This window comes from Leguminivora glycinivorella, chromosome Z (genome assembly GCF_023078275.1).
Source record: "Leguminivora glycinivorella isolate SPB_JAAS2020 chromosome Z, LegGlyc_1.1, whole genome shotgun sequence".
NCBI classification, from domain to species: Eukaryota; Metazoa; Arthropoda; class Insecta; order Lepidoptera; family Tortricidae; genus Leguminivora; species Leguminivora glycinivorella.
This window is the reverse complement of record NC_062998.1, coordinates 17,604,020-18,180,735: the sequence shown is the minus strand read 5'-3', so window position 1 is coordinate 18,180,735 and position 576,716 is coordinate 17,604,020. Positions and strand designations below refer to the sequence as shown.

Sequence of the window (576,716 nt, the reverse complement as noted above, 5' to 3'; positions counted from 1 at the left end):
ACATATTAGCATAACACATCATACCTAGTTAACTTTAAGCCAATATAACCATCTTACCTGCTAGAACTCCCCTACAAAGCTCTACCCAACGCTGTCTGTCATTAGGTATTGCATCAATTTCAGCCAATCTTGATCTAAGCATAGCAAGCGCATTTTCATTATCATATTTCTTCTGTTGTTTCCACAAATCAAAGAACCCCTGAGAACGAAGGCATGTTTCGTTGATGTCAAGAAGTAATCTTATTGTCAACTGCCCATGAGCACTAAAATAATAAACAATACATTTAATACTTATATAATTAAAAAAATAACATAAAGAAAGTAATATGTTATAAAAATAAAACAAACATAAATACGATGTTCTAAGACTGACAACAAAGACAGTTATTTTATAGTACATGACATTTTATAAAGATTGTATTAACTTACAGTGGATTAATTCTCAGCTCTTTCAGGGCCTCCACGTAACATGTCTTGTATTTTAGTGCTCGTATTTCTACAGTCGGATCATCAGTGTTGGCTAGTGCGTAATTCACATTTCTTTCCACGAGTCTTTCGCAGGTGTTGAGCCAATATTCTCTAGCTTCATCGTCGACTAGCAAGTCCAAAGTATCTGGATTATATTTATCCGGTTCTTGCAAGATGTGAGATAGACCGAAGTGTTCCATTCTAGTATCACTTTTAAAATGAAAGCAATTCACAGCAATATGCACTATTTACAAAATACTAGTCTCATTTTTATCACTAAGCAAATATTTTACACAGCCTTTATCTTATCAAATGAAGTGGATCTATTTTTTTTCTTTTCTGTTTGACTTCTGTCTGTGACTTCACTGCGTTAGGTTTTTTTTTAGCATCACCTGCGTAAATGCTGGGAATGATTTGCCAGCATCAAGCTGTCATGTCCAAAGAGCATTGAATCACTACGTTTTAATAATGCTGAGAACTGAGAAATGTGAGAGATATATCACACATATATCAGCATTTAGACGATTTGCCCGAGTCAATGAGGAGGCACGCTGACATTTTATCCCGCCCGGCAGCGCCTGTGCAACTTGTGCAAGTGTCTACGTCTAGGCATGTCACTGTCATTCATATGTGACAGAGAGAAAAAACATATCATCTTCTCGCTCTCACGTATGGACTAATAGGGTGGCGCCATCTGTCACAACCTTTGAGTGTGGCTCCTCATTAGAGGAATAGACTGTTTAAGAAAACAGCTTTAACACCAAAAAATATACTGCAAGTACACTCGGGTGCAAAGAAATCGGACCACCCCAGCAATTTTAACATTTCTTCAATTTCTGTAAAAACTGTAAGCAACACCGCGATGTGTTATATACCAAATGAAAGCTACGGCTTTCCTTTACACATTCATATGCTTTTCAAAAGTTTCCGCCCAACATTTTCAGATTTTCAGGGCTTCGAACGTTGCTGCCCTAAAAATGCGTACTGGAGTTAAACTTATGCCTAACGGGAAAAGTGGGGTTGCAGGGAAAATAAGGAAAAATTAAAACAATTTTCAGCTTTTCAATAACGTGTATTGCCTCCTCTAGCCTTACGACAAACAATCATTCGGTTTTTCATTGACCTTATCAATTTCACCACGACGTCTTGAGGGATGCCCGCCCATTCTTCTTCAATCGCATGCCGCAACTGCAGCAAGGTTTCAGGGGCGGGATTTCTGGCCCGAACTCTTCTTTTCAACTCGTCCCATAGGTGCTCGATCGGGTTCAGGTCTGGACTTCGTGCTGGCCAATACATAACCTCGATGCCGACCTCCTCCAGGTACTCCTTAGTGATCCGGGCCGTATGTGGTCGAGCGTTATCTTGCATCAGGATGAACTCGTCGCCGATGTATCCCGCGAATGGGATCACGTGTTCATCCAGGATTTCCTCGATGTACCGACGAGCAGTCAAACCACCCGGATTTGGCCTGGTACCTGGCCCTGTGATGAAAACGATGTCCGTCTTCGCTTCCAAAGAAATTCCTCCCCAGACCATTATTGATCCTCCTCCATAGGCGACACGTTCTTCGATGCAGCATTGCGAAAACCGCTCTCCAGGTCTTCGGTAGACTTGTGTCCGCCCATCGTTGCCGAACAAAGTGATCTTGCACTCGTCAGAAAAAAGCACAGGCCTCCATTGCTGAACGGTCCAATTTTCATGTTCCCGAGCGAAGGCAAGTCGTGCAGTTCGGTGGTCTGGGGTGAGCTTTGGGCCATTGGCAGGTTTGTGAGCTGTCAATCCCTTCTCAAGAAGTCGTCTTCTGATGGTCCATCTGCTAACAACCACATTCCGGGTGTCTCGTAGCTTCTGCTGAAGCTGAACAGCATTCAGTCGACGGTTTCGCAGCGAGGATGTTACGATGAATCGGTCATCTCTCTCTGAAGTGATGCGATGTCTGCCTGATCCGGGTCTTCTGGAGAGAATGTGGTCGTTGAGGAACCTCTGGTACACACGTTGAACTGATGATTTCGATAGGTTGAGTTGGCGAGCCACTTCACGCTGACTAAGACCATTTTGCAACAGGGCAACTGCTTGGCCAGCTTCAGCCTCGGTGGTATCCATTTTTCTAAAGTTTTTCCGGGGCAATTCGATGAGAGCAGTATTCAAGATGACGTATCAATCAGGAATGATGCACACACATTGACAATTACTGGTTTTATGCCTAATTGCAAGTTCTTGTCAGTACATGTCCACAGTATAATAAAGAGTACTATCGTACAGTATGGCCACTTCCGCTCCCCTCTGAAAGTGCCGCCCACCCCCTCTCGGTTACCTCACAGTTACCGCCTGTCAAAAACGCGAACAGTCGACCTGTCATATTTCACTAATACAAGCATAGTACGCGTTCACCTACACGAGCTTAGACTGTGTGCTAAGAACGCGCCTCTTTTATATATTTGAGCGCCAGTGTCCGAGGTGTGACATGTCTCAACGAGACATTTGGAGGGGGCTTGAATTCCCCGCCCAAATTTTACTCAATATCCACCCCCACCCTTGAATATTGATGTCATTTGATAGGGCAGAAAATTATCTAACACGTGGTATTAAAATTATTTCAGTCACGCTTATAGTTTTTACACAAATTGAGAAAACGTTAAAAATGCTGAGGTGGTCCGATTTATTTGCACCCGAGTGTATTCTAAAGTCCTTCCGATACGACCTTCAAATCTTCAAGAAAAGAGCGTACACCCATCTTAAAGGCCGGCAACGCACCTCCAACACCTCTGGTGTTTCGGGTGTCCATGGGCGGCGGTGATCGCTTACATCAGGCGACCTGTCTGCTCGTTTGCCTCTTATCCCATAAAAAAAAAGTCAGGCTAGAAGATGAACTTATTATCTAATTCTGTACCTGTACATATATATTATACTACTCTTTGACTAAAACGTAGTGATTCAATGCTCTTGACCTAGACCATGCCTTTTTTAGGAGGGGAAGAATGCATTACGCATACAGTACCACTCGGGTGCGGGGAAGGACCCGAGTGGTTATGTGGGACTCAGGGCTAATGAGACCTCAAGTTTACCCACTAAACAACTCCCCCATCTTCTACCCCATTACATCCCACCAAATGTAGTGATTCAATGCTCTTTGCTGTAACGGTGGGCTGCTGGTACGCTCGCGCTTTACATCTACAAAACCACCAGCACCAGTCCGCTTTGCAGAGCATCACCTTCGGAGGCCCTTGATAGCCTCGTGTACTAGTGAACCGTATCCAGTACGGTCGACCTCTCAGGGACCGCGTGTGCAATGCATGGCAGGCGTCCCCGTGCCTGTCATCCTGCGATCAACCTACGGCACACCTACGGAGACAGGCGGCGGTCGTGTGCGACCCGTCTGCGTCGGACACGCTTGCGGCGCCGTTGGTCGGCCATTGGGGCGATCTCCCTAGCGCGTTCCGCCATTTCCTTCTGCTGCATGACCTCTTCGCAGAATATTTGTATCGCTTATCTAGACCTATATAGGTTTCATATTTCTGTGATCTAACTAGACTCATCCATCTCATACCAAAAATGCCAAAAATATGACAATCTTGACAAAATTTTGACATTTTCAAAAAATCGTTATCTGCGACGTCTATGCAGCCCGTAACGACAAAATATTATCGTTATTTTTAAATTTTTAACAGGCTCATATTCATATTCTCGTAAGTCCGCCGCATCATCAATATCATGGAACAAAATGTTTATTCTTTTTAAATGGGTTTTAGCATAAATGTTAACATATTATTAATACATTCATGTTTTAAATGCGAGACACCGAATAGTTAGTTTGTAACCGGCCTTATACAAGCCACGATCTCGGCGTCTCATTGGTCAATGAAACTATGGTCGAGCAGCTGCTTCAATTCAACTTCATTTTGTTGTTTATGGCTTGCTACATATCGGTGCTTGTCCTATCTGTTTCGTCAAGTTGAATTTTATTCTATAGTGTGCTGGAATTTTAAGATATGTGTTTGAAATGGATAAAACTGGTTCTATTCGAAAAAGACTGATTATCACGTAATGTACATTGTGATATAACATGTGTTAATAGGTTATTATAATTGGTGTTGTAAATGATTGATGTAACAAACCAGTGTTCAGCAAGATGGACGAATTGTCTAAGGGCATGACACAAACAGGAAGCGCCGCTACAACTGAAGAAATTGAACATAATAATGGTTAATATTTTTCATTTATTAATTATATCACTTTGATGTTTTACTACCTAAATAGTTATTTCCTTGGTCAGTAGAATTTTGTCTAAGGTACGCATTTATTTACGTGTAAACATCAACAGTTTTTTAGACATGTATTTTAACCGTTTTCTTTTAAGAGTTGTTCTACTATTCATATTTCCTTAAATTTTAACCGAATATTCTTAAAGAAGTGGTTAAGGTTTGCTAATTTTCTTCTACGTATAAATTAGAAAATAATAGATAAATGAATAATAATTTTATGATTATATTTTGCGCCTGTATGATAAAATAAAAATACTGATATTAAGATCAGCATTTATCAATCAGAGTTTATGGATGTACTGTTCTGATTCTGGCCTAATAAATGAATCATAATTTAATACAGTTAAAGCTTGAATGTTTACTATTAAAAAAGTGACACTTATTTTTTTTATTAACGTCAAATAGGGTGAATAGGGATGCCTAGGTGGTTAGGGACGAGGTTTAAAATGTGATTTGCCCTCCCATTTCCTAAAAAAATACTACACAAATTGTTTCATTCAACTGTTATTGATACACTTTGTGTAAGTAGATATTTAGTAAATGTCTGACAAATCACATTTTAAGTCTCGTCCCTATTCACCCCGACATCCCTAATCACCCCATTTGACTGTATATCGTAAGTAATTCTGCTTGGTTTGTATAGCAGGAGCTATACACAATCCAGAAGGAAGACAGTTTTAAACCACCATTTCTCCAGTCCGATAAAAGTGGTATTTACATGGAACAATTAAATGTTTGCCAAAATTATTTATTTATGAAATTCTGTTTGAATCTCAAGTAAATCTAGAATAATATTAAGATATTTGGGCACCTTCCTTTCTACCTTATTACTAATTTAGTATTCAGATCTTTATTCCATTTCACAAGATACCTTTGTACAGCTATTATGTACAACATTTAAATATCTGGCTGGGAGACCGAGGTTAGCTCCAAAAACATACAAAAACTGAAAAAAGTGTGTTTTTAACCCCCGACGCAAAAACGACAGGGTGTTATAAGTTTGATGTGTCTGTCTGTCTGTCTGTCTGTCTGTCTGTCCGTCTGTCTGTCTGTCTGTCTGTCTGTCTGTCTGTCTGTCTGTCTGTCTGTGTGTGTGTCTGTCTGTGGCATCGTAGCTCCCGAACGGATGAACCGATTTACATTTCATTTTTTTTGTCTGAAAGCTGAGTCAGTCGGGTGTGTTCTTAGCCATGTTTCATGAAAATCGGTCCACTATGTCGGGGTCGGGGTTTTTTCAAAATTTTAATTTTGTGGTTAGGTTATCCTAGATCAGGTTTTGCCCTAAAACTGAAAATCTCTTCGAAATTGTGCCTCTTTAGTCTCAGAAAAGTCTGCAAGAGTCTGTTTGGAAAGAGAAGAGTTGTAAAATGTATGGGGTACAAATACATTCCATGACTCTTCACTTTCCGAACAGAGTATAATACTATAACACTGATTAATGTTTTTTTTTGTTTTTATTGTTTTTGAACTGACTGATTGTGACAAAATATAGGAAGTGTAGTCAAATTCTATACACTATTTTCAATTTGATGATATTAAAATATCTTAAAATTAATCATGGTCTATGATAGTGGGTTTTGATTTAATAGGTGTTATTAGTTGAATGTCACTGTCTAATTCAATAAGATTGAACCTGTGTTTACTAGTGATATGACAGGATAACCTAATGTGACCTGGAACTGAGCATGATAATAAGAGACTACACAAAGTGACCTTGACTTTATTCCTACTAACTGCAATTTATTGTAATTGAAGCTGATTTACAGTGAATTTTTTAAGCATGAATCTGAAGACAAACTCACGAAACTATTTATCAAGGTTTTGTCTTATAAGGCTTTGACGTAGAGAGATCCTAATAATACATACCATCCAATTACTGCAAATACCAACTATTTATAAAAAAGTGATTTTGAGATAATGAGTTTCAATGTTTGAAGATTAAAACTCACTATCATCATAAGAATAAATCACTTTTTTGTCACATAGTATTTGCAATAATAGATGACCGGTCTGGCCTAGTCAGTTGTGACCCTGTCTGCTAAGCTGCAGTCCCTGGTTTGCTACCTGGTAAGGGCATTTATTTGTGTGATGAGCATATTTGTTCCGGAGTCATGGATGTGTACTATGTATGTAGTAGTATTTGTATATTATATGTTATTGTCTGAGTACACAACACAAGCTTTCTTAACCTTACCATGGGGCTTAGTCAATCTCAGTCTGTGTGAGAATATTTATTTATTAACCATCTATCTTTATATAACTTCATACTACCGGCAGTGACACAAGCATGGCTTGTTGAAATCAACTAAGCACTAAAAAGGTTAAGAATCAAAAGCATCAAATTTCTGCATGAAGACAATTTAAAATGAAGATTTTTGGATTGATACTTATTTGATAAGTAGACTATTATTTGAAGTTACTAGTTTGTTTATATTCATATAAACAATATGGTGCTAGTAAACGACAATATAATATAATATATATAACTAATATTATTCACATATTGTGATCACAAGATACCAATGCACTTCAGCCATAAGTGTAGAGTTATTCAGCATCCTTAAAATAAACTATAAAAAAAACCATTCACATTCAGTCATACATAATTATGTTTAGTGGTTTAAAAATTTGGTTTGTATGTATGTTTTATTTACATTATTATAAGTGGTCAGGTCAACAGTTCTTATTCTGCGTATTAAATAATAATATCTTCTGACGTGTTATGTTTTAATTAAAACTATAGGTAAATGTGGTGTGGTGGCCGTTGACGAGCGCCGCTTTTGCAGATGGCGTAAAGCGTAGTCCACGGCTCGCACGCCAACTATGCTAGCTTTGGTAGATCAACTGCGGGCATACTTTGGTGGAGGATGTGAGTGCGCATGCGGCTGCCGCATGTCGTGTGCTCTACTTCATTCACCTCACAGTTTTATTAAATTTGAATCATTTAACAATCAGGTGTTGCGTGACCCTAAGTTATATACTGTGTAGCATTTATCAACTTATTGTTATTCCATTAGACACCGTGGGAAGTAAGTCGCATATAAACACAAGATCTTATTCGCGTTTTAAATTGTCTAACCAACTGATCGTTACATTGTTCCTTGATGCTGATTTGAAGAGACAATTATATTTTCCTGTGATTAATGCACTAACAGTCTCTTGCCATCCGCTTCCGGTATACCTATAAAATTTCTTACATTGGTTGAATTTGATTCTTCTTATGTATAAATATGCTAGATCTAGCTGCTGCTTCAAGACAATTCTATGTTATACCCTAGTTTCTTCCCTACTATAATAACAGTTGCCACAAGTCGTGTTTCTGTATGTTATTCCCACTGACCCATTGTTACCATCAAGTCATCATTACATACTAAATGATATGAAAACCTCTGTCATTATTGTGTGGTAGGCTAGTGGGGTGGGGAAGAATTCATCGTAGTCTTCCAAATCTCGCAATTTCATTATTAAAACACTTATCAAATATCATTTAAGCTTAGTTGGTTATCATGTTTTCTCATACACATGTAAAAGTCGTAATAATAAACTCATCTAATTCCATTAACTCTCAAATAGTCCTTACACACCCTGGTGGGTGCTGCTCTGCGTGCGTCCCATGACACGAGCAATGGCAGCATCCGCTCGGTGTAACCCTTACATTTCATTAAAGTGTCAAAAGGGCGTCTACGCGAAGGCTTCGGCTCCGCGCACGCCTATCAAAGGTCGTGCACACCTTGTCCTATGATGGGAAAGACCTCATCTAATCTAAGTAGGTCCCAAATACTAAATTACATTTTGTGTGAGGCCTGTTTGTTGCGTTGCAATTCTTAAACAAAATAGGCAAAATTAACATAGAGTGTAGGTCGCTGTGACGTGCATAGTCTGTAAATATTTACGTATACAAAAAAAGTATTTCGCGTCCCCACTCCCCAACGTCATTAGCGTATGAGTACAATTCGCGCTTTTTTTTGTGCATTGACATTGCTAATGATGATTTTGAATAAGAATTAGAATTTTATGTTGTACCTAGTACAGATTTAGATAGATTTGTCGTGTGTGTTCTTGAGTGTTATTTTAAACGCGTATTAGTTTAATTTAACGTGAAATGCAACACCGGCAGCATAGCTGTGAGTGCGGCAGGCTGGTGTCAGGCATGCCAAGAGCGGGTGCTCCCTGTGTCGCAATGTGACTCAGCGGCCCTGAACCAGTAACGCGGGAGCGCGTCCCGAGAGGTCACGCACGAGATACGTAAACCATGTTTCTTCGACCATGGTACGAAGTGGGTAGTTTATTAGAAATGTCAGGAATTTCACTCCTAAGGAATATCAATATCAGACATTTCGGACTTTACCCAACAGGATATTTTATCTCGATATTAGTGTAAGATTGGTTGGGATTTCTCTTTGAAAGGACGAAGGAAAAAGAAAAAAAATACACTTATTTATAGTAACTACTTCTTTATAACACTTGAAATTTAATTGTGTAGTCGTGTCGAATGTTAGAAATTAAGTTCTCAAATCACGATCAAGTCGGAAATTGCTGTTATTCGCTACGTGCACGACTGGTGCTGTCCTCATTTTGTGGGCTTTTCCATGTTAAATTGTGTGGTGTCAAATTAGTTACAACAGCTGCCGCTAGCCTTATTATTAGGCTTGATTTAGACGGTGTGCGAACTCGCATGCGATTTTAGTTACATTGCGGGCTGTTGAGAGTGTTGAGGTTACATATAACTTAGCACAGCCATCAAATACCGTAATGTATTAAACTCGTATGTCTAAATGGGCCCTTAATGTTGACCATGCCCATAAGATGATATGCAATTGTGACAATCAGCGCCACTCTGTCACGCACGTTGCCAATAGATGTATGGAAGTCGTTTGTCGGCGTCTCCCAGTGTGTCACTTTCTATGTTCTAAATCTCTTTGATACCTACTGTATAGGAAGAGACTATCTATCAAGTAACTGTAAATCGTACTAGGGCTGCCACTACTGCCGATACTCGTATATCATAAAAAATAAAATTAACTGGACATATCATATTACTATTTTGGTTAATTAAACCTCGTTGTTAAGTCGCATCTGTTTAATAGTTATTTGTTATACAAGAGTGCAAAGTTGTATTTTAACGCCGAGTGTGGAATTGATAAACGAGCAAGCGAAAGGATTCTATAGTTGAACCACGAGCGAAGCGAGTGGTTCGAGAATAGAATCCTGAGCTTGCGAGTTTTTCAATACACGAGAAGTAAAATACATTTGCACTCGTGTGTAACACAAAACTTTTCCCCTCACTATAGCGAGGAAACTACAACGCAAAAAATGCGTTTATCACTGCTTCCAGTAGTTCCACAGGTGGTAAATCATCTTTATTACTATATTCACCTACTTTTATCAATTTTAAAGCAGTTAATTTGACTTTATTCAAGGTCAAATTACTTTACCCACTAGTGGATAAAATGCGTTTTTACCCGCTGGTATTAAAGGACAAAACACGTGTTTCCGAGCTAGTGAGGGGAAAAATATAATACGTGTTAAATATATGTTAAGTTATTATTTTGTAAAATGTATGAATATTTGCTTATACTGGAATTATGTATAACATTATTATGTAATCCATATAAATCATAACAAACATCTATATAAATTATTTGTTTTTTGTATGTTCCCCTGAGGGAAAAGGACCCGCTATAAAGCGCACATTACACAGCACAGATAGTAGTGTATATATTGAAGTAAGCAATATGTTTTGTGGTCTCGGCAGGCTCTCCGTGGCCAGTAGTGTATGTGAGCGAGTCGTGCCTGGAGTGCGAGCGCGTGCGCGCCGCGTGCGAGCGGCTGGGGCCGGTGCAGCCGGCGCCGGCGCCCGACGCGCTGCCGCAGTCGCCGCAGGCGCCGCAGCCCCTCTCCTACTTCGTCACCAAACCCTTCGAGGGAGAACTCTTCGATGCAGCACATAGAGCCAAATACAGGTCAGTTCTACAATCTACGTACCTACGTAGTTTTGTCAACATTGGACGGTGAAAATTCTTATAGGTAATAAAGCGCGCATTCCCCAAACATTGTGCCAGCTATTGTTTGTCAACATCCCGATTTTATATTTTCAGTCGTAATGAACGCCACAAACTGGTGCACAATCATTACTCATAAACGTACACTAAAGTAATCAAGCCCATAAAGTTCGTTTGTCCCTTTCTATCACACCAATACGTCGGAAAGGGACAAACGAACTTTATCGGCTTAATAACTTTAGTGTACGTTTATGAATAGGGGGTTGGTGTTTTCTAGAGAATTGGTTTAATTGTGTGCGGGGGCACAGTATCCTCGTATAGCGTTTAAATCTTTTTTTTCCGTAGCCAAAATGTTTCAAACGATTTTTAACCCCCGACGCAAAAACGAAGGGGTGTTATAAGTTTGACGTGTCTGTCTGTGTGTATGTCTGTCTGACCGTCTGTCTGTCCGTCTGTCTGTCTGTCTGTCTGTTTGTCTGGAGGAGCCGACATAGTGTGGTCACCCTACATGATACATTTCTATGAGAAAAGTTATGTCTGAATATCTTTAAAACCAGACAACGAATATAAAATATTAGATGGTGGATATTTAGTAAAAAAATTTACTAAATGTTGAAGTACTTTCGAGTGTCTGTGGTGCTACAAATCTTTAGATATTTACATTTTTAACTTTCTCAAAACGTGTGGACTGAGTGAGCACTTACAAAAATTTATTATAAAAAAACCTGACACGTTAGTGGTTCGTTTTGTATTTTACAAATTCCCATTTCACTTTTACTAAACTATACACATATAATAGCGGTCTAAATCTTATGTTTTTCATCAAAATTCGGCTTTTCAAAAGTGTGAGGATTGAGTGAGCATAAGAAACTATTTGTAAAAAAATAAATACGTTACTAGGTGATCTAAAATTTATAGAGGTAGATTGGCATAATTTTTACTAAATGTTAGTATATAAATATTATATGTTAAATGAATACATTCACTGTTTTCGTTGGTAGTTTGTGAGAACTGAGTGAGCACATCTTAATGACTGTATCTTTTGATTTATCTTTTTACAAATTCAGAGATTCGTTTTACAATTGTTTTAGAACTTTTACTAAATGATCAGCATAATTTTTTTTATTTTCGGAAGGTGCTCACTCAATCCACACGCACACTACATCTTATACTTTTAAACGAGCAATTCTTGTATATTTATTTATTTATTTGTATATACCGACGATCTCGGAAACCGCTCTAACGATTTCGCTGAAATTTGTTATGTGGGGGTTTTCGGGGGTAAAAAATCGATCTAGCCGTAGCCTTAGATCCCGGAAAACGCGAATTTTCGAGTTTTCATGAGTTTTTCTTTCGCGTTAGTAAACGTAAAATAAATATGGTCGTTAATTTCGCCGCGCGCGCATCGATTCCGCTTAGCTCAGTCGTACAAGGTCGGTCTAATGTACGCAGATAGATCGTAGGTGTCAGGGTTTCGAATCCCGGCCAGAAATTAAGTTTTTGTTTTTTGTTTTTGCATTTACGTATAAGAGTTTTTTTTTATCTAAAGACGTGATATATTAAAATAGAACCGAGCGAAGCTCGGTCGCCCAGATATTAGTTACTATACTCTGTCAACCAAGTCTGTCAGTAAATAAGAACAAAGAAAACTATAGGCATCCTTTTCTTTAGGGTGCTAGAGAAAAGGATACCTATAGTTTTCTTAGTTCTTATTTACTCACAGACTTGTTTGACAGAATATAATTTGTCTTTTCACTGACTGTGTGTCACTATGTCGGCGATTTTTTCAAAATTTAATTTTGTGGTTAGGTTATTTCCAAAGTAGTAACGTTATTTCATTACAAAGAAGTTTTCCCCTCACTAGCTCGGAAACACGTGTTTTGTCCTTCAATACCAGCAGGTAAAAACGCATTTTATCCACTCGTAGGTAAAGTAATTTGACCTTGAATAAAGTAAAATTAACTGCTTTAAAATTGATAAAAGTAGGTGGATCTAGTAATAAAGATGATTTACCACCTGTGGAACTACTGGAAGCAGTGATAAACGCATTTTTTGCGTTGTAGTTTCTTCGCTATAGTGAGGGGAAAAGTTTTGTGTTACACTCGGGTGCAAATGTATTTTACTTCTCGTGTGTTAAAAAACTCGCAAGTTCAGGATTCTATTCTCGAACCACTCGCTTCGCTCGTGGTTCAACTATAGAATCCTTTCACTTGCTCATTTTTCAATTCCACACTCGGCGTTAAAATACAACTTTGCCCCCTTGTATAACAAATAACTATTAAACGCTTGTGAAAATTTCATAATGCACACTAATATTATAAATGGGAAAGTGTGTGTGTGTGTCTGTTTGTTTGTCCGTCTTTCACGGCAAAACGGAGCGACGAATTGACGTGAATTAGTGGAGATAGTTGAAGGGATGGAAAGTGACGTAGGCTACTTTTTGTTTCTTTTTAAGTCCCCACTTTCCTAAAGTGGGGGGGTGGAAGTTTGTATGGAGCATTCCGCAATTTTCGAATTTAACGCGAGCGAAGCCGCGGGCAAAGGCTAGTTATTTATATTTCTTTGATCAATTAAATTGTAGATAGTCATCTATTGATTAATAAATTTCCAGAATAAAGTATACTTAGTCAAATCAGCTTCTTTTTAAGAACTGTCAAAACGAATTTGTAAGATTTGCAAATATTCTTAAATTAATATGAAATCGTGTCGAGTCGAGTGACGTCACGATCAACTCGGTTACTTTATATCTTTCTATTAGCCCTCGTATATCCTATACCTACAACTCAGCCGGCCAGCTTCATTGCGCAACCTGTGATCGCATTTTCAAAACCAAGTTTGGCTTCGCAAGCCACATCAGAGCGTTCCATGCTCTGAATTTGAATCAATAACCGTTGGAGGAGTCGCCGTCGCCAGACACGGCGAGGAGGACTAGGTATATCTTTCTATTCGACTAGTTAAATAGAACATTATCTGATGTGCATGGTTTAAAATACATCTTTTATTTTAAGTACAGGCAAGTTCCCTATTATTATTATTATAGAAGCTTTTCTATTTAACGTAAGGTTTAGTACCGTTTGGTAGCCAAAATTTCGTAACCGGCTACAAACCGGGAATCTTGATTCCCATTTTGTAGCCAGTTACGTATTGGGCGAGAGTACTGATATTGAAGAAATATTTATATTACAAAAAACTTGCATACGAATACTGGCAAATATTACGGTACCGGACAGTTGCAGACCCTATTTTATCAAGTATAAAATTATGACAGTAACTTCAATGTACATTTTCGAAATTTGTAAGTTCGTTAGAAAATATCCAAGTCTTTTTCCAAAAATAGCCGACCGTCCTCGACGGTACGAGAGTAGGCACAAACATAACCTGGCGCCACCGGAACGTTCAGAACTACACATACACAAAACAAGCCCAAAAATGATGGCATCAAAATATATATATATTATATATATATATATTATATATATATTATGTATATATATATATATCATTGTATATTACTGACTCTGTAACTGTGTCTCTTTTGTTTCCTTTATGTAAATAAAGCTTATACATACATACATACATATATATAATAAACTTAGTGACGATATTAAAACTCAGACATCACACAAACAATTTAATAACGAATTGAAGAATTTATTACTAAGTAAGTACTATAAACTTAATGATTTTTTGGATGAAAAGAATGATGATAATGAATGCTATTAGTTTTAGTTCAAATTTACACACGCCAATTTAATTAATATAATTTTAATCTTATTTTTATTTTCTTACCCTCTTAATTGAATATTCTGTGACATATTATCTATTTTGGTATACGTAGCAACTTCAAGTGACATTCATAATTTTAATTCTTTTTTGACATACCTACCTTTATGTCCTATTTCATTGTTTCCTATTATATACTTTTACATAATTACCTTGTTAAATTCAATATTGTAATATTATAATCGATTCAATACCTAGCATAATTTAGATTTAAGACTTGCTGTACCCTGTCAGGGTCCATGTGAAACCAATATAAATATGTAACACCTAGATGTAACCATGGATGCAATAAAGAAATTATGAATTATGAATTATGAGTAGTACCGTTTGGTAACTAAGTTTTGTAACTGGCTACAGAACGGGAATACAAAATTCCCTGTTTGTAGCTGGTTACGTATTGGGCCCGAGTTACTGATCGGAGTTTCTACCAAATCGAAGCTAGGACGGTGTACACTGCTGGATCCAGCGCATTTTTCTTTCGGTCTGCTGATCCAGCAGCCAGCGCTGGATCCAGCGCTGCGGATCCAGCGCTGCGGAGTAAAAAAATCTGCAATAAAATGCGTAATTAACTTCAATAAACTTATTTTACGTCATGTTTAAAACGGTTCCGCGTTCCCGCGCGTAGCCCGTGGCCGCTTAGCACAAAATAATTCTATTTCGCTACAATTGTGTGTTTTTTTCAAAAACGTAAGTAGTTTAAAACTGTATTATAACTACTGAAGATCTCAAAATGTATTTATAGTATTTAATTATTTACTGTTACCGCAAAATTTCTTTTAATTTTCAACTTATGTTTAGATCAGAATATTGATTGATGTTTGTCTACGTATAATATACCTACTTAGAGGTTTATTTTTTCATAAATATTAAGTAAGTTAAACTAAGTACTAGTAAGTAAATTAGTAATTTTCAATGTGAACTAGTGAATGCCCAAATGTTGTGCCAAAAAAGCAGGCCATGTCTGGTTGATAGCATTATTTATGTACCTACTTATTGTAGTACCTTCGCATCATCGTTGTTACACTTTTAATGACTTTTTTATTTATGTAGATTGCTATAAGGATTAAAAATGGTTACAAAAACTAATGTCAACTTTTTACAAATGAATTTTAATTTTTCTTCCCTGTTAGAAGGGAGCAAAGTAGCAGTTTTCTGTTCATGGACTATGTTGGCAGTATAATCATATATGACAGAGTCCAGTTAGGGTCGACGACGAGCGAAACGAGGAGGAGCGTGTTAGGTTGACCGTGAGGAAATGAAATGTAATAACAATAAATTAAAAAATATTCTTGTAAAAAGAGTAAGTAGGTAACTATTTAAAAATACGTATAAATATATACGTAAGTAAAATACGTAATTGCATCCCTGTCAATAAATTTAGAAGTTCATAGGAGACTCAGTATTGCATATTTTTCGAAATACGCCATAGATATTGTCGGTGTTCAATAAAACATTTGGTATATGCAATAAACAACTAGTTGTATATTACGTCAAGTAAAACATAAGATAACTATGAAACTGGGCGGTAAACAGCTTCGAAAACTTCAAATCACCAGGAACAGATGGAATATACCCAGCCCTACTAAAATGGGGAGGACACAAATTAATAAAACACCTATCAAACTTACTATGTAGTTGCATAGCATTCAGATACATACCGCAGAAATGGAGGGAAGTAAAAGTAATTTTTCTACCCAAACCAGGCAAAACGGACTATACAGACCCTAAGTCATTCAGACCAATCAGCCTTACATCTTTCATGCTAAAAACACTGGAAAGACTATGTGACAAAGAGCTCAAAGAAACAGCACTAAAGAAAATACAAATCCACCCAAACCAACATGCCTACAGTCAAGGTAAATCAACAGACTCAGCGCTACATGCTGTAGTGAGTAACATAGAAAATGCGCTAGCTATGAAAAACTCATGTCTGGGAACCTTCATTGACATAGAGGGAGCCTTTGATAAGACCAATTTCAGCAGCATTAAACAAGCACTACAAAGGCATGGAACAAATCCACTCATGATTGAATGGATAATGAATATGTTAAGACAGAGAAGAATAAAACTATCTGAAAGTCAGGACCACCAGGCACTAGTCATGAGGGGATGCCCCCAAGGAGGGGTACTGTCGCCACTACTCTGGAACTTGGTGGTAAATGACTTGATAACAAAACTGAACGAAAAGCACTTTATAACCATAGGATATGCAGATGACTTAGTCATACTAATCAGCGGCCTGGTAATCAGTACACTGTGCAATCTCACACAGACAGCACTGAAAATAGTAGAGAAATGGTGCACGGAGAATGACCTATCGGTAAACCCTAAAAAGACCGACACAATTCTCTTCACATATAAACGGAAATTGGGTATATACGAAATGCCGACACTATTTGGCACACGACTGACACTTTCAAAAGAGGTGAAATATCTAGGCATAATCCTCGACGACAAACTCAACTGGAGCAAACACCTAGAACAAAAACTGAACAAAGCAACAGTGGCTTTCTGGCAATGCCGAAGGATGGTGGGCAAGAAATGGGGCCTTGCCCCCCACATCATACTGTGGCTATACAAAATGGTAATAATGCCAATGATCAGCTATGGAGCTATTGTATGGTGGCCCCGCACCCAGCTGACTACAGCAATAGATAAGCTGAACAAAACACAACGACTAGCATGTGTAGCAACGACGGGTTGTATGAGGACTACTCCAACCGCAGCGTTAGAAATAATGCTAGGACTCCTACCACTACACATATATATACAAAAGGAAGCGGCAGCCACAGCCCTCCGACTGAAAGATCTAACCTTATGGACAAAACTAAACTCATCACACAAAAAAATCTATGGAGACATGATCTCAAAACTGCCGATGCTAGAAGCGCCAGTGGACAAACTACCTAAAACCACGGTCTTCTGCAAAAATTATACGATATCGCTAACAGAAGATCCAAAAGAAGGACTGCACCAAACAAACCTAAGAATATTCACAGACGGATCAAAAACAAAAGAGGGAACAGGGTGTGGAGTCTTCTCAGAAGACTTAAACATACACATATCCAAACCCCTAGGTGAACACAGCACGGTATTCCAAGCTGAATGTGTGGGTATAATAGAAGCTTGCAATGCCATAAAAAGACGACAGGTAAAACATGAAAACATACTAATATTATCAGACAGCAAATCAGTGCTTCAGGCACTAGACAGCGAAAAACTTACCTCGAAACTAATACTAGAATGTCATCAAAGCCTCACTGAAGTGTGCGAAGAAGACAACAAAGTAACAATACAATGGATAAAGGGGCACAGTGGATCAAGAGGGAATGATGCAGCGGATGAACTGGCCCGAGAAGGATCAGACACACCGGCATATGGACCTGAACCCATCATACCCCTACCAGTATCATACAGGAAAAACCAACTTATGCAACACCACAAAGAATTACACAACAAATACTGGGTTGAATTAGACACATGTAGACAAACCAAAGAAATTCTTGCTGTACCTAATACGAAGCTCACAAAAATCCTACTCAGAACACCCAGACACCAACTGCGCAAAATAGTAGGATTAATGACAGGACACAACACACTGAAAAAACACCTCAATAACATAGGTATAACCGATAGCCCCATGTGCAGAGCGTGCATGGAAGCAGAAGAAACCACCAAACACTTTCTTCTAGAGTGTAAACAGGTAGAAGTATATAGGAACAAGTACCTAGGTACGATTTGTAGAGGAGCTGGGGTGGCTAGAGTAGTGCTACCTCGTCAAATTCACGCAAAATAGGCACAATAGTTGTCGACTTGCGGAAAATGCCCAACAAAACTAACTAACTAAACTATGAAAGTTTGTTTTTTAAAAAAAGGCCTTTTGAAAAACACTAAAAACGGCCAAGTTGGTAGGTAAATGCAAGGTTGGCAAATTAAAAAAAAAAACAATATGATAATTTGGGAATTGAACATTCGGCGGAATTTCCGCGAAACGTGCGTTGGGAAGTGATATTCGGTCATACAATTTTCGGAGATAAATAAGAGAACCGTTTCAAGTTTTTTTTTTTATATATTATGCTGACAAAATTGCGCGTTTTCATCCTTCCTTTCACTATTTCAAATAATTTTAGTAATAACAGCCCTATAGTAGAGCAAAATGTAATTTTTTTTTGGCATTTTTTCTACCTGCTGGATCCGCGCTGGATCCAGCTGGATTGGCACCGATCCAGCAAAAATCCAGCTGGATTGAAAATACTGCTGGATTGCAATCCCTAATTATATGAAATTACGTTAATAAAATATACTATTTTTACGTAGTTTCATCCTCATCAGAACAGGACCCATAAAATTACATAGCAACTACCATACATAGGTACATGGTATTGGCGCTCAATTTCCGCATATTGTAAAATCCGCAAATTCAAAAAATAATATGGATCTAAAGAAATAATTGAATCTGGTCACACAATTTCGGACATAGAAAAGCAAATTGACCGAGTAACAGTAGTTTCGGTACTTTCGGTGTCTTCGCTGTCGCTTCGGTCAATGATGATGGTTCTGTTTCTCGTTATATGTTGTACCTATGTTAAAGCTATCAAGGCCCAAGTGGTAAACCTAATAAAAGTAATAAACATATAAGGTGTACCAAAATAGTGTGGGGTTCGTTTAGGATAGGTTTCTTATAAGTAAAAACTTTGGTTACAAGAGACATGTTACATTTTCGGTCAAAAAGTTGAATCACACATACATAACTCTAAACCACACATAAAGTTAAAAGGAGGAAAGCTATTATAATAAATTAATTAATAATTATGTAAGTACAAAATTATTAATGGTTTGTTTAATATTTTCCATAAAGACAGGGAGAAAAATAGAGACCGTTTGTATAGAGAAGTAGTCTACTATATCTTAATTAGAAAACGGGACTTGATTAAGTTCGTAGCGGTTTTTTGGATCAAAATAAGACTGTACTAAATTAATCCAGTAATATGTATTAGGCCTTTCTCGAGGGTTTTTAATCGATGAAAACCGTGAATTTTCACTTTCGCCACATGAAACGAACGTAGGTCTAAAATGTATTTAAAAATATTGTGCGTATAAAAAGAACGTATGCATTCATAATGCTTAAAATATGAAATTTACTCCAAAAAATCTGCAATATCATGGTTAGAGTATCGACACTATCGCTTATATTCTTAAGAGGCTACAGGAGCGAAAATGCTAAAATGGAAAGGAGCCCCCCCTTTCAATTTGGGAATTTTAGATAAATATACTAGTGTTATTAACTAGATTTATCGAAAAAAAAATTGTCTATTAAGAACAACTTAAAAGATATTGCGAAAAAATCTTTAAAATCGAAGTTCCGCTCTCGACTGTTTCCTCCATCAAAACTTAATCAATCGTAACGAAATTTGAGAATCTTAACAACAATGAAATAATCCGTGTCGGACGGTTTAGTTTTTTTGGCTAATTGTTAATTGTTAAAAACCAATTTTGAATACCATACCTTTTTTGCGCCATAATCAATAAAGCCGTTTTTGGAAAATTTTGATGGGCTCTAGCGTCTTTAAAAATAAGAATATCAAAAAAATCAAAACGGTCCGACACAGATAAATATTATAATATACTGTGTTGAAAAAATCATTGCTCTATCGTTAAAAACCAGGGAGGAAATAGTCGAGAGCGTTTGTATGGAGAATTGACCCCTCCTGTATTGTCTTAATTAGTTCAATTACCTAATTTATTAATATCCATGATATCCGCGCTCATAGGCGCGCACATGTCGCTCACGCTTTTTCTCACTGAGAAAGAAAAGAACGTGAACTCACTGCACCTTAAATTAAAAAAAAAAAGTATCTTTCCATTCCCAGCCAAAAAGTAGCCTCATATTAATACATAATTATATTTAAAATAATAAAGTTCTTTAAATAACTCACGATGTTAGGCCGTGTTCTTAACTACAATGTTATTGAGGATCCTTGCTACCTACACATCACTGTACTCGAAATGATTAGGTTTATCCGCATAGTTAGGCTTGTCAATTAATATTGTTTTGAGCATTCACCGCCGACGCCGACCGTCGCAAAGGTGTGCGCTGGGTAGCAGCCAGCGCGGCCGCGGTGGCGATGTCGTGGCGAGCCGGTTCCGCTCTCAGCGATACTCGCGGTGCTCGCCCTTGCGCTGCGTCGCTCCTCGCTATTTTCAGCCTCGCATTCCTCGCGACTGTTTTTCAATCTAATGTGAAACGCATAACGCGCATGCTGCTTTGCGCCTTTGTTTTCGTCGTTCGGCGCGGTAAACGAGTAAATGTTGTAGCTTCGAAGTATTTACAACAATTATTCGATATCGATGTGTCGAAGTAGTGGATGTGTATAGTGGAACTGTGATGATGCTAAAAACTGGCAATAAGTGGAGTGTATATCTATCAGCAGAGTGTAGCGCGGACGGGAGTTGATGTGAAGCGTCGGCGATGGGCCCCACGCGGCTACCGCCGACGCCCGAGGAGGAGCAGTCTCCTCAGGAATTTCATACTTCTCCGTCTGAATTTAAAACATCGTGTACGGCGAGATGTGATCAGTACGTTTAGTTTCGATGTTTTGTCTTCGTAGTAGATACATTTAAGGATTATTTATTTTGACGATTAAGGATTTTGACGACCGATCTGACGCAGTCGGTAGTGACCCTGCCTGCTGCGCCGCGGTCCCGGGTTCGAATCCCGGTAAGGGCATTTATTAGTGTGATGAGCACAGATATTTGTTCCTGAGTCATGGATGTTTTCTATGTATATAAGTATTTATATATTATATATATCGTTGTCTGAGTACCCACAGCACAAGCCTTCTTGAGCTTACCGTGGGCCTCAGTCAATCTGTGTAAGAATGTCCTATAATATTTATTTATTTATATCGAAAATACTCAGCGCAGTATACTGGGTGTTCGCAGAACTGATCGAATCAGAAACACGGAACTGCGCTCCAGAACTCGAGTAGTAGATGTACGTAGGTGCCAAGACCGCTAAGCTTAAGTGGGACTGGGCTGGACACGTCTGCCGCATGCATCCTGAAAGGTGGGCTAAAATGGTTACCGAGTGGGACCCACGGACTACGATAGATGGTGTAGGTAGAGGTACAGGCAGACCAAAAAGGAGATGGTGCGACGACCTGGAAAAATTTTATCCCAACTGGTGGGGAAATGCGAGTGATAGGGTCGAGTGGAGGAAGAGAGGGGAGGCCTTTGCCCAGCAGTGGGACACTAACGCAGGCTAGAAAAAAAAAATATCGAAAATTAATCATATGTATCATAACTTTAACCATTTACAAATGAAATCCGAAAATAAAACTGGACCCATGTCTGTAGGTTCTGAAGGGGAAGTAGCTCATTGATCTAGCATCACCGTTATCGATAAGCAATAAATAACTATATAAATCTGAGCAACGCAGCATTATTTTGCTTACCGTACGGCTCCATCCCCTGTATCACAGAAATGTATGTTGGGTGATGATGATAATCTACAGCTACACCGTGTCTAATAACTTCGAATACAGTACAAATATCGAATAAAACAAATTAACAAAATATTTACTACAGCTATAATTATATTTTATGAATGGCACACTTATATATTACATTCACAACAAATGTTTTGGATGGAACTCCAGCTTTAACTTTTTTACCAGCCTCAAACGCTTCTCGAACGGATCCCACACCATTTTCTAGGCATTTCATCCTAAATACCCTCGATAACCTTTTTGAAATGATCCAGGTTTATGATTTTATAAAAATGTAGTCTTTAAAGCATATATGACCGTACAAAAAAAAACTAATACGCCTAAACCTAGCGAAATGGGTGGCCATTCATGTTTCGACTAAAAAACTGCCAAATTAGTCGGAAACCTCGCTGGAACGCCATTTGCCGTATGTGCTGGAGCTGCGTCTTGTTGGAACACATGATATTCATTCCCAAGCATTCTTAAATTCTTATTAACTTTGGGTCATTTTTTTTCCCCAACACCTGGGTTTTATAGTAAAACTAGCCTTTGCCCGCGGCTTCGCTCGCGTTAGACAGAGACAAAAGTAGCCTATGTCACTCTCCATCCCTTCAACTATCTCCACTTAAAGAATCACATCAATTCGTCGCTCCGTTTTGCCGTGAAAGACGGACAAACAAACATACACACACACTTTCCCGTTTATAATATTAGTATGGATACGTTAATTTTAACGCTTTTATCTATAAGTACTGAAGATAGTCTATCTCGTGTAAGCTCTGGAATGTTTTCTATCCGTGGTGCCCACAACTGAACATTTTGGTTATTATGGGGCTGTTCTATCACACATAGTTTCAGTTTCACGTTATATAAAATACCTCGTCACCTGCGTGCCGAGCAAGTATGAAATGCCATGTACTTTGTGATTGTATTCTATTAAATTGGATATCTTATACTATTAAACGAGCAATTCTTGTATATTTATTTATTTATTTATTTATTTATTTATATATTTATTTATATATACCGACGATCTCGGAAACCGCTCTAACGATTTCGCTGAAATTTGTTTTGTGGGGGTTTTCGGGGGTGAAAAATCGATCTAGCGTAGCCTTAGATCCCGGAAAACGCGAATTTTCGAGTTTTCATGAGTTTTTCTTTCGCATTTGTAAACGTAAAATATGGTCCTTAATTTCGCCGCGCGCGCATCGATTCCGCTTAGCTCAGTCGCACGAGGTCGGTCTAATGTACGCAGATAGATCGTAGGTGTCAGGGTTTCGAATCCCGGCCAGAAATTAAGTTTTTGTTTTTTGTCTTTTTTTTTGTTTTTGTATTTATAAGAGTTTTTTTTTATCTAAAGACGTGATATATTAAAATAGAACCGAGCGAAGCTCGGTCGCCCAGATATTTATATCTTATACTTTTAAACGAGCAATTCTTGTATATTTATTTATTTATATATATATATTTATTTACACTGACGATCTCGGAAACCGCTCTAACGATTTCGCAGAAATTTGTTATGTGGGGGTTTTTGGGGGTGAAAAATCGGTCTAACTTATCCTTAGGTCCCGGAAAACGCGAATTTTCGAGTTTTCACGCGTTTTTCTTGGCGCGCCATCTCGTGTGCAGTAGTTGTACTGTTAAGACAGAATTCTTTCGGTCGATGTAAGTACTATTTATTGCAAACACTAGATGGCGACACAGGTCAAGGCTAAAACGAATAGAAAATACACTATTTGAGTTTTTGTGGCGAAATGCGCGCCATCTCGTGTGGAGTAGTTGTGTTGTTAAGGCTGAGAATTCTTTCGCTCGATGTAGGTAATATTCATTTTTGAACTAGATGGCGACACATGTCAAGGATACGACAGAACCGAGCGAAGCTCGGTTGCCCAGATATTACTCTTTAATTTAAATAAGAATTTGATCATCTGTGATCCTATTATGTGACTGAGGTAAAATATGAGTATTCGAACTTATTGGACACGGTGTAAATCATCATGTATGGATCAGAGTGTTGGGTTGGGCCCTAAAGGTGACGGATGAAAAGAGATTGCGTGTACATAGCAGAGATGAAATTGTTAAGATGGATGTGTGGCGTGACAAGAATGGATAAGATAAAAAATGGATATATCAGAGGAAGCCTAAAAGTAGCACCGATAGTAGAAAAAGTAAGAGCGAATCGACTAGCATCGTATGGACATGCAATGCGGAGGGATAAAAGTCATGTGCCGAGAAAGATATTACGAATGAATGTGGAAGGTGGTGGAATAAGTAATGGGAGAGGAAAACCGAAGAAGAGCTGGATGGACTCTGTGAGACATGACATGGAACGACAACAAGTTGATGATAAGATGACGTGTGATAGAGACGCATGGAAGAGGTACCTAGATATGCTGCGCCGACTCCAAGTGACTGGGATAAGGGCGATTATTTCATGTTTCTTTTAAAACACAGTTCAATAAAAGTTAAAAGGGAACTTTCGAAGCAATTGTTTCCTAAAATATTATGGTTGTCATAAAAATATTTTTAAAGATCCTTATTCGTTTTTAACGACATATCAACCGACACTTTTCCCTATACATAATATACTAAATGTGGCTTGTTCATCAATGTCGTTACAAACTTTACGTTTTTTTTATTAACCTACATGACAGCCCACTGTTGGGTAAAACCGTGATAGCTCCTATCTCCCCTCTGTCTCGATCTTCATCGGACAATGATGGCTGTATAGTAACCGTAGTAAATGGGTACGGAATCCTGAAAATTAATGTCGGCTGATTCTCAATTATTGTTTACATTTTGGTTGGAATTCGAGTGTAAGTCACGAACTATTTGTATAGTGACACGTAAAGCCGCGGTATATGCGGCTTCCTGTGCCGCGGGTCGGGGCGCGCCGCGACACTGCGCGTCACGGGCACGTCACCGCCGCACGCCCACCCTCTCCGTGCACTAACATTCAGCACTCAGGATAAAACTCGTCCTATTTATATAGCGCGTTCCCTCGCAAAACCGTGTCCCACTGAAAATGTCTGAACCGCTAGATGGCGTTGGCGTCATAAACAATGTAGGTATACTGGTACAGTCCACTACAAAGAGATGTATCCACTTTTTCACCTTATTACAATGCAATAAGGTGAAAAAGTGGATACATCTCTTTTTAGTCGACTGTACAAGCAAGATAGTGTGTTTTTACTCCAAACTATTTGCGACATGTAGTCCATTCATAATTTTCATTTCTACCGAGTATAGGGTTGTAAATAGAAAAAAAACCAAATGTTTTTTTTCAGAATTATGAAAAAAAACATGAAAAAAAACCGAGCACCTTGGTTTTTTTTCTAAATATGGTTTTTTTTCAGATGAACAAATAATACGACAATAACGGTTTTTCGTGAGTTGTAACGTGTTTCAATAACAATAACGTACATTTTAATTCAGTATACAAACGTTTATTGGGGAATCCCCGATGCGGCGTGTAGCGTGGAGAGGCGGTGGTGTTGCCAACAGTAAATAGTGATAACTACAAACTACAGATTTCGTAAATGTTACTTTTATAAGACCAGAAATTAAAGTTATTTGATTAAATTCGTTTAATAGTTAACATTAAGTCTAAAAAACCGTATAAAAGTATTAACTACTTTGCAAATTATGAGATTTCGTACTTTAGAAAAAAAAAACATACTCCAGAAAAAAAACGGTACGGTTTTTTTTCATGTTTTTTTTCAAGCCAGAAAAAAAACCGTTTTTTTACAACCCTAACCGAGTACTTCTCGACACCTTTTCAATGCGCCTTAATTCGAGATACCTGCTAGGAAGTGACTCCAAATAACACACCGTCTTACGTAGGCAAACAACTTACGGCGAAGCGATCAGTACGGTGCGGCGCCGGACGCGGCGGTGGCGGAGCGATTTTGCCGCAAATACAAAGCGACGTTAGGACGTTACACAGCGAAAAGGAACCAAACCTTTGATTGATACCTATGGAAATGTCCTAGGTGAAGCGTTCTTGGCGCCAACTCGAGGCGAAGCGGAGAGATACGACGGCCTTGTCCGAAGTGGTCGCCTCTGTAATACACGCGGGATCGACGTGTTTGATGCTAGAAGTCGATATCTACCTTATTAGAATATTCTTATTTAACCCTTTAATGGGTAACGGCAATATATTTGCCATCATACCACTCAAGACATTTAATTTTTTTTTTCAGTACCTAAATGTATCCAGAAAGAGATAAAAAGTAGCCTATGTCACTCTCCATGTCTCCAGTTATAAAATCACCTCAATTCATCGCTCCCTCTTGCCGTGAAAGACAGACAAACAGCCACACACACTTTCCCATTTATAATACATATATATGGATTACGAAATATCGAAAGTTACTACCTCCGTGACAGAAACGCGTGTGCGTTTCGGTTACTCACTATGTTTTCACAGGTGCATGGCATGTGAGCCATTGCACTACTACGTAAAGGTATTGTTTAGGCACTATGATAATTACTTATTAACCACCGCCCCAAATCTCAAGAAAGGTGGTTCTCAATTCGTCTGTATGTTTTTAGGGTTCCGTAGTCAACTATAGTTTCGCCATGTCTGTCTGTCCGTCCGTCCGTCCGTCCGTCCGCGGATAATCTCAGTATCCTTTAGCACTAGAAAGCTGAAATTTGGTACCAATATGGGCAATATGTATATCAATCACGCCGACAAAGTGCAAAAATAAAAAGTGGAAAAAAATGTTTTATTAGGGTACCCCCCCTACACGTAAAGTGGGGAGTGATTTGTTTTTTCATTTCATCCCTAACGTGTGATATATTGTTGGATAGGCATTTAAAAATGAACAGGGGTTTACTTAAACCATTTTTTGGAAGGACTGTTCAATTTACTAAGCGGACACTTAAAAAAAGCATTTTTTTTTCTGCATAGTATAACATCTTATTTAGCTGAATGTTATTAAAACGACAACAAACGTAATAGATAATATTTAATATGAATAACCTAACCTAACCACAAAATTAAAACTTTGAAAAAACCCCCGACCGCGACATAGTGGTCCGATTTTCATGAAACGTGGCTAAGAACACTCCCGACTAACTCAGCTTTCAAACAAAAAAAACTAAATCTAAATCGGTTCATCCGTTCGGGAGCTACGATGCCACAGACAGACACACACACAGACAGACAGACACACAGACAGACACGTCAAACTTATTATAACACCCCGTCGTTTTGGCGTCGGGGGTTAAAAAGAACTTAATTAAGTACATCGGTAAAAATTTCGGACTTTTATACGGATACGACGCATGAGTGTCTGCACATCATTTCTTGCTACTTTTCGGCAAGTTGCAGACCACATTCGTTTGAATTCATCAAGAAATATATCTTCTCAGACATTCTTTTGTAAGTATGTCTCAACAATGGTCTAGTACCGCTCGATAAGTCAGAGATCTGGACAATTTGGTGATAGGCTTCTTTTTGAACAAATTCTTCGTTTTTTGGTTTTAGTAGCTCAACTGTCTTACCAGCATAGTCAGCACTTGCTAAATCAGGCACAAACAAAGAAGAGATAATAATGTATCGGATGGATGACAAAAAATCGTATTTGAATGCATTCTTTTCTGTAAATTTCGCCACCAATAGTACAAGTAGCAAAATAAGATACACTCTTAAAGCAACAGGAACATATTCCCTGCTAAACAAGTACTTTTTTCCCGAATTTATCCATTTTTATGGTTTTCTCCTCATCTAGCACATACTCTCCTACGACGTCATTGTGGGACTGGGTCCCGGTAATGTACTACAGTCAAATTTGACGTACGTTCTGTCGTTCATTAAAATGCAACGAGATTTATTCTTTAGCAACATTTTATACAATTTTCCGTACCATTTTTTGGATCGCAATTTGTTATCTGCACTTCTCTTCTGCATTTTCTGCTTCTTATAAGTCTTTATATTATTTATTTTTTTATATTTTGAACAGTACCTACGCGAATGCCTGCTTTTTTCACAATTTGGTGAACCGATAGATAATTTTACGATTTTAACAACTGCCTAACTTTATCCTCGACTTGAGGATTTGCCGGACCTCTTCTACGCCTAGATTTCAGCAAATCCTCAAGCTTATGATGCTCTTCAAATTTTGTAACGATTTGGAACACCGCTGATTTTGAAAAATTGTACATATTTGCGATTTTTTGCAGATAACACTTTCCAGTACACCATTTGTGCAAGATTGCTTTGCGATCGTTCAAAGTAATACGCTGCATCGTGAAATATAATTAACTATGGAAGAATAACTATGTAGCGATCGACGTTGATAGCTTTTCTAATACATGTCGTCACCGTCAACTGTTTATCAATTGTTTTTAAATTACAAATTTTAAAGATGTTTTAGTGTGTCCGCTTAGTAAATTGAACAGTCCTTAATAGCTCCTAAAGTAAAAAAAAATGTGTCCCTAACTTTTGAACCATAAGTTAAAAAAATATGAAAAAAATTACAAAAGTAGATCTTCATAAACACTTTCTAGGAAAATTATTTTCAACTTGATAGATTGAACAGTTTTTGAAAAAAAAAAACGAGTAACTACGGAACCCTACACTGAGCGTAGCCCCACACGCTCTTGGCCGTTTTTTTTTAAATGTTTGTTCCACGATATCACCGTCGTTACTGGACCGATTTTGAAATATTTATCTTGATTGAATTTGTATACAGATTGGTCCCATTTTTATCAGAACCCAGTACTGATGATGGGATCCTGGAGAAATCGAGGGAACTCCCCAAATCTGAAAGGCATACATATGGTGAATTTTGTATTTTTTATAAGAACAGCATGCATTTACGTACGGAACAGTAACATTTGGTGCAGTGGAACTGCTGATGATGGTCAGAACGAAACTCCTCAAATCTGAACGGCACACTTATAGTGACTTTGGTATTTTTATAAGAACAGCATACACTTACGTCCAGAACAGTGACATTTGGTGCAGTGGGACTGCTGATGAAGATCAGAACGGAACTCCTTAAATCTTCAGATTTATAATGACTTTGCACACTTATAATGACTTTGCTATTTTTATAAGAACAACTTGCGTTTACTTTCAGAACATTTGGTACAGTGGAACTTCTGATGATCATTGGAACGGAACTCCTCAAATTTGAACGGCACACTTATAGTGACTTTGGTATTTTTATAACAACAATTCGTACATGCTATACAGTTCGATCGACATTAACTTCACCACATTCTACTGAGGTAGTTTCGTTGTTGGGACATTCTTGCACCTAACCTGTATATTTTATTTAAGTAAGACGTACACACAAATGGTAGGTATATGTTTACAAGCATGCAAGCGGATCCATAGAAAAAATGCAAGCATCCGAGTGAAAGCAATTTGCAAGTGTTATGCATCCTTACAAGTTCGCCACTAACAATAGAAACTATTATATGGCACGTCCGCGCAAACAAGCTTGTTATACCGATTAATTCTATCTGAATAATCGCAGGCCGATCTGGACATCTTTTTATTATAAAGCTACTAATAACTCAGTCAAAATCAATAAGCACGGAAATATTATAGACTAGCGACCCGCCCCGGCTTCGCACGGGTACTATACCTACATGTAAACCTTCCTCTACAATCACTCTATCTATTAAAAAAAACCGCATCAAAATCCGTTGCGTAGTTTTAAAGATTAAAGCATACATAGGGACATAGGGACAAAAAAAGCGACTTTGTTTTATACTATGTAGTGATAAACTAGTTTTAAACAAAGCAACTTACAAGGAAATTAGTATTTTTTTTCAGAATAACAATGAAAGTACCTGCTTTCAAATAGAGGAAAAACGGTTCAAATCGGTTCACGCAATAAATAATTATCGGTACGGTATAGTGGGCAAAGACCTTTATTCATAATTTGTGCATTTCAAAAATGTATGAAGAAAATCATGTAGTTAGTAACCTATGTTGAATGGAGGCTATATGATTGTTTCAGGGTCCTGGCCCCGACCGCGGTGCTTCAGCTCGCGGAGCGCGAGGAGCCGCCGCCGGCCAACGCGCGCCCGCTCTACTCGCTCGCAATGCGCGGCGCGGTCATATGCTTTTCCGGCTTCCGGAAAAAGGATGAACTCGTAAGTACCGCTTTCTTACATACAGCCTTAGAAAAATTTAAGTTGAAATTACTGTAAAATGTAAATCAAAGCTGTACCTAGAATTTATCCACTTAGATAGTTATTTTCATAGATAATTTGAAGTTAAAACTCTCTGTAAGCAATACACCAAAACTGTACCTAGCGTAAACTTACTTAGATAGTTCTACCCACTTAGATTATGTAAGGGAGTCCCCTCTGCCAAAACAAACTGTCCTGCAGTTTGGCAGAAGATTTAATGTTCTTAAAAAAGGGTTTATTTTGAGAATAAACGATTTTTTTTTACACACCACTACAGGCCAATTGTAACAGAACAAGCGTCTATGACGAGGAAATTGACTCGTTATTACATATAAAACTTACGGCGAATCAACTTTTCCTTGACCAACTATTTGGTGCATATTTTCTTTGAGATTTCATTGGATATTTTAACAAATAATATCTGTGATGTTTAATCACATGTATAGTCACGTCTTCACTCATAAAATTCACTATTATTTGATGCAAAACAGGTTGGAAAAACGTATTTATCAACAAACTACGTTCACATGGACGGAATACTGACACTGACAGTTGTCAACTGAGTAGCGTTCCAATATTATATCTTGATTTCAATTATAGGTCATAAAAATTGATAATGATAAGTAGTGTATATATTTTCTGGATGTGTTTATTGTAGCATTTGGAAACAAAAATGATATTTTGCCTCAAATTTGATTTACAAAACTGGTTAAAAACCTTTGATAAAGTAATATTTGCATATTTATATTTACCACAATATAAAATGTTTCATTACGTACTAGGAATCAACAAAAGATATCTCCACCTCACTCTAAAACACGTGCAGTCATGCAGATGTTACTATTGAGAAGCAAAAACGTACGTGCTGAGATGTCTTGGACATTAATGCCTAAGGCGTACGACTTAGTAAACAAAACAGTTACGACCTTTTTCTTATAAGTGTAATTTAGCGGCTATCCATTGTTATTTGTCGCCAGTCGCCCTTTTGTCTCTCTTTTGTCGCTCTTTTGTAGCTCTTTTGTCGCTCTTTTGTCGCTCTTTTGTCACTCATTTTGAATCTATAAAAGGATCGGAGCGAGCCGACGCGCGTCATTCTTAAAATATCTACAAGACTAACAGTGTCTCTGGCTTTCGTGTGTTACTGGTGAGTGAAGTTGTTCTGCTATTATTTCTCTGTTTGTTTTTACTTGGAAATTATTCTAAGTGATTGTAAACTTTGAAATTGTGTCTCTGTGTGATTGTGCGGGGACAATATCGTCGTACAGTTGGACTTAGACCTATGGTGGAATTGCTTTACCGTCAGTTGTGGGGTTATTTTAGTGTTCTATTTATAGTGTAGTGTTACATTCAAATTAATGTGTATAGTGAAGTTTTCTGTGCTTTGTTTCTTGAGTGCCGTCAAGCAATACAAAGACTGGGTCGATGTATGGCTGGTGCTTGGAGATAAGTCTGTGTTTGGTTTTGTAGGGAGTAATTCTTGCAAAACTAAGCTTAGATTATAGCACGTAAAGGAAACTTCACTCGTTTGTTTAGTTGGTCAGTAAAATTGAATTTAGTAATTTTCTATGGGGTTATTTTGTGAAAGTTATAAGCCAGATCATTGTTTGTGACAGACTGTTGTCCGGCTAGGCGCTTCTTCCCTTACGGTGTCAAATAAGAGGCGTTTAGGGGTCTTTTTGTTCCAAGTGGAGGGCTTGGGCGCTTTTATTTACTTACAAAAGCGTATTTTCTCACCGGTCTCAAAGAGTCCAACTGTTAGATGGAAGTGAGGACTTTCACGATTGACGAAAGACATTAGGAGTAATCCTTGCTCACTGAAGTCGGCAGTATTTGAGGCTGGGGTCCTATATTTATATATATTTATTTACTCGGTGCTCTAGTCCATGCTGGCGTTGGTCGCTGGGGATTTCGGTTGTGATCGATCCACATCTAAGTAAAGTTGATCACAGCTGGGTCTCTCATGTGGCTGGTACTGGTGTGTCCTAGAATACTGGATATATACACAGATAGGGCGATCTACTCTCTGCTACCCTAGCCTGCGGGCAAAAGCAGAGGGGGGGATCAGAACTCAAGCCTATAGGTTGTCTATCTCAGCTTCGCTGGCTGAACTGTACAGCTTATGGTAGGGATACACTTGTGCATATTTTGAACATTAGATCTATGGTAAGTGACGGTCTGTGTTTCAGATATGCTAGAGTAGGGAAAACGATAGGACTAGGGTAAAGTCACACACTATTTCTATGAAAGTAGAGTTCTTTTATGATTGGTCTTGGAATATAATTGGTCAACGTGTATTGTGGAGAAATAATTTAACTACTACTATTTATATGGTTTAAATGGACTTTAAATGTGGTGTTTACTATCTTAAAATATGTGGTAAAACTGGTAATTTATAAAATCTCTTATTACTTAATTTATTTGAGTGAAATTAATAATTGTGGTAGCAATTTCTGATTCTTCGTGTGGCATCGAGCCAGTGAGTGTTGCTAACTAGTTTTTCAAGGTAAATTCTATCAAGTTGGTTAGGGAAACAAACTATTCTTTGGAATAAAAAGCATAGGTTTGTTATAGGGCCCAGTGGCATGCGAGCGCCGTCCACTGATGACAAGTCAAAAGCTTCAAGGAGTTACTAGACTTACTTACTTCGTTCTCAGTGGTAGCAACTACTCGGAGCCTTGATGATACATTAGAAGGATCGAGAAGTTATGGTCTATTAGCAGTATTGGGGAAAAGGGGGGATTAGCTAGGAAAAAGAAACAAAACAAAATAAAAGGGGGTTAGTTCGTAGATAGGTAGCCCTTCAGGCTTACTTGCTTAGGATGCCTGATAAAGTGGTTTGATCAGGCTAGGGGATTCATACGGCATCGGAAGGCAGCCCTGCAACTCGAATCCATTAATAGGTCGTAGCCGATGATTACCAAAATATTTTTTAATATTTATTTCATGTATGTTTCACTCACTAACTTCTATTCTAAAAATTTTCTTCATTACGTCATTAATTTTCTCACATATAACTTTCTAGGCCTAAATCTGATAAACTACTCTTCTATAACACTATATTATTATGCTACAATAACCTTTATTCTTCTTTAAAATATAAATAAATAAAAATTTAAATATTAGTCAAAAATACAGCTGATACTCATTAAAGGATCTAGGTTATCGCGGTTCACATCGAAGGGTTCTACTTATTCACGCTAGACGATCACAAGGCCAAATTTACGGGGTATATTTAAAGGGGGGTTAACTATACTGTTGATTAGTCAAGTAAGTAAGTAAATAAGTAAGGTGAGCGGCGGTTTGGTTACACAATTCACGAAAGTGGCCACGAATGGAATAAACTAAACGTTGATTGTATCAGTGACAACTGTATCGACATACCTAGTAACTATCACGAGCTACCATTTTATTGGTTCATATGTTACACACGTATTTTCATTCACTCATTCGTTCCATTTATGCCCTCTATTGTGAATTGACCTGTACTAAATCGAATCCAACCATATTAACACTTGTTAACAGATGTCTGATATTTGACATGGATAAATTAGCCATTTAAACATTAATGAGGTTTGTCATTATTAAAAGATTGAACTGGAAGCGTTTGAAGAATATACTGTCAATTTAAAAAAAAGAGATAAATATCTTCTTTATTTTTAACCGACTTCAAAAAAGGAGGAGGTTCTCTATTCGACTGAATGTTTTTTTTTTTTTTTTGTATGTTACTCGATATCTCCGAGAATCGTGGACCGATTTTCAAAATTTTTTTTTTGATCGAACGGGTATAACCCCGAGATGGTCCCATTGGCACCAAGTCAGTGTCTGATGATGGGATCTTGGAGAAATCGAGGGAACTCTTCAAATGTTATAGGCACATGTAATGTTTTTAGTGTATTTTTCAAAGGTACACCAGTATTTACGCCTGACGGTAGTAATTTTATGTGGCTGAGCTGATGATGGAAGGTCAACTCCTCAATGGTTAGGAGTTAAAGGATAATTCTTTCACTACTGTACATATATTCGGACTGATACATATCACTAGGAACCACTAAAAATCAACAAATAAATTAACTTTTTAACAAAAAATAAACCGCCTTCAAAAATAAGCGCGTTACAAAACACGGAGAAACTAAAAAGCAAAAAATAATAAACCTTTGAATTCAGATTTCTTATCGTATTGCAATAATCTAAACATCCAAATTATAAACAAATCAATTATTTTTGGAGTCGGTACCAGCCTGTGTATGGTTGGGTGGGACAAACAGGCAATAGCAAGGCGACGAACAGGTCTGGTACCGACCACAAAAATAATTGATTTGTTTATAATTTGGATGTTTAGATTATTGCAATACGATAATAAATCTGAATTCCAAAGGTTTATTATTTTTTGCTTTTTAGTTTCTCCGTGTTTTGTAACGCGCTTATTTTTGAAGGCGGTTTTATTTTTTGTTAAAAAGTTAATTAATGTAACAGCGACCTATAGTCTGCCCAAAATGAGTAGAAATTCCTTTCAAATCAATATGTGTGAAAAAACGGGACGATACTACGATGTTGCCACTTTTAAATTTCTACTCTTTTTGGTCAGACTGTAAACTCATGGAAGGTACCTATACCTACAGGTCGATTCCCGTAGGCTGGCCCGAATGGAATCTAAATCTATGTGTGTATCAGATTAACCAATTAAAATATAATTAATTCTGATTGAATACCGAAGTCTACACAATGACGGATACATTGTTTCATTTTTTAATTTTTATGCGTGCCAAGTTTTGTGATTCTACGTGTACAGTGACCGGCATAAATAAGTAATGATTTCTGTACCTTGTCGCTTTTAATCGTTTGACAATTTCGTATGAAATTTCATACACGACGTTAAGGTGGCTCGCCTAGGTTACCCGAAGCTCAGGCTGCGTTAGATGGCGTTAATCTGCAAATTACCAGTCTTATTTTTTTTGTGGAGTCGTACAGGCATTTATATACTTTCAATTATGCTTCGCGAACATTTAATATTAAAATTGACGTATTACAACAAACATTCAACTTCTCATTGTAACGTTAATCCCCTTAATGTAGATAAATTTACTATTTTACACTATTTTTAAGTACCACTCACACATACAAACAGTGTTTTTGTATTCCTTCTAGTCGATAATTTCACGCGGCGACAGCTTGTGTAAATAGCCTTGCGGTAAATACGTGCCATCGCATGATTTGCATGGAAGTACTGGGTTCGAATCCAGGACTCTTTCTCTTTTTTTTTTTTTTTTTTTACTACGTCGGTGGCAAACAAGCATATGGTCCGCCTGATGGAAAGCGGTCACCGTAACCTATGGACGCCTGCAACTCGAAGAGTGTCGCATGCGCGTTGCCGCCCCTTTAGAAACTTGTACACTCCCCTTTGCTGCGTGTGCACAGCAAAAAGGAGTGTACAAGTTCAAAGGAGGGTTTGGGTTACCGACAACTCAAAGGACAATAGACGGAACAAATTAGTTCCGTAAGTCCTCCCGTCGTCAGCACCCCGCACCCTCGTTGAGCTCTGGCAGCCTTACTCACCGGCAGGAACACAACACTATGAGACACTATTTTTTGTTTTATTATTGTACATAAATGTATATGTACTCGTACAGTAGTTACTGAGCGTTTTCCACAAAAAAGATTAAAAACCTATTATCTTACATAGTAATAATTTTTGGGTTCGTCGAACTCAGAATTTCTAACATAATTATCCTAATCTGATATTTTAAAAAATTCCAAAAAGTATAAATAAATTTTAGTTTCTAAACTACGATTCGAATGATTTTTTTTTCTAATTGTTTATTTTCGATGGAGCAAGGGTATTCAAATCGCTTTTGAAATCTTAAATTAGTAAATGAAAATGCAATAGTTAACTGAGTAACGTAATGCTTTAAAAACTCAAGTGGACTTTTTTTATCTAAGGAGTAATTTCGATAAAATATTATATTTAGCGAGGGTATTAAAAGTTTTGTTTTATATCTCAACTTAATAAATAGAAAATCAAAATGACAATAAAAAATTCAATATGTTCTCTAAGATAAAATTGATACCTTCGGCTCTCCATTCTTGCTCGGTCAATAAAAAAAACGAAATTTTATATCCAAAAAAATACAAAAAGTTTATAGAATGCTGGGAATCGAACGCACCTTCACGGCGTGACAGACGACTGTTACCCAACGACGCCATTACATAACACGCTGTTACTGACGAAATTGGGCTATACATATATAATTATTTAAATATAAATAATAATGTCAAATCCATACTAATATTACAAATGGGAAAGGGTGTGTGTCTGTTTGTTTGTCCGTCTTTCACGGCAAAACCGGAGCGACGAATTGACGTGATTATTTAAGGGGATTTAGTTGAAGGGATGGAGAGTGACATAGGCTACTTTTTGTCTCTTTCTTACGCGAGCGAAGCCGCGGTCAAAAGCTAGTTTATTATAAATGGGAAAAGCTGGTTACTCTATAATCTGAAGTGGAAGAATTCGTTGTTTCACCAAAGATAATGTTTGTTTGTTTGTCCGTCTTTCACGGCCAAACGGAGCGACGGATTGACATGTTTTTTAAGTGGAGATAGTTGAAGGGATGGAGAGTGACATATGCTACTTTTGTCTCTTTCTAACGCAAGTGAAGCCGCGGGCTAAAGCTAGTACAGCACGGGTAGCATGGTCGCGCGATAGACGATAAAATATCAGGCCGTCCCTGTCGCACTATTAGTAAGTGCGATTATAGGGACGGCCAGATGTTTTATCATTTATCGCGTGACCATAATTGCCTGCCTGGACCAGATTATATTGATGATAATTTGATGATAATTATTATTTGTAACCATTTAGTTAATATTGTCTTCAGTTACCGCGATAGTTACTCATGAAATAAAAACTATGAAAACGGATTAAATCGCGTATAATGAGTTTAAAATTCATCCCGATGTTTCGAACACTTTTACAGCGTTCGTGGTCAACGGGTGACTGAGGAAAATTTACAATGTGCAAAAGCTACCCATATTCTTGTATATAACCATTTAGTTGTTGAAGAAAAACATTCACACAACAATAACATAGGTCAACCAGCTCAGTAAATGCAATACATTACCTAATACTATGCCCACACTTTGACCTATGTATAATGTAATTATAAATACCAGACGTGTAATATTTTATTTTATCAACAAAGGCATAATAAAGGATTGTATTGTATTTTTGTATGAAAATAAAAAATAGGAAAGCAATATAGTAATAGTCAAATATTCCATTTAAAAAATATATAAAAAAAAATCCAAAAAAAGTTCAAATGATTAAAAAAAACTGCGGGATGGAACTCAGAATCTCCTGCTTCATAATCGGTGCATTTGACCAAGACGCCATTTCGATTTACATTATCAGTGCCGAAATATACGATATGTATCTTTATTGACAAAATGCGTCATTATTTCTGAGTCTGCTTGAGTTATCTAAACCAATATCTTTAATAATTACTTGTCAAGAGCCAAGTGTCACTGATGACAATGTCAATTAAAAATGCGCGAAATATGACGGCTCTGTGTCTGTACACAAAATTTGGCAAGCACATTTACGTAAAATTAATAAAAAATTCACATGGATTTGTCCATGATTTCTGTATGAAACAATGTATTTCATTCACTACCGCGACGACGGATAATGTATAGTAGATGTATGCGCATATTTTTATTTAGTTGTAGTGTGCGGTGACTAAATAAATGGTAGATGTTTTTTGTATGGAAAGCGAGCCACCTTAAAGCGACAGGGTACAGAAATCATCACTTATTTATGCCGGTCACTGTACCTACAAAATATCGTATGTTTTACTATAAATCTAACATGAGCAGCAGCGAGTTGATAATTTTGTAACATCGTTCCTGGTTTTATATAACACTTGCAAGCATAAACGAAACTTCAATCTACTAGTAGTAGAAATGTGTAAAAAAACAACGGGCGGACATCCCGGACATTTGTGTGTCCGCGAAGAATTACGTTTGAAGAAGCTCGTCCAACTGAATGGATAAACTGACATGAATGAAACTTTACATCAATTTACCGATGTAAAAGTTCATTAAGTTCTGAACAAATTTGTTCGTATTGGCTACAAACTCCAAAGATTTAGTTATGTATGAATTACATTATTTATAAATTTTCAGTAGCATTGATTTATTCACTTAAAGTTTTTAAAATGAGATATTATATAATATAGTGTTTACATGAATCTAGCAAAGCGAAATTTTTACTTTAAAGCATTGCATTATTCATAACTGCGCGGGATTCATGGGTGTTGGGCGGCATCGGCATGGCATTAGCGAAATATATGATGTTAAACCTATATTCCACCTATATTCATACTAGTATTTTAAATGCGAAAACGTGTCTGTTTGTCTGTGTGTTATTTCTTCAGGCATAAACCGCTGAACCTCATCATCATCATCATCCTTCAAGCGTTATCCCGGTATTTGCCACGGCTCATGAAAGCCGAGGTCTGTTTTGACAACGAATTCCAAAATTTGGCGTAGGCAGTTTTACGAAATTGTATGCCATATGATCTTACACTCCGAAGGGAAACTAGGCTTATAGGCAAATATCAAATGACATTTCACACAAAAGTTCCGAAAAACTAATTGGCTCCAGTCGGGGTTCAAACCCGCGACCTCCAGATTGAAAGTCTCACACTCTTACGAATGCATAAACCGCTGAACCTATTTAATTAAAATCAAAAAACGATTGGGAACAAAAAAATCCATACAGGTCAAGTAGCGGACAAAAACTAGTATTCCTATATTTGTGTGAAACGATTTCTATAAAATATTGGTACTATCATGTCTGAAATTATGTTCTTCAACTCGTCGAATTTAATCTGTCAATTAGGACACCACAGACTATAAGTGCTAACTTTTCAGTCTTGGATACTGCTTGGATAGATTTTGACTTTGATAGAGTTCTCTGTAGACAACTGTAATCATTTCAAAAACAGAACTTCATACAAGTTCTATACTAATTTGCGATACCTGGCAAATTTTTCTGCATCTGATTTCACATTCACATTTTTTTTAATCTATAGCGTTATCGGCCAATCAGAGACAGTTATTATTATTACAAACAATTGGTTGCCAGGAACTTCAACCAGGGGATTCAACGGTGAACGACACTATTAACTTTAATGACGATATTGTTCATTCATTGATGATGAAGATGATGACTCATAGAAAAAGTATTGTAATAGTGATATAATCAAGCTTTTCACTCTCGTACCGTACTATTAGGCCACTCAGCAAGCTTCGCGGCTTAATCATGGTACTCGACTGAAAAGCTCTGTATCATAAATTACTATGTATATTACATCCTGTTACATATATTCATATGTATTAATAACACAGTGCGAGGAGTATTTAAAAAAAAAGAGTATTTACTTATTTTTTTTTGTTTGTATCTGTTGACAGACGTACCTGATAACGCTTATACACTATATGGGAGGATCGATCCGCAAAGACATGTCGAGCAAAGTGACGCACCTTATCGCGGCGGCCGCGACGGGCGACAAGTACCGGTACGCGTCGGGCTTCGGGCTGCCCGTGCTGGCGCGCTCCTGGGTCGACGAGTGCTGGCGCCGCCGCGACGACCCGCAGTGCCTCGCTACGCATGACGCCGTCATAGTCAGTATCACAGACCTTTATAACTCATCAACCAAGGTCTTGTACATTATAATAACTACTGTCCATATCTGTGTTCACTTATTTTCTTTGAAAATGTTGCCTATCGACCAGAGAAAGGTATACTTATACATTGTGCACGAGGATTTTTTCCATTACAAAAGAGTCCTAATGCTACGTGTGCATAAGGGAAGTTTCACACGCACGGGAAACAAAACGCATTTCTCTTAAGGACTTTTTTTGTTTTTAAAACTAAGGATACAATAAATGCGTTTATGTTTCGGTTGAAAATGGCATTGGTAATAAATGGAGTAGGTACTGTAGAATTAGTTTTTAATAGGACACTAAAGTGCTCTACCCTTTAGAGCTAGTCTTAAAGGGATCCTTGAGGTATTCCTTAAGCACAATAAACAAAATGTGAAGGCCCGCTGGCTAAGGCATATATGCATGTACAGGTAAATTAGAACAAGGTCGGGCTTGTTTGCGGGTGCCAGTGTAATGTCCTTGGTAAACCTTGTAACGGCACATGACCATAACCTAATAGCCGAGTTTTTACCCAACAGGTATAATACTCGAATTGTCCTTGCATTTGTAGAAATGCACTTTTTATGCAATTCAAATTCAGTGCAAGCCCAATGCTAGTGACAAGCACCGGTGCTGCTTAGAATAGTCGCAGAAATTGAGTACCCAGTTTACTAAATTAACTTAAAAGGATACTGTAAGCATTAGTTAATTTTGATTAGTAATATTTTGTCGTCGTCATCTTGTCCAAATTATTCGAAATTGTAGGCTAATTCAGTGCACTCTAGGCGGGTCCACACGGAGCGACGCAGATCGACAACAATGTGCTCGCGCGACAAATTTCTAACATAGACTTGCCCCGACCGAGGCAGGTCGGTCGACCGAAGAAAACGAGGGTACTCACACTGAATATTACATCGCTACCTGCCTCTTTCTGTGTGGATCCGCCTAATAGATAACTTTTCTTTAGGAGTCAAAAACCAGTATGTTAGAGTAGAAGAGTTCACCTTTTCATTAAGAACGTTAAGGTCATCTCTTGTGTGTCCTCCTGGATGAGCAAAAGGCACGTCCTACGACTTACGAGTAGATCAATTTACCATCGGTTAATTGAACTATTAGTAGCAGAATCGGTATAAGGATGTTCTATCCTCATTATTATTATTATTAAGAGCCCGTATTGTCCCACTGTTGGGCAAAGGCCTCCCTCAAACTCCTCCACGCATCCCTATCCCCTGAAGTCTCCCACCAGTCCTCGTCAAAGGCGTCAAGCTCGTCGCGCCATCTCTGGCGAGGTCTACCGCGACGCCTTACAATTTGTGGTATCTTACAATCCTCATATGATATGTTATTTATTTGTGATTAAAAGTATATACATAGAAAACATCCATGACTCAGGGACAAATATCTGTACTCATCACACAAATAAATGCCCTTACCGGGATTCGAACCCAGGACCGCGGCTTAGCAGGCAGGGTCACTACCGACTGAGCCAGACCGGTCGTCAAATTGAGTATGTACAGTATTTTTAACCGTCGCCTCATATCTCAAGAAGGACGGTTATCAAGTCGTCTGTATGTTTTTTTTTTTTTATTTTTTTTATTTTTTTTAATGTTTGTTCCTTGATATCTCCGTCGTTACTGGACCGATTTTGAATTTTTTTTTTAATTGAATCTATATGCATACAGATTGGTCCCATTTTTCTCAGAACCCAGTTCTGATGATGGGATCCTGGAGAAATCGAGGGAACTCCTCGAATCAGAAAGGCATACATATAGTGATTTTTGTGTTTTTAAAGGAACAGCATGCATTTAGGTACGGAACAGTGACATTTGGTGCAGTGGAACTGCTGATGATGGCCAGAATAGAACTCTTCAAATCTGAACGGCACGCTTATAGTGACTTTGGTATTTTTATAAGAACAGCATGCACTTTCATCCAGAACAGTGACATTTGGTGCAGCGGAATTGCTGATGATGGTCAGAACCGAACTCCTCAAATCTGAACGGCACGCTTATAGTGACTTTGCCATTTTTATAAGAACAGCATGCGCTTACGTCTAGAACAGTGACATTTGGTACAGTGGAACTGCTGATGGTCAGAACCGAACTCCTCAAATCTGAACGGCACGCTTATAGTGACTTTGGTATTTTTATAAGAACAGCATGCACTTGCGTCCAGAACAGTGACATTTGGTGCAGTGGAACTGCTGATGATAGTCAGAACCGTACTCCTCAAATCTGAACGGCACACTCATAAGTGACTTTGGTATTTTTGCAAGAAAAGCATGCATTTAAGTTCAGAACAGTGACATTTATTTATTTAGTTATGTTTGTTAATCATATTGAGTTTTCAAGTCAAAGTTTGTCAAGCTTCGATTTCTTATAATATAATATCGGATTCATGAGGAATTGAGGAAACTCCTCAAACCTTAACGTTATACGTATATTCATTTATGTTGCCATCTAATAATTAAAGCATTAAAAGCAGTTTTAAAAAATACCTACACATTTCTACATAATCCAACATTCGCAAGTAACTTTCACCAGAACCCGAAAGGCGACGGTTTTTTTTTCTTAAAAATTATTTTGGGTTGTTATGCAATCTAATATTAAATGAAAGCTTTTTTTTACAATCTGACTGTTGTTTTATTAAAAAAAATTTGATCCTTTCCATAGTTGCCAAAATTAACCGATTCTTTCTTTTTTTATTTGCTTCTCATATTTTGTTTAAGAGAATGAGACTGCAATGTGTCTCATTTGATCAAAAATTAGACATATGGATTATCACTTTAAGCAGATATTATTGCGATTTTGAAGCATTTGCCAAAATATATAATTTTGAAACTTAACATTGTCCTGGAAGGTAAAGCTATTTATTTGTGTGATGAACACAGATATTTGTTCCCTAGTCATGGATGTTTTCTTATTTTTTTATTTATTTTATTTTATTATGACAACAAACAGTCATTACATCAAAAGATACAATAGATGGAATACATAAAAGACAAACAGTGCCGAAAAAGTTTTCTATGTATATAAGTATGTATCTATTTATATAAGTATTTATATCGTCGCCTGGCACCCATAGTACATAGGCTAGGGCTAGGTTGATCTGTGTAAGGTGTCGCCGAATATTAGGCTGCACCGGCCAGCGGTGTTAGTATGTCGTTGTAACCCACGCTAATGAGTAAATTATAATTTTCAGAAAGAACACAAACTGAAAGTGTTCGCGGGGGCGCGCGTGTGCTTCGTGGGGTTCCCCGAGGACGAGACGCAGCACATGGGCGACGTGCTGGCCAGCAACGGCGGCGCCGCCTGCCCGCTCGACGACCCCGACTGCACGCACGTCGTAAGTCACTACGCTTACATCTCTAGCGAACCATACTTGTCTTGTGGACCACTCCAATACCTAGGTTATGACAATACTAAACCTTCCTCCGTCCGTGGGACAGTCGCCATCAAATATATCGGAGCGGTCAAGGTGCTCACAAATATCTGAACATACGTCTCTACTGTCAAGGCGTGTTCAAATATTTGTGCGCGCTCCGGTCCCTCAGATATATCTGATGGTGCCTAGACAATGTTACAGAACAGATGAAAGAAGCAATATGAAGGAAAACTGTCATTTTATCACGCCAGACGGCGACGCTCTAACCGCCTGCTGTCACTGCAAAATCACATACATCTTTCCTGGCTTGACATCATACATCCCCGTACTTGCAGCAGTTGCATTGGGCCCTGGTGTGCCTCCTAATTGCAAGTTCTATGTTCAGGGTTGCAGTATGACATGTTTTTATGTAAACTTGGGCTTATTTGTCAAAATAACGTTTTACCCTTCTAGTCGATTGTAGTGACCATTTTAATTTATTCCCTTATATAAATTCGTTACTTAGATTTATAATTTTATAACATTAAGAAAGACGAGAGAATATTATTATAATATACGAGAGAATATTATTATAATTAAGCTGGTAGAGAATGTGTTTTGACACTGCGTCTGCCATTTATACCTTTATAACTTTTTTGTTGTACTATTAACGAAACTTATTGCAAGATTTTATTAAATTGTTATTTTCCAAAGATTTCCCCAATGTACCGTAGTGTGGGTCGCTGGGCAGGGCGGATTAAGGCCATTCAAGGCCTTGTCTTTTTGCCCTTGACTGCAGTCTGTAAATTGTTCATGTTGATGTAGGTAAAGATGAGACGCTTTTAATTGACCTGCCTATTGCTGTCTCTTTTGCACGGGCATAATTTTGCTTAATGTTGCTGTGAGCCCATGAAACTGGCTGTCATGTATATTTAAAGAGATAGTTATATTCGGGTTAATGTAGGTATTTACCTACAAAAGCGCCACCAAGCCATCTTTACTTGGTGGGTACTGATAACAATAGGTTACGCTTGCTGTTTAGCATCATGCGAGCCTCGCGTTTGTTTGTCACCGCCGTGGCATGTTTACGTGGCAAATTATTAATAAAACTTTAAGCAGATACAAATCAATTCTCTACCAGTTCTAGACTTGGCTCCAACAGAACTTTGTATTTCGTGAAGATTCTTACATTTCGAGATGAATTAGGAAACATAAATAAAGGTATAAATTCCAAATTATATATTAGGAAGTTATAGTCAATTTCTGCATTCGTCTCATATTTTATTATTTTTATAAATAACTTCTTTTTAGTTTAATTACTAAGTATAAAAAAATTGATAATCAGAAACTCTCATCGATTTTTGTTGATAGTTTCCTAGTCTCCTTCTATGCTTGGTGTTTTTTCTGAGTGTGACAAACTGAATATGTATATAGTTTTGCTGTCACGATTGTGGCGACCTACGAACGATTATATTATTTTGTACATAGGTGCCACGTAGTATAATATCATTCATCGCTTTTAGATTCCCGCCATTAATGTTACACATAAAATCAATAGATATTATTGATCCAAAGTAGATCTTGCGAAACATCTTATTGAGTATTTTTGGCTTTTGAAACTCATTACATTACCAAATGATCCTATAATCGAAAGAAACTTAATGTAATGTGTACTGAATAGAAACTGATAATTGACTAAAAGCGAAAGAATCTGACAGCACAAGTGACAACGAGTGTCGTTCATAAGACGAGACGTACAGTATCCGGCGATAATGATTGCACATCGATTTCGTCTTCGTAGAGCGTCGTCTCTTTCTTGCTTATATGGCGTGTTTCTTTCCAAAGACCGATTTGCATTCTTTATCGCCGTTTATTGTACAGGTACATTGTAATTTGATGCAAAAAAGGGGACAATTTTCCATTCTGATATTTTAACCTCATGTTAAGGTGTTTGGCAATCTTTAGTTTTATCGATAAGGCTCGTTTTCTAAATTGCTGTAGATATATTAATAACTAACTGTGTAACTTTTTAGCCAATGGCGCAACGTCTCCCATTTTTATAAATATCGATTTTTGTTAATATTTACTTTAGTTACGTATAATTTCGGGTTTCATTAGACCATCGACAGGATTGCATGATCTTTATACTTTAGTTCTGTTGTATCCACCACAAACCGTTCCGCACGCCGCGAAGTCGACCCATTGTTTGCTTTTATTATGTTCATCACCTATTATTGTAATGCTTTGCAATCTTGTTTTTATCACCGATGCAACACTTGTTGTTTGATGGAAAATCATTCTAATTTATCAGAAGTTGCCCCCGATGGGTTCCTTAATATCACAATGTACATTGAGATGTGCAATCATACAATGTTTAACTTACAATTTGTTGATAAAACTTCTCTACCAATAGTTTTTATTGTAGTGGCACAAGGATAATAGCGAATGTAGCAGTTAGGACATTAGACAGTTAATAGCAGCTACCGCTCACAATAGTCATAGAGCCACCTATATAATTGATGAAAAAGAAATTAAATTTTCAATTGGTGCGTAAGCTTAAGTTAACGCTATAATGTAATTATATTCAACGATTAATATTTAAAGTGAATAAAATGATCAGCAATTGCTATATCTAACGCAAAGATAATTATGACAATTATTCCATCAGGCAAGAGTGTTGTTAAATGCACATTTAGTTTAGTATCTCAGTTTATTTATCTTGTCACGTAGTTGCACACCTACTTCAAATACCGCATTGTGTAAAAATATAACGTAATTATTGTTTATATGTTTCTTGTTTTCACTGGTATAGTTTTATGTGCACTCAAAATTATTCAGAAAGCGGGCTTTTCATTTCGGATAGTAACTAACTTGTCAAAAGTATAGGTGACTGCTTCCCTGTGTTTAACTGCTCTATCTCAACAATAATAAAACTTTTGTGCATGTTTGTACTGGAATGGCTTCATTACATCATTGCGTGGTGTGTTTCACACATGTTTCAGGTAATGGCCAATGGGGAGACTTTCGGTCGTTCGCTTATCCTATCACCCCAACCCAGTACTCCTAACATTTCGTCGAAACCCTCTCGCGCATCACCCAACTCTCAGAGCACTCCGAAGAGCTCTATTTACCGTAGACTTTCCGCGCGGCTGTCGGGGCGGCGCGCCAGCGGCACGCCCACCAAGCCCGGCGCCGAGCCGGGGGACGAGGCCGAGCGCCGCCTGCAGCTCGCGCGCGCGCAGCTGCGCGCCGGCCGCGACTGCCCCGACTGCAACACCGCCGCCGCGCACTCCACCCGCCACCACCGGCCACACCCTGACTCCGACACCTCGCCGCCTGCACACAACAAAGAGAACAAGCATGCCTCGCTGACGATACAAGGCGCTGTCAGATTGAACGCCAAAGATAAGAGAGAGGTCTTTAGAAATAAGTCAATTAACATGTTTAATCTCGTAGACTGCCTCACGGAGGCGGGGTCTCTGCATTCTTCTCTTACAAAGAGTTTATGTGATTTAGATTGTAAAGAAGAACCCGCTTTTTTACTTCCTATTTCAACAGGAAGCAAAGAGTTGCAGCAATCGACAACTACAATCAGTTCTGGAAAAAAGAGAAGTCGAAATTCTACAGATTCAAGCTTTCAAGTGAGCCCTGTCGATACCAACCTTTCTCCGGATAAGTGCGAAGATAGCCATTGGAAATCTATTAAGAGGCTTAAAATAAAAGATTCATTTAAGTTTAAAAATAGACCTACAATTTTCAAAAGAACAAAGAAAGATTCAGTATCCAAAACAACTGGCGACATAACTATAGAACCCGTAAGTCCGGACAGTGTAAAACCGACTGACCCTGCAGGTGAATTCATTGCGTCCACTTCATCCCCCATCAGAGAAGATGATAACACGTCGATTTGTTCGATAAACACTAGTAAGCAATCTGGTTTCTTTGATATTTCTTTCGCATCAATACGCAGTTCCAAAACAGTTAAATCAGCATCAAAATTACGCAGGAGCGTCAAGTCATTCACTGCGTCTTTTAGAAGTGAGAGGAAAAAGAAATATGAGAAAAGGCCTGAAAGAAATACTGTAGAAGTAAGTGCATGTGACCTCGTTAATTTTGTATCGACACCAAATAAAGATATTGACGACATGAACTTAGATATATCCCCTGTCCAAGTAGACACAATAGACAGCACGGACATGGCCAACCACGTTAAAAACGACGTGGATGTCGACGAGCTAGATGAATCGGTTACATTTAAAACGCCACAGAGTGTAGGGCTGCGCGCACACAGGCACTCCATTTGTGGAGCACTCGACATGCGCCCCGCGAGCGTCTCTTCCCATGCATCCTCCAACTCCGGGTTTGCGCCCTTATCGGCTCCTGTTCCCGCTCCTGTTCCCGCGCCCGCTCTTGTTCCCTTCACATCTCGACCCCTCCGCGACCAGCTGCCGCTCGCCTCGACGCCTCCCATCCGTGACGTCCGCGCCATATCGCAATGCCATGGAATATCGTTGCCGGTACTAACCCCATTTAATTTAGTATTACTAAATATTAGACATGCTTATCATGCAGACAGACATTTGATGGCTCTCATTTAGATTATTGCCAAACACGCATACCCGTTCGAGACACCCTCGCACTCGGATGATTCTTCGCTCGTATGCATGCAGTCTTCGTAAACATAACGTTTTTATAGGCATTAGTATGGCTAGCTGATGTTAAGGGCGTGCACGAAAACATGCTAGCATAAGCAATGGATTACAAAATGGAAAATATAAGTTATTAAAGACATTTTATCCTGTGAGACAATTTACATCTCCTTATCGTAGAAGTATATCATTCATTATTATCCAGGTGGTGGACGAGCACAACACAGCTGTCGCGCCGGAGTGTTCGCCGCGAGTGCACGTTGTCAAAGCTGAATGGTTCTGGGCTTCAGTACAGAATGAAGAATCGCAGGATGAAAGGGATTACCTCTTCAAAGATGTAAGGAAGATAGCCTGGCATGACTTGGTATTCTCTATTATTACAATATAGGAGAATAATTTTAATATGTCTGTTTCTGAGCAGTACCTGGACGAAGTGTCTCGAAGGTCATCTGTGGGAGGCGTGGCGGGCGCGAGCGGCGGCGCGGGCGGCGGCGCGGACGAGGTGGGCGGCGCGGCGGGCGCGGCGGGCAGCACGCCGGCGCACCTGCACCGCCAGCGCAAGCGCAAGCTGCGTGGCGGGGACGCCGCGCTGCAGAAGCGACGCTCGTCGCTCAGCGACACGGTGCTCAGCCTGTCCGGGAACATGCTGCTAGACTACACGCCCTCACCTGACAGCAAACAGTTGTTAGAAGGTAAACTACACCAATCGATGAAGAGTTCTACTGCTGGGGCCCATTTCTCAAACGACATTAGACTAATATTATTAGACCACGAACTGTAAAATCGTATAGGTTGCCATGACAACCCACTAATAATATTAGTCTAATATCGTTCGAGGAATGGGCCCCTGGGGCCTATTTCTCGAAAGTTATTAGTCTAATAATATTAGTGTGCTGTCATGGCAACCCATACGATTTGAGAGTTCGTGTACTAATAATATTAGCCTAATGTCGTTCGAGAAATGGGCCCCTGGTGACGCACGGTGGCGTACAGCCGCAGCGCGCCTTTTATATGATGTATCGCTCTTCGCAAGTTTTTGACATAGACTTGCTTATTGCACTTAGGGCCAGTTGCATCAACCACATTTGACAGACACATCATCGTCACGCAGCAGATGTCTATGGAACTTCCCATACAATAAAATGTAACGAATGCTTTAACGGTGACAGACGGTTTGGTGCAACCGGCCCATTGTTGAGCTTTCATGATTAAATCATACACTACTGACATATTGATGCTTCCATTTTCAGAATCTGAAGTACCCGACAATGTAGTTCGAAAACTAATGTCCCCTAGGCAGCAAGTGTTTATGGAACTCCTTCAAACAGAATCCAATTATGTTGGGATTTTACACACAATTGTAACTGTGAGTATATCAATAACAAATCAAATCATATTAATATTATCCCAAACATGGTCATAAAGAGAAGAAAGAAAGAAAAATCACAAGTATTAGTAAAGTTTTCAATATAAACTTCCTTTTTTACTTACTTGCGGACCAGAATAAATAGAAATAATTACCCTCCTTTTGTGTGATGTTAACATTGGACATTGACACATCTCTCCTTTTCAGATGTTTAAACAACCTTTGGAAGACATGGCTGAAGAGGACAACAGCAATGGAAAAATGGCATTGCTTAACAATACAGAACTAAAAATTATATTTGGAAATTTACCGCCCATATATGAACTCCACCAGTAAGTTATAAATATGCACGGTACTTTACGAAATCCTTTTTTGACACTAGAGGAGTAGACCATCGTCCTTATTACATGTATCTCCAAACCAAAGATATGCCAACATTTTTGGCAATGTAAAGTGGTACATAAGTGTATATAGTATATGTTGTAATGGTTGTGAATGTGTGTATGGCGTAATAAAGAGTTGTGTGGTACAGAGGGATGCTGGAGGAGCTGCGGTACACGCAGGCGCACTGGAGCGAGGAGGTGAGCATCGGCCGCCTCATGCTCAAGTACACGCCGGACATGGTCAAGGCCTACCCGCCCTTCGTCAACTTCTTCGAAAACACCAAGGAAATGCTGCAACAGTGCGACCGTGAGAACCCAAGGTACTTGACCAAATGTATTTTTGAATATTAATATAAAGATGTCTTTAATGTATTATTAACGTTAAGAGTTTTGAATGATTCACGGTTATTTTCATTAGACTTATATTGACCGGGATATAGACCGTGATTACCTTTTTGATTTTTGTCGAGCTCCCGATATTTCGACGCAGTTGCATGCATCATGATCACGGAAAACTGACGAAGGCGGGTGGATGTTAAAGTTGCATAGACATATTATTAACGTGTCTTAATTCCTTGCAGATTTCATGCATTCTTGAAAATTTGTCAGACCAAACCAGAGTGTGGCAGGCAAAGTTTACAAGAACTTTTAATAAGACCAGTTCAGCGATTACCCAGTATTAGGTTACTACTTGACGGTAAGAACATATATTTGATAAATTGAAATACTCAATTCTTTATGAATAAATAAGCCGGTCAAAATCCTTTCAGCTACTGAAATTTACATAATATTAACAGATAATCCTATAACGATATCCTTGAATTTGCGTGAATATGTGTTACAGTCAAGTGCAAAAATACGTATCGATTTTATCCGCTCAAAAATATGAACCGAGACCTTATTCCGCCGACATAAAGTGCTATGGGACATATTTTTGATAAGTTGTACGCACCCATATTTTTACACTTGACTGTACATTTTTGTATCGCTTGCTTTTTGCGACTTATTTAAGATTCTTGCATTGCACAAAAAAATGTTTGCTGTAGTCAAATACGATATGTGTAATGTGTGTGGACAGATATCCTTAAACACACGCACAAGAACAACCCGGACCACGGCGCGCTGGTGGCGGCGCTCGCGGGGCTGCGGGAGGTGATGTCGCACATCAACGAGGACAAGCGCAAGACGGAGGGCCAGCTGCAGATGTTCGACATCTACAACGACATCGACCAGTGTCCGGTACCGCACTCAACATCTTACTCGATGGCACATAAGCGCTACCTTACCAATATCACACTCGCTACATTATAATAACTGCAACATTCTTGTCTCGATGCAAACTATACCCTCGACTGCAACTTGTATAATAATCCTTAAGGCTCATTTAATGGCACTCCAACTCGCATGCGATCTGGGTTATGACAACATCAGGTCGTCCATATCGCACTTACAAATAGTGCGAAGAGGACGGCCTGATGTTTTATCGTTTATCGCGCGACCCGCGAGACAAATGCTGCATTGAATTGAAACTCGCATGCGAGATTTCATATCGTCTTAACCTTAACATATTGCACCCTCGATTAAAATATTAATGAACTATATTCCAACCTTAATCTAATTATTAACCCCCGACGCAAAAACGACGGGGTGTTATAAGTTTGACGTGTCTGTCTGTCTGTTTGTCTGTCGGTGTATGTGTCTGTCTGTGGCATCGTAGGTCCCGAACGGATGAACCGATTTCGATTTAGTTTTTTTTTTGTTTGAAAGCTGAGTTAGTCGGGACTCGGGATTGTTCTTAGCCATGTTTCATGAAAATCGGTCCACTATGTCGCGGTCGGGGGTTTTTTCAAAATTTTAATTTTGTGGTTAGGTTATAGCTACGTAATTTTGCGCTGCTGAGGCTGTAATCATTTTTTTTATTGCAGGCGCATCTGGTATCGTCACATCGATCGTTCATAGCTCGCTGCGAAGTAGTCGAATTATCGAAAGAGCTTTCTGGTCGAGGTGACCATCTCGTACTGTTTCTATTTACCGACACGATGGAAGTTTGCAAAAAACGATCAAAAGTAAGTTTTAATAATTCTGTTCCTAAAGTAACTTACCATTAATGGTAAGTTTAAACGGGCTTAGTATTTGTCATTAGTATTAGTTATTAGGGGCTTGTCAGCAAAGTGACAAGTGGCAAGTAGCCGTCTACACATGGGTGTTAGATTAATAAGAAATAGTATTAGTTACAAGATATCACCATGGTAACGAAGTAAACTAATCACTGGAGTAGTTAAACTTCACTTGTCAGTAATGTTTACACCACTTGAAAAGTCACAAGTATTAGTAGATTTTTTGCCGATACTAGAAAGATACTTGTCACTTAGTTAATAGAACTGACTTCTATTGACTTGCACTAAAACTAAGCACTTGTACAATGTGTTTACACGCATGCGACATTTGTGACAAGTATTAGTGACACGCACTAAGCATTAGTTTCTGAGCCCTTGTAAACCCAGCATGATCCAACAATGCATTGTAATGTAAGCCCGTGTAAACCCAGCATTGAAAATGAAATATTTATTTTTCAAGTAGGCATATTACAATGCTCATGTGAACGTCAAATAAAGCTACGCCGGCTCTAACCCTACTGAGGCGTAGGGAAGCCTCGAGAAGATTATCCAACAATGCATTGTAATCGATTAAGGGGTCATTCCAGCGAAACCGACACCACAGGCATAAAAATTAAATAACTTAATTTACATTTAAATCTACATCTAGAGAATAGAACATTATGCCTAATTTTATGAATCAATGAGTTTTTCCTTTTTATGACATTTTTTTGCATTTTATATGTGTTCAAACGTACCCCTAGCACCAGTTGTCTAAGGTGGCATATATATACCCTAAGTTGGCAGCGCTATTTCGCGCTTTTAATAAACATTATGGAGAGAGTGATATGTGTAAAAGAAAATATATTTAAAGCTGTTTAAACCAGTGGCAAGTAAATTTAAATTAAGTTTCATGGTTAGGATTTATTGGGCGTCTACACAATGCGTAACTCACGTCCCGCCCGTCACAATAAAACAAAGTTTTTTCTTGTTTACCCTAAAAGTATCTAAACTCTTGGTGTCTTACTTTGAGAAAGTAACAATTAGGTTGAGGTTGGTTATTTTAGCTAAAAAACGCGTTGCTTTTGTGAATAAAAGTATACTTTTAACGCTTTTCAAAGTAGGTCCCACCCGTCACAGTGACGGGTGAGCAAAATGGGTTATCTGATAAAACTTGAGTTAATGAGTATAAAATCCTTCTTTTAAGTTTAGTTAAACCTAACTGGGTTATATTAAAGCAAATTATATGTCTAATATTGCTTAATTCGGTTGTGGTATTACTTTTTAGAACACAATGAATGCAATGAGGCCTATGAGTCAGGAAGAAGTCTTTTTCATTAAAACTGGTAAAATTTTTGACATTATTTCTGACCCACTGATAAAAGTATGTGGTAATAGACTGTTTGACAAGGTTTGACAATTTTCTGAACCTTTAAAAATTCAAGTTGAAAAAATATTTTTTTTGGTTTAATGCTCTAAGAAAACTACTGAAATTATTACTTGTAACATTAAATAATTAATAAAAGAGCTGATTTAAAGTAAATACAAACGAACTGTCTTTATATTTTTCATATATTTGTATACTCAAATGTTACTCGTCCCACCCGTCACAAAGCGCTGTCCCACCCGTCACAAGCATTGAGAAGCAAAATTATTTTTGTTTTACGAGTTATTTGCGTAAATTATACTAATACCTAATCTATATAATATCAGGAATTAAATAAAAAATGGTTGTTTAACAAAAGTTTCGTAGTTTCTTACCAATTGCGAATTGTGTAAGTCAAGTCGGAGAGGAGAGGCATTTTGAAGTCCCACCCGTCACACTTCTTATACCATCAATTTCTCATAATAATAATGACATTTTCATATTTTTTTTGAAGGTACAGTACGCATTGATTATTCAAGTAATTGATAATGTCATATTTAATACGCTAATTGTTGCCGTTTGGCAGAAATAAAGCAAAATGTAGGCAAAAAAGAGTATAAATATCCCACCCGTCACAATGGAATGACCCTAAGGTAATAGTTAGTACACATTACCGTAAGATGTAATAATGTATTGTGCTTACACAGGCCTTCAACAGTAAGAGTCCGACGAACGGCACGAGTACAATGCGAATAGGCTCGAGCAAGCCGTACAGACACATCTCCCTTATGCCGCTGAGCACGGTAAAGCGAGTCGTCGACATTCGAGAGGCAGAAGGTACAATCTTAACTCTTCATTATTCATGTATTCAATTCATACTAGAGAGTATGTCAGCGACAGAAGATTCTTGATAAATCGACTTCTTTGTTACAGTGATTAAAATCAATATCAGATGTAAAATGTTGAAGATTTTAGTTAATAACGTTAGGAGTTGCGATTCTTATGATTTTAAAATTTCCTCGATATCGATAACTCCATTCGTTATTTCTGCCGCCGCGCCGTCAAACCTGGATATACATACATACTCCATTATTCATAAACGTTTACTAAATTTATGAAGCGATAAAGTTCGTTTGTCCCTTTTCGACATATTGGCGTGATAGAAAGGGACAAACGAACTTTATTAGCTTGATAACTTTAGTGAACGTTTATGAATAAGATAAGGAGGTTATACTCGTACGTTTATTTATTTTTTGCTTTTGTTAAGTTGTAGTTGTGTATCAGCAAGTGATTGGTGTTTATGTGTAGATTGTCACAACGTGTTCGCGCTGATGTGCCGCAGCAACCAGGAGCTGAAGGAGAAGCTGTACTCGTTCATGATCACGGACGACGCCGTGGACAAGTCGCACTTCCTGCGCCAGTTGTGCCGGCAGATGGCCAACACTGTCTGCAAAGCTGACGCTGTGAGTAGCGCACTCTTAAAGCCTGACCCCAAATATATGATTATTGTAAGGAGGGCGCTGTTATTCTGATGTATGGGGTGACAGTTCACTTTAGTATTAAGAAAATAGTTGTAATGAAATTAAAGAAAGCTAAACTGAATTCGGTTTATCAGTATACACTATACACAGTTATTTTTTAGTGCAAGGTGGCCAGTTACTGGAGGGGGCCAGTTACTGGCAATTTACCCTATTTTTCCCTACTTATATTACGATTATGACTGACGAAAATAGCGTATGTACGATTAAGCTTCAAAAGAACCTAATGTTATTAGTATTACCATTCAGTAATCTGATACTGACTGTAAGTTACTCTACTTTAAATAGTATAATGATACGTGAAGTATGAATGATTGAGGAAGGAGATGTTTGTGCGCAGGACAAGTTCCTGGCGACGCTGGAGTCGCACCAGCTCGACATCGACACCAGCGACCTGGCCCTCAGCACGCTCTCCAAAGTCACCAAATTCGCCGCGCGCACCAGGATAAAGGTACATCGACACACTAGAAAGCCTCTTTTCATTTATTATCTCATACGACAATAGGGTAGGGTAATTGACTTAATTTCATCATTATATTTTCATGTATTTACTACTTATATGTATAGTAACATTGTTATTTTTTAAGTATGCATAATTGCACAATAATTCGTAACGCGGAATAAATGTTGGTATTTTTCGTATCATTTTATATGACAATTTCTGTTTCAATGTGTTTATTTTGATAATAGATTTTAAGTCAGAAATAAATGTTAATACGTAATATGTATTCACAAGTGAGAAATTCTCAAATCTCAAAAGGTTATTACATTTGGATCACGTCATCATTTTGATAAAAATGGTAGGCTGGTAGAGTACACGATGCTGAGCAAGACCTACCAGGTTTATGTCCCGAGAAGTTTGTATGCAACTTTCCTTTCTTGTTCCAGCCTACCAATTTTTAACAAATTCTAAGTCGTGGTCCAAATGTACAAACTTTTGGAGAATTGCTGAAGTAAATCGTTAGTCAAATACCCTATTGTATTTTAGCATGATTAAATGTATTATAATAAGTTACAAATGTATTCTAGCTTAGCTTGCATTTCTAGTAATAACAAAAGAAAAATAACCAAAATGGTAAGTAAAATTGATTTAGATTAGTAAGTTAGATTGCTAACGCAATGAATCAGTCCTACATCGAAATCAAATGTTTAATGTAACTAAGGCATGAGAACGTTCGAAATCAACAAACAAATAATTAACATTTATGGTCAATTGGTCATACATACTTCATACATATTCGTATAAATTAAGCTGTGTTTTTATTGTACAGACGCATACACAGAGCATGATTTCAAGGTTCGTTTTCAACTGTGGTTAGTACACTCCGTACTTAATTTCCATGTGCGCTAAGTGTAGTGAACCAACAAATGATGGATCCTAATGAATAGGCTAGTTTCCTACTAGTCAAATCAGCTTCTTTTTAAGAACTGTCAAAACGATTTGCTAGTATGGAATTACTATGAAATACTGAGGAGTGACGTCACGGTCAATTCATTTACTTTTTATCTTTCTCTTTGACTTATTAAATAGAAATTTTGTTGAAATATAACTACTGTCCATATATTTCTTCATATTTTGCGGAGCTTTATTTCGTGCAGTGCTAAGCAGTAAGGTCAGTGTGGGGAAGACCGTCTACCCGGAAAGACCGTCTATTGACAATAACTTTAGACACATGTTTATTGCGCGCTCATATATCTACGCCTCTCACACCTCCGAAGGTATACCAGTTTTTCATCCTTAAGCCATTGGTCTTGAATACATATCCCTAGGACGAACACTAGTTAACAATAAACTTGATTCGTGTTTCGAACTCGAGCATCGAGTTCAACATGGTTCCGCAAAAAACCAGTTAAAATAAAATAGAAGCAGTCGGAATATTTGTATATCATGTATGTAACGTAGGTCATTTAATAACCGTTCTTTCTGACTAGTACTATTAATCTACTCAAAACGCGTTCAATTTCTTGTTTTATGTTCTGAAATATGTAACTTAGAAATTGTGCCTACTCAGAAAGTCCGGCATAAAAGAGAAAGGCAAGACCGGCATACGATAAACAAGGAGTTGCCAACCTTTTTTAGGCTTTATTGGAAATAAGTCGAGTGTAAACAATATCAATATATAAGTACGTTTTTTGCTTATGATAGTTGTACCGTTTTTGATTTTAACTTCGAAATACAGTTTTGGTAATGATTCGTATGGTGTTACTAATATCATTCGAAAGTATTAAATAAAAATGACATAGTTGTGAAGAATTATAAGTGGTGAACAGAACTAAGCCTACTTACACTGCATTACTCATCATCATATTTAAGTTGGTAGTGTTTGTATAGATTGTGCAACATGCGGCGACAAATATTTCAAAAGAGAGTTATGTATTTTAGAAATAAAAGTAAGCATTTTGAATCCAATTATTTATTTAAACAGATAACATAATATTTGCGCACCCTTGACAAAACATATTTGATAAAGGTTGTTCGTCAGACGGCAGAAACTGAACCCTGGAGGCACAGAGGGTCATATCGAAACTATGACTAGTGGCACAAACTGTGCACTTCTCAAGCAAAATCATTTCGTCTTCCTCGTCGATACGTATACGCTGGCGTTAGGAAGTACATCAAAAAAAGATTCTATCAATACATTCTTCGGAAGATGTATAGACATGACTTGTATATTGTTTGCTATTTTTAATAACTGAAACAAATATTTATGTATTAAGTATACAAATATTTATGTAAATATTTATGTATTAATGACATCTGAATCTCTACTGAGTTTTTGAAGTCGTAATCGAGCAAAATGGGGCAAAGGGTGTTTATTGAATCCTGAACGAAGTAAAGGAATCTCTAATCTCGCTACGCTCGGGATTCAAAATTAGAATCCTGAGCGTAGTGAGGGATTCAAGTATTAACGCTCAAGGTGGAAATAATTTTGCTACCATGTGATATATACAATTTTTCACGTCACCTATGAGGAAATTACCAAAATATTAATAATGAATATACCTACTGCAAATCAGTAGTACGGACTTAATCTACAACAATTTATAAACGATCATGAAATATAATGTCAAAACTCTTTTCATTGAATTAATATGTTATACTGGCAACATAAAATCCTTGAACAGAAAAGAACCACTCAGCTCCTCCAAGACTCGAGTTTGTAATATTCATACTCCCCGAGTTACACACAATGTTTTTCATCACACTTGCAACATAAAAATATGTAAAAAGAAAAAAAAATTGAATACGGTACTAGAAATTTCATAACTCCCTTGGGAGAACGATTTTTCTATAACTCACGCTCCGCCTGCGTGTAAAACCACATTTAGTGTGCGAGTGTGATGAAAAAAAATTACACATTCATTCATACTGTAGTGACTATAGCAAAACCAAGCATTGCTAAGAAATGTTACCAAACTAATTCACGTATCTTAATATCCTATTACGTTTTCTTAATTAACATAGTTTCAAAAACAGATAAGTAGTTGGATTTATATGAGCCTGTAATATCGTGACTAAATTGTATTCGCAGGTGTTCGTTGGAAAAACAGTATTATGCAATATCTGGACCTGAAAAGAAAAGGTTATGAACCACATCTACGGGACATATGCCGGTCTTGCCTTATAAATAGAAAAATGCTTATATGTTCAAAATTTCAACGTTATTTTAATAGTTATCTAGCACATTCTGCCCCATTATTACGTTAAATAACAATGATCATGATTTTGGAATCTAGTCTCATATGAAATTACGCGACAACAAGCACTAGACGGTCTTTCTGTGCTCATCGCGGGAGGACGGTCAACCCGCCGAGCCTTAAAAAAAGTGATTTTTATCACTTAAAACTACCTTACTTCACCAAAATACTGTAAAAGCTTTGTAAAATATAATATTTGCTATCCCATAGGACCATGCGCATTACGCCAGACTAAATTAATTATAGAGTTTTATCCACTCAAACTTTATTTCAAATAAACTATGCCGGTCTTGCCCGCACTGACCTTACTCTAATGGTTTAAAATTGAAAACCGTAAGAAAACTGATGAGTGATGTAATATAACGTCTTGTTAATTTTATGGATTATCGAGCTCATCCACGACTACGAGGCGACTTGGAACAATTAATTACAATATGCATCTTATATTAGCTTTTTACATGGTCCACTGTGAACTGAGTGTGTAAAGTTGATATACGAGTATGCTGCCATAAGGCAGCGTTCCCACTTAAGCGTCGCGTGTCTCGGGGCGCGCAACGGACGTCTCCGCCACGCCGCCTGAATGTAATTCAAAAAACGTCTCCTCAGTACATTTTGTATAGGAAGGACGTAAGCCGCGCCCCAGGCGGCGTGGCGCGCTTTTTGAATTACATTCGCAGACGTTTTTTGAATTACATTCAGGCGGCGTGGCGGAGACGTCCGTTGCGCGCCCCGAGACATGCGTCTTATGAGTGTGGATGGTCCCTAAGGTAGGTATACAAGGAGTATCGAGAGATTCGAGAGGAACTAGAACCCGAAACAAACCTGAGGCTCTGTACACTAAAATAAAATATTTCTAGTAAATCTGTCACTTAAAATGATATTTCTCTGATTATAACTTAACTATACATTTTCTGTCGAACATGATTGTATCTTAAGTATATTTAGTATAATAGGATCATGCGCCTACACATTAATTCAATTCAATTCAATTCAAAATATCTTTATTCATGTAGGCCTAGTTACAAGCTCTTATGAATAGTTCATTACATATATATTATGATCTTAATCTAACCTAATTATCAGAGCAATTTATTGTTGTAAATTATTGTTCATAATAATATTGAGTCTATAATATACAATTTCATATAAAAATAATCGTTAAACAAAAAATATATAATTAGGTATATGTATATATAAAAATACATGTCTAGAATATTTCTAGGAAAAATCCAATGTCCAAAAAAATACAATATTAATTTCATCAACAATAATAATAATAAAAAAACGTAAAAATAAGAAACCATTTCGAATAACAATTAATCCCACGTTGTTTTATCATTCATGTAGTCTTGTGTTGTATAATAAGCTTTGGAAATGAGTACACGCTTTACATGATTCTTAAATTTATTAATTGACAAGTCAGTAATATGATTCGGAAGTTTATTATAAAATCGAACACAATTACCCATGAATGATTTTTTAATTTTACAGAGCCGTGTGAAGGGCACCGCGAGTTTATGTTTATTTCTAGTATTTATATTATGTACATCACAGTTTTTCTTAAAATTACAAATGTTTTTATGTACATACATAATATTCTCATAAATATATTGACAATGCACTGTCATTATATTAATGTCCTTAAATTTATCTCTAAGTGAGTCTCTATGGTTCATTTTATATATTGCTCGAATAGCCCTCTTCTGCAGAATAAATATGGTATTTATCTCTGAAGCACTGCCCCAAAGTAAAATACCATATGACATAATGCTGTGAAAGTAACTAAAATAAACTAATCGAGCTGTTTTCACGTCTGTGGCAAGTCATTTATGACACTAAGCGTTATTTAAAATGCCGAATATATCTTTATCTCGCACCGTAACTGAGTCCATGTGCTGTTTACGTGCATTCTCTAAATTGTATGGTGCAATTCCATACCTAATCATTATTTTTTATTATGGTGAAGACCAAGTGCGAGTACAGTCGAGTTCATAAATATATGTACATATTTTCACTTTATTGCAACGAGTTAAGGTGAAGAAATGTACACATATTTATGAACTCTACTGTACATGATGTCTCCCAGTACTTAAAATTGAAGTGTTCAGACGATTGTGTTATTTATTGGCACTAACGGTACTTAAGTAAATTCATAGTAATAAATGCTTATAATTAGAATAATTTCATCGTTATTATTGGAATGGAATATAAATTATTCGTCATACATGGCTTGGGCAGCGGGGTTCAGTTTCGTTCATGTTAACATTCCTTATTACTTCAAAGAGTACCTAATTTGTAACGATTTGTCTTACCGTTAATTAGACGAATCGTTATGTAATAACCGAAATGGACATTGAATGATATGTTAATGACAGGTGGGCCGCGCGCTGTCGTTCAACAAGACGCCGTCGAAGCTGAAGCGCGCCATGTCGTCCATGATCTCCCCGTTCGGGTCGCAGGCCAACCTCACGCCCGCCTCTCAGCTCGCGCAGATGCGTCTCGCGAGCTGCAACAACATCAACGTGAGTATGCACCTCCATCGCCTCGACAACTCAACAATCATCGTTTGTCTCGTACTATGTACCTTTTTAACAAGAAAAAAGAAGAAAAAATCTTGACGAGTGTTTTTATTGGACGTGTTGTATAAGACAGCAAAGAGCATTGAATCAGTACGAGTACGTTTTAAAAGTCGGCACTCTCCACAGTGTGGGATTAGACCTCATTTTTGACCATGGTGTTTTTATAGTAAAAATCGGTAGCCTAGACCAAAACAATGCTACGACTAAAACTCCCGAATGTCAAATATGACTAGTTTACGAGAAATTATTTTTTGAAGTTTAGGGTAAATGTACCCGAAAATTGACTAAAACTCAAAATATCCTGAGAACGGTATCGATTCTCAAAAAACACTTTGAAGAGAACTTATAGAACTAGCAATATACTATCGTATGGAATAATCACCACAGTCGTAACATCATTCATATCGGTATTAGAACCAAATTAGTCATTTTCGATTTTGATTTTTTTTCTCGTAAGTTCCTGTATATTAGCATTTCTTTTATTTTTTTACTGAAAGGTGATTAGCTTCCCTATATGCCATAATTATTTCATTAAGCAATTCCATAAGATCTAGAAATTATGGTGTGTTTAAACGTCCCATATAAAATCCCCATAGAGTAATTAAGCACACCATAATTTCTAGATCCTATGGAATTGCTTAGTGCAAAAATTATGGCATATAGGAAAGCTAATTACCTTTCAGTAAAAAAATAAAATAAATGCTAATATACAGGAACTTTCGAGAAAAAAAATCAAAATCGAAAATGACTAATTTGGTTCTAATACCGATATGAATGATGTTACGACTATGGTGATTATTCCATACGATAGTATATTGCTAGTTCTATAAGTTCTCTTCAAAGTGTTTTTTGACAATCGATACCGTTCTCAGGATATTTTGAGTTTTAGTCAATTTTCGGGTACATTTACCCTAAACTTCAAAAAATAATTTCTCGTAAACTAGTCATATTTGACATTCGGGAGTTTTAGTCGTAGCATTGTTTTGGTCTAGGCTACCGATTTTTACTATAAAAACACCATGGTCAAAAATGAGGTCTAATCCCACACTGTGCTCTCGAACAACCCTCGAGCCGACTCATGCAAGCGTTTTTTCGACGGTCGTGACGTCATGTCACTGCTACCAACACAAAGAAAAAATCGCTAGAGCTCAACCAAACCCAGTCCCTAATATTTATCGATATCGATAAATGTGCGGTATTTTGCAGTATGGCGACTTAACAGTAAATTTATGTATTAAAAAAAATGTCTGGGGTGGCTGTGGCTGTCAGAGGCGTATTTCAAGGATTTGGCGTTGGCATCCTGAGCCAGTCAGGTTTACCGCCCTGTTAAGTGACGATAAAGTATGAAATTTAAGAAAAAATTCTGCTTTGCTACCCTAAAAAGAGCCTGCCGCCTTGAATACGCCCCTGTATAAGATGAATAAAACAAAAGCAAAATATAACATCACTTTTCTTTTACATGAAGTAATTTTTCAACTACTTTACAGCACTTCTCAGTTAAACTAATTTTGAGGCGTTTGCAGAAATTTCCTATGATTTACTGTGCCTGACGTTTATATTTGACATTGCCTCCTAATTAAGAGTTTTGCTATAAGAGCCAGTATTTGTTGCTTCATTTAATCTTCGTGTTCCTTGCTTGTTTACCAAGGAAAGTTAATATTCACTGCAAAAAGTCTTGAAAACATTTGCCCAACATTATCTTCATACAGGAGATATATAAATATGCCGATTCTTCGTAATAAAGAGATTATCGATACACTCTATTGGTATTTTAGGTTATTTGTTTGTTTACGAACAAACTTATTTACGGAATGTTTTCGCTTAAATCGTAGACTGTACATGATTAGTACTACTTTAAATTGATTAAATGAGTAATTGTTAGCAACTCTAAATCAAAATATCGCATAAAATACTAGTTACCGACCTGTATGTATCCAGTGCAAAGCTAGGCAAAAATAAGCCACAAGTTGATATTTTCAAATATCTAACACCACAAATTTCACACTTTCTTATTGGTTTGCCCGAAATTTCAATAATAACTTTAGTTATTTTATTATTTACTTAATTTACAAAATTCAAACGAGTTACGACAGATTTTACGTTGACGACTTGACGTTTTGAAAAAAAAAACACGTAGATTTGTGCCATAGACTCATAAGGAAATATGAAATTCTATTATCTATGGATTTGTTCTACCAAAATATAATAGACTTTAGTACTATTAGTAATAGATGTCATTTTGATTCGATAGCATTTTTTTGTGTCGTAATGTTGGTACCATCGCTTGCCTGGGTGATCATAATATGATCAATGATCATACTATGGAGTGACGACGGGCTGTAAGACAGGTTATATCTCAGCTCGGCATCTGCCTAAGGCCTATACTATAATACACTATCTATGTATACTAGCCCCGATGCGGAAGAGTTCGTCTAGTAATACATAAATATTTTGTTTATTCTAATAACGTTTACACATGTAGTGAGAATTGTAAAAGTACTCTAATATAGTTTATTTAGATTGTAAAATAAAGTTGCATTTGACTTATATAAAAAAAGAACATTGAAAAAATGTTGTCTTAATCACGTTCTCCTCTCCTATAGCAGTTCTGCATGCATAGGCTTTAAGATTTGTTTTAAGTTTATTAGCAGAACTTAGTTACTTTCCTTGGGCCGCCTATCATCAGTCATGTATGTATTACCCATCGATGAAAGATAAAATAAAAATCGTCATTTTCTTCCTTTCAGTATCAATGATATTTTTTGTATTTAGATTTAGTTGTTGTACAGTACTGCCATAAAAAATAAACTAGATTAGTATTAGTATTAAATATTAATGATTTTTGAACTAAGACATTATTTTTGTACAAAAACCTTAAAAATGGTCTGACTAGACGAAAACATATGCATCGGGGCTAGTATAAGTATGTATTTGGTAGTAGTAGTAGTAGTAAACTCTTTATTGTACAGTTAATAACAAAAAAACACAGTAATTACAGTAAAGAACAGTACAAAGGCGAACTTATCCCTTTGAGGGATTTCTTCCAGTTAACCTTTGAGTTAATGAGAGGGAAAAAAGAGATGAGGGTGACAAATGCAGCAACATTTACAACAAGGTACCAGAAAGATAAATAATTAAATAAATACACACATAATTTATGGGAATAAACAAATATTACATAAAAAAGGAATGGAGAAATTACACTAAAAATGGGAAAATAACAATCTATCTATTCTATATAAATAAGTATCGTATCGTAGTGAAAATAAGACTAAAGCGATTGGGAACTGTGAAGTTGTATCTTCATACAACACTGGTCTCAGATGGCGGAGGCTCCAAAGACGAAATCAAGCGACGCATGGCCATCACTCGGTCCGCAATGGAGAAACTCCCCAAGGTCTGGAGAGACCGCGACATCACAATTCCCAACTAACAAAAATTAGTCTTATAGTGGCTTATAATGCCAAAAATAGTACTCTTATAATAACCTTGTAAACCCTTTACAAGAGGGCATTTGGGCACACCTTATATGGCCAAAAACCTTATATCCCCCTTGTAATTGCTATATTATTAGCTTTCTTATCTTGTACGTGCTTTATTATGGCATGCAATAAGAAAGTTAACCTTATAATGGCAAGAAAAATGCTTTTAAAAGGCTAATGTACTAATAAGAATCATATTTAAAGCTTTAATAAAGGCAATTATACTTGTAAGAATCATATTCAAAGCTTTAATAAGGGCAATAGCTCTTGTACACGTTTTGTGATCATCAGATATAAGGGAGTAAAACTCATAACGGCGAAACAGGATGCTGTTTTAAAAGTTTATTGTGCTTTTCGTAGTGATTTATGTGTACATCATCATCAAGTCATCCATTTTGCAAGTTAGTAAACGGTAAGTTAACTTTTACATATTACAATTATTTGCTTATTTATTATGAAAACTGTGTGGGAATCCAATTTCATGGTGAAATGTGATATAAAATGTGTTGTATTATTAATGCGCCCTTGTATTTCAACGGTTTTGTACTAAAAATGCGGTTAATTAATTTTGACATGTCTTGAGCAAGGCTGTTATAAGAGTAAAAGCAGTAAGCACATCATTTACAAATACTCTATAAGAGTAAAAACTTTATAATAGCCACCGGTGTTACTTAAGATTCGCCATTTTATATATCTTTAGGGTTCCTTCTCACAATTAGTGAAATCCCGAACCTTACCATCTAGTTAAATATTTGTAACGGATACCAGTTAAAAATTCATAACGTTATCGTTAGAGAGCAGATTTCAGGTAACGATTTAAATATTAATATTATGAATATGACTCGCATACAATATTTATTATTTTTTCTACACACGAAAAAATGTATGGGAACATAAAAGTAAAACCCTTTTTGGATGCTTTTGTGAATATTGGGCAAAAATTATAATGATAATAAATAAAAAAAAATATTTATTTATACTTATTTCTTTAATATTTCTTCTGTGCATTGCACAGTAAAAACTTCTATTATGGCTCAAAGAATATAAAAATGAAAATAATTCCCTTCTTATATATATTTAAATTGAAAGTCCATTATTTAGAATAAAATACTTTTTTTTTAAATGTAGTTTGTTGAAAAAATAACATTAATTTAATCTAATTATTCAGTGAAGTTTGTGGTGTGCGATGTAGGTAATAATAATAGATTATAAACCACATGACATGTATTTAAAAAATTGCACTAGTCATATCCATATTAATATTTAAATCGCTACCTGAAATCCGCTGTCTAGTTATCATGTACTTGGCGCAAACCTTTGAAATTGCATTTTTGTTCGAAAGACCGTTCTTTTTAAACCGGTATTTTGGGGAACGCTTTGATAAAGGTTTGGTTCGATTAACCGGCATAGAACAAAATAAAACCGTGTAGTCCGCAGCATGTCAGGTAATACTGATATTTTCAATATTTCATTAGGAAGTTATACCTAGAATTTTCAATTTAAAACAAACTTGTGCTTCGGAATATTTAATCTTCTGGTGCCTTATTTTATTACTTCCTATTGATTTATTGTAAATGCTGAGTCAAATACTCTATTTGATATTTATTATTATGGTTATTGTTACAGAATCTGTGGATGAGATACATAGTCAGCCGTTTTTAGTGACGTGAAGATGACAACTCTTCTCCTCCTCTTAGTAAGTAAGTGCTATTGAAAACCACAGACGATTTCAGTACCGCCATCACAATGGACTTTGTGTCGATAACTATAAACAGCCTAGCCTAAGACTTCGAATAAATATTTTTTTTTTATTACAGATGTACTACAAAACGGCACATATTCTGATGGAGAAAATCAGTCACAATCATTACTTACACCCAAAAATAAGCCAGGAGTGGTGGATCAAAAAACATGCAAAATGGAAGAGGACGCAGGAAATAGTTTAGGTTGTAAGAAAATCACACCAAGCAAAGATGGCGCTGATAATTCAAAACAAGAAAACGAAAATCAATATATCTTTTGTGAATTTGATGAAGACCTCGATAAAAGAAACTACTTATTATTTTGGAAATTTACTGATAGGTTAATTACAATTTCTACCACCGTGTAGGCGCTCTGAAGAATATATTAATATTTTGAAGTATGTAGACTCATTGAAACAGCAACATCGTGAGCAATAGAACTGAAAATATTAATCTTATAAAGTTACTTGTATCGGTTTGGTTTCGTTGCACATAAATAAATATCTTAAAAACAGTGAGTTTGTCTTTATTTGTCCTCAATTTTAATCTGTCTTAGTCCCAAAAGGACTAAATATAAAATCGGTTTCTTCTTAAAATAGCCGAACATTGTATTCACTTATTCAGATCGTCCAACATTCACAATGATAATCCGCAATAAAAGATTTTTTTTTATTTCAGACCAAAGTCCATAAAGTAAGGAATACACTTTTGGAACTTATTCTAATAAAGTTAATCTTAAAAATTAATATTAGTAGGTACTGATGGATAAAAAAACTAAGTGCCTTGGTAATAGTCTCTTATACGCTCAGTTATGTATAATTGGCTACCTCCGAGTGCATGCTAGTCTGGTATAACCGGTGGACACTCTATTTAATAATGTAAACATTGTAAAACATGGAAACAATGGACCAGTTACATTTGCCCTCCAGTCGAGATCTGCCCCGCGGCCCCGCTGTATATACCTTAACATTTTTCACCGCAGAGCTATAGACACCTTAAATAAGAACAAAAAATATAATTATAGAGCTAAATCCAAACTCAATTCATCATTTAATGATATACCTGTATTACTGTCACTGCTGCTTGCCTGCATATTCTTATAATTATTCCATAATGGCATCCTCTACGGAACCACTAATCGATAAGTTGGGATCAGATTGTTCACATTCGCTGGATTTTCAAAATGACGAATCAAGTTTTATAAAAACTTTTAATACGACACTTTCAAGAATAATGCCTTTATAATTATTGTATAAGAGAAAATGTATTGCTTTAATTCTTTTAAACACTTTATAAAATGCTATAATTTGTTTGCTGGATAGACGTTTTATAATATGCTCCTATGAGGCATAAAGCATCATAGTTATCTTATGCATTACTTTTATAAGAATAATTGGCCATAACAAAAGCTTTTATAGTGCTTTGAATATTATACAGCGAAAAGGCATTTTAAATGGCTTCTATAAGAATACATATTTTTAAACCCTTATTGCAGTCATATAAATTGGACTTATTAACGTGTACATGGCCAAGTTATAAGAGTAAATGTACTATTGGCCAAATCCTCTTATAATGAGCTACTAAAAGAGTAAATATTTTTAAACCCTTATTGCAGTCATATAAATTGGACTTATTAACGTGTACATGGCCAAGTTATAAGAGTAAATGTACTATTAGGCCAAATTCTCTTATAATGAGCCGCTATAAGGAACTCTGGCATAATGAATGCTATTTTAAAACTACTATGAGTGTTAAGCCCTTATAGATTGATTTTATAAGGATATTTTGTTTGTTGGGAAGGGCAACGAAAACTCGTCTCGTAAGATCTCTCGTTTTCCCAGTGTTTCTCTACGGGGCTGAAACATGGACAGTAAGAGAGAGTGAACGAAAACGCATTGACGCTTTGGAAATGTGGTGCTGGAGAAGAATGCTCGGGATATCGTGGACTCAGCGTCGCACTAATGTGTCTATTCTTCAGGAGCTCAAAATCAAGCAAAGACTGTCAGATGTCGTTCACTCTCGCATCCTTAGCTATTTCGGTCACGTTACACGTAGGGAAGACTCCGCCATAGAGAGACTTGTTGTTCAGGGAAGAGTGGGCGGTACAAGACCCAGACTGCGCCCCTTAATGCGATGGACAGACCAAGTGAGGGCTCTCACCGGGTCACCCTTAAATCTCTGCGCGCGGAACGCTGCAAATAGACCAATATGGCGGGAAACCATTAAAAAGGCAGCACAACGACCCCAATGACCACGACTACTCTGACAAGAGTATACGACTAAGAAGAAGAAGAATATTATAAAAAACCTAACCAAGGGTGCCGCCAGCAGCGGGGCAGGGCCCAAGCTGCCGGTGGTTAGGGCTGCAGAGAGAGGAACCGTCGGACTATCCGCGATCTTCGCTATGAGACCGTTCGCTGAAACGACTATCGGAACAATGATCGTTGATTCAACATCCCACATGGCGGTTATCTCGTGAGCCAAGTCTAGGTACTTTAACTGGACTTGTCCTTCTCGGCTTTCGCGAGATTCTCTTATTATTATATACGATCATAGGTCTGTACGCCTCCCTTTTTCTCCAACGTGAAGAAAAAGGACTGCATGATAAATAAATATGATAGACATTTTTACACAGATTGACTGTAATAGACAACGATAATATAATATATAAATACACTATCATAGAACATGCATGACTAAGAACAAATTCTGTCTACACTAAGATTACTGTATTACACTAAGATTTCTGTCTTAACTTTTTGTTCGCCTCACTTACATTTTTCGCGCGGCTAGTCATCATGACCGTATCGTAAAGCACGGAGGTTGTTATTGAACTTTCGCTTAAGGGTCAAAGGGTTTACCAGAGTTTCTAAAGGGTTTGATTCCCCGAATAATCATTACCATGATGTAAGCGAGTTTGAGCTATTAGTTTACAGTGGTTACGGTAGTATAGTGCGGTTGTTTGTGCAGGAAATGGGCACGAGCAGCGGCGCAGGCGGCGGCGGCGATGGCGGCGGCGAGGTGCTGGTGGCGCCGCTGTCGGTCCAGCCGACGCGCAAGGCCGCGGCCAGCGCTGCGGCCGCCCTGCGGCGCTTCTGACGGCGCACCTCGCGCCGCGCCTGACTCGCATCTGGCTCCGGCTTCTAAATGTTATTGAATTTAGACTTGTTGAACTCGCGCCCGTACGGAAACCTGACGGCAGGCGAGACGCGAACTAAATACCCCAGAACATTACGAGTTTAATCTGCCATATTATAATCTACGTGCAGCTAAATGTAACTTATAATATAATACTACACAAGAGATTAATTTGAAGAATGAATTAGTGAATTGCTAATCAACCCTTCGGGATGATAAAACAACGCGATTCAGTTTAGGACCTAAACTGAACTGTGTCGCGATTTCCTACCACGACATTGTTATTGCGATCAAATTTCGACCGAGCGAGCGATAAGCGTCCCAGCCGTTTCATTCACTCATCTCAAGTGTATTTCGTACCATGACATGCCACTTGAGCCTAAACTGAATCGCAGGAATGTCAAATTTAGCGGTTCATAAAAAGTTACTCACTTACCGCATTATTCTGAATCGCTTTGTTGTAACACTAGCGATACTAAATAGTTTTGTGTTTTTTATAAGGAGTAGGAGATGGAAAATATAACTAAAGCTGGTTTCATCACCTGATTAATTTATTATTTTGGTTTTTCGATCCTTACCGATTCGATAACAAAATATAAAGTTTTATGATTTTGTTTAGTAATATTTACGGACCAACTATTCCAACTAATTACACGTTTTTACATTTTTAGAGTGCCCTACGATCTCGCAACTTTCGCAAAAACGAAAATCAAAAGGAACGAGAAAATGTCTGATCCTTTTTTAGTCGATAGGCAAGGAGTCATGTTAACACTTGCGACAAACTATGCCTAGAACTAGGATGGCTAAGGAATCAACTAGGTCTAGCATAACTTAGCGATATATATTAAATTTAGACACGAGTGAGCTACCTACAAATACTAATGAGTTACGTATTAAATTTGTTAAAATATCATCCAAACACTGCGAGTTCTATAGCCGAGCACAGCACTTCAAATACATAAACAAACTTTATTATTAATTAGAATTACCTACTACGTAATAGTCAAGGGCGCGACGTTCTAAACATAAGCTTTAACGAACTGTCATTATATTTTTTTTCATTTATTTATATTTTTGCTCAAAAAGATACGAAATCTTACAAAAAACATTGCAATTATTATGAATTTTACATTTAAATGTTTCCTTTTCCAGTTATAAGGACAAAATTAAATTAAAAATTAGTAAGTTAACTACAAATCGTTCCTGGTTTTCGAACGATCAAGCGTCACAAGGGGAAAACGAGATAGATTTATACGATTCCTATAGCGTCATCCTTTTCTTGTCAAAACGATTCAGTTGCGGACCAGAGTCAATATCGGTCTTTCATTCACTTGTACGCGGTTCAGTTTCGACTCTGAACATTGGAGGTCATGGTAGCAAATTGAGACGCTCAGTTTAGGCACCTAAACTGAACTGCTCTGCGTTTGAATCGTTTTTAAAAAGATCGTGGTAAGGCTGCAGCTCTGTAAGAATAAGCTTTATAGTGTTTACCGACTCAAATAGGGAACTTGACTGTTTTTAAAATATTTTATACCATGCACGAAAGAAAGCATTAGACAATTATTAGAAAAACATGGACAGAAGTTATTTTTAAATCGAATTTCTATTTAATAAGTCGGGTAGAAATATATAAAGTAACTGAATTGGTGTGTGTGTGGATTGAGTGAGCACCTTCCGAAAATAAAAAAAAATATGCTGATCATTTAGTAAAAGTTCTAAAACAATTGTAAAACGAATCTCTGAATTTGTAAAAAGATAAATCAAAAGGTACAGCCATTAACATGTGCTCACTCAGTTCTCACAAACTACCAACGAAAACAGTGAATATATTCATTTAACATATAATATTTATATACTAACATTTAGTAAAAAATAGGCCAACCTACCTCTATAAATATTAGATCACCTAGTGACGTATTTAATTTTTTACAAATAGTTTCTTATGCTCACTCAATCCTCACACTTTTGAAAAGCCGAATTTTGATGAAAAACATAAGATTTAGACCGCTATTATATGTGTATAGTTTAGTAAAAGTGAAATGGGAATTTGTAAAATACAAAACGAACCACTAACGTGTCAGGTTTTTTTATAATAAATTTTTGTAAGTGCTCACTCAGTCCACACGTTTTGAGAAAGTTAAAAATATAAATATCTTACGATTTGTAGCACCTAAGACACTCGAAAGTACTTCAACATTTAGTAAAAATTTTTACTAAATATCCACCATCTAATATTTTATATTCGTTGTCTGGTTTTAAAGATATTCAGACATAACTTTTTTCATACAAATGTATCAAGTAGGGTGACCACACTATGTCGGCTCCTGATTTTCCCCACCTTCCCATTGTCATATTGAGATTGGGGAGTTTCGTTCAATTTTGATAATAGTTTATATTAAACTAATACCTACCATATTAATTCTCCATCTGCAAACTGTTTTTAGGTTATGTTCTTGGCCTAGTGATGATGTGTATTGTGTAATTTTTATCGACGTCAGGATAATAACCCAAATATACGTCAGGATAATAAATCAAAATTGAACGAAACTCCCCATCTCAATATGACAATGGGAAGGTGGGGAAAATCAGGAGCCGACAGTGTGGTCACCCTACTTGATACATTTGTATGAAAAAAGTTATGTCTGAATATCTTTAAAACCAGACAACGAATATAAAATATTAGATGGTGGATATTTAGTAAAAATTTTTACTAAATGTTGAAGTACTTTCGAGTGCCTTAGGTGTTACAAATCGTAAGATATTTACATTTTTAACTTTTTCAAAACGTGTGGACTGAGTGAGCACTTACAAAAATTTATTATAAAAAACCTGACACGTTAGTGGTTCGTTTTGTATTTTACAAATTCCCATTTCACTTTTACTAAACTATACACATATAATAGCGGTCTAAATCTTATGTTTTTCATCAAAATTCGGCTTTTCAAAAGTGTGAGGATTGAGTGAGCATAAGAAACTATTTGTAAAAAATTAAATACGTCACTAGGTGATCTAATATTTATAGAGGTAGGTTGGCCTATTTTTTACTAAATGTTAGTATATAAATATTATATGTTAAATGAATATATTCACTGTTTTCGTTGGTAGTTTGTGAGAACTGAGTGAGCACATGTTAATGGCTGTATCTTTTGATTTATCTTTTTACAAATTCAGAGATTCGTTTTACAATTGTTTTAGAACTTTTACTAAATGATCAGCATATTTTTTTTAATTTTCGGAAGGTGCTCACTCAATCCATACACACACACTGAATTGAAATCACTCAATTCGATTTCATATTAATTCTGTGGGATGCGTAGTGATATCTCCCACGGGTTCCACTTACTTGCAGTAGGTAAAGCTCCAGGCGTAGAAAGCAAACAAGCAGGATACGTTTTGAAGCTTTATTCTTGAGCACACACATGCGTAAGCGAACAGTTTAAATTTACAGAAGGGGAAATGCAAGATAGGCAAAGCAAAAGCACTTAAAACTATAAAGCGCGAGCGAGTGCACAAAGAAATGTGATTGGAATGCGACCGAGCAGCGCGGTGACGTGCGCTGAGCGTCAGAGAGGCAGATAGACTGGTGAGCGCGGCGCGCGGGGGAACATGCGCGGGCGCAGGGCGGCCGGTCGGGAACCGGTCACGCCGCGACGTTATCAGCTGTGTGCAGTCGCTCCGCGCGCTAAACTATCTACTAATAACAAGAATCTGTTTGTCCGCTTCAACATACAAAATATGTGACATTAACATTTTATTTTCCATAATTCATAGTTCAGATTAATTATTTCATAGTAATGAATAAAAGGTTAAAAGGGTAAAATTCATTAAATGCTAATCAACAATTAAAATTAATGTACATAATCGTTAATTGAATAATTAGGATATAAAATAAATTCATTTGACATAATTAAATTCATTGTAAATAAATAAAATTAAAATGATTTGATATAAATAATTAATTTGAATTGATTGATGAATAAACATTGTAAAAAGTAAAACTGTAAAATGTAAAACAATAAAAACATTAAAATTAATAAAATACATAAAATCTGTAGCAGAACGCCCACATCACCCCCCTCCAGAGACCTGCTAAGGGCGATAATAGTCAGGGAAACGTACTACACGACCTGAACGCGTACGCTTGACGACATCTTCCTCATTCAAAGCTGAACTGGTGGTGGTTGTTTTATGTGAGTTGTTCTGTGTTTTATGTGTAGTGTGAGTGGTGTGTGTGTCGTGAAGTATGTAGGCTGGCTTTACGCGGTCTACAGATACCGTCACAGACTTACCATTAATGAGTAAGGTATATACCTTCGGTTCTCTCTTCAGAACCTCATAGGGTCCCGTGTACGCTGGTTTTAGCGACTTGCAGAGAGTATCGTCCCTCAGGAACACATGCGAAGACGTTGCCAGGTCATTGAAAACAAACGTACGACGCTGACCTACATGACGGGAAGCTGGTGTCGGGCGCAGGTTCCTTGTGAACGTGCGAAGCCGAGACAAGTAATCCGTCACATCTGGTAATGGATCAGCCCCTGGGTTGAAAAATTCACCAGGCATACGCAAGGGCTGACCGTAGACCAGCTCCGCAGAAGTTGCTTGGAGATCCTCCTTAAACGCGTTCCTCATGCCCAACAACACCAACGGGAGTGATTCAACCCAGGTGGAGGTGGCGTGACACGTGATGGCAGATTTCAAATGGCGGTGCATACGCTCCACCATGCCATTGCACGCTGGGTGATAAGCGGTGGTACGCTTATGTACAAACCCTGCCAGCTCGGACAGCTTCTTGAAGAGCGCAGACTCGAACTGACGCCCTCTGTCGGTGACAATATCCACCGGGCACCCGAAGCGAGCTATCCAGCCATGCAGCAGAGCTTGTGCGACGGTATCGGCAGACATGTCCTGTATTGGGATTGCCTCAGGCCATCTCGTAAAACGGTCAATGGCAGTGAGGCAGTACCTAAAACCTTGGCAAAGTGGAAGTGGCCCAATTAGGTCAATGTGGATATTCAAGAACCTGCCCTTAGGGATGTCAAACGATGACAGTGGTGCGGAGACATGCCGAGTGACCTTGGAACGCTGGCAAGCCAGACAGTTCCGGGTCCATTCGCGACAGTCTCTTCTCACCCCAGGCCAGACGTACCTGTCTGCCACGAGCTTCACAGACGCGTTCGCCCCTGGATGGCTAAAGGAATGCAGGCTTTCAAAGACCTGACGCCTCAACTCTGGTGGAACGTAAGGTCTGGCAGTTGAGGAGCTCTCATCGCAGTACAGCTCAGCATCACACCCAGGCACTTGGACTTTAGTCAGGCGCAACGAGGTGTCTTCCTTGAGTAGCTGCTCCAACTCCGGATCGTCGCGTTGAGCTGCAGCCAGCTTGCTCAAGTCCACGGGCTGCGTGATCTCCTCGATCCTAGAGAGAGTGTCAGCTACGACATTGTCCTTACCCGAGATGTGCCTGATGTCTGTGCTGAACTGCGATATGAAATCCAGGTGACGAAATTGCCTGGGCGAGCAATTCTCCTTGCGAGAATGAAACGCGAAGCATAACGGCTTGTGGTCAGTGTAGATGGTGAAGTCACGGGCTTCGACCATGTGCCGAAAATACTTAATCGCCTCATAGATCGCAAGGAGTTCGCGGTCGTAGGGCGAGTATTTCTGCTGGGCAGGACTCAGCTTGCGCGAGAAGAAAGCCAGCGGCTCCCAGCCCCTCTCCTCGTTGAACTGCTGCAACACTGCCCCCATGGCCACGTCTGATGCATCCGTGACGATGCTGAGCTTCGCCTGGGCATCCGGATGTGCCAAAAGAGCAGCCTGACTCAAGTCCTGCTTACAGCGATCGAATGCGTCCTGCTCCGCCGACGTGAAGTGAACCGGGTGCGAAGCCTTCACCGAACCCGCCAACAGAGCGTTCAGAGGAGCCTCGTTCTGAGCAGCACTGGGTATGAACCTGCGATAAAAGTTCAACATACCCAGAAAACGCCTGAGCTCCCGCACGTTCTTGGGTGGCGGAAAGTCTTTGATTGCGTCGACCTTGGACGGGAGAGGCCTTGTGCCTTCGGCAGAGATGCGGTAACCTAAGAATGTTACCTCTGAGGCTCCGAAGACGCACTTGGCAGTATTCACCACCATGCCATACTCCCGCAAACGGACGAACAGCTGACGAAGATGGGCTTCATGGGTCTTCTCGTCCTTTGAGAAGACTAAGAAGTCGTCCAGGTAGCTATAACAAAAGTCAAGTCCCCGCAACATTTCATCCACGAAGCGCTGGAACGTCTGCCCGGCATTTCGAAGTCCGAACGACATGTACGGAAATTCGAAAAGACCGAACGGCGTGGTAATGGCGGTCTTCGGGATGTCGTCAGGGTTAACAGGGATCTGATTGTATGCCTTAACAAGGTCAATGGTTGAAAACACGCAACAGCCTGTGATACTCTGCGCGAAATCCTGGATATGGCGAATAGGATACCTATCAGGTACTGTTCGCGCGTTGAGCATCCTATAATCGCCACAGGGTCTCCAACCATTGTCCTTTTTAGGGGCCAAATGCAAGGGAGAAGCCCAAGGGGACTCGGAGGGTCTGGCTATGCCACTAGCGAGCATAGAAGAAAACTCCTCCTTGGCGATCATTAATTTGTCAGGCGCCAACCTACGAGGTGAACTGAAAACAGGGGGTCCAGTTGTAGTTCTGATATGGTGAAGTGTGTTATGCTTTATTGTGCGGTGTATGCCAGATGGGCGAGTGATGTCAGGGTATTCCTGTAGTATAGTGTGGTAAACAGACTCACCAGTTACAACTTTGATTGAGGCAATGTCGTCAGACGGTCGGGCAGGCAAACCCGCGGCCGAAAGTAGTGTATTGCCATCTATGAGTCGACGTTCCCTGCAATTTACAAGAAGATTATAATGTATTAAAAAATCAACACCTATTATCGCCTTTGTTACATCCGCTACAATAAATCGCCAGACAAAGTCACGGCGCAAGCCTATATTAAGCACTAGATGCACGAAACCGTACGTGTTTATCACTGTGCCGTTAGCGGCGCACAAATCATAGTTTGTCGGCTGTCTGCGTTCATTTAGTTTATTACGCGGAAAAACACACAAATCACTACCTGTGTCCACGAGGAATGTGACCTTCGACCTGGAGTCCACGACGAATAAGCGACCTTTGCTAGGGCAGCCGCTCGCCGCCATCACCGACTGCCCGATGCGTTTCCCGACTGGTAATCACAAGGCTTGATGCACCTTTTAGCCTGCTCTCCGAACTTGTGATGGTACCAGCAGGTAGGGAACTTCCGATAGCTGGAGCTAGACCTCTTGGACGCCGAACGCTGCCTGGTGTGACTCGATGACCTCTCCCTAGGCCGGGACATTCGACCAACTTTAGCATCCAGCGCCTGCATCCGCCTGCTCAGTTCCGCGATCTGCAGCATCAGGGGATCCGATGACGTGGAGGGTAGCGACGCTGCTGCCACCTGCGGGGCGGGCGCGACAACGTCGTGAAGGCGATCGGCGAGCTCTGCCAAGTCCTCCAGGGATGATTTTAACTGTGACGCGACAATATCTTGCGTCCGTTGTGGTAGCCGATTAACCCAGATGGAACGAAGAAAGTCCTCAGGTAGCCCAGGTCCCGCCAAGTTCTGAAGATGCCGAAGAAACTGTGAAGGCTTCCTGTCTCCCAGCTCTTCCAGGTTGAGGACCTGCTGGACCTTCCTCTCACGCGACGCAGAAAGTCGTTTAATGAGCTCCGTCTTGAGCTTTTCAAATTTGTTCTCCTCCGGTGGTGACGTAATGATGTCCTCTACCTCCGCCGCATATTGAGGCTCAAGTTGTGCCATGGCGTAATAAAATTTGGTCTCGTCCGTTGTAACACGAGACAACCGAAATTGTCCCTCCAGCTGCGCAAACCATAGCGCCGGTTTCTCTGGATAAAACGGGGGAATCTTGACACCAACCCGAAATGACTCAGCCGTTAACGGCTCGGCGCCATTTTGTAACGGTACTTCTTTGTCTTTGTCTTGCTCAGTGCCTTTGCCGTCTGTCATGCTGAAGTGTTTAGCGAGGAGTCACCAATGTGGGATGCGTAGTGATATCTCCCACGGGTTCCACTTACTTGCAGTAGGTATAGCTCCAGGCGTAGAAAGCAAACAAGCAGGATACGTTTTGAAGCTTTATTCTTGAGCACACACATGCGTAAGCGAACAGTTTAAATTTACAGAAGGGGAAATGCAAGATAGGCAAAGCAAAAGCACTTAAAACTATAAAGCGCGAGCGAGTGCACAAAGAAATGTGATTGGAATGCGACCGAGCAGCGCGGTGACGTGCGCTGAGCGTCAGAGAGGCAGATAGACTGGTGAGCGCGGCGCGCGGGGGAACATGCGCGGGCGCAGGGCGGCCGGTCGGGAACCGGTCACGCCGCGACGTTATCAGCTGTGTGCAGTCGCTCCGCGCGCTAAACTATCTACTAATAACAAGAATCTGTTTGTCCGCTTCAACATACAAAATATGTGACATTAACATTTTATTTTCCATAATTCATAGTTCAGATTAATTATTTCATAGTAATGAATAAAAGGTTAAAAGGGTAAAATTCATTAAATGCTAATTAACAATTAAAATTAATGTACATAATCGTTAATTGAATAATTAGGATATAAAATAAATTCATTTGACATAATTAAATTCATTGTAAATAAATAAAATTAAAATGATTTGATATAAATAATTAATTTGAATTGATTGATGAATAAACATTGTAAAAAGTAAAACTGTAAAATGTAAAACAATAAAAACATTAAAATTAATAAAATACATAAAATCTGTGGCAGAACGCCCACAATTCCATATTAGCAAGTCGTTCAAATTCGTTGTGACAGTTCTTAAAAAGAAGCTGATTTGACTAGGAGGCAAGTAGCCTATTGCCCATCATATTCTCTTGCGTCTTGTGCCAAATTCACACTTTGCTTAGTTGTGAAAGTTTCAGTGTGAGTTGTTAGAAAATGATAATATATTATTTTGGCAATAAAAGACTGCGGTGTTAATTAATACTGCTTTGGAAGCTTAGCTTATTACCAGTGCTAATATTAAATTGAGGCAATACTGTCTCGATTAAAAGAGATAATATTACTGTAGGATGTGAAGCGTGTTGTTGTTAGTGAGTGGCACAAGTGCTTGGTGCTCGCGTAGCCAGTGACATATCGGAACCTAATTCGTATATCGTGATTATAATCATTAATCATATTTCGAATATTAACTAAATTTTAATTTTTATAGTTGATTGTCAATGAAAAAGTCCAGTGCTTATTGAAATAATGTTAAGGAACAGCAGGGATGTGGCAATGATTTTGTTTATAATATTTATATATCGGACGAGACTATGAAAGAGTGCTTGGAGTGCCTTTGTAATGTGAGCGAATTGAAATGATAGCGCGGGTTTTATATAGTAGAGTATTTGGTAGTATTATTGTAAAACTTGTCACAAAGTGCGGCCTGTATAGAAATCGAATACTAGGAGTAGTTCAAACGAAAAGTATTTTTGTTATAACCAGTCGGGTTACTATTTGCACTCGCCTGGTGCTCTTATTTATTGTATACACTGATTGGGGTCAGATTAGTTCTTTGAGTAATCAAATCGAATATTTTACTGAGTCGAACGTATTAGTTTTCGGAGATTTAGTTTTTCAAAATAATATGTACATATCGTGATATTTTTAATATTATCGTGAAATAGGCATTTGATTTTAAGTAGTAATAATATATAATATAATATCAGACAGCGAATAGGTAGGCAGCGGTCGCGTACGCGCTCCCACTGAAGTCCTTTACTATTTCATCGTACCTACTACTTATTATCTTAAGTTTGAAGAGTCTCACTAAGGCTATCATCTTATCAACAGTGTGTGTACACGTAATAGATTGTACAAAGATCTATATTTATAATTATATTTAAATGATTGATAAAATAAACATTTATTTTCAGTGAAAAGGTATTTTATTTTCCGAATTTTGGAAGACCTTTTAATTATTTTGGAAGACATTTTAATGTGTACAACTAAATACTGTCGAGCTGATATCTTTAACGTTCCCTATCAATAAAGTTTGGTAATTTCTAAGCATATCGCTCAATACGCAGAACTCCCATTTCTATACAAAATGTACTGAGGAGACGTTTTTTGAATTACATTCAGGCGGCGTGGCGCGGACGTCCGTTCCGCACCTCAGGACATGCGTCTCTTAGATGTGGCCGGTCCCTTAGGGTAGCGCTGCGATTAGACGTGCCTAGGCTGAGGTAGGTTGCTCGGCCGAGCAAAACGCTCTCATGCCTCGGCCGAGGCGAGTCTACATAGCACGCTTGCCGCGTGAGCACATTGCCTCGCGGCGAGCCTCGCTCCGTTTGGAACGGAATATTTACTAATTCTGCCCTTAACCCCCTCGAATGCCGTCTCCCGTAGGTATCAGTCAAAATTTGAACTTTAATTAACAAATCAAAGGTTGATTGTTAATTTGTTAGTTCAGTAGCAAATTTCTCACATCGGCGTTCCAGGAGTTAATTTGACGGAGCCCTACTCCGTGCGGCTCCTATTTTTGTGGCAGCTTTCCCTTCGGACACTGGAAGTAAATTGATCGACTTTACTGTTTCAGTAATAAGTGTAACTACTAATAAAATAATGATACTCCGTATTTTTTTTTAAATTAATTATTATAGTAAATATTTTTGTTCAGTTGATATCATATTAGAATATGTACAATAATATGATGGCGGTGAGCGGTGGACCGTTGGCATCAGACGCCGCGGCGAGGCGCAGGGTGCATGAACGCGATGGCGTTGTGCAGCGCGCGCAGCGGCACCGCCAGCACGGCGGCTAGCAGCGGCAACAGCGCTAAGTACATAGAAACCGACGGCATCTCCGATTGAAACATAGACATTAATTGGCCTATTAACACCACCTGCAAACGTTAACGTGCATCTGAATTGTTTCTATAAATTTAGGGTATTTAGGTTATGCTTATAGTTTGTACGGAAAGAGAGGAATCGTGGAATAAAAGTTCTAATATTCGAATTGCGTTTGTATGGGACAGCCCATATGGCTCCTTTAAGCAATACGTTCCATGGGGCTATCGTATGGAGTTCTACAAAAATATTATACTTAAGTACCTAATAAAATATTACTTTACTGCACATAAATAATTAAATACTTTGTAAATCTAAACGAAAGCATAGATTAAATATAAGAAGATCATACCATCCCATACATTAAAATGCCACCGCCTAAGAACGCGCATACACTACACCACACATAGATGGCGCCACAAAAAAAAATGTAGCTTTCGATTATACTTGCAGATGGCGCTAAGTGTCACTTTTGACATATATTTATGGCTCGAAAGTGACACTTAACGCCTATCTACAAATAATCGATGGCAACAAGGCATTTTTTTGTGGCGCCATCTATGTGTGGTGTAATATGTATGCGCGTTCTTAGGCGGTCACATTTGAATGTATGGGATGGTATGATCTTCTTATATAATTCTTTATCTATGACGAAAGTCAAATGGTAGAAGACTGATTTCGTGATTTTAGAGTTAAGAGGTTCCACGGTATAGTAAGGCGGCGGAATTGAAAAAAGTCGTCTAGTTTTAAAGTTGATGTGACTGGAGAGTATACTGCTGACAAGTGGTATCGTTGTGATCGGTAGACTTTACTGAGTACGAAATAATGACTTGTCGCATTCTCAGACTGTGGGGGGGTTAACCGCTCTACTAGTATTTTAAGATTATTTTTTAATACCTACTGGGTCAAAAAACCGCACCTCTAAGTCGTTTGAGTTCAAACGGTATTACTTGGTATTACCCTTAATATTATATAAGTAAAAGTATGTATATGTGGCCTTATTTGAAAGTTAATTTTAGTCTCTATCGGAAAATGCCATGAAATTCATCACATTTCTCATAAAAAAGTGAATTTTCAGCAAAAGAAACCAACGTGTATCCTTGATAAAATTACAAAAAAAATTAAACACAATAAAATCAACAAATAAAAGAAAAAATAACTTAAAACTAAACTTAAACCCTAGTTTTTTCTCCCCTGACCCTCTGTGTAGCTTTTAGGCCAGAGAACAACCCATATGTCACCTTTACCTCCCCTTTTAAACTCGTCTAGGGTATCAAACCTAGGAAACCAGCCAAATTCCATACCCACTTTTTTCCTTTGTAACCACCGCAGACTGGCGATTATTGATTTTAAGAAAATGATTGACATTGTTTCTTAAAGTACTTTAATTGTACTTTCAAATGTTACCAATATTGATAGGTTACAATGAATAAGATTAGAGGTATATCTGCTTGAAACGAATTTTGCGCGAGGTGTAGACGCCGAATGTATGGGAACGCGCATCAAGCGGTACTCCCCGCCTACAGGTATGTGCTTGTAGTTTGCTTATTTATTATCCGATCGTAGAAATTAAAAAATCAACAGATAGCTTAATAATGTAGTTAAATGATTCATATAACATATTTTTTAGCAAGTGGCCGTTTTCATTGCTTTTTTGAGTCACAAAAATCAAAAAAGAGAGTAATAAAAAGTATTTTTTGCATTATTGTTAATTAAAAAAAAAAACCGGCCAAGTGCGAGTCGGGCTCGCGCACAAAGGGTTCCGTAGCAGCAAATATAATAAACTTATTATGTCAATTTATACACCTGCCAAAATTACAGTTAAATCAACCTATTTCAAAAACTATAAGAGATACTTTGATCAAACCAAAAATCGTTGAAAGAGTTAATTAGCATGCATCACCTCTATTTTTTTTAGAATTTTATACCCCGTAGTTATAAAAATAGAGGGGGGGGGACATACTTTTTACGACTTTGAGAGCTGATATCTCAAAAACCGTTCACTTTAAGAAAAATGTTTTTTAGAAAACTTTATATCATTTTAAAAGACCTTTCCATTGATACCCCACACGGGTATGTACATCGAAAAAAAATTTTCATCCCTCAGTTACATGTATGGGGGCCCCACCCCCAATTCTTTTTTTTTTACTATTTAGTGTCATAATTTTGTAGCGGTTCATACAACACATATTCCCATCAAATTTCATCACTGTAGTACTTATAGTTTCCGAGTAAATCGGCTGTGACAGACGGACAGACGGACAGACGGACAGACGGACAGACGGACATGACGAAACTATAAGGGTTCCGTTTTTGCCATTTTGGCTACGGAACCCTAAAAATAACTAACAAACCTATACTTTTCACTTATAACAAATCTTAATTAGCATGTTATACGCTTTCAATCGACACCTCACCAATTAAAATTTAAATAATCTTACCAATACTACGGCCGGTATAAACGACCACGAGGTGCCAATCCGTGAGTTGCAAGTGTTCTCCTCGGTGGCGATATTGAGGTCGGATCGGAAATCGGGGCTGCGGTACAGGTACACGAGTGCCACCAACTCAATTAGGCATACGGCCGGCAACGCCACTCCCGTTGCCAAAGCATCTACACTCTCTAAAAGAGCCAGACCGCCCTGCACATGTACAATTCTATTTAGTATCTTAGCCCATACTCGGTTAAGGACCTTACACTTGATGATTATACGCCACTTGGGCCTACATCAAACCATCCTACTCCTGCTACCTGCCAGGATGCAAAACGACTGCGTAATGGTGCTCCCAGATTGACTGTCGTAAAATCGTTTTTGTATTATTAAAGGCAATAACAGTACCTACTAGGTACCTACTTATTTTCATCATAATTTGCAACATTCTCGTAGCAATGCTTTCACCTAGAAACTTAGGATATTGGATTTCAGAAAATCTACGTGTACTTTAGTACTTTCTTGATAGGAACCTACGATAGATTATTTTGTAAACAATAGAAAATTTAATTTTACTAACAGTAGTGGCATACGGCAGGCTAAGAATGTAGCAAGAACAGATCACACCGAACACCACCCATTGCTCCGCGAACCTAGAAGCATTTCAATAAATTAATAATAGGTACTTTGCTAATCCGTGGATAGATATAAGTATACATATTTTATTTTTACGTTAAATTTCTAAAAATACGGGGGGTAGTACTGATTGACACGTGTTCTATTCGCGGATTAGCAATTCATTTTAATCATTGATTTATATATTTAGGTATTTACCTGATAATCGCGGGCTCTTTGCATGTTATTATTATTTTAACAACCCCCCTCGAGGCCTCGACCATCAAAATTATATCCAACTACAAAGTCGTTTTTGGCTTACTTAATAATAAGATTTTCTGTATGTTTCGTACAGTCACGGACTTTAATTGTTGATCCACTTCTAGCTCATTTTATACTGGAACGTCATAGCTTAACTATGCTTAACTATGAGATGTCCAGTATAAAATGAGCTAGAAGTGGATCAACAATTAAAGTCCGTGACCGTACTACCGAACAGCGTCATTATAGTAACTAGGCCGTGTGCTAGGGAGGGACATTGTGCTAGTTGCGGTTTACAATAGTTATTTGATTTACAAGGAAGCAAACTTGTTGTTTAACCGCAAGTGCCAGTACATACCCGAGTAAGCGAAAGATAGAAGAACCGCGAGCGTAGCGAGTGGTTCTTAAAATGGAATCTTGAGCGTTGCGTTGCGAGGGTTAAATAAGGCACGAAGGTTAAACAAACTTTGCCACCCAGTAAGACACAAAATTTTCACCACACCAACACGAACATCAACTCCATTAATTTATCAATCAATCAATCAATCTTTATTGCACCATGGTAAATATCATTGAATCAATAAATATTATCTGACTTACACTAATTTTACTTTATATTCAAATATAGTGTGTAATGCCGTCTTCAAAAACGTATAGGCCACCACTAAATACGAAAAAGTTAAGCCACCAAAAATTATGCTGGACCTGAAATTTAAACAATGTGAAAATCATAACATAAAACACTACACAAAACTCTAAAATTAACATAAATTACTTACATTGCATGGGAATAGTTACCATGCGCAGTACATTTCGAATACAGGGGTATCACCCACATAATACCTGGAACACACAGAATAATGTAGGTACTTTTCCGACTTATTTTACTTAAAAGAAATATGTGTAGTGTTCTTACGATCCGTTAAGTCCGTACCGAATTGGTTTAATCCGTTTGGGTTATTATCTCTTTCTATCCAGGATAGCTGTTATGATATTTTTTAATAATAAATTCCGTCTTCCGTCTAACATAACATTACCCATTTTAAATTTTTATTTATAGTCAAGCACGTATTTACACTTGTTTAATTCATTAAAGAGTTATTTTCTTTTGCAATATTTATATCCTAACTGGCATAGTCGGTAGGATCTCCATATTATTAAAACAAATATTTTTTTATTAAAATTATTATCACAAAGAACAGTAAGTATATTATGTTATCTAAGTAGATACAATTCATGAACGGATGAACGGATCCGGTGATTATGAGATGTAAGAGTATTCATTTAATTTTTAAGAAAAAAAAAACCGCCTTCCTTTGGGGTTCTGGTGATAAATACTTTCAAATGTTGGATTATGTTATCAATTCGTCTGTATAATTTTTAATGTTTGTTATTCGATATCTCCGTCATTTCTGAACCAATTTTGAAATCTGGATGATTCTGAAGTACTTACAGATGATTATCAGAACGGAACTCTAACCAGGGGCGGCTCACTCTTCATCAGCAGTTCCACTGCACCAAATGTCACTGTTCTGGACGTAAGTGCATGCTGTTCTTATAAAAATACCAAAGTCACTATAAGTGTGCCGTTCAGATTTGAGGAGTTCCGTTCTGACCATCATCAGCAATTCCACTGCACCAAATATCACTGTTCTGGACGTAAGTGCATGCTGTTCTTATAAAAATACCAAAGTCATTATAAGTGTGCCGTTCAGATTTGAAGAGTTCCATTCTGACCATCATCAGGAGTTCCACTGCACCAAATGTCACTGTTCCGTACGTAAATGCATGCTGTTCCTTTAAAAACACAAAAATCACCATATGTATGCCTTTCAGATTTGAGGAGTTCCCTCGATTTCTCCAAGATCCCATCATCAGAACTGGGTTCTGAGAAAAATGGGACCAATCTGTATGCATATACATTCAACCAAAAAAAAAATTTTCAAAATCGGTCTAGTAACGACGGAGATATCGAGGAACAAACATTAAAAAAAATAAAAAAAATAAAAACATACAGACGACTTGATAACCCCTTCCTTTGAGATTTGGAAGGCGGTTAAAAATCACAGCCGGCGGCGGCTGTGGCCGTGCCGTCACGCGTCATCGGTCAGTCTTGCCAACGACGTCTGACAGCCTTCGCCTTCGCCAATGCAATGGAATAATCGCGGTCGCCTGCATATGCCTTCGCCGACTGGAGTTCAAAATATGAGTAGGTAGGTATATAAAAGTGTACAAATTACTCTCTCGTGTATCGTAAACGTTGGCGACGTCGAGGTGCGACACGTCGCCCACCGCGCAGACCTGGGCCGCGAGCGTGTGCAGCAACGACAGCGCCAGCACGATCCCCGAATGCCACACGTTTTCAGCGTTCAGAACAGGGTCGATGTGACCCGATGCTAAAAGACAATTTTTAATTTTTTTAAACGACTTGAAACTTGAAGACCGATACTATACTACCTTCTTAGATTTACATTCAGAACATATCTCTGAGACTTTGGTTGTAATAAGAGAGCAGTTCTGTTAGTTATATTCAAATATTAGACAATTATGATGAGCGTGCGTAGCCGAATGCACAAACGCTTACGAAACGAAACGCTCGTAGATCTATCTCTATTCTATCGCTCTTGTGTATTGGCGCCACAGAGCCAGACTACCTTTCGCGGCGCTTCGTTTTCGTTTCGCGTCGTAGAAATGCCATTCGGATACGGGGCCAGTAAAGATAGATAATAGGTAAATACCTACTATCGGAAAGCTGGCAAAACACCTTGACACCAATATTAGTGATATCAAACTATATGAGTCATATTTGACATGCATTCAATATGATAGTATTTAATAACTATTTAGTACCTACTGTTAATGCGACGAAGTTCTATAATAGCCTCGGAATCAATTTGTACTTATGTATTTCTATATTTGAAACTAAGTACGAGTATGGCACTTATTGACTATATGATGATATTGATGATGATAAATGTCTGTACTCGTATATATATCTACCATAGTGGTTTAGTCCTTTGCCATGAATGATTTCCGTCCCCGAGCCAGAGGAGTGAATATAGAGTGCCACTACAAAAGCATCCGTCAGACCCTGCAAAAAAGATTAGTCTGTACATAGTAGGTATATCGTCACTACTTTTAAAAAAACTTGTATCTTCGTCTGTCAATGAAAAGAAGATGGTAGTAAGTATGTATGGAATTCATATAGACTTACTGCGTTTTAACTTTGAGGAACAGCGTGAGATACGAGATTTTTTAAAAGTAGTGACGATATACTACTATTAAGTATGGCGGCGGCGTTAGATATAGGTAATTATATCGAAACGGAATAAGTTACCATAAACGTATTTATTTGACCTGACCTGTATGGTCAGGAAGTAAAGATGCATGTTCAGATATTAAGTAGGTATTTTCAACTACATATTTCAAGTTGTTATTTTTTGCTGACTAAAGAAATTTAACCCATATATGCCCATAACTTATTTTTAATTCAATGCTGTTTGTAGTGCCATCCTCGTTTCTCTACCAATTTTAATGAGTAGGAGCGAGTTGTCTAATGTGGGTAGAAAACGACCCAATATTAGGCATACCTAAATGGGACGTCAGTATAGTACATTGTGCAACAAGGGGAGGAAGTTGAATATTACTAATGAGAGTAAGTTAAATCGCGACGGCTTGCCGGAGCGATTTAAGGACTCGAGTTTGTAATATTCATACTCCCCGAGTTACACACAATGTTTTTCATCACACTTGCAATATAAAAAATATGTAAAAAGATAAAAAAAAAGTTAAATACGGTACTAGAAATTCCATAACTCCCTTGGGAGAACGATTTTTCTATAACTCACGCTCCGCCTGCGTGCAAAATCACATTTAGTGTGCGAGTGTGATGAAAACATATTTTCCCCTCACTAGCTCGGAAACACGTGTTTTGTCCTTTAATACCAGCGGGTAAAAACGCATTTTATCCACTAGTGGGTAAAGTATTTTGACCTTGAATAAAGTCAAATTAACTGCTTTAAAATTGATAAAAGTAGGTGAATCTAGTAATAAAGATGATTTACCACCTGTTGGAACTACTGGAAGCAGTGATACGAGTAAACGCATTTTTTGCGTTGTAGTTTCCTCGATATAGTGAGGGGAAAAGTTTTGTGTTACACTCGGGTGCAAATGTATTTTACTTCTCGTGTGTTAAAAAACTCGCAAGTTCAGGATTCTATTCTCGAACCACTCGCTTCGCTCGCGGTTCAACTATAGAATCCTTTCACTTGCTCGTTTTTCAATTCCACACTCGGCGTTAAAATACAACTTTGCCCCCTTGTATAACAAATAACTATTTCCCCTCACTAGCTCGGAAACACGTGTTTTGTCCTTTAATACCAGCGGATAAAAACGCATTTTATCCACTAGTGGGTAAAATAATTCGACCTTGAATAAAGTCAAATTTACTGCTTTAAAATTGATAAAAGTAGGTGAATCAACTAATAAAGATGATTTACCACCTGTGGAACTACTGGAAGCAGTGATAAACGCATTTTTTGCGTTGTAGTTTCCTCGCTATAGTGTGGGGAAAAGTTTTGTGTTAGACTCGGGTGCAAGTGTATTTTACTTCTCGTGTGTTAAAAAACTCGGCGTTAAAATACAACTTTGCCCCCTTGTATAACAAATAACTATTATATTTAATCCAAACAAAAAAAAACATACCTTCCTAATATTATATCACGCTTTGTTTATTCGGATTGTAGGTATTAGGCAAATGTTGCCCTTTTCTCATTAGGAAATGCTTACAATATACAGAAAGTAGTAAATGACATTGCATTATTTACAAACCGAGAATATATCAATCTTCCCAAGTTTAAAAATTTGCTTTATAGCTCTCTTGGGTGCCGTCACGGTCATCGAGGCCACAACGACTAGACACACCACCCAGATCCAAGGCACAATGACGGTACATGGAAACAAGTTATTCCACACTAACTGAAATATAAAATCGGGGATGTAATGATTGGTGATGCTAGTGAATCAAATATTGACCACGTGTACCAATGTTACTTATCAACCCAGAACCCAGAACTAGTTACCAACTTGACAGTGTTAAACGATTTTATGAGTAAGTTCTAAAATAATAATTTTTAAGAAAAAAAAACCGCCTTCCTTTGGGGTTCTGGTGATAAATACTTTCAAATGTTGGATTATGTTATCAATTCGTCTGTATATTTTTTAATGTTTGTTATTCGATATCTCCGTCATTTCTGAACCAATTTTAAAATCTGGATGATTCTGAAGTACTTACAGATGTGAATGATTATCAGAACGGAACTCTAACCAGGGGCGGCTCACTCTTCATCAGCAGTTCCACTGCACCAAATGTCACTGTTCTGGACGTAAGTGCATGCTGTTCTTATAAAAATACCAAAGTCACTATAAGTGTGCCGTTCAGATTTGAGGAGTTCCGTTCTGACCATCATCAGCAGTTCCACTGCACCAAATGTCACTGTTCTGGACGTAAGTGCATGCTGTTCTTATAAAAATACCAAAGTCACTATAAATGTGCCGTTCAGATTTGAGGAGTTCCATTCTGACCATCATCAGGAGTTCCACTGCACCAAATGTCACTGTTCCGTACGTAAATGCATGCTGTTCCTTTAAAAACACAAAAATCACCATATGTATGCCTTTCAGATTTGAGGAGTTCCCTCGATTTCTCCAGGATCCCATCATCAGAACTGGGTTCTGAGAAAAATGGGACCACTCTGTATGCATATACATTCAATAAAAAAAAAATTTTCAAAATCGGTCCAGTAACGACGGAGATATCGAGGAACAAACATTAAAAAAATAAAAAATACAGACGAATTGAAAAGGAAGGCCTTTGAGATTTGGAAGGCGGTTAAAAATAGTGAAAACTCTCGAAAATAAATACTACTTATGTTAAAAATAAGCTAATATTGGGCACAGCAAAGATTATCCAACTTACCCTATTATGCACAACTCGTTCTGCAATCATAAGACTCCACATTAATACCCAAATACAACTCTGGCATATAAGCAAAGGTATGTTGAAGTCATCAAAGTGATAAGTCAGTGGCATCCGAGTCAGTTCCAAGCTGAACAGACATAATACACATTAAGCTTTTGCTTGACTAGGAGCAATGTTGTTGTTTACTTCTCATAGTTTAATAATAATTATGATCCAATTAATAAACTAAGTAATTATGTAGAAATCAAATGTGATCGTCCATAAGAAAAGGGCCCTTATGGCAGTTTCTAGTTACGGAGATATTGGCGTTTTTGTAAAATCCTTCAAAATTATCATTTTTAGGGTTCCGTAGTCAACTAGGAACCCTTATAGTTTCGCCATGTCTGTCTGTCCGTCCGTCCGTCCGTCCGTCCGCGGATAATCTCAGTAACCGTAAGCACTAGAAAGCTGAAATTTGGTACCAATATGTATATCAATCACGCCAACAAAGTGCAAAAATAAAAAATGGAAAAAAATGTTTTATTAGGGTACCCCCCCTACATGTAAAATGGGGGCTGATTTTTTTTTTCATTCCAACCCCAACGTGTGATATATTGTTGGATAGGTATTTAAAAATGAATAAGGGTTTACTAAGACCGTTTTTTGTTAATATTAATATTTTCGGAAATAATCGCTCCTAAAAGAAAAAAAAGTTGCGTCCCCCCCTCTAACTTTTGAACCATACGTTTAAAAAATATGAAAAAAATCACAAAAGTAGAACTTTATAAAGACTTTCTAGGAAAATTGTTTTGAACTTGATAGGTTCAGTAGTTTTTGAGAAAAATACGGAAAACTACGGAACCCTACACTGAGCGTGGCCCGACACGCTCTTGGCCGGTTTTTTTTTTTGTTTTATATGCAAAATAGTAAAATATACAAAAAGAGGTATATTTTTACCTTGGTGTGAGTTGTAATACGTTAATTATTTCTTTATTAAAATTAAGTTCAAAGTTTAGTGGAAAAGGGAAAGGGCCTTTAAGCCTTTAAGGGCGGCTACAGGCCCTTATGGGAATCGCAAACAAAAATCGCAAACGTATAGGTACCACGGCTAGGTATATCCTGTTTAGATTTTTTCATATTCCAAATATAAAAAAATCATAATCCTGCAGCTACTTACAATAATTGGAATTTGAAATAAAGGGGTACCCAGATTTGTACCCCCCCCCCCTCTTCCTAAAATGTCCTTACGTGATTTATCAATGATTCCTTAGTGGTAACGCACTGTTAACTGTACACGGGATCACTAGGTACGTACTATGTGAATTATTTAACGTTAACTTTAAATGAGAATTACTCATTACTGGTCAATGTTTTAAGAAAATTTATAAAAACATTTTTTCTTCGGATTGCTGTTTTGATACAAGATTTACAAATAAATTATGTTAATATTGTGCCATATTGTAATTATCAATATGTTTTGTCTGTGATTAGCCATAAGGGCCCTTTTCCCAAATGTATGGAAGTCAAATTGTGATTTTTACGTAAATTTAATCGTGTATAAATAAAAAAGTGTGACTTATCAAATAATAATAAGACGTCTATGATACTCCTGTAGACTGATTAAATAAAAATAAGAACTTACTATAAGTACCAACTTTGTTATTCTTTTAGGGAAGATGTAACTGATAATAATTATCACATTTTAATTAAAATAAAGATATTTCGTTAACTATGTGATTTTATTTATATCCTAAAATGTAAGTTCAAATATGTTCTATTATATACAATGGCTCAGATTACAACATATTAAAGAAAAAGTCGAAAAAAATATTTTTATTAATTTCGCTCTTACCAAAGGCTGTTTTTTTCACGATCTGGAAGTCACATTAAAAAAACCATTACTGATTTCCAAAGAAAAACACCTTGAGATACAAAATCAATCATAATCTATGTAACTTCCAATGGGAACATACTTAAAATTAGTTTCGAACTTCTTTTGACGATTTCTCAAAAGTGCAATTTTAGATTGTGTGAATTTGATGTTTTTCTTTTAAAAAGTATGGGACTTAGGGGGTCATGATTTATTTGTATTACTTAGATAACTTATTTAACGTAGATTTAGGATCTGTGCTTAACTCAATACCTGTCATAAGGGCCCTTTAGCCATGGAGGGGTCACAAATTGATTTTCGTGATGTTTTCTATTTCGTCAATAACCCAGTCACTTGTCTGAAATCTTCCAGCTGCTAAATTATCTATAATAAATTTGAATCAAGAACAAACTTGCTCCCTTCGTTATTACAGAAAAATATGATAGGTACACGACCAACTTACTAAAAGTAGTTGTACGGAGGAGGACTATAAAAAAAAGGATATGGTCCAGGGTAAGTCTCGTTGCATTTTAGTAATTCGAATTTCATTTCTTTTGAGCTGAAAAAAATGTTTTTTTTTAGGTTTAATATTAGAAGGTACATCATAACACAACTGTTCGGTGTCTAACATATTATTATGGTTCACGGCATGCCATATTACAAAACAGTAAGGTTTACAATTCAGAGCGAGTCTAAAAAACTGACTTTAAAACTAAATCAAATCCATCAATATATTAATAAAATGTGAACGTGTGAATTAAGTGTGAAACGTTTTCGATTTATCAAGAGAGCCTTTACCAGTTGGTGTAGTGAAAAATATATTGTAATGTAATTTTGTTTTGACTTCTGCATTAAGTAAACAGACTTCACTGCATTGGGCTCTTGGGCTCGGAATAAAGTGATATTGATATTACTTACATAATAATATAAAAATTGGTATAAGTAACTCTTACATTAATTAGTATCAAGAGGGACTTTACGTGTTGGCCCGCCTCCCGTCCCAAAGGTCCGAAATACACATTGGGTTCCGTGACGGGAAAGATATACAAAATATGTGTGACACGTGTAATAAAGTAAACATAGAACCTTCCTCCTCCTCGCCAGGCATGGAAACGTAATCCCACGGTTGTGTATCTACATATTTTACTGTTATCATTGCACTCCATAAAGCGCCTCTGTAAATGTCGTAAATCATTTATTAATCGTTAATTCGACGTCATTTTAACCCTCTTAAAATTCGAACTATCAAATGAATACTTACCCCTGAAAGCGCATACACTGATGTATTTTCTATCGTTGGTTGATAGGGTTTTAAGTCCCAATTTCTAAAATTAATTTATAAGTGATATATATTATTAAATTTATTAAGTATCTATGACCTTTAATGAGGAGAACTTTAAGCAATTAACTTAAATACAATACAAGCTTAGGTACTATACCTACAACAGGCGAGACGACTAAAAAATACTATTTAGGGCCGGTTGCATCAAACCATCTGTCACTAAAGCGTAAAGCGTTCGTTAAATTTTATTGTATGGGAATTTCCATAGACGTATGCTGCATGACGATGATGTGTCTGTTAAATGTGCTTGATACAACTAGCCCTTAGTCCGTCAGTTAGATTACCAAAAAATTTTGGACACATTTTTTTTTATTTTTTCTCGTAAACGAAAAATGACGACGGTACGGTGCGTTGAAGTTTCGCGTGATGTCACGCCTAGGTACAATTTTTACTTAAAAGTGACGTCACAAGCCCCCACTCCGGAACTCTGATGCTCTGTATCTTTGTATTTTTTCATTAATTAATAAAGCGAAAAATATGAGTTCAGTATTTTTGAACGATCTAACTGACGGACTAAACAGAATGCTATTTTTTATATTATGTAGTCGTCATCCCTATTGCCATCAATCCAATATTTAACTCTTGATTCCTTCATAATTTTTTCATGAAAGGATCACCCATGAAAAATTAATAATGTTTAGAACTTTAGTCAAGTTTATTTTAAGTCCCTGGTATTCGAATTGAACACCAGCCCCTTTAGCACAACTTGCCTTGTCGCGCGGAAGTCTATACATCAAGCGCGACTTCAAGTATGGACTCGTGAGCGAATAGGCAAGTTGTGCTAAAGGGTTTGAGTGTTAAATACTTAATTTGGTTGAAAGGCACCGTTTTTAGTCTCGGATTGGTGCTATCACTGCGTTCAAAACCAAAGGTATCTCTACGGAAAAGGGTGCCTTTCATTTCATCCGTTGGTCAACGACCTACTATTTCTTAAGTACATGTTGGAATCCCTAGAAAATATATAAAACTAAAAATTATAGTATGTTACCTTTACGAATAAGAAAACGAATAATAACTGAATTCTAAGAATGTTGTAAGATTTTTTTACAATTATTTATTAGGTAGGTATGAAAGTAACGCACCTGCAATAAGTAAAGGGTAGTTTAGAATCCGACGCAGAGTATACCACGTAAAGCATGGTTATCGCGGCCATGGTGCAATAGTTGATTGCACGTATAATAGAGGTGATGCACATTCCTAGGCCGATACCTACACGGCGATATAAACATTGTTAGGAGGTACAGTCAACCAAGTAGAATTCTAGGCCACTATAGAACCCTGTCGTATTGCCACCGTCCTTTATTTGCTTTAGCAGTCACTTTGACTTTTACTGTGAAAGGGTTCTACAGTGGCCTAGGATTCAGATTGGTTGACTATACATTAGGCTGTAGTGGAACACGATTTTAGTCTGACTGGATTCGATAAGATCTTACAGTGGGAAATGTCAACTTAATGCAGAAAAGGGACGTAAACTTGACTTAGGGAATAGTTGAGTGGGAAAGTCTAAACTTTTTAAGCCACGAATAAGTCCCGTCTTAATTTTAATATTACGTGTAAGACTGAAACCTTAATTCTTTCATTCTTCTGAAAAGAGCCTCATTCTATGTATACCTACATGTATACCTACATAGAATGAGGCTCACACATACACGCTTTTAAGTATTAAGATGCAGATAGTCTCATATTTTTGCACCTTTTGTTATGCTTCGGAAAGTTGACAGCATTGGCAGCATCGTCAGACTAACAAGAGCCATTTCATAAGTACATACTTAAAAGTAAAGGCAGCTCGATGCTGATAAATGTGATTCCACCCTAAGGCTTACCATCAAGCATAGGAACGACGCGGAAGGCGCGCCCCGGCCCGCTGATACTCCACTGGCCGAGATACACCTCGAAGTGCCGCATTGGATTCGCCAGCACCGTTACCGCGGCCACCAAGAAGAGGTAGTACACTGCAGTCACAAGTTTCAGTTACCTTAGTTACCTACTATGGCTACTATGTAAACATTTAGAAATCTGTACAAAGAATTGCATAATAGATAAACTAATATAAGAAGGGGATCCTCCATAATTGCAATCAGCTGTCATTGCATTGGATGATGATATACAATATTTTAAAATACAAAGTTGGGGCTTGAGGAGGTAATCCACTTTGGTGGACAAATAGTAAAGGCGTAATACAAACAGAGGCCGGTAGTGAGCGCGGGTCCCACGATCCGACAGTGCATGGTGAGGCAGGAGGAGAGCGCCAGCGCGGTGAGCCGCAGGCGCCGCCGCCCGCGGTCGCGCCGCGGCGCCGTGCCCGCCGCCATGTCCATGCCGGGCACGTGCGATGTCGACCATTCCACCGACCACTCGCTTTGCTGATGGGTACAATGAATACAATTCCATCAAAAACAAAACTTGGAAAATAACCAAGACTCGCAACTCAGTTATTCTAGAGTAAAAAGTTGTGTTAATTTACTCAGTCCTTCTGCCATAACTTATTACGTAGTTTACCTATAGCTAACAACATCTTCTTCATCTTATGGCGACCATATCAATATTAAAAATATTTTATGTTTTGAATGAAAATGGATTGACTTGGTTGGACCTGCAATCTGGATATAAAGCACATGGTCCCGGGTTCAAATGTTCAAATCACACATATCAGTTCCATAAATGTAACATATGTTATTTATCCCATTGCAAAAAATATCCATAACGCAATACACGGTGTTATTGAGTTTAGATACTGTGCTTAGAATTCATATAATATATAATCATAAGCATTTACTTCATCAGGCGTATAAGCATGGTCGCGCGATAAATGATAAAACATCAGGCCGTCCCTATCGTACTTACAAATAGTGCGATAGAGATAAATGCGGTAAAAATAGTTGTATTTCACTTAACCCTAAAACTCTTAAGAAACTTTGATAAAGTTGGGACGCAGTATGCAAAAAAATATTAAACATACTTAACTTACATTGTCTCTATTGTCGAATGTAAGAATTGTGTCCATAGAATTGCGATAAGGTATCTTTTGTGCCATGATTATGATTAACTTTTGAGATTTATCCACGACGCCAAAACGAATCAAAAATAATAATGTAAGTATTGTATATGTCAGTGTCATAAAGCTATCTTTCATGACATACTTCACACTCGCATGTCAGATCAAAGAATATAACTAGTAAAGAGTAACTGGTAGTAGGTGTTTCTATCAATGTTTTAGTAAGGACTTGGATGTGATTTCCTCGACAAAGCTGAACTCTGATTGGTCAGATCTTTGGATTACTAATAATAAATTACAGTTCTTTCAAATTCAGCAAAAAATTTACCCCAAACCTTGGTTCTTTAAATTTAAATTTAATAAGAAGGTAAGAATGCCCATCGAACCGTTTTTGCTTATACGATCTCTTACTTAAATTGAAAGTCCCTCTTCCTTGTAATATAAAATCTCTTTTAGCTAGCTCAGATCCCAAAGTATTAAAAATGATAGCACATTTTCTTGAAAAAAATAATATCAGTTTGTAAATATTGCGTATATACCTAGTTGTATATGTTTATTATGTTCATAATATTATGTACCAAGTATGCAACTTATTACTTTTGATTCAAAATTTGGGGTTAAATTTTTAGGTGCACTCCTGAAATCACCCCTACTCACTTGACATTGGCAAAGTGCCCTGGCAGCAAAAGCCAATCCTAACAAAAAAAAAAAAAAAAGAGTACTTTCTATTATTGAACAGGTAAAAATCCAAGTAAAATCAAAAGAAATTGTTCATTTCAAAATTAGTCGCATGTCTTCAAACTCGCGGTCAGATTTAGCGATTTTAAATAGGGGGTACTATTGTTTTGCCATCAGAGTATATTGGTGCATCGTCTAAATATCAAAAAACTGTGTCTTAAAAAAAGTTTTAACATGTTTCTTTTTTCTCATTGAAAGATATGAGGCGTTAAACGCTAATCGTCCCTCAGTTTATTTATGCTAGTAGCGGCGGCTAAGGAAGCATGTCATTTGTTCTTATAAACTTCCAGGCTGCGAAACAACGCCTTCTAGTTTTAAGACTAAAAAAAAAGGCCCATACATTTCAGGGGTACGCTTTTTTATATGGGCTAATCTGTCCCGGTATTATATGGTCTTTGTAGAAAACCCAGTAATTTAATAAGGTATAAAAATATGATCATTGTTGGCATTTGACGTTGAATATGAATAAAAAAAAAATGTTTGAGAATTTTGGATGTGATATATTCAATAAAATAAATGTTACATAATGAATAGAATTACATGCCTCTATAAGTCATGTATTGTATAATTAATAATACAATCATAAGTATCATAACATAAACATAATCCTTCAGGACTGGACCTAAACAGTCTAGTAGGCATAAATATTATCATTTATCATTAAATCAAAAACAAAGAATAGTGACAGCCACTAAAAATACCTAAGAAGCAAAGAATTCTGCATGTACAATATCTCTTATTTGCTAACGTCATGTTTTGACTTAGGCTCCAGTGACTAACGTTGATCCTCAATCTTGATTAAAAAAGATTTACTAACAATGCAACATTGATAACAGCAGATGAGGAGCGTTTGGACGCCAAAAATATGAGGGTTTATATAACAGATCTATCAACAAGTGTAACAAACTTATGGTGATTGTATGTTTTTATTTATTTATTACTGTCCCACCTGTACGAGCAGCCGATGCCACTGTGTGACCGAAAAACCAATGTTAATCATGCGCTTGCGATAAAGATTGGAAATGACGGGTCAATGTACTAAATTCTTCTCGCTTAGCACCCTTACTTTATGGACTGAAGTTTATAGAGTCAGGTCAAGATAAGATCAGGCAACGATTTCGATAGCCCTGTTTATGCAAGGGTCGCGTAAACGTCATAATTTCATAAAATTTTGACAATACAAATAATATTTTTACAGGCGAGGTTACGTAACAAAATCGTTGCCAACTTAACTTGGACTAGCTCTACTTCAAAACTTTCATTATTTTAAAACATTAACTTATTATAATTTTGTTAATAGAATTAAGAACAACAGAAATTGAATACATCCAGTTACAAAAATGTTAATAAGTACTCTATACATTCTAAACTGCTTGTAATTCAAACAAAAAATGTAGGTATTGACGCTATCTTTGTTGTATTTATTATTACCAAACAAGTTGACGATGACGTTTAGTGTGAGAGAGGCTTGATAGTAACAAATCATACATAACATCAAGATTTATGATCGCTAGAGAATGGACAATTATCAAAAAATTATATATTATAACAAACCAAAATGCATTTATCAACTTATTACAAATACATATTATTGCTTCTACTATAACGCACTTCGGTCACTATTTATAGACGACTTCGAGGTAAAATATAGCTACTTAACACACTCAGTGTTCTGGGTGCAGTTGCCGGCATAAATATTATTTATAACTGAAGCACTGAAGGCAATAAGTGTTGTTAATTATAATTAGTAACGTAAAACATTACTAATTCTACTGTTTGTAATTATTACCTAGTTATAAGTATATATTAAAAAATATGATCGCCAATGCCGGTACCGATACGGCATACGAGACGGTAACAAAATATGCATGTGTATTGTTTCCGAATTCTTGGTATATTATTATGATTGTAACTTAGGACTGAAGAATGTTTACGAGTACCGATGTACAGCGTGTGGATTCCATACGGGCGTATAATGTACTCGTATACAGTTATAGTATCTGATCATACGCATAGCTGGGCATTAACTCGTTAATCCGTTAATTAACGAAGTTAACATTTCGATTAACGGATTAACTTTTAAGTTAACTTGAAAAAATGTAAACGGACTCGTTAACTTCCGTTAAATTTCTCCGAGTCCGTTAATCGTTAATCTAGTAGGGCACAGGCGCCATCTGCGCTGCGAAAAACACGTTCTGAACGCTACTATAAAAGCCCGAAGTACGGCAAATCCTATGATTTGCCGGTAAATCCTAGGTTTTACCGATGTCGATTGCTAAAAGTCCGAAATATTACCTAAAAAAGTATTCTTCACGTGGATTTGCTTTTACTAACTTTGATTCGGTGAATCCTAAGCTTTACCATGGCGACTGTTGTAGTGATAGGGCAGCAAATTCGAGCCCTATTTACGACCACATTCGCTTCCCTAGCCTCTACCGCCCAAAGTGCCACAACAGTCCCGTCACCGCCAGCATCTCTCCTGACACAGCTCTTGGCAGTAGCTCAGGCGATCACTGCCTTCCACGTGCAGCCTAGAGTTCAATAGGCTAGCTGTACTTCGGCCTTTTACAGAAATATAATACGTTATAGTGGATACTGATGCAACTAAATATTTAAAGAAATGTTAATTTTTTTTAATGTGTTAACGGATTAACGATTAACTTTAACTTACGTTAAATTTGTCGAAATGTATCGCTTTAACGATTAACGAAGTTAACTTATTTAGTAACGGATTAGCGATTAACGAAGTTAACTATTTGATTAACGGTGCCCAGCTATGATCATACGAATCGTATAGGATAATCTTTTTTTTTAATCTGACCAAGCAGCGTTGTACGTCGTACAACTTAGTTTGACATGACATAAACGTTGACGATTAGGTAGGTACGCTAATTGATGTGGACGTAATACATTGCTTGCTGAATTGTTATAAATCTCATCTATTAAAAAAAATGTGACAGACGGACAGAGTCGCACCATAAGGGTTCCTTTTGTACCTTTTTGGTACGGAACCCTAAAAACATGTAGTTAGGCTATTTAGATCCGATACTAATCGTTATTAAGATATGCGTCCGTGTGTATATACTACTACTAATATCAAAAACGCTAGTGAATGAATAAAAAAAATGTATTCAGTTTATAATTAACGTGTGTTATACAACATCTATCTAATTTTCGATTTGAAGATGATGGCTACATTGAGATTTATACAAATGACGAAAACGCTTAAAAACGCGAGTTGAACTCGAGTTTACGATATAGATTCGGTACATAAGTTTCCATCTGGTTCCATAGTAAAGTAGTAGTCCCGGTCTACACATAAGTCACCTCACAGAGACAAATATTTTGATTACCTCAAACTCTAGTGCCTATTACTATTTAACTAATATATACAACAGGCTACAGAGGCAGTGAACATTTTAATATCTCTCAAAGAGGATGAAGCACTTACTTTTTACCGCATTATTAATTTACTTCCACAATCCATTTTACCGTCATACTACAAATGGCGTTTTAGATTGACATTGGTTGGAGATAAGAGAAAATGCTAAGTAGCCACATGATGGGCTATTAGCGTATGGTGCTATTTCATTAGTCGATAACTCCCCGCAGGCGAGATAACAACCAATGAAAGTGGTGCAATTTAATTGGTCGTTAACCCGTTCGGTACGCAGCATACGGGGAGTCCCCGCAGGCGAAATAACAAACAAAGAAAGTTACTATTACTATATAATTTCCCCGAATGCGGGCCCTATGGCACGCGTTCCAGAAATCTCTCGTACCCCGCATGCGGCCCTATCGACTAATGAAATTGCGCCATAAGGTAGTAGAAGGGTTGTACACTTTATTGGAGTTCTCGGTTGTAAACAACATGATATAGGTTGCGTAACAAAGATATTGAAGCTATATAGATCTTTCTAGTGTACAAATTCCAGTCTGTACGGGGCATTCCCAGTGACAGAATTACGTTACGTAAAATACGACTAAAACATTCAAGGTAAAATTGTGAATGTTATTTTTTATCGCAGCTAGTGCTAACTTTAATTATTTAGTACTTTCTACTAAACTAGAGCTGTATAATGTATAAGTATAAGGCTGGGCTGTCATTAGCTTCCTATGCCACTTTTACATTATGTTCTTCCCGGTCCCGGAAGCGGTAGATGCAGTCTTGCTGTTATAAATCTGAAGGAATAAGGTTGTTGTGCTAGTTTCCGCCCAGCACAACAATACTCTTCGTCGTGATATTCCATTTGAGTAATTCCCGAAAAGTTTGTACATTTGTGATATTCCATTTGAGCAAGATGAACGAAAACCTAGTTTCTATACATTTTCGTATGAGGAAGAAAACTAGCACAATGAACCAACATTACTTGAGAATGCAATGCAAACCCAAGTCAGCAGCAAGTCAGAGCAGTTTTAGCCCCCATTGTCACTGACACGGCATAATCTTAGTGTCGCAATATATATGTACCGAATAGGCTACGACATTTGTCATTTTGTATTGTATGGATCTGAATGCTGGGCGACAAAGATGGAGGATGAAAGGAGATTGCACGTAGCGGAAATGAGAATGTTGAGATGGATGTGTGGAGTGACCAGAATGGATCGGATCAGGAATGAGTATATTAGGGGAAGTTTGAAAGTTGCGCCTATAACGGAAAAGATGAGGAGTGGCAGGTTGGCGTGGTACGGTCATGTAATGAGGAGGGATGAGTGTCATATAGGCAAAAGAATGTTGGAGATGAATGTTGATGGATGGAGAGGGAGGGGTAAACCCAAACGATGGATGGATTGTGTGAAAGAGGACATGAGAAAGAAAGATGTGAGTGTTGAGATGACGAAAGATAGGGGAGAATGGAAGAGAAAGACATGTTGTACCGACCCCACATAACGTGGGATAAGGGTAGGAGGAAGAAGAAGAGGCTACGACATTTGTCATGTTCCCACATGTCCTAATATGACAACGAGACAAGCTGAAAACATACACTGTTTGCACTGTCCCTACCGGTAGTAGCAAGAGTACCTGAAACATTATGCCTCTACTCACTTCCACTGCCGCATAATGTAAACGAAGCATACGTAATGACGGACTGAATTTGCATTTATTACTAAGGCAGTTCTATTATCACTGTAATCGCGCTTAAATATTTTAATAAAAATTACAGGACATATTTGTCTAACTAGTTAATAAATTGCTACATACTATGGATTAGCGATTATATGACTTATATTCCGATGTCACCTTGAGGGCTTCTAAAAATGTTACTTTGCTATGTTTTTTTTTACATTTTGACTACAAAATATCGACGTGATAGATACCGGGGGATACTTTTATTGAACTGATAATAAATATATGTATGTATACATAACATAACAATTTATTCCGTTTATTGTTCAATCTGTCAGTATCTAAACATTTATGATATATATGTAATTTGCTCAGCGAACCAGTCACTGAAAGGTGTATGTATCACAGGTGAAGCAAGACATTGCTCTAGGTATGATTCTAATATACTGTTCAGACTACTTGGCAGTAAATGTGTCGTTTGTGTTTATAGCGAAACAACACAAACTGATTTCATTTCAATAGTATCTATCTGCTTGCATACTCGTTAGATCTAAATTGACACCTACCATGTGATTTAACAAACACGCATGTCATAAAATATAGAGCATACTCTATAAAAATACTTAAGTTTAATTAATGTATAAAATCGATATTTGGAGTATGATATATTTTATCAAAGTCTAATGTTGAACGTGAGAGTTATAGTTTGAGGTGGGTAGGCGCCGGCGCTAGAGCATCGAGGCGAGCGGGGCCGGCGCGAGCGGCAGCTATGGCGGCGGCGGCGCGGCGGCCACGGGCGCGTCCTGCGGCAGCGTGAAGTTGGTGAGCAGGTCGCGCACCGCCGGCCACAGCGTGCACTCGCCGTGCGCCTGGTTGAACTCGCTGAACCTGTTCAACAAAGGGTACATAGTTAGTCTTAAATCTGATTCTCTTTACTCATCACTGACGTATATTAAAAATAAAGTATTGTAGGATGCAAAAGAACACTAACTAAAGGACGTCGAACATACAGATGTCCTTACCAACCAGCTTCCAGGGAATTGTTTTGAATAAACGTGATACGTGATTGACGGCCCGCCTGCTTCCGACTGGGTCTCACAACACCAGATCTATACTGTAGACTTGTAGGGTATGTAGTTACCGTTTGAGATGAAGGTTGACCGCGATGAGGTGCGGCTGCGAGTCGCGCTTGTCGGCGAGCTGCGTGACGTTGGACTGCATGTCGTACACCAGCGGCAGCACCAGCTGCGTCTCGCCGCGTGTCAGGCAGATCTGGATTTCAGTTGGTTTTTTATTGCAATATTCTAAATTAGGCATGTCCAGTAGAAGGACGCGATAGGGCATTTTCGCGAAAAAAGATACAAAACCTTTTTTTTTCAAAATAGGTAAATTTCATGTTTTTCCTACTCAGAACAGACCCCTTTCGATCGTACTGGGTAAAAAAAGCGTCCCAAATTCAATTTTTCCACTTCGTTACCATTTTTCAAACACTTTCTACAGCGGTTACAAAGTGGAAAGTATGAAAAATAATAGAAAATAAATAAATAAGGCTTTATTTTAAGTACGAGAAAATAGAAAATTTACCTACCCTAGAAAAAATATTTTGGGTGATTGATCTCGCGAAACTGCCCGATAACGTACTAATTATACGGAAAAAATCTAGTATAAGTGAGAACTTAGCCAAAATGTATGAAATAGAGTATTAGAAAATCATTGACAAGAAGTATAAATGTAATAATCATGATAGATTAACTAGTGGCACATCTTATGAAATTAATTAGCAAGTGTATTTTGATGGCATTAACTACACATTAAGATAAACTCTAGTGCGGAACGGATAGTATGATGTATGAATAAGTAAATGGTGCTTACAAAGAAGAGTATCTTGTGTTTGGCGAGCAGCACGGCCGGGTGTCCGGTGGGCACGAGCTGCGGCGCGGCGGGCGGGATGCGCAGCGCCCACTGCAGCTGCCACAGCGCGGGCTGCACGGGCTCCAGGTCGGCGCGCATCAGCGCCACCAGCGACGGCAGCGCCACGGCCGGCGCGCCCCAGGTGCGGCCCCAGCCCTGCAGCGCCGTCGCGCGGTACGGCGCTACGCACACGCGCAGCTCGAAGAACTTCTGCATCACCTGAACGATACCCGCTTATATTACTGTCACTTATAATACTCTTGCACTAATACTGGATAGCTTATTACATAATATTATAACATTTACAACTCATTCTCTCCTGAATCACCTGACATGTAAAAACATATTTTATCAATAAATAATAGAAACGATTCCGTGTGGTGACGGGTTAAGAATTTCACCATCCCCTTTCTTCCCGTGGGTGTCGTAGAAGGCGACTGTGGGATATGGGTTAAATTGTGGCATCGGCGAGAGGCTGGCAACCTGTCACCGCAATGTCAGTTTCGTTTTCTTTCAACCCCTTATTTGCCAAGAGTGGCACTGTAACTTTAGCAGTTTCATGTGCTCTGCCTACCCCTTTATGGGAACAGGCGTGATTGTATGTATGTTGTATGTATGTATGTATGTATAATAGAAACGAATATTTAATAACAGTTGTTTCAGCTTGCTGTCGGACATGAGTGCTAAGAGAGGGCTTAAATAGAGGTTAATATAGCAAATAAACACGAATAAATCAATCAGTGTGCACCGAGTTTGTATGAAATGCAAGCACAAACAAAGGCAGATGGTGTAAACACTAGCAAGTTTACCTTGAGGTCGTCCTCGAGCCACTCGTGCTTGAGGCCGGGGCCCTGGTCGATGGGCGTGAGCTGCAGGTGCAGCGACTGCATGTGCTGCGGGTGCAGCGCCACGCGCGCCGCCAGCGCCGCGCCCTCGCACCGGAACGTCAGGCTCGTCGCGTCCGCGCTCACCATCGTCAACTGCCCAAACGATTAAAACTTACAATTTTATATCTACTCTTTGGAAATAAATCGAATTATTTTATCAAATATTTTAATTTACTGTAACACTACTACATAAATAAAAACTATAACTTGAACATACTTTTGTTTGGGGTGGGTAACCGTTTTATGTATCAAGGAAATAAATGAATTTAAGGATGTTTCTTTTTAGTTAGACACTTATGGTACCAATGCTCGAAACGCTAACGACCTTGGATGATAACCTTCTGTCGCATTTATTGACAACGACTTAAGATTGTAAGTGGCATCTACTGTACACTGTCAAGCAATGGTAGTTTTACCTTAAATACACTAAATTACAGTAAGATTCACCAATAATGTGAGTAAAATATGTAAGTATGATGAACTCACGTATTCCTCGGACTGCACGAACCGCTGGAGCGTGCGCTTCATGTAGACGCAGGCGAGGAAGCGCTGCAGCGGCGCGAGCGCGGGCCCGGGCGGCGCGCCCTGCGGCGGCTCGCACGGCGCGCACAGCGCCTCCAGCTTGCTGACCGGCAGCGGCGTGGCCGTGGCGCCCGCGCCCGCGCCGCGCCCTGCGCGCGCTGAACACGAGGACGCTGTCGGCCCTACACAACATTCCACATATCGATCTTAAATATTAAACCATGATACTTTTATTTCATTGCAAAATAAATTTATTATAATATAATTTTTCAACGCACTCAGAATGAACTTAGCATTCGCACTATGTTTCCTCTGCTAAAGCACATGTCCAAAGAGCATGCGCAATGAACAGATTCCATTTTGTATGTAGTGTTTCAAACAGTGTACACGTGTCCCCCACAACAAAAACGGAACTAATTGTACGGTAAGGTACCACTTGGGCTCCTCCTTGCCGACTTGTCGGAGGTGATGTTCGAGGGTAAAATAAAATTACGAACCTTTATGTTCCATATTATGCCGTGGCGATGGATGGTGTCCAGGAGAAGGCCTCGGCAACGAGGGTGAGGCGGGCCACGCGGTGAAGGGCGAGGTGGGCGGCGGGTGCGGGGAGGCGACGGGCGCGGCGAGCGGCGAGGGCGCGAGCGGCGACGCCGGCGAGGCCGACACGCTGGCCGCCGTGCCCGCGCCGCCGCCGCCGCCGCCGCCGCCCGGCGGGGACGTCAGGTTGAACGAGCCGCTGTTCATCGGGTGCTGCGCGGGCGACGCGGGGTGCGGCGTCACTGGTGCCGAGTGCGGCGTGTGAGGCTGCGGCGGCGTCAATGGCGCGGGAAACCGGAGACCACCTGAACATTCATATTTTACATCTAAAAAGTTGCATTTAATTCCGAACTACAATATGTATTTTTTCAAGCCAAAATAGAGAAAGCTCTATACTCAAGAAAAAAAAATACACAAGAAACAGTAAGCTGCAAAATTAAGCAATCCCCTGAATAGAAACTTGTTCCCAGAACAAAGCTTATTGTACATAATATTTTGATTATTTAAGTGATATTCATATGATATACCTGGTGGCATTGGTGACATAGGGGAGGGTGGGTTGTCGTCTTCTGCCAGCAAGCGCGCGCTCATGCTGTCATCGACGTATCGTGATAGGAAAGACTGTAACAAAACAAATATAAAAATATACCTCAGTGGAAGTAGCATTTATCATCACATAAATAAATACTTCTAGTTGGCTACCTGAATGGACGTAGAAAAGGCAATATTAAGCTGACATCCGCATATTTTAGCCGAACACCGCCGTCATGTAGATTATCTAAATATGGATGTGTGAATGAAGTGTAAGTAGGTCATGAGCTTAACGTCGACAAAAGCTGGCGTGGATCGTAAATGGCATGCTCTTGGGTTATATGTCAAAACTTATTTTGGGATATCGCCTACTAGTAGTACTGTCCCGTGTATCACAGGAAAAAGTAATTAGTCATCTAGTTACCTTGAGCCCCTGCGCCGGAGCAAACTCGTCGACGACGGACGTGCGGTCAAACTTGGAGTAGGAGCCGTCGCGTATGGTGACCGTGCCGCCGCCGCGGATGTTCACCTCCAGCGAGTACGCCCCGGCATAGATTATACGGATCTGGAATCGTTTATTACATTATAACTAATTGTATAAAGGATACGAGTAACAAGAAGGGGAGCAAGTACAAATTAATGTTAATATATTTGTTACGACCCAGCTATAGACGGTCAACCAAATCTTGGCACAAAAAAATGGCGCAGAATTCAAATGGAATAAAACCTTCACCCCTCCATTTTCAATCAATTTTTAAGTGCTATGATGGCACGTGAATGATTCCGCCAACGTCAAGGTTTAGGAAGATACGCATTTTATCAAGACAATTGGCCGGGGAGCCCTACATTTTCTAAATTTGCTGCCTTTTTTAGCTAGCTCTCAAAACGCGCATGTGTGGCCGAGGGTAGTTGGGACAGACACGAAGTAAAGATGCTCACCTTCCGCCAGGAGTGCGCGAGCAGTGTGAAGGTGGGCGTGGGCATCTGCGTGCGCACGTGGTGCAGGCCGAGCTGCGGCAGCGTGGGCAGCCGGCTCAGCGCCAGCAGCGGCGCGTACGTCTCGCGCAGCACCACGCCCAGCGACAGCAGGTCCTTGTGCCTGCGCAAGTATGCTCACTCAATACCAACATTATGCATCATTGAATAGCCCGTGCATAGTGCGCATCCAGCGAATATTATTAATATTTGATCGACTACAGTCTGACCAAAAAGAGTAGAAATTAAAGTGGCAAAATTGACAACATTTCATATATTTGAGTACAACGTTTTATTGTTTGATTTGAAAGAACTCAATACTAAAAGATACACGTATTTTTTTATTTTTCCAAAAACTGCTATTTTAATGAGAAAATCCCTTCTTATTACTACTTCGAGCAGAAAGAGCGTAAGTTACAAACGTCAAGACAACAGCTTCGTGACGTCACATGTGTTGTTTCATACACCCAAGAAAACGACAAAATCATTTCTAAAAAAAAAAGTTTTAACAGTCAGCTCAAACAGTTCGGTATGTCTGACTGTCAAGTGACTCAAGTGTCACTGTCAACCAATAGTGAGCGACTACGAACCATAGACTAAGCCATGAAATTTTTAATATCTTTGCTACGAAGAGTGATAAGTGTCACTGTCAAACTCAAGTGATATCCCAACTGGAAGATTTTTTTGTTATAGTGGCAGCTTTAAATCAGCTATTTGACGTCACTTCCCCTTTAAGCTATTTTTAAGATTTTTTATACTAAAAATACGGAAAAAAAAATTAAAAAAATTATTTATGTGATCTACAAGCGTATATCTCGAAATGGTTTTCGATTTAGGGACATTGAAAATTTTGAAACGTTGTCAATTGTAGTGTCATCCCTTTCAAATCAATATGTGTGAGAAAACGGGACGACACTACGATGTTAATGTTACCACTTTTTAATTTTGACTCTTTTTAGTCAGACGATAAGTAGTGAACAGCCAAACAAATAATACAATTATTCAGTTATTTTATGAAGCAACCGAAATTAAAGGAAATTTTTTCCCATGAATTAAAAAAGGTTTTCTAAACGTCAAGAGCTACATGCGATTAGTGGTCTGCTGAGCTGGGGCCCGTTTCTCGAAAGATATTCTAATAATATTAGTGTGTTGTCATGGCAACCCATACGACTTGACAGTTCGTGGACTAATATTTTGTAGCCTAATATCACAATATAATAAAGAGTGCTATCGTAGAGTATGGCCACTCCCGCTCCCCGCTAAAAGTACCCTCCACCCGCTCTCGGTTACCTTACAGTTACCGCCTGTCAAAAACGCGAACAGTCGACCTGTGATATCTCACTCATACAAGCATGGTACGCGTTCACCTACACGAGCTTAGGATCTAAAATGTGTGAAGGAACGCGCTTCTTTACATTTGATCGCCAGTGTCCGAGATGTGCTAATATCGTTCGAGAAATGGGCCCCTGGTGCGCCGCCGAATGTAACAAGTTGTAACGTATATTTTTCAAAGAAACTTGACATTAATGCTCGTGAATGGTCTGAACACATAATACATTTTGGTGTGGTGTAATGATAGAAGCATAACGGCCCGGCCACGACACTGGTCTAAGCGCGACAGCGGTGAGCGGCGGCCATACATTAGAGCGAGACACAGCGATGGGACTTTTCATTCGCACCTATGGCTGCCGCTTTCCGCTGTCGCGCTTAGACCAATGTCGTGGCCGGGCCGTAAATAAACACATAATAGGTACCAGTTGATGTAGTGGTCCAGGTGGTGGTGCAGCAGGTGGTGCGCGTTGGCGGCGGGCTGGTGCGCCGGCGTGGCCACGGTGTAGCGCTGCGCCGCCGCCGACCACTGCAGCACGGCCGTGGCGCGCGCGCCCGCGCCCCACCCCACCACCAGCGACCGGTACGTGTACGACCGGATGCACACGCCCTGCCATAGCTGCTCGCGCTCTGTCATACAACAAAATAAATCAACTTTGGCTAATAAGCTCAAAGTTTTTGTACGCCAACTGGCAAAATATAATGAAACTGTACTGTATGTGTAACCACAACTGTAATGCTACCTATATTTGCAAATAAAACACTTACTTACTACTTACTTTACTTTGCAGAACCTATAACGTCTTGGACATAAATCACAAGCTCTGTACGTTCGGCGCTAACGCTGATCGTCTACTGTTTTACTCCATATTTAACACAGATATAGGGCACTATTGTCCCAGAGCTGTAAGAACCTCTTTTTGACACATGACAGCGTCCACAAAACGTAAACTCGCGCAACCTAATGAAATTTTAAATAAAATCCTGTAATATTAAAAAAAAATCAAGTACTTTAAAACAATATTTCGCTTACTTTAAACATAATCTAACACATGTTACATTTTTGTGCATCTTCGTTAGTGAGTATTTTACGATATTAATTTATCACGCAGGATTTACTTATTATGTCATTTATTATTCATTTTTAAACTAGTGCTGTGGCAGAGTCTGTCATTTCGATTCAAATGACATTTCAGTAAGTTGATAGAAATCGTATATTGGTTTAAGCGCCTCCTTGTACATAGGGCCTAATGATTCAACCAATTCGAAATGAATCGTTAGATTTGACAAACGATACGTCTTAGCCACATCGCAACATACTTCAAAAAAATGTGTCAAAAATGTGAACTTACAGATCCGGGACAATAGTCCTACGCCTAGCTTTGCAGTTGGCGCCGGTATGCGTTCCGTGGCCACGGGGCAAGTAGAAAGTTCTCTCTCCGATAGACTTCGTAGGCGTCGTAGCAACGTCGACATTTCATTGTATAGCCTCGTAACTCCAACCACACAAAAATGTTGCTAGAGAATTTTGATTCTAGTTACATTTTAAATAGAGTTGAGTTTCATTTGTTCAAAAATTTTGAGACAAACGAAATGCTACTTTATTTATTCACATGAAAATTGAAATTCCATTGAACCAAAATGTACATCTCATTGCACATTGAGCGGCAAGAGGATAAACATATTTTTATAAAACTGATGGAGATTTATCTCTAATCTCCGCCGGATTATTGTAGAACATAAATGTATATACGTTGATGTATACTTGATAACCTCAGGCCCCGTAGCCGAATGGCATTTCTACGACGCGAAACGAAAACGAAACGCCGCGAAAGGTAGTCTGGCTCTGTCGCGCCAATACGCAAGAGCGATGGAGATAGATAGATATCGAAACGATAGAGATATCGTGAGCTTTTGTGCATTCGGCCACGCTCACTGTACAGATGTTTCGTGTAGAATTCTTTATGTGATTGCTAGCAAGTAGTGATAAGCAAGATATTAGACTAGGTATAAGTGGCGAGTGGCGGCACATAAGTTTAGCGCTGACTGAAATGTGGAGGGGATAGCTGCGCATGGGGACGCATACCCTTCATCCCTGTGAGACCTGTTTTTGACCCTAACCTGAGAGACCTGTTTTTGACTTCTGCGCAATAACCGTGAGCGCTGAAGTTATGTGGCTTAACTTGTACATGGTTGTCAAGTACGAGTAAGCAGCAGTACTGACCGTGTTGTGGGCGCAGCATGAAGTCGTGCAGCAGCGTGTGCAGGTGCACGATGGCGGCCCAGTCGGCCAGGAAGGCGTCCGCCGTGCGCCCGGCGTCCGTGCCCAGCTCGTACTGCAGGTACACGCAGCGCCGCTCGCCTGAGCCAAACACGCGGTTAACACTCAAGTCGCGCTTTTAAACGCACGCCTCTTTTTTATGACACAAACGTAGCGTTAAATGCATATGTTCTTACCGCTGCGTTCAACGCAACCGCGCGTTTTACAGTGACACTTCACAACTAGCGTTCTCGAAAGTACGTTTGCATATTGGTATGGGCTTTTATTTTTTACTTTGATAATGTAAATATTGTTAAGGCTGCTTTCAAAAAAAACGTCAAAAGAATGTAAAATTGATAGTTTTAGTCGGTGAAATACTACACTTTCCGTTATCCAATAGATTTATTTAATTCAAGTTCCAGTTAGAGCATTTTATTATCTTGATTTTTATAAGACTGGATTTTTGAAAACTAATTTACTAAATTAATTATGAATTTTTCTCTAATGCACGTTTAGAAAAACGCACGTATAGAGCTGAATCAGTCGATCTTATTTGTAAAATTTGGACAATTTTGAATATTAAAACGGGTAAATTTATAATTCGTATATCCTGTACCACAATCATTTCAGACTAGATTTTTATTTTAAGTTTTTGAAAAAGAGTAAACTAGCCTAAGGCGAATTCAATTTTTTTCAGAAATTACCTAAAATTAAGTGACAATTTCTTTGAAAATCTACATCACATCGAAGTAAGTTTTGTACTTAATTAATCAGCAACGTTTACTTAAATTGCTGTTATGTCTTAGTGATTATAAATTGCTATTATTGATTTTTGCCAATTTTTTGAAAACGAGCCTTCACCGGTACAATTATTACCACTTTTGGACATTTTCTCATATTTTGTTAGACCAAGTAGAAAAAGCCCTATAATGTGATATATATTTATAAACTACTCGCAAAGCCCTTTAATTTGATACCACACACGGTATGATCGAGCGCTCGGTTGCGATTTCACTATTTTTAACACGAAAGCCCTCTTAACAATATGAGGAGTGTCTTTTCAAAAGGACTTATTTCTAGAAGTCAACAGAGGTTATTATTATCTGTCTTCCTAGAGAAATAACCCTTGTTGACTTATAGAAATAAGCCCTTTTGAAAATACACTCTTCATATATGTAAGGGTATATGTATATATATGTATAGGGTCTTAAATACATCAAAACTAGCTAGAAATTTATACCACTGTCTAAAATATTATTAGTAATAATCAATGATAGTGTGAATAGTGAGTGAGATAGAGCGAAGTGACTATGAAAACATACAAGATTCATATCATAGTATTTTAAGCGCATCATTACGATACTTTTGCAGGAGTGTAAGTAAAAGGCAAGTTGTAGTAGTACCTTGTTCTTTGTGCGTGGGCGTGCGCGCCGGCGAGCCATGGAACACGAGCTCGGCGGTCCAGACGCGCGCCTGGTTCTTGGTGGTGAGGCGCAGCGTGGCGGCGAGCAGGCGCGCGCGGAGCGCCGCGGTGGCGCGCTCGCACGCGCCCTCCGGCAGCGGCAGCGCCACGATGCGCATGCCCAGCGCGGACCCGCTCCACTCCGGCTGCACGCCGCCGTGCGTCACGCCGCGCGACGCCAGCTATTATCATAACACACATTAACGACTGCATCCACCTTATTACTTCAATTATACTGACAAAACAAATGTATCGCATTTTTAAGAAAACGATTCGATCTGAGTAAGTTAGTAGATGACTACCCCTACCATCTCGCTCATCTGCTTCTCTCTTATACGCTTTCTTACATACTTTCCTTCTTTCACTAAACCGAAAATACAACCAAAATAAGAATCAGCGCTCTGACCTAAAACCGCAAAACCAATGTAGGCCCTGTGGGTTTGGTGCTATAGGCCAGCTTTCGTTTTGCTAGTTTTATTATGACAATGAGTGGTAGCGACGCACCTCCTGCGCCAGGTTGACGAAGGGCACGCGCTCGTCGGCGGCGGCCACGACGTGCGCCAGCTCGGGCAGGAAGTACGCGGGCTGCCGCACGCGCACCGCGCGGGTGTTGTTCGCCGCCAGCTTCCGCTTGCCCGGCTGCAAGCCTGCCAACACACAACATCGACCTCAACGATCCACTCAACAGCTGTTACGTGTAAATGCTCACTGCAAAAGGGCGCGAAGGAGATAATTTCTGTAGACAGGAACAAGTACTGTGAATACGCGGCACTTTTATAGGTTTTCATTGTGCTCTTCCACTTGTATATAGTATGAGTTGTCATCTAGTCTCCATCTGTATTGGGATTATAGATTATTTTTTACTCTCGTCACTTACAAATAAGTAAAGTAGGTAATATAAACTGTGTAAAAAAAGTAACATTCATGAAAATAATCAAATTTCAATGAAGCAACTAGCAGCTTAGCAGCATGAGTAATTTTAACTAGTATAAGGTATAATGTCTATTTGAAATAATGTTCATTTTAATATTAAACCAATCGCAAGCAAACTATAATAAATAAAACATTGTGCTGTGCGTTCGGGGCTGGTATCCGACACGTGTGCCCCTTGCATTTAGATTAAACTGGCACTCTTAAAACTCGAGATCCCACGGTCCTGAGATGTGGAAAGGACACACAAATAAAATACTATTATTTTTAGTTAATGCTACACATTCGCACTTGTGACTTTCGTAAACACATTTTTACATGAAATTGGTTTGCAAGGCGTTAATTTTATTAGCATTCATTATGAATCAGTTGGAGAAGTAATTATTTTCTTTGGATACAATGTTTTAATTATGCAAGCTGAAGAAAAATAATGCCTAGCGGAAAGTCAATCAGTTCGCATTTGGCTAAAGATACACGTTCTAATCGGTCTCTTTTTCTGTTGTATTTTTATACATAGTCACGGAGTACCTATAGAATTTAAGTAAATGCTTTATGATAATTACTTGCGTTGTTGCCACGTCTTGTCATATCGTCAACGCCATGGTAGTTTAGGATCAATTTTTTTACACGTTATCAAAAGTAGGTTCTCAGGGCTAAAGGATCCTGTTTTCTTCAAATTTACAAACAGTTAATATAAGTTCAAGAACTTCAATTGAATAATCGTGTATACATTCGTCATCCATGAGCACCAGTTACCTACACAATAAAATAGTTGGATCATTCGCAAACGAAAAATGTTCAGCAGAAGAAAAAAAAACACTTTTATAATGTATATTTTAACTTGTTGGTGAAACAACATAACATTATATTACAATCAACAATATGGCAAAAATTTAAAAATAAACACTTATACTAAAAACTTAGAAAAAAAAATGGAACACGAGCTCGGCGGTCCAGACGCACGCCTGGTTCTTGTTGGTATTGCTAAATAGCTTGTAATAATGTTGGTATCAATACAAACAGCGCTGATATTTTTGTAAGACACAATATTCATATAGCGCCGTTACAATTACTAGATAATTAGATTAGTCACGACAGCTTAGCAAAAGACTGAAAATGTACAGAGAAAGAGAAATATCCTTAAGATGTAAATATTTGGTAGAAAACATTCGCTAAGCAATAATGATCGTAGTACCTGATGTGTCCAGCGGCGTGAAGGGGCCGTGCGTGAGCGTGAAGGTGTCGAGCTCCACCAGCGAGTGCAGCTTGAGGAACGCGCGCGCGGTCACCGCCACGGCGGCGGCGGCGGACGCGGCTGGGTCCTGCCAATCAACAAACAATCTTAAAACCTTGAACATGCACCATTCACTTCGTTTCAAGGTTTGCTTTATTTTGATGCAGAATCAGAAGGAAACAATTTTCCTTCCTACATAAAATCCACCTATCTAACAAAAGCCAATTCTTTAGGTTTTAGTATTAATTTAGTAAGGTACAGCGGGACAAATCTCGACTGGGGGGCAATTGTAACTGATCCATTTTTTCCATTATTACACTATGATGTTGAGTTCTACATGTATTTACTGAACATGCCTACCATATATAACCGGTAGGCACTCGTATTTAATAATGCAAACATTGTAAAACATGGAAAAAACGGATCAGTTACATTTGGCCCCCAGTCAAGATTTGTCCCGCTGTACCTTATCGATTTTGCGTCCGTATTATTATTTGGGTTATTTTTAAAATCTAGATGTTCTTTGAATCTACAAGAGAAATAATTAGACATCCTTCGTGATTTTTCATTACATCCATCATGTTTAGTATACTCAATTCACTATTTTATCCCAATGCCTGTTTTGCGATCAAGACAACTTGCGCCCTCGCAAGCGGCTCCATACATCTAGCGCGACTTCAAAAATGGACTAGCGCTCTGCAAGTGAGAACGCCTGCTGTGTCCGAGCTAGTGCTAGATCAATAGAGCAGTGCTGTGTCCCATGAGCGATGGAATAGAAGTAAAATTGAAATGAATAATGGATGACGAACCTCCTCGCACTCGTCGGGCGTGCAGCGGCGCGCGCCGGCCAGGTGGAAGGAGAGGCCCACCGTGCAAGCGCTGCCGCTGTTGGAGCTGTTGCTGGTCGTGGCGCTGCTGCCCGCCGCCACCTCCTTCATCTCCACTATCTGAACACAAACGGCACTACATTATAACACACTACACTAGGGAGCCTGGATCAAGTGTAGGGTGGGGGACAGCACAAAGATCTCCTGTTACGAAGTGTAAATAAACAACAATTTTAATCTACCAATGTAGACTCGACGATCGCCGTTACTCTGTGCTGAATGAGAAGAGTCACAAAATGTATAGGGCTTCATACAAATCGCGACTCTTTTCTTTCCAAACAGACTCTTACAATATGAACATCCAAAGTATTTTTCATCGAGCGTGCTGGTGTGGTCGTGCAAAGTAGATGTTTGCGGCGAATTGAGCAGGATATTATAATATGTCTAAGGGTTTCCCAAAACTAATCGACTCGGAATCGGCTCTAGCCGACCAAAAATCGCTCGTTAGTATGAAGACGCCTACGCGTCGTCGTCGCTGGACGCATCCGTGCCCATGTTCAGCCTACGCTCAGCGTACGCATGAAAGCCGATACCGCGTCGACATGTTTGGGGAGATCCTTAGATATCGTGCTACGAAGATTAAAGGCTTAGAGCCAGTTGCATCAACCATATTCGACAGACACATCATCGTCACGCAGCAGACGTCTATGGAACTTCCCATACAATAAAATTTTACGAATGCTTTAACGGTGGCAGACGGTTTGATGCAACCGGCCCTTAGTATAACATTGGCATTGTGTGGCAGTGACAGCGCAATAAAATACTGAATATCTAGAACCTATCACACTGCCCTTGCATGATGCAAAACATTTTAAAACAGCCAATGTTCCCACATTACAATAAGAGTACATTGGTGAAAATGGGCAGGTAAAGTTACAAGTATGTGGTCCGTGTGTCGATGCAGCGTGATGTAGAGCCGGTCCGAGGACAGCTTGCCGAGCGGGTGGTCGGGCCCGTGCAGGAAGGGCAGGTGCTCGCACACGCTGGCCGGCAGGTGCTGCAGCGTCTTCTCGCAGCGCCGGCCGACCAGCCAAAACCTGCACATCATATCTACATATATAACCTTCCTTTGAGTCTGTTCAAGCGTAAGTAACTTACACAATAGTGATGTTAGTGGGGCTTTTTATCAAATGACATGGTCAAGTAACCAATCACTTTAACACCAATGTTTGAATAGAGTTGAATAGAAAATAAGTATGTGGAGCTTTTACAAACCATATTTGTACGTAGCCAATCACTTAACATCTTCGCTACGGCAATTAATTTAACTTGTAGTTGACCATACTTTGTCTATGAATTTTGGACTGGTGTGAAAGTTTTATGAAAACTAGGATTATTGGGAAGTTGAGAATCATATAATAAACAAATTGTACATGGAGTAAACTACATTCAGCGTGAAAAAATTGTGATCAACATTACAATATTTTATATCCATAAAAATTTAACTGCTTTTACTTAAAATACTCGACAAATATAATTATCAGAGATAAACCTTGGTTGTGCTGTACAGATATTTTTTGTTATAACAGTAGATAATAATGGACCATCGATTCTAATATACTTAATGTAAACGTACCTAAGCTGCGTAAGCATGGCCTTGATCTGAGGCAGGTTTGTGGTGGCGAGCGCGGCGGCCAGCTCGGGCATCCTGGGCGTGGCGGGGTAGGCGGGCACGCGCGCGCGCAGCCGCCCGCCGTGCGCGCCCACCGACACCAGCAGCTGCTCGGCGCGCAGGCACGGCCACAGCACCGAGCACGCCAGCACGCACGGCCAGCCGCCCACCGTGCACTCAACCTGCACCAACACACATTCAACCCATCATTTACGTTACCTTACAGCTAGACATGTGTCATCATTTGCTTAGCGATCTATTCATTTGCCTATAGCGATACAATTCTTTAGGTTTTTGTCAGCTTCGTTTATGAGTAAACAATTTATTCAAGATGAATAGACCTGTGTATGCTTCGTCACAATATTCGACAAGAGTGTATATACTAATTTTAGGTGAAAAGTAGGTAAAAAATCTTATTGACAATAAAATCGAGAGAATGTGATTTTTGAACCAGATCGTAACATTCAATTCATAGTCATATGTTTCTACTAAGCCATTGCCTGGTGTGACACGTGTGACACAGTCAATTTTGATCACTGATAGCATTTGGTCACTTATCCACCTGGCCAAAGACATACGAAAGAATATTACCCCTAGATCATTGAGCAGCACTTTGAGATCGTTGAGCCTCTGCCGGGAGCGCACGTGCACGGTGTGCGCGAGCAGGCGCTCCATGGAGGGCGCGTGCGGCGTGAGCGCGGCCGCCACGCGCTCGCTGCCCGCCAGCGCGGGCACGTGCCACACGCACAGCGACTCGCCCTCCGCGCCCACGATCAGCCGGTACCCCAGCTCGCAGCCCAGCTCCCTGTTTGGAAATGTTCACATCTAACATCACAACTACCAAAATAACGCAATCTAATATGGGTTCAAACAATATTTACTTTCAAATTCAACCAGCCAATGAATATTAGGTACGATCCCGACCGACTATCGAGTAAAGGCTTGGACGAAATTATAAAATACTAGATAGTCGGGTTTTCAGTACAGCATACGTTAAAATTGCCCAAGTACCATTAGTGTATTTACCTATCTTATTAGAAACATGTAGTTAGTACCTATGATATTCACTTACTTCCAATACGAAATCTGTAGTTTCTGTCCTGGCGTATATCTGTCAACTTGCAGGTGCTTCGATAACCTATCGCGGCACAGTCTGAGTGTCTGTGTGTAGAGGAGCTCCAGCGATAAAGAGCGGCAGAAGTATCTCAACGCGGTGAGGGCTCCGCTGAGGCCGGCCGCGGCAAGCCGCGCCTGCGCGACGCCGCGCAACCAGGCCAGCTGGGACGAGTGGACCAGAGCCTTGCCCTCTGTACAACACACAAATGGACATGGTCATTACTTCAACACGGGAAAACTACCCAACTAAGCAATACATGTGATATAAAAAAGTAAGAGCATATTTAAATTAGAAACCCAGTAACATACCACCAGTCTCATTGTCTTGAATGAGAATTGCTATGTCTAGCAAACGCCAAGGAAGATTAGGTGCATCACCCATTACTGTCAGAGAAACACTAAATTCTTGGCCAACAGTGAATGTAGCCCGGCCATTTTCAACCTGAAATGAAAGTAAAGTAAGACTGATTCAAGAAACACATCCAGATATTATTTGTTTAAGTGAAACTTTTGTAAAATCTGGTGATGAGGGAAATATACGGTTTATGGATTACAATTTAGCTTCATTTTACTCCATGAACAGTAAAAGAGGTGGAGTTTGTATATTAATTAAAAGGGACATGGACTTTGAAGTCGTTAACTTAATGGATGACATAATCGAAAGCAATGTGTTTGAATGCTGCGGGATTTATATTTCACAAATTAATATGGTCGAACGCCAACATCGAATTTAAATACCTTTTTTGCTAAACTAGAACAGTTACTTCACGTTATGTCAAAAAAATATCATAAAAAAAAATTGGTGCTAGTGGGAGACTTTAACATAAATTTATACTCAATCACAATCATTGCTCAGATCAGCTTTTGTCTATCGCGGAGAACTTTAATCTGTCTTGTCATATTAACGTACCGACCAGAGGGTTGAATTGTATCGATCACATATTTAGTAATATTAAAAACGCAACTGGTACTGTTCTACCGCTAGCACTATCTGATCATGACACGGCACAAATGCTAACATTTGAAGTTAGTAAAAAACCCCTATTGCCGAAGTATATAACTATCATGAAAAGGGATTATTCTGAGTGTAACATTGAAATCTTCCGGAGAGCTTTAGGTTCCCTATCATTTTCTGAAGTCTACACCGAGCCTGATTTTAATAAAAGTTTTAAATGTTTTCATGACACTATATGCCTTTTTTACAATCTCTGCTTTCCTATAATTAAAGTAAAAGTAAATATAAACAGAAAGCGGAAATGGATAACTAAAGGTCTAAAACTGAGTACGAAAACTAAAAGAAAACTTCGGCTACAATATTACGCGCAAAAGACAGCCGAAAGTAAAAATAAATACATATCATATTCACGTCTTTTAAGAAAGTGTATAATAAGTGCACAGAAAGCTACGAATAGGAAATATGTGATTAATAGTAAAAATATTTGTAAAGCGTCCTGGGACGTAATAAAAGATCAAGCGGGCAAACCCAGTAATAATCAGTACATAGATAGCATTGAACATAATGGTTTTAATGTTACGAATCCATCTAGTATAGCAACTATATTTAACAACCATTTTATAGAAACAACGAACAAACTTAATAATCCACTTAATGTATCTTTGATGGAAAACCGAAAAGTACCTAACTCAATTTATCTAATGCCATTCGAAGAACATGATGTTTTAAATCTTATCGCCTCGTTAAATAAAACCAATGCCGAGGGTTATGATGGCATTACTACCGCGGTTGTTAAACAATGTAAACTTGAAATTGTCTCCGTATTAACGTATTTAATTAACTTTTCATTACTTTCTGGTATATTCCCTGATAACCTAAAGAAGTCAATAGTAAAACCGTTGTATAAGAAAGGCGATAGAAACGATCTGAGAAATTACCGGCCGATCACTCTTGTGCCTATCTTTTCAAAGATTTTTGAGAAAGCTATGTACAAAAGACTGATAAGCTTTATAAATAAATTTAATGTTATTACTAAAGATCAACATGGCTTCCAAAAACATAAGTCAACCACACTTGCAGCTTTTAATCTGGTTCATGAGATAACACATAGTTGTAATGATAAGAAGCCAACTACTGCTCTATTTTTTGATATGTCGAAGGCGTTCGACTTTGTATCACACAAGGTACTGCTAAAAAAATTGGAACATTATGGTATCAGAGGGCTTGCTCTGGATTGGATAAGGTCGTACTTAGTACCTTCAGGTTTCTGACGTCACTGGGCAGACAAGCGGTAGTGAGCCTCTGGCGCACGACGTGCGCGAGCGCGCGCAGCGTGGAGCGGCGCTCGGCGGGCGTGAGCGCGGGCGGCGGCACGAGCCGCTCGCGGATGACGGCCGGCAGCCGGCTGTACGTGCCGATCGTCAGCACCTCCACGGCCGCCGCCATGTGGAACGTCGGCAGCCTGGAACGCAATGCTTACTTCAACTTTTATTCCCTGTACATCCTCCTGATTACAATCTCTAATATTGAACCGTCAGGAGTATTTCTCTAAAAAAGCTGGCCATTAGTCAATGTAAATAAGTTGAATAAAAATAAATTAAAAAAGCATATTTGGATTGACACAATAGAAATGTATATAAATAATTTTGGCCAGCTTTTTTAGTGAAATACCCCTAAGTCATTTATACCATTATTGGAAACATGTGTGAAGGAGCGGAACTGATTATCAGATCCAAGATCCAAGTCTTATTTTTAGAGTAGTTTGTGAGTGTTTTGCATATAAAATCTCTATAAAGAGAGTGGATTAGTATTTTCGAATATTAATAAAATAAATGAATAATCAAGCAATTCCTGCTGGCTCATTTTATGTATGGGAGCCTCAATTACCTGTTTAGCTTGTCATTTATTCATAGTACTTTTATTTTTCTGTGTTTGTCCTACTTAAATAATGAATTAAATGTATACTGCAGTTGTTAACAAGATCAAGATCAATTTGTCCAGGTTCTCATAACTTGTCATTTGAGGTTGGGTGTCATGGAAATATAGTTATCGTACTTATCGTTGCCTATTCCTACATATGTAAGGGGCGGTAACAAATGGTAATACACCAGTAAATTAATAGTTATTGGATTACTGAAACTGAACTATATGTATAATAAAAGGCCATTGGTATGTAAACAGACCATTACTCACAAGTAGGGTTGCCAACCGTACTATATAATATAGTACTGTACTATATTTTGGCCCAGCGTACTATATTCTATATGAAACATATATAGTACGCACAAACCGCCAGGAGCGGCGTTATGATAATGAAAAAAATTTCGCGCTCGCTCCGCTCGCGCTTTTATTCATATTTGGCCTTAACTGTACATTTCATTATTTCGTTCTGACCTACAAATATTGCAGTTTACATATAAAGCCACTGTTGTTTGCAAACATTTGTATTTTTTCCATGATATATTAAATAACGACATTTCTTAAGGGGATTCTCTACTCCGATGAGCTTCGATTTGAATCCATTGGTATTTATATGAATATGTATTACGATAGTTTCTAAAGCGTGTCATATTAACAGCATCGTCGTCTTTAAACAAACTAGCACCCCATAATTAGGTACCTACTTCACAGCTCATTGATTCTGTGATATTTAGCATCAAAGTTGAACTAATTTAGGACCGAAACTGGTTCTTTGGTCAAAATTATTGCCTTAATCACTTTTGCATTTTTATAAAAGTCTAGATTTCATTTAAGTAAAAATGTTTTTAAAACAATGTCAAATTTCATAAAAAATATAAGTACTTATAATAAGTTTCGCCATGTCTGTCCGTCCGCGGATAATCTCAGCAACCGTTAGCAGTAGAAAGCTGAAATTTGGTACCAATATGTATATCAATCACGCTAATAAAGTGCAAAAATAAAATATGGAAAAAAATGTTTTATTAGGTACCCCCCTACATGTAAAGTGGGGCTGATATTTTTTTCATTCCAACCCCAACGTGTGATATATTGTTGGATAGGTATTTAAAAATGAATAAGGGTTTACTAAGATCGTTTTTTGATAATATTAACAGTTTCGGAAATAATCGCTCCTAAAGGAAAAAAAAAGTGCGTCCCCCCCCCTAACTTTTGAACCATAATGTTTAAAAAATATGAAAAAAATCACAAAAGTAGAACTTTATAAAGACTTTCTAGGAAAATTGTTTTGAACTTGATAGGTTCAGTAGTTTTTGAGATAAATACGAAAAACTACGGAACCCTACACTGAGCGTGGCCCGACACGCTCTTTGCCTGTTTTGGGCTTTTTAAGTAAGTAGGTAACTATTGAAATTAAAGGAATATTAGGTTAATTACGTATTTCCTAGTAAGTAAAAATTGCATACTTGTCAATAAATTTAGAAAGTGATAGAAGACTCAATATTGCATATTTTTCGAAATATGCCATATATATTGTTGGTGTTCAATAAAACATTTGGGACATTACATACAATAAACAACTAGTTATATATGACGCTAAGTAAAACGTTCGACAACATGAAATATTGCTTTTTTAAAAAACCGGCCAAGAGCGTGTCGGGCCACGCTCAGTGTAGGGTTCCGTAGTTTTTCGTATTTATCTCAAAAACTACTGAACCTATCAAGTTCAAAACAATTTTCCTAGAAAGTCTTTATAAAGTTCGACTTTTGTGATTTTTTTCATATTTTTTAAACATATGGTTCAAAAGTTAGAGGGGGGGGACGCACTTTTTTTTTCATTTAGGAGCGATTATTTCCGAAAATATTAATATTATCAAAAAACGATCTTAGTAAACCCTTATTCATTTTTAATACCTATCCAACAATATATCACACGTTGGGGTTGGAATGAAAAAAAATATCAGCCCCCACTTTACATGTAGGGGGGGTACCCAAATAAAAATAAAATTTCCATTTTTTATTTTTGCACTTTGTTGGCGTGATTGATATACATAATGGAACCAAATTTCAGCTTTCTAGTGCTTACGGTTACTGAGATTATCCGCGGACGGACGGACGGACGGACGAACGGACGGACAGACAGACATGGCGAAACTATAAGGGTTCCTAGTTGACTACGGAACCCTAAAAAGGCCAAATGTTAAGTTGGTAAATGTGAGCTTGGCAAATAAAACAATAAATTGGGAAATGAACATGCGGCGGAATAAAAAAGTGATATTCGGCCATACAACTTTCGACGATACTTAAATAAGAGAACCAATGCAACACAAAACTTGTCAAAAGTCGATGAAAATCGAATGGAGCCCCTTAGAGTGGACAGAAAGAACGATCTCTACTACTTGGTTATCGATTATGTGTACCGTACTATATTTTATTTCGGTGTAGTATATTTTTTATATGGAATTTTCTAAAATACTATATTTCTCTAAAAAAAAGTTGGCAACCCTACTCACAAGGAGTAACAATTTGCCTAATTATATTGTCTTACTGATTAAAATTAGTACACTTATCCACAGAAAAACGATAAAAAAGAAAGTAAAAACATAAAGCTATGACTGAACAGTCTGGCTCAGTCGGTAGTGACCCCGCCTGCTAAGCCGCGGTCCTGGGTTCGAATCCCGGTAAGGGCATTTATTTGTATGATGAGCACAGATATTTGTTCCTGAGTCATGGATGTTTACTAATGTGTATATAAGTATGTATTTATCTATTTAAGTATGTATATTGTCGCTTAGCACCCATAGTACAAGCCATGTTTAGTTTGGGCAGGGGCGGCTCACTCCGCGATTCTATCACCGCGCTACAAGTACATGCTGGCGGCCGCGAGTTCGCGGCCTACTCAGGGGTGGCGCGCTTTATCGCGGAACGCACGTTCACATTTTCTATTGTTACTTTACGTCGCGAGTTTTTATTTAGGTTCATATATGCGATGTCCGCGTGTGGAATAGCTAATAATGCTTAGTTAAATAGACATCATGTGTAAAATAAATATCATAGGACATTCTTACACAGATCTACTATTGATTAAGTCCCACGGAAAAGTTCAATAAGGCTTGTGGTGTTGGTATTTAAACCAAAATATGTAAATACTGTATACGTACCTAGAAAGTGCCCAAGACTTTAATACAATATAATAGTACGTACTTATAACATTTTATCTGAATATTAATTCGTTTTAATACATAGGCAACCCTAGTGCCAGACGCTGCGCACGTGCGGCTTGTTTCTTTGTAAGAATTTTGTAGGCATTTAAAAAGGCAGCATTTCGTGAACATCAAAGCAGTGGGCCTTCTGTAGTTGTACTATTATATATTCTGTGGTTTGGGGCTAAGTTGATCTGTGTAAGGTGTCCCCAATATTTATTTATTTATTTAAAACAATAAAAATAATCGCCTAAATGATAAAATCTTATTTATTTATAAAACCACTTACTGAATTAAAATATTAACATTCAGTAGTTCAAATTATTAATATTTGCTCATTAAATGTTAAATTCAAATTATTAAATGTTATTATTATATTTAATAAGGTAATTTTCTGTTTAATGTGATCTATAATAAGGATATGAATTAGAAAAATTATTACCGTGCATGGACCAAAGTCTCTCTTGCAACTCGTGCCAGAACATCAGCTGTCTCTACAAAGAGTAGAGCTTGCTTGTCAAGAAAGGCCATAATGTGAGCCGATCGATCAACTTTTGTTGCACTGCTAGCCCATTTAACAAGAGCCAATAACCGCACAAACAACTGTCTTGTCCGAGCACTAAATTTATAAATCTCAATCTTGCGCTCCATGTCAGTCTTCCGGGGCAACCTTGAAGCAAAAAGAAAATCATAGTGAGTGAAGAGAAATTGCATCTGACAAGGAACAAATATTTAACAAAATAATGCAACTTACAATTCAGCCAGAACAGTGAGCTCATCATAAGTTCTTTGTACTATGAAATCTATTAATAAAGCTAATGATATGGAGCCTCCTCTAGCTCCACCACCTTCTGCACCTTGATTACAGCCCTCAATAGCCACGGGGACCATGATCATTTAGTTTGTTTGATTCACCTGTTGTGAACCAAAGTTATAATACTACACCACTAGTTTTTTCAAACATAAAAATACACACAAATGCTAGAAAGTATAAATTGTACACGTAACAATGTTCCTTTTATTCATTTCTACTATAAAAGTCCAACTTTTGTTGAAAACCTCCACATATTCTGATCCAAAACTCCAGCACAGCCACTACACGACTCGCTGCCACTAACCAATAATTTTTAAAAAAGTATAAATTGTACACTTAACAATGTTCCTTTTATTCATTTCTACTATAAAAGTCCAACTTTTGTTGAAAACCTCCCCATATTCTGATCCAAAACTCCAGCACAGCCACTCTCACGACTCGCTGCCACTAACCAATCTGTCAACCATAGATAATACAATGACATAGTTGCTATCTTCAACGAAGCGAATGAGTTCGCATCACATTTTGTTTTGTAATATTATTCTCCGTCGTAAAACGACTTTAACAAAACATCCAGCCTCCGTAGTCCGCGTCCGTCGACCGATAGTTTGCACGGTTATGTGTATTTCGTCCAGTTCAAATTAATCTATCGGAATTAAATACCACGAATTAAATTTGTCGAACGTGAGCCGCTAGGGCGGCGCTACTGGTTTTGTGTCAATACGGGCCCCCACAGACGGGAGACAAAACTGTTTTGTCTCCGTCGCTCGGTCTATGGCTATGGACAGCTAGTTCATAATCTTAAAAAAAACTGCGCACACGAGGCGACGCAACTTTTCATACAAATACGAAAGTCGCCGAGCAACTGTTGCCTCCGTGTGCGCGGGGCTTACCAAGTCCGACATTCAACCGGGTCCGACAATAGTCCGACGTTGGCACCGGCAGTCGGGTGAATCTATTTGGACCTTTTGCAGACTAAACTCTTTGGTCATTCGTGCTTGACTGTCATAATCATAAATGTGTCTGTCTACTCAGTTGTTCATTTTCATTCATTTTCTTTTGAGAAATCTGTAGGAATAGTTGTGGATTTATTTAATAAAAATTAATTTTAAAGTTACATTAAGCTCGGTTAAAAAATCTACTGTACAAGTTGGAATCACGTAGTTTCACTAAAAATTGTTTTAATTTGCTTTACAGTGCATTTTAGTAAAGTTTTGTATTTTATTTACTTGATTGGTTACTTTCCAATGAACATTGCCTCTAAAGTTACGAAGTTGGGTTTTTTTTTTCAAGTGCCTAAAAGTTTGTGTTATCTACGTGTTCATTTTCGGTATACACAAGTGGTCAACATGGGATTGCTTTCTGAAGGAAGTCCGTTATCTTGGGAAGAGACTAAAGCTCTGGCGGAACACGTTCGACAGCACGGTATTGAACAGTTCATCAATCTGTACAGCAAGCTGAGGGACAGAAGAGGTGATGTGCTTAAATGGGGAGATGAGGTAACACACCTATTGAGATTCTGGTCTACCTCATCCTGAAACTTACTAGAACTAGGGCATGTCTATTTTATATTTTATTCCTAACTACATTAGTACAGCTTTTAATTGTACCATTATTATTTTACCTTTCTTCCTTAATTGGTTATATCATTAAAGAAGTGGCTAAAAGGTGATGAAGTGTACTGACTTTTTGATAGCCTAGATATAGCTAAATAAAATATAGGAATAAATAGATCTAGAACAACCATCATCCTTCAGCATGTTTATTTTAATTTACCTTTAACTCTGTAGTATGCTGTTATCTGTAATAACTCATTATCATAGTTTTGTTAGTATCTGTTATAGTTTCTATTTTGTATTCTACAATATTCATTGTGGGAGTTTTTGTTTGTATAGAAGAAATATATTATTTATTATACAAATATTGTGAAATGCATGAAACCTAGCCCTAGGCCTTTAATGTATTCTCTCTAAATAGGTTGCACCCCTCTAAAAGTAGGTTAATATTAAAAGTGTAATGATGTTTTTTTTTTAGGTGGAGTACATAATAGTTAAATTTGATGATGAAAATGAAAAGGCAACTGTAAGCCTCAGGGCAGATGAGCTACTCCCACAATTACAGGAAAAAGAACTTTCAGATCCACAGAGTAAGTATTCATAATTATGTAGTTACTGCTGTTGTTTAAGAATAAAATTATGACAGCTTGGTAATTGTTGTGCTATTTGAATTCCTGGCTTAACCCAAATAACTTTTTTGGGTCATCAATCCAAAATCTTTTCATAAAAAAATATGACAGGATTTTAGTAATCCATACTAATATTATAAATGGGAAAGTGTGTGTGTCTGTTTGTTTGTCCATCTTTCGCGGCAAAACGGAGTGATGAATTGACGTGATTTTTTAAGTGGAGATAACTATATCCCTTCAACTGAAGGGATGGAGAGTGACATCTTAGGCTACTTTTTGTCTCTTTCTAACGCGAACGAAGCCGCGGGCAAAAGCTAGTATGTAATACTTCTTTAGAAACAGACTCATTAAATAAATAAATCCCTGCCAGTTTAAATACCTATGCAATAATACAATGGCTACATAAAATGTATTGATAGCTTATTTCAGTTGATAATGTAAAACCTTTGGTGTTATTTTAATAGGGTTCCATACTTAAAACAATAAAACGAAACCTTTATAGGTTCACTTTGTTGTACATCTCTCTATCTGTCAAGGCCAGCATGGGAGAGCATGGAGATATTGAATTGAAATGAAAACCATATAGGTTTGCAATAAGAACGCAAACTTTTTGCTAATGCAAATGCAGGCTGTACTTTATGTGATAAGAAATGTATACTTCCTCAAATGTATACTTCCTCATGAGAATCTAAATTAATATTTTACTCCCTGTAGGCTTATAAAGTATAGAACTATGAAAATATAACAATTAATATCATGTTATAAAAACACATAAAATGAAAATTCTGCAGTTTTTAAATCGGAACCATCAAAAATTATAATAATTGGACCCTCAGTGGAAGAGTCTGAAACATACTTGGCCAGATTTCAATGATAGGAAACTAACTTACAATATACAGTTTCTATTGTAGGAGATATTATAGTATTTCTTAGTGACCCATTATACTTTGGCCGCTAGTGTATTAAAACAGAATAAATATGAGTGTAAACCTACTAAATATATAGATGGTATGCTACGCAGAGCTAAATAGAAGTGTGTAAAAATTCCATTTATGATATACAAACGACTCATACGAGAACAGATGATTGAGTAGTCGTAAAGATAAAGATAGTTGATTTCTCAATTAGACATATTAGAATACACTTATTAACAGCAAAAAAAGTTATACTGGCTCTATCCTTACGTCACTGCCTGCCTCAATAAGATTTCAGTCCTCCCTCACACCTGCGACAGATGGGCAACTAGGGTTCCGCAACACTGCCTGAATTATCACGTACGATCTTAACATTATCTTATGCTGGTTGTACGACTCGGCGGAACACCTAGAGACAGTCCGAGAGTGAGTGCCATCTCTCGTTTTTGCCCGAGTTATGACGAAAAACATTTTAGAGATATATCTCAGAATGTAAGCCAAATCCAGATATTTTATGATGACATTATATGTCTCCAAATGTAGTTAGGAGTACACTGTTAAAATCTTTCGGGCTATTCAGGCCCAGAGTATATGTATGATAATTTCGTTATGATACGTAAAACAATTTATTTTTCCCCTCACTAGCTCGGAAACACGTGTTTTGTCCTTTAATACCAGCGGGTAAAAACGCATTTTATCTACTAGTGGGTAAAGTAATTTGACCTTGAATAAAGTCAAATTAACTACTTTAAAATTGATAAAAGTAGGTGAATCTAGTAATAAAGATGATTTACCACCTGTGGAACTACTGGAAGCAGTGATAAACGCATTTTTTGCGTTGTAGTTTCCTCGCTATAGTGAGGGGAAAAGTTTTGTGTTACACTCGGGTGCAAATGTATTTTACTTCTCGTGTGTTAAAAAACTCGCAAGTTTAGGATTCTATTCTCGAACCACTCGCTTCGCTCGTGGTTCAACTATAGAATCCTTTCGCTTGCTCGTTTTTCAATTCCACACTCGGCGTTAAAATACAACTTTGCCCCCTTGTATAACAAATAACTATTAATTTATAGTAATAAAATTTCTAAATAGGATTTTTTTATTAATTACTTATTCATTATTTTACATACGTTCATTTACTTTTTTTTAAACTAGCAGGTTCATAAAAAAATCCATTCATTTTTTCCATAAACATCTGAAAACTTTCGTATATAATGTATAAGTCCATATCGGCAGCCGGATACCCATTTAAGCCGAGGCCTACCGTCGTGCCCTTGGCCAATCATTTATTAGAGTGAGCGTGACTCTGCAGTTTTCAGTACTTACTCCCGTTGACTAATAATATTAATAAGAACGGCATTTATACATACGCGCCACTCACTTGTGTTTGTGATATATGATAAGAATGTAGGTATTATTTATGGAGTTTTCAAGCAAAAGATACCAAATTGTCGCTTAAGCATAAAGACTCTCTAACAGTTAATTCGTATAAAGAATATACACGCGAACATTTCTTCATTATGGTAAGCGACAATATGGTACCTTTTACTTAAAAACGTCACATTTATCTACTTTGCGTATAAATTCATATTCTTACGAAAATATCTGAACTTATTAAAATTACTTTATTAAAGTAAAGACTGTACACGATAAAATCCGGACATACATAATATGGCAAATCTTTTAATAGAAAGTGTATTTTCAAGCAGGACCGTTTCCAAATAATTTGTGGATATCAACCTACAAATTAAAGGTATAAAACATACCATAACGTTAGTTGGTCTATGAATTTTAGCAGTATGTATATCTCATGGTACAATAAAACTTTCCTGTTAAAATGTTTAACAAAGTTTAACAAAATATACCTGATGACATACTGATTTCACAATAGTAAATTTTTTTAGATTGTAATCAGATTAAGAAAGTTCTGGGGTTTTCTAACTTTGCTGAGTTCGACTTTTTGACACTTATTTGCTCTCCCATACAAAAACAACTTTCAGTGCTTGGAGTAGAAAGTCTTCCTGACTCCCAAATTTCGAAATGAGTTACAATAACTATGACATTCTAATGCGTGTAAAACGGCTTTTAAAAATATAACTACAATTGTGAAAAGTGGGATAGGAAGCCTGTGAAGATTGTCAAAAAACGCTGGACAAAAAATGAAATGTACTATGGACTATATTCGGCGAAAACTCACACATACTCATCCATTACAATGAATAGCTACTATTATTATATAGTTTATATACTGGTTAATAAAAGTACAAAAATTATTTCAAAATGTGGATTCGGGAAAAAAATATTCCATGTCATGCATGGCTGGATTTTATCGTGTGCAGTCTTTAATACTACTTTTGACGATTTCTTAGGAATAAGTATTAAGGAACTGGTAAGACGAGAATTTCCGGCGGTTGTTATTATAAATAAAATAATAAAAACCAAAGTGTCCACAAATACTGTTTAAGAACTTATACCGTAAAGTCTCAACTACCGACTGGCGCCTAATACTAATGATTATACATTGTATGTGAATGGCGAGTACATGCCTGTATATATATTATACTGATATCATTTAGGTACTGTTTTGTATTTCGTTAAACTAATTCCTTCGCCAAATCTTGGGACTAGTTGTCAAAAAGCGGACCCCAGGCTCCGATAAGCCGTGGAGAATGCCGCGATAGCGAAAGGAGGATGATGATGATAAATGGATCGTGGATCGTTTACTCTAGTCACTGAAATACCTTGGCGCGTGTGAATCGCGATTCGAACAAGCGAAACAAGACGCCGCCGGCGAGGCAAGTTGTTATGAGAACATCTCTAATGTCTTGAACGAAGTTGCAATAATATTCACCGCTTGGACACATTATTTCGTATTACTTCCTTTTGTTTCACATCGTATGATTTACATTTACCTATTTATCAAAGAAGGTAGTACACAGTGAGATAAATCATGTTGTAGGAAAATATGTTTCTAAGAAAACGTTATATTCGTTATATCTCTGAATAAGGAATAAGTGACAATAAAATGGTGAGCAGGAAAATAATGATGACTATGGAAAACACACGCGTAAATATGTACGAGTAGCAACTAGTAATTTAATATAACTAATCCGCATGCCATTTTAAATATTAATTCATTCAACGTTGACGGGTTTTAAAGCAAGAGTAGTTTGAAAATCCTCTATAACAGGATTAACAGGTCAATGTGTTCCAATTCCACGACACCACAGTGATCCCCTACAGTATAATTATTTTTTCCCCTCACTAGCTCGGAAACACGTGTTTTGTCCTTTAATACCAGCGGGTAAAAACGCATTTTATCCACTAGTGGGTAAAGTAATTTGACCTTGAAAAATGTCAAATTAACTTAAAATTGATAAATGTAGGTGAATCTAGTAATAAAGGTGATTTACCACCTGTGGAACTACTGGAAGCAGTGATAAACGCATTTTTTGCGTTGTAGTTTCCTCGCTATAGTGAGGGGAAAAGTTTTGTGTTACACTCGGGTGCAAATGTATTTTACTTCTCGTGTGTTAAAAAACTCGCAAGTTCAGGATTCTATTCTCGAACCACTCGTTTCGCTCGCGGTTCAACTATAGAATCCTTTCACTTGCTCGTTTTTCAATTCCACACTCGGCGTTAAAATACAACTTTGCCCCCTTGTATAACAAATAACTATTATTTTCAACCCTATTAAAAAACCAACTCTTGAATGGTGGAAAACTTAGCTCATATCATATACTCGTATCTATGTTCTAGCCGTTCTAGCCAGATGAACTCCCATCAGGTAACAGTTAGTATGTATGTTTGTTCCTATCAGTAGTTCACTATTTAAACTCACGCCTGTATTCGCAACAGTGGTATGCAGAGCACATCAAACTGCTCCAGGGTCAGTACCACGTACCACTCTTAGCAATCAAGGGATTGAAAGAAAACTAAATTGTAATATGTATTGGCAGTGACAGGTAGCCCTTCGCCCACACCATTATTGAACCCATATCCCACGGTCGACTTCTGTGACACTCACGGGAGTGGTGAAATTCTTAACTGGTCATCACGCGGTCATCCATACTATAATATTATAAATGGGAAAGAGTGTGTCTGTTTGTTTGTCCGTCGGATCCTTCACGGCAAAACGGAGCGTCGAATTGTCGTGATTTTTCAAGTGGAGATAGTTGAAGGGATGGAGAGTGACATAGGCTACTCTTTGTCTCTTTCTAACGCGAGCGAAGCCGCGGGCAAAAGCTAGTTTACCGTAAATTATTCAAAACCTCATTACCGGTATTGAGGTAGGCACACATACGTCGCTTATGTGACATCGATTTCAGTGACTCGTTACGCGGGTGACTAATTTTATTCTGACCTACATGAGTAACAAATGTACTAACAAATGTACTAAACGACATAAAGCAAGTCAATGGCGATCAATATACTCGTACTATACGTGCCTTCAGCCTACTACAGCCTACAGGTAAAGTAGGTATACCGTACAAGTCGTATAACATATAATATACAGGGTGTAACAAAAATGGTGGTGATCCGTTTAAGGGCGTATTCAGTATCGTATTCTCATCAGGAAAAAGTAGGATAAAAATTGTTTTTCGCAAAATAGTACATTACTACAGAGGCCGGGACAAAGGGGGTTTCCGGCCGAAGACATATAGACGGCCGAGCGAAGCGAGGCCGGATAGGTCTGAGGCGGGCAACCCCATTTCCCGCCGAGGTATGTATAGTGCTTTTCTCAAACATGGTATGAAATAAATAAAGTCTACTGAAAATAGTAACTTTAGATGGCTGTATCTCCTAAACGGTGCGTCGTAGCGCAAAAATAATCGAATTTTCGTTTCCCTTTCATACCCCGTATACGCTTATAAAAAAACAAAAAGTTAAAAAAAAAACGAAAAAAATTTTTTTTTATGAAAACGCACCCATAATCAAATATTGTCTAGGGCCCGTACCAGTTGCAGTCGGCACGTCTATAAAGCCCCTTATAGTTTTTTTTAATTGGCTAAATACCTGGATGTTATGTCACAATTATCTGTGTTTGGAAATTAAAAAAGAAGACTTTGCCGGCCTTGGCCTGCAAGGTTTGTATGAAATTCCATTATCTATCAATCGTCCTAGCCGCACCTGCAACGTCATACTTCGCTGCCAATTATAAGGCACATAACATCAATATTTCATACCATGTTTGAGAAATTTTTTTTTATCTTTGTATGGAGATTCGACCGATTCGTGCGGTCCGGCTCATACAAAAGTGAAAATTTTTTTAGCGAAAAAAAAATTTTCTTCTACTTTTTCCTGATAAGAATACGATACTGAGTACGCCCTTAAACGGATCACCACCATTTTTGTTACACTCTGTATATGTAGAGCAGACGTTTGAAGCTTTTTATTTTAAGATAGGTATTATGGGTCTCATAGTCATCTCCTCACAGCTTAAGTTTGATTAGCATCTTAAGTGAAAATTGCCATTAAAAAGTTATTACTCAACAGTTAGTCGTTAGCTAGAATTGCAATCCGCTATGTCATGGTTATATCTTTTGTCTCTTTACAAAGGCGAAGGCCGATTATTATGTGTGAGATAAGCAACCATTAACTCAAAAGCTACAATGAGTATTTTAATAGTACATTGTGAAGCAAGTGTGTGGAAGGGGTGGGGGGAGGGGGGGGCATGACAGATGCAAGACTTTTAATGTTTCAATCAATTAGATCTAATTGATATGTAAGTTTCGCTTTTTCTTCGCAAGTGTGTTGAAAAACGTCGCATTAAGAGGGCCGAATTGTGGTCAATGGCCAATGCACACGTGTGTCATACTACGTTTTTCAACACATAAATACAACATATTACAACCGAATGTGTTTTTCGGTCGTGTTTTAAATCGACACGAGTTACGAATTTCCTTTTTCGCACGTGTATCATACGACGTTTGTCGGTACAGATAGCCCTCCGAAGTTTCGACCTAACAAAGAATGAACCACTTCTCGCACTAGTGCGTAAAAAAGCACCATCTGTACTGTACTGAAAAAAATCTATATATGTATGTAATTCCGTTTACGCCCCATTGTTTATGATTTGTGCTGTTTTAGATTGTAAATCTTTATGGCGGCCCGAGTACGGCGCGTACATGGTAGAGGGCACACCGGGAAAGCCCTACGGCGGCCTCCTAGCGCACTTCAACATTGTGGAAGCCAACATGCAGTTCCGGCGTGCCGAGGCAGGGAAACTGCTAAAAGACGGAGAAGTTATAATGAGCATCACTAACTTTCCGAGGTGCAATTTAGCTCATTCAACTTGTAACTTTCTGATAATTATACTTAGTATCGTTTTGAATATTACATATGTTATAACTCTCCTGTTTCTGTTTATATAGACTAGGGTGCCCAAATTTTACGAGTCCGCCTATACCACCAAATCCAAATGGTGAAGTCACAAAATCCCTTTTCTTTCCGGACGATGCGATATTTCCTGGACATCCACGGTTTAAAACATTAACAGCAAACATAAGACATAGACGAGGAGAAAAGGTCGCCATCAACATACCAAGTAAGTAGACACAGCGATAATGACGAGTCAAATTTTGTCTAGTAAAACTGTGCCTGATAATCCGACGCGTGTTCATTCATTGTAAAGTGAACCAAAGATAAAACGCTTTATAAGGTTGTGAGTTGTGAGCAAACACTGAGATCCCGAGTGTGTCCGATTGTGACGTTCAAGTGATAATTCTATCTAGGTATTTTTTTATGTCGTATCTTATAACTGGAGGTGAATAGTGGCAGGTCACTGAACACTTCAGTAAGAGCCCACTTTTTTTTTTGGATTTGGTTTTTACCACTCAGAATCGCGAGCTAATCCTATTAGAGAAAAAAAGTTTTTTTTCAATGGTGGTAACGAATGGAAGGTGATCGAAAGTATACACGGTGTAAAATTGATTTGGTTGAAAAATTTTGCCAAAGAAGGAAAATAAGTATAATATATCTCAAAATAATAAAATCTTGGTGCTTTTTTGTAATTTAAGTAAAGAAAGTATAGAGATGTAGTGCGAAATGTTTTTCCTTCGCAGGTTCGCATTTTCACGGAAACTCGCGAACATGTCATAATATTTCAGTCAGTCTCAGTACTAGAGGTAGTAACGTTTACCGAAGCAAGTAGCTCGACAACTACGAACGTTTCCGTGAAAATACTATGAAAAACTATTATTCACTACAGTTATAGGTATATAGCTTTTGTATTCATTAATGGTAGTTTTCTATGCAGGTATATCGTCTGATAGGATGATATGAGTGAAAGGTATCCTCTAATATATTATTTTACTTTATGAATGTGTTCAGTATTCCGCGACGCGAACACAAAGATCCCCGTGGACAACTCGCACGAGCTGGAGCCGGAGGCGGCGCGGCCCGACTGCGTGTACATGGACGCGATGGGGTTCGGCATGGGCTGCTGCTGCCTGCAGCTCACCTTCCAGGCCTGCTGCATCACCGAGGCACGCACGCTCTACGACCAGCTCGCGCCGCTCTGCCCCATTATGGTATGCTTTCCCGTCTCTCCCCTCCCCACACGAGTACATATGATACATTAAAAAAAAAGTTTATTTGCCAAAAAAGTTTTACATGTGTGTGTTAATACCTTTGACCACCACACTAGGCTAGGTCTGTCTCGTGCAGTCAGTCCAAACATTTCTATTTACATCATTACATTTTTCCTACGCTGAAGCAACATTCTAAAGACTTACAGTTTTTTTTTTAAACTATAACTAAAGCTAACCAGACTTAACATCAATATAACGTCGATATTACTTGTTACGTTAGAACGTGATAGCGAGGCACTGGTCCCATCGCGAGCTTGTTAGCTATGAGCTATCGGCTATAAAGACGAACAAAAGATAATCACTCCCGTGCAATTAAAAGAGACACGGCGATATTGATAGTTCACCTCTGTAACTATAAACATCACCGTGTCTCTTTTATTTACACGGGAGTAGAACAGTGCCTACTGTTGGTATATTACATTATATTATAACAGTGCCTACTGTTGGTATATTACAGCCTGTTTAAACCTACTTTGACAAATAATTTTAAGGATTACTCGTACTTACTTGGAAAACTTATTCCATAAAATGGCATTGAAATATTTAAAAAATGAATTTTCTTTAATACTTTTGTCAAATGAAGAAGAGTTTGTGGTAAATGCTCTTCGTTTGTTTGTATCAAGGTGTTTTAAATGAATATGAACCTTAATTATCACATTTAAAAGTTATATTAATCGACGTTGATGGCAGGCGACTATTTTAACAAATTGTTAATCAATCTAGAATATCTAGATGTAAATAGAACCCAAACGGCGTCAATGCCACTAATAATAAGCCTGCTTCACGTTGAGTGATGATAAATGCGGAGGCGAGGTCACGTTCGGAATGTAAGGACTAAATATTATGGTCGTGAAATACAATGTATTCGTTGTTAAATATATTCGTACAATACAAAGCTCACTATAATAATAATATAAGACCACATACTGATATAGTATCGCTATCCTTTAACAATTCAAAAGTAAGAGTAATAAGTTCGAAATAAAGCGTTAAAAACGCAGGTCACAATGAACAACTTTAATTATGGGACCAATGCTGAAATCGCGAAAAAAAATTTGGCGGTTCCATGGAAATGAGCGGCATCATGGCAGTCGAAATTTATGAAACAGCCAAATTTTTTTTTTGCGATTTCAGCTTTGGTCCCATAATAAAAGTTGTTCATTATGGCCTGCTTTTTAACGCTTAGTCATTCATTATGCAAGGTTTGAACGGTCCTTTTTATTTTACCCTGTATATATTTAAGCTTTATTATTACATACTACGTATGTAACAATAAAGCTTAAAATATACTACGTATAAACGTACTACGTATGTAATAATAAAGCTTAAATCCATACTAAATATTATAAATGGGAAAGTGTGTGTGTCTGTTTGTTTGTCCGTCTTTCACGGCAAAACGAAGCGATGAATGTACGTGATTGTTAAGTAGAGATAAGTGAAAGGATGGAGAGTGACATAGGCTACTTTTTGTCACTTTCTAACCCCCCACTTCCCTAAAATGGGGGGGGGGGGGTTTGTATGGAGCATTCCGCAATTTTCGAATTTAACGCGAGCGAAGCCGCGGACAAAAGCTAGTATATACATATGTCTGTCTAAGGTTCCCATTATGTAAAACCCTGTTGTCGAAGTCGGTTCACTTAAAAGGCGAATCGTGTCAATGACATAGTCATATTTTTAGAATTTTGGAGACATTTTGAGACCGTTTCAAAAGTGTAATGGTGCATTCCACGAGAAAGTCCCTTACGAAATTCTTATGCGTTGAATGAGAACTACTTCTATAAAACTTGTTAAGTTCGAGAAATGTACCCAATTATTAGTCATGAAATAGAGTTTTTGGCGTTTTGAGAAGTATTACCTAGAAGAATAGAATAGTAATATCTGGGCAACCGAGCTTCGCTCGGTTCTGTTTCGTATCCTTGACATGTGTCGCCATCTAGTTCAAATATGAATAGTACCTACATCGAGCGAAAGAATTCTCAGCCTTAACAACACAACTACTCCACACGAGATGGCGCGCATTTCGCCACAAAAACTCAAATAGTGTATTTTTCTATTCGTTTTAGCCTTGACCTGTGTCGCCATCTAGTGTTTGCAATAAATAGTACTTACATCGACCGAAAGAATTCTGTCTTAACAGTACAACTACTGCACACGAGATGGCGCGCGAAGAAAAACGCATGAAAACTCAAAAATTCGCGTTTTCCGGGACCTAAGGATAAGTTAGACCGATTTTTCACCCCCAAAACCCCCACATAACAAATTTCTGCGAAATCGTTAGAGCGGTTTCCGAGATCGTCAGTGTAAATAAATATATAAATAAATAAATAAATAAATATACAAGAATTGCTCGTTTAAAAGTATAAGATTTGGTAGAGGAGCATCTCTTGGAACGCCTCATGCGTGTGTTGGGTAGGGTTTATGATTGGTTGTATGTGTGTGTGTGGATTGAGTGAGCACCTTACGAAAATAAAAAAAAATATGCTGATCATTTAGTAAAAGTTCTAAAACAATTGTAAAACGAATCTCTGAATTTGTAAAAAGATAAATCAAAAGATACAGCCATTAACATGTGCTCACTCAGTTCTCACAAACTACCAACGAAAACAGTGAATATATTCATTTAACATATAATATTTATATACTAACATTTAGTAAAAAATAGGCCAACCTACCTCTATAAATATTAGATCACCTAGTGACGTATTAAATTTTTTACAAATAGTTTCTTATGCTCACTCAATCCACACACTTTTGAAAAGCCGAATTTTGATGAAAAACATAAGATTTAGACCGCTATTATATGTGTATAGTTTAGTAAAAGTGAAATGGGAATTTGTAAAATACAAAACGAACCACTAACGTGTCAGGTTTTTTTATAATAAATTTTTGTAAGTGCTCACTCAGTCCACACGTTTTGAGAAAGTTAAAAATGTAAATATCTTACGATTTGTAGCACCTAAGACACTCGAAAGTACTTCAACATTTAGTAAAAATTTTTACTAAATATCCACCATCTAATATTTTATATTCGTTGTCTGGTTTTAAAGATATTCAGACATAACTTTTCTCATACAAATGTATCAAGTAGGGTGACCACACTATGTCGGCTCCTGATTTTCCCCACCTTCCCATTGTCATATTGAGATTGGGAAGTTTCGTTCAATTTTGATAATAGTTTACCGGATTTGTAAGTGGGAGCGAGAAAAGAATAACTATTTCTCGCTCCCACTTACAAATCCGGTACGCTCATCTGTTAGCGCGATTAGATTACCAGGTTCTGGTTTCTTACTAGTGAAGTATTATATTCTTTGTTTCTTACCAATTATCATTCATGTCCTTTTTAATGCATGCATGTCGATATGGTTATTATCCTGACGTCGATAAAAATTACACAATACACATCATCACTAGGCCAAGAACATAACCTAAAAACAGTTTGCAGATGGATAATTAATATGGTATTAGTTTAATATTATCAAAATTGAACGAACGAAACTCCCCAATCTCAATATGACAATGGGAAGGTGGGGAAAATCAGGAGCCGACATAGTGTAGTCACCCTACTTGATACATTTGTATGAGAAAAGTTATGTCTGAATATCTTTAAAACCAGACAACGAATATAAAATATTAGATGGTGGATATTTAGTAAAAATTTTTACTAAATGTTGAAGTACTTTCGAGTGTCTTAGGTGCTACAAATCGTAAGATATTTACATTTTTAACTTTCTCAAAACGTGTGGATTCAAAACGCTTCATCAAAATTCGGCTTTTCAAAAGTGTGTGGATTGAGTGAGCATAAGAAACTATTTGTAAAAAATTTAATACGTCACTAGGTGATCTAATATTTATAGAGGTAGGTTGGCCTATTTTTTACTAAATGTTAGTATATAAATATTATATGTTAAATGAATATATTCACTGTTTTCGTTGGTAGTTTGTGAGAACTGAGTGAGCACATGTTAATGGCTGTATCTTTTGATTTATCTTTTTACAAATTCAGAGATTCGTTTTACAATTGTTTTAGGGTGCTCACTCAATCCACACACACACTGGTTGTATTGTATGTCAGCTGGCGCTGTCGGCCGCGTCGCCGATCTTCCGCGGGTTCCTGACGGACTCGGACTGCCGCTGGAACGTGATCGCGGGCTCCGTAGACTGCCGCACGCGCGAGGAACGCGGCCTGGCGCCGCTCAAGGACAGCAAGTTCCGCATCAACAAGTCCAGATACGACTCCATCGACTCCTACCTCTCGCCGGAACATGAAAAGTATGTTCTACATTTTTAACCTAATCGATCAGGCGTTACCATACGGAAATCAATGTTAATAAAAATAAAATACTTTGCTAATCTGTCATTAGATAACGTGCGTATTTTACATGCAATTTTAAATTGTATGTGAAAATACGGGTTAGTACTGATTGACATGTTATCTATTCACGGATTAGCAAAGTAATCTTATTGATTTTGATCATTTTTTATTTATATATTTATTTACCTGATAATCGCGGGCACTTTGCATGTCATTATTCTCTTAATAACCCCCTTCGAGTTACATAGAAATAATATCCAGAATAGAACTGACCATCAAAATATATGTCCAACTACAAAGCCATTTTCGGCTTACTAATAATAATATTTTCTATATGTTTCCTGCAGCGTCATTATACGAGCATTTCGGTATCATTCATCAATTTAGACAATAGGAAAAGTTTATAAACACAATACATAAACCTATTCATTGAAATAAGATGTGTATTGTATGTGTCCTATTGGTAGGTATATTATCAATAAAGAACGCTTGACTGTATTTCACATTTGCTATTATTACGTCAAACGTTATGGCTCATCTGGATTACCCTGACTGGGAAAACCTATAAAATTACAGTTACTAATGAAAAAACTTTGTGTTACATAGCATAATTCATTAGTTTCGATCGCTACCTTTATTGGTACAATTATTTGTAAGCTACGGCTTACAAGGCCTATGCGAAATTGAATAGCGTATAGTAGAATTCGTAATTTGGGATTTTTTTACATTCACTGCCTGCAACGCTTTTATTGTAGCCACCTGAATGCTTAATCGAATATGGTTCCCAATGCGTAAATTGGAGTTGTTTGACGTTGCAGGTACAACGACATTCCGATCGTGCACGACCCCTCCATCTACCGGCGGCTGCGCGAGGGCGGCATCGACCACCCGCTCGCGATGCACGTGGCGCACCTCTTCATCCGCGACACCGTCTCGCTCTTCTCGGAGAAGGTGGACCAGGACGACGCGAACGACACCGATCACTTCGAGGTTGGTACTCCTACTCCACGGCGACAAAGTTGGGTCGTGCACGATGCTGCCATCTACCGACGGCAACCATTATTAACTTATTATTTATCTTAGTATGGGTACTATTTATAAACGAAAATAAGTAATTGTTACTAACCAACTTGAACTCGTTAACGATATCGATTTAACTTTAATCTCCTAACGCCCAATGTCATACCTTAAACAAATAGGTACGCCATTAAAATAAAAATATCGTGTATTGAGACCAATTGTGTGTTGCCTTTTTTTATTGTCCTTTACCTAGCTTACACGCTTGGTAAACAATTTGTCCGAAACGCAAAGTCATGGTGCTGGCATCTATTATTATTTATTACGTTGAGATGTATTTGGCCTGACGTGACACATAATTTTTGTTTCGATTATTTTCGAGCTGTGACGTCATGGGTTTTTATCGAATCATACCTATCCAACCGCTGGGAGAACGTTGCGAAATATTGTGTAAAGTGCTAAGTTATTCAACACTATTTAAATAAATAAATTATTCCACAATGCGTATTAATTGTCTCGTTTTTAATAATAATCTTCAAGTAAATACTCCATTAGTCACAGTAATTAGTCATCATTGTCTAGTCTTTTAAACAATACATGATTAAAAAATGGTCAATGTCAAAACACTTAGTGGCAGTTTGAAGCTGAAAGTCCTATAAAGGCGCTATAATTATATATGTTTACAATCAGTACGAGTAATAATGCTGTGAAATGCCTACAGTCCCTACCAATTCTATGTACGAGAGTCTACATTATGGGGTTTTTAAAAAAGGAGTTTTCAAATATTTAATGGTTCAGCAAAGCGCATTAAACTTCTTCGGAGTTGCACGCGTCTAAGCTTACGCTATGGTGACTGTTTAACATCAAGCGGTTCGCATGTTTGTTTGCCAACGTCGTCAAAAAAAATGGGTTGCAGTCTATTTAAAACCAACCAAACTTGCGATTATTTACACGTTTTTTCATTTAATGTCTACCGACCTAGCCGAAGACACAATCGATCACAATCCGTGGCGATCGAAACGCAACTGGCTTTCGTGCCAATTCGGAAGAACGATAATAGTACATTACGATACAAGTGCGTAAAAAAGGAAGTTACGTGTATCGTACGACGTTTTTCAGTACAGATAGCCCTCCGAAGTTTTGACCTGGCATATAATGAACCACTTCTCGCACTAGTGCGTAAAAAAACACCATCTGTACTGAAATAGTACATTGTGCAACAAGGGGAGGAAGTTGACTATTGCTAACGAGAGTAAGATAAATCGCGACGGCTTGCCGGGGCGATTTAAAGACTCGAGTTAGTAATATTCATACTCCCCGAGTTACACACAATGTTTTTCATCACATTTGAGAGAAAAATACAGAGGAAACAGTTATAAAGCAAAACCTTCAACCGGCGGCGTTGCGACCAGTAGTGTATCTTGAGTTACATCAGATTATTCATATTAAATCCATTGTTTTTGATAACAAACACTTTTTGAACGAAAACAAACTCGAAAATACTGCGTATAAATTAAATGCAATGTTCAAAAAAGCAGATAAATCATATGATTGAACTAAAATTTCACTTATCTTTCACTCAGTTCAATATTTTGATCTGTTGTACTCTCTGTTGCTAGGCAACGGTGGGTGCCTCGCGTACGCACGCGGTCAAGCGCGAGTAGAGAGCATGTTGTCAGATTATAAATTATAACAATTTATCTCAGTTAAGTTTACGAAATAAATGCAAAACACACTGAGATAATTGTAAAACATAAATAAAATGCATTTTTCATACCTTATAATATCTTTTATAGCTTAATAGAAAAATTTTGGTTGTGCAATAAAAATCCTTGGCAGATTGAAACATCCTTTGCCTGAAGTATTGTACGGATTGTATTCATTTTTAAAACTAAATCAATTATTCCCTTGGGAATAAAATAGTACATTATGCTTATACGTAGACGTAATGATACCTTTAAACAGCAAATGTGATGAAATAGTACATTTCGATACAAGTGCGAAAAAGAGGAAGTTCAAACGAGTGGCGATAAATTAAAACACGACCGAAGGGAGTGTTTTAAATCGACACGAGTTACGAATTCCCTTTTAGCACGTGTATCGAATGACGTTTTTCAGTACAGATGACTCTCCGAAGTTTCGACCTGACATATAATGAACCACTTCTCGCACTAGTGCGTAAAAAAAACACCATCTGTACTGAAAAGATAATTACGATACGCCGTAGCATCAAGTATTGTATTATTGTCTGGAGAGTGTGATGTTTAATAGTAATGTTAAATTGGTCAGAACATCCAGTCGACGAACTGGCAGACGATGCGCTTCAAGCCGCCGCCGCCCAACTCGGCCATCGGCTGGCGCGTGGAGTTCCGGCCGTGCGAGGCGCAGCTCACGGACTTCGAGAATGCCGCCTACGTCTGCTTCGTCGTGCTGCTCACCCGCGTCATACTCTCCTACAACCTCAACTTTGTCATGCCTATTAGCAAGGTAAGCTTTTACTAAACCAAACACATATATAACTTTAACTCCGTATAGACAGATAAAGAGAAAAAGGTACGGTGGCCTAGATGGCATTACACCTTTGGGGTACGCTCAGCTAGATGGTGGTAATACTAATATTTGACATTTTAACACATTTAAAAATATTTTAAGCGGGTTACTCACGTATTAAGTCGATATAGCGTTCGACATGTTTCGGTTCAATTTCGAGAACCTTTCTCAAGAGTAGCGATCCCGCCTTTACATGTCGAGAGCGCGACGCATACTGCGGGCGCTTGCTCGGTGCGCTATATATGTGCGGTGCGGATATTTTTAAATATGTATGAGTCTCACGGGAGTTTTATAGTTAAAATTTTAACACATATCAAGCTAAGAATATGGGCCAAATTGTCAAAACTGAGGTTCAAAAGTTTTAAGCCTGTGTCAAGAGATGGCAGTCTATGCACTGTGATTACACATTTTACTTCGACAGTAACTCTCTATAATACTCGATTCTCTTTGACTAAACGGACACGATCAAAGTATCTACCTAACTACGCCCTACCACGCTCGCTTTCACTGAAGATTTGAAGAACGCATTCTTTTTGACATAATGGCGTTGCAGTTACGCACGATGTTTGAGACTCGCCGTTTCTTTTTCTTCTCCTACCTATAAGGGGGAAATTTGGCCCTCACCAGCAAACACACTCCAGCGTTTTATCCCTGTAATCCCTGTATGCCGTTTGTGACGGGCTGACGGCGCACTGGGATCGAGGTCATTTTACCACGGGCACTGAACAACGCCTTACACGTGATTGGTGCCATTGATATTAACTTATTGCCAGTATCTTATACTTTTAAACGAGCAATTCTTGTATATTTATTTATTTATTTATATATTTATTTACACTGACGATCTCGGAAACCGCTCTAACGATTTCGCTGAAATTTGTTATGTGGGGGTTTTTGGGGTGAAAAATCGGTCTAACTTATCCTTAGGTCCCGGAAAACGCGAAAGTTTCATGCGTTTTTCTTCGCGCGCCATCTCGTGTGCAGTAGTTGTACTGTTAAGACAGAATTCTTTCGGTCGATGTAAGTACTATTTATTGCAAACACTAGATGGCGACACAGGTCAAGGCTAAAACGAATAGAAAAATACACTATTAGAGTTTTTGTGGCGAAATGCGCGCCATCTCGTGTGGAGTAGTTGTGTTGTTAAGGCTGAGAATTCTTTCGCTCGATGTAGGTACTATTCATTTTTGAACTAGATGGCGACGCATGTCAAGGATACGAAACAGAACCGAGCGAAGCTCGGTCGCCCAGATATTAACATATTATCTAAGTACACTACCTACAGTGGTTTATTTATGCTATGGGTAACAAAAATGGATTTTGCAGAGTCACGCTCATTATGAAATTACATATGATAAGGTAAGGTGACGAGTAAATTACAGAGATGTGAGAGTGAAAGATGGCAAATATGGGTTATCAGGTATGTTTGATAAGATATCATAAGCACCTAATAGGTTTTGAGGATGTCAGGGTGAGAATCAAGCCGCCGCCGCCCAACTCGGCCATCGGCTGGCGCGTGGAGTTCCGGCCGTGCGAGGCGCAGCTCACGGACTTCGAGAATGCCGCCTACGTCTGCTTCGTCGTGCTGCTCACCCGCGTCATACTCTCCTACAACCTCAACTTTGTCATGCCTATTAGCAAGGTAAGCTTTTACTAAACCAAACACATATATAACTTTAACTCCGTATAGACAGATAAAGAGAAAAAGGTACGGTGGCCTAGATGGCATTACACCTTTGGGGTACGCTCAGCTAGATGGTGGTAATACTAATATTTGACATTTTAACACGTTTAAAAATATTTTAAGCGGGTTACTCACGTATTAAGTCGATATAGCGTTCGACATGTTTCGGTTCAATTTCGAGAACCTTTCTCAAGAGTAGCGATCCCGCCTTTACATGTCGAGAGCGCGACGCATACTGCGGGCGCTTGCTCGGTGCGCTATATATGTGCGGTGCGGATATTTTTAAATATGTATGAGTCTCACGGGAGTTTTATAGTTAAAATTTTAACACATATCAAGCTAAGAATATGGGCCAAATTGTCAAAACTGAGGTTCAAAAGTTTTAAGCCTGTGTCAAGAGATGGCAGTCTATGCACTGTGATTACACATTTTACTTCGACAGTAACTCTCTATAATACTCGATTCTCTTTGACTAAACGGACACGATCAAAGTATCTACCTAACTACGCCCTACCACGCTCGCTTTCACTGAAGATTTGAAGAACGCATTCTTTTTGACATAATGGCGTTGCAGTTACGCACGATGTTTGAGACTCGCCGTTTCTTTTTCTTCTCCTACCTATAAGGGGGAAATTTGGCCCTCACCAGCAAACACACTCCAGCGTTTTATCCCTGTAATCCCTGTATGCCGTTTGTGACGGGCTGACGGCGCACTGGGATCGAGGTCATTTTACCACGGGCACTGAACAACGCCTTACACGTGATTGGTGCCATTGATATTAACTTATTGCCAGTATCTTATACTTTTAAACGAGCAATTCTTGTATATTTATTTATTTATTTATATATTTATTTACACTGACGATCTCGGAAACCGCTCTAACGATTTCGCTGAAATTTGTTATGTGGGGGTTTTTGGGGGTGAAAAATCGGTCTAACTTATCCTTAGGTCCCGGAAAACGCGAAAGTTTCATGCGTTTTTCTTCGCGCGCCATCTCGTGTGCAGTAGTTGTACTGTTAAGACAGAATTCTTTCGGTCGATGTAAGTACTATTTATTGCAAACACTAGATGGCGACACAGGTCAAGGCTAAAACGAATAGAAAAATACACTATTTGAGTTTTTGTGGCGAAATGCGCGCCATCTCGTGTGGAGTAGTTGTGTTGTTAAGGCTGAGAATTCTTTCGCTCGATGTAGGTACTATTCATTTTTGAACTAGATGGCGACGCATGTCAAGGATACGAAACAGAACCGAGCGAAGCTCGGTCGCCCAGATATTAACATATTATCTAAGTACACTACCTACAGTGGTTTATTTATGCTATGGGTAACAAAAATGGATTTTGCAGAGTCACGCTCATTATGAAATTACATATGATAAGGTAAGGTGACGAGTAAATTACAGAGATGTGAGAGTGAAAGATGGCAAATATGGGTTATCAGGTATGTAAATATGGGTTAAATATGGGTAAATATGGGTTATTATCTAAGTACACTACCTACAGTGGTTTATTTATGCTATGGGTAACAAAAATGGATTTTGCAGAGTCACGCTCATTATGAAATTACATATGATAAGGTAAGGTGACGAGTAAATTACAGAGATGTGAGAGTGAAAGATGGCAAATATGGGTTATCAGGTATGTTTGATAAGATATCATAAGCACCTAATAGGTTTTGAGGATGTCAGGGTGAGAATCAAATGTCTTTATATTATTATGTCATCAAATTTTGAAGATATCTATAATTATTTATTATTTATTTATTTAATCAAAAAGTAACACAGCATTACAGTTTACACCAAGGCACTGTGAAACTACAAAATACAAAACAAGACTTACAAAAAAAAAAAATACAAAAGACATACAAAAAATAAACAAATTAAACATTAGATTTGGGCGACGACGTAACAGCGTGGCTCCGTTGCGTCGTCTGACTCGGCGTAGGATTCGGCAGGTTGCCCCGGAACCGCCGAAATACCACACCCTTCGGCCAGAAGTCTGCGCTCGCGATGGTGTCCTGCAGCGTGCGCGGCACGCGCACTACAAATGAAGTGAAGTGCACGTAATGGCGCGACTGCAGCTGTTGCACCCTCAGCGTGTAGCCAGTCTTCCGGCGAACGTACTCCACCACCTCATCAGCCCCATCAGCCCTAATAGTAGTTTATGCGACTGTGCATAATGAAGGGCATTACAACACAAGTGTAGGTTTATGAAACGAGCTGAAGGCGAGTTTCACAAGAGTTGTAACACGAGTATAGTTGCATACATTACTTTATCTATCCATAGTATTTAATAGGTGGCGCTAAAATATTGAGGTACGATTCTTAGTATGAACATTGTAAATCCTATATAAATCATCCTTGCTCATTACCTTCTGTTTTCAGTAGGTAATGTTAACATTACAGTTCCGTTTATTTCTGCTGGTTGATAATGCTGATCATTGTCTATGGTTTTTGAACGCATTATAGAGCGTTATGATATTTGGGTAGATAATAAATCTACAGCAGCTAATGATTGATTACGAATGTGACACTTTGATACTTAAATCGGGAGTAAAAACGTTTCCTATACGTGCTTCTGAAGGTTTTTTTTTTTAACTTTTTAGCGCTTAGATATTTTTATGAAGCGGGTACGAAGTTATGTGAAGATTGTTTATGAAACTACGCCGATATTAGTTGATATTGTATGTATAGGTATCTTATACATATGTACATCAGATTCAGCGGTTACGGTCGTGCCACGACAATGGTCTAGGGCGGCGAGCGGCGCGGGAAACGCGCGCGGGCACTAGCCATGCCACGTACTTTTAGAAGCGGCGGCAGGGCCTAGGAGCGGTCAGGACCTTGTCATATTTAAAAACATGTTTTTTACTGTCGAATATTACTCTAAAGTGTATAAAATGCTTTAATTAGTCAATTACGTCTTGTACAAGCAAATATGTGTGATAACTAAATACAGGACGGTACATTTCAATTTTCAGTAAATAACGTTTTCGGGTTCAAGACGTTCATAATAAATACAAAATCTTTTGTTCCTTGCGGAATCGCTAGCCGCCTAGGCCGGTCGCGCTGCTGTAATGTCGTGGCAGCGCCCGCGCGGCGCGCTACAGTTGTTTGAGTCGCGCGCCGCTGCCGCAGGTAGGCCCGTTAAAACCCGCGCGCAATTTCGAACGGCGGCAAGAGTCATGGTATGCCTTGCGCGCGCTGGGTTGTTATTTTTATGACTCACCGCTTGCCACAAGACGCCTTAGACCATTGTCGTGGCCAGGTCGTTAGAAATTGAATAGCATCATAAGTCAAGTGTCGTATAGTAGGAAGTATATTGTACGGCGTGTGCAGGTGGACGAGAACATGCAGCGCGCTCAGCGGCGCGACGCGGTGCGCAGCGAGCGGTTCTGGTGGCGGCGCGACGTGAGCCTGCCGCGCGCCGCCGGCGCCGACCCCGCGCCCGCGCCGCTGCCCGACGCCGACCTCTACGCGGAGATGACCATCAACGAGATCGTCAATGGAAAGGTAACTGCTCCTAATTAATCACACATCCTTCATTTATAACTTGTTGTATAGTTCATCTTAAAAAGAAAACTCAGTGTGACAGTACACAAATTTAACCATATCCCATAGTCCCTTCTACGACGTTTGCTGATTCTTAACCCGTCAGGCCGATGTTATTGTAAATTAGTCACGAATATTTTAAGAGACGTTTACTGACATGAAAACAATAAACTTTACTAACATGAAAACAATAAACTTTTACTAAAAATGTATACAAATTTCATATGATTTTATTGTTTTCATTTCCTTAAAAAAAAAATTTAATTTATTTTCTAAATAACCATCCCCTATAATGTCTTGTTACCTGTCAGGATGTTTATTGTCTGCCTCTCATGTCACGTTAACGTTGTCTAAAGAGATCTCATTTAATTATTTTTCTCAAACATGGTATGAAATATTGATGTTATGTGCCTTATAATTGGCAGCGAAGTATGACGTTGCAGGTGCGGCTAGGACGATTGATAGATAATGGAATTTCATACAAACCTTGCAGGCCAAGGCCGGCAAAGTCTTCTTTTTAAATTTCCAAACACAGATAATTGTGACATAACATCCAGGTATTTAGCCAATTAAAAAAAAACTATAAGGGGCTTTATAGACGTGCCGACTGCAACTGGTACGGGCCCTAGACAATATTTGATTTTGGGTGCGTTTTCATACAAAAAAAATTTTTTCGTTTTTATTTAATTTTTTGTTTTTTTATAGGCGTAAAGGGGAACGAAAATTCGATTATTTTTGCGCTACGACGCACCGTTTAGGAGATACAGCCATCCAAAGTTACTATTTTCAGTAGACTTTATTTATTTCATACCATGTTTGAGAAAAGCACTATACATACGTCGGCGGGAAATGGGGTTGCCGGCCGAAGACATATAGACGGCCGGGCGAAGCGAGGCCAGATAGGTCTGAGGCCTTTTTTTTCCCGGCCTCTGTAGTAATGTACTATTATTAACAGGATGTTTTAACATAGCACATTTGTTTTCTAGTTTTCTCCAAAAAACATAACAAAAACTAAGTATTAAAAAAATCTGTTTATTTCTAAGAAACATACATGCATTTATGAACTTTACTGCTAATCTTAAATTAAAAAGATTTTAAATTCATATCCGTGACTAATTTGGTAACACCTTATATATGTATATTTATTTAACTCCACATCCAAAGACAATTATAACCGAAGACATGCAAACCAAAGAAAACCATAGGTAACCTTAGTAAGGTACCTATGGTGAGGTACCTATATCACAAAAATAATATTTGGCGAACCTTAATCGTTGCCATCGCTATACTTGTATTTAAATTATGCAGTCGTACTTAGCTAAAAAAACATCAGTAGTCAATACAAGCCTTTAATGTGTCATTGACGGTTTTGGTCAGAAAAACCAAATACAATACACTTTACACAATAGGTAAAGTCTGACCACAAATATATGACTACGCGCCATGTTGTGTAATTTCATTAGAACTATTTTTTTCATACTGAACTGAACTGTCACCCCATAGGCCCATACATCAGAATAACAGCGCTCTCCACAAAAGTCATATGTATATACCTAGATATTTTTCTGGCACGAACGAAGTGACACTAGTGACTTCCTTCCGATATTTAGTTCATCGATAACTTACATTATAATATGTCACTAATTATTATAATTATGCCATTAATTATTGCCGTGGCACTGAATGTTGAGTAGTTTCGTGTGCTCTGCCTACCTCGTTCAGGGAATGTAGGCTTGAATTTATGTGAATTATATTAATGTTTTAAACAAATGTCACACGTTTGAAAATAAATGGATAATAAAACGAACCATATTTTAATAGTTTACATGATTATTCAAGATTTATCGATAAAAAGATTGTCGATGTTTTTATTTTGTCAAGCACTAAGAACTTGACGTTCGTGCCAGAAAAATATCTAGGTATAGTCATATATTACTAGGCTTAAAGTGAGTTTTTTAGTTTACTATCAGAGATAGTAGTAGACAGTAGAAAAATATATAAGTAAATGTTTGTTGTCAGAGCGGCGTGTTCCCCGGGCTGATCCCGCTGATCGAATCGTACCTGTCGGGCATGGACGTGGACGCCGACACGCACTGCTCCGTGCAGCAGTACCTCAAGCTCATCCAGCGCCGCGCCGCCGGCGAGATCAGCACCATGGCCACGTGGATGCGCGACTTCGTCACCAACCACCCGCAGTACCAGTCAGTATTAACACGCACCGACCTCGCAACACCTATTTTACTTCATTTACTGTCCCCGTACTGATATCAGCTGACACAAACAGTATTTCTTCATAATGTTAGGAAACATTAAAAATAAATAATTAAATTTTATTTATATGGCTGGCATTTATATGGTTTGTTTGTTACAGACGTGACTCGGTCGTAAGTGAGAAGATAAATTACGACCTCCTGAAAACCATGCACGGCATCCAGACGGGCCAGATGGCGGCGCCCACCCTGCTGGGCAGCAGCACGGCCTCCAAGACCAACGAGCACATTCCCAAGGCCTTCACCCGCATGCTCAGCCAGGACTGCCCCTAGCGCGCCCCGCCAGACCGCTACCTGTTACCGCTAGAATAAACACACGCCTTACCGACAGTGTTACTATCGCGCTCTACTCTTCACAACATTATTATCAATATTAATGTATGGTGATACACTTGTATGTATCCATGTATAGTACCCGTATAGTGAATAATTATAAATAGCCTACGTTTTATAATCGTTTGATGGTTAATGGACATTACACGGTGGTCAGTGTTCCTGTTCATGTATGATTAACTGACTTGTCTTTGACTAGCATACTCTTGTTTTTGTCCGAAATAAATCGAGTACAAAGTATACACTTTCTAGTTATAGTTAATGTATTCCTGTGTTATTGACGCGCAATGAACTAATATTTTATTTCGGACATGGTCGTGCTTTCGGTGCTGATACTGTTTTTATTTTATTATCATTTTCTTTATATTTGCATTTAATGAATTTATAATATTTTTTGTATTAACTATTATAAAAGCAATAAATCACTGTTGTGCTATCAGTTGTTAACCTGTATCGTTATTAGTATCGTCAAACCTAGAACATTTACCCACATTATTTTTGCTATACGCAGTCTAGTTATTAGCAGGAATATAAGTGTAGTTCAGCTGGAGTCATATATTACCACATAGTCACAGTCATAAGTTACCACTTCAAGGACTGGAATCTCCGGAAGTGTACATCATAAGGCACTGGTCCCACCGCTAGATAATCAGCTATGAGCTATCGTCTATAAAAACGAAGAAATAGCTCACCGCTGGGCGAGTAACTACAACCAGCGCCGTGTCTCTTATTTGCACCGGAGTGATTATCTTTTGTTCGTTTTTATAGCCGATAGCTTACTAGCTCGCGGTGGGACCAGTGCCTAAAAACAATCAATATGCATTTAAAAATGAATATACGTACTTATGAATCTAATTGAATTGAACTTGTAGCGGTATATCAAAAAATATTACGATAGGTGAATAACTTGTATCTGTATTAATTGTATTATAGTTAGTCGCTTACACTGCCTCTCACTTACATTTAATGTATTACATCTAGTCCCACCAACATGTCTCCGGTGGGTCGGTGGTTGTCCTACAGTTCTAAACAGTGCTCACTAGTGGGTCTATGGGTAATTTCTTTTTACTATAGTCCCATCGCACTAAATTTATTAGTAATTTGATAGCCAGGTGCGACGAAGAGCGAAACAAATAGGAGTGTGTTAGGTAACTGTGATCGAAACAGTGAGAAGGTGAGCAAGCAAACCGACAGCGCCAGCCGTCGTCGAGCGCCATCATTATTTACATACATAATATAATCACACCTGTATCCCATAAAGGGGTAGGCAGAGCACATGAACTACTAAGTTTCAGTGCCACTCGTGGCAAAAAGGGGTTGAAAGAAATCCAAATTGTGACGTTGCAGTGACAGGTTGCCAGCCTCTCGCCTACGCCACAATTTAACCCATATCCCACAGTCGACTTCTACGACACCCACGGGAAGAAAGGGGGTGGTAAAATTCTTAACCCGTCACCACACGGAATGATCTGCCCGAAGCCGGACTCTGAACTCGAAGTTGGCACGTCTATGAGTTCAATTATTAAATGAGGGAACAGGTGGACGTTACGTACACTTCTTCGAACATGAGGTTAGAGAGGATGCGCGAGCTATATCGGCGTGTGGCTTGCTAGTCAAGCGCGACGTGTCATGTGTGCGGTGACCATCAGTTGCCTCCGCAGTCCGCACTCCACACGGAAACAGCTCGCCATGGGTGTATTTATAGCGCAACTGTATTTAGTGCTGTGGTACCATGGTAAAAACAAATTAACAAACCTTAAGTACTTAACTTTAAACAACGGGTAAAAAAATAACCCGTAGACCCCCTGAAGGGTGGATCAAAGCAGTAGGAGCACGAGCTTTGTGGTGGGCGATATAATATAAACCAACCAAAACACTGCCATTTTTCTCATTGTATGACAGTAATCTCTATGATATGATGATATGATCTAATAAACAGCCCGCCGTAGGATATTAAAGGAACCTTTGAAGCGCTATGAGGGGCGGATTAGGCCTATGGAATTCTTTCATGACGCTGATGGTGTTAGATCTAAGTACATATGTAATAATATTAATTGTTAACTACTTTTTAGGATACGTTCTAGCTGGTCAAAACATGTCCCATGGATGACACGGCTGTGATTGTCATTGATTACCTATTATTATAAATTATACACGACCTATCAAAGTATACAGTTATATAATACATATGTTTCATTATAATGTTATTATTTACGCTTTAGGGTCCCCCCACATCTAGCGTCTCGCGAGCGCCGCGTCGGGCCAACTGTATGGAAAAAGACGCCGCGTCGACGCGGCGTCAGGCTTTGCCCATACAGTTGGCCCGACGCGACGCTCGCGAGGCGCTAGATGTGAGGGGACCCTTACTCCCAATACCTTCAGCGTTTTATTTTACTTTGCAGTCCACCTTCAATCCACGATGGGGAGGATTTGATCAGTGTGCAGAGTTGTATTAAACTTTATGTAACTAAAATGGCGTACGATAACGCTTACCTTCTAAATGAGCCCTAAAAAGCAAGTAGGAACAACAAAGAAGCAGAAGTTCTTTTTATATGATATTCGAATTTTAGCTACGATTTGGGGCACATTTAGGCCCACTTTCACCAACCACTTTGTTAGTGGGTTGTCATCGGTCAAATTCCATATAAAATGGTGGGTTAACCCTCCATTTTCGTTGGTGCAAGTGGCCCTTAGGGTAATAATTTAAAACCAATCAAATGTTGGTAATAATAATAATAAAACATGTGTTTGGGTGATTTCACATTTATTGTAGAATGTCAGCTGAGCCAAGTGGCGTTACATTAGAACTTATCCACCAACTGCAAGACGTGTTGCTGCTCCTGCCGCAAGTACTCCGCTTCGTCCTCGCCTGCGCCCGCGTCGCCCAGGTTGCCAGCGTATTCTGTGCAAACAAATTATGTCTAATATTGTTTAAAGTCAACACAGACTTTAAGTGGGTGCTGTGATAACATGCATAACGTTGTGATTGAAATAGTAGCCAAAAGAAATTTTAATTTTTTTTTGCTCTGTTGCGGAGTTGTACCAATGAGGAGGCACACTCAAAGGTTGTGACAGATGGCGACACCTTATTAGCCACCTTATTACCATCACGTGCGCAGACTTCTGGCCGAAGGGTGTGGTATTTCGGCGGTTCCGGGGCAACCTGCCGAATCCTACGCCGAGTCAGACGACGCAACGGAGCCGCGCTGTTACGTCGTCGCCCAAATGTAATGTTTAATTTGTTTATTTTTTGTATGTCTTTTCTATTTTTTTTTGTGAGTCATGTTTTGTATTTTGTAGTTTCACAGTGCCTTGGTGTAAACTGTAATGCTGTGTTACTTTTTGATTAAATAAATAAATAAATTAGTCCATTGCACAAATAAAGAATTTCACACGTGAGAGTGAGATGATATTTTTTCTCTCTCACATATGAATGACAGTGACATGCCTAGGCACTAGTAAGCCACCTGCACGGGCGCTGCCTGGCGGGATAAAATGTCAGTTAGCCTCCTCATTCATTTTATGGAGCAATACGTCATTAATGACACCGACTCAACTATAAGTACTGTAACCTGATTTTTACCACAAAAGATATACAAATATTTTCTTCAACCTAGCGTTTTACCGGCCTAACACCAGGGTCCTATCTAAAAGATATACAAAGATAAAAGAAATTACTATTCATTCCTCTAAAGCTGTCTCTCTCTATCTCTGAATGATAAATATGTTGAGTTATGGAAGGCTGGCTTTGTGGTAGGATTTGAATGGAAGGAATGGAATTTTATTACGTCTTAGCGAAGTTCTACTATAGCCTCGTAGCGCCCACCATACAACATTTTTGCTAGAGAATTTTGATTCTTATTTATTGTACTTGAGATTGAATTCCATTTCATTTGTTCGAAAAATTTTAGAAACAAAAGAAATTATATTTTATTTGTTTACATGAAAGTTAAAATTCCATTGAAACCAAATGTACTTCAGAAAGTACATTGGGCGCCAAGAGGATAGTTACAAGTGTTAACTGTTATTGCCATGATTACGGTCCCCTGAGTCACGCTGGTTTTATGCAAAATTATGCTGCTGAAATTATGCAAGCATGCATGTAGTCCATGTTTGTAGGTGGCAAATTAAGGAAAGGGCTTGTCAAAACCAGAAAAATGCATGTTGGCATAGTTTAAGTAGCATATTTTTTGCATAAAACCAGCGTGACTCAGGAGACCGTAACCATGGCAATAACAGGCAAGAAAAAGTTAATTCACCCAAGTATTACTTATATAATCAAATCATGTCATGTTCTGTTTTAGCTACGTATTCTAAATTTTAGTTATTTTAACCCTTTGACCGCCAAGAACGCCTAAAAGCGTCGTATGCTGTCGTACCCACGACGCCACCAACGCCTAAAGTTGCTATGGCGGAAGCTGTCAAAGCAATTGTCCTGCTGACAGATAAGGTTTATTTTCGTTATTTACTAGTAGAGGTATTGGCTTGTAGGCCACATTTTGACGCGTCATTGACGTATCATTTTGCTATTTTTGTTATTATTGTTATTAAAAACAATAATAACAAAACTTTTTTACCTCTCATGACGTGCCGGATAATCTTTAAGGAACCGCCGCGCAGCGATAACACGCGCTGTACTCGCTGTTTGATCGTCGGCGGGCCTGCTGTGCACACCTGAAAAATTGTGGTTTTTACTTTTAATATAAAGCCGGGGCACATTGAAATCAATTATCATTATGGTTAATGCAGCGTATATATTCCATACAGGCACTACTTTTCTTTTTCTTTTCTTTTCTAATTCAGCACGCTATGTAAGTATTACGTCCACGTCAATTTTATTAGCGTACCTACATAATTGTCATTACGACATGCAGCGCCGGCCCGCGCACTCGATCAGGGTAGAGCGAGATATAGTTTTGGCGCCCCCTTGTTTAACCTTTTTTGGGGGGTTCGTTGCCAAAATGCTCAGAGATTCGCTGTTACTAAAATAGGTTACTAAAATATTTCTCATGCATGCTTACCGATAGAAATTGTTAGCGCGAGCAAAGCGAGCGCGAAAATTTTTCCTATTATTTATGGGGGGAGGGGGGGGGGGGGCTTGATTCTATAAAAGCCCCTGGCTATCATAGGACAAATGTACGCGAGGTTAATGCTTTCCTGTGCGGCGTGTTCATTGAGTAGTGGACAAGAACAAATGGCTGTGATGAAACAAAAGAGGCCAAAAACCAAGCTCTAGCCCTAGAACAAGGAACCAATAACTGATAACAGTCAGATTTGAGCTTTAGTTCAGGGCCAAGGCAAGGCATGGGAGAGAAAAGCAAATTTCAGCAATGGCCAACTTGGACAGACATTGAGAAGTCGAGAAGTTCAACTCTAATTGCAAAACTGCAGAAGAGCAAAGCTTGGAATTAAATAGGTTAATAGGCGAGACGACTAATTAGTCTAAGTCTCAAAAACTAATTAGTCCGTCAGTTAGATTATCAAAGAATTTTAGGCAAGTATTTTTTCTTATTTCTCGTAAACGAAAAATGACAACGGTTCACTGCGGTGAAGTTACGCCTAGGTGCAATTTTTACTTATTGTATTTTTTCATTATTAGAAATAAAAAATTGCGCCTCTGTGAGACGTTTTGCGCCTTTGGCTTTAAGAGGAACTCCGCTTTGAATTGTGGATAAACACTGAGCGTTTGGATAGCGACGCAACATTGTCTTTGTCGTACGCTTCCCAACAATGTGGTTCGTCAAGAGCTAGAAACATCTTTCGCGGCGCCCTAGCAACTGTAGCAACAGCTCCCACCTTATGAATGTGGTACATGGTGGCATTGTGGTGCAACTTTTCAGATAATCTGAATCACAATTAAAAATCTAGATTTTCAATATCTGAATAAATTTCATTTCCGGCTCCTCTCGCCATTGGGCTATGTGTGCGCCCACGCAATGACGATTTTGGCGCCCCCTTACCATTCGGCGCCTAGAGCGGCCGCTCCACTCGCTCTACCCTTAATCCGGCCCTGACGACATGACATAGTCATGACCACTAGCAGTATGTCATGACCACTAGCAGTGAGAGTATGTCGCCGCGAGATATATGACACGTCTTCTTCGAACTGTATAAATGACATAAGGACGGGTAGTCTATCTCGCGGCGATATACTCCCGCGGCAGTCATGTACTAGCCCTGCTGGGCCCGTAACTTTCACGCCGATGACATAAATTTGACGTCACGCTGCATATAGGATGATTCAAGAGTTTTATTTAATAATTAATCATTATTCTTCAATCATTTTAATCATGACTTCAATACTAATCTATTCATACGTAAAATAATGAATACCTACTTGATACGTGAATAGTAAATTAAATAATTTGTTTATTTTTATACATACCTTTTATTAAATAGTTTTGTTACCATATTTCCATAAATTATAAAAACAAAACAAAATTGTTTCCTTTTCGTTTCACGTATCAAGTAGGTATTAATTATTTCACGTATGAGTAGCTCACTTATGAAGTGACATGATTAAATTGATTGATGAATAATGATTAATTATTACAATAAAATTATCATCGTATATCGTCATCGGCATGAATATTACGGGCCCTGGACATGAAGTTTAAAATAAAATGTCATGCCAAATTAAGTTGGACGGCGTACATTGCCGCTTGATCAGACTTCAAAAAATAATTACTTTTAATAATTAACACTTTTTAACAAAATTATTATCCTTTACGATTCGTATGATCAGACACTATAACTGGATACATTATTTGCCCGTATGGAATCCACACGCTGTATAAGGATATGGCATATAATTAACCGGGCAACTAAAATATTAATCGGGAAGTTATGTCGGGCATACAATAATATAATTTGGCTGTGTTTTAATATAGTGGCGACAAAAAAAATAAATGAGCCTCAAATATTAAGCATCATTATTATTGAAAAAACGGCAGCAAATTTCAAGCGACAAAAATATTGCCGAAGAACATTAAACAATACTTTGGCGACTAAAATAATAATTGGCACCTAGTATTGTAAAGCGTAAGATTTTTAATATTTTGTAGTCATATAGATGTTAGCACCTAAATAATTATACTTAGCTCATTGTTTAAAGTAGTATTTAAATTGCAGAGGCAACTAAAAAAAATATTGAGAAGTAGGTTTTTTTAAAACAGATATAAAATCGTTTCTTTATGGAAAGGATGGTCTCATCGGAAGATCAGCGCTGGAAGTCACCAGCAACACGCTGAGGTGAGGCCATTTCGTGGCACTTCATTCCTTTGTGTCTTTTGTTATTATGTGTATTTTATCTTGCCTGTGTTCACGAATAAATGTGTATTCTATTCAAACATCGTATTTGCGACCCGTAAACGACGGGTAGTATTTAAATATCTCGACTCACATCTATCTTCGAGCGAGTTGCAAGCGAGGGAACGTGTACCAAATCATTTTATAATAAGTAAACAGCAAAAAGGAGTGTATAAGCTTCTAATGGGTCGGTAACGCGCATATGATGATACCCCATGAGTTGCAGGCATCCATAGGTTACGGTGACCGCTTTCCATCAGGCCGATCGTGTGCTTGTTTGCCACCGACGTGGTATTCAAAAAAATTGCCATATCGTATAGTATAATACAAGAGCAGAATTATTTCCTGCTAGCAAAAAGTGGGTTAGGGTTAGGTTATTTTTAGGGTTCCGTAGTCAACTAGGAACCCTTATAGTTTCGCCATGTCTGTCTGTCCGTCCGTCCGTCCGCGGATAATCTCAGTAACCGTTAGCACTAGAAAGCTGAAATTTGGTACCAATATGTATATCAATCACGCCAACAAAGTGCAAAAATAAAAAATGGAAAAAAATGTTTTATTAGGGTACCCCCCCTACATGTAAAGTGGGGGCTGATTTTTTTTTCATTCCAACCCCAACGTGTGATATATTGTTGGATAGGTATTTAAAAATTATTAAGGGTTTACTAAGATCGTTTTTAGATAATATTCATATTTTCGGAAATAATCGCTCCTAAAGGAAAAAAAAGTGCGTCCCCCCCCCCTCTAACTTTTGAACCATATGTTTAAAAAATATGAAAAAAATCACAAAAGTAGAACTTTATAAAGACTTTCTAGGAAAATTGTTTTGAACTTGATAGGTTCAGTAGTTTTTGAGAAAAATACGGAAAACTACGGAACCCTACACTGAGCGTGGCCCGACACGCTCTTGGCCGGTTTTTTTTTAGTAAAATATAAGTCCTACCAAATTTGCTAAGTATGGCATAATTCTTAGGTACTTTGTATGAACAAAACAACGATAGCAAAAAGGAAATGAAATACAGTCCCAGAGGCATGCATCCCCAACACACATGACTCGCTATCAAAACAGAAATAGGAAGAATATGGACAACTTTTTACCGCCTAAATATTATGCAAACAAACATCTACGGAAGTATTCTTAATTTAGAAGATTATTTTGCTCAGGGTTCGAAAATATAATAAATATCAAAATATCGGATATTTATGATATATATCGGATATATATCAACTTTGATATATATCCATTTTGTATGGAAGGCATAGCAGTATTTTGTTGCATTATTTATGAATACAAATTCAGATAAGGAAAATTCTACTAAAAAACAGAACATTTAGTAGAAAAACAGTAACAAACACAAAAAAAACTATATTTTTAACAATGTCACATTTTTTAAACCATTTTTGTATTGCAATATTTATAAACAAATGATAAATATCGGATATTTATATCCATTGATATATAATCGTCGAACCCCGCTTGATATATATCCATTGGATATATATCCTCGAACCCTGATTTTGCTCATTAACATTATGCCAGCATAAGATTCGATATTATAAAATCTGCGAAACGATTTATGTCAAAGCATATTCTGAGTAAGGTTTTCCTGTCAAAAAAATTAATCTTTCAGAATAATTCAGAGTGATAAGTTAAGACTGTGTAAGGCCGGCCTTAGATTCGATAGAGTAAACGTCATGAAAAGTTAAATTAATTGTATAGACGAAGTTGCCAGCACCCCCAAATACCTAATTTCTTACCCATAAGTATAATATTTTGTCGACCGTTATATTTTATAACAATCCTTTTTTTTATTAAAATGACAGCTCAGGTGATGAGTGCCGATGTATAAATTTTAAATGTACTTTTTATGTTATTTTGCTACATAAATATTTTAAAAGAACTGTATATTTTATATTAATAGACAGCCGTTTTCCTATTAAACTGTATCTCTTAAATTGTTTCCAATATAATAATTCAGTTGCCAAATAAATAGTTGATACTCGCGTCTGAATAAACCGTAGCCGTAATGACATTAAAATGCTACCTCATATTGAAATATTTCGAGGCCCAATTTTAGTCGCCAAACTATTATTTTTGATACCCATTTCTATGGTTATTTAGTCGCCCGGTTAAATACGTGCCTAAGGATATTACCTCTAGTATAATTCTGTCGACGAGTTGCAAACTAAACAGCCCACCAGTGAGCCTCTTGAAGTACTGCGCGTCGTCAGCCAAATCTTCACCTGCTTGCTGTTAACATTTAAAATGTCGTAAGTACAAACTATAAAGTCGTCGCCACTACAGTCGTCTAAGGCGTACATTAACGCAGCATAATATCCTAACCTCTTGGGGTTTCACGTAAAATAAAAAATAAAATCCTATGAGACGCTGACAGAAAACTGTGCCAACTTATGTAGGACCGATATCCCATACATTACTTGCGATATCTTGGATTTTTTCATTGAAATCCTTCCGAGATCCGATATCGGATCGGATAATGTGAAAACGGACTTACGCTCACGTTTGCATTTTTTTACTGAATAGCTCATTTCACTCAAACCCTCCCTTGGACTTCTAATTACTTTCGATAGAATTTGAATCTTAGTTCAATGGAAATGTTTTGTTTTGTTTCACGGCACCTTAGGGCCAGTTGCATTCTAGGGTTAGTCAAGCAAATCGATGTTAACTGTTCGTACAGTACAATTCATGGGTTACGTACAGTACATTCGCTTCGGGTTAAAAATTTAACTTGTTAAGGCCCACTTGCACCAACCACTTAACTCAGGGTTAGTGGGCTGTCATCTGTCGAATTCCATATGAAATGGTGGGTTAACCCTCCGTTTTCGTTGGTGCAAGTGGCCCTAAGGGCGACTTGCACCACCCGCTTAACACAAGGTTAGTGGGCTGTCAACTGTCAAATTTCATATAAAATGGTGGGTTAACCCTCCCTCTTGAATTTTTTCCATTGAAATCCTTCCGACATCCGATATCGGATCGGATAATGTGAAAACGGACTAAAACGTGCAAATGCCTCTTTAATGAGTAAGCGCTTTTTATCTGTTATGTACATTTGCAAACAAAAGTGATTAGTATCGTCTTTGATATAGACTCATCATCCTCCTTGCGTTATCCCGGCATTTGCCACGGCTCATGGGAGCCTGGGGTCCGCTTTGACAACTAATCCCAAGATTTGGCGTAGGCACTAGTTTTAAGAAAACGACTGCCATCTGACCTTCCAACCCGAAGGGTAACTAGACCTTATTGGAATTAGTCCGGTTTCCTCACGATGTTTTCCTAGTCTAGATTTTAGTCATTGATAATATATAGACTAAAATCGTTAAATAATGACTGAGAGCATGACTGATTCATGTATTTACCTCCATTTCTTTCTCAGTGCGATCCACCTTGTCCATGTACTTGAAGTGCAGCTCAAGGAGCCTGTCGACTTTTTCGTAGTCGTTTTCAGTAAACTTAGCTAGGAGTCTTTGCCTCTGGCTACCTTGGCAATTGCGAAGCATTGAGGATATAATGGAAACAACATGCTCTGTAACAAGTAATGTGGGTCAACAGGTCAACAAATTATTCAATGAAAGCATACAAGGGTACAATATATACTACATATCGCAAGGAGAGTTGTGATGAAAGATTAGACTCAAATAGCTACTTAGTGTAGTTAGTGTACTAATCGCGAAATCAGTGTTGAATGACAGACTGAACGAATGCTTGCTGCCAGAAATTAAACTAAACATAATTTAAAACGAAACCATTATTGAAACTTTTTGGTTGCCTGAAACCACAAAGTTGGTCGTTCAAAATGTTCAAATGGCTATCAGTAGCAGGATTTAAAAAGTTAGTGATTTTATATTTGTGTGTAAAGTCCACATACACATTATAAATATAATAATAAATTTAGAATTTCAATGAGATTAAAATTATAAAAAGTTACCTTCATGTTGGTCAACAGTCAATAGTCGCTTCTTTTTAGGAGTCTTCATGAATAGGGGAAACACGGTGCGTAGTCCTAAAATGTCTACGAATTTGTTACAGTTGTCGCGGCCGTCCGGGCCCGTTAACGCGTGGCTGAGTACCTTCAGAGATCCATTACGCGACATTTTCTTTTCCCTAGAAAATAATAATAGTACCACTTAGTAATGAGCACGCCAATCATGCCACATAATACATATATGTATTGTATATATGTAATGTACTAGACTAAGCCAACTCTGCATTTGTAATACATTAACATTACATACATTTAGTTATGTTCAAGTTGCAAAGTTGTCTTAGACAGACTAAGTGTTCCATGTACTATAACTAATTATTTCAATTAATTTATGTATGTTGATAAACAATGGGTTAAAAAAAATCATACATTACATAATGTCATCTAAGTAACGGTAAAAATCTTAAGCAAACGTTGAAAAACGCAGCATGTTAAAGGCTTTGGAGATGTTTTGTTGAATAAATGAATGAGGATCAATTAGTTAGGCAGGTCGGTGGTATACCTGAGCATAAGGTTCATGAGCTGCAGGCCCTCACCGCGCAGGAAGCGGTCGCGGTTGGAGGGCTCCATGAGAGCGCAGCACAGCGAGTCGAACATGTTCTCCATCGCCTCCTGCTCCTCCGCACCGTTCGGGTCGTGCCGCTTGTAGAACTGTCCAGTACACATTCAATCATTAGTAAACGCTATCTATAAAGTGCAACTATGAATAATTAATAAATATGCAGCACACCAGATTTTGTGAATGCTGTGATATGGCGAGCTCGAAACAAATCTTACCGCCAGCTGTTGCAGGAGCACATCAATTCCATCCAGTTCACCCAATAGCTTGCGATTAGCAGGTACAGTATGTAATAGAATGGATAAGATCTCTGTCGCATATAGTTTATTCGCGTCAAATGGAACCTTCATCTGGAACCAATAACAAAAACATTACTAAAGTGAATTGCAAATTAAATAATAACATCTGTAACCTATCTCAGTTTAACAATAAGTTATACCTTTAATCTTTTTAGTATCCATTGTAAGAATCCCTGTTTTGCAACATCTTCACATGTGGCTGGTCGAAATTCAGCCATATTCTCTATTATAGCTAGAAAAAAAAACAATTATACACAAAATATCATGGATGTTGTATCAAAAAAACTATTAATAATAAGTAAGACAAAACATATGCATTACCAAGTGTGTTGTGGACAGCATCCCTCTCATCAGGAATTTGCTCGTCAAGGCGTGCAAGGTTGTGGAGCAGCAGTGCCGGGGCTTCCGCGTCCACCAGCGCATTTATCAACTCCTCGGCGCCTTCCTCACTTTCGTGAAGAATGTCTACATCTGACAGTTCCTAGACATATCAAGCATATTCTAATTCTGCATATAAAAAGCCCATAGAAAAATGTGCACAGTGGTGACCTACTGTATGTAACTTGAGGGTTGGGCCTTACAAAGTCCCTCATTATGTCCCTCATCGAGAGGGCGCCACTGAGCGATAGAGCAGTTTGAATTTGAAAGCTCCTCAGAATTTTATTTATTTTCACGAATTAAACTATTATTTTATATATAAATTTGATACCAAATTAATCTTTGTGCTATTGACAAACTAAGTTACGATATTTTCTTTAAATAAATGGCACCAACGATGGCAAAACAAGCGACAAAAGCAGCGGCCGTTACAAGGTTAGTGGAAGAGGTCTCGAACCTTAAAAATCAGATATCAGAAATGAAAAACGAGATTATGCAGTGTAATAGTGTAATAAGTCAACAAAATAGACTACTTACATATCAAAGCAGGTGCATACAAAAAATCTTGAGCAATATCACTAACACTGAACTCCCACTGACGAATTCAAATGGCGAACACGAACTGCTTAATGAATCTGGCCCCGAAGGACTCATTTTTGTTGATAATGACGTACTGCTAGACACCAGCCGCCAAGATCACATACTGACACCAGTAACACCTGCGAATCAGTCAGTAGTTACCGTTGACGTAACCCAGGAGACAAAGAGCCCCGTGTTGCCGACCTCGGCGTCAGGACAGTCCACCCCGGTACAGCCCGGCACTACTGAGCTGCCTGAGGCGCGCCGACTCCGACCTCGGCGAGGCCCTGCTGCGTCAGAAGAGGGTAAGCCCAGCACGAAAAGGCAAGCTGACATCGCTCCAACTGCCCTCCTCCCCAGCGCCGCCCCTGCAGCAAATCCTGGGCCATCGACATCAGCTCCAGCACAGCACACTGTTCCAGCTCCACTGACGTCCAGCACCTGCAGCCTGCGTGCGGCAGGACCCCGTGTGGTCAGCCTTCACGTGTACAATCTCAGCGAGGCTACCACCACAGAGGATGTCGTCCGCCACGTCCAGGATCAGATGGGCATTGCGTCACCGGTTTGCCAACAGCTAGTGGTCACTCGTGGCAATTACACGTCGTTCCGTCTAGACGTGCCAGCCAACAAGGTGAAAGCTGCTAGGGATATTGCCAATTGGCCGACGGGGGTTGGCATACGGTATTTTAATATCGTACAGCCAAAAAACGCCAATGTCCAACGCGCCAGTACTGTGATGCGGTAACTACACAATTTACTGTTATTCACCAAAATGTTCGATCGATTTGTAGTAAAACATCGTTACTAGAACTATTATGTTATGATCAAAACCCAGACGTACTTGGATTAAGTGAAATTTGGTGCCGTAATAATGATTTAAAATGTGTTACGATAAGTGGGTACACGCTCGCAAACAGCTACTGCCGCGCTCGCGCAGACGCGCACGGCGGGGTAGCTCTTTTCTTACGCGACGATGTTCACTTTGTACCTCGCAACGACCTTCATAGTATTTGTGTCGCGTACCATATAGAATTTACTGCTGTTGAAATACCTTGTTACCATTTGATTATTATTGTATTATATAGGACATGTAATGGTGACTTTGACATTTATTTAGAAAAGCTCGAAATTTTATTAAGTAAACTAATTGACGAAAATAAAAAGTTCCTCATAGTCGGAGATCAAAATGTGGATTATTTATCTGACAACAGTTCGAGACGGCAGGTTGACGATATACTTGGTTGTTTTGGATGTTTGAATACTGTAACATTTCCTACTCGCGTAACAGAAGATAGCGCGTCATCCATTGATTGTGGATTAGCGAACTACGCGCGCGACTGCCTAACTGTATCGCCAGTGGACACTGCTATCAGCGATCACAACGCGCAGCTGTTTGTGTTTACTTTAGAAAGTGAGGTTCAAAAGTCCAAAGCAAATGAGATATTTGAACGCCGATTATTTAATACCGAATCTATTTATTCATTCTATACTGACATATCATATTATAATTTTAATTTTATTTATGATGATAATATTGACATTAATTCTAAATTTGACAAACTATTTAATATATTGACATATTATATAGATTTACATTTTCCTGTTAAAAAAATAACGTCAAAAAAAAAAATCACCAATTCCGTGGGCGACTGACGAGCTGTTTGGATACATGCAGAAACACCGCGACCTTCACGAACTACGACGTCAATATCCACATAACACTATCATATCGGACTGCATCGATCATTACTCGAAACTTATTAAGTCTGAGACGCTCCGCGCCCGACAAAATCACATTGAAACCAGACTAGCGGAAACAATGAATCCCTCGAAAGAATTGTGGAAGATCGTGAATGAGGAGATGGGTAAAAAATCTACCTCTCAGCCGGTCTGCATAAAAAATCGAGATGGTGGTGCATATATGTCCCAAGCGGAGGTTCCAAATGCCTTTAACTCGCACTTTTTAAACATAGCCAAAAACCATGCAGTAAGCAGCGATGAGCACCTATCCAAGCAGTACGTCAGTGGGCACTTGGGCAGCACTGATATACCGTCCTTCACATTTCCTTTTGTTACTCGTGAGCTTCTAGATAAAACCATAAAGTCAATGTTAAGGACCAGTACCACTGTCGATGTATATGACATGTCTTTAAATATCTTAATAAGTATTTGGCCTATTCTATCTGACATATTAGTAGTATTAATTAACGACATTTTTCATATTGGAATATATCCTAATGTACTTAAAAATACACGTGTGTGTCCGGTGTATAAAGGAAAGGGTGACAAGAGTGATGTACCTAATCAATTACAGGCCCATCACCGTCTCAAAAATTGTGGAGTCCATTATGTCATCTTCCCTAGTAAAATACTTAGAACAAAATGCTTTATTGACCGATAACCAGTACGCCTACAGACAAAACCGCTCCACTACTACAGCAGCACACAAAATTGTCGACTGCATTTTGACTAGTCTAGATGATAGGTACAAGATGGCTGCTGTACTGTGCGATTTGTCTAAGGCTTTTGACATTATTAGACATAATTTACTTTTAAATAAATTAAGAATGTATGGCATAAATGGGTCCGCACACAAATTGTTTGCATCGTTCTTGTCTGACCGTCAACAAGTGGTTAAAATGTCACTTAATGGCCAAAAACATGTATCAGAAACAGGCTACATTAATTTGGGTATTCCTCAAGGATCAGCGGCCGGAAATACGCTATTTTTACTATTTGTGAATGATCTGCCCTCTGCCATCACAAATGGACTGTCGGTGTTATTTGCAGATGACACCACCGTTGTTGTTAAAGCAAAAACACATGCGCAGTTGGCCGAGGCAATCAATGTAGCTTGTGAGCAATTACAAACATGGTTTTCATCTAATGGCCTACTGTTGAATATAGCGAAATCCAATGTGATGATATTTTCGGGACGCAACACCACAATACCTCCATGCTTAAGTAGCTGCCCAATGCCATCATGTAACGAAATCAAATTTTTTGGTTTTGTACTTGACTCGAATCTGAATTGGAAGTGCCATGTCGATCAGCTTTGTAATAGGTTGAGTAGTTCAATATTTGCATTAAAGAAACTACAACCATTGATATCACGGAAATCACTTAAAAATGTGTATTTTTCGCACTTTCACTCGTTGATATCATACGGTACACTGATTTGGGGAAATTCCACAGAGGCCAAGAGAGTACTGATTCTCCAAAAACGTGCGATCCGTTTACTGGCTGGAATTAAACAAACATGTCACTGTAAAGAACTTTTTCAAAAGTATGGTATAATGACGCATTTTTCGTTATACATTTTTCAAGTTTTGATGTTCGTACGGAGAAACTTGTCTATGTTCAAACGCGTCGAAGTCATAGGCAAGCAGATCAGATCGACGGGAAGACTGCGAACAGTGCCGCGTCGCATGGCACTTTCATGCAAGAACCCACGAGTAATAGGCCCTACTTATTACGAACACCTACCCGCCGAATTAAGAACTGAGGTATCTGACGAAGCATTGAAACGGCAATTGAGGAACTTTTTATTGAATAATCCATTATATTCAGTAGATGAATATATGGAATTAAAATTGTAATAACCTGCTTTAAATTGTTTTGACATAGTTTTAATTTTACTATGACGATCACTACTTATGAGATACCTGCCTATTAGATTTTAATTTGACCTGTATTTTATTGTTTACATATTTACTGAATGACGGTAGTTTTGAAATACCATTTGAAATTCAAATTGTTCTTTCATGTTTTCTATTGCTTATGCTTATCATTGACATAAATATTATTGTACCTCTTATATGTTTGCATGCCTAATTATAATTATCATTATTGACGATCATAATGTAAATTCATATAGGTTAACGTAGATTAATTTATACTGTAATTTATCATTATGTAATAAATAAACTAAACTAAACTAAACTATGTACAGTAGGTTTTTTTTCTGTTTTTCTGTGTAACAGTTATATATCATATCATTGAGTGACTTAATTTCCACTACACCCCCTTAATATGCAGGGTTATTTTATTGCTAAAATAAACATGCTTAACAATGGTTAAAATTAGGGACGAATGTCGCATGTGTCACATTCGCGAATGCGAATATTCAGAATGCGAATGTGCGAATGCGAATATCGCTGAATTTCATAAAAAACCAAAATAAAAACCAAGCAATCACCAACAACCCGCTAGGTAAAAATGCTTACTATTGGTCAAAATGCCGAGTACGAACTTCACCTATCTGAGAGAATTTGAGCTATCTGCGCATGCGCGAGTCGACAGTCGACAAGTAGCAATTGGAGCGGCCGGCGCGGGCGAGGAACAAGCTGCGACTTGCACATATTCGCATTCGCAAAACATTCGCATCGTTTGAAGCGAATGCGAATGTCAATGCAAATGTTTAAAAGAATACGAATCTTTCGCGTATGCGAATGCAAATATTCGTAACATCCCTAGTTAAAATACAGTGAGCTAAAACTATTTGTAACGAATTATCCATACCTGTAAAAGGTGGACCACTTTTGTTGAAATATCTGTGTTATCATGAGATAGCAACTCCAACAGGGAATTTATACATTTCAGTTCAACCAACAATGGATACTGATCAGGGACTGTTGCTACAGCGCTGAGGTCCTGTAACAATATTTACAATATTATGAATTTGTATTTATATCTTGCACTAATATATGTATATCAATATCTAACTTTTTACAGACATATCATTTTACTGAGCACTAAATAGTTACTAATGACTTTATTCATAAATGCTGTATAAACCTGAATTAACTAAAAATTGTTTCATTATTTATTTATGTAATCAAAATGTAACACATTATTACAGTTTACACAAAGGCACTGTGAAACTACAAAATACAAAACAAGACACAAACAATAAATAATACAAATGAAACATTAGATTTGGGTGACATAACATTATCTGATTCTTTGTCATGTTGACTTTGGTCTTTATAAGAAAGGGACAAAATACTTTTTTTAAGTAATCAGTTCAGTAACTTTTTTATAAGGGGGTATATGTAGTATTTTCTTACTCTGCCTAAGCTCGGGAAACATTTCACATAAAGTTCAGAAAGGCTTCTGTCCCTCAACCAAGATATTTTCAAATATTAGAAGATCTTACTTATTACTCAATAAATAAAACATCAAGGAAAATTAATGTCATTTTTGATTTGGTTATTTCAATCATGCAGCTTTCATATATCAGTTCCAACATTATACCTGTAATGCTTCATGCAAGTCTATTTCACTTTCCATAAACTTTTCAGGCTGGTCTGGAAACTTAATCCTCATCTCTCTATTCTTTAAAGCTTTCTTCTCAAACAGTAGTACTAATTTCTTTACTCCATTTTCATCCAATACTTCACCCTGTTAAATCAACAAATGTGAATTCTGTTGATAAAAGCCGAGTCCACACAGAGCGAGGCATATCCGAAGTCAATGTGCTCATGCGATGAACAAACAATGTAGACGTGCCTTGGCCGGGGCAGGGTGCGTAGCCGACCAAACCATGCCTCGGCGGAGGCACATCTACATAGCACATTCATCGCTGGAGCACACTGCCTCGGGGCGTGCCTCGCTCTGTATGGACCTGGCTAAAAATGTAACAAGATAAAATTATAATACATTTATTATTCCAGAAACAAGTGTAATATTAAAATTGAATATGTATTATACATTTCAATTACATTTGTGAGTGTGCACGGAAAACATCCCACTTTGTCGATTGCTATAAAGCCGCTTTGTCAGTTTATTCATATAAAGATACAAGTAAATCTCGCCTTAATGGTAACCGACAAAGTGGGACGTTTTACTAAACACACTCACATTTAATTATAAAAACATGGTGTGTATGCTGTAGTAAATGATCTCAATACCTGTGTGGCTTCTGTTTCAACAAATCGAAGGATATCTTCTCGTTCTTTATCTGTTATCGAAGGCTCATTAGGCAGGCTGGTACTCGATGCTACCATGTGGGGCTCGACTTTCGATTTCTTAAGGCGACGCGCCTTTGACGCTCTCGAATTTTCATCATCTGAATAGTCACTGTCGTCTTCGGTTGGCCTCTTTGGCGTCGGTACTGGCTAAATATCATAAGATAGTGAAAATTACTAATTATGCAGTGCCACAAATAAATCCTTTCAAACAAACAATAAAAGTACTCACTTTGAAGGAAAGCAGTTCCCCTACATCCATTTTAACTTAACACTAGTGGTGTACGTTCTGTATCATAAAGTTAACAATCCATGCAGCAGCAAAAAACAACAAAATTAAGAAGATCACAACTTGATTTACATAAACGCAGTGAACACTCAGTGCATGTTCAATGCAATGCAATATTTCGGCGAAATGTCAGATTTTCTGTAATCATAGACTAGTAATCATATTTTTTAAAATACTCGTTTACTTTTATAACCGGCAGCACAAGCTTTTTTGCCAACTGCGATAGGCTAGTTAAATCTACACGTTGTAACCTGTACGGGCTCGACGTTAAACCCGAACTAAAGGTGCGACCACACCGCTGCTCAAAAAACGGTGACGGTACGGAATCGCAGTGACGCATCGTATCCGTACCGTTTTTACCGCATGCTCCTCACACCGCTGCTCAAAATACGCAGACGGTACGGAAACGCAGTGACTTTCGTATGGGGAACGTCATGCGTTTCCGTACCGTCGTCGTTTTTTGAGCAGCGGTGTGAGGAGCATGCGGTAAATACGGTACGGATACGATGCGTCACTACGATTCCGTACCGTCACCGTTTTTTAAGCAGCGGTGTGGTCGCACCTTAAAATGGTTTTCGATTCAGATAAGTGTCTACACACAATCGCACCGCACCACGACCTTACTACTGTGTTTGTTGTAGTATTAATAGCCTACGTAGGGCTTGTGGATCTCCGTTGCGGGTACCGCCGGTGCTAAGGATACGTTATCACTGAATCAAGCTATCGATAAAGCCCGACCAGAAATATATGACTACGCGCCTAACGCGCCATGTTGCGGAATTTCATAAGAACTATTTTGTTCATACTAAACTGAACTGTCACCCCTACGTAACCCCATACGTCATCATCATCATCAATCATAGGGACGGCCTGATTTTTTATCATTTATCGCGCGACCATACTTGCCTGCGATCAGGCTTTAAGCTAGGAACACACTACGCGGACGTCCGTCGTGAATCGACCGCGGACGGGAATCTGGACAATGAAGCTAGGAACACACTACGCGGACGTCCGTCGTGAATCGACCGCGGACGGGAATCTGGACAATGGAAATACACGTAGCCGTGCAAACTATCGGTCGACGGATGTGGACGTGGCCTTGAGCGCGTGGACGTCCGATCGAAATCTGGCTCGCCGGATGTTTTGTTCCGTGCACACTGATAGGTCGCGGTCGCGATCGTTTTACGACGGACGGGAATCTGGACAATGGAAATACACATAACCGTGCAAACTATCGGTCGACGGACGCGGACGTGGCCTTGAGCGCACGGACGTCCGATCGAAATCTGGCTCTCTGGATGTTTTGTTCCGTGCACACTGATAGGTCGCGGTCGCGGTCGTTTTACGACGGACGTCCGCGTAGTATGTTCCTAGCTTGACATTACACATAACCGTGCAAACTATCGGTCGACGGACGCGGACGTGGCCTTGAGCGCACGGACGTCCGATCGAAATCTGGCTCTCTGGATGTTTTGTTCCGTGCACACTGATAGGTCGCGGTCGCGGTCGTTTTACGACGGACGTCCGCGTAGTATGTTCCTAGCTTTAGTTACCATGAAATTTATAAGTGAGGAACGATAGTCTATTATCGCTGTGACAACAATGAAAATTAAGCATAGACTAGAATGCACTGATTGGCGGGAAATATGAAAAAAAGCAAAACCTATATAAAAAAATTACGGACAATTTATTAGTTGTAGGTACCTAGAAATTCAGATAATTTAACACCACATTGTTTTTAACTTTGTGTATTCATAAACTTAACACTTATATCTATACGAACCAGAATCTCAGAATGAATAAAATAACAGATATAGAGACTAATATCAGAGCAGAGCAAAAACCACTGCAAATACAGGCATCACCAGATTTAAGCGCAATAATTCCCTCACAGGTAAAATCTAAAGGTAGCCGTAATCGCTAAATAAATCATTTTGATTTGAAACTGTTACTTCGTTAATAATACCTATGTTAATTATTTGTGTCGCTTAACTTCAGACTTGGGTAAATCCATTCTGCTTTAAGGTTGATTATGTATAAATATATATATATATACTTAATCCACAGATCAATACAACAAGATGGCCCTTACAGGGCGACTCGCGGTCACCAAGCATACGACAAATCAGGTTTATAAAAGTTTGAACGCGTGCGACACCGATCAGTAGCGCCCAAGTATACGACCCGCTAACAGTGTCCGTGTCCGCTCGGGAAAAAATCTTAAATAATCAATTTTGGTTGCAAACAATGGTCTCTTATACAGCATAAAGTGGTGTGGCAAGTCTTCTAACACTTCTACATGTAAAAAAGATGGAACCATTCCACAGTTAGTCAAATTAATTATTTTGTTGAATATTGTTTATTGTCCGCGGAGTTCATTTATACTGGTCAATATGGTTGTGCTGAGCGGCGCCGAGGCGCGTCCATCCCTCTTTACCGAGTTAACAATGTGATATGCTATCCCTTTCACGTAAACGACTAGGCATGGGGCCATGTTAGTTTATGTCTGTTGCGGGAACTTCGTACTGCCGTTCGTACCATGTGCTACCATTTTATGAAATATAAAAGAAAGCAGATTTATAATAGTGAATAATTATCTAGAATCTGTAGAGTCTGTAGTGGTATTTAGTTCATTGATTAGTTTAGAATATTTAGTTGGTTATTTAACTTAGTAAACGTAAGTAAAAATGCACAGTTTAGTTATTAGTTACTAGAATGATTTTTATTGAGATGCTATCACAATTATCATCCTCCTTGCGTTATCCCGGCATCGGCATTCGCCACGGCTCATGGGAGCCTGGGGTCCGCTTTGGAAACTACTACCAAGATTTGGCGTAGGCACTAGTTTTATGAAAGCGACTGCCATCTGACCTTCCAACCCGAAGGGTAACTAGGCCTTATTATAATTTAATTATAATATTATAATTTGTTGCAAAACAAATTCACCACAGTACTGGTACCGGTACCATTGTCTATAATAGACATGTCCCATTCCCATCCCTACTGCTAATCATAAAGGCGCGCCATTATTTGAAACGACCAATGGCAGCACCGTGCGCGCCCGCCTCACCCCGCAAGGATTGGTGATTTGCGTCTCGAACAATATCGCTTGCATTTGGCTTCTAGGGGGGTGTTCTGTGACTTAATCTTAAAAAGAATCAACCTTATAGCAGAATGGATTTACCCGAGTTTGAAGTTAAGGAACACATTTCAAACGATTGGCAACGAGCCATATAATTTGTTTGCGTGGGGTGACCCCGTGGGCCGTAGTTTGGCCACCACTGAACTATTGGATCGATCGATCGATAATTGGGTCCTATTTTTTAACCCCCGACGCAAAAACGACGGGGTGTTATAAGTTTGACGTGTCTGTCTGTCTGTCTGTCTGTCTGTTTGTCTGTCTGTCTGTCTGTCTGTCTGTCTGTCTGTCTGTCTGTCTGTTTGTCTGTGTGTGTGTCTGTCTGTGGCATCGTAGCTCTCGAACGGATGAACCGATTTTGATTTAGTTTTTTTTGTTTGAAAGCTGAATTAGTCGGGAGTGTTCTTAGCCATGTTTGATGGTAATCGGTCCACTATGTCGGAGGTTTTTCAAAATTTTAATTAGTTTTTTTTTTTAATAAAAAAAAATTACAATGGTATGTGGCTGATTCTTAGCGGCCCGAAATATATTACAAAAGCACCTAAATACTATTTTTTTCAGCCTTCTAGCTCAAAAAATAAAGATTTTACACCCGGGTTAGATTTTTTTTGAAAAAAAAAAATTATCCAAATCGGTCCAAAAAAATGCCTATATATACGAAAATATAAAATTCGTGTGGCACTATTGTGCCACCGAAAGCCCAAATCTGAAGTCCATTTTGGTCTATCTCTTATCGTTTCCGAGATATAACGTCTTGAAAGTACGAAATGTACTAAACTTCTACTATTTGTTTGTGAAATCATTGCTATCACATTCCATCAGGCGCTCATGACTAAATTGTATGGAAGAGTCGAAATCCGACTCGCACTTGACCAATTATCGTAGAAAGTTGTGTTTCGACGTAAAACGATGAGGTGTTATAAGTTTGACGTGTCTATCTGTCTCTGTGTGTGTGTGTGTGTGTGTGTGTGTGTGTGTCTGTCTGTGGCATCGCATCGTGTCGTAGCTCCTGAACGGATCTACCGATTTTGATTTATTTTTTTGTTTATAAAAGGTGAATTAGTCGAGTGTTTTTATTTATATTAGCTGTAGGTGAGGGCCTTTCTTCCTGTGGGAGAAGGCGACTGTGGGATGTGGGTTAAATTGTGGCGTAGGCGAGAGGCTGGCAACCTGTCACTGCAATGTCACAGTTTCGTTTTCTTTCAACCCCTTATTTGCCAACAGTGGCACTGAAACCTGAGTAGTTTCATGTGCTCTGCCTACCCCTTCATGGGACACAGGCGTGATTGTATGTATATGTAGCTGTAGGTGATGGCCGCTGGTCCAAGATGGTCGCCGCCACAAAAAAAAATATTTATTTATTATGGATTACAGAGGCAAGCATGATCGCGCGATAAATGATAAAACCAGCAGGGTTAGCACATGATTGCCGCGAGAGTATGTCACCGCGAGATAGACTGCCGGTTCTTATGTCATTAATACAATTACGACAAAGACGTGTCATCTCATCTATCTCGCGGCGACATACTCTCGCGGCAATCATGTGCTAGGCCTAAAGGGGCGGCTCATTCTGCGATTCTATCGCCGCGCTACATGTATATGGCGTTGGCGGCGGCCGCGAGTTTCGCGGCCCGTTCACTGCTGACGACCTTCACGCGGCGCAATAGAATTCTATGTCGGCTGCTCGCGTGCGGTCTGTTTGTTAATGTAGGTAAGAATTTAGAATGGCGGCATTTTATGAACATCAAAGGAGTGAGCCTTCAGTATTTGTACTATTATATTCTGTGATATTCGTACTATTAGTAAGTGCGAAAAGGACGGCCTGGCGCGACCATGCTATCGGTGCTGATTTTTAACCGCCGCCTCAAATCTCAAAGGAAGGGGTTCTCAATTCGTCTGTATTTTATTTTTTATGTTTGTTCCTCGATATCTCCGTCGCTACTGGACCGATTTTGAATTTTTTTTTTGATAGTATATGAATACAGATTGGTGCCATTTTTCTCAGAACCCAGTTCTGATGATGGGATCCTGGAGAGATCGAGAGAACTCCTCAAATCTGAAAGGCATACATATGGTGATTTTTGTGTTTTTAAAGGAATGGCATGCATTTACTTACGGAACAGTGACATTTGGTGCAGTGGAACTGCTGATGATGGTCAGAACGGAACTCCTCAAATCTGAACGGCACGCTTATAGTGACTTTGGTATTTTTATAAGATCAGCATGCCCTTACGTCTAGAACAGTGACATTTGGTGCACTGGAACTTCTGATGATGGTCAGAACGGAACTCCTCAAATTTGAACGGCACGCTTATAGTGACTTTGGTGTTTTTATAAGAACAGCATGCACTTACATCCAGAACAGTGACATTTGGTGCAGTGGAACTCCTGATGTTGGTCAGAACGGAACTCCTCAGATCTGAACGGCACGCTTATAGTGACTTTAGTATTTTTATAAAAACAGCATGCACTAGAACATCTTGAACGTAAAAAATGTAGGTAAGTACTTAACATACAATTCGGTACTTGAATTCCAAAACACAAGAAATATGACAAAAGAAAGAGCCCCCTACAAAAAGAAAGAAATAAAAACCTTAAATTATAAATTTAAAAAACCCCCGACACAAAAAAAAGGTAAATTAAATTAAAAATTAAATAAAAAAAGGGTGAAAAAAACTAAAAGTGCGAGCTTTCAAAAAGTAATAAAATAACTAAATAAGTAGCTCTAGGAATACCTACCTTCCTTCTTACGAAATACCTACCTTCTTCTTCTTAGGAATATCTACCTACCTTCTACCTTCTTACGAAATACGTAAGATGAAAACCTAACTACGAAATTCTTGAACGTAAAAATGTTGGTACTTAAACATAAAATTACTTGAATTCTTAAACACAAGAAATATGACAAAATAAATTATTAATTATTATTCTCTTTATTGATTTCCATTATTAATTAATGGTAAAGTGTTGTCGCGTCGGGGGACCGCTCTTTGCCTGTCTAACTTGAAACTTAAAAACTAAATATTTACACAGCTAAACTAACTTAATAAATGTTTAACAAAAAATTCACTAGGTACATACATTAAACTAACTACCTGAACATGAACAATGTAACTATACAACCAAAATGTCAAAGGAAGTATTAGAATTACAAGTAACGTATATGTTTACAACCAAACAAACTAGATAAGTGCTGAGCAAAAATTTCAACACCCAATCTTAAAATAAGACTCTAAAGACTGCATCGGAAACACAACCGTCAACGACGTCTGCCCTCGCGCTAATATTGAGAGCGGTCCCCCGACGCGACAACACTTTACCATTAATTAATAATGGAAATCAATAAAGAGAATAATAATTAATAATTTATTTTGTCATATTTCTTGTGTTTAAGAATTCAAGTAATTTTATGTTTAAGTACCAACATTTTTACGTTCAAGAATTTCGTAGTTAGGTTTTCATCTTACGTATTTCGTAAGAAGGTAGAAGGTAGGTAGATATTCCTAAGAAGAAGAAGGTAGGTATTTCGTAAGAAGGAAGGTAGGTATTCCTAGAGCTACTTATTTAGTTATTTTATTACTTTTTGAAAGCTCGCACTTTTAGTTTTTTTCACCCTTTTTTTATTTAATTTTTAATTTAATTTATTTAATGATAGAAATCCACAAGTTCAAAACTTCAAATATCTGTATTAAGACCAGCTAACCTCTTGCCACCTAAATCGCGTAATGTACATTCAGATGCACATGGTGTCAATGGAATTTTAACGCTTAGTTTGTTTTTACATTGTTATTTTTGGTTGAAAAAAAATATTTTTATTTAGTTATTTACATGTAGGATCTAAGAAAAATAAGTAGAAAAATCCAGCTTATATTTTGACTAGTTTATTTAAAAATTATATACATAGTAGCCAAATAAAATGTCAACATCGCGAAGTTATCAATGGAAGTGGCCACCTACCGAGAATTTAAATAGGTATTGTGGTTTGTTTTTGGTACCTACTCTGCCAACGTAGGTATTATGATAGTAAACCAATATGTAAGGTTTCATAATTCGACTGATATTTTCAGATGGCACGAGACGAGATATATACCTCGAATGCTGTATACGAATCAGCGCATGGAATCCTAAGCAGAGGCATGAACGAAGACAGTGCGAGGGTTTTGAGTTTCCTGAGCGCGTCACTGCGCGCAGCCTCGCGCGCCTCTGGCTCTGGGTCGACGCGGCAGTGCGCGGGGCGCGCTCGACAGCTGCTCCGCTGCAGCGGCTGTCTGCAAGACATGCTCGACATGTTGCTTAGCACAACCCCATTGGTAAAAATACATACATTCACAAATACACATACGTGCCTTGAAGCCCACGTAACACTCAAGATTGCACATTCTGAACCATTCGCTACGCTCGCGGGTATCAAAATAAGTACATAACTATAAAACGCGGCAGTGCAATCGTTACGTGTAACATTATTCCGTAAATATAACAGATATCAAAGTTCAAACTGATATCGAAAATAAGTACCTATAAGTACAACCCCAGTTAGTAAAATTATTATATTATTATCTTTGAAATAAATATTCCAAAAATTAGCTTGAAACCCTTCCACATAACTACATATTTCATTTAGTACGTTAGTTAAAAAAAAAATATAGGACATTCTTACACAGATTGACCGAGTCCCATGGTAAGCTCAAGAAGGCTTTGTTTGGGTACTCAGACAACGATCAAATATCTGTGCTCATCACACAAATAAATGCCGTTACCGGGATTTGAACCCGGGACCGCGGCTTAGCAGGCAGGGTCACTACCAACTACGCCAGACCGGTCGTCAAAGTTAAAAGAGTAGAATTAACTAGATTGTAATCAGTTTAGAGAATCACGAATTGTTTTATGTTACCTACTTATCGTTATAAGAACGACTCCATTATCACACGATAGTTTTAAGAGTGTCTGGCGAAGCGCTGGCAGCCTGGCGGTAAGTACGTGCGACTTTCGTTTCGGAGGTCGCGGGTTCGAACCCCGGCTCGCACCAATGAGTTTTTTGGAATTTATGTGCGTAATGTCATTTGATATAATTTGCCAGTCGCTTTTCGGTGAAGGAAAACATCGTGAGGAAACCGGACTAATTCTAATAAGGTCTAGTTTACCCTTCAGGTTGGAAGGTCAGATGGCAGTCGCTTTCGTAAAAAACTAGTGCCTACGCCAAAATCTTGGGATTAGTTGTCAAAGCGGACCCCAGGCTCCCATTAGCTGTGGCAAAAACGCCAGGATAACGCAAGGAGGATGATGAGTTTTAAGAGTCTGTACTATACCTACTTATAACAGTTTAGTTTATTCATGTCATGTAGGTACTTGGTGATTTTCTCTTACGACGTCAAGCCTCAAATAATAAACATAATAAATGCTTTTAAACTTTAATATTTTACCCACTTGGGTTTTACTTTATATCAGTTAAAAGTTTTCTAATAAACCTATGTTATAAGTACATATATTATGTGTATGTACCTAATACTTACCGAATAATCCTTGGGGTAGGTACAAGTATCAAATAAGTATGTTTATCTACGTCTGTTCCCAGCAACATAACGATTTAAAAAATTTTAACATCAGTAAATTAATTATTTTAATCTAAATATCTGGGCGACCGAGCTTCGCTCGGTTCTTTTTTAATATATCACGTCTTTAGATAAAAAAAAACTCTTATAAATACAAAAACAAAAAAAAAGACAAAAACAAAAACTTAATTGCTGGCCGGGATTCGAAACCCTGACACCTACGATCTATCTGCGTACATTAGACCGACCTCGTACGACTGAGCTAAGCGGAATCGACGCGCGCGGCGAAATTAACTACCATATTTTACGTTTACAAACGCGAAAGAAAAACTCATGAAAACTCGAAAATTCGCGTTTTCCGGGATCTAAGGCTACGCTAGATCGATTCTTCACCCCCGAAAACCCCCACATAACAAATTTCAGCGAAATCGTTAGAGCGGTTTCCGAGATCGTCGGTATATATAAATAAATAAATAAATATACAAGAATTGCTCGTCTAAAAGTATAAGATATTGTTTAAGTATGAATAAAGTACCTACTATTACTATGTAACTCAAATGAACTCTTTCAGAATACAGAAGATTGGAAACTCGTCTGCGAGTGTCTTGCGGAGTCGTGCAAGGACTGTTATAATAACCAACTTCACTGTTTTAGTCTAATTCCCATTGTAAGTTCCGTTTCTTTTACAGTAAGTATTTAGTAGTTTTCCTAAAGAAACTTAAAACGGCCTTTGTGCTTTACAGTGCATTCAGCGATTGAACGAGGGGAATAACGAATCAATATCAACGAAGCTGCTTCACAGTTTATTATTGAACAATAAAAATAATATTAATATATTTGTTGAATGTAACGGTACATCAATCTTTACCAAGTAAGTAAATCTCTACTAATGTTCATGTTTGTTAATTAAAACATTGTTATATATTTATCATGTATTTATTTATTTATTTTATTTATTTACACAAAGAAAATTACACAGTATGACAGTAAATAAAACTAAAGCACCGTGAATTTTAAATAAACATTACAACAAGTAACACCAAATAAAATATTAAACAGCAAAATTAAACATAACATAACACACTAAATATACTAAATAACAGATGAAGGCCTAGCATCCAATCTCACACAAAACCTCAGGCATTCGTCACGTACAAACGCCCATCTGCTCGCAAAAATATCTACATTAGGTGCCCCGTCTAAAAACTCATTCACCATTTGTATTGCACGAACTAACGGTGACTTGCGGCGAGACACGGTCCGTGCGGCCGGCACCGCCAGTAAAGGGTGCCTACGTTCACGGAAGGCATATTTCGTCACAGGAGGAACAAACAGACGTACCAGCTGGGATACTAAAACCGGGCAATCTGACTCCCCCTTCAAAATACCACAAGCAACAGACATCAGCACGAAATTACGCCTAACTTCTAACGAGAAGAAACCCAACGTCCCCAAAAGGAATTTTGTTGGGTACAAGAATGGATAATACCCGTACCTTTTTTTATAAAAGAAGCGCAAAAATGTTTTTTGGACCTTTTCAAGCAGCAGGATGTATTATATTTTTATATGACGTTGTACAATAAAGAAGAAGAGAAAAGTGACAACAGTTTTTACAGCATGTCATATTTGAAAGTAGAAATATTAAACTACTTAAAGGAAAAGGTTTTAATACCGAACATTCTCGGCCCTTTCAATAGGAAATTAACTTAAATAACTTAATTAATAGGTAACAAAATAATTTTAGCTATTGGCCTAATGAATACTCCTTTCTGGGTTCTTACTTGAACAGATCTCACTAAATTATCAGACGTATTTTTGTTGATTGATATTATTGTACCTAGCGGCCAACAAGCAGGCGGAGTTGCTTCGTCTTTCAATAAAACTATTTGACCAATTTGTAAATTGGCTCTTCTCTGCAGCCACTTGCTTCTTGGTTGCAGTTCACTCAAATAATTGTTATAAAACTGTACCCAAAACTTTTGTTTTATTTGAGTAATTTTTTGAAACATATTTAATCTATTTTCGGTTTTATCGACAATACTAGGCTCAGGTATATCTGAAATTGGAGATCCAATCAAAAAATGAGCCGGTGTTAGGCAAACAATATTATCATTATCAGGGATATCAAAAACTGAACATAAGGGCCTTGAGTTTAAAACACCCTCTATCTGAACGAGAACTGTGTAAAAGAACTCATATGTCAATCTGACATTACCTAAATATCGTTTCAGTAAACTTTTTACAGACTTTATTCCAGCCTCGTATATTCCACCCATGTGGCTAGCGAGAGTAGCGAGAGGAATTGTGAATTTCCACTCAATAGAATTGACATTACAATAATCTATTACTTGACTGTATGAAGTGTCATTTTTAAATAATTGATACAATTCATGAAGCTCGTTATTTGCTCCTTTAAAATTTGTAGCGTTATCCGAGTACAAATGCGTACAGTAACCTCTTCGACTAATAAATCGTTTTAAGGCGCAAATAAAGGCTTGTGAGGACAATTCTGTAACTAACTCTAGGTGTATTGCCTTAGTTGACAGACATATAAACAAACATATATATCCTTTTGTATACTTACTATTTCGAAGCATAGAATTTCGAATATATACTGCTCCGCTAAAATCAACGCCAACATGTAAGAAAGCTCGTGTTAAAGTGACTCTAGGAGCGGGTAAGCTAGCCATCTGCTGCTCACAGGCTTCAGCGTTGTATCGAACACAGCGAACGCAGCTATGTATGACCTTTCTGACTTCCATACGACCGTTAATTGGCCAATATTTTAGCCTAAGCCCAAAAAGTGTACCTTGTATGCCTATGTGCAACAAACGAAGGTGAAACTGTTCAATTAGTAGAGTTGTCACGTGTTCTTTTCCTGGTAATACTATCGGGTGTGCTTGACTGTAAGGTATGTTAGAATTTTGTATACGACCACCCGTACGAATAATGTCATCGTCATCAAGAAAAGGGTTGAGCTTACGTAGAGGGCTTGACTTGTAAGTGTATAAGCTTCGAACATCAGTGTGTGTATTCTCACTGGAAGTACTACGAGTATGCGAGTTTGTATTATTTGTGGACTGTATAATGTGTAACTTCAATGTATGTAACTCATGGTACTCCTTAGAGAAATGTACACGCTGAATCGTTTGAATTATGAAGTTGTGTGCACTTTTCAATTCCTGTGTTGTAAGAAAGGACACAATTTTAGTCAAGTTACGCAAGTTATTAATAAATCTAAACATATAAGCTAATACTCTTGTCAGTTTATTAAAGCTCGAATGTTTCTGAAAATATGTATAGAAATCATCCTGTGTATTTTGTTGGTTTACTGTATGAGCGGTGCGTGGCTCGATCGCTTCAATCTTACTGTCACGGTCAGAGATTACAGGCGATGACGTCATTGGCCATGTGTTAGGATCTCGAAGCAGCCAATCTGGACCGTTCCACCACAGTGAGGTGCTCTGTAAGTTCTGTGGGTAAACTCCTCGTGTAAGTAAATCAGCAGCGTTCTCTTTTGTGTTGACGTAATTCCACATCTCAGACTTGGTCAATTCTATGATCTCCATGAGTCTGTGAGACACAAATGTGTGAAGTTTCTTGTATGGTGACTTGATCCAATGTAACACAATCTGTGAATCTGTGAATAATACAATATCATGTATACTAAATTTGTCTTTGAAAGCTCTTCTCACCTTGTCTACTAAGCGCGCAAGTAATAAGCATCCAGACAATTCCAGTCGAGGCAACGATTGGACATGAGTAGCTGGACTGACTCTTGTCTTCGCCATAACAAGACTGCAGGTGGGTTGTTTGTTAGGATATGTAGCTCTGAAGTATGTAACAGCACCGAATGCCTTCGCAGATGCATCACTGAATCCTAATAAGGTTATGCGTGTTGGTATATCTGTAAAATAATATCGAGGGACTTTTATGTTTTGTAGCTCAGGTAGATTTTCTTGAAATCCTAACCAAGTTTTTTGTAGGTCTTCTGGAATGACCATGTCCCAATCAATCTTGGCCTTCCAAATGTCTTGCATGAGTATCTTCGCTATGATGACCGTTGGCGCTAGTATGCCAATAGGATCGTATATTTTTGCTATTGCAGACAGTATATTCCGTTTAGTAAGCTTGAACTGTTGTAGCTCTGGAATAGCTGTAGTAAGCGTGTCGCTCTGTGGTAACCACTTCACTCCCAACGTCTTGACAGCTCCGCTAGGGGTAAAATCATAAGTGTCATCATTAGTAGGAACAGCACTTGAGAGTATCTGAGGTTCATTCGTAGTCCACTTGTGAAGCACGAAGTTTCCCTTTTGTAAAACTTCTATGAGTTGACTACAAACCTGTTGTGCTTGGTCAAGAGTGTCAGATCCAGATAGGAAGTCATCCATGTAACATTCAGACTCGATGATGTCGGCGGCTTCTGGATATTCTGTTTTGTGTTGTCCAGCTAACATGCGCAAAGTCCTGCATGCTAGATAAGGCGCGCATTTTGTACCGTATGTTACAGTCTTTAACTGAATGCACTTCAAAGGCTCTGACTTCGAATCTCGCCATAAGATTCGCTGTAGCGGTCTTTGCTCTTCTTTAACCAAAATAGTCCTAAACATTTTGACTATGTCGCAAGTGAACGCATATTTGTACATTCTAAATCGCAGTATTATGTCGAGTACGTCGTTGTATATGTTCGGCCCGTCTAACATTATGTCATTTAGACTCAATCCCGATGACGTCTTGCTACTTGCATTGAAAACAGTTCTCAATTTGGTAGAACGACTTTCTGGCCTTAAAATACCTAAATGTGGCAAGAAACATTGCGGCTCTTGTGTGTTTTGAAAGTTATCAATATACTCAGCGTGACCTAACTCGATGTATTCATCAATGAACGCCTTGTATAATGTGTAGAGTGTATGATCTTTTTGAAACTTAGTCTCAAGACTTAATAGGCAGCGATAGGCTTTATGAAATGAATTACCTAATTTTTGAACCTTTTCGTTTTGTATGGGCATTTCTACTACGAAATTACCAGTGTCAGCTTGCACTGTTGTGTCAAGAAACAACTGTTCACAATATTTTTGTTCTGGTGTAAACACGACCTTAGGACTTACCTCTTCCTGTTGCCAAAACCTAACTAATAAGTCATCAGTTGTAGGCGCGTCAACAATATGTAAAGCAATATGAGAGTTATGTGACTTATGTGTGCCCGATATACATTCTTTGAGGGGACCTCCAACGACCCACCCTAAAACGGTTTCGATCAGTAAAGGTTTGTTTAGTCCTAGGCTAATTGTATTATTTAGCAATAGCGAATAGAAATATTCCATTCCTATAAGAAGGTCTATTTTGCCAGGTTCATAAAATGTAGGATCCGCAAGCAATTTGTTAATCTTGGCGGGAATGTTCCATGTACTTGTGTTTATGTGAACATGTGGTAATGGAAGGGTTATTTTCTCCATGACAATAAACTCAAGACTCGTTGTAAAGTCAGAATGTCTCGAAGCTATGTTAGCTTTCATACATAATTGCGTTTGCTTACCTGTCACGCCAACGCCGTATATATGGTGGTTATCGTGATGTAGCTTACTGTTCATGCGCTTGAGAAGCCCGTGAGCAATCATATGGACTTCGCTTCCATTATCCAACAAAACTCGCGCAGGATGCCATTTTCCTGTGTCATCCTGTATCTTATACTATTAAACGAGCAATTCTTGTATATTTATTTATTTATTTATTTATTTATATATACCGACGATCTCGGAAACCGCTCTAACGATTTCGCTGAAATTTGTTTTGTGGGGGTTTTCGGGGGTGAAAAATCGATCTAGCGTAGCCTTAGATCCCGGAAAACGCGAATTTTCGAGTTTTCATGAGTTTTTCTTTCGCATTTGTAAACGTAAAATATGGTCCTTAATTTCGCCGCGCGCGCATCGATTCCGCTTAGCTCAGTCGCACGAGGTCGGTCTAATGTACGCAGATAGATCGTAGGTGTCAGGGTTTCGAATCCCGGCCAGAAATTAAGTTTTTGTTTTTTGTCTTTTTTTTTTGTTTTTGTATTTATAAGAGTTTTTTTTTATCTAAAGACGTGATATATTAAAATAGAACCGAGCGAAGCTCGGTCGCCCAGATTATTTATTATAGCTGTAGACAAAATAATTCGTTTACTCAAATTTGCTATATGCATTGTGGTAGGCGTCACAAAATTCTGTTGACTTTGTGTATGTGTAACGTCATTGACAGTTGTCGGTTTCGTTAAGGTATGTTGCCGCGGCAGCTGTTGCTGGGGCAGTTGTTGCTGTGTCTGCTGTTGCAGGGATTGCTGTTGCATCGAAGTTGTAGCTGTGTTTTGCTGCTGTTGAGCTATAGGTTCTGTAGCGATAGCAATGTTCGCGCGTTTAGGGGGAGGGTTAGCAAGATGTATTAAACTATGATGCTTACCGTGGCATGTAGAACACGACTTTTTTGAGCATTTATGTTTGGCAGAGTAAGGCTGTAAGCAATTGTAACACAAAAACTTGGATTTTATGTAGTTTATGCGTTTGTCAACTGGCATTTCCAAAAATTGTATACATTTGGCAATAGTATGTTGCCCTTGGCAAAGAGTACATATATCATCGCAATCATCAGATGTCGATACGTGAACGAGCTTGGGTATTGATTTGGATTGAGGAAATTTGTCAGACTTGTCATTCATAAGCTCGAATGCTGTTGCACGCAGCTTAAGAAAATCTAAAAGCTCCTTTATTGTAGGAATTGAAGTCTCTTTCCTTGTCAACTCCCATGCCGCTCTCAGAGAATTATCTAATTTCTGAGTTATTATATACACTAAAAGTACATCCCATTGCTCTACTGGCAGGTTCAAAGCACTTAGAGAATCTAAGCTCTGTTGCAATACATTTAAGAACTCTTTTATGTTAGATCTATTAAGTATAGGAAAACTCATAAAGCTCTTTAAGTGAAAGTTTACAATTATGGTCTGATTTTCGTACCTGTTTTCTAATATACTCATAGCTTTGTTGTAGTTTCCGTCGAGAATAAGAAGGAGTTAATCAAACCCGCAGCTTCGCCCTTTAAGCAGCTCTTCAGAAGGACCAAAAATGTTTGTTAATTAAAACATTGTTATATATTTATCATGTATTATATTTTTATATGACGTTATACAAAAAAGAAGAAGAGAAAAGTGACAACAGTTTTTACAGCATGTCATATTTGAAAGTAGAAATATTAAACTACTTAAAGGAAAAGGTTTTAATACCGAACAGTTCATCTATACTTTATATACTTACCTCTTTAAGCGTAAATAAATGATTCCATTCCATTGAAAATCAAGCTCCCGTCGCTTGATTGCTTTCAGTTGCAATCGGCACTGCGTGCGCATCGGATGTCGTGAGACGTGTAACGTGAGGAAATTATAAATTATTTTTTATTGGTAAAACGTAACCAAAATGCTTTCGTGTGCTTTTATGCGTTGCACAAACCATTCTAAAAGGAAAAACAAATCGCAGGGAATCACATTTCACTCGTAAGTACATGAAAAAATTTATTTTCTAAGATAATTTATAAATTCAGTCTTTGTTTTGACGGCCATTTTGCAGAGCGGGATAGAAATATAAGTTTCATTGACGTGCGACCAAATACGCATGATACATTAATGACGCTCAAAGATTGCCTTTTGAGATTGGCCTTCGCGGTAGCGTCAGCATAAAATGTTGATCATAATAAATAATTCATATAATAAAACTTTTACCTGGTATTGATTGTTGATTGATTATATTATTTTTTTGTTAAATGATATTTGACCTCATTTTTGCAACAAACTTTAGTAGTACATTATTTTGTTATTTTTATTTACAAATAATAAAAACCGGCCAAGAGCGTGTCGGGCCACGCTCAGTGTAGGGTTCCGTAGTTTTCCGTATTTTTCTCAAAAACTACTGAACCTATCAAGTTCAAAATAATTTTCCTAGAAAGTCTTTATAAAGTTCTACTTTTGTGATTTTTTTCATATTTTTTAAACATATGGTTCAAAAGTTAGAGGGGGGGGGACGCACTTTTTTTTCCTTTAAGAGCGATTATTTCCGTAAATATTAATATTATCAAAAAAAGATCTTAGTAAACCCTTATTCATTTTTAAATACCTATCCAACAATATATCACACGTTGGGGTTGGAATGAAAAAAAATATCAGCCCCCACTTTACATGTAGGGGGGGTACCCTAATAAAACATTTTTGTCCATTTTTTATTTTTGCACTTTGTTGGCGTGATTGATATACATATTGGTACCAAATTTCAGCTTTCTAGTGCTAACGGTTACTGAGATTATCCGCGGACGGACGGACGGACGGACGGACGGACGGACGGACGGACGGACGGACGGACGGACGGACGGACGGACAGACAGACATGGCGAAACTATAAGGGTTCCTAGTTGACTACGGAACCCTAAAAATGATGATCAACTAAAGTTTGTTGCAAAAATGCTTGCCTTATCAACAAGATTTTTTTTAATTCACTCGCACCAAATATGTTTATTTGTTTTCTAGTTTTCCTGGAGATGAACTTGTCAGACACAAAAGGCGTATTGTAGTGCGTAAACAACGACAAGAGCCAGACTGGACGCCTCGACTTTTCTCGCTATAGTGAGGGGAAAAGTTTTGTAAATAACTATTATTCTAAGTATAGGAAAGTACCCTATCGTAAGCTATTTTAATAAAGTTTGTCTTAAAGAAAAAATATGAGGTCACTATTTTAGTTCCATCAATTTCTGCCATCTATTCTATTTTCAAAAAGTAATAGTGTGTTGTGAGTGAGATTAGGGTTGCAAATAGAAAAAAAAACCAAATGTTTTTTTTTTCAGAATTATGAAAAAAAAACCGAGCATTATGATTTTTTTTTCTAAATATGTTTTTTTTTTCACATGAACAAATAATTCGACAATAACGGTTTTTCGTGACTTGTAACGTGTTTCAATAACAATAACGTACATTTTAATACGATTAACATTCAGTATACAAACGTTTATTGGGGAATCCCCGATGCTACGTGCAGCGTGGAGAGGCGGTCGTGTTGCCAACAGTAAATAGTGATAACTACCAACTACAGATTTCGTAAATGTTACTTTTATAAGACCAGAACTTAAAGTAATTTGATTGAATTCGATTAATAGTTAACATTAAGTCTAAAAAAACGTATAAAAGTATTAACTGCTTTGCAAATTTTGAGATTTCGTACTTTAGAAAAAAAAATACTCCAGAAAAAAAACTTTTTTTTTTCACGGTTTTTTTTATTCATGTTTTTTTAAGCCAGAAAAAACCGTATTTTTTGCAACCCTAATCATGAAGCTCTTATATTTTCATTTCAATTTTACGAAGTTTCATTTCTTTCACGCGGAGGAACTCCACGCGCTTTTTTCTAATGTCTGTATCAAATAAGATATTGTTGACTGTTGTGGCAAAAAGTGCCTCATCTAAATTTTGGTGAATAAGTTCATAATTTAGTTTAAAAATAAGACGTAATAAATATTAAAAAATATACTTATAATTATGTTTTTTTTTTTGGTAACCCTACTTACACCAAACCAAACATCGCTCCACAGTGCAAAATAGTAAAGTAATAAATAATAAGTAATTTATTTTGTTTTCATAAAAAATATGTTGCATAATTCTTATACTCCAATTTGTCTGCTGACGCTTCTTGATTCTTTGCAATGACATTTTTTTTTTAATCTTTATTAAAGAGTTTTGACATGACACTTGGAAAGAGGCTCATCTCGATGCGCGCGTTTGTCTCGTTCGCACTACCGTCGTAATAAATCGGTGTGTCCCTGTCGTTCAATAGCGTAAATTTACATAGCTGTGTGGGTCTTTTTGTATGTAGTAGTGTGTAGTGCCATTTATTAGCTGACAATTAGTATTGACGTGCCGTATCTTCCGCTATTTTACTTTAATCAAAGTTCCATTGACATATTATTTTCCACCACACCAACTGGTTGCATTTTATCCATAAGATAACAATGCAAAGTTATTTCATTTAAATATTAACTTGATGTCTTATAAGGTGGATGTTAGATTTTACCTATACGAGGGCTGCTACTTATGTTTCCAGAATGGACCACTTACAGGAACAATATTTAAAATGTTTATTATACTATAACAAATAAAAATAGAACTCTTTGCAAGTAGAACACAATTTGTTTCATATATCTATCAGTCGGTTTCACATTGTAGCGTAATTTTTAAAAATGTTTTCCCCTCACTAGCTCGGAAACACGTGTTTTGTCCTTAATACCAGCGGGTAAAAACGCATTTTATCCACTAGTGGGTAAAGTAATTTGACCTTGAATAAGTCAAATTAACTGCTTTAAAATTGATAAAAGTAAGTGAATCTAGTAATAAAGATGATTTACCACCTGTGGAACTACTGGAAGCAGTGATAAACGCAATTTTGCGTTGCAGTTTCCTCGCTATAGTGAGGGGAAAAGTTTTGTGTTACACTCGGGTGCAATAGTTATTTGTTATACAAAGGGGCAAAGTTGTATTTTAACGCCGAGTGTGGAATTGAAAAACGAGCAAGTGAAAGGATTCTATAGTTGAACCACGAGCGAAGCGAGTGGTTCGAGAATAGAATCCTGAACTTGCGAGTTTTTTAACACACGAGAAGTAAAATACATTTGCACCCGAGTGTAACACAAAACTTTTCCCCTCACTATAGCGAGGAAACTACAACGCAAAAAATGCGTTTACCACTGCTTCCAGTAGTTCCACAGGTGGTAAATCACCTTTATTACTAGATTCACCTACTTTTATCAATTTTAAAGCAGTTAATTTGACTTTATTCAAGGTCAAATTACTTTACCCACTAGTGGATAAAATGCGTTTTTACCCGCTGGTATTAAAGGACAAAACACGTGTTTCCGAGCTAGCGAGGGGGAAAGCATTTACAACTATACGAGTAGATATTTCTTAGTTTTTTGTTGTCCGGATACATAAATCTCTCCCGCCCTCGTAAATGACGATTTTGAATCATAATTATCATAAATATTTATAAATTGATGGAATTGAGTTGATGTTTTAAATTTAGTATTTTATTCATCTTGGTGTAGTGAAAAATTGTATGTTTCACTCGGTGGCTAAGTTAAATTATCCTTCATGCCTTTAAACTCCCACAGCACTCGAGATTCCACTTCTACGGTACCGGATTAATCACTATAGAGGAAGGTTTTGGGATAGTTTGGTGCTTTGAGTAGGACACGGTAGGTTTTATAATAGTCGTCATCATCATGCCTCGCAAACGAGGTTGCTGACAGAACTTAAAAATCAATTCATCAAAATAAACATTACTTTGATAAGTTCGTTTATTTTAGCTATATTATTTAGCAAAATGAACTGTCTGTCTGTGTGAAGAAGTATATTGCTACAGCAAGCTGCTAGTTGAAGTAGGCCAGGGACGAACACTGGGTAGTTTAGCTGCAGCGTTATTTTTAATGGCATACCTACTTAACAATAACAACAGATCAAATGTAGTTGAAAACGCGCGTTTTTTTTCGTAAAAGTCATAAAATAACCGCTAGCTTATTTATGAGTTATGAGCTATAACTGCTAGAGGATATGTAAGTACATACTTACCAAATATTATCTATTTCAGAGACACAATCCATGACAGTGCGAAAATGGAATTATTGTCCGTAGTAGCGGAAAATGCGTCTGCGGCTGATATAATAAAACGCGACTCAGATTTGGTGAATTCCCTTATCACTGTCGGGGAAGATTACAAAGTTAACTGTCAGGGATCTTGGAAGGTAATCAATAACTACCAACACTTAAATTCCCGAGCAGATTCTTACTGCTTATGTATTTATTTTGCTTATGATTTATGATATAAGGTGCGGTCCAAAAGTTTCCGGCCTAACAAAGAAAGGGCCTACATTTTTTGATATAGTCATCCTCTGTTACAACGCAGTTTTCAAATCTTTAAAAGCTTCTCTATCACCTAATAAAAATAATAAAGATTTTTGTCCTCAAAGTCATCCTCTGTTACAAAGCAGTTTTCAAATTTCTTTAAAAGCTTCTCTATCACCTAATGATAATAATAAAGATTTTTCTCCTCAAACTCTGCCTAAACCGCACGGGTCACTTCGTCAGTCGAGTCAACCTTAAGTTTTTAGAACAAATAATAGTACCTAATAATAAGGGCTAAAGTTTCATGAACTCAAGGTTTCTCACTCGTCTCGTTGTAAGCACGAAACTATACTTGCACCAAAAAAGTGGAATAAATGACGCACACAATGATATCCATACTTTACGGAGACTTAGATTATTATAGATTTCACTAATAGAATTTAAATTTCAGATGGTAGAATGGGCGTCAGTGATTTTGTTCCATCTAGCATCGCGTGTTGAAGGTAGTTATTAACTTAACATTCTGTCGGGCGTCCTGTACCGCCCTCGTTGGCGGGGTTGTATTTTCTAATGAACCAAATTATTTTTTGTATAATTCACTACCTATATCCCTAAATTATTTTTTATAGTATAATTAAATATATCTCTATTGCTCTTCTTCTAGTTCCTTTTGATCCTTGTCGCATAGTTTGGCTTTTATATATGTCGCCAGATCACGAGATTCCTGGGCATAACGTGAAACGGCGCCAAATCATGAAATGCCTAAAAGTTGTCCAGGCATATCACGATGTGCCTGATAAACAAGACGGCTGATCGATTAAAGCAACGCATTCGTCGATATTCCTAGCTCTATAGCGGGCACTTCGTAGATTAGTTTCTTTCTTGGCCATTGGTGGTGCTGCGTATGCGATGGCGCGGATGGCGGCCGTGTTTGATTACCGAGTGAAAAATATCGGCGCCACTCTAAATGATTTTAGCACCGAAAATAGTGTGGTTATTCAAAATAGAAGTGCAAAAAAATCTTTTTACTCGTCGACTTTAATCTGTCAATTACTATAATATTAATTATTGGCTATAATTATTATAATTACTAACACACAACATTATGGACCTGGTCAAATTATTGAAAAGGTTATTTTAATATTTATTCCAATTAGGCAATAATACAAGTCTCCTTTCATTTCATTTGTAAACTACAAAGTTTTTAATTTAATATTGTACTTTATTATGGTTTTTTGCATTTTTTACTTCAATTTTGGATTTTCCTTACTTAAGTATTTAACGATATGGCGGCGTATCATGATATGCCTAGGAATCACATGATCTGCCTAAATGCCACTGGCGGGTTTTACTTGATGAAATCACGAAATGGCGGCCATTCATGATATGCCTAGGAATTTCATGATCTGCTTAAACGTCACTGGGCAAATCGTTAAACGGTGAGTTTTGAACGATATGGCGAATGTTACTAAGCCAAATTATGATTTGGCGCCGTTTCACGATATGCCTAGGAATCTCGTGATCTGGCGGATTCTTCGTTCGGCCGCCGACATATACACGGTATAACATGAGAAAACCGAAAGATTTTAACTACGCATTTCCGAGGGCAAAATAAAGATAAAATGTTATGTGACTTGTGACTTCTGTGAAAGATGAGATGTTATGTGAAAAAAAATGTTTTGTTTATTTTTATGGATGTATTTTCACATAAAAAGTAAATGTTATTCGTAAAACTGGCACTTAAAATAAAAATGTACATTATTTTTCTAAAAAAAAGTACTTTTTTGCAACCAGTCACTGGGTTACTTTTTGATATCTATCAACGAGGATAGTTAAATTATGTCAGATAACGGCACCATCGCCATCAAAATAGCGTTTTGTTCTGAGACATAATAAGTAATTGTTATTTTTTTTAATGCTTATGACTCTGAAAGTAGGCGACATCCAGAAATGTTTATAAGACATTTTACTCTTCTAATATGATGAGGAATACGCTGTTAAGAAGATTCGGTTTCCTCATGTTACACCGTGTATAGTTAGAAGTTAGGAATAGTAAAGTAATTTATTGTAGGTAGGCCTGCTTAAATACGAACGATGTGTGAACAGCTAACAGCTAGATTATTTTATTTCTTAATAAAATAATCTAGCTGTTAGAAACGAAAGACAATGCTATTAATCCTACATATCTTAAATATTTATTATTCAGGAACAATTTTAAACATATCGGATTTTGACCTAGACATGAATGGCTCTGAAACCACTTTGCATGACCTCTCTGTGTCATTTTTAATGAAACCAAAGTGGGAAAAGGTTGGACCCAGCCAATTATTTTACAACGATACCATTAAGAATAAAAAAGGCGATCATGAATCAAAATGCGCTGTAATGGATTTCGCACCCACATTTGCATCAACTCCAAAGAAAAGAATATCTACAACACGCGGGACAGAATTGAGTAAAGAACTAAAAGACAGAACTCAGCAAAAAAACGACAATATTTCAAAAGAACCTTGTGAAAATAATTCAGCTTCACGATTAAAGAAAACGCTTTCGACGCGTACTCGTTTGTTACAAATGGTAAACAATTCCTGCGTATCTGTTTGTAAAACGATGGGGACTATTTTCTGTCGAGAGCCAGCAGACACACAATCCAGAAGACTGTTAAAGCAAAAGTTCAACATTGACGAAGGAAATGTGATTAAGTTTACTGAATATTTGAAACAGAAAATTTCACACACTGATAAAAAAACCAGCAGTAATTTAAGCTCTCAAAAAAATGCAAAAAAAAAACTAAAACTAGTTATCAAACAAAAATTTCTAAAGAACATAGTAAGGAAACTTAAAACTGGAATGCATTTTTATGGTTGTAATTTTAAGGTAGGTATAAGTATAATGAAATCTTACCCTGACTAAACAAGTTATTATTTTTGTAAACATATTTCGTTAATTTCAGAAAATAGCACAAGAAATGTGGCTGCACGAAGAGGAAATGACGCCCAAGGTGCTGTATAATATTTACAGAAAATATATACTAAAATAAACGTTTGTACATACATAAAGTTCTTGGTTTCACCGAAAATATTGATTGGGTTGAAATTCAGTAGGTACTCAAACGTATCATGGGATTCATGCAGACTGCAACTAGTGTATTTGGTAACCTGCGGTGTTGTAACGATAAATAGTCTTTACCGTGCACGGTCGCTAAAATTAAACAACATATAAATATGCTAAATAATAAATATATAATAAATAATGCATTTACAATGTTTTATTTGCTCTATTACCTTTGGAATCCATATACCTATAGTTAGCTTTCTCTTCATTTCAAGTTACAGTTTACTGTAAACGGATTCATGACACACCATGTCTCTCTTTATGTCGCTAATCGTCGGCGTGCCTGTAACAAATTTTTTTTTTCAAATATTATTAGTTTATTAATGTAATAAAAATATTTAACAGAGCAATAGCAATACTTCCTGGGTAGCTTTTTATTACCTAAACTGAACCTTATTTTTATTATTGTCAGGTTTTCAAAAGTATTGGTAATTTAATGTACTCTAGCACGCAGTGCAGTCGATCAAATCGATCGCATCGTCAAAGGTTAATAGTTGCTCATGCTGATGAGTCATGCAATATTTGAATTATCCGCCATATTTTAGTAACAAACTGGCTGTGCCGGATTATAGCGTTGTCCGACTGGGGTCCAATTCAAACTACTGCCATATTATACTTATACCTACTAAAACACCCCGCCAACATACTAGTAGGTAACAGCGTGAAATTCAAATTGATTTACAACCTAACCCCAACTTCGTAGACGCGATTCTGTTGGACTTTTTAGGGTTCCGTACAAAAAGGTACAAAAGGAACCTTTAATTATGGTGAGAATCTGTCCATTGTCTATCACATTACTAAGTATCTCGAGAACTACTGATTACGCTATCAATTTGAAATTTGGAATAGTTATGAACATTGTTAACCAATTTTTACCTATTTTAGTTTTTATAGTTTTTAATATTAATTATAGAAAATGCCCAAAATGAAAGGGGGGCAAACTGTGAATGTCAAGTTACTAGATCAAGTCGGGTATCGTTAGAAAGAGCTCAAATTGTAAGTACAAATAATAAATTAACTTTTTAACAAAAAATAAAACCGCCTTCAAAAAAAAGCGTGTTACAAAACACGGAGAAACTAAAAAGCCAAAAATAATTAACCTTCGAATTCAGATTTCTTATCGGATTGCAATAATCTAAACATCCAAATTATAAACAAATCAATTATTTTTGTAGTCGGTGCCAGACCTGTTCGTCGCCTTGCTATTTCCTGTTTGCCCCACCCAACCATACGCAGGCTGGCCCCGACTCCAAAAATAATTGATTTGTTTATAATTTGGATGTTTAGATTATTGCAATCCGATAAGAAATCTGAATTCGAAGGTTAATTATTTTTGGCTTTTTAGTTTCTCCGTGTTTTGTAACACGCTTTTTTTGAAGGCGGTTTTATTTTTTGTTAAAAAGTTAATTTATTTGTTGATTTTTAGTGGTTCCTAGTGATATTATATGTATCAGTCCGAATATGTGTACAGTAGTGAAAGAATTATCCTTTAACTCCTAACCGTTGAGGAGTTGACCTTCCATCATCAGCTCAGCCACATAAAATTATTACCATCAGGCGTAAATACTGGTGTACCTTTGAAAAATACACTAAGAACATTACATGTGCCTATAACATTTGAAGAGTTCCCTCAATTTCTCCATGATCCCATCATCAGACCCCGACTTGGTGCCAATGGGACCATCTCGGGGTTATACCCGTTCGATCAAAAAAAAAATTTTGAAAATCGGTCCACGATCCTCGGAGATATCGAGTAACATACATACAAAAAAAAAAAAAACATTCAGTCGAATTGAGAACCTCCTCCTTTTTTGAAGTCGGTTAAAAACTAAGTAGTTTTAATATTTTTTTCAGTACAGATGGTGTTTTTTTTACGCACTAGTGCGAGAAGTGGTTCATTATATGCTAGGTCGAAACTTTGGAGGCTCATCTGTACTGAAAAACGTCGTACGATACACGTGCGAAAAGGAAATCCGTAACTCGCGTTGATTTAAAACACTCCACACTCGTTGCGAACTTCCTTTTTTACGCACTTGTATCGTAATGTACTATTTCAGTAGGTACAGATGGTGGAGTTTTTTTTACGCATTAGTGCGAGAAGTGGTTCATTATATGTCAAGTCGAAACTTCGGATGGCCATCTGTACTGAAAAACAGAGTACGATACATGTGCGAAAATGAAATCCGTAACTCGCGTTGATTTAAAACACTCCACACTCGTTGCGAACTTCCTTTTTTACGCACTTGTATCGTAATGTACTATTTTGTTGTGGAAAAAAAACTGTTCCAATACCGTTCTCGGTGAATTACTTGAATTAGGGAATTCACCCAGAAATGGCGCTATAGCGCTATACACAATAATGATCATTAGTACCTATACTTCTAGTCAAGTCTTTACAGTTATATGAGTAACATGAGATTATTTTAACTAGCTATTGAAGTTTGTACGGAACGGTGACCGAGGGGGTCAGCGAGTACGATTCGCACAGGGCCGGCCAAAAATATCTTACCTGCAATTTGCACTGTAAATTGGAGTTCAGTTCTTAGTATTTGCAGCATCTTTTGAACTCCAGCTTGGCCGCCCACAGTCAACCCCCACAGCGCCGGGCGCCCCACGAACACCTGTATAGGAGTATTTAGTGTTTAACCGCTCGTGCTACTATTGATACACTGGGAAGCGAAAGATTCCATAGCTGAAGTTTCATTTTGCCAGCGAGTGAAACGCAATATCAACGATGCACTAACGCAAGACTAATACTAACTGTAAAATATCATACAGATTGGAAGTATTGGAACCAAATAAATAGTTAGTAGTTAGGTATTATGCCAAAAGAAAAAGAAGCAAAAGTGCTTTCATGAGATTTGATCTTGATGAGAATGATGAGCATTTGAAGCAAAGATGTTCCTTTAAGTACCTACATTTAAATAAACAATTAATTAGACGTACCATTCGTGCACCTAGAGCCAAAGCCTTGTATACGTCAGTTCCAGTAGTAACACCACCATCTAAGTAGACTTCCACGTTGTAACTCTTTACAGCTTCTACTATCTCAGGCAACACCTCAATCTGCAAAAATATTTTATAACACAAATCGTTTACTCATAATATAGTCTTAGGTAGTTGTTTACTAATTGGCTCGTACCCCGACACAATAGGCGTTTTCTATTATGTCATCAATCTGCTTGAGTTTCATGCAGTCGGCCACCTTAACTATTATGAACAGATAACATTCGCATATGCTGTATTTGGAGATGACGTATGGCGCAATATACGCACCGTTGCCGGGGTCCCGTCCAGTTGTCGCGCGCCGTGGTTGGATACCAGAATACCGGAGCAGCCCGCTTGCACCGCCTCGATTGCATCATCAGCTCGCATTATCCCTTTTGCCACTATCGGGAGGTTAGTGATACTAAAACAGATAAGTAAAATAGCAGTGCAAATAATTTTTAAGAAAAAAACGGCCTCTTTTGGGGTTCTGGTGAAAGGTAGGTACTTGCGAATGTTGGATTATGTATGTAGAAATGTGTATTTAAAAAAACTGCTTTTAATGTAAATCTTTGATTATTTGATGGAAATTCAAATGAATATACGTATAGATACCGTTAAGGGTTGAGGAGTTCCTTCAATCTCTCATGAATCCGATATCCGATTATAAGAAATCGAGCGTGACTAAATTTGTCTTGAAAACTCAATATGCTTAACAAACATAAGAGAGGGAAAAAATCTCCTAACATGAGCTATGCATCGCTGAAGAGTTCTGTTCTGATCATCATCAGCAATTCCATTTCATCGTGATTTCATCAAATGTCACATTTGTAATGTAAGTCCTTGATTTTCTCATAAAAATACAAAAGTAACTAAATAAGTGTGCCATTCAGATTTGAGAAGTTCCCCTGATTCCTCATGGGGATCCCATCACCAGAACTTGAGCTGGAAAACCCAATAAACTAAACGAATATAACGAGGAGAACAAATCTCCTAACATGAGCTATGCGTCGTTGAGGAGTTCCGTTCTGATCATCATCAGCAGTTCCACGGCTCCAAATGTCACTGTTCTGAAGGTAAATGCATGCTGTTCTTATAAAAATACCAAAGTCCATATAAGTGTGCCGTTCAGATTTGAAGAGTTCCGTTCTGGTTGGATTGTAAAACATGGAAAAAATGGAACTTATTTACATTTATTTGCCCCCCCAGTCGAGATTTGCCCCGCTGTACCTTATATTTCATAATAATTTCGTCAATCGGGACCTGTTCCTAGGCGGACCCGAGGCTCCCATAAACTGTGTCATAATTCCAAGATGACGAAGTGAAGATAGTACCTCAATAATAATAAGTCCCAAAAATAATTCAGAACCTCCCTAATAAACATAGTGGATACGATGAAATCCCAACCAGTTTGATAAAAGCCTGTAACATCGAATTAACACCACCCATTACGTATCTCATCAATCAGTCCTTTAATGAATGCTGTTTTCCAGATTAATTAAAAATCGGCAAAGTCAAGCCTATCATCAAAAAAGGTGGGAAAAAATCAGATCTTGCCGATTACAGACCTATAGTACTCTTACCGTCCATATCTAAAATATTTGAAAAGTGCATGGCAGACAGAATATATATTTTTCTAGAGAAATATCATCTACTAGAAGATAATCAGTTTGGTTTCCGCCGAAAACGTTCAACAACTCTGGCAGTTTACACATATATTCAAAACATATTAGAGATTCTTAAAGATATAAACTATGCCATTGGCCTTCTGCTAGATCTATCTAAAGCTTATAATAGAGTATCCCATCCAATTCTACTCAATAAATTACACGAAATAGGTATCCGAGGTAATGCTAACTCCTGGTTAAAATCATACCTTACTATTTAATAGAAAACAATTCGTACAAATCGAACACTATTACCATAAAGACTCCGGACAACTCCAAAACATCCATTCTAAATGGCAAACAGTCAATAGTTCCATACCCCAGGGCAGCGTACTGGGATGTATACTCTTCCTTATATGTATATATATAAATGACCTCCCTAAAATGACCAACCACAAATGTACAATATTTGCAGACGATATCTCCCTTCTACACGATAATAACCAAACTGATCAATACTCACACATAAAGGAAACCTTCTCTGATATCTCAGAATGGCTACAAGACCATAATTTGATATAAACACAACTAAAATAAAAACCGGCCAAGAGCGTGTCGGGCCACGCTCAGTGTAGGGTTCCGTAGTTTTCCGTATTTTTCTCAAAAACTACTGAACCTATCAAGTTCAAAACAATTTTCCTAGAAAGTCTTTATAAAGTTCTACTTTTGTGATTTTTTTCATATTTTTTAAACGTATGGTTCAAAAGTTAGAGGGGGGGGACGCACTTTTTTTTCTTTTAGGAGCGATTATTTCCGAAAATATTAATATTAACAAAAAACGGTCTTAGTAAACCCTTATTCATTTTTAAATACCTATCCAACAATATATCACACGTTGGGGTTGGAATGAAAAAAAAAATCAGCCCCCATTTTACATGTAGGGGGGGTACCCTAATAAAACATTTTTTTCCATTTTTTATTTTTGCACTTTGTTGGCGTGATTGATATACATATTGGTACCAAATTTCAGCTTTCTAGTGCTTACGGTTACTGAGATTATCCGCGGACGGACGGACGGACGGACGGACAGACAGACATGGCGAAACTATAAGGGTTCCTAATTGACTACGGAACCCTAAAAATTATACAATTTAGACCACACCAAAAACGACCGACTGACTTGACACCACTATCACAAGATTTAAATAAAAATAAATAAAATAAATATTGGGGACACCTAACACAGATCAACTTAGCCCCAAACTAAGCAATGCTTGTGCTATGGGTGCTAAGTATACTCTGTGAAGCTGTGGAATGCGTTGCCAGCTCCATTAAGACAGTGTCAGTCAGTAGCATCGCTGAAGTCAAAATTAGAGAAATTATGGCTTTCACATGAAAACCAATTTAAAAAATTAAACTGGGTCGTGTGCGGTTATTATTATTTTCATATATGTTTATTGTTTATATAAATATGTCGGCGCAAGGCACCTGTAACCCTATAGTGGCTGAGGCCCGTGAAGGTGGGCCACATTCCTGGTCCAATGTTTACATTAACAGCATTAGCGGAATTGTCACAGTGATATCTTTGTTCTTTGAGACGGGGCGGATATTATAAACACCGCCGAACGTAGCCGTGGGTCCGATGTGGTACGTAATGAAATTAGTTGTTTATTATAAGCATTCCTTGAGGAGCCAAGAGGGCATTAAGATTTGGGACATGGTTGAATATAGACGCGCGACCGCGCGCTATCCCAGAACCGTGCCGTGAGATTACGTGTGCGCTTTAAGTACCGACTTGTACCACTTGACCCACGGATTCGTTTCCGTTTCTGATAACTTAGTGATGTTAAAGCTTTGATTGACTTGGTGTGATTTCTTTGTGATTTGGAACTTAATTAACTGTCGTTGTGATTTAGTAATATTCGTTACATAATTTATTGCATAAACATTTACTGGACTTGTGTGTGTGATATGCCCACCGTTTCCGCCCACCATGGAGCTGGTGCCAGGCCCCTGATGCTTTCGTGGAGCTACCGGCTCCGACATCAGAAGTGGGATCGTAAAAGAGGAAAATTCTGGAAAGTTGTGGAAATTCCGAAATCAACAATGTATTGGAATTTGATTGAAAATCGATTGGAGGTTGTTTTGTTCGTCATTTGAGGATCTACCGTATGGAAGATGCAACCTATTAAGATGGGAATTCTCTAAAATAAGAAAAATACCTGTTGAAATGTTATATGTTGGAAATATTACACCTGCAATTGGTTTGATTACTTCCCGGAAGCGGAATAAGTGCTGCGATATTTAGTCGCGCGATGGTTGCAGAGTGCAGCAACTTTGACTGCGGACACTGTGGTGCAGTACGAATTTATCCAGACTGCACAGCAATCGTTTATCTATTGGGATGACAAGATAAGTAATAGACATTAAGCCTTTATACACTTTTGTGTGTTGTTTTGTTGAGTTTCAATGTTTTTGATAATATGATATGAAGTGTTAACTCTTATGTTAACAGAAAGTCGATATAGCATCGAACGTAATTATTTGATGTCGATTACATTATGCGACGAACCTACGGAATAATGTTTTATGACTGAGATTTTATTACATGAACGGATTATTCATTTGTTTTTGTTTTAGATACCATAGAGATTAATGTATGTTTTATCAGAACCTTGACCATGTCATTTAAATGGTTTCAACGATATTTTGTTGACCTGATTTTGAGAAGTTTTTTTTTGAAGATTTCTGAGAGAGATACTGAGTATTAATTACTATAAGAGGTAATTAAAGTTTACTGTATTTGAACTAAACATTGTTTAGTGTTGTAATTAGAAGAGCCTAGCCGGTGAGAAACCACTATTAAGAAAATGTGTTTTTTTTTTGTCAAGTAATCTGGATAGCGAAATCTTGAGCCAAATCATAATTGCTTACGTTGAATACTTGATTAAAGGTATCAAGCTTTTGTATGGTTATAAATTAACAGCGAAAATGATGCAGTCTAATGTGTTATCTACATCTCGGTGGAAAAGACATTACCACATGATAGTACCTGATGTTCAGTGAAGCACCCACTGTGCTGTCGTGATGAGAATTTGTTTGATTTGATTATCGGGTCATCAAGTGACGTGACATATTTAGTTGAACTTCTTTGATAACATTTTCATTAAAAAAAAAAAAAAATTAAGTAGTATCAAGATATTCATGAATCATCGATAGATCATTTTGGTTATGGTTAGTTTCATGCAATTTGCTAAATGCTCAATGAAAAGAAATGGATTCTTATCTTTTGATTTATAAAGATGTGGCAATTATTAAAACCATGAAACAGGATCAACTGAGGTTTGATTTAAGAACTATTTCATTTATTAAGGAGACAATGACAAACTTTGTTTCGATAATTTTTAGAGAAAGGGACATTATATAGTCCACATAATATAGAAGGCTTGCATTCTTTATGATATGTGTTGGCATTGGCATTTGTGGTGTCGTTGTTGCCAGATTTGGTTGTGTTAATTGTGTTTGACTCCGGTTGGTGAGTCGTATATGTGACAGAGTCGCTTGGCTAGTCTCGGCTCAGGTGGCGACAGAGTTGTCCAGTCTGTATGAGATGGCGACCGAGTCGGCCAGCCTGTAGTGTGATGGCAAGCGTGATAATCTCAAGTAACATTTAAAAAAAAAGTGGCAATCTTGGGTAGATTGCGAGTAAATAGGTACAACCATTGAGCAGAGAATGCAGAGCGTTAGCGTAGTAGGTATACGCATTTGAATTTTGATTAAAACTGAATATAATTTTGAGAATGAATAGTTTGTCAATGCATCTTTAATCATTTTGTTGGGTTACTGCGTCGTTTTTAAGATATCCGTTGGATTGGTTTATTGCCTTAATAACTGGTAGACCAGAGTTGGCTGAACAAATTATAATATGTTGGGAAAAGTGAAACAATTTTTGGTGAAATGAAACCTAATTTGAATGAACTGGTTGATGTTTGATGAATTATAGACGTGGTCAGTTTTGACGTATGACGTTGTAAAGTGCCCCATGTGGCCTATTTAATTGCTAAATAAATAATTTAAAGTTTAGAAACTTTAAACAAGGTTTACGAAACTAATAACATGTCCTGGTTTACCTAAAAGTTATTGCAAGTCTTTAAGCTTTTAATTTCACTGTCAGTTCTGTTAAAGAAGACAATAAACTTGAAACAACAATATTAAGGTACAGTGATGCGTTTCTGGAGAGTTGAAAAAAAAATGACAAAATTATAATGTACCTATCTGTTAACGAACAAAGAGCTATTTATTCTAATGGCGTCATCAAATAACGTCTGTTGGGTTTAGCAAGCCCTTGTCCTTTAGACATTTATGTTGCTGGAGAATATTGCTACTGTACTGGTTGGATCAGTAACTTTATAGTGTGATGGTTGTTTTTGTAAAAGCAACAAAATACGTCGTTTTAGACCACAACCACAGGAAGAAAATATGATGAAAGAAGAAAAGCCAGTTATTTACAGCTTTTCTTACAATGCCGACATTTTACATCACGACTATCACGAGTTACAAATGTTGTTGTTGTTGTAAGAGTTCGTAGCTGATGAGGCTTCTGTACAAGTAAAGTATAATCGAGCACTTATGTTATTGTTTATAGAAACGGTACACGAATGGGTCCTGTTAGTATTTCTGTTGAAGCAAAATACAAGAGCCAGAGATTTTTAACAATTAATTAGGAGACCCTGAACTGAACATTCATAATCTAAAAATAAAAAAAAATAAAAAAAATAAGTTACAGTACTGTACTTGTACAGTACATATCTTCTAAATATACTTCGAAATCTTATGTTTCTTATCAAAAATGAATTAGATACACTGTTGACAGTGTTGACCATTTCATTTCAGTTCATTTAGTTATTTTTTTTTTGATAAAGCACATTCGATTACTTCACATTTTGGCTGAAGCAATAAAGTACCTACCTAAACATGATTCTTGGACATAATAAGTTTTTGCCGTTTCCTGAATAAACCATGATAATGTATTCTTAATTGGAAGCTGTAGGTATATTTAAATTGAAATTGAACAAGAAGATTTACTCCGGATATGTTTCGTCGTCATATGCGAATTAACCAATGATGCACAAAATGACAAAAAAAAAAAGAACGTTATTACCTACTACTTAGGTATTACTTGAATATTGGTCATGTGGGACTGTAGAAGCTTTACTATCACAATATTAGTTTATGGCCGATGGCTAGCAAATAAACTTAAATTGAGTCACGGAGACAAATTTTCCCCGTATATATGGTATAATATAGCACTGGCATAGTATGATTGAGCGCATAATGCTCAAAATTAAGAATTCTATTCAAGATAGCAATGAAGAGCAAGGAAGCAATGAAGAGAAATGGGGTATGATGATGAGCTCTTTTAATACAGTAATTAAGGTTATTGTTATAGAATTATAATCCCAGTGAATTGTTTATAGCATATTGAAGAATACTACTGACCATCGTGACATTCATTTGGTGATTATGATAACCTAGTCATGCTAAATGTTAAAAAAATATAAAAAATTGTGTGGATGAATAGCACTGAACAGCAGTATGAAGGCTATTTAAGCAGCAGTGTAAAAACAAATTATGAAGAAGCGTAGATAGTTATTTGTGAGTATAGCAATTGTGAGGAAATCTACGCTGTGAATTGATATTGAATGCATTTACGAAATCACAAAGGAAATCAACTTAAGTCTATTTGAAGTTTTAAAGTCAATTTAAGATACCTTATTAATTTCCTTCGATACAAATTGATACTTCTTGTTGATTTCTTCGATTCTTCGACACAAATTGATTTTTGTGCATTGATAACAACAAAATATGCACTAATAGGTGCGTGCGATGTGGCGCTACGATGTCAGATTGTTACGTTCTCATGAAATATGGTTAATGATCATCTGTTGATGAAATTAGTGAACAGTCAGGATCAGCCCGTGTCGGCGAGGTGTGACGATACACATGGATGCCGAGTTTCTGAGTTTTGATGTCACATGGTTGGCATTGTGTTTTGCAACGTTATCTACTGCCTTGGTTGCTGGGCGTAGCCGTAGGTCATATTCCTAACCCAGTGTAGCTGGTACGGAGACTGCGCGGTGGTAGTGACAAGCAGGAGGATTACGGTTGCTTTATGGTTTGTTTTGGCGTGTGGCCATTAATATCACATATGCGTGATGAACTGATGTTGAGACAATTGATTTGGGTCGAATTTGTGAAATTCGATTTTGGGCTGTTTCTGATCTGTGTTTTATGTGAATATTGGTTTTGATACTATTGACAACTTGATTATAAGTTGTGGCATGGATTTTGGGAACTTAACTTTCTGTCATAGTTGTGACTTGATGGCAGGATAGCCGAGCAGATTGAGTGATTAAAATTGTACTTCTTTTGAAAGCCTGCGATTTTATTGGGCACACTGGGACGTGTGACAGTCAGGATCGCCGTGTCGGCGCAAGGCACCTGTAACCCTATAGTGGCTGAGGCCCGTGAAGGTGGGCCACATTCCTGGTCCAATGTTTACATTAACAGCATTAGCGGAATTGTCACAGTGATATCTTTGTTCTTTGAGACGGGGCGGATATTATAAACACCGCCGAACGTAGCCGTGGGTCCGATGTGGTACGTAATGAAATTATTGTTTATTATAAGCATTCCTTGAGGAGCCAAGAGGGCATTAAGATTTGGGACATGGTTGAATATAGACGCGCGACCGCGCGCTATCCCAGAACCGTGCCGTGAGATTACGTGTGCGCTTTAAGTACCGACTTGTACCACTTGACCCACGGATTCGTTTCCGTTTCTGATAACTTAGTGATGTTAAAGCTTTGATTGACTTGGTGTGATTTCTTTGTGATTTGGAACTTAATTAACTGTCGTTGTGATTTAGTAATATTCGTTACATAATTTATTGCATAAACATTTACTGGACTTGTGTGTGATATATTATTATTTATGTATTTAGGTATAAGTATTGCATTCATTTTTAGAGTAGGGATGTATATTATGTGTATATGTATATATATACCGATGCACTTTAGTTGTTTGTCTACCATCTATTTTCCTCTCTCAGTTATTCTAAGGTTAGCTGGAAGAGATCCCTTAAAGGGATAAGCTCGCCTTTGTACATAACCGTTATTTTATTCTCTGTACATGTAATTTGTTCTGTACAATAAAGTGTTTACTACTACTACTACTAAAATCAAATACACATACCCAGTGTGCCCTATCTGCTTATTACGCATACGCCCAGTCGTGGCTTAGTTATGGTCTGCTGTTATGGGGCCATAGTAGCGACGCACATGACCTTTTTAGTAGTAGTAGTAGTAATCACTTTATTGTGTACAACAGTTTATATACAATTTGTAGGTACAGAGATACAAAGGCGAGCTTATCCTATAAGGGATCTCTTCCAGCTAACCTTGGAGTAGATGATCGTTTCAGTAGGTAATAGACAAACTTACAGGAGTACAATAAAGGTCAAAAGTAATCCAAAATATTGCTAAGAAATAAATAAAATACAAAATATGTACCTAACCAATATATAAATATATCAATACATACATAATATACATATATAAATACCCAACCATTATCGTACTTGTTCAGAAAGCCAAAGTTTCTTCAGATTCACCTTGAGTGATGTCACAGACTGAGACCGTTTGAGCGACAGAGGCATCTCATTCCACAATTTCACAGCGCGCACCGTGAATGATTTTGCGTACGTACGTGTATTATTCATAGGAATAGCAAGCGTGAGATTAGCACTTGAACGTAAACGGTGTTCACTGCCCTCAACCAGATACTTAAATCTCTCGGTAAGGTAAGAAGGAGAACAGGCGTTATAAAGTACGTTGTATAGCAAGGACAGAACACGCACATCTCTACGTCGGCGGATCGGCAACCACCCTAGTTGGGAGCAAAAATCAGAAATATGGTCGTATTTGCGGAGGCCAAATATGTATCGGATACAAACATTCTGTAATCGCTCCAGCTTGTCCAGGAGTTCTTCGTTGAGATCATGAATTCATGATCAAATAATGCAACGTCACCGTAGTCAAGAAGGGGTAGCAAGATAGATCGTGCAAGAGTCAATTTGGTATGGAAAGGGAGGAAATTCTGCAATCGGCGAAGAGAATGAAGGGACCCAAAAATACTTTTACCCACTTCAGCAACATGAGGAGCCCAAGACAGCGTCTGATCCATGGTGATACCTAAATTTCGAACAGTAGAGGAGAGAGGGATATGTGGTTAGTTAATAATAAATTGAAAGTTAATCTCCTTAAAACTAAATTCATGGAATTTTATGCACCACAAGGGAAACCAACGAACGTAAAAATAAACTTTAATGTGATTGAATGTGTGTCGTCAATTCGCTTCCTAGGTATTATTTTAGATTGCCATACTAACTGGAAAGACCACACGGAAATGCTAATTGATAAACTGAACAGGTTTATATTTGCCCTGCGGAGGATCTCACAGCTTTCTTCACAAAAGTCTGCACTCTTAGCATTTAATGGGCATGTAATGTCCAATTTACGTTACGGGTTAATACTTTGGGGCAATTGTAGTAATATGAAAAAAGTATTTCTACTACAAAAAAAATGTATACGGGCTATATGTGGTGTGCATCAAACAGAACCCTGCAGACCTCTTTTCCATAAGTTAACTAGGGTTTGCTCCCGGGAAATACCGGTACCGAAAGTACCGGGAATTCCCGGGATTTTTGGCCAAGCAAAGAACCGGGAAATCAACTTGAAAAATCCCGGTACTTTCGGTACTTTCGGGAAATACTTTTTAGTGACTTTTTTTGCTACAAAATTGATTTATTTCTGTTTATATTATTTAAACAGTTAAAAAATAGGCATAGGTACAGTAACACTCGCTTAATCACTATTTGATAGCGGGTGGCAGTGGCAGCCTGGCAGCCGTGGCCACCGCGATACCCTAGCTAGCCCCACTAGCCAGTTCAGCAGTCTAGTTTTGTATTTTTGGTAAAGGTTTGTTATATTATTTGTGTATTTATTTTTTCTCTCAATTTCATTTCTCATTTGACTCATTTTTCTGCATGTTATAAAACTGTGTTCGCGAATTTTGCGATAGACTTAAAAACTACTAAACGGTTATTTATGCGTTTTTCACCTATGTATGAATAGAGTGATTCTTGAGGAATGTTTACTAGGTTTTGTTGTTATAAATTGATTATTAAAACATGACTATTTGTGCTAAAAGTCGGTAAAAATCACGCTGCTTAAGAGCTTCAATCGAAAACCCTGCCCGTACGTACCGATCGACTTATAACAAAATAATTTATGGTGGAATTGTCACTCTTATACATAAAAGGCCTAGAAAAAAGTCGGCAATGGCTTATGTCTAACTTTTAAGGATAACTGCTATAAACATGCTTAACTTTAAAAAAATGTTTACATAGTATTACGGTATTCCACAGAAATTTCCAGAAAATTACTAATTTTCTCGAGAACGTTCCCTCTGACTAGCAAAAAAATAGTGCATCATCTCAAATGTTTTGTTTCCTTTAGTTTACATTCTTTGCTTCAAATTACATATTTGGGGAATTTTGTAAGGTTTTTTTACTACCGGTCTTTAATCAATTATTACATTTCTTTAATAAATTTGTCTTATTTCTTTAACTAAGCGATTATACATCTCCCAGTAATAGCAGATCGCTTAATCGGAGCAATGTATTGCAACGGTAACCATTGATGCCTATGGTTGCCAGATCCGAATCCGGGTTTAAGCGGAATTCTTCGCGATTTTTTGCTTGTTCTCCTGACTCCCGATCCCGAGTCATTATAATAAAAAAAGACATAAAATAATACGCCGAGCGAAGGCGGTGCGGTTCGGTTATGGTAATATAATAATAAAAAATGTAAAATGCCAAAAAATATGTTGTTTTATTTGAAAAAGCGAAAAAATTGACCAGTCCCGAAAGTACCGAAAATCCCGGGAAATCCCGGTTCCATATTGCTTCGGTACCGAAAATCCCGGTTCTTTAAAACAGTACCGGTACTGCAATCCCTCCTAGAAATAGCCTCGTTTGTCAAAAACAATTTACACTTGTTTGAATTCAATAAAAGTGCGCGCCGTAAAGCTAATCTTATCCTTCCTGAACCAATACTAGAAATTTATAAAAAAGGACCATACTACCGTGCTATAAATATATACAATAAGTTACCTAGTGAAATAAAGTCCATACAGAATAGTACATTGTGCAACAAGGGGACCCACTACATATTTCTTCGAGTCATGTGGTATAGAGCTGATTAGTCTGGGCCTTATTATTATAAACATTTATAGAATACCAGACCAAAAAAAGACGAACGTTGGTATTTTTCTCCGAAAGCTTGAAATACTCCTTGAATACTTAATTACTAATTTTAAAAATAAAAAGATAATAATTTGTGGTGATTGGAATGTTGATATTTTAAAATCCAACAACGCTGCAAGCAATTTGTAGGCACTTCTAAATAATTATGGATTTGATGCTCATGTTAAACTTCCAACTAGGCATAATTCTTGCATTGATCAAATTGCAAGTAATATAAAGAGTGTATCTGTGAACATTCATCATCTTGGACTTTCTGACCATGAAACTGCTCAGTCAATAACACTGCGAACTGTTAAACGGCAAAAGACCTACACTACTTGGTTCGAGTATAGGCGTGATTACAGCTTGCACAATATACGAACATTTTATAAATGTATTTCGGCTCTTTTCTTTTCTGAGGTCACAAGTTCAAACGACTCAAAGGAGGCATTCCAGCAATTCTATGATCTTATATGTCTATTTTATGATTTATGTTTCCCGACTATAAAAGTAAAAATAAATAATAGGATGAACAGAATGAGTTGGCGTACCAAGGGTTTAATAAAATCATGTGTTAGAAAAAGGACCCTGTACTTTAACTATATCAGAAATAAATTAAATAAACAATCCAACAGAAATAAATACAATAAATACTGTAAAGTACTGAAAAGATGTATATTAACTGCACAAAAAATTCAAAACTCTAAATACCTACAGAATAGTAAGAATAAGTGCAAAGCTACTTGGAACGTCATTTCGTCTACCGTAAATAACAACTGTATGGATAACAATATTGATATCATCCGACACAACAATAATATTTACTCAAACCCTCTACAAATATGTAATATTTTTAACGATCAGTTCATAGGTTCCCAAATAGCACTTGAATCTCCAAAAAACAACCAGTCTTGTAGATCTGTCTTAATTGATGCAAATCCTAGCACTATTTTCCTAAAACCAGTGGACGAAAACGAAATTTATAGGATTATTAGGTCATTGAATAACTGCAAATCAAGTGGCTATGATAATATCAACACAAAAATGCTTAAATTATGTGCCTACTATCTGTCTGTTCCTCTTGCTCATGTAATAAATCTTTCTTTTATTGACGGCAGCTTCCCACAAGAGTTAAAAGTATGTGTTGTCAAACCTTTATACAAAAAAGGAGACAAGCAAGAATCTAATAACTACAGGCCGATTACCTTAATCCCCATTATTTCAAAAATTCTAGAAAAGGCATTTTACTGTAGACTAAATGACTTTTTAACCAAATATAATATTCTTTGCCCTGAACAATTTGGTTTTCGCAAGGGGAAATCAACATCTATCGCTTGCTTTGACTTGGTTAAGTTTATTACTGAGTGTATTAACACTTTCGAAACCGGGCTCTACGCGGCGCTACGACATTTTCGCTACATACGGGGAAACCCATGTAATCGGCTACGCTTCTACGATCGGTGTACCCGACAGTCGGGTTCTTGGTAGCGAAAGTGTTAATGAGAGCGTCCCCGTCATGTCCATCTTTATGGACATGACAAAAGCTTTTGACTTTGTCAGTCACTCAAGGCTTTTACTAAAGCTAGAATTATACGGTGTGCGGGGAACAGCACTTAACTGGATAAAGAGTTATTTGGAAAATAGAAAGCAATGCACAGAAATCAGCCAAATAAGGGAAACGAGACATACAATACTAAAGCAATCATACAGGTCATCTTTTAAAACCGTTAGTAAAGGTATTCCACAAGGTAGTATTCTTGGACCTTTGTTATTCGTTCTCTATATTAATGATTTGCCGAAAGCCACTTCGAATAAAAGTATAATGTTTGCAGACGATACAACTTTAGTAATAAAATGTAATGACAAAATTGATTTTGAACGCGACATAAATAATTCTTTAATGGACATTATCTCCTGGATGAAAGAGAATGAACTACAAATAAATATAAGTAAAACTAAATATATGCAATTCTCTTCATATAACTCAAGCGATATTAATATACGTGTAATTAATGATAATGAAGAAGTCGAGAAAGTTGACACCTTTAAATTTTTAGGAATAACTATAGACAACCACTTGAATTGGAAGGAGCATATTGAACAAGTTTGTAAAAACCTTGATAGATTTGTGTTTGCACTAAAAAGGTTACGAAGTACTGTCTCATTTGAAGCTGCACTTACTGCTTATCACGGGTATGTATCGTCCGTTTTACTTTATGGCCTGATACTGTGGGGCAATGCAGTAGATATTGATAAGGTCTTTATAGTCCAGAAAAAGTGTGTCAGAGCCATCTGCAATGCATATATCGACGACTGTTGCGTCCCACTATTTAAAAGTCTGCACATTTTACCCTTGCCATGTCTATATATACGAGAAGTCTGTGTATTTGTCAAGTCGAATCCGCATTATTTTAAAACTCGGATTCAGAACATGGAAAGAAAGACAAGAGTAAGAGTATTGAATGGATTAGCCAAACCGCTTGGGAAAAAGTACATTTATAGACGAAATGCTTTTAACATGTGCATCGAAATTTACAACCACATTCCCGAAGAGATAAGACTACTGCAAGGTCCTCTCTTTAAGCGTAAACTGACGAGCTGGTTATTGGACAAATGTTATTATAGTGTTAAGGAATTTATTGAATGTAATGGAACTTTTGTATAATGTATAATGTATAAAGTATTGGTTGATGTTAATTATTGCCGGACTTCATTTTATTGACTTGATTTATTGGTATTGAATGTATTATGTTAGATTATTAATTTAAAAATGTTTTGGTAAATTATGTGTTAGGTTTATATTTAAATCAACATTTGCATGCCTGTATGTGGGCCGAATACACTGATCACAAAATTATGTAACACCAACACAATGTAACTGTATTCTGGCAAATAAATTATTTGATTGATTGATTGATTGATTTGAGGAAGTTGAAAATTACTAACGAGAGTAAGTTAAATCGCGACGGCTTGCCGGAGCGATTTAAAGGCTCGAGGTAGTAATATTCATACTCCTCGAGTTACACACAATGTTTTTCATCACACTCGCAATGTAAAAAATATGTAAATACATAGATGTAAAAATGTTAAGTACGGTACAAGAAATTTCATTATCCCTTGGGAGAACGATTTTTCTATAACTCACGCTCCACCTGCGTGAAATAGCACATTTAAAGTGCGGGTGTGATGAAAAAATAATATCTTCACCAACAAACTCAAATCCGTGTTATTAAAAAAAGCATACTATACAATCGAAGAATTCATGCAGGATGATCTACAACGAAATTAAATACAATTTCTAAACTTAGAATGTTATAATGTATGTAGTAACTTAGAACGTAATAATGTATAATAATGTGTGTAGCTATAACAAATTTAGGAATAATTTAGATATACGAGTAATTACCAACATTGCCATACCCTACCGGGGTGTCAAGCGACCTCCTTCGTATTGTAACATCTTTAATGTATTACCATGGTTTGCAATAAATGAAGGCATGTTTACAAAAACAACATAACTAACATTTTTTGCGGATTTGAGTTTTTGGTATCATAGCATTCGTCTAAGCAGGATCTATACGTAGAGCAAAAGATAGTGTCCAAAAATGACCCCAATTGTCCACACTCAGTCCCCAAAAATATGCAAATAAGTGTACGATTGTAAAAAAATGGAAACAAAACTATCGCGTTTGATGTACGTAACCTATCCAGAAGTTTCTTTCACATCTTAAAAATAAGTGGAAATAACATTTCATCCCAGAATCGTTGAATAGTCTTACCCTAAAGAATATTGCTAAAATTTTTAAAAATTAAGAAAATGCCCAAGAACATCAATTTAAAACGTGCTTATGAGTTTTCACTTCCTCTTAATCTTCACAAAGTAGGCGACTTGAGAAAATTGTTGCAGTTTTTGGTCAAACCATCGAGCCATCAATACTACTAATCAATTTTGTATAATACGTGTCAAGAATCGTCGTCTCTGGAGGTAGATAACGATGACAACAGCAGCGGATGTGAAGATTAAAGTAGATCCACTAGTTTAGTAAGATTAATGATAGAATACAAAACATAATTTCTATAGAAACTTGTTTTATTTTCTAACAAAAAGAACATAACTAACAAAATTTTACAAAAACAGCATAACTGACGAACTTATTTTTCATATTTTTTCCAAAAATAATTGTCTTTGAGATGTGTAATCGTGTGTTTCGGAACTAATGGCCACTTACTTAAATAACGTATACAACGTTTATGTCCAATAGTTAATATATAAGAAGACATTTAGTTTTTTTCGTTTCCTGTAAATTCATGTCTAGTGTAGTTATGTTGTTTTTGTAAACATGCCTTCAAATGATATTGATTGATTGATTGATAATTACTTTAATATGTACAAAATGTGTACAAATAAATGCGTTACCTTTTAAGCCATTTGATATCATTCCATTTTAAATTCTTGTCAAATAAATTTTCTACATATTTACTAAGGCCGCTTCCACCGCCCTCAGCTTTCTGAATTTTAGTAGATAAGTGCCCGTCGAAATTTGCTAATCTGGAATATTAGGTATCAATGATATTATATTAGAATGTCCCGAATTAGTGATTATGGCAGAATACATTGATAAACAAAGCATAGCGTTTGATAAGATTTGAATATTATATGTATTGGGGGACACCTTACACAAATCAACCTAGCCCCAAATCAAACTAAGCAAAGCTTGTACTATGGGTGCTAGGCGACGATATACATACTTATACACGGTGCTCGTGAGCATTGCGAGAGATTTTAACCACGCATTTCTGAGGCTAAAGGAAAAATTTTTATTTTTCAATACAGATGAGGAAATTTTGCCAAAAAATTTTTTTTGTATTTTTTTACTGTTTTTGAATGTATTTTCACATAAAAAGTGAAGGCAGAGGCACGTATTTAACCGGTCGACTAAATATTCAAATTTCGGCAGTTCAAAAAATAAAAAAGGGTATTAAAAATAATAGTTTGGCGACTAAAATGGGGCAGCAAAATATTTTAATATTAGGTAGCATTTTAATGTCGTTACGGCTACGGTTTATTCCAACGCAACTATTTATTTGGCAACTGAATTATTATATTGGAAACTATTTAAGAGATACAGTTTAATCGGAAAAGGGCTGTCTATTAATATAAAAAACAAAGTTCTTTTATAAATATTTATGTAGCAATTTAACATAAAAAGTACATTTGAAATTTATACATCGGCACGCATCGCCAAGGCTGTCATTTTAGTTTAAAAAAAAACCGGCCAAGAGCCACGTGTCACGCGGGCCACGCTCAGCGTAGGGTTCCGTAGTTTTCCGTATTTTTCTCAAAAACTACTGAACCTATCAAGTTTAAAATAATTTTCCTAGAAAGTCTTTATAAAGTTCTACTTTTGTGATTTTTTTCATATTTTTTAAACATATGGTTCAAAAGTTAGAGGGGGGGGGACGCACTTTTTTTTCCTTTAGGAGCGATTATTTCCGAAAATATTAATATTATCAAAAAACGATCTTAAATACTAAACCCTTATTCATTTTTAAATACCTATCCAACAATATATCACACGTTGGGGTTGGAATGAAAAAAAATATCAGCCCCCACTTTACATGTAGGGGGGGTACCCTAATAAAACATTTTTTTCCATTTTTTATTTTTGCACTTTGTTGGCGTGATTGATATACATATTGGTACCAAATTTCAGCTTTCTAGTGCTAACGGTTACTGAGATTATCCGCGGACGGACGGACGGACGGACAGACAGACATGGCGAAACTATAAGGGTTCCTAGTTGACTACGGAACCCTAAAAAAAAGGATTCTTATAAAATATAATGGTCGACAAAATATTAAACTTATGGGTAATAAATTAGGTGTTTGGGGGCGCTGGCAACTTCGTCCATACAATGAATGTAACTTTTAATGACGTTTACTCTATCGAATATAAGGCCGACCTTACAGTCTTCACATCACTGTGAAAAATTCAATTTTGTTTGACATAGAAATAACATTTGGAAGCAAAACCTTACTTAGATCATACTTTGGCCTAAATCATCCCGCAGATTTTTATGCTGGCATAATGTTGATTAGCAAAATAATCTATGAAGAGTAGGTACAACACTATTTTTGTTTGCATAATATTTAGGTGGTATAAAGTTGTCCGTCTTCTTTCTAATTCTGTTTGATAGCGAGTCATATGTGTTGGGGATGTAAGATACCTAACACTCCTCCTCGCTTCGCCGTCGTACCTAACGATGCCTCTGGGACTGTATTTCATTTCCTTTTTGCTATCGTTGTTTTGGTCATACAAAGTACCTAAGAATGCCATAATTATGCCATAGCAAATAGTAGAGGAGATATAGCCTTGGGGGTCATAATAATTACCACAGAACCGAAGTTTGGTTTTTTTAGTTCTTTGTGTGTGTCTTTTTGACATACTAAAAATATAGTAAAATATATTTATGCAAAATGCGTTTTTTCGACCGCCAAAAGTTGTATGAAAAATTACTATGGAAAAAAAATCCTAAAATTTATAAATCGTCTATGGTATCAACTTATGGGGAATTAAGCGGCAAATTTTTTTATAGCGTTGATGTTTAGCAAAAATATAAATATTTTTCACTATTTTGGTAAAATAAAAAATAATAAAAATCATAAAATTGATGAAAGGAAGTAATTAAAACATAAATTTCAGCAATGTAATTTTTTCCATATGTCCCACACCATGGTAAATACGGGTACGATCCGTCTGGTGATTAACAGTTACGGTAGCCTATGACGCCTGCCAATCTAGAGCCTCCACATGCGCGTTGCTGGCCCTTTAGGGTACCTTTCCACTAGAGATGCGCAACGTGATAGTATTTGATATCCACCAATCATGTTCACTGTTCACAAAGCGTAGCGCTAGTATGAACGGGTTCGACTAAGCTGATTGTGGATATCAGAAGCATCCATAACACATCTCTGGTGGAAAGGCACCCTTAACAGTCCTCAGCTAGCTCGCAGGATAACGCGCGCTCGCAGGATAATGCTGAAAAGCGGTCACCGTAATTTTTTTCTTTAGCTACCTCCGCACAATTTAAATACTACTTTAAACGATGAGCTAAGTATAATTATTTAGGTGCTAACATCTACATATACCTAACTACAAATATTAAAAATCTTAGGCCGGCAACAGACGTGTGGCAAGGCAGTCAATCTTATTTTATAAGATTATGATTTTTTAAGATTATGAAAATTAAGACTCTGTTGCCGGCCTTACGCTTTACAATATTTAGGTACCAATTATTATTTTAGTCGCCAAAGTATGTATGTATGTATGTATATATAAACACTTTATTGTACGTAAGACAAGTTAGGACATAGAAATACAGTATAGTTATGGTGTACAAAGGCGAACTTATCCCTATAAGGGAACTCTTCCAGTCAACAAAAGTATTGTTTAGAGTTCCTCAGCAATATATTTTGGTCGCTTGAATTTGTTGCCTTTTTAGGGTTCCGTAGTCAACTAGGAACCCTTATAGTTTCGCCATGTCTGTCTGTCCGTCCGTCCGTCCGTCCGTCCGTCCGTCCGTCCGTCCGCGGATAATCTCAGTAACCGTTAGCACTAGAAAGCTGAAATTTGGTACCAATATGTATATTAATCACGCCAACAAAGTGCAAAAATAAAAAATGGAAAAAAATGTTTTATTAGGGTACCCCCCCTACATGTAAAGTGGGGGCTGATTTTTTTTTTCATTCCAACCCCAACGTGTGATATATTGTTGGATAGGTATTTAAAAATGAATAAGGGTTTACTAAGATCGTTTTTTGATAATATTAATATTTTCGGAAATAATCGCTCCTAAAGGAAAAAAAAGTGCGTCCCCCCCCTCTAACTTTTGAACCATATGTTTAAAAAATATGAAAAAAATCACAAAAGTAGAACTTTATAAAGACTTTCTAGGAAAATTATTTTGAACTTGATAGGTTCAGTAGTTTTTGAGAAAAATACGGAAAACTACGGAACCCTACACTGAGCGTGGCCCGACACGCTCTTGGCCGGTTTTTTCAATAATATGATGCTTAATATTTGAGGCTCATATTTTTATTTTGTCGCCTCAATATTAATACACAGCCAAATTATATGAATGTATGCCAAATTTAACTTCCCGTTTAATATTTTAGTTGCCTGGTTAATTATATGCCAAAAGTAAATGTTATCCATAAAACTAGCACTTAAAATGAATTTTGACGTTTTTTTTTTCTAAAAACCTCATTTTTGTAAGGTTTTATTTCATACTTTTGGACAGGATAGTGAGACTAATTCTCCATAATGGCATCAACATCGTTAAAAAAGCCTTTTGTACTGAGTAACAATAAGAAAATATTTTTTCACCACACCAACTAGTAAAGGCTTTCTTTGCTATTCGAAAACAAGTAATTTCATACAAATTTTAACTTGATGTCTTAATCTGGCTGCTAGATTCTACCTATAAATAATGATTTTGAATCATAAATATTGAATAAATTGATGGATTTGATTTATTTTGATGTTTTAGTCAGTATTTTGTTCGTGTTGGTGTGGTGAAAAATTTTGTGTTTCACTCGGTGGCAAAGTATATTTAACCTTCGTGCCTTGATACCCTCGCAACGCTCAAGATTACAACTTTTTGAACCACTCGCTACGCTCGCGGTTCAATATTCGCTTGCTCAGGTATCAATATTGGAACGTGCGGTTAAACAACTACTTTGCCCCCTTTTAAAACAAATAACTATTTTTCAATTGGTCATAACTCTGAAACTAGGCGAAAACTAGAAGTGTATATGACATTTTAGTCTTAAAATGGGATCAGGAATATGCTCTTAATCTATCACCGACGTAGTATAAAAAAAATCTCTCGCAATGCTCACGAGCACCGTGTATAGATAAATACATACGTATACACCGTGTTTCACTTAACACTAAAAACAGTTTGTTCAGAATCGAGAGTAGAATCGATTGAGCTATATCTTGATGGGGGTAATATTTTTATTTAAATTAGTATTATTAGTTATTTTTTACGTGCCCATTCTATTGTACTCGTAATACAACATTGTGTATATCGCATTGCTAGAGGTTGTTTACCTTTTTTCAGTATTTAGGGGTACTGGCCGGTTACTTGGACGATTATTTTTTCCGCTACTAGTTTGACGTTGTTTGTCAGTTTAATCTTAATGTTTATCATAAGTCATAACAAATTGAATTCGTACCTAATTACAACCTTGTCATTTTGAATATTGAGTTTATTTGCTTACTGCGATTACCCGTCCAATTTGAAGTTTACTGTGACAAAGCTTTAAAGTGTTTTACAGTGACATCTTAGCTGTCTATTGGTAAACCTTATGTCGTTGCAGTAACGTACACAAATAAATAGTCTTATGGTTTATGATGGTAGTTAGCAATTATTTTATTGAGTGTACAGCTAAAAGTCAAGTAGAGCTGTACAGAAAATTAAAAATTCAATAAAAAAAAAGTAACGATCAGATTAAAAGATGAATACTCTAGATGAGTTTAAAAAAATGAAAATCAGTTGGGGTGTCTGAGGTTTTGAGTGATACCGGAAACACCGTGTATACCTACATAAAAAACATCCATGACTCAGGAACAAATATCTGTGTTTCCCCACACAAATAAATGCCCTTACCAGGATTCGAACCCAGAACCGCGGCTTAGCAGGCAGGGTCACTACGCAGTACGCACTAGGCCAGACAGCAGGCCGTCAATTATATTTTCACCACACCAACTGGTAAAGGCATTCTTTGCTATTCGAAAACAGATAGCAAAATTGCATTTTATCCACAAGGGGGCAAAGTAATTTCATGCAAATTTTAACCCGATGTCTTAATATGTCTGCTAGATTTTACCCTATAAATGATGATTTTCAATCAAAAATATTGAATAAATTGATGAATTTGATTTATTTTGATGTTTTATAGTCAGTATTTTGTTCGTGTTGGTGTGGTGAAAAATTTTGTGTTTCACTCGGTGGCAAAGTTTGTTTAACCTTCGTGCCTTGATACCCTCGCAACGCTCAAGATTCCACTTTTTGAACCACTCGCTACGCTCGCGGTTCAATATTGGAATCTTTCGCTTGCTCAGGTATCAATATTGGCACGTGCGGTTAAACAACTACTTTGCCCCCTTGTAAAACAAATAACTATTTTATTACTCAGGACTAGTGAAAGTAGTTAGAGGCTTAACCAAGTCCGTCTTGTACATAGCTCACCGTAGGTGGGAAGGCAAGGTGAAATTGTTTCGAATGTCCGCTCGACGTATTCCAAATAAAGGAGTGTCCACTGTTAAAGCTATTGCTTTAAATCCTGCTTTCTCGGCACGTAAGACTAAATTTTTGGTAACTTCTCTGAAATGAGAAATAATATTGGTAGAGAGTTTTGCCATAGTGTTGTGTAGTAAACTGTTGCATTATTTAGACACTAAAACTTACCGATCGTTATAAATGTAAAGTTGAAACCATTTAATGGCGTTTGGAGCCGCCTCCGATACTTCCTCAATAGAACTTGTTGCGATGGTACTTAAGGTATATATTGTACCCTCTGCCTGGGCAGCTGCAATTCACAATAACTTTCTAAAATCTAATTTATTAAATAATTATAATGTTCTCTTTCAAAGGATTTTCATACATTTTATAGAAAAAAAACCGGCCAAGAGCGTGTCGAGCCACGCTCAGTGTAGGGTTCCGTAGTTTTCCGTATTTTTCTCAAAAACTACTGAACCTATCAAGTTCAAAACAATTTTCCTAGAAAGTCTTTATAAAGTTCTACTTTTGTGATTTTTTTCATATTTTTTAAACATATGTTTCAACAGTTAGAGGGGGGCACGCACTTTTTTTTCCTTTAGGAGCGATTATTTCCGAAAATATTAATATTATCAAAAAATAATCTTAGTAAACCCTTATTCATTTTGAAATACCTATCCAACGATATATCACATGTTGGGGTTGGAATGAAAAAAAATATTAGCCCCCACTTAGGGGGGGTACCCTAATAAAACATTTTTTTCCATTTTTTATTTTTGCACTTTGTTGGCGTGATTGATATACATATTGGTACCAAATTTCAGCTTTCTAGTGCTAACGGTTACTGAGATTATCCGCGGACGGACGGACGGACGGACGGACAGACAGACATGGCGAAACTATAAGGGTTCCTAGTTGACTACGGAACCCTAAAAATATGACGTGTTAAACTTGGAATGTGAATGTCGTTTCGAGTATCTATTTCGCTCATCATGTGCCACGATTTAGCATTGGCAATATTTAGTAAGAAGTACGTGCTTTTTCATAGCAAAGGGTCACTATGCACTTGCATAAGGACCTTTTAGGTCACATTATTAGACCACACATTATTATCTTTAGTCTCGTGCAAATGTACCTACCTAATATATTCTTTGAGAGATAATAATACCTGAAGCGTAGAAGGCTAGCACAGTGACACTATTCCCACATGTTATTCTTTACTACTTATGGCATCGTAAAATTATAATTATCTTTAATAGACAAAAAGTACTTTTCGAAATACATAGTTTAAAACGCAAACTTAAGTAAAAAATGCGTTTTTGCCCAAGTTATGACGAAAAACTGTTTTAGAGAAAGATGAAATTATCTCTAAATTTAAGCATATATCATAATGACATTATAGTCTCTAAATGTGGTCAGTCTACATACACTGCTAAAGCCTTTCGGGTTATTCAGGCCCACGTGTATAGTATTCCTGAATATTGTTAGAATTTTGACATACCTCTTACATTAGCCAATTCTCCATCAGGATGAGCCATCCGCTGCATTGCTGATGGCGCTATTCCTATTGGCATGGACACTTTTTGCCCAAGGACTGTTGTATTTAAACAGGAATTCCCAACGCCAACTAAACACTTAGGTCGTATTCGCAATCTACAAAACAATGAACAGTTATGTGATTAGAATGTTTACAAATAAATCATTTGCACAGTCAACATTTGACATGCCTTTTGTTACCATTATAATAGAATAAATTTATTGGGAAAGGAGATATTTAAATAAAATAAATAAATATTGGGGGACACCCTACACCCTACATAAACCAACCTAGCCCCAAACTAAGCATAGCTTGTAGTACTATGGGTGCTATACATGCTTAATATAGATAAATACATACGTATATACATAGAAAACGTCCATGACGGAACAAATATCTGTGTTCATCACACAAATAAAATGTCCTTACTGGGATTCGAACCCAGCAAACTGCGGCTTAGCAGGCAGGGTCACTACGCACTCCGGTCGCCGGTTTGTTTGCTGCTCTGCTACCGTAATATATAATAATTAAACAATTGTAAAATTATACGTTACATGTAGGGATGTACGCACTAAAAGACGAAATAATGGTCATTGAAGTGGCTCCTAGTACGCATCGATAGAAACGATATTAGCTATTGGTTTATAGTGAAACTATAAAAATCTATTCAAGAAACAAATACGTATTGGTACTATATCGATCGGACCTCATGCGTTCTTAAATAGGCTACTTGCCTCCTAGTCAAATCAGCTTCTTTTTAAGAACTGTCAAAACGAATTTTAACGACTTGTTAGTATGGAATTAACATGAAATCGAATTGAGTGACGTCCCGGTCAACTCAGTTACTGTATTTATTTCTACCTGACTTATTAAATATAAATTGGAGTTAAAAATAACTTCTGTCCATGTTTTTCTTATAATTATCTGATGCTTTATTTCGTGCACGGTATAAAATATTTTATTTTAACTACAGTCAAGTTCCCTATTATCCATGGCGTTTATTTTCTTACCTCTTAAAAGCATCTCTATTTTCAGCTAGACTTTGCTCATCAGTTGCTCCACTTTTATAGTAATCTCCAGTAGACTTCGACAACATGGACAAAGCGACATTTTCCAAGTCTTTGACACTGATGTACTTTTCCATAGTTGCAACGTGTTTTAAATATAATCTGGAACTAAATAAAACTATTGCAAGAGATGAATTTAGACTATCGTATTATATAAATAGTTGTGATGAAAAAAACAAGATAATACCAGACGTCTGTTACAGGTCGCGATCCGCGTACTTGAGCGATCATTATTGGTTGGAAGCGTAATTAACAGACGCTTCTTATCTAAAAGATAGTATTGTCATAACATAACAAACTAAGTCAAATATTATCTTCTCGTTTGTATTGTGCCTAATGCATTAAAGTTAAATATATCAAGAATAAAACAACTGTAAAATAAAATTTAATTAATTTTAATTCTTGATTTTAATATTATAATATCTGTGAGAATGCTGTTTTTAAACATTCTTTAATAATTTCAAATGTTATTCGTTACATATTTGCCATAGAAATGTTATATAAAACTCAACTGTTCTTATAGTAAGTCTATTAGTTAAGTCATTTTACACTGTTCAGACGACACTAGCTTCGCGGCCTAAGGTACATATAAAAATAAAGCAAATTAAAATATTTATATAATATACCAAGTAAAGTTTGCCTCAGCACTGTGACTTTGATCAATGCTCATATAATCCTAGCACGGCATTTCTATAACTTAAATCGGCAAACTGTTGGGACCCTTGGTCGCTAGTTTTAATTTCTATCATGCGATACCACTCACGAGTCTCAAACTCGTTTTGGTTTATTCAAACTTGCACGATGTAAGTTATTTACAACGAGTTGAAACTCGCAAAAGTGAGGTATCGTTTATTGTAAATGCTATACTTCGCATTGATTTCTACATACATGTACTATATCTCCTATCTAAGCCTAAGATCAATCACATTTTATTCCATTCAACAAAACATCGTTAACGCACACTTTCTATAAAAAATACAAAACAGTTCAATTTTAACTAGTAAAAAGGGTCATCGAATCTACCCTTAATCTAAGTGTGTAATAATATTTCGATCTTTGGTTTAAAACGAACAGCTTTTATAATCAGATATTAATTACATAAACAGTCATGTTGCTGTTAACGGATAAATACAATGTGTTACTAGTTACTACTGCAGCAATACTTCGTCAACCTGTTTGATATTTCAACGAACATGTTTTAATACCAATAAAACATGGCTAAATTAATAGAAACAAAGACAAGTGATAGCTCAAATATTATAATTTACAGGCTATCAGGTGGAGAAAAGTTAAGCAACTGATAGTTAATTAAATAAGGCACACAGTTAACAAGACTCAAGTTACATTAGAACTGTTATTACATATGTATTATAAATTATTGACTTACAAAAAATAATAACACAATAAGAAAAAATATGTGCGGTTCTGTCACCTGACCGTGGACTTTTGAGTTATACATAGTTGTATTCGGTCTAATTATATACACACTAAAGTACCTAGTATTTGCCCTGATAGCCAAATATGATGTCAAAGTTATATCACTAAGTAGAGGAAAAGTTAAATAAAAATTAAATTACTTACTAATTATTAACCTTATAACAAAGCAGAACAATGACAGTGGCAAAACTTTCCTGTACGACTAGTCATTTACAATACTTAGTATCTATAATTATTGTATGAGATTGAACAAAGTAATGATTTTATAGTCATTGAAGGATTACTTTTACCATCATATCTGTGTCATAATCTCAGAGGAAAAAATTCTATAGAGAGGACAAGCCGCGCGCGGCCTGGTCGCAGATGTAGGCCCATTGGGCCTACACCGCCGCCAGTTCGCCGTCCGCTGTCATCGAGTGTACACGCGCGCTGTTCACCGACGAAAAACGAGTTTTATCAAAAATGCCGAAGTGTGCAATAATAACTTGCAAACATCGCAGTGACCTGAATAATTTCCAAGCCGATAGGATAACATTTCATAGGTAAATACTATTTATTTCCTTTTATTTCACATAAAACACGAATTCAACGTAATACTCCGAGTTGTACCATGTAACCTTACGTTTGCTTGTGCTTTAAAACGTTCATTATACATTGCGGCTACACAAGGAACATATTGTAAACAGTGTAGTGTTTTGCGCCGCAATGAACGGTGTACAAAACGATTCACTCAGTGAGACATTTTTCTCGGAAACGAGGCGAGGCGTTCCCGCTATTTATCGTTGTGTGCGTGCGCGATCGCGCTCGCTTATCGTTCGCATGTACACAACCATTGAAATGATGCGCGTGTATTGCGCAATAGGAGCGTCCAGCTACAAGTGTGTGTGGATTAGGTGTGTGCGTGCATTATCTTTACAATTACTGGTAATTTGTGTGGGTTGCGCAGACCTTGCGACAGGCGTATTCTATACAAATCGCCCGGCATGACCTATCTCCCGAAATCTGTGGTCATAATTCATAGTCATAACGCGCAAATTAGCGCCGGAATAGAGTAAATGATTTTATTACTTCTGAAACCCTTAAAGAATGTTCCATGTATTTATTTACTGTAGGTGTTACGGTGGTGGCCTGTAATAAATGATGCAAATATGTTGTCTGGCGATTGTAGGATCTTGTGCTACTAAAATCCTAGGTTCGCCAGATATTACTTTATTGACAGGAACAAAATGTATGAAACGAAGGAGTATTATACCGACGACCTACGTATGCATACAGTGCTACATAAATGTTAGAAAATCAAAGATGGCATAACTTTTTTCATACATGTTACCTAATTGACGTAAAAGCTAAACAAGTATATATTTTTGTAGAGAATTGTGTAGCTCTTATGTATTATTTATTTATCTGACTGTCCCTTGCTAGCTTGGCTCGGTGGCAATTGTCCGGTAAATTGAACATAAATTTTCAGGGCTGATTTTTATGTATAGGTACTACGTACAATCAACCAATTAGAATACTAGGCCGCTATCGAAGTCATAAGTTTGACTTTTACTACGAAAGGGTTCTACAGTGGCCTAGGATTCGGATTGGTTGACTGTACCTATCTAAGCAAATAATGTTAAATAATTATATTTAGCCATTATTGCCCGAAAGCTTCGTCTTGATTTTATATTAGTTTACAGTATTATAGTCAGGAAACTATTACAAATCGTTTTGGAACAAAGGCCAATTGCACTTTCTAGCCTTTTCTCAAGTAACAATAGTATTCATAGCGACAATACTAACGTAAAACTAATTCTATAGGTACTAACTAACTCTTCTTCATCCCATACATTTTGTTCATGAGTGTAATGCACAGGTCTGTATTTTATTAGAAAAAGTGACCAGAGCTCAGAGTAGCTACGGTCAACGGTTTTTACCCTGGTATGGTTTGATAATGTACTCTGTGTAACGTGTAAATTATTAAGTTTCTTTATATTATAATAATATATACATCAACGGGACATTAAAACGAAAAGGAACGACCGCCCCGGAACCGGTTTTTCATACAAACATAGTCATCAGTTCCCCCCCTGTATAGACCTATAGACATTATTAGACAATAGTTTTACACTATTTTATTTATTTAGACCCAGAGATTTATTTTTTAATTATTTGACAATTGTAAAATTAAGACCGAAAACGAATGTCATATGTACTAATTTTAATGAGGAGGCACACTGACATTTTATCCCGCCAGGCGGCGCCTGTGCAAGTGCCTAGGCATGTCACTGTCATTCATATTATGTGAGAAAAAAAAATCATCTCGCTCTCACGTATGAAATTCTTTATCTGTGCAATGGACTAATAAGGTGGCGCCATCTGCCATAACCTTTGAGTGTGCCTCCTAATTGCTTCAATATCTCACGTCATAATAATTCTACTTTCGAAAAAATCATTGCTGTAATTAACTAACGACATTTTCCATTATATCAATATCCAGGGAGGATAAAGAGGACTGCGATTGTATGTATTTTGCGAAATCTCAATCGATAGTTCAATATTTGTCATAGATATTTTGTGCATATAACTGTGGGCTAAGATAACCACTGGATAGGATGAGCCAATCCGAGGATCCTGCAGATCTCGCTGGCTATAGCGAAATAACTTTAGACGCCTTATATTAATGTTAAAATGCAGAATCACGTAAATTCCCGGCTTACTAATAAATGGCAGCGATGGGTATTTTCACCATGTTGAATCATGAACTTTAATACAGGTAAAATAACTTCGATAATTATCTTTCCTGTAGGATTTCCACAGAAGTAGGCAAGCAGGTATTACTGATGCTTTAGCACAATGATACCCATGAAAAATATTAAACAACGCAATGACCGCATGTATTCTGGAACTTATTCAATTTACATTTTACTCAATAATAATATTAATAATAATGTACCATCTGATGTATATCATATATATCTCAAAAAGTAATTCAAATTCATTTTTTACAAAATGTCGCATGTTCTACAAGATAGGTAGTCCGTCGTGTTTACCAATTCCCATCTTCAAAACACGACGCTTGCATTGTGGATTTCATGTTAATGGAAACATTGGATTCTATTTTTTTGATTTCCTGTAATATATTTTCTAACTCTTCGACTCACAAAATAGCCCTTCTAATTCTGCTAAGAGACCACTACATAACGTGTTTAAATTAACCAATCACATTACGCCATTACCGCGAATTAGCACCCTCCTAGGAATAAGAAATGGCACATGTATTGAATGAATAACCCAGTCAATCACAATATCTTACGCAGTTATTAGTTAACATAACTATTATTAGTGATTTTTTATGTGGAGATAGTGAAGGGATTGGAGAGTGACATAGGATACTTTTTGTCTCTATTTAATCCCCCACTTGCCTAAAATGGGGGTGGTCGTTTGTATGGAGAATTCCGCAATTTTCGCGAATTTAACGCGAGCGACGCCACGAGCAAAAGGTAGTATATGTATATAATTATATTAAAGAATTGATTCTAATAGTTTAAAAGAAAACATCCCTCGCAGCACATCTTTGTCAGGGCAAGCAAAGCCGACGATTTTAATTACTACGTCGGTGGCAAACAATCATACGGTCCGCCTGATGGATTTCGATAAGGTGTTAAATGCACTTTGCACGAGTTAAATTTACTTACGTTATGATTTTATTGTAGTATGACATCGCGCAGTCTCATATTAACATTTTCGTCAACTTGGTCTGACTTCATAGCCACAACATAGCGCGAACACGGAGGAACACTGTTTTAAGAAATTCGACCTATTTATTTACGGAATGATAACTAGGGTCACTTCACTCTAAATGTCCATCTGCTAGATATGGCTTTAAATGAGAGAAGTTTCCTTAGCTTCATGCTGCTTTACACATGGGACGCCACATTTTACTGGATATTTGGGTTTGCCTAAACACATAGTAAATATTTCTTGTTGTAAAAGATATACCAAACTCACATTACAATCAAGCTTTATAATTTTTTGGCAAACTGTACACATGCAAAGGGTACCTACTAAAAAATAAGTTCGTTGATTCTCAGAAATGCAGAATGAGTCACTTCAATTTAAGTGGCTTGCACATATGTCCCTTGAGAAGAATTGATGTCCAACAATTCAGAAACAGTGGATTCCACAATTATACTTAACCAAATATATCAACACATTGAAAATATATTTTGATTAAGAAATTTATTATTTTAAGTATAAATGAGAAGGGGAAAAAATTACATAGTGTCTAATTAATAAAGAAATTGTAAGATTATAACTTATAATTTATAAGGCGTATGTACATTTGTTAATCAGAAATATTTTTGAAAGTTTCTAATTTCAATAATTTTGGAATCCACTGTACATAATTAAAGCTAAACAGTGAAAGTATTCAACCTTACATTAAATTAAGGTAATAATATAATATACGTAGGTCTCTATCAAAGCAAAGAATATTAATTAATATAACCTTAATTAAAGAGTAATAAATATTATGGTACTTTATAAGCGCGACGTTAAATAACAAAAAGTAAGTGTCACTTTGACGACAATGCTAAAAATGCGTAAACGGCAATGATCACTTCGTGAACAACTAGATAGGTCGTCTGGGTGACACCTTCTGTACAATACAGGGCGTGAAATTATATTTGTTTTAATACTTAATTATAAATGCCCTTTTGAACGAACTTTACACATATCGTTAACATCACAGAACGAAGCTACGGCTAAGCATATTATCCTGAGGTCCGAGACCACTACGAACGCGTAGGTCGAGCCGTCCCCGCGGCTATGTACAAAATCTGTAGAAGCAAAATAAATACTTGTAGTTCGCGGACGGGCGGAGCCGTTCCACGAGGGATCGGAGGGGGCGGTCGTCGATTTGAAGATGGCTTCCGCGGAGGCAGCGGCGGCGGCGGCGGTGAGTCCGATCCGCGCAGTAGCGGGGGCGGAGCTCAAATAGCCGCGTGCGGATCGCGCGCCGACGGGCCGGCCGGCGTGAGCGACGACACCGTGGCGGCCGGCGTGGAGGGAGCGGCCAGGGCGTCGGGCGCGTCCAGCGCGCCGGGGGACCACGGCGAAGTGGGCGACACGGGAGACGCAGGCGCGGCGGCGGGCACGGGCGGCGCAGACGGCGAGCCCGCCTCCACGTCCACCGGGGGCTCCTCGTCGCCGCTCTCCGTGCCCGCTACCACCTCCACCTCGCCCTCCGCGGTTTCTCGACACTCTTCTTCTTCGTCTTCATCCTCCGGGTACAATTGGTAAGCTCTGTCGACATTAAACGTTTGTCAATAGAAGAAACAAATTCATATATTTGTATAGGGGCCGAGCATGTCAAATTTTGTACTGAAGTTGATTCTTGCCTGTAATTTTAAATATGTCTCAGGCTCTTGATTGTTCATAATTTTTGTGTTGTTGCAATTGAATATCACGTAACGAGGCATTTTTTATGTTTTGGTTGACTTCAACTTACAAAAATTAACGCCCGAAAGCTGCAAGCTGCGAGTAAAGACGGACAACTCAGTGGATTTCACTGAGTTCATTTGACACGCTAAGTAGATATCCTAATAGATGACATCTAAGTATGATTCAGGAAAAACAGTAAAAAAACAAGTGTTTTGGGTTAAAATTTACTACAAAATTAAATAATTTAATAAAAAAAAACGTATTCTGTTGATAACATTTACTTTTTACGTGCTACATTTATGTAATAAAATAGAATAAGTCGGCTCCGCATTTTGAGCAAAATAAATTATGTAATGAACTAAAATAGTGATTCCCCAAAATAAAAATTGTATTCCACAGGTTCTGCAATACTTTGCCGGCTCCACTTCTTCGTCGTTTAAATCCACCTCTGTATCTGGAAGCATCACGAAGAACAGATCCAGGAAAATGTTTTGTGAAAAATGACATGTCAAGCACTACCCAAAGAAATTATACAGATTTCACTACATTTAACGAGAAAACATATCAATAAAACCGTAAAAGATATACAAAAACTGTCTATGTGCATGTAATTTGTTTTTTTCAGTAAAGTTAATGTGACTTACAGAAAAATATGCTGATAATATGAAACTGTAAACGATTCGTTTTGGCTACTTTAATCGTGATATCCTGAAAAAACGGCTCGACAAACACTGGGACTTGGAAAATAACGTAACAGTCCCAATAAATGCCAGCCGTGTCGAGTTTTAGACTTGCGACGGTTTTCAGTCCTAATAAATGACACGCTTGTTTATCACAGTAACAATGAACGAAATCGACATTTAATTACTTAAATATCTCCCCGCACATTCTAGCACCAACACAATTATAGAATATGTTCACAACTTACCGTGAAAGTATTTTAAATAAGTCAGCAAATACGAGCAAAGCTTAACCAAATCGCTAACAAAATTGAGAGATTGATTGCTCATGACAATGTCATCACATATATTATTCATTAATTGAAAAAAGTTTCTATATTTTATAATATGGCGTATGAAATGTGAAGGCTACAAACATTTCTCATCTAATAAATCTAATTGCGATGAATGTAACGGTAATCTTATCTTATTAATCGCTATTTAAACCATGGGTGACGAGTACTAGTACCGCGTCGAGCACTAGTACATCCACCTTACGTTTGCTTGATCTATGGTATATATGACATCTGTGGTCAATGGCTTAGATTATCTTCCATCCCCTAATTGAAAGTGTGGTATGATTTACTTATAATGCATTTTTTTAGGTACATACCTACTTATTAACAAGAAATCCTCAAATATGAACTTGTAGATGAATTAAATCAGTCCATAATATGGCACTTTAATATAATATCTAAACTTATGACTTGTAACAGCTCTACTAATGCAAACTCTTACTTTTCAAGCGTTTTCCGAGCAGAATTGCTTCTTTCCAGGAAATATCCACTGGATGTTTCATTGGATGTACCCGGCGGCGACCACGTGCCATACGACCCGTACCCTCCAGGTCCATATTTCTATAAAATAAAAACCATCTAAAGTCAGTTCATCCTTACTTGTCCAATAATGTAAACAAACGAAACGTCAAATATGGTCAGTGATTGGAAGTGTAGATAAAATGATGTATTAACGATAATTTCGCTGCTGACGTCATCAGAGGATTTTCAATTTTACTTCACACAATATTTATGTTAAAACCAAAATTAAATTCTTTTTCGTCACATTTACAACAATCTTGTGAAAAAGGCTAGTTCAGTATTCATTTTATAGTACCTAGGATTAACATTTACAACAACAAATATCAAAATATACTGATAGTTAAATATTTATTGTAAAGAAAGGCTAGGAAATAAAACGTAATGTAGTCGATTAAAAAAATCTGATGAATTATTGTACTCAATATCAACGCATTTTTTCCAAGTTTTACAAACTCAAATGTTAATATCGAATGATAAGTTGTCATCCCAACATTACGATTCGTGGACAACCTAGACTTCGTAATGTCAGGGGTTTTTGATGTCATCCGTTCGTCATCATTGCAATTATTGATGAAAATCTTTTTAGAAATGATATTTTTCAGTTGTTTTTTGACTGATTTCAATACTTTGTGAGTTTCTTTAAGTATATTATAATAACATTTTAAATAATTAATTGAGATACGGTTGTACTCACGTTATTATATCGCTATTGCTGCGACATGTTTCGGGCCAAACGCGGGTTTGCGGAGTCTAGCCGTCGCGTGAACTCCTATACGCCTGAAGAGGGGCCTCCGAATTGGCCCGAAACATGTCGCAGCAATAGCGATATAATAACGTGAGTACAACCGTATCTCAATTAATTATTTGAATATGTCTCACGGAAGTTTAACGTGTATAATAACATTTTAAGTGATGATTAATGTGTAATTCCAGAGAAAATTGAGATAATGTTTTCCAGCAGTGTTTGTTTACATGATTGGACAAGTAAAGGTGAATTGACCTTGTAAATATCGGATACAAAAGGTTTTCATATAGATATACAATATATATATTTCTGACGTAAGTATGTAGCAATTCAAACAAATAAGAAATGTTAACGTTACGCAGTGTATTTTAATAATATACTAAGGATTTAAATAGATTGGTTTGTGAAGATTTACAGAAGGATAAATGAATAGTAGTACTAACGCGGTCGAGTTCGTCCTGCAGCCAGGCGAGCAGCTGCCGCCAGCGCCGGCGCGCCTCCGGCTGCGCGTGCACGGCGCGCACGGCGCTGGGCGCGCGGCACATCACGCCCACCACTAGCTTCACGCACGCGTACGCGCGCTTCTGGTAGTGGCCGCGCGCGCGCGACGCCGTCTCCAACAACCCGGGCCGCTCTTCCGAAACGCCCTTTACGGAATCATTCAAAATAAGGTGATTAGATTAAGTTATTTTACAAGTTATTTGATATGTAACATTTTCATACAATCGCGTTGAGGTTTACCTTAATAACGTTATGTATGCGGTGCTGCTGCCAGCTGTCCTCCATGAGCAGGAGCGCGGTGAGCGCATCGGAGTGGCGGCGCAGTTCGTGGCAGTAGGCGTATGCCATCTGCCACAGCAGCTCGGCCAGCGCCATGCGCGACCAGCCGGCGTGCTCCCAGCACAGGAACTGTAGCAGTCGTATGCTCTCCTCGCACACGCAGCACTCTTCTGTCAATTTCTTCATGTAAGTCCTAAATCAAACAAATTCACTATTTTATCACTGCACTTAATATTATGATTTAGCTTTACTTTTATCGATATAGTTGAAATATTAATAAGATATTGGGTTGGCACAAAAGTAATGAGACACTTGGTTTACGTTTTATATTTTTTATTATTATTACAATACAAAAAGCATAGTCGATGATGTAATCACCATTAGCATCTATGACTTCTTGCCAACGATCCGGCAAAGTTTGGATGCCTTTCGCCCAGAACTCTGATGGCTGTGCCTCGAAAAAGTTGTTCAACTCCACCTGTACATCATGGAAATCCTTGAATTGTTTACCCCGCAAATGTCATTTCAGGGCTCTAAACAAATGAAAGTCTGATGGTGCGAGGTCTGGAGAATAAGGTGGGTGGGGTATCGCCTCCCAGCCCAAGTTCTGCAGCTGTTGGCGAACGGTAGATGCGACATGAGGTCGAGCGTTATCATGTAGTAAAATTACAGTGGCTCGTCTTCGTCGTTTTTTCTTGATAGCAGAAGATAGTTCGGTGAGCTGTGTTGAATATTTGTTAGCGTTTACAGTTTCATTGTGTAATAGTTCATGAAACAGCATGCCTTGCGAGTCCCAGAAACAACAAAGCAAAACTTTTAAGCGGTTCTTTTGACTCAGCTTCGGTTGAGTTGGTGGCGTTTCTTATCGAGGCAGCCAAAAAGCACGACGTGTATCGTTCTCATAATAAATCCATGATTCATCTCCCGTAACCAGATCAGTCAATAACTCTTTACGTCGGGGTCGCAGCAAAAGTGATTGACAGATGGCGACACGGACTGCACGACTGGCGTCGGTAAGGATTAGTAAGGCGGCGGAATTGAAAAAAGTCGTCTAGTTTTGAAGTTGATGTGACTGGAGAGTATACTGCTGACAAGTGGTATCGTTGTGATCGGTAGACTTTACTGAGTACGAAATAATGACTTGTCACTTTCTCAGACTGTGGGGGGGTTAACTATGACGTCACAAAGATCGCGGTCCCGGGTTTCAATTTTTTGCCAATTTGTCTAGAACCCCTTATCCAATTTTGAAAAATGAGGTGTCGATTGAAAGCGTATAACATGCTGATTAAGATTTATTATATGTGAAGAGTATAGTTTTGTTAGTTATTTTTTAATTAATAATAATGCAAAAAATACTTTTTTTTTACTCTCTTTTTTGATTTTTGTGACTCAAAAAGGCAATGAAAACGGCCACTTAGCTAAAAAATATGTTATATAAATCATTTAACTACATTATTAAGCTATCTGTTGCTTTTTAAATTTCTACGATCGGATAATAAATAAGCAAACTACAACCACATACCTGTAGGCGGGGAGTACCGCTTGACACGCGTTCCCATACATTCGGCGTCTACCAAATTACACCTCGCGCAAAATTCGTTTCAAGCAGATATACCTCTAATCTTATTCATCGTAACCTATCAATATTGGTATCATTTGAAAGTACAATTAAAGTACTTTAAGAAACAATGTCAATCATTTTCATAAAATCAATAATCGCCAGTCTGTGGTGGTTACAAAGGAAAAAAGTGGGTATGCAATTTGACTGGTTTCCTAGGTTTGATACCCTAGACGAGTGACATATGGGTTGTTCTCTGGCCTAAAAGCTATACAGAGGGTCAGGGGAGAAAAAAACTAGGGTTTAAGTTTAGTTTCAAGTTATTTTTTCTTTTATTTGTTGATTTTATTGTGTTTAATTTTTTTGTAATTTTATCAAGGATACACATTGGTTTCTTTTGCTGAAAATTCCCTTTTTTATGAGAAATGTTATGAATTTCATGGCATTTTCCGATAGACTAAAATTAACTTTCAAATAAGGCCACATAGTCATACTGATACATAGTCATACCCTTAATATTATATAAGTAAAAGTATGACTTAATATTATATAAGTAAAAGTATGACTATGTGGCCTTACTTGAAAGATACATAGTCATACCCTTAATATTATATAAGTTCCGTAAAAATATGACTATGTGGCCTTATTTTTTTTAGAAAGTTTAATTTTTTTTAGTCTCTATCGAAAAATGAAAAAGCCATAAAATTCATAACATTTCTCATAAAAAATTTTGGCAACTTTCCCATCAAATTTCAGCAAAAGAAACCAACGTGTATCCTTGATAAAATTACAAAAAAATTTAACACAATAAAATCAACAAATAAAGGAAAAAATAACTTAAAACTAAACTTAAACCCTAGTTTTTTCTCCCCTGACCCTCTGTGTAGCTTTTAGGCCAGAGAAAAACCCATATGTCACCTTTACCTCCCCTTTTAAACTCGTCTAGGGTATCAAACCTAGGAAACCAGTCAAATTGCATACCCACTTTTTTCCTTTGTAACCACCACAGACTGGCGATTATTGATTTTAAAAAAATGATTGACATTGTTTTTTAAAGTACTTTAATTGTGCTTTCAAATGATATCAATATTGATAGGTTACGATGAATAAGATTAGAGGTATATCTGCTTGAAACGAATTTTGCGCGAGGTGTAATTTGATAGACGCCGAATGTATGGGAACGCGTGTCAAGCGGTACTCCCCGCCTACAGGTATGTGGTTGTAGTTTGCTCATTTATTATCCGATCGTAGAAATTCAAAAAGCAACAGATAGCTTAATAATGTAGTTAAATGATTTATATAACATATTTTTTAGCTAAGTGGCCGTTTTCATTGCCTTTTTGAGTCACAAAAATCAAAAAAGAGAGTAAAAAAAACGTATTTTTTGCATTATTGTTAATTAAAAAATAACTAACAAAACTATACTTTTCACATATAATAAATCTTAATCAGCATGTTATACGCTTTCAATCGACACCTCATTTTTCAAAATTGGATAAGGGGTTCTAGACAAATTGGCAAAAAAATTAAACCCGGGACCGCGATCTTTGTGACGTCATAGTTAACCCCCCCACAGTCTGAGAAAGTGACAAGTCATTATTTCGTACTCAGTAAAGTGTACCGATCACAACGATACCACTTGTCAGCAGTATACTCTCCAGTCACATCAACTTTTCCCGAGACCCTCTCGCCGCTCTACTAGATGTGCGGTACCCATCGAGCCAAAACTTTTCGATACCCAAGCTCATGCAGATGGTATTCCACAGCGTGGTGACTGCAGTTAAGTGCTTCCGCTAATTCACGAGTAGTAGCATAAGGATTCGACTGTAGTTCGCGGCGTAAATCGTCATCATTGAATGCAGGTGGTCGCCCTGAGCGTGACTGACTTTCAAGGCTCCTGTCTCCTGATTTAAAACGGTCAAACCATCTGGACACCGTGGCATGGCTTGTACTTCCAGCGCCCAATGCAGTGTTGATATTGTCAGCCGCAGCCCGCGCACTGTGGCCTAACAAGTACTCGTATAAGTAAAGTGTTCGAACTTTTCGCTCGTCCATTTTATTTCAATCTAACTAAACCAATCACGAGGGTGGCTTTATATACCCTCACATTAGAAGTACCTAGAATGTTCTACAACATAATAATAATAATAATAAAGCCTTTAATATTCCCTTAAACTTAACCTAGTTACATATATACTTATTTTAAAATTAAATATAAATTATAGGGACCCCTTTTCTAGGGTATAGGCCTCCTCCAACACCTTCCACCTCGTTCTATCTTTGGCAACTGTTAGCCAGTTTTTGCCGGTAAGCTTGGTGATGTCATCCGCCCATCTTTGTCGTGGATGTCCAGTTTTTCTTTTCCCAGATGGACCTTCCCATTTCGTGGCGGCGAGGGTCCAGCGTTGGTCGGTGCATCTTGCTACGTGACCGGCCCATCGCCATTTCAGTTTTAAGGCATGGTGTAAAGCATCTGTCAGTTTTGTTTTCTTTCTAATTGTTTCGCTTTTTACTTTATATATTTTTCTCAAGTTTAAGATGCTTCGCTCCATAGCTCGTTGACAACTGACTATTTTGTTTTTAATGTTTTTTGTATAAGCCCATGCCTGGGACCCATACGTCAAGCAAGGGAGAATACAAGTATCCATGACTGTCTTTTTCATATTTAGGTTGTAGTCACCTTTCAGTATATCTTTGTGTGCCCAATATTTATTCCAACTGCAAGTAATTCGTCTATTTACCTCGTCTTCGATGTTGGTTTTGGCAAATGATACCATCTTTCCTAAGTATAAGTAGCTGTCTACGTATTCTATTTCGACATCGTCTAATAGAATTGTGCTTTTAGTGCCGTTGGTCATTATCTTAGTTTTATTAAGGTTCATGTGCAAACCTACTTTTTTGCTCTGCAAGTTAAGCTCATGTATCATTTTTGCCAGCTTTTGGTAGTTTTCAGCAAATAAAACAATGTCGTCTGCAAATCTGAGATGGTGCAGCCTTGTGTTATTTATTTTGATTCCTTCTGTTTTTTCCCAGTTCAGTTTGGCGAATACATTTTGCAGGACGGCTATAAAAAGCTTAGGAGAGAGCGGATCGCCTTGTCTGACGCCTCTACCTATTTTAAACACCTCCCCTCTGGTTTCCAGCTTGACTCTACTTATATTTTTTGAGTACAGGTTTTTTAGCATTATTGTTACTTCTGGGCTTACTCCACATTTTCCAAGGGCTTTCCATATAGAGTCGTGGTTTATGCTATCGAAAGCTTTCGTGTAATCAATAAAGCACATATATAGAGTTTTATTAAACTCACTGTATTTCTCTACAACTTGTTCCATAGTGTGAATGTGGTCCATAGTTGAAAAACCGGAGCGAAATCCTGCTTGTTCTATTGGCTGCATGCTGTCTATTAGGGGATTTATTTTATCTTGTATGATAGAGCTAAAAAGTTTGTATACAGTAGACAGCAAGCTTATGGGGCGGTAGTTGGCTATGTCCAAAGGATTTCCTTTTTTGTAAAGAAGTATGATGTCTGATGCATACCATTGTTTCGGAGTATGGCCTGTACTTAAGACCATATTAAATATGCTCGTCAGTGGTTTAGTGAGTACTGGTGCTCCGATTTTGAGACTCTCGTTTCGTAAGCCATCTGGCCCAGGGCTTTTTTCGTTCTTTAGTTTTTTAATATGTTTCGTAACTTCTTCTTCCTTTATCCTGAATATCTCGTTTGCGTTTGTTTGGGTACTCTCCGGCTCTATTGTTGGTAACGTGTCGCTGGTTCTTGTAGCATAGAGGTCTGTATAGAATTCTGTAGCGCATGATATTACATCTTTCCTTGACTTTGCTTGAGTCGGTCCCTGGTTAAGTGTCTGGATCCAGTCTGAGTGTGTGCGTAGTTGTTTAAAAGCTCTTTTAGCGCTTCTGTGTTGGATTAAGTTGGCCTCTATGGTATTTTTCTTGTGCACATTGAAGTCTGATCTTATCGACTTGCTTGTCTGTTTAAATAAGGATGAAAGTTCCTTTTTTTGTTCGCCACTTTTATTTTTAGTTTTTAAAAGTTCGCTACGTCGCTCTATCAGATGTTTTGTAGTTTCGCTGAAGAAATAAGGGCTGCGCCTTTCGTCTTGTTGATTGACCTCGAACTTAAGGCTATTTTTTATGCCGTTCTCAATAGCATCATAAAAGTTCTGAACATTTTCTTTGAAGTTATCCGGTATTGCGTTAATATTTTGTTCGAGATTAGAAAGAAAAGTTTTTATTTAATTTTCTGTTTTCAGTGATGACGATGGGCTTTTAAAGTGCTTTCTGCTCTGTTTAAGTTCTACAACATACTAGAATATTATCGAAAACAATTAACTTAAGAAAGGAAATGTATAGAGTTTTGTAGAGTGTGTCATTACTTTTGTGCCAAACCAATATTATATTCCGTAACGGTTCCCCAACCTATCGACGCGGAATCGGGTCTAGCCGACCAGCAAAAGTATTATGCTTCCAATTTTATCCCTTATCCACGTGGATAAAGCAACCGTCACGTTCTGGCACGTATTGGCATAATGTGAGAGTGACAGGTGTGTTATCCACGTTAATAAGTGAGAAAATTGGAAGCATAATAAATAGCCCGGCAGAAGTCGTTAGTTTTATGGGGAAACCCTTAGGGAGACCCTAATACTGCCTTCGTATATCCTTTGTATTTTACTGCTGATGGCCCGGGAGCGGGAGACTAGCGCCTTGACTCCTTTTTAGGGTTCCGTACCTCAAAAAGGAAAAACGGAACCTTTATAGGATCACTCGTGTGTCTGTCTGTCCGTTGTCACAGCCAATTTTCTCCAAAACTACCGAACCGATTAACTTGAAATTTGGCACACATATGTAAACTTGTGACCCAAAGACGGACATGTAATTTAAATTAAGAAAATTCAATTATAGGGGCCACTTTTGGGGGGTAAAAGTGAAAATTAAAAATCAAAGTTTCTAGAACTATATTGTGTTACATATCAAATGAAAGAACTTTTTATAAGTATTTCAAAAATATTTTTTTTAATAATTTTTAGTAAAGTAATTTTCAAGTCATTTAAGAAAATAGGCAAAAAATGACCACCCCCCCCCCCCCTATCTCCGTAACTACTAAGCGTAAATTTAAAAAAAAATACAAGAGATAGTTTTCAAAACCTATTAGAAATCTACAGCGTAAGTCGGACTAAAAAAAACTCAAATTACGAATTTCACTCACTGCCGCTGCACCAAATCTCTTGAAATTGTGTGAGCGCGTTTGAATATTACATATACACTCATTCCTGTTTCGTTTTGTTCAAAATATCGATTATTCGCAAAAATGACTTAAGTTCCTACTAAAAAGGAGGCGCTTAAGCCCTTCTTGTAGTGTACGGAACCCTTGCAACGCGAGTACAACTCGCACTTGGCCGGTTTTATTACATCAACCCGGTCAATTGAAGAAGGTACAGGCTTCAATACATATTTTAAGCGATTTGATACACTCTTAACTCGATCGGACTACTCGTATCATACATTATCGGCATTACAGCACAAGTACAATAATTATAATAAAAAAATCAGGCGTAACACTTAGTGTTGGTTGAATTCCACGCTGCGAGCAATTATATTGAAATACGTAGTATATTACCATACAAGTGCACAAAGTAGGAAATTCGTAACGAGTGGCGATCAAATAAAACACGGCCAAAGGGAATTGACACGTGTTGCGTATTACCTCTTCGCACGTGTAATATACATAGTTTTACAGTAGGTCATTTCTTCAAAGTTGCGACACAGTGAAACAAAGTACAATTTTGAGTAGTAGAGAAGTAAGGTAGCGCCTTAAGAAGACACAACAGGAGCGAAAATGCTAAAATGGAAAGGAGCCCCCCTTTCAATTTGGGAATTTTAGTCAAATATACTAGTGTTATCAACTAGATTTATCAAAAAAAATATCCATTAAGAATAACTCAGTTAAAAAATGTTGCAAAAAAATGTTTTAAATCGAGGTGCCACTCTCGACTGTTTCTCCTCCAAAACCTTATCAATCGGAACGAAATTTGAGAATCTGAATAACAATGAAATAATCTGTGTCGGACCGTTTAGTTTTTTTGGCTAATTGTTACCAATTTTGAATATCACAATACTAATATTCTTGCACCATAATGAAAAAGGCCGTTTTTGGAAATTTTTGATCTAGCGTCTTTAAAAATCAAAATATCGAAAAAATCAGAACAGTCCGACACAGATTATTTCATTGTTATTCAGATTCTCAAATTTCGTTCCGATTGATAAGGTTTTGGAGGAGAAACAGTCGAGAGTGGCACCTCGATTTAAAACATTTTTTTGCAACATTTTTTAACTGAGTTATTCTTAATGGATATTTTTTTTGATAAATCTAGTTGATAACACTAGTATATTTGACTAAAATTCCCAAATTGAAAGGGGGGCTCCTTTCCATTTTAGCATTTTCGCTCCTGTTGTGTCTTCTTAAGGCGCTACCTTACTTCTCTACTACTCAAAATTGTACTTTGTTTCACTGTGTCGCAACTTTGAAGAAATGACCTACTGTAAAACTATGTATATTACACGTGCGAAGAGGTAATACGCAACACGTGTCAATTCCCTTTGGCCGTGTTTTATTTGATCGCCACTCGTTACGAATTTCCTACTTTGTGCACTTGTATGGTAATATACTACGTATTTCAATATAATTGCTCGCAGCGTGGAATTCAACCAACACTAAGTGTTACGCCTGATTTTTTTATTATAATTATTGTACTTGTGCTGTAATGCCGATAATGTATGATACGAGTAGTCCGATCGAGTTAAGAGTGTATCAAATCGCTTAAAATATGTATTGAAGCCTGTACCTTCTTCAATTGACCGGGTTGATGTAATAAAACCGGCCAAGTGCGAGTTGTACTCGCGTTGCAAGGGTTCCGTACACTACAAGAAGGGCTTAAGCGCCTCCTTTTTAGTAGGAACTTAAGTCATTTTTGCGAATAATCGATATTTTGAACAAAACGAAACAGGAATGAGTGTATATGTAATATTCAAACGCGCTCACACAATTTCAAGAGATTTGGTGCAGCGGCAGTGAGTGAAATTCGTAATTTGAGTTTTTTTTTAGTCCGACTTACGCTGTAGATTTCTAATAGGTTTTGAAAACTATCTCTTGTATTTTTTTTTTAAATTTACGCTTAGTAGTTACGGAGATAGGGGGGGGGGGGGGTCATTTTTTGCCTATTTTCTTAAATGACTTGAAAATTACTTTACTAAAAATTATTAAAAAAAATATTTTTGAAATACTTATAAAAAGTTCTTTCATTTGATATGTAACACAATATAGTTCTAGAAACTTTGATTTTTAATTTTCACTTTTACCCCCCAAAAGTGGCCCCTATTGTTTTTTTGGCTAATTGTTACCAATTTTGAATATCACAATACTAATATTCTTGCACCATAATGAAAAAGGCCGTTTTTGGAAATTTTTGATCTAGCGTCTTTAAAAATCAAAATATCGAAAAAATCAGAACAGTCCGACACAGATTATTTCATTGTTATTCAGATTCTCAAATTTCGTTCCGATTGATAAGGTTTTGGAGGAGAAACAGTCGAGAGTGGCACCTCGATTTAAAACAGTAACCCCCACATTCATAAACGTTCAATAAAGTTATCAAGCCGATAAAGTTCGTTTGTCCCTTTCTGACGTAATTGTGTGATAGAAAGGGACAAACGAACTTTATCGGCTTGATAACTTTAGTGAACGTTTATGAATAAGGGGGTAAGTCTCGACCAACATCCTAAGAGCCTCTCGCTAGGTGGCTGGATCAAGGGCCAGGTGCAGAAGGCGGTGATCTCGGACACGGCGCGGATAGTCCGACGGTTCCTCTCTCTGCAGCCCTAACAACCGGCAGCTTGGGCCATGCCCCGCTGCTGGCGGCACCCTAGGTTAGGTTTTTTATAATATGTTTATATGTTTTTATATTGTTTTGTAAATGTTTTTATATTTAATTTTTATATACATATTGTAAAATACCTAGCCCAAGAATGAAAATAAATACTGACAATAAAAATCTTATCTAAAAATAATAAAAATCTATGTTGGAAAAATCATTGCTATGGAAAATAGACCCCTTCTGTTGCGTATTAAGTACTAAAATACATTATAATGACATAAAGACAAAAACTGCCAACATACCCAGTTCTGTTATACAATATGTCAGCAGCGGGAGCGGAGAGCAGAGGCCTGTGCACGTTGGAGGCGGCGGTGACGGTGGGCGGCGGGTCGCAGAAGGGGTTCGGCAGCGGCGGCGCGCCCTCCGCCACGTTCGCCGACTGGCAGCGCGCGCTCACGTCGCAACATCGCACCAGCAGTGACACCAACTGCCGATACACGAGAGGTTATTAGGTTCTGGTAATTAGGTTAGATTAAGATCATAATAATCATAATATATATATGTAATGAACTGTTCATAAGAGCTTGTAATTAGGCCTACATGAATAAAGATATTTTGAATTGAATTGGTTTTCATTTTTAACCCCCGACGCAAAAACGACGGGGTGTTATAAGTTTGACGTGTATATGTCTGTCTGTCTGTTTGTCTGTCTGTGTGTGTGTGTGTGTGTGTCTGTCTGTGGCATCGTAGCTCCCGAACCGATGAACCGATTTAGATTTAGTTTTTTTTGTCTGAAAGCTGAGTTACTCGGGAGTGTTCTTAGCCATGTTTCATGAAAATCGGTCTACTATGTCGCAGTCGGGGGTTTTCTCAAAATTTTAATTTTGTGGTTATTACTATAAAAATTGCGCAATTGCGCACCCTCAGTAGAAAAAGCATACGATATTGTACGCCCTCTCGCATGCCATACAGGCTTACCTAGCGGTACTAGTCCGAAGTCCCGTGTGCATCGTACTTGAACTCCTCGAGTGCCAGACTGATTTATGAGTCGTTGGAATTTTGATTTTATTCCAATAAGTAAGATTTGATAGACGTAATCGGCCGGGAGTCAGCCGGCCGACACTCCAAAGGTTAAAATAAGTTATGTTAGGAAACAAGAAAGTTAGCGAATATGTCTAATTGTCTATGCAGATCTACTGTACTAGTATACCTTACTGATTTCTCATGACATTTTCATTACTACATATTAAGAGCGCTATGACAAAAAAAGGCGATATATTGTAAAATGTACAATATTTATCGGCAAAATTGTACACTTTACTCATACTAAAAGACAGTAAAAGTACTTGTTTCAGTTAGAACATCTAATTAACTGTCGGTTCATTAAAAAACATATGGAAGTAAAAGCTTTTCAATTAGTAATGATTTTTTTTTAAAGCTCGTTTAGGAAAAACCGCGCGAAGCACAGATTTCGGAGCTCTTATTATGTACAATTTGATAAGCTCACTCTCATAAATGCGGTAAATATAAATTCCTAATATCTTGTACTTTAGGCCCATTAAACAATATTTATCATTTAATCCTTTGAAATTGAGAAATTGAAAGTAAAACGAACTCAATTTTGTCTTGAAAATACATCGAAACAAGTGATCATTTCTCCGAAAATCTACATGTTGTCGAAGTTATTTTAGTATATAAATAATCTGCACAATGTGCTTAAATTGCTGTTATTCATTTGTCGTTATAATATTTTATCAGGATTTTTTGCCAATTTTTTGAAAACTAGCCTTCCTGTCGCTATTTTACCGGCGACGGACGCCTGCGATTTCAGTGCCGCGCCGGAGCTCGAGGAGGTAAGACGTATGTCGCTTCGCTCTCCGAGTTTTCATCGCGAACGTCGAGAATATTTATCGTTGTGTGGGTCGGACGCCTTGTTTATACACGGGCTATCCTCGCATTGTGTGTGTGTAAACAGCGACCAACGAATTTGATCCTAGATCCGTAAATATTTGCTTTTGTAATATTTTGTTATATTTGAATGTTAAAGTATTACAACGTTATGATGATAAATATGTGAAAATTACAATACGGTCAATATGATAAGACACATCAAGATGGTACTCGGGATCTGATGATGGAGCCAGAAGGTGGTCACCAGTACCAGTGAACCATGTAAGTAAACGACTTCGTGTTTAGGCTCGTTGGGTTCGTCTCAACAAGACCTTTAACAAGAGGTGGTACTCAGGGTCGGATGATGGAGCCAGATGGTGGTCACTAGTACCAATGAACCATATGACTAAACCACTTCGTGTTTGGGCTCATTGGGTTCGTCTCAACGAGACCTTTGACAAGAGGTGGTACTTAGGGTCTGATGATGGAGCCAGATGGTGGTCACCAGTACCAATGAACCATATGACTAAACCACTTCGTATTTAGGCTCAATGGGATCGTCTCAATAAGACCTTTGACAAGAGGTGGTACTCAGGGTCTGATAATGGAGCCAGATGGTGGTCACCAGTACCGATGAACCATGGAACTAAACCACTTCGTGTTTAGGCTCATTGGAATCGTCTCAACAAGACCTTTGACAAGAGGTGGTACTCAGGGTCTGATGATGGAGACAGATGGTTGTCACCAGTACCAATGAACCATATGACTAAACCACTTTGTGTTTAGCCTTATTGGGTTCATCTCAATAAGACCTTTAACAAGAGGTGGTACTCAGGGTCTGATGATGGGGCCAGATGGTGGTCACCAGTACCAATGAACTATGGAACTAAACCACTTCGTATGTAGGCTCATTGAAATCGTCTCAACAAGACCTTCGACAAGAGGTGGTACTCAGGGTCTGATGATGGACCCAGATGGTGGTTACCAGTACCAATGATCCATATGACTAAACCACATCGTCTTTAGGCTCATTGGGATCGTCTCAATAAGACCTTTGACAAGAGGTGGTACTCAGGGTCTGATGATGGAGCCAGATGGTGGTCACCAGTACCAGTGATCCATGTAACTAAACCATTTAGTAATCAGGCTCATTGGGTTCTTACTTCTTCTTAATAAGACCTTTGACAAGAGGTGGTACTGAGGGTATGATGTTGGAGCCAGATGGTGGTCACCGGTACCAATAAACCCATGTAACTGAACCACTTCGTTTTTTTATGTTATTCAAATATGCGAGTTGATTTTTGGTGACCACAATCTCTCTCCATCATCAGACCCTGAGTAACACCAAAGATCTTGTCGAGACACCCAATGAGCCTAAACACGAAGTGGTTTAGTCATATGGTTCATTGGTACTGGTGACCACCATCTGTCTCCATCATCAGACCCTGAGTACCACTTCTTGTCAAAGGTCTTGTTGAGACGATTTCAATGAGCCTACACACGAAGTGGTTTAGTTCCATGGTTCATCGGTACTGGTGACCACCATCTGGCTCCATCATCAGACCCTGAGTACCAGCTCTTGTCAATGGTCTTATTGAGACGATCCCATTGAGCCTAAACATGAAGTGTTTTAGTCATATGGTTCATTGGTACTGGTGATCACCATCTGGCTCCATCATCAGACCCTGAGTACCACCTCTTGTCAAAGGTCTTGTTGAGCCGAACCCAATGAGCCCAAATACGAAGTGGTTTAGTCATATGGTTCATTGGTACTGGTGACCACCATCTGGCTCCATCATCAGACCCTGAGTACCACCTCTTGTCAGAGGTCTTGTTGAGACGAACCCAATGAGCCCAAATACGAAGAGGTTTAGTCATTTGGTTCATTGGTACTGGTGACCACCATCTGGCTCCATCATCAGACCCTAAGTACCACCTCTTGTCAAAGGTCTTGTTGAGATGAACCCAACGAGCCTAAACACGAAGTGGTTTAGTTACATGGTTCATTGGTACAGGTGACCACCATCTGGCTCCATCATCAGACCCTGAGTACCACCTTGAAGTAATTAGAATTGTATTTGACTTATTTTATCATCATATTAATATATACTTTACTCTAATACTTATCATATAACAAAAGCAAACATTTGGGATGGGATCTACTTAAATATGATCACAGTTTATAATTATTAATTTAAATTTTTAAATAAATTTTAACGTAATTAATATTATTTTGCGCTATATTCTAGTCTTTTCGTACGTACAAAATAATGTTTATTAGAAATCAAAAGTTTATATCGAGATAGTAGATTGCGGTTGTTATCAAAATTCCATACAGGAAGTTGGGGGCCAAAGCAGTAAACGCATGCAGCACCTTGACAACTAGTTTTCACCCACCCCGTAGCCTTCAACAACATGAAATGAAAAAGAAAAAAGAATACAAGTAAGTCTAAACACCAGCGGCACTTCCTCTTATTGAAAGTAGGCTTGTGCCGTTTCGTTCGTTGATCGGAGCGCTCCGATCTCGTTCAATCGCTCCCATGAACTAGTTCGCTCTTTTAGGTCTTTTGCTCATTTAGTTCAGCCAGACCAGCGACCACTGCGGTCGGAAAGATCAGAACGAATGGGACCGAATAGTGTCAAAATTATACAAATAGTCCACAGATAGTAACATTCCGGGCCGAAAGGTTGTAAGTAACCGAAGTTTAATATGAAAACTTGACTTTTTTTGTTGCTCTGCTAAGTAGCTCTCGCTCTCGGTCGGCGCAGTCACACATTCGTTCTCGATCCAAACCGCTCGCGCTCGCCGATCCTATACTGAACTAAATGAGCAAATACCGATTCTCAGACCACGGAAAGATTCAGTTCATTTCGGTCATTGATGGGATTTTATTCCTAACAGTTCATAGTTCGTGAACGACACAAGCCTAATTGAAAGTGCACCTCACCAATGTGCACAATATCGATCTGTTTCTCCACCATCCTGAAATCGAAAAGCTCATCAAAACATCATCCTCCTGGCTCTGCAATGTATCCAAAGCGGCGAGTTGGTATTTAACTGAGCCGTCCCGCAGGTGGCTGCAATACTACGTATATGATCGGAGTTGAGCTTTGTAGAGCATGGAGAGTGGATCGACATGGATTTCACCAGACAGTGGCCGGATCCCAATGGAGCTGAGACCGAAATCGAGTGCCTGTTTGGATCAGTTGTTAGCAGAAGGTCACTTTCCTGGTTTCCGCTGTACGTCGGTAGACACAGGCATACGATCGCTTTCTCAAAGCCCAAGTAAATAATTATCCACAAAGCGGACCCGGTCACCTCAAAGAAACAGAGGCGTTGTAGAAAATGCCGTCGCGGATGTAGACACAGACTCCAGCATCTGCTCTGAACTTGTCCTCCAGTGAGTAGCCTGGGTAGTTGATGTACGCCGCGTCCGCTGGGTTTTTAATTTGCGTATTCGTCAAAAAGAATATGTGCGGCTTTTCGATTTCAGGATGGTGGAGAACCGGATCGATATAGTGCACGTTGGTGAGGTGCACTTTCAATGAGAGGAAGTGCCGTTGGTGTTTACACTTACTCGTATTCTTTTTTCTTTTTCGTTTCATGTTGTTGAAGGGTACGGGGTGGGTGAAAACTGGTTGTCAAGGTGTTGCGTTTACTGCTTGGATCACTTGAACTAATCAGGACAACGAGGAGCTCACTTAGAGATTGCCTCCTCCTCCCATCCAGTCGCCATATCTGGCTCGGTGGAGCTATTCGCGGATTTTTTATTAGGTGGCGGGGCAGCCTTTTGCATGTGGCTGCCGTACAACTGGACCTCAACTTCCTGCGGTCGGCCACCGAAAAGACCGTGCCTCGGATCTCACTACCTTCCAGCGTGAGCTACTAGGTCCGGTAAACTTTAGGATCCAAAATGACTAACTGTAAGCAACATAACTAATACCCAATCATCGTCCAAAGGCACTGGCACTGTACATAGATGAAACGCAGCAAGGCTATTTGGTGCCTGGATTTCGGCGGGAGAGTGGTAGCAGACCAGATGGCCCCTTGCGGGACCTACTAACGTTGGTTGTCGTAGTTTAAGGACATGCCCGTGTCCTATTAAGTAGTTTAAGGACATAACATTAACTCAACCTCCAGTATATGACTATACACTGTGTTTTTATGAAATTGTGAAAACTTTAAGAGGGGGTAGAGCAGGGAGAATTTTCAGAATCTGTCAAATTACCCCATTACACACACAAACACCCTTCACTCACACTACCTCAATTTACTGTGAAAGGTCAGTGACCCTTAATTTTTTTCAAGAGTGTTATTTTGAGTTTGTAGTCAACTACTGACCTCCTTTGAGAAATTAAAACTGTAAAAAAGGTAGCATACAAGAAGACAGAGAAAAAATACGCGTCATCTAGCTTTCCTTCTCTGTCCATGTCTCATGTGACTTTAATTTACCTAAATATGTAGATAACGTTCCTTACTCAGTTGATTGTTTACCTAGGTGTATTTCAAATTACTTTGCACTTCATTTTGCGTTACTTTTCTATACTTAGATTAAAAATCGTCAACCCGCCTATCCCCGCAAACATTTTTCAAAGACGTGTGTGAAGGTCGATACCTCCAGGCAAACACAAAAACAATTATGGTCGCGTGCTAAATGATAAAACATCAGCCCTATCGCTTTATTTGTAAGTGCGATAGGGACGGCCCGATGTTTTATCATTTATCGCGCGACCATGATTGCCCTGCAGGTCTTCAGAGGCCTGAGCTGTGCATTACGTATATATGCGGGTTGTATTAAAAGACTATCAGATATTTTCTTTATTCTTTTTGGTCGTTAGGTTTATTTATCATTTAGTTTATACAAAAATAAAGCATGTGTATAAAATAAAAACCTAATGAATAGAGTACAGCTAGCATCAGTCAAGTCAGAGACCCAAAGGAAGACAGGGAATACCTTATCATATCCAATACCGCCATCGCTATCTGCATCAGACTCTTGATCTTACCCAATTTCCTAGACTAATCTCATAATAAGAGTTTTGAATGATTCACGGTTATTTTCATTAGACTTATATTGACCGGGATATAGACCGTGATTACCTTTTTGATTTTTGTCGAGCTCCCGATATTTCGACGCAGTTGCATGCATCATGATCACGGAAAACTGACGAAGGCGGGTGGATGTTAAAGTTGTATAGACAGCGCGCGATCTACCCTCCTTCGCGCGCGTCGGCTGCGTTCACTTTCAGCGTTACCACTGGTCGCGTTCACACTCGATGGTCTGTCCAAACACACTATACTCACAGTGTCACTACGTTTGTTCAATTCTGACTTCACCGGTTTTTTACACAAACAAATCACTGGATTCCATACATTAGATAGTTTGAAGCCATCCTCACGATTGAAATTTTTATATTTGTGAATCTCAATGGCTTCTCTTACCAATCTCGGTATGTAGTGGCGTTCCGTCGAAATTACCTTAGGACTATGCAACTCGATCCAATGATTTGCACCCGACTCGATGAGATGTTGAGCAATAGCAGACTTGCGAGTATCGTTCTTTTTGACTGCAGCAATGTGTTCTTTAATTCTGCAGGCAATAGTGCGCTTGGTCTGCCCTATGTAAGAACTGCCACAACTGCACTCAACTTTGTACACACCAGGTTTTTCCAGAGGAAAATTGTCCTTAGGTGACCGCAAGAACTGTGCAATTTTCCTGTGTGGGGTGAAGATAGTTTTTACAGAGTAATTGTTTAGTATTTTAGAGATCTTATCTGTCACTCCCTTTACGTACGGCATAAACGCTGGTTGTCTCTCTACGCGATGAGTGAGGTGCTTGGGTTTTGCATCCCGTTTATTAACGTTAACTCGGTAACCATTTCTCCTCAGGACTCTCTGAACATGGTTCAACTCCTGTACAAGATGAGAGGAGTCACACAAAGCGTGTGCTCGATTGGTTAGTGATGTTACGACCGAGTTTAACTGTCTGGGATGATGGTGTGAGCTCGCATGCAAGTAACGATCTGTATGCGTCGGTTTCCTATAGACAGAGTGTCCCAGCATGCCCTCGGCTCCAACCTTCAAGCTCACATCAAGAAATGCAATACCCCTATCTTTTTCCATTTCCAATGTGAACGACATGGATCGATGCACGCTGTTCAGGTGTAGGTTCGCGTAGAGAGACAACCAGCGTTTATGCCGTACGTAAAGGGAGTGACAGATAAGATCTCTAAAATACTAAACAATTACTCTGTAAAAACTATCTTCACCCCACACAGGAAAATTGCACAGTTCTTGCGGTCACCTAAGGACAATTTTCCTCTGGAAAAACCTGGTGTGTACAAAGTTGAGTGCAGTTGTGGCAGTTCTTACATAGGGCAGACCAAGCGCACTATTGCCTGCAGAATTAAAGAACACATTGCTGCAGTCAAAAAGAACGATACTCGCAAGTCTGCTATTGCTCAACATCTCATCGAGTCGGGTGCAAATCATTGGATCGAGTTGCATAGTCCTAAGGTAATTTCGACGGAACGCCACTACATACCGAGATTGGTAAGAGAAGCCATTGAGATTCACAAATATAAAAATTTCAATCGTGAGGATGGCTTCAAACTATCTAATGTATGGAATCCAGTGATTTGTTTGTGTAAAAAACCGGTGAAGTCAGAATTGAACAAACGTAGTGACACTGTGAGTATAGTGTGTTTGGACAGACCATCGAGTGTGAACGCGACCAGTGGTAACGCTGAAAGTGAACGCAGCCGACGCGCGCGAAGGAGGGTAGATCGCGCGCTGTCTATACAACTTTAACATCCACCCGCCTTCGTCAGTTTTCCGTGATCATGATGCATGCAACTGCGTCGAAATATCGGGAGCTCGACAAAAATCAAAAAGGTAATCACGGTCTATATCCCGGTCAATATAAGTCTAATCTCATAATTTCAGTTTCTTGAGTTGAAAATGTTGAAACTCATACTTAGCATTAAATAAAACACAAATACATATAAAAATCACAATATAATTTTAAATTATGGCTTAGGCCCTGTACCAGTTGCAGTCGCCACGTCTCTAAAGCCACTTGTAGTTTCTTTTAAATGGCTTAATACCTAGATGTTATGTCATAAACATCTGTGACGTGACTGAAAATAAAAAACATCGCTCAGAGATAAGGTTCAAATTAGCATGGCAAAAAATACAACAGTGCAGTCAAAATACCATCAAAATACGAAAAAGCAAATATCAATGTCGCCGTATTTCAGGCAATAAGGGCTGTTTTCTCAAATATGAAAAAATCTCAAAAGCAGAACTTTATTAAGACTTTCTAGGAAAATTATTTTGAACTTGATAGGTAGAACAATTTATAAAAGTTTTACAGAAAAAAATTCTGAACTAAGTTTGTAACTAAATGCATTTTTTTATCTCAGATTGCATATTTTAGTATCGTAACGATTTTTCTTTCAAATAAAAAGAGAATTATTAGAAAAGGTTCACGGTGTCTGCCGTAAACTGGGGTTACATTGACCAATTTGGGAATTTAAACTTCTCTAGCTTCTACATTTAATGGGTATTTTTACCCATTAAATGTAGAAGTTAGAGAAGTATAAATTCCATAATTGGTCAATGTAACGTAACAAAGAAAGAAAAAATGGGACCATCAACTTTTTTAGTCTTTTCCTGCTAAAAATCTAGAAAGGTAACAAAATAATGTACGCAAAAAAAAAACGATGTTATCAAACTTAAACTGACATTGGGGTTACTTTGATACCCTATGTATTTTTTTAATGGTAATCGAATGTAATCCCTTACAAAAGTATTTTATCTCAAGAAAAGATAAAAAACGGTTCGCAGAGTCAAATATTACAACTCTTTAACGCTATTTTGGGGTTACTTTGATTAAAAATAAAAATTACCATCTTCGAAAAACCACCTTTATTTGCAATTGTTTCAATATTTATCACAAGAAGAGATCAAATTATCAGTCTCAACAAGTACCGTGACATAATCAGACAATAATCAACTATGTATCATTATGGTCAATGTTACCCCATGCAAGTGATCAAAGACACCCCACATAGTAAATAATTAGTAATAAATGCCTAGTTTGACTTTATGATACAACACTCAATACAATGGTATAGCTAAACACATGTCTGGCAAGCTAATATTCACTGAGAACCTTTTACTTTAATACCCACTACGTTAGTTAAGAAGTTATTTAAACATGAAAAATAGCAACAAACTATGCTTATATTTTGACACGTTATTCGCACTGCCCACGACCATACTTACTTGTTCACTGCGTCAGAGCACCATATAACTATAAAGGTTGGTTTAGGGTTATCATATGTCTAGATTTCGATAAATTTATTTTATTAATACATTACCGACTACTCATAACATATTAGTTCCTTATTTTTTGATAAAATAAATATAATATGCTCGTGACAGGTCAGGTTTTGTTCGTAATCCAAAAAAATCAACCCTAGCACTTTTCTCTATTCACCCCCTTCCCGACCCTATTCACCCCAACGTTAGGGTGAGCGAAAATTACTAAATAAAACGAAATATTTTCAAAGACAACCCGAAGTTCACACCGCTGGAAGATTTTTTGTGTAAAAAATTAGCATGGCACATATAAAAAAACTGCTATCGACGTTCAAAAGTCGGTTTTGGCCCTATTCACCACAAATTAAGTTAGTTCATACCCGTTCCGACCCCATGACCCCAAAATCTTCAGAAAACGATGTACTAAGTAGCCCAAAGTACAGCGCCATCTCTAGGTGAATTGGGTTACTAATTTATGCAAACTACTTAAGTCGCAATAGATGTCATTTCATTTAGTATTTTGGAGGTAACTAGTAAAGATAATTTAGTTTTACAATTGTGCGAAAATAGATTCTCATTTGGCCGGATTTTTTAACCGAATTCCAAAATTCAAAAGGTTATAAATGTATAGTTTTTTTTAAATATCACTCCTGGTCCAATTTAATATCCCACAAATATTAACGGCAAACTGATAATGACTTAAGTATTTTTGAAATAATTTTGTGACAAATGTGGGTAGTTTAGTAATTAGGCGCCGATCGATTGTGGGTAGGTTATATTTTCGCTCTCTGCTAATAAATCTTGTATGGAACGGACGTGTTTTCTTTGGTGCCTCTTCATCAGCGCTGATCTTCGGCTGGGAGCATACCTTACAAAATTGAATGCCGAAAAAAAAGTTTATCAGCAAAAATTACTTACTTGAAAATAAAGTCATATCATAACCGTTTTCATACTTATACATTGAAATAGATATCACGCACGAAAGTAAGAACGACAAGGCCTCTTGGTGGCTGAGCCGTGAATCGAACCCGCCATCTCTCTCGCTATACCCTAATCCTCTAAGTGCCACTTGCACCAACGAATATGGAGGGTTAACCTGAGGGTTAACCCACCATTTTACATGGAATTTGACAGTTGACAGCCCACTAACCCTGAGTTAAGTGGTTGGTGCAAAAGGGCCTTAAAGATTCATATACGAGGTGGTCAAAATGTGCCTATCAGAGATAACATACACTAGAGAAATTTCGTCGGGTACCACACGGCGGGCGGGTGGCCTAGTGGTAATGACGTTAGCTGCGTAAGCTGAAGACCCGGGTTCGATTCCCGGCTCGGCCACCAGTGGGCCTTGTCGTTTTTTCTTTCGTGTATGATATCTATTTCAATTTATGTATGTATGTATGTGAACACTTTATTGTACATAAGACAAGTTAGGACATAAAAATACAGTATATGTAGTTATGGTGTACAAAGGCGAACTTATACCTATAAGGGATCTCTTCCAACCTTTGAGCGAATTGAGAATTTATATAAACTTGAAAATAACAAATCAAAAATTATTCAATAAAATAATTTTATTTCTTCCCTAGATGTATAGTTTCATACTTATGATTTTTATTTTAAAGTAATCCGTTTATATTATAGCAACCATGGGTGATTTTTGTGGACTTAAGTAGAAACGTTGACTTGTGGTTGACAGAAGTGTGATTAACATTTCTAAATGTTAATGTATTGTATCTAGTCTAACTACGAAGCAATACATTGACGTATAAATTGCGTCCATATACAGAGAGGTCATTCATAAAAACATCACTTTAGGTAAGTTATATATCTTTTATACAATTTGACAACCATTGACTACACATCCCAATTCACCCCTCTTCCGACCCTAATCACCCCCTTCGTAAACCTATTCACCCCCTTTGCGACCCGTTTCCCCCATTATTGATCCTATTCACCCCTCAGGCCGCGGATATTTGTTCATCCCGTAAAAGTTCCCCAACACAGTTGCATCGCTTTCTTCATGAAAACCATTATAAAAATGAAAATATGTCTTATGATTTTCTGTTAAACATAAATTTTAGGAGTGTAGGTATACACTACATTCAAAAGGATAATGAACAAATTCTTAGCAAAATTTCACACAAAAATGAAGTTAAAATGAGTAAAAAATCCAATAAATTTGAATGCCTACTTTGACAGACATTTTCATGTCTGTAAATATATTATTTACATAAATCATAAAATATATTATTTAAATATAATAGCATTATATACCCCGGGAACCCTATTCACCCCAAATTACGGTATTTATTAAATTGTCAATATGTAAAATGTCGGAAACTACGGAACGGAACCCTACACTGACCGTGGTCCGATGCGCTCTTGGCCGGTTTTTCTTCTTAATGATATAGAGATAATATAAAAATTCACCTCCCAATTTATAATAAGTTTTTTTGCAAAAAAATCATTTTTGGCACAGGCTTTACCTTAGCCGACTGTACCTTTCTTTCAAAAATCATCTATTGCTCTCCGAGATGTTTCTAAATACCCCTTACTCAATGGGGATACGACGTTTCATAACAGAGTTCCTCTGACCACCTTTCTGCTCCATCATCAGATCACCTCCATGATACCAGAATATTGCATTGTCACGTGATTTACATAAGTGTGCAAAATTTCAGCTCAATCGCAAATCGGAAAGCGGGTCAAATTTAGCTTCTACGTTTTGGCCCAAACTAAGATATATTATATTATACTAATAAGGCAAGTTGAATAAAAGCTTGTAAAAAGGCTTCTGATATCAGATTTGTAATAAGTTTACTTGTCATAGTTTAACAACAGATGAGACAGACATATGCACTGACAATACTGCACGTGTTTCGTGAGTCTGATGTCAAATCACCTCATACAATTTACCGCTCTAAGGCAACTAAGGTAGGGTTTGTTATTGCACTTTAATTACATATTAATGATTTCTAGCCCGTAAGATATATATTTGCTTTAACAATGGATAGATATTTATGCGAGTGAGAGTGTAATTTAGATTTTTATTTATAAGGAATCAAATATTTTTAAGCTACCCGATCAGATATTTCTGCGGATAAGGACACTCCCCACATCTGCCGTCTAGCAATCGTAGCGTCGGGCCAACTGTATGGCTAAGCCGCGCCTACGCGGCGTCTTTTCCATACAGTTGGCCCGACGCTACGCTCGCGAGACGCTAGAAAGAGAGACGATGTTTTTGCCGGTCACGGAGCATCACAAATTTACGCCGGGAATATGTCGTCATTATACTTATGGTCCCCTATAGAAAATTAGATATTTTTGCACGGCCGTTCATAGTCATATATGCTGGTGACTGTTCCATGAATATTTGGTCTAGTCTAGTTGAGTGGAGAAGTGCCATTCAAAACGAGCGTTAACTTTCTAAATATATATTTAGGTACTTTATAATTCTCTTTATTCATTTTAAATCTCAGGCTAGGCTATTTTATAATATGATTATAAAAGTAAAATACAAAACCACTTACAAAACAATACAAAATATATAAACACATTATAAAAAACCTAACCTAGGGTGCCGCCAGCAGCGGGGCAGGGCCCAAGCTGCCGGTGGTTAGGGCTGCAGAGAGAGGAACCGTCGGACTATCCGCGCCGTGTCCAAGATCACCGCCTTCTGCATCTGACCCTTGATCCAACCACCTAGCGAGAGTCTCTCTAGATGTTGGTCGAGACTCTTCGCTATGAGACCGTTCGCTGAAACGACTATCGGGACAATGATCGTCGAATCAACATCCCACATGGCGGTTATCTCGTAAGCCAAGTCTAGGTACTTACTGGACTTTCACGAGATTCTCATCATGGGGGATGGTGATGTCGACGAGCATGGCCCGGCGTTGCGATCGATCTATTATGACAATGTCAGGCTTATTGGCTACAACAGTCCTGTCAGTGATAATAGATCGATCCCAATAGAGCGTGGCACGACCATTTTCGAGAACTGGCGCAGGTATGTACTTGTAGTACGGTACTTCGCGGTCCACAAGGCCGTATTGAAGAGCAAGCTGCTGGTGAATGATCCTGGCTACGAGATTATGCCTGTGCAAGTACTCACCGTTAGCTAGATGAGAACAACCGGAGATGATATGCCTGAGTGACTCTCCGGGACGGCGGCATGCCCGACAAATGTCGACCGTACCGTCCTTCAGGATATATTTCCGGTAGTTGTTCGTCATCATAACTTCGTCGGCAATTGCACAGGCAAAACCCTCGGTTTCTCCGAAGAGGTCCCCGAATCGTAACCAGTTCACCGATGCGAGCAGGTCTACATCGGGTCCCGTGAGGGCCTTGTAGAACCGCCCGTGTAGCTGCTTGCTCTCCCATACCGCCTTGCGGTCCGCTGGTACTTTATAATTATTATTGTTTTCAACTTACGGTTACGTGTTCGTGGTATGCACAGAGTAAATCTTTAATGAAATTGAGACATTTTTTTATATATACAATTAAATTTGAACTAGAAGCACTAAACCTATACCCGCTCGCATTCCCCTTTTTTCTTTTCTAAGTAAGAATCAATTAATAAGTATCTGAATATATGTATGAATAAATTAAATTGTAATTGTTTACATACAATACAACCTGTGAAGTTTGGTTGACAAAATTTGACGTAGGTGCTGTCATATATATTTTTAAAATGACGTACTGTTAATACCAGCGTAATGAAAATGTATTCCGATGAGTAAAAGAAAACATGAAACTTTTTTCAATTTAACCGAACTAGAATGAAATCATTTATACTCATTCGGTTGTGTTCGTTATTTTCTTTAATAATGTGATATATTTTTATTTATTTTTTATGCACAAGCCATGCACCTTTAAACTTTAAATGAGATTGGATCTCCATCTGACATTATTGATTTACCCTATTTATTTTGAGCACAGTTTTACACTGGTATGGTTTTTCGTGTACGTACACTATTTTCTGTCAAAATATTTGTCAAATTTAAACGTCAACGCGGAGCGACCGGCGACACGTCTGCCTCCGATGAGCCGCTCAGGGCGTCTAATCGAAAGGAGAATTCTGACAGCAATGGCGAATGTATGGAAATTTTACGATAGTTTAAATTTAAGGTAAAATTTCTTTGTTGCCTTTGAGAGGAAAAATATAAAAAACCTCAAAACCTGTAGTCCATTTATCTGGCTTTTAGAATCACTTAATGTTATAACTAAAGTATTGAATTTTTTTAACAAAGTTTACTAAACGGCGACATACGTTTTTCTCATTTTAGGTCAACTTTGTGTGGGTTTAGTTATTACACCGTTAATAATTGGAGATTGTGAATAGTCAAAAGTTGTAGACACACTCTTTAAGATAATAACTACATTTATTTTATTTCATTTACTTTAGAAATGTGAGCAGCATTTGTTAAACGCCGAATGCACTTTTCGAGGATTTCGTACGACCCCCTCTTAACTAAGCGTATTTCAGAAACTACTGGGGCCACAAAGATCCTATAGGAAGGATCAAGATTGTTTTGTCCATTATTGTAGTGCGAGCGAGTGATAAGACGTGCTAGAAAGGGGATCGGTTTTGTCCATATTGTAGGCTGCGCGCGGCGACGTGCTAAAATACCTAATTTCGCCCGACGCCGAAATGTTATAACGCTCTTAAGTAAATTTGGCTATCATTTCCTCAATCCAAAGTATATTACAGCAATTCTCAAAAAGTTTGTACAAAAATTAAGGAAAAAGTTAATTTTTTTTTCCTATTTTGTTACCAAGATTTTTTTGATGAATTGAGAAATTAGTAAGTTTTATTTCGTCATTAAGGTTCTCTAGTGTCTATATTTTCTTAATTATAACAATTATCCTGTATATGTCTTACGAAATGTTGGTAACAAAATAGGGTAAATTAACATTTGCTGACAGGGCTATGTACAAACTTTTTGAGAACTGCTTGTTATTGAATTTACCTGGTGTATCTTTGCAGACTCTGGATATTGGTATTTTCCCAGGGACGATGATGAGTCGTCCATGCATACCGACAAAACAATGTCTAGTATTCGTAGCTGAAAAATAACATGGTTAATTAAAATTTTGCTACTAGAACAGGATAATTAAACTTAAAATCCTATTTACTCCACATAAATGCTGTTTGAGCAAAGGCTCGCGATCATGTCCTGGTTTTAACCTCATTTGACCATAAAAATTGGTTCAGTGGTGTTCCGGGTTGAAATTGAGGTAAAAAACCAGTTTTAAAATAGTAATATAATTCAAGGGAAGCTATATTTTTTTTACTAACAGTGTAATTAAATATGAGGTTACCCGTAATAGCTGATGCCGTTCGCTGATGCCGAGCACCGAGTAGGCGTGGAACAGATTGAACAGCAACGGCAGGTGGCGGTGCGCCTGCGAGTCGGCGTGGTGCGGCGCGGCCAGCGCGCGCGCCGCCGCCAGCACCTGGTCCGACAGCGACGTCACCTCGTCGCGCGACGCCCACGACCCGTAGCCGCTGTTCACTGCACAACCACCAACATCGTTGCAACACACATACATTTCTCATAAACTGAAAGTTACAAGCGGAAGTCTCTTAATTTCCAACTTTCAGTTTTGAGAAATGGGCCCCAGATCGCACGGATATTAGTGACTCGCGTTATTTTGATGAAATGATGACATTTAGTATGAGATGACGCACAAAAATGCGATCTCTGTTTATGACAAACGGTTAGCCATTGATTTAATAATTTTTAAGAAAAAAAAACCGCCTTCCTTTGGGGTTCTGGTGATAAATACTTTCAAATGTTGGATTATGTTATCAATTCGTCTGTATATTTTTTAATGTTTGTTATTCGATATCTCCGTCATTTCTGAACCAATTTTGAAATCTGGATGATTCTGAAGTACTTACAGATGAGAATGATTATCAGAACGGAACTCTAACCAGGGGCGGCTCACTCTTCATCAGCAGTTCCACTGCACCAAATGTCACTGTTCTGGACGTAAGTGCATGCTGTTCTTATAAAAATACCAAAGTCACTATAAGTGTGCCGTTCAGATTTGAGGAGTTCCGTTCTGACCATCATCAGCAGTTCCACTGCACCAAATGTCACTGTTCTGGACGTAAGTGCATTCTGTTCTTATAAAAATACCAAAGTCACTATAAGTGTGCCGTTCAGATATGAGGAGTTCCATTCTGACCATCATCAGGAGTTCCACTGCACCAAATGTCACTGTTCCGTACGTAAATGCATGCTGTTCCTTTAAAAACACAAAAATCACCATATGTATGCCTTTCAGATTTGAGGAGTTCCCTCGATTTCTCCAGGATCCCATCATCAGAACTGGGTTCTGAGAAAAATGGGACCAATCTGTATGCATATACATTCAATCAAAAAAAAATTTCAAAATCGGTCCAGTAACGACGGAGATATCGAGGAACAAACATTAAAAAAAATTAAAAAAAAAAACAAAAAAAAAAATACAGACGAATTGAGAACCCCTTCCTTTGAGATTTGGAAGGCGGTTAAAAAAAACAAGCTATTGCCTATCGAAAAACTGACTACCTATCTGTGCTTCGTTTGTGTTGCCGCGGATGGGCAAGGCAAATTTACACGCGAGGCGATATATCATACATTACAAGTATACAGTAAGCACTATACCTCGTTTTTTTTTAAATTATAAATTTGGTAAACAAAGAAGCAGTCGTCGTCACAACCTATGGACACTTCTTAGGACAAATATTAGATGTTAAGAATTTTAACCAGAACAAGAACGCAGGGATCGGAACCGGTTTCAAAATATCGGTTAATATTGTTTGTAACGTTTTGACAGAGAACAAATCAATTTCGGTTACCTGTATTCAAGATGAACAGAATTTATTTCGTTCCGTGAAGTTTATTGAACGGGTTAATAAAATGACATGCTGTGTCAAGTTTGACAATAAATTTATTTACATATCTATAACAGCCTCTTCAACCAGCGTACTGATATTGCACCTTTTTATTGTGAAGTTATAAATCGGTATGTCAGACATTGACTATCCCACATTGAGTAATTATTAACATACCTAATTACTAAAAGTTATCCCACCAGGCGGCGCCTGTGTTTTTTTCTAAGACTTTCTGTCAAAAATCATGTTTCTACAAAATACCTTGCATATTCTAATAAATATTTAAATGCAGAAAAATAGTGCCATTAATCACCTTTAATTTGATGTATAAAAGATACAGATTTAATTTACAAAACCACATAGAGGCTTAATTTTAATTATGTCTTCGTTGAAATTCACCATTGTGCATACAGTACTAAAAGCTTCAGGTTGGAGTGCATGGAGTACAGTTAGGCTGCATACAGTACTAAAAGATGTTGTAGAGTACAAATATGCTGTTTTTAGTTTATTTTAGCAATTGTACAATTATAATAATAGTATTGAACATGATAGTATCCATGAGTTTGTGGGTATTCGATAGTACCTACTAGGATAAAATTTGTTTAGATACCATATGTGCAACACACCTCAATAATGAAAATTAAGTATTTAAGTGTACTAGGTATATGACGAACATGTGTCGAGACTGTCAAGATAGAACCATTAACCTTTTGACCGCCACGGACGGCCACGGTGGTCACCGGAAATTCTTGCTAAGGACGCCAAATGCAATGAAATTGGGACTCCGTAATGCCTAATTCCGCTCATATATTCGCGAATTCTCAATGCAATTCTGTTTCGATTGTGTTTGGGAGACGGAATACTCCGTCATCATCTCGCGTTTAAGGGTTAAGATCGTATTCCGGATTGAAAATCGTTCCGCATTCAAGGAATCTCAGATTTGAAAAAAAAAACCTACGCACGAGCGGGTTAGTGAAGAGCACCCCCAGAATTCGGGAAAACTTTAGAAATGTTCTTTAGTACAGCATTAATAGATATTCCTTACCTATATTTTACCGATTACTAAACAACGAAGCCGTGAAATATCGGATGGACAAACATTGAGACATTTATCACCGCTTAAAGTAGAGCCAAATATTATTAACATGTATTGTTGGTCATTACCGAACGAAAAATTTAAACAGGAAGGCATTTATAAAAGGCCGTTTTAAACAGGAAGGCATTTATAAAAGCCTCAATAGGGATGATAGATTTATAAATGTATGCCTCAATTATCTTCGATATGCGGATAACATCGTCATCTTCAAAGAAGCACAGTCATGTTCCCCGTCAGATGCTGGAGGAACTGTATGCCGTCGGTGAGTGTTGGGTTAAAGTAGTTAAACATTATGTACAAATTGAAAGTTACGGCAAGGACAGGCTTATCCAAAGCTCCATATATCAACCTTTATAACAAGTAACAGAGGACAAGTTATCCGGAACAACCAATAAAGCTTGGGTTAAGGAATCCCATAAACGACTAACAGAGGTAAGTCATAATAACAAAATCATCCTTCAATGGACCAAAGGACACAGTGGATCTCGAGGTGATGATGTGGTCTACGAGCTGGCCAGGCAGCTGGGGTCGGCTGCCGATTCTCCTGATGCCCCTCAACAAGGTATGCTCAATAGGAAACTACACACAGCACACTTGACTGGCAAAACCAGATCAAATGCTGATTTCAAACAAGCCAAGCCTAGCATCAATGGAAAACTCACAAAGACGCTGCTTCAACTAGGGAAAGTCCGCATGAGAATGGTAACCAATGTCAGAACAGGTCGAAGACTATTTAACAAACATATTTTCATAACAGATGCTATGAACATTCCCCTGTGACGAGGGTGCTTCTCACCTGGTGATGGAGTGAGTGGCTCCATACAGTAAAAAACATCTCGGATCCCCGAGAGACCTCTCCAAAGTTCTCCTACTCAACATTAAAGGTCTAATAGGATTTCTCGAGGAGATAAGCGGGCAGGACTAGCTAAATCCCCCACATCACGCAAATTAGGCACAAAACGTCGAGTTGTGGCGAACCATAACACAATACAGAGACTTGGGTCGGCCTCGCTGCCGGCGGAGATCACAGGGAGGACTTGGATGCCTTTTGTAGGCTAAAGGACGTATTAAGTGCCAGAATACCAGTCACTGAAGACCAACATGTTTGATCAGTGTGTAACTGGGTACTTCCCACCGTGACATAAGCTTGCGAGACGTGGACACTAACAATGTACTAAATGAAGAGGCTAAAAGTTGCATATAGAGCACAACACGTTCGGTATGTCTTTCTACGATGGAAGCGAAACGAGATGATGCTGATGCGGCGACGGGTCAGAGTTATAGAGATCGGATTGCTACTCTAAAATGGGCTTCGGCCGGGCCAGGGCACGCAAGTCGTGATTGGAGGTGGAATATGCGTGTATTGTTTTGGAAGCATAGCCCAGAAACAAGACCTGCCATAAAAGTTCGAAAAATTAGGAGAAAATTAATCTGTTAACTGTGATTGTCTTGAAGGCTTGATATTGGTGATATTGGCTTTACAATCTACATTAGAAGGTTTATTCGGTAGGTACCTATATCACGTTGTTTATTAGTAGTCGGATACTTCATAGATATGCCTTATTAATGCATTACCTATAAATATTTTATATTTTTCTTTTGGAGTGTGTTCTTCACCTTTTGTATGCAAGGATTATTTTAACTAAATATAAGTTTTCTCGAACACGGATCAGAGATCGCTTAACCTTTTAAACGCCAAATAGTGAAAAAGAATATGTCGTGCCCCGGACACCAGACAGACGTGAATCGCGATTATTTGACCAAAATTAGGCGTTAAGAAGGCCCGCATGGGTCTCAAATGAAATTGGCAAAACTGATGGCCATGGTTAGCGTCCTTAGGAAGCATTTCCAGCGACGGCCATATCCGACCATAGTCATAGCTGGGCATTAACTCGTTAATCCGTTAATCGTTAATTAACGAAGTTAACATTTCGATTACGGATTAACTTTTAAGTTAACTTTAAAAAATGTTAACGGATTCGTTAACTTCCGTTAAATTTCATCGAGTCCGTTAATCGTTAATCCAGCATCCCAAGCGGCTCTCGCTGCGCCGTGAAAACCACGTTCTTACTGATACTGTAAAAGCCCGTAGTACGGCAAAACCTAGGATTTATCGGTAAAAGCAGATCCGTCGGTTATAAACAGTCTAAAGACCAATTGGCGACTTTGGATCACTTATTCGAGATCTCCTAAATCTTATTAGGCGTGCTAGATCGATCACTAACCTGGGAATAGAGTGCAATCATCAGGCATGACAGATAAATCGCGCAACCGACGCATCGAGTTAGAGTCCGGCGCGGGCCTTAGATTACTCTACCAAGTTAGCGTGGCCCACAGCATCGAGTTGTCATCTTATATCTCAATCTGAAGAACCGACTCACCACGATCGCGACCTCATGAATGACCCAATAATAACCAATCCGAAGTAAAACCTAGGATTTAGCCAACCAACGGCGTTAAAAGCCCGAAGAGACCGTAATTATTACATTTCGGTTTTTTACCGATTGGCGTCACAGGTTTTAATGGTTTTTGGTGGATACTTAGTAAATAGAAATACATAATACCTACAGTGAAGTCCTATTTTTATGACGTGTTAACGGATTATCGATTAACTTTAACTTCCGTTAAATCTACCGAAATGTATCGCTTTAACGATTAACGAAGTTAACTTTTCAAGTAACGGATTAACGATTATCGAAGTTAACTATTTGATTAACGGTGCCCAGCTATGACCATGGTGGTCAAAAGGTTAATGTGATGATGATGAGATAGGAACTCAACAATGTCTAGTTTATTTATTTTGTATTATCTCGGTTGGTTGGCGCTGCATAACTAAAGAAATTTTATTCATATAATCAAATATCTAAAACTGTACTTTACGTCCTATGAGTCCTATGACGTAGGTATTTTATTATATTCTTAAAGCTAATGGATTTCGGGTACTATCATGTTCAGTTCTTTTCTTAATAAAATTGTAAGTACAATTGCAGAAATATCATATAAATATATATAATCAAGTCTTTATTACTGTTCTTTACATATCCCGCACCTTTTTTGGTCTTCTCTGTTTGGCCTAAAGGTTGACTGGTAGAGAATGCATTAAGGTCCGCCTTTTGTAACTGTATATTTTTACTGTGCAATAAACTTTAAATAAATAAATAAATATACTAAAAACAGCTTATTAGCTAGTAATCTACAACTTCGACCAAAAGCTTTTAGTACTGTATGCACAACGGTGAATTTCAACGAAGACATAATTAAAATTAAGCCTCTAATGTGTTTTTGTAAATTAAGTCTGTATCTTTTATACATCAAATTAAAGGTGATTATAGGCACTATTTTTTTGCATTTAAATATTTATTAAAATATGCAAGATATTTTGTAGAAACATGATTTTTGACAAAAAAGTCTTAGAACAAAAGATATTTTTTTTAAATTTTTCGTTAATTACTAACTAATGGTTGAATTTATCGAAACAATAAATATGACAAGTATTTGAGTACATAAAAAGAGCTTTCGTTTAAAAAAAAGAAAATTGAAATCGGACCAATACTTCTGGCGTTATGGTCGATTTTTTAAAACTCAATATCCGCCATCTTGGATTGGCGGCCATTTTGTTTAGCTACCATTTTGTGACGGCAATCAAGGTTTTTTAACATCCTTATAAGCCTACCTAACTGCTGTAAAAAGGAAACTTAGTACCCCCAAATTATACCGACTTCTTCACTGGCCCATGGACTAAAACGTCGACGTAAGACCGCCCCACAAGGATGGGGCGCGACCAGATATAGCCCTCACAGCGCCCAGCGCGGAAGGGGCTACTCACACCCCAGCAGGGGTGTTGAACGACGTTACAGCAGCGCTCGCTCAGTTTGTCTCGCGCAGCGATCCGATTACATTGTAGCTGACTTGACAAGCAAAGCATCACGACCGCCCAGTTTTGCTTTGATGGGATAAATTCATAAATAAAATTCCTAACTATCTTCCGTCTCTACTTCGATGGGAGCTCCGTTAGTACATGCTCCCGAGCATACACCACAGACACTGGAGTAGGTAATTCCTGCTTTTCGGCAGCCGCATCGCACCCCACACCCAGTCTTGCATCGGCAAAATATAGTTTTGAGAATGGAGTCAGGTGCCACTGGGTCGTTGGTTGTCAGTGTTGTCACTGGCTTTAATATGCCATCGCCTCTTCTAGTTCATATCCATTCAGTAGGTGGTAAATAAATTGGACGTTAAATACAAAAATATTTGTACGCCTTTTTTTTCGGATTCAATAAGTAAAATTTTCCTAAAATAGAAGTAAGTTTAGCACGTGCATTCAATATTCAAGCAGGCGTACAAATATTTTGTATTGAAGAATGAATAAAAATATTTTGTAAATAGGTGTGAGTAGCCCTTTCCGCGCTGGGCGCTGTCAGGGCTGTATCTGGTCGCGCCCCATCCTTGTGGGGAGGTCTTACGTCGACGTTTTGAGGACGACTGGGATGAGCGAGCGCTGGCCGCGCGGTGGCTTATAAAGGGCTGCGCGCGCGCGCGGGGTAAGTGCGTTTTCACATTATCCGATCCGATATCGGAAGTAGGACCGATATCCCGTACATTTAAGGCGCCGTCTTGGATTTTTGCCTTTGAAATCCTTCCGACATCCGATATCGGATCGGATAATGTGAAAACGCACTAAAGCGGGCTGCTAGTACCGGGCTTATTGAGGAGCGCTTATAGCTCATACTTTTACTACGCGCGTTGGTTTCTTTTTACGTTGCATTATAACACGTTTATGTGATATAGTTTTTGAGTTAGAAGGGGGTCAAATGTGGCTCCAAACGGTTCGTGTAATATTACACACGGTGCTGCTTGCTACTTTTGTTACTTGAACCTGGCTTGACACGCTACCGCGTCTCTATAAGAATAAACGTATTGTTCATAAACAAATGAGTTTATTCCTTTATTGTCCATCTTTTCCCTTCCGTATCTCATGAACGATTGGTCCCAGATAAAAAGTGTATAAGACTTTTTTGTAGAGAATTTTATGAAGATTACTTGTGTTTCAGAACATTTCTTGCTATGTGCCACAGTTTAAGAGTTATTCGCGAAAAACTAAAAAAGGGACCTTTACACTCCCCTCCACCCGTTAGCTCCTCCCCTACCCATCAGTACTTTGAGTATGTGGATTAGAACACCATTCCCTACAACTATGCCAAAATTTGCCTATACACGAATTATTTCCCGCGAGATAGGCTTCATTGAGTGTGCTACAGACCGCTAGACTACGGAGAGAGATTACTGACCGGACCAAATTATTGAACCGTATCGGAGTGCATTTACCTACACCGAAAGATACGCCTTATATACATAACTATAAGGTCCATTTCAAAGATACTTTTAACATAATAGTTTGTAGCTTGACGTCATAAAATTGTCATTCGCACCAAAGTTTCGCTGCCTGCAAATGAGAAAAGAGTCGTTGTATCTCTGACGTTGACATCTCTGACGTAGAAACCGGTTAATTTCGTTCAACAGAAACAGATCTGCTGAAGAACAGTTCTCTCATATTAACCGGTTAAAAACCGGTAACCGAAAACAAGAACACTATTTTTTCGGTTTGACGTCTAGAGCCAAAACCGGTTTGGTTGAAAATACCGGTATCCGATCCCTGCAAGAACGGTCAATAATAGTTATTTTGTTTTATTTGACTTAAATTTTACCGGGATATAGATCGTGATTACCTTTTTTTTATTTTTATCGAGCTCCCCATATTTCGACGCAGTTACATGCATCATGATCACTAGAGAGCGGATTTCTGGTAGCGATTTAAATATTAATATGGATATGACTCGCATAATTTATTATTTTTTCTACACACAAAAAAATTTATCGGAACGTAAAACTAAAACCCTTTTTGATGCTTTTGTCAATATTGGCAAAGATTATGATGATAATATTGATAATAAAATAAATAAAAAAATGATTGTTAATTTTTTTAAATAGATTATTATTTATTTAGTTAAGTTCTTCTTTAACGTTTCGTCTGCTCATTGCACACTTCTATTACGACTCAAAGAATAGAAAAATGAACATTAATTTAATCTAATTATTCAGCGAAGTTTGCGGTGTGCGATGTAATAATAATAGATTGTAAAACTTCATTATTAGTGCGGGGCGTTAACAGAGCATTAGTGTGAATGTATAGTCCCGTCTGGCAGAAAGCATGAAACTTTGCATGTATATAGCTTACAGGGTTATAAGAAAAAATTGAAGTAGAAACACGCCGAGGTGTCAATGTTTCCCTTCCTTCACCCCACTTTTGTATCCCTGTTTTCAGTTTTTTTATATTTCCATGAAAACCGTAAAAGCTACAACAATAACGTCTAAGAGACGTATATTCTCTATAAAATTCTCTACAATATTGTCTTTGGAAGTATATAGCTAGAACTTATAATTTTCAAACTATGCTCATTTTCCCTTTGCCATATTTGTGTTTGGCGACTTTGCACTTTTGCCTGTGCCGATGCTGCTTGGCAAAATTGTTCCTTGGGTCAAACTGATCCGATTTATCCCAATAGTCATGATGAAATCGCACGTGACTACTCCCTACAAAGCACAGACCAACCCCTATAGACATCTATTACAAGACGACTCGCGGTCGCCAGCCTTCCTAGTATTTGCACTGATATAAGCGCGGGCGCTCGCCGTGCCCGATCAGTATCGACCAAGTAACAGACCCGAAAGCAGCGCGTGTTTTTCGCACAAAAAAATTGGAAAAGGGTATTTTGATGCCTTAAAGATGTCCACCTGTAGTGTGAAATGGTGTGGAAAGGTAACAAGAAGCTCAAATTTAAAAACAGACGGCATTACATTCCACAAATAAGTCATATTTATAATTTATTCAGAGCCGGCATAGGTCAACTTACATTGGCCACTTACGCGTCAGTAGAGGGACAGTCATACTTCTGTCCCTTTTCATCTGGCGCGACTGCCCGCCGTCCTTGAAACGGCCAATCACAGCGCGCTTAACACATTCCCCGCCCGCTCCTCGCACCCCAAACACTGGTGACTCGTATCGCGAACCAAATGTACAAGACTGCCACTCTATAGGAGGTTCTCTGTGCTACAAAGAGAAGGGGAAGGGGCCGGTTCCCTCGATGAAATCTATGCAATACTTCTTCTTGCTCTTAGCGACTAGGGCAAATCGTATATCATTTCCGTGTAATGTAGGGACGTGTTAATTGTTTCTGAAAAAATCGTTGTACCTTTTCATACAAAAATAACGATTTTATAACAAAATAATGTTTTTTTATGTATTTAATTGTAGCAGCTATGGGCATTTACAATTAAATAGTGGCAATGGGGGATGTCTGATAATTTTAAAAGTGGCTGATATTTTTTATGGTGATAGGAATAACCATTTCTAATTACAGAAAAAAGTTACAGATTTTTTGGTAGCACCATACATTTTATAAAAATAAAAACGTGTTGCTCGACTGCGCGTACGACCCACTTCGACTGTTATGAGATTTGTCTTAGTCTTTAAAAAAAATCCTTTTTGAATCTGTGCAGGCCACAGACACTGACAGTTGATTGTCAGCTTGACATTTTTCTCGGAGAATTCATAAGTTTCATAACCTTATCTGGTGAACTATTTATTACTGTTTTCGACTCATTTTCTCTCCCTGGCCTCTGATTTTGCCTCCTTCTACGACTACCTTCGCTCTCGAACCCCGGACGTTGATTTTACTGGCTTAAAACGACGACCTTTGATTTTAACCTCTGGACCTGATTCTGCTTGCATTAACGAAGAAGTTTGCTTTTAAACACTGGACCTGATCCTGCTGAACTGTTTACGATCCGTTTTGCCTCCCTGACTTCTGATTTGTCTTGATATAAGGACGATCATCGCTTTTAAGTTCCGGACACTATTTGTTATAATGAATACAAGTACATAAACACGATATAAGGATCCCAAAACATGCTTTATACCAACTTGTTCTAAAACCAACCAGAAAAACCCAGATTTAAAATTGTTCATATTAAGAAAGGAGCTGAAGGAAAGTTGGTGTCAATAGGTTGGCAGGAACTGCCCAACCAGAGTGCGATTTTGCTGTGAAGACCACCTGAGTGTAAGATACCGTGTCTTACCAACCTTAAAATGCAGTTACACACTGGCAATAATATCATAAAAAAGAAAGCCATAAATATCTGACACGGTGGCATTTTATAAAATGTGTATTTTTTGGATAGACCAATAGGAAAAATATGGTAAAATACATTTTTTTTTATAATTTGCAATGTCCTATAATAAAATACAATTGATTTATTTTATTGTGTTGTTTTATTTTACTTCTGAGTTGTAGGTGTGTGTCATGTGTGTCGAGTTACTGTCAAGTTACTATCAAATTCAGTCGGCTATGGCTTTCCATATTCTTCTATGGCCCTCCATACTGTGTAGGCAGGTGCGCTTATGAATCACTACTAGGAGTTAGCCTGTTTTCACATTACCCGATCCGATATCGGATGTCGGAAGGATTTCAATGCAAAAAATACAAGATGACACCTGTAATGTATGGGATATCGGTCCAACATCCGGTATTGGATCGAATAATGTGAAAACGTACATATGGGTGCTAAAATGAGTAATAATGTTAAATATAGATCAAGACAAATTTATGTTTATTACACTCATTAACATGTAGTTGCACTTTTCAAAATTAATGAGATACACATTCTCTGTCCAAAATATCTCTGCATCTTTCTTTTATAAAATGTATGAGATACAAAATGTCCTATAATATTTATTTATTTATTTATTTATTTATTTACTTTTAAAATTTTCAGACATCCCCCATTATTTCATCAATAAATAAAATAATTTTTAAGAAAAAAAAACCGCCTTCCTTTGGGGTTTTGGTGATAAATACTTTCAAATGTTGGATTATGTTATCAATTCGTCTGTATATTTTTTAATGTTTGTTATTCGATATCTCCGTCATTTCTGAACCAATTTTGAAATTTGGATGATTCTGAAGTACTAACAGAAAATAAATCAAAACGGAACTCTAACCAGGGGCGGCTCACTCTTCATCAGCAGTTCCACTGCACCAAATGTCACTGTTCTGGACGGAAGTGCATGCTGTTCTTATAAAAATACCAAAGTCACTATAAGTGTGCCGTTCAGATTTGAGGAGTTCCGTTCTGACCATCATCAGCAGTTCCACTGCACCAAATGTCACTGTTCTGGACGTAAGTGTAAGCTGTTCTTATAAAAATACCAAAGTCACTATAAGTGTGCCGTTCAGATTTGAGGAGTTCCATTTTGACCATCATCAGGAGTTCCACTGCACCAAATGTCACTGTTCCGTACGTAAATGCATGCTGTTCCTTTAAAAACACAAAAATCACCATATGTATGCCTTTCAGATTTGAGGAGTTCCCTCGATTTCTCCAGGATCCCATCATCAGAACTGGGTTCTGAGAAAAATGGGACCAGACTGTATGCATATACATTCAATAAAAAAAAATTTTCAAAATCGGTCCAGTAACGACGGAGATATCGAGGAACAAACATTAAAAAAAATAAAAAAAAAAACAAAAAAAAAATACAGACGAATTGAGAACCCCTTCCTTTGAGATTTGGAAGGCGGTTAAAAATAGGACAGGTTAGCCCAAAACCCAGTTCTGATGATGGCATCATGGAGAAGTCAAGGGATCTCCTCAAATCTTAAAGGCATAGATATAGTGATTTTTGTGTTTTTATAAGAACAGCATGCATTTACGTTCAGAACAGTGACATTTGGTGCATTTCAACTGCTGATGGTGATCAGAACGGAACTCTTCAAATCTGAACGGCACACTTATGACTTTGGTATTTTTATAAGAACATCATGCATTTACGTTCAGAACAATGATATTTGGTGCAGTGGAACTAATGATGATCACCAGAACGTAACTCCTCAAATCTGAACGGCAGACTTGTAATTACTTTGGTATTTTTATAAGAACATCATGCATTTAAGTTCAGAACAGTAACATTTGATGCAGTGGAACTGCTGACGATGATCAGAACGGCACTCCTCAACGACGCATAGCTCTTGTTAGATTTCTGAACGTATCAAATGTATGCTGTTCTTTTAAAAAGACCAAAGTCACTAAAAGTATGCTCTTCTGATTTGAGGATTGAGGAACTCCTCTCTCAGCTCACCATCAGCAGTTCCTCTACGCCAAATGTCGCTGTTCTGAACGTAAATCCATGATGTTATTATAAAAATACCAAAGTCATTATAAGTCTGCCATTCTGATTGGAGGAGTTCCGCTCTGATGAACACCAGCAATTCCACTGCATGAAATTTCACTGTTTTTAACGTAAATGCATGACGTTCTTATAAAAATACCAAAGTCATAAGTGTGCCGTTCAGATTTGAAGAGTTCCGTTCTGATCACCATCAGCAGTTGAAATGCACCAAATGTCACTGTTCTGAACGTATTTGCATGCTGTTCTTATAAAAACACAAAAATCACTATATCCATGCCTTTAAGATTTGAGGAGATCCCTTGACTTCTCCAGGATCCCATTATCAGAACTGGATTTTGGGCTAACCTGTCCTATTTTTTTATTTATTGATGAGATAATTGCCACTATTTCATTGTAAATGCCCATAGCTGTTACAATTAAATACATAAAAAAACATAATTTTGTTATAAAATCGTTATTTTTGTATGAAAAGGTACAACGATTTTTTCAGAAACGATTAACACGTCCCTACATTACACGGAAATGATATACGATTTGCCCTAGTCGCTAAAAGCAAGAAGAAGTATTGCATAGATTTCATCGAGGGAACCGGCCCCTTCCCCTTCTCTTTGTGGGGAGTAGTCACGTGCGATTTCATGACTATTGGGTTAAATCGGATCAGTTTGACCCAAGGAACAATTTTGCCAAGCAGCATCGGCACAGGCAAAAGTGCAAAGTCGCCAAACACAAATATGGCAAAGGGAAAATGAGCATAGTTTGAAAATTATAAGTTCTAGCTATATACTTCCAAAGACAGTATTGTAGTGAATTTTATAGAGAATATACGTCTCTTAGACGTTATTGTTGTAGCTTTTACGGTTTTCATGGAAATATAAAAAAACTGAAAACAGGGATACAAAAGTGGGGGGAAGGAGGGGAAACATTGACACCTCGGCGTGTTTCTACTTCAATTTTTTCTTATAATCCTATAAGCTATATACATGCCAAGTTTCATGCTTTCTGCCAGACGGGACTATACGAGTAGATCTGGTTAAGAACTCGGACTATATAAACCACATGACATGAATTTAAATAAAAAATTGCACTAGTCATATCCATATTAAAAAATCGCTACCTGAGATCCGCTCTCTAATGATCACGGAAAATTGTAGAAGGCGGGTGGATATCAAAGTTGTCTAGACAGCGCGCGATTTATGTACCCACATTCGCGCGCGCCAGCTGCGTTTTTTTTTCAACGTTACCACTGGTCGCATTCACACTTGTTGGTATGTTAAAAGTGTCCTAAAACATTACACACTACACTGTCAAAAAGGCCAAATAGGGTCTGAAATACAGTCGTGGCCCACCAATTAAGAACAAACGGATTATTTACCACTATACAGAGAAAAGTCAGCTATTATTAGCAGAATATATAAATAATAGAGAAACCGCCTTTAACAAATGATTTATCATGAATCTAGAGACCATTAAATTGACTATACACAGGCACTTTAATCCGCAAACATAAATAATTGATACGAATACAAACTGGTGATTTTATCTAGTATGATTAATACTCTCATTACGAACACTGTGTTTGAATTCTCGTATCCAGGGATCGTTACCGGTATTCTTACTACCGGTTTTAAATTAGGTATAACCGGTTATCATTGCATTTTGGTATTTATATCACTAAATATATAATTAGCGGTATAATCAAAACCGGTATTCAAATGTAATAGCGGTCACGGAAATTCACGGTCAAAACCAGCTGGTCGGGTTTATTTAGTATTGATAAGCTAACCACAAAATTAAAATTTTGAAAAAACCCCCGACCGCGACCTAGTGGACCGATTTTCATGAAACATGGCTAAGAACACTCCCGACAAACTCAGCTTTGAGACAAAAAAAACTAAATCAAAATCGGTTCATCCGTTCGAGAGCTACGATGCCACAGACAGACACACACACAGACAGACAGACAGACAGACAAACAGACAGACAGATAGACAGACAGACATACACACAGACAGACACGTCAAACTTATAACACCCCTCGTTTTTGCGTCGGGGGTTAAAAATGGGGTGACGAGGGCTGTGTTAACTTGTCTCCAATAATACTCCCTTAGGATCCCCCCACATCTAGCGTCTCGCGAGCGTAGCGTCGGGCCAACTGTATGGGCAAAGCCTGACGCCGCGTCGACGTCGCGTCGACGCATCGTCTTTCTCCACACAGTTGGCCCGACGCTACGCTCGCGAGACGCTAGATATGGGGGGACCCTTAAGTGGAGATAGTTGAAGGGATGGAGAGTGACATATCGTCACTACTTTGAAAAAATCTCGTATCTCACACTGCTCCTCAAAGACAAAACGTAGTAAGTCTATATGCAATCCATACATACTTAATACATTTTTCTCTTCATTTACAGAAGAAGATACAAGTTTTTTTCAAAGTAGTGCCGATATGCTACTTTTTGTCTTTTTCCAACGCGAGCGAAGCCGCGGGCAAAAGCTAGTTTATAATATTAGTAAAGATTTACTTACCCGGTGGGTCTTGGATTGAGAAGTGAGCCAGCAGCACAATTATTTTCATGAAAACTACTCGTACTTCAGCAGATGGACACGACAGTAAATAGTCGCATAATCTGAAATCAACAAATATTTATTACAACATATGGCATAACCTGAAATGTATTATAAAAACAGCTACAATTATAATAATGTTTATTCATGAATTTCATCAAATGGAAGTGCTGAAGACTAACTATAAATATCGTTGTATAATGTGTTTTAGTACTTGTCAATACATTAAACGGACGTAGTTACGCAATAACGTTCCAATCCATCTGAAATTGTCATTGAAATGAAAGACTTTTGTTTTTCATACAAGGTCTAAAACTTAATGACAATTTCATGTGGATTGGAACGTTATTGCGTAACTACGTCCAAACATGTAATCCCCATTTTCCTCACTGAACATTAGCTTAAAACGGTTTGTTTTTATTAATAATCTGTTGTAGTTTTAAAATACTCATGTAGACATTTTTATTACTAATGATAGTAATGATAAATGATTTATCTTTTTATGATCTTAGAAATGCGTGGTTAAATATTTTATTTCCTCGTGCTCCCCAGGTTTTAAGGCAAGTTAGATTTTTAGGCAATGTTTTTGCCATGCTTGAGACAGAAACTCAAGGATTTATTATAAAAACTTCTCAACGCCCGAACTTATTTCATAGGTTTATATAAACGTCACATATCAATATTACCTGTGTGGGTGCTTAAATAGATCCGTCGCAAACCACGACCTGACGACTTGGGAACATCGTAGGTGCTGACATAGTATATCGTGCCTAAAAAGACATATATTTTAAGAAACATGTCTCATATATTTTATATTTATCACAACATATTCGGAATAATAATTATTTCTCACCAATCTGACGCAGGCCCTCGCAGAGTCTTTTTTGTATGAAACCCAACTTGGAACAAGAATTTTGTTGCTAGCTGAACTGTAAGCATCGACATCTCTTCGTGTTCTGGGCCCTAGAATAATTTTAATAAACATTATAATTACTACAAATTAATTAATACAAGGGTTTATAAACTAGTTAGCAGTTACCATTTTTAACCCCCGACGCAAAAACGGAGGGGTGTTATAAGTTTGACGTGTCTGTCTGTCTGTCTGTCTGTCTGTCTGTCTGTCTGTCTGTCTGTCTGTCTGTCTGTTTGTCTGTGTGTGTGTCTGTCTGTGGCACCGTAGCTCCCGAACGGGTGAACCGATTTCGATTTAAATAGTTTTTTTTGATTGAAAGCTGAGTTAGTCGGGAGTGTTCTTAGCCATGTTTCATGAAAATCGGTCAACTATGTCGCAGTCGGGGGTTTTTTCAAAATTTTAATTTTGTGGTTAGGTTATTATGAGGTATTTTGTTGAAAATTATTTCGAGTATTCGAGTATTTCGATTATTTTGTTAATAGAATAGTATTTTTAGAATACTACGGTTTAATACGAACCCAAATAGCATTTGTTGTGCCAGGCGGCACTTGCAACCTCAAGAAGCACAGCTTTTTCATGAAGTTAAAATGCTCCAAACTAAATTGATCTTGATTGTGAGAAAAAGCAATATTGCTGCGACGGACTGACAACCAGATAGGTCGAGGAATTGCACTTTCCCTGGAAAAAAATAAACATGTTTAATTGAAATATATTAAGTCGAGATTTTTTTTTTCTCTCTTTGGAACTCCCATGGCTCTCATAATGCTCGCAGATGTGAAATATTTAGGTAAAGAAAAGTTTACCTAGTTTTCAAATTTCAAACTCTTACACAATGGGAACCATAATATATATTGCTTTCCCGAGGTAAAAGCCTGACAAGATTTTATTTGACCCTGAAAGAGAGTCGCTACAAACCGCTTTCATATGGCAATAATGTGCGGACCGGACGTCATATATAATGGGGACAGCGTGTACTGGTTTCGCGTTGATAATTGTAGAAAATTAAAACATGGTTTAAGAGAATCAAAATTTAATAAGCAAGGTTTTAATACTCGCTACTTGTTTCCGCTCTGCCTAAAATACATGAATCTCGTATTATTTTCTTTTTGCGTGGGACCTTGTATTGTACTGGTGGCAATGATGGAACGGCGTCTTTATTTCTATAAATATTTTTCACGGCAGAGCTACAGACAACTTAAATAAGAACAAATAAGTATAATAAGCTAATTCGAAACCAACAAATCAATACAGGAGAACCGCACTGTAACCTGTCAGTACCGGAGGATGTCAACAACCGATTTCGGAACATTGTTATTGAAATGCTGTGAAATCCTTCATCCTTTTCTGTTGTAAGTAATTTATTACGTTTAGTATAATTATTTTCACTTTTCAAAAAAATATTTTGGGCATATTTGCGAGGAAACCGTTAAAAAATTTCAAAAAACTACTTCTTGTTTACATCACTAACATTCGACGACTTTCGATGACGGGTGTCAAATAGTAATCCTTGCCAGTAAAAGAAATTAGTTCAGCTGAAAATCCGCAAAGTGGCGAGGGTCAAATAAAAACTTGTCAGAGAGCATGAATTTCAATTGAGCTTGGTGCTGACCGTCCTTTGAATGCTAATAGTCCGAGACCCGGGGACCTGACTATCCCCCAAACACGAGGAAAAGGTCGTTATCACAGGTACAATCTAGCATAGATTCCAACTCTTAGCGACTAGGGAAAATTATATCTATAACAATTATTTTTAGAAATAAGCCTTATGATGATACAAAAGAAATGAAAGCGTAGCCCTATTTTAGAGGGACGTTTAGGATAAATCAGTTAAAGTCAATTCAACCTTACTTGTCCAATAATGTAAACAAACGAAAAGTCAAATATGGTCAAAGACAATTACTAGTGATTGGAATTTTGATAAATTGATGTATTAACGATAATTTCGCTTCGACGTCATGGAGGATTTTCAATTTTACTTACAATTTTTTTTATTTGTCGTTCATATGTTTTGGGCATATTTGCCAGATATCGATAGTCTAGCACAATCAACTAGCGACGTACAAAGATTACTCCACTGGTTCTCTGTCAATGGACTAGTTTTAAACGTCGCTAAAACCCAGGTGTTACACTTTAACTTAGGTGGTAGACCACCTAGGCCCCTCGCTGTCGTGGTCAATGATACGGTCCTCCCACAAGTAAAAAACGCCGAGTTCCTAGGTGTATAATCGACTCTGCGCTGAAATGGGACATTCAAATCGGTAACATCTGTGGAAGGTTGAGTGGTATCTACTTCGCCTTAAAACGCTTATCGTGCATACTTCCGCAAGCACAAGTGCGCAGTAGCTACTTCTCACTATTCCATGCGGTCCTAAACTATAGTCTCGAGTTGTGGGGCCTCGCCGCCGACTGGCGCCGCGCTTTCGTGCTCCAGAAGAGGGCGGTGAGAATAATAGCTCGCGCCCCACCAGGCTCACCGGCCCGACATTTGTTTATCTCCTTTAACATAATGTCGATGCCGTCTCAGTATATATTGAACGTTGCTAAATTCGTAAGAACGAACATTCATAACTTTCCTTTAAGACCTGACAATCTGCGATGTTTGAGGGACAGACAAAGAGGAAAACTAGCCACGACCAAATGCAGACTCACCAAGTCTACCAAAATTTAGAAAATGATAATTGTTTTTATAAAGAATTGAAGAAATGGTTTATCAAAAATGCATTCTACGATGTACAAGAATTTTGTGTCATTTAAATATTAATGTAATTACGTATCCAATTGTTATTCTTATTATTTTATTATTGCATGATTTCTTAATTTAATTTAAAAATTTAAAATTTAATTATTATTCCAAATTTTGAATTTGTATACACCGTGTTTCACTTAACACTAAAAACCTGATAACAGTTTGTTCAGAATCGAGAGTAGAATCGATTGAGCTATATCTTGATGGGGGTAATATTTTTATTTAAATTAGTATTATTAGTTATTTTTTACGTGCCCATTCTATTGTACTCGTAATACAACATTGTGTATATCGCATTGCTAGAGGTTGTTTACCTTTTTTCAGTATTTAGGGGTATTAATACTGGACGTTGTTTGTCAGTTTAATCTTAATGTTTATCATAAGTCATAACAAATTAAACTCGTACCTAATTACAACCTTGTCATTTTGAATATTGATTTTATTTGCTTACTGCGATTACCTGTCCAATTTGAAGTTTACTGTGACAAAGCTTTAAAGTGTTTTACAGTGACATCTTAGCTGTCTATTGGTAAACCTTATGTCGTTGCAGTAACGTACACAAATAAATAGTCTTATGGTTTATGATGGTAGTTAGCAATTATTTTATTGAGTGTAGAGCTAAAAGTCAAGTAGAGCTGTACAGAAAATTAAAAATTCAATTTAAAAAAAAGTAACGATCAGATTAAAAGATGAATACTCTAGATGAGTTTAAAAAAATAAAAATCAGTTGGGGTGTCTGAGGTTTTGAGTGATACCGGAAACACCGTGTATATGAACTGTAACTGTTTACGTGTAAATGTATCTGTGCATTTACGAAATAAATGAATATGAATATGCGCATTGTAATATGTCTACTTGGAAAATTCATATTTCATTTCATTTCATTACGTCACACAATATCTATGTTAAAACCGAAATTTAATTCTTTTTCGTCACATTTGTATCAATCCTGTGAAAAAGTCTAGTTCAGTATTCATTTTATAGTACCTAGCATTAACATTAATAAAATATACTGATAGTTAAATATTTATTGTAAGGGTAAGAAATAAAACGTAAAGAAGTCGGTTAAGAAATCTGATAAATTATTGTAGTTATAAATATCAACGCATTTTTTCCATGCTATACAAACTCAAATGTTAATATCGATCGTTCATAATGATAATAGTTGTTATCCCAACATTACGATTCGGAGACAACCTAGACTTCGTAATGTCAGGAGTTTTGGTTGTCATCCGTTCGTCCTGCAATTATTGATGAAAAATTGAAAATCTTTTTAGAAATGATATTTTCCAGTGGTTTTTTGATTATTTGATTAATTTCAATAATTTGTGAGTTTCTTTATAATAACATTTTAAGTGATGATTAATGTATAATTCCAGAGAAAAGTGAGATAATGTATTCCAGCATTATTTGTTCACATGATTGGACAAGTAAAGGTGAATTGACCTTAGGTTAGTTAGTCATGCCAAACGGCATCGCCAGGGTAAAGTAATATGCATATTTGCATAATCACCAGATCCTACCTAAACTGTTCCTACAGCTTAGTTCGTGTAATTACACATACTTACTTGAAATTCATATTTCTCATTGACTGCACAAGACTAGTATTTTCAATTGTGTCTTTCCTCGTGTAAAATAGTATGTATGCATTCCACCATCTTTTTTGGCGTTTGTATGAGACCCTCTTTAACATCGGATCAAATATCTGGAACAATGTAAGAGATTACCACTTCACGCGTAAACCACACGTGCACATGCCAAGGCTTAAAATACTAGGCTGAATGTTCATACACAGTACGTAAAACGCTTAGTAGTGCTATTGCAAACGCGAGTAGACATGTACCTATTAACGTTTTTAAATAAGCAAATTATGCATGATGCTTAAAATTAAGCTGAAAAACTATGTTGAAGGAAATAAATCGTTTTTGTCCGTTTAATTTGGGACTAAATCACAATCTTGATGCGGTCCCGGGTTTGAATCCCGGTAAGGGCATTTATTTGTGTGATGAGCACAGATATTTGTTCCTGAGTCACGAATGTTTTCTACGTATATAAGTATTTATATATTATATATATCGTTGTCTGAGTACCCACAACACAAGCCTTCTTTAGCTTACCGTGGGCCTCAGTCAAGCTGTGTAAGAATGTCCTATAATTATTATTTATTATTATTTAAGTGTCTCTATGAACTAATAGGTATACATATATGTATAAAGTTTATTGAATACTCATGTATATTATGAGTGCTGCTATATTTCAATTAAAATATCACAAATATTTGCAAAATGCGTAATATCAAAGTATGTCTATAGCTCCGTATAGACAGATAAAGTCCAAGAAAAAACGTACCTCAGTATCATACAGATACAGAAAAAGGTACGGTGGCCTAGATGGCATTACACCTTTGGGGTACGCTCAGCTAATATTAATATTTGACGTTTTAAAACATATCAAGCTAAGAATATGGGCCAAATTGTCAAAACTGAGGTTCAAAAGTTTTAAGCCTGTGTCAAGGGATGGCAGTCTATGCACTGTGATTACACATTTTACTTCGACAGTAACTCTCTATAATACGATCCTCTTTGGTAATATGAAGAGATTGACATTAATTTTGATTTATTAAATTAACACATTTTTAAACTGGGATTCCCAATCCATTATTATATCCGCTTAATGCCCCTGAAATATATCTTACGCGTGTGGTGTGAGGCGTGCGTGTGATACGTCTATTACTTGACTTGAGGGCACAGCAAATCTGGACGACTTAAAGAGGGCGCCTGGCAGCAAGTTGGTTAAACATTAGTCGTCTTACAGAATGTACATAATAAATACATATATTGATACTGCAATTAATTATGTATATATTCGCGTAGCTAGCAAATGCTTACTGAATAGGTAGAATATTTATCAACCACTAGTATCCTAGTGTTTGACGCTAACTTTTTGCATATTTGGTGGGTTGGTACAGTCGAGTTCACAAACACCTTTACAAACCAACATTCCAAATATACACGACCTTATTTGTCATTTGTCATAGAGACGTGTAAAAATATTTTGGCATGTTGGCTTGTTAAGATGTTTGTGAACTCGACCGTACCAAATTATTTCCACCAGTTGACACAATTGATGACAATATGACTATAAGCTTTATGATAAAGCTACATCCATACTAATCTTATACTTTTAAACGAGCAACTCTTGTATATTTATTTATTTATTTATTTATATATACCGACGATCTCGGAAACCGCTCTAACGATTTCGCTGAAATTTGTTATGTGGGGGTTTTCGGGGGTAAAAAATCGATCTAGCGTAGCCTTAGATCCCGGAAAACGCGAATTTTCGAGTTTTCATGAGTTTTTCTTTCGCGTTAGTAAACGTAAAATATGGTCGTTAATTTCGCCAAGACGTGATATATTAAAATAGAACCGAGCGAAGCTCGGTCGCCCAGATATTATTACAAATGGGACCTCATAAATTTAGAATGCATATTAAATCCTGGCACTAATTTCTCGAGGTTTTTCTACGATTAATAATGGTATAAAATTAGTCAAACAGCTATCGCTTGTACTAAAGTGAGACATCCTATAATATAGTATACCAGCTTTTGCCCGCGGCTTCGCTCGCGTTAGACAGACAAAAAGTAACCTATGTCACTCTCCATCCCTTCAACTATCTCCACTTAAAAAATCACTCCATTACGTCGCTCCCTTTTGCCGTGAAAGACGGACAAAAAAACAGGCACACACACTTTCCCATTTATAATATTAGTATGGATTATATGTATTACAAAAATTAAGTTACAAATACATGCAAAAATCTTAAACTAACTTATATTATAAATATGTATTCTAAACTACATCACTAATAATTAACTACGACTAACATAGTCGTGTTTGTGACATTAGTGCTCCTTTGCCTCCACCAACTTCGCTCCTTGCCAAAGAGTACCATTATAATTTAACAAATAAATTCGCATAGATTTTTTGTTTTCAAATACACTTTGCTTTATTTATTTTCAGGAATATAGACCCAAATTACAAAAGGCCGAGGAAAAAGTATGCACCGGTCCTATTCACGTATTTCTCAACCTATGATGATTGAATGACGGCACATACTCGTATATTTCAATAGTTATGTTGTTATAATAAAAATAACGAGAATTCAATGTAGTTACTTCTGAGAAGTCATTTGTCACATTACTATTATCTAAAACTGAGAAGTACAGTACTGATAAAGTCGATACACAAGTAATAAATGAGTGAAAATGTAAATCTATGTACATACTCATTTACCAATAAAATGGTGGCTCACACTATAGGCCGATACAGGTGTCACTCAAACAATTTTAGATGCAGCATAATAAAACAAAAATAATTCAGAATTTCGCTAGCCAATTTAATATTGAGATATCAAAATAGTAAAAAAATAGCAAAGCCACAAGCATAACACATTGAAAAACAAAGGTAACCAGTTCGCGTAGTACTTGGTTATACTAAGGTGCATTCAAACATGTAGAGGTTAAGAGAATATTCGTGTTGGCATCTTTACCTGGGAACTGCGAGAGACGCCAACACGAATGGCCGATAACCGATCATGTGTGAGTGCAGCATTTATATCTAAATATATAAAAGAAGAAGCTGACTGACTGACTGACTGACATATCAACGCACAGCCGAAACCGCTGGTCCTAGAGATTTAAAATTTGGCACATAGGTTCCTTATACACCGTGTTTCACTTAACACTAAAAACCTGAAAACAGTTTGTTCAGAATCGAGAGTAGAATCGATTGAGCTATATCTTGATGGGGGTAATATTTTTATTTAAATTAGTATTATTAGTTATTTTTTACGTGCCCATTCTATTGTACTCGTAATACAACATTGTGTATATCGCATTGCTAGAGGTTGTTTACCTTTTTTCAGTATTTAGGGGTATTAATACTGGCCGGTTACTTGGACGATTATTTTTTCCGCTACTAGTTTGACGTTGTTTGTCAGTTTAATCTTAATGTTTATCATAAGTCATAACAAATTGAACTCGTACCTAATTACAACCTTGTCATTTTGAATATTGAGTTTATTTGCTTACTGCGATTACCTGTCCAATTTGAAGTTTACTGTGACAAAGCTTTAAAGTGTTTTACAGTGACATCTTAGCTGTGTATTGGTAAACCTTATGTCGTTGCAGTAACGTACACAAATAAATAGACTTATGGTTTATGATGGTAGTTAGCAATTATTTTATTGAGTGTAGAGCTAAAAGTCAAGTAGAGCTGTACAGAAAATTAAAAATTCGATTTAAAAAAAAGTAACGATCAGATTAAAAGATGAATACTCTAGATGAGTTTAAAAAAATAAAAATCAGTTGGGGTGTCTGAGGTTTTGAGTGATACCGGAAACACCGTGTATAGTGTAGAGGAGCACTAAGAAAGGATTTTCCAAAATTCACCTTCTAAGGGGGTCAAATGGGGGTTCAAAGTTTGTATGGGGAAACAAGATTAGTTTGACTATTTTATTCGAAACTTCACAGGAAGATTCTTTAAGACATATGACTGAATACGTGTTTCAGGTTTTTTGAAAATTTAACCCCTAAAAGGGTGAAAAGTTATGGTTTATCGGGTCGCTGATTACGATAAATACAACATTTTTAAAATCTAACGAGGCGGAAGTGAAATACCTTCTCCCCTGTTGTGGTGCAATGGGGTTTAAATATCAAAAAAATATATAAAAGAAGATATTGACTGACTGACAGACATATCAACGCACAGCCGAAACCGCTGGTCCTAGAGATGTCAAATTTGGCACGTAGGTTCCTTATATAGTGTAGAGGAGCACTAAGAAAGTATTTTTCAAAATTCGCCTCTTAAGGGGGTCAAATGGGGGTTCAAAGTTTGTATGGGGAAACAATGTTAGCTTCACTGGTTTATTCGAAACTTCACAGGAGGGATCCTTAAAACATATGACTAAAGACGTGTTTCAGGTTTTTTGAAAATTTAACCCCTAAAAGGGTGAAAGGGGGTGATAAAGTCAAAAAACTAATATGGGTATCGTTTTTATGGTTTATTGGGTCGCTGATCACGATAAATACAACGTTTTTAAAATCTAACAAGGCAGAAGTGAAATACCTTCTCCCCTGTTGTAGTGCAATGGGGTTTAAATATCAAAAAATATATAAAAGAAGAAACTGACTGACTGACTAACTGACGTAATATATCAACACACAGCCGAAACCGCTGGTCCTAGAGATTACAAATTTGGCACATCGGTTCCTTATATGGCGTAGAGGAGCACTAAGAAAGGATTTTTCAAAATTCTTCTCTTAAAAGGGTGAAATGGGGGTTCAAAGTTTGTATGGGGAAATAACATTAGTTTGACTATTTTATTCGAAACTTCACAAGAGGATTCCTAAAGACATATGACTAAATACATGTTTCAGGTTTTTGAAAATTTGACCCCTAAAGGGATGCAAAAGGGGGTAAGTCAAAATCACAATATGGGTATCGTTTTTATGGTTTATCGGGTCGCTGATCACGATAAATACAACTATTTTAAAATTTAATGAGGTGGAAAATAAATTTTCTCCCCTGTTGTTGTGCAATAGGGTTAAAATTTCCATATAGCCATAAGTATAGGTTTAGTTTTTATCTTTACTTCTGGTTCAAGAGATTTCAAATTGACACGGAAGTTCCTTAGAGGAGCACTAAGAAAGGATTATTCAAAGTTCACCTCCTAGCTTGATAATTTGACAGGGACAGGGACAGGAACGGGATAGGGTTAGGGTTAGGGTTAGGGTTAGGGACGGGGACGGGGACGGGGACAGGGACAGATAGGGATAGGGATAGGGGATGGGGACGGGGATAGGGATAGGGATAAGGATAGGGATAGGGATAGGTATAGGTATAGGGATAGGGATAGGGATAGGGGAGGGACGGGGACGGGGACGGGACGGGGACGGGGACGGGGACAAGGATAGAGATAAGGACGGGGATAAGAATAGGGAATGGGGTCGGAATAATCGGTCGGCAATCAATATCTAGGCAGTGTAAAATGCAGGTGGCTCAGGGGGAAGGGATTAGTATGTAAGTAGGCATCGGTGAGTATCCTGCATCCGTAATAACTTTTACATTCAATGTGCTGTAAGAGGATCGTTGTTTGCTTGCCTTTTATATGTTTACGATTGCAATTAATATAAGCAAAATGGAAAAAATTGTAAGCGATAATGCAATGAAGTATTTTTTACCTTACCGACCATAGCGTTGAGATTCGAGATACTGGCTATGTGGGTTGTATGAAGTTTCCCCGGGATACCCCCATTTGCCAGAATTTCATTTGCCATAATTTTATTTGCCATCCTATTCAACAATCATAATATTGTTTCTCATAACATCTTATGCTATAATCATTGTTTACTATATTAATCTAGTGCCAGAAACTTTGTTTCCCATAAAGTCAGTTTCCATAATGTCATTTGTCAGAATCATCGAAATCCGTAATTACCACATTCCATATCATCATTTGTCATACAAATTAGCGTCCAGAAAAGTCAATTTCCATAATGTGCTTTGGCAGAATCGAAAACTACTATAGGTACTAGAAGGACTAGAGAATGAAACTGCTATCAGAAAGTAGGTTAGGTTAGGTTAGAACTGTGACCCCCTGGAAAATGAAACTGCTATCAGAAAGTAGGTTAGGTTAGGTTAGAACTGTGAACCTCTGGAAAAGGAAACTGCTTAAAAAGTAGGTTAGGTTAGGTTAGAACTGTGACCCCCCGGAAAATGAAAATACTATCAGACAGTAGGTCAGGTTAGGTTAGAACTGCGACCCCTGGAAAATGAAACTGCTATCAGAAAGTAGGTTAGGTTAGGTTAGAACTGTGACCCCTGGAGAATGAAACTGCTGGAAAAGTAGGTTAGGTTAGGTTAGAACTGTGACCCCTGGAAAATGAAACTGCTATCAGAAAGTAGGTTAGGTTAGGTAATAATATGGGCAACAATTAATATGGCAATAATTGCTTATGGCGTTTGAATATTCTATGAAACCATATTATTGCACTTAATAATATGGCTAACAAATAGTATGGCATTGTATGATTATGGAAGATAATATTCGGATAAACAACGAGTATTTCATATGATTTTTATGGTAAACAAATCATTCGGGCAAATGAAATTCAGGCAAGTTAGATTCGGGCAAATGAATATTATGTTAAATGACTGTCGGGCAAACAATAGACAACCAGTTTCCCCACTATAAATATTTATATAGGTAAAATACATACATATTCGTACCTACTACCTACGCTGTGGTCGCTGTGTAACAATTCTACAATCATTGCAAGAATTTCTTTTAAAACAATAGTAATATGTGTAAGGTACAGTCAGCCAAAAAAGTGGTTTACCACTTTTAGATCAATAGAGTCGAACCTACCTACAAAGAAACCTACGGATCCAAATGAAAATCTTATTTTTTGTAAACGTTTCAATAAGAATACTTTTATTACGCGGGCGAAGCCGCGGGTAAAAGCTAGTAATTGTATAAGTGTGTTAATGTAAGCAGGATTCGAAAGGCTCACCTCGCCCGTGTACTCCCCGCCGAAGCACTGCGCCTTCATCTCCTCGTCGTCGTGCATGGCGCACTCGGTCACGTCGCCGTCGTCCAGTTTCACCCACCGTCCAGTCTCGCTGCCGTTGTCTCTGATAAATGTAATCAAATAATACATTATATGTACATAGACAACTGCCCCAGTATCAGAGGCTATTGATTGAGTTCCAAGTTGATATGGGGTATGTATGCCAGAGTTTTGTACTCTACATTCCCCTTCGATCCGTAAAAAAAATATACAAATGTGATAGAAAAAACATTATGTTTTCATGTTTCAGTGGCTAAAAATATTGTAATCCACACTCAATTCAGCCTTACTTGTCCAATCATGTAAACAAACACTGCTGGAAAACATTATCTCAATTTTCTCTGGAATTACACATTAACCATCACTTAAAATGTTATTATACACTTAAATAAACTCGCAAAGTATTGAAATCAATCAAAAAACCACTGAATAATATAATTTCTAAAACGATTTTCATCAATAATTGTAATTAACTAATTACGAACGGATGACATAAAAAACTTCTGACATTACGAAGTCCAGATTGTCTATGAGCCGTAATGTTGGGATGACAACTTATCGTTATAAACGATCGATATTTACGTTCGAGTTTGTATAGCTTGGAAAAAATGCGTTGATATTAACTACAATAATTTCAGATTTTTAACCGACTTCTTTACGTAGGAGGAGGTTCTATATTCAGTTTCGTATTTATGTTTTAAGTACTTATGTTCACCGATGACTCCGAGAGCCATGATCCGATTTTAATCATGTTTCTGAAGAAAGCGAAAGTGAGACAAGCCTTTTTCACAGGATTATTGCAAATGTGACGAAAAATAATTAGATTTTGGTTTTAACATAGATATTGTGTGACGTAAAATTGAAAATCCTCTGATGACGTCAGCAGCGAAATTATCGTTAATACATCATTTTATCGACACTTCCAATCACTAGTAATTGTCTTTGACCATATTTGACGTTTCGTTTGTTTACTATATTGGACAAGTAAGGTTGAACTGACTTTACAATAATTCACCTACACTTACTATTATGGACCTAAACTTAAATATATACAAGTATATGAAAAATAACAGCAGTTTACCGTAAAAGCACATATGAATAATAGTGCCCCCCGGAAGCTTGTCCCGAGTGCACTACGATGCCGCTGAGCTGGTAGTGCGTCTCGGGCGACCGTTCTTCACCTCCCTCCCATAGCGAGGCGTCGCCCTCCGCGCGCGCTAGTCCTCGAGCTGGCGACGGATACCACATTCATGTTAACATGTATACAATGCGAACAAACAGAACAAGCCTCCTAAAGAATCAACTTTCTTACCTGTATACGGCTCAACATCCAATTCCCTCGGAAATTCAAAGTAGTCATTGAATTTAATCGCGCAAACTTTTTCGAAGTCATATTCGAATCTTTTCAGTTGTATGACTAGAACTGGTGGTAATTTATTTAAACATAACCTTTTCACGGTTACAACCTGTGAATAGAGCACGTACATAAAATTAACCAATATAGACTAGTTAGCAAACCTAAATTAAAATTTCTCTACTCGTCGACTTTAATCTGTCAATTAGGACACCATGCACAGACTAAACTATACGTGCTGACTTTTCAGTGTTGGACAGTCTTTGACACTTAGTCAACTATAATATTTCATTACACTTCACTTTAGTTAACTGAACAAAAAAAATAGAACTTCATACAAGTGCTATACTAATTTGCGATACTTGGCAATTTTTTCTGCATCTGAAACACGTTTTTTTCTATCGCGTTATCGACCAATCAGAGACGGTCATTACAACCAATTGGTTGCCAGGTAATTCGATGTTGATACAACGGTGAATGACGCTATTAACATTACTTGAATGATGATATTTTTCGTCCATTGATGATGAAGATGATGACTCATAGGAAAAGTATTGTATACAATAGTGATATAATTAAGCTTTTCACTCTCGTACCGTACTATTACATGGTACTCGACTGAAAAGCTCTGTATTATATCACGATTTAGATAGTATTTATAGTATAGTATTTTATAGAACCGTACGAAAATAATTTCAATGTGATGTAGATTTTCAAAGAAATTGTGACTTAATTTTAGGTAATTTCTGTAAAAAATTCAACTCGGCTTAGCCTCGTTTACTCTTTTTCTCTGTGGTGTCCTAATTGACAGATTAAAGTCGACGAGTAGAAAAAAATACTATTGTGTGTATCACAAATACATAGCATAAAACCATACCTTCTTATTACACTTATCACAGTGGTAAGCATCGGCGCCTTCTAAGAGTTCGCCTCGCACATACGCTTCTAAAGATTCCTGAAGCCGTGACATGTTTCTTATGTCTAAAGACACCACACTGAAAGGTTCTTCTTTGCAGTACCTAAAACATGTTTTGTTAATTATATGTACATTTGTTTAGCATATTTATACGTTTAAGCATATGCATATGCGCATGTCTTGGTTTTAGTAATTTCGTACCTGTGCGGGCATCCCTTACAGATTTTTTGATCTGAGTAAGTACCTCCTAATGTTTTGGCCATCAGTTGTTCTTGTCCCAATGATTTCAAAGCTTCGTCTAATGATTCCACAAGAGACATGAAAAACTCTACAGCATCTTGTTGTTCTCGGAGGTTTACTGGCTCGCCTTGCAGTCTAAAATAGTAATGTAACATGACTTATTATTACAAACTAAATAGCGTTTCTTGTGAGAAGGAAAATTTATAATGCAGATATTACAGGATTGTTAGGTTTATTGATTGCTTACCTAAAATGAGCCCACAATCCTCTTGGCACATAGTACTGCAGTTTACTGAAATGTAAATGTGCGAAAATAGCTTGGACTTGTTTCAAAATTGTGATGTTGTAGTCGCCAGTAGTCTGTAAGGAGATAACAATTAATAAATTAATCTGATAATTGTAAAAACTTTTATAATTTACTGTTAAAACTGTAATTTTAGAAATTTAAAGTATAACGTTGCATACCTCCACTTTCTCTACAATAGAGTGTTGGTTCTCCCCAGAGAAATCTTCGTTAGGATCTGTTGCTGCTCCTATAATCAACATGTTTCTTTAGTAGAATAGCAGGTGAAATGCAAATCTTGTTAATGAATAATAATTAGATCATCAACAAAATTCCGACTATCCAGTCACATTAACATTAAAGTTTTTGTAATTTGACTTGACGAGCGTGGCAAACTAATTCGTTCGAAACGTCCACGGCTGACCAAGTGCAACCATAAAACATTAGCGCCGTAGGCAGTGTTCATGAATAAAGAAAGCTGGAAAAAAAGAAAAGCGGTGAGTGTGGTAACCTTGGACGGTGAGTATGGCGTCGCGCACGTCGCGCACGCAGTAGAGCTGCTGCAGCACCGAGTTCATGTAGCAGGTGGCGCCGGCGTTCTTGAGCCCCGCCAGCCCGGCCGCCGGCCGCGGCCCCACGCACGGCATGTACTCCCACTCCACAAGTGGCACGTTTTTCTCTGCGAGATTATCGGTCTCACATTACGGAGCTGCTAACTCGCAATACAGCGTACGAAATTTAACGAAACTAAATAACTACTCTGTGATGACTAGAAACATGGCAGACTGACCAATACTATACTAGAAGATAAAAAAGTTGGTATATAAAAACGATAATAATTATACGTCTAATTGTCAGCTGTTTACTTTATAAAGGCCGATATTACTTGGAGAAAAAGGGAGGCTTACAGACCTATGATCATATATAACAGATAATTATATTAAGCCAATGAACGTAACAAGCAAAAGTTTAGGATAGTTACCACTATAAAACATGAGCTCGAGTAGATGCGCGAGCTCGGCCATGTTGGGCACGCAGCCGTGCACGAGCGCGAGCAGCAGCTCGGTGGCGGCGGCGGCGGCGCCGGGCGAGCGGCACAGCGGCGGCGCCGGCTCGCCCGCGTCCCCGCCCGAGCTGTCGCCCTCCCCCATCCGGCACCACGCCCAAGAGTACGGCCACAGGAATTCCGTTGTCACTTCCTGTCACAACCAACATTTATCATAATATATTATGTTATATGGGGACAATGATAACTACTAGGTACTAATACAATTAAATGTACAATTTGTTAAACTCATCGTAGATTGTGTCACAGTGGAGTGAAATGATATATTTACCCTAATTAAACCTCTGTCCTTGTGTTCCGGATGCGCTCCATATTGGTACTTGACTTGTGCCGGAACATGTGTAAATAATTCTTTGGTTAAATTCAGGTGTCCCTCTAGAAGCGTATCATCGAGTATCTCAGGATTTGCTCGCACTGATCTCAACCACGCCACCTAAAAATATTATATTATATAATTAAAATTTTGAAAAAACCCCCGACCGCGACATAGTGGACCGATTTTCATGAAACATGGCTAAGAACACTCCCGACTAACTCAGCTTTCAATAAAAAAAAAACTAAATCTAAATTGGTTCATCCGTTCAGGAGCTACGATGCCACAGGCAGACAGATAGACACGTAACTTATAACACCCCATCGTTTTCGCGTCGGGAATTAAAAATACCATAAAATTAAACGCGGTAAAACCGTTTTATCGGCAAGCCTCAAAGTAAAGTAATGATGAATACCTCAATAGCGAGGTCCTCGAGCGTCCGGGAAGTGGGTCCGGCGAGCGAGACGAGCCTGCACAGCAGCTGCAGGAACTGCTGCGCGTGGCGCGCGTGGCGCTGCAGGCGCGCGCCGCCCGGCTCGCCCACCACGCCGCCCAGCGCCTCCAGCACGGCGCGCGCGCCGCCGCCACCACCCCATGCGCACATTGACAACAGCTGCTCCGCGCAAGACACGCGCACCTGAAACACATATTATGTTTACAAATTGTATGTAAACGTATTAAATTTCACAACAATATTTTACGCAAAATGTACAGAAGAAGTATCTTCGAATAAAAAAATTGCCTTTAAAAAAATGTATGTTTGACCAATTTCTTATTAATACAAGTTTTTATTAACCTGAGGATTTGGGCAATCAATCATCAAGTACAACGCCGTGTCTTGCCACCATGACTCGTTCAGTAAAGCCTCCAACCAGCCTCCGCCAAGAGCCAGGCATATTGTGACCACCTCCATACATTCCCGGACCACTGGAATGAAACACAATGTTACATACAATAAATAACGTATTCATAGAACAAAAGTAAAGTTACATATGTCGGCGGCAGATCGAAGAATCCGGCAGAACACGAGATTCCTAGGCATATCGTGAAACGCCGCCAAATCATGAATTGCCTAAAAGTTGGCCAGGCGTATCACGATATGCCTGATAAACAATACGGCAGATCGATTAGAGCAACGCATTCGTCGATATTCCTAGCTATATAGCTAGGCACTTCGTAGAATAGTTTCTTTCTTGGCTATTGGTGGCGCTGCGTATGCAGCGCATGCTATGGCGGTGTTTGTTTACCGAGTGAAAGATGTCGGCGCCTCAACAAAACGATTTTAGCACCGAAAACAGTGTCATCATGGAAAATAGAAGTGCAAAAGAAGCTTTTGAGCCTCAGCTCCATTTATTTTATGTGAGTCACAAGGATTCTGTGCACAATGTCAAAAAACAGTAAGTCTCGTTACATTTCATTTGTAAAATACAAATTATTTAATTAAAAATACTACTTATTATGTTTATTGCATTTTTACTTCAATTTTGGACACCCTACTTAAGTATTGAATGATATGGCGGCGTATCATGATGTGCCTACGAATCACATGATCTGCTTAAATGCCACTTGCGTGCTTTACTTGGTGAAATCATGAAATGGCGGCGTTTCATGATATGTCTAGGAATTTCACGATCTGTTTAAACGTCACTGGGCAAATCGTTAAACGGTGAGTTTTGAACGATATGGCGAATGTTACTAAGCCAAATCATGATATGCCTAGGAATCTCGTGTTCTGCCGGATTCTTCGATCTGCCGCCGACATATATAAAGCAAAGCTGAAATACATTGACTTCTTTCAATAGCATTAAGTTTTGAACAATGATTTTTTTTTCGGTGGGGTATAACCCTCTTGTGAACTAACTTAACACACTCAGTACCAGCACAGCGTACTCAGTACGCGTCACGAGCGTATCCGATAGATAACATGGGAAAAATCTCGTGTAGCGAAAAGCGCTTACGGCCAAAGAACCCAATATCGAGTCAGGGGCACTGAATGTGTCAAACTTCATGATAACAGGAAAGGTATATGTTACATGTGACGTCATCGGGATGAACAGCGCCGTTGGCGTCGGCGGGCTGCGCGACTGAGAAGGCGAGGCCGTAGAGGGCGCGTACCGTGGCCGTGGTGGGCACGCACCACCACACTAGCGACGACACCACGTCGCTGTCCTCTGTACTGTTCACCACCTACACACACGGACCGAGGGAAATTACAAAATGCAGAACAAATATATTATGAAGTTTATTTTAAGATATAGGAGGCGAGCGAACAACCGAATCGCCAGGGATTAGTGACTACCGTCCCCCGAAACATAAGACAGCTTGTGAGCCCCTGGGGCCCATTTCTCAAAGCTATAAGTTACAATTTACAAGCGGTAGTCGATGTAATAAGACAAATTGGAAAGAGACTTCCGCTTGTAACTTTCAGTTTTGAGAAATGGGCCCCTAAGCTCTTTTCTCGAAGCTTTATGTCATCCGGTCCGGTCCGTAAATAAAATATCATTATCGATCATTTTCTTTTAAATGCAAATCGAAGGATCAATACCTGTACGTAATGCATTTGTGTTTCATTACCAACTAATGACGACCGGTCTGGCCTAGCGCGTAGTGGCCCTGCCTTCTAAGCCGCGATCCCGGGTAAGAATCCCGGTAAGGGCATTTATTCGTGTGATGACCACAAATATTTATTTATTTTATTTTACTATCTTTTTCCCGCGACTCTACTCGCGATAAATTCGAAAATTGCGAAATGCTCCATACAAATTTCCAACCCCTATTTTAAGGAAGTGGGGGTAAGAGACAAAAACCGGCCAAGTGCGAGTCGGACTCGCGGTTTAAGTAGTTTCGAAGACGTAATGGTCATGTTTTGCCTGTTTTCTTAAATTACTTGACTAAAAATTATAAAATGAAATACTTATAAACAGCTCTTTCATTTGATATGTAAGAATAAAGTTCAAAAAACTTTGATTTTTAATCTTCATTAATGCTCCCCATTAATAAGTGGCCTCTATGATTACATTTTTTTTATTTTCATCACATGTCCGTCTTTGGGTCACAGGTTTACATAAGTCTGCCAAATTTAAAGTTAATCGGTTCAGTAGTTTCGGAGAAAATCGGCTGTGACAGACGGACGAGACGAGACGGACGGAGAGGCAAGAGTGATCCTTTAAGAGTTCCGTTTTTCCTTTTTGAGGTACGAAACATACCTCATTCATACCTTCAACTATCTCCACTTAAAAAAATCACGTCAATTCGTCGCTCCGTTTTGCCGTGAAAGCCGGGCAAACAAACAGACACACACACTTTCCCCATTTATAATATTAAGTATGGACATTTGCACGCACTTAAAAATTGATTGACCTTAATTATGAACTAATATATTTTGTTAAAGAGCAAAGGCAAGAGTCCGTTGCATACTTCTTGGAAGCAAAGAGTACCTGCTCGCCCAGAGTGTTGGCCAGTTTCTCGGCAATCGCTTTCACGATCAATTCGCAGTTGTGACTGGGCAAAGTTTGAAGTGCTTCGCGTAAAATTGTTACATCCATTCTGCAATAAACAATTGTCTTAGAAAATAATGAACGTGCAAAAATTTAGAATGATGTTAAATTCGTCAGCATTTAAAATAATAAAACACATTTAACGAATAGCTGTATTTATTTATATTACCTAAAGTCCTTGTCAACTGATGTATCTGAGCCATCAGGAGCCAATATTTCAAAGAGGTGGCCCAATGTGTATAAGACTAGTTTAGCCAATCTGACTAAAGATAAGTAGCCCACCCTGAAAACAAACATTTTCAATAAAGTTTAATTCAATAATAGAACTCAATTAAACTAGAGGTGCACTGTAATAATATCGGTACCTCCTTGTGTGAGACGAAGCTCCTTGGAGAAAGTCTTTGTCAGACAGACACTGGATTAATAAAGGCGCATTTTTGACACAGGCAAGTTGGAAGCTCCGACTGCGGTCTAGCCTGGTGTCCGAGGACGGCATCACCATGCTGTACAGCACCTCCACGTTGTACGCGACCGTGGGCGGCGCGGGCCCGTACAGCATGTCCCGCAACTTGGCGTCCTCGCGGCTGAGTAAAGCCTCTGTCAGTTTATCAACCTGAAATGAGAAAAGACCTTCGTTTACTACGGGTTCCCTTTATCTTGCAGAATATCGATTGTCCGAAATACATTTGGCATAGCAGCTTTCGCAGAAACATTTTTACCCGAATGATACTTTTTACTTTTGCATAATTGTACAAATAGCATAACTGTCATTTGGCAGAATACTAATATTGTAGATTTTAATATAGAAGAATTGTATATAGCATACATTACATTTCACCGAATTAGTAATAGCATACTGCTAATCGTCGTCTTTAATTTTGCAGCATTTTATGTTGCATAAGAGGGCTTTCATGTGAAAAATAGTGATCGCAACCGAGCGCTTAATAATACCGTGTGTGTGGTATCATATTAAAGAGCTTTCCGAGTAGTTTACAAATATATAACATATTATAGGACTTTTTCTACTTGGTCTAACAAAATATGAGAAAATGTCCAGAAGTGGCAATAATTGTGACGGGGAAGGCTCGTTTTCAAAAAATTTGCAAAAAATATATAATAGAAATTTATAATCACTAAGGCATAAGAGCAATTTTAGTAAACGTTGCAGATTAATTTTGTACGAAAATAACTCCGATGTGATGTAGATTTTCAAAGAAATTGTCACATAATTTTAGGTAATTTCTGAAAAAAATTGAATTCGTCTTAGCCTTGTTTACTCTTTTTAAAAACCTTATAATAAAAATGTAGTCTAAGAAGTTTGTAGTACATGACATACGTATTATAAATTTACCAGTTTCAGTATTCCAAATTTTACAAATAAGATCGACTAATCCAGCACTATACGCGGGTTTTCCTAAACGTGCATCAGAGAAAAAAAACATAATTAATTTAATGAGTTAGTTTTCTAAAATCCAGTCTGATAAGTATCAAGATAATAAGATGCTCTAATTGAAACTTGAATTAAATATATCTATTAGATAACGGAAAGTGTAGTATTTCACCGACTAAAACTATCAATTTTACATTATTTTGACGTTTTTCTCGAAAGCACCCATAATACTTACTGTTTCTGACTGTAATTTTGCACCGAATAGATGTTCCGCCGAATTTATTTTGTCATGATGCCAGAAATGTACATCAGGTTAGAACCACCATCCAGACAAAATACTCACACGACACGGAAATTTTATATGTCACAGAGTCGGTTTAGGTGCGACGACGAGCGAAGCGAGAAGGAGCGTGTTAGGTTGACAGTGAGTAAACCAGAAAACCCTTTTAAGTGTAAAAAATAAATAAAACATAAGTGACATTATTCTGCGCATCAACATTATGCCAATGTATTATTCTGCCTAAGAGAATTGTGCGAAATGACAGTATGCCAAGTCAATAGAATGCGACACAATTTTCGACAAAACAATTAATCGATTATACGACTATTATACAATTTACCATTATGCCATTGTATTACTCTGCCTTAAATAATTCTGCAAAATGACAGTATGCCAAGAAATTTATGCAAAAAGTCATTCTACGAAAAGAGGATTCTGCCAAGCGTTGTTATGCGAAGGTAAAATATGACAAAAAAAAATATGCAAGATAAGTAATCCGTTTACTTACTACTACTTTACTCTAAGTTTGTGACGACAATGACTCATAATTTTGAAGAAAAATAAGCGCCTCTTTTGGGGTTCAGGGTACCTAGCCGAATGGCACAAACGCTCACGAAACGAAACGCTCGTAGATATAGAGGCAGACTACCTTTCGCGCCGTTTCATTTTCGTTTCGCGTCGCAGAAATGCCATTCGACTACGGCACCTGGTGAAAAGTATTCGCAAATGTTGGATTAATATGTAGAAATGTGTATTTTTTAAAACTGCTTTTAATGTAAATATTTGATTATTTGATGGGAAATACAAATGAATATAGATACGTATACCGTTAAGGTTTGAGGAGTTCCCTCAATTCCTCATGATTCCAATATCCAAAGACCTTGACAAAATTTTACTTGAAAACTCAATATGCTTAACTAACATAACAAAAAGAACAAATATCCTGACATGAGCTATGCGTCGCTGAGAAGCCGTTCTGACCATCATCAGAAGTTCCACTTCATCAAATGACAAGTAAGGACATGTAAGTACCTACTTGGCTTTCTGATAAAAAAAACCAAAGTCAGTATAAGTATGCCGTTTAGATTTGAGGAGTTCCGTTCTGATCATCATAAGTAGTTCCACTGCACCAAATGGCACTGTTCCGAACGTAAAAATATGCTGTTCTTATAAAAATACCAAAGTTACTATAAGTGGGCCGTTCAGATTTGAGGAGTTCCGTTCTGATAAGCAGTTCCACTGCACCAAATGTCACTGTTCCGATTGTAAATGGATGCTGTTCTTATAAAAACACAAAAATCTTTAAGATTTGAGGAGTTCCCTCGATTTCTCCAGGAAAAATGGGACCAATCTGTATCTACACCATGTTTTTTTTTTTTTTTCCGTTAAATTGGACATGTCGTTAGGTGCGTTATCAGGCACCACCCTGTATGTGTATATCACTTTTAGTTAAATTCGCAAAAAAAAAATATTTCATCGTTTTCATACATAATAAATGAATTAATTAGTGTGCGAGACCCTTAAGAATAATATTCAAGTTGTCAAGCAAAGAATATAATACTCACTAGAAGGAGAAGAACGCCAACTTCAAACAAAAAAATGCCCCCTTCCAGTCACACACACTTACACAACCTTCACACTGCTTCACACGTTTATACTAGTGGCGGTCTCAAGCAAATCCCTGAGACATTAATGGAACTAAAATTGACAACCGGTTTAGCGCATGCGCGGATCCAGGGGGAGGGGGTTATCATGTCATAAGTTGCACAAGGAGGTTATTATCTAAAGCCGGGAGGCCGGACTTAAGTAACAGTTAGGAGAAAAAAAAAATTATTCCATGTATACACGGCACGAACGACCAATTACTACATGCGCATTGCAAGGGGTCTTATCTTACTAAGGCCCACTTGCACCAACCACTTAACTCTGGGTTAGTGGGCTGTCATCTGTCAAATTCCATATAAAATGGTGGGTTAAACCTCGGGTTAACCCTCCATTTTCGTTGGTGCAAGTGGCCCTAAGAGAGTTAACAGGCCTTGGTGTCGAGTGATTGACGGCACATGTCAAAACAAATAACATTGGGAAGTGGTAAAGGGTGTCACACACGTGTTCAGTAATTATTTTTATTTTTTGAATAACTCGATAACCGTAAGAGTTAAGATGTTAGTTTCTTAGAGAAATTAATTTTATTTGATCTAAAGAGCCATCCCTTAAAGTTAACGGAATTCAATAAAAACAGGGTGTATACATCCAATCAAAAAAAATTTTTTTTTTCAAAATCGGTCCAGTAACGACGGAGATAACGAGTAAGAAACATAAATTAAAAAAAAATACAGACGAATTGAAAACCCCACTTGAGATTTGGGGCGGCGGTTAAAAATGTGGTCTTTTTTTGAATACTTATCTGAAATCATATTTATAAATTAGTTAACTCACAGTAAGTTTGTGTGCCGGACAAATTTGAGAAAGTAGATGAGCAGCTTCCATTAATTGGGGATGCTTTTTCATAACGCCAATATGTTCCAGTTCCAATATGAATGGTATGTACCAAGTACCTTGCGCGAAAAGCTGAAAAAAAAAACGTTAATTTTATAAATCTATTCTTTAAAAATACAAATGTATATTAATAAGTTGGCCAAGCCATAAGAGGACAGTTAATAAACGGACAACTCATAACCGATATTGACATGAATGTGTTTTGTTTTAGGTTAGGATTAATTAGCTATTATGTGAGTATTGAGAATCGGAACATATTAAGTACGTCCAAGAATAGTAAACTCACCACTCCGGGCAAGGCGTGCTCGGGCGTGGGCGGCGCGGGCGGCGACGACGTGCTGGAGTCGCTGCTCGAGTCGCTGCCGCACGTGGGCAGGTGCCCGTCGTACACTTTGGCCACGATCACGGTTTTATCCCGGACAGGAATTTGAGAAAGGATTTTACGATCGTGGGACGAATCTAAGAGTTCGCCATTTAAATATAGTTCTACCTTATTAACAAACAATTCTAATTTCGTATTAGTGTCTGAAGCACACTTTAACCTGGAAAACAAACATTAAAATCAGATGAAGGTGGGTTTGGATGAAATGCTATATTTATTCGTGTTAGAATTTTACACATATGTTGTGCAATATATTCATTTTAACATTTTTAACTAACCTTCTTTGGATTGCCGCTCGCAACGAGTATAAAGCCTCGTTAAAGTGTGAGAAAAGCTCGATATCATCGAGTTGTCTTTGGCCAGTTTGAAAATTGAATCTGACAATTATAGTGCATTGTCTACCCCTACCCGATCTGTACATCGGTAATATTTGCCTCTCTGCCGAAAACCTTCTATCACATTCATTTATATATTCCTGTATGGCACGAATGACTCTACACATTCTAGTACAGCTTTCAGTAGCATCTGAAAAAATAAATAGTTTTTATGGCAGAGCTCGTAAATCATTCGCAAATGTATTCAAAATAAATAAGTAACAATCCACGAATAAAAACTACGCAGCCGGAATCAAGCCGGTAAAAGTAATTCATTAATGGTAATAATAGTAATAACAATAGGCACCAATAGTCGGTATTTCCCGCGTACTGTCACTGCACCTCAGTGGTAATTTTGGTCACAACACTAGAGCGACAACTATTAGCAGTAGAAGCAAGAGGCTAGTAACATAATGAACTTACCTTCGTTGAGGTTTATATCTGTCTGGAGGCGCTGCGTGCGCGCGCAGCACTGCGTGAGGAAGGCCTCGTGGTGCGCGGCGGGCGCTACCGCGCCGCTCACGCACGTGCACACCTCGCGCAGCAGCTCGATCCCGCGAGCCGAGATCTCGTCGTCACACTCCGTTATCACCTGCGACGAGGACCAACAACTCTAATGATGCGTTCTACTTTATTCAATAGCTACTCTGCGACTATTTCACAGGCCGCATCACAAGATTTAGTGGTGGTGTTAATTATGAATATCAAGTTAGTCAACTACTCCAGTGGGATATACATAAATAAATAAATAAAGGGTTTACTGGTGAAACCTGATAAATCGAGATAATTTGTACTTGAAATAACAACATTGTGGAAATTACACATAGTTCGAATTTCAAAAACCAGTATGCTCAACTTTATCGGGTTTCACCAGTAAACCCTCAATATGGGTATTTTCAGAATTAGCCAGCCCAATTAGCGTAAGTTGTTAACAAAAATTAATTCGCCGTCAGTTTTGTGACGACAATTAAGCATAAAATCGGTCTAAAAAATTACTTTTTTCACATTCTGAATGTAGATTATCGCTTAAAGTTTATGTAATTAACACAAAAACAATATTTTTATACAAATTTCATGCTTAATTATCGCTAAATGGAGGGTCCAAAATTCTGAAAATGCCCATATAATGAACAAATACTTACCCTCCACAAGTAATCTAACCCTATGAGATCAGCGTCGTTAAGCAGGAAGCTCCGTCGTTTCACGCGGAGTTTACCTTCTTTCGAATTTACTGCTTTGAAGAACCTGTAATAACAAAGGAACAAAATTAGTTATAGTTAACAATTTTTATTATTTATACAATAAATATTTTCTTATTACATGACATTATGTTACCTTTCAAAACATTTAATGCCAGCATGCGTTAACAAGTTTGGAGATAATGTCATGATATTCCGACGAAAAAAATGCAAGTTAATATTGGGATCTAGATCAGGCTCCTCGCCCATCAGCTTGCTGAACCAACGAAAGCAGGCTTCACGGTCCCCAAGGTGTGCCGGCCGTTCCGCTAGGCACGACCATATTTGCTTAGCCTGCAACAATTTTTTTTTATTAATTCCACCCGCTGCGGAGAAAATAACCAATCACGCGGTTTCACTGAAACCTTGAAAACCTTGATATGTTGAATAAATAATCATACCTGTTCCGCGCAAAGCCACAACTGTCCGTCTTTGAGCAGGAAGCGCAAGAAGCTTAACCTTTCCTGAACTTGCGCCGCATGGGCATACCTGCCGTCGGGCAACCAGTTTTCCCAATCAATTTCCCCTTCCCCTGAAAGTAACGTTTGTGATATTAGGCGGTGTAGGGCAAACGAACTATTTTGTATTGTATAATGGGGGAGTGGTAAAGGAGGATGGGGTGTACCGGCAAGTTTAGCCCGCACTCCATCCATGTAGTTGGTGAGCGAGTCGGTGACGAGGATGACGAGCGAGTGCTGCGTCTGCAAGCGGTCGATGAGCTCCTGCCGCGTCACGTGCGGCCGCACGCCGCTGCCCGCGCCGGCCTCATACAGGCAGCAGATTTCCCGCATCATCTTCAGAGCCGGCAGTACCCATCTTTCGTTGCTTTTTAATTCCTCCACGCACCTACCAAAGAAAGTCATTTTAGAACTGGAACAGCTTAATTATTTTAAATAATCCATTTTTAGTTTTTATAACAATTATAATAAATAATAACCAGGTGATACCTGTAGGAAATAAAACCCTAGGATTGTCTTACGTAAAGCAAAAATATTTGCCCATTATCATAGATTTCGCCAGTCCCACGAAAAAACATATTCGCGCTCACACGCAACTAGTTAGATAGCCCGTCAATCAAATAGCCTTAATGTTGCTTAGACTATAACTAGCTACAATCCTAAGAATAAGCAGGAAGTGTATTTAAAATTCTTAGCTTTATCTAAACTGACGCAGTGGGCAAAGCTCTGTTTGAGAGGAAAAGTTATAAAGCGAAATTAATGATGATGGCTGAATAGTTTATGCGTTTGCATCGGCTTAAGACTGGCAACTACTCAAATACTAAATATAATAACGCAATGAAGAACTTACTTGTCTAACCAAAGTGTTTTTTGAGCGTCACGATCTTGACTACAACTATAATCTAGGATTTTTATTAGATTCGCCAAGGCCACATCCATTATTTCAGTGCATACTTCGTCAGAATGTGCCAAATTCCAAAATAGTACCAGAACCTAAAATAAAATAGATAAGTAAGTAAACAAGATACGAACTTGACGAGCCTCTTCTGAGGGACAATTTTGGCAAATTTGTGTAAAAATGTTATTTGCAATTGGTTTAATGTTAAGTAAACACCTTGTTTGCCATAACTCCATCTTTATCGTCCTCAGCTAAACGTCGAATTACTTCCAATAATTTATCACTTTGCTTCTTACTAGACGTCGCCCAACTCGCCTGCACAGAAAAGTAAAAGTTATATAAAAACTCTTGTAGAAATGAAACATTACAGCACTATTTCCTAAATTACCTTAAAACAGTCAAAAAGATGATCCAGTTGATCAGGTGTGAAATCCCAAGCAAGTTTAGCAAGCAGATCATGTAAATTTTTCACAATTGCTTCGTGTTTTCCATGCTGCGCTTTCCAAATGGCATCTAAATCCTCCCTGGTCAATGAGTTCTCCTTTATCATAAACCTAAGCATCTTCTCCAGTCGATCGACATACTGTGGCTGGTGGAGGGAGTCCCGCAATACTATATCGACAACCTTGTTTTCTCGTATCCAGGTCTAAAACGAAAATTATTGGTTATTTAACAACAACTACATCCTAGCACGGAAGTATAGCAACCAATCGTAACAAACAACTCACTGTAATAACCGCAGGAGTCAACCACTCTGGTTTAGGTTGCTGGGACATGGTACTGATTAATTGATTGATTTCATTGAGGGCCGACATTTTACCATTGAATGACGACATTTGTAGCAAACGAAGTATCATTTTGAGGCGAAACATTTCCAGAGCTGAAACCAAATTTATATAATTCAGTGCCTAAATTCACACCTTGAATATTACAAGACATTAATAAGACATTGGTAACACAATAGATGAAAGTTAAAATTGTTGTCGGGAGGCAGATAACGGTAAGCTTAAAGCTAAAACAAACAAAGTTTCCTGGGGCTCGGTGTCCTCAGGTCTCGCGGCGTGACGAACGTAAGTCAGATGAGAACGATGTAGCAACTGAGGGGCGGATGGATAGACGGCGCCCCTAAGCAGCTACAGGGTTCGCATCTAACTTGCTTCTAAGCTCTTGCTGGAAATCTAAATGATGCTGGTGACAGTATCGTCATTTCAATTATGGTATACAACAAATAGACAAGTTGTTTGAAGTAAGTAAATGATCACAGTTATGAATCAAAGAATAGCCCAAAACTGATCTTAGGTATAATAAGAATGTTCTAAAATTAACTTACATTTGAGTAAACTGTGGTGATGTGGGGTCTTTACTGAGACGCATTTGCATGCCCGTATTAAACAGGATACTGTGTCAGTCTTATTCTCACTTCCCCGCGCTTCTTTCTTCAGTTCTTCGTCTGTTAGGCTGTCTAGTAGAGTAGGGATACATTCCTAAAAGTTAATAAATTGTCTAATAATAAAAAAAAGTTTTTAAAGACCTATTAAAAGTTATACCGTAATCGGTGTGAAACCAAAATCAAGCAAAGCGAGCAATAATGTATAGATCACACTATATTAAAAATCAATGATTAAGATATTCTGAAGAACACACATTACATTTAAATTGTTAGAGAATTCGTTCGAATGTGGGAATAGCCGGCGCTTATGAGTTTTGTAAAATTTTTCGTTATTACCGGGCCCGTGAGGCTGCAATGCAGGAAGGTCGCAAACGTTTCTGACGCGAATTGACACGGTATTATCCGAGGACTATAAAAGAGTGGCCTTTGAAGGATAACATAATATTAATATAGGTGAGTGTATGATACACAATTCGGTAAAATAGTAAACGAACCAGAACAGGCAAGAGATATGTGGTGACTGTGTGTGGAGTTAGTAGGTCGTGACAAAGGCCGAGAGGTCGCAGCAGTTGCCACACGGCGGCGATCCGGGTCTCGCCGCTAGTCGATTGTTCCAGTGACGAGGGTTGCTCGCTTTTCACAGTACAAGAGATCTGCAAAACAACAAAGTGCAAATAAACATTATCTCCTAACTCAAAACTGGCAGAGATTGTAGTAAGTGGTGTTATCAAGACATCCTTTACACGAGTAATGAAAGAATACGGTTTTTACATTAATATATTTAATAAGTTGAATAATCTGCAACATTTTTTAAAACAAGGGTTTACTTAAAAATACTAGTATACATATTATAAAAACATAATTACCTCACTATTTTCTGCGATCATAAGAGAATTAGGAACAGTATGGTTAGTTTCATTATTTGTTTTCACTTCATTATCTTTTTCAGTAGTCTCTGTCAAAACCTTCTCTTCAGAGTTAACAGATGCTGTTATTTCCAATTTTTGAAAACCCATTATTTCTTCAAACCGTTCACGCAGTTTGACAAAACCGCCAGCGTGCCCAAATCTAAACACAAAACGATAAAAGGGTCACAATTTCACATGTGTTTATTAATTAATCTTCTCAAGAATAACTTTTCACTACATTTAGATTTACCAAGTACACTTAGTTACATAATTCAAGTTTTGTTATTGATATAAATACATAAAATATAGTATAACAGTATTACCTACATTATACATATTGAAAGTGTTAAAACTGAAAGTAGTTGTGTATGAACAATTTATGTGGTGACCAATCGCCACTTGGATGGACGATTAATTGCTAGTTGCCAGATAATTACTTTTCCCTTTAGATTTTGAGTTTGGTAAGTTTGGAATGTTCAATGCATTTTAAAAACTATACTCAGCACTGCTACACCATGTTATGCTTATTATGCAATCAAAGATCCGCCAATTGGCTTTTACCACTAGTCAATATATCCCTAGTTAAAAGTTAAGTAACACTTACACATTGATAAGGTGAACCAGCCATCCTCGAGGAGTTCTCAGGTCTTGTGATCTACTAAATACTTCTGGCTCCTGTGTGGAGCCTTGTCCAGCAGAGGGTAGATTAGTGCTTGCTGATAATCCTTCACAGGTACGTGATGCATTAAAAGTGTGAAATCTGTAAGTGCAAGAGAGCCAATGTAGATTACATAAAGTTTAAAGTTGTCTTTATACTGCATATTTTTTTATTTAGTTAGGCCTTTCTTTACTTACTTGTTGTTTGGATTAAAGGCCATAGACAATAAATGCAGAAATCTAGGATCATTTAATTTCATAGCACACAGTTTGACCAACTTCTCGCAATTGGATCGCACACATTGCTGAATGTTGTTTTTCCAAGAGGACACTGCGTCATCAGTGAGGATCTTCGTAAATGACACTGTCAGTGCGTCATTGTAAAACCGTTGACAAGCCACATTGTTCTCATCTTCACCTGTTCATGGCATAAAACATGGACATCAATTAAAAAGATAATGCAAACAATAATGATAAAGATGATGCTCATACTCTCTAGGTGAATTATAATGATTGTAATCTTAAAATAACATTGAAATTACCTTTGGCCGCCAGTTCAGTTGCAGCAATAAGAAGCACCTCCAATTCCTGTTCTGGTAACACTGGGACAACCCATCTGGGATGTGATATTTTTTCTTCAAGTGCTTTTAATTTGGCCTCAGGGAAAGAAATCTGAAAAAGTATCAAATGTATTTATGTCAAAGAATGATGACTGTCACATGTTAGTGATCAGTATCACCAACATAATTTTATTATAATAAATATTTCTAAAGATATCTGTTATCCTTTCTAGGATTTGAACTGGAGCTTACACAAACATGTCGCCCCATAGCACCCATAGTACAAGACTTGCTTAGTTTGGGGCTAGGTTGATATGTGTAAGGTGTCCCCCAATATTTATTATTTTATGTGATATCACTTGGCCCTGTGCAAATGTCATTACTTGGTACTGGTTTTTTTATCCAGCATGCTTTTAAAATGTGTGAACCCTCATAATAGTCATAATCAGTACCAATATTGACAACTGGTCTGGCCTAGCAGGTAGTGACCCTGCCTGCTGAGCCCCGGTCCTGGGTTTGCATCCCAGTAAGAGCATTTATTTGTGTGATGTTTGTTCCTGTGTCATTAATGTTTCCTATGTATATAAGTATTTGTATATATCCGTTGACTCAGTCAATTTGTGTAAACTGTATTTAGTTATTAGTAAACAGAATACCCTATAGCATAAAAAGCATTTTTTTTTAATAAACAATAGGTAGGTGATGCAGCTGTTATGGCTAATTCTAGTAGATATATGAAATAATATAAGTTATGTTCTCTATTCAAACTTCTGGTTAATAAATAACATACATACCAGAACTGAAACCTATAATTTTAACCTTTCAAGACCCTAATTTTAACCTTTAAAAATTTAAATGACACCTTAATTCATTTTGGCATAATTCAAAATCGAGTGTTCTATTTTGACGTATGGGTCTCGAAAAGTTAATAAATCTATATTTGTAAAATTCATGAGTTTCATGACTTAAATCTCATTCTAGGCCTAACTGCCGAAAAACATTATGCTTACCTCCCCGGGCATCTGATCCTGTTCTTTCATTGATATTGTCATTATTTTATAATGTTTTTATTCATTTCCTCTTCTGAAACAACAAAACCAGGATGTAATTATTACTATTATTTCAATAATTCATGTTGTAGGTACTTATCACAGCAAAATAAAAATAACTATTTAAACTAAATAATATATCGACTGTTATTGTATTGCGTACCTGAAACTACGTTGGTGGGATAAGTGCCGAACAGCACTGCTGTAAATATACATATATCCTCATTAATAATCAATATGCGGTAGTTTAACAGTGTTCTGTATTGGGGTTGTTCACTAGATTTCAACTATTCACGTAAATCGTGAGCATTGAAAACTTAAATAAATGGCAGAAATTAATAATAACAAAAGGAATTTCATCCGGTAAATCTATGACATTATTTTCGCTTCGTTATGAATACGACTTCTAAGAGGTAATACAACTTATGTAATAATTGTTTCTTACGGTGTCATTGATAATTGAAAAAGTAATTCTTTCAAACACACAGCTTTTAAATAATGTTCTACTACGTCTTCTCACGAAGGATGGGTCAAAGAAAAATACTACCCTAAGTATGGATCAGCCGGCGCGACAAAATGGCGTCATTACCTTAGCTAAACAAGGAACGGCAAAAAAACAAATGTATACAACTTTAAGAAGGATATCGTCACTTCTGCATTGAGAAGCCTGGATATAAATAAACTTACCTTAGACATATATTTAGATTACAAAATATTACTCAATTCACAGTTAAAATTCCGCACTACCGACACTTTTTTGACGTTGAATAGGAAAAATTTTGTATAAATTTATATACACTTCAACATATAGCAACTGGATGATGAACTATTCAAGACTAGGTCCGAATTGTGGTTCTTGTCCCAAGCGTCTCAAAATTATCAGCGTCAAGCGACCAAAAATGTATCAAGGTGAAATAGTTGTTATAGAATTTTTACCATTTGCTCTATTCGGACCACTTACGAACCATCGAAGTGACAGTTCAAGTAGACAGAATTATTTTGAAAAATGTATTGATTTGATTTTTCGTATTCTGTCGCATTTTACAACGATAATGTTTACTGTAGGCTAAACTATTATGATGAATTAATATTATTGAAACGCTTGAGAAGGTCAAAAGTTCAATGTAATAATTAAATATATATATATACAATTGCGTTATTAAATAATATTAGTTATGCCAAAGTACGTTTTAAGTTTTAAGTTATGCCACAAAAAAGAGCAAAAGTTTTTTCCGAAAACTAATTTTTTTGTTACTTGAGTAACTTAAAAAAACTGAGTGCCAAATCTTTTTATTTATTTAAGGAGTATCAACAGCTATTTACACAAATAATACAATTAAATATAAAAAAACCGGCCAAGAGCGTGTCGGGCCACGCTCAGTGTAGGGTTCCGTAGTTTTCCGTATTTTTCTCAAAAACTACTGAACCTATCAAGTTCAATAGTACATTACATCAGAGGCCGGGAAAATGAGGATTTCCGGCCAAGTGGGTATATACGGCCGAGCGAGCGTGCGAGCGAGGCCGGATAGGGATACGAGGCCGGGAATCCGTTTTCACGCCGAGGCATGTATAGTGCTTTTCTCAAACATACAATGAAATAAAAAAAAATGATCTGAAGGACAATATTTTATTTATTAAGTGACAAAATACAAATACACTCAAACGTCAAGTGTGACAAGTATCCAGGTCACACAAAAATTTAAAAAAAAGTGACATGACAGTACTGACAGCTTACTTAAAAAAGTTACTTTGCAGGCCTAGGCCTAAAAAGTAATATGAAATCCCTTTACAGTCCTCTCGAGTTGTTGCGCCCAAAAAGCGATACTTCCCAGCCCATTTTAAGGAACGTAAAGACAATATTTCATTGCATGTTTGAGAAATAGTACATTACATCAGAGAGAGGCCGGGCAAATGAGGATTTCCGGCCAAGTGGGTATATACGGCCGAGCGAGCGTGCGAGCGAGGCCGGATAGGGATACGAGGCCGGGAATCCGTTTTCACGCCGAGGCATGTATAGTGCTTTTCTCAAACATACAATGAAATAAAAAAAAATGCTCTAAAGGACAATATTTTATAAAAAAAAGTTACTTTGCAGGCCTAGGCCTAAAAAATAATATGAAATCCCTTTACAGTCCTCTCGAGTTGTTGCGCCCAAAAAGCGATACTTCCCAGCCCATTTTAAGGAACGTAAAGACAATATTTCATTGCATGTTTGAGAAAAACAATTTTCCTAGAAATTCTTTATAAAGTTCTACTTTTGTGATTTTTTTCATATTTTTTAAACATATGGTTCAAAAGTTAGAGGGGGGGCGATTATTTCCGAAAATATTAATATTATCGCATTTTTTTTTTTAAATACTTTAAGAGCGATTATTTCCGAAAATATTAATATTATCAAAAAACGATCTTAGTAAATCCTTATTCATTTTTAAATACCTATCCAACAACATATCACACGTTGGGGTTGGAATAAAAAAAAATGTCAGCCCCCACTTTACATGTAGGGGGGGTACCCTAATAAAACATTTTTTTCCATTGTTTTTTGCACTTTGTTGGCGTGATTGATATACATATTGGTACCAAATTTCAGCTTTCTAGTGCTAATGGTTACTGACATGTTACTGAGATTATCCGCGGACGGACGGACAGACAGACATGGCGAAACTATAAGGGTTCCTAGTTGACTACGGAACCCTAAAAAAGAGCAAATTGAACGTGAACTCACAGGCAAAGAACATTGAATCACTACGTTTTAGAATAAAACTAAATTTTAAATATACTATTGAGGAAAGTTAAAATTTATGCATACATTTTATATTATATTATACTTGTTATGCTTGTTTAGTTTTTTGGTTTAATTCAATTAAAGGAGATATCCAAACGATCACAAGACTGTCAATGTCAATTTTTTGGCATACTTCAATTCAATGTCTATTGCCGGCCCTTATTCACGTTTCTTGAACTAACATCATAAAATCTCGGACACTGGACAGGATAAAATTGAAATAACCTTCTCTAACAGGCTTTGATGTGTTAAAATTCCTGCGTAGCTTTAAAATGAACCCCAAAAGTCCTGAGGCTAGAAATAGAGACGACAGGCCTTTTGATGGAATGATCATATCAGATTCAAATTGCCTTAACACATTAGACAGTCGGAGTTCCTGCCCCATTTGCGGCAAGTCCCGGATGTATTTTTGCTACACATGTTTTGTTCTCGTATCAAACCTTGAAGGGAAAGTGCCATTCTGCAAAGTAAGTTAAGAATGATTTGTATTTATTATTATCAAAGACAATTTCATTTAACACATTTGCAACAAAATTTTAAACAATATCCAGACACCGGTAGAACTTGCCAGGCGGGCTACAACGCAATGCCGCGAGTCGGCTAGGTGGCTACTGCCTGCTTGGTAGGTTGTCACCTGGGCATACATTTTGACTGCCTACCAAGCAGGTTCTTGATTGTGAATGTGTGGGGAAGGGATATATTCTTCCCACATCTTATAACTGTTACCATAGTCACCATGGTCAGGTGGTATTCTTCCCATGGCCCGGTAAATTGTCTTGTCATATCATAAGAACTCATGTTAGTAATAAAACTGTTTTTGTGTTCAACCTAGAGCGATTTCATGTACTTGAAATGTCTATAAAATCTCATTTTAAAAACTTTCTGGAGTTAAACCTCGACTATGATAACCTATTAAGATGTGGGAGGAATATATCCCTTCGCCTGATCAAGAATATAATTAAGACAAATGCAATGCAATGGGATAACCATTATCATTATTCACATTTTAAATTCTTGTTTAAAGGAACATCTCCGCCTTTCGTAAATACATTTTTTACAAGGTGTTCAATATGGTTAACCTTTGCGCTTCATATTTGGCTCATTATTCAGTGATTCCGATATTCTTAGATAAACATAGTTCTCATTCCTTTTAAACCAAATTTGGTTGCCATGAGATAGGCAATGTAGGCATAGCCAACTGAGATATTGAACATTTCAATAAGGTTTTTTTTTTTACATAAACAATTCTTATTCTTATTTACAGTTGCCAATAAAGGTGGACATAATTAAACACAAGAGAGAAATAGATGGTAAAAGTACAGCAGCTCATGCAGCTGTTTTAGCTCCTGAAGATGTTAATATTTATACATACCCCAATGTGCCCAAGTATGAAAATGATGGCCGAACAGTGCTCTTGTATCCAGGTAGTGAAGCTATTTCTGTGAATGAGCTGTTTATGGAGAAACAAGATTCTTTATCTTACTCTGAATATGTTCTTTCTCAATTACCACATGGATACAATGTGGGTACATTGATGACACGAATATTCCCAAAGAACAGAGAAAACTCTAAAAATATATACCATTCAGAGAAACTACCTGTGGACCGTGTAGTTCTTATAGACAGTACATGGAACCAGAGCCGTGGGATATATGGAGATGAAAGATTACACAAGCTACCCAAAATAGTTCTACAGAAACGGGCCTCGGAATTCTGGCGTCACCAGAAAGGAAGTCCTCGGTGGTACTTATCTACGATTGAAGCACTCCACCAACTTGTACTTGAGCTTCATGTATCTGCTTGGGGCGTCAGTGAAAATTACAAAAATAATCTCACTGCAGAATTTCCTGTTCATGATTGTACAGAAAATCATACACAATGCACACCTTATGAAGGTCAATATGATAATTTATTATTCTTTTTCAAGTATATGTATGAAAAATTGCATACTTTATATAAACATGAGGATTTATTAGCATATAAAAGACCTATGAAGTAGAAATAAATGTTATTTTATTTTAGAACATGATTAGCAGGGTCCACACAGGGCGAGGCACGCTGCAAGGAGATCACAGTTCAAACATGTAGTGTTGACGTGCTTCAGTCGCGGCAGCACACTCAGCCGAGCTAACTACCACGGTCGAGGCAAGTCTACATTGAATATTTGCTGCGCGAGCACATCGCCTAGCGGCGTGCTTCGCTCAGTAGACCATGCTATTAACATGCCCCACAAGTCCCACAACTGCACTAGCAAAGCTGTAGCAGATGTACGTCAGGGTGTCACGAAGTACTTACCTCCAACCAATATAATATTCTTTTTACCACACTAACTGGTCAAGGCTCTCTTTGTACTTCTAAAACGAATGACAAAGTTGAAAGTGTGCAAAGTAATTTCATACAAATTTTAACTTCATGCCTAAAGCTGGCTGGTAGAATTGACATATTATATAATTATAAAATAAATTGAAGGATCTCGTTGGAGTGGTGAAAAATCGATAGGCATTAAAAAATAGTGTACAAATAAAAATAATAATTTTCATACAAATTGTATGGGAAAAGTTTTTCTCGATTTTCCTACAAACTTTTGATCCTTGATAGGAATGGGATCGTTTGGCATCAAGTAATGCGAGAAGTGGTTCATTATATTATATGCCAGGTCGAAACTTCGGAGGGTCATCTGTACTGAAACACGTCGTACGATACGCGTGCGAAAAGGAAATTCGTAAATTGTGTCTCCCTTCGGTCGTGTTTTAATTTATCGCCACTCGTTTCGAACTTCCTTTTTTACGCACTTGTATCGTAATGTACTATTTTCTCTCAATCTGTATGTTATTTCCAAAATCTGTAAACTCCAATATTCATCAATTTGAAATAGATGGAAGGTCTCCTAAGACCGTTTTCGCGTTGCAGCACGGGATCTGGTAGCTGCCCTCACTGACCTGCTATCAAAATACAACCTGTGTAATGACTTAGACATGGACATTGCTATTTTGTATAATTCTTTGCCTAAGTTCAGGGGCCTATTGCATAACAATTTACAACTCATATTACAAGCGGTAGTCCCCCTCCAATTCATTTTATAAGAAAGAGAGTTCCACTTGTAATACAAGTTGTAAATTGTTATGCAATAGGCCCCATATTTTTTTTATATTATGAAATTTACAAGTAAGTATAATTGTTGATATGTCCGGTACTGACAGTTTATAGTGCGGTTCTTCTGTATTGATTAATCGGTTTCGATTTAGCCTAATATATTTTTTGTTCTTATTTAAGGTGTCTGTAGCTCTGCCGTGAAAATTATTTATAGAAAAAAGGGGGTCGTTCCATAATTGCCACCAGTGCAAAACAAGGTCCCACGCAAAAAGAGAATAAACATCGACGACTTCGATTAAGGCACAAGATTCGTGGATTTTAGGCTGTACGGAAAGAAGTAGCGAGTCTTAAAACCTTGCTTATTAAATGTTGATTGTCTAATACCCTGTTTTAATTTTCTACAAATATTAACGGGTAACCAGTACACGCTGTCCCCATTATGACGTAGGCACATTATTGCCATATGAAAGCGGTTTATAACGACACTCTTTCAGGGTCAAATAAAATCTTGTCAGGCTTCACAGTAGAGTAATTCATTAAATTCAAATATGATAATTCAATTTATAAAAAAAAATACATTTAGCGCAAAAATACTTGTAGTACGAGTTCTTAACCAGATCTACAGTCCCGTCTGGCAGAAAGCATGAAACTTGGCATGTATATAGCTTATAGGATTATAAGAAAAAATAGAAGTAGAAACAAGCCGAGGTGTCAATGTTTCCCCTCTTTCCCCCCACTTTTGTATCCCTGATTTCAGTTTTTTTATATTTCCATGAAAACCGTGAAAGCTACCATCACGATGTCTAGAAGAAGTATATTCTCCATAAAATTATCTACAATATTGCCTTTGGAAGAATAAAGCTAGAACTTATAATTTTCAAACTATGCTAATTTTCGATTTGCAATATTTGCGTTTGGTGACCAGTAGGATAAGTAAGACCAGCGACTTTGCTCTTTTGACTGTGGCGATGCTGCTTGGCAAAATTGTTCCTTGGGTCAAACTGATCCGATTTAGCTCACTATTCATGAAATACTATTCGCTTCGCTCGTGGTTCAACTATACAATCCCTTCGCTTGCTCGTTTTTCAATTCCACACTCGGCGTTAAAAATTTAAAATACAACTTTGCACCCTTGTAATGTGTTGTGATATACACGGTGTGACAGTGTAACACGAGGAAACCGAAATATTTTAACCACTCATTTCTGAAGAAAAAAAAAGATATTATTTATGTCATTGTATTGTGTCTAAATTCTAAATATATGTATTAATAGAAATGTCATTAATTTCATTGTTTTAATTTCGTATTATATAATTTCAACAATATTAATATACTTATTATGATTTAATATCAATTTATTTTGGGGTCAATATTATAATAATTGTTGACATTGTTACTTAATGTATGAACATGTAATGTGAATCTAATGGTAATGAATGTTATCTTTTGTAATTTATGATTGTAAACAGTGTATGATTAATACCAATAAAAATCTATCTATCTACATATACGTCGTCAAGCAAAAAAGCAATTTTTTTTTTAATTTTGGTATTATTTCGTTTTGTTTGGATTCATGGGTCACTTGTAACTTTTTGACATCTATCAACGAAGATAGTTAGATTATGCCCGATAATGGCTGAGAAATAATAATTGTAATTTTTTAATGCTATAATAATTCTTAAAGTAGGCGAAATCCAGGAAAGTTTTTATAACATTTTAGTCTTCTAATGTGATCGGGAATACACCGTTAAAATTATTCGGTTTCCTCATCTTACACCGTGTATGTTATTGGGTTTATTTTCCTTAAAACAAAAGAAGAACCGAGCCGCTTCCACCGTCCCGGCTAACACAGGGCCAACATATACAAAAACTCATATTAAAATGTTTATTTTGTAGTAATCGTTATTTTATACAAATTTCTAGCATCATTATTAGAAGCCAGAGCCATATATAGTTTAGGTTTAAATACAGATACCCAGTTCTCTAGCAATAACCAAAAGCTTTATTAAATTTACAAATAGAATAGCATGCATACATAATAATGACGTTGCTACATTACTGTGGCATATGGCCAATACACGTTGTTTTTGTAAAGTCAAGGTACATTTAAGAGCTCAAATTAAGTAAGTTTGTCACAGAAACTGATATATTATACTTTTTTCACCTTAGATGAGTTCGGTGACACATCCAAAAATTCTGAATTACGCATAGGTACTATGTTAGTGAAATATTTTTTTGAATATATTGCATTATCAGTGCTTATTAAATAGATTCCAACAAATACGAGAGACAAATTATGTTACTTTTAAATAAACAATGTATGAAACGGAACAATCGGAACATCCGCCCCTAGTATTTTCCGTTTCATGCATTGTTTTATTAAAAATTAATATTATTTTTCTCTAATATTTGATGAAATTTAGATAATATACCTTGATAATGCAATATATTAAAAAAAAGTACAGTTTTTATATATTTTTCTTTATTTTACACAAAAATATAATTTAGTTCGCAAGAATATTTATAACGCTTATTACTTCAAACTCGGGTAAATCCATTTTGCTTTAAGGTTGATTATGTATAAATATATATACACCGTGTTTCCGGTATCACTCAAAACCTCAGACACCCCAACTGATTTTCATTTTTTTAAACTCATCTAGAGTATTCATCTTTTAATCTGATCGTTACTTTTTTTTTGATTGAATTTTTAATTTTCTGTACAGCTCTACTTGACTTTTAGCTGTACACTCAATAAAATAATTGCTAACTACCATCATAAACCATAAGACTATTTATTTGTGTACGTTACTGCAACGACATAAGGTTTACCAATAGACAGCTAAGATGTCACTGTAAAACACTTTAAAGCTTTGTCACAGTAAACTTCAAATTGGACAGGTAATCGCAGTAAGCCAATTTAAAACCAATGTTTAAAATGACAAGGTTGTAATTAGGTACGAGTTCAATTTGTTATGACTTATGATAAACATTAAGATTAAACTGACAAACAACGTCAAACTCGTAGCGAAAAAATAATCGTCCAAGTAACCAGCCAGTATTAATACCCCTAAATACTGAAAAAGGTAATCAACCTCTAGCAATGCGATATACACAATGTTGTCTTACGAGTACAATAGAATAAGCACGTAAAAAATAACTAATAATACAAATTTAAATAAAAATATTACCCCCATCAAGATATAACTTAATCGATTCTACTCTCGATTCTGAACTAACTGTTTTCAGGTTTTTAGTGTTAAGTGAAACACGGTGTATAATCCGAAAAAGAATCAACCTTATAACATAACAGAATGGATTTACCCAAGTTTGAAGTTAAGCGACACAATTAGCGAACATAGTATGCGTAATTCAGAATTTTTTGAAGTTTCACCGAACTCATCTAAGGTGAAATATAGTATAATAATAACTTCATTTTAAATAATTAGTTATTTTAATCGGATAAGGCCCCTACGAGTGCGTAGGGTGCACGCTCGTAGTACCTAAGATAACAGTTTAAAAAAAAATATTGAACTCATGCGCAGTTATTGCAGGCGCCACAGATGTCATATATACCATAGATCAAGCAAACGTATCTACTCAGCGTGTCAAATGAACTCAGTGAAATCCACTGAGTTGTCCGTCTTTACTCGCAGCTTGCAGCTTTCGGGCGTCAATTTTTGTAAGTTGAAGTCAACCAACACATAAAAAATGCCTCGTTACGTGATATTCAATTGCAACAACACAAAAATTATGAACAATCAAGAGCCTGAGACATATTTAAAATTACAGGCAAGAATCAACTTCAGTACAAAATTTGACACGCTCGGCCCCTATACAAATATATGAATTTGTTTCTTCTATCTAAATTAAGTTCTGTGGCAGGCGCACAGCGCCTTGCACAATACTTGCATTGGTAACGACTACAGCTCCAGACTATACGTAATCATCAGAATCATACATGACAGTTCCCTTTACAACGCAGGTACCAATGTCATGTCATTTCTATGTTCATTGACGCAAAAAGTAACTATGTATCCATACTAATATTATAAATGGGAAAGTGTGTGTGTCTGTTTGTTAGTCCGCCTTTCACGGCAAAATGAGGCGACGAATTGACGTGAATTTTTAGGTGGAGATAGTTGAAGGGATGGAGAGTGACATAGGCTACTTTTTGTATCTTTCTAACGCGCGCAAAGCCGCGGACAAAAGCTAGTTTAATATATAGCCTATAACATGTGAATGTGCACGGAAAAACGTCCCACTTTGTCGATTGCTATAAAACCGCTTTTTCAGTTTATTCATATAAGGGCATTTCTCAGGGCGTTTAATTGTTTTTGATTTCGGTGGCAACATTTTTACGTGAATCCTGTAAGAGTCACATGAAATTCTGTCAATTTAAATAGAAGTCGCGGATTTCTACCAGAAACAAAGAAAACTCATGCTACGCTTACGGGATTCGGGTAATAATGCTGCCACCGAAATCAAAAAAGTTGAAACGCTCTGAGAAATGCCCATAAAGATTTGTATCTTTATATGAATAAACTGAATCTCACCTTACCGGTAACCGACAAAGTGGGACGTGTTACTAAACACACTCACATATATGCATGACGTGTTGTTACCCAGTTTACGCTGTATGTACTAGTTTTTTTCAGTCACTTACTTTATGAATCTTCAAAATGAATACTACTATTTAAAAGTTGGCGCCACATGTGAACAACAAGTACATCAAACTAGGTCTAAGGCAGGTTATTGTGTGCTGTGACCCGTCCAATATTGCCGTTATCTTTTGCCCAGCAAACATAAGGGCCAGTTGCATCAACCACATTTGACAGACACATCATCGTCACGCAGCAGACGTCTATGGATTTTCCCATACAATAAAATTTAACGAACGCTTTAACGGAGACAGACGGTTTGGTGCAACCGACCCTAAGTACGCTAAAATTGGAAATCAACGAATGGTAATATGTAGTAGAAAGCACGTATTTTAACGTCAAAAATAAGAATTTTAAAATAACAATCTAACTAGAAAACCTCTTATTTATTCGACCCAATGCAGGTATGGTTAATTGCGTTGTGAACTAATTGCAGTAGCAAAAGTGTTGTTCGTTGCATCAGTTGCATGCTCTAAGAACTATAGTTTGAAATATTATTATTTCATTGTTTCGGACAACTCTTTGATTACATTATACATACATATATACAGTTAGATGCACATAAAAAAATGAAAAATGGCCATTATTGGACGGATTCACGTTTATCTATTCTCTATAATGTGTTAACAGTAACAGTGAAAAAACATTCATTTACTTCACTTATTTACAGCTATTGTCATACCAAAAACTTTGTATCAAAGAATCATCATTGTTGTCCTAGTGTTTACATAAAATTTTATGATTGAAACAAAAACTGATTTCTGGTCAGGGCTACTACGTTTAGTATAACGTCATACAAATGTTTATAGCGCCTTTTAATAAAATTCTGATTTCATACTCTCCTGCCACCGACATGACGTTCGGGGATTTTTTATTATTTGAGAATCTCTTAGAATTGGTAATTAATTAAAAGCAAATAGTACCTTTACAGTTTTCATCAGGTGAATATTAAACTAGACAAAGCCACTTATTTGCAGTTGCTTGAAAAACTGGAGTGTATGTTGGAATTCAACAGGGGTTCAAAATCAAAATAATTTATTCATTTGCTGGAAACATGCCCTACAACCCCAATTTTATTTGGCTTGTACTTCCAAACTACAAAAATACAATTATGTCCAAGACATACAAATTCAGTGTCAATTGTGTACATAATAATCAAAATGGCAAAACGAAATGTCAAGTTGCTGGAGAGCATGTTGTAAATTCTGTACATAATAATACCTACTTACTAAAATGCTGCAAAAGCAGATTGAATGCTAAAACATTCGCATTTGGTTAGGACTCGTTCCACTTGACAAAAGCGGCAAAAAATCGTGCATTAAATCACACATACGCAATCTTTGATCACGAGAGATCGGACAGGGTACTTTCCTCATAATTTGACATGTCTGACCTCATATTATAAGGCAAATAGCTCACCCTTTCCGATCTATGCCGATCACACCGTCTCCGTCTATATCCCTCACTACACATAGATTGATGAAAAAAAGTTGTAACAGTCGCAGCTGTAGGTACGGTCGCCATCAGAACGGGCAAGGTGGTCACAAATAGAGGAACACTCCTCTATTACCGAAGTGTTAAAGTGCTTGTTTCGATATTAATGAGCACTGGGCCTGCTCCGATATGTCGGCAACTTAATTTCCAACTATTATTGTACTTCTAAAATGGATCCACGGTATAGTAGGTAATCAAAAAGTTGACATTATTTATAATTGAGGGAATTAAGAATGCCCTAAGACAAATTCTCATTTACGTATTATTTCGTTGTGAGGTTTTTTTAAAATTTAAATGCAGAGTTTTGATTTCATCCAATAATCTACAGTAATAGGTAATTATGCTGTACAGGACGGGATGAACAAATAGCGGCTGGCTGTTTTGTAAAAATTTAATGTTTGATAGAATTAACGAATTTCACACTAAACATACAACGCCATAATTATGTTTTATGTAGATGTCTACTTAGAAGCAAGAATTTATAAAATTATGATAAATATTATTTATCTAACTTAAAATCAATTAAATATTGCTTAAATGTACTGATTTAAGTCTCTGTTGAGTTTACTACTTAATCTACTTATATTATGCCCTCTTGTAACTGGTGGTTCGCACTAGTAACGGATTACCATTATCTTGCATTTTTTTTTTGTCATATTTTACCTTCGCATAACAACGCTTGGCAGAATCCTCTTTTCGCAGAATGACTTTTTGCATAAATCTTCTTGGCATACTGTCATTTTGCAGAATTATTTAAAGCAGAGTAATACAATGGCATAATGGTAAATTGTATAATAGTCGTATAATCGATTAATTGTTTTGTCGAAAATTGTGTCGCATTCTATTGACTTGGCATTCTGTCATTTCGCACAATTGTCTTAGGCAGAATATTACAGTGGCATAATGTCACTTATGTTTTATTTATTTTTTACATTAAAAAGGGATTTCTGGTTTACTCACTGTCAACCAAACACGCTCCTCTTCGCTTCGCTCGTCGTCGCACCTAAACCAACTCTGTGATATATAAGATTTCTGTGTCGTGTGAGTATTTTGTCTGGATAAGGATTCTAACCTAATCTACATTTCTGGCAACATTTATTTTGAGTAAGTATAATTATAGTGGATGACAGACGTACGAGCAAGTACACGTACTTAAAGATTTCAAACTGGTTGGATCGTCAACGACTATGAGCAGCGGTTTTTAAGTACGCGTACTTACGGTGACACACAATTGGAAAAGGTCGTCGAGCCATAAGTACGCGTGATTGCTTATCAACCGAATATTTAACCACAACACTGTCAACCTAACACGTTCCTCCTCGCTTCGCACGTCGTCGCACCTAAACCGGCTCTGTGACATATACGACGATTTATGTGTCGTGTGAGTATTTTGTCTGGGGGGCATTAGGTTAGATAATGTGCATTTCTGGCAACATGAGTATTATGCGACATAAAATGCTGCAAAATTAAAGTCGACGATATTGGCAGTATGCTATTAGTAATTCGGTGAAATGTAATGTATACTATAAACAATTCTGCTATATTAAAATTGACAATATTAGTATTCTGCTATTCAGAATTCTGCCAAATGAATGATATGCGATTTGACAGTTATGATATTTGTACAATTATGCTAAAGTATCATTCGAGTAAAAATGTTTCTGCGAAAGCTGCTATGCCAAATGTATTTCGGACAATCGATATTCTGCAAGATAAAGGGAACCCATTTTCCTTCAAAAACATTTTTTTTCCACAACCAAAAATTTATAAAAAATAGTTTTGATATGTTGTACAGTTTGAGCTCTTTCTAACGATACCCCACTTGACCTAGTTACTTGAAATTTTCAGTTTGCCCCCCCTTTCTTTTTGGCCATTTTCTGCAATTAATATTAATAAATTAAAAAAAAAAATACTTTCAATTTGTAGAGGTTAACAATGTTCATAAGTATTCAAAATTTCAAAGCGATAGCATAAGTAGTTCTCGAGATATTTAATAATGTGACAGACAGACAGACGGACAGAGCGGCGCCATAGGGGTTCCTTTTGTACAGTCAAGGGTAAAAATATGTGTGTACACATCTTACTCATAAATATGTCCCATAGCATCTTCGTCCGGTGTAATAAGAGCGTAGTACCATATTTATGAGACATTTTTTTCGATACATATTTTTGCACTTGACTGTACCTTTTTGGTACGGAACCCTAAAAACAGTTAAGTAGTAGGAACATTCAATCTATCTGTAGGTATAAAGGTTTGCTCTTTCATGCCGCCGGAAAAAGTTTCCTTAATGCCGCGTGCGTCGCCGAGAGTGACGCGACCGTCAAGTGGAACGAGCCCTGAGGGTTGTTCCTTATAGTTTACGTAAATCTAATACAAACACGCTGCCGTCACTGGCACTAGCGCCGACCTTGGTGCCTCGTGAGTTCCAGCACACCTCAAATATGCCGCCCGTGCCCTTGTACGAGTGGACTAGACCACCGGTCTGCGTCGACCAAATATGCACACACTTGTCAAAAGACCCACTTGCCAGAAACTTGCCATCGGGCGAAAAGGCTACACTGTAAACTGGCTCTGTATGCTTTGTTAAAGTGTGTATACACACGCCCCTTTCGACATCCCATAAACGTACAGTAGAGTCAAAAGAAGCGCTGGCCAAAATTAGATTCATATTTGGATTCTGTGTTCCCGGACCGGTAGGAGACCACTTGATGGTATAAATTTCTTTTGAATGTGCTTGTAAATCATGAACACACGTATCTTGTTTCATGGACCAGATTTTCAAAGTCATGTCGTCAGAACAGGAAGCGAGCAACTGTCCTTGTGGATCCCATTTTATGGCGTTGACTTCATTCTAAAAAGAAAAATAAAACCAATTATTACAATATAATGAATATCATTATCGATTTTTTTCCGAACTATAAACACACGAAACTTACGGTATGTCCCTGGAAACTTTTAATAGGCTTGTCAACATGGAGTCTGCATACATGGATGCACTGATCTGTAGAACAAGAAGCAAATGATGTGTTTGTTTGCCAGTCTACATCTAGCGCAGGGGCAGAATGAAAGGAAAATTGCTGAGTACACTGCCCTGACGCGGCATCCCATATTATGGTAGTCTTGTCAACCTGAAATTAGAGTAATGTTACATCAGTTTCTACACTGAAACATGAACATATGTTAAAGACAATAATCACTATTTACATCGTTATTAATATTAAATTATACGAATCTATTATATGTACATACATGTTTGGCTCTAACTCATCTAGGGTGTTTATATGAAAAGGATAAAACGTAATATGATTAATGAAGGCAAAGTGATGTTTCATGACTAAAGTATACTTACCCCAGCACTCAGAATGTAGTTCCCGCGTTTGTTCCATTTCAGAGCAAATATAGGTCCCTTGTGTTGACCTAATGTGGAGGCTAAAGTTCCATCAGTTGTCCAAATACGGGCGTAGCCGTCATATGATCCCGTCGCTAGGAGGTTACCGTCACACTGGAAAATAACACATTATATAATTTAAAAAAAAAAAAAACCGCCGCTTTATGTAGAAATGTGTATAGGTATTTTTTTAAACTGTTTTTAATGTAAATCTTTGATTATTTGATGGAAACATACGTGAATATACGTATACCGTTAGGGTTTGAGGAGTTTCCTCAAGTCCTCATGAATCCGAAATCCGATTATAAGAAATCGAGCTTGACAAAATTTTACTTGAGAACTCAACGTAAATGCATATGCATGCTGTTCTTATAAAAACACAAAAATCACCATATGTATGCCTTTCAGATTTGAGGAGTTTCCTCGATTTCTCCAGGATCCCATCATCAGAACTGGGTTCTGATGAAAATGGGACCAATCTGTATGCATATACATTCAATAAAAAAAAAATTCAAAATCGGTCCAGTGACGACGGAGATATCGTGGAACAAACAAAAAAAAACATACAGACGAATTGAAAACCACCTTTCCTTGAGATTTGGGGCGGCGGTTAAAAACTTACCCCCAAGCTATATACATTAATTAAAATCAATTACAGCCACATTCCATGATTAATTATGTACCATTCACATTTGACTCATCGGCGACACGAGGCGCGGCACGGCCGGTTTCAATAATACTTCCATTTTGGTGCAACTGACCCTAAAGCTTTGTACCATCGGCAACACTGTTAGCTACTCATGGTTAGTTAAGGGTGTTGCTGTTTGTACATGTTCCATTGAAATAGTTTTATATCTTTTAACACTATTCTGTTACTTACGTTCCAGTCCAAAGAAGTGACGTCTTTATTGCTGGGCACCTCTGCTCCACCTTTCTGTATACAGTGTCTCAGTACCAACTGATTGGGAGTTGTAGCAGGATTGTCAGACATATCCCAGATCCTAATAAGAATAATATTAGTCAATCATAGATAATGGGGGCATCTATCTACATTTACTACAACATAGTAACAGTGCTCTATATGCTAATGCTCAATAGACCCTAGAGACGACCCAGCAAAATCACAATGCATATGTGCACTAACCTGGCTGTGCTATCACCCGAGCCACTTGCCAACAGATCCGTGCTAGGGTTCCATGCACAAATGAACACCTCAGACTCGTGACCTCTGAGAACTGTAGCCTTGCTGGCAGGTATTTCTATGGACTGGTCAACCTCCATGTTCTCAGGAGCACTCGGAGTTGCTGCGCCGCCAGTTGTTGCTGGTGGGTTACATGCTGTGACCTACAAATGTCAGTTGAAATATGTTAATAACTTTGTTAAAATAGTAGATTGTATTTGTATCACAAGGGACCCCAATGCTACATTTGTGGCTGGAGTGCACATCTTTTCCTAAATTAAGCAAGGAAGATAAATTCAAAAGCATAAGGGGGTTCAAGTTTTAAGGTGGAAATAATTTTGTAACCATGTAAGTTGTGTCATTCTCATTTGTATGGCGAATGTTCTTGTTTGTTCCTTTGTTCCTCATAGTTAAGTGAGAAAGTTCTCAAGAGAGGCACAACTATACATGAGATACATACATACTGCATCATGTATGTGGTACCACAATATGATACATTCGGTATACAGTTTGAGAGAAGATGAACTCAAGGATGTCGAACTTAAAGATGTCGTTCTGTTCTGCAGCTGGACGTCATTTGTATGACGTTTTCGGAATATTGAACCTTATATTGTTAGAATGACGCCCAGTTGTCCGATCTCTGCGTATAAGGAAATAATATTTTATGTTTCAGAATATTAGTCTAAAAAGCCTCTTTGTGAGCAACTTACTTCAACACCATTTTGTTCAGTTCCAGCTCCCTGCTCTGCTCTGATAGCTTGTTTCTGTGTGTTATGTGCATTTTGACGAGCAGCTATTATCTCTGGACTCACAGCATCAATTAAGCTCAAGCTCTCAGTGAGACGTATTTCAGAACCTGTGATTAAAACACATGTGTTAAATTGGCCTAAACATATGTGTTATAAGTAAAATAAACAAAACTTGGCCAGTCGCTGACATAAATAAGTGATGATTTATGTACCTTGTCGCTTTATCATTTGTCAACCTTATAAGATATAACAAACAAGATCTTAATGTGACAAGGTACAGAAATCATCACTTATTTATGCCGGTGACTGGACATTGACTAGGCAAGGCAAAGACATGGCCTATGATGGAGCGAGCTCACCCAGAAGGTGCCTGTTCACCCCTGACTTGAAAGTTGCTGAGTTATATAAGCTGGGAAATATAGACTGTTCGGTCATTTTAAATGTATGCATAGTAAAGTTGTGCTGTTCTATTCACTATAAAGAAATTTACTATAAAGAAAACATAACTATAACTAAAAATAAACATACATAATATAACAATAATTACTGTACTCACCATCTTCCCCATAAGTAATTTCTGCTGTAGTATATTCCAAACCCTTTTGAAGAATACTCAATAAAGCTGCAGGAGGTACAAGGGCACCATTGATATTGCTTTGTGATATATGTGACTCAATACCAAATGTATATGCAGAGTGATGGAAACCTGCAATAGTTTTATAACTATAATTTTTTTTTAAGGTGTAGAGATATTGTATTCGTTGAAATACTTATATTGAGTTTTTTATTTACAATAAAAAACTTAATTATATACAATATAAAACTTAATAATAACTATACAAAACTAATTGAACTAAATACTTAAAAATAAACTTATAATAAATAAAAATGATACTAACAGTTAAATAAGGAGGAACTAAATAAAGAAAAAAAAAAAAGTCATAGAAAGAAAACCCCGTCCAGCGAGTCCTCGTGCGGCATCAACCCCACGATGCTGGCCGCATTACCTCTCTGGATTGCTAGCGATATACGCTGGGAGAGGTAAGCGCCACTATAAATTAAATATCTAGAAAATAATTATGTTATATCGAATTAAGTTACAGTAGGTATAGGGCTACCATTTTATGCTTTACCTGATTCCTGCAGGTAGCGATACACAAGAAAGTTCACTTCATCACTAGAGTAACTCATTTTTATACACTTTTAGTGTCCCAAATCCAAAAGTAAAAATATTTGATTACAGCATGAAATATATAATTCACTTGTTTTTAGACGCACATCAGGCTGAATGACTCGCCACTGCTAGGTTAGAACCCTGTAAAAGGTATTACAATCATTTTAAAATATCCAAAAATGTAATAGTCTTAGTATGTTGTAAATTAATCTGTATTGAACTAGGACTAAAAATTATAGGAAAGAAGTTTGAAAAAAGGGAGGAAGAACGTTTGAAACAGGTCGAGTGAAACAATGTCAGCAAATTAATCTTAATTCGCAGACCAGTGAAAGACCAAAGAGAACAAGCATCACTACTGCATATTTTGTAAATTGGACAGTGTCAGATCCTAATTCCCCTGGGCATCATTGCCGGGTCAAGGGGAATACACGCATGACCAAACCTGCGGTAGCATAGAGCGATAGGACCGAAGGACCGTAACCTGTTTGTTGAACTATGGAACTGGAAATACAACAGTCTTACAGGTACATATGATAAGGTGGATTTCAACACAACATCTTCTTTGAAGTTCTTGGAACTTTAATTCGAACAAGAAGACGACGCCGACGATGAGACCACAAACATAAACCTTCTAAATTTTTTTTTTTTTTTTTTTTTTTTTTTTTTTTTTTTTTTTTTATTGGCTTCCAAATGATTTGCCAGTGTCATGTCGATTTTTTAATTAAATAAATTTTGTTCGAAGTAATAGCTATCAATCCATTTTGATAAATTTAATCAGTTCTAAAATTTAGTGGGGTTAGTTAGAGTTAGATGACAACGAAACACAACTACTGGATTAGTAATATTAGACATTGAGAAGAAATAGAAAGCAAAAAAAAAAAAATTGTATTAACATGTAATATAACAATAAAAATTAAAATTTTAAGTTATTAAGCTTACAGAAAGAAGTGAGGGCCATAAGGATGTCCCTATCCTTAACATGGATTAACTCCAAAATATGAGTGGGGAAAGAGACTTTGAGTTTTAAAAGATCCTCAAAAAAGCTGTCATGGTTATATAATGGACACGCAAAAAATATGTGATTAAGGTCTCCGTCGTCCAATCCACACTCACATAAAGAAGAATCCCTAATATGTATTTTCTTCAAGTGAACAGGGGAACAGCAATGGCCAAGCCTCAATCTAATAATAACAGAACAAAACTGTTTTTCAATATAAATTTTGGAGAACCAGGGTTTTCTGGATACAGTAGGTTGCACAAGAAAATAATGTTTTGACTTACCCCGATTGGAGGCAGTCCAGTCAGCAGCCCAAGCCCGGGTTAGCATCCTGGCCGCCAGAGGAACCAAATCATGACAGTAGTTTCTAAACGGGACCTTGTCACCGCATACTATGGCCTCCTTGGCGATCCGGTCGGCCCGCTCGTTTCCTGAGACCCCCGAGTGACCTGGGATCCAAGCTAAGGCAACCTCAAACCCCATCTCTCTGCATCTTATAAGGTTTTCCTTAATTTGGTATATGATAGGATTGTGGAAGCGAACCGCGAAAGGATTCATTAGCAATGCTTGAAGACAGCTACGGGAATCCGAGAAAATTATAGTCTTCCGTAACTTAAACAATAAAATATATTTTACACTCTCCAATACACCAATACATTCCCCAGTAAAAACTGATGTCTCAGGAGGGCACTTAATTTTCTGAACAATATCATACTGGGAGTGATAAAGACCTACTCCTACACACCCCGTCGGAGTCATTTTAGACGCATCACAGTATATTGTGTTCCAATCACGCCACTCTAGGGAAAGGATCTGGGACATGTAATCATCGGCATGTGGGTCATCACGACAAATGTCAAAATTTAGGATAACACGAGGTTGGTGTATAATAACCTCATAGTCAAATTCAAATAGAGGAAGCCGAGAGGAATGAAAAACTGGGTCTCTTATAGACTGAAATTTTGCTAGACTATTCACAAGACATGGTAGTTTATCATGGCAGTTCGAGACCGAAACTGCTTTTAGGTCATATAAGCGATGGATAATGGGATGATATGAAAATTGTAGGGATCTAAATAAGTAACTGTCGGCCAGAAATTGGCGGCGCAAATTAAGAGGTGGTTCGGCGCATTCCACCTGCATGGCCTTGATAGGGGAAGATCTCATAGCACCCAGGATAATTCGTAAAGCTCTTGATTGTATTCTATCTAACTGAGTCAACCCGGCTTTGTTTGCAGGCACCAATAAGTGGGTGCCATAATCTAAAATACTGCGTACAGTGGCATTGTATACCAGTCTAAGAGAAATAGGATGAGCACCCCACCAAACTCCTGAAAGACATCTGAGAGTGTTAAGCCCACGTTCGCACTTTTTAATTAGGAATTCAAAGTGCAAAGACCCACTTAATTTTGAATCAAGTATAACCCCCAAAAATTTATGAGAAGAACGGACAGGGATTTTGTCTTCATTGATTGTTAAATTAATGTTTGGCAGAACTAATTTTCGACTATAAATGACTGCACAACTTTTGGCGGGAGAAAGAGACAAACCATGTGTGAAGAGCCAGTTGTTTAAAGACATGAGGGAGTTATTCATGAATGCACAGGCTGTACTTATGTCTTTATTTGAAGAATAAACTAGCAAGTCATCAGCATACTGAAGCACCTGGCAGTCTGAGACGCACTCCTCTAAGTCATGTGTGTATATATTGTATAACAAGGGGCTCAACACAGAGCCCTGAGGTAGTCCGCGCCAGATCAGTCGTGAAGGGTGAATTTGGGGATCTTTACCCCGAAAGATGATTTGTCTTTCAGAGAGGAGGTTACCTATAAGGCAGGCCAGCCTCACCGGGATTCTCAGCTTGCGGAATTTTTCCCTGAGAATAGGGAGCTGGACATTATCATAGGCAGCCTCGACATCTAGGAAAACAGCGACTACCGAAGCTCCTTTTGAAAATGCGAGGCGAATGTCGGATGTGAAAATGGCCAGACTGTCCGTTGTACTTTTTCCCTTTCTAAATCCGAACTGCGAATTTCCTAACATATCTCGACTTTCCACATACCACTCTAACCTGTTTTTAATCAAGTGCTCTAGAATCTTTGTTAGAACTGACGATAATGCTATGGGGCGATACGACCGAGGGTCGTTAGGATCTTTACCGGGTTTAAGTATGGGCATGATCAGTTGGGATTTCCACGATGTGGGAGGATGGCCGGAAAGTACAATGCAGTTAATCAAATCGAGGAAATATTTAAGGAATGAATCTCCTGCTTTGGCTATAAATGAATATGGAATTCCGTCTAGTCCCGGGGCGGAGTCTTTGACTGCTTTTAGAACGTTTTTTAGCTCCAACATGGTGAATAATTGATCCAAGGCATCAGTCGATTGGTTATTAAGCAGTCCAATGGGAGAATCAAGGACTCCAGGGACATAAGGAGGAGCGATTCTATCTAGAAAAGATTCAGCCCATTGCAAAGAAGTGGGAAAAGGACAGTTATTAGGGTTACCTGATTTTCTAAATTTTCGTATATTGTTCCATACTATTGCATCAGGAGTAGAAGGACTTAAAGCCGAACAAAAGGATTTCCATCCCTCAGCCTTCTTATTACTGAGCAATGTTTTTGTGTCTGCCATAGCCTTAGTCAAAACATTGAAATTCTCGGTCGACATATTTGAGGCATATGACCGTTCTGCTGCCTTTCTACTCCTGACAGCTATAGTACACTCTTTGTCCCACCAGGGAGGGGAAGCCAATTTACCTTTGGCTACATTTTTAAGAGGGAAAACCTTATCTGCAGACGTTTTTATAGCTAAGATTAGAGCATCTGAACAAATATCTATGGAATTTAGAGTGATATGAGGCAAGTCCTTAGATTCAACTTCTAGAGCTTTTTTGTACGAATCCCAATCCGCTCCGTTGATATTATATTTTAATAGAGGTCTATTTTCCGTAGGTTTTTTAGTGGTTCCTAGAGGAAGACTTAATAAAATAGGGAAGTGATCGCTTCCGTGTGTACTATCCAAGACCGACCAAGTTATACGAGACGCGAGAATTGGAGATGACAGAGATAAATCCACTGCACTAGTTGCGTGATTAGGGAGAGAACGTAGCGTAGGTGCACCAGTATTCAGTAGGCATAAGTTGCATTTGTCCATGATATCTAACAAAAAAGTATCACCTAGACCGTCGTCTTTCTTATCGCATCCCCACAAAGTATGATGGATATTAAGGTCTCCAAGAATCATAACGGGCTGGGGAAGGGATTCTATTAGCTTTCTCAGTAGCTTTAAAATATGAGGGGAAGGATCCGGTATATATAAAGATAAAAAGGTAATACCTTCTAGGCGGGCACAAGTGGAATGAAAAAGAGGACTATTATTAGGTAATAGTACATTACATCAGAGGCCGGGAAAATGAGGATTTCCGGCCAAGTGGGTATATACGGCCGAGCGAGCGAGCGAGCGAGGCCGGATAGGGATACGAGGCCGGGAATCCGTTTTCACGCCGAGGCATGTATAGTGCTTTTCTCAAACATACAATGAAATAAAAAAAAATGCTCTAAAGGACAATATTTACTTTGCAGGCCATATAAAAAGTTACTTTGCAGGCCTAGGCCTGAAAAATAATATGAAATCCCTTTACAGTCCTCTCGAGTTGTTGCGCCCAAAAAGCGATACTTCCCAGCCCATTTTAAGGAACGTAAAGACAATATTTCATTGCATGTTTGAGAAAAGGAATTTTCTGGAAAGGAATATGGTCTCTAATGAACAAGGCGCATCCAGCTCGGCCATCTGCGCGACAGTCCATTAGAGAACAGAAACTTGGGATTTTAAAAGTTGAGTTGTCTTTGAGCCATATTTCTGATATGGCTAAAATTATAGGGTTGAATTTGTTGACCAAGAAGAGTAATTCATGTTTTTTATTAGAGATACTACGGCAATTCCATTGAAGAACTGTTTGATCCATAATGTGATGTAATCAGAGATGAAATAATAGGCGCAACGTGGGACAGCAGAGAAGGGTTTACGGGGGTGGCCGGAGAAAATATTTTAATAAAAGAAGTGATCAAAGTTATAATATCAGAAATTAAATTGTTTTCTTTGTGTTGTTGTTGGTCAGGATAGACGGGTCTAGACTCAACTACGGGGTCCCTAGTCAAAGCCTCGTGGGCCTTTCTGTCGTACCCTTTAGCAAGCCGAGGTGGTGGGCGAGGCTGCCGAAATACAGTTTTTACATATGATTGAGTGACTGGAGATTGTGGGGATGAAGCCGTCACATTTGCGTACGACTTACTTCTGACCTTGGAGTGCTGGTTAGACGCCTCATTATAAGAAATATTTTCATCAGCCATGGTTTTCTTGATATTTAACTGTCTAATATATTCGGGACATGATTTGCTGTTCGCCCTATGTCCTGCCCCCAATCCCTGAGGGCAATTACAGCACAAAGCTCCAGAATCATCTTCAACGTCACATGTGTCCCCAGTGTGGGACCCTGCACAACGGAAACAACGGGGGAGCGACCTACATTTTTCCTTAGTGTGCCCAAAACGACAGCATTTGAAACACTGAATTGTAGGGTATTGATACTGCTCTACTATTAATGAATTTAAGCACAAGTATACTCTTTTTGGCAAAGTTTGCCCGTCAAAAGTTATTATCACTGTTTCAGACGGTAACCATACGTAAGAACCATCAGGTTTGGTCTTTTTATAATTTAGACGTCTAATTTTAATGGGAGTGGCTCCCCCCGAATTGGCTGGCACCTGAATGTTCGTCAACACCTCTTCAGGCGTCCAGTCAGCCGGGACTCCACGTACCAGCCCCATTCTCGTAACATTAAATGTCGGAACAAACGCTTTGTACTTGTTTTGAGTTAAAGTGGGTGATTCTATGAATTGGTTGGCATCCTCTGCTGAATGGAAACTCAGAGAAGCACGGTTACGTCCGATTTTCTTAATGGAGCCCGCCACTATATTTGGGAACTCCCTTATCCTATCTTGAACGAAACGACCAAAAGCTACCGGGTGCAAGGAAATTCCCGAGTCCGGGGCTGACTCAATTCTTTGAACATGGACTACATAAGGTCCCTGGTCCCTATCTGTATATTTGTCACGACCTATTTGGGTAAAAAGAGTACTAGGGGTCTGCGTCTGAGTCTGCGTCACATTCTCCTGCGGGTCGATTATCAAATGTGCCGGCGGAGTTGCAGTCTGAGATTCGGCTTGCGATTGCTGTCCTGGGGGTATCTGTGTATCTGAATTACTCAAATGGCTTGACTGATCAGATCGGCTCCCAGACGGACTGGGAGACCTCGAGCGGGATGCATTATTTTTTTTATGATTATCCTGCCGTTCTCGTTCCTTACGTTTCTCTAAATCACGTTTCTTTTTTCTGCCCATGACTGTAGAGAAAACTGTAGCATGTGCCTGCGACCTTTCAAAATCCTCGTGTTGGGACAAAGTAAATTTACTAAAGTTCACTAAGCTACAATTTTCATCGTCAGGATCATCCAAACCAGCACCCTCCTCCATGAGGATGCTGATTTGGTAACCCGAAACTACCCTCTTATTACTATGATTACTAAACTACTTCTAATCACAAACACAAAACACTTACCGCTACGCCAGACACTATCAAAATGGATTATCAACAGTAATTAATGCAATTTAATCAGAATCGCTTCCAAAAACTACAAAAAACTACAATTATTTTTAACGATCAACTACCCGCTATCGACACTCAACCGCCCTTCTAAAATTTAATGACGGAAGGAAGCCTAGATAACTGTCAAAAAACAGAATCGTCAATACTAAAGCTAGGAACATACTACGCGGACGTCCGTCGTAAAACGACCGCGACCGCGACCTATCAGTGTGCACGGAACAAAACATCCAGAGAGCCAGATTTCGATCGGACGTCCGTGCGCTCAAGGCCACGTCCGCGTCCGTCGACCGATAGTTTGCACGGTTATGTGTATTTCCATTGTCCAGATTCCCGTCCGCGGTCGATTCACGACGGACGTCCGCGTAGTGTGTTCCTAGCTTTAAGCTAGGAACATACTACGCGGACGTCCGTCGTAAATCGACTGCGACCGCGACCGATCAGTGTGCACGGTCACAAAACATCCAGCGAGCCAGATTTCGATCGGACGTCCATGCGCTCAAGGCCACGTCCACGTTCGTCGACCGATAGTTTGCACGGTTATGTGTAATTTCATTGTCCAGATTGCCGTCCGATTTACGACGGACGTCCGCGTAGTATGTTCCTAGCTTCAGACCCTAAATTCCTCCAGAGCAGAAGCTACCAAAACCTCAAAAAACTAACATCAAAAATCACGGTGGCCCCATCCTTGGGCCCAATCCAACCAAAGGAAATCTTTGGTTCAGCAATAGCCGTATTCTTCGTTTTTTTGCCTTGTACAACTGTAACTAACATAAAGCTAGGAACATACTACGCGGACGTCCGTTGTAAATCGACCGCGACCGCGACCGATCAGTGTGCACGGAACAAAACATGAAAACATCCAGCGAGCCAGATTTCGATCGGACGTCCATGCGCTCAAGGCCACGTCCACGTCCGTCGACCGATAGTTTGCACGGTTATGTGTATTTCCATTGTCCAGATTCCCGTCCGCGGTCGATTCACGACGGACGTCCGCGTAGTGTGTTCCTAGCTTCATTTTCCAGATCCCCGTCCGCGGTCGATCGACGACGGACGTCTGCGTAGTATGTTCCTAGCTTAATAGCTACTTGACCAAACGGGTATGTGCACAAACTACTAAGAAGATACTACGTATGTGTGCACAAACTACTAAGTGTGGTTTGTGTGTACGTGGCCTATCATTTTATGAATTTACACTCTGTGGTTAAAGAGGAATCAAATCAACGAAATCTTGTCGGCGCTCGGCGCATCTTGGCGGCACCCAACAAAACCAAGCCCAAGTTGCATTCTTCATGATTTATTTTGCGTCGTAGTCGTAGCATCATTAGTGCATTTTATCAGCAAGTTATCGTTGAAGTATTGAATAACTTCACGAATACATTAAAATGGCATCGAAGAGTGAATTTGAATCGTTAGACGAGGAAGTAAGGGAACTTTTACAAAATTATAAATTTAAAAAAGCAACCGTTTATCAACCATGTATGAATACAAACATTAAGGAATGCTTAATTGGGATTTCTGAGGTACCGTTTTTAGTTTTTGTCCTCTTTTTCTAGTTGTATTGTGATGTTTAATATTATTATGAAACTACAAAACAAATTTACAGGAGTTAGAACTTTTAAATATTAATTATACATTCAACCCATACTTTGACTTCACTACGACACTGCATCCAGATTCACTTGTGAAGCTTGTTAATGCTTTTTGGGCTCTGTTGCATGAACATAAAACTACCGCGGAGAAGGCGGATACATTAGTTGAAGAAAATCATGTACTTGGAGTCCAGAATAAGCAGTTGAATGTAAGTATAGCTTTTGATTATAATTTTTTTGTTGCATGCATCTCCTGTTCGAACAGTTTTGAGAATTGAAAATAAGTCTCAATGTAGGAAGATCTGATGATGCAAATATTTGCATTCAAACCAATCACAATGTGTAGATTAGTGATTTTTCAATACTTATGTCAATAAGACTTTACAATTACTTTCTGCTATTTATAATTACATCTCTTACACGATTTTCTAATGCATCTACCTTATTCTAATATTGTATAATATTTGGACTGTTTTCAGAGCACTGTTGACAAACTAAAACAAGAAATTATTAATGAAAAACATGAGGCCAAATCATGTGCAGCAGCTGCTCGCAGGGTGTCTGACCATTCAGATGAAATTGTTCACAGTTTGGCTGAAACAAAAGCAAAATTGGCACAACTGAGCAAGCAAAAAGACACTACTGAAAAAAGTTTGCGGCATGAAATCAGCCGTCTCAAAATTGAAAACGAAAAGTTATCAGATAGGCTGAGGAATAAAACTGGTAATTTATTTTATTTATTAGAATGTAAGAACTATGCAGTAAACTTCCATACATTAGTGTCTCTTTAGGAATAAATTGAAATTGTTTACTTTAAATCACTAGACTCAACAGTTTTAAATGACTACTTAAACTATCATTAACAACATGAAGACAACAAACAATCCCATAAGGCTTTCAGGCACTAGATCAAAGTACTAGATATCTTTAGCGTGAATGCCACAGAAGCAGGTCCCGTCATTTCACTTCATCTATATGGGACAGGGGCTCCCAAACTACAGACCTGTGCCCCTATATAATCTTTGAAAAATGCTTGATATAGGACCACACAAATAGGCTACTTGACCCTTTTTAGGGTTCCATACCTCAAAAAAGGAAAACGGAACCCTTATAGGATCACTTGTGCCTCTGTTTGTCCGTCTGTCATAGCCGATTTTCTCCGAAACTACTGAACCAATTAACTTGAAATTAGGCACACTTATGTAAACCTGTGACCCAAAGACAGATGGTTTAATCATAGGGGCCACTTTTAGGAGGTAAAAGTAAAAATAAAAATCGAATATTAGGCAAAAAGAACATCAGTCATGTTAGTGTATCTGTGCTTTAGACATGCGCGCCGCTCGGAAAAAATCGGGCGGCGGCGCGCCTCGAAAAGATCGTCGGCGGCGGCGTGAGATTTTTTTCAACTTTAAATATCACTTTCATGGGGTTAAATATTAATGAAAATCTTATTTATAGTATATTATCCAACCGTTTTTTAAGACACTGGGCAAAAAAAGTACCAGCATGATGTGATTGTCTCTTTTTGACTCAGTTCAACAACATCGCAAACATTACTTTATCTACGACCATGTATTACCAATTTATGTAGTTTTTTAGAAGAACTTTCTGAAAATACACACTGTTAACTGTATTTTGACTCCCAGTTCTTATACTAGATAACTAGAACTAGAAACTGTTCAGAAGACCTTCTGCAAGTTTTCCTTGCACTTTTACCCTTGCCCAAATTTCCGCAATAGAGAAAGTGGACTTTCCTTGCTCTCTGTTTGTCGCTTTGTCTTCTTTTCAATATTGCCTGAGTTCAACCTAGCAAATAAGCGTTGAAAATCTTCTCGCTCTTACGTATGAAATTTTTTATCTGTGCAATGGACTAATAGGGTGGCGCCATCTGTCATAACCTTTGAGTGTGCCTCCTCATTGATGATAATTGAAACATTGCACACAGGATGATAATTAAAACAGGCACCATGAAATAATTTTATTGTTGCAGGCTTCACACCTTGCAGTGACGTTTGTGATTCTACAGTAATGCAGTTGAAAGAACGAGACAGAGGACAGCAAGTGCTGATTAGTAAATTGCAAAGAAACGTTCAAGACTTGGTTAAAGAGGTTGTAGCTATGAAAGAAAAAATTATTATTCATGGACTTGAATGAGGTTACTCCATTAGACAAGTCTAATCATACTAATCATATTTTACCTGGTCAGTATTTTAGTTTTAAGGTTTTAACTGTTTTATGTTACAATCATTCTCTGTTCACACAATCTTTACTGCATATTTTTTTTATAAAACTAAGTGTTTCATAAAAATGTTATATCCTATGTTATATAGTATTGTCACCTCTCTCTGCATCTGATTGAACATATTTATTGTATGAAGCAACAAACGTATCTTGAAAGTTGTTCCAGTTTAATTGTAGACTAAAGAGTAAAGTAAATATGGACAAGCCATATAAATGGTGCGATCACATAAAATAGCCAAAAATAAAAGAATTAAGTATTAACCTACTGTACCTGTCTTTGTTTTCATTTACATTGTAACATGTTACACCTACAGTAAGGTGAATTACTGTAACCCTCTAACGTTTACCAAAGAAATATTAACCGCCCCTACAGATTTATATCGTAGCTCTAATTTATACATTTTACGTAAAACATCCGCTTTCAAATAAAATAAAAACTGTCGAATTTTGGTTTACAATATAAAGAACTAGCTTTTGCCCGCGGCTTCCCTCGTGTTAGAATGAGACAAAAAGTAGCCTATGTCGCTCTCCATCCCTTCAACTATCTCCACCTAAAAAAAACCGGCCAAGTGCGAGTCGGACTCGCCCACCGAGGGTTCCGTACCTACAAAACTATTAGGTACTTTTACGTTACTCACATAAGTCTAAAGACTGGGCTAGGCTAGAAGTATTATAGGTTCTCTAATGAGCATAATTGTGTTTAGCGCCACCTCTCGACGAATTCGCGAACTAATTAGCACAGCTTGCGTGAGGTCTTATAATGTTAACCAAATTCAACATTCTTTATTTTATTTTAAAGTAGGTGTTTTATGTAAAATTTCGTAGCTATAAATTTTAACACCTTTATTCATAAACGTACACTAAAGTTATCCAGCCGATAAAGTTCGTTTGTCCCTTTCTATCACACCAATACGTCGGAAAGGGACAACCGAACTTTATCGGCTTGATAACTTAGTGTACGTTTATGAATAACGGGGTGAGTATTACCGTACTGTAAAAATGTAATGTATACGGATTAATGAATTTAATATAGATAGGTAATTATTGATATGTGGCAAAACGAAGGAAATTATTTACACCTTCGCAATAAGTATCTAATGATATTTTTTAATTTACCATGTTACTTCACGTACCTACTTAGGTACTTATTTTAAAAACTCTAAAAATGTCTATTGAGTTTCTGTCGCAGACCACCATGTGGCTTCTGCATATTCTGTGCTGTGATAGAGTTGCCATAGTAGGTATGTATATATTGTATAATAGGCAATAAGAGGCAAAAAACATATTGTGCTAAAATATTTAAAATACCTACAGTCATTTCCGAAACGTGTGAATTCATGTCAATACTTTCTTTTATCAGTATTACACGGAGTAGGTAAACGTTTCGTGGCAGCGGCAGCGCACACTGCAGAGAGCGCACGTGGACACCGGCGCGGCGCCACAGAATATATAATAGCACAAGTAAAGAAGGCCCACTGCTTTGATGTTTCCGAAATGCCGCCTTTTTAAATACCTACTACATTCTTACAAAGAAACGAGCCGCACGTGCGCGGCGTCCGGTGATAGGGTTACCAATGGATCCAAACGAATTAATACTCACATTAAATGTTATATTATTATATTCAAGTCTTGAGTACTTTCTAGGTATATACGCTGTATTTATATATTTTTGTTCAAGGTTCCAACATCACAAGCCTTATTGAACTTTTCCGTGGGACTTAATCAGTAGTAGATCTGTATAAGAATAGGTATCTTTTGGTATTTATTTTATTCAATATGTCTATTTAATTAAGTATTATTAGCCATTCCACCCGCGGACATCGCTTAAGGCGATATATTTCCGTAGACGCTGCACGCACTCGTTTTTTGAAGCCGTTAAAAACATAGGAAAACGCAATGGAAAAATCTGAAAACGATATATGTTAAATTTCAGGATCTGGTGAGTATGTTATGGAGTTGAACAACATGAATGTTACAACTTCGCTCGATAGAAAATGACTCCAAAGTTACCTCTTCTTTTAACAATAAATCGTTCCCATAGCTAGGATAAAAACTTTTTTGACTTGTTTTTTACTTCAATATATAGCTAATAAGATTATCTAGACGAATCTGATGAGTTTGTACCGGTAGCGTCATTAAAATAATATAATATTTACCAAATACTACCAAATCCGCAACGGAAAGATGGAACAACTATGAACCCAATTTTAAGACCTGTTACTAATCCTGTTTTTGCAAAAAAAAAAAATTTTGAAAAAAATTTTGAAATCGAAAACATTTTCGATGGCACTTATGGCCTCTTCAGTCGCGCGGCGGCGCTTTCAGAGGATGGACCTGTGTCAGTTTTTTCCGCGTGGTCACGTGTCATTGAAACAATGGGGAACAAAGCTTTGAGGAGGCAGAAAAAATAATTGCGTGCTAGAAAACAAATAAATAAAGAAAATTCTAATCAAAGACTGTGAAAAGGGAGGAAAATGATAATTTATATATACTCGTAAGTATTTCATTTTCATATGATGTTATCAATTGACATTTACGATATCTAAACATCATAGATTTTAGAAACCCCTAGACGACGCGTCTGTGACGTCATTACAGCACAACTTTTCCACTTGGAAAATATATGACTGATGTCCAGTTAGTGAAGAAACTTACGTATAATTTTCATAAAAATATTGAGTTGTTAGAAAGAAAAGGCGGCTGTAGGTACAGTACTGATTGAAGATCAGGTAGGTCTGTCTTTCAAAATTTGGTATAAGGTTAATTAGATCGTGCTACCCTCCGTCTATATTTTTTCTGTCTATGCCAAACATGTGGCCAGCCTGACAGAAATTTTGTTTGACAACTATCGCCATTTTTCCACAATAGTTAAAAGATTTCAGTATTTTAACTTCTCAATAAATTTTGATGAAAGTCCATAATCATACATTGATAAAGCTGGACATTTTTTATTTTATTTGGTGGGTATGATTACGGTACTTTATATTTACAGATATTTGACTAATTTGCAAGATTAATATGAATCCGTCAACAAGCTGTCTGACTCCTTTGACAACAGATGATACTTGATATGAATATACTTGAGAATTCAAGGTAGGCATAGAATGGTATTGATACTTTATCTTGTGCTAGGTTGTATTTTATTTGGAGGTACGGTAGTGGCGGTAGTGCCCCCGCCAACACGAGTCAAGCGAAGAGAAAAGCTGTTTTCTTGAAGCATTTTGTCGTTCTTCTGAATCCTCGAATTTTGGGTCTGGTTTAAACCAGATTAATATAATTGTCAGGATATGATATCAATAGCAACTTTATTAAATAGACAAAGTTTTAATTGCATAGTTTTCATACTTTTGATTTTATTCATATATTAAAATATAAATAGCATATATTTCATCAGTGACTGGATGTGATTTCATCATGTTTGAATGACGATCATCAAAATTTACAAGTAAGTAACCTGCTATTAGTAGGTTCATAAACAACAAGAATAAAATTCGAATCTTTGGCATGTATACAGCTTAAAAGCTTTCAATATGAAAATGAAAAAGCGTTATTTATTCACGACTGACAAAAATGTGTATTTTTAAACAACAGTGACATGACATAATAAACTTTTTACATAAAGTCTATTGTCAAAGAAGCTGAATGACGGTTACTGTGTTCTGTTAACTATGCTGTTAACAATATGTTTATAAGAAAAAACTTCTACATTAAGTAGAAAACTCGCCGAGATGTTAATCTTTCCCCTCCTCCCTTCAGTTTTTCATATATTAATTTTCAGTTTTTTTTATATATTCAGGAAAACCGTAAAAGCTACAGTTATGATGTTTAGGAGATCTTTGCAGGTAAATAGTTGTAACTCGTAATTTTCAAATTGTGCTCCTATTTATTACGGGACTAATGCTGAAAACGCAAAAAAAATATCTTTTTTATACATTTCGACTGTCATTATACAGCTCATTTCTATGGAACATCCAATTTTTTTTTCGTGGTTTCAGCATTGCACCCTACTTAATAAAAGTTGTTCATAATGACCTCAAAAGTCACTATGAAAAGTTTGAATGGTCCTTTTTATTTCACCCTGTCGATCTGTAGCTAAGTGCGATTACTAAGAAGTTTCGACGATGGCAGTTGGAGAACCCGAAAAAATCGATAAAATTAATTGTAGTTTAGGAACGTCCTTAAAAGCTCCGACAACGCTGACCAAACACACTGTAACTATAAATCATTAGTATTACTTACACAAATGATGAAACCTAATAAAGAAAATAAAGGCGGTGATCGTTTACCATCAGGCGATACAGCTGCTCATTTGCCTCCTATTTCATGAAAAAACTAAGAAAGCCCAGTTAAAATACGGCGATCATTGTACTGCGATCCATCTGTGTCATGCTGCCGCGCGAATTTGAGTTCCCGTGTGCGACAAGCGAACAGAGCCGCGCGGGCGGGGCTGCCCGGACGCCGCGCACCTCACCCCCTTGGATTGGTTAGTTTGACAGATCATCTCGCCTTAAAAAACCTCGCGACGTAAAGTAACAATAGAAAGTGCGAACGTGCATTCCGTGAGAATGTGCGCTACCCCTGAGTAGGCCGCGAACTCGCGGTCACAGCTCGCGGCCGCCAGGATATACTTGTAGCGCGGCGATAGGATAGCGGAGTGAGCCGCCCCTGGCGGCGCCAGCGGACGCGTCTGTGTGCGTGAGCTAGGTATGTAGGTATGCATACAACTACCTACAACTGCTGTAGGCACCGCCCCCCCCTCAGCGCGTCCTCTGCGGCGTGGCGATAATCACCTAGCCCTAAGGCCCTGGTTTCTCTGGCCCGTCACACGCGCCCGGCGGCGTTTGGATGTGAGCCGCATGTGCCGCTGTGCCACACGCTGTCGGTCGCGGGTGCGTGGGTTTTCTGACCCTTGGTCACCCGTCGTCGGCGACGGAACTCAGAAGCTCTGGTAGACTGATTTTTGAACTGTTGTGTTGTGCTCTGATCAAAATGAATGCAAAAATACTTACATTGTAATTCTTAGAGGAAGAAGATTATACGCGACTTAATCCGTTTCCATATAAATATTGATATTACCCAAAAAAAGAGACAGTCAAACGATATTTTTGTATGAAACCGGCAAAAAGAAAGTGAAATTTTTAACTTGGTACTCAAACACTTGCATTGTAGTAAAGAAAAATTTACATCATATATTCGATTAAGTATATCGAAAACAGTTCACAGAAGTACAATTCATCCATTGAATTACTATGTACTAACATACTAGAAATTACACCCCAAACAAAGTCTGTGCTCTGGCCGGCAGCGCGCGGCGCATGCGTGGGGAGGTACCGTGTCATAGAGTAAGACTTGACCAATGACCACCTAGACGCGACACTCTTAGTGTAGACCTTTTTTATACTTTTTGTAAAATACTAACCCCCTTATTCATAAACGCACACTAAAGTTATCAAGCCGATAAAGTTCGTTTGTCCCTTTTCGGCGTATTGGTGTTATAGAAAGGGACAAACGAACTTTATCGGCTTGATAACTTTAGTGAACGTTTATGAATAAGGGGTAAGTAGTTTAATTTTAGCACTATCATACATTGTGCTATGTTTAAGTTCTACTAAGTGAAACAAAAATACATTATTGATTTTTTTCATATACCTACTTTAATTGCCCTTGAAGAAAATCATAGGTTATTATTGTATGAAAATATCGATTACAACTCGTGTTAGAACTGTGTAGTATTCATAAGTATAACGTGAAATAAATTTTACATTTCTCTTTTATATATTACAAACAGAATATAATCACAATTACTATACTTCATTACTTACATGTCAAGTCTGTGCGATTATGATGCGATTAATCTATGATTTCGTTCAACAAAATGGCAGCGATAGCTTCGCGTTTGAGGAGCGCGTCCCTTCATTGAAATAATTACTTAAATAAAGATCGATTAACATAGCGTGTATACTAACCGATGAAATGTGACACGTCAGTTTTATTCGATTTTCTCGTATGGCTTAAACAGCATCTTGTTGCGCAGGAAGGCATTTTTACATTTTATTTGTGTGCAGGCAGAAACATAAGTCCAGTGGACTTATGTTTGTAGCGCAAACGTTTTGCTCGCAGTGTCCTCTCTAGTATTACCTCAATGAGTTCATCATTATCTTTAGTGAAGTCAGTCATTTTCCATATCATGACGCCACCCGCCGTCCGTTGCTATTGTACAAAACGAATACAGACCGTCGCGTGCGGCGTGTGACCTTCGCCCGTCGAACCACCCGCCGCCGGCGACGTTTCAAAGAAACCACCCTCAAACATTTCCGAACAAAACATTCGAACGTCGTCAGTCGCGGACCCGCGTAAAAAACCACAACACGTTCTATGAACATTGGTCAAGTGCGAGTCGGTTTTCGACTTTTCCATACAAAGAACTCATGAGCGCCTGAACGACTGTGATGGCAAAGTTAACTTTTCGCACTTTCAAGACTTTACGTATATATCTCGGAAACGATAAGAGATAGAGCAAAATGGACTTCAGATTTGGGCTGTCGTTGGCACAAATTCTATGTTTTCGTCAACAGAGACCTTTTTTTGGACCGATTTTAACAAAATTTTGCTCAGTCCACTTACAAACGGTCTTAAGCGCCTCCTTTTTAGTAGGAACTTAAGTCATTTTGGCAAATGAAAAAAAAAATTGAACAATTTCTAAAAAGAAAAAGACAGAAATGAATTTCTTTCTACCTGTCCATCACGCTTACAAAATTTTAAGACGTTTAATAACTGCTTGCAGCGTCAGTGAGTGAAAATCTTAATTTGAGTTTTTTTCTCGTAAGTCCGACTTACGCTTGACTGTAGATTTCTAATAGGTTTTCCTGTAATCTACAGGTAGAGGGCTATCTCATGTATTTTTTTGAAAATTTTACGCTAAGTAGTTTCGGAGATAAGGGGGGGGGAATGGTCATTTTTTGTCTATTTTCTTAAATTACTTCTAAAGTACCAAAATTAAAAATTAAAAAAAAATATATTTCAAATTCTCATAAAATGCTCTTTCATTTGATATATAACACAATATAGTTTTAATAACTTTGATTTTTAATTTTCAAGTTTACCCCCCAAAAGTGACCCCTATGATTAAATTTCATTTAATTAAATTTCATGTTCGTCTTTGGGCCACAGGTTTACATATGTGTACCAAATTTCAAGTAAATCGGTCCAGTAGTTTCGGAGAAATCGGCTGTAACAGAGGGACAGACAGACACACGAGTGATCCTATAAGGGTTCCGTTTTTCCTCTTTGAGGTACGGAACCCTAAAAATCACGTAAATTCGTTGCTCCGTTTTGCCGTGAAAGACAGACAAACAAACAGACACACACACTTTCCCATTTATAATATTAGTATGGATTATACCCTCTAAAGCCAACATGCTGTCGCGCACACACCTTCAGGTCGCGCAAATTAGCGAATTCACCGAGAGATGGCGCTATCTATACACAAGAATGCTCATTATTTTAGTACCAACAAACTCATATTTAGTACTGATTAGTACCTGTAAATACTTCTTGTCAAGTCTATATGTATAGAATAGTGTTAGGTTAGGGCCCATTTAGACGGTACCAGACTCGTATACGAGTTTTATTACATTGCGGTATTTCATGGCTGTGCAAAAATTGTATGTAACCTCAACAGCCCGCAATGTAACTAAAATCGCATGCGAGTTCGCACGCCGTATATGAGTATAAATCAGGCCAATATATGAGAAAATTGAGATTATTTTAAACTATTAAAAGTTTGTACGGGACCCTCGGTGGGCGAGCCCGACTCGCACTTGGCCTTGGCCTTTGGCAAACCTTTTTAGCTGGGACAAGAGAGGGGTTGAAGGTCATATTTTCCGGTTTTTTTCCCATTCAAGCTAGCAACATGCTGGTTATGAAATAATCTAAGCTGATTTAGTTTGTTACAATTATTTAGCTATCTTGTATCTCTTGATTAGATAGTTTATTTGGCGGTCTCAATTTTATCTTGGATATCTACATCAGTGAAGCGACTAGGCTGTTTGGTAAATTGTTTGTATAAATGAGGGGCGCCAAATTCACATAATTGTATTTCATTCACAGTTCCAATCCGAAGTAAAAACAAGAAACATTTTAAACAAATGCATTTTGTACAAGCTTTTATTAAACTTGCCTTGTTAGTATGTTAGTTTGGGTCAAAACGTAGAAACTAAATTCGACCCACTTCCCGGTTTCCGATAGAGCTGAAATTTTGCACACGTAAATCACGTGACAATGCAATATTATGGTATCATGGATCTGATCTGATGATGGAGTAGAAAGGTTGTCATAGGAACTATGAAACGTCGAATCCCCATCGAGTAAAAGATTTTTAAAAACGTCGGTGATAAAATCTTGTGCCAAAAATGAATTTTTTGCAAAAAAACTTATTAGACTCCTTCCCATAAAACATTGTACAGTCAGCCAAGAAAGTGGTTTACCACTTTTGGACTCTATTTAAAACACATAAGGTCGAAAAGTGGTAAACCACTTTTTTGGCTGACTGTACCTACTGTTTTTTTTAGTGAGACAGGACGTAAGATATTTTTTTAAATGTCAAATATCATCCTCTAACCTCCTTAGTCCTAGGACAAAAATTTGTACGTTTTCCAAAAGGCCATGCCAGGATAAGCTAAGTGAATCTGCCCCCAGCGAGTTTTGGCTTGAATTTTTTTTATTGATTTGTCATTGTATTAGTATCGAGTATGCCAAATTTCAGCTCCCAAAACTTTATAGTTTAGTAATTAAAAAAAAAAACTAAATTTGAACTTTCTTCGATTATTTTTTCTGGGCATCTGATTTCGACGTGCGTCACGTATATTGTGCATGTAGGTAGGACAATTATATGATATTAATTTTGTGTTATATTGCCATACTTACAAAAACTTAAAAACAAATGAAAAAAAATTTTTTTTTTTTAAATTATTATCATGCAAGCGACACCTCCAGATTTTTCATCAAAGTAAGCCTCTTTAATAAGCTACCTAATGAATATAAATACTTAATTTTATCTGTGGTAGGACAAGGTGTTTTTTTAAATTGAATACATCACAATACATTTTACTCCCATACACGCTCGTTAAAACGAATCGCTGACAAACTCCAGAGAAACGTGCACGTTCGTCATAAACACTGGCCACTAATAAAAATTAAAAAAAAAAAATATGAATATGTTTTTTTATAAAAAAAGTCACAAATTGCGAAAAAATTTTCTTATACAATTTCTATGATTTTTAGGGTTCCGTAGCCAAAATGGCAAAAACGGAACCCTTATAGTTTCGTCATGTCCGTCTGTCCGTCTGTCCGTCTGTCCGTCTGTCACAGCCGATTTACTCGGAAACTATAAGTACTACAGTGATGAAATTTGATGGGAATATGTGTTGTATGAACCGCTACAAAATTATGACACTAAATAGTAAAAAAAAAAAAGAATTGGGGGTGGGGCCCCCATACATGTAACTGAGGGATGAAAATTTTTTTTCGATGTACATACCCGTGTGGGGTATCAATGGAAAGGTCTTTTAAAATGATATAAAGTTTTCTAAAAAACATTTTTCTTAAAGTGAACGGTTTTTGAGATATCAGCTCTCAAAGTCGTAAAAAGTATGTCCCCCCCCCTCTATTTTTATAACTACGGGGTATAAAATTCTAAAAAAAATAGAGGTGATGCATGCTAATTAACTCTTTCAACGATTTTTGGTTTGATCAAAGTATCTCTTATAGTTTTTGAGATAGGTTGATTTAACTGTAATTTTGGCAGGTGTATAAATTGACATAATAAGTTTATTATATTTGCTGCTACGGAACCCTTTGTGCGCGAGCCCGACTCGCACTTGGCCGGTTTTTTTTTTACATGGTGTTTTTCTGATGCCAATATCATATAATTGTCCTACCTACATGCACAATATACGTGACGCACGTCGAAATCGGATGCCCAGTAAAAAAAATATCGAAGAAAGTTCAAATTTCGTTTTTTTTTTTAATTACTAAACTATAAAGTTTTGGGAGCTGAAATTTGGCATACTCGATACAAATACAAAGACATATCAACAAAAAAAAATTCAAGCCAAAACTAGCTGGGGGCAGATTCACTTAGCTTATCCTGGCATGGCCTTTATTTTAAACTTTCAGTAAAACAAAACAAATGCTTCATGGACTCAGGAGGTGGTGTGAAATAAGGAGTAGCGAGAATTCACCTGCAGCGAAATCTGAGGTTAAAACTGTTTGAAATTAAATTACAGTCACGTTTTGTATCACAGACAGTTACTTACCTATTTCAAAGACCATCGCCAATTTCATCTAAATCTCTTCAACCTTCTACGTATTCATACAAACTTCCACCCCACTTAAAGGATGATCTTTCAGATAAAAACTACCTATCTTATAGATGTCCTTAAACTATCCCTAGACCAAATTTTAACTAACTACACTTGGTTCAGCGGTTCGTGTATAGTATTAACTAACTTTTATTCAATACACTAGCAAGAAGCAAATATTAATTTATTTTTTATATTCAAATATATATTTTTTCATATTTAAGATTTTAAATCATCGTTTAAACGTAAAGTCTACCAGCCAGCTTTGGGCATCAAGTTAAATTACTTATTTAAGAAATTACTTTACACTCTTGTGGATAAAATTAAATTCTAAACCACTATGTATTTGGTTTTGGGACATCTCTTCTTTAAAACTCATACCCCAACGCACCTTATTTTATTAATACCTATGTGAATATAGTATAATTTTTCTATTTATGTAGCACAATCAACTCTACAATAATTAAAATGGAGGCTCGAACAATAGCAACCGATGTGTAATGACGTTGGTTTATTAGTAGGCATGTCGCGATACGCTTGTAGAATGAATAAAGCATGTCGAGTGCGGCGGCTAGGCGGAAATTTGCGTCCGTACAGTCGCGCAGGCGCTGAGCTCTGCTGCCTCTGCGGCTCGCCAAATCACTCTATGTTCGACCGCGAAACTGCGCGCGCGCCTCAATTTGTTAAAATAATACGGCCTTATCGCTAGTGCTTTTACAAGATTGATAAGATTGTTACATCATTGTATGATAAGAAACATTCAAGTCCGATACGGCTCGCTGGCGGACAGTTCATGGAAATGCTGGCTGATGTGTAATTAAGTTTGAAGGCAACATAGTACATTGTCGGTGGTATCATCAGCGTTATTGTGCTGGAAATTGTCGAATGTCGCGACACGCACTATGGGGACGACGAAAAGGCTGAAGATAACTGTCGTGGGTGACGGTATGGTCGGCAAAACCTGCTTGCTGTATGTCTATACAAAAAACGAGTTCCCAGAAGAATATGTGCCTACAGTGTAAGTACCTTTTTATTACCTATTCCGCAATAATCTCCGATAAGTCATGGGTGAACGATCTTTGCAGCAGCGACTCCAAGTCATCAGTTGGGTAAGTGACTAGCAGCGACGAGAGGTCGAGCCAGCAAATTAGCAAGTTGTTACGGTGTTACAGTAGCCGCTACTTGTAACTGTGCGAGTGTCCACTATAAGCAGGTAAAGTCAGCATAACAAAATGTTGATTCTACAATATTATGCTTTAACGTTAGCCGCTATTTGATGAGCGTATTTGTAAATAAGATTCTTAGATACCTGTACAGTTGCATTGTGCAGGTACCTAATACTTGGTTCAGCGCAGCGTAGGGTAAGGCTTGGATGAAGCAGGGTTTTCGTAGCTCAAACGGTTAGTTAGCAATGAACAAATTCCTGAGGGTGCGGTGCCGCTGTAAGCGTGTAATTTTCCATTTTTACTTAAATATAATAAGTACGTACTTGACTCTATACTAGTTGTCACCATTAAACAGGTGATTATTTAATCATAATCATGTACATGTACCTACATAAATACTTATATAGTCACGTAGGTATATACCAGCATCAAAGAAATATACATCATGCCTTGTATTATGTCAATAAAGAATAATAATGTTTTTGTTGCCATTAGTAATTCGGTGGTCACACTGGTCACTAATAGTCGTAACAAGACAGACGATTAACGCTGTGGCAAGTATTTACCTAATAAACGATCGTAATTAGGTGTAGACCGACGACGTATTAAATAAACTATAAATTAGGGAATTCGTCGAGTCGGGTATACCCAACAGGACGAGTTATCATCGTTATAATTGCATATTTGTGTATAATAAATAAATTTTCCTGTATGCGTATAGTTCTCAATTGGTTTATGTTTACAAGTAAGTAAGTATTGTCTTTGTTCATTAATAACAACCAAATAGTTTTTTTAGTTAGTATCAATTTGGTATCAAGGATTATTTATATAGGATTTACAATCTTCATACTAAGAATCGTACCTCCATTTTTTAGCGCCACCCATTTTTTTCAAAACGTGTATTGACATGACATCATGATATAAAATAAAGAAATATGTCATCTTATAAAAACTAAAAACATGCAAAAATATTTGGGGAAAATATGATTTTGGCCACTTCCAGGCTGCGAAACAGCGCCATCTAGTTTTAAGCCTAAAAAGCCCATACATTTCAGGGGTACGCTTTTTTGTATGGGCTTTATCAGTCCCGTCATACTTCACGAGTTCACGCGTCATAATGGAAAGTAATGCATTGACTACTAGATTTGAAGGTACAATGGACATACATAGTAAGCTGGATCCTCATTTAATTGTAGAAAGGGATAACATATAGTATAAGTAATTAATAACCCTTCCCGTAGTCCTAAGAATTACGTCCCAGAACCATGACCGTTGCTAATTTCCTATTCATGATCCTAGATACGAATGAACAAGTAATACGATAAAATCCGTTATTTTTGAATCTATTTTTTATCATATTTTTGTATTATGTGCCTAACTGCCTACCTAGTAGGCTGTCAGATCCGATCATAATACTTACTTAAATTTGTTGGAAATCATCAGCTATTGAGTCATCTTGTAAAATACACTTGCTAACTATTAAATAAATATTGATAAAATGAATCACTTCATCCAATCACCTCGTATCAGTGACGTCATGCAGCTTTATACATGTCGTATCGTATACTACTTTAAAAAAAACTTAAAATCTTCTGTCAATGAAAAGACAATTTTAATGTAGATACTTAGTAACTATGTATGCGATGTACCTATATACATATGTAAAGTTAGGTACTTACTGCGTTTCAACGTTAGGTAGCAGTGTGAGCTACGAGATTTCTTGAAAGTAGTGACGTTACGTATTATACAGTCGCCATCAGATATATCGTAGCGGTCGAGGTACTCAAAAATATCTGAACACGCACTCTAAGTGCGTTTTCACATTATCCGATCCGATATCGGATGTCGGAAGGATTTCAATGGAAAAAAATCCAAGATGGCGCCTGTAATGTATGGGATATCGGTCCGACATCCGATATCGGATCGGATAACGCTCCAACTTGGAAATAAAGGCGTGTTCAGATATTTGAGATAGCCCTGGCCGCTCCGATATATTCAATAAATAAATAAATAAATCCCTCATAAATAAATTAATAAATATTATAGGACATTCTTAGCCAGCGTTCCCACTTAAACGTCGCGTGTCTCGGGGCGCGCAACGGACGTCCGCGCCACGCCACCTGAGTGTAATTCAAAAAACGCCCCGAGACACGCGACGCTCTGATGTGGCCGGTCCCTTACACAGATTGACTGAGTCCCACGGAAACTCAAGAAGGTTTGTGTTGTGGGTACTCAGATAACGATATACAAATAATACAAAAACAGGCGCTGGTAGCCTAGCGGTATGTAACCTACGTGCGACTTTCGTTCCGGAGTTCGCTGGTTCGAACCCCGGCTGGCACCAATGAATTTTTCGGAATTTATGTGGCGAAATGTCATTTGATATTTGCCAGTCGCTTTTCGGTGAAGGAAAACATCGTGAGGAAACCGGACTAATTCCAATAAAGTCTAGTTTACCCTTCGGGTTGGAAGGTCAGATGGCAGTCGCTTTTGTAAAAACTAGTGCCTACGCCAAATCTTGGGATTAGTTGTCAAAGCGGACCCCAGGCTCCCATGAGCCGTGGCAAATGCCGGGATAACGCAAGGAGGATGATGACTTATACATAGGAAACATCCATGCCTTTACCGGGATTCGAACCCGGGACCGCGGCTTGGCAGGCAGGGTCACCTGTAATTTTTACAGAAAAGCAATGAAAATACCTGCTTTAAAGTAAAGGAAAAATGGTTAAAATCAGTTCACGCAATAAATAATTATCCCAAATCATCTTCCATACTTTAAACTCGCGCACATAAGTAAATTTGCCGATGTAGGTACGTTGTACGTTGAACGTGGTTGAACGCTCATTTCCTACATCGCGTTTTTCCTGATGTAATGGGGTCGGGTCAGGAGCGTCCTTACGACATGTCGTAAACTATTGAAGTCGAATTGTCTTGATTTCCTTTGGACTTTGTCTAATAATAAAATTGTACTTATATTAAATATTACGTGTGTGGGAAATTGAGTCTTTAGGAATTTAGTAGAGTTATACGAATAACATTTGATGATTCAACTGTGGAAAGTTTGTACGGAACCCTCGGTGGGCGAGTCCGACTCTCACTTGGTCGGTTTTTATTTTTATATGTAGTTTGTTATTTAGTTTTATTTATAGGTTTAATTTTAGTCTTAATGTTATTAATATTGTCTTCGGTTACCGCGATAGTTATACATGACATGAAATAAAAAAACTATGGATCTCAAGAAGGACGGTTATTAAGTCGTCTGTATGTTTTTTTTTTTTTTTTTTATGTTTGTTCCTCGATATCTCCGTCGTTACTGGACCGATTCTGAAATTTTTTTTTGATTGAATGTATATGCATACAGATTGGTCCCATTTTTCTCAGAACCCAGTTCTGATGATGGGATCCTGGAGAAAGCGAGGGAACTCCTCAAATCTGAAAGGCATACATATGGTGATTTTTGTGTTTTTAAAGGAACAGCACGCATTTAGGTACGGAACAGTGACATTTGGTGCAGTGGAACTGCTGATGATGGCCAGAACGGAACTCTTCAAATCTGAACGGCACGCTTATAGTGACTTTGGTATTTTTATACGAACAGCATGCACTTTCGTCCAGAACAGTGACATTTGGTGCAGTGGAATTTCTGATGATGGTCAGAACCGAACTCCTCAAATCTGAACGGCACGCTTATAGTGACTTTGGTATTTTTATAAGAACAGCATGCACTTTCGTCCAGAACAGTGACATTTGGTGCAGTGGAACTGCTGATGATGGTCAGAACCAAACTCCTCAAATCTGAACGGCACGCTTATAGTGACTTGGCCATTTTTATAAGAACAGCATGCACTTACGTCTAGAACAGTGACATTTGGTACAGTGGAACTGCTGATGATGGTCAGAACCGAACTCCTCAAATCTGAACGGCACGCTTATAGTGACTTTGGTATTTTTATAAGAACAGCATGCACTTACGTCCAGAACAGTGACATTTGGTGCAGTGGAACTGCTGATGATAGTCAGAACCAAACTCCTCAAACCTGAACGGCACACTCATAGTGACTTTGGTATTTTTGTAAGAAAAGCATGCATTTAAGTTCAGAACAGTGACATTTATTTAGTTATGTTTGTTAAGCATATTGAGTTTTGAAGTCAAAGTTTGTCAAGCTTCGATTTCTTATAATATAATCGGATTCATGAGGAATTGAGGAAACTCCTCAAACCTTAACGTTATACGTATATTCATTTGTGTTGCCATCTAATAATTAAAGCATTAAAAGCAGTTTTAAAAAATACTTACACATTTCTACATAATCCAACATTCGCAAGTAGCTTTCACCAGAACCCGAAAGGCGACGGTTTTTTTTTCTTAAAAATTATGTATTAAATAAAAAAAATTAAATGAAATTGGGTGAACGTATTGTTATTACATATTTACCTTGAATATACCGATTATGTGCCAGCTTTAATATACACGAGTTAATCGAGCTGTGAACAATAAGTAATATTCATCATGCCATTCTTTTATTTTTGTTGTTGTAAACATCCGTTTACGAGTTCGTATCATTGGGCTGATTAAGTTTGAAATCAAAAGGATGAGCGGTAGTTTTCACCGAAAGCCAGTTCTAAGTTGGGTGCGAAGTACGAAGTGGTATGATTTTTTACTACAACTAGGTATATTAAATTTGGTCAACTAACTTATAACTTAGGACGACCGAAGAGCTAATGCTCAGCGTATTAGCTTGTCAATCCAGCGAGGAAATGCTGCCAGCGTCTTCGGTACTATGCCACAGGGGCCGTTTTTAGATTTACTTTAGTTTAACTTTATTTTTATTTAGGTTAATTTAATTTTTATTTTATTTCATTTAAATGGTTATTTATGTTAAATATTATGCCTTTGTATTATGCTATAAATATGTATGAATTGACATAAATTAAAGAGACTATCTTTAATGACCAATAATGGCAATAATCCAATAAATGAATAAATATGAATATGTCTATAGCGCTGCTAAAAAAAAAAGCAACATTTATCTGACCCTTTTGGTTCCTATGTGAATGAAGATTAACAATGACATACCTACTGATGCTCTTCATAAGCATTTAGAATAGGTACGCACACATTGCGAAGACAATTTAGGCTGCACTATTTATAAAGTCAAATGTGCGATCACGTCGTCGTATTGTTGTATTGTGGCCGGTGGTCGCTTCCTCCTTTAGAAACTGGACACTTGTACACCTACACGAATTTCCTTGCAATTCATTCTTGGCTAAGTGTCCCACGCGTCTTCACCTCATCTGGACATAATTTTGTAGTCTAAAGTCTAGATAAATGTCAGTTCTAAAGATATTAAATATCAAAAACAACTTTGTGCGCCATAAATTTTTAACAAGCAAACGTAAGCCGTCGATGCTATTAAGCTAAGCCTAACTTAATAGCAATTTTTGCATTGGGTGAGGCATGAACACAAGGCCTATCGATCCCATAGACGTGCGAGTTCAAGACACACCCATATCGATCATTTCTCTCGGTTACGTTACAGGGTGTTAAGAGATATGTCAGCATCGAATATCGTACAAAGGGTCCAGTAGTCGTATTTGTGTGGTAGATATTTTCCGGAAAGATATATTTCACTTTTTTTTTAAATTTAAAACCTTTATTTACATGAACAATATTGATTTCACTTAGTTCAGGAAAATGTATTAATATAAAGTATATAAACATTTAAATCACATTGCAGATTTGACAACTACGTGGACCGCAAAGTCGTGGACGGCGAGGAGGTGGAAATGGCACTCTGGGATACGGCCGGACAGGAAGATTACGAAAGGCTGAGACCTTTGTCTTACAGCAATGTAAGTTACCTACTCCTAAGTCCTAAGCAAAACTTTCAAAAATAAGGCCCTTTCATACATGCCGAGCTAAAAACATATATGCGCACAAACCATGGCGCACCAAGGGACTCACCCACTTCGCAGTATTTTTAGTGGCCTGTTATTATACTTATTACGAAGTAATAATAAGGAAATTAAAGTGTCAAACAAAAGGCTCTCTACGTATTGGTTTCGGCTCCGCGTACTCCTCCCAAAGATCCGGAATACCCTAATGGTTTCCGCGCTGGGAAAGAAAATGTTTTCTCGTTATGGCTCCATCCATGTTGATGAATCTGCCAATGTCGGGGTTGGATAAGTTACGGCTAGTACTTATATAAAACTTTTGCGATCGTGAACAGTGTTCAGACCAATATTGGATTTTCGCACCTCTCTCTTTATACCTACTGAAACTTTTTCCATAATTATCTATATACCTATATCGTAAATATGTAAATCTGCATCCATTTGCGTTGAAATCGGCTCCATTGCGTTAAAAGGTGTTTATGAAGGCCCCAACGCCCTTTCGTGTTAGAGAAGAGATGTTTTCACCATCGTGACGTATCCATACTTACTACAATTTAATAGTACCTATAAATGGGAAGTGTGCGTCTGTTTGTTGCTCCGTTTTTCACGGCCAAACGGAGCGACGAATTGACGTGATTTTTTTTAGTGGAGATAGTTGAAGGGATCCAGAGTGACATACTTTCTGACTCTTTCTAACCCCCCACACTTTTCTAAAATGGGGATGAAAATTTGTAATTTTCGAATTTCACGCGAGCGAAGTTTAGTTTATTTAGGTAATTTAAAAGTTTATACACTGAAGCACCCACATAAGTCTATACATTTTACTTTCTAGGTAACTTAAGTAGGGGGTGCGAATACGTCATTATACCTTTGTACTTCTGCCTTTAGAGCATACAGCCGCTCGTAAACATGCTTCTGCTTTTGCTTCACCTCTCTACCTCTGTGATTGTGATAGTGTTTGTGTAAGTTGTTCAAAACTAACATCTTTCTAATCTTATTTATGTATGTAGTTGTAGTTCTAAAGATAAAGCTACGCGAATGCTCTTTAGGTACATTTATTTACAAATGTATTATATTAAATATTAGTAGTATCTCGTTCTTGTGGTCTTGTCTAGAAATAATTTTTAAGAAAAAAAAAACCGTCGCCTTTCGGGTTCTGGTGAAAGCTACTTGCGAATGTTGGATTAGGTAGAAATGTGTAAGTATTTTTTAAAACTGCTTTTAATGATTTAATTATTAGATGGCAACACAAATGAATATACGTATAACGTTAAGGTTTGAGGAGTTTCCTCAATTCCTCATGAATCCGATTATATTATAAGAAATCGAAGCTTGACAGACTTTGACTTGGAAACTCAATATGCTTAATAAACATAACTAAATAAATGTCACTGTTCTGAACTTAAATGCATGCTTTTCTTACAAAAATACCAAAGTCACTATGAGTGTGCCGTTCAGATTTGAGGAGTTCGGTTCTGACTGTCATCAGCAGTTCCACTGCACCAAATGTCACTGTTCTGGACGTAAGTGCATGCTGTTCTTATAAAAATACCAAAGTCACTATAAGCGTGCCGTTCAGATTTGAGGAGTTCGGTTCTGACCATCATCAGCAGTTCCACTGTACCAAATGTCACTGTTCTAGACGTAAGCGCATGCTGTTCTTATAAAAATGGCAAAGTCACTATAAGCGTGCCGTTCAGATTTGAGGAGTTCGGTTCTGATCATCATCAGCAATTCCACTGCACCAAATGTCACTGTTCTGGACGAAAGTGCATGCTGTTCTTATAAAAATACCAAAGTCACTATAAGCGTGCCGTTCAGATTTGAGGAGTTTGGTTCTGGCCATCATCAGCAGTTCCACTGCACCAAATGTCACTGTTCTGGACGAAAGTGCATGCTGTTCTTATAAAAATACCAAAGTCACTATAAGCGTACCGTTCAGATTTGAAGAGTTCCGTTCTGGCCATCATCAGCAGTTCCACTGCACCAAATGTCACTGTTCCGTACCTAAATGCATGCTGTTCCTTTAAAAACACAAAAATCACCACATGTATGCCTTTCAGATTCGAGGAGTTCCCTCGATTTCTCCAGGATCCCATCATCAGAACTGGGTTCTGAGAAAAATGGGACCAATCTGTATGCATATACATTCAATAAAAAAAAAATTCAAAATCGGTCCAGTAACGACGGAGATATCGAGGAACAAACATTAAAAAAAAAAAAAAACATACAGACGACTTGATAACCGTCCTTCTTGAGAGATATGAGGCGACGGTTAAAAATACTGTTATGCTCTGCAGTTATATATATGTTTTTCAATATTTTTTTTGACTCGTCAATCATGGAAAGTTTTTATCCCAACTGGTGGGGAAATGCGAGTGGGGTCGAGTGGAGGAAAAGAGGGGAGGCCTTTGCACAGCAGTGGGACACTAATGCAGGCTTGAAAAAAAATAGTTATTTGTTATACAAGGGGGCAAAGTTGTATTTTAACGCCGAGTGTGGAATTGAAAAACGAGCAAGTGAAAGGATTCTATAGTTGAACCACGAGCGAAGCGAGTGGTTCGAGAATAGAATCCTGAACTTGCGAGTTTTATAACACACGAGAAGTAAAATACATTTGCACCCGAGTGTAACACAAAACTTTTCCCCTCACTATAGCGAGGAAACTACAACGCAAAAAATGCGTTTATCACAGCTTCCAGTAGTTCCACAGGTGGTAATGGTAAATCATCTTTCTTACTAGATTCACCTACTTTTATCAACGTTAAAGCAGTTAATTTGACTTTATTCAAGGTCAAATTACTTTACCCACTAGTGGATAAAATGCGTTTTTACCCGCTGGTATTAAAGGACAAAGCACGTGTTTCCGAGCTAGTGAGGGGAAAAATTTTTTGGAACTGATCTAAGAAATGTGATTTGATATTTACTACTAGCTTTCCGATAAAAGAAGACACCATGAGGAAACTTGCCTACTGCTAATACCTGCTACTGCCAGTCACTATATAGTCTATGGACGCCAAATCCAGAGGTGTTAGGTACTTGCGCGTTGCCGACCCTTTAGAAATCTATGCACTCCTTTTTAGGGTTCCGTACCAGTTAGGGTACAGGAACACTTTTGGTGCGACTTTGTCCGCCTGTCTGTCTGTCATATTATTTTATTACTAAATATCTTGAGAACTACATTTAGAAGAACTCCACACTGTAAACCCTCGGGAAAACCTTTGCATTGAGCTTCACAGCCGGAGCATTTGCGGGAGGAAATTCCTCTTTAACTAAAAGACGAACACCCAGCCGAGGGCGAGCAGTAGGTACGATACGATGATAGAAAGTGGCCGTTGACATCATGTCAAACAATTTGTCAGAGCACAGCACACTAGCACGGCCCATCGTATATTGCATGTGTACTTGTGTAGTTACTCAGCGAATTTAGCGTTTATCCAACGAGCTCTATAGCGAATTATTTAATTTTACGGACGATTGTGAAATTTGTGATTGTGACCTAACACAGTAACCTAACACCTGCCGTTTTTTACAGTCAATTTACAATCTACATAGATTAATTATTAAATGCCTAAGATAATAAAAAGACTGGGACCCATTTTCATAGTAAAGCTAAAAAAATCTTTAAAAAAGCATGGTTCATCATTGTTACACTGTGTCTTTATAAATGTTTCTGCACTTGTTCTTGTGTATGTATACAAAATATAGTACATTACATCAGAGGCCGGGAAAATGAGGATTTCCGGCCAAGTGGGTATATGTATATACCGGATAGGGATACGAGGCCGGGAATCCGTTTTCACGCCGAGGCATGTATAGTGCTTTTCTCAAACATACTCGTACAATGAAATAAAATAAAAAATGCTCTAAAGGACAATATTTTATAAAAAAAAAGTTACTTTGCAGGCCTAGGCCTAAAATAGTTATTTGTTATACAAGGGGGCAAAGTTGTATTTTAACACACGAGAAGTAAAATACATTTGCACCCGAGTGTAACACAAAACTTTTCCCCTCACTATAGCGAGGAAACTACAACGCAAAAAATGCATTTATCACTGCTTCCAGTAGTTCCACAGGTGGTAAATCATCTTTATTACTAGATTCACCTACTTTTATCAACTTTAAAGCAGTTAATTTGACTTTATTCAAGGTCAAATTACTTTACCCACTAGTGGATAAAATGCGTTTTTACCCGCTGGTATTAAAGGACAAAACACGTGTTTCCGAGCTAGTGAGGGGAAAAATAATATGAAATCCCTTTACAGTCCTCTCGAGTTGTTGCGCCCAAAAAGCAATACTTCCCAGCCCATTTTAAGGAACGTAAAGACAATATTTCATTGCATGTTTGAGAAAAACATATTTACAGAAGACCCTTAAAATTGGCATTTATACGTTAATACAATTGTATGGTGGCGCGTATTCACATACTTAATGTATTTTTTCCAGACACATTGCTTCCTAGTGTGCTACTCTGTCAGTAGCCGATCGTCCTACGAGAACGTGATCCACAAGTGGTACCCGGAGCTCAAGCACTTCAGCGAGTCCGTGCCTATAGTTTTAGTAGGTAAGGCTAAGCATAATCACAAAATACCTACATAATTAATCGAATTGAACATACTACTTACAGTTGTACTAACAGCCACACTCTTAACTAACCATCGGTAACTTTATGTCCTTATAATAAGGATTACAAATGTCCAGCTAACAGTGTTGCCGATGGTATGGCTTAAGAAAACGGATGTTTTTTTAATAGTACCTACAATTTCCTGTAAGTACACAGTGTAACACAGTTTCATAGATTCATAGCTAAAGATCACTAGTCCTCCTCATCCCTTCCCTAACGCCTGATGCCTATGCCGTGTTACCTTTTTTGCTGACTAAATCCTCTACAGTCAGCCTGGAAACGCACGAACTTTCCCATTTATAATATTACTAGATTTTTCCAGCGGCTTCGCTCGCGTTAGAAAGAGACAAAAAGTAACCTATGTCACTCTCCATCCCTTCAACTATCTCCACTTCAAAAATCTCGTCAATTCGTCGCTCCGTTTTGCCGTGAAAGACGGACAAACAAACAGACACACACACTTTCTCATTTATAATATTAGTATGTATGGATACTTACGTTTACACCCTAAGTTCCTATTTAGATACCCTATTAGGCTGTAACAAAGCTTACTTTACTAATGGTTAATGGTCAGACTTCTCGAAAATGATGCTTTAATTGTTAAAATATTTTCTAATCTCGAAAGTAAAATTTTAACGCCGAGTGTGGAATTGAAAAAAAGCTGGTGAAAGGATTCTCGATATTTGAACCACGAGCGAAGCGAGTTTCGAATTTTATCCACAAACTGCAATTTTACATTACATCAGAGGCCGTAAAATGAGGATTTCACCCGAGTGTAACACAAAACTTTTCCGCTCACTATAGGCCGGAAGGGACTACAACGCAAAAATGCGTTTATCACTGCTTCCCGTAGGCATGTTCCATAGGTGGTAAATCATCTTTATTACTAGATTCACCTACTTTAATCAATTTTAAAAAAGTTAATTTGACTTTATTAGGTCAAATTACTTTACAGTCCTCTAGTGGATAAAATGCGTTTTTACCAGCTGGTATTAAAGGACAAAACACGTGTTTCCGAGCTAGTGAGGGGAAAAGTAATTTTATACAACTTTTAACTAAATATATTAAAGAGTCCTAAGCTGGCTGGTAGAAATTATGTTAAAATGACAATTTTGAGTTATATTTAAGTGTGTATTAAATTGATCGATTTGATTTAGTTTAATGTTTTACAGTTAGTATTTTGCTCGTGTTGGTGTGATGAAAGACTTAGTCTTTCACTCGGTGGCAAAATGTGTTAAATCTTCGGGCCTTGAAACCCTCGCAACACTTAAATTTCCATTTTTCGAATATTGAAATCTTTCGCTTGCTCGGGTATCAATAAAATTTTACCAACGAGTGTACAACTGTTGTCGATTTAAAACACTATAATATGTAGAAGTTTACTTTTCTATACGTTTATCATACTATATTTTACAATGCATTAGGTGAGGAAAAAATTATAGCTAATTATAGTAGTTCTAACTGTGCTGAAAATTATGACTTTATATGAATAAGATTACCTTTAGAATGAGTATTTTCTGAGCATAATTAATAATACATTGTAATCCTAGTTTATTTTTAAATTACATAATTATCCTAATTATTAATATAACTAATGAGGAAGAAAGTCATTTGCTGCCTGCTGTATATACAATTATACATTTGTACTTTGTACCGATTATTCTTTGAGGAATATGTATAATAGAATATACATTATGTTTTAATGTTTATTTGGGCACAAACGGTACATGTTTCTTATAACTAGAGTAAATACATAATTTATGAACCAAAACAGTTGCCACCACTTAATATATCATTAAAGACTAACTACTTATTATAATAGAATAGTACATAACGATACACTCCCTTCGGTCGTGTTTTAAATAAACACGAGTTACCAATTTCCTCTTCGCACGTGTATCGCGTACGACGTTTTCCAGTACATATGGCCCTTTGAAGTTTTGACCTGACAAGAAATGTAAGGTCAAGCGGGATAACTGCGACCACTAACATATAAAGTACAACTTTATATGCCTAAAACTACCATCTACGGTAATTTTACTGATAATTGATTGGCTTCATACTGTATATTAGTTATCTAGGTTTAATTTTTTCTGACTCTCATCCAAAAATATAGATTCTGTATACTTTAAAATGCGATTTTTATATGAGATGGCAGAAATAGTTATAATTATCCCGTCGAGGGGGAATTCCAACTATTGATAATAAGTTTCGTTATGGTGAACCTGCACTGGTAAACCGGATATCACGTGGTTTGTCAAAGCGTAAGGAACCTAAATAAAACACTCATTTTTGTGTAGGTCTGTCCGTTTGTGTAAAAAAACACTTACAAGATGTCACCGGAGTAATTAAAACTGGTCTTCATACTAAGTAGTGATGGGAATCGTGCCTACTAGAAATCTGTCGATACAGTGTCTATAGGTGCATACCATGTTCCCGCGCATCTCTGTTCATAATCAGAACAATAGGGGGCTAAATGCTAAAATAATCGATAATACACAATGACGTTCAATGAAATAAAAGTATAGCCTTACTCAGAGCCAATATCACTAAATGAGGTATTAATATCGATACAAAACCTCGAATCGATCTAGTGTTGTTGATTTTCATATAAAATATGGCGGGGAAATTAAGACTGTCAGACGACGCAACGGAGCCACGCTGTTACGTCGTCGCCTAAATAGAATATTGTTTTTTTTTTTTTTTTTTTTTTTTTTGTCTGATGTTTACCTACTGTTTTATGTGCTATACCTATTGTTTTTATTTTTTAGTTTCACAGTGCTTTGGTTTTACTGTTATGCTGTGTAACTTATTTGAATAATAAATAAATAAATAAAATAAATAAAAAGACTACCAAATAGTCGAAATTAGCCTCCATCGCAATTTGAGCGGGGCCTTTTAAACTATCGCTTAAATACTATTAAATAAGAAAATCAGAAGATTGAAGGACATACTGTTAGCTTTCGACATTGAGTTCATAATTTTCATTGATTTTATATGTATACTGGCCTTTATCAAATTATCGGTAGATATAAACGTGCCTGAATAAGATTGGCCCTTTTAAAAAAATAAAACATTAGGCGGGAACCGCATAAATCTTGACAGATGTCACCGTGAAAAAAAGATATAATCGGCATTATGGAAAAACTAGAAAAAGCAACCGTATAACCAAGCTGTGATAATTTTAGGAATTTGTGTATTGTATTGTTAATATCGACTGTGATTGTAACCCAAACTGTTCAGTATGAGATTGGCATTGTAATAAAACAAAGAGCAAGGAGAAGTTCTTTCATTTAAGACCGGAACATAGCCTTCAGTTCAGCAAGAGGGATCAAAGGCTTACTGTCGCCTAAACCACGTCCACAACTTTATGAACGGCAGGTAAACAAGTTAATCTGTATTTTTGAGTATTGGAGACCGAGTTATATGATAAAATGATATTAGTGGTCATATAACTGGTAATATCAACAAGTATGGGAAGTGATCGGGTCATACCGATTGTTTGGAATGGACTTGCTAAGTTATGGATTGAGATACAGACACTTATGAGTGGAAAATGTTGTTTTCGTGTTTATGCAGAATACTTATTCTAATTACTTGAGATAGCAAAGGATTGCATCAAATAGTATTACTCTCTGAATGACCTGTTTTAATTCAGGAATGAATGAGCATCAGTAATCAGTATATTTTATTGCTTTCATAGACTTCAGGTCAAAGAAACAAACATCCATACTTAATATTATAAATGGGAAAGTGTGTGTGTCTGTTTGTTTGTCTGTCTTTCATGGCAAAACGGAGCGACAAATTGACATGTTTTTTTTAAGTGAAGATGGTTGGAGGGATGGAGGGTGACATAGGCTACTTTTTGTCTCTTTCTAACGCGAGCGAAGCCACAGGAAATAGCTAGTGAAATATAAACTGAACAATGTTTTATAAACACATGGGATAATTTCTTTTTGGAATAAATACTAATGATGTCTAACTTATTCAGTAATGATAATTATTTCAGAACTAGTTTCACTGCCATATTTCAGTTTAGTGTAAATATTTCATTTTGTGCTTTGAAGTCAAGTGACATCATAATCATTTTATTGGCTTTCAATTCTTTTACCGTTTACTTTTGTCTAGTGTGCTCAAATGCCAGTTGCTTGAAAGTCACATGCCTTTTTGGAGCTCATCTATTCAGGATGAAGTTGATGGGGATGAACTTTAATTAACATTAAGTTCAACATTGTTGTTTTTGTGTATCAGACTAGGAATGTATTAATCTTTTGACATTGACAGTTTATTTAATCATTGGTGTTGGATTTCTGTCTAAGCTACTACATTTAAAGTATGACTACAAGGTATAGCAAGAAATCAATGATGGTAAATTATGAGGATGTTAAGCTAAGGATCAGGGTGCTGTATATAAATAAAGAAAAACAAACCATAATAGTGACAGCTCTGGACTAAGGAGGTGGCCGGTGACATGTGTTGTTTGTCTCAACACTAGTGATCCATGTTTTTTTGTTACATGTACAAAAACATATTGAAAAAGTTTTCCTGTATATTACACATCTAATGTACTTGTAATTCTACATAAAATTGTTTTACATAGGTAATGTGGTTAAAGGAGGAAGTGAATATTTAGGTACTATAAATAAGAAGGAGGAAGAGGTAATAAAAGGGGAATTTAAAATAAAGCTTATCAAACATATAATTATAATTTGCAGATTGGATGGTGGTACTGATCGAGGAGGAGGATCAGTACAGCTAGCAATTAATGCTGATGAACTTAGCTGCTGCACTAGGATAAAACAGCAGAGAGGTCCATGATATGGCCATGAATCAAGGATGAAGAACCCGGCACAAATTAATGCTGATGATGGTCTTAGCTGAGGCTTTAGGCTAAGACATCAGGGAGGTCAAGGATACGGTCATGATTTAAGAAGTGCATTGGGTTCAAGGATGGAGAACCCGGCACAAATTAATGCTGATTGTCTTAGCTGTGGTGTTAGGCTATGGCATCAGGGAGGTCAAGGATACGGTCATGATTTAAGGAGTGTGTTGGGTTCAGGGATGGAGAACCCGGCACAGATTAATGCTGTAGGTCTTAGCTGTGGTGTTAGGCTGAGACATCAGGCAGGTTGAGGACACGGCCATGATTTAAGGATTGCTTTGGGTTCAAGGACGGAGAACACAAATGGTTTCAAGATTTTAGGACGAGTGGTTTCTTGGTTTTGTTTGGAGCAACTCTTATAAGGAAGGTTGGAGAAGTGAGCACTGGAGGTTGAGGGACTATTTTTCAACATCATCTGGGTCTGGTGGCAGTTCATCACCTCAACTTAGGAAATGATGTCGCGGATCAAGTATAGTGTTATATTAAATCAATTCCTTAGTATTCTTGACAAGGTCAAGAGTTCAGACAAACATAAGTTATCCTATAGGGTAGCTAAGACTTATTATCAAGGATTATCCACCTTTTTATTTACATGGGATGGAGAGAGAAATTTATAGAATCCTTTCCTTGTCGAGAAGACTATGATAAACTTCTTTCATATATGAAATTTTAGTAAGGAAAGTAAAACATCATGTGAAAAAGATAGGATATCTTGAAATTTATTGCCATAGAATTAAAAACACTGATTAAAGGAATGAAACTCAAACAACTACTAGTGATAGGACGTATTTGTGAAATTTGTAAGGTGTCAGAATCGGTGCTCGCGGTGATTTCAGTCAAAGGAAATATTGAGTCCAATGTACTTAGGATATGTTTAGGAAAGTGAACGATAGAGGGCGTGAAGGGCAATTGAACGCAAAACTGACGCGTACAAATATATACCGTGGTGCAAGTTGTTACTAGACGTCACTATTACCATTTACCACTGCAAACTGGTTGGCTGGGTGTAAGTATTTCGCTAGATGTCGCTGTACCATCTGCAAACTAGCGAAAGGCGTTCTACGTATGGTTAGTTGTATTTAATTGGCTGTGATTTCTTGGAGAGATGGGTGTTGATGAATAATAATAAATAAATAAATAAATATTATAGGACATTCTTACACAGATCACACAGAGGTTGAAAAATTGCATTTGATCTTTTAATGTGCTAATGTTCTGGATGGTGTTCGCGCCTGGAGGCTTTTACACATGATGATTGTAATTTGGTTGTATTAGGCTCGGATTCTGAGTGAAAAATAAACCTAATTAAAAGTCCCGTCATAAATATGTGGCATTCCATGTCAAAAGGGTGCACATGCTTTGTGTGTTATAAGGAACCTTAATAATAGATGGCGATGCATTCGAATATCTTGATAAGTTGATAACTCTATCATACTATTCAATTTTCATATTTAGATTGTCGCCCTGACAATGTTGAGTTACATTTCAAACAATTCGTTAATATCATGGCATGATCAATTAGTCATTTGTAGGGTTCCGTATTTCAATTTATTGTGTGATGCATTTTCATTGGATAAAGCAGTTATTTGTTCGGGGATCCAATTGTAAATTTTTGGGCCAACGGTATAATATGTCCTTTTGGTAGATTTGGTCAGTCTGAAGTTGGATGTTTTTGCCACGCCCCTATTCCTGTTCCTTAAGCGTCTCAAGTTGACGACTCTGTGTGGAAATATGTCAATGTGGGTTCTTACGAGCTTTAAAATGTTAAAAATATATTGCGATGGTAATGTCATGGTTCATAATGATATATAAATAGTTGTCGAGCTGGCAAACCGGAGGGCGAGTTGGCTATTATTCTTATAGCTCGCTTCTGCAACACGAGGACACCATGCCGGTCAGCGACGACGCCTCTGAAATTCTAGACTAGTTTGGCACAGAATGGAAAAGGACAAAATAACTACTTCGTACTGCTGCTGCAGAATTATGCTGGACTCCTAGACACCCCTAGAGTATGTAGAGGACCATAGAGGACTACATCTACCTGAGGACACTTTAATTTCATTTAAACAAGACTTAGAAAAAGAAATTGAAAGAAGAGTAAATCGAACATGGAACAAGTATTGGTCATTAAAGGAAATTTCAAAGGTAAAAATGTCTACAAAACAAAAATGAAGACTAAAGCAATGGAAATTTGCCTATTTATTACCCTGCCTTATATATGCATGCCAAACCTGGCCCACTAGGAGAGAAACATTTAGGAGAATAAAAGCATGTCAGGGAGGAGTTCAAGGAGGCTACCTAGGACTGAGACTGGAAGATGGAGTAAAAAAATAAACGTTCGAAAGAGGACCGGGGCAAATGAGCAGTTAAGCAGGTATTACGCTTTAAATGGAGATAGGCCGGACACGCAAGGAACCGAGGACGGACACTGGCCAAATGTGGTAAGCGAGTGGCTAACCCAGGGAAAGAGAAGAAGTGGAAAACCACTCATAACATGGAGCGACGGCATAAAAAAAAATAGTAGGCTACAGCTGGCCAGAAGTAGCAAAAGGAAGAGAATGCTGGAAAGCATTGGAGGAGGCTTTACCGTTCAGGGTGGTCCTTATGAAGATGATGAAGAAGATAAAAAAAAAACATAACTGTAAATATTTATCAAGAAAATAAAAGCTTATATTATATTATTATATGTTTGTGCTTGAGGAAGAACAAGGACAGTATTTTGGGTGCGAAACAGATTCCTGCTAACTTAGTGCGTGCATACTAATTCAATTTGGGTGTCCCATTTTAGCAATTGGTCGAGGGTAACGCTCAAAATTTGGCAGAGGTGACGTGCGGAAGGATTGTGTTGTTCATGGTAACTACTGGCGGTCTCCTTCCTAGGTTAAAGTGGAGAACCTGAGTTATTGATACATTTAAGGACGAGCCCATTAACGAAACCAATGTACTAGGAGTTTATGTACGTCACGGGTGATTGACGTCTTGAAGCTATCGTTGTTCGGAGCAGTTAGTATGTCGTCAGCAAAAACATACATTTGTATTAGAAAGCATAGATTGGGCCATGGACGAGCCCTAGGGGATCCCAATATCTACAGAACCACAGTCAGATTTTACCGGACCACTATTTATTACAACGGATTGCTGTCTTTCCTGTAAGAAATCGGCCATGAACTTTAAAACAGAGGCACCTGGACCGTGGTGCTCAAACTTTTTGATTAGGACGTTGTGATCGCAAAGGTCAAAAGCATTCGTCATGTCGCAAACGACAATGGTTACATGTAAATGGTTCTCTTTAATAATTGAGACACATGAGCGATTTCGTCGATAGGCAAATTGTTTTGTGTGTATTAACTATTAATTGAAACTTTTCTAAAAAGTTATGCGGCCGATTACTCACTCCCGCTTTTAAAACTTTGGCCATAGTGGGAATTATACTTATTGGCCTAGGTACAGTTCCTCAACTCATCTTTCTGACTTTTGCCTTTATAAACGGGAACGACTGTTACATTTTTAAGTATGGTGGGTAAATACCTACTTTGATAATAAAAAAATGTTAGTTAACTGAACTATGCCTAGGTAGTCCAACTTTGAGCATTAGCAACATAGTTGAGGTATCATATACATATATACCACAGGTGTTTTTCTTGTAACAATATTTGTCGCTATATGATTTTATACAACTCATCAAAGGTAAACCGAGACCGATAAACTAAACGAAAACGGGACTTGAGGTGCACGAATGTGTAAGAGGTACTTCATTAGTCAGTTCCGGGCGAGCGATAGGTGCATTTGCAGTATTTGCAGCAGATAAAAAAAAAAATTGATATCTTAGCTAACCGGTTCCGCGATGTGTATTGTTCGTCCCGGCTATCTTTTAACGAGTCCAGATTGCATTGTCGCTTGCTGGAGACGCGTGTCGTGACGGTGTTTACGATTTGCCAGAGAGTGTTTAGTTGATAACCACTACTTTGTAACGTTTTAGCGTAGTATTCGCGTTGTGCGATGTGCGTGTGATAGAGATTGTTTAAATTATTAATATTTTGATTGTGATATAATTAGTTTCAATATCTCATTACTATGCGGGTGTTTTTGAGCGATTTCAATTAACTGGACGAGAAGTTTTTTTTTTATTATTAAGTCGTTTGTGACCCACGGATAGTTATATTTCTTGTGTGTTTGTACAAGACTGTATGGAAAACAGATACTGGCAACGTTATTTGAAATATAATGGATGTTAAATGTGTGATTTGAGCATTTTGTTCGATTTTTGGCCAATCAACTGAATAAAGATGTTTTTTTTATATACTCTATGACAGTAGTTACGCTATACATGTTAAGTTTATTGGATTAAATTTCTTGTTGTGTTTCGGATTAAATTATTATTCCATACGACTATCGGTTTTGTTATATCTTATGATCTATTTTTGTTTGTTAATGTAAAATTGAATGACAATGTTGGTATGCCTATAGGTGCAAAATTTAATAAGTAGGTACAAATTCATTGTTTTTTTTATCGCTGATCTCTAAGCATATTATCTAATTGATAGTTGATACTCGTAGTTCCAGTCGTGACACTGAGAAATGCTCAAGGCGAAGGGACTCGCTTAACAACGAGGATGGCCGATGTACTTATTGCACTCTTCCTGTTACTGTTGTATAGTCGTATTATTATTGTCTGAAAAATGGAGCCTTTGATTTTTTAATTGTTATTATTGATGTTATTGATAAGTTTGCTATTGTCAAAACTCGTAAATTTTATTGTAGTTGTGTTATCATTAACAAGCATGTCAACACCTGGAGGATTAGGTATGTTACCATTACCGTTGTATCAGACGAATGATTATTGTCTGAAACATGCAGCTTTTGATTTATTTGTTGTTAATTTATGTTTTTGAATAGTTTTCTATTGTTGAAACTCGTAACTTTTATTGAAGTTATGTTATCATTACAAGCAATGTTCAATGATATGTTATCATTACCACTGTTGATCTCTAAACTAGTAGGCATAGGAAGTAGGTTTGTGTTATGTCAACAACCTAGGGATCGGTTGCACCAATCCGTCTGTTAACGAATTAAACGTTTGTAATATTTTTGTATGGTAATGTCCATAGACTTCTGCTGCGAGACGTTGATGTGCCTGCTAGCTGTTGTCTGCGGGTGATGCAACTGGTCCTAAGCGAAGGGCCTCGCTTACACAGGAAGGCCGAGTTGTTAGCTTTCGACATTGAGTTCATAATTTTCATTGATTTTATATGTATACTGGCCTTTATCAAATTATCGGTAGATATAAACGTGCCTGAATAAGATTGGCCCTTTTAAAAAAATAAAACATTAGGCGGGAACCGCATAAATCTTGACAGATGTCACCGTGAAAAAAAGATATAATCGGCATTATGGAAAAACTAGAAAAAGCAACCGTATAACCAAGCTGTGATAATTTTAGGAATTTGTGTATTGTATTGTTAATATCGACTGTGATTGTAACCCAAACTGTTCAGTATGAGATTGGCATTGTAATAAAACAAAGAGCAAGGAGAAGTTCTTTCATTTAAGACCGGAACATAGCCTTCAATACAAACATAAAATAGTTTGTAATTATGCAACTAACTGTAGAAAAAAATGTTAAATCACATTAAATCCATATTTTTATGGAATGTTTGAAAGGCTGTCTCTCACGCGCATACTACCAATTTCGTCGAAAACTACACGGTCGTCTAGATCAGAGATCATTAGGTTTATCAACACCATCAACGGTGAAATGATGAAAGAGCTTATACGCTATCTGGACATATATGGCACTACAGTAAATGATGTAAAATATGGAAGATATTTCGATTAGTTACAATTGCTCCGTAGTTACCCCGACTGACCTTACTTACTATTACTTTTCAAACGTATGCGAAAAAAAAAACATTCCTATGTACTGAAAAATAATTTAACGTTTACTTTTGGCCCTACTCCGTTAGTATACCGACATAAAACTTGTAAACAAGTAAAACCAATTACGCAAAGTGAAGAATATTCAGGAAACTTGCGTGAATAGTGACGTCATAAGTCACAACAATGCGAATATCATGCTACTGTAGCGGGAAGAATTAATAAATTTGCAAAAGGGACGGAACAAGGAAATATAACTATGACTGTATTCATTCTAACCTTTTAAAGAGGATACCGACATACAAAAAAACTGGTGAACTTTATCCTTTCTTAGTCTAGCGGAAGATGGTGATTGTACATATTCAAGTTGGAATATATCCAATATCAACGGAGAATCAAGACAATACGTCTTTTAAGCTTGTCGAATAAACCCCCCAGTGTTCTGGCCAGAAATTACTGGGTTCTTTAGAACCCTTATTGCAACAATGGTTTCTGTAGTTACGTTGGTTATCATGTAATTTAATCCTTAATTTCTCTTTTCAGCAACCAAAATCGACCTTCGAGGAACAGACAAGGCTGTCATTACTACTCAGGAAGGAAAAAAATTAAAGAAGAAAATTAGGTAAATGAATGTAAAAACTGCATTGTTTTATGTTTGATATGCAATCGTGATATTATTTTAACAATAGTGAGTGAACAGTGATAAGTCGTATCGTGCGCTCGCGCCGGCAGCCAGCTATCATCCTTATCGTCCACGATAACCCGCCTACCACTGATATTTTAGCTACGCGCTTTTTATGTATATGTACAATACAGTGTTTTTATATTCAAATATCCTTGTAAGAGTTAACGGATAGTGATTTGTGAATATTTTCTTGTCTATGTTTTAAATTATTACTAAATATTTCCTTCAATTTAAAAATATTACGATACAATTATAAACGTACATAGATACCTTTCGCCTTTTCGATTGGCCGCTTTTTCTTGCGTGTATAAAAATATTTAATAAAATAATTTGATTTGTTCCTGACCTAGTTGACCTACAAGTGCGGAAGAAATAAATTAAAACGAGACTGAAAGGAGTGATTTTAATCGGCACGAGTTACGAATTCCCTCTTTGCACGTATATCATAAGACGTTTTACATAATATATTACCGCACTAGTTAGGTAATCATTACGTAACTATGCAAAAAATTTAATGGCCGTATGTACTGTAAAACGTCGTACGATACTCCCTTCGGTCGTGTATTAATGTAGCGTAATGTACCTTTTCAGTACAGATGGTGGTTTTTTAGGGTTCCGTAGTCAACTAGGAACCCTTATAGTTTCGCCATGTCTGTCTGTCCGTCCGTCCGTCCGTCCGTCCGCCCGTCCGTCCGTCCGTCCGCGGATAATCTCAGTAACCGTTAGCACTAGAAAGCTGAAATTTGGTACCAATATGTATATCAATTACGCCAACAAAGTGCAAAAATAAAAAGTGGAAAAAAATGTTTCATTAGGGCACCCCCCCCTACATGTAAAGTGGGGGCTGAATTTTTTTTTATTCCAACTCCAACGTGTGATATATCGTTGGATAGGTATTAAAAAATGAATAAGGGTTTACTAAGATCGTTTTTTGATAATATTAATATTTTTGGAAATAATCGCTCCTAAAGGAAAAAAAAGTGCGTCCCCCCCTCTAACTTTTGAACCATATGTTTAAAAAATATGAAAAAAATCACAAAAGTAGAACTTTATAAGTACTTTCTAGGAAAATTGTTTTGAACTTGATAGGTTCAGTAGTTTTTGATAAAAATACGGAAAACTACGGAACCCTACACTGAGCGTGGCCCGACACGCTCTTGGCCGATTTTTACGCACTAGTGAGAGAAGTGGTACATTTCTTGTCAGGTTAAAACTTCAGAGGGCCATCTGTACGTCGCCGCCGCCAAAAACGTCGTACGATACAGGTGTGAAAAGGAAATTCGTAACTCTGTCGATTTAAAACACTCTTCGGTCGTGTTTTATTTTTCCGCACTTGTATCATAATGTACCTACTACCTACATAAAATATTACTTTGGTCACTTGCTCAACATTCAATATACATATTTATTTCTTTTTCTGCTACAAAATAAGGAAAACTTAGTCAACATACATGGTTATATTGGTTATTCAATAAGGGCCACGAGAATCCGCAGTGTAGTATAGACGCCATAGAATGACTACGCTGTAGAATACCATCGTGACTATGGCTTTATAATACAGTTTTGTCATCAGCGGTTAATAGCACGTCATCATGCCGGACGATGATTCAATGACTCAGGTGCGAAATGAATGTGTTTCCTCCCTTACCGGGAAATCATGTAAACATTGTACTGTACCTACTGTTCTATTACGTTGAATACTTACCGTAGCACATCTTTTATTACATGGATATCAATAACTTTATCATTTTAGAAACAAAGTCAAGTGCACCGATATTTTGTTTGTTTGTTAAAGGGCTGCCCAACTAGTGGAGTGTTCGGCACTGGAGCGCGTCAACATGGATCTCGTGTTCGAGGAGGCGGTGCGCGCGGCGCTGCGCAAGAAGCCCGTGCGTGCGCGAGCCTGCAACTACCTCTGACCGCCCGCAGCTCCTCCTGCAGCCCAGCATTCACTCGCTCCAGTACGCAGCAATAGTCGCTGGCGACAAATCCGGATCCGTCTCTCACAGAGATTCTAATACCAAAACTAGACTCTAGAGACAATAGCAGTTCATGTTTATTCAAGCACTGAGAGTATTATTCCAAGTCTTCAGTATTAAAGAGGCTCAATTTTACACTAGACACCTATGGCATTAAAATATTAGACAGGGCTCGATATCCTACATAATTGAATATGTTTGTAAGTATGCAACGACGGATAGATAAGTGAAAGATAGTAAATGAAACGCTGGGCTTTTATTTCCAGTTTCCCCATAGCGTGCATTAATGTGTGTTACAGGTAAATAGACACAATATTGTGTGGTCGTGGGAATCGCCGTCATGATTCCCGGATGCGAGCCATGTCTTGGATTTGACATTATTAAACAATTCACACACCTACACATCACAGTACTTTTTAACATGTAGGACATTCGTACATACTGTTATTGACTTATTAACTATTATATAGTAAGGCTGGCCAGTGGTGTCAGAAGCCGAACGAGTCAAAAATCTTTACGTACTGTGACATCGACTCAACTGCTATGTAGCTAAACTGTCAATTATTTGAAGTATGCCAAAATTACTTACATATTATTATATTGTTATATATTTTACTCAAAAATAATTACGACTACATTTTGACATGTTAAAAGCGTTATGTCAAGGTGGTCTAACCAAAGTATTAAAATAGTTGCGAGTATTATAAGTTATCACATTACAGCTAATGTGATTAGATACGCTGCTAGTATGTCAACATTTTGTATTATTTAATGAAGAGCATTTGTATTATTAATAATTAAATAATTTGACCATGTAAAGTACTGCCTTATAAATAGATTTTACGCAATATACATGTAATTTTTTTTCATAACAACGTAATATCAGCTGCATAAATACATGGAGAAATAATGAATGAATTCATTGATACATTCGCCACTTTGAGTAATTATGTTAACTAGAGAGGGCACCTCAACTTGATTTTGTGTAACAACACTTAGAGCTGATCAGCACAAACGCGCTTAGTCTGTGCCGAACGGCTGTGGTAGATTGACGTATCGCAATGAAAAATATTTCGTCTAAATAATGCCGTCATGTGTAGTGAGGTACTGCACAAACTGCTCAGGAAAATCTAACAAAAGCTAAGGAGTGACTTTTCATACGTAGGTTTACTGCATTTTTGTTTAAACACGCTTACTTTTTAAAAAATGTATCAATATAAACTCATGCCGAAGCGCCATGTTGCGGCGGCCATGTTTCGTTGAAACCAAAGAGTAAAAAATGCAACAAAAGCAGACGTGACAATATCGCAAGTTAGTTCAAGTTTCCTATCATACATTAAATTATATATATTTATCGACGCAAAAAAGGTTATTTAATTATTATTGTCAGAATTGCACAGTTTTCCGACATGTCGGTCTATAACAGATTCTCAATACGCGTGTCGAATTTCATGTGAGTATGTAAATGTAAGTGCAGTACCCACAAACTACTAAGAAGATAACCTAACCTGCCTGAATGAATTTGGGTAGATAGACGGTCAAGCAAATTATGAGAGTATAAAAACGCGCGAAATTCAAATTTTCTATGGGACGATAAACCCGCGCCAATACATACATGGATTGGGGGATGTCTGAAAATTTTAAAATCGCCTGATATTTTTTCTGGTGATAGGAATAAGCATTTCTATTTACAGAAAAAAGTTACAGATTTTTTGGAAGCACCATACATTTTATAAAAATAAAAACGTGTTGCTCGACTGCGCGTACGACACACTTCGGCAGTTATGAGATTTGTCTTAGTCTTTAAAAAAATTCCATTTTGAATCTGTGCTGGCCATAGACACTGACAGTTTGTCAGCTTGACATTTTTCTCGGAGAATTTATAACCATATCTGGTGAACTATTTATTACTGTTTTCGACTCATTTTCTCTCCCTGGCCTCTGATTTTGCCTCCTTCTACGACTACCTTCGCTCTCGAACCCCGGACGTTGATTTTACAGGCTTAAAACGACGACCTTTGATATTAACCTCTGGACCTGATTCTGCTTGCATTAACGAAGACGTTTGCTTTTAAACACTGGACCTGATCCTGCTGAACTGTTTACGATCCGTTTTGCCTCCCTGACTTCTGATTTTGCTTGATATAAGGACGATCATCGCTTTTAAGTTCCGGACACTATTTGTTATAATGAATGCAAGTACATAAACACGATATAAGGATCCCAAAACATGCTTTATACCAACTTGTTCTAAAACCAACCAGAAAAACCCAGATTTAAAATTGTTCATATTAAGAAAGGAGCTGAAGGAAAGTTGGTGTCAATAGGTTGGCAGGAACTGCCCAACCAGAGTGCGATTTTGCTGTGAAGACCACCTGAGTGTAAGATACCGTGTCTTGTTTACCAACCTTAAAATGCAGTTACACGCTGGCAATAATATCATAAAAAAGAAAGCCTTAAATATCTGACACGGTGGCATTTTATAAAATGTGTATTTTTTGGATAGACCAATAGGAAAAATATGGTAAAATACATTTTTTTTTATAATTTGCAATGTCCTATAATAAAATATAATTGATTTATTTTATTGTGTTGTTTTATTTTACTTGTGTGTGTCATGTGTGTCGAGTTACTGTCAAGTTACTATCAAATTCAGTCGGCTATGGCTTTCCATATTCTTCTATGGCCCTCCATACTGTTAAAGCATGATTAACAGCACTATAGTAGATTGTGTTACGAGGGAGCAAAATTGCATATTTATAGCGAGGATATAAATTGAATTGTGAACAAAGTGAAGTATTCTATATGTAATTGAATACTGAGTGTAGTGACTGGGATTCGAAAAGAAAGGGTTATTTTCTTCCCTGCACTGCGAGGAGGGTGCAAAGAGGCACTTTTCCTCTTTGCTATTAGGGACCAAAGTGATACTTTTCCCTTCAAGGACACATTTTTTTTACATGGTTACATAACATACCATTTTTTATGTTCATATAACATATCATTATATATAAATTTCCTAAAAGTTGATGTTAATATGTGTAGCAAATTTAATTCCACCTTGTGTCTTAACACTTGAATCCCTCACTACGCTCAGGATTAAATTTAAGAATACCTTGCTACACTCAAGATATATATCTCATTTTTCTCCCTTGTTGCACAATCTACTATTGCTACCATTTGACACTTTTTTTTTCATATCATATAAGCAAAATACTAAAATATGAATCAGGTCTGTTGTAAAAATATTATGCACTTAATCAACACAATTTTTTTATACATAATATTAAAATATGTTACAACATAAAAATGTTCTCATAGCAATATTATATAGGTATTAAGATTTATAAGATTGTAAGTATTAAGATTTTTAGTTATTAAGAACTATATTTGCAGTGCCCTTACAGGGTTCATAGCTGTGCTATACCTACTGAAATGTACCAACTTATGTACCTATGATAGCAATAAAGAATTACTGATTACTGATTATTACTTATGTGCAAACACTTTCCGTGGCGTTAATATTTTATACAGGCCAGACAGAGTTATTGAACAGAAAAGTGTCACTTAATTCCCTCCTAACAGGGCCGAAAAGTACCCTTTCTGAATGGGTGATGTGAAAAGCAGTAGGCGTCACACCGCAAACTCATTTCCTTTTTGAGCACTAACTACTTAAAGCAGACAATAAACCAACAATCTAAAGTTATTTGTTTAGGGCACAGGTCCTTCTGTAGTTCTCATCTGTAGGCAGGTGCGCTTATGAATCACTACTAGGAGTTAGCCTGTTTTCACATTACCCAATCCAATATCGGATGTCGGAAGGATTTCAATGGAAAAAATCCAAGACGACGCCTGTAATGTATGGGATATCGGTCCAACATCTGGTATTAGATCGAATAATGTGAAAACGTACTTATGGGTGCTAAAATGAGTAATAATGTTAATATAGATCAAGACAAATTTATGTTTATTACACTCTAATAACATGTAGTTGCACTTTTCAAAATTAATGGGATACACATTCTCTGTCCAAAATATCTCTGCATCTTTCATCAATTTCTTCTTCACAGGCATTGTGTTTGTCGCTGTTCCACATTTTGGCAAATTAGATGAACTAGCTCTTACAAAATCGCTAGTACCTATCCACGTTTTCCCAATTCAATGGGCTTAAAAATTGTAATCAGGTCCGGGGTTCAACGCAAAGGCCGTCGGCAGCAAGCAGGGCAAGCACACGTCTTCGTTGATGCAAGTAGAATCAGGTCCAGGGTTTAAAATCAAAGGTCGTCGTTTTAAGCCAGTAAAATCACGGTCCGGGGTTCGAGAGCGAAGGTAGTCGTAGAAGGAGGCAAAATCAGAGGCCAGGGAGAGAAAATGAGTCGAAAACAGTAATAAATAGTTCACCAGATATGGTTATGAATTCTCCGAGAAAAATGTCAAGCTGACAATCAACTGTCAGTGTCTGTGGCCAGCACAGATTCAAAATGGAATTTTTTTAAAGACTAAGACAAATCTCATAACTGCCGAAGTGGGTCGTACGCGCAGTCGAGCAACACGTTTTTATTTTTATAAAATGTATGGTGCCACCAAAAAATCTGTAACTTTTTTCTGTAAATAGAAATGCTTATTCCTATCACCAGAAAAAATATCAGGCGATTTTAAAATTTTCAGACATCCCCCATTAGGCATTAAAACACTCATGTTATCTTATTAACACAACAAAAACAACACTCATCTTTTAATGCCTACCATTATGCAAATGTCACATAAATAACTAATATCCAGTTGCGGCTACGTGTACACATGTACGCTCAGTCCGTATACAGCTTTAAAAAATGTGGGCATTTGAAAAAATTGGAACTCACAGAGTTGTTAAAAAAAAGTTAAATCGCTGTCGGTTTTGCAACGATAATTAAGCATGGAATTTCAATAAAAACATCGTGAATTATACTAAGCTATAATCTAAATTCAGAACGTGAAAAAAGTTTAGTTTTAAATACAGATTTCAAGCTTGATTATCATTACAAAACTAACAGCGATTTATGTTTTTTGTTAACAACTCACGCTAATTGAAAGTCATAAATTAAAAAATGCCCATGTAAACCCATGTCACTTCTATACTACGACTTCTAATCTATGCACTCTATGCAGGGCTCATCATCGCGACCGAAAGGTCGTAAGCGCCGAGTAAAATCGTAGCGCTTGCGACGTTACGGAAGCAGGCCATTGGTTCACACCCCGCCCCCTCGCCCCGCCTTCAGCTTACAGGCTGTGACACGTTCGTTGTTTGCTATAGCTCCTCTATACGAAGTAATAATTACTCAATGATTCGCCATGCACTTTTGCAACTGATAGTACCATCGACAACACTGTTAGCTGTACATTTGTAATCCTTATTACAAGGGCATAAAGTCTACCGATGGTTAGCTAAGAGTGTTGCTGTTAGTACATAATAAACATCCCTGGTTATTAATAAGCGCCGTCCGCGCACTATTTACGAATTTAATGTTACCTATTTCTGCTGCTGATAAAGTTACGTATATGACTGTAGTCCAAACACATAAATAACTATACCTAACTATTTCTACACAGATTATTATTCGCCAGTTCCGTCACTTTAATAGAAAAAACATGTATGGCGCGAATGTTAACCCGTCGTCTGTTTCTGTCAAAAAATTGACATAAAATAATTAACTTTGACATACATTTTTAAAGTCCAACGCCATATGTTAGGACTTAGGATCCTTATCAAACAGACGAAGGGTTAATCGTCCCGGAGAACATTTAAATTTCGCGCTTTTTACTAGTGAATGACGCATGCACAACCATAGACAAGAGCAAATCACCGTACCGTGCGCATCGCACTAGCCCTAGGTTGTTGTCCGTACATACATACGTTATTGTACAGTAGCGACAGCTATCATAAAGCTAGGAACACACTACGCGGACGTCCGTCGTAAAACGACCGCGACCGCGACCTATCAGTGTGCACGGAACAAAACATCCAGAGAGCCAGATTTCGATCGGACGTCCGTGCGCTCAAGGCCATGTCCGCGTCCGTCGACCGATAGTTTGCACGGTTATGTGTATTTCCATTGTCCAGATTCCCGTCCGCGGTCGATTTACGACGGACGTCCGCGTAGTGTGTTCCTAGCTTCAAGCAAGGAACACGTCCGCGTAGTATGTTCCTAGCTTAAAGCTAGGAACATACTACGCGGACGTCCGTCGTAAATCGACCGCGACCGCGACCGATCAGTGTGCACGGAACAAAACATCCAGCGAGTCAGATTTCGATCGGACGTCCATGCGCTCAAGGCCACGTCCACGTCCGTCGATCGATAGTTTGCACGGTTATGGCTCCCCACAGACAGTCTTAAAAATTCATAATCTTAAAAAAAACTTGTATGCAATCTGACAGTTCAGATCTGTCAGTGTCTTTCCGTCGTAAAGCTAGGAACATACTACGCGGACGTCCGTCGTAAATCGACCGCGACCGCGACCGATCAGTGTGCACGGAACAAAACATCCAGCGAGCCAGATTTCGATCGGACGTCCACGCGCTCAAGGCCACGTCCACGTCCGTCGACCGATAGTTTGCACGGTTATATGTATTTCCATTGTCCAGATTCCCGTCCGCGGTCGATTCACGACGGACGTCCGCGTAGTGTGTTCCTAGCTTAAATCGACCGCGGACGGGAATCTGGACAATGGAAATACACATAACCGTGCAAACTATCGGTCGACGGACGCGGACGTGGCCTTGAGCGCACGGACGTCCGATCGAAATCTGGCTCTCTGGATGTTTTGTTCCGTGCACACTGATCGGTCGCGGTCGCGGTCGTTTTACGACGGACGTCCGCGTAGTATGTTCCTAGCTTAAAGCTAGGAACATACTCCACGTCCGTCGACCGATAGTTTGCACGGTTATGTGTAATTTCATTGTCCAGATTCCCGTCCGCGGTCGATTCACGACGGACGTCCGCGTAGTGTGTTCCTAGCTTTAGGCTCCGCGCACACGGGCGACAAAGTTGCTCGACGACTTTTTTGTCTCTGTCGTCACCCCTTGCGACAGTCTCCGAGGTGCGCACACGGGAACGACAGCGACGTAACCACAGACTACTAAAAAGCTATTACCATATTCTATTATCTTTGGATATTTCGGATGCAACTTTTTCTTTTTTCATGAAATTGAGAGCCTATCTAAAATAATTTTTTGGTACTTCAGAATGAGTGTTTAAAAGTTTTGATGATTTTACAACCCGGCATCGTTTTTTCTTAATATTGTCGGAATATTCTTTTAAATTCTTGTCATATAAAATCAGTCTTTCCTCTACTTCTTCAATTAAAAGACAGATATCAATGTCGTCTTCAACAATCTGCATTTAAAATTATCTTTTTTTTCGAATAACTGGCAACATTGACAACCGACCGACGACTGTTTTGTCGCCGTGTGCGCACTTGCATTGAAACCCATAGGGAAGGAGACAGTTGCGTCGCAGGCCTGTCGTCGACCCCTACGACAAAAATGTTGCGTCGCACCGTGTGCGCACCTTCATACTAGCCCATAGACCGAGCGACGGAGACAAAACTGTTGCGTCGCCCGTCTGCGCCCAGCCTTATTGTCCAGATCCCCGTCCGTCGTAAATCGACCGCGGACGGGGATCTGGACAATGAATATACACTAAAGCTAGGAACATACTACGCGGACGTCCGTCGTAAATCGACCGCGACCGCGACCTATCTGGCACAACAAAAATCCACATAACCCGTGCAAACCGCGTCCGTCGACCGATAGTTTGCACGGTTATCGGATTCCCGTCCGACGGACGCGGACGTACGGCCCGTCGTGAGCGCACGGACGTCCGATCGAAATCTGTCGACCTCTCTGGATGTTTTGTTCCGTGCACACTGATAGGTCGCGGTCGCGGTCGTTTTACGACGGACGTCCGCGTAGTGTGTTCCTAGCTTTAACCGTGCAAACTATCGGTCGACAGACGTGGACGTGGCCTTGAGCGCATGGACGTCCGATCCGATCGAAATCTGGCTCGCTGCTCGCTGGATGTTTTGTGACCGTGCACACTGATCGGTCGCGGTCGATTTACGACGGACGTCCGCGTAGTATGTTCCTAGCTTTACGACGGACGTCCGCGTAGTATGTTCCTAGCTTTATAAACGCTAATCAAATGTCATTGTAACCAACGCGAAGCGACATCGAAATTTCATGAATAAAGCTTGCTTCGTGTCAAAATTGAATTCGTTGTAACTAGGCTAAAAAAGTGTTCTGTTGAAACCTCGGTGAAGTAATTTAAGTTTAATTATTTTAAGAGTATTTATCGTACTACAACTATTGATCCAATACAAAATGAAACGAGGTTATGACTCCATGAACTCGTCGATCGAAATTAGTTCCTACCGTGACCAACATTTTAAGGTTCGCTAAGCAAGTTTCTTCTTCTTATCAAACTATTCAATGCTTGTAATTCTCATAAAGTTATCACACAATTCATTTGTAATGTTTTGTACCTAGGGATCCAGAAATGAGCAGGAGAAGTTACTTCGATCATCTGCAACGCTTTACATAGGAAATTTGTCATTTTATACAACAGAAGAGCAAATATATGAATTATTTTCGCGGTGTGGTGATATTAGGCGAATAATCATGGGATTGGACAAGTACAAGAAGACTCCTTGTGGATTTTGTTTTGTTGAATACTATGCTAGAGAAGATTCAGAAAACTGTATGAGGTAATTGCAGTTATTGTGAATATGTGATATATATGTTAATGTAATACTACAATAATGACGATGTCTTAGTCCAAGTTGCCAATCTTTGAATAGTAATTACTACTAAAGTCTAAATTTAAGCAACTGCTGCACTAATTATAATTGAAAGTGCCATAACTTTCTAAGCAAGAGGATGCACCAACCTATCACATCCTTTACTCTTAGATTCTTTTATTTTATTGAATATGTATAAGTATAACAATATGTTATTTGTTTTTGCAGATATATTAATGGTACTAGACTAGATGACAGAATTATTAGATGTGATTGGGATGCAGGATTCATTGAGGGCCGCCAGTATGGGCGTGGGAAAACAGGTGGACAGGTAAGAAACGCATGATTGAGGTATCAAAGGAACTCTTCTAATTTAATCTCACCCTTCTGGCATTGCTTATGGGCAGTAGTACTTGGTTACATTAAGGTATCCTTCCAAGGTGGCTCATTAGCCTTTTAACTAAAAAATGCTGTTACACACTATTGTAAAGATGAAATTATGCCAGTTAGGTGCCGTGGCAAGTTGCTTGCAGTGAATGTATAATACTTTGGTTTACATATTTGTCTATCATAAGATTAATAAATTGAGAAGAAATAGATTATTTCTCTTTGGATTTTCACAGTGAGCTTTACAATGATGCATGTTGATTACAGGTGCGGGATGAATATAGAACAGACTATGATGGTGGGCGTGGAGGCTACGGTAAAATTATTGCACAGAAGATCACCCCAAACACCATAGAACGCCAATGATGGCAAAGCTGTTATGCTGTGTTGTGTAAACTTATGTTATTTAAGTGTGAAAACATCTTGAGAAAGACTGGAATGGAATGTAATTTAAATAGTCATAAAACTCATAAACTTTTTTTTATAAGTAAAACAACATTTTTTATTAAGAAATATTTATTAAAATCTCATATAAGCATTTAAACAACTACATGCATAAATATTTCATAAGAAAAAGATAAGACAACTTAAACCTATGTTTTACAAAATGATGAACTATATGCAACCATATAGGAATGAATTACAATTCGCAACTTTGATAATATGCACTGTTAACAACATTAACCCTTGGACCACCATGAAACTACGCAACAAGATCATTACATTCATTCGGTATCAATGTATGTCACTACTTTTAATATAGGTACAGTTTAAGGTGGCCCAAGGTTTAATTTGGTAAAGTTTAATACTGTACAGTATATTAGAAAGTCAAAAGGTGCAAATATTCAATATGAACATGTGAAATAACAATAACAGATGTAATATTACATGTTTTTTTAACATTAAAGACATTTAATAAATCGCTGGAACACTACTTGAGTATTACTTTAAATAACATTAAATCATAAATTAAATATAACAAGATCATACCATCCCATACATTAAAATGCGACCGCCTACGAACGCGCTTACACTCCACCACACATAGATGGCGCCACAAAAAATGCCTTGTTGCCACCGATTATTTGTAGATTGGCATTAAGTGTCAATTCCGAGCCGTAAATCTATGTCAAAAGTGACACTTAACGCCATCTACAAGTATATTCGAAAGCTACAAGACATTTTTTTTGTGGCGCCATCTATGTGTGGTGGAGTGTAAGCGCGTTCGTAGGCGGTCGCATTTTAATGTATGGGATGGTATGATCTTGTTATATTTAATTTATGATTAAATCCAGAATTGGCTTAAAAAATACAACAGTTACAACAAAGTAAGAAACATAAAACCATGAAAATATATTTAGTCTTGAATAAGTTAATACCCTTATTTTGCATTAATTTCTGATTGCAGGTGGATAAATCATGTTTTATATTTATTATATCCTTAAAAAAATGTTTAATTTCTATTTCAAACACAATTTGACTAGCTTTGCGACATGTATATTTTTTTAATTAAGTGTTTTTCAAATTGGCTGTACTTGAATATAGCATAGCGAAATATTTTTATTCATACATGGGTGAATCAACTTTTTCTTGCTTTTTGCAAGAATTACCCTTACTTATTATTAGGTCTACTTTTGTGATTTTTAACCTTACCATCGTGAATAAAGATCCTTATTTCACATATACCAATTAGGGAAAAATTTAAAAACGATTCATTTTTAATTAAAACAATATGTGACCCAGTGGAAGAGACACTTTTTTCATACAAAAGTGAGGGACAGCTATGTCCACTGGGTCACTGCTCGAAACAAAGTTATAAAATAGGAAATCCTATAATTACATGTTGTATTGCGTAGCTATTATATTTGTCTTTAATATAATAATTATACATTAATTAGACTAAATCCCAATTAAATTTTCTGACCACATGTAGTCGAAGTATGCGAAATTTTCCTGGCAAAGAAAAGTTGATTCACCCACATATTTTTTATTATACTAGTGCACATCCAAATTTAAGTTAACTAAAATAAGGCATGGAATTGAAATCTTCACGTCAGCTTTTTGCACCCAAAGAGCATTGAAACACTACGTTTTATGTGCACCTACATGGAGTATATTTGCCGTAAATTACTTACAATAAGGTTGCTGTGCCAGACCATACATAGATGCGCCTGCTCCGACCGCGTTAGTTGCGTTGGCGTCATTACCATTATTTCCTCCCCGAGATGATTAGATCCTCCCAAAGATCTTAGTTATTATACACATTGAAATTTGAGAATACAGGCGTGAATTTATTTATTTATGCATAGTTACACTTACAAATTAATAAAAAAACTGTTTCTCTGTGTGGCTGGGAGAAGTTGACAAAAAATCAAAGTTTACTCGTGCGTTTCCAGTTAGGGACGTTAGTAAACATAGGATAAGAGTACTAAGGAATACGGAAACGCACTAGTAATTACATAAAATTAGTAAGTACTGAAAATAAAATTGGAGACCATGATTAATTTGCCTTAACATGAAACACAATTAGAAAAAATGACTTAGTAACGATATGTTTACTTGTAAACATATCGTTACTACATATGTTTACTTGTAAACATATCGTTTGTATTCGATTCAACACACATACATTACCTCTACTTGATATAAAATGCTTACACATATTAATAAAATAAAATAAAAAAATACATGTATTTAGATAACAGATCATAAATTTATAGAAATTATATAAGTTTTTTTAAATGCATTCTAAGTTGAGATTATCAACATAGAAATAAACATAAGTGTAACAAGGCCTACACATAGCGCACGAAAGCCTACGAATCGTGAACCAGTAAGAAGTATACTTAGTATAGTCGTTCCGTTTCTGTAAGGCAGAAAAGCCATAAAACTATTAAAACTCGTTACAATAGCATTATTATTTGCAAAAGGTAAGAAGTTGTAATACGGAGGAAACAGTTTTGACCCGAAACACAGTAAACATAAAGGTTAAAGTGATGGAAAGAAGTGATTGAGTCTGGTGAACAAAAGAAATTTAAATTTAATTTTATTTAGTTTAGGGTTGACACAAGTAAACAAAATAATACAACATTAATAATTCTTTGTAAGCTAAGTTTTAATACGTGATCACGACATATTAGCAACACGAATAAAGTTTAATAAGATTCTATATATTATTCAATCTATTAAGTAGAGCCCATTTAAAGATAAAAGCTATCTATTGAGTTTTCTGTTTTGTTAGTTTCCATAATGTAACTTTGTTCATGCAAAAAAATGAATTTTGTTAGTTCCGATGTGTAAAATAATTATTAGTAATAATACGCCTCTGAAGTTTTTATATCAATCCTATTATATAGACTGGCGGATAGTAAGCAAACATTCATTCAGGACTAAATTAGTTTAAATACTGAGGAATAATAGGCTAATAATAGGGCACATAGGTCTTCATATATTCAGCAAGTATGTACAAGTAACATACTTGTTATATATACTACATGCCGTGGCCATGCAATTCATAGGTGTAAAGTAATTTAACCGGACTTCACAATCCCATGTGTTCAAATTTTCTGGTAGAATTTTCCCGTTCCGTGGTTTAACTATGTCCATCCATCCTCATATAATGGTCACGTGATAGGTAAGTTTCAATAAAATATAATTTTCTCAAACATGCAATGAAATATTGTCTTTACGTTCCTTAAAATGGGCTGGGAAGTATCGCTTTTTGGGCGCAACAACTCGAGAGGACTGTAAAGGGATTTCATATTATTTTTCAGGCCTAGGCCTGCAAAGTAACTTTTTTTTATAAAATATTGTCTTTTAGAGCATTTTTTTTTATTTCATTGTATGTTTGAGAAAAGCACTATACATGCCTCGGCGTGAAAATGGATTCCCGGCCTCGTATCCCTATCCGGCCTCGCTCGCACGCTCGCTCGGCCGTATATACCCACTTGGCCGGAAATCCTCATTTTCCCGGCCTCTGATGTAATGTACTATATTGATTCACTTCGCGAATGATCTTTTACTGACAAGTAGGCATATTAAAATGAACACATTTCCTACAACATACATTGGTCCTAGTACGACACTCCCGATGGTGGCACAGTGGCAACCCTACCCTCCAATATTTTTTATTGCTATTAAAATTTTAGTGACTTTCATTTGACTTTGAACCTTAACACATATTATTACGTTAGCTTTTCGTACATGTAATGAATGACTTAAGCTATTTTTACAATTGATTAACTAATTATCTTAATTTTATGGCTCTTTTACCTTAACCCGCCGGACAAACTATAATGAATAATATTGAGGTTTTTACTCTTCATCTTCTATTATGAAAAAAAAAACGTATCTGATAACAAAATTTATATCGACTTTAAAGTTCAAACCCGCGCGCGAAGGCTTGGCATAATCACACGCTAGTTGTAGGCCGGTTTTAAAATCTTAATCCCTTGGTGTTTCCGGCAACAAGTCAAACCAAAGAGTTTTTGCTTCTAGGAAATCGTACTGGTTGAGGTGTACAATCACCTAAAAAAAAAGATGGCAATTTAGTTAACTACAGATCAATTTACAAAAGGTGGCACGAGTGGAATGAACAAAACAAATGACACCTGTATTGATATACCTACTACCATTTTATTGGTTAATCTGTCACACACATGCATATTTTCATTGAATTATTCGTTCCATTCGTGCCGTATCCTGTACATAAACAGTAAAGTTAAACACAGGGTACAATTCGATTACGAAGTTCCGTTGGTCATTTCATGGTCCCTATTCTATTAGTTCCACCAAAGACATATGTAACTCCGTAATAGACGGATAAAGTCTAAGAAAAAAACGTACCCCAGAACTATAAAGAAAAAGGTACGGTGGCCTAGATGGCGTTCTTCTTTGGGGGACGCTCGGCTAGATGGCGCTAATATTAATATTTGACATTTGAACACATATCAAGATAAGAATATGGGCCAAATTGTCAAAACTAAGGTTCAAAAGTTTTAAGCCTGTGTCGAGAGATGGCAGTCTGTGCACTGTGATTACATATTTTACTTTGACAGTAACTCTCTATAATACTCGATCCTCTTTGGTTCCACATAAGGGCCCCCACAGACGGGAGACAAAACTGTTTTGTCTCCGTCGCTCGGTCTATGGGCTAGTATGAAGGTGCGCACACGAGGCGACGCAACTTTTCATACAAATACGACGGAGACAAAACAGTTTTGTCTCCCGTCTGTGGAGGCCCTAACTCAAGCACTTGTAGTGTCAGTGCGGAATAAGAGTATTAGAATCTCAGAGCATACAATTACTAGAGAGCGTCCATCTACAAGACTTGTTGTTAGAGAACTTCCGACAGGCGTATTCAATACAAATCGCCTGGTATGTTCGATCTCCTTGTTTTTCCTATATCTGTGATTAGAATATATGGGTTCCTGGTACGGCCATCCACAGGCTAAAATATAAAAGTACTGGTTACTTAATAAATGTATTGACAAAGAAAATACATAGCCAAACAGGAATACTTGTCAGCATTTAGCAGTTCCTCTTCGTCGATTGGGACTTTTTGAATATCCCGGACAATTGAGCATTTCTTTTTTTTTTGCCATTTTTTTTATTTTGATTTTTTTAGGGATTTTTAGGTCAATTGTACTCAGAATCACGAGTAGATTCAATCTCACTGGGAGAGAAAAAGTGTCCCAGAATTTTCATACATATTTGTTACCCCACACAACATGTACGGAAAATGGTAACAAAATAAGAAATATCGTATGGGACAATTTTTTAAACTACTAGGATTGAATAAGCTAGTGATTCTGAGTAGAAATAGCATTTTTTTTTCAAAAATATCACATTTCAATAAAGTGGCGAAAAAAAAAGACATGCCACGCGTTTCCTAAATTCTCCACCTTGTCAGAAATAAAAATTCGGCTTTAAAATGGCGGTGTTTTGAGGTAGACATAAACAATTAAGTTATGAACTTCACCTGTACCGGTGTTTTAAGGATATTTCATTTTAGGCGTCATATTCCTAGCCATAAAAATTGACATACAATCAGCCAGGTATTCAAGACAAATATACCAGGTATTCAAGACAAATATACTCTTTGTTGATTCCTATAAAGTCTTAAGTCATAATGTGGAGTTTGTCCACATTTTCGTTATACTATTTTTCGCCTTAGATGAGTTCGGTGACACTTCCAGAAATTCTGAATTACGCATACTATGTTCGCAAAATATTTTTGAAAAATAATTTATACTTTGACAAAAAATTATGAAAAATATTTAAAAACTACCTATACTTTTTTGAATATATTGCATTATCAGAGCTTATAAAAAGGAGATAAAATTATTTCATGTTAAAAATACATATTAAACAGAAAATTTATTTTTTCGATTATATTTAAACATCACCATTAAAAAATCGCCCTGATGCATCTGTAGCTTTTCAAAAAATTGGTTAATCAATTAAACATAACATATACAAGAAAATTACTATATACCTATATAAAAATACAATTTACCTTTACCTCTACAGAAAGATTAAACATACCATTAAAACTAAAGTTGAATCTAAAAATAATTAAAAACTACATAACAAACTATACCTATATACATATAAAAATACTTACCTACCTACAGTAATAACCCAGTTATAAGGAAAATACCCCTTCCAGTAGGTCGGCTTGCGGCATGGACCCCATGACACGCGGCGTTACCTCTGTATCGCAAGTGAGATACGTTGACAGAGGTACGCGCCAGCCCTGGGGTCCCCTGTGGTGTCGACCAGCCGTGCCGACAGTGCCCTCATGAATGATTTCATATCGGCCGACCAGGGACCCAAAGTCTCAACTGCGAGCGCCGCAAACTCGTAATCGTTGAGCAACGACGAGTATTTACGGCGCTTGAGAATTTGGGCCTGGTCAGCCGCAGCTCCGGCCTGAATGCGAGTCTCCTGAATGTGGGACTGAGCAAAAGTGTCTACACACGTTGCGTCCCACACCAGGGTCCTTCCAGTGCTTATTAAATAGATTCTATCCGTTTCATGCATTGCGTTATTTAAAAATATTACCTATTGTTTTTCTCTCATTTTTGATATAATTTAGTTAATAGACCTTGATAATGCAATATATTTAAAAAAAAGTGCAGTTTTTATATATTTTTCTTTATTTTACGCAAAAATATAATTTAGTTCGCAAGAATATTTATGCGTATGCGTAATTCAGAATTTCTGGAAGTGTCACCGAACTCACCGAAGCTGAAAAATAGTATAGTCATAATTTGTTATTTTTTTTTCAGAAACGTGTAACTTTTCAGGATTGCCATAAAAGAAACTTTTTTTACATGGGGAATGCGTTTGTTTACGCATACCGCCGTCTGGGATGGTGTCTGACCACTAAATTACCCACTAAACCCCATGGTGTCCTCTAACCGCTTCATGTGTCCCGTGGAACTAACTAATGCATCCGCAGCGCCATAAAACAAACTTAACCTGAACCTATCTTTAGATGACCTAAACGAAAACTCTGAAAAAGTAACCGTTTCAGAATTATGAGTAATGGTAATCTGGTAATAGTGGTAATCATTATGGCTTTCAATCATTATGTCAAAATATCAATATCAAGGGACAGAGGCAATGGTATGTTTTCCAGCATAGATAGGTATGGAGATGAGAATGAGCGGTTGCAATAGGAGGGAGCTTCTCACCTGGCCGATGACGGGGCTGCCGCCGAGGAAGCCCTTGTGCGTGGCGACGGTCACCTCCACCTGCCGCGAGTGCAGCTCCGCGTGCGGGATCGACCACTCGAACTTCTCGTCGAACTCCGGCATGCAGCTATCTTTAACCACCTGCATACAAGTTACATTTAAGGTGAAAAGTTGTGAACAGCTTTAAATTTTGGCTGACTTTAGTCAAGGGTACGCCCCCCTAGTGAGGCGGGGCGTGCGCCGTGCATGTCAAGCAATTGAAGCTCACACGTGTCAGTCGACGGTAGAAAGTAGAAAGGTAGAAAGAATCCCTATCGTCACTTTACAGAGATGTAGGTAAGTGGTACCGAGCGGATGAGAGCCGTGTTGGGAGTTCACATAGAAACCAGTCTATTGCATAAAAACGATGGATTAAATATAGGCTAAGTGATAAACAAAACAAATGCCTGTCTAACAAACCGGGTAAGTAATTTTTCACCACCCCAACTGGTAAAGGCTCTCTTTGCTATTCGAAAACAGATAACAAAATTGCATCTTATCCAACAGAGTATGACCTCCCACAAGACAGACCCCCACATAAAGTGACATCGCATCTGTGAAGAGAGCATCACCTGTGTACTCGTACGGGTAGGTAGGTAGGTCACTTAACTCACCACATTGTTTGAAAAATAAACTCGTATACTTACAACTGTTTTCCGTTTGGAATCTTTAGAGCGCCCTGGCAGCAAATACAACTTCACGTACGGGTCGGGTACATTTGTCGGATCCTTTAGGGGTATGTTCCTGTTAAATCATTGGAGAGTTTCATTATTTTGCGATTTATGGATTAGTACAAAGATATATTGAGCATGCATACCACGCAACCATGAAGCAGTGAAATGTACATACATGATCTTGTGCACGACGACGATGAGCGTCTGCGAGGGCATGCTGTAGCGCAGCGACAGCAGGATGCGGCCCAGCCCGGCCTCGCCCGCCGACCTGCCACACAAACGACTCATCATTCCGCTAAAACACCTACACCCATGACGCCCGGTCTGGCGCAGTCGGTAGTGACCCTGCCTGCTACGCCGCGGTCCCGGGTTCGAATCCCGGTAAGGGCATTTATTTGTGTGATGAGCACAGATATTTGTTCCTGAGTCATGGATGTTTTCTATGTATATAAGTATTTATATATTATATATATCGTTGTCTGAGTACCCACAACACAAGCCTTCTTGAGCTTACCGTGGGCCTCAGTCAATCTGTGTAAGAATGTCCTATAATATTTATATTTATATATTTATATTATTTATATTTATATATTTATATTACCCATAAAGATAACAAATCGAATGGTTTCCGCTCGAATCTGACAATAACGTCGCGATCATTCATTCATTCATTATGTTTTAAAATTATCGAACGCCTGAACAATAACAGAATTAACATACCGTTTACACGCTAACCGTTCATTCGAATGAACAGTGGCCGAGAGGCGCCACGCGCCGCCTGTGTAGTCGCGTGGCACGTACCTTCTGAGTTATATTTCGTTCGTTTCATTCTTCAGATATAACATTTACCAGGTAGTCCTTTAAACCTACAGGCGACTTTTGCACAATATTTAAAGACAATCAATTGACTATTGAACTGATTTTTAGTTCATTCATTCATTCCCTTACCCTTTCCAGTCGTTCCACCGCCATAGTTGCTCATTCTTTTTTCGTGCACGGCGACGAACGCACGCGCTCCTTTAGCTCCGCAGCTACGAACATATCGTGCTCAAAAATGTCTAAGCGCACAGCTAAAGAAAAATTAATTCACTATCGTGAAAAAATCAAGAGACTTGAACAAATTTATGATTCGTCTTCATCGGAAGATGAAGGTAAGGTGTTTATTTATTCCTTAATTCTAAGAAGTGATTATAATGAGCCGACATAGGGATTGACTGCGAGTCTCTAACTATGATCAAATAACCATCGGGGTTGACTGCGAGTCTCCAACGATGTTAAAAAGCAGAACAATGCGCGCAATCTTCAGTAGATGCACGTTACTCTGCGACATAAATATTTTCTCAACCTACCCCCAAGAGAAAATATTTTTCATAAAAAATAATTTATCACTTCTTTCTTGTTTTAGATGTTGTAATGGACCCTGACGGTCCCATACTGGCTCATGATCCTATTATACAGGAACCACAAAGAAACATCGAAAATCCCGAACCGGAACATAATAGTAGTGTACCGATGTCGGACCATAATAACGGGATTATTGTACCTGAAAATCAGGCAGATTTACCGATGTCGTCAGCTCAACCCGAGCTCGCTCCAGACATGCTGCTCGCACTCGGAGAGTCCACAGAGGACACCCCGGAATACGGCGAAAACATCCACGACAATCTAACGAAACTTTGGTCACCGTTACTTAAAAAAGGCATGACGACCGAAGCTAGAGATAAAATCTTAAAAGACTATTTGGTTCCCGACAACTGCCGGTTGTTACAAGCACCAAAATTAAACGTGGAGATTTCAGCAGCCGTACCCGATATGGTTCGTAACCGAGACAAAAATCTGGCCGCGACGCAGCAGCAACTCGGCAACGGAATCGCTGCTATTAACAGGGCCATGGATATTCTAATCAAATGCGCCGATCCCAACGGAATCAGAGCTATGAAACACCTCAGCAACGGTTGCCGCATTCTGTGTGACATCCATGCGTCACTTACTCAGAATCGAATAAAACTCATCACCCCTAGTCTCGATAAGTCGTTCTTGCAAGTTATTCAAGATACAGAACGTGATGAAACGCTGTTCGGCAATAAATTGGCTGAAAAAATCAAGGCGGCGAAGACCATTGAAAAACAAGGTCTTCAAATTAAGAAAACGTCTCCAAAGAAACCCGCGACGGCACAACCGTCGACAAACCGAGCGTCGTACTCGGGAAACTGGACAGCGCCCCCTCGTTACGCGTCGAACAGGGGGGGGGCGGAGAGGTGCTCGCAGGCTGGCGAGCTACAGCCGTCGGGCGCTTCCGGACGCACAGCCGGCCAAGGCGGCCCCTGCGACCAAGACGAGCGCCCAGACACCGTAACACAGGTAATCTCATCCAAATAAGTCCGTTTTATAACTCCTATATTAAACATAATTAAATACGGCTACATATACCGTTTTCATTTGGGTCAGATATGGTTACCTACATTTAAGGGCATTTAACTCAGACGGGAAGTAAACACTCTTTACGTCAAATACCCACAGTATACTTTATGTAAAGTTAGCTATTCAATAGCTGCTAGATTTAGGAGCCATATCCGTGCCCCAGATTAAAAATTCGATATATATAGATATTTATCGGGTTTCTTCTTGTCCCGAGATAACGGAGAAAAGCATACAAGTATTTAATACTTATAACAATAGCTTCACAAAAAATAAAAATGACGAAACAAAATTGCACAATTATTTCGTTAATGTATCATTTGAGACCAGTCCTCACACTCATTTGAGTACCAGTCCGTCTGGAGGTTGTTTGATTTTAGTCCTTGGAGCAAGGCTTTGAAAGCTGAAACACAACTAATTATGCAATTTTGTTGCGGGTTTTAATACGACCGCAATTAAGCTAGTACGAATAACATCGTATAGGCAACATTCAGTTTCCTTAACTAAATGTATTATACGCGCATACATAAAATAATTGGTAATGATACGAGAAGCAAATTCTATTTTTGCATCATGTATACCTAACAAAATACATGAAGGATCGCTAATCCAGACTCTCTCCAGCTACCGAAAGAGATGCTTCGAACGGAGTATTTTAACTTTTAGATAGCAGGTTCACCTGTTTGGTAAACCACCAATTATATTATTTGCTTCTCGTGTCAACGCGATAGCGGTCGACGCATTTACACTTATTCAAGTTTAAAACACTTTTAACCCCTTTTTTTTCCCATTACAGGGACTGCCATCCCCTACACAATGGGTTTACCCTGGCGGTCGAGAAGCACTTCGACAGTCCTTCAGTCGAAGAGGCACCCCGCCAGAGGCTATAACACTGATGTTGGCATCACTTTCCGATAAAACAATACAGCAATACGAAGTTACCTATAAGCTCTGATGGCAATTTTGCGCTATTAATTCTATCGATGTTTTAAATCCACAGAAATCGCCATTACTGTCTTTTCTAACAGAACAATTTAACAAAAAATGCGCATACGGCACACTGAATAGTCACCGTTCAGCCTTATCCTTGTTATTGGGAGACAATGTCGGTTCGGACAATTGCGTGAAACGCCTTCTTAAAGGCGCGTACAAACTAAGACCGAACGGTCCCAAGTATAACCATACATGGGACCCTCACGTTGTTTTAAACCATATCTCTCACTGGTATCCCAATAAAAGTATAAGCCTGGAATATTTGTCGAAAAAATTAGTAACATTACTGGCCATATGCACAGCGCATAGGGTTCAAACATTCTCACTTATAAAAATCGAAAATGTTATTGTATCCACAAATGGCGTCAAAATTGGTATCACTGATATAATTAAAACATCAGCTGCAGGACGAGAACAACCTGTTCTCTTCCTTCCATATTTTAAAGATAACGTTTCTATATGCCCTGCTACAACTCTCAGAGATTATATTTTTGTAACGAAAAATATGAGAGTTGATAGTATGGGACATTTGCTATTGACATACAAACTCCCACATAGACCTGTAACTTCTCAAACCATCAGCAGATGGATTAAAAATGTTTTGTCGGAAAGTGGTATCGACATCAGAGTGTTCAGCGCGCACAGCGCGCGCCACGCCGCCACGTCGGCCGCGCGCCGCGCCGGCGTCAGCCTCGACACCATCCGCCGCACCGCGGGCTGGACCGCGGCTTCTACGTCCTTCGCGCGGTTCTATAATAGACCACTATCGGACGACGGGCTTTTTGCGAGATCTGTTTGCATGCCTAATGCAAGCAATAATGAATAGATAATTAAATCATTGATTATATTTAGATAATTTGTTAATCTGTTAATACAAATAAGTTCATTAGTGATGATGGTCCAATAAGGTCACATCAAAGTGGAATAATAAATAAATGATTTCATATTATACCTACCTTATTTCATTCCACCTAAAGCAAAACTTAAAAGTCTCTAAACATCTACCTGGTAAATGTTATATCTGAAGAATGAAACGAACGAAATATAATAGATGATCAAACGAACTTCTCAAGCGAAGTTCGATCACTATTATATGAGTCGTTTCATTCGAAGATATAATAATCCTCCCACCCTTATTATGCAACCCACATTTAAAAGTTTTGCGTTTTCTCTAAAGATAATGAGCAACTATGGCGGTGGAACGACTGGAAAGGGTAAGGGAATGAATGAATGAACTAAAAATCAGTTCAATAGTCAATTGATTGTCTTTAAATATTGTGCAAAAGTCGCCTGTAGGTTTAAAGGACTACCTGGTAAATGTTATATCTTCGAATGAAACGACTCATATAATAGTGATCGAACTTCGCTTGAGAAGTTCGTTTGATCATCTATTTTACGTAGTAACTTTTTAGTATTAGCAAGGTATTAGTTAAATAAAGCATAGGTATTTGTCCAGTTCCGAAAAAGCATCAACTATACAGCAATTAAAGTATTTAACCATCTGAAATTACCAGATGAAATTAAAGAATCTGAAGACCTGCGAGTATTCTCAAAGAACCTTAAAAGTTATTTGGCTACGAGACCATCTTACAGCCTCGATGAGTATTTTGCTAAATTCTATGACTAATTACTACTTAAATTACTGCTCGTATCATTTAATCATTTAATGAAATATAATTAGATAGTTCTTAAAATTTAAAGCTATAAATGTGACATCTTTAGGTTAGTTAGGACATTAATCACCATTTTGTCAATTTATGATATCCTTGATTTCACGATACAATTTTGCATGATACTTGTATCTTATTAAAGCAAATAAAGAAATGAAATGAAAATGACAGGACTACGACAACGTCCTTTCACGTGAGAGTGAGAAGATATTTTTTTCTCCCTCTCAATGTGTGGGGCTATGTGGGGTTGTGAATGACAGTGACATACCTAACCTACGCACTTGCACAGGCGCCGTCTGGCAGAATAAAATGTCACTGTGCCTATTTGGACTTGTGCAGGAGTAAATTATCATACTATTTACATCTGATCTGTTTGGAGAAAGCATTATAATAAAAACGTGATGTATGTGTGTATGTCTTACGTGGTCAGCGAAGATGTTCGGTGAATGAGTTTCGGAGAGCCCCGGTCAGAGGGCGCCTGAGATTCTTGAGGCACATCTAGAATATCAAATGGAACAATAAAACATTATTATTCTACTCCTAACTAATGATAATATTGATAATATAGTGATACTCACCCACTTCCTTGACGATTTCCTCCACTGGAATGGACCTCTGTGAGACACTATCTGGCGCGCCATTTTCCATGTTTGTTAATTCCGGTGTGAAACTTTCTGAATAAAAATAGGAACTTTAAAGTTTATGGAACATCTCTCGCACTCCGCATATGGATTCCATCAACTAATGAATCACAGCTAAGAATAATAGGTATATTTTAATAAACAATAACGGATCCATTAATTATCAGTTCCATTAGTCGTCGATGATAGTGTTTTTCTTACAGCTCTACTACTACTTACTGTTCCATGTGAGATTTTAACAATCAAAAGGAAAAAAAAATTAAGAGTTCTTGCAGATTCTAATATAATATGTGGCGTCCTATGCCTAAAGGAGTTTTTATGATGTATGTGAAAAAAGACTTTTTATCAGAATTTCAAGTGGAATTATTGATAGAGCTTAGATATGCACGTAACCCCCAAATTGCCAAAATATTTTTAATTGTAATCTTTATTACTAACAAAAAACATACGTTTACAAAATATTTTTGAAATTTATCGTATAGCGAAATTAAATTTTCAAAAAATGTCTTTTAAATTCCCGCACAAATTCTCAAAATACAATATGACGTCATGTTACATTTGACGTCTGTAAGTGGGAGCGAGAATGAGTTATTCTTTTTTCGCTCCCACTCGTGTGTATGGCCAGACGTGTGACGTCTGATTACGCTCGATCGAGCGCGCCAAAATGGCCGCGTTTAAATTGCCCGTAAATGATAATGGTTTTAATTTTTTTTTCCAGTTTCTTAGTAGTAATTTAATAACTAGGAGAATCGTATATAAAAACCATGCATATTGTACCAACCAGGTGCAGCAGGTGCTGGCAGTGGTCCGTCGGTGGCGGAGGTGGCGGGTGCGGGGGCGGGGGCGGGCGCGGGAGCGGGCGCGGAAGACGACGGCGCGGCAGGCTCGCCCACCGGCTCCTCCACTATATCTTGCTCTCTGATCGCTTCTCTTAGTATCTATTTCAAAACATACATTTGTAAGGAGATTGTAGAGATTTGTTACTAAAGATGACAAAACTGGACATTTTTACAACTTTATGAACATTAGATTTCACTCTTCACAAAAGACAGAACCATTCTTGTTTTGTGGCTCGCTTGATAACAATATACATAGGTAAATGCAAGAAATAAACCTAGGCAATATGATAGGACCCAAACTTAGGATCCAAACTATTTTATTTAAGTACGCGTACAGTGGTAATAGTAAGGCGGCGGAATTGAAAAAAGTCGTCTAGTTTTGAAGTTGATGTGACTGGAGAGTATACTGCTGACAAGTGGTATCGTTGTGATCGGTAGACTTTACTGAGTACGAAATAATGACTTGTCGCATTCTCAGACTGTGGGGGGGTTAACTATGACGTCACAAAGATCGCGGTCCCGGGTTTCAATTTTTTGCCAATTTGTCTAGAACCCCTTATCCAATTTTGAAAAATGAGGTGCCGATTGAAAGCGTATAACATGCTGATTAAGATTTCTTATATGTGAAAAGTATAGTTTTGTTAGTTATTTTTTAATTAACAATAGTGCAAAAAATACATTTTTTTACTCTCTTTTTTGATTTTTGTGACTCAAAAAGGCAATGAAAACGGCCAGTTAGCTAAAAAATATGTTATAAAAATACAACCACATCCCTGTAGGCGGGGAGTACCGCTTGACACGCGTTCCCATACATTCGGCGTCTATCAAATTACACCTCGCGCAAAATTCGTTTCAAGCAGATATACCTCTAATCTTATTCATCGTAACCTATCAATTTTGGTATCATTTGAAAGTACAATTAAAGTACTTTAAGAAACAATGTCAATCATTTTCTTAAAATCAATAATCGCCAGTCTGCGGTGGTTACAAAGGAAAAAGTGGGTATGCAATTTGACTGGTTTCCTAGGTTTGATACCCTAGACGAGTTTAAAAGGGGAGGTAAAGGTGACATATGGGTTGTTCTCTTGCCTAAAAGCTATACAGAGGGTCAGGGGAGAAAAAAACTAGGGTTTAAGTTTAGTTTTAAGTTATTTTTCTTTTATTTGTTGATTTTATTGTGTTTAATTTTTTTGTAATTTTATCAAGGATACACGTTGGTTTCTTTTGCTGAAAATTCCCTTTTTTATGAGAAATGTTATAAATTTCATGGCATTTTCCGATAGACTAAAATTAACTTTCAAATAAGGCCACATAGTCATACTGATACATAGTCATACCCTTAATATTATATAAGTAAAAGTATGACTATGTGGCCTACTGATACATAGCCATACTCTTAATATTATATAAGTAAAAGAATGACTATTTGGCCTTATTTGAAAGTTAATTTTAGTCTCTATCGGAAAATGCCATAAAATTCATAACATTTCTCATAAAAAAGGGAACTTTTAGCAAAAGAAACCAACGTGTATCCTTGATAAAATTACAAAAAAATTAAACACAATAAAATCAACAAATAAAGGAAAAAATAACTTAAAACTAAACCCTAGTTTTTTTCTCCCCAGACCCTCTGTGTAGCTTTTAGGCCAGAGAAAAACCCATATGTCACCTTTACCTCCCCTTTTAAACTCGTCTAGGGTATCAAACCTAGGAAACCAGTCAAATTGCATACCCACTTTTTTCCTTTGTAACCACCGCAGACTGGCGATTATTGATTTTAAGAAAATGATTGACATTGTTTCTTAAAGTACTTTAATTGTCCTTTCAAATGATACCAATATTGGTAGGTTACGATGAATAAGATTAGAGGTATATCTGCTTGAAACGAATTTTGCGCGAGGTGTAATTTGATAGACGACGAATGTATGGGAACGCGTGTCAAGCGGTACTCCCCGCCTACAGGTATGTGGTTGTAGTTTGCTTATTTATTATCCGATCGTAGAAATTTAAAAAGCAACAGATAGCTTAATAATGTAGTTAAATGATTTATATAACATATTTTTTAGCTAAGTGGCCGTTTTCATTGCCTTTTTGAGTCACAAAAATCAAAAAAGAGAGTAAAAAAAAAGTATTTTTTGCATTATTGTTAATTAAAAAATAACTAACAAAACTATACTTTTCACATATAAGAAATCTTAATCAGCATGTTATACGCTTTCAATTGACACCTCATTTTTCAAAATTGGATAAGGGGTTCTAGACAAATTGGCAAAAAAATGAAACCCGGGACCGCGATCTTTGTGACGTCATAGTTAACCCCCCCACAGTCTGAGAATGCGACAAGTCATTATTTCGTACTCAGTAAAGTCTACCGATCAGAACGATACCACTTGTCAGCAGTATACTCTCCAGTCACATCAACTTTTTCCGAGACCCTCTCGCCGCTCTACTATAATAACGTTAGCCACGTAAGGACTGATTTAGACGCCGTGCGAACTCGCATGCGATTTTAGTTACATTGCGGGCTGTGAGGTTACATACAATTTTGCACCGCCATCAAATACCGCAATGTAATAAAACTCGTACGCGAGTACTCGTACCGTCTAAATGGGCTTTAAGACTCTCGCTTTGTATGATATCTATTTCAATTGCAGCGTGATGTTTAGAGTACAAGATACGATTAGGACTAGCCTTTAGTTGCATGGAGAGTAGCACCCTGGACTCGGGGCCGGACTTCTGCAGCATGATGGGCTGCGTCAGCAGGCTCAAGTCCTTCTGCTTGAGCAGCAGCCCGATGGCGTACGACAGCTGCCCCAGCGCGCTGCCCGTCTTCTGGTCCAACACCTGCCGAATACACAACCGACACATTCATCACACTCGCTCGTAAACGGTGTTCTTACATGCCTGCATACTACGTAATGAGCTATTTTACCGCCCTAGGGCGGTAAAGTGAATACCTGCTGGGTGGGGCCTTCCACGACCTGTCAAAAATTACAAGATGGCGGACGAATGTTCGAAATGTCAGCGTAAATAGGTATTTCAATACATTTAGTTTAAAATTTGGTTATTACTTCGCGAGTGTGATGAAAAACATTGTGTATATCACGGGCGGCTGAAGGATTACAAACTCGAGCTTTCCGCCCTTAATACACAATGTATACACCAACTTGTATCGCACCGTGACTAGAAAACGAGTATTCAGAAGTTTTCTGATTCCAAAATAATAAAATCTAGATTGATGGAAGATGAAATTCCAAAAACATGAACAGGAAAAAAACGAGATGTTAGTCTCACAATTTCAGTTTAAAAAACGCATGTTTTACATGGGGGCAAAGTTATTGTTTAACCGCTCCTGCTAATATTGCAAGCAAAGGATTCCAATATTCGAAAATTGCAATGTTGAAGTATTGCGACGGTTTCAAAACACGGAGGTTAAGCAGCTTTGGACTTGAATTATTTTGGATAAAACGCAACTTTCTCATCCGTTGACAACAACCAAGAGAGCATTCACTAATTGTTGTGGTGAATACGGGTTAAACATTAAAACAGGTATGTGTAGAAAAGGCGAGAATGAGGGTTTACCTTGATCTCGAGTGTGTTGATCTCTGGGTTTTGCACTAGGAAGGAGTAGCCGATCTCGTAGACGGGGTCGCCGGTGCGCATCTGCACCGCCGTGTTCTCCGTCTTCTTGCCCACCGTCACCGTCAGGTACGGGTCGGGCCGCGAGCCCACGCGCGCGTCCTGCAACCGACCACCTTACATTACATTCAATGCAGTACCTGGGCGACCGAGCGAAGCTCGGAGTTCTATTTATATGATATACCTACCTACCATACAATGATATACCGTATTTTGCTTTTAATAGTGCGAAAGAAAAAGGCATGAACCTGACCCAAGCTAGATCGATTTTGCACACCTGAAAATATCCACATAACAAATTTCAGCGAAATCGTTAGAGCTGTTTCCGAGATCGCCGGTGTATACATACTCGTATAAATAAATAAATAAACACAAGAGTTGGTCGTTTAAAGCTATTAGATTAGATACAGATTACAAGCTGTATCTTAACCTCAACCTAATAATGAATAACAATTAATTATTGTTAGGTCCGTGGTATATCTGTAGTTCGTCGCATATGATGTTTATTATGTAATGAATCTGACGCCCAAAATTAACAGCGGGTGTTTTTCGTCCCTGTCTACTTTTTTCTATCTGTAATGTTTAAAGACTAGGTACTGTGTAAGATACTGTTAAATGCGTACATACAAATATTCATGAATTTTTAATATGTATAATGTTTTTACAATTTAGTGTAGGTACATACACTACAGTCAATGACCAATTGTTTTTACAATGTCGCACCGTGCTCCTTTACATATAAAGCCAAAACTTAAATGTCTTTAACATAGTTTAAAATATTCATAATTATATATATACTACGTCGGTGGCAAACAAGTATACGGCCCGCCTGATGTAAAGCGGTCACCGTAACCTATGGACGCCTGCAACTCAAACAGCCAACCTAATCAAACCTAACCAGCTTACCGGCAGCTTCTTGCAGGAGTCGATGTAGACAGAGAGGACCGCTGAGCTCAGCTCCCCGGACTTAATCAGCTGCGTCTCGGCTATAGCCTGTCAAACAACCACTTAGGTGATAGCATGTCAATACGAGCCAAATCATCTACTTACATTTAGCTATAAAAAATAAGATTGAGCATTCTGTAGCATGTATATTGTACAATAAAGTCAAGTATACCTTTTCAAAATCGAATTTGGCTATATCTTCCTCAAACCTTGACTGAATTTGATAAGAATTATAACGAGTTTCGCATCGGCCGTTACTAATATACGATGATTTAATTTAAAATCATACCCGTGAAAGTTCAGACACATCCGAAGTGAGACGATGCCACGACAAACGCAACTCCACTTTCCCGTGTTTGGCTTCTTGCAGAGTTTGCCACTGAATATAGAAAAGTTGCGAATTCAATGACACGTCGAATAAGTATGTTCAATATTAGCAATAAATAATTTAGAAATATTAAACAGCCTACCGTATCCAAACGGCCGGAGCGCACCACTTGGGAAATATCCAAGGAGCATCTGCAATTTGAATACATAATTATTTTCTTTCTCCACTATAATAGGAACACTCTAAAAGTTCCTACAAATGAATGACGAGAATGTGGTAAGAAAAACTTTACCAACATATATTTTTCAGTGGTTTACCACCTCGAAAGGACGAATGAGACGTTTTTCGAACGAATCGAGAACAATGCTCGATTAAAATGTAAAAAAAAACTTCTTTTTCAACTATTTCAGCCACCGATGTTAAAAGCAAGATGTTTAGTAGCGTTATGACCAGAAAGCCAAGATATCATATTACAATAGTGCCGACACCTATTAAAATGTTAACAGCTCTCGTTATACTTAAGTGTTTAACTACGAATTAGTGATATTATTTGTTTTAAGGCACAAGCTTTTCTACATTAGAAAGAAAATTGAAAATGAGATGTTAGTATCCATACAATTGATGAGCAGTTGAGCACGCGAGTCCGTGTCATGTCCGAGTACGTATTGAACTATACGAGTATGCATGATATTGATAAGGGTATGGGACTACTAGATTACACGTTCACTACTCTTCAGTGTATTTATGGTAGAAAGCCACAGTCTTGTGATACATTATGTGGAAGTAAGTTCTAACATTAGTTATTTCAACATCAAATGGTTTCATTCTATCAAAAATGAAATTTCGGTTTACGGGTTTCTTGCCGACTGTGTCTCTATTAGTAGGTACAGTTACCTAAATATTGTTTATTATCTGTGTGCTTTCGAATAAAAATAATGTATTCTATTCTAAATCTGCTTGTGAAGACTATTCCATGTGTGAATTGTGTGTGATCATTCTTGACAGATTTGACATAATGTACAGTTTATAAGTTAAATAAACATCTACCCACGACACAAAAGCACAAACAAAGCTTTAACACATCGCAAAATATTAATAAGAGCTTTCATTGGCTGTACATGTACATTTTAATTCCTAATACTAAGTATATACTATTCGTGTGCCACTGAGGGAATATTTACAAAATAACATTTTTTTTATTTACCGTTATAATATAATATATTTTTGTGCATAATAATTATACATATATCATTGTTAGAGTACACAGTGTATGTTGTTAGGTGTGGCAAGAGTGTAGTGTATGTATATAGAATGAACATAACGGTGTTTTCGGTTTTGTCGACCGTAAGCGCGGTGCAGAGGCATGAGAGGCGCCGAGGAGTCCAGCGGGCGCTGCCGTGCGCTAGTTAGGATCGTGAGAGACATGTACAGTTGCCGAAGCAGCCGTGCGAGTGTAGTAGTAGCCGACCTGCCCAGCTTATCGTCGCGCCCCGTGCGGTCCCAGTCGTAAACCTTGACGCGGCACGACGGCGCACTGCTAAGCATCACCGACTGTTGCAACCCACCATATTACACACATATCAAGCTTTTATTAAATAACACCACACAATTATTCTTCCTAAGTGTAGGTATATAGGTTAATCAAGAAATTATTAACTGTGTTCATATAGTACATTTAGGAAAGTTAATTTATAAAATATAGTATTAATAAAAAATACACAAAAATGATAATATAGTTACATTAATAATATTGATGATGATTAATGGTACCTATATCATTACGGTAACACCTGCTACCCAACTGATGACCTTATTAGACACCGATATCCACACAAAAAATATAACATCAACACGAGGATCACATAATGTAGTTAACACTGCTGGATAATGACTCTAAATATTACCATCAAGTGAGTGAAAATTCAGTGGTGACAATGCTGCGATGTGTTTTTAATGACTTGATGATGACTGAATAAAATTAAATTTAAAAACTTGTACGGCTAGTGAAGACCGTCTAGGAATGAATGCTGGCAAGGCAATATTGAGAGTCACACATAAAGTCACTCAAAAGGAAAACAAAGCTTCGCTAGGGCCGGTACCGCCACGCGCGGGCGGCCCGCGCAGCGCGCACGGACCTGCCGAGGTAATCATCGTTCTGAATGCCCATCCCCGGGTCCCAGTCCCACAGCTCGCACTGCAGCACCTGGCTCTTCCTTGAACTTATTACAGCCTTGGGACAAATCACAACAGTCAACAATTAGTTTAGCAATCACAGCGGGAACTACATTTGATGGAACCTGAATCAACCTCGATAATAGAACTGCATTTCATGATATATATATTTATTAAAGTTTATGACTGGACATGAATCGTGGAATAAGAAGACTAAAATGTCTAATAATCAAATTATATACATCTTACCTTGTGAAGAATTTAGGTACTTCATAGTTAGTTTACTTTACGCACTAAAAGCATTGCATTATGCAACTAAAGTACCGAAGCTTAAAGCGTAGACTACATATTCAATTCTACGTACTATCTCAAGTTGCAGAAGACATAGAAATGAGTATCTAGTCAAAATTAATAAGCGTGGTATGAGTAAGATAAGCGTCAAATAGATGTCCGCGCCTTCGAGCCGATAGTGAGAGCGTGATTAGTTCAGTTTGGCGCTCGCAGCTCGGCTGGAAGGCGGTCGCAGCGCCGCCCCGCACCACTACCGGCGCACGCATGCCGCGCTCCGCCCCGCCCCGCCCCGCCACCGCCCGCGCCCGCGCCGCGGCCGCACTTACCTGCCCAACTTGTCGTCCTCGTTGCCCTCGTCTTTGTCGAGCACCTCTATTTCCAAAGCTTGACCGAGAGATTGCATTATACGCGCCTTTACGCCAAACGCGCAAAGTCCCACGCAAACATAGCAAGGAAAACAAAATAAGATGCACAACTTTATCTAAATTATCATTGTAACAAAGTGGCTGAAATAGCGTTATGTTATGATGCGAGCTAAAATATAGAGTGGCGGCATTAAACTCAAATGTAGCTACTATTATGTATATAATTTCAACCACTTCGTAAATTAAAATAAATATAATCTATATTACGATAATATATTAATTCAAATAAACAAGCGATATATTTCTTACAGAAATAAATCACTTGCACTAAAAGTAAAATATACCTACTGCAACTACAACATAAACCTCTATTATTTAAATATGCGGCTTGCCTAAACTTTGTTATTGGAATCGAATATTTTCCCGAAATAAAACAAAACTACCTAAGTAATAAGAGTAACAAATAAGACTAATAAGCCAACCATGTACTTAATTGGTGTTTATTTTATTAACTATTATTGAGACGGCATTTTATATCAATAGTTAGAAGTAAATAATATCTAGGTAAAATTGGTAACATATATCTACAGGATTGATGTATCTGTAGTTGTTATTTATTTGTAACCCAAATTTCCTCCAAGAACCCAAATAAATACATATGATATAATGTTTCCAGTATAAATGCTTTGGCACCGGCTGTACATAAACTTATATTGTAGTTCTGTTAAATAAATAAATGACAAAATGTATTTACTCATGCAATGTAAGGGTAAATTGCCAGTTACTTGGCCAGCGCACATACTCTGTACGAAAAATGAATTCTCTTTAAGTACAACAAAGTTCATTTTACATAAAATATCCATTAGGTACTTCATGTTCATTTTTAGTACAAGGTGGAAGGGGGCAAATTAACAGTAACTCGCAAATTACCTATACAGCCTAATGCCTTCAGTGAAATAATGAAATAACAAGATGTCTACTCGTACATGCTGGTTGTCTATTGTTTGCCCGACAGTCATTTAACATAATATTCATATGCCCGAATCTAACTTGCCTGAATTTCATTTGCCCGAATGATTTGTTTACCATAAAAATTGTATGACATACTGGTTGTTTATCCGAACATTACCTTCCATAATCATACAATGCCATACTATTTGTTAGCCATATTATTAAGTGCAATAATATGGTTTAATATAATATTCAAACGCCATAAGCAATTATTGCCATATTAATTGTTGCCCATATTATTACCTAACCTACTTTCTGATAGCAGTTTCATTTTCCAGGGGGTCACAGTTCCAACCTAACCTAACCTACTTTTCCAGCAGTTTCATCTTCCAGGGGGTCATAGTTCTAACCTAACCTAACCTACTTTCTGATAGCAGTTTCATTTTCCAGGGGGTCACAGTTCTAACCTAACCTACTTTTCAAGCAGTTTCATTTTCCAGGGGGTCACAGTTCTAACCTAACCTAACCTACTTTCTGATAGCAGTTTCATTTTCCAGGGGTCACAGTTCTAACCTAACCTAAGATACTTTCTGATAGCAGTTTTATTTTCCAGGGGGTCACAGTTCTAACCTAACCTAACCTACTTTCTGATAGCAGTTTCATTCTCTAGTGCTTCTAGTAGTGTCGTCTCTGTGATAATTACGAATTTATGATTCATATTGATGATTCTGCCAAATCACATTATGGAATTTGACTTTTCTGGTCGCTAATTTGGATGACAAATGATGGTATGGAATGTGGTAATTACTGATTTCGATGATTCTGACAAATGACATTATGGAAACTGACTTTATGGGAAACAAAGTTTCTGGCACTTGATTAATATAGTAAACAATGATTATGGCATAAGATGTTATGAGAAACAATAATATGATTGTTGAATATGGTGGCAAATAAAATTATGGCAAATGAAATTCTGGCAAATGGGGGTATCCCGTACATGCTACATAAGAACAGAGGTAAAGTGTAGGATATATGTATATTAGTTCGGATTCGGATCTCTAGTTTGTGTTCGCGTACCTTACCATTGACTTCTTTATTTAATTAGATATGATCACAACGATCGTGTGCCTAATCGGTGTGTGTGTCAGAAGTCCAGTGCCCTTGCCCCTTGCAATATAGTATTGGTGTCAACTTGTTATTTCAATAACACGGATGGCTTGGCAAATGTGTTTTGTGAAGGGTTCTCGCAGCATGGAGAATTTCAGTAGCTGCGAAAAATCATTGATTGTAGGTGTGGTACGTTTTAGATCAATTCGTGCTTAGAATTTGAATTAGATGGCGTTGTACAAATTCGCACGTAAGTATATGGAAACATGTGTAGACAAAACTTGATGTTGACCAATCCAGTCCAGCTGGGAAATTAGGTTTAAGTACTAGTAGTTTTTTTTTATAAAACTTCACATTTTACACAATCAATGACTTTTGGGTAACCTGTATGCAGTAGCGTGAAAGAGCTATAAAAAGTAGTTGCGGTTCAATTTTAGGAGTCAGAGCGTTTACGTACTGTATCAGATTAAGTATTGTATTATGTTATATTTTCTTTATTTATGGTGATCTAATTGGAAAGTTTGCATACAATGTTATACATATTTAGATAGATAAGTGTTCTAAAACTGATTGCCCTTCATTAAACAATGGTTTTAGGGTGCCAAATCTAGACCGGGGTTAATATAACATATAATTATCTAATATAAATATATACCTACAATTAAAAGTTCTCACTAGGTATTTATCCATAATCTAAGATGTTAAAATCGGATAACCGACATACATAATATTTAAAACACGTAGATACTATAAAGTCATAAGAACCTGGCAGAAGGCGATCAAAATAAGGTTTTAACTTACGATGTTTGTGATTTTTGTCCCAAATATTTAGAGGTCAAAAGCAGGTCGTTGTCATGAAAAAGAGCCAGCAAGTATTCAAACGCGTATATAGGGTGAACAAAGTACATTAGATAATTTCGGTTCTGATCCAGTACGTAAGCGATCTAACCGTATCAAATGTTAAATATTTACCTTAACCTGTTGTACACCTACATTTTAATATATAGCCAATTTTTAAATGTATGCATGTGAAGTGTTTTTAACATGTTCCCAGTCCAGCAATATTTATTAACTCAGTGAAATAGAAAGTGGACTATTATATCGCCTGGTGTAGTGTTTGATTACACGTTTGACAACGCGATATCTCGTCACTTTTTATTTAAGACCTTGTAATGGGACTGCGAACTTATACAAATTACTCAGTCCAACTGAGTTACAATTTCTAATCCCAAAAATATTTTATCTCGAGAGCAATTAAAGTGAGTCCTTACATGAACATATTCATATGAAGGACTTTATTTTATTACTCTTGAGTGCACGTAAGTAATAGAAGTACATAAAACTAAAAAATATAAAAATAGTGTTAATATAAAAAATACCATAGTATAATTTAGTTAGAAAAAGTGCTGTCCCTTGACCAGTGCTAACAAAGAATAGAAAGAAGAGCAGAGGCGTTGGGAGGCTCACCTCGCACCAGTAGTCCCAGCGCGGGTTGACGTTGTTGTCGATGTGCTTGGTCTTCCACTTCTGCGCGCCCACCGTGACGACCGCGTACGGGTCCGACTTACCCTTGCCTTTATCAAAACAAGTAACTGTTCACTAAAACCCTACACATACATATACATTATACATCTACAGGCTTGAGCCCTCGCAGATTACCTACAAACCTGTTCATCTTGGAAATGGTAATGGTTGGTAGTGGTCTTAATTTCTTTTAACTTTTATTAGACGATTACTCCTTCGTATACAAATGATACACGTACTAATAAATACTACTTAAATAGGCCTGTACTCACCTAACATAGATATATCCTTCTTCATTAGATTTTGAGCTTGCACCAGATGTATACGCAGCACTCCCTGAAAATTGTACGCCAAGAGTAAGCCTATTTATAATTAAAAAAAAAAAGCGGTTATTTTAATACTAACAAAACCAAAACTGGAACACAACTAGGGGCCTATTGCATAACAATTTACAACTTGTATTACAAGTGGAACTCTCTTTCTTATAAAATGAATTGGAGGGGGACTACCGCTTGTAATATGAGTTGTAAATTGTTATGCAATAGGCCCCTGATTTTATAATAAACTGACAAATAAAGACATCACGAAATTGTCAAGGGCGTGTCCTGAAAAGTGAATTTTGTGGAAAAGGTACAGAACGGAATAATTTCGCCTTAGTTTAATTTTTTACTTTTTTAATAGCACATTGGGTGTGATTCAGTACCTATATTGTAGGCAATTCCACGATAGCTACTAGCACGAATGGAATAAACGAAACGTTGATTGTGTGAGTGATACCTGTATACCACATTCGTTAGTCGTGGTCAATCTATCATCAGTATCATCACACACAGATATTCACTCGTCCGTTCGTTTTATTCGTGCCAGCTCTTGTGAATTGGCCAAGCGCGGATCCAGCTTCGTGCCCAGGGGGGGGTCACGTGGTAAAGGCCCGGGGCCCCAGGAGGGGGTCGCGTGGTCTATTTGTATGGCCAACTTAGGCTGGGGGGTCCACCCCCATGGTCTGGATCCGCGCATGGAATTGGCCCGTACGATGACAACCGATGCGGTGGTGCGGGTGCCAGCGGCTCACCTCCGGCTCCGGCATGCGCAGGTCGACGGTGGGGACCTCGTCGCTGAGCTTGATGGGCAGCTTGTTGGGCAGCACCATCATGTTGGCGATCTGCTCCACGATGCAGCGCCTCAGTATGTCACTGAAACACACGGTTTCTAACATTAACCATCAGACCATCACCGTTTGTTTGCCTGAGCTACAGGATAGTTTTTTGTGTATGAAGCAATAGTAGTATTTTATGCAACCGACGTTTAAAGGGGATCCAAAAAGGCTAGTGGCGTTGGCAACAATTTGAGGCGAAGCCGAAAATTATTGATAAAGACGCCACGAGTATTTTTTGATTCAGTTAAACACTGCTGCATGCAATACTTTTTAATAGTTTTCTAGAATAAAATTTACATTATCCTGTATTTTGACGCGTCGGCCTCTCTTCTGCTCCTTCACTCAACTTGTCGCTCACTCCCCTGCGCCGCCGCCAGCCCCCGGCCGCACCCACGCTATCCATTAAAGGCTTCCTAACAATGCGTTAAAGGCTAGTATAACGTATGCGTGGGTGCGCGGGGAGCCGGCCGGCGGCTGGCATCTTTTATGTAGGGTTTTAAAGATCTATGCACGACACTGTAAATGACGAATAACAGTACGGGAGTAGAAAAAACAATTTATAAAGGTCTTGTGTTTCTTTCAGGATTTCATCAAGGTAGGTATTATGTTACCGACCGGACATAAATAATATTGGTATGTGGCACAATTGGAGTTTAAACGCTAGAAAGCATTTGTTCCATTTCAAAACCCACAGTAAATTTCTTACTAGTTTATGAAGTATAGGCTTGCAGTGCGTAACATGGACGTTGTAGGTACCTACATTAAATATTATTTAACTTTTCCTTCCGTAGTAAAAGGTACTGATTATGGGAATACATATTATTGAAATTTTGTTGCGAGTGACAACTCTTTTGATAAGGACTTTGGGCGTGTAAATTAATCGTCATGATTTGATAAAACGTTTGACTATCAATTAAGAAATCTTATAAATTAAGAAATATTCAATGTTTAAATGTAAGAAGTATAATAAGGGCATGGATTCATTGACCCGCTGATCTCGGTCACAATACTTAACAAGTGCCTGCACACTTACTACATGTTTATCGATACGTACTCTTGACCCTAATAGAGTTGTCCATTAGTGACGGAATCGTTTTACTAATTGCATGGAAGCATTGTATTGTAACCCATTTAGACTAAAACCATTAAAGTTTAGTAGAATATGAAACACAAATATTATTTAGTGATCGGAACTATGGGAGTAAAACTTTAACAAAACCTTAGAGCTAACATAAACTTAAAATAAAACCAAGATTATTATTTTCAGATCAGTGTTAAATTTGATTCTATACCTGAATCCAAGATTTCAAATACATTACTTACAATTTTCTTTCCATTGACAGACGTTATACATTACTTACAAGGATATTAATATTTTCATGGCTGTAAGTACTCTAAAATGTCCACTTAGCAAGTTTTGTTAAAGTTTTACTCCAATAGTTCCGATCACTGAATTGTCTGATTATTTACCATCACTCCAACTATGAAAGTAACCTAAAGAGCGGATTTATACAAAAATACTGCAATACCGGCTGTAGAACAAGTGTGTAATGTAAGTGATAAATAAATAAATACTATAGGACATTCTTACACAGATTGACTGAGGCCCACGGTAAGCTCAAGAAGGCTTGTGTTGTGGGTACTCAGACAACGATATATCGTCACTACTTTTAAAAAAACTTGTATCTTCGTCTGTCAATATATATATATATATATATATATATATATATATATATATATATATATATGCGACGCTGTGCCTAAGTGTGCCACAAAGCCTCTAACTCGTCACGCGCTGGCACGGCGGTTGTTGATCTTGTAACCGCCTTTTTTTTACACATAATAATACTTTGTTGATCAATGTAAACATTTCTTGATCAACATTTACTGCGGAATCTAGTATTTTTAAAACGGCGCGGCGCAACGGCAACGTCGCAAAAATGAAACGGAAGTATATTGAAGTGCGATGGGGCTACGTACGCAAGTTTACTGCGCTTTCTGACTTGGTCTGTCATTAGTCTATTTTCGTGCAGTGGATATGTTTTGCAGTTGGATTTGGGTTGGTTAGAAAAATGGAAGACACAACAAGTAAGTAACTTTAATTTGAATTAAAGTACTATACATATTTTATTGAATGTTAGCTTTATTTTTAACCGACTTCAAAAAAGGAGGAGGTTCTCAATTCGACTGAATGTTTTTTTTTTTTTTTTGTATGTATGTTATTCGATATCTCCGAGAATCATGGACCGATTTTCAAAATTTATTTTTCATTCGATCAGGTATAACCCCGAGATGGTCCCATTGGCACCAAGTCGAGGTCTGATGATGGGATCTTGGAGAAATCGAGGGAACTCTTCAAATGTTATAGGCACATGTAATGTTTTTAGTGTATTTTTCAAAGGTACACCAGTATCTACGCCTGATGGTGATAACTTTATGTGGCTGAGCTGATGATGGAAGGTCAACTCCTCAATGGTTAGGAGTTAAAGGATAATTCTTTCACTACTGTACATATATTCGGACTGATACATAGAATATCAATAGGAACCACTAAAAATCAACAAATAAATAAACTTTTTAACAAAAAATAAAACCGCCTTCAAAAATAAGCGCGTTACAAAACACGGAGAAACTAAAAAGCAAAAAATAATAAACCTTTGAATTCCGATTTCTTATCGGATTGCAATAATCTAAACATCCAAATTATAAACAAATCAATTATTTTTGGAGTCGGTGCCAGCCTGCGTATGGTTGGGTGGTGCAAACAGGAAATAGCAAGGCGATGAACAGGTCTGGTACCGACTACAAAAATAATTGATTTGTTTATAATTTGGATGTTTAGATTATTGCAATCCGATAAGAAATCTGAATTCAAAGTTTATTATTTTTTGCTTTTTAGTTTCTCCGTGTTTTGTAACGCGCTTATTTTTGAAGGCGGTTTTATTTTTTGTTAAAAAGTTTATTTTCGTAATTTACGAATACAACTAATAAGTAATAACAAACATGCGTTACCGAGCGTGTGTCGGTGTTCGACGCACATCAAACGAGCCAAATAAGTAACTATTAAGTAAACAAATACGCATTAATATTGTATTGTATACCTATTTACTTATACAAGCTTTTTTTTATTTTCTCCTGTTCGTTATATGTCTGTCTGTAAGTAATCAAATCTTGCAATTTAAATTTGATACACTTCGAAATTTGACTGAACTTTGAAATTTTGTATGCATGTATAACTTGGATGACAATGCAATATTATTATGACAAAGAGCTGATCTGATGATGGAGCTGAAAGGTGACCTGATGTGATCTGATGATGGAGCTGATAGGAACTCTGTGATGAAACAACCAAACACCGTCGTGTTTGGGTTTTTTAGAATTGCCTCAATTATTATAAGTTGACCATGGGAAGGAAAGTACAGTCAGCCAAAAAGCTTGTGTCAAAAATGAAATTTCTGTTAAAAAGCTTACTTGTTGTATGAAATGTCTAATTTTTAACCCCCGACGCAAAAACAACGGTTTGTTATAAGTGTGACGTGTCTGACTGTCTGTCTGTCTGTCTGTCTGTCTGTGGCATCGTAGCTCCTGAACGGATGAACCGATTTAGATTTCGTTTTTTTTTTATTTGAAAGCTGAGTTAGTCGGGAGTATTCTTAGCCATGTTTCATGAAAATCGGTCCACTATGTCGCGGTCGGGGGTTTTTTCAAATTTTTAATTTTGTGGTTATAATCGCTGTTGCTTTATAATCCTCTTCACAATCGATTCGAGGTTAAAGATAGGCTTAAATTTTTGCACCTTTATGTAATGGAATAAGATGAAAAAATGTAAACATTTATCTTTGATCAAAAATATGTAGGTACCATGTACACTGCCTATTCGCAATTTCCGACTTATTAAACAGACTAAAACCATTCACTTTTTCTAGGTGCCTGTTCAAATACCAGGATTATGTCACCAATATTAGACCCTGATTCACTATCTGAAACATCTTCGATAGTGCCAATTGCGAAGGAAATTAAAATAAGTACCTAATATAGATATACTACGTGATTACGCAATGATTCGGGATTCTGAATCTGAAACTGATGTCGATATGCAGGTGGGTACTACCTATTTATGCTAAGTAACCTCTTAAAAGTAGGCACAATGCTATGTACAGTTAGTTTGAAGACTAACAATTTTAAAGTCAACAAAAATGCACGCGTTACTTATTAGACAACTGGCGATGGCGCCAAAAGTTTTGTATGGTGCCATTTGCCTACTTGGCTTGGACTAACAATTTTAAACCCGACTTAAATGCGCGCTACTTGGTTCGGGAGAATAGATCACAGGCACTGTAAAGCCTGGCAGGCCTATGCAGTTAGGCATCAGGGTCTGTGAAATGCGTAATGTTGGCGCGTGAGCGGCGGCGGTGCTGCGCTGCTTCTGTGATTGACTTCGTTTTTATGTTTTCAGTTACTTGTTGAGCTTATATTATTGTCATTATTGAGTGATTAGATAAATAAGTTAAATAAATGTTACAATTGAAGAATGACGTTTTTATTAACGGGGAAAGGGTACGTCAAAGTTGGTATTTTTACCAAAACCAACGCCTGACTTGACTTCCTGGATATTTCTTATATAATTAAGTCACACAGAATACAGTCTCAAAGATCGATGCACAAAACACATTCGTTGTACTTACAGTCTTCATCATATATATCAGGCCCCGTAGCCAAATGGCATTTCTCCGACGCCAAACGAAAACGAAACGTAGTCCGGCTCTGTCTCGCCAATATGCAAGAGCGATAGGGATAGATATCTACTAGCGTTTCGTTTCGTGAGCGTTTCGTAGGCGTTTGTGCCATTCGGCTACGCAACCAGAGATGCAAAGGCCCTCACAAGACTCTAAGGCAGCGTCCACGCTCATGAGACGCATGTCTTGCGACGCGGAACGGACGTCTCCGCCACGCCGCCCGAATGTAATTCAAAAAACGTCTCCTCAGTACATTTTGTATAGGAAGGACGTAAGACGCGCCCCAGGCGGCGTGGCGGCGGCCTGGCGTGCGCCGCACCGCCGCAAGACTTGCGTTTCATGAGTGTGAATGGTCCCTAACGCCTTGGTAATAGAGGCGTGTTCAGATATTTGTGAGCGCCTTCACAGCTCTGATATATCTGATGGCGACTGTAGGTTATTCTCATACAATAAATTATATTGTTAGTGCTAGGCTTGTATTGTAGGTACATACATATTGTACTTGTAGCATACCTACTGTGTACTTTGTTAAACTAGCCAGTCCACACTAACACCGGTTGGTGCACATTACACATTATGAAGAGAAAAAATTAAGTAATTATAATGAATAACAAAACGATTTTTAGGGTTCTATACCTACCAAAGGGTAAAACGGGAATCTATTACTAACACTACGCAGTCCGTCCGTCTGTCACTAGGCTGTTGTATCTCATGATCCATGATAATTAGTCAGTTGAAATGTTCACAGACAGATGATGTACTTTTGTTGCTGCTAAAACAACAAGTACTAAACAGATAATAAAATCAATATTTAAGGGGGTTCCATAAAAAAACCATTTGTTTTTTCGCTGTACTGAAAACATAAGAAAATTTATAATTAAAGGGTCTTCCATACAATAAACATAATTTTATTGCCGTTTTTGTAGATAATGGCACGCAACTCTTCGTGCGCGAGTCCGACTCGCACTTGGCCGGTTTTATTTTTATTATTATTGTGGCTCAGAAATACGAAGCTATATCTTTAGGCTAGCCTTTTTAGGCAACCCTAGGCACGCCACGTAAATATTAACATAATGTTCGATTTCGGTTCGATTCGGATTCGAACTGAGGAGCTTCAGCTTCATAGACAGCGTCACTACCCACTAAGCTAACCGGTCGTCTAACCCAATTGTTCTTTACTCGTTCATATACCGGACGCTCTCTCTGTCGGTTCATAATTTTCCAGGGATGTAACGGAGCTCTGCTTCTGCTTCCGTTTCTGCGGAACTTCCGTTTTGTTTTACACATCCGCTTCGGTTCCGGTTCTGTTATTTTTCAAACGGAAGTTATAGCGGATGTTTAAACCTAGCGCGACGATGGGACATGAGCGGCGTACATCAAAGACCACCAAGGTTTATGCCTGTCATTCGCTCATCTCTCCGCTGCCACGTGTTGCCATACTAAATATCAATCGCTTCATTCGATTTTCGCGCCAATATTTTGTCCTGTCCACCTAGTTCTGTAGCTAGTGAACAACTATTCAGTGGTGCAGGGCTTATATCTACGATCCCCTTAGAAGCAGACTGCAGGAGGATGAAGCTGCCAAGCTTTTGTTTATTAAATACAATTTGCCTACTTCTTTTAGAATCACTTCATTTAATTTAAAAATTTAATTGTGTGCTAACAATCACACATATAACTTTAACTGATTAGTTTTGGATTTTATTATACCTAACGGGTAACTTTTCTTTCCGTTTCTAAAACCTTTTACGGCAAAAAAAAGGTTGATTATTCTTATGTGATTTTTAGTGAGTAAACAACTAAGGTGATTTTAATTTTTGGATTGTATAAGTAATATTCCAAGCCAATTCTTAGTTCATAAACACCTAAAAGTTCTAGGTAATTTAGTTATTTTTGGTTTATGTAAAACCTATGTGGTATTTTTCTTTTCATTTTTAAGATCTATAAGTTCCGCTTCTGGTTCCGGTTCCGCTTCTCCTTCCGTTAAACTAAATTCAAAACTTCTGCTTCCGCTTCCGCTTCCGTTAAAAGCACTTCCGTTACATCCCTGCTTAAAATCCAGCGGGAGAACAACAATTTTAATGTAGTTTCTTTTACAGACAAGTTCGCAAAATGAGAGCAACGTAAATATAATCTCTAATATAAAGATTTCAGGATTATCAATATTTCTAAATTTAGGCGAAGTTTCTGACAATGAAGTAGTCTCCATATCAGATTTAAATTCAATCGACCCTGTGCGCCTTGACCAGGTAAAAAATATTTTATTATTAGGTATTACCTATCCTAGACATAACATGGCATAGCAATAAAAAGTCTAGTAATTTAAAAGTGTACTAATACCTACATAGTAATAAATGGTGATTTTGATTTTCAGGGGACAGAGGATTATCCGGAATTATTAAACAAAGAGAAGAAACCAAGAAAAAAGCGAAGAAGGGCATGTCGCAACTTAACTTTAACCCAAAACCTCGATTCCGAAACTGATACACAAGATTTTTCTCCCAGTGATGGCTCAGATTTTGCCCCGGATTCAGCCAGTCGATTTAGTGATGACTCAATGCAATTTACTATTACTTAGCAATATGCATTTGTATGAGAACAACTCCTCGAACTGCTGCATGACACTTGCAGTCGAGGGTACCTTGCAAATGCATACTGTTGAGTGACACCGTCTGCCGTTCCCGCCTGCCGCTGCCATTGCTGTCTTATGTGTTTAAACGTGTTATGCTTAAGTCCATGTAACTACCACTATCCACCGCCCTACTCGGCTGTCAATGTTGGTATAATTAAGACCTCAGATTACGACAAAGTTTTTTTCTTGCATGTCACTCGGAATGCGTTAGCAGTGGACTAAAGCAAAACACTTCAACATCTACAATGGTAACGATATGGCGGTTACAAACACTATTTTTACATTTTTCTGTGAAAAGGGTGTCTTATTCATCTACTTAGTGAAATAATAAAAAGCACTTTTAAAATTGTGTCGCTAACTTCAAACTCGGGTAAATCCATTCTGCTTTAAGGTTGATTATGTATAAAAATATTTATATGGGTACCTAATCTGAAAAAGAATCAACCTTATTATAGCAAAATGGATTTACCAAAGTTTGAAGTTAAGCGACACAATTCTCATCCATTCCCTACTAGTAATAAATAAATACATCTCTGAATAAATATTGGGTTATACTTACGTTTGTAATCAATAAAATTGTCTCGGTTGAATTGAAATTCTAATAAATTAGTAAACAATGAGTAACAAAATTTGTTTTATTAACCAAGGGCCCATTTCTCGAAGCTACAAGTTACAATTTACAAACGGTTGTCAATGTCTAACATGACAAGTTGGAAAGAGATCCGACTTCCGCTTGTAAGCTTGTAACGTGTAACTTTCTGTTTTGAGAAATGGGCCCCAGTGGTCTTCATGTCTAGGTATCTTAACTGTAGACGTAGGGCCAGTCACTGATTAATGTTAAATATGGCGGGGTAGCTCTCACTCCTAAGAGAACAGTCAAAACCATCTATACGATGAATAATTACAATTACAGACGGTTTGATGCAACGTACCCTTAGGGTGAGTAGCACCAAACTGTAAAAACTTCTCATACACGAATGAAAAGTTTTGACAGTTCTATACGGGATGACAGCTGCCGCGCCATATTTGACATTGATCAGTGTGTTAAAGTGTGTTGGTATATACAACTCGCCCTTATTGAGTCATCGTTCGTCATTCCGCCGCCGATTTCGTTGCTCATTGTTGGGCTATCCATCGTTATAGCAGGCTCGTTGCTCGGCGAAGAGATCGGCCTTTTGCTGGGCTAGCTTGGAATGAGAATGCGCATAGTCGGTCGCCCTGTTGCCCGGGCGGGCGCGACGCAGGGCGGCGGTTGCTCAGTTTCCTGGGTGGGCTCGTTGAACAATTCAATGATTTTAGGGTTTCGTAGTGAGAATGGGCAAGAACGGAAACCTTATAGTTTTGTCATGTCCGTCCGTCTGTCCGTATTTCACAGCTGCTTTACTCAGTAACCATAAAGCCTACGTTGATCAATTTTTACACGAAGGTGTGTTTTGAGTGCCGCTACTAGGATTTGTAGATAAATAATGAAAAAAAATTAGGGGAGAGGGGGCACTTCATACATGTAACTAAGTAATTTTTTTTATTTAGCAAATATCCTAGTGTGGTAGGTACCTACTTTATTAAATAATCGCTCTTTTTATGCCAAAACTCAAATTACGATGACAATAATTTAGTTTATTTTTTCGTAATGATCACTCATTCAACCTATAAAGGCTCAATGACCTCGCCGAGAAATATTAATCCTGTCAACAAATGTTGATCAGATGGGTTGTGACATCAGGTAATGGTTGATCCGTTGGCAACAGTTAATATGAACAGTTTTTGTTGATCTGATGTATGACTGACTCTGCATACAGATGATGCTCGATCAGATCTGATATCTGATCAACAATAGTTGTCCCTTCTGGTTAGGTTACGTTAAGTCCAAATAGGAGGAGGTAGGGCATAGCGAATGATATTCCGCCATGTGTGGTAGGGCACAGCACAGCGGATATTGTCTCGCTCGAATCTAGAGCAGAGCCCAACTGGGGAAGTACCTCCGCCTTACAGAAGACCGCAGCCATATAGCACTAGACCCTACTCATAGTGTTGTGTTCCTGCCCCGGTGAGTAAGGTTGCCAGAGCTCAACGAGGGTGCTTGGTGCTGACGACGGGAGGACTTACGGAACTAATTTGTTCCGTCTATTGTCCTTTGAGTCGTCGGCAACCCAAACCCTCCTTTGAACTTGTACACTCCTTTTGCTGTGCACACACAGCAAAGGGGAGTGTACAAGTTTCTAATGGGGTGCGACACTCTTTGAGTTGCAGGCGTCCATAGGTTACGGTGACCGCTTTTTATCAGGCGGACCGTATGCTTGTTTGCCACCGACGTAGTATAGAAAAAAAAATAAGATTCACCTTTTTAACACGTATCACATGTCTTTTTATTTTAAAAATAGTATTTTTTACAGTTTAAAATCCTAGCTAAAAAGTTTTATTGTAAATATGACAAATAAGCCTGCGGCCTCACGTGCTTGGGAGCCTCTCAGAGACGCTCCAGGCCTTCGGCCCTATGCGGAGCTCGGCTTCCGGCCCTCGCTGGGTTTCGAAGCTCAGCGTTGGGCCTCCGGCCCGCCGCTTCGCTTTTCAGACACTTTTATTATTGTTCTGCGTGGGAGCACTTGTAGTTGTCCGTCCGGAGCTCGGCCTACGGCCTCGCGTGCTTGGGAGGCTTGATATATTGTTGGATAGGTATTTAAAAAGGAAAAGGGGTTTACCGAAATCATTTTTTGATATTGTTAATATTTTCGGAAATAATTGCTCCAAAAGTAAAAAAATGGGTGTCTGCCCGCTAAGAATTATATGTATTCTGTGGTTCCATTTATAATTTGCGGTTGTGTAGAATCTCTGCTACAACTATTGCTAGGGTTCCGTAAGCCAAGATGGCAAAAACGGAACCTTTATAGTTTCGCCATGTCTGTCTGTCTCCATCTGTTTGTCTGTCCGAGGGTAATTTCAGAGACCGTTTGCACTAGAAAGCTGTTATTTGGCATGAATATACAAATGTGAGTGTATTTTAGTAAAACGTCCCACTTTGCCGTTTACCATTAAGGCGAGATTTACTTGTATTTTAATATGAATAAACTGACCAAGCGGCTTTATAGCAATCGACAAAGAGGGACGTTTTGCTGTGCACACTCACAAATAATTATTAGTTATTAGGTATGTGACTAACATAATAAAGGGCATTAAAACTAGGCTTGTGCCGTTTCGTTCGTTGATCGGAGCGCTCCGATCTCTTTCAATCGCTCCCACGAACTAGTTCGCTCTTTTAGGTCTTTTGCTCATTTAGTTCAGCCAGACCAGCGACCATTGCGGTCGGAAAGATCAGAACGAATGGGACCGAATAGTGTCAAAATGATACTAATAGTCCACAGAGAGTAACATTCCGGGCCCAAAGGTTGTAAGTAACCGAACTTTAATATCAAAAATTTGACGTTTTTTTTGTTGCTCTGCTAAGTAGCTCTCGCTCTCAGTCGGCGCAGTCACACATTCGTTCTCGATCCAAACCGCTCGCGCTCGCCGATCCTATACTGAACTAAATGAGCAAAGACCGAATCTTGGAGCCTGGAAAGATTCAGTTCATTTCGGTCATTGATGGGATTTTATTCCTAACAGTTCATAGTTCGTGAACGACACAAGCCTAATTAAAACACGAGTGCGGTTTTATGAAACGAGCTGTATTAGGTGAGTTTCATAATAAGATCACACTATTGTTTTAAAACCTAATTATGTGCAATATACAATTGTATACATAACTTTATCCATATAAATAATATTATAATATCTAAAAATATATAGGCTCCATTTATTTGTTTACGGTCTCTCAAAACAAATGACGCGCGCCTGTGCTGAGGCGCGCACGGCCTCCGGGTGATAATTAGGGTTCCGTACTTAAGGGTAAAACGGGACCCTATCACTAAGTCTTCGCTGTCCGTCTGTCTGTCACCAGGCTGTATCTCATGAACCGTGATAGTTAGACAATTGAATTCTTTACGGATAATGTATTTATGTTGTTATAACAACAAATACTAAAAACATAATAAAGTGAATATCAAAACGGATAATGGTACGGAACGCACTTGGCCGGTTTTATTACTGTACGATATCGGCACAGAATAAGTAATAATACTACATAATAATACTACATAATATGGGCATCGGTTGCTGACAGCGTGATAGTAGAGATTACATACCTAGGCCGTTTAAGTGGGAAATGTCTCGGATACCATGTAATTGTCGGCTGAGGCGAAGCCGAGGTGGACTAGCATGTGATTCGAAGCTTTCCCATTTACCGACCGAGGTTTATATAGGTACTATTTTTCTGTAAATCCGCCAAACGATGCGGGCTGTAGAGAATACCTACTCGATCAGCTGATCGTAAAAACCGGCTCCATATTGGAGTGACAAGGCCTAGGCCGGGAAAGTTGTACGAAATTCCATTACAAGTCCTCTTCTATTGCCACGCTCTAAATGGGTACTTCCGAGCCTATTTTTAGGCACGTATGACATTTCTCTGCATACATGAAAATAAGTTATTTTCCCCTCACTAGCTCGGAAACACGTGTTTTGTCCTTTAATATCAGCGGGTAAAAACGCATTTTATCCACTAGTGGATAAAGTAATTTGACCTTGAATAGAGGCAAATTTTCTGCTTTAAAATTGATAAAAGTGGGTTAATCTAGTTATGAAGATGTTTTACCACCTGTGGCACTATTGGAAGCAGTGATAAACGCGTTTTTTGCGTTGTACTTTCCTCGCTATAGTGGAAAAAGTTTTTCCCCTGACTACCTTGGAAACACGTGTTTTGTCCTTTAATACCAGCGGGTAAAAACGCATTTTATCCATTAGTGGGTAAAGTAATTTTGCATTGAATAAAGTCAAATTAACTGCTTTGAAATTGATAAAAGTAGGTGAATCTAGTAATAAAGATGATTTACCACCTGTGGAACTACTGGAAGCAGTGATAAACGCATTTTTTGCGTTGTAGTTTCCTCGCTATAGTGAGGGGAAAAGTTTTGTGTTACACTCGGGTGCAAATGTATTTTACTTCTCGTGTTTTAAAAAACTCACAAGTTCAGGATTCTATTCAACTATAGAATCCTTTCACTTGCTCGTTTTTCAATTCCACACTCGGCGTTAAAATACAACTTTGCCCCCTTGTATAACAAATAACGTGTTACACACGAGTGCAATGTATTTTACTTCTCGTGTAAAATGTATTTTAATTCCACACTCGGCGTTAAAATACAACTTTGCACTCTTGTATAATAAATAACTATTTCACCACCCCAACTGGTAAAGGCTTTCTTTGCTATTCGAAAACAGATAGCAAAATTTCATTTAATCCACAAGAGTGCAAAGTAATTTCATACAAATTTTAACTTTATGCCTTAAGTGGGCTGGTAGATTTTACTTATAAATGATGATTTTGAATCATAAATATTGAATTATTCAATGGATTTGATTTAGTTTCATGTTTTATACTCAGTACTTTGTTCGTGTTGGTGTGGTGAAAAAGTTTGTGTTTCACTCGGTGGCAAAGTTTGTTTAATCTTCGTACCTTGAAATCCTCGCAACGCTCAAGATTCCACTTTTTGAATCTTTAATCTCTTAATATTGGAATCTTTCGCTTGCTAATATTGGCACGTGCGGTTTTTTTCATATGGTTTATTGTTATTTATCGTAAGTTTTAGTATTTAATTGTTAATAATTTTAAGCCTGTTTGGATGCAGACCAATACATCAGCCACTGGCAGTACGTCTACGTCGTTACAAGCGTTTCCTTGCGATCAGTGCGACAAATCGTTCTCTACAACTCGTGGTCTAAATATTCATATAGGAAAATGCCACAAAATTGTAAATCCGCCTATCATCGCCACATGTCCACTCATAATAGGACACCAACCCAGCCCTCTAACACCTGACATCGATGTAAATAACTTAATTCCTCCTCCACCTCAGCTATCTCAAAAATAATTTTCCTGTAATCAAAAGAATACCGCGTGGAGCAAGGATCACCGTAGCTAGTCGACTAACCGACGTTATCAATACCTGCGTAGAAAGCAACAGCACTGATTCTTGGAAACACTTACTAACCTTTTCCTTTTCCACTCTTCATGCGACTTCTGATAATAGATGACTGTCACTCACACAAAAAATAAAAAACAACTGTGCCCACCCCTTGATCACAACCCTTCCGTTAATCAGAAAAACAGCTGTTCATCATACCGTTCTAGCAACAATTTAAAAAAGACTGTTGAGGGAAAAGTAAGCAATGGCGACCTTAAAGGAGCCGCACGCTTGCTTTTTTCAACCGACGTGCTGTCTGTGGACTCACCTGAGACTTTATCGGCTTTGCGCGACAAGCACTCGTCTGGCCCAGCAACTCCATACTTTTTAGATCCGCCTACAGAACCTAATGTGTGTCTTCAAGTACAAGAAAAAGACACAATAAATGCAATTTTCACATTCAAAACGGGTTCGGCAGCAGGTCTTGATGGAATTTCTCCACAATACTTAAAAGACCTAACCTCACACTGCGTCGGCGATGCTGGCAAACGCCTCGTTATCGCTCTTACTAAATTAACCAACTTCATGCTGTCTGGAAAAGTAAACCCCTCTTTGTACCCATTATTTATGGCCCAAATCTTATTACCCTTACGAAAAAAGATGGGGGTATATTAGGCCCATTGCCGTTGGTTCAACTTTTAGTCGTTTAACATCCAAAATTTCTGTGCGACATATACCTACTTACAAAATTACAGAAAGAATTCGAACCTGTACAACTCGGCTTTGGCACTAGGGGTGGGTGTGAAGCGGCAGTACACGCTCTCCGCACCTGCCTTATCAATGACCAGTGTGAGGTTAGTGCTTAAACTGGATGTCAAAAATGCATTTAACTCGCTCAATAGGGACGCCCTGCTTGCAGAAGTCAATAACCACACTTCAGAACTCTACAACTATTTATTAAATTGCTACCCAAATCCCTCAAAATTGGTATACAAAACCCATGAACTCTCCTCTGAAGTAGGCTGCCAGCAGGGCGATCCTCTCGGACCAACCGTTTTTAGTCCAGCCATAAATCCTATTATTCAAAATCTAAATTCAAAATTTAACGTATGGTACTTAGATGACGGTACCCTAGGAGGTGATGCTAACACAGTATTAGCTGACCTATTGGAAATAAAAAATAAATTTCAACGAATTGGACTTGAATTAAATTCCGATAAATGCGAATTACCTATATCTCAACAGTTTTAATCCCGACACCATTCAAAAATTTCAAGCAATTACGCCTAACATTAAATTTGTCAACAAGGACTCATTAAACCTCCTAGGGTCACCTATCTTCGAAGAAGCCATTCCTAACGTCATTACAAACGCGACTTCCTAATTCAAAAACTGCGCTGATCGCTTACTCGAGATAAATTCTCATTCCGCTCTGACTATTTTAAAATTCTGCCTTTTTGTACCAAAATTTACTTATTTGCTTCGCTGCTGCCCTTTTTGGAAGCACCAAAATTTATTATCACCTATTGACGACCTCATTAGATCTTCTTTAGAGTCAATTTTAAACATTCAGCTCAGCGAGCGTTCCTGGAACCAGGCGTCCCTTCCCATCAGATTCGGCGGGTTGGGTACACGCAAAATTTCTAGTGTTGCTTTGCCGTCGTTTCTATCACCTGTCCACGGCACGTCCGCCCTCGTAGGTAAAATATTAAGGGCCTGCCCTTTAAACTTCGAGACGGCGTGCCTGACGGACGCTAGAAACGCCTGGCTGACGGCTTGTCCGAGTCAAATTTTTCCTAAAAAATTACATATCCAACGTTGCTGGGACGACACTATTTGTACCTTCGACGAACTCCTTTCCAGTCCTGGTACCACTGCCACAATGCGGGCGCGGCTGTTAGCAGCCGCAGAAAAGGAATCCGGCCAGTGGCTGCACGCTTACCCATCGCCTCCCAGTGGTCTAGACCCTGATACCCTGCGCCTAGCCGTGAGCCTCAGGCTCGGAGTAAAGGTCTGCACCCCTCATAGGTGCCCCTGCGGCACAACCGTCGACGAGCTTGGACACCATGGCCTTTCTTGTCAACTCGGCCCTATTTAGATTTATTTTAGTTTAGATTAGTTTTTAATTTAATTTTAAGTTGTTTTATTATTTTTTTAGAGTTAGCTTGTTATTTATTTGTTACTTAAGTTTTATTACCTTAATAAATCTCTGTAGTACATATTAGAAGGTTACTTAGTATGTACAATAGAAGGATATTGATTGCAGAGAACAGTGGCAACAGCGCACAATAGCAAACAACCAATCGTGGAGAAGGTGTTCCCTGATTGGTCCATTTGAATCAGATCAACAATTGACGGAGCGGATTTGTATAAAAAATGCTATGAATAGTTCGTAATTTTGCCGGCAGATGGACAGCAGTTGTTGATCCGATCGGAGCCACATTTGTATGCCGAGTCATACATTAGATCAACAAAAACTGTTGTGATCAACAATTGCCAACGGATCAACAATTAACTGATGCCAAAACCCGTCTGATCAACATTGACCGAGTGGAGATATCTATATATATATATATATATATATATATATATATATATATATATATATATTGACAGACATATATATATAAATACTTATATACATAGAAAACAACCATGACTCAGGAACAAATATCTGTGCTCATCACACAAATAAATGCCCTTACCGACTGCGCCAGACCGGTCGTCAAACCCACCCACCACCCCACCAGGCAGCAGCAGGCAGGTGCAGGGTGATGCACCCTTCTCGTCTTGCCCTTATTCGAAGAAGGCTGAGCGAGCTCGCGACTCCCGGCGAGAGACTCCGCTATGTGTAAATATCAAATGACTCACGGTAGTCACGGTGATAGTCCGTGCGTGAAAGAGAACAGTAGTAGAATGTATATGTCGGCCAAATCAATAGTCGGTACATCCCTAGTTCCTATACACTCCATGACTCTTCTCTTTCCGCGCATCAGATTTTAGCAGTTTCGCTAAGATGCTTCCTGGCTCCTTATCATACCTGAGGCCGGGCATGTCGAGCACGTCGGCCGCGCCCACCAGGTTGAAGTCGATGGAGGGGTTGTTGAGGAAGAACACCTGCAGCCCGCCCACCAGCGGGATCTTCGTGATCAGCGGCTTCATCACTACGCGCACCATGCCGTGGATCTACACAAACATTCTCTTACTTAAACTTTTATTCAACAAAAACGCAGACAGTAGTATCATCAAAGTACACCTACTTATTATAAAAAGCAAGGATAATTTATATGTATAGGATTTACAATCTTCATACTAAGAATCGTACCTTGATTTTTTAGCGCCACCTATTAACTATCATAACTACACTGATGATGCCTACAAATATATTTTTTTCAAAATGTGTATTGACGTGATATCATGATATTAAAATAAAGAAGCATGTCATTTGTTCTTATAAAATAATAAAAACACGCAAAAATATTTGGGGAAAATATGATTTTGGCCGCTTCCAGGCTGCGAAATAGCACCACTTTTAAGCCTAAAAGGCCCATACATTTCAGGGGTACGTTTTTTGTATGGGCTTTATCTGTCTCGTATTATATCGTCCTTGATGACCTTGATACAAAGTAAAGGTATGAACTTCAACATTTTTCTTTTCTTCATTTTTTTTTTTTAATACTACGTCGGTGGCAAACAAGCGTACGGTCCGCCTGATGGAAAGCGGTAACCGTAACCTATGGACGCTTGCAACTCAAACAGTGTCACATGCGCGTTGCCACCCTATTAGACACTTGTACATGTTCCCTTTTGTTTTCAACTTTTAAAAAGTACTTATCATGAATAGGGTATATTGAACCTGCAAGCACGGTTTGCGTAATTTTAAAATATGTAATATATAATGACATTTTCAACCACGAAGTAACACAATGGGTTAGTGATAAGCCACTATCGTAATTGTTATGGAAGTTATTATTGTACCCTACTTTTAAATAGTACCCCCTTATTGTACTCTACTTATGAATAGTAATATTAAATTTCAATGCAAGTGTGTCTAATTTTATTTCAGTAATTACCTGTAGATCCTTTATACCCCCGCGAATACCTTGAAGGACAAATGAAATATCACAGTCCCCAGCGTAACTGAAAAGAAAAAATACTCGTTACTAAATCGTTATAAAAAGTGCAATCCTTTTTGATTCACATAAGTAGGGCTTGAGTTTAGAATGTTTCAGAAAAAAGCTACCATAAACTGGTAGTGCATTTAACGAGTATATGTATAATTTGAAAAATTGACAATGTAGACGTAATAAATACAAATGTATCACTTACAAGAGATCAATATCCATGATGATTTCGTCCCTCGAGAGATTTTTATCGTAAACCTTTACGCCCCCGATCCTAGGTGCCTGAAAGTAATTTTTTAAGTATAACCGTAAAATATATTAGGTACCTTAATATTACACATTTTCTACTTTTCAAGTCTGTTTTATGGAAACTGCTAATATGGACGTGACAATTTAAACATTCACGGTTTTAAAAGGTCCATAGTTGGAACCATACATATGTATAAACTACGCGTAAGGCCGTTTTCACATTATCCGATCCGATATCGGATGTCGGAAGGATTTCAATAGAAAAAATCCAAGATGGCGCCTGTAATGTATGGGATATCGGTCCGACATCCGATATCGGATCGAATAATGTGAAAACGCACTAACGGTGTTCTGTAACTTTACGTCATAGTATGCATAGTAACAATATGCATTAGTAAATTCTAATTATGGTTGCAGTAACAATCTGGACTTTCAAGTGCAACGAAGACGCATAATATGCATAGATCCATCCATACTAATATTATAAATGGAAAAGTGTGTGTGTCTGTTTGTTTGTCCATCTTTCACGGCAAAACGGAGCGACGAATTGTCGTGATTTTTCAAGTGCAGATAGTTGAAGGGATGGAGAGTGACATAGGCTACTTTTTGTCTCTTTCTAACGCGAGCGAAGCCGCAGGCAAAAGCTAGTAATTATATACATTGCAGCAATGTGACCCAATTTCATAGCTCTCGAATGTAGTAGCGTCATCGGACTAACTATAAGTGCAGTTTCATTAAAGTTTCAGTAAGTTTGCATTACAGATATGAAATACAAACACGCGAAAGACACGATAAATTTATTTCATTACACAAAATTTGGGCTCATGCCAACTAGCTAAAACGAATTCCAAAATGATATAATATAAGTATACAGATAGTAACTCATGGTACTATGTGACTGACGTGGGCGCATTATGTGAGCGAATTGGATAAATGTACTCACAATAGTGCCTAGGATCGAGCGCTCAAATTTGAAGCCGGTCATTTTGTAGTTAGCCAAGCTCTCGGCCACGGCTGGCTCGATAGAATCCTTCAACAATTTTCGGGCATAGTGATTTACATTTGGCCATACTTGGAGGAGAATCTGTAAAAATACAACAAAATGAGCAAAGAACATTCATGCTACAAAGAAGTTACATTATTTTTTAGCCTCGAACGCGGACTTACTCTATTTAACCATTCTGCACGTTCCACGTCGGGAAAGAACACCTGTAAGATAATTGCATACATGTATAATGAAAAGGAATACATATGTAGATATGAGCAACTTTAAACCTTATATACATTGTACTTAGTAACAGAATGGCAGTGATACTGAAAAAAATACTATCAACGGCCGATATCAAGTTGCAATTTATAAAGCGGTTGTTATGGGAGCCGGTCATTGACCAGGCGGTGTTACCCATGCCGGCAGATCGTCGATCCTCGCCAGCACGATATCTTTCTCGCTGGAGACGGCGGCCGCCTTGGCCAGCGAGCGGCGGTACTCGCTGTCGCGCCGCCACTGGTCGCGCAGCACCGACAAGATCACGGGCCCGATCAGCCACGCCACGCTCCATTGCATGTAGCCCACCAGGTACACGGCGCCGACTATTGACACCTGTATACATTTTTTTAGCACACTTTTTTAAATGAATATTATAGGGGATTATGAAAATGGATGCCATGCTTCATTGCTCCCCTGCCCAGAACGAATACCTAACCCCATTGGTGATAGATTAATTTCAGGTTTACTTAAGTACGATTCTAGTATATTTAGCAATGCGATAGAAAAAGTTAAACACCACCGTGCTATTTATGTAGCTGGGTGCTAATCGATGTTATTTCACTACCTGTTTCACATAACATTCTTTTGTTAGGTAAATTTTTTAAAGGCTTTATCCCTTGCTGACAAATGCACAAGTCAAATATCATATAAAAACTAACGATGAATAAGAAAATGTAGCGAGTATATGAAAATCACAATGTATACTAGTAGGTAGGTACACGATTTTTATTGTTCAGTGGACAATAGGAAACTACAATTCCCCAGAAATAATATTATTCGTCATTTGAGCATAAAAGCAGTTCTTTAAGTTTATCTTATCTTAACTCGCTGTTTGCTAAGTTTTAATGACCGGTTAACATAACTATAATACGCGGAGCGTTCATACGTTGAATAGGTAATAAAAGCTTGGATAGATTAACTTTGTTGAAATAGTTAAAGGTGAAGAAAATATTTAGGTACTAGTAGTTACATACTCGTATCATATTTAATAAGCTACATACTTTGTACCAATGAATAAGTAGATAAGGTGCATTAGGGTAATTCCGAATGACAGCAATGCTCGGGAATCTTGATATGATGGAAATAATGGTGATTTTTATGCGACTTTCGGAATTACCCTAATGCACCTTAACAGTTTAGGTATGATACTGTATATCGTAATAATATCGCCAGCAAAATATGGTCAGTCAACTATACACAAAACCACATTCTGGTCCTGGCACATTTTTATCATAAAGCAACGCTTCCGAATTTCAATGCTTCCTGTGTAATAGATAGCCACCAATAATCTTGTGATGATGTCACTCTCTACAAATGTAACCAACAACCACTCAAGGCTATATCTAATTTCCTGCTATACAAATATACGCTAGGCTTCTATGTAAAGTGTTCGGTGGAGTTTGGATGTGGCTTAATGCCACGGTTCGGTTCCCATACCAAAACTCCTGAAGGAACCTAAAGACTATGTTGGCACGACACGACATCCAATATGGGTGGTTTTTTATATACTAGTTTTAAGTTTATGAGCGTGGTTTACGTTTATTAGTACATATTTTTTCTCTATCTTGTTTATATGACTGTAGTTAATGTTGCGTTGTTGATGCTTATTAGAATAAGTGATGTTTAGTATTTATATATTATATACCTACATTTAAATCATTTTATGTACATGGGCGTCGCCGATGCTGTTTATTAGATAACAAGGTTTATTCCATCGTAATTGTAAGGTAAACAAATTTTAATTAAGACAAATGAGGTTCCAATTCACCTATTCGTTTTTAGCGCAAATGTCAAGAACAAAACTTTACAGGACTTTCAACAAACAATTAACTATATCAATATAGTTTGGCATGTCAAGAGGTTCCTATCGGACTGATAGGTAGTCAAGGTTTACGACGTCGCTTATAATATGTATAGATTCACTTTTTAAGTTGTTAAACAATACTTCAAGGTCAAATGCCGCATGATTCAATAACGGCTGGTGTCAGGAACTTACCTACATGACGTAAGGTGTTCTGACTCACGCGGGCAAGCATTGCAACGACTAAGTTGACTTAGGCATTAAGATATTTATCAAGATGCAAGAGAGTGATGTGATGATGGCTATGGTGTCACAGCTACAGAATTATAAAAAGTTCTAGAGATTTTAGATTATCTATGTTTGCACTGATATGTCATACTGCTCTCTTGTTTGGAAGAGTTAAATTAATCAGTATAATAACTCACAGTTATAGGTACATTTTCCTTAAAACTTGTTTACATATGAATTCATTAATAGTTTAACTAAAATCTATTACTAAATAAATGCAAGTAGGTGTTATCTCAAACATTTGATGTTCGAAATTGTATTGATTTATTGATATAGGTATCTGTTTCATTTGTTTAGTTAAATATACTGCCTGTTTATACAAATAAATAAATGGGTGAATCAACTTTTTCTTGCTTTTTGCTAGAATTGCCCATACTTATTATTAGCTCTACTTTTGTGAGTTTTAACCTGGCCATCGTGAATAAAGATCCTTATTTTTATTTTACATTAAGGGAATAATTAAAAAAAGAAACATTTACAATTAAATCTATATGTGACCCAGTGGAAGACACTTTTTTCATACAAAAGTGAGGGACAGCTATGTCCACTGGGTCACTGCTCGAAATAAAGTAATAAAATAGCAAATCCTATAAAAACATGATGTATTGCATAGCTTGTATATCTGTTTTTAATATAATAAGTATAAACTAATTACACTAAATACAAATTAAATTTTCTGACCACATGTAGTCGAAGTATGCGTAATTTTGCTGGCAAAGAAAAGTTGATTCACCCAAATACAACAATTTATGGATCATTTAAGTATTAAAAAAATATACTCAAAAAAAATAGTAATAAATACTTAGTAACCAATAAAGCTAATTAGATTTAAAAGAAATGCAGTATTGTTTCGTACAATGTCATTTTTGTTCATAATTATCATTTTTGTTAACACAATATACCTAATTTAAAAGTAATATTTTTGTACTTGGAATATACTTAAGTCATCTATTGGTCTTGCAATCCCTAATCTTGATCTCATAAATTAATTTTTCACATACCAACGGTTCAAACATGTGTACTCTAGGTGTAATCTAGGCAGCATAAAAACATATTTAAGCATTACATACTAACAAAGATGATTGTAGCATGATTAAAGTTCAACCAGTTAAGTAATTGTACTAGGTTTTAAGGACTTATACATATACATATGTGGTGTTTGGTTATACTAGAGGGGCCAGCACAAGAGTCACAAAACTCACAAATAATAACTTGCCTACTAGCCAACCCTCTCACTTAATACATCAAGATAAAAATGGATGGTCCATGTTAGAATATAGCACTACCTTTGGGTAGGTATTTATTTTACTGTGAATTTAGGAAATGTGTGTCTGCTTATGATTTATGTTAGAATAACTAGTTTATTGAAACTACTAATTTTTATAATACTAATAGAAAAACAAATAATTTTAATCTAGTTTATTGTTTAAAATTATCAGGCTATTAATTATGTATGGTCAACTAGTTAGAATCCTAGGCCACTGTAGAACCTTTTCTCAGTAAATGTCAAAATGAATTCAATAACAAAAATAATTCACCGTGTCAATAAGACAGGGTTCTTGAGTGGCCTAGGATTCAAATTGGTTGACTGTACTGTTATATATGGATGTTTTCTAAAATCATATTGTGAATCGAGGCAATATGCTTTCAATAGCCACATATACTTTTGGAGCCTGTAAACTTGCTGCCACTACATAAATAAATCATTAACTATTACTAATGACTTCAAAACATACCTTTTTAAAGAAACGGTAGATCATAGAGAGTACACTAACACTGTCATCACTGCTCAGGGGCACCACAGGTTTACTTGGTGATACCATTTTGGTATCACTTGCCTATAACATAATAAAATATTTTAAAATTGTATACTATGTTGTTACAGTAAATTCAGAAATAAGGAAAGCGCTCATAGAATTATTTCTTTAACAATTTACCGGTAAACCAAATCAAAAATTTGGAGGTCGCTCTTGACTCACGATTAAAAATAGATTCACATAAAACAAACCATAGAAAATGCAAAAGAATCTTCAGCAAAATGATATGAAGCTAAAACACAAGTAAAAATATTCCACACATACCATGCTGCAGAGTAATACGTTGCGGGCGTGCTAGTTGATAAAAAACTAAACAGAATACATTACAACGCACAGTGCTACTGAAACTAACCGAATATGTCCCGAACGTCGATATGAATCTTGGCAAAACTGCAGGACTAGCAAAATAATGAGTGTCAATACGATGTCGAAGAGTTAAAAAATATTCATAACCTAGCAGCTAAACTTAAACCATTAATTTAATATTATAACAAATATTAAAAAAAAACACTGCAAGTTCAGCTTATTTTCTTGATGAAGTGTGAGAGACCGGAGACGAACCACGGAACCATGGCCATACGAAATGTCAAACTACGCACTGACGTCTGTCAAATTTGTAAATAGCCATAACAGACTATCATACCCACCTGTGTGCGTAGCCGAATGCACAAACGCTTCACGAAACGCTCACTAAAGCTAGGAACACACTACGCGGACGTCCGTCGTAAAACGACCGCGACCGCGACCTATCAGTGTGCACGGAACAAAACATCCAGAGAGCCAGATTTCGATCGGACGTCCGTGCGCTCAAGGCCACGTTCGCGTCCGTTGACCGATAGTTTGCACGGTTATGTGTATTTCCATTGTCCAGATTCCCGTCCGTGGTCGATTTACGACGGACGTCCGCGTAGTGTGTTCCTAGCTTGATCGTCGCACACTGGTCGGTAGAAAAAGGCGGCAAATAAAAAATTCAAGCTCGAAGTGTTTACTTTCTCTTCATCCTAATGGCGCAATTTCATTAGTCGATAGGGCCCGCATTCGGGGTACGAGATTTTTGGAACGCGTGCCACAGGGCCCGCATTCGGGGAAACGTTTTCATTATACTCTGTCAACCAAGTCTGTCAGTAAATAAGAACAAAGAAAACTATATGCATCCTTTTCTTTAGGGTGCTAGAGAAAAGGATACCTATAGTTTTCTTAGTTCTTATTTACTGACAGACTTGTTTGACAGAATATAGTCGGTAGGGTCCGCATTGGAGGAAATTAAATAGTGTAATTGTAACTTTCATTGGTTGTTATCTCGCCTGCGGGGAGTCCCCGTATGCTGCATACCGAACGAGTTAACGACCAATTGCACCACTTTTATTGGTTGTTATCTCCCCTGCGGGGACTCCCCGTATGTTGTATACCGAACGAGTTATCGACTAATGGAATTGTGCCATAATTTCAATATCGCCTTGTTCTAATGAACCACCTCTTAAATGGCTTCAAGTTTTTTTGCTGAAATTTATTTCTACATAATGTGATTTCTATTCTTATTTTTTACGGCGACTTCCAGCCAACTTATACCAATTGCTTCGATCTATATAAGGTAAATAAGAAAGTAGTTTAATAGAAACAAACAACAATATTTAAATTGTTTATTATTTGCTTTAAAAAATGTCAGAATAAGAGCATTAGGTATAGAATTCATGAGGTTCTTAAGTAAGTACTAGCATCTAGCTTGAGTTATCTTTTCCATTGATGAGTTCTATTATTGGCTGTTGTTAACACCAGCTATGCCCAGTAATAGTGTGATGCATCAATTTGTAGAGCATTACTTCTTAAACTTTAAATTACTCCAAAACTAAGTTCATAATTATGCATATTAATCTATCAATCAACGGTTGCGTGATACAGTCAGATATTTTCTAAATTAAGTATGCTGGTATCACTCCATGCTATGCTTCTCCTCCACTTTCATCACAAATGAAAATGATGAAGTCATACATTTTACGCGCTAATACCGCAAAGAAAAATGTCGCGGGTAGAAGTAAGTACATCTGAGTAATAATGGCACTTAGGGTAAAAATATAATAAAAGTTGCAAAAAAATTCACTTAAAACTATACATATAACTATCCATATGAAATGCACGCATTATTTATTTGCGGATCTACATTAGCCCACTTTATTGCGATAGGAAAAGCGTGCGTCTCTTTCTGACAAGTGACAATTGCTTTATCGACGACTAGGTAAAAAAATGCATAATACGCTTCCTGTTTCCAAGTAAAATAGTAATACATAGTATATAATGGAATGTGAAGGGAGGATGTACTGGTAACAATATAATTGATAAAAACCTTCCACACAAAATTATGCTAATAAATTCATCCATGATCATAAAAAATATATAAACTCCATTATGTATTTATGATATGATACAGATACAGAACAATATTGTAGAAAACAGAAATTGACTTGTTCCCTATCATATTATTATATTTATTACCATTTTTTTATTATTTAAATACCGATGACAATTATGATACAGTGATTAAGTATATATTTTTTACGGCAGCCAATTAATAATAAAATAGACTAGACATATACGATATCACTTATGATATGACATTACACATATTGAATGATGGAATTATTGTTATACTGACGTTGAATCAATTGGAATATGTTAACAATATTTCATGGCATAGTGAGCTTCTAACGACCCCCATTTTCAATAACAACAAAAACATAAGTTTAATTAATCTAAAATCAGTCCCACAGTAATCGCAGCCTTATTCGTTAAGTAGTGAAGATCTCATAACAAATTACTAAGGTGTAGTCATAGTAATTATCTACTTTCGATGTAATGTATATAGCTCAAGCAGTGAGGTGTTTGACCCTCTCCAGGAGGGCGTCACAGGTCTTCTTGGCATCTCCCAGCAACATGGCCGTGTTCGGATTGTAGAAGATTGGGTTGTCCACCGCCGCATATCCGACTCCCATGGATCGTTTCATGACTACCACCTAAAAGTTAATCATTTAGTTAAGTTGGAGGTGTGCGTGTGGATTGAGTGAGCACCTTCCGAAAATAAAAAAAAATATGCTGATCATTTAGTAAAAGTTCTAAAACAATTGTAAAACGAATCTCTGAATTTGTAAAAAGATAAATCAAAAGATACAGTCATTAACATGTGCTCACTCAGTTCTCACAAACTACCAACGAAAACAGTGAATGTATTCATTTAACATATAATATTTACATACTAACATTTAGTAAAAAATATGCCAACTTACCTCTATAAATTTTAGATCACCTAGCCACGTATTTAATTTTTTACAAATAGTTTCTTATGCTCACTCAATCCTCACACTTTTGAAAAGCCGAATTTTGATGAAAAACATAAGATTTAGACCGCTATTATATGTGTATAGTTTAGTAAAAGTGAAATGGGAATTTGTAAAATACAAAACGAACCACTAACGTGTCAGGTTTTTTTATAATAAATTTTTGTAAGTGCTCACTCAGTCCACACGTTTTGAGAAAGTTAAAAATGTAAATATCTTAAGATTTGTAGCACCACAGACAATCGAAAGTACTTCAACATTTAGTAAAAATTTTTACTAAATATCCACCATCTAATATTTTATATTCGTTGTCTGGTTTTAAAGATATTCAGACATAACTTTTCTCATACAAATGTATCATGTAGGGTGACCACACTATGTCGGCTCCTGATTTTCCCCGCCTTCCCATTGTCATATTGAGATTGGGGAGTTTCGTTCAATTTTGATAATAGTTTATATTAAACTAATACCATATTAATTCTCCATCTGCAAACTGTTTTTAGGTTATGTTCTTGGCCTAGTGATGATGTGTATTGTGTAATTTTTATCGACGTCAGGATAATAACCATATCGACATTCATGCATTAAAAAGGACATGAATGATAATTGGTAAGAAACAAAGAATATAATACTTCACTAGTAAGAGACCAGAAATCAGGAGCCGACATAGTGTGGTCACCCTACATGATACATTTGTATGAGAAAAGTTATGTCTGAATATCTTTAAAACCAGACAACGAATATAAAATATTAGATGGTGGATATTTAGTAAAAAATTTTACTAAATGTTGAAGTACTTTCGAGTGTCTGTGGTGCTACAAATCTTAAGATATTTACATTTTTAACTTTCTCAAAACGTGTGAACTGAGTGAGCACTTACAAAAATTTATTATAAAAAAACCTGACACGTTAGTGGTTCGTTTTGTATTTTACAAATTCCCATTTCACTTTTACTAAACTATACACATATAATAGCGGTCTAAATCTTATGTTTTTCATCAAAATTCGGCTTTTCAAAAGTGTGAGGATTGAGTGAGCATAAGAAACTATTTGTAAAAAATTAAATACGTGACTAGGTGATCTAAAATTTATAGAGGTAAGTTGGCATATTTTTTACTAAATGTTAGTATATAAATATTATATGTTAAATGAATACATTCACTGTTTTCGTTGGTAGTTTGTGAGAACTGAGTGAGCACATGTTAATGACTGTATCTTTTGATTTATCTTTTTACAAATTCAGAGATTCGTTTTACAATTGTTTTAGAACTTTTACTAAATGATCAGCATATTTTTTTTTATTTTCGGAAGGTGCTCACTCAATCCACACGCACACAGTTGGAGTGCGTTAAGATCAAAAACCGATATGTCGAGCCATTAAATAATCGTTTCCATTAAATGTGTTGGGCAAGTAGGTCGGAAGGACTAACGCTTACGGAGCAAAGATTCGGACAGACAGTCGCGCATAGTTAAGTTACAAGGTTTCTTAGTCGACTACGGAACCCTAAAATAGCAACCTAGATTTGAGGTTGACTGAAAAAATAAAAACACAATTTATTCGCTAGAAAATTATAAAGGAGAAACAACTTTAAAACACACCTGTTGCGATTTCCATACTTTCAGTACAGGCATTCCAGCGATGGGAGAGTTGGGGTCAGTCTCGGCAGCGCTATTCACAGTATCGTTGGCACCTGTATCAATAAAATCATGCCTTACTGTATAATTGGTTTTACGCAGTGAACGCATACATATTCATACTTTTCGCGCTGCGTCTATCGCATAAAATAACCTCGCGCTTTAAATTAAATTACCTTTATTCAATATTTGCATATCATAGGTTGTTTTTATATCTTATATGCTTATCAGCCGGGCAAAGAAGCGCTGGTCAGATGGCAGTCGCTCTCGTAAAAATAATGCCTATGCCAAATCTTGGGATTAGTTGTCAAAGCGGACCCCAGGCTCCCAAGAGCCGCGGCGAATGCCGGGATAACGCAAGGAGGATGATGCTTATTAGCCGGGTCCACACAGCGAGGCAATATCCAATGTAGACGTACCTTGGCCGAGGCAGGTTGCACGGCCGTGCAAAACGGCCTGACTGATTCTGCCGAGGCACGTCTATATAAAACGTTGGCGCGGGAGGATATTGCCTCACTCTGTGTGGACCCGGCTATTGACATTTAAAAGATGCTACTTGCGGTATTCACATGGTAGTATACGTACCGATAACCAGCACCAGGTCCGTGTCGGGGAAGTCTTCGTTGATCTCATCCATCTCCAGCACGTCATCGTAGGGCACGCCGGCCTCCGCCAGCAGCACGTTCAGCTGGCCCGGCATGCGACCTGTGCATTAACAGTAGGTGTTATACAATAGTAATATAACGGAGACATTTTCACTCGAGTACTAAGTTATACCAAAGATAATCGAGTATTATAGAGATTTACTGTCAAAGTAAAGTGTGTAATCACAGTGCATAGACTGCCATCTCTCGACACAAGCTTAGAACTTTTGAACCTCAGTTTTGACAATTTGGCCCATATTCTTAGCTTGATATGTATTAAAATGTCAAATATTAATATTTGCACCATCTAGCCGAGCGTTCCCCAAAGGTCTCTATAGCTTTGAGGTACGTTTTTTCTTAGACTTTATCCGTCTATACGTAGTTACATATGTCTTTGGTTATACAAAGTTTTCCTTCAACCATTATGTTATAATCGCACTGCACCTCAATTGTTCGTCGTGGTTGATTGAACTTTAATAAGATGCTAACATCAGATCCACCTTTAAATTCGTTCGTCTAAAGAGTACTATCTTCACCCATACTGACAGTATCTAGTCTGTTCGTTAAGATATTTAAAGAAATGTTAACAGACAACTAGTTAACTTAGCTATAATATTCAACCAGCATTACCTGCAACAGGGTGGATCGCGAAGCGGACTCTCTTGCCTTGCTTCTTAAGCATGTCCACCAACTCCGCGATTGGGTACTGTGCTTTGGCAACGCACAGACCGTAACCTATGGAGGCAAACAATATGAAATAAATACAAGATCTAGTTTTGTAGCCGACCCAAAATTTAAGGCGTAACTAAAACCCACCGTCTTCTTTAGCTAGGCCACATTTTAAAATAGGATAATCGCGGCGCTAAAAGGAGACCCGAGTCGTTCGGTACGGTTGCTAGCAATGCACGGTCGAGAAGTTTCCAAAGTTGCAGAACATTCCTCATGAGAATTTTCGGTAACTTCTGAGAATGTTCTCGAGAACGAGAACTTATCAGAATACTTAGTAACTTCGTAGTTTATACCATAATTTCGTCGAACTCAGCAAGTCAAGACGTAGTCCCGTGGTAGTGCGCTGGCTTCGTATGCAGATGTTCTGAGGTTCGTTCCTGACAGCGATCTTTTTTTTTTTTTGTATATATTGGCATGACCAAAAACAGGCATCAAGAAATAATAGTTCGGTACCTAATTTAAAAAAGTTGAAGCGCTGGTGGCCTAGCGGTAAGAGCAAGCGACTTTCAATCCGGAGGTCGCGGGTTCAAACCCCGGCTCATACCAATGAGTTTTTCGGAACTTATGTGTGAAATGTCATTTGATGTTTGCCAGTCGCTTTTCGGTGAAGGGAAACATCGTGAGGAAACCGGACTAATTCCAATAAGGCCTAGTTACCCTTCGGGTTGGAAGGTCAGATGGCAGTCGCTTTCGTAAAACTAGTGCCTACGCCAAATCTTGGGATTAGTTGTCAAAGCGGACCCCAGGCTCCCATGAGCCGTGGCAAATGCCGGGATAACGCAAGGAGGATGATGACCTAATTTAAAAAAGTTAGGATAAAACTGTGAAGTCGAAGTCGAAATGTTCCCTGAAGTATAGTGAGAATTTAAGCAACTTATAGTGAGAATTTAGGTAACTTATCACTTATCAACAAAATTGCTAACTGTAATAGTCAATATTATACCTATAATAACATATAGTTTTATATTATGCCCATTTAAACATTATTTCAAATATATTCTCTTGTTTAAATAATATAAGATTGAGCTAGATAGAATTTTAAATCGCTTAACTTGGCTTTGTCGCCGTCACATATCGGGGCAACTCCCTTAGTGTATCCCAAGGTACATAGCCGAATGGCACAAACGCTCACGAAACGAAACGCTCGTAGATACCTATCTCTATCGCTTTTGAGTATTGGCGCGACGGAGCCAGACTACCTTTCGCGGCGTTTCGTTTTCGTTTCGCGTCGTGGAAATGCCATTCGGCTGCGGGGCCAGGTTAGAATGTGGAATGGAAACGAAGGAAACCAACGTTGTGAGTGTGTGCTATTGTCCCAGATTTGTAAGTTCACATTTTTAACCCTGACGCAAAAACGAAGGGGAGTTATAAGTTTGACGTGTCTGTCTGTCCGTTTGTCTGTCTGTTTGTCTGTCTGTCTGTGTGACTGTCTGTGGCATCGTAGCTCCCGAACGGATAAACCGATTTTGATTTAGTTTTTTTTGTCTGAAAGCTGAGTTAGTCGGGAGTGTTCTTAGCCATGTTTCATGAAAATCGGACCACTATGTCGCAGTCGGAGGGTTTTTCAAAATTTTAATTTTGTGGTTAGGTTATTGACACATTTGTTTTGAAGTATGTTGCGATGTGGCTAAGACGTATCGTTTGCCAAATCTATAACGATTAATTTCGAATTGGTTGAATCGATTAGGCCCTATGTACAAGGAGGTGCTTAAACAAATATACGATTCCTATCAACTTAGTGAAACGTCATTTGAATCGAAATGACAGACTCTGCCACAGCACTAGTTTAAAATAAAAATGAATGATAAATGACATAATAAGTAAATCCTGGGTGATAAATTAATATCGTAAAATATTCACTAACGAAGATCCGCAAAAATGTAACATGTGTTAGATTATGTATAAAGAAACCGAAATATTGTTTTTAAGTACTTGATTTTTTTAAATATTATTACAGGATTTTATTTAAAATTTCATTAGGTTGCGCGAGTTTACGTTTTGTGGACACTGTCATGTGTCAAAGAGAGGTTCTTACAAATCTGGGAGTATAGTTTACCGGGTGTGATGATGATGTTGGAGGCGCGAGCGATGAGGTCTGCGACGGAGTCGACGTTGAGCTCGGAGTGCGCGGCGCCGGCCGGCCGCGCCGACCCGCTGCTCGTCACGCCGTACCCGCCCAGGATCACGTTCGGCAGCGAGCGGTTCATCGCCTACAATTATTACACACTACATTTTGCCCGCGGCTTCGTTCGCGTTAAATTAGAAAATTTCTGAATGCTCTATACAAACTGTCACCCCTCATTATAGGGAAGTAGGAGGTTAGAAAGGTAGCCCATGTCACTCTCCATCCCTTCAACTATCTCCACTTAAAAAATCACGTCAATTCGTCGCTCCGTTTTGTCGTGGTAAGACGGACAAACAAACAGACACACACACTTTCCCATTTATAATATTAGTACGGATATAAGTATAGATTTTGTACATCCGTGGTACATACATCCCAATATAGTTCGATTCATTTACGACGACGAGCTCACTGCTATTTTAATCGCTAGTAGGTACAAGTCTGCAATCTTCGAGCAGTGTTGTAGTTCTGTCTGTTCTATGTGATCTAGTTCATCTAGTTAATGTGTATAGATAACTAATACTCTGCTAAAATATTGCACACTTGTTTAAAAGCGATTAAGATTTCGGGTGGGGTGTGTCTTCGTATCCTAGATGTTACGTACCGTACATGACATTATTGGTAGCAAATAACAGGCAGAGAAATATCTGTACCGTTTTCAAGCAAAAGGTACTACATTCTCGCTTAGGTATAAGAACGCTCATTCGTATAAGCTAAGGCCGATAGTACACTATCATATATATGTATGATCATAGGTCTGTATGCCTCCCTTTTTCTACAACGTGAGGAAAGGACGGCATGTTGTCTGATCATATTTATTCTATGATAGTGCAATATCGGCCAAATTCGTAAAACGATACGAACAGAAAGTTTCTTACGGTAAGCGACAATGTGGTAGATTTTACTTTTACTTGAGAACCTGACGTCGAAGTTCATTAAAATTGATATGAGTTTAATTCGAGAGTACCTTGCACATGATGTAGGAGAGGATAGCGCCGGAGCTGCCGATGAGCGCGCCCACGATGGTCATGAGCGAGTTGTTGAGCATGAAGCCCTCCGCGCACAGCGCCCAGCCCGAGTAGCTGTTCAGCACGGTGATCACCACCGGCATGTCGGCTCCTGCCCCATACAACAGGTATTATTACCATGATTATTAGTTATACGAAATAAGTATGCTGGAGATAACTAAATAAACTTTATGCCGTAATTTTGACATAAATGGCGTGCCTCGAATCAACCGTAGATATATAGACAACGGTGGCAGCGTCTTGCCTGCTTATGCATCACTGAACGCCACTATAGGCAACTTGCCTGTAGTCAAAATTATGCACGAATAAAAGCATCAGATAATAGGCTAGTTTCCTACTAGTCAAATCAGATTCTTTTTAAGAACTGTCAAATCGAATTTGAACGATTATTTAATATGGAATTAATATGAAATTGTGCCGAGTGACGTCACGTCACGGTCAACTGATTTACTCCGCCGGGGCCGATGATGTGTTGGATTACGTTCGCCAGAAGACTGGCTACACGCTGTATGTTCCAGCTGTAGACTTACCTCCGATAGCAGCCGTGAGCGTGAGCCCTTGGATGCCGCTGAGCACGGCGGCGGCGGAGAGCAGCGGCAGGCCGGGCGCGTCGGGCAGCGCGAGCAGCGCGCCGCCGCAGCCCAGCGAGCCCGCCAGCAGCCCCGCGTTGATCGCGTGCCGCCCCGGCAGCAGCAGCGGCGCCGACGACAGAGACCCCTGCAGCTTGCCGTACGCTACTAGAGAACCGCTGGAAATATATAGTGGACATAGTGGTCTTAATATTCGGTTAAAAGTCAACACATATAATTCGACAACTGGAGAGCGAGCCGCGACTTTACTGTAATAAATATGTATTACACATTCATTGCCAATACCTATTGCCACCCGGCCCACAGACATTCACGCCCGCCACAAACTAACAAGACCCTGTATTGGGCACAGTTCCACGCTTATCGAACGAATCGATACTACACGCCAAGACCCCGAAAGTCGTGTGAACTTTGCTCAGCAAAAACAGTGCCAATGTCGGATCTAGTACTGTATAATATAGTATTGTATAATAATACAATCGAGTTGTCGGTATTGATGTGTTTAATAGGTGCAAACTTACGTGAAAGTAATTCCACCGATGTAGGTTCCGAGGAAGAGCGAGGTCTTGAGCGTGGCGGCGGTCGGGTCCAGCGCCATGGCCGGGAAGTCGTGCATGTACGTCGCGAGGCACGTCAGTACCGCGGCCATGCCCACCAAGCTACAACACAGTATTTACTATGACAATACACATAACAAAAATGCAAAAGTGACAATTAAGCTTAAGCAATGCACCTCCAACACTTCTGGTGTTTCGGGTGTCCATGGGCGGCAGTGATCGCTTACCATCAGGCGACCTGTCCGCTCGTTTGCCTCCTATCCCGTAAAAAAGCAATATGTCGAGGAGCACAATAAATAATGATACCATTGATACCTATTGATAGTTCACGTTTAACTAAAGCGCTTAAATGCATACAGTAAAGGGAAAACCAGCAACTGTATTCTTGCTCCCCGTCGGTGCACACCCGCACTTTACAGTAGTTCAATCAAGTAAGGCAACATGGGATAAGAATGTAGTTTTTTTTTATCATTATAAATGGGCTTACTCTTGGCCACAGACTAGCCAAAGGCAAAGACGTGGCCTTCGTTTTTCTCTTCAAGGTTAAAAAATAGAGCCGCTGGTTACATGGAAAAAATCATCTTACGTCAAAAAAATCCTCCATGTTATGTTAGCTCATAAATATTATGGAATAATTATTAAGCACCAGCGTGAAAAGATATGGCTTGAGAGTGATCGTTTGGATTTGATGTACCTGTGGAAACCAGCAACGAGTTGTGGCAAGTCTGTAATCTCGATTTTCTTGGCGATTGTGCTTCCTAGCAGTCCGCCGATGCCCGCGACTCCTAACATTTGCGCCAGCACTTCGGCACTAGGCGTCAGAGCGCCTAATGTCGCTGCAATGCCGCCCGCGACACCAATCTATATAAAATTAAAAGACTAATTTAAGAAAGGTGAAGATTTAAAATTACACTTAAAATCTGTAGCATATTATATTAGCAACCTCATATTACTAAAGAATCGTCAAATATCCATATCGTCAGTGGAAAGCAAACCCGAGTTGCCACGTTGTATGGTTAACTGTTTAATAAATTGGTATCACAAATATTGTCTTCCGAGCTTGTGATATTTAAAGTTAATTTATTAATAGGCAAGATCAAAACTACTATGCTTAGAAATATTTTATCGCGGTATACAAAATATACTATAAAAATAACGCTATAGAGGTAAAAATACGTACCTACCTAATTACTTATATTCTCGGGAATACAAGTATCAAATGTAGTAGTTTTACCACGCGCCTGTAATGTCTCATTGGATTTACAATGGCTGTTAGACCGAGACTAACGCCATCAAGATTACAGTGAGCGGGGCTCGGGCTGAGTCTGATCTGACCACTGACTATGGAATTCACTTACGAATGCCTTTTCTAATCATAGGTTGCTACACTTTGAAACCTCGTTTTCATCTTTGTATACACTAAATTTTAGCCTTAATGGCCTAGGTAGAAAATATAAGTTAGGGATGATAGGAATAATTGTAGTTTGAAATAAAGATATCATGTCGTTAAGACAAGCTGTTCCTTCATAACAAGCTGTATGCACATAACATACTTGCTTGTCGGATTAAAGCTATTGGCCGCTTGATTCTGACTATTCTCTAATTTCTCTATATGAGAATGTACGAGAATGAATGGCTCGTAATGTAATCATGGTTAGGACTGATAATAATATGCAATGGAGTTTACCATTCCGAGATAGTTGCCCTTGCGCGCCGTGGTCTGTGAGCTGAGCCCCGCCAGCGCGCCCACGCAGCACAGCGAGGACGCCAAGTACGCCATCTGGTGAACTTCGGGGTAGCCCTGCCAGGACACTCAATAATATACATCAAGTCAAGTAATATGCATCAAGGATACTGAGAAAAAAATAGTTTACTTATCATGAGCTACATTAGGTAAAGTGCCATACCTTTACCTTTTTGTACTTTGCTGGAACAGCCTTGACTTATGATGCCCTAGATAACGGTTAAACTTTATGTCTAGAAGGCAAGGAATTAGCATTAATTTCTTATACAGGCGCTAATAAAATAAGTACACTAGAAGGGGCATGTGTTGTATTATATAATTATCTTAGTTACCTGCATGGCTGTGACTAGGTAACCTCCAAGTAAAGCAGCAGCTGGAATGGAGTATAGGTATCCATATTCTGGGGGATCACCGGGTCTGAAACAGAGCACCCGTAGAGTAATTTCCCGTTTGGAAACCACATAAACAAATATTTTTTATATGTATAGCGCAAAATCAATACCTTTTAAACATGTCAAGCATGCGCTGGGTGACCAAGAATCCACCAAACACGTTTACAAACGAGATGAGAGCGGCCGTGCTCGCTAACCACTACAAAACAAAAAAAAACTGCATGTAACGCAAACCGAAAAAAAGTACAAGGTTGTTTGGTTACCAAGCGTGGGAACTGTGACGAATGACAAGGAGAGATACTACTTCATTTATTTACTAGCGACAGAAATCAAACACGTTGTGCCTGCTAAAAACAAATAGATATAATGATAGGACAAAAAGTAAATAATGAAAATACCTACATCTGCCATTGTTAAAGGTTTCCACGCTGAGTCCAAATACATATAAAAAACAAACTCATGCATAAAACAAATTTAAAGTATGTGATAGATATTTAAAAATAATATTTGCTGAAGTTTGAATAAAATCCATACTAATATTATAAATGGGAAAGTGTGTGTCTGTTTGTTTGCGACGAATTGACGTGATTTTTTAGGTGAAGATAGTTGAAGGGATGGAGAGTGACATAGGCTACTTTTTGTATCTTTCTAACGCGAGCTAAATAGATATACCTAACCTTTTAAGTTAAAATACCTTATAATATTACACTAATTCAACACTATCAAAATCGGTACAGATCAGTGTAATTTGCAAGAAAATCATAAGCGCTCTGGCTTTCTGCCAAGGGTAGCTAAAAGCCGTCCCACAAACCGCAATTTTGGTAAGCGTAATTTAAACCAAGACGTGAAAACTGCGAGCGAGCGGTACCTGCACCGGCGTCTCGGGGACGTAGCCGCCGCCCATCAGCAGCAGCCCGCCCACGGCCGTGATGCCCGACACGGCGTTGGTGACGGACATGAGCGGCGAGTGCAGCGCGGGCACCACGCCCCACACCGTGTGGTACCCCACCACGCCTGGGGATTAGATAAACTTTCAAATGTGCCTCCAACCGAATAAGGAGATCTTACTGACGATCCGCTTCGCTACGAAAAGTATCCGGGAAGCGGCTCGACGAAACTCGCACTCGACAGCAGTGCTTCGGGTACTTACCTGATAGAGCGAGCGTCGTGGTCATAGTAGTAAATGCAGGGTTGGGCGATGCCATGCCCAAGCCAATTAGTGAAGCCAGCCCTGAACAGAAAACATTTCATAATCATCTGAATGAAGCAAATTGTACATTTATCTACTTTTGGGAAACGATAGAACATGATAATGTAGGTTTTATTCATTTCTGTAGAGTGAAGTGAAAGCTAGTTAAAGGAGATAAGAAATGTTCGACTTCATCCGTAGACGTCTAATCTAATTCACTAAACTATTACACCGATGAACTGTAGCCTGCGGTCATCGATCTAAACTACCTAGATACACTATCGCCTACAAATTCGACACTCAAAAGTGTCCGATCGCTTAGTTGCAAATGTGTGCGTCTAGTTGACAAACGAAAACTTCGCAATGTAGTAAAAACTACTTTAATTTTTTTACAAAAACAACGTTATTTCTTAGTACTTAGAGTTCAATTTCAAATGCAGGCAATTGGCGGTTATGACATTAATGAATGTGATCATCGCGAAAGCCATAAAATTTTATGACCGCAGATCGCAGGTGTGCATATTTTTAAACAAATCTACGTCTTATTGCAACCAACATAAGTTTAATTTCGTTCGCGCTGCAACAATCTAAACGCCATTTTTAAATTGGGAACGAGGATGGACAGAGGCATCATGGGAGTCGCGCTATGAGATGAAAGGCGAGAATGAGGAAATTTGCGGTATTTTTGCGAAAAACTGTTTAAAAATATATATATATGTGTGTGTGTATGTATGTTTATAAATAAATAAATAGATATTGGGGACACCTTACACAGATCAACTTAGCCCCAAACTAAGCAAAGCTTGTACTATGGGTACTAAACGACGATATACATACTTAAATAGATAAATACATACTTATATACATAGGATACATCCATGACTCAGGAACAAATATCTGTGCTCATCACACAAATAAATGCCCTTACCGGGATTCGAACCCAGGACCGCGGCTTAGCAGGCAGGGTCACTACCGACTGAGCCAGACCGGTCGTCTAATATATATAACATATGTGTGTGTGTGTGCGTGTAGTGAATGTATGTGTAGCGATTATGTGAAGGTAAACAGTTGAGGGATTGTATGTGGTGTGTGTGAGGGATGGTGCACTTGGAGAATATGAATTAAGTAGCTATTAAAACAAAGAAGAATTGAATGATGACATTAATTTATTATTCTACGTAATTTCTTTCAAAGCTTTGTGTGGGTAAATCTTCTCTCCGCTCCTCAGCTATAATCTTGCGCCATTTTTCCCTTTCAACGTCTTGTTTTGGGAATCTGGAATAAAAACCTTTTTTTATTACTTAAAAACGAATTTGCTATTCCCGGGTTGTTTCTTTTTATAATTAAAGTAATTTATAAGATATGTATTAATATTATTGAATTGAAATCATTTATTTCAGACTTATTGGTCCATAATAATAAATAAATACATACACTAATAATATGAAATAGGCTTCTTTTACAAAAAATATAAATTAGCGACTCCATCATTCCATTTTTAACTATGTTCCACTTCATCCATCTTTTGTCGCCGTCCGCTCATTACTAGTATAGCGCGAGAGAAAGAGACAAACTGCGTAAGACCAAATCAAGGAATTTACTTTAATTATTCTAGAAAATAAATGTTTTTAGTAAGTTAGGAAGCCATTTTGGCCACAAATGCATAACATTATAAAATTATTAACAATTACTTACCGGAAATACGATACGTCATCCTTTTTTAACGTATATAAGGTGTTATTTTTGCACTTTTTTACGGAGCACTTAGGCATGTTGCCGACACGGCGGATGAAGCGCTACTAACCGCCCAATTGTGCTTAGAACATTTTCAAGCACAATTTGCTGCGGACACATTCTAAGCCATGATGGTGCATCTAGGTAGTTTAGATCGATGCCTGCGGTGTTCCGGAGTCGATACGTACGACCTTCAAACATTCAAGAAAAGAGCGTACTCTAACCTTAATAGTATTTTATACAATCGTGATATGATACAAAGCTTTTCAGTCGAGTACCATGTTTAGGCCACGAAGCTTGCTGAGTGGCCTAATAGTACGGTACGAGAGTGAAAAGCTTAATTATATCACTATTGTATACAATACTTTTTCTACGAGTCATCATCTTCATCATCAATGGACGGAAATATCATCATTCATGCAAGTTGAAATGAATGTTAATAGCGTCGTTCACCGTTGTATCAACATCGAATTACCTAGCAACCAATTGTTTGTAATAACCGTCTCTGATTGGCCGATAACGCGACAGATAAAAAAAAAAGTGTTTCAGATGCAGAAAAATTTGCCAGGTATCGCAAATTAGTATAGAAATTGTATGAAGTTCTATTTTTGAAATTATTACAGTTAACTAAAAGTCAACTATAATGAGATTATTATAGTTGATTCGGAACTGCCATAGAGTATCCAACACTGAAAAGTTAGCACTTATAGTTTAGTCTGTGGTGTCCTAATTGACAGATTACAGTCGACGAGTAGAAAAAGGTCTACAACACACTTCCATTCCTAATACTCTAGCGTTGCATGTGTTTATGTGCAGCAGTAATCGGTTACCATCAGATCAGGTCAGGCGTAGTCGGTAGGGTTTAGGCGTATAATGTCCCACTCGCAAAACGTCTCTTGGTCCCTTTCGCAAAAGGTCCCTTTTATAAAATGTCCCATTGCCAAAACGGCCCTTCTGCAAAATATCCCGTTCTCAAAATGTCCCTTTATATAAATTACGTCCCTTTCGCAGAAAGTCCCTTTCACGAAATAACCCGATCGCAACACGTCCCTTTCGCAAAATGTCCCGTAAAAAATGGCTCGTACCAATGAGTTTTTTGGAACTGTGTACGAAATATCATTTGATATTTACTAGTTGCTTTTCGGTGAAGGAAAACATCGTGAGGAAACCGGACTATATTCAAGTGGCCAGTATTGATAACAATCTGTATTATTACCTCTTTAATCCATAAGAACCTGGCTATTTGCAAACGGGACGTTTTGCGAAAGGGGCATTAGGCAGCCGTGACTTTCAGCGATAGGGGTATTTTCAGAAGGGACATTTCGCGAAGGGTATGGGTCATTTTGATAACGGGACGTAATGCGAATGGGGTTTTTTGCATAAGGGACAATTAGCAGAGAAGACGTTTTGCGTATGGGACGTTATTATAGCGGAGGGACGTTTTGCGAGTGGGACATTATACGCCTAAACCGTCGGTAGTGACCCAGCCTGCTAAGCCGCGGTCCTGAGTTCGAATCCCGCTAAGGGAATTTATTTGTGTGATGAGCACAGATATTTGTTCCTGGGTCATGGATGTTTTCTATATATAAGTATTTATATATTATACACGGTGTTTCCGGTATCACTCAAAACCTCAGACACCCCAACTGATTTTTATTTTTTTAAACTCATCTAGAGTATTCATCTTTTAATCTGATCGTTACTTTTTTTTAAATTGAATTTTTAATTTTCTGTACAGCTCTACTTGACTTTTAACTCTACACTCAATAAAATAATTGCTAACTACCATCATAAACCATAACACTATTTATTTGTGTACGTTACTGCAACGACATAAGGTTTACCAATAGACAGCTAAGATGTCACTGTAAAACACTTTAAAGCTTTGTCACAGTAAACTTCAAATTGGACAGGTAATCGCAGTAAGCAAATAAACTCAATATTCAAAATGACAAGGTTGTAATTAGGTACGAGTTCAATTTGTTATGACTTATGATAAACATTAAGATTAAACTGACAAACAACGTCAAACTAGTAGCGGAAAAAATAATCGTCCAAGTAACCGGCCAGTATTAATACCCCTAAATACTGAAAAAAGGTAAACAACCTCTAGCAATGCGATATACACAATGTTGTATTACGAGTAGCGGCGATCGATGCTGGGCCGTTAGGGGCCGTTCCGGCCGTTGTATAAACCAAAATTAGGTAACAGACACATCAACGTCATGCAGCAGAAGTCTATAGAAATTCCCATACAAAAATATTTAACGAACGCTAAATCGGTGACAGGCCGTTTGGTGTAACCGACCCTTAGTCAAAGAATTTCTATGAAGGGATACCTCTGTCTGCATTTTACTGTACAATAATTATTCCTACAGTCACCTGCAATAATAAGTATGTTACTTTTCGAAGGTAACATATTGTTATATGTAACAGGTTAATGACAATTGAAATTTGGGTTACAAATGTTACGGATGTCTACCTCGAATACTGCCAGTGAGGTTGCCAATCAATTACGAATGTACATATGAATGGGCTTACTTTTACTTATAATTATTATTGTATCTACTTCTATATTTTTTTGGTATGGTCCGATACATAGTTTAAATAAATAAAATGTAGGCTGCAGCAAATATCTCGTAATGATTCATTTTCTTTTGAACGCCCTTTACCCAACCAAATGGCAATGTCACCTCTAATATTCATCCGGATCTTAAAAGGACAAAAAAAAGTATAACTTGTCGTTCAAACAATGAATTTATTTACAACTGAATTGAAAGACTGGTGTCACAGGATCTTGTTGATTTAAGTTCTTATGACTCGGTTTTTATTTTATTATAATCGGTACATATGGATCGATGTTACCTATATGACCTTCAATTGATTGAATAACATGAGATTGCACAGAACGGGAGCGAATCGCGAAGTCGGTGAGCCAGCGGGCAGCGCAGTAACCCATTGCACTACACAGTGCGCGATCTTGCAATTATATATAATTCGACTTTTGAGGTCATGTTACCTCAAAAGTCGCGTGCCTTCTAAGGCACTGGACCCACTAAGAGCGAGTAAGCTATGAGCTATCGCTCGCCTTCTCTTTTATTTACACGGGAGCGGCTATCTTTTGTTCGTTTTTATAGCCGATGACTCGTAGTTTACTCACTTTTAGTGGGACCAGTGCCTAAATGGGCCGTAAAAAGTACAAACCCATGCTAAGGAGTAGTCCAGAGATATTGTTAGCGTAGAGCGTGGAGGCATGCGCCGGCATCCGGCTGGGCATGTCGGTGAGGCCGATGTGCGTGACGCCGTGCACCTTGGTCACGGCGCCCTTCTTGGTGGTCTGCACGTTGCCCCCCATCTCCGCGGCCAGGTCCACGATCACGCTGCCCGCTGCCATGTCGCGGACGGCGTCCTAGCGGCGTCCAACCAAGTGTGTATGTGTTGTGAATGGTAACAAATCGCGTATTTAATGATTATATCATAACACAATCGACTTTATAACTCTACAATATGGTGATTCACACAGAATTTGTACAAAACATAGATTATAAAGGGCATTAAGGCAGTAAAATACAAGTAGTAAATAAACACACCTCCAAAATAAGTAGAGGCGCGGGCTTGCCGGGGATAAGAGCTGTAGTAATGACGACATCAGAAGTTCTCGCTTCCTTTCCTAAGAGGGCTCTCTCGGCGTTAAGGAACTCCTCGCTCATCTCCTTGGCGTAGCCGCCTTCTCCTGACCCATCCTCCTGTATGAACAATAATTGGTGATTGTTCGTGGTATGCGATATCCTCGTGAGTCCCGGCGTAAATATAGTTGTAGTAAGTACATACAAATTATATTCTAGTATCGATTTCTTAGAGAGATAATAGTACATTGTGCAACAAGGGGAGGAAGTTGAATATTACTAACGAGAGTAAGTTAAATCGCGACGGCTCGGCTTGCCGGAGCGATTTAAAGACTCGAGTTAGTAATATTCATACTCCCCGAGTTACACACAATGTTTTTCATCACACTCGCAATGTAAAAAATATGTAAATAGATGTAAAAAAGTTAAGTACGGTACAAGAAATTTCATTATTCCCTCGGGGAACGATTTTTCTATAACTCACGCTCCGCCTGCGTGCAATAGCACATTTAAAGTGCGGGTGTAATGAAAAAGAAAGTTCCAGATTCAAAATCGGAATAATTGACCTGGGTCTTGGGACTCTTAGGAGGGTATAGGAATAGGAGGCATCCAAAAGTAAATGACGGGCGGGTTTAGGATTAAGGATGAAGGTACAAATTCATTAAGTGCATCTCGTAGGTACAACACGCCGAGGGGCATTATTATTATTATAAGCAAAACTTTCATCGTAATTGATAAAAGTATTTTCTGATTATTGCCTATCTTTGCTCCAATCTACCGATAAATATCTTGACTAAATGAATGATTTTGATTATATAAAATAGCTGATTTTGAGATATCGTCACTACTTTAAAAAAAAACTTGTATCTTCGTCTGTCAATGAAAAGAAAATTGTAGTAAGTATGTATGGAATGCATATAGACTTACTGCGTTTTAACTTTGAGGAACAGCGTGAGATACGAGATTTTTTAAAAGTAGTGACGATATATTCGGCCATAAAAATACCGCGAAATTGATACATATTATACCTACTTTGTTACACACATGTTAATCTGTCCCAAATAGCGGGCAAATCACTAAGTAAATATTATGTATACCTAAAATATTTCGTGGAGTTTTTCACCAGCAAATGTAAACACGAACTATAAAGATGATTATTACAATGTATATTTTACTAGATGACAACACAACAAAAAGGGTTCGTCCATACGATCACGCGTGATTCCGTGACCAAGGGAAAAATAAGGATTCATTACTGGAAAAAACGCATGACTTATCGACTGACTAAATAGGTCCACTTGCTACTCATCTACTATCATGCACGCACGTAAATTGACCTTAATAAATACGGCATGACACCTAACCTCCGGTGCATTGTGCATCGTGATCAGATGTCATTTATAGAGTGGACAAAGGTGAGTATCATTTCTAATAGGAGTGAAGGGATACAAAAATAGGTTGATGCATATGAAGTGCATCATCGTCATATGGTACGCTCTTTTCTTGAAGGATTCCTAACAAGCGTTTAAACAGGATTCTTAACATGAGCTTTAAAGCACATCTTAGTTATTCTAAAGTGTTTTAGCACGTAGTTGTACGTTTAAAATTTCAAATCCAAATGCGTATGTTTATGTTTATTTATTGAGAAAACCAACAGCGATACAAAGTAATTTTATCTTATGCTAGTGTACAGTAGTATGGTCACTTACAGGATTTCCTTTATAACTTGTATTGTATAGACAACATCAAACGGACTTTTTTTTATATAATGGAAAAATTATAAGTTACGAGTAACATGAGTGGTGTACATTGAGTGCAGATATAAAATATTTAATTAGATAAGGTAGGTGAGATATTAGTAAAATGAGGTCGGTGAGATTTCCACAAAAAAAAAATACAGAATAACTAAATGATATAAAGATAAAGAGTTAACGACATGCTGGTAAATTATGGTGTCGAGGAGCCTTGCTGCTTACTTTTAATACTTTTTATTATATGTGCTTTAAATGATGATTTTGAATATCTAAAGATGTCTATGTTGGCAAAGTTGGAATTGTATGTATATACGAACAATACGTGTTAGTACATTATTCTTGGCATAGTTTGTACCATGTCTCGGCTCGTGCAACATCGGAGTGTGACGAGTACGACGACGGGGAACGTTAAAAGTTACCTGAGAAACCAAATCAGGACTGTCTATGAAGCCGTTGAGAATGTCATATAATAAACACATGTCCGTGACCTTCCGCCTGTCATCTAGAAGCATAAGATTGTGTCTGCGGCAGCTGTCCTCGTAGGGCAGTGGGGGTCGGTGGAGACGAAAGTTGAGGTACTTGACTAATTTTTTTTGGATGCGTTCCAGTTGATGGCTGTATGTAATATAGTGGGGGGACCAAATTGGAGAGGCATATTCGAGAGTACTGCGTACGTATGAAAGGTAAAGTAGTTTGAGTTTAAACAGTTAATGAATACTGAATAAGCAAGTTATTAAGAGTAATAAAAACATGTTATCAACGTGGTCGGTCCTATTTACTGACACTGACATATCTATCAAACAATATTATGTAACATCGTTAACAGCTGGGACAGTTACTAAATGTGCGAGTACATATTGGAGTAAGCCGCGCGTGTTCCTCCTATTCAGGGCATATGGTATACAAATCTACGCACAACAGGCAGTCGCCATCAGATAATATCGGTACGGCCAATGTGGGCACAAATTCGGATCATGCACTTGAATGCCCTCACAGTAGCCTGTGTGCAAATATTTGTGAGCACCTTAGCCGCGCCGATTTATCTGTTGGCGGCTATACCTACCCCACAACTTGAAAACTAGAACTATTAGAAATACTTTAAAAATATGTAATAAAGAATGTATATAAACAGAAAACTTGGTCTGTCAAAGTATTTAAATATTTTAAATCAATAAAGGTAGTCTCTTCTGCTACAGGACAAGTATCTGATTGGATCCTAGTTCTAGTTGTGGCTGATATAGTGAATATAGTGATATCACCTATGTTCGTATTTCATATAAGTCATATAACATACATACTTCATACTAGACATACTAAAATTATATTAAATAATTTTTAAGAAAAAAAAACCGCCTTCCTTTGGGGTTCTTTTTTTTTTTTTCCAATGTTGGATTATGTTATCAATTCGTCTGTATATTTTTTAATGTTTGTTATTCGATATCTCCGTCATTTCTGAACCAATTTTGAAATTTGGATGATTCTGAAGTACTTACAGATGAGAATGATTATCAGAACGGAACTCTAACCAGGGGCGGCTCACTCTTCATCAACAGTTCCACTGCACCAAATGTCACTGTTCTGGACGTAAGTGCATGCTGTTCTAATAAAAATACCAAAGTCACTATAAGTGTGCCGTTCATATTTGAGGAGTTCCGTTCTGACCATCATTAGCAGTTCCACTGCACCAAATGTCACTGTTCTGGACGTAAGTGCATGCTGTTCTTATAAAAATACCAAAATCACTATAAGTGTGCCGTTCAGATTTGAGGAGTTCCATTCTGACCATCATCAGGAGTTCCACTGCACCAAATGTCACTGTTTCGTACGTAAATGCATGCTGTTCCTTTAAAAACACAAAATCACCATATGTATGCCTTTCAGATTTTAGAGTTCCCTCGATTTCTCCAGGATCCCACCACTAGAACTGGGTTCTGAGAAAAATGGGACCAATCTGTATGCCTATACATTCAATCAAAAAAAAAATTTTCAAAATCGTTCCAGTAACGACGGAGATATCGAGGAACAAACATTTAAAAAAAAAAATACAGACGAATTGAGAACCCCTTCCTTTGAGATTTGGAAGGCGGTTAAAAAATACAAAAGCCACAGAAAATATGTTGAAAATGTTATGAAATAAAACACGACATGGTCAGATGGTCACTTTATGTCAGTCGTGTCATAAAAGTTCAATTTTAACAAGGAATGTTCTTCATTATTATTCAAATTTAAACTTTGACACTTTGACATAAAGTGCCCATGTCGAACACTCTTTCCCTCTTTTCATAAGTACATATTTATGATTTTGATCGGTTTTTTTACATTCTTGCGCATTTTTTGCAATTGTGAAATACCAGTTTCATATTCCTAATTGACGCCTAATTTTAGATCCTATTATTATATAATCTTCGGTAACTATTAAAATATACTCAGTCAATAACAATCCAAACATTTATTAACTAACACATGGCTAAGAACACTTCATCACACACAACTAAATCTAAATCGGTTCTCAATCGGGAGCTACGATGCCACAGACAGACACACACACAGACAAGCAAACAAACAGACGGACAGACAGACACGTTAAACTTATAACACCCCGTGGTTTTTGCGTCGGGGGTTAAAAATAAAAACGATTAAGTAGGTACACGTATTTTTTTAATATGTTGTTGATGTTGCTTATCAAATTGTTGAGACAGACCATTAGAAGGCGTCGCGATGTTTATTGTTTGTTGGTCATTCCATAAAAAAAACAATGGCGTAGGATTGGTCATGTATATATATTATGTAAATGAGATGTGCAACGGAGCTTGGTCGAGTAGCGGGTATTATTCAAGCTAATGCAACGCTAGAGGTCTGTATATGTATACTATACATAGACGTCAAGGGGCTTATTCGACTCGCATCAACTGACAAAGTAGGATCACACTTGTCACCTAACTAGATTGCAAACATAATTGCAAATGTCTCATTCTGACAGGTGATTGTACCTATTCGACAATTTGCGATTTAGTCCACGCCAACGGAGAATCAACACCAAACGTCAGTTTTGGTAAGTCGAATAAAGAAGGACGCTGGGACGTTGCGATGTTTGCACTTTGCGTGCTTCGCGCGTGTTTGGTATCTCGTACTTTTTGATCTTTATACACGCAAATCACGTTCTTATCAATGTAATTACACATACACTTTCACGGTCATATATACAGTTTTACAACACATACGGTCATATATGTTTGTAATGTTTTCTTTTAATTAATTTGGCACAGGATGGACTCAGCATGAACCACAAGTAACGTGTCGACGCTAAAATTCAAACCTTTCATTTTACGCATTATTGCTTGTACCTAAGAAACATTTCATAATCGCGAAAGAGTAATAATTTTTTTTGATTTATTATCGACCAGTTAAAAAGCGACCGTAACAATGAGTCAAACAAATATATGGAAGTTTAAGTCTAGAAAATAAAGAAAGCAGCACAGACGCGGCGCCATGGAATGTGATATAACTGATATAAGAAATAGAATTAATCCAAGCAATAACTGATTATCACTTTATCTTGTACTTTTCCATCATACTTTCCTGAAACATTATCTAAATTAATTACAGTTTAGTCACTCCGTCGCCACTTTCATTGTATTGAACAAAAAACAATATCCTATGCAGACTATTTTGGTTTGATGACCGTATTAGAGTAACCTCCCAAAGCGTTAACACTTTTAAACTTGAATCCTTCATTATACTACGCCGGTAGTAAACTAGCATACAACCCGCTTGATGTTACGCTTAACGCAGTCTTCGAAGCGTATGGACGCCTGCAAATCCACGTGTTCGATGCCGACGCTAACACACTATTCCGTGCCCTCTTTAGCAAAGCAACCTTAATCTCTGTCAGGAAATGGTGGTAGCTACTTCCCCACTTTCCTCGGGATCTCTAAGTATCAGTGATAGTAGAAGTGTCTCGCACACTGACCTTAACGTCCATAGTGATGAACTGCGCGCCGAGACTCTCAATCTGCTCGCGCACGGCGGGGCGCGTGTCGAAGGCGCGCACGGCAGCGCCCATGCAGCGCGCCTGCGCCGCCGCGGCCAGCCCCGCCACGCCGCCGCCCACCACCAGCACGCGGCACGGCGGCACCCGCCCCGCCGCTGTCATCTGACCTGCGACGACAAATTACCGTCTAAGTCCGTTTTCACATTATCCGATCCGATATCGGATGTTCGGAAGGATTTTAATGGAAAACGTCCAAGATGGTGCCTGTAATGTATATCGGATAGGATAATGTGAAAACGCCCTAAGAGTCTCTAAACAATTGAAATAAGCTTCTCAATTACCTATGCTAAATAGACTAAACTCCTTTTAAAATGTAAATCAGAGTGGCATATACTCCATACCCCTAGGAAACCATTGATACTGGATACTGGATAGGCATGGCACAAATGATATAGAAAATTTCTCGGTTTGTGGCTTTTCTAGCAAGATTTTAGTCCCATATAAGCTTTTGGATCTGGATTATAAAGGATCGTATGGCGTCAAAGAAAACCTACCCATTATCAAAATACACACTGTATAATCGTCTAATACATGTTACCGGTTAACGCTATGCTTAGTACCGTGTGCTAGACCGTATGATTTTCCCGTAATACAAATGTGGATGGTGTATTACCAGAGAAAAATCTAGGAAAGTTGGCGGCGGCCTCGATGACGGCGCGATAGCCGGCCACGTTGGCCATGGAGCTCAGCGCGTCGAACGCCTGCGCGCGGCTGATGCGCGGCACGCAGTCCATCGCTGACAACAAAAAACTTTGATTAACGACAAATAAACAACTAATTCATATCTTGTGGGAAGAAATAGTCAACCGTATTGTCGCTGGTTTTATTCATACTATCACTTTAGAATGCATGTTTAGGGTTGTAAGTTGGCATGTAATTGATAACCTTCGTTTTCCTTCACCTATCGCGCCACTTAATCGTAATTAGGTTCAGGTTGGCTGCACCAAACCGTCTGACACTTTAAAGTGCTCGCAGATATTTATGCAGAAGCTCCTTCCAAAGGTCTTTAAACGACTTGGTGTTTCATCCAAGAACCTTGAAAGTTCTTGATTGCAGCCAAAAAAACAGTTAATATTTACATACCTAAAAGAAATACAAACCTAACCAATATTCATTGATCTTCAGGCCCGGATTTAGGGATATGGCACTTCAGAACTTTGGGTGTCCCCTTCTGCCATCAAAACTTTTGCTAGGATGCCTTGACCCCTAAACCTTCTCAGTTGGAAGAATTTTGTTCCTGATCATCGTAATTACCAAAGAGGATCGAGTATTATAGAGAGTTACTGTCGAAGTAAAATGTGTAATCACAGTGCATAGACTGCCATCTCTTGACACAGGCTTGAAACTTTTGAACCTCAGTTTTGACAATTTGGCCCATATTCTTAGTCTGATATGTTTTAAAATGTCAAATATTAATAATAGCGCCATCTAGCTGACCGTACCCCAAAGGTGTAATGCCATCTAGGTCACCGTACCTTTTTCTGTATGGTACTGAGGTACGTTTTTTTCTTAGACTTTATCTGTCTATACGGAGTTATATATGTCTTTATAATTACTAAATTAACAATTTACAATTACAGTGTTTTATTTATCGTAATAATTACAAAAATTCATCTTACCAAACGCATTAATCTTCTTGCCAGCAAGTTTCTTGATTAAATCTTGGTTTTGTGCAGGATATAAAAATGAGATTAAAGTACTTTCATCCCTTACATTTGGAAGTTCATTGTCTAAAAGTGGACGGACTTTTAGAACGATATCTGAAACAAAAAGCAAACAAGTTCTCACTGCCGCCTCTGACCGAAAAATGTAGGTATTTAGCATATAATTAATGGTAATACATAAAATCTTTCTGCTACTGCAATTCAAATCGTTTTTGTTAGATGTGAAGGTCGATATTTGACTGATTCTTGTAACAAATGTTTATCAGAAAATACTGCATTCGTGGCCTAAAATGTCCATATTTGTACAGCGCTCTAAAATGTAGTTATAGTCATGTTAAAGTGGAATACAAAATACCTGTATAATTAAGTGCAAAAGTGCAATTTAACGTGAATTATTGAAGAAAAAAGTATGGTACAGGTAAGTATGCTCGCTTTTCCCAATGATCAGGCGTCTAGGAAAAACATGCAAACAAGAACATTTTCGTTTCCATTAGGTGGTTTGTCAACGTATGTAGATACTTAGATATAGCAATCAAGTATAATGGTGTGAACTGACAGAATTGTTAAGACTTCATAAATTCTGAGCAATCGCAGCATTGCTAGGGTTTCTCAAGACGCAATTTGTGGAATTAACTTTTCGTCTTTACAGTGATTTTCTTTTGTCAGTAACTGCATGTGTAAAAGAAAATTAGGAAATAACTTTCTAATTTCTACCTACATAATTATTATATGAGTAGGTACATAAAATTGATAGCATGAGTGCAGCAATACATTATATCGTCACTACTTTTAAAAAATCTCGTATCTCACGCTGCTTCTCAAAGTTAAAACGCAGTAAGTCTATATGCATTCCTACTTACTACAATTTCCTTTCATTGACAGACGAAGATACAAGTTTTTTTAAAAGTAGTGACGATATCGTGAATTCGTATAGCTGCATCCCTATTGATTCGGTCAAACTGTGTTTTTTGAAAAAAAAAATCCAAATAAAAATAAATGCGGTTTGATACCTTGGCGTAAGGTGCTTTGCGCACACTAGCGTCCCCTCACCCCCACCTGACGCAACCCCCCTTTTTACCCTAAAATATGTCCCAAAATTCAGTTTTTTTTTAATTTTTGGGGAAAGTATACATTTTAGAAAAAAGTTGTCAATGAAAGAAATAATGCTCATAAAATTTCCAAGAAGAAAGGTCATATAATATTTTTTGATATCATGCACTATTTTCATGTTATCTACATATATAAAAGGCAAAGTCCTGAGTGACTGACTGACTTAAATCAAGGTAAAGCCCAAACCGCTGATGCTAAAGAAAATTTGACACGTAGGTTACTTATAATGTCTACAAACCCGCTAAGAAAGGAATTTTCAAAATTCATCCCCTAACGGGGTGAAATGAAAATATTTTATACAAAGAAACCGACGTATCTTTTTGAAAAACTATCCCCCTACCAAGAAAATCGATATCCCACGCGAGAGGCAATAAAGTTAAATCTAAAAACGTTTAAGCATAAATATGCAGGGTTTAAGGGTAGCTTTAGGTACGCTGCCTCAAAAGTATGGAACAATATACCTCCACCCATAAGGCAAAAGCGGTCTCTGATTACGTTTAAAAAGCACTGCAAGCATTTCATATTTAATAAACAAAAGGAAATGGCAAATGTACGTACCTAGAGGTATGAAAAATGGCTAAACACAGAACTTTTATGTTTTTATTGTATAAATCGTTTTTATTTCTTTTCATTGGTGCTTAATAGTTATTTGTTATACAAGGGGGCAAAGTTGTATTTTAACGCCGAGTGTGGAATTGAAAAACGAGCAAGTGAAAGGATTCTATAGTTGAACCACGAGCGAAGCGAGTGGTTCGAGAATAGAATCCTGAACTTGCGAGTTTTTTAACACACGAGAAGTAAAATACATTTGCACCCGAGTGTAACACAAAACTTTTCCCCTCACTATAGCGAGGAAACTACAACGCAAAAAATGCGTTTATCACTGCTTCCAGTAGTTCCACAGGTGGTAAATCATCTTTATTACTAGATTCACCTACTTTTATCCATTTTAAAGCAGTTAATTTGACTTTATTCAAGGTCAAATTACTTTACCCACTAGTGGATAAAATGCGTTTTTACCCGCTGGTATTAAAGGACAAAACACGTGTTTCTGAGCTAGTGAGGTGAAAAATGTATTTTTTTTTTTTTGGAGCTAATTTTTAATTTCATTTAACTCGAAATATGTAGTTTTTATTATGGTTTGGGCTGAAAAACAGCGCTGCAGTGTCACTCACGTTGGGTCGACGCTGTTCAGCATCATGCTGACGCTCAAACCATTTGTCACAACAACAAATGTTTAGAATGTTAAGTTACAGTAAGATTTAGTTTAGGTATTAAGTTTATAGGTTAAGTAACTTGTTTAATCTTTTCCTTGTACTCCGTGTTGTGGCAATAAATGCATTTTCTTTCTTTCTTTCTTTCTTTCAAATGGGTCTCCAAATTTCGTATGAGGATCTACCTTTATTTTGCGAATATGAGCTTGAAACTTCGTATAATGACTATAAAGGTAAAATTAAAATGGAAAGAAACTAATTTCAGCGTTTTTGGATTTTTATCCTTTAAGAGAGTTAAAATGAGGCTGGCTGAAGTTTGTATGGGGAATAAGTTTTATTTCAAGCTACAGGCTTGAAACTTGATAAAATGGTACTTCAGAAGGGCAAAAACTAGTAGCTTGATAAACTTTGTCAAAATTCTGAAATTAAACCACTAATACACATATATGACTGTTTCATTAAGTACTGAGTTATATCGAACTTCAACAAGCTAATGCATGAATATGGTAAGTGCTACAAAAAAATTGCATATAACTTTTTTGTCTAAAATTTAATAAGAATTAATTCTTTCATAGACACTTTTTCCCTAACTCTGATACTTTTCTCAAAAATGAAGAAAAACCGTAAAACGGGACCTATTTCGTGCTAAAAGGGGGTGTTGCGTCAGGGGGACGGTAGGGGACGCTAGTGTGCGCAAAGCACCTTACCCTAAGGTACCATACTAGATTAAAATTTTGCTGGATTTAATTTTTTTTAATTTCCCATACATTCGAACACAACTTGACCGAATCATATCGTCATTACTGAATTAATGTGTGTGTAGTGTTTTATTTAATCCACATGGCACAAGTTTTTATTACATACATTATGAATATTGAATATATTTAATCTGTCTTAAGAAAAAGGAGGGCATGTTGTCTATGATCATATTTCTACGATGCTGTAATATCAGCCTATGAGTTGTAATATGAAATAGTTACCAGATTGTTGGAATGTATCCTTAGTAGAGGTAATTTTGGCACCAGCCTCCTCATACAACTTGTTGTTGAAGTTGGCCGAAAATCCAGCATTGTCTTCGACATTAACACTAAAACCTTTTTTTACTAATTTGCTAACTACTGCTGGTACTACGGCCACCCTGTAAATATATTGCTTTATGTATTTCACTCTGCTGTAGTACTTACTAATACAAACATAATTATATTGCATGCTTGTTTACTTATTCAATTATAACTTGATATCACAATGATTTATATTAATTAAAAATAAATCCAAATATTTTATGTTTGTAAATATAGGTAATATTTAACTTTGAAAAATCTTTGTTTACTACATACTTCTGAAATCAGTTTCAAGGGCGGATCCAATCTACCTAGGGGGGGGGGATCACGTGGTCAATGTGTCTGCCCAGCCCAGGGCGTCAGGTGGTGAATTTGTATGGCCAACCTAGGCTCCAGGGGTGGTCATAACCCCATGCCCCCCCCCCCTTCTGGATCAGTTTGTTGAATTAAGTCTTCATTTTAATTATAACAATAATAATTAGCTAGGCACTTAATGATTAGAATACATAGCAGTTTTTTAATTAATAATACCTTCTTTCCTCATTCCAAATTTCTTTAGGTATGCCAACAGTGAGTTTCTTGTATGGTACTCCAGGAACAGTCGGAGGAGTGGAAGAGGAGCTGTAGAGCCGCAGGTGCCATGATGGTGGAAGCGGCTTGCATGCTCGGAGAATCCTGGTGCAGCCACACATTGTCACTGCTGGAAGCAAGCAAACAAACAATTATTATCACTCATCTTGCATCATAAACACTTATCAATAACTAAACTATGGTAAACTGAGCACTCTGCAAACTTGCAGAGGGAGCTTTGAAATTTCAGTTTATAAGTAATTTTTTTTATATATGAGATTTTGGACAATATGCAAAACTACAACAGTTCTAGCATAGTTTTGAGCTTCTAAGGAGGAGATAAGTGACTGTTGGCTGAGCTTTTTCGTTCATGCCCCTCTATCAGCTGTTATACATATTTACCTACTATAACTCTAGGTAACAAAGCAATTCTAGTCTGAGATGAAATTACAACACACAAGACAAAAAATTAGGTCAAACAGACTAGAATGTAGGTCTTATTTTTAGCTCTAAATACTTATGAAACTACCAGCATTGTCTGAAACTACCTATGTACATACTAATATATTTTTACTTCTTTTTTAAAGAAAAGATTGATTGGTATGTATTCTTTTTAATATTGAACCAGGTCAAACAGGCCAAACAGAGCTATTGTGATAACCCTTATCATTAACATAAATATCATCTCTTTTTAATAACACAACAGAAAAATTTAATAAATTATATTTCATCAATCTAAATTATTAAATCATTTACTCAATGCTACCCCCAAAAATTTCCAAAAAAAGAAAAGTATGTACATATTATGTATTAGTAATTACGTACTGTATTTAGTTACACTAAGAGAACTAAGACAAACTTCAATAATATAAAAAAATGGTTCAGAAAAGTTTTGAACGGAACTTATATACCTTAAATTAACGTCCGTTGAATAAAACTACCACAATAAGAAGCCGGGTAGAGTTCAATAACTCGCTCGCAAAAATACGCAGACATATGATTTATATTACATTGCAAATTCAAAAAAACACGGTTTGCTACTCGCTGGAGCTGTAACATGTAGCTAATCTAAAAATAACAGTCACTAGTGTAGAGATTATAAGTAGCGTATGCGGGAAAACATTACTTACCCTAATGAAAACATAAAAGCCGAAGCTCTGAATATTGGTCCACGTCGCAACGCCGATAACCAGCAGACCAAGCTAAGCCAGCGGCTGCCGGCCGATTGCTAAATTCCCGCTACTCTCGCTCGCGTATCTACAGTTTCGCGACAGAAAAGTTGATTACTAGTGACGTGCATGGCAGTTTAAACTACATGTCGATACTGCTACACTACAAGGGCTACAGCTGATATCTACCTTCATTTTATATTAGTTCCTATTATTATAGGACAACGCCAACCTTGGACTCAGCATCATTTATCTTAACGAGAAATATTATATCAAAAATGATACAATAGAAATTTCTAGTATGGTGTTAGCTTAAAAGTCTCATTTTTTTGAGTAATCAGTTAAGTATATAATTTAGACGTCGACATTGAGTGCATTTAGTCTGGGACCAAAGGACCTGTTTTTGGAAAAGTTCTCGACATCTCTTCGAAATACCTATAACAGGTATGTATACTATGTATGTGTTCCTCGTTGTCTCCAGATTGCGAATTGACCTGTTTTAGTTTAAGGAGAAGGGCACGGATCGAAAAAAGGTAAAACAGGTCAATTCGTAATCTGGAGACAACGAAGAACAAGAGATGTCTACGAAAATCGTGAAGCAGACGACTTTTGGTCAAATTGGCTCTAGGCTATTTTTAAAACCGTAAGGAGCGGCGTACGGTCGATCGTGTGAAAGGTGGTCAGCAGTATTCGCGTTGTGGACGCAGCTATACCTAAGTGTGAATGACACAGAGATATTTTAAATTGTGCGCGCTGTAACCCCAGGGTACTCCTTGCCGAGGCTCTTGTATTTATTACGTTTCAAAATTTTGGCACTAAGCCGTTGCGCCCGTGATATGATTTTGACAAACTCACCGGTGCAAATATTGTTTTAAAAGTCAAACTTTGACCAAATTTTGACCTTTACTTAACCCGAAGCGTTGCTAACAAAACTGTTGCTAACTTTATTATCTTGACCCAAAAAATTAAATACTTCTTGGCCTAACTCTATCTCGGAAGATTAATGTGGTAACATCGTATCGTATGGTCATCCCTTTTAGAGCAATTTGTGTGAGAAAACGGAATGATAAAACGATGTCGCCATTTTTAGGGTTCCGTATCTCAAAAAGGAAAAACGGAACCCTTATAGGACCACTCGTGTGTCTGTCTGTCCGTCTGTCACAGCCAATTTTCTCCGAAACTACCGAATCGATTAACTTGAAATTTGACACACATATGTAAACCTGTGACCCAAAGACGGACATGTAATTTAAATTAAGAAAATTCAATTATAGGGGCCACTTTTGGGGGGTAAAAGTGAAAATTAAAAATCAAATTTTCTACAACTATATTTTGTTACATATTAGAGATGGGCTGAATATGGACTTTGCCGAATACGAATATTCGGCCGAACATTCGGTTCAGCTCTTACCGAACCGAACATTTGGCCGAATATTCGGTTACGCCATCTTTTTAAAGCGAATGTTAATTTTAATCTTTAAAACTATGAAATGATTGATAATGGTTATACATACTACAACTTATATTCTTATGATTTAGTGGATAACTAAAACTTAGTTAAAAAACAACTCTGAACTCTTCTCAACTCTTAAACTACGGTTTTTTAACTTCTTTAAAAACAATTGTGTTTATATATTGACGCATTTTTAGTAGTTCCTTAGAAAGCTACTAAAATAGGAGCTTATTATCCAATGGAATACGTAAGATCTTCATTAGTTATTTACTTTGTTTATTCGGTAAATATTCGGCAATGCAACCGAATTATTCGACCGAATACGAACATAGAAAAACTTGCCGAATATGCTGAATAGGGGGCGTCCATTAATCGCGTCATACGTTTTTGGCTTATTTTAGACCCCCCCTTCCCCCATGGTGATCTTTGGTGATATTTTCAGGACCCCCTCCCCCCCTAGCCAATATGACGTGTAATTTTTTGGCAACTTAAGTAGACTTTTTTCCAACCAACGAATCAACCAAATCTTGGCGCGAAATTCAAATTTTCTATGAGAATTAAACCTCTGCCCCCTCATTTTTAAGGTTCTGTACCTCAAAAAGGAAACCACTGAACCGAAACAACTGAACCGATTAACTTGTTTCCTGGCACACATATGTAAACTTGTGACCCAAAGACGGGCATGTAATTTAAATAAAATAAAAAAACAACTATAGGGGCCACTTTTGGGGGGTAAACGTGAAAATTAGGAATCAAAGTTTTTTGAAATAGTTTTTAGCGTGTTACATATCAAATAAAAGGGCGTTAATTGGGCCCCACTTTTTTTCATGCCTAAATTGGACTTAAAAGAAAAAAACTCAAATTACGAATTTCACTCACTGGGGCTGCAAGGAGTTACCAAATCTTTTGAAAGTGTCGAGTGTGTTTGAATATTATATGTACATTCATTTTTGTTTCGTCTTTTTAGGGTTCCCTAGTCAACTAGGAACCCTTATAGTTTCGCCATGTCTGTCTGTCTGTCCGTCCGTCCGCGGGTAATCTCAGTGACCGTTAGCACTAGAAAGCTGAAATTTGGTACCAATATGTATATCAATCACGCCAACAAAGTGGTAAAATAAAAAGTGGAAAAAAATGTTTAGTTTGGGTACCCCCTCCTACATGTAAAGTGGGGACTGATTTTTTTTTCATTCCAACCCCAACGTGTCATATATTGTTGTATAGGTATTTAAAAATGAATAAGGGTTTACTAAAATCGTTTTTTGATAATATTAATATTTTCGGAAATAATCGCTCCTAAAGGAAAATAGTGTCCCTCCCCTCTAACTTTTAAACTGTATGTTTAAAAAATATGAAAAAATCACAAAAGTAGAACTTTATAAAGACTTTCTAAGAAAATTGTTTTGAACTTGATAGGTCAAGTAGTTTTTGAGAAAAATACGGAAAACTACGGAACTCTACACTGAGCGTGGCCCGACACGCTCTTGGCCGGTTTTTTATAAATTGTTCAAAATATCGATTATTTTATTTTCAAAAATGACTTAGCGCCTCCGGAAGGCGCTTAAGCTCTGCTTGTGATGTAAGGAACCCTTGCAACACGAGTCCAACTCACACTTGGCCGGTTTTTAAGTGTTATGGCTCGTCTATGATTCCGCCAACGTCAAGGTTTAGGAAGGCACGCGTTTTTTGAAGACAGTTGGCCGGTGAGCTCACATTTGTCAAATTTGCCGCCTTTTTTCAGTGCCATGATTAGGTTGACCGTCTATAACCGACTGTCCGTGTACACGTGATGAGGGCAAACTAAAAAAATCTTTGAGAATTAAAAATAACCGACTGCACACAGCTTTTTTTTCTCACTTGATGGTCTCATCGGAAGATCAGCGCTGGAAGCCACCAGCAACACGCTGAGATGAGGCCATTTCGTGGCACTTAATTCCTTTCTGTTTGTGTTGTAATGTGTAATTAATCTTGACTGTGTTCACGAATAAATTATATTCTGTTCTCTTTGCACTGCACAACGCAAGTTCTGACTGTAAAAGTTGATATAAAAATAGCTCAGAAATATGTTTTTTTCTTTACGTTAGTGTAACAAAAAAATACACGTGATATGTTCCTAACCCCCCACCCCCCATGGTGATATTTGGTGATTTTTTCATGACCCCCTCCCCCCCCTATGCAGTATGACGCGATTAATGGACGCCCCCATACCGAATATTTACCGAATATTCGGCCCATCTCTATTACATATCAAATGAAAGAACTTTTTATAAGTATTTCAAAAATATTTTTTTTAATAATTTTTAGTAAACTAATTTTCAAGTAATTTAAAAACATAGGCAAAAAATGACCATTCCCCCTTATCTCCGAAACTACTAAGAGTAAAATTTTCAAAAAAATACACGAGATAGTTTTCAATCTATACATTTCAGGAAAACGTATTAGAAATCTACAGTAAAGCGTAAAGTCCGACTGTAAAGAAAAAAACTTTAATTACGAATTTCACTCACTGCCGCTGCAAGGAGTTACTAAATCTCTTGAAATTGTGTGAGCACGTTTGAATATTACATGTAAACTTATTTCTGTTTCGTTTTGTTCAAAATATCGATTATTCGCAAAAATTACTTAAGTTCCTACTAAAAAGGAGGCGCTTAAGCCTTTCTTGTAGTGTTCCGTACCCTTCAACGCGAGTACAACTCGCACTTAGCCGGTTTATTTAATATGAACTTTTTTTGCCAGTCTGTATTTTATGAATAATGTTATCGTCTAATATTGCTTTTGTACAGACCGAAATGCACGTTGATGACTGAAGGCAAAAGAAGTTGCGATCTTTCTCAGTTCTCTTTTCTTTTCGATTTTTTTTCAAATCGCGGCTAGGAGACAACGACAGAGGCAAATAGGTTACTGCGCAAGTAAGTTGTTCGTGCGCGCATACACTAATCTGATAGTTTTGACAGATGTCAAATAGTTACACTATCGATATTTAACAGTGTTTGCGCATCACTAATAATCAGCAACTCAACTTTAGACTTTAATTTTATCTGGTTCGGTTGTACCAATTAAATAAACGAAACGAGCTCTCATTGCTGTTCATTCTACACTTAGTGCCATTTCTAATCGGCAGCGGTAATATTACAGTTAAAAAATGTAAGAAAATTGTTGTACATAGCATAATAATTTCATTTTAAATACAGCGGGTTGATGTCCTAACGCCCGTCTCCTGCAAATTTAAAGTTGTTGAAGAGTTATTCACATTGGCCGTCGCCAGGGACAATCCGGTTTATCGTTTTATTTTTTTCCAGTTGGGTCGTTCGTCCTGCCGAGACGTGCACGAGTTATTAATTCGTACCGGCTCACGCCACACTGCTTGCACCCGCTTAGAGGACAAGAGAAATGGCCAGTAACAACAGCAAACGTTTATTTAAATTTGTGTCTGAACACATAACACATTCCACCAGAAATTGTAAGTGTTAATTAAATATGTTTCCAGTATTTATGACTATGGTTAAGCAATAATTCTGATACCAAATCTAAGAATTTAGATATTATGTTCCCTGTGTTACACAAATATTATGCCGCCGCCGTGTAAGGTTTTTATTATGCTAGATGGACCTGTCGACATTTTAAATATGACTTGTCATTATATAGAAAAGCATTATATTCATAATAATACTTAATTTTTTTTTTCCTTCAAGATGGGACTGCTAAAAGGGTGGTGGCAGCCAAACCTGTTGTGGAGATGGATGGAGATGAGATGACCAGAATTATATGGGCTATGATCAAAGAAAAGCTTATATTTCCCTATGTGAAGGTATGTAAATATTAGCATGGCATTAAATACTAATAACCTTAACAAAGAGGATTTTTATCTATGGCATGCACAATAAAAAAAAAAAATATATGTTTTTTACTTTAAGGCTACTTATAAAAACAAACTTATGTGGTAGGACATTCTGTGTAGCACAGATCACAGGTTACACACACCCCATGCAAGTATGTAGTGTACTATGAGTTACATGTTTGACGGCAATTAATTAATGTTGCAATTAACCATGCATGAGGAGCGCTGGTGGCCTAACGGTGACACAATGAGTTTTTTGGAACTTATGTGCGAAATGTCATTTGATATTTGGCAGTTGCTTTTCGGTGAAGGAAAACATTGTGAGGAAACTGGACTAATTCCAATAAACCCAAGTAACCCTTTGGGTTGGAAGGTCTTCAAAAATCTTGGGATTAGTTGTCACAGCAGACCCCAGGCTCCCATGAGCCATGGCGAATGCCGGGATATGGCAAGGAGGATGATGCAATTAACCATATATTTATATTGGGTCAAATCAACATGAATTCATACACTATACATGCCTCGCAGTGAAAAGGGCTTACAGGCTTTGTATCACTATCCGTAAAACAATTAGGGTTGGTTTGCATCTACAATCTGTTTGTTAAAAGTGTTAAAACGTTCACTGAACTTTATTGTATGGGAAGTTCTTTAGACCTCTGCATGATGTGTTAACTTAAGTAATTGTCACACTGAAGGTGGTATATCTATTAATTAACATTTCTAGCATCTGCATTGCTTTTATCATCTGTTTATTTTTTATTTTAATAATATTCTGTATTTGTCGCACATCAATCATCATTGTTACGTTGTGTCAAGTCCCAGTGTGTTGTTTAACAGGATTTAACACATTCACCGTGCAGATGGGTTAAAAGCTGTAGGTAGGTTTTGGAATTTAAAAAAAACCGGCCAAGAGCGTGTCGGGCCACGCTCAGTGTAGGGTTCCGTAGTTTTCCGTATTTTTCTCAAAAACTACTGAACCTATCAAGTTCAAAACAATTTTCCTAGAAAGTATTTATAAAGTTCTACTTTTGTGATTTTTTTCATATTTTTTAAACATATGGTTCAAAAGTTAGAGGGGGAATTATATTAATATTATCAAAAAGCGATCTTATTCATTTTTTAATATCTATCCAACAATATATCACACGTTGGGGTTGGAATGAGAAAAAATATCAGCCCCCACTTTACATGTAGGGGGGGTACCCTAATAAAACATTTTTTTCCATTTTTTATTTTTGCACTTTGTTGGCGTGATTGATATACATATTGGTACCAAATTTCAGCTTTCTAGTGCTAACGGTTACTGAGATTATCCGCGGACGGACGGACGGACAGACAGACATGGCGAAACTATAAGGGTTTCTAGTTGACTACGGAACCCTAAAAATACATGTACAGTAGTGAAAGAATTATCCTTTAACTCCTAACCATTGAGGAGTTGACCTTCCATCATCAGCTCAGTTGATTTTTAGTGGTTCCTAGTGATATTATATGTATCAGTCCGAATACATGTACAGTAGTGAAAGAATTATCCTTAAACTCCTAACCATTGAGGAGTTGACCTTCCATCATCAGCTCAGCCACATAAAATTATTACCATCAGACGTAAATACTGGTGTACCTTTGAAAAATAGACTAAAAACATTACATGTGCCTATAACATTTGAAGAGTTCCCTCGATTTCTCCAGGATCCCATCATCAGACCCTGACTTGGTGCCAATGGGACCATCTCGGGGTTATACCGGTTCGATCAAAAAAAAATTTTGAAAATCGGTCCACGATTCTCGGAGATATCGAGTAACATACATACAAAAAAAAAAAAATAAAAAAAAAAAAACATTCAGTCGAATTGAGAACCTCCTCCTTTTTTGAAGTCGGTTAAAAATGGTTACAACACAGTGTTAACTACATTAACTCTGGGTTTGATCGAGAGTATTGGATCCTATGTAAATTTATGTATCCTATAAAATTATTAAATGTACAATATCAGATTCCATTAACAATATTGATGTGATTATTTTAACTCACAATTAACCATAGTACTTAGTATGGGGTCAAATTACTATCACTTTGGGAATTACCATATCACATACATTTTGGAATAATAATTTATTGTAAATATGTATGTATATTTATTCTGTAAAACCTATGGATATTATGCTAAAAATTATACACATTACACATTTAAAAAAGTCAAGATAATAAGGTACTATGTGAAATATGAGCCATGCTGCCAAATACTGATATTATAATTATATAGCCAGTAATAAACACATGTTATCTTATGAGTCGGTATAATGACTTATTAATTTTAGTGGTATTATTAATATGCACTGCTTTTTAGCATCATATACCTATGCCTACTTATCATGCGATGAAAAAACAAGCAGGTTCAACTGAGTAGTGTCATTTTGCTATCTTGCATAATCAGCTTGATGCAAATACAACTAGTGACGCTCAAGTACTTGTGATTGCAAGTTATCTAATGTATGTGACTCGCTTATCGCATTTTACTGGAGCAATGTTACATTATCTGGCCCAATTATGTGTGTATTTATACATGCTTATTCTACCTCCTGGTAGTAAGTGTACACCAGTCATTACGTTACGTTATACGAATATATACGCAAAAAATGAGGCAAGATATATATACACATACGACTACATATGTATTATTATATCATACCCTATTTTCCTGTAGCGCCTGATGCTAATGAATAATGCCCTTAGTAGACCTTGTAGATGGTTGGCACCCAAATTGCACTTATAGTCTCAGCCAAGGTCACCTTAATCTTGGACTGACAGAGTTTCCAGCCATGTACGAAGTGCTTTAATAAAAGGAATAAACTATATGTACATACATACATATAATCACGCCTGTATCCCATAAAGGGGTAGGCAGAGCACATGAACTACTAAGATTCAGTGCCACTCTTGGCAAAAAGGTGTTAAAAGAAATCCAAATTGTGACATTGCATTTTCCAAATTAAAAACCTCCAATCACTGATTGATAAATTAAACATCCTTGCGTTATCCCGGCATTTGCCACGGCTCATGGTAGCCTGTCCGCTTTGACAACTAATCCCAAGATTTGGCGTAGGCACTAGTTTTACGAAAGCGACTGCCATCTGACCTTCCAACCCGAAGGGTAACTTAGAGCTTATTGAAATTAGTCCGGTTTCCTCACGATGTTTTCCTTCACCGAAAAGCGAAAGGCAAATATCAAATGACATTTCGCACATAAGTTCCGAAAAACTCATTGGTGCGAGCCGGGGTTCGAACCCGCGACCTGCGCGCTTTAAATTAAATAGTATTAGTAGAGAACTGACCTGAGGTAGATACTTAGACCGCATAGCAATAGTTAAAAAAACATGCCTGGATTTCATGCAGACGTTCAATTAAAATAATTAAAGAATAACCTTTAATGTAACCTCTCATTATAAGACACAAAGCAGCTGCAGAATATCAATATAACAATATAATTTCATTTTGGATAGTTATCGTCAGTAAAGTGTTACCAGTACAAGTAGCTACACCTAAGCTATAACCTGAGCTTTTTGAAGGTTAAAGGTACAATTACGAGGATTCGTGCATCTCAATACAAAAATGCCTACCTACCTTCATGGAGGTTATTAAATAATAAGCATAGCTCTGAATATCAGTATTTTGTACATCTTTGGCATATTTAAGACTACAGTAATGTATTTGTTTCATGTTCTCAAAAGTTTTTCTGCTCCTGATTTATATCTAGGTACTTACAATAAAACTAACTATATTATATAGCTTACCTATAATGACTGTATTTCGTCCCGACGTTTTGATCCCTTAGGTAGAGCGTTCGTGGTCAACGGGTGACCATAGTTTTGTCATAAAAATCATATAATTCAGTGTGGAAATTAAACATAGGAAAACTACTTTAAATCTTATCGCTCATTTTACTTAAAGGAGACATTCATTTATTTTTGAAAAGAAACAAATCTGCATTAAAAGATTTTTTAAAACTCACTCGAACCAACTAAAATTTAAAAAATAAACACTCTTTATTTTATTATACTAATCGTAGTATTAATATTCAGGATAAAGTTTCTCTAACAAACATTTGGTCTTAAAAATAAAAATAATCGTTAAATCTAACATCACCTTTATTTTACTATCAATTTTGTAACACTTAAATTATTTAACTGATAAATTAGCAAGCGTGTACTTCATACGAAGTCTTTGAGTGTTGGAGAGATAACAGACCTGTTACGTGCCAAATATTTTTTAGAGAAACTTTATCCTGAATATTAATACTACCGATTAGTATAATAAAATAAGGAGTGTTTATTTTTTTTAAATTTTAGTTGGTTCGAGTCCATGGGCGAAGCAAGCGAGTTTAAAAAAATCTTTTAATGCAGATTTGTTTCTTTTCAAAAATAAAGGAATGTCTCCTTTAAGTAAAATGAGCTAGTTTAAGGATTTAAAGTAGTTTTCCTCCAGGGCCTGAGTTTAATTTCCACACTGTATAACTATCGCGGTAACCGAAAGAAATAAGTTATATCCTACTCATTACGAGCTGCTACTACTTAGCTAAACAAAATACCTAGGTACCTACCACATACTAACTAAAAGTTGTTGAAAGACTTTTAATAATAATACCTGTCTACCTACACGTGATCTGATCTGACCCTTAGGCAGCATCCCCACTTAGGCGTCGCGTGTCTCGCGGCGCGGAATGGACGTCTCCGCCACGCTGCCTGAATGTAATTCAAAAAACCGGCCAAGAGCGTGTCGGGCCACGCTCAGTGTAGGGTTCCGTAGTTTTCCGTATTTTTCTCAAAAACTACTGAACCTATCAAGTTCAAAACAATTTTCCTAGAAAGTCTTTATAAAGTTCTACTTTTGTGATTTTTTTCATATTTTTTAAACAAATGGTTTAAAAGTGGGGGGGGGGGGGGGGGGACACACTTTTTTCCTTTAGGAGCGATTATTTCCGAAAATATCAATATTATCAGAAAACGATTTTAGTAAACCCTTATTCATTTTTAAATACCTATCCAACAATATATCACATGTTGGGGTTGGAATGAAAAAAAATCAGTCCCCACTTTACATGTAGGGGGGGTACCCTAATAAAACATTTTTTTCCACTTTTTATTTTACCACTTTGTCGGCGTGATTGATATAAATGATATACATATTGGTACCAAATTTCAGCTTTCTAGTGCTAACGGTTACTGAGATTATCCGCGGACGGACGGACGGACGGACAGACAGACATGGCGAAACTATAAGGGTTCCTAGTTGACTACGGAACCCTAAAAACGTCTCCTCAGTACATTTTGTATAGGAAGGACGTAAGACGTCTTATGAGTGTGGATGGTAGCTTAAATTCCTCGCTGTTGAGGATAATTTAAGAGTGACCGGTTAAACAAATATAGAAACCTGTCTTATCCAAACCAGTAAAAAATAACAATTATCACATAAACCTGTCTTATCCAAACCAGTAAAAAATAACAATTATCACATTGCGATAAGCACTATAGACACAAGCAGCCCCCAACATGAGCAATTTATGTTCATTTTACTTTATATATGACGACCTGTATAGGTAGTACTATAAGTACATAGTTATTTATTGTGCATTTTACGTAAGTGCATCATCGATACCATGTTGTACATTCGTACTAATTACACAATAAAATTCGTTTGAATCAAGACTTTGCGTTGAGATACTATTTACGACAATGTTATTTTCGCGATTAGGCTGCAACTCTGCATTAAGGTGGGAAGGCCGCTGGGGCATCGATATCTTCTGCTTCGTTGCGTTATCTCGGTATAATGCCACGGCTCCTGAGAACCTGGCTTAACTCCGAGAATTAGCGTAGGCGTCGACGTCGACGCAGGCCTTGCAGACCTTGTTCGTATTTGTCCAGTTTCCTTTCTTCGCGGTGTTTTATCGAAAAACCTTCCTTCACCGAAAAGCGACTAACAAATGTTAAACGATATGAAATATGTTATACATTTCGCGCTATTAATGAAAATAATTTGGAATGCGATTCGCGCGGCCAAATAGGCCTTTAACGCTAACACAACAGCCGGTCTAGCACAACTTGCGCTCTCGCTCGCGAGTCCATACTTGAAGTCGCGTTTGATGTATGAACTCGCGCTCAACAACGCAAGTTGTGCTAAACCGCCTGGTGTTGCCCTACCTTCAAAAGTATTACTGTTAGATACAGATATGAACCCTCCCTATAATACGATTCTGACCGTCGAGTGTTGTCCGTCAGCTGGACTGCCTGTACTACGACCTGGGGCTGCCGCACCGCGACGCCACGGACGACCAGGTGACCATCGACGCCGCGCACGCCATCCTCAAGCACAACGTCGGCATCAAGTGCGCCACCATCACGCCTGATGAACAGAGAGTTGAAGGTACATAGGTATATATAACAAGGATTACGAGATTACGTTCGTCAGATGATTTCAGTACGTTTGTTCACGTCGCACAGTGTGTTAAAAACCCCAATTTTGTCTCTTTTATTGCAAAATTCTACAGTTAGAAGGTTTTCAACAGTAGACTAAAACTCCGACGGTGCTACTGCTTCTAGTTTTTTTATAAAAAAATATTAAAGTTTGCCTATACCCGGGTCATAAAATTCATAAAAATAATAATTTCTAAAAATCTATAATACTTATTTAAATTTCAATTAAGCCAGTTGATTAGGCGTATAATACCTCACCTTTGTGCAATTTGTTGTTTATTTTCTCTTGCTACTTAAGGAGAAATGTATGTATTTTTATCTTTATGTTTTCATTTTATAATTCGAGAATAACGCCGTATTAGCACATGAAACCAAAACAGAACGATAGCTTACACGTGTTTTTATAAGCCATATTAAAATCACGTGCTAATTCCGCGTTAATCAAAAGATATCATTCATTTAAGTTTTAATTCAGGGCTGTCACCTTGAATACCCGGATGTTACTGAAAGTTATGATCCAGGTCTAAAATGTCAAATGTTCATTAAATTACGTATAAGAAGGCGTACTTTCTACCACCGCTTGTCACTTCCGTAAAAACTAGTGCCTACGTCATTCTTCATTTTTATTTAACAAGTTGTTGGCCAATGTATAGCATTTCATATTTCACTGTGCAGTGTGTTTCTTATAAGAACATAAACTCAAGAACAATGAAAACGGGTCACTTTGTATGTAAATCTACATACAAAGTGACCCGTTTTCATTATCAAGAAAGTGTAAGTTCTAATCTTATACTATTAAACGAGCAATTCTTGTATATTTATTTATTTATTTATTTATTTATTTATATATACCGACGATCTTGGAAACCGCTCTAACGATTTCGCTGAAATTTGTTTTGTGGGGGTTTTCGGGGGTGAAAAATCGATCTAGCGTAGCCTTAGATCCCGGAAAACGCGAATTTTCGAGTTTTCATGAGTTTTTCTTTCGCATTTGTAAACGTAAAATATGGTCCTTAATTTCGCCGCGCGCGCATCGATTCCGCTTAGCTCAGTCGCACGAGGTCGGTCTAATGTACGCAGATAGATCGTAGGTGTCAGGGTTTCGAATCCCGGTCAGAAATTAAGTTTTTGTTTTTTGTCTTTTTTTTTTTGTTTTTGTATTTATAAGAGTTTTTTTTTTTATCTAAAGACGTGATATATTAAAATAGAACCGAGCGAAGCTCGGTCGCCCAGATATTGAACGTTATAAATATTAGTTTTATCACATACAGTTACAAAGCATTAATTGAAGAAAATTGAGATTAAACATGTGATTTTTACACGATTTTTATGAGATCAAGGACGATGTGATAAAGGAATGGATGTACCTAGTACCTACTACTCTTCATTGACTGAACTTAAATTTTCTGAAATGTAAAATTCGCGGCCAGACAGTTGCCCGATTTTGAATTATTTATTCATTAATTTCATAACTTTTTTTAATTAAACTGTATTGCAAAATATAACGTGTACAAAGGCGAACTTAATTCCAGAAGGCATTCTCTACCAGTCAACTTTTGGATTATTGTGGTAAGTAACAAATTTTAAAAGTGATACTGGAAAAATTCAACAGTGATCAACGGTAGTATTTTATAAAAAAATTGGTTCAAGTGGGATTTTAACCCACGACCTCCGAATTGCTGGTCCAAAGCGCTATCAATTAAAAAGAGCCGACCCTCCATCGCAATGATTTCAGTGAGTGTTGATGTTTCTGTCAAAGTGTACGAATTATTTAAAATTGTAAGGCCTTATTAAATAATGACAGTGAATCGATCTACAAGCTTCGAGAGTTTGAAACTGAGTTTGAAAAGTTAATAATCGAATCCGGATATAACTAGCCTAAAGTAACAACCCTAGTCACAAGAAATCCGGTTATAACTAATATCAGTTCTAACTTTTGATTAACGCGGAATTAGCACGTTTTTTTAATATGGCTTATAAAAACACGTGTACGCTATCGTTCTGTTTTGGTTTCATGTGCTAATACGGCGTTATTTCCGAATTAAAAATTATAAACATATTAACAGAAATTCGTAAATTTCTCCTTATGTAAAAAGAGAAAATAAACAACAAATTGCTCAAAGGTGAGGTATTATACGCCTAATAAACTGGTTTAATTGAAATTTTAATAAGTATTATGGATTTTTAGAAATTATTATTTTTATGAACTTTATGACCCGGGTATAGTCAAACTTTAATATTTTTTTATAAAAAAACTAGAATCCGTGGCACCGTCGGAGTTTTAGTCTACTATTCAAAACCTTCTTAACTGTAGAATTATGTAATAAAAACAAGGTGAGACAAAATTGGGGTTTTTAATACACTGTGCGTCGATAAAAATTACACAATACACATCATCACTAGGCCAAGAACATAACCTAAAAACAGTTTGCAGATGGAGAATTAATATGGTATTAGTTTAATATAAACTATTATCAAAATTGAACGAAACTCCCCAATCTCAATATGACAATGGGAAGGCGGGGAAAATCAGGAGCCGACATAGTGTGGTCACCCTACATGATACATTTGTATGAGAAAAGTTATGTCTGAATATCTTTAAAACCAGACAACGAATATAAAATATTAGATGGTGGATATTTAGTAAAAATTTTTACTAAATGTTGAAGTACTTTCGAGTGTCTGGGGTGCTACAAATCTTAAGATATTTACATTTTTAACTTTCTCAAAACGTGTGGACTGAGTGAGCACTTACAAAAATTTATTATAAAAAACCTGACACGTTAGTGGTTCGTTTTGTATTTTACAAATTCCCATTTCACTTTTGCTAAACTATACACATATAATTAGCGGTCTAAATCTTATGTTTTTCATCAAAATTCGGCTTTTCAAAAGTGTGAGGATTGAGTGAGCATAAGAAACTATTTGTAAAAAATTAAATACGTCACTAGGTGATCTAAAATTTATAGAGGTAAGTTGGCATATTTTTTACTAAATGCTAGTATATAAATATTATAATTCAGATATTCAATTGTTTTAGAACGTCAGCTCGCTCCGTAGCGTATCCTAGTTATTCTATTACTCTTACATATTGGTGCTGACAAAGACTGTATTTTTGGCACAGGCACAGGCAGGCCCTGGTTTCATCGGGACCGTGATATGAACACAAATGTACCTACTTTTCATTTCATTCATCAAGTGTATCAGCTTATAATGTATTAATTTAAATTAAACTTTTATCTGAATACAACCATGACCCAAATCTCATAATCTTGTACACTCAACGTAGCACAAGTTCCAATAAAATTAATAAACATCCGTAACGAATATGTTCGTGTATACAATGGTGTAGACTGTATAATGTGCAGTTAAATTTTGTTATGGCTTGGTATATCTCGAGTTCAATTTAGATTTATGATCAAAAAGAAGTATTAGCTAAAATTATTAGTCATGAATATAGGTAAAGTCGTCCAAGTCAAGTTGGTTGTGCATTTCATATGGAGATATAAAGATGTCTAAAATAACCCTCCCTCAGGCTGTGGTATCCAAATGGTTGCCAACTTATGCTTAGCTACATACAATTCAAGTTTTTTCTCTCATTTACTCAAAGGTTAACTGGAAGAGATCCCTCAAAGGTATAAGTTCACCTTTGTACTTCGCATCTCAATGTATGCTATTTTTTAATGTATTTTTGTACAATAAAGAGTTACTACTACTACATACATACCTTCAAAGTCTAGCAGGATCCTCCTCGACTAACTTAATGTCATGACATGTTGGCCTGACTTGTCAGGCCAACATATTGGCTGTGTGCAATGTATGGTGGTAGGCCAGAAGCGACGAAAAGACACATTGTAACCGTAATATAAATCTCTGCAGGCGCCGGTGTTAAGTATAAAATAACATCAACACAATAAACATGTACATTTAGCTTTGCTTTAGATCCCATATGACACATGTCATAGTTGTAACTGTCATAAGATATGCCATAACGCCCATAACCAAAAGGGCATTCGATAGGCATACACATATATTTAATACTAGCTTTTGCCCGCAGTTTCGCCCGCGTTAAATTCGGCATGCTCCATACAAAATTCCACCCCCCATTTCAGGGAAGTGGGGTGTTAGAAAGAGACAATAAGTAGCGAATGTCACTATCCATCCCTTCAACTATCTCCACTTAAAAAATCACGTCAGTCCGTCGCTCCGTTTTGTCGTGAAAGACGGACAAACAAACACACACGCACACTTTCCCATTTATAATATTAGTATGGATAAAGACACTGTTCCTCGCAGAGTTCAAGCTGAAGAAGATGTGGCTGAGCCCGAACGGCACGATCCGCAACATCCTGGGCGGCACGGTGTTCCGCGAGCCCATCCTGTGCGCCAGCATCCCGCGGCTCGTGCCCGGCTGGACCAAGCCCATCGTCATCGGCCGCCACGCGCACGGCGACCAGTACAAGGCTCAGGACTTTGTTGTGTCTAAACCTGGAAAGGTTAGTCTTCATTCTCAAACACCAAAGCATAACGTAACGCGACGCAATGCGTTCGTTCGTATGGCACAGCGGAGGTGACACAGCGTCATCCTTTAATATATTTTTTTTACTTTTAAAAATATGTATGGCCTTCCATTATGCTTAGCATGGTCAGTTACTAAGACAGCTGATGATCAAAATAACATATACTATTTTCAATATTTTTCTGATATTCTTTAACTTCTATAAGTGATGTTGACACAGACAATACGTAAGTTATCAGAATGGACAATTAAGATGCAAAAATCTCCATATAAACAACTTGCCGGTACCTGGCTTCTGGGTGTCTCAACTGGGCAACTTTTTTCTGAAGAAAGCCACATTCACATAGTTCAAATTTATAATTCCATTTGAATTTAAAAGAAAAATGTTATGATGTTGAATCTGTTAGTAAAAACTAACTTGAAAGGTGTAATATGGTGTTGTTTAGATCACGTTCGCCAATTATCGATTATATTATTTAAATGTGTTAGGTGGAGTTGGTGTACACGGCGGCCGACGGCACGGTGGACAAGCGGCTGCTGTACGACTTCAAGGGGCCCGGCGTCGCGCTCGGCATGTACAACACCGACGAGTCTATCCGCGCCTTCGCACATTCCAGCTTCCAGGTGAACTAGCGGTGCTTCGGTTACGTTGCACATACATATACCTACACCCATTTGATTATGATTATTTGATTATGATATGAGCCTCGTCCTCAGCAGATTTCAGATGGATATAGTTTTAGTATTCTAATTTATCTCTCCTTCTTGTCATCTGAAAGTCTGTTTGCCAGTCGGCAAAGGCCTCCTCCAGCCTCCTCCATTCGTTTCTGTCAAGTGCTACTCTGTTCCAGATTACTCCCGCGACTAAGCGAATGTCATCATCCCATCTTTTTAGCTGCGAGCCAGCCTTCCGTTTCCATTTCGTTTCGTTTTGTATCCAACCCCTTGGGTACCATTCAGTTATACTTTTACTCCATTTACCACCTACACCCATACCATTGTCTTATTTGTCCTGGATTTCCTTAGTCCGAAGACACTCAGTAAAATCCACTGAGTTGTCCGTCTGCAGCTTGCAGCTTTCGGGCGTCAATTTTTGTCAGTCACAAAAACATTAAAAATGCCTCGTTACGTGATATTTAATTGCAACAACACAAAAATTATGAACACTCAAGGGCTGAGACATATTTAAAATCACAGGCAAGTAACAACTTCAGTACAAAATCTGACACGCTCGACCCCTATACAAAGATGAACTTGTTTTTTCTATCTAAATCTAGTTCTGTCTTAGGTACCTACAGGCATTCTTAGGTTTAGTGATGTGACATGTGACGTTGTAAAGTCTAGGTATTCTGGTAAATGTATCAAATTAAATTGAAGTGCATCGAAACCAAACCCTCCCAGTGTCATTAACTTGACTTGAACAACAGTTATGCCAGTAATATTATTTTTACAAGCTTTGTTTGTTTAGGTGGCACTACAAAAGAAATGGCCATTGTACTTGTCTACCAAGAACACTATTCTCAAGCGATATGACGGTCGTTTTAAGGACATCTTCGAAGAGGTCTACCAAAGGTATTTATTTTTCTGTTACAGCTAAAAATACGTTTTAACAATGTACATACACTTATTTTTGTGTCTATTTTATTTGTCTTTCTTCTTAGGCTAGGTCTTTTATAAAATATGATAGAAAATAAAGTAAAATGTAAAAACATCTGAAAAAAGGAAACACACAAACTAATGACCCTGATAGAGTCAATGATTATTTTTATCAGCTGTCAGCATCAAAATTGTTACACCAACTTCCTTTTAAACATACAGACAATAATCGAACCAAAAAATTTAAATTTTGAATAACCCCCCGGACTATTGGACCGATATTCATGAAACATAGCTAAGAACACTCCCGACTAATTCAGCTTTCAAACAAAAAAACTAAATCTAAATCGGTTCATCGGTTCGGCAGTTACGATGCCACAGACAAACACACACACACACACACACACACAGACAGACAGACACATCAAACTTATAACACCCCATATTTAACAACAGTTAAAAACTAAACAATATAGACACATTAGAATCTAAATCTGACTACTAAACCTGATTTTGATTACCAGCGACTACAAGAAGCAGTTCGCAGACGCCAAGATCTGGTACGAGCACCGGCTGATCGACGACATGGTGGCGCAGAGCATGAAGAGCAGTGGCGGCTTCGTGTGGGCCTGCAAGAACTACGACGGCGACGTGCAGTCCGACATCGTTGCGCAGGTCTGTCTGCCTACCCATCTTACTTACTACATGCTGAATGCTCATTTTAGGACAGGACACGTGACATACAGTTTAGTCCGGGCTTGCAAGAACTTTGATGGCGACGTGTTGTCTATGATGGCATATGATGGGAGACACATGGGGAAAATACCCTTGTGCACACTTCTTCCTTACTTCTCAGAGAAAAACAAAAGCACATAATATTTGTTTGACTCGATTACGTATTACATACATTGTACAGCTACAGTTACAAAATTCTCATGAGGTTGATTGAATTTACGAGTACCTTCCTTCTGTTTTCTATAATTTCTATTAATAGGCTAGTTTCCTATACTTAAAATAAAATATTTTATGCAGTGCACGAAACAAAGCACCACATAATTAGAAGAAAATTATGGGCAGTAGTCATCTTTAGATATAATTTCTATTTAATAAGTCAAAGAGAAAGATATAAAGTAGATGAATTGACCGTGACGTCACTTCTCAGTATGTCATAGTTCATAGTAATTCCATATTAGCAAATCGTTTTGACAGTTCTTAAAAAGAAGCTGATTTGACTAGTAGGAAACTAGCCTATTATATTACATCATAACATCATTATACACATAATTATTAACATCATCATATTCGCGACCGGTCTGGCGCAATCGGTAGTGATCCTGCCTGCTACGCCGCGGTCCCGGGTTCGAATCCCGGTAAGGGCATTTATTAGTGTGACGAGCACAGATATTTGTTCCTGAGTCATGGATGTTTTCTATGTATATAAGTATTTGTATATTATATATATCGTTGTCTGAGTACCCACAACACAAGCCTTCTTGAGCTTACCGTGGGCCTCAGTCAATCTGTGTAAGAATGTCCTATAATATTTATTTATTTATTTATATTACATCATTATATCTGGCTTGTATATTACTATTTAAGTATGTTTATGTAAGTCTATTTATATTCTCTTATATGTGTATGTTTATTCAATTTGTGTGTTGGAAATTAGAATAATTATGATTTTTTTATTTCGAAGCACGTACTCTTTTTGATTATGTTTTTTTATTTCCGCTACCCAAAGGTTGTCTGGTAGAGATCGCTCTTTAGCGATAAAACCGCCTGTTGTCTGCCTCTATTTATAATCATTTGTTTTGTCTCCACTGTATCTTTTGCTGAGGTGTGCCAATAAAGAGTATTCTATCTATCTATCTATCTATCATAAATCTTTGTACAACATGCACTGAGTTAATTCGATGTTGACTGCAGGGCTACGGGTCCCTGGGCATGATGACGTCCGTGCTGATGTGCCCGGACGGCAAGACCGTGGAGTCGGAGGCGGCGCACGGCACGGTGACGCGCCACTACCGCATGCACCAGCAGGGCAAGCCCACCTCCACCAACCCCGTGGCCTCCATCTACGCGTGGACCCGCGGGCTCATCCAACGCGCCAAGCTGGACAACACGCCCGATGTTGCCAAATTCGCGCTCGCTTTGGAAGAGGTAATCTTTCAACATGCTACTGGCCTCTTTACTAAAGTTAAGATTTCATTGCCGTATAGACCCCTAACCACATATTGGTATAAGTGATGAAAGTATCCATTATGTTAATTCATGCTCTGACTAGGGTCTGGACCACTACAGATATTTGATGTTTAGTACATACTAAAATTTAGTACCTATTTGATACTATTTGGTACCTGAGTACATATATTTGGTACCTCCACTGATATCGAAAAATCGAGCGAATAAAGTGGCCAGACATTCTGACGTCAGGATGTCTGGACCATTTTTGGTTTACATAGTTCTAGACAACACTACTAATTGATATCTTAGTCAATATTTACTACCTATTTGGTACCTGTCAATATATTTTTTTCAAATTTTTTTGGCATACCAGAAAAAAGTTATGACGGAATTTAAAATTGTGAGCCCGGCCGTGCCGTTGAAGTATGTAGCGCCTGTCAAAAGAATAGAGGCAAATCCGCCTGCCCTCCTGCGCGTCAACTTAAATAGGAATTTATTTTTAGGCACTCGCACATCATCTCTGCTGACTAGTGGCATTAATATAGTCGAAATATAAAAGTAATTAGTGTAATTACACTAGTTTTCCATTTTCCTCCTGAGAGAACCTCCTACAGTCTCAATAACGTCTAATCTCATGTCATGTCCCTGAGAGACATCTCCTGGCGGAGAAATTTTTAAATCAGTTTACCCCTGACAGCCGGTCATTTTTGCGACTGTTCAGCAGCTGTAGAGCTGTATAGCAGATTTGGCGGCATTGTGGTTGTAGGTACTGATAGTAGATGATTGATTTGATGTTTGTATTGTATTTATTCTTAATTCATAATTGACACTAATCAATGCAAAAAAACTAATCGGAAACGGTGGCGTGAAATTGGGGAGGCCTATGTCCAGTAGTGGACTGCGATAGGCTGATGATGATGATGATGCAAAAAACAAATGTTACCGAAAGCAGTGGTTTATTTATATGATGAACCCCTATAACGGAGCTCGTCAAAATACATCCTATATACCAATATTACCAATGACGCTGTTAATTATAACAGTTTATGCTATTTCGTCCCTAGAATTTGTCCAACTGTTGCCACGTGTTTAGGTCTCTCAGGAGGAAAATGGAAAACTAGTGTAATTACACTAATTACTTTTATATTTCGACTATATTAATGCCACTAGTCAGTAGTAGAGATGATGTGCGAGTGCCTAAAACTAAATTCCTATTTAAGTTGACGCGCGCAGGAGGGCAGGCGGATTTGCCTCTATACTTTTGACAGGCGCTACATACTACAACGGCACGGCTGGGCTCACAATTTTAAATTCCGTCATAACTTTTTTCTAGTACGCCAAAAAAAATTGAAAAAAATATATTGACAGGTACCAAATAGGTAGTAAATATTGACTAAGATATCAATTAGTAGTGTTGTCTAGAACTATGTAAACCAAAAATGGTCCAGACATCCTGACGTCAGAATGTCTGGCCACTTTATTCGCTCGATTTTTCGATATCAGTGGAGGTACCAAATATATGTACTCAGGTACCAAATAGTATCAAATAGGTACTAAATTTTAGTATGTACTAAACATCAAATATCTGTAGTGGTCCAGGGGTCCTGACGCTCACAACTCTACACTCAATAAAATAATTGCTAGCTACCACCATAAGCCTTCAAACTGTTTAATTGTGTACGTTACTGCAACGACACAAGGTTTACCAATAGACAGCTATGGCAATGTAAAGCACTTTAACCTGTCTCACAGTAAACTTCAAATTGGACAGGTGACTCAGTAAGCAAATTTAAACCTAAAATTCAAAATGACAAGGTTGTAATTAGGTACGAGTTCAGTTTGTTATGACTTATGATAAACTTTAAATTTAAACTGACGCACAACGTCTATTTCGTAGCAGAAAAAAAATCGTCCAAGTAACCAGCCAGTATTAATACCCTTAAATACTGAAAAAGGTATACAACCTCTAACAATATGATATGCACTATGTTGTATTACGAATTTTTAGAATGGGCACGTAAACAATAACTAATAATACAAATTAAAACAAAAAATATTACCCCCATCAAGATATACCTCAATCGATTCTACTCTCGATTCTGAACAAACAGTTTTCAGGTTTTTAGTGTTAAGTGAAACACGGTGTATATCTTGATTCTCAACTTTGTCGTAAGTTAAACGGGTGCTATAACCAAATATATAAACACAGAGTTAGAATGTATTCTCTATAATACTTACAAGTGATATAGTAGTGACCCTGCCTGCTGTGCCGCGGTCCCGGGTTCGAATCCCGGTAAGGGCATTTATTTGTGTGATGAGCACAGATATTTGTTCCTGAGTCATGGATGTTTTCTATGTATATTATATATATCGTTGTCTGAGTACCCACAACACAAGCCTTCTTGAACTTACCGTGGGCCTCAGTCAATTTGTGTAAGAATGTCCTATAATATTTATTTATTTATTTATTTAAGTGATACACTAATTTGAACAGGCTTGCGTGGAGTGCATCGACAGCGGCAAGATGACCAAGGACCTGGTGATCTGTATCCACGGCTTGGAGAACACCAAGGAGGGCATGTTCCTGCACACTGAGGACTTCCTGCTGGCCATCGCCGACCAGCTGGAGCGCAAGCTTTCCAAGTAAACGGCCTCCTCGGTCCCGCCGCTGTCGCCACAAGGCCCGAGGAAATCTACAATCATCGTCTATTTCATGGGCCAGAAATAGGCTTACTATCTTTTCCTGTTCTTCTTTGTAATAATGAGATAAAAGACTTCGCGGAGCCAAAACGTAAGCTCAAGTGAAATGGCTGGCTATTTTACTCGGCAGCTTATTCTACTTAGAAATGAGACTGATTTTTTCCAAGGAGGGTTTTAAAAAATCCAGTTTACAAATTTTTAGTCACTACTTATTTTTTTAGATTGAGCTTATAATTTTCTATATACATGATTGCTACTTTTGATAAAAATGAGATTTATACCCAGTCATGTTAAGGATAATAATTGTAATTAGACATTGTAGACATTAAGTACAGACAGTGATTTAATGTAGCTGCTTAGCAGTAAATATTAGTAAGCATGTCCAATGTTATTGTATTAAGTACACTAAAATGTGAATGTTTGATCTTCAGCTCGGTTAGGACCGAATATAATACTTTCCAAAATTGTGGTTATAACACACATGCAGTACTTAAAATAAATTAGTGGAGACATAATCCTTAAAGATCAAAAGTAGACGATTCAGCCATATAAAATTATTTGTTTCTATTATATACCCTCAAAGTGCCTTATTAATAGTAGGTTTAAAGGAAAAATGTACTTTACCTTTTTGCACAAGTTTTTGCATTGTGCCGTCTTATGTTTTAGATACAAACCATTTTTAAAGAAGCATCTGCGCTTATATTTCACTGCGAAGTCATGTAAGTAAACAAACGCAGGGGCGCCCATTTAGCAATTTTAGCATAACAGAGCACAGGCACAGCACACCACTAAAAATATTGTTATTAGTTATACCTGTCTATGTATCTTCCAATCATGAATTAATAAAATATTTATTTCTATTACTTCTAACTTATTTTTTACAGTATCTTCCCTGCCCTTGTATAGTTATAAGTAATATTTAATATATCGAACTTGCAGGTAAATTTTAATCTGATTGTAAAACGAATGAATATTAATTGATCATAATAATTAAATGAACTCTTATTTTACTCTTAATAGAATTGTAATAATTAGACTGAAATCGTCAGCCGCGATAGCTGGAGAGCCAGGTCGATTCCCGGCTTTGCCACCAGTGGGCTTGATCGCTTTTTCTTTAGTGTGTGGTATCTATTTCAGTTTATCCATGCTAATATTATAAATGGGAAAGTGTGTGTGTCTGTTTCTTTGTCCGTCTTTCACGACAAAACGGGACGACCAATTGACGTGATTTTTTTAAGTGGAGATAGTTGAAGGGATGGAGAGTGACATAGGCAACTTTTTGTCTCTTTCTAACCCCCCTATTTCCTAAAATATGGGGTGAAAGTTTGTATGGAGCATTCCGCAATTTTCGAATTTAACGCGAGCGAAGCCGCGGGCAATAGCTAGTACACCTCCGTGGCTAGTAATTTATATACAGGGTGCCCGGTAATTAATGACAACCTTTTATCCACCAAGAGGGCACCTTATAGTGGTCCAGAAAACCGACATTAAGGTTTAGTAAAAGTCGCCTGGTTTTCAGGATTTTCACACTTTTTAAAATTTTAGGTAGTATTAAAATTTTAAAAAGTGTGAAAATCTCGAAAACCAGGCGACAGGCCTTTTAACCACCAAGAGGGCACCTTATACTGGTCAAAAAAAGGTTTAGTAAAAGTCGCCTGGTTTTCGAGATTTTCACAATTTTTAAAATTTTTTTCTACTCCCGTGTTGTTATTCGTCATTTACCGGGTCGTGCATAGATCGTTAAAACCCTACATAAAAGATGCCCGCCCCCGGCCGGCGCCCCGCGTACCCACGCATACGATATAGCTCTTACAGCATTGTTAGGTAGCCGTTAAGGGATATAGCGGGCCGCGGGGCGCCGGCCGGGGGCGGGCGGCGGCGCGCGGGAGTGCGAGCGACAGGGTGAGTGCAGAAACATTGCAGAGGACAAGTCAAAATACTTGTAGGAAACAGTGCGAATTTCACGAAAGTTATTCTAGAAAACTATTCAAAAGTATGTGCATGGTCGTAGAAAAAGTATTGTATGCAACGGTGTTTAACTGAGTCAAAAAATACTCGTGGCGTCTTAATAACAATTTTCGGCTTCGCCTCAAATTGTTACCCACGCCACTCGTCTTTTTTGACCTCCTTTAAACGCCTGTTGCATAAAATACTATAATACTACCTAAAATTTTAAAAAGTGTGAAAATCTCGAAAACCAGGCAACTTTTAATAAACCTAAAAGTCGATTTTCTGGACCAGTATAAGGTGCCCTCTTGGTGGTTAAAAGGTTGTCCATTAATTACCGGGCACCCGGTATAGTAGTATTACTACTTAAAAAAATCAAAACAAAAAATATCTAAGTAATAAAAAGATTTGATTTGTTACCTACTTAGAATTGTACTTAATAGGTTGCTAGGTCGATTTCATGGTATGTACTTAAAGTAACCATTTTCTATCTACTATTGTAGCAATGAAAGCAATACCTATTCACTATGTATCTATCCACCATAGCTGGGCATTAACGCGTTAATCCGTTAATCGTTAATTAACGAAGTTAACATTTCGATTAACGGATTAACTTTTAAGTTAACTTTAAAAAATGTTAATGGATTCGTTAACTTCCGTTAAATTTCATCGAGTCCGTTAATCGTTAATCCAGCACCCCAAGCGACTCGCTGAGCCGCGAAAACCACGTTCTTACTGCTACTGTAAAAGCCCCGTAGTACGGCAAAACCTAGGTTTTATCGGTAAAAACAGATGCGTCGGTTATAAACAGTCAAAAGACCAATTGACGACTAAATTTGGATCACTTATTCGAGATCTTCTAAATCTTATTAGGCGTGCTAGATCGATCACTAACCTGGGAATAGAGTGCAATCATCAGGCATGACAGACAAATCGCGCAACCGACGCATCGAGTTAAGAGTCTGACACGGGCCTTAGATTACTTTACCAGTATGCTGTATTGTGCTGCATCGAGTTGTCATCTCAATCTGAAGAACCGACGCACCACGATCGCGACCGCATGAATGACCCAATAATTACCAACCCGAAATAAAACCTAGGAATTAGGCAACCAACGGCGGTAAAACCCCGAAGAGACCGTAATTATTACATTTCGGTTTTTTACTGATTGGCGTCACAGGTTTGGTGCAATGGTTTTTGGTGCATACTTAGTAAATAGAAATACATAATACCTACAGTGGAGTCCTATTTTTATGACGTGTTAACGGATTATCGATTAACTTTAACTTCCGTTAAATCTACCGAAATGTATCGCTTTAACGATTAACGAAGTTAACTTTTTAAGTAACGGATTAATAACGATTATCGAAGTTAACTATTTGATTAACGGTGCCCAGCTATGCTATCCACTGTATCCAGAGTACCACTACTGCAGTATTCAGAGTGGAAGGGTTATCAACAACGTCTTATAATTATATTTCAAATCAGTTTTGACTCCTACGCCACGCTTTGTACTATTAAAATATCTGCAGAGTTAGCTTGGACCGACTCTAACAAGAAAGATAAGCTACCAGTACCTACATGGTACAAGCATTCTACTAGTATCCAATGTATTAATGGACTAAGAGCTCAGAGCCGCCGGACCTTCCTCATTTCCTCAAGGATGAAACTTTGGGATAATGTAGAGTTCGTCTATTATTATATCGTCACTACTTCGAAAAAATCTCGTATCTCATGCTGCTCCTCAAAGTTAAAACGCAGTAAGTCTATATGCATTCCATACATACTTACTACAATTTTCTTTTCATTGACAGACGAAGATATAAGTTTTTTTAAAAGTAGTGACGATATGTTCGTAAGTTCGTATCGACGTTTAACTACTAACAATTACAATCCTGTAAGTGGGAGCGAGAAAGAGTTATTCCTTTCTCGCTCGCACTTACAGGTACGGTGCGGCCGTGTGTTAAAAAATACTCGTGGTTTAATTCCGGATACAACAATGCCTTAAATAAATTATATTGAAACATACGGCAGTATTGCCTACGACTTTAGTCTGACCAGAAAAAATCTTGACTTTGACGTTTACGTGCTGTCATCGACACTTGACAGCTTCGTCTGCATCTGCTTGGCTTGTGTTCATGTTTCGGTGTTTTGAATACTCGACGCGTTAAATCCTTATATTATGTATTTAAGATGTTAAGTATACAAATTCTGATATTGTGTGTTGCTGCAACATTATCCTACAATGACGAGACATGTTCTAAATCCAATTCTTGTTCGGAAAACCATAATAAATATTCTAAAGGTAAGAATGAGAACTAATGCCGGTATTGTATTTGCTCGGTGCTCGAAATAATTTAACAACTTTACCAGAATAATTTATTTACAGACAGTAATCAATGGACATCAAGTGTCTTGAGAGATATTCGAGCTGCTGTTGCAGACTATGTGCCATGCGAAAGGCAAAATTGTAGTTGTTTTAAGTTTGTAGTTGACCAAGACTTAGTTCCATTTGAAGATGGAATTACGAAGGAAATGTTCTCACTCGCTCAGTCAAAGGCCACTAAATATCAGGTAATAATAAAATAGTCAATGTAGCATATGTGTATATTATGTTTATAAGTAAACATACATTTAACTGTGTTAAATAGGTATGTAATATGTTGTCATTCAATACAAGTCGCATGATGCTTAAGATATCTTCTATAATGATTTCTTTTATTATTTTATTTATTGAAACATACTTTGTTTATAATTAAATTGTAGCGGGGTTGGTTTTTATCATAATAACATAATGTTAGAAAGTTTGGACATGTCTATATTTTTATTATATACAATATTTACATTGTTTGCATTGGGTGTATAAAATACGGGATTTGTTATTTGTCTCAGATCATTGAAGGTAAACTATATCGGCAAAAAGATTGCCATTTCCCAGCCAGGTGTTCAGGTGTAGAACATTACTTGAAAGCTCTGGCACCAAAGTTGCCAAATATGGAGCTAGCCATAAATACTCGAGATTGGCCTCAAGTCAACCATGTTTGGGGTCATGTTAAGGCACCTGTATTTTCATTTAGCAAGGTATGTAACATTTGTCTATTTATTTGTAACATGTAGGTAATGAGTGCATACAGCTATGTTTGTCCTAATTTTTGTTTAGTTTTTCTTTACTTAATACATCCAGTGCCAGCACAATACATAATTCTGTATGTTATCGAAACAGATGACAAAAAATGATAATTTTCAGACTAAAGACTACTATGACATAATGTATCCAGCATGGAGTTTCTGGGAGGGTGGTCCTGCAATAGCGTTATATCCTAATGGAATTGGACGGTGGGATAAACACAGATTATCCATCTCTGCTGCTGCTGAAAGGTATACATGCTAACCAGAAAATATACCTATTTAAAATTGTTCTTAAGTTTCACATAAGCTCTTCTACAATCAGTTAAAAACTGCTTAGCTTGCTATCCTTGTCATAAATTATGCTATGATTATTTTGTGTTCTAAAATAAGATTCTAATAGGTAGTTGAAAATGATAAATTTAAATCTTGATGTTCCTTTGCTTATATATCAATTTTACAGATGGCCCTGGAGTATGAAAGAACAGAAAGGTTTTTTCAGAGGTTCTAGGACAAGCGAAGAACGAGACGCTCTTGTACTTCTTTCTAGGGCCAAACCCAATTTTGTTGACGCCCAGTATACAAAAAATCAGGCATGGAAATCCAAAGTAGTATGTAACTAATTGTGTTTTTTTACATATTCTGAATGAATGAGTGCTGCTTTTGTACTACTTGTTTTATACATCAATTTATTTGAGGTATGCTTGTTTGACAACATGGTATATTATTACAGGACACGCTCAACGCGGAACCTGCCGCAGAAGTTTCCTTTGAAGACCACTGCAAGTACAAGTATCTATTTAACTACAGAGGTGTCGCAGCGAGCTTCCGTTTTAAACACCTCTTCCTCTGCAACTCATTAGTATTTCACGTGGGAAACGAATGGCAGGAATTCTACTACCCATCTCTAAAGCCATGGGTACACTATGTGCCATTAAGCCCTAAAGCTACCCAATCAGAAATTGCCAAATATATAAAATTCTTTCAAGAAAATGATTCATTGGCGCAGGAGATAGCTGAAAGAGGATATCAATTTATTTGGGATAACCTGACTGCTAAGGATGTGAAATGCTACTGGAGACAGTTACTGAAGAAATATGTCAAGTTGCTCAAGTACAACATTGAGAGAGATGAAGATCTGATCAAAATATCATGAGAATAAAATAAGGAATTGAATCATCTTCTATACTAAGAGAATGAGGGCTAATATAAGGTATACAAAATAAAGAACAAGTCATTGGTAGATACAGAGTTTTATTGAAATAATTAAGATTTATAGTTTAGGAGACTAGGATAACACAGAACTTCAAACGTTTAGCTAGAACTACAAGTATTAACCCTTTACCGCATATTGTTCCATATTTGGCCGTTATAAATTCTACTCTACTGACAGCTGTTACCACAGATGTCATATAAACCATAGATCAAGCAAACGTATCTACTTAGCGTGTCAAATGAACTCAGTGAAATCCACTGAGTTGTCCGTCTTTAATCGCAGCTTGCAGCTTTCGGGCGTCAATTTTTGTAAGTTGAAGTCAACAAAAACATTAAAAATGCCTCGTTACATGATATTTAATTGCAACAACATAAAACTTATCAACACTCAAGGGCCTGAGACATATTTAAAATCACAGGCAAGTAACAACTTCAGTACAAAATCTGACACGCTCGGCCGCCATACAAATAAATGAACTCGTTTCTTCTATCTAAATCTAATTCTGTGGCTGTTACCGTTCAAATTTGAACAAATATTGCATACGTCACATGTGGTAAAGGGTTAAAACGAGGTTAAATTTAAGTGAGAGTAAATAGATTAGATATTACTTACTAAAGTGTGAACAACGCAAAGTTCAGCTCCCAAATGAAATACTTTCTAGATTTACTCAAATGCCATACGCGAAGAGACCTTACTAGAAAGCACGTAAGTCGCTTTTGCCATGATCTATCCGACATGCACCTGACCACAAAGCTTATCTATGTAAGTAGCTAAGTAACTAGTTACGCACACTACTATATGTGGCCGCTTCTCTTTTCACACTCACGAACTGCTCTCTAACCAACACAACGATGATCCTGAATATACGCGGTATAATAGTATGAAAATTAACAAGTGTTTTAAACACGTGTATAACACAATTTAATAGGTAAGGTGCACTGGGGTAATTTCGAAAATCACTATTATTTCCATCATATGAAGATTCCACTTTCGAAATTACCCGAGCGTTTATGTGCTTCGAAATTACCCCAATGTTAACTAGGGTTAAAAAGTGAATGACTAAGGTCCGTGAAAATAAGACACCGCAATATTACAAAGATAGACAAAATATTTATCACCGCACTTGCTAGCACTATAATGGCAATACACAGTAAAGCTTATAGACCCTTATTATCGTAAGCGATTGTTTATTTGGCCGAAAGTATAATCTCACACTCTTGTGAGATCACTAAAAATTTTTCAATCTAGAGCTACCAAACCGCTGACTCTATGAACTTGTTGCCACTTTCCGACTTCTCTAGTTATCCAAATTATTATTTATTAATATTTACTGTAAATACACAATGTACCTACAATTAACACTAAAGCAAAAACTAAATACGGATGTGCATTTCACATATTCCATAAAAAAATAAAGTTATTTTTACCGATTTGGGTTAGCAATAATAATCAATATTGCTGGTAGATGAGATCCCTAAATACGTTTTCATCTCAATTACATTTTTTGTGACTGTTCAAATAATAAGAACATATCGTATAGATATAAATGTGTGGAGTTTAGCTAAAGTCGCGATCTGGGAAGATGGCCGGAGCGACCATGGTCCAAATGTAGATCCCGACGCAGAGCCACGAGGAGGACATCTTGATCCACATGGACGCCACATTCTCTTTCATGAGCTGGGAGCTGGGGCTGTAAGATATACAAAGTCCTTTATAATATTTTTCTAAGGGTCGGTTGTTTCAAACTGACATTGATAAAGTCTTCTCGCTCGTCTTGGCTTTATAGACAAGTACATGAAATTGTCAAAAGAATACGTTGCTAAAGACTATTTGAATCGATTCTTATATCTGGGCCACTTTTTTCAAAGTTGTCCAACCCCACTTTTTTTGGATTTGGAATTTTTTATGTGATTTCCACTCAGAATCGCGAGCTCTTTCAATCCTAATAGGAGAAAAAAAAGTGTGCCAAGGTTTTTTTCCAATTCCGTTACCATTTTTTCATACATTTTGTATGGCGGTAACGAAATGAAAGGTTCGAAAAATGTATGGAAATCTTGGGACAATTTTTTTTCTTCAGGATCGAAAGACCTCACGATTCTGAGTATGAATCGCGTAAAAAATACCCATGTTACAAAGTGGAGTGGACAACTTTGAAAAAAAAAATGGCCCATCTATGATTTGAATAGAAAGAGTAGGTATACTAACTTGAACCAGTTGGTGAGCGTCATCATGGAGTAGAGCGTGGCCAGCGCGAAGACGACGTGGAAGAAGGTCCAGTTGTAGGCCACGCCGTCGCCCTCGTTGTCGAACACCTTGGCGGCGCCGCCCTCGCCGCCGTCCGCGCCCGCGCCTTCTATGGAATCATACCCTGCGCTCAGTGAGCGATCAACACCCGTCGGTTAGTCAAAGCGGTTTCACATTAACCGATCCGATAACGCATGTAGGAAAGATGTGAAAGGCAAAATCAAAGATGGCGCCTTTAATTTGACGGCCGGTCTGGCCTAGCGCGTAGTGACCCTGCCTGCTGCGCCGCGGTCCCGGGTTCGAATCCCGGTAAGGCCATTTATTTATGTGATGAGCACAAATATTTGTTCCTGAGTCATGGATGTTTTCTATATATCGTCACTACTTTGAAAAAATCTCGTATCTTACGCTGCTCCTCAAAGTTAAAACGCAGTAAGTCTATATACATTCCATACATACTTACTACAATTTTCTTTTCATTGACAGACGAAGATAAAAGTTTTTTAAAAAGTAGTGACGATATATAAGTAAGTATATCGTCGCCCATAGGACAAGCTTTGCTTAGTTTGGGGCTAGGTTGATCTGTGTAAGGTGTCCCCCAATATTTATTTATTATTTATTCATTTAATTAATATATGTATGTGTAATGTATTAATATATATGAAGGTATCTATCCTACATACGATATCTGATCGGATAATGTGAAAACGCACTCGAGGTAAGTTGCCAATGATTTTGATAGCCCCTGCGCAAGCTTTAAGCAAATGTTATAAGTGTTATCATTTAGTAGAAATTTGACGATTTAAATAACATTTGCAACAGCGGAGCTGCCAAAATCGCTGTCAAATTGACTTGCTATGACTCTCGTTGTTAATACATAGTCTATTTTTAATTAGCTGGATAAATTGACGTTTACAAGTTTAGTGCTACGAGACTACATGATCTTGTTTATAATATAATTTTTAAGAAAAAAAAACCGCCGCCTTTGGGGTTCTGGTGAAAGCTACTTGCGAATGTTGGATTATGTAGAAATGTGTAGGTATTTTTTTAAACTGCTTTTAATGCTTTAATTATTTGATGGCAACAAAAATCAATATACGTATACCGTTAAGGTTTGAGGAGTTTCCTCAATTCCTCATGAATCCGGTTATAAGAAATCGAAGCTTGACAAAATTTGACTTGAAAAGTCAATATGCTTAACAAATATAACTAAATAAATGTTACTGTTCTGAACTTAAATGCATGCTGTTCTTATAAAAATACCAAAGTCACTATAAGTGTGCCGTTCAGATTTGAGGAGTTCGGTTCTGACCATCATCTGCAGTTCCACTGCACCAAATGTCACTATTCTGGACGTAAGTGCATGCTGTTCTTATAAAAATACCAAAGTCACTATAAGCGTGCCGTTCAGATTTGAGGAGTTCCATTCTGACCATCATCAGGAGTTCCACTGCACCAAATGTCACTGTTCTGGACGTAAGTGCATGCTGTTCCTTTAAAAATACCAAAGTCACTATAAGCGTGCCGTTCAGATTTGAGGAGTTCCGTTCTGACCATCATCAGCAGTTCCACTGCACCAAATGTCACTGTTCCGTACGTAAATGCATGCTATTCCTTTAAAAACACAAAAATCGCCATATGTATGCCTTTCAGATTTGAGGAGTTCCCTCGATTTCTCCAGGATCCCATCATCAGAACTGGGTTCTGAGAAAAATGGGACCAATCTGTATGCATATACATTCAATCAAAAAAAAAAATTTCTAAATCGGTCCAGTAACGACGGAGATATCGAGGAAGAAACATTTAAAAAAAAATACAGACGAATAGAGAACCACCTTTTTTTGAGAGATTTGAGGCGGCGGTTAAAAATTAAGCGATGGCATGAGAAATTTAGTGACAAGATTGTTTGTGTAATCAAACTAGATAGTTTGATCTAGCCAATTTAAAATATGACTAGAGTATTGCGTTAATAGAGCAAGTTTTTTTAGGAAGCACAAAGACACTAATCGACATTACATCAAGTAGACACATTTTGAACTGCGAGCCTACTATGGAAGGATAAATCACAGGATATGACGTAACTGGCCTTATTCTGTTGTTCGGGGTTTAATGATACAAATATGGTTGATGGTAATAATAAACAAACTTAACATATGCATGTAATATATAATATGTATATAAAAAACCTCAAAGGGTTACGCTGCTATCTACGGGTTAACTCACTTACCTTGTAAGATTAAAATGTAACATTTAGAACTACATGATTTTAGTACTAGTTTGTAAGGACTCAAATGTACGGTGTAGCGTTCGGCTTGTTCCATTTCTGGCCTCATAAAAAGCAGGTCATTCATTACAGTCACGATGAAAGACAAATCACAAACCCTTGCGATTGTTGCCTGATGTGAGCCTCGGAAATTATGAGACATTATAATAATAATTTAAAAAACACAACGAGACGTCATACCACTGACTTCCCATTTGTTAGCCTCTACATTGTAAAAATTGCTAATCCCCACCACTGTGCCTCCAAACAGCGACACATAAGCATGAGATTGCAGACTTAAAAATATATGTACTTACATATGTATTTTTTTAGTAAACAATGTATACTACCTTCAAACCATTATGCATGTACCCATGGTAGTAAGCAACACCAACAACCAGCATTATATAATACATGATATCTGAATGTTTAGACAATGAAGGAGAGGATCGGGGCACAGTCTATCACAAGCTACCGTGGAAATGTTACCTTCGTTAGCAATGAGCCCTCCTTGCCCTGCGGCCGCCGCCAACCGCGCCAAACGTCGCAGGGAATGGATAATTGTGTTAATATTCACTTTAAATACGTATATATTTCAACACTGACAGAATCTCAACCAAAAACAGACTATTATTACTTGAGCTAAGTATCACACCGTGATACAGAGTTCGCGGATAAATTAATGCTTCTGTGGAATAAATTAGCTGGTACCGAAATTGCTATTGAATTAATTTCAAAATAATTTACCTAGTTTTGTGAAATGTTATGTAAAGTACTTCCTTCGTGTAAATTACAATGAGATCAATATTTGCTAAATATTTGAGTACAGATGTAGTGGGAAAAGCTATTCCTTTGTATTTTTACGGAAACGTTCGTATCTGTCATGCTATTGGCTGAAACAACGTGACACGTTCGTACGTTTCCGTTAAAATACGAAATTCCTGCGCACTACATCTGTAGGTATGTATATTTAGGTATCAAACATCAAATGGCATCTGCTTACTGCTTACCCGTATGAATGGGTATCAGAGAGCAACGGCTTTGGTCAAAGTCAAAGCGTTACGAAATCGAAGGGGATGTCATAATGGTATCTGCACCGATCGCGCGATAAATGATAAAACATCCGGCCGTCCCTATCGCACTATTTGTAAGTGCGATAGGGACGGCCCGATGTTTTGCCTGCCTGGTTTATACACCAGATAGTCCACCGGGAACCAATCAAAGCACATAGCTAAACTGTCAGCGTTTAAATATTTGGATATAGGTACATAGTTGTATAGAGTAATTAATCATAATTGAATTTAGTATTGGTTGCATGTAAAACAAGCGAGTAGTATAAAGGGAATCACCTGTGCCCTCCTTGGCGAGGATGTGCTCGGACATGGTGATCTTGGAGGAGTTGGAGGCAGTGCGCACGCACGAGTACAGCACGCTGCACACCCAGATCACCATGCCAATGATGGCCTGCTTGTCGAACGACGCCGCCTGTTCACACACCCACCGATTACTATTTATTTCATGGTCAAAATAATAGGCAAAACTCGGAAAACCACCAGTCATTTAGAAAAAAATCCCCTTTCCATAAGACAGACTCCTATTTACCTATTTAAATATGCCATGTAACGGTTCTAGACCGTGTAAGCACTATTCCAAGTCTTTGTTAGTGGTCCTAAATTATGGTTATGATTTCAAAATGGCGGGCATTTTCCGAGCCTTGATAATAGGTCAGGGCCAACACAAAACAACTACTTAGTCAAATACACGGAAACTAGGTATTATTGCGTGAAATAAGTTCAGGCTTTTTATGGATCGTGTCATCCAAGAGGACGGGATTAAGTACTTACAGCATTTTTGTAGCTATCACATGGTTTACTAATTATACTGTGGAAACTTTTTTAACGTTATTTAAATTCAAAGTGAACCAAGCTGATGAAAAATCGTGCTAAAAATTCATAAATGTGTAAAGTGAGTGTGTAAAACTTTAACAAACAGGAAACAAACTGGATTTTCCTAGTTAAATACGAGCATCTGTGGGAATGGGCAGAAGGATTGCTTCACGAGGACAATGTAGAGGATATACCTAATAATCTACTACGAAAAACAAGACGCAAAAGTGAAAATTAACAAATTTCTAGTTTGTTAGTATACATACCCAATAAGCATCTTCTTTATGATCCTGGTAATGCATAATTGAATGTAACAACTGGTCTTAATAAACATATAATAAAATAGCATATTGGTTTTAAACATACATAACATAATATTATACATATCAGAAATATATTATAAGGAACCATCATGGCAAAGATTACATTTTTATAGGACGATGAAGTGTGTTTACTTATAATATATACATCATGCGTAAGTTGTGTTATTCTTTGGTTTACTAATGAGTGTAATGATTGTAATGAATGTATAGTTAGCCTAGTAGCTACTATTGAAGAATAAATTTACCCAGTAAGAAATATCTAGTAATAAAGACGAAGGATCTGACTAGATTAGACATAATTAGACTTAGTGTAAGAAGTTTACTGAGTATAGATAATTGATGCAAAGGAAATCCCGTGCGATGGCCGGGAATCCCGTGCGAAGGAGAAAAACCCTCGGTATTTCGCGAGGCGTGATATAATATAAGTATAAGTATGTCGGAGAACGAGCAAAATATGCTATAAGATGCATTTTATCACGCTATAATTGACAAATTGAGCAAACAAGGGTTTCACGATTTCGAAAAACTTGGCTGGTATTCAACTCAGTTCTATCAAAACGTCATAGAGAACGCTGCTGTCTAAATAAGCATAATCCGAAAACGTATGACAGAAGACTGTCAATGTCTGGAGAAATGTGTGAAGAGTAGTCTGGTAGTTCTTGAGACTAATCCAGTGGTGTGCTTAAAATAACAAATATAATATGGGATATTATGTGTCATCAGTTTTGTGTAAAACTGTGAGATGAATATAGTATTTCATTGAAAGTTCTCGTAAACCATCTTTGATGGTCTTGCCATGGCTTCCGGTATGATACGCCCATAATACCTGACATATATGTTGTTCCTTTCAAAAATTGTTTTAACAAGTAAAGAATGTAGTGTACGTACATTGTTAGGGTCGATGAGACTGTTGCAGGGAGCGGGCGAGTTGGACAAGGCGGACCAGGTGAGGTACATGACGTAGAGGGAGACCACGGAGGACTGCAGCAGGCCCGAGTGCGGGTTGTGCTCCTGCACCGCCGGCAGGATGGAGACGGCGCTCGCGATCACCACCAGGATCAGGTTGATCGAGATGAAGAACTTGGACAGGTCGCAGCTGGCGCCCTGCGTACCAAAAAATCTATGTAACTAAAATATGGATGGACTTTAAAACAGGTGTCATTTTGGGTCGGTTGCACCCTCTACCTGTCAACGTTAAAGTGTATTTTTTTTATTGTATGGGAAGTTCGTTTTACATGTGCATTTAAGGTCAGTGTGGAGAAGACCGTCTACCCGATAAGACCGTCTACTGGCTATAACTTTTGTGTTTATATATCTACGCCTCTCACACCTCAGAAGGTATACCAGTTTTTTTATCCTTAATCCATTGGTCTTCAATACATATCCCTAGAACGAACACTAGTTAACAATAAACTTGATTTGTGTTTCGAACTCGAACATCGAGTTCAACATGGTTACGCAAAAAATTAAAATACAATAGAAGCAGTCAGAATATTTTGTGCATTATGTATGTAACATAGTAATTTAATAATCATTATTCCTGTCTAGTACTGTTAATGCTCTTAAAACGCGTTCAATTTATTGTTTTACGTTCTGAAATATGTTACATCGAAATTGTGCCTAGTCGGAAAGACCGGCATATAAGAGTAAGGCACCTTTTTTAGGCTTTTGGGATATAAGTCGACTGTAAACTGGTGTTGTTGGTTAATTTTAATTGTAAGTTCCAGCTTTGGTTATGTCTGGACCTGAAAAAAGAAGGTTATAAACCTCATCTAAGGCAAATATCTTAAAAATAGAAAAATGCTGATATGTTGAAAATTTCAACGTTATTTGTTTTAATATCTATCACATTATTCACTGTAATTACAGAATATAACAATAATCATGAGCAGGGAGCGTACTTTTCGTGCCGATGACATCAATTTGACGTCACGCTCCATATAGGGTGATCACAAATTGTTTTATTGTAAATTATTAATTATTAGTCATCAATCATTTTAAGTTATGAATTTCTTTGCATGGTAATGAATGCAAGAAGGATGCTGTGCTTTACGTTAGAGATAAATTCTCTTTTCTACGTATTTATTGTAATGTGTGGTTAATAAATACTATTTAATTAAATTTATTTATAAAAACAAATCAAATTGCCTGTACGGGTTATTTCACCACCCCTTTCTTCCCGTGGGTGTCGTAGAAGGCGACTGTGGGATATAGGCGAAGGCTGGCAACCTGTCACTGCAATGTCAATTTCATTTTCTTTCAACCCCTTACTTGCCAAGAGTGGCACTGAAGCTTTAGTAGTTTCATGTGCTCTGCCTATCCCTTTATGGGATACAGGCGTGATTGTATGATGATGATGTATGATGATGACAAATCAAATAATTTTATTCACGTTTCACATTTCAAGTAGGTATTATTTATGCCACATATAAATGGACTACTGTATTTGAAGTAATTTGTACACGATTAAAATGATTGACGACTAATGATTAATAATTTACAATAAAACTATTTGGGATCACCCTATACGGAGCGTGACGTCAGATTAATGTCATCGGCATGAAATGTACGCTCCCTGATCATGAGTTTGATACTTATTCCCGTATGAAATTACGCGACAACGAGCACTAAACGGTCTTTTCGTACTCAGCGCTGGGGGACGGTCAACCCGCCGAGCTTTAAAAAAAGTGATTTTTATCACATAAGTTTACCGTAATTCACCTAAGTATTATGACAGCGTTGTAAAATATAATATGTGTTAGCCCATAGGACCATGCGGATTACTCCAGACTACTTTAATTGTCGAGTTTTATCCACTCAAACTTTATTTTGCCCGCACTGATCTTAGAAGATTTTCTATGTATATTTGTATTTTCGAACATTCATTTCAATGTCATATCGTAATATCAGTATTCAATCACGGACCACCTGAATAGATAGAAGAAATTAGACAACCTAGGTCACCACACATAAAGAGCTCTCACTCTCATACAAAAATGGCAGAGAAACTGCTCATAGATGGATAGATAGAATAGTCTTTATTGGCACACCTCAGCGAGAGATACAATGGAGACCAAATGATTACAAACTCAGCTTATTTCAGTTGTTCTGACTAACATGTGTGCATTTTGTAATTGCACCTACGTGATGTTAGCACCGACCTGCGTGAAGTTGACGAACAAGAGCACGATGCCGGTGAGCGCGAGCGTGAAACACGTGAGCATCGCGAGCAGCAGCGCCGCGTACCACCCGCGCGACTCCGACTCCTCGTAGTTGGCTGAGGGAGAGTTTCATCAGAATTGGTACTCGGACTCACAATGGTGCCGCCGGTTGCGGCGACGGGGTGCGTGTAAAACACCGTTTTATTCCTAGACTAGATGCTACCTATTTACTAGTTAATTGTAATAATTATGACGACCGGTCTGGCCTAGCGGGTAGTGACCCTGCATGCTAAGCCGCGGTCCCGGGTTCGAATCCCGGTAAGGGTATTTATTTGTGTGATGAGCACAGATATTTGTTCCTGAGTCATGGATGTTTTCTATGTATATTATACATATACAGGGTGATTCATGAGTCGTGAGCAGGAGTGAACAGGGTACTGGGGAGGGTCACACTGAGCAACTTTCATAATGGGGCAACACTAAATTGTGATATTTTTTTCTTAACTATGACTTAATTGATAGTTAATCATCAATTAAGTCATAATTAGAACGTAATTGATAATTAGCTATCAATTAAGTACTTATCAATTAAGTCATAGTTAAGAAAAATAATCACAATTTAGTGTTGCCCCATTATGAAAGTTGCTCAGTGTGACCCTCCCCAGTACCCTGTTCACTCCTGCTCACGACTCATGAATCACCCTGTATATCGTTGTCTGAGTACCCACAACACAAGCCTTCTTGAGCTTACCGTGGGACTCAGTCAATGTGTGTAAGAATGTCCTATAATATTTATTTATTTATATCGATCAATGATCAGTGGTGCAGCGTACACTCGTTAACACATTCAGTGCCGTGCCTATTACCCGACCTAGCGGGTATTTTATGAAATCGTTTCCAAGCCGGGATCGCGTATATTTTGTGGTCCCAATTAGACAAAATAAACATTCTACATTGCATTTAGGGCACACCGCAAATTTGCTTTGCAGATCAATCACTAAAAAATTGTTTAACAAAATTCGGTGGTACATCAACATCACAACAAAAGCAACATTGAATTCTGTCAGAATTAAGAATAATGAGAATGAAAGAAGTATGTAACAAAAATAACACAGCAATACTTACAAACCCACCTCTCCGCCCACGAATGCGCGAAGTCAATGATCAGTACAAGTTGTATAATGATGTAGCAGAAGCCGCCGATCATGCCGAACACCATCCACGTGGACGCGAACGAGCCTTCCGGGATGAAGAAAGCGCCAATCACGCCACCGATTACCACCAGGAACTTGATGCCCCAGAAACTACAACAGTTTTTAATACATTAGCGGCTAAATAATCTATAATAGGTATTGTTATTAAGTTATATTTGTACTAGCTTTTGCCCGCGGCTTCGCACGCATTAAATTCGAAAATTATGAAATGCTCCATAAAAACTTCCACCCCCCATTTTAGGGAAGTGGGGGGTTAGAAAGAGACAAAAAGTAGCCTATGTCACTCTCCATCCCTTCAACTATCTCCACTTATAAAATCACGTCAATTCGTCGCTCCCTTTTGCAGTGAAAGACGGACAAACAAACAGACACACACACTTTCCCATTTATAATATTAAGTATGAATTATAATTTCAGCTAAATGGCTCTAGCAAATTCTCTGCAGGTGTAGCGCGACATTCCAATATATAACGAAGAGCGTGCGTGAGCGCGCATACCACGCCGAAAAAGGGTTTGGCCATAGACCGTATCGGCAGTATCTTTTGTTTTCACTAATCCAATATTAGTGAAAACTTATTTTACGATAATTTTGCCATTTTAACATTTAAAGTTATTATAAGTTTACTTACCCATTTTGTATACCGGTGCGCGGATCCTTAGACGACTTTACACCTATCATTATCAATGCCATCAGAACGAAGAACATGCACAGCGCAAAACAAATTCTGAAAAGAGAATAAGATCTTTTAATTCATTAAGGATGACATTTTGCACGATTTTTTAATCAAATGCTTGCGTTATTTACGTGGCGCGATTTATAACTGTAGGTATGTTATAATTTCATGAATGGTTAATCCATACCTATAAACTGCGAGGTAGCCAACAGCGTTATTACAATCTACTTTAAAATTTGCCGGAACAACCCCTGTTGAATTGGCACAAAAAGGCACCTGAAAAAAAAATTAGAAAAGTGACATTTTAAAATATAATTGATCTTAGCTAGTTTATTTACAGATTTGAATACAAATAGTAACATTATTTAGTGACGTTACGGCAAAAGGTTCCTTTTGGGCTGTCTGCTGTTACACTGTATAGTATTGGAGCGTCACTAATAATAGCGTAGATAAGTGCCAAGTGCCAATCACTACATAGGGAACTTGATTGTAGTTAAAATAAAATATTTTATACCATGCACGAAATAAACCATCAGATAATTATAAGAAAAACATTGACAGACGTTATTTTTAAATCTAATTTCTATTTAATAAGTCAGGTAGAAATATATAAAGTAACTGAGTTTACCGTGACGTCACTGAATTCGATTTCATATAAATTCTGTAAGTATTAGCAATTCGTTTTGACAGTTCTTAACCACTTGACAGTCCTACGATAGCATAGTATCCAAAAAAAAATTCCGGTAGACAGTCCTACGATACCTTACTATCCAAAAGAGGGGATGGAGACACAGTTGATTAAAGTGACATCTAGGGAAATATTCCGGCATTATTTACTTATTCTATTGATACAATAACGTAGCCTACCTACATAGTTTGCTACAAAAAGTATAGATGGCAGTGTACGCTCGTTACTTAGTGAATGGAAAAATAAATTCGGCAGTGCCTTGTCAAACTCCGCGTGTTTGTGTTTGATTTTGAATTTGTTTAATTTTTTTTGGATATCTTCATGAGAACTGTATGTGTTGGTTGTAGTATCATTATAAAGGTAAAATAGTATATTTCTCTAATACGTAATAAAAAAAGGGGGTCATCGCTCAAAATTTCCTGTAATTTAAGTAATAGTCAAATAAAATATTTCTTCATTTTTTTTTCGATTACATAAGTTTAACCTTGATTTATAGTATACATATAATCATACATATTTTACTATCACCATAATTTTATTTCAAGTACTGTACGTTCATTTATACCGAAGTATTTTTTTTTTAACTATACCTTGTGTAGTTTAGAAGATACAGACGTTTTTGTAAAAAGTTGTGAATGCGCAGCGCGCTGCGCGCGTCGCTTAAAAACCCGGACGGTTGACCGGAATATGGTCGCGCGGGCTGGACTGTCAAGTGGTTAAAAAAGAAGCTGATTTGACTAGGAGGCAAGTAGCCTATTATAGGTAAGTACGAGCCATTTAATAACAAAATTAGATTGCAGCATAAAGGGCTGCAGTAAAGTCCGGGTGGGAAGTACTTACTTTTTGTAGTTCTGTTTTGAGTCCAGGAGCCAGAGTGATGCAGGCGGCCACCATCACCAGCAGCAGCATGAGTGTGTACATGAGCCGCGTGGAGGTGGAGTTGGCGCAGGACGGGCACGCCGAGCAGCACAGCGAGCACGCGGCGCTGCCGCAGCAGCACGCCAGCTACAACACATGCCATCATAATCCTTACACTGCAACTGGAGCATCAACACATTCACTACTAGCCAAGAAATGGCGCACTACGTCAGTAACCAGACGTTATCTATAACCGCCCGCTAATTGTTGTTGTTGAACCTCCTAAGGCACCCCATAGGTGCACAGGGCCTCTACAAGATCCTTCCATGCCTTTCTATCTTGAGCCACCGCCTTGGCCTCGTTCCAGCTCAGTGTGCGTAGCCGAATGGCACAAACGCTCACGAATCCGAAACGCTCGTAGATATCTATCACTATCGCTCTTGCGTATTGGCGCGACAGAGCCAGACTGCCTTTCGCGGCGTTTCGTTTTCGTTTCGCGTCGCAGAAATGCCATTCGGCTACGGCACCAGTCCATATTCCCTCATAACCGTCCGCTTGTATGGCGACAATCCACCCAGCGGGTTGATTGGGGTGGATTGGCAAGTGGCAACTGAGCAAACTTCACAAGAGCCTACCAGGGGCACCACTAAGTACAAAGTTGTCACTTTTCAATTGTTCCTTGTGTAAAGACTTATGATGCTTTATCAGTACCAATGATGGATATCTGTTGGAATTTCAAATGAAACCAAAAGAAGCTTAAGGACCGTCAAATATTGCACATGGGATCATTAGATTTTTGTGGCAGCTATAAAGCTTTATCATAGTGGAGACTTTATTGAGAAACTGTGTTTCAAAGATTCATTTTTAACAAATATGCTAACATGATAACTAACAGTAGAGAATAACAAAAAGAAATAGATGTTTCACCAATTTAGGTCAAAGGCAAAGGATTGTAATTTTTTTATCACTAGAATTACTTTATTTATTTATTTTTATCTCAATATTAACAGCTCTGGGTTAACTGAAGATAATGCCCAGGAAAGTGAAGTGGAAAGAGAAAAGTGGCAAATGCTGATGCTGTGGATGATGACAATTATGTGGATTCATCAGTCTGATCTTTCCCACCTTTGAAGCCTCTTGCATTGCAGCATTCAAGGTTTCCAAATAGTTTGCTACTATTAATTTGTATTAATCTTATTTAAAAACAACTAAATTGAGTCACACAAAAATAAAGGTCATTAGGATCATATTTCTTCAAGACCATTTCACATGGCTAATGGGCAAAGAGGAAGGGCTTTTTTAATAAAAAGTTTTAACAAAAGAAGCTTAAGGACCATCAAATATTGCACATATCAAATATTTCCCGTGTGGTGACGGCTTAAGAATTTCACCACCACCTTTCTTCCCGTGGGTGTCATAGAAGGCGACTGTGGGATATGGGGTAAATTGTGGCATAGGCGAGAGGCTGGCAACCTGTCACTGCAATGTCACAGTTTTGTTTTCTTTCAACCCCTTATTTGCCAAGAGTGGCACCGTAACTTTAGCAGTTTCATGTGCTCTGCCTACCCCTATATAGGAAACAGGCGTGATTGTATGTATGTATGTATGTATGTAAATATTGCACATGGGATCATTAAATTTTTCAAAGCTCAAGAAAAAATTAACATTTTTAAAAGGTAACCAGTAAGATTGTTGATTCAGCAATAGCAAATTAAATACAAATAATAGTAAAAATGTTGATTTCTAAGCTTTAATCTGTTGGTTTATTAGTCGTGAAGGAAAATACCAACATACTTCTCATATTATGCTGAATACATGCAAAAAAGGTACTATTTGGGTACTTTCAATCCTCAAGGCTAATCCGGCCAGATTGGAAATCAGACTCGATTGCAAACCCTACCAGCAACCTTCTGACCTGGTTCTCTATTATTAGGCGCTATTCACTACATAAGGTTTTTACCAGGGTTATGCTTGTAGCAAGTGATCATGCTGAGAGTAGAAGCCAAGTGTTAATGGAATCTAAAATTAAGTAGTAAGTGGGATGTAAATAACAGACTAATTATACTTAATGTTATAGGACAAAATTAAGTAAACCAGGTCAAAATAAGGGCTTTTTTTAAATGTTACTAATTCTTAATCTTTTAATCTGGGGCGACCGGTCTGGCTATGCCTGCTGAGCCGTGGTCCTGGGTTCGAATCCCGGTATGGGCATTTATTTGTGTGATGAGCACAAATATTAGTCCTGAGTTATGGATGTGTTCTATGTATATTATAAGTACGTATTTATCTATTTAAGTATGTATATCGTCGCTTAGCACCCATAGTACAAGCTTTGCTTAGTTTGGGGTTAAGTTGATCTGTGTAAGGTGTCCCCAATATTTATTTATTTATTTATAATAAAGAAGGAACAAAATCTAGTAATAAATAGGTATTTGGTACAGCAGTTATTCATTATACATATACAAAGATCGAGAAAATCCGTGTTACACTGATGCAACGGTATGCTTGAATAGTCATAAGCTGAGGCTTCAATAATTAGATTATTGAATTTCTTTTGTTCGAGCTTATCATGCTAGATCACAGTAGTAAATAAATTGTAAACAAGTAATGTACTCCTTACCTGCGCTGCCGAACAAAGGCCTAAGACGGCTCCCATTTTGCAATTTTTTTATGACTATATATGAAACACGACGTTAATGAGATAGCATTGAAAATAGCAAAATAACGCAGCTATAACTTTAAACTATAACTAGAAGCAAGGTAAGTAATCAGTATTGATTCACGTATGACGTACTTTCCCTTTTGGCAGATCATGGGTCAGAGCAGGCAACCCTTAATGTACAGCTAAATAATACGCGACCAATCATCAGCGTAAAGCCCCCATTCACGGTACGATATATCTGTACGATCCGTTGCAACAGATTAATCGAAACGACCGATCGACAGTGTATGTCACCATAGTTAAAGATTTACTCTTAAAAATTCATAATCTTAAAAAAAACTTGATCAATCTGACAGTTCAGATCTGTCAGTGTCTTGTCAGTGTCAGTTTGAACTCAGCAACAAAATGCCGTGCGATCGAAATCGTGCCGTGCGATCGAAAGTGTGTGGCCTCATACTTACCTACTGATTTTATTATTCCGCCCCGTGCGAGTAACAGGGGCGGGGGAATCGTATACGATCGATCGCATATTATATTCTTTGATCGATCGCCTCGACCGCCTCGTGTGTGGCTGGCGCTTTCGACCCGACCGATCGATCGAAGCGATGAATCGTACCGTAAATGTGGGGCTAAAAGGCTGGCTTTCACCAACGTCCAACGTAGTGATTCAATGCTATTTGGACGTGATATCATGATATAAAATAAAGAAATGTCATTTGTTCTTATTATAAACTAGCTTTTGCCCGCGGCTTCGCTCGCGTTAGAAAGAGACTAAAAGTAGCCTATGTCACTCTCCATCCCTTCAACTATCTCCACTTAAAAAATCACGACAATTCGTCTCTCCGTTTGGTTTCGTTTTCAAGGACGAACAAACAAACAGACACACACACTTTTCCACACATAAGACTAGAAGAAGAAACACACACGCGAAACAGCGCCATCTAGTTTTACCTCTAAAAGGCCCATACATTGCTAACCCTGGCATTTCATGGCGACGCGAAATGCCACCGACACGCCGCAGAAATGTAGTCTGGCTCTGTCGCGCCAATACGCAAAAACGATAGAGATAGATAGCTACGAAAGATACATTATCGTGAACGTTTCGTGAGCGTTTGTGCACTCGGCTACGCACGCAGGGGTACACTTTTTTGTATGGGCTTGTTAGTCCCGATATATACGTCCTTGGTTCCAAGCTACAGGTTGGTACGACTTAAATATAACTGATTTAAAAAATAACAGCGGCGGCAGCTTAGGACTAGGGATGTTACAGAAGTGACTTCACCGGAGCCGGATCTGAACTTTCACTTATTTTTAACGGAGTCGGAGAGTACCTCATAACTGCTTTTATTATTTATTTAAAAAATACCCTGGGTCGGAGCCGGCCGGTACGGATCCAGAAGGCAGGCGACATTACCGATGTGCTGGGCAAGTTATGCCTCAGTCTTCCGGTCACAAAACCTGTCTAGGTAAGGCGTTTAGCAAACCTCCACGCAAATTAGCAAATCCACCGAGAGATGGCGCTTTACCTATTTCTAGTCAAGTATTTTCTCAGAGTTATGAGAAACACGAGGTTATTTTAACTGTTGAAAGTTTGTGCCTACCACAGACGTTTGTACGGATACGGAACCCTCGGTGGGCGAGTCTGACTCTCACTTGGCCGGTTTTTTAATTAAATTACCTACACAAGCGACGCGGTGCAGGCGTCCGATCCACATCTTAGGGACCGGCCACATCAGACCGTTGCGTGTCTCGGGGCGCGCAAAGGGCGTCCGCGCCACGCCACCTGAGTGTAATTCAAAAGCGTCTCCTCAGTACATTTTGTATAGGAAGGACGTAAGGCGCGCCGCCAAGCGGCGCGGCGCGCGCCCCGCCGCCGCCACGCCACCTGGGGCGCGTCTTACGTCTTTCCTATACAAAATGTACTGAGGAGACGTTTTTTGAATTACACTGAAGCGGCGTGGCGCGGACGCGCGCCCCGAGACACGCGACGCTCTGGTGTGGTCGGTCACTAACGACTAACGCCGCTTGTGTGTGGGTCACGGCTAAGCCACGTATTCTAATCTGCATTCCAGTCTTGTGCATCTCGGCCTGGACTAGAACGTAAATAAGTAGGCTAGTACTGGGATTGGAATAATAGGATACAAGTAAGAGGTGGTAAAATAAAGCCACATTTATTCTAATAATTAAAATATATATTTTCAAGACACGCAAAATTCATTCTAAACGTATTGAGGTATAATATTTCAGGCAATAGTCTACCAGGTGTAGCATGACGGTATTTTACAGTAGTATTAACATTTTTGATAAAGATTTCGTTTACTTTCTCTGTAACATTTTTTGTTTGAGTGGGTAAATCTGAATACAATATTTCACAGTTAAATTTCAAAACGAAGTATACAGTAATAATAGTAAGTTTAGTTTGCTATAGAGAGCAGGGGCTTGCAATTTTTGCAACAAGGCTATAATTATTATTTATTTTTAATTTTGTGATGTTTTAGCTTCACAGCTAATAAAGGTAATTTTGATTATACATAATATGTCAATCTAAACGATTATATTTGTAACATATTAACGAAAACACTTTTATAATATAATCTTTAATATCTATACTTGACAAAATCAATTTATTTGGAACACATTCTGGACCTTTTTCTCATTACAATATAAAATAACTTTATCTATTCTAAACACGATTCTCAGTAAAATATAACAAACACGCTCGTCCAACATTAAAAATATAAATAATAATCTAGAAAAATAATAAATAAAATATAAATATCACAATAGAATAACTGCCAGCTATTTATTGTATACAGTAATGCCTCTTTAACACAACAATAATGATTCATTTAGAACATTGGGATTGAAAGAGGATTTATGAGAATATGAGATATGAATGAAATGACGCATTCGAGCTGACAGTGCCGGTAAACTGCTGTGATATCGAGTCCCCTGCGGCCGACCGGCGCGGCGCGGCGCGGCGGACGCTCGCGCAATACAACACTTTGATCGTCACGTTGCAACCTTAAAACTACTGGTAACCATTCAATCAAATCATTGCTTCAGCGGCTCAAGCTTAAACTACCTAGTACTAACTCCAACTCGACAAATGTTCGCCCGATATTGGACCAAGAGTGATACACACAATATCGTTATAGAAATATACAGATAGTAAACCAAATAGGGTGTAGTGCTCATAAAATGTGCTTGGCTATTTATCATCACGTTCTCGGTTTAATTTGAGAACAGTCTCGCTTAAACGGGATGTTACACATAACAATATTAACACATAATGCTCCAAGTGATACATTTTAAAAACAAAGCCCTTGACCAACTGTAATAATGTATAATATAAAGCGCGTGCCGAGCAGCCGACGCCGGAGCGCCGCTGTTGGCGGCACGCGCTTCATGGAGTACACCCCTACTTTCCTATTCTACACAGGAGACATATTTTCAAAACAATAATTGCCCACATATTGACAACGAATCAATTCTTGGGAACATCAAAACTATTTATTTACAAACATAACATTTTCTTAAATTACAACTAATCATATAATTATTTTTTTTTACATTCGTACGGTATAGTTTATTATGAAATTATATATGTAGTTTTTAATCTATATATTCTAGATACAGAACAAATGTTTGCTTTTTAGACATTATTAATTAATTATTATACCATATCATAAAAGGGTTACTAAATAAACACAGTGAAATCAATATTATTTACGTTAAAAATCAAGTTTCCAATTAATGAAAAATATACAGATATGTATATACAAAATTCTACCAGAGATAATATGCTACGTACACAATACACATAATATCTAAAATTGGGTCTATTATATAAAATAAAAATCAACTACATATTGCAACCAACAAAAATCTGAATCATGACAGTAAAATAAAATTGGTGGGTGACACACAGTGGCCTAAGGACCATGTCACAGGTCGCCACCAGGTCGAACATACAAGAACCTACGAAGTATTAGGGCACCAAAGAATTGTGCACTTATGAAACAAAACATATGCTTGATGAGAATGACAAATCTTCAGGGAGCGTACTTTTCATGCCGATGACATGTGAAACGTGAATAAAATTATTTGATTTGTTTTTATAAATAAATTTAATTAAATAGTATTGTTAACAACACATTACAAGAAATATGTAGAAAAGAGAATTTCTCTCTAACGTAAAGCACACCATCCTTCTTGCATTCATTACCATGCAAAGAAATTCATAACTTAAAATGATTGATGACTAATGATTAATAATTAACAATAAAACAATTTGTGATCACCCTATATGGAGCGTGACGTCAAATTGATGTCATCGGCACGAAAAGTACGCTCCCTGCAAATCTTAATTACGTGACAATCGATATACTATATGAATAGGTATTATTCATAGCCTTATTACAAAGTACCATCTTCGGAATGCTGCAGTGTAATAGGGTGAAAAAGATTACCACAATCATAATTTATCTTTTTAATGAACGGGTCTACGTAAGGGCACACGCTTATACATTACACTAATACACAGAAAGTCTCCATTGGAGTTAATACATGCACGGTGTGTAACTATTTGAGAGTTGCAAGGTATTCGGGATGTTAAGTAATTTCACAGTTCTTTTTGGGATTTATCCAACTGTTGGAAAATATTCCAAATTGCTTGAATACACAAGAAAATATTGAAGTTAAAACCGCTGAATTTTCTGTCCAGCCATAAATAAGTACTTACGGAGTGTAGGCAGACCTCCAATAACGCACTAAGGTGCTTTTAAAACAATTCAATGGGGCTTGGAAGTAAAACTATTTGGATAAATATTTATTATAATAAAACTAAGGACACAGATAAAAGCAGGTACGCGTACGCGTCTACTAAACGTTAGAGATTCGTCGAGATCGGCCATGGAAAGAATATATAAAAAAAAAATAGTGCAGCATCAGTACTATTATAGAATAAACCGGAGGATATTAAGCACATTTTGTAGCCAACGAACAAGTTCCAAGTCCGGTGACCGGACTTTTTTTAGTTTTAACCTCAATGACATTGTGTAACTATCGGCAACCATGATTTAACCCTTAATTTGGCAGAAAATGGTCATGGTCGTGAGTACAAGCCTCCTCGGCGCTCGATAGTTCTAGATAATGATTCTGATTCGGAAAAAAATACAAAAAGAGGTCATGTTCGGCAGGGCGAACATTGTCCAATTAAGGGGGTTTTACATGTATATACAATATAAATTAATTGTAACATTTCCCGAAGATATAAAGACACATGCAGCGCGTAAACCTCCCATCGTAATTTTACTGAAATGCACGAAATTCTTATGACATTATTACAGTAAATCTCAGCAAGTAATGAAGTTAAATGAAATAGCATGGCAAATACGAACGCTTCTGAGAGAATACGATGGCATATAGAGTTTTGCACTACATCCGTAATGATGTACCTTTTATGTCGCTGCGAAGAGATACATCACGGGCTTAGTGGGGGTTCTCATACTTTATTAACAGCACGTGTGCCGCTCTCGAGTCAGTTACATAATCGTCGGTTAGGTACAGTACAGATTATGCTTTTTGTACTGATATGTTTAAGTTATTTTTTATAGTATGACTTTGGCGTAGTATGTAATAAATTGAGCAAAATTTAGCTAAATAAACTAGTAAATAGGCATTATTATGTACACAATAGCGCGATAAAAATAAAGTTGTCTTTATTATCCAAAAATAATTATGTTCTACAGTAAATATTTAACATAAAACAATCTTTAATACGATGTATTTCTATATCTAATAGCTTCGCGTAGGTATAATATTGAGATCGGTATACCGTATAACTACGAAACTAGTATTAGAATTACAAAAAGTAAATTTTTAACACTCTGTCGTCGAAAGTCGAACATCAAGCGTTTCCTTCGAACTTAGTGTTGACAACTTGCCGTTGTTCTCAATCGATATCCATGCAACTGGCATCTAATAAACGAAGTGCATCGACTGCTTTTTTTACTTCGAGATGAGTATTGGGTGGGTGATTCAACACAAGGCGTAAAAGAGATAATTAGAACCCATTAAGCATGCTTATTACAATATTTGATTTTTTTTGCCACGATATTGACACAAATAACTAACATTAACAACCAAATAAAAATACTTTGTACTGTTACTATTCTTTTTCACTCCAATATGATATTACATTGTTGATGCGAGTGGCAAAAAAATATTGTCTCAAATATTTTGCAATCATTTAGATCAGCACAATAAACTATGTATGACTGTGCATATTTTAAACCTTATCGTAGCTAGGCTAGCATACTCAATACTATATATTTATTATGACTTTAACTTAATATAACACTTAAAGTATCTTACTATTTAGATAACCGCGTTTACATCTAGGTCCTTACAATATGGCAGTTGTCAATTCGCTAGCTGAGTTGTAGTAATATCCTACAATGTAAACTACCGAAACGGATCGTGCGTGTAGCGCGGAGTTCGTTGTCTACGTCCGGCCCCGGGCCTGGCCCGGGCCGGGCCCGGGGCGTGCGGCTTACGGCGAGAGGGTTTGTCAACTTGACACGACGTTCATGTTTCTATCACAACCTTTATTGCAATCAAATTAATATTTGGTAATTTTTACAGGTACGTAAAATCATAAAAAACGAAATGCGAAAAGAATAAATGGTCAGGAAAGAATGAGTCCCAAGATTAATGATGTTTCATGCAATTAAGGTCAGTAGGAGAAAGTGTACGGTTACTACGCTTTTTCGAAGATTAAATTACTTATAACAAGGCAAAGCACAGAATTAGTGCCAGACCTGTTCTGGCGTGACCGTTCCGTATTTCCTTTGAGAAAAGTCCTGTCCCGGTAGTCCGATGTCCTATACTTTGAAGTACTTGACCCGGCTAACATTGCTGAGACTTGTATCAAACTGTTACGACTGACGGATGGGTACTATGGTGTAGGGGATGAGGACGGATAATATTTACATAATAAAAAATAACGTACAATGTAGGGCAAGAATCAAGTTCACATTAAACGAACGAAAGAGATCTACGACAGTTTTTTAATTTATAATTATAACAAGGATACTGTGCAAGTAGACGAAAATGTTAAAAGGTTAAGCTGGTTATTATTGTTGATGAAACCCGCATCTCGCCACACTCAGTAACTACCTATAAATAAAATTATATATTTAAACACGAAAGTAAACATGGAAGGCTTGAAGCAAGTGCAAATATCATACCAGAGACTTGTCTTTTTTTTAACATTAAAATATTACCAATGTGTAATGAAAGAAGGATAAACAATATATGCAAATCAAGTCAAGTTGTTAAATTACATTACAGATGTAGTTCGAAAAGGGTTTCCTTCGGAAACGTTCGTATTTGTCATGCTAGTTCAGTCAATGTCAGTACATCTTGTACTGAGACTGCAATTACTGAAATAGAATGACACGTTCGTACGTTTCCGTAACAATTCGAAGGCAAATCTTTTCTCACTACATCTGTACACCTAAATACTCATTTAGTATACGATTAAATTCCATAGTTGGGGGGTAATGCGATAGTAGTTTGAAAGTAGTGGATTTATAATAAAGAAATAAATCATTCCAATAAATTAAGTCGGTAGGTAGGTATGTTATATGTAGACAATCATTCTGAACGATAAAAAATGAAGGTGGAGCTGCCGAATTAAAACACAAAATAATAAATATGAACTCATGTGAAAATGATATTACAACATATTAGCTTTAAGTAGTTTAATGAAAAGATTATCACGAGGACCTTTGACAATTTCTTTGGTACGTAGAGACAATAACATTCGTATTGCAAATTGTAACGAGCAGTGGAAAATGATTCGATTTAGACGTCAGGTAGTCGGCAAGTCAAGCAGGGGAGAGTCGCCGCGAGTCACCGCGGCTGCGTACTCGGCTCATGCAACTGCTCATTTTATTTGCCCCTTCTGTATGTCAAATCGTCCAGTGCTACAAATTATCAATAATGAGACATGGTATATGTGCCTACTATTTTGAATGATACTATTTATTCATATGCATTTCGCTGCCGAAGTAGGTAGGTATATCATAATTGAAAGCTAAAGCTCACTAATTATAAAAATTGTTTCCTGTGAGTAAATGATAACATTCATTGAATATTTTATTTATTTATACATGGTAGCTGACCAAATTAGTAGCTCACTCAATTAGTTTCAATCGTTTATTTAATGGTGGATATATTTTAATCCCAACATAATATTCGTTCCTACTGATTAACAGAAATTAAAAAAAAAGTCGACGCCTGGTCGAGATCTATGGCATGGCAATAGGCTGAACAACGATCATTAGCTGTTGCCATTTTAATTGCCTTTATCATTAAACATCTTCTTAGTGCAATACAACATTCTTAAACAAGTATTTCTACAGCACAACTATGCAGGCGCTCGAATTATTGCTTTAACGGTTTAAGAACATTGTTATTTATTTTTAATTACATATAAGTACATCATAGAAATTCCTGTGTCAGGAAAACAAGTGTTAAGGTTTTTAATTTCCTTAATCACCTTAATCTCTTGGCTAGGCTAGCTGTTACTTTCACATTTGCGTCATTATTTTATATGAATATAGGTGAACGTTTTAAATCAAAATCAACGAAGTATTTAAACTTTGGTATTACAAAAAGTTGTCTCATGGAAGACTTGCATTTACCCTCACTTTCCACTATTGTTCTTATTTATTTAAGGAAATCCAGAATTTAAGCAAACTGCCAGAATTATTCTAGCATCATGTACTGCAACTGGGAAACAAACCCACCAAAAGATCTTATTTAATTGGCACATTGTAGTTGTGAGCTATCGGAGGACAAGTCACCCGCGTGGACCGCAGCGGGTCCTCGAAGCGACGGCCGCGAGGCGCGCGGGCCCCTTCGTCATTAACGCTGGCTGGTGATTCGGGGACGTACATACGACAAAACATACTTTTACATATTCAATAAAAAATGTTTTCGTGTCACCGCTTAAAAGTAGGTATTCGATAAGACAGTTTTTTTAAGTAACAGTAATTATAGAGTTAAATATAGTAAATATTATAATTATGTACAAATATGAACATTGCTTTCTTTAAACATTAAATATGAATGCATTACGTAAGTAATATTTATTTATGTACAAATTTATTCTTCAAAATATATATAATACTTATTTTTATTATAATATTGCAAATAGCAATCACCTTAGCTTTATATTAATCGTGTAGGTATTCTTGTCGTAAATGTAAAATAATTATATTTCGGGCACATTAGATGCACAATGTGTTATGTTATGTGTTCGTTAAGTAACGATTTTCCAATCGAATGTGTGGCCGGTATGCACCGCCACCGCATGCGGGTCGCGACGGCGCGGCGCGGTTGGCGCGGCGCGGTTGGCGCGGCGGCGTGCGCGCGCCGCAACGGGACGCGGCGCTGGACTGCCTTCGCTTTGTGGCCGAGCTCGAGTTGCGACCTACTGCTTTGAGTATTGTCTCCTTGTTCACGTAGTACAAACATACGACTCAGATATGTTCAAAAAATTTAACTCTAAACGTGGTTTATAATAGTCTTTTCGTCGAATTTAGCGATTTCTTAAAACTACCTAAGTCTATTTTATATATTACGACATTATGATTCTCTTATTATTATTATCATCTAAAATTTCAGTCATTATACATAATTTATATTAAGTGATTAATATCACTAAAGAATTCATGTATTTACGTTAATCTACTTGCCCATTTTTTAAGCAGTGTGAAAACATTGATTTTTATATAACTATTTAAAAGCACATTTGAAAATGTGGACGGATTTTTGTCTTCATATTGAACCTAAAAGTATAAAATATCATCCAACATTTTAAAATTATCTTTTTAATGAAGTGGAACAACGACCATTTCGTTTTTGAATTCATAGTTAGGTGTGGTCTCTAATATGAAAATGGTACCTATGTATTTGTAAATAATCCGGTGATCGTTGTGATGTAATAAAACGAATATTTTCACACTGATCTATATGTCAGTCTAAACTTAGATTAAAAACTTATAGTTAGGAAATATTCACAGTCTGGGTTCCGGCGCGGGCGCCGCGCACGGCTGCGGCTCGGCGGCGGCGGCGGCGGCGGCGGCCGACGGCCGACGGGCGCGCCTTGACGGGCCCTGCCTCCTCTACCATGAGTTCGGTTACGACACATACGAGCTCTAACATGAGTTCATTTAAGGCGATGTTCACTGTTCTACAAAAATACGTGGGCAATGTCCATATTGTATTTAAATAACGGCCCAAATTTAGAGAAAAAAATATGTCTCCTTTAAGTTTATATAGTCAATAAATATTTGAATATATTTATGTCTATCGCATATATACTTATTCGTCTGCCTAGTTTACCTTATATAAAAGTGTCGTTCGTCACCTAGTGTCTACGACTCGCGCACAATTGTCCAAACACCTCGCCTCGCCCTCGGGGGAGCATGCGGCCTCGGGCGAACGGTAGGGGGCAGGCTCGAGTTACTTGTGGTAGAGCTGCGCGCGCGCCTCGGCGAGGTGGCGGCGGCGCCGCTAGTCGCCGAAGCGCGTGCAAGCCTTCTTCCACTTGCACTGCGTGCACCACAGCTCGCGCTGGTCCATGCCGTACACCTTGCGGCACTTCTTGTTGTCGGAGCGCGCGCGCCGCCCCGGGCTGCTGGGCGAGCTGCTCGCCGCCGACAGCCGCATGTGTTTCTGTCCAATAAACATGCATCTTAATACTGTTATACCAACATACATATAATAGACAATACTCAACTCAAACTTCCTACAAGGGTCCACACAAACATCAATTTCATATTTCATGAATCATGATAGTAGAGGAGTGGAATGAGAATTTGTATGGGGGGGGTCATAATAATTCCCACAGAACCGAAGTTTGGTTTTTTTAGTTCTTTGTGTGTGTCTTTTTGACATACTAAAAATATAGTAAAATATATTTATGCAAAATGCGTTTTTTCGACCGCCAAAAGTTGTATGAAAAATTACTATGGAAAAAAAATCCTAAAATTTAAAAATCGTCTCTGGTATCAACTTATGGGGAATTAGGCGGCAAATTTTTTTATAGCGTTGATGTTTTGCAAAAATATAAATATTTTTCACTATTTTGGTAAAATAAAAAATGATAAAAATCATAAATTTGATGAAAGGAAGTAATTAAAACATAAATTTCAGCAATGTAATTTTTTTCATATGTCCCACACCATGGTAAATACGGGTACGATCCGCCTGGTGTTTAACAGTTACGGTAGCCTATGACGCCTGCCAATCTAGAGCCTCCACATGCGCGTTGCTGGCCCTTTAGGGTACCTTTCCACTAGAGATGCGCAACGTGATAGTGTTTGATATCCACCAATCATGTTCACTGTTCACAAAGCGTAGCGCTAGTAGGAACGGGTTCGACTAAGCTGATTGTGGATATCAGAAGCATCCATAACACATCTCTGGTGGAAAGGCACCCTTAACAGTCCTCAGCTAGCTCGCAGGATAACGCGCGTCCTCGGGAGAAAAATCCTCCTAAGCCTACATCGAAAACAGATGCCTTAATCTCGCTGTCCAAGGCTCTAAGTCACGCGGCCCCGGTAGCCCAAAGAAGCGCTGGCTGGACGTCGTGGGAGCGGACATACAAGAGAACAATCTCACGTCTAAGTATGCTGGAGACCGGGCAAAGTGGAGAAGACTGACCGCTAGGCCGGGAAAACGCTAGGTTGAAGAAGAAGAAGCCACAGTGTGCGACCATATACGGGTCCAGGGTGTGTGGATGCGCAGATTTATGACTAGAAAAACCGATGATTATTAGGTTTTGGTTTTCTCTCGTGTTCTATATAATGCTTTATCGACAGTTTTTTAATGGGATGCGACAATTTATATACTTATATTGAACCCCACCAAAATACAAGTTCATGGTAAATACGGTTACCCAATAGGAGGATTTTTCTCCCGCGGACGCGCGTTATCCTGCGAGCTAGCTGAGGACTGTTAAGGGTGCCTTTCCACCAGAGATGTGTTATGGATGCTTCTGATATCCACAATCAGCTTAGTCGAACCCGTTCCTACTAGCGCTACGCTTTGTGAACAGTGAACATGATTGGTGGATATCAAACACTATCACGTTGCGCATCTCTAGTGGAAAGGTACCCTAAAGGGCCAGCAACGCGCATGTGGAGGCTCTAGATTGGCAGGCGTCATAGGCTACCGTAACTGCTAATCACCAGGCGGATCGTACCCGTATTTACCATGGTGTGGGACATATGAAAAAAATTACATTGCTGAAATTTATGTTTTAATTACTTCCTTTCATCAAATTTATGATTTTTATCATTTTTTATTTTACCAAAATAGTGAAAAATATTTATATTTTTGCTAAACATCAACGCTATAAAAAAATTTGCCGCCTAATTCCCCATAAGTTGATACCAGAGACGATTTTTAAATTTTAGGATTTTTTTTCCATAGTAATTTTTCATACAACTTTTGGCGGTCGAAAAAACGCATTTTGCATAAATATATTTTACTATATTTTTAGTATGTCAAAAAGACACACACAAAGAACTAAAAAAACCAAACTTCGGTTCTGTGGTAATTATTATGACCCCTAAGGCTATATCTCCTCTACTATGAGGCATACGAGTAGGTTTAATTTATAGACTCTACCCGTTTTTGAAATTTTAAGTTATTGTCAACTATTGTCTAAGATCCGTATAAGTTCCTCTTTTGGGCACATGACAAAATATAAAAAAAATCTCGTGATAATATTAAGGTTTGTCATGTACTTAAAAATATTTCATCATCAGTAGCAGAGTCATTTGGATTAAAATGACATTACCGTAAGTTGATAAAAATCCATTGTTTCATGATACACATCACATGAGGTCAATAAAATTAAATGCGTTGACAGAAACAGCTTTATTAATAATGCTAAAGAGCAAGAAACCATGAACGTACTTTTACCGATTTCTTGAAACGCCTCCTCGTGCATAGGCACTAAATTCAACCACTTTGTAAATAATCGCTAGATTTGGCAACAATACGTCTTAACTTAACTACATCGCTAAAAACTTCAATACAAATGTCTCAAAAACAGGAAGAATATATGATCATTGCTGGCAGTTAGAAAATACGAATAATATCTAGTCGAAATTATGAGTAGGTATTCATGTCATACATGAATATGAAAAATAACAATGACATGAATGAAACTCACCGAAACTCACCGGTGAGTGAGAGTTGGACCAGGAATGAGATACTGGAATACTAATAGGCCGCGCATTTCCATTCTGTAGTGTGGACAGTAATCCTTGCCTGTAAAATAAAACAGATAATTTGGTATAAATTTCACTGTCTGTGTTGTATGGCGTAGTAGATTACGCGGGAATGTTGTTAAATAAGAGTTGTTATACTGTTCAATGACACATCTAATTCGGCTGAAAAATACATAAATAATGCATTTTTCTTCCTAGACCTACCACAATCACAATGTTTGGTAGGATTATTATTGGTTGGTGATCAGTAAAGTGCATATGTTTGAATGAATGTGAGAAAGGTTGTGAACCTGTAGGAGCCGACTAGCTGGCGCTGGTAGTCCGGGTCCTCGTGCGGCGGGCGACACATGTCGCGGTGCGACAGCGTCGGCGGCGCGGCCGGCGCCGGCACCTCGCGCTCCGTGTAGTAGAACTCCTCCTCGTGGTCGCTTTCTCCTTCTTTCTTAGGTCTGAAAAATTTCAATTGTCATGATCTAATTTACGGCACGACTAGCGATCGGACATAGGAACTTGGCCGAGTCGAGGGCGGAGGTGTCGCTTCCCGACAAATAGTATAAGCGTTTATAAATGATGATGACATTTGCCGTGAATTAGCATTGTACATGGCATGTACACACAGGGTACGTCGGCGGAGCAGGGCCGCGTTACGTAAGACGCGGGCGGGGTGACCTTGCGCGCGGGCGGCGCGGAGCGCGCTCCGGCAACCTTGTCGTGAAGCCTTGTCGCTTCCGGGTCGGTCCAGGGCCGGCCCTTCGTTTTTTACTCCTATGTATTTTTACTCTATTACATTCGGTTTCTTACTAATAAAACTAAAGGTCGTAACCGTTTTTAAACCGTGTTTTATTCTCTCTTTGTCCGAGTGCCAAATCGCATGAATATGTAATGTCGGTAATGTCACAAGTTTTTGAGTCATAGGTTGTTACTACCTACTCTTTATTTATTATACATTCGATGTTTATGATCTAACAATTTCTTTTACGGTGAAGGTCGTGAGAAATAGTTGAAATTTTAAAACAATGAATGCCGTGCAAATCTATCGAATACATGTACAATATAAGTCTACAGATTTTTTATTTACGTTTCAACTGAGAATGGTGTCGAGCGCATTAAGTAGAAGTAGGTAACAGCGCAGGGAGTAATGGCGACATGAGGACGGAAATGAGATGGTTGCATCTGTGCAGCGGTAGTGGAGATGGAGGGCGGTGTGCGTCGTGTCGTGCGCCAGCTGGGCGTTACGCAACGCGGTAGGTATTATTGCACCGTGCGTCAGCGCGCGTGCGGCGTTGCCGGTTCACGTGTCCACTCCGACCTTATCAACCATTTATCACATTTTACTAATAAACAATAACATTTGCTCTGACCAGCCGATTAGGTGATTTCTTATTTAACCGTGCCGTGTGCTTAGTTATAGGATAAAAATTATAACTTTGACATTATAGATCTATTTTTACCATCAATTTTATCTATATACCTACATTTAAAATACAAACCTACTAGTTGAACACCTACATAATATAATAGGTAGTTGAATTATTCAGCTTACCCTAAATGCGTGAGTCTGATATGACTTTCAATTGAAGAGCAGGAGTTAGTGATGTACCCGCAGCCTCTCCAGGTGCACTCGAACACCACACTGTTAACCTGGAACAATGGCAAAACAATAATTGTAACTATTGCATTAGGTATATGTAAAACGTTTGCGCAATCCTCGGAGCTATGTTGGAATTATGTTTTGTTATGGCATACCTATAGGAATAGTTAGGAGTTGGTAGCGATGTGTTCTGTAAGAGATGCGAATGTGATTAGCGCGCGATGAGTAAGTATAAACGACGTGGCAACGGCGGAAGCAGCTCTAGGTCGCGGCCTTGTTCGCTGCATGCCGCTGCGCGCTGCGCCCGTCCTCCTGCACCGGGCACGCGCGCCGCCCACGCCGCGCCGAGCGCCCCCAGCCCCGCTTTGACGCATATCGTAAAACCTACCTATGTCATCATCTACCTACCAGTCTTCTTTCACTCATTCAACTGGGTCATCTAGCGTTTTCAAGAGCGCTAATTACGATCTGCATTCACACCTATTACACGGACATTGGATTGCATTAAGAAATCGTGTAAAGTAGGTACTCTAAACATCGTCCCTTATCATAAGAAATGCCTCGAAAAGAGAAAGGAAACGTGAGGAGGGTGGGCATGCACAATAGCCTAATAATTATGTTTAATGCACCTTCAGGATCGCTGTCGTAACGCAACGAGCGACGAGAGATCGCGGGAAGGGGGGTCGGCGGGCAGCAAACGCTGCTTGCCAAAGATTCTGCAACGACCTTCCGCTCAATGCCACATTATTTCGGCCACACGAGACTGGCTGAGACAATACTATCGCTTTCTCACGCTGAACTGCCTGATATTTAGTTTAATGTATAACTTAGTATCATACGAAAACAGCAAATAAAGTAGCTATTTTCTTTTATATTAGGTACCTAATGGCCAGCAGAGATTATAGTTGTTTTAAATTTAATCGAAAAAAAAAAAGCGTATAAAAAAGTGTGGTGCGAAATGATGCACAGAATGTTAATAGATACTATATCATCGTAACTACTATTTGCTTAAGACACTACCTATATAAACTAACAATAGTTACACTATTTGTACTGATCATCCTTTAAACGTCAGAATTTCATCGCACTTGCTTGTTAGGGAATACACATTTTAATTATTTAGAATTTCATCACTTTAGCCCACGCACGCGTACAGAATATTTGATAATGTTATCAAATAAGTATTGTATACATTTATTGTGTTACTTAAAGTACACGATGATCATGTCAATGGAAATTACAATAATTAATGAAATGAATATTTGAAGCGATGTTCGTGTCGGAACGCCAGTCATTTTCGCAAAGACAAAGGCTTTGCAACCTTCGAGGACCACCCTTGGCCGTGGTGGTGTGATCTAGTTCGCGGGTCGGCCGCCCGCGCCCCTCTGCCGCAATACCCCTGACCCGACCTACTTCTGAATGCACTTGATATAGGTGCGCTACCTATACTTATACTTATCATAGAGATGGCAACGAAAACGTGTTTGACCTACTTACATTTTTTACAAAGGTAGGGTGCAATTATGTGCAGTTATAATAATATTCATATTATTTCATTACAATTTCAATGTTACAATACTTACAATGGAGAATATGGAGATAGAAAGATAGGTACAGGAATTCTAAAATATATAAGCAACTGAGTTACATTAAGTAGACCAGGTACCTACTAAATAGTACAAAGAAACTTCCACTAGTATCATAATATTCATAATATTTACACGTATGTTAGATTTTTCAGTAATTAAGTATAGGTCTCATTACATGGTTTTTAATCGAATGCTCTCTGGATATTCAGTTTTTTAAACATGGATTTATTGAAAATGCAAAATCGGTATTTGGACTATTTTTGCACTCATTAGTATTCAAAATGTACCTATATATTTACTCATAGCCGCTCGTTCCAAACACATCTTCCCTTAAATCGTTTTGCACGACGGTATTTTACAGTATAGGTAGGTTTTCATTAAATAATTAAAAAAGCCTATCGAGATTACACTAAATACACATCGTGTACTATCACAAAACATCGAGTTAAGAAGCACTGGTTGAACATAGCTCAGTTTACCTTCCCCTTTTAGAGTAAATAGGGCACGCGGGTCAGGAGGGGGCGGCGCGGGACGAACTCAGTTTGGGAGGGAGTCTCCCTAGGTGCACCACTGACCTACTTCCACCTATCGAGGAGAGCCGACCAGCCGGGTGACCAAATCAGAACTTATTTTATGTATATTATATATGTAAAAACTAATACTAACTATTGCAAGTTTAAGTCAAAAAAAGGAAATTCGATAAGATATATGTAAGTGAACAAATTTGTTTGTATGCAAGTCAGCCAAGCGGTCGAAATAGTTACTAACTGATGTTAAAATAACTGAGCGATTCCTTTGTTTGATAGAGTGAACTCATTTCTGCGGCTCAGATGAGTGGCCGTAGCATGTACTCGCGTTGGACTCGATATTAGACGGCTTTAGTGTGGTGCACAGCTTACACGTGTTTGCCGATGTAGATGTGTGCAGCAGCGATGCACTCGTGTGGGTGAGTGCAGCAGCGTAAGTACATATACCGGGAGTGGGGCGGGCAGGAGGGGGCGCTGCACGTGTAGCTGTGCCGCATCGGGGAAAACCCTGACACGGCGAGGAGCGGCGGCGGCGGGGAAGGGACTTTGTCAGTTGGTAAATGTTAATAGCAATAGCCGCTTTGTTGCAGTCTTTGTTCTTTCTTTATAGAAAGTTTTTAGAATAGGGTCATAACGCAACGTTCGAAGGTGTTCATGCTAAGTTATTGTTGCCCTGACTAGATGTAATGTACCTTTTCCCCTCACTAGCTTGGAAACACGTGTTTTGTCCTTTAATACCAGCGGGTAAAAACGCATTTTATCCACTAGTGGGTAAAGTAATTTGACCTTGAATAAAGTCAAATTAACTGCTTTAAAATTGATAAAAGTAGGTGAATCTAGTAATAAAGATGATTTACCACCTGTGGAACTACTGGAAGCAGTGATAAACGCATTTTTTGCGTTGTAGTTTCCTCGCTATAGTGAGGGGAAAAGTTTTGTGTTACACTCGGGTGCAAATGTATTTTACTTCTCGTGTGTTAAAAAACTGTAACTATAGAATCCTTTCACTTGCTCGTTTTTCAATTCCACACTCGGCGTTAAAATACAACTTTGCCCCCTTGTATAACAAATAACTATTATTGTATGCGTCGCGATAATTATAAGCAATTAATGCTTATTCGATTCTATCAAATAAACATGTAAATTGTGTATTAAATCAAGTCGCGAGGTATTTATTAGATAGTAATACTTCTTATGACATATGTATAGGCTATAGGCTTATATAAAATTACTAGCTACTTACTAAGCAACTGTAACAACGATTTTGTTAATTATGGAAGGTTAATAAAATCGTAATATATTATTAATACATGTTCAATCGTTCGGTTCCATTCCAATATAAGCGAGCTTAAGAAATGCTCATCCAAAGATTAGATGAACCAACAGAATATTTCACAACGGAAACCGCCAGCTACTAGAAAACATTGCGTATCAACTCTGTAAACAGTGTTTATTTCCCCAAAATATGTCTAAACACCGATTAATAAAGTTCAATATCGTGTGCGGCGAGGAACCAACATAAATATGCCGGTATAAAATGCCGGTTTGTTGTTTCGCCGTCTCTCTCGCTCTACCACGAACACGAAGATGATAATTATTGATTTGTTTTCATTGCGTCTCTCTTTTGCCTAGGGTCTCGCATAAGTTGGTCTCGCCAGTGTGACCTTCTATTTATTTTGTTCACGTACGTTGTTTACGTGTCATCTCGTTCTAGAACTATGAAGCGAGTTGTTTGTGCGTTACAAGTGCGTGGTGCCGGCCGGTGCTCATGTGTGCGTCAGACCCGTTGCCGTTGCTTGCTACGATCATTTCACTCTAGCGAACTCCCCTATTCCTTTTAACACACATTCGAAAACCTTACGAATAAATAAACCGCAAAAGACGTAAAGTAGAAACATAATATGCATCAAGGCTTGCAATTTTTACCCGGATTTACTTAGCTTATATAATAACTTACATCATGTCTTCTTAGGGTCGCGAAAAAAATTCTTCAGCGTTTAAATACTTAGCTTCTTTGCTCGGAAACTACTCAATCGATTCGATAAGCCTTTCATTAAAAAAATGAATAATATATTATAATAAAGTTAGGTTAGAACTCTCTCTCTAATATTATCTTATACTCAGATACTAAAATAAATTCATACTTCGATTTCATTTCACCAATTTGTAAATGATACTTACATTTAAAACAGATCTTACGCACATATCATTTCATTATTAGTGCAAGACACAAGGCGGATAACTGATATCATCATAATAAATAAGTCTGTAAAATGCGCAGTAGCCAAAATATGTAAATCATTGTTTTCATGATATTTTAACGCACAGTTATATAAAATGTTGAATATAAACGTATTATAAAGAATGGGATTAGTCCCCGTATGGTAGCATGGTAAGTAGATGAGTATTGACCAGAGTACAGTACAGTGCAATTTAGGTTGTAGGCGGCGAGAGGAGCGCGGAAGCGGGAGGCGCGACTCACGTGGCGGGTCACCGGTTCGCTTTTCATAACAAGCTTTTCTTGCCGCCCATGTTTACAAACAGACTCGCTCGACGCCGGACGAACTCGACAAATCTCCGTTATGTTTCCGGTTAGCACAGGCTAAGAATAATGTCACCAATTTTATTAGTTATCAGTATCTCGAGGTAGTGTAGGATATTGGGTGACAATGGCATGTGGCATAGCGATTGGCTTGCGACGGAACACAAAGGATTTGTTTAGTGTCGGCATCCGTTTCGCGGCGCGTCGTCGCGCGGAGCGAGACGCCAACACGCGCGTGCACCCCTGCCGCAGGGCGGTGCATGCAGGTCAGCGAACTCCTTCCATCCACCCCAATTAATCGGCTATTTCTCAATCATGTAATCGACGCGTATTTATTTAAAGGTACTCGTACTTTTGTTTGACCTAGATATGTAGCTTTCTAAAATATAAAGAAGCGTAAATTCTAAGTAAAAACTATTGACTGATTTATTACGTTAATGATATTTTGCGGTCAATATGTTTTATATTCGTTTGCAAAGCTATGATCTAAAATTAGAAGAAACTTTCTAAAGATATGTAATAAAAGAATATGTCGTGCATCTATCTCTCTCAGGTGTCGAATTCTCTCCGATGCGTTGAACCCTAATCAAAACATTCCCTTCCCATTCGCGACCCCTCCGCCGTCCCCCGCGGCCCGCACTGCAAGCTCACCCTCGGGCATGCTTCTTATCCCACTACCATACCGAATATTTACAATCCAAGTGAGTCGTTTTGAATGAAGCCAGGAACGAGAACATAGATCGACTGATCTTTTTGGTTATTTTGAAGAGATATCCCCTTTTAATTGTAGGGCAATGTCAGCAATTGATCCCTTAGGATTTTGATTAAATAAGTGCGCGACTGCATGCCATTAATAAATATTTAATACCTGCCTACTTAACGACTGTTAAAAATAGCTAACTGTTTGTCTGAAAGATTTTTTTTTATAAATAAGATCATAATGAGATCATATGCTCAAGTGTTTTAAATTTAAATCCTGTTCCGGGCCTAAGGTACCTACCTGAACGGTAAATGACGATTGCTAGTATATTTATTGGAAATCCTATTTGTTTTATTACATTAATTTCTAACGAGAAAGGACTAAATGAATGTAGTTAGTTATGAAATGAGTGGTGATTCAGGCCGGCGCGGGCGCCGCTCTGGATTGGATGCCCACCGCCAGCCGCTTCTGGCTTTGGTCGCTGACCTCAACAGGTTCTGACTTGCTACAATTTCATGTGAATTTTACTTTTTTATCTCATAGGGTTGAGGAGCTGCAAAGAATCTTGCATCTCACATTTTGTTTATATTTTAACATTATATCGTTAAATGCATAGAACTACAATGTTGGTTAAATACAAAAATGATTAGCATAATCCTACTCTAATGTGATAGCCTCTGATCGGCTGTTAAAATAATTTAAGTTCTTTTATACGTCTCTAGCATTTAGATTTTTTTATTTTATTAGTAGGTGCATTGAGAAACTTCATTGCAAAACACTGTGTAAGAATTAGAAATGCGCCGTTTTCGAGTGTTTTCCGTTTCATAATATGGTAAAAAATTCTTGAGAACGTAGGCGTTCCATAGCAAAATAGAGAAGGTTCTCGAGAACGACCCAAAACTAAAAAGGATATATTATATACAGTCCGTGTTTACTGATTGCCAGTTCAGTAAGCTGGCACAGTGCACTTGCCCAGTTGCTGGACTTGACGTGACAAAGAGGACTACCAATCACCTCTCCCTGTCTAGTAGGCCGATCGTTAAATGAGATTTACATATTAGCTAAGCGAAAAATACAGTTATATGCCTTTAATAATGATAGAGATGTTTGTTTTGTTTTGCAAATTTACCTTAGGTTAAGTATTGGGTGGGGGAGTTTGTTGAACCACGGGACTAGTCATTAGATATCGCGTGATGAGGCCGCCGCGCCCGCGCCGCTCTGCACCGCGCTCCGCGCCGCTGCCGCGGCGACGGGATCGCAGCCGCATATTTGTCTCTAGCGGTCACTTCTACGTACCTTTAATCGTTATAAAATAAAACATCATTCTTGTTTTTAACTATTCGCACAGTTTGAAATAGGACCACAGCATAAACGAGTTTTATGGCTTACATATTATTGGAAAACGATGCAATTTTGCATCGCCAGTAGGTAAACCGTTCGTATCGGAAAGTGAGAATTAATGCAATGACCGCTTACATGTTTAATAAGACTACATACACAAATTACAAATATTATAGTAATACATATACCATAAAGTTTAACTTAAGCACCTTTTCCGCCACCCCGCTGTGCTCGAATAAGCTAAGCAGAATCAGGCCATCTGTGATCCTTGGAGGTGTAGAGAAAGAGTAAACATTTGAACTGTCAAGAACGGGCAGTGCCCGGGACGCGGTGTCATTGCCCTGTCGATGCTGTTTAAAAAAAAGCGTTGCCTTTTATACGCAACCCAGTGCTTCGTATCGCTGCCGCTACATAAAGTAACGCATATTGAAGTCTCCTGGCATGGGCACAAGGAGATTAAAATAATAACATGACTTTTGACTTATATCGTCGATGCGTATTTTTGTATGTTTAAAACTTGGACAATTGTGTTTTAATTTAACTAATAAATCTGTGGAAATCGGGATAATAATTAACGGAAGTAAATAATTAAGTGTTTTGAGGTCGTATTATTTTGATTTTTGACCATATCAAAATCATCGGTCCGCGATCAGCTATTCGAGGCTAGTCAATGTCTTCTTGGGCAGTGCTTTGACCGCATCAAGGCCGTCAGGATAGGGTACGTGAACTTTGTTGCGACCGCATGCGAAATACCTAGGTAACGACTAACTTAGTGCTCTATATATCAAATAATTATGTATATTCATCAATATATTTGTAGTTACGATTGTGCAATAGCAACAAATAGTTGGATAATGTTTGTTGTCAGTAGCATTAGGGTTAAGACAGAGGGAGCACCGTCATTGGGGCGATGACCTGTAGAGTGAGACAGAGCGACAACAAAAATGAAGTTGGAGCGTACCCCGGAGGGGAGTCCGGGGCTCTAGCGTCGCCTCGGAGCGCGGCGCCACACGGGGCTCCGCTACGCACAACAACGGGGCTGACGCTTAAGGTCTTTATGATTCTACGTGACATTATGACGCAGTTCGCTTACAATGAAACGTTTTGTTCCGAACGCAACATAATACATGTACTAAAATGTGTATGCATAAATTGCTGTTACTAAGTTCAATCGTTGATAAACACAAGGTTTTTAGGTAAGCGCAACGCATATAAATTTATAATAGTTACACGTTCACGAAACTTTATATTGACCAATGACCATAGATACTATAACCCGGAACGCTATCTGTTCTCGAAGAACAAAGTAACCAGTGTGCTGAAAAATATACTTATCAGTGCTAAAGTTGAATATACATAATGTGAATTGAATCCCAGTATCTGGGTCGTCGGCGGTAGTTAGAATTAAGTACATTATAACATTTATAACCTATTTTCTCTTCAGCAGTTCTGCACACTCAAGACAACTTTGCACTGCTGTAGGCTGAGCTTCAATAAAAAAATCTCCTCTCTAGGCCACATACGAGTATCTCAACTGATTTTAGTGAACAGATTCAGCCGTATATTTTTTTTCAGTCGATTCTGTTTTAGATTTTTTGTAATAAACCTCCTTATTTTTGTGACGCATACACCTCACACTCACCCAAGTTAACCTAATTCGTTAACAATTGATATAAATATGTACATATCAGAGAGAATGCAAATATATTATGGAGTTAAAAATGCTACGAGTAAATCACACTTCAACTCGTATAACCCTAATAGAGTGCATATCATTACGCTGTTAATAATTAATCGCAGTTCGTTAAATAACAACAGTAAACGCGGCACGTTATACTAGCGCTTTATAGATCTATTATCACGGCATGATAATGTGAAGCGTTGTAAATTGACCGGTAATTGTTTGACAAAAGAGTGTGTCGGGTCGGGGTCCGTGGCATGCGCGGTTGCGGGTGCGGGCGCGGGCGCAGCTAACGACCGTGCAGCGCACGAGTGCGCGCGGCACCCGCCCGTTACCCTACCCACCACGCACACCGGAAACTCACTTCGTAGTTCGTACCCCATAAATTAGCAGCCATGATAGTTCAACACAGGTCATTTGTTTACAAATTTTAATTATCTGGAAATATACGTTTGCTACCACATACCATTATGCAGTACCAGATCTAGACTTTTTTCAAATTTACCTTTATTTGAATTAGTTAATTTGTAATTAAGACACTACAGGAGCGAAAATGTTAAAATGGAAAGGAGCCCCTCTTTCAATTCCGGAATTTTAGTTAAATATACTAGTGTTAGTTAACTAGATTTATCAAAAAAAAATCCATTCAGATCAACTCAGTTTAAACATATTGCGAAAAAATCTTTAATATCGAGGTTCCGCTCTCGACTGTTTCCTCCTTCAAAACTTAATCAATCGTAACGAAATTTGAGAATCTGAATAACAATGAAATAATCTGTGTCGGACCGTTTAGTTATTTTGGCTAATTGTTATCAATTTTGAATACCACACCTTTTTTTGCGCCATAGTCAGTCAATAAGGCCGTTTTTGGAAATTTTTGATGGGCTCTAGTGTCTTTAAAAATAAGAATATCAAAAAAATCAAAACGGTCCGACACAGATAAAAATAATTATAATCTGTGTTGAAAAAATCAGTGCTCTATCTTCAAAATCCAGGGAGTAAATAGTCGAGAGCGTTTGTATGGAGAATTGACCCCTCCTGTCTCGTCTTAATACGGTTGCTTTCTTTGAAACTAAGATATTACCGAAATAAGTTTTTGGCTCGTAGTTTCGCTTGTAGTTTCTTTCTCTTTACTGACGACACTTGCTGCAAATTCAGCAAATAGGGGACGTGCAGTAGTTGTATCTTGTATCCTTAATGTCATAAATATACCTATACAATTATACATAAGGTACAGCGGGGCAAATCTCGACTGGAGGGCAAATGTAACTGGTCCATTTTTTCCATGTTTTACAATGTTTGCATTATTAAATAGAGTGTCCACCGGTTATATATGGTAGGCGTGTTCAGTGGATACATGTAGAACTCAACGTCATAGTGTAATAATGGAAAAAATGGATTAGTTACAATTGCCCCGCAGTCGAGATTTGCCCCGCTGTACCTTAGTTTAGTTTATTTTATACATGTCTATGGTTGCATATTATATTAATAAGTATTTTGCTTTGTTGTTCACACAGAGAACCTCCTATAGAGTAGCAATCTTGTATATTTTGTTCGCGATACGAGTCACCAGTGCCAAAGGTGCGAGGAGCGGGCGGGGAATGTGTTAAGCGCGCTGTGATTGGCCGTTTCAAGGACGGCGGGCAGTCGCGCCAGATGAAAGGGACTGTCCCTCTACTGACGCGTAAGTGGCCAATGTAAGTTGACCTATGCCGGCTCTGAATAAATTATAAATATGACTTTTATGTGGAATGTAATGACGTCTGTTTTTAAATTTGAGCTTCTTGTTACCTTTCCACACCATTTCACACTACAGGTGGACATCTGGTTGTTCAACAACAAAACAACAATATATTATATTGCTTTATTTTGGTTGTTTTGGTTTTGCGGTCAGCCTAAATTCCAATAGTATACAAGCCCTTGCCGCTGTGTGTGCGGCGGCGGCGCGCACTCGTTTACAGATTGATCGTACCGTAAGTGAGCATGCGCCGCTAGAAGCAAACATTCATGCGAGGCGAGCGTGACGCGCGACTTGTTCTGCGGGTGCCATTTACACTCCTAACTGTTTACCAAGCGGGGAGCGATCAGCGCGCCACTACTATACCGCAATGTCTTCCGCGTTTAATATAGAACGCGATGCGAAGGCCGTGCTATTATTTGTGCGCGGTTCTAACGACCATCAAACAGCTCGCGCACTTGACAATCTTTGTCACCGGAAATATTTTATTTATTAATGTAATCTCCTTTTAATAAGTGGTGCACAATAAAGTATTTATTATTATTATTATTTTTAAAGCGCTTATCACATTCAGTACTGACCTAGCTTCCACGATTACTGAAAATGATATACTTAATATAATCTATTTATTGTCTATCTGTGAGTTCTTAAGGTTGCTAAACTTTTTGTCCACATAATGTTTATAATATAATTAATAAAATATGTATTACAATATTAAGATGAAGTATTTTTTTCATTAATAAAATGTTTTTAATTTAGAAAAAAGAAAACCGTTTTTTGTCAAAACATTACATTCATTAAATACTTAATTGCGCATTTAAATAACAATACATATATACCGGACATGCATTAACTCAATATTATATATGAACTAAATTAATTTAATGTCTATTGAAACAAATTAAATAACGGGTTTGCGAGTAGCAATTTTATTATTTTCCCCTCACTAGCTCGGAAACACGTGTTTTGTCATTTAATACCAGCGGGTAAAAACGCATTTTATCCACTAGTGGGTAAAGTAATTTGACCTTGAATAAAGTCAAATTAACTGCTTTAAAATTGATAAAAGTAGGTGAATCTAGTAATAAAGATGATTTACCACCTGTGGAACTACTGGAAGCAGTGATAAACGCATTTTTTGCGTTGTAGTTTCCTCGCTATAGTGAGGGGAAAAGTTTTGTGTTACACTCGGGTGCAAATGTATTTTACTTCTCGTGTTTTAAAAAACTCGCAAGTTCAGGATTCTATTCCCTTACCCTTTCACTTGCTCGTTTTTCAATTCCACACTCGGCGTTAAAATACAACTTTGCCCCCTTGTATATAACAAATAACTATTGTTAAGGTTCGTGTTATGGAACAACATGTTATTGTACGATTTGTACGTTTTATCATCACGTTATTCATGATCATGGTCGCATTTGCCTAGCACTACTGTGTCATAGAGCCGATTGTGTAAAACTGTATAAATTAATCACACACATAAGGCCAGTAAAGGGTTAAAGTACGAGTATAGTATGTACGTATGTTAAAGTTGTTAATTAGCAATAAGTCATGTAATAGGTATTAAATATATCCATATTATGTCGTACAAATACTACAAATATAACCCTAACAAGGCCACAGAACACGCATACATACATTACATATGAAAAAAAAATGCCATAGCTAGTTTTAATTCATTGACAAAAAAACGGGACAAAGTACAGTTGAGCAGAGCAGGAAATCAGCAAAACAAAATAGTCAAAACAAGCGTTTTCGGCCTCAAAACAACAGGTCTGATTAAGCCGACAATTAGTGACGAAGGCCACGAGGTTTAGGACGCGAACGCGGAAGCGCCTCGTCGCTTCGGTAAATAACAATTGGAGTATTTTATCAACGATACGAGATAACGTAAGAGCGGCCTTCAACTAAACGGCACGCCACGCAGCGGCCTGCTGCCACGGGCCGCTGTTGTGACGTTGTGTTATTCCAACGTTTTTAACATAGGACCTTGCTCGCTGATAAAACGCCAACACGTCATGCTATACTTTTATTGCTACATGGATATCGGTAGGAATATTACAAATGTGACTATTTCAAAATTGAGCGTGCGTTATCTACCTTAAATTAATTTCGTATCGTATCTGAATTTTTACAAAAGTATTTCATTTTAATATGCTGGTGCAAGGTAGATTATTTTCAGCAGCGCATGTATTAGAGCAGCTACAATTATACATGCATTTTCCAATGAGTTGAAATGCAGTCGAGTTACGAAACTTCCAACGTCTGCTAACTATTCTATGTACCTGTGTACCTATAGGACAGTTAACATTTAGGTAAATACATCGGTCTGTGATCAGACAGTATGCGATAAAATACAAGTGTTTGACAAAGCTACGAGGAGACAGTTACATGTTTATACAAGTATTTTGTGACAATGGTATTGTTAACATGAGAAAACAATGACCGATTAAGTTGGTTGACAGAAGTACGAGTAGTTAGCGTTAAGCATACTAGGCTAAATTTAAGATTATATTACATCTGTGCTTACATCATGCGTCTTTAACTAGGATAAAATAAATATATTAGGTACCTACTCAAGGGTCACAAACAACAATTGATTGTAACTCATTTATTCGTGTAAAATTCTAATATACTCTCGAGTTCCTTGTACCAGTTGTAACTACCCATATTAAACCCCGAAATGACGGACAAACATTTTACAGCTAAATGAGTCGTGTAGAATCCGTATGAATAATATCAGTTTTGTTCCGAATTGCTGGATAAAAGAAGTACATATTATGGATAATTTTTTTATACAATAAGTATTAAAAAAAAAACTGTACAAACAATAATCATATAATTGTTTGAGAGCTGTCCAAGTACAAGTGCGATGCACTATGTGTGATTGTGCATGTGCATTGTGCACGGGTTTCACGCCCGCAGCTGCAGCGAGCGAGCGCATTTACTTTATTACTATGGCGATTTATTACATTACCGAGGTTACACGTGCACTCGCGCATAATGCAACTCGTGCAACTAACTAGTCATTTCACTTTGTTATTTCGATAACAAAACTTAGAGTTTAGACTCGGTCTTCACATTTTTAGAGACAGAAACGTAGCAAATGTACTTAATTATCGAGCGTGAAGCACAATTTTATAGCAAGATGATAGCCTTTATTTACTAACGAATCTTTTACAATAAATAGTATGGTAGCAAAATATGAACCAGTAGTACCCGACGTTCAATTAAGGTATACGTAATATTATGGCACCGACAGTGCAGTACGACATATGGCAGTAGGAACTCTGGTAAGACCGAAGTCACCGAAGTATTTATAGTATGAATTTTTTGAAACGAACGTTTCTAAACAAAGGTATTGTTCCTTTTGTGTTGAGCGGGAGCTTCTGTATTTGCACGCGCTAAGACAACAAGAAGCGACTGTATCCTCATAATTGTAAGGTTCAAATCTGTACAGCAGCAAATTTGAGATAGATTATTTTGGAAATGTGAAGCGATAGACCACACCGCTATAGGTGCGAAAATACAGCGCTTCTAATACTTTGATACTTGGTGGTGGTGCTGTAAGTAATGAAACACGTATATTATCACTGTTATTTTTTATTAATGATTTTGTTAACAATCACCAATTGTATATAGCAATATATAAATAGTAATTACATAAATATTAGGTACAAGTCTTGATATATAAAATAACATAAATAACTAAACAAACCGTAAACCGTATTTATAACAAAACATAACAATGGCGGTCAGATTGAAAAACCTTATCAGTGTTTATTGTCACTTTGCGATGACACCTTAAGGTGCCAGGTGCTTATCAACCTTTTAATCTGGCAGTTTCGCTGTTTAAACGTGTTATTTTTATTATACAGACTGACATATTACCGATGATTATTATAACTATATGTACTATACTTACACCATCAAGTATCAAAGTATTAGAAGCGCTGTATTTTCGCACCTATAGCGGTGTGGTCTATCGCTTCGCATTTCCAAAATAATCTATCTCAAATTTGCTGCTGTACAGATTTGAACCTTACAATTATCAGGATACAGTTGCTTCTTGTTGTCTTAGCGCGTGCAAATACAGAAGCTCCCGCTCAACACAAAAGGAACAATACCTTTGTTTAGAAACGTTCGTTTCAAAAAATTCATACTATACTTCGGTGCCTTGGTAATTAATAAGTGACAGTCTAAACTGTAAAAATAATACCAACAATAATCTAGAACTGTAAAATGTAGATGCAAAATACTTTCATAATATGAAGTAAGTTCAGAAAGGACCAGAATCAATTATACAGACGCGATGAACGTAGAAGGGCTAAGTGGATGCTAGATCAGTCGGAGCGCTTACGCAAGGGCCGACGCGGGCGCGGGCGAGTTGGCGAGGCAAGTGCGCATGATGTAACGATCTACCTACATAGTTACGACTTACGATAGAACCGTCGTCGTCAGCGCCGGTAGGCGGCGGCCCTGCTTCTTTACTCTGATAAATTAAAACTGTCCGTGCGTAAACACATTATGACGAAGATCGATAACATATATTAATGTATATGACTTTAAAAGTGTTGTATGAAAGTACATAAAGCGGAAAATAACCGACTTTATAATTAGTAATCGTGTAGGTTTAGTTTTGTATTATTGCGGCAGAAGTAAATAGCAGTGGTCGATGCAATGAGTAGTATTTAGTTCTCGGAAAGGAACAGCAACCTAATGACAGAGCCGCGGGGAGGCGGGCCGCTCGCACGCTCGCCGCTCGCCCTCCGCCGCCGCCGCCGTTCGACGCCGCCGCTGGGCTGAACTAACTGCGCGACCTCACTCAGCACTTTAGTGTCAAACAAAGGCTCTCATGAGAATTATTAATATGCTATTAGTTTTACATCAAGCTGATGAATTTGTAAACCAGTAATCACCAATCAAGCGCCCATTTATCACCTTGTATAACTGGTATATAGCAGTCACAATAGAATAAAATGTAATCGAAAAATGTTATCATAATTGCATGCCATACTCTAAGAATGTACTGTAGGCGAGATTCGGTATAAGCGTTGCACCGTTGCACGTATAAATTATGTACAAGGACCTTGAGAGCGTGTTATAGATTTCTAACTAAGCAATGTCGGCGATCATGACGTGACTAAGTGAGATATTGCTGCAATAAGATACGTGAGTTATGCAGTTATATGTATCTTTTATCTTTATTAGGTGAAGTGTTATTTAGTGTCGGTGTTGCGGTGGAGCAGATGAACGGGCACCGGGCAGGGCTAGGCTAGAAGCTTGGGCTTCGCCGCGCGGGTGCACGGTGGCACGCAAGTGGTGCTGGAACAGGTTCCGCGCGGATCACATGTGGCGGGTCGCCGACCTCGCCCGAGGTAATCCGGGACAACCAGTGTCGTTGGCCGGTAGGGAATGCAATCCCGATCCCGCGGGATCCCGATCCCGCGGGATCCCGATCTCGCGAGATCTCGTGTATATTTTCGGGATCAATCCCGACGCATAATTTGACGAGATCCCGTTCGGGATTGACGGGATTGGGCGGCAGTGGTCAGCAACGCTACACACGTCCACTTTAGAGTCTACCATAAAAAAAGAAATGGATTTATTTGAGTGTGGAGGAACAAGGGGGCGATTTTTGCAGTTTGCATAGGTATAATTGCTTCGCCACGCTGTTGCCAACTAGTGTAGAGTCAGAGAGGGCATTCTCAGCAGCTGGGTACATTGCTACGGACATAAGATGTGGTTTAGCAGATGACACAATTAATACCCTTTGTTTTTTAAGGAGTCATTTTCAAAATCACTCGTAGGTAACTACTTCCTAATTCTCTTGAAACTTGAAATATGCTTATTGTATTGATTACCTAATTTACTTATGTTAATTTCCGTAAAATTATTTAGTTAGTAAGATTAAAGAATAAAGATTTTTATTTTCTTTCAAGTAATATGTTATTTTAGTTAACCTAATTATCACAAACAAGCAGTTATTGGCTTCTTCAGTCATCCGAATATATTTTTTTAAAAACTAGACGGGATCCCGAAAATTCCGGGATCCCTCGGGATTGATATTTCTAATCCCGCGGGATCCCGAATTTACAATCCCGATCATTCCCTAATGCAATTTCCACAATCCCGAATCGGGATTGCATTCCCTAGGAACACTCAATGAAGAAAGTCCACTTCTATGCATCGGCTGGGACTGGGATCCCGACAGACCGGGAACACCATTGAGTTAACGCAGTTGCAAATGTAAATATAAATACCCAACTTTTGGTTCGGCTACTAATTGTAAGACTTGTAAGTAAGCAAATAAACACTTTATTGTACAAGAAAATAATACTTACAACACATATAAAATAAAAAGAGTTTAAGACGGTATTGTCTATTTGTAATTTAGACGTTTCAGAATTCATACGTAATTTGATAAAATTTCGTTTGTGTGATTAAACAACTAATATTAGCATGTAAGAATTGTAACTAGTAGTTATGTCAGGAAGGGTTAAATATATCAAAATAAGTACAGGAAAAAACTCCTAACTTAATAAATGATGAAGGCTTTATATTTATTAGGTACGTAAGGTTGAAGACTTGACCGTAGCCACGAAGATCATAAAATATATTTAACGATTGTTTTGCTGCACAATTGCATAATTGCGCTGCGGCTTCAGCCTTGGCATTGCGCAGTAGAGAAGTAGACATGCAGCGCCGAGAACTCGGCGACACGTGTATCGTAAACATATATTATCTCCTAATAAACACTGCATAATTTGGATTTGTCAACTTTTTCGTGCCATGCTTTTAGGGTCTGGGTCACACATAAAATCATATTAAGATCACTATGCGTATCAATCAAATTTGAATATTCGTGGTAGTTACTAAGTGATGAAGATGATAGAACACTGATGTTTGACAGTTAATATTTTGTTCATGTTGGTGTGGTGACAATGTTGTGTTCTAAAACTGGCAAAACTTGTTTAACCTAAGTGACTTATACCCTCGCATCGCTCACGATTCCACATTTTGAACCACTTGCAACGCTCGCGTTCAATATTGGAATCGTTCGCTTGCTTGGTATCAATATTGGCACGTGGAGCGATTAAACAACAACCTTGACCCCTTTTTATATCTATAAGAATCGTAAAATCAAATGATGACAATGCTTTCCGATACAAAGCGCAACATTAAGGTCTAGAAGACATGAAAATCCTAGCCATTTAGGAGTATATGTAGTAGAAGCTTCATTCAAATGAATTTCAATTAAATTTGAATTAAATTTGAATCTTTGTGACTTGTGGCAGAGAAAAACTGATGACTTTACTGGTGACAAGAGTTACAAAAATATAAATTTAATTTTATCAAAATTAGAATGTGAAATACTACCAAGTCCCATATAGAAAAATAACAAATTAAATAATCATTAAAAAATCAAATCAAATTAAATAGTCAAGCGTATTGATCCGGATTTAGGTCCGATATACCAAAACAGGATGCGTAGACAAAGTGACAATCATTTCAGCGACGATGCGAAAGATTTAGAGATTAAACGAACTTACCTGTAAGTGAATTTCTATCCTAATTATGCGAAGGTTTCGTCCGAAAAGTATCTCCATCACTCTTCCATACCAATTAAATAGACAGATATATTGCCGTTTTGTTCGCTACTAACCGTGAAACATTGGCATTATGGCTACGCAGCCAGGAGATAGATCAATGAATAGTCGATGTACCTACTTGGAAGTGCGCATAAGTCAGACACCGTGACGTTAGTATCAAGTTTATCTATGTAAATTTTAAATCTACAGAAATTTGAATGTTCCCATACAACCAGATGCTGAGCGCATCGTACTGCGTCGTAATGTGTTCTTGGCGTCTATGTCATGTCGATTTAACACGGGCCATAAAGCTTTCCAAATCGTGGAAATCGTGCATAGTGCCATGGATAGATTTATACGTCCCGAAACTGAGTAAATCGAAAAATAATTTCGAACGACTTACAGGCAAATAATTGTCAGTTAAAAAGGAGACCTAGAGAATTCATAATTGTTCGGAAATGATTCATAGTATAATGGAGATGAGCACAAAGTGATTCAAGAATTTCAAGAGATCGCGCTACAACGCTGTAAAGAACACATATCTACTCCGATAAACCCACTCTGCCACAAGAAATTCAAATTTTCTAAGGAAGGCTGTGCGATACATCTACATTTTTTTAACTGTCGTTTTTTTTCTGCTGACAAATTGGGTCTGCCAGAGTATTAAAAAGACAAATTTCGACTTACCTTTATATATTTTAATACTACATAGTTTGGACTGTTTGTGCCATAGTCCCATTTACAAACATGTGAAGATATCCTCTTTAAGAAGACAATGTTTGAACAATGTACATTCGCGTGGCAGTTAGAGGTGCAGGTCGCTTTGCAATACCAGGGCTTATGATTAAGTAAAAAACACTTCGCCTGAGCGCTCATGTTCACTTACAACGTGATGATCCAATTTATGTCTTTGTTGAATCATCATTTTGTAACGTTTTACAGCAATTCGACATGTATTTACAAATTACTAGATAATATATATCTTAATGACCTACTACATTTATGTGGCTTTTCAGGTTAAATGAAACTCAGCAGAACTTACCTAACTTGCGCAAGTGGCATCCATCCGCAGGTATTACAGGTGTCAGTTTTATAGTAAAACTTAGCTACGTCCAATTATAGATGATAAGACCGTCCTATAAGGAACCAGCCTCAAAAAATCACATGAAATGATTGATTGTTTCTTTTGACAATAAGTTCAAATTTTACTGACAGAATTTTGTAGATTGGATGATTTACCTTAAACTGCGTTCATTATGATTTCCTTTATTCATCTTTCGTCTTAAGTTAGGCTGTTTATAATATGAATATATTGAATATAAAAGTAAAATACAAAAAACACATACAAAACAATATGAAAAACATATAAACACATTATAAAAAACCTAACCTAGGGTACCGCCAGCAGCGGGGCAGGGCCCAAGCTGCCGGTGGTTAGGGCTGCAGAGAGAGGAACCGCCGGACTATCCGCGCTGTGTCCAAGATCACCGCCTTCTGCATCTGACCCTTGATCCAACCACCTAGCGAGAGTGTCTCAAGATGTTGGTCGAGACTCTTATGATTTATTATTAGTTAAATACAAACAACATAGTGTGTATGAAACTACTTTATACTATTTTTACTCTATAGGGTGACAGACCCGGCACGGGTGTGACTTCAACAACGAATAAGGTTTTTGTGGTTACCAATGTTTTCATCTTTTAAGGGTCTATGTTACCTGTTACTAAATCGGACCCAGATACTTGATTTATTTTTACAATATATTTGAAAGGAATGCATGACATAAATACATCGATTCGCAAAAATAAGCAATGCAGTACGAATAGATCTGAAAACCGTTAGCGGTTAACGGGCGATGAATCCTTCATGATTAAATATACAAGATTCTTCAAAGGGAATTGAGGAACCGAATGGGCGGAGAAAAGTCAGGAGTAGAGATGTTACCACGAATTTTAGGCAACAATTCGGTATTCGGGGCATCTCTAGTCAGAAGTCAGGGCACTGGGTGTGTAATGTGAACTTACCCGTTTCTTGCGGGGATGGAGATCTTCATAGTCCATAGCGATGCCCTCGTCGCTGAAGGAGGAGGAGGCGGGCGGCGGGGAGGGCGTGCCCGAGCGCCACGACGAGCCCGAGCTGCTGCTGGCGCCCGGCGACACCGACGACCGGCCGCCCCACCCATCTGTCACCACCAAACACATTCTTATTTGTCACACACTACCATTTCCATTTATAAATATAATACCTACACTATTCTGGATCCACTACCTATTTATTACTTATGCATAATCCTAAATATGCCAGCACTATGCAGATGTCGACATTCGCATTTATCTGTGGATACAAGTATATGGTAGCATATTTCAGGCATTTTTTCAAGTCTTAATGAATCCTAACGTCATCATTTAAGTGCATTAAAGACGTATATAATTACGAAGTCTACGCTCCAATATCCTAATCAAAATATCCAAGCCCCATAATAATGGTACCACAACAAATTAATGTAATTACGAAACGGAACTGTGGCCATCAACTTTCACTAGAAAGAGCCGTTCTTTTCGCCGCGTCGGCACACATGCGCTGCCAGTGCCACTGCCGCATTAGAATAAGAGCTCTCGCTTCACCATTGCGTAACGCTCTCTACTTGCAACCGACTTCATTGTAACTAATGCTTCCTCTTCAAAATTATTTTCAATCAATTTTTCAATGTAAAATAATAGTAATAAGATGATATTAATCTAAATGCAACTGCGTGGAGCTCATCTACATGGAATACATATCATAATTTACATTCTTGTTACTTGTGAATAAGATTGCTCAAAATATTACTTACTACAAACGTACAGTGTCAGCTGACAATTTTGTCTTATTTCTCTTTCTGACATATCGGATTCGGTAAATCGTAACGTAGTAGTATAAACAACACCCTTTAAATATTTAATAAGTTGTATGCGCTTAACCATTTTGCACACTAATTCATATTTATAAAAGTTATCTATGGTTAAACAATTAATGCCAACAGAATGCTGTTTCATATATACAGTATGTAAATTAACGAAAACCATTTACTGTAACCCGTAAATGTCCAGGTGATACTGAGAAACTTTTACTCCCAAAACGCGAAATAAAAATTTACTCTCCCATAGGAAATACTTACTATAAAATGGGGTTGATCCCATAGTAAAAGTTTCTCAGTATCACCTGGACATTTACGGGTTACTGAAACAGCTAATCCGTTGCTGTTTTTTTGCTTAATACAAAGCATTTGGTCTGAGTTGTTAGCACGAGAGCGACGTTTCATCAAATACCTGTCTAGACAGTGTCTAGACCGCTGTGCTGTCTAGACGTTCTTAACTCTATCCTACATTTAACATATAAACCTAAACGAGGTCCCCACAGTATAGGTATGTACCTATCGTAATATTCGTCATGTTTTCCATATTAACAAAGGAGATAATGATTATGGCGACAAAACCTTTTGTCTGGATATGAATAATATAGCTGAATCCCTGCCAAGAGTCATTACAACTTTTAACAGGTAGTTTAAAAGCTCTTCCAATTTCAATCCAACCTTTAAAATTTTGAAAGTAACGCATTGGCCCAAAGAAAGCATTTACAGTGACTGATTATTGGGATCATACTTTAGCTTGTCTTGTTATATTTTATAGTACTTGTGTAAAAATCTTGGCCATGCAATTGGCTTTAATACGCTCTTTTTAACATGGATCTTACATGACGTGTAATGATTGACCGCAGATGGCTTATAACTATCAGTCTATTATTCGAAGAATACATGTCAGAGTAAAAGGAAAGTTGTTAATGGACACACATTTTTACCTGATTCTACAAGACAAAGAATCCTTCGACGAATTTAAAAAAATTATCTGTTCCGTACGACAAAGCGTAATAAAGGAATAAAGAGAATCCTTTAAAGCCTGAATAGCCGATCCGACAATACCGGGAACCGCTTAATACGCCAGGTATAACTCCATAGTTAAGTATGGAAAGTTGTGTTTTAATAGTTAGATAAATAATATGAATGTGGAAGGTGCAACTTACTCGGACGCGGCGAGTTGGGCGAGCAGCTGAGCGACATGAGTACCAGCGCAGCGTTGCACTCGTTCATCTGGTCGTCGCGCTCGCCGTAGCCCAGGTCGCACGAGCTGCTGGGCCGGCGCTTGCGCGATCTGCAACAAACATTCTCTTAGCTCAGCTACACCACTTCATCTAATCTACCTTTCATTCGCCTTCATGTCCATTCTTCAAAATGATCATGAGCGTAATTAATAAAAATAATTAAAAAAAAAAAATTTTGCTTGTTTGGCTCCTATCTCACACATAAAAACATACATAGTAGTAAATAACTGTGGTAATGTAGGTAACCTGCTCTCAGGTATTAAGATTTATTTGAATTTAAGATAATTGACTTTAAATCTCGAAACTTTCATGCTTTTCTACGGGACATATGACAGAAAGGATCACCTACTTAAGTGTGTTTTTGTGTCTTATAAATTATGTTGTGACGATAGTGTGAAAGGCAACGTATCGCGTTTACGAGTTTAGTTGTGCATAGTGAATATTGATTCGTGTGCATATTTACTGCGCAGTCCATAATGATGAGTGCGATATAGGTTGACTGAAGACTGCTAAATTATTAACGAAGTGTCCGCCACCCGCAACGGTTACACGGTGCCTATGTAGCGAAAGGGGTCAGATCTATTACCGTATTTCCAAGTATAAAAATCAATATGTCCTTGCTATTTGTGTATCTCATATCATATCATACTTATGAAATTTGTGTCTATTTAAGTGATTAGTAATTGTATGAGAATAAATAGCTAAAATAGCGAATGATGAATGAAGTTGTAAAAGTCTAGACCAGTTTGTTGATCTGGCGCGGAGGCGACGGGGTCGACGACGCGCCGGGTCGCGGCAGGGAGCTGTTGCGCAACCGACGGCGGGCGTCGGACGCATGCCCAGATATTTGGGCGAATTGTGTGAGGTCGAGTACTCTGCTCCCGTCTGCGTCTGGCCGGTCACCCCGTACCACTTACACAAGGATCGACCGTTCAACTTTCACTAACTAGGTATTCTGAAGAGCGATTATAATTCGATTTCTCAATCGAATTCAAGAACAGATGTTGCAGAGCCTCTGAATGTCGAATATTAACTCACTTTGCTACTAACAGAGCATCATCGCGAATTGACGTATGCACACTGTATGCGTACATATAATCTGAGTCATAGCAGTGGGTGACGTAGTTGTGTAGCGGTAAACGTACTTCATAAGATGGCGTCGCATTGGAATCATTTGGTCCACATTTAATTATATTACTATTAGATGTATGAACTCTGAGGTGATGAAACTGAAATGTGATTCGGGCGCTAGCCGAGAACCACTTTTCTTTAGCCCATATTTCTTGTAATTTGATAAATATTAACTTCACCTGAGCGCCAAGTCGCCAAAACCTAGGCATAATAGTAGGGTTAGAGTTAGAGGCGGTTGCACCAAACAGAACGAATTGACGAACTGATCAACGTCACCCAAGCTGAGGAACGTACCCATTGAAGGTTTAGTGCAAGCCTGAGCCAAGTTCGTAAGCTTGAACTGAACCATAGTTTGTTTCGTTCGGTACATTAACAGTCACTTGCAATAATATGATACTTTTCGAAGGCCTCAAAAATATGTGACATGCTATATATATCAAGTTATGACTCTAAAAATAAGATCGTGTCAGACACTGTTTGCGGCCTTCGTATACATACTATTGTTTCTGATGACTGTACATACATACAATAATTTTGGCTCATTAGTTTAGGTACTGTCTTAGAAACAAATTTAAGTCGTTTAGTGAGAAAAATTGCAATCTGCCGAAAGTCATTAAATAAGTATGACAATGAACAGAATGCACTTACGTCACGTGTCATTGTTTCGAACATTATTGTTGATAAGGTTGTCGAAGTTAGAGGGCCATTGACTCGCGCTCGGTAGGTCGGTCGGTGACGCGGCTGTGCGCCCGACGCACCGACGCACAAGGTGCTTCACCCATCCCAAACCGTTTTCGTCCACCCCGGCCTCCACCCCTAAAGCCTATTTATACAAATTCGTAAAATACCTACTTACTGACATTTCTCTAAGGCATTTTCGGGTAAATCAGACTTCATCAGGTAAGATCATACTTCAAAATGTGAGCAAGTTTCGAAAACTACCCTAGTTTGACTTTGAACTTATCGAAATATCTGGAATACACCTTATCTGCCTTTTAACATGGCAATGTCATTTGTGTTTAAATCATTTACAGTCATCGAACGCTGGTTATGATAGAGTTGATTAACTTGAGGGTTTTCAAGGTAGGTGAATGACTCCGAGCGTTCTTTTCATCATTGCTCCAGCTGTAGGTGAGTCGTGGTCGTTATCGGCGCGGGCGACGACCGCCGCCGCCGGTCGCGGAGGTGACATTGCTGTCTATATCGCATTAAACTAGGTATAAACGTAGCGATGCTAAAATAGCTCTCTGACGTATATTTTATGACGTAACCTGCTGTGATACGGCTAGTTTGATTTATGATATGATGGGATTAATCATCGAGTGCTTCAGTTGCTATTTACTATCACGAGCAGTGAGCATTTTGACGTGAAAGCTAAGCTACATTCGGACAAGTTAACGTACAATAAATAATTACAAAATTCAGCATGAAGCTTTATCGCGTTCAATTGATAACTCGATGTTAAGAATCGCCAAATAAGAACCATATACTAGCGTATGTACGTAAGAAAGTTACGCATGCACGTGATTGACGTCAAGATTTCATCCACATTCGCGGGTGTTTGGTTGAACAAGTGTGTGGCCGTGCTGAACATGAAATCGTTTTGATAACTCGCCACGGTCACCGGCGGCGCCGGCTGAGCACACACTCGTTACTATAGCTGCGTATTACACACGCAACATTGAAGACGACCTTGCCGCCTGTTGCCGCGCTCGCTAGCTCGCTACGCATACATCTAACACGACAATACATTTTTAAGGAGCGACATTTTGTGATCGCTTATGTAACACGTAACTTATGCAATAGGTATATTATCAAAAAAAAAAATTTCAATAAAACATCACTTTACGACTTATGCCACTAGCAAATAATCGCCCGATAATTTACAATGGTATATAATCTTATACTTGGCCGTAATTTCGGGTAAGATACATGATATATTTGAGTTATTAAGTTGTATCTTCACTACGAGTTTTAAGTTTATTTAATTTAATAATCATTTTGTAAAATAGGTACTAAGTATAATAATAATAACACACGTTCCCCTGATTCATACACATGCATTTTAGCGGGGAAGAATATGGTGGAATGATTCGTTTATACCTAACTTTAGGTCCGGCATTTTTTACACAGCGGTTGATGTAGGTCGGGGCGCATTTTTTGTCGATACAAAAAGTCATGTCCGCAGCGAGCGAGCGGGCGTTCGCGGCGATGAGGTCATCGCCAAAGTCGGCTTATAATTTGCTCGAATTGCCAGGGCACGTCTATGTAGACTCAATATGACGCGATTACAATATTTATGTCCTCCTACTTGGTATACCAAGCTGATGACACCAACAGTAAACGTCGTATGTTAGTAAAAACCTACATTCCATTTAAAATATTTGTATTGTAATAATTAATATCTAATACTAATTTGAATGTAACGATAATAACCTTACAATTGTTTTATGCGAGTAAAAAAAAACGGAATAAGTGTTGTACATATATTATTTATATTCTGTCAAACAAGTCTGTCAGTAAATAAGAACTAAGAAAACTATAGGCATCCTTTTCTCTAGCACCCTAAAGAAAAGGATGCATATAGTTTTCTTTGTTCTTATTTACTGACAGACTTGGTTGACAGAGTATATTTGACCTATTTTTTTTCAAGTGTATAAACATAAATGGTGTCTCTGAAGTGACATCAATGGTTTTTACTGGTGTCCGACTGAGAAGGATTTACTATGAAAAATAACGAGTTTGTCCTCTGCTTCTTTTTATACAACCTGGCTGAAGAAGTGAAGGCGATTAATTTTGAAGGCGAAGGTGACCGTCGTGTTTGACTTTTAGGGGTTAGTTAGACGGTAAAGACAAACACGTTACCTCTGGTACCTACGATATTGTTTTGTATCCTAATCACTATATTTTAAACTGGATATTCAATAATCTTCTACTCGTAATGATTCGCTAGTTGTCTATCCCGCAGGTAACAGTAGAAAATTGATTAATTCTTAGAGTTGACATTTTTTTTTTTATACTACGTCGGTGGCAAACAAGTATACGGCCCGCCTGATGTAAAGCGGTCACCGTAACCTATGGACGCCTGCAACTCAAACAGTGTCACATGCGCGTTGCCACCCCATTAGAAACTTGTACATTCCCTTTTGCTGTGTTAAGTACACAGCAAAAAGGAGTGTACAAGTTCCAAGGAGGGTTCGGGTTGCCGACGACTCAAAGGACAATAAACGGAACAAGTTAGTTCCGTAAGTCCTCCCGTCATCAGCACACCGCACCCTCGTTGAGCTCTTGACATAATTGTAGTGCTATTATTTAATATAGTATCCGTCATAGATTTCCGTTGAAGAATATAGTGGCATACAAGATAACCGCCAAGTGCACCTGCCAACTGAGATAACGGGTCTCTGTAGCACCAACGAAAGTAAACGTGTACTGAACGAGAAAGTGCGCCCCACTCCGTCCGCAAGCGCCTTCTCTTTGCTTGTTGCGCAAAACCATGCGGAATGCGGTGGACCCGCGCCCGCGCGCCGTCGCCGCTCGCGCCCGCTGCCGATGCCGCCCGTGACACTCAAAATCCTTCATTAGCATTGACAGTTGACGTCGACCGGCCTTTTTTGTTACTGAAAGTGTGTTAAAAGTTTCCGTGTGACCTGAATGACGGCTTTATTCTCTGTCTCTACATATACCTAACGTACATTAGGTATATGAAAAGTATACGCATTTCAATGCATGCACCTAAATTTATTTTATACGGGACTAAGACAAAATTGCTTTGACCATAGAGCGAAGCTGTACAGAAATGTCCGAGTATCGGTCCGACGCAACCATTTGTTTCTGCATGGTCCGCGCTCGATGACATTGTAAATACGTATATGATTTCAGTTTTCCGTACGTACCAACTTTGTATTTACATATATAATAACCAGCCGATGTGATAAGCAAGTATTAAACAAATGAGCATAGAGTATCAATTCTTTATTTTTGCATTTCCCTTGTGCTTGTAATTGAATGCAATTTTCTTTCATTTTTGGCACTCATTAATAGGAACTATCTCCAAATTTTGATAGAGTAAGTTTAATTTTTTTTAAAGTTCCAGTCGTAGAGGAATGTAGTTTGGGTATATGTGAATGTATTATTGTATAAGGGGGAACCGACGACGTCGAGGACGAGCGGCGGCGGTGCAGTAACGTACTGTAGGTTAGGTGCTGCGAGTTGCGCTAGTGTGGCGTTCCATTTCGAAACTAGGTCACCGTGTCACACGAAGGCCACGCCAAGTGCCAACCGAAACCGCCGCCATCTTTGAATTAGTTATATCAAATCGTGGCATTCAACATACGTATGTTACGTATTGTTTTATCTGTCACTAATCAAGATCACTTCTCAAATAGATCTTCGAAATGTAAAAGTTTAACTGACAATCGCTATGGAGCACTCATATAAAAAAATATCTTCTGTTAAAAAACTTTCTCTTTCATACGGCTTGGCCAGTCGGGTAATCACCAATTTAGTTTCTATCACAAATAGAATCTCTTATTTCGACAAACTTTCTTAAATTCAGTGTCGGAGAATGTAGCAAACCTTTGTATGTAATATTCTTTTTATCTTTATATTTTATTAAGTAGTATAGTGAACTTATAGAGAGGTCATACGAACAAGTTTTCCGTAATCACTGCCTTCACACTAAATACCAACCACTGGCTTTTACGGTAATATCAAGTGGAAGTGCTATACCCGACCTTCTATAATTTTAAATTTAGCACTATGAAATAAAACTCTACATTATATGAGACTGTCGTCGTCAAATACATTATGTTCTACCTACATTTAATAAATGTAAACTACTTAAAGTACGAGTAGGGGTGCCTATACCGGAATCGTATTCACAGCATGATTGAAGTCTACTTTCAGGCTCAGGTTGTACCGGTCGACAGGGAGGGGTGTGCTGAGTGGAGCGATATCTGTGTAGATTAGGCCTGTGCCTGTTTGTTACGGTGCTCGTTGCGAAATTTGAACCGCGACTGGAGGTCTCGCCTCTCACTGCGCTCACGATAAAAAGTGAAACTGCGGTGTAGCTACTGTCACGTCGCAGCGACTTCAACACTATTTGACGTCGTCTGTTCCGGTTTGATGCCGATGCGCTTCAAAATCTTTTGTAAGAAAGTGTACAATGAAGTCAATGAAAATACTTTTGACTGTGCCTATTTGTAATCGATTTTTCTCTATTATATATCCATGGCTATGGTTAACAATTAAATGATATCACTTATGGGTGTCTCATTGGTCTTGTCGCCTACGCAATTGATAATAGTTGTCAACAAAGTAGTATTTTCTGTCTCTCTCTGGCATGAAGGCAGGGGAGTACGCGGCGCAGGAGGCGGCAGTCGGCCGCAGAATGTAGGCAAGTGTGACAAGGACACGCCCGTACACCGCGCTAACACTTCCATCCAGTTTCTAACGTGCTTGGCGAAAATTTCGCAACACTCGCCGCGCTTGTCCTTACTCCATCGCTGCACATTTGTATGCTATCCAATCCACACTTACCGACAAGTAAACACAGCTCAATACAAGACGGCACGTTAGATTAGGACTACCTAGTTGAACGTTACCTAGAAGAAAAGGGTTTTCATCAGACTACCAGACCGATTAAACTAACATCTTTAAACAATGTATAACGTAAATATAAAGTTCATATGGTGATATCCATCAGTGATTCATTTATTACATAAAAACGTTAGAAGGTTTCGTGTTAATAGCATCTTAGATATTGTCGAGGTTTTGCATGTTGTCGAATGCATTAGAAATGCCACGACCTTCCTCGCAACTAGCGGCGAGGTAAGCCAGTAGCACAAGGTGAAATAGGCGTTATTTTGTTAATTATGCCACCTGGATCATTCTACGGGTAGAAAGTGCTTGCTCGGTATTTATTACCCCGTTAAACCTTGAGAAAGAGAGCTATCTAAGTGCAGGATTATCGAGATTTTTTTTACTGTAGTTCCAAAGATTCTGTAGTGTACAGGCTCACTCACCCTTGCATATGATGAGCAGGCACTTCGATGGTGGCGGAGGCACGACGGCGGTCACCACTGGCCATGTCTGCCAGTCTGGCGAAGTCAGTGTCCACATCAGCGAGTCTTGCAGATTTGCGGGACTCTAGCAGTCTTATTTCATCAAGTCTTTTCTTTAGCTCGATAGGCGCCTGGGGACAAACACAAATAAATATACATTTAAATTTATACAAAAAAGGGACGTACGGATAATATACAAATATTGTGCCATTGATGATAATATTGATGATAAATTACATTTACTTCTGTAAATAAATCCTTAGAACAATAACTATGAGGAGCATATACTGCAGCACAGTGGGTGTGGACGAGAGATCAATACGGACGACCTTCGGTCGGCCCGTTGTTGGGTGGTTGTGACGTCATGACCGGGCTTGCCAGAAGTAGAGCGGGACCGACTGGGTCACGATCTCAACACCTACGAATATATGCCCTCGCAATATTAAACCTCTACGACGAGTGCGCTGATTACTCTATATCATGGAATATTTGTTGGTCATTTGCCATTTGCAAAAATTCCACCGATAGGATAATTAATTAAGTATCAAGTTCCTCAGAAAAAAAAAGGATTTACCGTGAATTATTTATATGCGCCGCAAAGACAAAAGTTCAATGTAAAGTTGTTAAGCTAAGGGCCAGTTGCATCAACCACATTTGACAGACACATCATCGTCACGCAGGAGACGTCTATGGAACTTCCCATACAATAAAATTTAACGAATTCTTTAACGGTGACAGAGGGTTTGATGCAACCGGCCCTAAGTATCGTAATTATCCGCATCAGTATTTTTTTCCGCATGACTGGTAATTCATATATAGTAGTCGTATCATATGTAATGTGCATTGTAAAGGTTAGAATGACCGGTTTTCTAAATATGTACGTACATTTTAAGGACATAAGAAACTGTAATGGTATCAATATGATCTAAAACAGGAAGTATGAGCCACATGTATGTTGGTCATACGAATAGATAAACGTTGCAAGAATCGCGGTCACCTACGCGGTCAAGCGCGCTCGGTACTTCGTGTATTGACATTGGCTGCGTTTACGTTCGTGAGCTTCCTTCTTCTAGGCGTTGGTTGCGTGATTGACACGATACAATTGAGCGCGAGCGTCGAGGACAAGTTGCATTGTTCGTCATTGTGAGTATTGTGACGTGTGGTGGAGTGGGTATTAACATTTGTAATATTCTTTTACTTGTTGTGTCTTCCTCTTTCTGTTTTGACGAACTTGGCGACGCCAATTCGGGCACGCTTGATAAACTAACGAGCAATCTCTTTAACCCCAATTTGTCTGTTTAAAGCAACCATTTAACAATCTATTTCAAACAAACCATTAACCTCTATTGAGAAAATCGTCAAAGTCTGAACTAAGTGACGAAAAGGTGATAAAAGAACGTGTTAATTACCTAAATAGATAAGTACTTGATAAATACTAGCGGCATTATGGACCCTCAGTATGGACGACCAGGTTGTACTTTGATTTTGTTAAAGAATCTTTAATACAAAAATAATATACTTTTTGTACTATACGCTGACCGAACCAAATTGAGATGCTTGTTTTCTCTTAGTAGGCAATCTGAAGTTGGCGATATTATAGCGGTGCTGGTGCCGGAGTGGTCGGTTTCCCGCACCGTTGGTGGTGACGCAGGCGCGCCCGCAACTCACGAGCGGCCGTTGATCACATCATACTTTCACTTTTACGTGATTTCGTGCGAGTTGTGGACTGTACACCAGAGTACCTTCTACTAGTCGCAGTAGTCAAAAGGAAATGTTTCATGCGTGAGGCAATTGTAATCCTCATTACGATTTCGTACTATAGGTGAATATAATCACGAAAGTAAAAACTTTTGATGTCGTGACACCCTTATTACCTTTAATACTGACAGTAACTGTCATAATTCTGAAGCCCAGTTGCATCAACCACATACAAATAACAACAGTAATTAGTATTAACACCAAACAGCATAAAATATAAAAATTGCTATACAATAAAAATATGAGGACGCTTTAACTGTAACACATTTGGCACAACCGACCCTAAATCTCAAAACTAAAAGTAGACCGAACATATCAGATTCTGCCGGAGCGGAGTGTGGCGGAGTGCAAACGCCGCGCCGTCACCAGCGTGCAGCGGCCGTTTGCCATCGCGTTATGTAAAAGTGACAGCGGTTGCACAATTGCTATTTGATGGCGAAACTTGGACGCTTTAAATGCCAGTGAAAGTCACCGAGTGACTTTGACTCGATAACACTGAATTACAATTATTAGATTTTGCATTGTTCCTTGCAATAAACCACAAACTGTTTTAAGTGTTTAATTTTCTTGCTTTATTTTATTTGCCAGTAGTAGTTATGTTTTCGACCGTTCGCAACATCGCAAAATGTATAAGGCCGTATGGTACTTATTACTTGCAGAATTTGAAATCGGCCGCCGATGCCGCGGGCGTTAACGTTACGCAGGAATGGTAGGGATCGTGGATGCGAGGTGTCGGTTGCGCATACACGCTACATATTTATCGGGCAACGTCGAGTGCGCGATGCGAGGAGCGGTGACTCGTGGAAACAATGTAGCCGAGCCAGTGATTTAGTTGGTATCTCGGGTTGCGAAAGTTCGGCGCGCTCTACTGCTCATCCATGTTGGCGCTGCGCAAATCAGATTATCGACGCTAGCAATAAGCTTACAAGTTATAGGTACTGCGTTGACCCTCATTCTATTTACACGACGTACCTATGCTTTCATTTACTATAGTATCGTATAATTTTATAAAACGAATGTGTCGTATGTCGTATTGTAAGGTTGGTATTATACTTTCTTGTAAAAAAGTGGTAGTCCGTCCTATTACCTGGCTCGCTTCAAACAAAACTGCAATTCAATGAAGGTGTCCTTTTGGCTGTACAATTCAATTCAACCCAACCCAACAGCATCTTCAGGATGAAACTGCTTTATGCCATAGTAAATCTCTAGTTAGATATTTATGTATGAATGCAGATGACATAGGTACCCGGTGTAAAGTTCAAAAATATACTTATTTTTAATAGCTCGAAAAGTACGAGTACCTAAAATAAGACCTACGTTAAAATGATAAGATTTGGCTGTAAGACACTACACGAATCTAGTTTACCTTGTAAGAGAATTCAGAGTAGATACAAGCTTATCAAAAGTCAGTATGGCCAGACGGGATATCGCGCCACGGCAGGACAATGCCCTTTGGTCGGAATTCATTATGCGTCCACTTTGTAGTTGAAAAACAATAGACTACCTACGGCGACTGATAAAATATACGAGTTCGAGTACAGTGTAGTGTAGTGACGTTAAGAGTACCAATACCAAAATAGCAACTATATAGGTACAATTAGGGCTGCCATCTCGAATTTCGCCAAATCCGGACCAAGATTTAAAAAACCCGGACATTTGGCGTAAATCCCATTTTTCCCCCGGACGAGTCCGAAAAAATGATTTAAGTATTAACATGAAAAGTGTCCGGGTTTTCCCCGGACACTTCTTGACACCCCGCCCGGACGGCCCCCGGACGGCCTCCAAACTAGGACAAATCCGGGGAAACCCGGACGGATGGCAGCCCTAGGTACAATGGACTCGGGATTCCATTGAAACTACGCGGGAGCGGCAGGTTTTTTAATGATCCGCTAGTTTACAATGCTTGGAAAGTTCCACCTGCCCAGCAGTTAAGTAGGTACAACATAAATATGCATCTCGACTCGATACACTCGATACGTACTTAGTATAAAATATAGTAAAGTGACAAATCCAAACGTGCTCATTTATTTACCGTACGTCATATCATGTAGATACCAGAACCTCTACCTACGTTTTTGACGTTTTAAAATACGTTACTCGTTAGCTTAAACGTCACAGAAAAGTGCGTCTCGAGTCCGGTTGTCCTTCAAAACTAATCTATTCATATGTGAAACAATTAATAAGTACCTACTTGACACTTAAAAAGTAAATTATTTGTTTATTTTTTTATACATACATTTTATTAAATAGTTTTGTTGCCATATTTCAATAAATTATGAAAAATAAAACAAATTGTTTCCTTTTCGTTTCACGTATCGAGTAGGTATTAATTATTCCACGTATGAATAGCTTACTTTTGAAGTCTTTTGTAAACGATTACATTGAATAAAGAACAATTTGAATCATCCTTTAAGTAGCGTGACGTCAAATTGATGTAATCGGCATGAAAGTTACGGGCCCCGCCGATTATAATTATATTAATTAATATAATACGTTACTAATAATAAGCTTTCATGTGATACCAACATTTTTAGTTTAGGGAGGAGGGAAAAATATCGGGAGCAGACGAAAAACAAAATTTTATCCTTATGGTGCAAAATGCTGGGTGCATTTTGCACCATAAGGATAAAATTTTCGTTAAGTTAAATGTTATGTCAACCAAAATACACAGGTTCACCAAAGGTACTAGTTAAAGAAACTCCGCATGAAGTGTACTTGTATATTATGTATATGTTAGGATTAAGGGTAGAAGCAGTTAGTACATATTCGTGCACGTAAGCATTTGGAGGCTGCAGTCACGTCACGTACCCGCGCATGCACGAATAGAAGAGCACTTTGGCCGACTGATCGCGCTCGCGCTCTAGTAAATAGGTCAATTCATTGCCTCCTGGTACCCACTGACAATCGGAGTATTGTACTGATGTGGGTATAAATAAGTAGAATAGTGCCACTCCCTTCCTGTCCTGCTATGCGCAATGTCCCACGATTTATGGACCAGATACAGTTACATTTATACGTTTTCTGGAAGATAGCGATATCAGGTAAAATCGCTAATTGTTGGGCCTTTATGTGTAAATTTATTTTTTCGTGCCATAAATTTTAATGAAGTGTGAAAAAAACAGAAATATGCTGTCTGTATTGTTAATCGTGTAGTGTAGATATCTCGCCATACGTACAATGTAGTAACAATAACTAATGATGCAATGAACTTGTGCATGAATACAGTATATAGTGACATGTAGCCAATTTATGTCCCAGTCAATTTTTAATATTCGTGTCATGTTGCCATAGCATTTATTTCTCGATCGACAGAACCCGCTTCGTTCACGTACCTACATGGAAGGCTATTGAATTAGCTTCGCGACCTTGTGCGATTAGTGAATACAAACGTTGCAAAGCGGATGCAAGCGAAGCAGGGCACGCAAACGCCGCGCCAAGCCAGGCGCTGGGGCCACTGCGCGCTGCTGCAAGCGCCAACCTTGCCCGAAATTCTGTGACCTACTTTCAATGCACGGTAAAACGTTCCAAGCGTTTTTATTAAAACCATTTGCCTTGAAACACCTATTTCATTCTTAGCTCAACTGCTGACGTTAGAAGCATTCGTGCTCAGTAGCCGTACTAGTCACGCGACTTAAGTTGCGATTGGGAATATCCAACGTAATGGGTTTCTCTCGTTATTAAGTGAACAAGGAAAAACATGATTCCACGAATTGGTAGTTAATGTCGTTCATGGCAATATTAGGATAATGCAGCGTATGTCGGCGAGTAGGTCGGTGTCATCGATTGCAGGCAGGAAGCCGGGCGGCCTAGTTGGCGTGCCGGCTAATGGCGCGGGACAGGGCGGCGCGGCGCGGGCGCGGGCCGTGCGGAGCTCCGCGTCCCGCTTTACTTATGCAGCGCGCTGGCCAGCAACCGCCTTCTATTTCGGTCTCCAATTGCCTAGTATTTACATTAATGTGTTAAAGCCGGTTCAAGAGTAACGCGTGTGGTGCGTATTAGTGTGTCGCAATCAACCTATGGCTGTATATAGTTTCAGTGTCAAGCTGAAGGTTTTTTTTACCCACAAATGTACTATCAGCTGCAAAAGTGCATAGAGAAATTAAGAATGAATTCATTGATAAATTCGCCATGCACCTACAATCTACCGGGAATAGAACATTTCTGCTAGTCGCAGCATCAACTAAAAGAAACTTAAACATGGGATGACAGGCATTCTACTTGCACTTAGACTTCATAATTAATTATTTTATACGCAAGAGTTGCGAGTCGATCGCCAATTCGCCACACAAAAGCCATCCCATGAGAACGAAGATAAATCCTTAGATATGTAATTTACAATGTAGGTGGCTGGCTAGTGGCTAGGTGGACTAACGGGCGACGCTACTCATATTTCGCAAAGGGGTGTTAAATATGTGCATGAAATAAATAAAATATATTGCAAGGTCACTAAGTCACTCCCCACTAGTCTAAACTAGACCGGTCGTCATTTATATAGACTATACGTCGTTGGCGAATATCTCTGTCACGGTGTCGTTATCGTAAACAGTTGCCTACCTCCTATCTAAATGAAAGTAAAAAAAGTTGAATCTAATATTCAACTAGTAATAATCATTCCGGGAATGAGACTACGTCACCGACAAAATTGCGTAGGCACGAGCTCGTGTGGTGATGACGTCATGGATAAAATGCCGGCCGCCCACTCGCCGTGCCTTTCGCTCGTCAGAATAAATCGGCTGCCTACGTCGGACCGGGATGTTTGCTACAAGATATTTGTATATAATAATATAACTACGTGTACAGTCGACGTGTCAGTGATTGGTATATAATATCGCGGCTGCATTATGAATATGCATGAAATAGTAGATTGTACAACCGCCGTAAAGTGACCCATTTCTACCAGAGGCAATTTTTTAACCAAAATAGTAGACGAGGGTAAAAATGGACATTTATGCCCTTGTTGTACACTCTGCTTTTCACTTCGATTGCGAGGAAAATAATCATATTTTTCACGGTAATTTACACCTCGAAATTGACACATGACAACTAACTTTTTATTTTTATTTTCAACATGTGATCAGAGAGCATTCAGAGAGTATCAGACGCTTAGTTTTCTGCCAAGTCAAACATGACGGAGCATTTTTGAATCGTAATGGACTCCTATTTTACGTGATTTACTAAATTTAATGACAGAAAATACAGAATTCTAATAAATTGTAGCAAATATAATAGTACATTGTGTTGTGCAACAAGGGGAGGAAGTTGAATATTACTAACGAGAGTAAGTTAAATCGCGACGGCTTACTGGAGCGATTTAAAGACTCGAGTTAGTAATATTCATACTCCCCGAGTTACACACAATGTTTTTCATCACATTTGAGAGAAAAATACAGAAGAAACAGTAATAAGGCAAAACCTTCAACCGGCGGCGTTGCGACCAGTAGTGTATCGATTTACATCAGATTATTCATATTAAATGCATTGTTTTTGATAACAAACACTTTTTGAACGAAAACAAACTCGAAAACACTGCGTATAAATTAAATGCAATGTTCAAAAAAGCAGATAAATCTTATGATTGAACTAAAATTTCACTTATTTTTCATTCAGTTCAATATTTTGATTTGTTGTACTCTCCGTTGCTAGGCAACGGTGGGTGCCTCGCGTACGCACGCGGTCAAGCGCGAGTAGAGAGCATGTTGTCAGATTATAAATTATAACAATTTATCTCAGTTAAGTTTACGAAATAAATGCAAAACGCACTGAGATAATTGTAAAACATGGGTCCATATTGGCTCATATAAAATTATTTGTTATAAAATTATTGTTTATACCGATTTGTGCTCCGAATGATAATTTCTCATAATCATAATCATAATTTTGTTTCATTATTATCAATAGTACTACTATCACTGTTCATAATAATCATTTAGTCGAAAATTTTTAATCATAAATTCTATACAAATATTTAATAACATTCATAATTTTGTGTTTAAGAAAATCATTAATCATAAAATTATTTAAAAAGTTTTGGGGAAGTTCTATGAAAAACTTGTGCCATTTATAGAAGCGCGCTTGAAGCTTTTACAGTGACATATACAATTTACATTAAAAATTCGTTTCTGGTTCGCTCACGGTCAACCTAACACGCTCCTCCTCGCTACGCTCGTCGTCGCACCTAACTGGACTGTCACATGTGATGTCTGTTCTGTTAACAATAATATAACGATAAATTATATTACTCTCAATCGTTATGATCAATAAGTGTATAAACATAAACATTCGTATAAAACGTATTTATGATGAATGACATTATGAACATAAGTCATTCGAAGTTACGATAGTTATTAACATAAAATTGTTATAAATAATGACCGTTATAATGTAAAATTGTATGAGAAACATTTTCGGACTACCAATAATCTATATGACAATTTTATATGAACTTTGGCGCACCCGTAAAACATAAATAAAATGTATTTTTCATACCTTATAATATCTTTTATAGCTTAATAGACAAATTTTGGTTGTGCAATAAAAATCCTTGGCAGATTGAAACATCCTTTGCCTGAAGTATTGTACGGATTCTATTAATTTTTAAAACTAAATCCATTATTCCCTTGGGAATAAAATAGTACATTATGCTTCAGTACACGTAGACGTAATGATACCTTTAAACAGCAAATGTGATGAAAAATAGTATAACAAGTTTTGTCATCTACACAATTTTATTGCTCAGTAAAATTATTGTTGAACTGTTTGGCTTAACACCGATTACCTTAGTCTTAGAAGAAAATTTTACTTTTATGCTCTAGAGCATAAAATGCGATTTCGTGTCGTCTATGCAAGACATCAAGGTTTTTTTTTCAACTTTATACTTTCACGCGTTCTCGTACCTAATAAAAATGGTTTTTTCGTCCCTTATTATCTTATTGATAATCACCAATTTTAATAAAGGTTTAAAATAGCTTAAGTGTAACTTCTCATTGAATATTTTTTATTATTTCCAAGCGCAGAAGCAGCAACGTTTCGATTTTTGATTGATGTTTTTGCAAAGTAAAATTTCGGGTAAGTTTAAATTTTTCGGGTGTCGGGAGGGCATGACAGAAAATGGGAAAATCCCGCCAAATCCCGACCATCTGGCAACGATACCTATAATAACAAGTAATATCAATTATCAAGTATAGCTTCTGATCTACAGCGAGGAGAGAAATACGTCACGTTGTAATAATTACATAATTTGTCGTGATATCTGCACAAAGACGCCAGCACAACGTTTCGACATATCGTTCAAAGTGATGCTATAACGAAGTATCGTTTTCGCGCTGAGCTTAGAAAGGTGAGCGCCTGGGTGGAGGGCTACCGCGAACACCGAAATATGAATACCTATTCTGACTATTGTTCGAATTCAAACTACGCAAGATATGTAGAAATTTTCTATCGCTATCACTCTTTTATTCAAGCAATAGAGGCTACTAGACGCGGATAGACGATATTTGAAATAAAATGTTTGCGGTATCCCTTGTTGAGTTGAGCGGCATCGCCTAGAGATGCCGAGACGTCTTGCCTCTCTAATCTTGCCCAGAGAGGCACATTCGAGGAAGCCAACGTAACACGCAGGCGTCATGACCCAGTCTGACCCAAAAACGGATTGTGACCTACCGCGCCCAGAGTTGCCACTTGATAAAGGATAGACTCTTATAAGGTTTACGCGTAGTTCAAATGCAGGTCGCTGGTAACACCGTTTGCGGCTGACTTGCCTGCGACGCGTCTCTACAACTTTCCATTGACATTAGCCTAGCATTTCTCAGTAGTCACGGCCGCCAGGCGCCTCAGCACCTCGGGCGATGAGGGCCAACCGCTGCTGCCGGTATTAACAAACTACCTCTTGCCTTAGTCATTTTTACACGTAAATGTAAATTGAACATCTTACAGAGTTATACAGTTTTATCAAAATATACTTTTACATTAATTTATATAATGATCTGAACGCTATGTCTTATAGAAGCATTTAATCAAGTCTAACCTTACTCGTAATTATAATATTTACTTATATTGTCATACATATATAATACATTAATGAACTATTTAAATACACTCCCTTCAGAAACGTTCCGTCCTACTTATCTTTTTCTAAGCACAATATGTTAGCGAAGTCTAACACGCGCAGCATTACATAATTTCATCAACACGAAATAAAAATATGTACGTACATCTTCTACACCAATAATATTCAACATATGTAAAACATCAGTATCGCGTCAAAGTTTGGTCGTAACTTTATTATATTTTTAGTTTACTGTTGAATGTAGAACTGACACACAATGTTTCAATTTTGTTATCATTATGGTATTAAGTTTCACACAAAATATATTACCTACCAATACTATATTGCCAAGTATGCTATGACATACTGAATACAATTATGTACATATGTCAGTACGAAGAATTTTGTTTCTACAGTTTAATCACCATATTATTTAAAATATATTGCAAGGGCCGAACCGTTGGATAGACTAGACGGTAGAATTAGGTGTTTAGTCTTACTAAGTACTTGTTAAGAAATTCGTTTTTATATTGTATTTTAAGTTTACAATTAGACACAAGTAACGAGAACGTCGTTTCGACAATTCGACATCTATAACATAGGGCAGAAAACGACTCTGAACTGCCATTTATTTAAAGAGTTAGAATATTGAATGAATTTATTTTAGGTGTTATGTATTCGCTAACTATTTAGAAGCCGGGTGGCGAGTAGAGGCGGTGTGCGTCGCTGGTTCAATATCAGTATCAGCGTTTCTGGGTCAGTGGGTTAGCGTGTCAGCGCGTCAGCACGGCCGTGTCGCGCCCTGCGTTCGTGTTCCTCTTCGGATTATAACTTGATCTTCCTACACTTTAATGTTTACAAACATACATTTTCTTTCTTAATTTATCAGAAGCAATTGTGCCAACTCCTGTTTTAAATCACTAAGATAACTACTCCGGATCCTGTTCACGTACGAGTTGGTAATGTACGCCTACGCAGTAACGGTTAAGTGTACATAATTACATATGTACGATGATTGGTAAATTTTCCTAAACCTGGAAACGAGTACTTTACGTCAGCTACGCTACACATATATTATTAAAAGCTAATAAAATAAAATAACTATCCGGTTTCACACAGAAATTAAATCTGCATAATTATTAAAAAACATTTGAGCCCATATGTAAGACCAAGATGTAGCTAGATTTTAATAGGCAACATAGAAAACATAGATAAACATGTAACTATTTCAAGGCGAGTGCAATGAGGTAACCCACAAAGGGTCGACCTCGCCTTCGCCGATGTTTCGTGGGAGGGCTTCAACAATAATCTGGACGAAAATAAACTATGTTCCAAGGCCCATCAAGTGATTCAGAGAGTTTCTTTATAAGCTTGTCATAAAATGCGATTTCTTTTAATAAAGAGGCGGACAGCTGTACGGGTAAGTAGGTACCTAATTAGAACAAGCGAAATAGAAGGATTAGGTACGTCGAAACAACACTAAGCTTGCGTATGTGATGCAGACATGGTCGTATATGTCGTGGCCTCAAACAACGCCTGTACAGCGACAAAGTTGTGTTTTTTAAAATTCGCAACGGTTCTTTGGCATCATTAAATGGTCAATCATCTCAATGTTTTTGGTAACAAATGTAGGTCATTGTATTAGTTGAATAAAATGGTACGCATATGCTCCTACTTAAGTTTCGAGTCATGAATAAAAATACCAAGTTTTCTTTAAGATCCACTTCAGATCAAATATTAGGGATTCTCAATTCAGTCAGTGGTGGATCTGTATATAGTTTAGTTTTGGCAATAAAAAAATATTGCAATGTAAACTGTGTCTCATTGACCTCATTGTTAAACGTGTTCGTTGTACAGTCAAGTGCAAAAATATGTATCGTAAAAATCGTCTCATAAATATGGTACTCTTATTACCTACACCGGACTAAGATGATATAGGACATATTTTTGAGTAAGATGTGTACACCCATATTTTTACACTTGACTGTACGATGCTCTTAATTCAAACGGATATACATATATAATATATAAGAAAATAGTTAGGTAGGTATAGGTAAATGAGTAGCTCTCCTAAAAAACAGTAGTTTGATATCAACATGATATGATTACCTATAAAGCTGGTATATTATGATTTTATAAAGAGTACAATTTCGCTTAGAGGTTGGACACTTTATCTGTGTAACGAAAGACTAAGTGCACGGACAGTGAAGTGCGAGGTGCGTAGCGAGCCAGTCCGCGCGGTAGGGGCGTTGCTGTTTTCTCTTCCCATGGTTTCTTTAACAACCGATTACTGTTCGCCGGTTCCATTTACGCATTCATTGCGGCAAAAATCACGTATCTAATTATCTATCTCATTACTTTTACTGTGCAACTAAAAATCTTCTGTGTAAAGGTAACAAATGTTTAAAATGATTCGTTATTTTATTCGATTCAATTTATAATTAAACATGACTTGAGATGAAAATTACAGCCTTGTTTTCAATTTAATCGATATACATATAGAGATTAGATTGTAGACAAATTCATGACACTCATCTTTCTATGTAGGTTCACAATATACATAATATAAATGTGCATTTTCTAAAATTCACATGTCACCTATTAAGCAAATGTACTAAAGGGGTAGAAAATGTGAAAAATGCATTAATGATTTCGCTTATGAATCAGAACTGCTTTCGCCGGCGAAGTAAGTAATGCGATACTAATTACAATGTTGTCGAGTGGTGCGATTGTCTGCGCAGTGTTCTCTGTTCATGTCAACGCAAGAGTTTTTTTTTTTAATTAACGCCAGCGGCTTAGGCTGATTACAGACTGCGCGGGCGATTGCACGCAGCAGCAGTGAAGGCACAGTGTAGCCCGGTAGTCTGCGTGGGCAGGCGCTGTTGAATTTACTGATGTTTACAGTTTACACAATATCGTATTGATGCACGTTGCAAACGCCGGGACTACTGTTGAGCACTGAATTGTAGTAAATGCAAAAATAAACAATACCGAAAACCGACAAGAGACCCTGAACTCGTTATGTATAAATATGTATGTACTTATAACCGGTAAACAGGGAGGTAGGTAAACTAAACATTATGGGTGTATAGTTAGGTAAGCTTGAGCGACAAGTTAGACATTTTGTTTTCACTTGCGCAATTGATGTGTTAAATTACTTCAATCACTCGTAAGCGGGCTTGAAAATGCACATGGCAGTGTGAACGGCACTTTCACGTTCCGCAGCCGACGACGCAATTGCCGCGTCACTGGCCATTAACTTTTCAATGGCTTTATAATTGCTCTTATTAATGAAGAAATGTAATGCTGTGTATTAATTATTCTCGTATTGTTTCTACAGGCGTAGCAAGTTCTAGAATTTAAAAAAAAATAGAAACCGAGAGCAAGATCGAACAGGTAGATGAGATGACGCTGGTGTGCCACTTATCAGCGAGCAAGCCGCCATTACTAGCTGGTGTTGTGAGCCGGCGTCGCTACTGCGGATAACGGTACGAGGCGGTCGCTGCGCGCACGTGAAAATAATTCTTGCCGAGATTTTGTAACCAATACCGTTGCTCGGTTCCGGGCCCGTCGGTGACCTTATTTCTTGCCGCACACTCTTAACCCCAATGAATAAAGGCTTAGGCTCGAACTTTTGATAGTAATTCGAAATAGAATCACAAGAATAACTCTCTCGCATGCCGACGTCCACGAGGAACTATCATTTGTTTATATGTTATTTCGGCTACGTATACTACGCATTAAAGACAGCCTGTTTATTTGCGATGGAACGACGTCATACCAGTTATTTGTTGGAGCTTAACAAAGGGAAGTGGTGTTGTTATGATGCTTACGCGACAAAAATTAAGCCATATCTAGTTAGTTGTTTATTGGTTTTTAGTTTTATTACGCTGCGAACGGCTGCTGTAGCGATAAACGTGCACTCATCAGGGGAAATACCACGTCACATTACGGATGGTAATTCATACTTCGTGACGTCAACAACGAGTATTTCTGCGTAACCTTTCATAGCAATGAGAAGGAAAACTAAATAAAAATCTACACTAATATAGTTTTAATTTACACCGGCACGAGAAAGAAATGATTATAGTAGAATATTCCTAACTATAGTCATTTAATTACAGGTATTTTTTTTTTCAAAACTTGGTAATCCATATCCATACTAATCCATACTAATATTATAAATGGGAAAGTGTGTACGTGTCTGTTTGTTTGTCCGTCTTTCACGGCAAAACGGAGCGACGAATTGACGTCATTTTTAAGTGGAGATAGTTGAAGGGATGGAGAGTGACTACTTTTTATCTCTTTCTAACGCGAGCGAAGCCGCGGTCAAAAGCTAGTATTCATATAAATAAATATCGACATCAGATGTTATCTATAGGTATAAAGTATCTATAAATACGTAGGTAGCTGTTATGATTTCCTTATAAGGTTTCATGTATTCTATGGGCTTGTACGCCATAGACCTATGCGTTAACAATTATTTTGGGCTGTAGTATCGCAATTGTCAAGAACCGCATAAAAATAGTGAGACCTGTACTTCTATTATTGAGGTAGGGCCTACCTACATACAACTTGACTGGTTCAAACCTAATGGTAGAAAATAGAAACTTATTTCGGTTAGTTTAGCTTTTCTCTTACAACTTAACATCTAATTGAACGGTGGGCTTTTGGACGAATTAGAGATGGGCCGAATATGGACTTTGCCGAATACGAATATTCGGTTAAGCCATATTTAAAAAAGCGGATGTTAAGATTAAAATTATTAAATGACTGATAATGGTTACATATGTTATTAGAACTTCATATGTTATTACAATTTAGTGGATTTAACTAAAACTTAGTTAAAACAACTCTAAACTCTTCTCAACTCTTGAACTACGGTTTTTTCAACTTTGTATTTGTATTTTGACACATAGGCAATTATCTCTTTCTAGTAGTTCCTTAGAAAGCTACTAAAATAGGAGCTTATTATACAAAGGAATACGTAAGATCTTCATTATTTTTTTACTTTGTTTATTCGGTAAATATTCGGCAAAGCAACCGAATTATTCGGCCGAATACGAACATTGAAAAACTTGCCGAATATGCCGAATACCGAATATTTACAGAATATTCGGCCCATCTCTAGGACGAATAATTAGGAATAGAGGCATGATGTGATGGCAGTTGTAACATGTATATTTTATCTAAGAGCAAAAGAGATTAAATAACGCTGTGCTTTTGATCACATGATGCCCTTGCAGTGTGGTGTTTGTGATCAATCTATGGCTTCCTTGTTGACTCATGTTTGTTCTATTCTATTCTAACACGAGAAGTTATAATATTTGAAATTTTTATATCCTCCTTGATAGCGGTGATAGCGTCAAACATTGACGTAGGTCTGCGTCTATTAATGCCTTATCTCAACGGAGCGGGTACATTTTATTTTGCATAATGAATTACACATGAAAAAGCTTTGTGCAAGGTGGGTGCCGCGGCTTCTCACTCCAGAACAAAAGCGTATCCGCATGCAAACATCTGCTGCAAACTTGCAGGTGTTTAATAAAAATCCCGTGGAGTTTATTCGACGTTTTGTGACCATGGACGAAACCTGGATTCATCACTATATTCCAGAGACGAAACAACAGTCGAGACAATGGATTAGCCATGGTGAGTCGGCTCCAAAGAAGGCGAAGTGCGTCCCATCAGCTGGAAAAGTGATGGCGTCAGTGTTTTGGGATGCAAAAGGGATTATTTTAATCGACTATCTTGAAAAGGGAAAAACTATCACTGGGGCATATTATGCGTCCCTTTTGGACCAATTAAAGGCAGCGATAGCTGAAAAACGTCCAGGGTTGGCAAAAAAAAAGGTCATGTTTCACCATGACAATGCTCCGGTCCACTTCATGTCGTCTCGTTGAACAAAAATTGGCGGAATTACGGTTTGAAATGCTTCCGCACCCTGCTTATTCGCCAGACTTAGCTCCTTCAGACTATTATCTATTCCCAAAACTCAAAAATTTTCTGTCAGGCCAAAAATTTCAGTCTAATGAAGAGGTGATACTAGAAGTAAACGCATATTTTGAAGACCTGGAAGAAACCCATTTCCGTGAAGGCATCGAGAAGTTGCAGAAGCGTTGGGATAAGTGCGTTGAACTTCGGGGAGATTACGTAGAAAAATAAAATATATATAACACATATATTCTTTTTTTATCATATCAAACCAAGTTACTTATCAAACCACCCTCGTAACAGGCCGTAAAAGCATATTATGTTAATGACTGAAAACGAGATATATCTATAAATGATGTTTTAGTTTCGTTAAGCGGTAGGCGCCTTTTGTACTACGCACATTCTGCCGCATGGTGCTTAGAAATAACGGACCGACCGAATTATTCCGACTCATATGAACGGCTTCGGCAGCGGGGCATCGGCAGCTAGGGCACTGAATGGCGTCACTAAATAAACAACCTTCTTTGGTCCGCAAAACCTACATAGCGCGATTAGCGATTCGTCCACCAGCGCTGATCACGCCAAAATTATACGAACACGTTACAGTGATGTTACTATGCTGCACATCGTGTAGAGTACTTAGGAAGATTCAAGATACTTATACGATGGTTAATTAATATGATAATAAATACGCCTCATGTAGACTACATAATCTAATAGTAGTTCCTCTTTGCATCGCAACCTGTTTACCTGTAATTATTTTTAACCCCCGACGCAAAAACGACGGGGTGTTATAAGTTTGACGTGTCTGTCTGTGTTTTGTGTGTCTGTCTGTCTGTGGCATCGTAGCTCCCGAACGGATGAACCGATTTAGATTTAGTTTTTTTGTCTGAAAGCTGAGTTAGTCGGGAGTGTTCTTAGCCATGTTTCATGAAAATCGGTCCACTGTGTCGGGGTTTTTTTCAAAATTTTAATTTTGTGGTTATTGTAGATAAGTAACAAGTTCCTACATACATACATACTTCATTATCTAATCTGGTCATAAATATTATAATCGAAGAGTTTGGGAATGTCATTCAAATCAAATGTCACCTTGCCAAAACGTCCATATAAAAGATAAGAAGAGATGATATCACGTATTTGGCCTATTCGAATAAATTAGTGATGAGTCTCTCTCTGTCTACTTGTAATTGTCTTATTCAAGGCATAGAATAGAGTAAAAACATAGGAAAACCGTGTTTACCAGCTTACTATTACAATAATGTGAAATGATCTAGTTTTTCATATAACGAACTCGTGTTTATTCTATTTATTAATGCAGGACGCAGGAGGTATTATCTGATTACAGTGACCATGACAATGAAATACATAAACTTGATTTTTTTTTATCGGAACCCCAACTTCGATCCTAGTTGACAATCTTTTGGAGACAACAAAACGAAACATCAAAGTATGTACTTATATTTATAATGTATGAAAACGACAGCGGCGGCGTATCAGTTGCTTATCTTAAAGCTCGGGCGTTTTGATAGCGTAGGCGGAGCGGTAGCGGAACGTCAGCGGAGCGCAACGATAGCGGTGCGCCGGACGAACGCTGGCGTTGCGCCCAGCGGACGCCGGCGGGAACTAACGAGCGCGGATTGCGAGCGGAACGCCAGCGTTCCGCCGGCGCACCGCTATCATTGCGCTCCGCTAACGCTACGCCATCAAAACGCCCTGTGTGGCGGAGGCTTTAGTGCATAATAGGCCTCCATGAGATCGCGCCTGATTTGTTGGAGAAGCAAGCGTGCCCGCTGAGCCCGCTCCCCCCGCTCCGCCAGCGCCGGGCCGCGAGCGCGAGCCGGCCCGCTCGCTTGACACTCTTTGTTTGAGTGCAACGTAAACATTCCCTACCTGTATGTATTACGTACTCGTACTTACGAGTGCGTGGGGACGTCTTATGGACATTCAATCTTATCTGATGTCATTAATAGCTAAATAAAATAAGATGATAACTGTCACTGTGTAAAGGTTACTTGCACCAGCGAAAATGGAGGGTTAACCCGACATTTTATATGGAATTTGATAGTTAACAGCCCTCTAACCTTGCGTTAAGCGGGTGGTGCAAGTGGCCCTAAGAGGTATGAAAAGGGAAAGGGTATAAAAAACTTATTCTAAAGGGGTCAATCATAGGCTACGGTCACTCATCAAACGTACCTTAAGCTTGTTTGCCAAGGACGTGGTATAAAAAATACATTATACTTAACTGCCATCAATCAACTTAGTTCCAAACAAAACATCTAAATAGGTGTAGATAACTGACCGAGAAAGGACAAAAACGTAAAATTGGTAATTTAGTAATTAAGTTTCAATTTAGAAATTAAAGACTATTTACTAATGGTATAGAAAGAAAGAAAGAAAGAAAAAATATTTATTTGGTATAATAACAGTATAGGTACAACACAATACAAATAGAGTGCACCGGTATACCAAATAGGATGCCGCTCAGCGTAGACCGTGTCTAAGAGACACGGCACTGATTTTCAGGGCACCCATAATTAAAACTAAACTTAAAACTACTTATAACAAGATTCAAACAGACATTAGATTTAGTATAGGACATTAGATTAAGTATTGTGTGTAATTTTATACCTAATTCATTACCTGGAATTGACTTTGTAGACCACCAACAACACCGGTACTGGTAAAGTATACTACTAGTGCGCGAGCTACGACCGGAAACAGGTATAAATGCGGTCGGTAGTTGTGCTGAAGGGGTGGGTAATGTAATGTTGCAGCCAAAGTCTCTTACCTCTTGTCCAGGCGCGTGGACCTGCACGCGAAGCTCGTCCGTGGTGTGATCGTGAGCCAGCACATCGGCGCGCACCTCGCGCCCGTTGTAGGTGAGGAAGACGCGCTGGCCGGCGCGCAGGCGAACGCCCGCCAGCCCGCGGAAGCCGGGCCCGATCAGCTCGAGGTCGCGGTACTCGCGGCTGCCGCGGCCGCCGTCGAAGCGCACCGTGTAGCGGGTGTTGGGCGTCAGGTTGATGCAGTTGCTGTTTATGTTTTCCGGGAACGGCGCCGGCGTCTTCACCGCCTGGATCATGCCAGAGCAGTATATTCCCTCTTCGTCCAGTGCCGCCACGCGCGTCCCGATAATGGACCGCTTGGCGAGCCGTTTTCCCGTCGACATGATGCTCACAGTCCACGCTCACTTTAGTGTCCGGTGTTTGCGGTCCTACTCTCACAGTCTCACACAAATTTAAATCGCTCGACGGTTACGATTGGAGCGGTAGCCGGCACAATTTTTCTCAAAACGAATAGAATTTCGACTGAATGTGGCACGGTGCACGCGATCCGGCTCGTCAGAAGGCCGGGGTTGATTGCGGCTCTCGCGCGGAAACATAATACGAGGGCAAGTCCTCGAAGATAAGGACAAAGGAATATCCTTTCGCGCTAGTAAACTTCGTACGCAAATACGTGCAGACGACCTCTACTATCACGGCTCCAACGAGAACTGGCGCGCGGAGCGACCGGCATGCACACCGGCCGGCCGGCGAGCGGGAGCGGCGACAGCCCGTCTCGCTTCTTTGTTTTGATACTCAGCTGTTTGTGGAAGCGAGAGCAAAATATGAAAGACAACGGGTGGAACCGTGAAGGCGCCGGTCGGATATGTTCGGCTGAAGCGCGGTTGCGTTCGGATGGGCTCGCTATTTTAAGCGGGCGGCGGCCGCCCACGGGCGACATTGAGGCGCGCCGGCTCGTTCGCACGTGGAGTGGAGCTAACGGGATTGCACAACGCACCACGGCAGCAGAGAGCCCGCGCCGCGCGCCACCCGGCGGCCGCGCCGGCCGGTACTCGCGCTGATGCCGGCAAATGCGTGACACAGTTTCTATTCAGATTCGGGGTCGATTGAAATGTCAAGCAGATGCACTAACTTATGCAACACTCTGACCCTGCTATTAAACAATACTAATAACGTTTATTATGTAAATTAGGTAACTGTCGTTATAAGATGATATCAACATTTAATGTATACATCACAAATAAGTTATTAAAATAAATCCTAACAAAGTAAAAACACTCAAACACTTCCCATTCCCAGTCCCGTTAAACACTAAAAATGACAGGTGTCAAAAGACCTTAAGCCCCACCCACATTCACGGTACGATTCATCGCTTCGATCGATCGGACAGATATCGAGAACGATCGATCGCATCGAAAGCGCAAATCAGTAGGCAATCGCATCAAATCGGTGGTCACAACTTCGCAAGGGGCCACACTAGAGATGGGCCGAATATTCGGTAAATATTCGGCATATTCGGCAAGTTTTTCAATGTTCGTATTCGGCCGAATAGTTCGGTTACATTGCCGAATATTTACCGAATAAACAAAGTAAATAAATAGCGCAAGTTGTTTCGTAATTCAGGAGATAATAACATCCTATTTCAGGATTCTAAGGACCAAAGGGGGTCAAAAATGCATTAAATATAAGTACCTACAATAATTATGAAAAAAAGTAAAAATAATGTAGCTTAAGAAACAAAAATCAAAATGTTCTTATGCACTATCTATATATAGCCACAGACCAATACAACAAGACGGCCCTTACAGGGCGACTCGCGGTCACCAAGCATACGACAAATCAGGTTTATAAAAGTTTGAACGCGTGCGACACCGATCAGTAGCGCCCAAGTATACGATACGACCCGCTAACAGTGTCCGTGTCCGCTCGGGAAAAAATCTTAAATAATCAAATTTGGTTGCAAACAATGGTCTCTTACAGCATAAAGTGGTGTGGCAAGTCTTCTAACACTTCTACATATAAAAAACATGGAATAACATTTCACAGTTAAGTCAAATTAATTATTTGGTTGAATATTGTGTTAGCTACAATGTCTGCAAACTGCTGACGAGGCAACGCGACCACCCGACGGGACCCCTTCCTCAGGCTGCGAGGACCGAAACTCTGCCTATTTGGCCGTAGACGCTCGCTCGATTAACATCTTACAAACTTAAATACTAGCTCTCAGATTTTTAATCATAAATTTAATTCAAATATTGAAAATGTACTTGTAATCGTATTTTCTTTAATTAAATTGTATTTAATTTTGGTTTCATATTTCATTTTACTGAATAACCGACTAATTTTATTAAAAGTTCCTCCCTAAGAACTAATATCAGAAGCAGGGATAGAACGCCAATATGAAACCGCTTTTTGCCATTTCTGATTAGACTGAGCATTGTGAATTCATGGGAAATGAAAAACGATTATCGCGAGAGTGTGCGTCTTCGCCAGCTTCTTTCCCTAATATAGGTGGATTGGAAGCAAGCAACTTGGTTGGTGATCCCGAGCTACCTTGGCGTTGGCGTTGGAGGGGCGTGCTACTACCGCAGCCTGTGTGACCTGGTTCCTGGCGTGCACCTGGACGGCGCAGCCGCAGAACCAGACAACAGTATCCTGAGCGATTCCGCTGGGAGTGGCTTCAGCGAACATGATGGAGCATCTTATTGGACACCCGGTGAGATCAAATCATTATTATCTTTATGTTGATCTCAGTGAATATGATGCTATTGTGAGGTGTGATTATTTGTATTTTGGTACTCGCAAAATCAGTGATAGGCGTAACGATGCATTAAATAGTCATGTGAGATTATCAGATTACATATAAATGCAATGAATGCATTAGAAATTGCATTGATATATTAAAAGTAAGATCTCGTAACAGTTGTAACATCAGTTAACTCTGTTAACTACGAGTATAACTTCTAGTTGTGATGAATAAAGAATCTGAAAAGGGCGTCACATTAGTATGAAGTCAGTGCTGAAATCTTGATTACGGTTATTTACTTAGTATGTTGAAAAGCTCAAGTTAGTATTTTGTCATTGAATGAGATTATTGCGCCTTAAAGTATTCTCAATGTAATACGACGAGCCGTCACTTAAAACGTTATGTTGATTTTCACAACAATGTAGAGTTTTGTCAAGTTCAAGTGCAACTGAATCTAATAATAGAATTGAGTGCTTAGTGTGAGCTTTTGATTGGGATAGCAACTTTCTAGTGCCAAATACAGATTGGATTGTAGTTATAAATACATCCGGTATTTAAAACACAGAGTTACAGAAATTATATTGATGCAAAAAAGGTAACTCTTTAACCATTTGGCATTCCTTGTTAGTCTTTTGATTTCGAACCGTAATTTTTACGAAAGAGATGAGTTTTTGTTATAAGCATGATGTCACGTATGTTGCCGCTATGGACTATTTACTACGAAAGGGTTTGAGAGATTTGTGATTATTTAAATATTACTTTGATTTCATTACTTTCAAGTCTACTAAAGTTTGACAATGAAATTGTGAGCTGTTCTTAAAACATAAAACAATGTCGCTATGATTTTCAATTCATTACATGTTCGACGATCGCGTAATTGTATTGAAGTCATATTAAGACAGAGACATTTGACGATAAAATTGAGATTGATAACGGTTTGAAATTTTAAAAGTTTGCCTATAGTCTTTAATCATAAATGGTGTCTTACCAAACTACAGTAAACTGAAATGTAAGCTGGTTTAAGAGTTATGATTTTAATATATTTGTGAGAAAGTACAGATGAAAGACGTAGTAAAATGCGTTTCGCTCGTGGAGAAAGATTGATTGTCAATGGATTTTGATCTTTGTTGATCTTTAGTACCGTCATGTTTTCTACTTATTTATCTAATTTTGAAAGATTTTATGTATTTATGTGCATACGTACTTGCACAGTCACCACAATTACTTTTCGGTGACCATCTACGCACTCTTCTGACAAGTACAGTACACCGTAATTTTAAGTACATCACTTTTATCTGCAAGTACTTAACGGTACATAGAGATGTCTTAAATAATGAAGTAGTTAGACACTGAGTACATTCATCGCGTTTCTCAGTAAACACCTACCTAACTGATTCGGTCTGTGGTTCCCATGTTAACTATGTAACACATTGTAGCAAATCGACTACGCAGCTCAAACTTAATCAACAATGCTGTTCTTCGGAGACGAACGAAAAAAATGTTTGTTTAAACAAATGCTCAGATTACTTCCTTAGTAGAACAAAGTGTACAAAATATAAATATTGGACTGATTAGAGCTGAGTGTTATAGTGTAGTGCGGTACCTACCGGTTAAAAATAGAATCTTCAAGTAATTTTACGCGGATATGACAATATTGGGAGTGTATTCTTTCATAAGGTTTGCTACCTTTTCATAAGGTTTGTGTTTGGAATTCAAATTAAATCCTATTCAAAATGGTAGTGTGAGAGTTAACGATTTTATAATAAATCTCATAAAAGCAAGTGTCGAGCAACATAGTAAAATTTGAATGCTTATTGAAGTTTTGATGACACAACTACTGAAAAGTTTAATATGTTTTTGTTTAACCATTGAGAATGGTTCTGATTAGTTCTGATGTTAATGATTTTAATGTCTTGCAAATCGAGTATGAGTTTTATTGAAAAAGGAAATGAATTCGTGAATAGATGAATTCAATTTGGTGTAAGCTATCGCTGAATAGTACCTGATACTTCAATGCTATCATGACTTTGATCATGGTTATCTTATGTCTATTGAGAATAATTTAATTAGTTTTGAAAAATAAAATTATTTTGGTTGAGAGTGTTGAGACTGCGCGAGAAGTGGTAAATGTATGACTTTTCCGCACTTTATTCGAAAACGGGTGGAAACAATTAAGTAACTTATTGGTAGTGGACATTGTTAAGATTCAAATGATGATGCATTTTGAAGTGGTAATTGATTTCTGCTAGGTCCCAGAAATTTGAAGATAATGTAGGTGTGCTTTGGCGTATAGATCAGCGGCAAAATAAGTTTTTGTGTTTGTATGGAACAAAACATTTATTTTGATCAATTTTACTTGAGAAAGGTTTGTCAAGCAATGTTTTCCTGTAATTTTACTGAGAACTGAGAAGGGATGTTTTTATTAACGAATTACTTTAATGTAACACACATTTTAGAAATGGTCAGGTCGGCCGAACGGAAAGAAAACATTAGCTTAGCATCGAAGACGGTATAGATAAATAGGCAGTTTTAAAGCCTAGTTGATTGTTTCAGAAGGTGACTTCGTTTCTACACAGAGAAGTAGTACCAGGATAGATCTACGCTAAATCCAGCCACTGATATCCCAATGCAGACATATTTGGGGTTTATGGCTCATTACGGAATACTGTGTTGAGATCGTGTAAGACCCGCTGTGGCATCGATGTATGTATTCGCGTGTAAGGCCCCAGTGGCATCGGAATACTGTCTTTACATCGTGCAAGGCCCGCTGTGGCATCGATGTGGGGATTATCGTGTAAGGCCCGCCGTGGCATCGATGAGGGTATTCTCGTGTGTGGCCTTTATGGCATTGGAATATTCTTGGATGATAATTATTTTAGACGAATGATGTGGACGAGAGGTGGATTGGTCAACAGACCACGATGTGTGCTCAATGCGGAGAGCACATTTGATGTATTAACGTACTAACGTATGTGTTTACTCCGCAGATGACGAGAACCCAGATTGAAGCAGCCCTGGAGCTGGATCCAAGACAACTCAAGAACTGCATCGAGGACGCTGCATGTCAGGAGAGGCCGTGTTAGCTACAATGTCTGCAAACTGCTGACGAGGCAACGCGACCACCCGACGGGACCCCTTCCTCAGGCTGCGAGGACCGAAACTCTGCCTATTTGGCCGTAGACGCTCGCTCGATTAACATCTTACAAACTTAAATACTAGCTCTCAGATTTTTAATCATAAATTTAATTCAAATATTGAAAATGTACTTGTAATCGTATTTTCTTTAATTAAATTGTATTTAATTTTGGTTTCATATTTCATTTTACTGAATAACCGACTAATTTTATTAAAAGTTCCTCCCTAAGAACTAATAATTGTTTATTATCCGCGGAGTTCATTTATACTGGTCAATATGGTTGTGCTGAGCGGCGCCGAGGCGCGTCCATCCCTTTTTGCCGAGTTAACAATGTGATATGCTATCCCTTTCACGTAAACGACTAGGCATGGGGCCATGTTAGTTTATGTCTGTTGCGGGAACTTCGTACTGCCGTTCGTACCATGTGCTACCATTTTATGAAATATAAAAGAAAGCAGATTTGTAATAGTGAATAATTATCTAGAATCTGTAGAGTCTGTAGTGGTATTTAGTTCATTGATTAGTTTAGAATATTTAGTTGGTAATTTAACTTAATAAACGTAAGTAAAAATGCACAGTTTGGTTATTAGTTACTAGAATGATTTTTATTGAGATGCTATCACAATCATCATCCTCTTTGCGTTATCCCGGCATCGGCATTCGCCACGGCTCATGGGAGCCTGGGGTCCGCTTTGGAAACTACTACCAAGATTTGGCGTAGGCACTAGTTTTATGAAAGCGACTGCCATCTGACCTTCCAACCCGAAGGGCCTAGTTACGGCCTTATTATAATTCAATTATAATATTATAATTTGTTGCAAAACAAATTCACCACAGTACTGGTACCGGTACCATTGTCTATAATAGACATGTCCCATTCCCATCCCTACTGCTAATCATAAAGGCGCGCCATTATTTGAAACGACCAATGGCAGCACCGTGCGCGCCCGCCTCACCCCGCAAGGATTGGTGATTTGCGTCTCGAACAATATCGCTTGCATTTGGCTTCTAGTGGGGTGTTCTGTGATTATAGCAGAACATTAAGAGCCTTAGTTTAGTACCCATTACCAACCATTGAAAAGTTTTTAACTCTAACCCTGGGCGCACACGGAGGCGACAGTTGCACGGCGACATTTTTTGTCTCTGTCGTTACTACATGCGTCCAAGACAGAGACAAAAAATGTCGCCGTGCAACTGTCGCCTCCGTGTGCGCTCAGCCTAAGGCTTCCCTCAGACAGTCTTAAAAATTCATAATCTTAAAAACAAATTGTATGCAATCTGACAGTTCAAACTGACACTGACAAGACACTGACAGATCTGTCAGTGTCAATTTGCATACAAATTTTTTTAAGATTATGAATTTTTAAGACTGTCTGTGGGAAGCCTAAGGCCGGCAACAGACAGTCTTAAAAATTCATAATCTTAAAAAAAAATTGTATGCAAATTGACAGTTCAAACTGACACTGACAGATCTGTCAGTGTCAGTTTGCATACAATTTTTTTTTAAGATTATGAAAATTAAGACTCTTTTGTTCAAGTTCTAACATCACAACTATCACAAGCCTTATTGAACTTTTCCGTGGGACTTAATCAGTAGTAGATCTGTGTAAGAATGTCCTATGGTATTTATTTTATTCAATATGTCAATTTAACTAAATATTATTAGTATTTCACACGCGGACATCGCTTGCAAAAACCTCGCGACGTAAAGTAACAATAGAAAGTGCGAACGTGCATTCCGTGAGAACGCGCGCCATGCCACCCCTGACTCCCCTGAGTAGGCCGCGAACTCGCGGCCGCCAGGATGTACTTGTAGCGCGGCGATAGAATCGCGGAGTGAGCCGCCCCTGGTGCGACTAAGGTCAATCACTGGCCAGTTTATATAAAAAAAAAAACTAGACTAAGAGGGCGTTGTCTCACTCGCACTTATGGCACGCCACAGACAGTCTTAAAAATTAATAATCTCAGAAAAGATTTGTATGCAAACTGACACTGACAGATCTGTCAGTGTCAGTTTGAACTGTCAGTTTGCATACAAATCTTTTCTAAGATTATGAATTTTTAAGACTGTCTGTGGCGTGCCTATTGACAATGTGAACATTATTCGGTGACGTCATCGCTGTCATAGGCCGGCAACAGACAGTC

General features: G+C 37.9%; 23 protein-coding genes across 53 annotated transcripts in view; 11 read left to right on the top strand and 12 right to left on the bottom strand.

The window, feature by feature from the left end:
* The window catches only part of LOC125241165 (4'-phosphopantetheine phosphatase), a 2,031-nt gene extending 1,019 nt beyond the window's left edge, over window positions 1–1,012 (bottom strand). Inside the window, exons 1-2 of the mRNA XM_048149510.1 lie at window positions 430–1,012; window positions 58–263 (exon numbers count right to left, since the gene is read on the bottom strand). Of these exons, the coding sequence (XP_048005467.1) occupies window positions 58–263; window positions 430–668 (445 nt within the window). The 5' untranslated portion in view covers window positions 669–1,012. The remainder of the gene's footprint in view (window positions 1–57; window positions 264–429) is intronic.
* A 3,391-nt stretch (window positions 1,013–4,403) lies between these two features.
* Window positions 4,404–69,713, top strand: LOC125241123 (protein ECT2). 3 transcript variants are annotated; one of them, XM_048149454.1, is made up of 19 exons: window positions 4,404–4,670; window positions 10,486–10,693; window positions 29,988–30,123; window positions 39,631–39,843; window positions 43,066–43,209; window positions 46,230–47,744; window positions 48,082–48,213; window positions 48,298–48,568; window positions 49,127–49,242; window positions 49,450–49,574; window positions 49,775–49,945; window positions 50,207–50,322; window positions 50,704–50,864; window positions 51,551–51,691; window positions 53,795–53,924; window positions 54,396–54,550; window positions 54,966–55,076; window positions 60,700–60,846; window positions 69,098–69,713. In XM_048149454.1, the coding sequence occupies exons 1-19, from the start codon at window positions 4,598–4,600 to the stop codon at window positions 69,224–69,226; spliced, it is 4,194 nt and encodes a 1,397-aa protein (XP_048005411.1). In that variant the 5' UTR covers window positions 4,404–4,597; the 3' UTR covers window positions 69,227–69,713. The 3 variants fall into 3 exon arrangements, with proteins under 3 accessions (XP_048005411.1, XP_048005415.1, XP_048005414.1); XM_048149458.1 differs by lacking the exon at window positions 46,230–47,744; XM_048149457.1 differs by lacking the exons at window positions 4,404–4,670; window positions 10,486–10,693 and adding an exon at window positions 20,846–21,091.
* Window positions 69,714–76,464: 6,751 nt separating this feature from the next.
* LOC125241771 lies at window positions 76,465–77,316 on the bottom strand. Its single transcript, XM_048150388.1, has one exon. It carries the CDS (start codon window positions 77,314–77,316, stop codon window positions 76,465–76,467), a length of 852 nt encoding a protein of 283 aa, XP_048006345.1.
* Window positions 77,317–79,795: 2,479 nt separating this feature from the next.
* On the bottom strand, window positions 79,796–95,675 carry LOC125241764. Its single transcript, XM_048150379.1, has 16 exons — window positions 95,610–95,675; window positions 94,827–95,004; window positions 94,465–94,593; window positions 93,724–93,850; window positions 92,561–92,624; window positions 92,386–92,474; window positions 91,763–91,858; window positions 89,448–89,577; window positions 88,301–88,447; window positions 86,471–86,561; window positions 85,711–85,866; window positions 84,250–84,313; window positions 84,071–84,175; window positions 83,175–83,247; window positions 82,604–82,804; window positions 79,796–80,218 (listed from the first exon to the last, which is right to left on the bottom strand). Exons 1-16 carry the CDS (start codon window positions 95,673–95,675, stop codon window positions 80,054–80,056), a joined length of 1,881 nt encoding a protein of 626 aa, XP_048006336.1. The 3' UTR covers window positions 79,796–80,053.
* A 5,502-nt stretch (window positions 95,676–101,177) lies between these two features.
* Window positions 101,178–124,959, bottom strand: LOC125241514 (mediator of RNA polymerase II transcription subunit 14). The gene is made up of 24 exons (XM_048150035.1): window positions 124,770–124,959; window positions 124,465–124,625; window positions 124,153–124,380; window positions 119,848–120,052; window positions 117,945–118,077; window positions 117,592–117,826; window positions 117,111–117,324; window positions 116,484–116,701; window positions 115,785–115,944; window positions 114,830–114,967; window positions 113,982–114,108; window positions 112,361–112,503; window positions 111,798–112,038; window positions 110,359–110,496; window positions 108,560–108,764; window positions 106,770–106,929; window positions 106,255–106,395; window positions 105,827–105,920; window positions 105,260–105,604; window positions 104,727–104,944; window positions 104,163–104,333; window positions 103,315–103,572; window positions 102,584–102,714; window positions 101,178–102,330 (listed from the first exon to the last, which is right to left on the bottom strand). The coding sequence occupies exons 2-24, from the start codon at window positions 124,605–124,607 to the stop codon at window positions 102,210–102,212; spliced, it is 4,167 nt and encodes a 1,388-aa protein (XP_048005992.1). The 5' UTR covers window positions 124,608–124,625; window positions 124,770–124,959; the 3' UTR covers window positions 101,178–102,209.
* Window positions 124,960–125,536: 577 nt separating this feature from the next.
* On the top strand, window positions 125,537–151,366 carry LOC125241059 (glutamate--cysteine ligase). Of its 3 annotated transcripts, none has more exons than XM_048149349.1 (12): window positions 125,537–126,023; window positions 126,559–126,670; window positions 133,711–133,894; window positions 133,995–134,167; window positions 134,953–135,152; window positions 139,285–139,481; window positions 140,343–140,514; window positions 142,831–142,908; window positions 144,614–144,733; window positions 148,115–148,288; window positions 150,347–150,528; window positions 150,699–151,366. In XM_048149349.1, the coding sequence occupies exons 1-12, from the start codon at window positions 125,772–125,774 to the stop codon at window positions 150,868–150,870; spliced, it is 2,016 nt and encodes a 671-aa protein (XP_048005306.1). In that variant the 5' UTR covers window positions 125,537–125,771; the 3' UTR covers window positions 150,871–151,366. The 3 variants fall into 3 exon arrangements, with proteins under 3 accessions (XP_048005306.1, XP_048005305.1, XP_048005308.1); XM_048149351.1 differs by having other exon boundaries at window positions 125,867–125,997; XM_048149348.1 differs by lacking the exon at window positions 144,614–144,733 and having other exon boundaries at window positions 142,831–143,028.
* Window positions 151,367–153,663: 2,297 nt separating this feature from the next.
* Window positions 153,664–170,556, bottom strand: LOC125241500 (beta-catenin-like protein 1). 2 transcript variants are annotated; one of them, XM_048150017.1, is made up of 13 exons: window positions 170,256–170,555; window positions 169,967–170,173; window positions 169,311–169,457; window positions 168,576–168,707; window positions 163,419–163,578; window positions 163,238–163,329; window positions 163,017–163,148; window positions 162,742–162,890; window positions 162,183–162,358; window positions 161,614–161,780; window positions 160,391–160,486; window positions 155,508–155,604; window positions 153,664–153,832 (listed from the first exon to the last, which is right to left on the bottom strand). In XM_048150017.1, exons 1-13 carry the CDS (start codon window positions 170,283–170,285, stop codon window positions 153,732–153,734), a joined length of 1,686 nt encoding a protein of 561 aa, XP_048005974.1. In that variant the 5' UTR covers window positions 170,286–170,555; the 3' UTR covers window positions 153,664–153,731. The 2 variants fall into 2 exon arrangements, with proteins under 2 accessions (XP_048005974.1, XP_048005975.1); XM_048150018.1 differs by lacking the exon at window positions 169,311–169,457 and having other exon boundaries at window positions 170,256–170,556.
* Window positions 170,557–177,518: 6,962 nt separating this feature from the next.
* Window positions 177,519–193,980, top strand: LOC125240799. Of its 5 annotated transcripts, none has more exons than XM_048148895.1 (7): window positions 177,519–177,761; window positions 179,572–179,667; window positions 179,744–179,871; window positions 190,643–190,796; window positions 191,348–191,399; window positions 193,103–193,773; window positions 193,850–193,980. In XM_048148895.1, the coding sequence occupies exons 1-7, from the start codon at window positions 177,519–177,521 to the stop codon at window positions 193,934–193,936; spliced, it is 1,431 nt and encodes a 476-aa protein (XP_048004852.1). In that variant the 3' UTR covers window positions 193,937–193,980. The 5 variants fall into 5 exon arrangements, 4 of the variants coding, with proteins under 4 accessions (XP_048004852.1, XP_048004856.1, XP_048004855.1 ...); XM_048148897.1 differs by lacking the exon at window positions 177,519–177,761 and adding an exon at window positions 178,703–178,735; XR_007178672.1 differs by lacking the exon at window positions 193,850–193,980 and having other exon boundaries at window positions 190,643–191,399; window positions 193,103–193,784.
* Window positions 177,604–222,107, bottom strand: LOC125240800 (2-Hydroxyacid oxidase 1). Of its 5 annotated transcripts, none has more exons than XM_048148901.1 (11): window positions 222,046–222,107; window positions 221,802–221,966; window positions 220,756–220,907; window positions 219,444–219,564; window positions 219,225–219,359; window positions 213,386–213,517; window positions 197,287–197,419; window positions 196,957–197,076; window positions 196,520–196,631; window positions 194,181–194,293; window positions 177,604–177,719 (listed from the first exon to the last, which is right to left on the bottom strand). In XM_048148901.1, the coding sequence occupies exons 1-10, from the start codon at window positions 222,087–222,089 to the stop codon at window positions 194,226–194,228; spliced, it is 1,182 nt and encodes a 393-aa protein (XP_048004858.1). In that variant the 5' UTR covers window positions 222,090–222,107; the 3' UTR covers window positions 177,604–177,719; window positions 194,181–194,225. The 5 variants fall into 5 exon arrangements, with proteins under 5 accessions (XP_048004858.1, XP_048004859.1, XP_048004857.1 ...); XM_048148902.1 differs by lacking the exon at window positions 177,604–177,719 and adding an exon at window positions 193,960–194,097; XM_048148900.1 differs by lacking the exon at window positions 177,604–177,719 and having other exon boundaries at window positions 194,120–194,293.
* Window positions 222,108–228,140: 6,033 nt separating this feature from the next.
* LOC125240654 (probable ubiquitin carboxyl-terminal hydrolase FAF-X) lies at window positions 228,141–306,021 on the bottom strand. The gene is made up of 49 exons (XM_048148652.1): window positions 305,967–306,021; window positions 305,443–305,481; window positions 305,241–305,313; window positions 304,213–304,342; window positions 303,869–304,088; window positions 303,618–303,773; window positions 302,972–303,173; window positions 302,600–302,758; window positions 302,046–302,199; window positions 301,444–301,595; window positions 301,104–301,361; window positions 300,932–301,030; window positions 300,668–300,810; window positions 299,985–300,205; window positions 299,761–299,891; window positions 299,457–299,653; window positions 299,264–299,366; window positions 298,545–298,713; window positions 298,026–298,272; window positions 297,652–297,907; window positions 297,306–297,437; window positions 293,565–293,812; window positions 293,369–293,482; window positions 293,140–293,248; window positions 291,736–291,889; window positions 290,499–290,629; window positions 290,118–290,339; window positions 289,661–289,822; window positions 289,306–289,522; window positions 288,835–289,002; window positions 288,506–288,573; window positions 288,288–288,400; window positions 288,002–288,175; window positions 287,762–287,903; window positions 286,843–286,996; window positions 286,612–286,759; window positions 285,474–285,594; window positions 278,467–278,603; window positions 274,671–274,830; window positions 274,093–274,202; window positions 273,926–274,009; window positions 273,201–273,301; window positions 257,772–257,965; window positions 257,420–257,515; window positions 241,534–241,718; window positions 231,746–231,977; window positions 231,448–231,651; window positions 230,180–230,298; window positions 228,141–228,584 (listed from the first exon to the last, which is right to left on the bottom strand). Exons 3-49 carry the CDS (start codon window positions 305,280–305,282, stop codon window positions 228,272–228,274), a joined length of 7,551 nt encoding a protein of 2,516 aa, XP_048004609.1. The 5' UTR covers window positions 305,283–305,313; window positions 305,443–305,481; window positions 305,967–306,021; the 3' UTR covers window positions 228,141–228,271.
* Window positions 306,022–308,218: 2,197 nt separating this feature from the next.
* On the top strand, window positions 308,219–311,805 carry LOC125241240 (tRNA-uridine aminocarboxypropyltransferase 1). 4 transcript variants are annotated; one of them, XM_048149610.1, is made up of 3 exons: window positions 308,219–308,531; window positions 309,329–309,959; window positions 311,338–311,805. In XM_048149610.1, exons 1-3 carry the CDS (start codon window positions 308,337–308,339, stop codon window positions 311,391–311,393), a joined length of 882 nt encoding a protein of 293 aa, XP_048005567.1. In that variant the 5' UTR covers window positions 308,219–308,336; the 3' UTR covers window positions 311,394–311,805. The 4 variants fall into 4 exon arrangements, with proteins under 4 accessions (XP_048005567.1, XP_048005565.1, XP_048005568.1 ...); XM_048149608.1 differs by lacking the exon at window positions 311,338–311,805 and adding an exon at window positions 310,101–310,582; XM_048149611.1 differs by lacking the exon at window positions 311,338–311,805 and adding an exon at window positions 310,087–310,582.
* Window positions 311,806–319,232: 7,427 nt separating this feature from the next.
* Window positions 319,233–324,434, bottom strand: LOC125241120 (F-box-like/WD repeat-containing protein TBL1X). 3 transcript variants are annotated; one of them, XM_048149450.1, is made up of 9 exons: window positions 324,327–324,434; window positions 323,764–323,945; window positions 323,187–323,336; window positions 322,592–322,737; window positions 321,846–322,045; window positions 321,582–321,702; window positions 320,663–320,815; window positions 320,250–320,441; window positions 319,233–320,164 (listed from the first exon to the last, which is right to left on the bottom strand). In XM_048149450.1, exons 2-9 carry the CDS (start codon window positions 323,819–323,821, stop codon window positions 319,664–319,666), a joined length of 1,521 nt encoding a protein of 506 aa, XP_048005407.1. In that variant the 5' UTR covers window positions 323,822–323,945; window positions 324,327–324,434; the 3' UTR covers window positions 319,233–319,663. The 3 variants fall into 3 exon arrangements, with proteins under 3 accessions (XP_048005407.1, XP_048005409.1, XP_048005408.1); XM_048149452.1 differs by having other exon boundaries at window positions 324,286–324,406; XM_048149451.1 differs by lacking the exon at window positions 324,327–324,434 and adding an exon at window positions 324,247–324,318.
* A 7,261-nt stretch (window positions 324,435–331,695) lies between these two features.
* Window positions 331,696–334,568, top strand: LOC125241534. Its single transcript, XM_048150061.1, has 4 exons — window positions 331,696–331,988; window positions 332,072–332,266; window positions 332,537–332,780; window positions 334,048–334,568. Exons 1-4 carry the CDS (start codon window positions 331,851–331,853, stop codon window positions 334,209–334,211), a joined length of 741 nt encoding a protein of 246 aa, XP_048006018.1. The 5' UTR covers window positions 331,696–331,850; the 3' UTR covers window positions 334,212–334,568.
* Window positions 334,569–345,293: 10,725 nt separating this feature from the next.
* Window positions 345,294–370,616, top strand: LOC125240893 (ras-like GTP-binding protein RhoL). Its single transcript, XM_048149047.1, has 5 exons — window positions 345,294–345,677; window positions 351,564–351,678; window positions 356,167–356,284; window positions 367,644–367,722; window positions 369,581–370,616. Exons 1-5 carry the CDS (start codon window positions 345,562–345,564, stop codon window positions 369,702–369,704), a joined length of 552 nt encoding a protein of 183 aa, XP_048005004.1. The 5' UTR covers window positions 345,294–345,561; the 3' UTR covers window positions 369,705–370,616.
* Window positions 370,617–377,963: 7,347 nt separating this feature from the next.
* On the top strand, window positions 377,964–379,857 carry LOC125241915 (nuclear cap-binding protein subunit 2). Its single transcript, XM_048150624.1, has 4 exons — window positions 377,964–378,189; window positions 378,286–378,503; window positions 378,765–378,867; window positions 379,191–379,857. Exons 1-4 carry the CDS (start codon window positions 378,121–378,123, stop codon window positions 379,287–379,289), a joined length of 489 nt encoding a protein of 162 aa, XP_048006581.1. The 5' UTR covers window positions 377,964–378,120; the 3' UTR covers window positions 379,290–379,857.
* A 3,202-nt stretch (window positions 379,858–383,059) lies between these two features.
* LOC125241913 (extended synaptotagmin-2-A) lies at window positions 383,060–429,843 on the bottom strand. 4 transcript variants are annotated; one of them, XM_048150619.1, is made up of 24 exons: window positions 429,550–429,841; window positions 429,205–429,306; window positions 425,515–425,712; window positions 425,280–425,321; window positions 425,056–425,196; window positions 424,069–424,145; window positions 423,813–423,879; window positions 422,780–422,925; window positions 406,295–406,415; window positions 405,495–405,558; window positions 405,166–405,272; window positions 400,945–401,039; window positions 398,952–399,000; window positions 398,771–398,860; window positions 398,443–398,529; window positions 397,480–397,638; window positions 396,589–396,741; window positions 393,840–393,996; window positions 392,996–393,091; window positions 392,840–392,915; window positions 387,512–387,604; window positions 387,310–387,406; window positions 386,624–386,764; window positions 383,060–383,450 (listed from the first exon to the last, which is right to left on the bottom strand). In XM_048150619.1, the coding sequence occupies exons 1-24, from the start codon at window positions 429,550–429,552 to the stop codon at window positions 383,367–383,369; spliced, it is 2,445 nt and encodes an 814-aa protein (XP_048006576.1). In that variant the 5' UTR covers window positions 429,553–429,841; the 3' UTR covers window positions 383,060–383,366. The 4 variants fall into 4 exon arrangements, with proteins under 4 accessions (XP_048006576.1, XP_048006575.1, XP_048006578.1 ...); XM_048150618.1 differs by lacking the exon at window positions 383,060–383,450 and adding an exon at window positions 384,053–384,372 and having other exon boundaries at window positions 429,550–429,843; XM_048150621.1 differs by lacking the exon at window positions 383,060–383,450 and adding an exon at window positions 384,053–384,372 and having other exon boundaries at window positions 429,638–429,843.
* Window positions 387,954–390,540, top strand: LOC125241914. The gene is made up of 2 exons (XM_048150623.1): window positions 387,954–388,487; window positions 388,742–390,540. The coding sequence occupies exons 1-2, from the start codon at window positions 388,391–388,393 to the stop codon at window positions 389,713–389,715; spliced, it is 1,071 nt and encodes a 356-aa protein (XP_048006580.1). The 5' UTR covers window positions 387,954–388,390; the 3' UTR covers window positions 389,716–390,540.
* On the top strand, window positions 408,274–414,003 carry LOC125241916. Of its 5 annotated transcripts, none has more exons than XM_048150628.1 (4): window positions 408,274–408,466; window positions 410,305–410,478; window positions 413,262–413,363; window positions 413,489–414,003. In XM_048150628.1, exons 2-4 carry the CDS (start codon window positions 410,437–410,439, stop codon window positions 413,690–413,692), a joined length of 348 nt encoding a protein of 115 aa, XP_048006585.1. In that variant the 5' UTR covers window positions 408,274–408,466; window positions 410,305–410,436; the 3' UTR covers window positions 413,693–414,003. The 5 variants fall into 5 exon arrangements, 4 of the variants coding, with proteins under 4 accessions (XP_048006585.1, XP_048006582.1, XP_048006584.1 ...); XM_048150625.1 differs by having other exon boundaries at window positions 413,214–413,363; XM_048150627.1 differs by lacking the exon at window positions 408,274–408,466 and adding an exon at window positions 408,838–408,853 and having other exon boundaries at window positions 413,214–413,363.
* Window positions 429,844–430,911: 1,068 nt separating the features above from the next.
* LOC125241763 (NAD(P) transhydrogenase, mitochondrial-like) lies at window positions 430,912–461,303 on the bottom strand. The gene is made up of 22 exons (XM_048150378.1): window positions 461,162–461,303; window positions 459,993–460,161; window positions 459,381–459,538; window positions 456,032–456,172; window positions 455,026–455,148; window positions 454,332–454,519; window positions 448,572–448,727; window positions 448,170–448,390; window positions 443,209–443,300; window positions 442,927–443,072; window positions 442,169–442,257; window positions 441,999–442,083; window positions 441,610–441,723; window positions 440,617–440,783; window positions 439,887–440,024; window positions 439,306–439,523; window positions 438,715–438,866; window positions 437,679–437,832; window positions 435,524–435,628; window positions 434,835–434,954; window positions 434,214–434,305; window positions 430,912–432,293 (listed from the first exon to the last, which is right to left on the bottom strand). The coding sequence occupies exons 2-22, from the start codon at window positions 460,151–460,153 to the stop codon at window positions 432,147–432,149; spliced, it is 2,967 nt and encodes a 988-aa protein (XP_048006335.1). The 5' UTR covers window positions 460,154–460,161; window positions 461,162–461,303; the 3' UTR covers window positions 430,912–432,146.
* LOC125240604 (isocitrate dehydrogenase [NADP] cytoplasmic-like) lies at window positions 456,478–484,815 on the top strand. 2 transcript variants are annotated; one of them, XM_048148563.1, is made up of 10 exons: window positions 456,478–456,494; window positions 465,950–466,110; window positions 466,343–466,458; window positions 472,759–472,903; window positions 477,250–477,449; window positions 477,962–478,096; window positions 478,941–479,044; window positions 479,593–479,743; window positions 480,995–481,228; window positions 483,747–484,815. In XM_048148563.1, the coding sequence occupies exons 2-10, from the start codon at window positions 466,041–466,043 to the stop codon at window positions 483,897–483,899; spliced, it is 1,308 nt and encodes a 435-aa protein (XP_048004520.1). In that variant the 5' UTR covers window positions 456,478–456,494; window positions 465,950–466,040; the 3' UTR covers window positions 483,900–484,815. The 2 variants fall into 2 exon arrangements, with proteins under 2 accessions (XP_048004520.1, XP_048004519.1); XM_048148562.1 differs by lacking the exon at window positions 456,478–456,494 and adding an exon at window positions 465,640–465,794.
* A 3,204-nt stretch (window positions 484,816–488,019) lies between these two features.
* Window positions 488,020–490,268, top strand: LOC125241071 (O-glucosyltransferase rumi homolog). The gene is made up of 6 exons (XM_048149374.1): window positions 488,020–488,204; window positions 488,289–488,473; window positions 488,792–488,980; window positions 489,147–489,277; window positions 489,489–489,636; window positions 489,759–490,268. Exons 1-6 carry the CDS (start codon window positions 488,093–488,095, stop codon window positions 490,179–490,181), a joined length of 1,188 nt encoding a protein of 395 aa, XP_048005331.1. The 5' UTR covers window positions 488,020–488,092; the 3' UTR covers window positions 490,182–490,268.
* A 534-nt stretch (window positions 490,269–490,802) lies between these two features.
* On the bottom strand, window positions 490,803–506,360 carry LOC125241069 (probable serine incorporator). 5 transcript variants are annotated; one of them, XM_048149369.1, is made up of 12 exons: window positions 506,173–506,360; window positions 503,535–503,699; window positions 502,194–502,282; window positions 501,962–502,057; window positions 501,244–501,422; window positions 500,119–500,234; window positions 497,846–498,061; window positions 496,901–496,924; window positions 496,098–496,233; window positions 495,238–495,264; window positions 492,447–492,594; window positions 490,803–491,931 (listed from the first exon to the last, which is right to left on the bottom strand). In XM_048149369.1, exons 1-12 carry the CDS (start codon window positions 506,206–506,208, stop codon window positions 491,799–491,801), a joined length of 1,365 nt encoding a protein of 454 aa, XP_048005326.1. In that variant the 5' UTR covers window positions 506,209–506,360; the 3' UTR covers window positions 490,803–491,798. The 5 variants fall into 5 exon arrangements, with proteins under 5 accessions (XP_048005326.1, XP_048005327.1, XP_048005329.1 ...); XM_048149370.1 differs by lacking the exon at window positions 495,238–495,264 and having other exon boundaries at window positions 492,447–492,609; XM_048149372.1 differs by lacking the exon at window positions 495,238–495,264 and having other exon boundaries at window positions 506,173–506,358.
* Window positions 506,361–516,561: 10,201 nt separating this feature from the next.
* On the bottom strand, window positions 516,562–569,400 carry LOC125240816 (zinc finger protein 395). The gene is made up of 8 exons (XM_048148939.1): window positions 568,695–569,400; window positions 550,129–550,298; window positions 542,894–543,021; window positions 540,859–541,016; window positions 521,077–521,174; window positions 519,824–519,982; window positions 519,486–519,573; window positions 516,562–516,966 (listed from the first exon to the last, which is right to left on the bottom strand). The coding sequence occupies exons 1-8, from the start codon at window positions 569,073–569,075 to the stop codon at window positions 516,805–516,807; spliced, it is 1,344 nt and encodes a 447-aa protein (XP_048004896.1). The 5' UTR covers window positions 569,076–569,400; the 3' UTR covers window positions 516,562–516,804.
* Between the last annotated feature and the right edge of the window lie 7,316 nt (window positions 569,401–576,716).

Excerpts from the sequence above, each read along its gene's own strand:
- LOC125241123 (XM_048149454.1), top strand. The coding sequence starts at position 4,598 with ATGGACGAATTGTCTAAGGGCATGACACAAACAGGAAGCGCCGCTACA. Across the intron at positions 30,124-39,630 it reads TCCGGAAAAAGGATGAACTC|ACGTACCTGATAACGCTTAT; the intron begins GTAAGTACCGCT and ends ATCTGTTGACAG. Across the intron at positions 48,214-48,297 it reads GGGATTACCTCTTCAAAGAT|TACCTGGACGAAGTGTCTCG; the intron begins GTAAGGAAGATA and ends GTTTCTGAGCAG.
- LOC125241771 (XM_048150388.1), bottom strand. The coding sequence starts at position 77,316 with ATGACAGACGGCAAAGGCACTGAGCAAGACAAAGACAAAGAAGTACCG.
- LOC125241764 (XM_048150379.1), bottom strand. The coding sequence starts at position 95,675 with ATGGCACAAAAGATACCTTATCGCAATTCTATGGACACAATTCTTACA. Across the intron at positions 95,005-95,609 it reads CATTCGACAATAGAGACAAT|CAAAGCGAGTGGTCGGTGGA; the intron begins GTAAGTTAAGTA and ends TGTACCCATCAG. Across the intron at positions 92,625-93,723 it reads CTACCCTTTACTTATTGCAG|AAATTGGGACTTAAAACCCT; the intron begins GTGCGTTACTTT and ends AATTAATTTTAG.
- LOC125241514 (XM_048150035.1), bottom strand. The coding sequence starts at position 124,607 with ATGATCATGGTCCCCGTGGCTATTGAGGGCTGTAATCAAGGTGCAGAA. Across the intron at positions 106,396-106,769 it reads TCGCGCACTCCTGGCGGAAG|ATCCGTATAATCTATGCCGG; the intron begins GTGAGCATCTTT and ends AAACGATTCCAG. Across the intron at positions 102,715-103,314 it reads AACACAAGATACTCTTCTTT|ATCTGCCTGACACGCGGCGA; the intron begins GTAAGCACCATT and ends ACTGAAATCCAG.
- LOC125241059 (XM_048149349.1), top strand. The coding sequence starts at position 125,772 with ATGAACATTGCCTCTAAAGTTACGAAGTTGGGTTTTTTTTTTCAAGTG. Across the intron at positions 126,024-126,558 it reads TGCTTAAATGGGGAGATGAG|GTGGAGTACATAATAGTTAA; the intron begins GTAACACACCTA and ends TTTTTTTTTTAG. Across the intron at positions 133,895-133,994 it reads AGCATCACTAACTTTCCGAG|ACTAGGGTGCCCAAATTTTA; the intron begins GTGCAATTTAGC and ends CTGTTTATATAG.
- LOC125241500 (XM_048150017.1), bottom strand. The coding sequence starts at position 170,285 with ATGGATGTAGGGGAACTGCTTTCCTTCAAA. Across the intron at positions 168,708-169,310 it reads ACTTGCATGAAGCATTACAG|GACCTCAGCGCTGTAGCAAC; the intron begins GTATAATGTTGG and ends ATATTGTTACAG. Across the intron at positions 161,781-162,182 it reads GACTGTTGACCAACATGAAG|AGCATGTTGTTTCCATTATA; the intron begins GTAACTTTTTAT and ends TACTTGTTACAG.
- LOC125240799 (XM_048148895.1), top strand. The coding sequence starts at position 177,519 with ATGGCACGAGACGAGATATATACCTCGAATGCTGTATACGAATCAGCG. Across the intron at positions 177,762-179,571 it reads TGCTTAGCACAACCCCATTG|AATACAGAAGATTGGAAACT; the intron begins GTAAAAATACAT and ends GAACTCTTTCAG. Across the intron at positions 190,797-191,347 it reads ACTGTCAGGGATCTTGGAAG|ATGGTAGAATGGGCGTCAGT; the intron begins GTAATCAATAAC and ends TTTAAATTTCAG.
- LOC125240800 (XM_048148901.1), bottom strand. The coding sequence starts at position 222,089 with ATGATCGCTCAAGTACGCGGATCGCGACCTGTAACAGACGTCTG. Across the intron at positions 197,077-197,286 it reads TGGACGGGACCCCGGCAACG|ATTGAGGTGTTGCCTGAGAT; the intron begins GTGCGTATATTG and ends ATATTTTTGCAG. Across the intron at positions 194,294-196,519 it reads ATTTACAGTGCAAATTGCAG|GCACGCCGACGATTAGCGAC; the intron begins GTAAGATATTTT and ends AATTTGTTACAG.
- LOC125240654 (XM_048148652.1), bottom strand. The coding sequence starts at position 305,282 with ATGACAATATCAATGAAAGAACAGGATCAGATGCCCGGGGAG. Across the intron at positions 288,176-288,287 it reads GGATTGTGGGCTCATTTTAG|ACTGCAAGGCGAGCCAGTAA; the intron begins GTAAGCAATCAA and ends TTACTATTTTAG. Across the intron at positions 287,904-288,001 it reads TGTAAGGGATGCCCGCACAG|GTACTGCAAAGAAGAACCTT; the intron begins GTACGAAATTAC and ends AACATGTTTTAG.
- LOC125241240 (XM_048149607.1), top strand. The coding sequence starts at position 308,337 with ATGAACCCCAAAAGTCCTGAGGCTAGAAATAGAGACGACAGGCCTTTT. Across the intron at positions 308,532-309,328 it reads GGAAAGTGCCATTCTGCAAA|TTGCCAATAAAGGTGGACAT; the intron begins GTAAGTTAAGAA and ends TCTTATTTACAG.
- LOC125241120 (XM_048149450.1), bottom strand. The coding sequence starts at position 323,821 with ATGAGTTACTCTAGTGATGAAGTGAACTTTCTTGTGTATCGCTACCTG. Across the intron at positions 323,337-323,763 it reads TCGCTACCTGCAGGAATCAG|GTTTCCATCACTCTGCATAT; the intron begins GTAAAGCATAAA and ends AAACTATTGCAG. Across the intron at positions 322,046-322,591 it reads CTGAACAAAATGGTGTTGAA|GTCACAGCATGTAACCCACC; the intron begins GTAAGTTGCTCA and ends TGACATTTGTAG.
- LOC125241534 (XM_048150061.1), top strand. The coding sequence starts at position 331,851 with ATGGCATCGAAGAGTGAATTTGAATCGTTAGACGAGGAAGTAAGGGAA. Across the intron at positions 332,267-332,536 it reads TCCAGAATAAGCAGTTGAAT|AGCACTGTTGACAAACTAAA; the intron begins GTAAGTATAGCT and ends GACTGTTTTCAG. Across the intron at positions 332,781-334,047 it reads TAGGCTGAGGAATAAAACTG|GCTTCACACCTTGCAGTGAC; the intron begins GTAATTTATTTT and ends TTATTGTTGCAG.
- LOC125240893 (XM_048149047.1), top strand. The coding sequence starts at position 345,562 with ATGGGGACGACGAAAAGGCTGAAGATAACTGTCGTGGGTGACGGTATG. Across the intron at positions 356,285-367,643 it reads CGTGCCTATAGTTTTAGTAG|CAACCAAAATCGACCTTCGA; the intron begins GTAAGGCTAAGC and ends TTCTCTTTTCAG. Across the intron at positions 367,723-369,580 it reads AAATTAAAGAAGAAAATTAG|GGCTGCCCAACTAGTGGAGT; the intron begins GTAAATGAATGT and ends TGTTTGTTAAAG.
- LOC125241915 (XM_048150624.1), top strand. The coding sequence starts at position 378,121 with ATGAAACGAGGTTATGACTCCATGAACTCGTCGATCGAAATTAGTTCC. Across the intron at positions 378,190-378,285 it reads ACCGTGACCAACATTTTAAG|GGATCCAGAAATGAGCAGGA; the intron begins GTTCGCTAAGCA and ends TTTTGTACCTAG. Across the intron at positions 378,868-379,190 it reads GTGGGAAAACAGGTGGACAG|GTGCGGGATGAATATAGAAC; the intron begins GTAAGAAACGCA and ends TGTTGATTACAG.
- LOC125241914 (XM_048150623.1), top strand. The coding sequence starts at position 388,391 with ATGTCTAAGCGCACAGCTAAAGAAAAATTAATTCACTATCGTGAAAAA. Across the intron at positions 388,488-388,741 it reads GTCTTCATCGGAAGATGAAG|ATGTTGTAATGGACCCTGAC; the intron begins GTAAGGTGTTTA and ends TTCTTGTTTTAG.
- LOC125241916 (XM_048150625.1), top strand. The coding sequence starts at position 410,437 with ATGATTCGGGATTCTGAATCTGAAACTGATGTCGATATGCAG. Across the intron at positions 410,479-413,213 it reads AAACTGATGTCGATATGCAG|ACAAGTTCGCAAAATGAGAG; the intron begins GTGGGTACTACC and ends TTTCTTTTACAG. Across the intron at positions 413,364-413,488 it reads ACCCTGTGCGCCTTGACCAG|GGGACAGAGGATTATCCGGA; the intron begins GTAAAAAATATT and ends TTTGATTTTCAG.
- LOC125241913 (XM_048150618.1), bottom strand. Across the intron at positions 425,713-429,204 it reads TCTACCGTTTCTTTAAAAAG|GTGTCAATAGTCGGCGCCGT; the intron begins GTATGTTTTGAA and ends AAATGTATACAG. Across the intron at positions 405,559-406,294 it reads TGCGCATGCCGGAGCCGGAG|GGAGTGCTGCGTATACATCT; the intron begins GTGAGCCGCTGG and ends TACAATTTTCAG.
- LOC125241763 (XM_048150378.1), bottom strand. The coding sequence starts at position 460,153 with ATGTGTGGCTGCACCAGGATTCTCCGAGCATGCAAGCCGCTTCCACCA. Across the intron at positions 442,258-442,926 it reads TCCCCGAGACGCCGGTGCAG|TGGTTAGCGAGCACGGCCGC; the intron begins GTACCGCTCGCT and ends TTTGTTTTGTAG. Across the intron at positions 440,025-440,616 it reads CTCGTTGCTGGTTTCCACAG|CTTGGTGGGCATGGCCGCGG; the intron begins GTACATCAAATC and ends ACTGTGTTGTAG.
- LOC125240604 (XM_048148563.1), top strand. The coding sequence starts at position 466,041 with ATGGCCAGTAACAACAGCAAACGTTTATTTAAATTTGTGTCTGAACAC. Across the intron at positions 466,459-472,758 it reads TTATATTTCCCTATGTGAAG|CTGGACTGCCTGTACTACGA; the intron begins GTATGTAAATAT and ends GTTGTCCGTCAG. Across the intron at positions 479,744-480,994 it reads AGTCCGACATCGTTGCGCAG|GGCTACGGGTCCCTGGGCAT; the intron begins GTCTGTCTGCCT and ends TGTTGACTGCAG.
- LOC125241071 (XM_048149374.1), top strand. The coding sequence starts at position 488,093 with ATGTTAAGTATACAAATTCTGATATTGTGTGTTGCTGCAACATTATCC. Across the intron at positions 488,205-488,288 it reads CCATAATAAATATTCTAAAG|ACAGTAATCAATGGACATCA; the intron begins GTAAGAATGAGA and ends ATTTATTTACAG. Across the intron at positions 489,278-489,488 it reads ATCTCTGCTGCTGCTGAAAG|ATGGCCCTGGAGTATGAAAG; the intron begins GTATACATGCTA and ends TCAATTTTACAG.
- LOC125241069 (XM_048149369.1), bottom strand. The coding sequence starts at position 506,208 with ATGGGAGCCGTCTTAGGCCTTTGTTCGGCAGCGCAG. Across the intron at positions 498,062-500,118 it reads TGTTCGTCAACTTCACGCAG|GGCGCCAGCTGCGACCTGTC; the intron begins GTCGGTGCTAAC and ends TTTGGTACGCAG. Across the intron at positions 495,265-496,097 it reads CCTCGCCAAGGAGGGCACAG|GGCAAGGAGGGCTCATTGCT; the intron begins GTGATTCCCTTT and ends CGGCGGCCGCAG.
- LOC125240816 (XM_048148939.1), bottom strand. The coding sequence starts at position 569,075 with ATGTCGACGGGAAAACGGCTCGCCAAGCGGTCCATTATCGGGACGCGC. Across the intron at positions 541,017-542,893 it reads GCCCAACTCGCCGCGTCCGA|ATGGGTGGGGCGGCCGGTCG; the intron begins GTAAGTTGCACC and ends TGGTGGTGACAG. Across the intron at positions 521,175-540,858 it reads TCCATCCCCGCAAGAAACGG|GTTAACAGTGTGGTGTTCGA; the intron begins GTAAGTTCACAT and ends CCATTGTTCCAG.